This window comes from Rhinolophus sinicus, linkage group LG15, assembly GCF_036562045.2.
Source record: "Rhinolophus sinicus isolate RSC01 linkage group LG15, ASM3656204v1, whole genome shotgun sequence".
NCBI lineage: Eukaryota > Metazoa > Chordata > Mammalia > Chiroptera > Rhinolophidae > Rhinolophus > Rhinolophus sinicus.
Window position 1 is genome coordinate 47,981,545 of NC_133764.1, and position 557,333 is coordinate 48,538,877.

The 557,333-nt window shown below is 49.4% G+C and overlaps 28 protein-coding genes, 3 long non-coding RNA genes and 2 other non-coding genes across 86 annotated transcripts; 12 read left to right on the top strand and 21 right to left on the bottom strand.

Moving 5' to 3' along the window:
* Window positions 1-6,623: 6,623 nt before the first annotated feature.
* Window positions 6,624-9,728, bottom strand: KRT16 (keratin 16). The gene is made up of 8 exons (XM_019747764.2): window positions 8,959-9,728; window positions 8,389-8,471; window positions 8,090-8,246; window positions 7,816-7,977; window positions 7,599-7,724; window positions 7,089-7,309; window positions 6,947-6,996; window positions 6,624-6,834 (listed from the first exon to the last, which is right to left on the bottom strand). The coding sequence occupies exons 1-8, from the start codon at window positions 9,487-9,489 to the stop codon at window positions 6,734-6,736; spliced, it is 1,431 nt and encodes a 476-aa protein (XP_019603323.2). The 5' UTR covers window positions 9,490-9,728; the 3' UTR covers window positions 6,624-6,733.
* Window positions 9,729-16,084: 6,356 nt separating this feature from the next.
* On the bottom strand, window positions 16,085-21,185 carry KRT17 (keratin 17). Its single transcript, XM_019747769.2, has 8 exons — window positions 20,710-21,185; window positions 19,654-19,736; window positions 19,103-19,259; window positions 18,333-18,494; window positions 17,580-17,705; window positions 17,267-17,487; window positions 17,147-17,172; window positions 16,085-16,321 (listed from the first exon to the last, which is right to left on the bottom strand). Exons 1-8 carry the CDS (start codon window positions 21,139-21,141, stop codon window positions 16,227-16,229), a joined length of 1,302 nt encoding a protein of 433 aa, XP_019603328.2. The 5' UTR covers window positions 21,142-21,185; the 3' UTR covers window positions 16,085-16,226.
* Window positions 21,186-23,122: 1,937 nt separating this feature from the next.
* On the bottom strand, window positions 23,123-30,804 carry LOC141566950 (keratin, type I cytoskeletal 42). Its single transcript, XM_019747767.2, has 8 exons — window positions 29,636-30,804; window positions 27,332-27,414; window positions 27,055-27,211; window positions 25,778-25,939; window positions 25,081-25,206; window positions 24,608-24,828; window positions 23,555-23,604; window positions 23,123-23,431 (listed from the first exon to the last, which is right to left on the bottom strand). Exons 1-8 carry the CDS (start codon window positions 30,083-30,085, stop codon window positions 23,334-23,336), a joined length of 1,347 nt encoding a protein of 448 aa, XP_019603326.1. The 5' UTR covers window positions 30,086-30,804; the 3' UTR covers window positions 23,123-23,333.
* Window positions 30,805-62,538: 31,734 nt separating this feature from the next.
* EIF1 (eukaryotic translation initiation factor 1) lies at window positions 62,539-64,479 on the top strand. Its single transcript, XM_019747798.2, has 4 exons — window positions 62,539-62,717; window positions 63,403-63,566; window positions 63,692-63,793; window positions 64,259-64,479. Exons 1-4 carry the CDS (start codon window positions 62,687-62,689, stop codon window positions 64,301-64,303), a joined length of 342 nt encoding a protein of 113 aa, XP_019603357.1. The 5' UTR covers window positions 62,539-62,686; the 3' UTR covers window positions 64,304-64,479.
* Window positions 64,480-76,455: 11,976 nt separating this feature from the next.
* GAST (gastrin) lies at window positions 76,456-76,932 on the top strand. Its single transcript, XM_019747531.2, has 2 exons — window positions 76,456-76,666; window positions 76,787-76,932. Exons 1-2 carry the CDS (start codon window positions 76,456-76,458, stop codon window positions 76,894-76,896), a joined length of 321 nt encoding a protein of 106 aa, XP_019603090.2. The 3' UTR covers window positions 76,897-76,932.
* Window positions 76,933-81,192: 4,260 nt separating this feature from the next.
* On the bottom strand, window positions 81,193-87,279 carry HAP1 (huntingtin associated protein 1). Its single transcript, XM_074319375.1, is given in 10 exon segments — window positions 81,193-83,735; window positions 83,959-84,071; window positions 84,257-84,322; window positions 84,396-84,499; window positions 84,696-84,841; window positions 84,963-85,079; window positions 85,482-85,561; window positions 86,609-86,902; window positions 86,905-87,016; window positions 87,019-87,279. Coding segments are annotated over 10 exon segments (1,725 nt in total). The 5' UTR covers window positions 87,085-87,279; the 3' UTR covers window positions 81,193-83,108.
* A 7,589-nt stretch (window positions 87,280-94,868) lies between these two features.
* Window positions 94,869-115,098, bottom strand: JUP (junction plakoglobin). 8 transcript variants are annotated; one of them, XM_019747776.2, is made up of 15 exons: window positions 114,940-115,098; window positions 104,680-104,892; window positions 102,965-103,224; window positions 102,491-102,729; window positions 101,529-101,730; window positions 100,591-100,735; window positions 100,360-100,463; window positions 99,712-100,050; window positions 98,164-98,319; window positions 97,838-97,957; window positions 97,202-97,352; window positions 96,984-97,105; window positions 96,429-96,468; window positions 95,980-96,145; window positions 94,869-95,655 (listed from the first exon to the last, which is right to left on the bottom strand). In XM_019747776.2, the coding sequence occupies exons 2-14, from the start codon at window positions 104,885-104,887 to the stop codon at window positions 95,994-95,996; spliced, it is 2,238 nt and encodes a 745-aa protein (XP_019603335.1). In that variant the 5' UTR covers window positions 104,888-104,892; window positions 114,940-115,098; the 3' UTR covers window positions 94,869-95,655; window positions 95,980-95,993. The 8 variants fall into 8 exon arrangements, with proteins under 8 accessions (XP_019603335.1, XP_019603336.1, XP_019603337.1 ...); XM_019747777.2 differs by having other exon boundaries at window positions 104,680-104,895; window positions 114,940-115,092; XM_019747778.2 differs by having other exon boundaries at window positions 114,925-115,081.
* A 9,950-nt stretch (window positions 115,099-125,048) lies between these two features.
* P3H4 (prolyl 3-hydroxylase family member 4 (inactive)) lies at window positions 125,049-131,921 on the bottom strand. Of its 2 annotated transcripts, none has more exons than XM_019747634.2 (8): window positions 130,652-131,921; window positions 130,315-130,467; window positions 130,031-130,202; window positions 129,157-129,285; window positions 128,115-128,260; window positions 127,367-127,450; window positions 125,824-125,896; window positions 125,049-125,485 (listed from the first exon to the last, which is right to left on the bottom strand). In XM_019747634.2, exons 1-8 carry the CDS (start codon window positions 131,129-131,131, stop codon window positions 125,463-125,465), a joined length of 1,260 nt encoding a protein of 419 aa, XP_019603193.2. In that variant the 5' UTR covers window positions 131,132-131,921; the 3' UTR covers window positions 125,049-125,462. The 2 variants fall into 2 exon arrangements, with proteins under 2 accessions (XP_019603193.2, XP_019603192.2); XM_019747633.2 differs by having other exon boundaries at window positions 125,752-125,896.
* Window positions 131,922-132,130: 209 nt separating this feature from the next.
* On the top strand, window positions 132,131-139,337 carry FKBP10 (FKBP prolyl isomerase 10). Its single transcript, XM_019747632.2, has 10 exons — window positions 132,131-132,505; window positions 134,573-134,718; window positions 135,026-135,215; window positions 135,319-135,464; window positions 135,860-136,049; window positions 136,226-136,371; window positions 136,880-137,072; window positions 137,466-137,608; window positions 137,801-137,964; window positions 138,304-139,337. Exons 1-10 carry the CDS (start codon window positions 132,261-132,263, stop codon window positions 138,487-138,489), a joined length of 1,749 nt encoding a protein of 582 aa, XP_019603191.2. The 5' UTR covers window positions 132,131-132,260; the 3' UTR covers window positions 138,490-139,337.
* On the bottom strand, window positions 135,945-137,582 carry LOC141568941 (uncharacterized). The gene is made up of 4 exons (XR_012492284.1): window positions 137,445-137,582; window positions 136,857-136,988; window positions 136,459-136,585; window positions 135,945-136,080 (listed from the first exon to the last, which is right to left on the bottom strand). It is a non-coding gene; the product is annotated as an uncharacterized LOC141568941 (long non-coding RNA).
* Window positions 139,338-140,944: 1,607 nt separating the features above from the next.
* Window positions 140,945-149,009, bottom strand: NT5C3B (5'-nucleotidase, cytosolic IIIB). Of its 4 annotated transcripts, none has more exons than XM_019747635.2 (9): window positions 148,924-149,009; window positions 148,593-148,691; window positions 147,914-147,983; window positions 147,782-147,828; window positions 145,526-145,611; window positions 144,865-144,954; window positions 143,351-143,513; window positions 142,328-142,528; window positions 140,945-141,427 (listed from the first exon to the last, which is right to left on the bottom strand). In XM_019747635.2, exons 1-9 carry the CDS (start codon window positions 148,933-148,935, stop codon window positions 141,293-141,295), a joined length of 903 nt encoding a protein of 300 aa, XP_019603194.1. In that variant the 5' UTR covers window positions 148,936-149,009; the 3' UTR covers window positions 140,945-141,292. The 4 variants fall into 4 exon arrangements, with proteins under 4 accessions (XP_019603194.1, XP_074176386.1, XP_074176385.1 ...); XM_074320285.1 differs by having other exon boundaries at window positions 147,782-147,847; window positions 148,924-148,973; XM_074320284.1 differs by having other exon boundaries at window positions 148,826-148,960.
* Window positions 149,010-149,870: 861 nt separating this feature from the next.
* KLHL10 (kelch like family member 10) lies at window positions 149,871-155,495 on the top strand. Its single transcript, XM_019747636.2, has 5 exons — window positions 149,871-150,064; window positions 152,130-152,619; window positions 153,331-153,948; window positions 154,767-154,916; window positions 155,121-155,495. The coding sequence occupies exons 1-5, from the start codon at window positions 149,871-149,873 to the stop codon at window positions 155,493-155,495; spliced, it is 1,827 nt and encodes a 608-aa protein (XP_019603195.2).
* Window positions 155,496-155,706: 211 nt separating this feature from the next.
* KLHL11 (kelch like family member 11) lies at window positions 155,707-167,295 on the bottom strand. Of its 2 annotated transcripts, XR_002138726.2 has the most exons (3): window positions 166,686-167,295; window positions 159,571-161,229; window positions 155,707-157,562 (listed from the first exon to the last, which is right to left on the bottom strand). XR_002138726.2 is itself a non-coding variant. In XM_019747630.2 (2 exons), the coding sequence occupies exons 1-2, from the start codon at window positions 167,228-167,230 to the stop codon at window positions 159,648-159,650; spliced, it is 2,127 nt and encodes a 708-aa protein (XP_019603189.1). In that variant the 5' UTR covers window positions 167,231-167,295; the 3' UTR covers window positions 155,707-159,647. The 2 variants fall into 2 exon arrangements, 1 of the variants encoding a protein (XP_019603189.1); XM_019747630.2 differs by having other exon boundaries at window positions 155,707-161,229.
* Window positions 167,296-168,364: 1,069 nt separating this feature from the next.
* Window positions 168,365-209,106, bottom strand: ACLY (ATP citrate lyase). 5 transcript variants are annotated; one of them, XM_074320632.1, is made up of 29 exons: window positions 208,849-209,106; window positions 203,770-203,951; window positions 202,503-202,625; window positions 200,766-200,828; window positions 200,030-200,220; window positions 199,523-199,602; window positions 198,238-198,368; window positions 197,353-197,471; window positions 196,336-196,472; window positions 195,585-195,646; window positions 193,403-193,520; window positions 191,312-191,466; window positions 190,741-190,831; window positions 189,600-189,629; window positions 187,141-187,282; window positions 186,683-186,851; window positions 184,803-184,907; window positions 183,721-183,917; window positions 180,950-181,031; window positions 180,181-180,291; window positions 176,866-176,993; window positions 176,190-176,283; window positions 174,241-174,395; window positions 172,693-172,843; window positions 172,374-172,517; window positions 170,551-170,664; window positions 170,113-170,195; window positions 169,767-169,843; window positions 168,365-169,349 (listed from the first exon to the last, which is right to left on the bottom strand). In XM_074320632.1, the coding sequence occupies exons 2-29, from the start codon at window positions 203,926-203,928 to the stop codon at window positions 169,255-169,257; spliced, it is 3,306 nt and encodes a 1,101-aa protein (XP_074176733.1). In that variant the 5' UTR covers window positions 203,929-203,951; window positions 208,849-209,106; the 3' UTR covers window positions 168,365-169,254. The 5 variants fall into 5 exon arrangements, with proteins under 5 accessions (XP_074176733.1, XP_019603250.1, XP_074176732.1 ...); XM_019747691.2 differs by lacking the exon at window positions 208,849-209,106 and adding an exon at window positions 208,065-208,222; XM_074320631.1 differs by lacking the exon at window positions 208,849-209,106 and adding an exon at window positions 207,913-208,072.
* LOC141568991 (uncharacterized) lies at window positions 208,618-210,679 on the top strand. Its single transcript, XR_012492344.1, has 2 exons — window positions 208,618-208,757; window positions 210,452-210,679. It is a non-coding gene; the product is annotated as an uncharacterized LOC141568991 (long non-coding RNA).
* Window positions 210,680-217,375: 6,696 nt separating this feature from the next.
* On the top strand, window positions 217,376-238,617 carry ODAD4 (outer dynein arm docking complex subunit 4). 2 transcript variants are annotated; one of them, XM_074320048.1, is made up of 12 exons: window positions 217,376-217,724; window positions 219,409-219,540; window positions 219,795-219,945; window positions 220,634-220,695; window positions 221,003-221,168; window positions 222,511-222,735; window positions 222,908-223,115; window positions 228,438-228,524; window positions 229,789-229,985; window positions 232,805-232,905; window positions 235,422-235,506; window positions 237,950-238,617. In XM_074320048.1, exons 1-12 carry the CDS (start codon window positions 217,611-217,613, stop codon window positions 238,498-238,500), a joined length of 2,079 nt encoding a protein of 692 aa, XP_074176149.1. In that variant the 5' UTR covers window positions 217,376-217,610; the 3' UTR covers window positions 238,501-238,617. The 2 variants fall into 2 exon arrangements, with proteins under 2 accessions (XP_074176149.1, XP_019603331.2); XM_019747772.2 differs by having other exon boundaries at window positions 217,378-217,724; window positions 237,947-238,617.
* Window positions 238,618-240,502: 1,885 nt separating this feature from the next.
* On the top strand, window positions 240,503-247,626 carry CNP (2'',3''-cyclic nucleotide 3'' phosphodiesterase). Of its 2 annotated transcripts, none has more exons than XM_019747773.2 (4): window positions 240,503-240,686; window positions 241,849-242,515; window positions 244,628-244,767; window positions 246,155-247,626. In XM_019747773.2, exons 1-4 carry the CDS (start codon window positions 240,684-240,686, stop codon window positions 246,602-246,604), a joined length of 1,260 nt encoding a protein of 419 aa, XP_019603332.1. In that variant the 5' UTR covers window positions 240,503-240,683; the 3' UTR covers window positions 246,605-247,626. The 2 variants fall into 2 exon arrangements, with proteins under 2 accessions (XP_019603332.1, XP_074176586.1); XM_074320485.1 differs by lacking the exon at window positions 240,503-240,686 and adding an exon at window positions 240,821-240,843.
* A 1,272-nt stretch (window positions 247,627-248,898) lies between these two features.
* On the bottom strand, window positions 248,899-276,546 carry DNAJC7 (DnaJ heat shock protein family (Hsp40) member C7). Of its 2 annotated transcripts, none has more exons than XM_019747716.2 (15): window positions 276,494-276,546; window positions 275,391-275,930; window positions 264,170-264,258; window positions 263,267-263,391; window positions 262,760-262,873; window positions 262,029-262,103; window positions 258,214-258,332; window positions 257,361-257,514; window positions 256,685-256,849; window positions 255,783-255,874; window positions 252,775-252,848; window positions 252,225-252,371; window positions 251,856-252,008; window positions 249,760-249,822; window positions 248,899-249,241 (listed from the first exon to the last, which is right to left on the bottom strand). In XM_019747716.2, the coding sequence occupies exons 2-15, from the start codon at window positions 275,465-275,467 to the stop codon at window positions 249,204-249,206; spliced, it is 1,485 nt and encodes a 494-aa protein (XP_019603275.1). In that variant the 5' UTR covers window positions 275,468-275,930; window positions 276,494-276,546; the 3' UTR covers window positions 248,899-249,203. The 2 variants fall into 2 exon arrangements, with proteins under 2 accessions (XP_019603275.1, XP_019603276.1); XM_019747717.2 differs by lacking the exon at window positions 276,494-276,546 and adding an exon at window positions 271,427-271,585 and having other exon boundaries at window positions 275,391-275,522.
* A 1,151-nt stretch (window positions 276,547-277,697) lies between these two features.
* On the top strand, window positions 277,698-281,784 carry NKIRAS2 (NFKB inhibitor interacting Ras like 2). 3 transcript variants are annotated; one of them, XM_074319731.1, is made up of 5 exons: window positions 277,698-277,824; window positions 278,828-278,936; window positions 279,349-279,422; window positions 279,520-279,590; window positions 280,151-281,784. In XM_074319731.1, the coding sequence occupies exons 2-5, from the start codon at window positions 278,843-278,845 to the stop codon at window positions 280,245-280,247; spliced, it is 336 nt and encodes a 111-aa protein (XP_074175832.1). In that variant the 5' UTR covers window positions 277,698-277,824; window positions 278,828-278,842; the 3' UTR covers window positions 280,248-281,784. The 3 variants fall into 3 exon arrangements, with proteins under 3 accessions (XP_074175832.1, XP_019603152.1, XP_019603153.1); XM_019747593.2 differs by having other exon boundaries at window positions 279,349-279,590; XM_019747594.2 differs by having other exon boundaries at window positions 277,755-277,873; window positions 279,349-279,590.
* On the bottom strand, window positions 281,723-334,028 carry ZNF385C (zinc finger protein 385C). Of its 17 annotated transcripts, XM_074319726.1 has the most exons (11): window positions 331,837-331,909; window positions 330,080-330,275; window positions 323,607-323,658; window positions 308,666-308,917; window positions 289,810-289,958; window positions 287,896-288,006; window positions 286,320-286,485; window positions 284,732-285,022; window positions 284,053-284,240; window positions 283,611-283,721; window positions 281,723-283,102 (listed from the first exon to the last, which is right to left on the bottom strand). In XM_074319726.1, exons 3-11 carry the CDS (start codon window positions 323,656-323,658, stop codon window positions 282,866-282,868), a joined length of 1,557 nt encoding a protein of 518 aa, XP_074175827.1. In that variant the 5' UTR covers window positions 330,080-330,275; window positions 331,837-331,909; the 3' UTR covers window positions 281,723-282,865. The 17 variants fall into 17 exon arrangements, 15 of the variants coding, with proteins under 15 accessions (XP_074175827.1, XP_019603140.2, XP_074175828.1 ...); XM_019747581.2 differs by lacking the exon at window positions 323,607-323,658; XM_074319727.1 differs by lacking the exon at window positions 330,080-330,275 and having other exon boundaries at window positions 331,837-331,855.
* On the top strand, window positions 299,102-302,218 carry LOC141568855 (uncharacterized). The gene is made up of 3 exons (XR_012492088.1): window positions 299,102-299,235; window positions 299,743-299,908; window positions 301,332-302,218. It is a non-coding gene; the product is annotated as an uncharacterized LOC141568855 (long non-coding RNA).
* DHX58 (DExH-box helicase 58) lies at window positions 333,763-342,738 on the bottom strand. 5 transcript variants are annotated; one of them, XM_019747589.2, is made up of 13 exons: window positions 342,651-342,738; window positions 341,739-341,907; window positions 341,347-341,548; window positions 340,810-341,000; window positions 339,957-340,073; window positions 339,229-339,355; window positions 338,870-339,061; window positions 337,926-338,179; window positions 337,280-337,429; window positions 337,029-337,190; window positions 336,120-336,310; window positions 335,072-335,168; window positions 333,763-334,781 (listed from the first exon to the last, which is right to left on the bottom strand). In XM_019747589.2, exons 2-13 carry the CDS (start codon window positions 341,904-341,906, stop codon window positions 334,596-334,598), a joined length of 2,037 nt encoding a protein of 678 aa, XP_019603148.2. In that variant the 5' UTR covers window position 341,907; window positions 342,651-342,738; the 3' UTR covers window positions 333,763-334,595. The 5 variants fall into 5 exon arrangements, with proteins under 5 accessions (XP_019603148.2, XP_019603146.2, XP_074175830.1 ...); XM_019747587.2 differs by lacking the exon at window positions 342,651-342,738 and adding an exon at window positions 342,144-342,429; XM_074319729.1 differs by lacking the exons at window positions 336,120-336,310; window positions 342,651-342,738 and adding an exon at window positions 342,144-342,436 and having other exon boundaries at window positions 335,072-335,269.
* Window positions 342,739-342,748: 10 nt separating this feature from the next.
* Window positions 342,749-351,463, bottom strand: KAT2A (lysine acetyltransferase 2A). Of its 2 annotated transcripts, none has more exons than XM_019747570.2 (18): window positions 349,839-351,463; window positions 349,582-349,705; window positions 349,093-349,238; window positions 348,897-348,986; window positions 348,429-348,610; window positions 348,147-348,338; window positions 347,170-347,276; window positions 346,861-346,971; window positions 346,633-346,772; window positions 346,339-346,547; window positions 345,998-346,124; window positions 345,018-345,128; window positions 344,470-344,613; window positions 344,100-344,214; window positions 343,972-344,008; window positions 343,830-343,893; window positions 343,606-343,690; window positions 342,749-343,463 (listed from the first exon to the last, which is right to left on the bottom strand). In XM_019747570.2, the coding sequence occupies exons 1-18, from the start codon at window positions 350,271-350,273 to the stop codon at window positions 343,270-343,272; spliced, it is 2,613 nt and encodes an 870-aa protein (XP_019603129.2). In that variant the 5' UTR covers window positions 350,274-351,463; the 3' UTR covers window positions 342,749-343,269. The 2 variants fall into 2 exon arrangements, with proteins under 2 accessions (XP_019603129.2, XP_019603130.2); XM_019747571.2 differs by having other exon boundaries at window positions 346,633-346,769; window positions 349,839-351,461.
* A 77-nt stretch (window positions 351,464-351,540) lies between these two features.
* On the top strand, window positions 351,541-352,116 carry HSPB9 (heat shock protein family B (small) member 9). The gene has a single exon (XM_074319732.1). The coding sequence runs from the start codon at window positions 351,541-351,543 to the stop codon at window positions 352,021-352,023; it is 483 nt and encodes a 160-aa protein (XP_074175833.1). The 3' UTR covers window positions 352,024-352,116.
* Window positions 352,117-352,855: 739 nt separating this feature from the next.
* On the bottom strand, window positions 352,856-374,072 carry RAB5C (RAB5C, member RAS oncogene family). Of its 2 annotated transcripts, XM_019747592.2 has the most exons (7): window positions 373,914-374,046; window positions 363,607-363,718; window positions 357,250-357,503; window positions 355,583-355,734; window positions 355,288-355,410; window positions 354,310-354,403; window positions 352,856-353,779 (listed from the first exon to the last, which is right to left on the bottom strand). In XM_019747592.2, exons 3-7 carry the CDS (start codon window positions 357,413-357,415, stop codon window positions 353,664-353,666), a joined length of 651 nt encoding a protein of 216 aa, XP_019603151.2. In that variant the 5' UTR covers window positions 357,416-357,503; window positions 363,607-363,718; window positions 373,914-374,046; the 3' UTR covers window positions 352,856-353,663. The 2 variants fall into 2 exon arrangements, with proteins under 2 accessions (XP_019603151.2, XP_019603150.2); XM_019747591.2 differs by lacking the exon at window positions 363,607-363,718 and having other exon boundaries at window positions 373,914-374,072.
* Window positions 374,073-375,635: 1,563 nt separating this feature from the next.
* KCNH4 (potassium voltage-gated channel subfamily H member 4) lies at window positions 375,636-394,931 on the bottom strand. Of its 2 annotated transcripts, XM_074319719.1 has the most exons (18): window positions 394,794-394,930; window positions 392,556-393,767; window positions 390,460-390,693; window positions 389,996-390,133; window positions 389,741-389,868; window positions 388,688-388,934; window positions 388,201-388,358; window positions 385,192-385,399; window positions 384,062-384,256; window positions 383,422-383,621; window positions 381,572-381,821; window positions 380,814-381,058; window positions 380,125-380,163; window positions 379,573-379,925; window positions 379,188-379,294; window positions 378,540-378,613; window positions 376,617-377,316; window positions 375,636-375,860 (listed from the first exon to the last, which is right to left on the bottom strand). In XM_074319719.1, exons 2-17 carry the CDS (start codon window positions 392,629-392,631, stop codon window positions 376,921-376,923), a joined length of 3,048 nt encoding a protein of 1,015 aa, XP_074175820.1. In that variant the 5' UTR covers window positions 392,632-393,767; window positions 394,794-394,930; the 3' UTR covers window positions 375,636-375,860; window positions 376,617-376,920. The 2 variants fall into 2 exon arrangements, with proteins under 2 accessions (XP_074175820.1, XP_074175821.1); XM_074319720.1 differs by lacking the exons at window positions 375,636-375,860; window positions 376,617-377,316 and adding an exon at window positions 377,590-378,240 and having other exon boundaries at window positions 394,794-394,931.
* Window positions 394,932-394,979: 48 nt separating this feature from the next.
* HCRT (hypocretin neuropeptide precursor) lies at window positions 394,980-396,426 on the bottom strand. 2 transcript variants are annotated; one of them, XM_019747556.2, is made up of 2 exons: window positions 396,291-396,426; window positions 394,980-395,451 (listed from the first exon to the last, which is right to left on the bottom strand). In XM_019747556.2, exons 1-2 carry the CDS (start codon window positions 396,309-396,311, stop codon window positions 395,077-395,079), a joined length of 396 nt encoding a protein of 131 aa, XP_019603115.1. In that variant the 5' UTR covers window positions 396,312-396,426; the 3' UTR covers window positions 394,980-395,076. The 2 variants fall into 2 exon arrangements, with proteins under 2 accessions (XP_019603115.1, XP_019603116.1); XM_019747557.2 differs by lacking the exon at window positions 396,291-396,426 and adding an exon at window positions 395,773-395,922.
* Window positions 396,427-398,068: 1,642 nt separating this feature from the next.
* On the bottom strand, window positions 398,069-402,451 carry GHDC (GH3 domain containing). 3 transcript variants are annotated; one of them, XM_019747700.2, is made up of 10 exons: window positions 402,322-402,451; window positions 402,044-402,127; window positions 401,552-401,847; window positions 401,138-401,253; window positions 400,489-400,990; window positions 399,930-400,122; window positions 399,743-399,814; window positions 399,533-399,666; window positions 399,083-399,168; window positions 398,069-398,832 (listed from the first exon to the last, which is right to left on the bottom strand). In XM_019747700.2, exons 3-10 carry the CDS (start codon window positions 401,832-401,834, stop codon window positions 398,614-398,616), a joined length of 1,605 nt encoding a protein of 534 aa, XP_019603259.2. In that variant the 5' UTR covers window positions 401,835-401,847; window positions 402,044-402,127; window positions 402,322-402,451; the 3' UTR covers window positions 398,069-398,613. The 3 variants fall into 3 exon arrangements, with proteins under 3 accessions (XP_019603259.2, XP_019603260.2, XP_074176824.1); XM_074320723.1 differs by having other exon boundaries at window positions 398,339-398,498; XM_019747701.2 differs by lacking the exon at window positions 402,322-402,451 and having other exon boundaries at window positions 402,044-402,182.
* Window positions 402,452-406,298: 3,847 nt separating this feature from the next.
* Window positions 406,299-406,405, top strand: LOC141569118 (U6 spliceosomal RNA). The gene has a single exon (XR_012492510.1). It is a non-coding gene; the product is annotated as a U6 spliceosomal RNA (small nuclear RNA).
* A 314-nt stretch (window positions 406,406-406,719) lies between these two features.
* STAT5B (signal transducer and activator of transcription 5B) lies at window positions 406,720-467,488 on the bottom strand. 3 transcript variants are annotated; one of them, XM_074320725.1, is made up of 19 exons: window positions 467,297-467,488; window positions 431,330-431,469; window positions 428,113-428,269; window positions 426,910-426,999; window positions 425,801-425,975; window positions 422,736-422,866; window positions 422,341-422,492; window positions 421,710-421,865; window positions 421,135-421,314; window positions 420,675-420,762; window positions 420,475-420,597; window positions 419,607-419,699; window positions 417,205-417,411; window positions 415,985-416,079; window positions 415,747-415,877; window positions 414,674-414,844; window positions 410,296-410,347; window positions 409,873-409,977; window positions 406,720-409,367 (listed from the first exon to the last, which is right to left on the bottom strand). In XM_074320725.1, the coding sequence occupies exons 2-19, from the start codon at window positions 431,455-431,457 to the stop codon at window positions 409,241-409,243; spliced, it is 2,361 nt and encodes a 786-aa protein (XP_074176826.1). In that variant the 5' UTR covers window positions 431,458-431,469; window positions 467,297-467,488; the 3' UTR covers window positions 406,720-409,240. The 3 variants fall into 3 exon arrangements, with proteins under 3 accessions (XP_074176826.1, XP_074176827.1, XP_074176825.1); XM_074320726.1 differs by having other exon boundaries at window positions 428,113-428,241; window positions 431,330-431,466; window positions 467,297-467,469; XM_074320724.1 differs by having other exon boundaries at window positions 431,330-431,466; window positions 467,297-467,442.
* LOC141569115 (U6 spliceosomal RNA) lies at window positions 441,623-441,729 on the bottom strand. The gene has a single exon (XR_012492507.1). It is a non-coding gene; the product is annotated as a U6 spliceosomal RNA (small nuclear RNA).
* A 9,082-nt stretch (window positions 467,489-476,570) lies between the features above and the next one.
* On the top strand, window positions 476,571-496,172 carry LOC109455745 (signal transducer and activator of transcription 5A). Its single transcript, XM_074319593.1, has 19 exons — window positions 476,571-476,708; window positions 477,497-477,634; window positions 477,973-478,129; window positions 479,281-479,370; window positions 481,894-482,068; window positions 486,487-486,617; window positions 486,861-487,012; window positions 487,490-487,645; window positions 488,041-488,220; window positions 489,603-489,690; window positions 489,790-489,912; window positions 490,299-490,391; window positions 490,872-491,078; window positions 491,673-491,767; window positions 491,862-491,992; window positions 492,427-492,582; window positions 493,295-493,346; window positions 493,666-493,770; window positions 494,765-496,172. The coding sequence occupies exons 2-19, from the start codon at window positions 477,507-477,509 to the stop codon at window positions 494,925-494,927; spliced, it is 2,382 nt and encodes a 793-aa protein (XP_074175694.1). The 5' UTR covers window positions 476,571-476,708; window positions 477,497-477,506; the 3' UTR covers window positions 494,928-496,172.
* A 1,316-nt stretch (window positions 496,173-497,488) lies between these two features.
* On the bottom strand, window positions 497,489-550,833 carry STAT3 (signal transducer and activator of transcription 3). Of its 5 annotated transcripts, none has more exons than XM_019747714.2 (24): window positions 550,557-550,833; window positions 522,484-522,634; window positions 521,447-521,591; window positions 520,762-520,860; window positions 517,776-517,871; window positions 517,526-517,607; window positions 517,243-517,337; window positions 516,952-517,103; window positions 514,829-514,987; window positions 514,584-514,676; window positions 513,707-513,766; window positions 509,135-509,164; window positions 508,941-509,034; window positions 508,793-508,840; window positions 506,839-506,922; window positions 505,995-506,093; window positions 505,723-505,858; window positions 504,916-504,968; window positions 504,605-504,699; window positions 504,340-504,479; window positions 503,623-503,832; window positions 500,627-500,669; window positions 500,227-500,289; window positions 497,489-499,579 (listed from the first exon to the last, which is right to left on the bottom strand). In XM_019747714.2, exons 2-23 carry the CDS (start codon window positions 522,609-522,611, stop codon window positions 500,265-500,267), a joined length of 2,166 nt encoding a protein of 721 aa, XP_019603273.1. In that variant the 5' UTR covers window positions 522,612-522,634; window positions 550,557-550,833; the 3' UTR covers window positions 497,489-499,579; window positions 500,227-500,264. The 5 variants fall into 5 exon arrangements, with proteins under 5 accessions (XP_019603273.1, XP_019603269.1, XP_019603271.1 ...); XM_019747710.2 differs by having other exon boundaries at window positions 500,227-500,339; window positions 503,620-503,832; window positions 550,557-550,803; XM_019747712.2 differs by having other exon boundaries at window positions 500,227-500,339; window positions 550,557-550,779.
* Window positions 550,834-557,333: the final 6,500 nt, after the last annotated feature.

Genomic DNA, 557,333 nt, shown 5'->3' on the forward strand with positions numbered 1-557,333 from the left:
GAGGTCATGCTCAAAGGTGAACCCAGCTTGGCCTCTTGCTTCCCTCCATTATTCCACACTACCTGCTGCAAGGGACTACGATCTTACTTTAGTTTTATTTTTCTCTTCTTTTGGTTATCGCTTTTAATTTGTAAAGTCATAGTACGGTATTATCTAAATGTAAAATGAATTAAAAATCTATTAGATGGTATGTCACATGCTAACTAACATGGATAAACCTCGAGGACGTTATGCTAAGGAAAATAAGCCAGTCACAAAAAGGATGAATCTGGGTGTGAGTCCACCCAGATGAAGTACCTAAAGTCAAATTCATAGAAACAGAAAGTAGAAAATTGGTTACCAAGGGCTGGGGAGAGGGAGAAGAGGGAATTCAAGTTTAGTGGGTATAGTTTCCGTGTTACAAGATGAAAAAGTTCTGCAGGTCTGTTGCACAACAACGTGAATATACTTAACTGTACACTTAAAAATTATTAAAATGGTAAAAAAAATCTATTATATAACAATATAAAATTGACAGTCCAGGATATTAGTGGGTGCAATCCGTTTCTAACTAGGAAGCTAATGTGATATTTAACAAATTAACTGATTCTTTGGTTTTTAATTTTTTGTTTATTTTCTTTGTTCATATACACACATACACAATTTTATGTGTATGTATAAATGTGTGTGACCTCGTTTTTTCTTTTCCTTTTTTTTTGATCCCCTTTTCCCATCTACACCACCCCTCTACCCACATCAGCCTCCCACCCTACACCCAAGGTAAATCCATGCTAATAAATTCATGTATACCCTTTCATATTTTTGGTTCTCGTAAAATTATATACACATACATGCATGTATATAAATATGGGTCTGGTCCTTGTTTATTCACACATGTGGGATCAATATCTTACGTGTGCTTTCTGCATTGTGCATCTCCCTTTCCCCAGTACCTTGAGGAATTGTTTCTTGCCACCTGACATAGCTCCAATTTATTGATTGTGATGGCTGCTTAATATTTCATGGTATGAGTGAACCACTATTTACTTGACTGTACACTTCTGAGAGGTAGTCACTTTGTTTTCCATTTTCAGTCACTATAAATAATGCAGCAATGTCCTTTTATACTGGTTTTTTATATCTATGAACTTATTCATTTAATAGTAAAGCCCCTTAAATATTTGAAAGTCATCTTTGTTATGTACCCACACGTAATGAGGCCGGAAGGGAGCCTGGGAGAATAAAAACCCTGGGGACAGAACAGTGGATGAATGTTTTTATTTTTTACGTTTCCATTTATGTTGTTACACTACTTGTGTGGTGGATAAAAGCTGGAAGGACCAAAACGTATCTACAGAGGGTGCCAAAATAATGTATACACTTTTTAAAAGAAAGGAAAACTGTATTAAAATTGTAATACTCAATATATATCGATAACAAAAGATGAGTACAAGTCACGTTTGACTTCTGCAATTACAAGAGGTGCTCATAGTGGTTACCATCAGTGTCCACACACTTCTGATTACGGTGAATTACTGCTTGAGTAACGTTGACCAAAGTGTCCACTTGTATACATTTTTTTGGCACCCCCAGTATTTTATGTGTAATAATCCTATGATTGTAGGAAAGATAGGAAACCTTGGATCCCAGCAATGAGTTACCAGGGAGCCAAGTCAGAAATAGACTCTCTCAAATAGCCATCTTTGCTTTAACACCAACTTGATCTGCTCCTTCAGTGGTCCTGGACAATTGGGGACTGGGGGACACAACGTTCTATCAGGCCATGGTGGTGAACACACAGCACATCAGCATGGAAGGCCGGATAAACAGCTGTACACGCTCAATACCTCGGCTCTCGCACACCTGGCTTATCCCGCCATGGCTCAAGAAAATACTCGCTTTCTCTTCCATGGCACTTCATCAGTACCATGGGACTGCCTTGGACCAACATGACGAGAGGGACACGGAATCCAAAAGAGCCTGTCCTCAAGAAATTTGCTCCTGAGAAGGTTCCATGGAGGCCAGAAAGAGCAGAGGCCTCTACACCAAACGCGGGGTTTGACTCCACAAGTCTTTATTGAGTGTCCCTTGCAGGCTGGGTGCTATCTAAGGAGGGTGCTTGTGGAAGACAAGCAAAACAGAAAGCTTCATTCATGTTTATGTTTCAGGGAGCTGTCAGAGGCCTTAAACAAGCGCCAGCAGTGGGAAGGCAAACATGAGAAATCCCTTATCTCAGACTCGAAGAGGGACTCGGTGTTTTTTATAGCTCTCAGAAACAATGGTCCCAAAGAAAGTAAAACCTTACGAGCTTACCACTAATTCGTTTACATCAGCAGATACACTTTATAAGCTATCATTAATTCTCACTCCAGCCATTGTTGTAGCACTTTATGCAATTATCTGAAACTATATTCCACAAACTTTGACACTAACTCAAGCATAAAGAATCTGAGGGTGTGTTCAAAGTAGACAAATTTCAAGGAACACTGGAGAGCATTCAATCTCCCCATCTCGTTGCCAGCCCAGCCAACAGCAAAATGCAATCTGATTTGGGACTTAAATCTTAGCCTGAGAAATCCAGGCAGCAAGGCATTTCCAGACAGAAAAGCTGGTTCCCTTATTAAAAGGGAAGCTTACATTGCTGCTTCGATACTGTCCTTCTTTAAAGGGGTTCGTGTTTTGTGTCTACAAGAGACAGCAATGAACAGGAAAAACGTGGTGCCTGCTCTCAGAGACTTTTCATAACTAGCCAGGAGACCCCCAAGAAAGTTTTTTCCCCCTTAATTATTTGGGACATCAGTTTCCCCATCTTTCCAATGGAGGCCTTTCTCATGGAGCTTCCTGAGGGTCCATTGTTGGGTGGTATGAACTCTGAAGACACTGGCACGGACAGCTTTGTGAAAATCACTCCCCACACCCAGGCAGAGGGCACTTTATATCCTCTGTTCCAACATCTCGTTACTGAACAACTCATGAGCAGGTGCTCCGGGTCCAGAGTTTTAGTAACGCAGGCCAGGACTACATTTCAGTATAAGGGTGCTTCCAGAACTTCAGCTTTAAAAGTGACAGATAAATCAATTTAAAAAAGAAACTTTAAAAGATAATACTCAAAGTCAGTGAGCATGTTTTGAAATAGGCATTTCCATTCCCTGCTGGCAAAATATGGACACTGGTACGACTTCTCTGGAAATCAATTTGGCAACACAAATCAAGAATCTTAAAGCATCCGTTATCTGCTCACCTAGTCATTCTTTTGGGAATCTAGCCTAAGGAAATAAATGCAAAATATTTGTAAAACTTTACACAGAAAGATGTTTATTGCCACATTATTTTAAATGGCAACTAAAAAAAACCAAACAAACAAACAAACCCAGTGGAAACAGCATTAAAAATGTACAGTGAGGGACGGCCGGTTGGCTCAGTTGGTTAGAGCACAGTGCTTATAACACCCAGGTTGCTGGTTCGATTCCCACATGAGCCAGTGAGCTGTGCCCTTCACAACTAGATTGAAAACAACAACTCCACAACTAGATTGAAAAAAAAATGACGACTTGACTTAGAGCTGATGGATCCTGGAAAAACATACTGCTCCCCAATATTCCCCAATTAAAAAAATGTACAGTGGTACCCCCCCCCTATCCTCAGTTTCACTTTCCATGCTTTCAGGTGCCCACTGTCAACCAGTCCAAAAATATTAAATTGAAAATTTCAGAAATAAACAATTCATAAGTTTTCAATTGCACACCTTTCTGAGTAGCGGGATTGAGTCGCTTGCCATCCTGCTCCACCCTGCCCAGGACAAGCGTCATACCTTTGTCCAACGTATCCACACTGTATACACTACCCATCATCTCTGTTATCAGATCATCCATCGTGCTATCGCAGTTCTTGTGTTCAAGTGACCCTTATTTTACTTAATAATGGCCCCAAAGCACAAGAATAGTGATGCTGGCAATTCAGATATGACAAAGAGGAGCTGTAAACTTTATTATAGGTATGTATGTATAGGAAAAAATATAGTATATATTGTTTGTTACTACCCGCAGTTTTAGGCCTCCACTAGGTCTTGAATGTATTCCCTGCAGATAAGGTGGACTACTATATACCACTTTTAATAACACAGGGAAGAGCTTTTCTTATAATATTCATAAAAACTGGATGCAAAATGATATAGACATCCAGTGTGATTTTGGTTATGTTTTATATACTAAATAGAAGAATTATTAAAGCCATGATTAATAGCCTCAAAGAGATAAGAGAAAATATTCTGTCTTGACACAAGAACAAGAGACTATAAAAAGAAGGATCCAGAGCTATAAAGTATTACAAATACATCAGATTTTTTTAAACTCTGAATAATAAGATTAGATGACAAAATTTAGGGAAATCTCAGAAAGTCAAAAAAAGACAAGTTAGGGAAAGTAGAATGAAATAATAGGAAAAGAGGGGTTCCAGTATAAGAGAAAATGGAGAAGAGAAAACCATCAAATAAATATTCGAGAAAATTTCCCAGAACTGGAGAGCCTGAGTTTCCACATGAAAAGATTCTGTTAAGTGTCCAATATAAGAGGTGAAGACACAGTCACATCAAGGCAGAACACCTGCTAGAGAGAAAGAGAAGAACCCAAAGTTCTGGGGAAAGGGGTGGAAGTAGGATAGTATGAAAGATCTAGAATCAGAAGAGCATTAGACTTGTTAATAGCAACAATGGATGCCCGGAAACAGTGTAAAAATACCTTTAAAATGCTGAGAGAATATCATAGAATTCCCTAGAATTTCACACCCAGCCAAACTATCACTCAAGAGTGAGGCACTAACCATATTTTCAGACATAAAAGGTCTACAAATCCTTCATAAGTCTATGTGCTTCACTAAAATGAAGGGGGAGGGAGGAAAAAGGAAGATGTGGGATCCAGGAAACAAGGGCTGTAACACAGAAAAAGATGCCCAAGATGACAGTGGAGGGAGGTGCCAGGGTGACAGCGGCCTAGAGAGCATCCAGACAGACTGAAGCAGGAGGACAGAGCGCTCCAGGAGGGACGTCTTTGCGAAGATGAAATTGATGGAATATGCAGTGTTTAATATATTAAGAGGATATTTATACTTCTGGCAGTGAATGAGAGAATAAATTCGTGATAGGTACATAGAAAACCTAAACAAATTGAAAAAGATATATTTATGCCAAGGAAACGTAATATAGTATCAAACATGATTTGACTGTGAATAATATTTAAATAGTCATAATAATATAAATATTAAACATTTCTCTAATGAAAATATAAATATATTAAAAGGATAGGAAAAAGTGAAGGGGGCAACGCTGTATATGAGCTAAGTCCCCATCTTTTAGAGCAGGAAGTCAAGTGATTCAAAAGTAAAACTGATTGTATACAACTGTTATTTAGGGGAAAAAAGAGGCAAATGCCAAAAGTAACAGCTAAGAGTTAAAAGTAGGAGGTGGGAATGGAGGCACAGGACACAAAGTAGGATGGATCATTTTCCTAACAAGTCTTACTATGTTGTACATACATACATACCTAACTTTGATTTTTTTAATGACAAATTTATATATGGAAGACATCCATGGCAAGTGACAGGTGTGGAACACTGCAATTAGTCAGGTATGTCTGACTCATGGAGTGCCAGGCAGGGAAGGGCAGAAAGGTACCAAAGCTGGTTGAGAAGGAAGTGCCAAGTATCAGAGGGGAAAGGGAACGCGTAGGTGGTTCAGCACCAGACTCCTGGTCACATCCTTGTTCTTGATCTTGACCACATTCTTGTTAGAAAGGTCATTAGGCAGAAATGGGCATGGGAGAGATGGACAGTAAGGGGTCCCAGTGAGTAGGCTGTGGCCAGTTCTGGGGAGAGAGGAAGCAGGACCGAATGTGGCGGTGGTGATGGGGATAGAGCACACAGGTGACAGATATTTCCTAAGGGACATGTCACACTCGACTCACAGGCTGAGGGGAATAAGGAAGAGGAAGAAGTTGACAGGAGTGACGAGGAACAGGTTAGGAGAAGATCCTAACTAGATGGTATCCATTCTAACCATGGACACCATCCCCAAGGCACAAGGCTCTCCCTTCCACCATCCAACACAAAAATCATGTGCAAATGTGAGGAGCCAAAGGGGAGAGCTACCAGCTCAAGCTTTGGAGTCTTTGGGTTAAAATACTTAAACAGTTAGAGTAGTATGAAAGAAAGGCCTGGACTTTGTAGCCACACAGCCTTGAGTGTGAACCACAGTCGTGCCACTTACGATGTGTGTGTCTTCATGCAAGTTACTTAACCTCTCTGAATCCCAGGGTTGTCTCCATTCCAAAATGGGCCTGACCACACCCACCTCCCAGAGTTACCAGGAGGGTCTAAGGAAAGAATCTCTGTGCAATGCCTCACATGGTGTCTGTCAACACGTATGAGCTCCCTCCTATCCTGTGTCCCACCTCCCACTCCCGCAATGGCTTGGAGGTCTTCCAAGAAGACCCTACAAACTCTTCTGAGCCTTGCTCTCTCTGGCACCCTTCAGGCTGTGAGGTCCCAGAAAGTTCCTGAGAGGCACCGTCAACTCCTCTCCCTTCAGTTCAAGAACAGAGACCACACAGGTTTGCATCAACCAGAAAATCAGCTTTATTAGCCTACCACCAGCAGAGAGGGAGGGGAGACAGCTGGGAATTGTGCTGGAAGAACAGGGGCCTGACCCGTGCCTGCAGGAGGTGAGGCCGGTGGGTGGGCAGGAAGACCTGGGAGAGGCAGATCAGTGCTTGGAAGTCTGACCCTGGCTAAAGCTGGATGAGCCCTGCTCCTTGAGGATGGGCCGGGTCTGGCGGCCGGAGGAAGACGAGGAGGAGGAGAAGACTGTGGGAGAGAAAAGAGGAGGTGAGAAGAGCTCTGGAAGCAAAGCTCATCCAACACAGGGAGAAGGGAGGTCTGGGGGCTCTGGCATGCCTGGGACCCTCAGGAGCCTTACCATCTCTGGAAGAATAGCCTTGGCCGGATGTGTGCTGGGAGGAGGAGAGGCTGTGGGGGAGAAAAGGCAGAGCAGTGAGATGAGCTGGGAGCAGCACTGGGCTGAAGGGTCTGTGGGGCAGAACTGGGGGCCAGGCACTCACTGGGCATCCTCGCCCTCCAGCAGGCGGCGGTAGGTGGCGATCTCCTGTTCCAGACGCGTCTTCACATCCAGCAAGATCTGGTACTCTTGGCTCTGCTGCTCCATCTCGCAGCGTAGCTGGGACAGCTGCTCCTCCACGCTGCTGATCAGCCCCTGGATCTGGGACAGCTGCATGCAGTAGCGGCCTTTGGTCTCCTCCAGGCTGCCCTCCAGGGATGCTTTCTGTGAGTGGGAGAAAGAAAAAGAGAGTCAACGGAGATGGTCACTGCTATCCCTCCAGGTCTCTGGGTATGTTTCCTGTGAGGTGTATAGATTTTGACCCCAAATGGGCTACTTATAGGCCAGACAACATGGAGAAAAGTGATTCCACCATTCTGGGCCTTAATTTCTCTATCTATTATGATAGGTACAATGATCCCCTCAGTTCCATTCCTGGGGGAAAAAGAGGTGGGACTGTACTGTGGCCATTACTGGTGACTTGGGGGCTGTGGCTGGGCCAGGTCCTTCATACCATGCTGAGCTGGGACTGCAGTTCAATCTCCAGGCCCTGGAGCACCCTCCGCAGCTCGGTCACTTCACTGCGGCCACTCTGCACCAGTTCACTGTTAGAGGCCACTTCTTTGTTCAGCTCCTCTGTCTGAGATAGGAAAGAAGAGCAGGTGTGAGGCGCTCCAGAAGCGCCCCCTGGCTGGGAAGTCCTGCAGGCAGGCTGAGGACCCCAGACTCACCTTGCTCAGGAACCAGGCCTCGGCTTCTCTGCGGTTCTTCTCTGCTATCTGCTCGTACTGGTCACGCATCTCATTCAAGGTACGGCTCAGGTCCACACCCGGGGCGGCGTCCATCTCCACATTGATGTCCCCGCCTGTCTGACCCCGCAGGGCTAGCATCTCCTAGGAAGGGATGGCGGGAAGTGGTCGGCTCAGCTGGCCCCTTTCCTGACCCAGGTGCATCTGCAATCGCCTTGAACCAGCCTCCCACTGCCAATGCTAGCAGCGACCTCACCTCCTCGTGGTTCTTTCTCAGGTAGGCCAGCTCTTCCTTCAGGCTCTCGATCTGCATCTCCAGGTCGGCTCTGGCCAGGGTCAGCTCGTCCAGCACCCTGCGCAGGCCGTTGATGTCGGCCTCCACGCTCTGGCGCAGGGCCAGCTCATGCTCATACCTGGCAGGACAGAGGTCAGCGTATCAGGTGCCATCCATGAGGCTTCTGAGACTCGAGTCCTGCCGGTGCTCCTGGATGGACAGCCCCACTGCTCACCCCTGCCCTCTACTCTCTGCCCTCAGCCCACCACAGGGCTGCTTACTTGGTCCTGAAGTCATCGGCTGCCAGCCTGGCATTGTCAATCTGCAGAATGGGCTGAGCATTCTCGATGGTGGCAGCAATGATCTGCACGGGCGATAAAGGACAGGTGACCGGGTCAGCCAAGATCCTGCTACTCAGGAGTGAAGAGCACCGAGGGGAGAAAGGAGCTCCCTCAAGTTTGGGGGTCACCTAGCAGGCAGCTCAGGTCCTGGGCTTCCCCAGCCAGCCTGGGGTGCTTTCTCCACCCAGCTCAGGGTACGTAGGGGATGCAGCCTACCTCTCCCACCAATCCATCCTGGGCCCCAGGCTGAGAGAAGCTGAGGGGGCAGTGCAAAGAATGCTTGCAGGGCATAAGAAAGGCAGGGGTCCTGGCCCAGCTCAGACACCTAGATGCTGAAAAAGGACCCTCTACCACCAATTCTCTGAGTGGCCCTTGGCCACTCCCCCAAGGCCGGCCTCAGTCTCCCTATTTATAAAATGGAGATGTTAGCAAGTGCTTTTCTAAGGGCCACTGCAACCGTGACTTCTTTCAATGCTCCAGCCACCAGAGCCACCCCCGTGGCCCACCCACCTTGTTCCTCAGCTCCTCGATGGTCTTGAAGTAGGGACTGTAGTCCTTGGTCTCGCTGGGCCGCTGCCTCTGGTACCAGTCACGGATCTTCACTTCCAGGTCAGCGTTGGCCTCCTCCAGGGCGCGCACCTTGTCCAGGTAGGAGGCCAGGCGGTCGTTGAGGTTCTGCATGGTCACCTTCTCGTTGCCAGAGAGGAGGCCGCCATCGCCACCACCAAAACCAGCGCCAAAGCCAGCACCGAAGCCACCACCCATGCCAGCACCGAAGCTGCCACATCCTCCTCCAAAGCCGCTACCAAAGCCCCCACCAAAGCTGCTGTTGCTGCTGAAGCCGCCGCCATAGCCGCCCCCCAGTCCGCAGGACCCCCCGGAGGAGTAGCGAGCAGAGGAGACTGACAGGCCCCCGTAGGCGCTGGGGGCCCGGCAGGACCCTCCAGCCAGGACGGAGGACATGCGGCTGGAGCCACCGCCAATGCCACAGGAGCCCTTCATGGAGCCGGAGGAGGTGAACTGGCGGCTGCAGGTGGTCATGGTGCCAAGGAGGGAGGTGAGTGAGCGAGTGAGTCGGCAGAGAGAAGAGAAAGGTGCTCAGGGAGGCTGGAAGGATGCTGGGGCTGCCTCAAACTCCAGGCACCTTTATATACACCTGGGAAAGGTGGAGTCCTTTTAACTGCTGACTCTGAGTTCCCATCCAGATTTCATCACTCCAGGTCCCGTCCAACTCCCCACTCCACATTACTCAGCCCAGGGTCTACTCACTTCGCTGTGCTGCTCAGAGTTCCCACCCAGCTTTGGGGGGTGTGGAGCTGAGAGAAAATACACAAAAACGAGTCAGTCGTGACTCAGGCTGGGCGGCAGGAATCTGGCTCCTGTTCCTGGAGCCCGAGGGACCAGCAGGGCCTTGGCACAAGCGGCTTTGTGGCAGCTGCGTCCCCAGGCAGTGAGTCAGCCCATGGAAGGACTCCCTGCCCCACGGTGACAGCCATGGCTGAAATGGCCTCAGCGATACCATCCCAGGGCTGTCTCAGGATGCAGCCGTGGGGATCCTTCATGCCTGGCTCTGACAGGAGAGCTGAGTTCCTGGTCTCATTCTGATTTGCTCACTGTGTGACCTGAGGCCTCTCACCTACCCTCTCTGAGCCTCTTTTCCCTCAGTAAAGTGACAAGGCTGGATCTTTCTATTTTATAGTTATAATAATTCTATGACTCTCTTTCCCTTACTGGATCGAACCCCAGTTTTGGAGGCTGCCTTTGAGCCTCAGGACTTCCAGAAATGGTGTGAACCATGGAACCAGCATGCACTGCGGAGCCAGATAGGGGGTGGCTTGAATTCCACTCTGCCCCTTACACACTGCATGGTATAGGCAGTCTTTGGCCCCTCTGGGCCTCAGTTTTCTCATCTGTAAAAAGGAAGGACACACCACCAGCCACAGAGGAACATGCAATGAAGGACCCCGCTGGCCCCTCCCTGATGGCCAGCCCTGACCCTCAACCCCTCATCTTTCCTTTCCAGCATAGCTGCCCCTCATATACCTCTTCACACTCACCTCTACTCTCTGGTGCCTCCCTGCCACACCCCTGCCCTCCCCTCTGCACCTTCACATTCCCACCCTTTGAGCAGCCCACCACCAATGCATTTTTCTACCTAATTACCAACACCCACTGTAAACTGTGATGGGAGAGAGTCCCTCTCCTGCCACCAGTACCGTGAGTGACCCCTGATGCCACCATGGGCCTCTGAGTCCCCATACTGTATCTGAGGCTCAGTTCCCAACAGTTTTCTCTCAAGTGTCCACAGATTCCTGGCTGAGCTTGGCAGCTTCATTCATTCAGTGGAGAAAGAGGAAGGTGGCTCTCTGGTCACCTGCCATGCTCAAGTATTGTATAGAGTGCCCTACATGTGCCACGCCATTCTGTGAGGGGTCTATTCCTGCCACCAGTTCATGGAAAAGGGAGCTGGAAGGCTACGTGGGCTTCCCAAGAACCCAGTAAACAGGGAGGTGAGGTTTGAACTCCTGTCTGTTTGCTTACCCAGCTCGAGCCCTTTCCACCATCATGAACAATCTCTCTATGCATCTCCAACATATATCATTGTCTTGAATTCATCCTGTAAAGTGAGGAAGAGAGAGAGAAAAACAGAGAGTGGGTGATTTGCCCAAAGTCACAAGCCTGGGACTGGAACCCAGAGCCCAGGCATCTCCGCTCTCCCTCAGTGCCCTGCAGGCAGGGATCGAGTGTGTCCATTATCAGCTACCTCCCCACAGTGCTGGGATGGAGCTCTGCCCACAATGGGTGTGACCTTGGCCCAGGGGCTGGATGCAGGATTCAGGGGGTCTGACCCCAAAACAGAGGCTTTCTTGGGGTGATCTGAAGGGTGACCCACAGAGCTGGCCACTGTCCTTATTTTAAAGAGTGGGGGTGAGAGGAGCCAAGAGAGGTTTGCCTCAGCCTGAGCTCTGCTGGGTAATACCACCTTGAACCTTGGGGCAGGAAATTCTCTGCCTCAGCATAACTAGAGCTTTGCTACTGCCACATTGTGTCCCATCAGTCACTTGGCTTGTGGGCACAGAGCCCAGAGGCATGAGCAGAGCTGGTGCCCAGCACATGCCTTCCGGACTAGGCCTGGAAGAGAGAACCTGGTGTACCCCTCCCCCGGTCCCAAAAATGGGCAAAGGGGCCCTGGAATCCTGGACAAAACCCCTACTGTCCTAGATGTCAGGATGGGCCTAAAGTTCAGTTCCAACCACAAACTCATCACCCTCAGAACTGGAAATGACCTTTGAGGTCACCAAAAGCCACCAAACCCCAACCAGAGAGTGAAAGACTTGCCCAAGGTTCCACAGCATGGAGGCAGAAGAGCAGAGCCTTGAACCCAGCTCCAGCACCCTAACCAGGGTCCACACCGACTCTCCCAGTGGTCTCTGGGAGCTCTCCTTCTCTGCCCCCAGCACATCTTCCTCCTCTTTGTAATTGGATCGCTGCCCCGCCCCCATTTCTGAAGGAGTAGTGGAGAAGAGATTATACACAGGCCCAAGCCCTGAAGGCCCAGGAGCCACCTGGGCTGAGAAGCTGTAGGGAAGAAGTTGCCGAACCAACCCATCAAACCACTCAGTCAACACCACAGACAAAGCACCCACTGTGTGCCCAGCGTTCGGGGCATAGGGGGTCGGGAAGATGTGACATCATCTCTGACTTTGGAACTTATCATTTGACCTGGAGAGAAAACTAAGGTGGGAATACAGCCCCATGTGCAGGAAACCCTGAGGTGCCTGGCTCATGGGATGCAGCTGGGTGGATGGTACCAACTCTGAGCCCCACAGTAAAGGAGGGAGCTGCCTCTCAGATACTCTTCAGAAGGTGCCTGGAGTAACCAGGAGTGGCTCCAGCTGGGCCTCAGAAGATCTGAATTAGAAGAGAGGTGGCTGGGGTTTGCATTTCCTCTATTACACCTGCCCCGAGTTTGCTAAGAGCCAGAATCACCAGGCCATGTGGGCACAGAGCACCGACTCCCATCCAGCTGTCACCCTTCCAGGCAATGGGTTCCTTTCCTCACGGGGCCTCAATCCTCTCTCCTCTGCCCACCCCATCTCAGGTATGAGGTCATCTCATTCCAGAGTTGGCCAGGAAATATTATTGGCGAACACTGTGCCTCAAATTGCCACAATTCCCAAACCTGACTGATCACCAGTACCACATCCAGATCCACAGGCCCTGCTTCGGCCCACAGCCTCAGCCTCACCGGGACAAGCCTGATCCTGGGGATGGTTTTCTGGTGACCAGCCAGGGGAAGGAGTCCCCAGGGAGACTGAGGAGAGAGAGGAGGCTGTTGCCATGGGCCTCAGGGCAGGATGAAGAAAGAAGAGCCCGGATGAGCCAGGACAGAGCAGTCTGGGGTTGGGCAAGCATGGGCCAGATATTGGGCAAGTCATCTGGTCTCTCTGAGCCTCAGTTTCCTTTTCTAGGAAATGGGAAGATCAACACAACTTCACAGGCATGTAAGAGGTGAAATAAATAAAGCACTGGCACAGATTGGTGGCCATATTGCATTTATTCACAGATATTTATAAAGCACCTATTATGTGCACTCAGATGCAAAAAAAAAAGAACAAGAAAAGAAGTCCAGGGGTGCATACTGTCTGACGGAGAAAGAGGAACAGAGACAATCCTAATACCGTGTGCTCGGGGTATGATGGGTGAGGGGGCCTGCAAGGAGGGAGCAGTCCATCTAGGAGTGAACATACGTCTCTGATCCAGGTTCTGGCCCCATGACCAATCCCAGGATCTGTCAGGTGGTCCCCTCCCCTCCCCCATGCTTGATGCCTCCTTTCCAAGGGCGGGGGCTGCCACAGCCCCTCACAATGGTCTGCACAACCAAGGGGCCCTCACGGAAGCCCGTGGCTGAGTAAAGCTCAGTTACAGCCTCAGCCCTGTGCCTGGTGGCAGAACTGTCCTGGCTCTGGTCCCACTGTTCTCCTCAGCCACCCACAGCCTGAGGTGGCACAGGAGACCCACACTACACAAGGGCTGAGGGGGTATTGTCAGCCCGCCACTGTGCCCTCCTCCTCACCCCTAGGCTGGGGTCCCTTGGGGTCCTGCAGGCCCCTGTGTCTCTTCCTTCCCCCAGGCCCCATGCAGACCCACACACAGAGAGATGCAGCGCCATGGGCAGTGTTACCGCCATGTTATCGCCCTGCAGGAAGCACTGCCAGGTCACCCTTCCTGGCCATGGCAGTGGTGGAAGAGGAGTCACAGGGGCTGGCTGCCCTGGCCCAGGGCCTGAGCCTGCGGATCGGGAGTGTTGTGCTCATCACATGAGAGTAGGTGAAGTGGTGCCGAGGGCGGTTACAGACCGCTTTGCTGATAGGGGACGAAACAGTGCAGTGGGTGGGTAGGTGTGGATGAACTGCGAGCCCCTGTGTAGAGTCCCACAGCTGGCTCTCCCAGCCTAGCCACAGGCAACGTCCTCAGCAGCCTGGGTCAGCTTTGGGTGCTTGAACAAAGCCACCAAACTTCGCCAAGGGGACCACAGGAGCCCACACCTAGTCACCCTGCCCTGTGGCCCCCACCTGCCCTGGCCTGGGCTGAGCACTTCAGGAAAGGGTGGGGCTTCCCCCCTCTGGGCCCAGGACTATCTCCTACAGAACCCCAACCCCAGCACCGCAGCCACTGCGTCTACTGGCTCAGCTCTCAGCACACCTGGCGGCTCCTCCATTATGGCCTCCTGAGCTACCCACCCACTCACTTTGTGGACAGGGGCTTCTTCTCCAGCAGAGGGGCAAACTCCAGGCTGTCTCTGGCTGGGCCCACACTCTGACCCCTTCTCAGCCACCACATCAGTAGGAGTGAACCCTAGTGGTAGGTGTGTTCCGGAGAGAACTGCTGCCTGAGAGCCAGGGATTGGGCAGGAGGCAGGGCTCTCGGCTCCTCTTCCCAGCACAGCCCTGCTCCACCCCTGACATGCCGGGCTCCAGGCAAGGGCTGAGTCACTGCTCCTCAGAGTCTCAGTATCCCCATCTGCACAATGGGGTACTTCTTCCCAGAGCCTTTCTGCTTCGTGGGACAGTTGTTCAAATAAATGAGATCACCCTCGGGATGAGCCATCTTCAGTCCAGGGCTGGTTCTTCTGGTTGTGGCCGGATGTGCGGTGAGGGCCTGGGAGGTACAGTGCTTCCCACCTGCCCTCCATCCTTGCCCTGACTGCTGCTCAGGCAGCTGAGAGGCGCCAGCCTCTGATGGAACAGAATCTGCACACCCAGCCTGCTTTGAGTGCTGCAGTTGCCTCTGTCGGCACGGGCTCCTGGACGCCAGCCAGTAGTCCCTGCCATGGGGCAGAGCTCGCTGTCTTCCCCATCCCCAGTATCGGAGCCGGGAGGGCCCTTAGCTAACGTTCATCTCACCCTTTGCTTACCGTGGCTTCTGAGGTCCAGTCCAAAGTCCCCACACCCAGCTGCCCACTTCATAGACAGCACTCATGCCACGGCTCCACCTTGCTCCGCCCCAGCCCCCCACCATGCCAGGCCTGGAGGGGGCTCATTCGGCTGCTCCTGCCCCCTTCCCACCCTGAGCCTCAGTCTCCAGGCACCAGGTAAATAAGAACAGGTGTTTGACACCCTGGTCTGATTCTGCAGCAGCAGGTGGTCCCAGGCCCATCAGTGAATTGAGGGAGGGGGCACCTTTCCATCCACCCCCACTTCTTGAAGAAAATCATGAAAGCAGGCTGCCCCACCCAGTGGTTTCTGGATTTACTCAAAGGCAGACTTCCAGGTGTGGAGCTCCGCCCCACCTGCTCATTGCCTGCCACCAGAGTGAAAGGGGCTGGGACCCAGAGGGTCCGGGGAGGGGCTTGGGCAAGGCTGCCCCTGTCCCCTTCCCCCAGGATGCAATTTCCCACCTACCCCAATCCCCAGGCTGCTGGAACTGACTGGGGTGGTGCTATTTCCCAGGAACAGCCAGCCCCTCCCAGCACCTCCATCCTGAGCAGCAGCTGACCATTTAAGGAAACATCCCTGAGAGGCCTCACCTTTCTCCCACAGCTGCCTGGGGTCCACAGCCTTCTCTAGATGCACAGCCCATAGCCCACATTCCTGGGGTGAGGCAATGGGAGTACCCTGGGGACCCAAACCACCCAGCCTGCTTCCCCTCCCCCCCCAAAAGCCTCTCCCGGGAGGATCCTGACTCCTATCCTTGCTCACCCCCTGCCCCCTCTCAGAGGAGGGAACTCGAGGAGCCATTGACTGGATGCATCATCCCTTGGGACTCTGGCTCCTGCACCTGAGCACTTCTCGTCCATTTATGGATGAGGAAATGAGGCTCAGCAAGGGGAAGTGACTGCCCATGGTCACAGACCTACCTAAGTGGCCCGTCCCCATATGCTGAGCCCACCCTGTGTCTGGCACTGCCTGAGCCACCCTCCCTCGAATCACTGGCTTTCAGGAGATGCAAAGCCCCCCATGCACAAGCCCAGACCTACTCTTTACCCTGGTCGGAGATTACCCTGACTTCTAAGTTAACAACAGTGGGTGTCCACGGATTCTTTCCTTTGCCCCCATTACCCCATCCCTCATTCACCCATCCCTCACTAGGGTCCCCCTCAGTGGCCAAAACCAGGATGCATTCCACATCTGAGTCAACAAGCTTTATTGGTCAGGCAGCAGAGAAAAGGGACTGAAAGCCGACGTGGGGGGAGGGGCGGGCAGCTGAGGCTAGGAAGGCCAGAGGCTGCACGGTCAATGAGCGGCCCTGGGGGGCTGGCCAGGGGAGCAGAGTCCTTAGCGGGTGGTGTGGTGAACCTGCTCGCGGGAAGAGATGACCTTGCCATCTTGGACCTCTTCCACAATGGTGCGCACCTGACGGGTGGTCACAGCTGCAGGAGACAAACACTTGGAGATTGGCAGGTGCCGAGAGACTCTGGCTCAACCCCCAGTCCCTGAGCAGAGCTGGCTCTCTCCCCCATAGACGCTTGGTGTCCATGCCTCTGCTGGCCCCTCAACGTCACACCCACACGTGTCCTTCTTGCCTTGCCACTCCCTCCCTTCCGTCTTGTCCCTCTGCTGGTGCCCCTGTGTGAGTTCTGCCTCCCAGAGGGGTGGTGTGATTCTGACCCACATGTCCTGTAAGAGCAGCACCATGCAAACTGGGTGCTCCACAGAATGGGGTACATATCTCCATTGCTCTGCAGTCCCCAGGCCATGGACTATGCTCCCATCTCCCCCATCAGACGGGGGGCTCTGCAAGACCAGAACCTGGTCTCCATCACCCCCGTTGGACTAGGTGCTCCAGGACTAGGATCTTATCTTTCCCATCACAGTGGGATCTAGAGAACCAGGGCCAAGTCTCTTTCTCCCATCAGACTAGAGCCCAGAGACAAGACTGCTTTTGCTCATCTGTAGAGTCTCAGAGCAAAGATCCCGAGACCATGTCCCTATCTCCCTATCAGATGAGTCTCCAGAGCTAGGACCACATCTCCCCAATCAGACTCCAGGATAAGGGCCATCGCCCTGCCCCGCCTCTCCTTCAAACCAGACAGTGCCTCCCTCATCAATTCCCCTGAGCATCAACCCTGAGCCCTAACCGGTTCCTTCCCTCCACCCCTGATAAAGATCAGCCATCATTTCCTAGAGTTCCTTGGGACCCTCCCCCGCAAGAAACAGATGGGCGCTGCCCCACCCCCAGCCAACAAGATGCTTACGTTCTTTGGGCTTGTACTGAGTCAGGCTGCAAAGAAAACAGAGAGAGGCGATTAGATGTGGGTCTGAGAACCCTACCCCCACCGCAGGCCCATAGCCCTGGCACCAGGCCCCCCACTCACTGGGCGTCCTCGCCCTCCAGCAGGCGGCGGTAGGTGGTGATCTCCTGCTCCAGTCGCGTCTTCACATCCAGCAGGATCTTGTATTCCTGGTTCTGCTGCTCCATCTCGCAGCGCAGCTGGGCCAGCTGCTCCTCCACACCACCTATCAGCCCCTGGATCTGGGACAGCTGCACGCAGTAGCGGTTCTCCGTCTCTGCCAGGCTGCCCTCCAGGGATGCTTTCTACAGCAGAGCAGGAGGAGCAGGGTCAGTAATGGTAGTTAGTGCCCCTTGCAGGGCCCTGTGCCCACCCCAGGCCTGGCAGCGCCCCCTACCATGCTGAGCTGGGACTGCAGCTCGATCTCCAAGGCCTGCACCGAGCGCCGGAGCTCGGAGATCTCGCTCTTGCCACTCTGCACCAGCTCGCTGTTGGTGGCCACCTCGCGGTTCAGCTCCTCTGTCTGCAGACAGGACACAGGATGGTGAAACATAAGCCTGGGATCCCTTCTCCAAATCAGACGACCCTCCCGCTCTCCATATGCTCAGCCCAGGGCCCATCCTGTGCCCAGACAGGCACCTGGGGCTCTTCCCACTCCCTATAACACCCCTGACCTTGGTCACCTTCCTGACATCCACTCAGCCTCTCAGGCCTCCTCCCAAACCTGACTGTGGGGGTGGGGTGGTGCCTTCTCACCAGCTTCCCACTTCCCATAGCCCAGAAAACTTTGAAATGATGTGAAGTTTTATCTTTAATCCCTGCAAGTGGAAGGCACAAGAATAGGAAATTTGAGAACCTGCCAGGGAAGTAGCCTGGCCCATGGTGCTAGTTCCTTACTTTTTGAGGCAAAGGTGGAAGCTCTCAGGGTCTTTACCCTCTGGCTTTATTCCTGAGTGGATCTTCCCACCCACCCCCAGATCCAGTAGCTTTAACCACACTCCAGGCCTGTTGGTACAATGGGTGAGCCTGGAGTCTGTGTGGCTCACTGAGGAGAGGGTGTCCCCAAGATGCCAGGCACAGGGCTTGCTGTGGAGACTCAGTCCTTACACCCATCTCTCAGGGGAGGCCTCTGGCCCACAGTAGCCCCCACCTTGCTGAAGAACCAGTCCTCAGCATCCTTGCGGTTCTTCTCTGCCATTTTCTCATACTGGTCACGCATCTCGTTCAGGATGCGGCTCAGGTCCACACCAGGGGCGGCATCCATCTCCACGTTGATCTCGCCGCCTGTTTGGCCTCGCAGGGAATTCATCTCCTGTGGAGGAGGGGACGTTGGTGTGGGCATCCAGGCCTGTCCTGATCTCTCACTCCCAACCCTTCCCACACAAGCTCTCCAGACCCCTCTCAAGGACCCCTCCCTCGTTCACCTGTCCTCTACTCTCTGACCCTCCTGATGACTTTTATTCACCTGCTCTGTATAGTGGTATCAGACTGGGGGCTCCCTGAGGGCAGGTTCTTTGTCTCCACCATTAAACTGAGGGCTTTCCAAAGATCAAATCTCATTCTTAGGGCTGTGCCCCCAGAATATCTCCTCTAATTTCCAAACTTCTGCCTAGGGCCCAGATTCAACGGTTTAAGGGCTGGGATGAGGAGGAAACCTCACTTAGCCCCTGCCCTCGTGTGGGAGGCAAGTGTGGGCAAAAGAGGCCTCTGTGGGGCCCTGGGAGGTTCCCCCCATTCAGAGAAGCAGGAAGGACGCTGCCCTGCATGTTGGCTCCAGATCTCTAGGGATCAGGGCCCTGCAGACAGGGCAGCCATGTAAGGTGACCAGCCCTAGAGCTCTTGCTCTGAGCTCTTCCTTTGGTTTCAGCCTTGGTGCAGCCCCAGAGCCCTGCCACCCACTCCACAGCCCCTCTACCTCACCTCCTCGTGGTTCTTTCTCAGGTAGGCCAGCTCCTCCTTCAGGTTCTCAATCTGCATCTCCAGGTCGGCTCTGGCCAGGGTCAGCTCGTCCAGCACCCTGCGCAGGCCGTTGATGTCGGCCTCCACGCTCATGCGCAGGGCCTGCTCCGTCTCGAACCTGCAAAGGGAACCAGAGACCTCAGTCTAGATGCTTGGATTGGCAGGTCCGGGGCCTGGCCAGCACCTTGCCTTCACCGGGGCTCTAAGGGCTTGTGTGGAATGATAAGAGCATGGAGAGGAAGCAAATTCCAGCCCTTGGGCCCTGGGACCACACAGGGCAAGGCCCAGCCCCCACCTGGCTTCCTACTTCTCTCCTCTCTGCCTCCTGCCTCCTCCCCTCCCTCTCTTCCATCATCTGCCTAAGCCCATGAACCTCCAGAATTTGGTGCATTTGCTGCACCCTAGACTAAGAGGTGGACTCCCCCACCCCCAGCTGCTGGCCCATGCCACAAGCCACCGAGGGGTCCAGAGGGGTGCTCCCAGTCCCTGCCAGCCCACTGGCGAAGGCTCACTTGGTGCGGAAATCATCAGCAGCCAGACGGGCATTGTCAATCTGCAGCAGGATGCTGGCGTTGTCCACCGTGGCCGTGAGGATCTGGGGAGGTGGCAGAGCCGTCACATCGCCGGGCCCAGGAAGTGGCTGCCTTCTCCAGGAAGGCTCCCTTCCCACCCAGCCTCTTCCCTTTACTGTGCTGTGATTGTTGACAAAGGCGGGACCGGCAGAAGTCTGATGTGCTGAAACTTGCCTCCTGTTCCCCCAGGACAGGACCGGCCTCCTCCGACACAGACCCCTATGCCCGGCTCTGCCTTAAACCCCAGCAGGCAGCCACAGGGAGCTCTCAGGCTAGGAATTCGAGAGAGCCAGAGAATGGGAGGGTGCCCCCGGGACAGAAGCTGTCCCAGAATGCCAGAAAGTAGAGGGGCTGTGGTCAACCCCCTCACTTTACAGTTGGGGAGATGATGCCCCGAAGAGGCTTCCCTAACAGGGAAGCTGAAATAGCCCTCACTAAACAGTAGGTTCCAATCAGAAGTCATGAGCCGTGCTAAGCCCGAACCCAAGGGCTCCCACAGGCAGCACCTCACCCACGCCAGCTCTGATCAGCGTCATTCTTGAGGGAGCAGCAGGAGGGATGGGGAATCCAGAAAAATCCCCAAATAAGGCTCACAAGAGGCCTCCTGAGGTCCTGCCCCCTCTCTCCTGCCTCTGCCTCCCAGCAGGTGTGATCAGACATTCATTCACTCAGACCCCTTACCCCACTATTGCCCCAAATCCCCCTCTTGCTCTAAGGAGAAAGGTGCCCACATAGCTGGCAGCCTCGTGAGCCCAGCCCTCCACATGAGGAAACTGAGGCTCAGAGGAGCACCAGGAGGCCTACTTATCCCTGGCCCAGCCTGTGGCCCTTTAACAGGATAACAGGAACCACATAGCAGCCCCCAGTTGGGTTCCCAGAGGCCAAGCTTCCTGCAGGCCCTGTGACAGCCCCCAGGGTGGACTCCAGGCCTTGGGCAGGAGACAGGAGAGGAGAAATCATGGTCCCCACAGGCCCCCTCCCACCAGCAGGCCCCACCTTGTTCTTGAGGTCCTCGATGGCCTGGTAGTAGTGGCTGTAGTCGCGGGCGGGCCCCGGGGCCTGCTTCTGGTACCAGTCACGGATCTTCACCTCCAGCTCAGTGTTGGCCTCCTCCAGGGCGCGCACCTTATCCAGGTAGGAGGCCAGGCGGTCGTTGAGGTTCTGCATGGTGGCCTTCTCACCTCCCGCCAGCAGCCCATCAACACCGCCAAAGCTGCTGCCATAGCCACTGCCAGAGCCGAAGCTGTAGCAGCTGGAATAGCTGTTGCCCCCAAGGGCACTGCCCAGGCCGCTAGCAGAGCCCAGCCTGCAGGAGCCGGCACCCAGGCTACCAGACAGCCGGCAGGAGGTGCGGGATGAGCCGCCTCCCAAGCCGGAGGAGCCCTTGATGGAGCTGGAGGAGGTGAACTGGCGGATGGTTGTGGTCATGGTGGCGGCGGCAGGTGAGCACAGAGCAAGTGGGCTCTAGAGGACAGGGGCCTGAGTTGCTGCTGGGGCTTGCCCGCCTCCTTTATAGGCTCAGCAGGTGGGCGGGCACAGCGATTACAACAGGCTCCATCCTCTGTTTCCATTCTCCTGGGCTTTCATCACCGCTGGCCACCTGCCAGCTCCCAGGTGGCTGTGGGCCCCCTCCCCTCCCACCAGTGGGGCTTTGTTTCATTTCTCCAAAACCCCATGCTGGGCGTCTGTATGTGCGTGTGCGTGTGCGTGTCTCTGGTTTCAGGCCCATCACCTGTGATTCAGGCAAGCCCTCCAGCTATGCTTTCCCATGACCTAATACGGAGAAGAGAAGAGGCAGGAAGTCACCATCACTGGGCCCTCCCAGGCAGCTGCCACCTCAGCCCTGCCTGCCTGGACCCTGTGTCTGGCGGAGAAACGAGTTGGGAAACCAGGCAGCCCCCAGCCTGAGATGACTCTCCTTCGCCACATACCACACCACAAACAGTCCTAGCCCTGGGCTGGGTGCTGGGAAGACAGCAAGGACCGAGCCCCCCTCCCCCCTGAAAATTGGACCAAAACCCACCGGGCTCACCACACAACACAGTAACTCTGTCAGGTCTCACATCACAGCCCCATTTTATAGATCATGAAACTGGGGTTTGAGAGAGATAATGTCCCACTGCCCCACCTACCTGCATAACTGGGCTGTCAGGGCTTCATCCACCATCCACTGTGCCATAGCACCAAACCTTTCCCAGGGTCCTGGGCACACTGCCCCCTCCCCCACCCCTCCCCCTCCTGCACAGCCCTGATATCGGGGAAGCACTCCTGAGGCTACAATTCCATCTGGCAAGTTTTCTGACCTGCCCCATCCCTGCACCTCCTGGTGACCCAGCCAAGTCCTTCCCTACCCCTCTAACAGGGGTCCTGGGCTCATGTAGGCAAAGAGGATTTTAGTTGCAGGATGGGGAAATGGCAGCTGCGAGGGGAGCGTCGTGGTAAAAGGGAACTGGGAGAACGGAGGGGCATGCCCCCTTCCACCCTCTTTACCCATCCTGTACTCCAAGAGGCCTCAGGGTGAGATGAGGGGCATATACCTCAGGTCCTAGCCAATTAGAAACCTAAAGGGCACTTTCCAAGAAGAGGGTCCTCCTGAGACCCGCCCCCAGCCAGTCGCCCACATCTTTCCCCAGAGGCCCTACCCAGTCCCCTGACGTGGCCTCTCAGGATGCACTCTGAGCTGTCCTACAGCCCCACCCTGCCCTGCCCACCAACCCCAGCCCAGCCCTGGGTCCCAGGGTCCCAGCAGGCCCACTGGGCGGAATGTGGTCATGTTTCAGACTGCTGATGGCTTCTACTTCCCAGACAGGCCCAGACAGCCCCCGCGAGCAGCTGAGAGAGATTCCCCAATAATGTGGCAGCTGCCAAGCCACCAAAGAAAACAGGACGCCCCCCACGCTCACACGCAGTGGCAACCCCGCCCCACACACACCCCTGAGTTGGACAGAGCCAGTCTGCTTTCCTGGGCTGACTGCTGCTGTCTCCTCCTCTCACCCATCAATGTCCCAGACCACTTTTTTGGAAAGTTCCCTGCCAGCCCCTCTCCCTCTGACCTTGAACCCAGACCTGCCCAGGGCTGAAGCAGGAGTTCTCCTACAACAAGCGAGTTCCCCCAGAAAGCTTAGGGACCCTCCCAGGGACCAGACACAGGCAACAGGGACCCAGGGGCTGTTTCTTAAAAGCTTTCTCAGCTTGTTGGGCTGTCCCATACCCCACACATGACCCCAGCCCTCAATCCTCCTGCCTTCTTTGCTTTCCTCCCGGGAGCGCCAGGCCTGGAGGGGGTGGGTAAAACAGGTTGGCAGGTGAAAAGCATCACCCAAACACTAAACAAACTCTCTTCCTCCCTCCTCCACTCCCTCACCCACACTGCCCCAAACCAATGACCACACCAGGTCACACAAGGCACTGAACTTCAGGCAAAGCTTTAATAGTGTTCACTGGGGCAAACCCAGGAGGCCCCCTCAGCGAGGGGCTGCAGGAAGCAGATACAGAATGGTAACAGCTCGTGGGCAGTGGCCCAGCTGGGCGCTCGGGGCTCAGCAGTAGCGTGCTAGGAGCTAGAGGCGATGGCTGCCCCGTGGCCTTCAAGGCTGGGCTGTTGCCAGTGGAAAGGGGCCTCAGTGGGTGGAGCGATGGACTTTCTCTCGGGAGGAGACCACCTTGCCATCCTGGACTTCCTCCACGATGGTGCGCACCTGGCGGCTGGTCACCGCAACTGTAGGAAGTAGAGGAGGGGGGTGCAGGGAACCTTAGGCCAGAGCCCCTTCCCCAGTCTCCCACACAGAAGGGTCCTCAGCCTCTCCTATCCCCTCTGGGCAGGGGTGCAGGCTCTTCTTACCTTCCCGGGTGGGCTGTGCGGCCAGGGATGAGGAGTACTGGGTGGACAGGCTGCAAAAAAGGAGAGGGGAACCTGTCAACCCAGGGGTGCCGGCTGGGAGCCCAGCCCCCTGGGAGGAGAAGCAGCTGGAGCAGCCCAGGGTGAGGGGAGAAAGATCCTAGCAAATTGGAGAGAAATCACAGCTGGGAGTGTGTGGAAAAGAATGGCAACCACAGGGTCAAAGGGCACAGGCCCAGTGGGCAGGAGTAGGGAAAGGGGACACCCCACCCAACAGGAGGCCCACAGGCACTCTGCAGCTAAGCAGGGATTCACAAGGAGAAACTGAGCAAGTGGTTTTTCCATATCCCTAAGGGCCCAACAAAGAGACTCAATTAAAACAGGAGAGACTGTGGTTAAGCTGTAAATGGACTTTACGGTCTTCAGAGAGCAAAAAAGCTAGAATATATGACTTAGCATGGAGACTCCAGAACATTCTCAGCCCCTTAACAGTAAAGCCGTGCTCCATCTCCCACCTCCAAACCAGACAGCTATCCTGCTCCTCATCCCATCCCAGGTAATGGCATCACTGACCACACAGTCATGGGAACGAGAAACCCAGGGTCATCGGTACCCATGCCTTCGTCGAGCCCTGCCTGCAAGCCACGTTCGCGCCCACGTCCAGGCATCCAGCATAACACATCCTCCTGTTTCAAAGCCTTCTTGTCCCTGCCCTCTGCCCCCGCCTCACAGCTCCAGCCACCTGACAGGTCTCCCTACCCCACACTGGCCCCGCTGATGCATTTGGCCAGAGTGAATGTTCTGAGACATCTTGAACGTACCCCTCCATGCAGAACCCCTCCACGGCGCCACAGCGCCTACACCATCTAGTCCGCATGCTTTAAAGTGGCCTTCAACACTCCTCACAGCTGGACCCCAGTGTTCTCAGTTTCACCCCCTGCAGACCTCCGAATCTCCTCCTGGCCTTTGCTGGTGCTGACCTCGTAGCTCAGAGGTCCCTCCCTGGGTGAAGCAGCCCCAGCCCACCAGAGCAGGTGCCAGGGCGCCCCCACTCACTGGGCGTCCTCGCCCTCCAGCAGGCGGCGGTAGGTGGCGATCTCCTGCTCCAGCCGCGTCTTCACGTCCAGGAGCACCTGGTACTCGTGGTTCTGACGCTCCATATCACAACGCAGCTCGCCCAGCTGCTGCTCGATGCTGCTGATGAGCCCCTGCAGCTGGGCCAGCTGCGCCCCGTAGCGGGCCTCGGTCTCCGCAAGGCTGCCTTCCAGGGATGCTTTCTGTGGGCCAAGGTTTAGGTGGCTGGGTGAGACAGAGACGGGACCCTTCCCCATGGCGGAGCACCCAGAGGGCCCCACCATATGGGATAGTGGGTGCTGCCAGCATGGTGGCGCGGTAACTAGGGCAGAGAGGGGCCTTGTCAGTGTAGGAAGTGACACTGTGGGAGTCTCTGGTTCTTTGAGTGGGGGTCTACAAGGCTGGGCCTGTCCTGGGATGACAGGTACAAGGCAGGGAAGGGACGAAAGCCCTACCATGCTGAGCTGGGACTGCAGCTCAATCTCCAGGTTCTGCACGGAGCGGCGAAGCTCGGTGATCTCAGTCCTGCTGTTCTGCAGGGCCTCCGTGTTGGTGGCGACCTCACGGTTCAGCTCCTCCGTCTGGAAGGCAGGGTGGGACACAGGGAACTGAGGAGGTTTGCGGAGGTGGCGCAGAGGACAAGGGCCGCCCCTGAGCCCTAACCTCCCAGAGCCTTCCTGGACTCTGTGGGGGCCCAAACACCTGCACACAGACACCCCCTGTGCTCACGCGGGAACTTAGCAGAATTCACTGTGCTTTGTGGTCACTTGCGTTAGATACTCCTTCTGAGCTGCAAGCACTGCTCAAAGACAGGCCCAGGTTTTACTCTTTTTGTGATTGTTAGTGTCCGGGACTAAGTCAGTGTGTGTTTCCTAAGGGTGGAAGTTCTGCATCCAAACACACACATGCATACAGGAGAAGCCCTCGCTGGGAGAAAGGAGACCTGGATCTGTTCCCCCGGCCGCAGTGAAGGGCTGTGTGAGCTTGAGGCCTCTCTAAGCCTCCTAATCTGCATCTAAACATGAGGAGTTGGTCTAACTGGTTTCCAAAGGTCCTTCCAGCTGGGACAGTCTGTGGATCCACACATTTTCCAGCCCGTTCTCAGCACATGTACACACATGTGTGCACACCTGCTCACACACGGCCACCTACCTTGCTGAAGAACCAGTCCTCAGCATCCTTGCGGTTCTTCTCCGCTATCTTCTCATACTGGTCACGCATCTCATTCAGGATGCGGCTCAGGTCCACACCAGGGGCAGCGTCCATCTCCACGCTGACGTCCCCACCCACTTGGCCTCGCAAGGCATTCATTTCCTGGACAGAAAGGAGAGCAGCAGCTCACCCAGGGCTATCCTGGGGAGAGACCCTGGGGCCTGCCTTCTCTATCTCAGGGAGATGGGTGCAGATGACAGACAGGCACAGAAAGGCCGATAGCATCTCACCCTGAAAGTGAAGGCAGATGTCATGTCTCAAATGTGCAGGGCTGTGGGTATCAACCCTCTCCTCCAACACACACTCAGGGTCCACCCCCAATGCATGCTAGGACAAGACAGATGGCAACTCTCCATCATGGCAGGGGATAAGCCAGGACAACCTCACTCACCACCCTGACTACCAGCCTTGTCACCCACTGCCAACCACACAGCACCGCAGGAGGAAAGCAGCTCCAAGTCGTTATCAGCAGAGCCAGAACTCATTAAGAAATGCAATCCCTATAACCAGCCTCAAAGCCAAGTGGAGATACTTTCTGGGCTCCTGCTACTTGGAGATTGGGCGGCCCCAGCTCAGGCCAGCCCAAAGTTCAGCTGAAAAGAAAGCCACAGGCTCATTAGTCTCCCTGCAGGGTCTTGGGTTGAGGCTTGGGGTCCCTGGGACCCAAAGTTCTCTGAAAAAGGATGTGGGAGAGGTGGCAGAGTAGTGGAGTTGGACATGGCTGTGAACATGGGTCTGACAGACCAGAGGGAAGACCGCTGTGCAGCCTTGGATAAATCCCTTAACCTCTCTGAGCCTGAGTTTCTTCACTGGTAAAGGGAAGAATGAGCACCCTTCTGCCAGCACTGCTGTCGGTATCAGCTGAAATAATTGCTGTGAATCATTTGTAATGTGCTGGGCAGATGTTCATTGTTGTTATGACTATCACTATTATAATTAATTGTAATAATTAGCATGCATGTTCTCAGACTGATTTGCTCATTAGATAGTTAGCTGCCAATACACAGTGGACCATGCCTAGAGGGACACGGGAAGTATCTTTGCAGGCAGAGGGCCTCACCCAGGGCCATCTATGTGTCTCCCAGGGTCAGGATCAGGAACCCACCCCTGGATGGGCCCTGGATGCAGAGCAAGCCCTGGCCCAAGACAATTTGAGGGCCCCCGCCTTGCTTGTGCCAGGCGAGTTTCTCCTGCACCCATTCCTGAGCTGGCCTTACATCCTCGTGGTTCTTTCTCAGGTAGGCCAGCTCCTCCTTCAGGTTCTCAATCTGCATCTCCAGGTCGGCTCTGGCCAGGGTCAGCTCGTCCAGCACCCTGCGCAGGCCGTTGGTGTCGGCCTCCACGCTCATACGCAGGTTCAGCTCTGTCTCATACCTGGGAGGGGTGGAGGCATGAGCCATGGAGGGCCACGAGGCCACCCCCTCGTACACACAAAGGGCTCTGTGGTGCGCAGAGCGAGACCCACCACCAGCAGCCCCGGAGACCCAGACTCACTTGGTGCGGAAGTCGTCGGCTGCCAGGCGGGCATTGTCAATCTGCAGCACCAAGCCGGCGTTGTCGATGGTGGCCGCCAGGATCTGGGGGAGATGATGGGTTCAGTGAGAAGCACCCTCACAGCCCTGGGAAGGCCCTGCAAAACCCCTCTTGCAGCCCTTTTGAGAGTGGGACAGAGTGAAGAAAGGTCCCTGTGGTCTTCTGTTCCTCTGAGGACCCTGCTGGGGGCTCACAGAGTGGGGGGGGCACGATGTCCAGGCACAGGTAACCATGATGCCAGGAGAGAGATCCACATGCACCCCTCAACCACCATGGGGTCACTGCCCACGCTGCCTGAAACATGCTCTCTCTTCCTCAACTAACTTCACCTCTACACTCAGTTGCCACCTCCTCCAACAAGCCCTCCTCAATTCCCCATCTGGGTCCCTCCTCCCAGACATACTTCCTCCCTGCCCATCTCTCGTTCATGGTACTTCTCCCAAGTGCAATTTTTCCATGACTTTTTTATTATTTCCTCCTCCAATGGTCTCTGAGCTCCAGGGGACAAGGCCATGTCTGTCTTGATCCCTTCAGAATCCCGGTCTTGGGCACAGTGCCTGGCCTAGAGTTGGCCCCCAGGAAACACTAGTTTTATTAAGTGATTAATTAGTTAATTAATGAGGTTATGACTGGGCCCAGCTCAAACCTAGGTCAAAGCTTTCTTTTCCCACAAGGTCATCCAGGATGTTTAAATGAGACCATGGAAGGCTCTGGAAGGAGCAGAGGGTTAGTTACTGCAGCTGTCACTGTTACTGTGAGAAATGCCCAAGAGAAGCTCCAATCAAGGGTCGTAGGAGAGAGAGGAGAGTGAGGCCCAGAGAAAGCAGAGAGGAAATCTTGGCGGAGGTGGCAGGTGAACTGAGTAGCATTTGGAATGTTTTAAGGATGAGGGCTGAAGTGTAGGAGGTGTAACAGGGTGAAGTGCCAGCAGGCAAAAGCAGCCCCAGTAGGCTCATCCCAAGAGCCAGTTTGTTACCCATTCCAGGCTTCTGTGGGCCTGTCCCACCCGCCTCCCTGCTCCGGAGGCTCATTGGGCCCAGGGAGCAGTGGTTGTGAAAACCCCTGCAGGGCACAGTGACTCAGGGCAGAAGTCTGGTGCTTGGTGCACTGGGGGTTGGTGGTGAGGAGCTGGCTGACCCCGAATCAGGAGCACTGACTCACCAGGGCTCCCCCGGTTTCCCCACTGCCCAGATCAAGCCCAGTATCTGATCTGGCACTCCCAGTAACTCTGCTTCCAGGGGGCAATTGCAGGAATTCCCTCCCTGGCAGAGGTCCCAGGCAGGAATAGGCAAAGCCCCTCACAGGGCAGTTCCACACCTAGTTTTCTACCAGGCAACTGAGCAGGCCTGACCATCCCCAGCCTACCAAGCCTGGCTCTCACCATCTCTTTAACCTCGCACCTGCCTCTGGGGGCTGCAGCACTTGTAAAACCCTCCAGGGGCAGGGTTTGTGCAGAAGACCCAGGTGCCACATTTACAAAATGCCAAGGGCATGTTGAAAGAGAGAGAGAGAGAGAGAGATTTGTCTCCTCCATCAGACTAAGTTAGAGAAGCTTAGACTGGGAGCTTCCAGCCTGAGTGGGAAGACACAGCTCCTTCCTTCAGGGATGCTCAGTCTGCAAAGAGTGATATGGCCTCTGCCCCCAGAGACCTCCAGAATGACCATCATGGAGGAAATGAGGAAGACCCACAACAAAAGCAACCATGAGAACGTGACAGATTCCGTGAAATCAGCACAACAAACAGGGTGTAGGCTGAACCTCAAAGTGTTAAGGGACCCCAAGATCTGGGGATAAAATGCAAGTGCCATCCATCCAGGAAGACTGCCTGGAGGAGGTGAGGCAGGCAGACAGCAGCCCCATAGTGGACTGGAATAGTGAGAAGGAGAAACCCAGCCTCATCTCCCAGCAGCCACACCAAACTCTTCCTCATCTCTATGCCTTTGCCCATGCCGTTCCCTATACCTGGTATACCATCTGCTGCTTTCCACGTTCTAAAGCCTTCCCTGCTTACTCCTCCATCACCCACCCCAAATATACTCCCCTCAGAAAGGGAGAAGAACTCCAGAAAACCTCCCTGCATAGGATGTCCTCCAGCCTGGGACCAATGACTGGCCCAGGGCCGGGTTCCAGAGCAAGTAAGTGAATAAATGAATAGCTAAGATGGAGGAGAAATGTTCACAAAGCTCCAAAGTTGGGATGGAGTGAGTCAGAAGCAGGTACTAAGGACAGAGGACAGAGGGCAGGGAGCTGCCTGGTCCACACACCTTATTCCTCAGCTCCTCGATGGTCTTGAAATACTGGCTGTAGTCACGGGTGGGCTCAGGCCCCTGCTTCTTGTACCAGTCGTGGATCTTCACCTCCAGGTCAGCGTTGGCCGTCTCCAGGGCGCGCACCTTCTCCAGGTAGGAGGCCAGGCGGTCGTTGAGGTTCTGCATAGTCTCCTTTTCACCGCCCCCCAGCAGGGCATCCGATACACCAAAACTGGAGCCGAAGCCCCCACCCAGGTTGCAGGTATAGCCCCCACTGTAGCCGCCCCCCAAGCCCGCTGAGAAGCGGGACGAGGTGACTGACATGTTGCCACAGCTGCCGGCTCCCAGGAGGCTGGGGGCTCGACAGGAGCCCCCGACACGGACCGTGGATGTTCGAGAGAAACCCCCGCTGGGCACATACGGGCTGGAGGTTGAGAACTGGCGGATGCTGGTGGTGGTAGCCATGGTGTCCACGAGTCAGAAGCAGTGTCTGGTCTGGACAGAGACCCTGGGCAGCCCTTTATAGCCAGGCTATAGGGGCTGGGCCTCTGGCCCTTGAAGTCAGAGCCAAAACCCCAGCCGTGTAATTTTCTTCTGTACCAGCCACCCAGGGCCTGGGGCTCAGGCTGGACATGCTGAGTGCATCCCCCAGGCCCCCTCCCCTGCCTGGCCTGGCCTGGGCAAGTGGCCCTAAGCAGCCCATTGTTCAGAAACAAAGATGATGTTGGATCCGCAGCCCGGGGGTAGGGTGATCCTCCATCCTCAGCAGCAATTAGGCTACTGAGCTCATTCTTGGGGGGAGTCGAGAACCCAGCCCTGGGAGCCAGAAAAGGCCTGGAACAAGGCTCCACAGGCCTGGCGCCCAGAGGCTGCTCTGGCCCCCTACCCAGCATTCCTGGTCTCTGAGGAAAGGGTGGAGAGACTTGGGGCAACACCCTCCCCTAAGTCCATCGTGGCCCTGAGGGAGCCCCCCAGTCTGAGAGAGAGAATCCCCCTACGACCTGGGGAACTCCCAACTCTCTTGAGATCATCTTAAGTCTGTGGCTCTGGCCTGGGGATCCCCATATCTGAGGAGAATAGACATGCTGCTTGGAGCTTTGGATCCAGGTCTTATAGGAAGTCAATTCACGAGCCTCAGTTTCCTCATTTGTAAAATGTGGATAATTCCTGTCTCCCAGTCTCCGAGGGAACCTGGAGAAACAGTAACATCAATCAAGCTGGGGCTGAGGAAGAGGATGAAGCAGAGGGATAGGGCGACCACTCCTGCTCATCCCCCCAGTACCTGAGGAAAGCCATTCCCAAGCCCCCTCCCACTGAGGAGGCGTGAGAGGAGGAGGGGTGTCAGCACCCGCACCGTGCCTGCACCCTGCAAGGGAGAAGCATGCTCCCACATCCTGGCGGCTGGCACCTACCACCACCCAACAAGGAGATTACCAGCCTAATCTCTGTGGCGCTAATGATTTAGGTGCTGCCAGGACACTGGCGTCTGCACCAGGCCTGTCTGAATGGGGAACTTCCAGGGGTGGCCAGGGCCCATGGGATGGGCAGGGAGGGCGAGTCTGGCTCCCCAGGAAGCTTGTGGGTGGCCTGGGCTCTCCACCACACACAGGGACAAGGAGGGTTTTCCCTGTGGTTGGAGCTCCTACGATGAGACTTGTCTACTGGAAAGACTTCCTGCTTAGAAAGTGGGTGGCCTCTCCTATGAAGGTGTCTCCTTGCTCAGAGAATGGGGACAGCACAAGCTATCTGGGAAAGTAAGGATGAACCCCACCTTGCCTGTGAAGTCTGGGAGTTCTCAGGGTTGCTATAGGGGTGAGGAGAGGGCTCAAAGCCAAGGTCAGATGTCCAGGACTCTGAGGTTAGACCTGGAGGACTTCCTGGCACTCTAGGACTATGTTGGGGGTGTTGGGGGAGTAGGGACCAGTGGAACCTGGGGTCACTTGGGTGGGCCAGAGGCAGGCCCTGCACCAGCCAGTTACCCTCACACATAATGACATGCAGTGAAGAAAGACCCTCCCCATCTCCTGCTGGAACCACACTCCCAGGAACCCCTCTCCCCCAGGGGCCGACTAGCCTCCTCCCTCCTCCTTCCAGGCAGACCTCACTCCCTCAAAGAAGGGGTTGCCCGCCTTCCAGCACTGATTCTGGAGCAGAGTCAGGGCCTGGGGAGTGGGCCAGCCCAGGAGTGCCCCTCCCTAGAGCCCACAGCCCAGCCCTCAACCCACCTCCAAAGCCCCCAGACCTTTGAGGTCCAGTTTGAAGGAGCAAAGAGTTTGTCAGTCTTCCTTCCTCCCTCTAAAATCACCAAGGCCTCAGCCCCCATCACCACCATTTGCTCCCCTCAAGCCCCTCACCCCAATGTCAGACTGTATGCCGAGGTCTGGACTTCTGTTTCCCCAGGCCAGTGACCCCCAGGCGCTTTGTCTCTGCTCTGCAGAGCCCCCCCTCTGGCACCTCAACCTAGAAAGATCCCACATGCCTCTCCGCCTAGGTAAGAGGGCAGAGTTAGACCCCAGGAAAGCCTCTATGGCTCTCCAGAGTACGTGGCCATCCTTGGAAGGCCGAAGAAGACCAGACATTCCTCCTACACAGCCCAGAGACAGCCCGCACCCGATCTTCTCAACAATGCCCACTCTGAGGAAACTGAGGCTCAGGGCACTTGAGTGGTGGGCTGGGCAGCCGGTGTTAGTGGCAGAGCCAGGCCTGGAACCAGGGCCAGGCAGCTCCCACTCTCCCTGCCGGGGAAGATGGTCTGGCAGAAGCCGGCCAGAGGGCCATGCACAGGTCCTCTCAGCCAGGACTCCTCCTGTCCAGGCCTGTCCTCCACCCCCAGCAGGGAGAGGCCCCTGCAACCAGAGCGGCAGTGCAGGGCCCACAGCCCACACAGCTGTCAGCAGCGTGGCCCACAAGGAGGGCGAGAAGAGAAGGAGGAAGAGATCCAGGCCCAGAGGCTGCTGGGAGTCCAGCACAATGTGGGAGGGGACAAGGGGAGGAGGACCCCAGGGAACATCCCCCAGCATCCTCCAGGGCCCTCAGGCCAGCCTAGGCTTGACTAACCCCAGAGGCCCTGGGTCTCCTCTACAGACGTTGTTGAAAACCCAGCGTCTCACAGGTGAGTAGGACAGACCCTGTCTCACTCAGGACCAGGGTGCTGGGGCAGGGTCCCTGGGACTACACCCCCGCCACCGTGATGCTAATGGAAGGCGCAGGGTATAGAGTGACCTGGAGGCCCCGTATATACTTGATGTTAAATAAGTGCATATTGATACTGATGAAGGCCATGCCACATCTGCCCAGCTGACTGTGGCTCCTACAGGCCCCGAAAGTATTACTGATCACCCCCTAAGACAGTGCCTACCCTCCACCCCTACCCAACACCCAGAGCAGCAGGTGCTTTGTAAATGCTTGTTGAATTATTGGGGTCATGAAGCCTGGGCCAGGACAGGGGGGAAGACAGGGACCCAGGAAGGGAACACATGGCCACCAGCCCCCCTCCCCAAGGAAAAGGATCCATAGTAGGTGAGGTCAGGGAACTAAGAGGCCCAGGAGTCCTGGGTTGGCTCCCAGCTGGGACCTTGGTTTGGTTAATGGAACCTCAAATCCTTCAGGAGTCCCAAAGACCCTCATTTCACCCCCAGACCCCTGCCACTACAATGCCTGTCAGCTCCTTTCCATTCACCCAGGATGGGATAGGCAGGGCCACCAAGAAACTCATAGGTCCCCTGCTCCTTACCTCACCCCTGAAGCACTTCCCACGTGGCCAGGCATGCCACTGGGAAGTACACCCTCGCCTGCCACACCTGCCTGGGGTTGGATTCTCTTCTTCCTCTATTGTTTCCTCAGACTCTCTCCTCAGGCTCTAGGCCTGCCCCTCCCAGGTCCACCCACTAATGATTTGTCTCTGGCTCCAAAGGCGGCCCGTCCACCTCCTGGGCATGTGGGAGATGTGAGACATCTCTGGGGCTTCTGGGAACCTCCTCCCATTAGGAGAGGTGGAGGCAGAGGTCCCACAATTGCCTGTTGCTGGGTGCTTCCTCTCTAGGGACAAGCCGACTCAGCCACCGCCCTCCGGTTAGTTTCCAGGAACCATCAGCCTTGAATGGACCCCAGACGTAGGGCACAAACAGCTGCTGATACTTCACCTTTCCAAGCAGAGCCACATCAGCACTCGGGGCCCCTCCCCAAAAAGGACTCAGAGGCTGGAGTGCCCCAGATAGGCCTCAGGGCAGGAGGAGAGTGCAAGGGAGGCAGGAAGGGCCAGAATCTCGGAATGGGTGGGGAGGAAGTCTGGGAAGGGGAACTGGGCCTGAGGGAGGCACATGTGGAAACTGTTGCTGCTTCCCACAAGCTGGGAGACTCTAGCCAGACAGGCCTGCCTTCTTCCCTCTGCCCTTCCCTCTCTCTGCCCCCTCCCAGCCTTCCCCCTGCCATGGCCTGAGGCAGGTATGGGGGAGATGAGAGAACAACAGCTCAGGTACTTCCCCATTCAGGCCTGGCTCACACCCCCTCCCCATTTTGCCCTGCAGATTGGCTAAGGGGACACTGAGGGCCTGGGCGGGCTCCAGGCTCCTTCCGGCCTTCCAGACCAATTTCCCAGGGCCCTTGGGCTGTGCCCACCTACCCATCTGTTCTTTGCCCTCTGTGCCCTGTGAGGCTTCTTGCTCCCCATTAATCCACACTCATTGGTACCTGCTCTTCAATGCTCTTGAGAAATTTCCTCCAGCAGCAAGTATGGCCCAGAGTCCCCAAAAGAGAGGCTTTCTCTCTCCCCTCAGATTAGACACTTCCTCAAGGTAACAGCTATGTCTGCCCCCAGCGTGGGAGCTGGCTTGGAGTGGGGTTGGTCTTCCCGGGGGAGCCCGGGGGTGTTCTGAGCCTGGCCTGTGTCCTTCCTTCACTTACCACAGTTGGCAAGAAGGGGGGTCTCTTGGCTCTTTGTCTTGGGCTGACCACCCAGCCCACCATACTATATAACCCACACGCCTGACCAACAAGGGAGGAGGAGCAGGTGGGGGGCTGGAGGGTGGAGGGGTTGCTGGAGGATGACCTGGGGAGGAAGGCTCAGAGGGGGAGGAGCAGAGAGGAGGACCAGAGCAGGGAGGACCAGGGATGGGGGATCACTGGCAAGCAAGAGGAGGCAGAGGGGACCTTCAAACCCAGTGTTCCCACCTCAGGAGAGTCACACTGGAAAGGGAGGTCGTCCATCCTTCCCAAGGGCAACACATGAGCCAGAGCAGGAGCTCACCTGTGCAGAGGCCTGGACTCCAGGGGACCTGCGCCCCCACCCCACGCCCCCCACCATCTCTGCCCATCAAGGCCCGCCTCCTCCCTGAAGCTGCCCCAACTCACCAGCCAAGAGCCAGTGCCCTTTGCTAAACTTCACAGCCCCTTGTCTTTGCTGCCTCCCTCAGGACCCGGCCCTGGCGGCTTTTTATGTAACATTTCAGGTGTGAAACACTTATGCCAGCAAGGTTTTGTGGGGGAGGAAGCACAGCTGCTAATCTTTACAGGATCAGGCCTATGTTATCTGTAATCACATATACACTCTCTTAGCACCCATTCTACCACCAGTGAGCGCTGGCCACTCGCACTTGTGTTAGAATTATTGGAGGTGGATCTGTTCCTCTCCTAGAATTATAATCGTTTACAGCCAAGAGACAGCTTTCTGTTCATCTCTGACCCACTGCATGGTCTAACTCAGTGCTTTCTACACAGTGAGTGCCCCACTAACGCTTGCAGCATGGATGCAGGCACTAAGAGCCCCAAGTTGGATTTCATTCAGCACCCATTCATTGTGTTCACTGTGTGGCAGTCACTGGGCAGGGAGCGGAGAATTCGGCACTGAGTCAGCCAAGCCCTGCCCATAATGAGCACAGGCCTGTAAGTGGGAGACAGACACACAAACAGTCCATCACAGAAGTGTTATTCGAGTGGTGATAAAGTATGTGTGCACAAGCACCTGGGAGGAGCAGGAGGGAGCGACTCATTCAGACAGGCCACTGAGGACAGTTTCACAGGGAGGGACAACAAAGCCGGGTTTCGAAGCCAGGGCAGGGCTTTGCCAGGCCAAGAAGATCAGGCAAGAAATCATCTAGGAGAGGTGGGGGCACGTCTGGTGTGTTTAAGGAACATGCAGAGACTTGCAGCTGGATCAGTATTTCCAGGGGATGCAATAGGAATGCTAAGGAAAATGGATCTTGTAAGGAAATGCCTTTGTTCAGCTACTATTAGTTGAGCACCTACTGTGTACCAGGCAGTGTCCTAGGCTCTGGGGGATGAACACAAAAGACAACATCTTTACTCTTAGGGAGCAGACACTCTAGTGGGAGAGATGAGCAATAATCAAACCAGGGAATGATACATTTTCCAGGGAAACAAGAAGAGGGGATCTGAGGGTGTGTGGGGGTGAGGACAGGAAGGCCTCTCCTAGGTGACACTTAAGGGGGCAAATGAATTAAGGAAGGAGCCAGCCATGTACAGGGAAGGGCACTGTAGGCCGAGATAACAGCTAGTGCAAAGGCCCTGAGGCTGGTACTCTTTTCAGGGAACAGAAAGAAGGACCAGTATGGCTTGGATGGGGTGAGCAAGAGAGGAAGTGGGGCTACATGAGCTCAGAAATGAACAAGGCTGACCCCGCAGAGCAGTGGCTCTCATCCCTGATGGACCAGGTAGTGCTAATGAGAGCCAGGGCAAGGTACACACCTTGAGCATCAGTGGGGCACTCACTGTGTATAAAGCACTGAGTTTGACCATGCAGTGGGTCAGAGATGAAAGTCCAACAGTTTTTGTTTGTTTTACTGCAGACTTCCCAGAGCCCTTAACAAGCTAATGTGTATTGTGACCCTCCAAGGAGGGGATAAACTGCCACCTGTTTTCCAAACTTATTCACCCATGGAGCCACTTCCAGAAGGAATGTCTGGAGCTAGGGTTCGTTTGAACCCACTTTGGGAATCTCTGGGCCAATTCATAGGGCATATAAGTGGGAGAAGTGGCTAGAATGAAGGTTGGAAGGGGAGACCGCCATGAAAGGAGTGCTAAAAAGTTTGGACCTGATCCTGTAGCAGTAGAGAGTCATCCAAGCATGTCTGTGCCATTTTGTTTTATTTTTAATGCATCTATTTATTGAGTTTAACGATACAAAAGGGGTATTATCAATCTCGTCAATGCCTCAGTTTCCCAATTAATAATATCTCTTGGTGAGCCACCACATTCTTTTTAATCTATCATGACCAGGAGGTCGAATTTCTTTACTCCTGATGCTACCAACCACCTTTCTGGTCCCTAGTGATTTTGTTTTTAGAAACAATGGTGTAATAAACCTCCCTGAACATACAGACAACAGGTGAACTTTCGCAAATAGCTCCTCAGGGGAAATTTTAGCAGTGGGATTATTGGGTTAAACAGTAAATCCATTGTTTACTTTGATAACTATTTCCAAATTTTCTTCCAGAGTAAAATGAAATGATATGTGGAGTTAAAATACTCTAACCTCCCCCAAAAAGATGGTAGGGGGAGAGAGAAGGAGCAAGAAAGGAAGCATTTGACAATTGTCAAAACTGGGCAATGGACAAACAGGAGTTCACTTTGCTATTCTTTCTACTTTTGCAGATATTTGAAATTTTCAACAGTTAAAAAAATGAAAAAGAAAACAAAAGTCTTCCTGAAGAGTTCTACAAATGTTCCTTCCCATCAACCATGAATAACTTTCCTCTCTACATCCACCAGCATTGGGTATCATCAAGGTCTGAAGGCTTCTCTGTTGTTGTTTTCCAAATTTCGTCTTTTTGATCATTGAAAAAGTCCTCTCGGGGCACCCCCATTCGGGACCCCCTCCCACTCGGAAGCTGCAACCTCTTCTCCTACCTCTAATACACTAGCTTCCTTTAAAAAAAAAAAAGAAAAGAAAAAGGCCTCTCTGTTGTTTCGGTTTCCATTTCTTTAATTACGAATGAGATTGAACATCCTTCCCTATATTTTTTTATCTCTTCTTCTTTTCTTTCTACTTTCTTATGGACCAGCTGTTTTTATTCTTATTTCTCCTGTGGGGTCTTTTCCTTCCTGACTTGTGTGAGCTTTTGGTAAACATGGGAATGAGGCCTTTGGCACATGGATAGCAAATATGTGTTTCCCAGTTGGCCATTGGGCTTCCATTGTTTATAGTGTCTTTTTCTAAACAGATGATTTCATCAAAGTCACATTCGCTAATTTTTTCTTTTGTGCATCTGGGCACCAGAGAGTTTGAAGAAGGGCTCATTTTGGTGGCAAGGTGAAAGCTGAATGGGGGCAAAGAAGTAATGGCCTGGGAGAGAGACGGTGAAGATGAGAATGGGGCATCATGGCCAACAGGGAGACGGGCCTGAGGGAGGGAGGTACCAGGATGACGCTGCATTTTTGGGGTTGAGCAGGTGGGCGGGTAATGTTGGCATTGTCTGGGACTGGGAGCCAGAGGGAAAAGCAGGATTCAGAGGAAGAAAATAATTCAAGGTTCTCACAGCACTTAGCACCCTGTGTGGTCACACCTATTTACTTGTCACCTCCTCCAGACATGGGCAGGGACCCTGCCTCCTTCCTCTCTCTCTCCAGAAATAGATAGTAAGTCGTGCTTGATAACTGTAGAAATTCATAAAAAATGAATGCCCTGAGCTGGAGGTGCCTCTGCCTGGGTGGAGATGTCAGGAGGTGGTGGGAGGCATTCATAGCTAAAGGGACTTTTCTCCTCCATAATTCCACTCCCCCTCTCCCAAGGAGTTGATGGAACTGGCCAGGCGTGGCTGTGTCCACAACCAGCCTCATGGAAGCCTGTTAACAGTTGGTGGCAGAAGAAAGGGCAGCCTCCACGCCTAAGAACTCTAGAATCCACAGGCTCCAAGGATGTAGTAGCTGGCTGCAGGACCCTGCTCGACACCAGGCCAGGAAGTTCTCCACCTAGAGGTGAGTGAGGGAAGCAGGGAGGCAGTGAGATCACAGGGCGACTACAGGGGCAGAGCCCTGGAGCTGGAACCCTGGGGAACTTTACAGAGAAGCTGGCTGGTCCTGACACACTACAAAGACCCAGAAGAACTTCTCCAGGGAACATCAGGTGGCCAGTTACATTTCTGGGGGTGGTTTTGAGGTCACCATGGGGAGACAGGACGGAGACACTGACGAGGCAATGCCCGACCAAGGAGCAGGAGAAAGAGAACACTCTAGGGCTCCCACCTCATGGATCATTTCTTGTCACCCCTAGGCTCAGTAGCTCCCAAAGGGGAAGCCAGAATGCTTCCATTGGGATTGCAGGTGCCAGCGCTTTCCAAGAATGGTCCGGATAAAACCACGGCACTCCAGGGCGCCGTTGAGAGCCTCAAATCTGTACCGGGAGCGCCCTCTGCTGGCCATCCTGGGTCGTGCGCCTCTACTCTGCCATCCCAAGAGATAGGGCCCGGGACAGGGGAGGGACGAGGAGACATCCTCCTCCTACGCTTCACACCGGCCCCTTGTCCAGGGGCCTGACTCCTCCTCACCATCTTCAGCTCCTCTCTCTCTAGTCCCATGACCCCCATAGCACCAGGGACCCAGGTTGGGCCATTATGTCTGTTCCCCTGCCTCCAAGCCAACAGACACACAATTCCTTTCTGAAGCTGGCCTGTTCATTACGTCATGCTTCAACCCCCATTCTCCATCTCAAAAAAAACCTTGCCCTGCCTCCGGCATAAAGCCCTAATCCCTGCTCCCCCACCTTTGCTTATTCTATTAAACCATTCACTCCAAACTCAGCCTTCTTACCCTGCCTTTCCCACCCCTGAGGGTGAGTGTCCCTGAGGCAGGGCACTGCCCACTCCGTGGGGACCACCCCCTTCCTGCTGCCAACTCCCTAGGGACAGCAGCTGCATCTGGTTCTCTCCTCCTGAAGCTCCTCACAGAGTATGGCACCCACTCAATTCACAATAGATGGAACACATCTATGTGCAAATCTTTGTGAGTGTCCGGTGTGTTCATCAGTGTCTAGGTGTGCCCTGTGCGTGTTACACAATGAGTGCGTCCACTTCTGTGGGGTCTCTGCAGGGTCCCCTGCGTTGGGCTCCTCGCCTCGTAGGCACGCTGCGCTGAGCAGAGCAGGAGGAAGCCGGCTTCCCGCGCCCCCAGAGGGCAGCACTGAGCCAGCCTGGCGCCGCCAGCCACCTCCCCCAGAGGAAGAGTCCAGTGTCTTACCTGATGATGGCACCTACACGGTGCAGCGAGAAGGGCTTCAGATCTATAAAGAAAGCAAGGCTATAAGAACCCGAGGTCCAGGCTAGTGCTGACTCAGCAGGGTGAGGGGTGGTGTGGGAAGGGGCACTCATCAGAGTTTCTAAAATTAGTGGTGGGTTCTTGGGTGTTTGTTGTACTTTAATTCTTAAATCCTACGCATATTTAATAGATATAATTTTTAATCTATTTGGTATTACTGTTTTGTTTAATAAAGAATGGCCTCTAAGCTCTCTGTAGGATGGGAAAGACCACGTACCTCTCTGAGTATACACCTGGGGCCAACTGAGCCTCCCAACTCCCTGGGTCTCCCCAGAACATCTGGGGAGGGTCCCTGGGTTTGACTATGGCCTTGAGGAAAAGGAAAGCCAAGCTTCTTCTACTGCCCTGGGTCCCATCAACCCCCTCCAGGAAAAGCCATACATTTACACACAGCTCGCACACACATTCGTGCACTCTCAGACTCACAAATTCACACTCACAGACTGACAGTTACACACACTCATTCAGCTCATTCAGATTCTTACACACTCACCCACATTCGCATACACACTCCCAGACTCACATCCACACCCATAACCACAGAGGTACACGTGCACAAACTCATAGATGCATACACACACACACATCATATACACAATCACAGACTCTCCTACTCACACTTACAATCGGCTCACACAGACTCACACCCATTCACATTCACAGACACACGTCCTCACACTCACAAACCCATGTACACTCACACTCACTCATATCCACACTCTCACACATTCATGCAGACTTGCTCTGCCTCATGAAAAATACACATTCATGACTCACACACACACTTTCACACTTGTGCACATTCACACCCACACAGTCCTTTCACTACTCATACCTTACACACTCATTCACACACTTGCTCAAAGCAGCCATTGCCACGCACACACCAGCCCGTTAAGCTTGAGTCCTCACGGGGGAGAAGGAACTTGTCCCTTCCTTGATCCCGAGAGAGATTTCTGAAATCTTCCCAGGAGACCCCAGTCTCAAGGAGAGGGGTGTTTCCCCTCAGATGGGAGGAAGCAGAAGCAGGGCCAAGGTCACATGACAGCCCTTCGCAAGTCTGCGGGCCTCAGAGGAATTCCCCAAACTTCCTGCACCCATTCATTAGTTTGTTCCCTCACTCCCTGACCTACATGAGGGAGGACCTGGGGACGTGACAGGGGACACTCATCAGGCCCCGATCTTGGGGAGCTCTGTCTCCAAGGGAGACACCTGGACTTCACAAGCTGACTGAATAGGGAGGGCACCCTGGAGGCCTAACACATAGGGCTGTGGGAGCTCCTAAGAGGGTCCTGACACAGCCTGAGGCAACTCAGCAGGGACCTATACACATAAGGGTCACAGGTAGACACTGGTCTTCCAGGCAGGTGACTGGCACATGCAAAGGCCATGAGGCACCAAGGCCTGCACACTCAGGGAAGAGTGAGGCGTCCCAAATGAGGGAAGTTGTCTTGGGAGGCAGAGATGGGAGCTGGGCCTGGAGAGGCCGGCAGGGGCCTGCCTGTGGAAGGCCGTGTATGCCATCCTAAGGAGCGTGGCCTTTCCTGTGAAGGCCACAGGGTGCCCTGATCAATTATGCAGAACAGAAGAGGACAAAGGCACTAGGCAGAGACTGACAGCTTGTGTCCAGCAGCTCCAGGTCTGGCAGGCGTCCTCAGCCCCCATCCAAGAAGAGAGCTGGCCAAGAAACCCGATCTGCTGGTCTAGGTTGCAGCCCTGTGCTACCCTAATTCATCAGAGTCCCCTGTGAGTGACAGAGGGTCTGTCTGTGCAAAGGGTCTGTCAGAAACAAACACACAGCATCGAGAGCCTAAGAATCTTAGGGAAAGTTACCAGCTTTTCCCAAACAGCCTGCCCCAGCCGGGCCACTGGCTCTAGCCCAGCAAGTAGCAAGGGGATATGGGGGCACCCCACAGGAAGGAGAAGGGTTTGGAGGCTGGCAGAGCAGAGCTGGGGACAGCTGGAGAGGGTGCTGGGTCCTGGCTCCCCAGCTAGGGCCCATTCCTGGATGAGGGAGGGTGGGGCTGCTTCTGCCCACACATTCCAGCTGCTGCCGCACCCTTCCAGCCTGTTCTCACCTGTTCCCAGAATTTCCCAGGCTGCCCTGGGCCCACTCTTAGTGCCAACTCCCAGAATCCTTCAGGGTTCAGAAGCCAACTACAGGGACCCTGGTCTGAATGTCCAAAAGCCTACCTCCACTGGAACAACTGCCTCCCCAACACACACACACACACACACACACACACACACACACACACACACACACTGAACCATCCTCAGCCCCAGACCACCATGACACAGAATGGGGCTTTCAGGTGCTGTGGTACTTCCTTCTACTGCAAACAGCACCACTTCTGGGACAAAGTGCTGCCCTCTTGCCACAAGGCCCCGGAAAGGGAACGAGGAATGGCAGCGAAAGTCCCTAGAGGGTCCCCACAAACAAGGTCACTTGTCCCCAGGAACAAGGTCACTCCAGAATGCCAGCCCTAATACTCAGCTAAAAGGAGGCTGGAGACGGGGTACTGAGGGGTCCCTGCCCCAGCCTGACACATCCTAGGCCAGTCCTAACCATCACTGCTTAGTTAAGGGCTAGCTGGGGCCAGGAGCCAAGCTTGCCCTGCTCCCCCTCTCCCCTGACCCAGGCGCCCTGGTTGCCTGGAGCTCAGCCTGCTGCTCTTCACAGGTACAGGGTCCCCATCTCGGCTCATCCCTCAGCCTCTCTTCCCACAGCCCCGGTGTCACCCTTCCTGACGTTCCATACAGGACAGAATTCCCACGCCCACCCTGGGCCCAGATCCAAGGCCCATGTGTTCCCACCAGGGCCTGGGAAGTGATTCTGCAGCCCAAGCTGGCCTGGACCTGCCCAAGAAACAGCCCGTCCCTGCCTGCTGCAGGGGTAGATGGAGAGAACCAGCCGAGGTACCTCGGGCTGAGCTCAAACCTGGTGAGGGGTGACAGAAGGGGGTGACAGGGAGGCGAGGGGAGTAATTGAAATGCTAGCTCCACCAGCAGCCCTCAGAGGAGAAGGGTAAATAGTGGGCAAGGGCCCCACATCTCAGACTTGAGCTTGGCCTGACCCATAGAGGCCGATAGGGAAGCTGCAGGGCTGGGCTGGGCTGGGGGATCCCCCAATGGGGAAGCAGTGGGGTCCGAGCACAGCCCATTTCCGGTCCCAAAGCACTTCCTCAGTCCCAGGTCACATTCCATCCACCAAGAGCCCAGGAGCCTTGGCAGGTAGGGCGCCCTGACCTCCTTTTACAGGAGAGGAAACTGATGCCCAGAAGTTGTAGACAGAATTTAACGAGTGGTAGGGACTGACCTTGACTGATCCCCCACATGGATCCCCCCCAGCCCCCACTGCAACGCAGAGAGCCTGGAGGAGTGGAAGAAGCAGAGCCAGGGTGGCAAGCTGTTAGCAGCAGCCCTGAGAGCTGGTGTCCCATGGGCACAGGGCCCCACTCACAGCCTCTGCCCCAGGAGTCTACCAGGCACCCAGAGCTCCACGCAGGACAAAGACCTCCCTGAGAGACTGGAAGCCATACACAGAATGTGTCCCCTGCTGCTTCCTGGCCTCTGAGGGGCCCTCGCCACCCCCAGCTCTCAGACCACCCTTCACTCTTCCACCAGCATTTGCTGAGCCATGAGGACTAAAGACCCAAACCACAGCCTGTCTTAAGCCTCAGCCTCCAGCTCTCCAAGTGCAGAGGCAGAGGGTTGGGTGAGGAGGGGGTAAGCAGGGGTGTCCCAACTGCCCCGGCTATTGTGGGGGCTGGGACTCCAGCAGGCTGCCCCCCCACAGGTACAGCAGCCTGCACCCTGCCCAACAAGGACATGCAAGGCAAGCAGTTCCCACACCCCAGTCCTGGCGGCTGCCAGACTCTTTCCTTACAAGGCCATGGCGCTGAGCTGGCTGGGCAGCAGGTGGGGGCCTGGGCGGGGCACAGTACACCTGGCTTGGCCAAGCCCTGATGCACCCAGCTTATGAGGAATGTGGACACCGCCCGGACTGGCCCTGGGAAAGCTGCCACCCGCCTTGCTACCGCCCAGCCCTGACTCAGCCTGGGTGGGCTGGGAAGCTGCAGCCTCAGCAGGACTGAGTCTCTCCTGCCCCACCCGCCCCACCGGCCCACTGGGGATTGAAGCAGGGGACAGGACCTAAGAGAATGGCCGAGAACTGGGACAGCACCCACTGGGCCTCAAGACTTGGGACAATGACAGGGATTCTGTTGGGCTTGCCGCTCTCCTGCATTGCTTGGGGTCTGCTCATAGCAGGTTCCCCCAAATGTCAGGAGAACTGGGTACACTACACAGTGGTCTGCCCCGTGGGACCTAAGCCTTCTAGCACAGGCCCGTGCTGTCTCTGCACCTAAGTTTCCTCATCTGTAAAAGGGGCCAGGACAGTTCCTCCCCACAGTGCAGGGCTGAGGTGGTAGGGGCGCTACTGCTTAACCTGGAAGCATTTGACAAGCAGTAGCAAGTTAAGCAGAGCTTTGACCAGGCCTTGCACCTTGGAGGAGGGCCCACCAGCTCTGGGAGGGTGCCCCCACTCAGAACTTGGGGTAACGCTCAGGCAGGAGAAGCAGGAAGACCCTCAGGTGCCACCTTTCCCAGAGCCCAGAAGCGCTTGCCAAGCCCTGGAGGCCTGGTGATCCCTGTGCTCCCGACCGAGCTGAGTGCCCTTTGTCTCTGTCACCCAGTGTGGATGTCTCAGATTCCCGGGACAGAGGCTGTGTCTCCCCTCTCAGACTAGGAGCCCCGGAAGGCTGGAGGCATGTTTCTCCCTCAGACGGGGCTCCCCAGAGACTGAGACCCCGCCTGTCGTTCTGTTTCCCATGATCCTGAGCCCTGGGTCAGGAAAACCAAAGGCCAGAAACACTGTCCCTCCCCTCCCCAGTGCCACCCCACTTCCCAGGCCCTGACACCCCCCTGCCTGACCACTTAACTAGCCCTGAACAAGACGCTGCAGCTGCCTCAAGGTCTCCCCTGCTGGGAAGAAGGCCTCCCGCCCCCAGCCAGGACAGAAGGGTCTTCTCATACCTGTCCTTCCCTGAACGCTCCCCAGAACCCTGCTGGCCTGGGGGGGCCATCCTCCTCAGACCTCTACTTGTGTCCTGTGATTCAGGCACAGGCCCCCTCTCCCTGCCCTTCTCCTCCCAGGCCCTACCAAGTCCTGCGGGGCTGGGAGCTGGGGCTGGGTTGGGGGCCGCACAGTCAGAGGTTGCTGGGACAACAGCCCTGGCTGGCCTGAGCTTGGGAAAGGCTGGGAAGGGTCTCCAGGTCCATGGGGCCCTGCTGCCCGCTGCCCACCTCCCCCCCGCCAACCCCCAGCCAGGCTTCGGCACAGGCTTCGGTCCTGCCGTGCAGGACCAGGTTGGGGCGCGGCCTTGGCAGGACAAACAGTCTCTAGTGTTGAGTGTTGTGCCTCGGTTACTAAGGAAGGAGGTTGGAGGCTGGCTCCCTGCCATGTTTTGGCCCCGGGCTGAATGCGTGGGTGGAGAAGGAAGGCAGAGGATTTGGGGTGTGGACGCTCACTTACCTCTCCCAGGCCCTGTGGGCAGGGGAGGGCCCGCTGGGACTCCCCACTCCCCTGGGCCAATTCAGACTTGCTCCTGCCCTACCTTTCTGCTAGCTCTGGGACACACCAGGCCTGATGAAGCATGCTAGGGGCAGAGTGGGCTCCCCTGCTGCTCAGATGAGGGGCTGGGGAGCTGGGGCCCCAACAAGGCAGGCATGACAATGTCCCGACCCCCAAGACTGACTTTGCACCACAGCCTGGCTCAGGCCACGTGGGAGAGGGTCCCAGGTCAAGTCACTGCCCCTCTCTGGACCTCAGTTTCCCCAGCTGTAAAGTGTCAGGAGCTGGCCTGGGGGCCTCCCTGCTTCTATTCTCCCCATCATGAGCTGAGAGGTGGAGGGGTAGGGCTATTGCAGGCAACTGCGGCCGACTGGGAGCCCCTAACTGTAAGAGCTTGTCACGCATCTCCAAAACTCACGGCCCGGCCTGGGACTGGCACCCACAAGAGCCAACAGGTGGCTGAGTACAGGAGCGAAGGGCTGTGGCAAGAAATGGTGTCGGAGGAGAGGGGTCCTCCCCGCTGGCCCTAATGGCAGGGACTACCCTTCCTGTTTCTCCCAGCAATGGCCGAGCAATAGCCCAAAGTATCCGGGCCTGACCCCTGGTGACTTCTCACCAGCTCCTTGTCCTCTCAGACAAAAGCCAGCCTTCATTCATTAGATCATTTCCTGAGCACCCACTGTGTGCCTGGTTCTGTGCTGGAGGCTGAGGAGGCAGGACCAAGGCCCCGTCCCAGTGTCAGGGACACACAGTGTGGTGCAGGAGACCAAGGGGCCCCATGGCAGGGCAGGAAAGTCTTAGGGAGGATGGAAAGCTGAGTCGGGGGTGAGGGAAGGGCGTGGGCAGAAGAAGGGGAGGGGACTTAAGGATATGCACAGGCCATGCCACAAAGAACACAATGAGTGTGGGCATTTGGAGGTGAGAGGCCTGGAGGTGACGCCAAGAGTCTGGCATATAGGCACGGGACTGGTCTGTAAGGGCTGAGACACTGGGAATGGGGTCAGCGCAGAGGGGAGAGCAAAGACCTGGTCCTGGCTAGGAGGAACCCATCTCCCCACAAACAAACACTAACTCTTGTCCCTAACTGAGGCTCTGGACATCCCCCCGGAAATCCAACACCTAGGCCTCTGCTTTGGATAAACACATGAGCTAATGCCAGTCCAATCCAGACCTGCCCTCCAAACCCTTAAGTTGGCAAAAAGAAAAGAGGCCTGTCCATGCAAGTGTGCCAGCCACTGGGCTGCTGGGCTGGGCTGCTGGGGGCTGGGGGTGCATGGAGGCTGACCTGGCTGGGAGCAGAGGGCCAGCAGGACACACATTCACCTGCCTGCAGGACAGCCCCCTGGATGTGGATACTGGGCCCCCCTGGGAATGAAGGCCCCTTCCTGACAGCTGCCCCAGTTTGCTGCCTGTAAATGTGGCATCCCAAAATGGCCAGATCTCGCTTTATGTTCAGGAAACTGGAACTCTGGATTTGATTGGGAAGCCTCCCCAAATCTTTGAGATTTAGGAACTGATTCCAAAATAACACCCCATGAAAGCCAAACAGATCATGAAAATGAGAGAGCCTTGGAGCCAGAAGGGCAGTCGAACCCAAGGGCCCCTTGGCAAAAGAGTAAACTGAGGCCCAGAAGGGGAACACGATCACGTCAGGACCCTGACTCTCCCATGCTCCCCCAGCACCCCCACCCACCTCCTGGAAAATACCTGGAACAGCAACACAGATTGTTACCACCCTCTCACCTTCCCCACAGTGCAAACTCCAGCCCAGCTGAAGGGGATGGGCTGTGTGGCCCCCCACTAACTGTCCCCCCAGCAGGCCTCTGCTCCCCACACTTCTGGGTCCCAAGGTCCCTCACATCCTCTGACTTGTCTGACCTCACAGCAGCCAAAATTGTTCTCCCTCTCTACAGAAAAGGGAAACCAAGACCAGAGCGGCAAGGCCATAGTCCAGAGTCTTCCAATGACAAGTTCCACACAGCGGCGAGGGGCTCTGTGCCTGCTTGCAGGTCCCTATAACTCTGGCAGCAAGGAGGGCAGGGGTGAGGCAGACTCAGGGCCGGGCAGTTCAGAGCAGGCCCAGCACAGGACCAAGTTCTGAGGAGCCAGGCCTCAGCTGCCCCACCCGAGTCTGAAGTGGGGACTCAGCAGGGGCCCAGGCAGCCTTAGGGTCAGGGGTGAATTCCCAAACAAGGCCAGGGTGCTGAGGACCCAGACTGTCAGTGGCTCCCCACACCCACACCCACCCAGGGATCCCTGAGTCCCACCTCTCTCTCCTCTGGCACCCTCTGCTGTCCCATCTCTTAGCCTTTCCTAGACATGGGCCATAGCCAGGTGTTCCAATGCCAGCCTTCGGTGGGGAGGAGCAGGTAATAAGCAGAAGCGCCCCCATCAATGTTGTTCAGTGCCCCTGGGCCTCTTATGCCAGGTCAGAGGTGTTGAGGAGTCACCCATGGTTTCTGCTCTGTGCCCAGTCACGTGCCAGGGGACTTGAGATGAACAGGACGTGGGCCTTCCCTCAGGCGGCTCACGACCCAGTGGGAGAAGAATCAGAGCAGCCTGGGCCCTAACAGCTGAGAGAAGCCTCCTGGGACAGTCTCTTGGCAGTGGAATATGCAAAGAATCCTTCTCAAAATTTAAATCTGGTCTTTTTTTCAACTTTTTATTTGTATACATAAAAATGCATAAATCATCCCTATAAAACTTGATGAATTTTCAGAGTAAACACACCCATGTAACCAGTACCCAGAACATAAAACAATTTGAGCACCTCCCAGAGCCCCCCCCACCCCTGCCCCCCTCCCAAATACTAAACCTCTCCCCAGGGGTCACCATTACTTCTGGCAACATACAGTCATTTGGTACACTTTTGTGCTTAATATAACTGGACTCACATAATGTGGCTTCTTCTATGTCTTCTTGCTCAACACAACGTCTGCAAGATTCTCTCATTGCCTAGAGAATCTTGCTGTGTGAATAGCACATTCCAGGCAGGGAAACTTGGGGGAGCCCAGCCCCCAGCCCTGCTCCCACAGCAAGTGTGCAGAATCTGGAGGACCTACCAGGCCCCCTTCCTCACCCAAAGAGGGTCAGTGCTTCACCCCAGACCTGCTTCCAGGACGGGCATCAGTGAGGACCCAAGCTTGTATCTGCAACCCAAGACCTCCCCTAACACCCCAGTCCTGTCCTGTCTACCTGCTCCCCAAATCCAGTCTTCTTCCTATGTAAGAGACTAGGAAAGGCACCAGAGAGATATGCTAATTACATGCAAATAAATGCAAATAGACCCAGGCTCCCTGAGTCAACTTGGACAGTGGCCAGAGTGAATGGAGAGGCAGACCTCCAAACTCCAAGTGGAATAGACCACTCCACTGCCTGCTGGCCTCATCCCTCACCAGTTTCTGAAATACACAACCCCCACCCTCAAGCTCACGCTGAAGCTCCAGTCTCCTGCTCTTCCCTTCACCCACTGATTCAACTTGGGTTCACTGGAGCTGTAGAGTGGAGGCCCTGAGGTGGGCTCCGCCCCTACCTGCCAGGAGCTCACCGTCTGGCCCAGAAAGGGACACAAATGCACGGGACTTGGGGACTCAGTTGTCCTGGGTGTGGCCTGAGCCTAGGCATTTCTGGCCATCTCCAGGGGATGTCAACGCTGGTCCTGGGCCACTCTGTGAGTAGCTAGGAGTACAGGAGGTGTGTGCACAGTGGCCCTGCAAGCATGAGGGGGGCTGGGGAAAGGCAGGCAGGAGCCGTTAGGGATGCACCTTAAACCAGCAGGCCAGCATCAGATCCCAGCTCTGCCCCTTACTCACGATGGCACATGTCTTCCCGTCCCAGAGCTTGGGGTCCTGAGCTGAAAGGTGCCCTGATAACAAATGCCCCCCACCCACCAGGTTCCCAAGGCTTCAGTGAGACACAGCTTGTCAAATGCCTCTACGGAGCCGGGCACGTTGCAAGCACTTGATAATTAGGAGACTTTTTTAAAGCCAAAGTTAACTAGGAAAAGACACAAGGAAAGCTTTAGGTCTGTAAAGGTAATGTTCTCTATCTTGATTGTGGTGGTGGTTCCTTGGGTACATACATTCGTCAAAACTTGTGAACTCTGCACTCAAAATAGGTGAACGCCTCAATCCCTCAATAAAGTTGAACTTCTACAAAGAGACCAATGAGACCGGGCCTTGGAAGATGAAAAGGACAAGGGTGTCATTCAGAGGAGGGAACTGCCAAGGCAGAGAGGCATGGCAGTGTGAGAACGTGCCCTGTGTGGAGTGTGGAAAGGAGAGATGACAGGTACCCTTCCCTGAGTACTCCTGTGAGGGGCAGGGGAGAGTCAGGGGCCAAAATTGGAAGGAGAGTGTCCGGCCCCACTCCAAGGGCTGCTGGCTGGAGACGGGTTCATGGAGCCCCGGCTGAGCACGCCTGGATGGCTAACACCAGTTACCACCTGAGCACCTACTGTATGTCAGGCATTCGTTTGGGACTTTATCTAGATCAGGGGTCACCCTCCCCAAGAGCGAAGAATGGTTTTTACATTTTTAAGTAGTGTTTTTTTTTTTTTTAAATAAGAACAATATTTCATGACATGGAAAAATTGCATGAAATTAAAATTTCAGGGTCCACAAATAACGACTTACTGGAACATGGCCACACCCATTTGTCCATGGGTTGTTTCACTCTTGAAGGACAAAGCTGAGTATTTGCGACCGAGGCCATACGGCCAGCCAGCAATACCTAAAACATTTACCATCTGGCCTTTTATAGAAAAATTTGCCTTTAAAGACTGGACCATACAAACGACAAAGAATGAGGGTGCCACAATTCAGATCTACTCCTACTCATGGTGGGGCTAACCCCGACTCCCTAGCCCAGCTGGTAAACCTGACCCGCCTCACGCGCGCACCTGGCAGAGCAGCAGCGTCCCCTGCGGGCAGTCAGGCGCTAGCAAGCTCGCTCTAAGCTCCGATTCTTAGCTTCTGCCGCCATCTGGTGGCCTTCCCCGGAAGTGCAGCCAGGGGCCCAAACTGGGTGGGGTCTGAGAAAGGGCAGGACCGCTGCACAGAGGAACGCGCAATCCATTCTAGGCAGGGATTGAAGCCCCCCAAACTAGTGTCCACTGAAAATGTCTCACCTTGTCCGTGCTTGTTATTTTATGGGTAAGAATACATGTGCCAATGTCCAGCTGGGTGCCAGGAGATGCTCTGACTCTCCAATACCTGGGAAGTTGAACGAAAACATTAACTACTGCCAGAGGGTGACAGGAGGGGATTTGAAGTTCTGCTGACCCACGTGTTGCCCCTGCCACACACACCCCCGCGCCATGCATTTGACTTTGAATGCTTCCTTCATTGTTTTTTACTGTCATTCATTATTCACTCATTCCTTTAATACACTTTTCTCCAACACCAAGCAAGGTACTGTGCTGGACTGCTGGCTGCTAGAGAAACTCCTGAGAGCAGACAGTGTGGTCCTGCCACATGGAACTGATAGTCTAGTGGGAGAAACTATTACCCAGTCATTGCAGTAAGATGCCATGAGGCACCTACAGGAGGAGCAGAGAAGCCTAACACAAGCAGCACACAAGGCGACCTGACCTTGTTGGGCATCTGGGAAGGCTTCAAGCGGCCTGCGGAATGCATGAGTTAGCCAGACCGAGAGGGATCATGCACGTGCAAAGGCCCAGAGGTGGGGAGCATGCCCAGCAAGTGGCCGAAAGAAGGACTGAGAGCCAAGAACACAGAGGGTGCTGGGGAGAGTGGGCAAGACGAGGCTGGAGGGAGAAGGGACTGTGCCAGGCAGAGCCTCTGGCGCTGGGTGAATGCACCAGGTTCAACAGGGAGCCATCGCAAGCTCTGGGGAGTGGCAGGCATGTCTACTCCTTAGGCTCCCCCACCCTATGACTGGGCAGCTCTGATTGCTAGAAAGTTCCCCATTCTGGGATGGAGTCAGCCACCCTGTAACATGGACTCCTATCCCCCTTGGGGCATGCACAGGTGGAGTCACTTCCCTGCCCGCCTGACAGCCCCTCACCCCATCACAGTCTCACTGGCTGTTCCCTGGCAGAGGCAGTCTCAGGCTGGTGGGAGAGCATTCTGGAACCAGGCTCTCGGTGCAAATCCCAGTTCATCCTTTTACTGGCTGTGTGACCTTAGGCCCAGTAGTTAACCTCTCTGAACCTCAATTCTCTCCTCTGCAAAAGACACATAACACTGCTCACCTCAGGGTTGGTACCCATGAGAGAGAGAGATGGTGGTGGGAAGTACTCGACTCCTCAGTGCTCCCCCAGCAGCCTGGGCTGACCTCGGTCATTTGGATCCTGGGCTTTCATTATCAGGGTATGCTCCTGCCAGTACAGTGCCTGACATTTGATGGGTGCTTAATGTGATGAATTAATGACTGATTACTGTGATGATTACAGGCAAACCCACAATAGCCACTAGGTACACAGGCCAACAATTGCAAATGGTGACAAACCCCACAGCTCCCCAACCTAGCCAGCAGTACCCTCACCCCCACCGCATCCCATGGAAACATGCAGAGGCCCACAACTCTGGAAGGAAAATGCAGTGGGATAGGAGCTGGAGGAAACCCAAGACAGGGCCCTGCGTTCGCGGCGCCCTCTGCTGGGCAGGCCCTCCGCTCCCCTCACCTGGCCTCCTACCCGCACCTGGAGGAGCCCCGCCAGGGAGAAAGGTTCAACCTAGGGGCGCTCCCGCCCCTTCTCCACACACCCTCTCGGGAAGCCCCGACCATCCCTGACCCTCCAAGGACATTTTTGTCCTTCCTCTCTCCTCTCTCCTGCTCCCTTGGCATATCGTCAAAGGCAGGGATATTGTTATTATTATTATTAATTACTGCTACTGCTGCTACTACTACCACTATTCTTACTACTACCAGTACCACCACTGACTGGGCACTTGTAATTTGTCAGGCCCTGTTACCTCCCAACCTCCCACCATCCAGGAAATGCAGCCCCTCCCTCCACAGGTGGGCAGCTGCCTCCAGGCTGTGAAGGAGCTCACTCAAGGTCACAGGGCAGGAATTTCAAGAAACCTGGTGTTTTTCATCTGCCTGGATGGGGCCCCTCCTGCCTTAATTAAGGCGATAAGTGGGCCTTGAGATGGCGGCAGGACCATCTGTAGCCCCAGGAACCCCACCTCGCCCCTCTTCTGGACCACACAGGATCCCAGAAAGGGAGAGAAGGTGGTGAACATCAGGTCATTAGTACACCCATCATTTTGCCTTCAGGAAAACTGCAGGGGGTGCTGGGAGAGGACAGGAAGATGAATACTCACGGGCAGTTACCCCAATTGGACCCTGTGATGGCCCTTTCCTGGTACACCAACACTTGCCCAAGGCAGCAGTGCAGAACCGGGACCCAAGCCAGCCAACTCCCTGCCCACTTAGTGCTCTTTGCACCCCACCTTGGTCTGTCCTGGAAAAGGGGCCACAGAGGGGACCTTGGGAGGGGGCGGCTCAGGAAACACACGCACACACTCACTACAGGCCGCCAGCTGATGCTCCCACACTAGAAAGAGAACTCTCCTCCACACACCTTGAGGGGACCCGGTTACCTGTTAGGGCTTTGGCCGCTGGGAAGGTCAAAGGAATGTGGGGCCTCACCTGGGTCCCGAAGCCCGGTCTATGCTGCCATCTTGTGGCCACAGAAGGAAGTGCGCCTGTTCTGCAGCTGTGTGTTCGGCCAGAAATTCAAAGTTAACACTTGGGTTGAGTGAAAGTGGACGCTGTGCTGGGGTTGAGAGGGATGTAGAAAGGAACAAGGCATAGCCCATGCCCTGAAGGAGCTTTCAGTCCGGCAGGGTGGCCACTAACTTACATGATCCAAAACTCAACTCAGCACCAGACACCCACCAGAATGGGTCATAAAAACAGTTCCAAAAGATGGAGGGAGCATGCGCTTAGAGGAGGCTGGGGAAAGGCTTGCAGGCAGCACATGACGTGATGTTGAAGCTGGGCCTGAAAGGGCAGGTAGGATTTGGGGCAAGCAAAGATGAAAGAAGGTGCTCCACGTGGAGGGACCACGCTGAGCAAAGGCACAGAGGCAGGAAAACATCGGTTCTAAGGAATCCAGTTTGTCCCAAGTTTAGGTTGGATGTAAAGAGGGGAAGAAAAGGTCATTTGGGAGCCTAACAGGCTAGTGTTTGAGCGCCAGTCTAGGGAGTTTGAACTTAAATCCTTAGGCAATGGGGGGCCAGCAAAGGTCTTTGAGCAAGGGCAGAGCTTGACCAGGCGTCTTTTCCAGAAAAGAGCATAATAGCTGCAGGGAGGGGAGGGAACAGGGCAAAGGGGAGACATTTCGGAGCAACAGAGAAGGTTCTGGGGAAAGAGAAGGAGGAAGGATACATGGTGCTAAAGGAGGCACTGCTGGCCCAGCTAGGCGAGTCAGGCCAAGCAGAGCAAAAGGACTTCAGTTTGAGTTGCTATCAGGACGTCCTGGTGAAGACGTCCTTCAGGCAACTAGAAATAATAATCAAAGTGAAAGCAGCAGCAATAGCTCACATGTGTGCAGACTTTGTAGTCAATGAAGCATTTTAACGCATGCACACCTTTGACTAGTATTTATTGAGCCCCTATTATGTGCCAGGCCCTGTGCTAAATGGTTTGGGATACATCAATAAATGGTGTTAGGTTCCAGTGGGGGAGAGAGACGTTAACTAACAGCTGGAATAAATGAGTGAATGACATGGTGTACTAGAAGGTGCTGTCGGGGGGGAAAGGAGCAGTGATTTAGGGAAAAGCATGTGGAAGGACTGGACCAGGGCTGCAATTTAAAATAGAAGTCAAGAAAGGCCTCAGTACAAAGGAGCCATTTAAGTAAAACCTTGAGATGGAAGGGTAGCAGGATATGCCACCCCAAAATATGCTACTTTGGGGTGGTGATTGTTTTGAGCATTAGGCACATGAAAAACAGCAAATGCAAAGAGAGCCTTTCTCTAAATTCCCCTTATCTACCTAAAGACAGATTCCCCAAAAGGAGCTCAGCTGTTGTAAATTCCCCTCCCCAGGAGGGACTTTTATCAAGGGGGAAGATTGACTCCTGTCATAGGATAGGAGACTAGAAGCCTGTACCGCATGCAAACATTGTCACAATTCTCTACCCCCCAGCTATTCTTCTACAGGCCCATTTATCTTTCCCAAAAATCTTTCCCCTAAGAGGTCTATATATATTCCCCCTTCCTTTCCCCATTATGACGGTATTTCAGCCTGAATTCTAAACCACCTCTGGGAGTTCCTTGCTTTTCCTGGGTATTTCCCATGTATACGTGAGATATACGTGTTAATAAACTGTTTTTTTCTCTTGTTAATCTGTCTTTTATTACAGGGGTCTCAGCCAAGAACTTAGAAGGGTAGAGGGAAAATTATGCTTTCCTCCCCTGCTACACTTTGGGAAAGAAAGGCATGTGACTATCTAGGAGAAGCTTCCAGACCCCCAAAGTGGGAGACTTTCTGGCATGTTCTAGACCCGGCAAGGGAGGTGATGTGGCTGGAGTGGGGGTGGAGGGTAGAGCACTTGGGATGAGCTGAGAGAGGTAACAGGGATTGGTCACAGGAGGCCTCAGAAAATATGAGATTGTCACAGGTCAGGAGAGCCATTTCCGGCTATTGCAGTGACCCAGTCCAGAGATGACGGTGGGAGTGGTGAGCTGTGCTCAGATGCCTGATACACTGTGCAGAGAGCCCCAGAGTTTCCTAACCCTTTGTGTGTAAGGTAGGAGAGAAGATAAGAGTCAAGGGTGCTGTCTCCATGGAGATGCAGCTGCCATCAGCCACCATGGGAAGGCTGTGGTTTGGGTGTGTAGGGGAGATTAGGAGCTCAGTCTAGGGCATGCTAAGCTTGGGGTGTTTATTAAATATTACAGTGGGGGTACATGTGTGTTAATTTCATTCAACCTACTTGGTAACTACATGCCCACCTGCACTAGCATGTGTGTTTTATTGTGGAAAAATACACATAACATAGATTGACCATTTTAACCATTTTAGGTGTACATTTCAGTGGCATTAAGTACATTCACATTGTTGTGCAACCATCACCACCATCCATCTCCAGAACCTTTTCATCTTCCCAAATCCTGTACCTACTAAACAGGAATTCCTCATCTGTCGTCCTCCAGGCCCCAGCACCCACCCTTCTACTTCCTGTTTCTATGACCTTGATCACTCTAAGTACCTCATGTAAGTAGAATCATACAGTATTTGTATTTTTGTGTCTGGCTTATTTCACTTAGCATAATGTCTTCTGGGTTATTCCATGTTGTAACATGTGTCACAATGTCATTCCTTTTCAAGCTTGAATAATATTCCATTGTTTTTATATACCACATTTTCATTGGTCGGTTGGTTTGTCCATTCATCCTTCCATGGATTTTTGGTCTTTTTCCACTTTTTGGCTTTTAGGAATAATGCTGCTATGAACATGGGTGGACAAATATCTATTCATGTCCCTACTTTCAATTCTTTTGGATATATACCCAGAAGTAGAATTGTGGCTCATATGGCAATTCTGTGTTTAGTTTTTTGAGAAATTGCTGTATTGTTTCCCAACCCTGTATGTTTTTTCCCCACTTTTACACAGGAGGGAACTGAGAATAAGACAGGTGACGGTTCTCATAGGACATAGCAGAACCCTGAGCCAAGGACTCGTGCCCCAAAGATGTGTCTGGTTCACTGGACATTCCCTTCAGAGGCCAACCTGGAAACAGAAACTCATGAGAACTGAACTGAACCGAGGTACCAATTTAGGAGTCATCTTCCTAGATCTGGTGGGGAACGAGGTTGCCGCAGAAGTAGGAAAGAGAGCAAGAAGCAGTAGTTTGGGGCCTTGTAAGAGTCCAGAAAAAATGGGGAGCCCACAGAGACATCTAGACAAAAGAAAATTACATGGCCATTAAAAATGTTGCAATTCTGTTTATCAACACAGAAAGAGGCTCAAACTACATATTTGTCACTCTTTTATTATGGGTCAGAACCAGCTGATAACATACACACCCATCTCATACTAACCCCATGTGACCTGGGGCAGAGCTGAGCAAACCCAGCTGTGCCTCCTTTTCCAAGTGGTAAGAATGGCACCTTCATTCACTGGGAACTTCTATGTGGGGGTGTGGGGGGCACTATACCAGTCATTTCCATGCATGGGTGCTAGCTCCCAAATAAGGAATGTGAGAAATATCACATTGATTTGACTTTCTTTAAATTAAGTTCAATCCTGTGCCAGTTAATATCCCCCCAAGCTGCCCAGAAATCCAATGTTGAATGTGACAGGAGCTCCAGCATTCTCCAGGATTCTCTCTAGGTCACAGGGTTGTCTGTAGCACCAGAGCTTCAGGGAGGCCATTTGGACCAAATCATCCATCTGCCCTGGTTACCATGGAGACACCTATTTCCCCAGAGGATACAACCCCTTCCTGGCAGGAGATTCTGCTATTTCCATGCCAAGTTTGGGGCCCTGGCGAATCTTATCAAGGCCAAGGGTCCCCAGGTGTCCCACACAGCCAGGCTCTTGCCACATCCCAAGGAGATCACATGGAGAGGCTCCCACCTCTGTCCTATCCCCACTCCGAGGGGCTTGCTCATATCCCCTGCTGATCTCGGAGCCTCTCTCAGAGCCCCTCTCTCTCCCTTTGCCTCTAGGAATTTGGCATAATCTATTTAGTGATTTGATATTGTTACATTTTTATCCTGTCACACATACAGAGGGTGCCAAAATACACATTTAAAAAAGGGAAAAAACTACTAAAATTGTAATACTCAATATATGCCGATAGCAAAAGATGAACACAAGTCGTGTATACATTTTTTTTGGCATCCCCGATAGTCTCCTTTTTAAATCCCCTTTTTAGAAAGCCTAAGGAAATCATTATCCCTTTGCACAGATGAGAACATGGAGGCTGGGAGAGACTGAGCCATCCAGGCAGGAAGAGGTGGAGGTTATACTCAGGTTCAGGTACCCCAGAGCCTGTGCTCTCTGCCCTGCCTCTGCCCTGCCCCTGCCCTGCCCCTAGGAGCACAGTCATGATTAAGACAGAATTAACAGCAGGCACAGATGTCACTTGCAGACAAATTCATCCTGGCTCTATCATTATTCCAAAAGCTCCCAGGGCTGGAACAACCTCCACACTGGAGAGGGAACTCCTGTAGACCCTCCTTCAAAATGCTCCCAACCTAGGAGCACAGAACTTTGGATTTTAGACCTGGGAAAGACCTTAGGAAGTACCCAGTTGTCCTTTCATGGGAGATGAAATAGAGCCCTGAGAGGTGGACAGGCTGACAAACGTGGCTTACCCAGGGCCACCTGCCCTGCCCTGCACCAGGAGGCCAGGTGCAGCAGTTCCCCTTGGAGCCCAGAGTCCGACCTCTGAGAAAGAATTTTTCTCAATCCTCTGCCCAGGACTCTCCACGAGGGTGGCAGAAGTTATAGCTTAGAGCCACTCCTAGTAACTGAGCACCCACAATGTACATCCACATGTTCATCCAGCAAGCACTGAGCACCCACTGTGTGCCAGGTACCTACCGCACATACGCAGTAGAGTTCACAGCCTACGAGGGAAACAACCAAGGGAAGGTGCTGGGCCAAATTCATGGCTATCAAGGTAAGAACATCCAAGCCTGTAGAGAATTTTTATAACAGTTTATCTGAGCCAAATTGATGTCATCGCCAGGAAGCAAGATCTCAGATGCTCTGGAGAGTGACAGTTTTGCAGCTCCTCTTATACATTTGGAATTAAGAAGGGAACATAAAGTGGGAGAAAGCAGTGCGGGGAAATCTCTATGATCGGATTACAGGATAGTTAACAAGATTAGGTGCACCCTTGAGGGTGGTTACATCTCCAAGGGGTCTGAAAACCAGCATTACGCTGGCATTTCAAAGGTGTGCTAACCAGGTACATAAGCGCAATGGACAAGGCTTACTTAAGGCAAAGATAAACCTTTTACTAAAGAAGTTATAGGCCTGGGGCATGACTACCCACCATGACCTGCCCAGTTAGGAATTTAGGATCCGATCACCCTGTGAAGTAACTTTCAGTCACGGATCTTATCAGGTTTGTTACACAGCCCCTTTTTCGTTCACATGAGTGTGCAACTTGTGTTGTTACACAGGGCTCTGTGCTTAGAAGGTCCTGTGCTTGGTTTAATGCTCTGCTGTCACCATCTTAAAATCATGAACCATTTTTTGAGCAAAAGGACTCACATTTTCATTGTGTACTGGGCCCAGCAAATTGTACAGCCAGTCCAAGGCACAGGCAAGTAAAATGCAGTGTGATAAATGCCCAAATAGTGAAGGCACAGAGCAGGGCTCCAAACACAATCTTCTCAGAAAAATAGACAACCCCAGCTGAGTCCTGAAAGATGAGTGAGAGGTGCCAACTGAAGATGTTAACAAAAATTCCAAAGGAAATTAAAAGAGAGTTTTATTCATATATGATTTGCAACTCAAGGACATAGCCCTCAATATGAACCAAAGACATGTTCCAACATGGAGGGGATCGGGCTAGGTTTTGATAGGTAAAAGTTACAAGGAGTTGATGATCAAAGAGATGGGTTGCTATAGGAAACAAGATCACAAAGTTAATCATTCGTTTTCTGATTGGTGGGGGCAACTGGACTTTTCAATGGTAGGCTGACTCAGTAGTGGTCAGCAAATGGGGCTGTGATATAGGAACAACAGGTGACATCTGATTAGGCATTTATCAAAGTCCTAGTTCCAGTTCAGGCTTGTAAAACTAAAGCTTTGGGGTTACTTAACGACAAACTTAAAGAGCACAGAGAGACTGTTCGTTCTGCAGGCAGTTTCAAGTCATGCTCTGTACATAGTCTCAGAGTTCAAACTGCAAAACCCCAATGTTGAGCCACAAATCATGATAGTAAAGTTCTTACACATCCTCAAAAAGGCGGAAAGAATGTACCAAGCAAAGGGAGACAAACACCCTGCGACGAGAAAATCCAAATGCTTCATAGAACCACGACGGCATAGAATGTGGAGACTGGTGAAACACCACAAGCCTGCCAGGAGAACTAGGACCAGGAAGAGTCAAGATAATTCTGAAGAACAAACTGGAAGGGCTTATCCTGTTGGACATCAAGACTTCATGGAAAGCTCCTGTAATTAAGAGAGTGTGGCTTAGAGATAAATAGACCAGTTAAACAGAACAGAGACTCCAAAAATGAACTCATACATAGACAGAAACTCAATTATGATAGAGAAGGCATGATGAATCAGTGGGGCAAAGATGCATTGCATTGGGCGGGCCCAGTGGCTCAGGCAGTTGGAGCTCCGTGCTCTTAACACCGAAGGTTGCCAGTTCGACTCCCGCAAGGGATGGTGGGCTGCACCCCCTGCAACTAAGAGTGAAAGGACAACAACTTGACTTGGAAAAAGTCCTGGAAGTACACACTGTTCCCCAATAAAGTCCTGTTCCCCTTCCCCAATAAAAAAAAAAAAAAAAAAGATGCATTGCATTATTCAATAAATGGTGCTGGTGCTGGGATAATTGGTTATCCATATAAGGGGGGAAAATTAGACCCCTTGTCACACCACATGCAAAAATAAATTTTAGGTGGCTTAAAGACCTACGAGTGAAAAGCAAAGCTTTAAGACTCTCAAAGGGAAATAACAGAATATCTTTACAAACTCGAAGCAGAGAAAGGATTTCTTGGACATGACGCAGGATCTTTTCCTAAAAAGTAACACTGATAAACTGGACCCCATTAGTGTTTTAAATTTTCATATAGCAAAATATGTGTGCACACCTGGAAGGATAGCTCTGCTTCATTCACTCTCTTTCCCCAAACCCCTTCCAAGCAGAGCCATGTCTGTGAGTGTAGAGGTTCGCAGGTGGAGGGCAGGTTAGAGCTTCAGCTTCTGGGACTGGGCTAGAATTGAGCCTGGGATGCCATGACTTCTAGCCATGCTTCCTCCCTTCCTGATATCAAGGAAGCAGAATTATTAACCAAAAGATTACTTAGTAAATACAGTAATCAAAACAATCAAGTCCATCTAGATTTTCTTCTCTCAGAGTTTTCAACGGGCAGGCTCTCGCTTTGCAGTCCATGGCACTAGTGCACATTTTTTTGTTTGGTTTGCACAGTGGGGCAAATTGTCAAAAAATTTCAATTTATTGGCAGTATTTAAAAATCAAGAGGTTTTTTTTATATGTGAACATCTAGATTTCCAGGTTCCTTGAAAAAGATCTAACACAATGGGCTACAGGTGGATAGTCAATGGCAGCCCCTAACTAACTCTCAGCCCAGCCCCCACCACATCCCATTACACCACACTTTGCTATCTGCACTACTTAATCTTACCTACCTGGCCTAGGAGGCCCTGGAGTCTAAAACCACTCTCTTTACCCCTGCAACTGAGAGCATTTCAATTAACAAATTGAAAGAACAAGAAAAGTTGACTGTTTTGAAGGAAATAGTTCATCTACTACCTGGGAAGGCTCTACCCCACACAATTTTTACGACACAAAGGACACCCTTGGGAATTCTTTTCCAACGCCCAGAATCAGTTACTCTCCCTTGAACTCATGTTAATGAGCTTGCATTCTTTCCTTAGATTATCTAAATGATAAATTTAGAGATTAACCCATTTTTAGGTTAGATTAATCTGCTAATTTAGATATCATTATGATATATTAATCTAAATGATAAAGTTAAGGTTGTCAAAATACAGAGGGTGCCAAAAAAATGTATGCACATTTTAAGAAAGGAAAAAACCATTAAAATTGTAATACTCAATATATACCGATAACAAAAGATGAATACAAGTCACGTTTGACTTCTGCAATTACAAGCGTCCAGACACTTCTGATTACAGCAAACTGCTGTTTGAGCAACGTTGACCAAAGTATCCACTTGTATACATTGTTTTTGGCACCCCCAGTATATATATAATAAACACAGCCACTTTAAAATGGAGCTGGGGCTGCCATGCCACAGGAACTGCCTTGCACCTTGGAATGTTAAAACAGGACAAAATAACCTTTGGACTGGGCCTAGGGCAACATTGTGTTCCAAAGAACTGTTTGCAAAGAAAGCAGTTATTATGACTACTGGGCTGAAAATTAAATACGCTGTATAAAATTGACATCACTATAATAGAAGGAAGAAATGCCTTCCTTCTATTGATGTAATTGTTCCCCTTCCTCATAAACACCCGTTGCATTTGTTTCATAATTAGAACATCATTTGGGCTTCTGCCTGAATTAATGATTCCTAAATGGTTATTCTTATTGATCTCAATAAATGCTTGTTGCCTCTCACTTTGAAAGGCATTTTTATTATGTTAACAAAGTTTTGGTTATGTTATTGTATGTTGATTAAAACACTGCCCTGGGGCCGGCCAGATGGCTGGTTGGTTAGAACAGGAGCTTGCAACAAGGTTGCCAGCTCAATTCCCACATGGGACCGTGGGCTGCGCCCCCTGCAACTAAAGATTGAAAATGGCAACTGGACTTGAGCTGAGCTGGGCCCTCCACAACTAGATTGAAGAATCAATTACTTGGAGCTGATGGGCCCTGGAGAAACACACTATTCCCCAATAAAATTAAAATATTTTTTTAAATGCCACCCTAAATCTGTAAAGAAAGTTAAGTGGATAACTGGGTGGGTATGAGATAGTGGGAATTGCTCCTGTTTTGGAGGTTCAGCCACTAAATCCTCTCTAAGGACTCCAAATCTACCCCATGAAAGTCCCTTCTGGAGCAGGTGAGCAGCAACAGGGTCGAGAAGAGGGAACATGCCAGAGAACATATAATGCGCAGGCGCAACAGATACCGCCAGCAGTTCTCTGCGTTGCTGACACCTTCCTCCCGCACTGCGCAGGCGCTGAGACGGACCAAGCTTTCCCTCCCCCTTCCATCTCGCCCCAAGTCAGAGGACGCCCTACCGCAGCACTTAGTTCCAGCGCATGCGCCGTTACGCGTTTCGTCCCCGGACCAATTGAAAGCGGCGACGCCTGGGCGCTGGGGACACGACGCCATGGGCGGGGTCGGGACGTGAGGACAGCGCGCTGGCGTCACAGGGGAGGCTATATAAGTGAATACAGGCACCGCCCCTCCGCCCCAGTCACTGAGCCGCCGCCGAGGACTCAGCAATCTTCCCCTTGAGCCCCCTCGCTTCCCGACGCTCCGTCCCCCCTGCCCGCCTTCTCCTGCCGCCGCCTTCCGCAGGCCGTTTCCACCGAGGAAAAGGAATCGTATCGTATGTCCGCTATCCAGAACCTCCACTCTTTCGGTAAGCTACGGAAAGGTCCCCCCGGGAAAAAGGCCCGGGTGGGGCGGCGGGGCGGTCTAGGCCCAGAGACTGGGCCCGGAAAGCTGCCAAGCGCTCCGGGCCTTCGTAAGTTTGACGGAGGGAAGATGTCGGGCCACGCAGGCAGTGGGGACAGGCCTGGGCCCTGGGGTCGGCCTCTGATTGTGACCGGAAAGACAGGACGAGAGGTCAGCCCTTGGGCGGGCCTGGCGTCTCGGGTGGCGCATTTACTAATGGCTCCGGGGCCACTGCGGGCCACACCCGCCCCCTCCCGCCACCCCTGCGTCACGTCCGCTACGTCACCGCCGTTGTCGCGGAGCTGGGAGGGGTAGGCGGCACCAGCCCTAAGTGACAAACGCGCGCGCCAATGGGGCGGGAAGTTGGCCCCGCCTCGGAGCTCGGGTTCCGGCCGGTTGCATCAGCCGGGTGGGGCGCTGCCTGCCAGCCTTTGCTCCCCCAACACGTGATCGGTTTCCGAGGGCGGGCTCGGGGCAGGAGGCCGTCCGTCCCAGACTGACCTGTTCGGGGAGAGCCGGCAAAGAACATACCTGATCTGAGCAGGGCTTGGCGATTTCCGTATTAGTTTCTGCATGCACAAAAGATCCAAGGGGAGGGTTGACAGTGGCTTCTGAGCCACACCAGCTCTAAACTTGACCTTTCTTCCCAGACCCCTTTGCTGATGCAAGTAAGGGTGATGATCTGCTTCCTGCTGGCACTGAGGATTATATCCATATAAGAATTCAACAGAGAAACGGCAGGAAGACCCTTACTACTGTCCAAGGGATCGCTGATGATTACGATAAAAAGAAACTAGTGAAGGCCTTTAAGAAGGTAGGTTTTAATTGTAGGAAATTCACATTTAAGGTGCCCACATGGGGGTGCTGTGTTGTATTATTTTCCTGAATGGGATTATTAGTGTTGTTGCTTGGCCTAATTTGCTTCCCTTGTGTTTGCAGAAATTTGCCTGCAATGGTACTGTAATTGAGCATCCAGAATATGGAGAAGTAATTCAGCTTCAGGGTGACCAGCGCAAGAACATATGCCAGTTCCTCATAGAGGTGAGTTCGGTCACTTCATGATGTATTTGAGCATCTGCCCTTGTTAATTGCAGATCCTGCCTAGTCTTCAGTTTCTGCCAGGGATGTAAACATTTTGTTTTAAAGGTTAAGCAAAACAGTTTGAGTTTTGAAATACATAATGAATGTATTGTATTTACAAAAACAAGGGATTTGTCTGTCTTAAGTTTACTGTTTGTATGGATCTACTTTAAAGATTGCAATTTTAAATTGCACACAGACAGGTACTAAAATAAGCAGGATGTGTGGTTGGTTGTTCCACTTGAGTGCTAGAATTCTATGTCATTGGTTCTTTAATGTAGTGGGTACCCTGAGAAGAACTACTCGTAGTGGACTTGGCTGTTCGACTTCCCTTGCCTGGTATAGAAGCAGGAAGACAGGATTATGGCATCAGAATCAGAGACTTTTCTATGCATTGTTTAAAAATTTGCCCTTTTTTCTTTGCAGATTGGACTGGCTAAGGAGGACCAGCTGAAGGTTCATGGGTTTTAAGTGCTTTTGGCTCACTGAAGCTTAAGTGAGGATTTCCTTGCAATGAGTAGAATTTCCTTTCTGTCCCTTGTCACAAGTTTAAAAACCTCACAGCTTGTATAATGTAACCATTTGGGGTCTGCTTTTAACTTGGACTAGTGTAACTCCTTCATGCAATAAACTGAAAAGAGCCATGCTGTCTAGTCTGGAAGTCCCTCATTTAAACAGAGGTCAAGCAGTATGCGCCTGGCAGTGTCCAGCCTGAAACAGAGCAATAACGTGATGTTTCGGCCAAGCCCAGAGCCCCAAGATCACAGATGGCTATGTCTGGCCAGAAGCTCCTCGGCTCTCCCTCTGCAGAGTTCCCTGCCCTAAGAGAATGTCACCACCTGAATTCCTTCGGTGAAGCTGAGAGAGAGGATGGGGTAAGGCAGCAACGGCAACTGTACCACTAGAGGGAGCCTTCGGTGGTCAAAGATCCCTTGGTGTCTCCAACCTGACCTGGTGGGCGGAGCTTAAAGCAGCCACCTTCCCTCTAGTGAGGCGAGGCGATAGGACATCTGGCTTGTCACCAAGGTCTTTTGGACCAGACATATCCTAGCTATTTGATGTCCAAACACCAGAATGTGAGGCCAACCTTCTATCAGAGTTAAACTTTTGACAAGGGAACAAATTTCAAACTGATGTCAGTTACGTAGCTAGCTGTAGAGCTTGCGACTTACTAGCAACAGCTGCCCAATGCCATGTGAAGTAAACTGATTTTTGGTTTTTTTTCCCTTCAGTTTTAATGTTATGTAATGTATTTAAACCATTATTTAAATAAAACTTGTTTTCAGAAACACCTGACTTACAGATTCTATTTATATCTAATCAGTCTTGTATGTGTGAAGGAATCACAGAAGTAGACAGTGGAGGATCCGTCTGCCTGCGGCTTCTCAACTGGGACCTAAATGAAACTAGGCTAAAAAAAAAGAAACCTTTAGTGAGCTTGTTCCTCAGAAGGACAAGCATGGTGTGGGACTCCATCTAATCTACAAACTCGTGAAAAGGTATGCAAGTTTGTACTACTACTAGGAAATAGGTTTGTAGTATTAAGCTTGGTGGCTAAAGTGTTTGAGAAGCTAAAATTTAATGTTAGGAGGCTATCCCTTGACAAGACTGAATAGTATATCGAGGTCTATTCTTGAGTCCACTGCGTTCCCCTGAAAATAAGACCTAGCTGGACAATTGGCTCTAATGTGTCATTTTCAGGGAAACAGCATTACTTCTGTTAAACACAAAATAACGGTAATTTTCCCAGCATGTGGATCGTAAAAGTGCTAATTTCAGATACTGAATTACAGGCTTCAAGCTGCTAAGAAAGGTAATAAGGAATCAACACTTCCTATTTGTTGCCAGCCTATTTTGTAGACAAAGGTTGAGGTGTGGAGGAGGGCTAATGAAAGGCTGAGCCTTGAAAATAGACAAGGATTCTAACCCTGGTGGTAGAAGTTTGTAACACAAGTCCTACAAAACTGATCAGTTTAATAAAAGAACTTACCCCTTGGCTCCAACCAGTGACATTGTTCAAAACATTCAGGTGACTACAAGAGGGCTTTTTGTAGAGGAACTTCTAGAAGCAACTCAAGGCCAAACCCATGGAGACCACAATCAGAAGAAGGGATGAAATGGAATCGTGCTGTAGGTTAACAGGCAGGTCCCACTTGCCTTTAAATGACCGCCAGTTTTTTCAGATGGGGTTATTTTGAGGTAAACTAAAAATCAGTATTAAATCAGCTACCTGGAACCAACCAATATATCTGAATATATGACAGGAGATATGTGAACACCCTAATCCAGTTGGTGTGATTTGGGTGTATCTCAGGCCTGAAATAATAAAGTATAATTGTCTCCATTTTGATGGTTGAGAAAAAGGTGTGGAAATTCCCAAGGCTAATAAATTCATTTTACAGAGATTGAGTGTTTGGTATGTGAAGTACAGTGTGCTGGGGATCATGGGCCACAAAGACAAGTCAAGCAGATACCTTGATGGGATGTAAGACCAGCACATGTGGCTGGCCTTGACATGGTGGAGAAGAGCCATTGCCACCACTGGCTTAGCCAAAGAGCCACAGCATCTCTGAGAATTAGGAATCCCTACCTCCATCCACGTTCATGGGACCAGGGAAGGCTTCATAAAGGAGGTGCCATCTGATGCAGGGCATTCCAGGCAGAGAGGAGTCAGGTCCCAGAGGTAGAAGCAGCCAGTGTGTATGAGGACCCTAAGGTAGGACAATTTGGCTGGAACAAGTTTCCTACAGAGTGGCAATAATGTAGCACTGTCTTCCCATGTGCCAGGCCTGTGCCAAGCACTTAAAATATACATCAACCATATCGTTCATTTAACAGTTGGGACCCATTACCCCCATGGTAAAACAAATCCAGAGAGGTAACAGCCAGCAAGTAGATAGAATAGAGGAAAATGAGGGCTGGAAAGTTAGTGTGAGATAGGAGTGGGCTAAGCCACAAGCTAAGACAATTCTGTCCTTTATTCCCCCATTTCTTCCCCTCCCTCAGTCTCCTTTTCCTACTTCAGGCAGCAGCCCTGCTGCCTAGGCCCACCCTCTGCAATGGACAAACCAAACGTTTCTTAAAATGGTGTCATTTAAGACAAAAGGAAAACTACTCAAGAGTCTACACAAGAAACTACTTAAAGCCTATTCAAATTACTGTAAACTATGAATACAGTATATTTGGGAACTGAACATTCTACCAAGTAGCTCTAGAATTGACCGCCTTTCTCATTTGCATTCCTTGGTGGGTAGAGTAGCATCAGTGTCAAAACACTATTCACAAGTCTTTGAAATTGAGAGCTCCCTGACTAATATTACTTTCAGAAGATACACATTATTTCAAAATTAGCACAATCTGTGGTTTTTGTAATTTCTTTTGCTCTTAAATCCTAATTCAAATATTTATAAACCGCACTGTTCTTGGGGTGCTTGTTAAAAATTCAGGTTGTAGACCCTGCCCAAGACAGTTTGGCTCTACTGGGTATCAGCTAAACAATGCCCAGGTCCCACCTGTTTTTTGAGGGCCTACAAAAAAGTATGAAAACTGAAATGTTTAGTTTGGTGCAAAAGTAATTGCAATTTCTGCAATTTTTAATCTTTTAAACCGCAGTTAGTTTTGCACCAACCTAGTATCTCCAAATTTTCACCCAAAACTGCAAAATAAGAGTGTTGAACACTACAAAAGATAACATTGGCAATAACTGCAATGCAATTCTTATGTAACTATATGTAAATGTAATCAAAGTTCTAGAGAAAATATTTTTAATAAAATTTATAAACGTCTTTTCAAAAATGTTACAAAAAATATGTCTATTTGGCCTGTGGGTACGTTTTTTTCATTTGGTTTGAGGTATGACCAAACCTTTGAGGCTAGAATGCCTGGCCTACAAACTAGGAAATGGCCCTGCCTTTAGAGCCAAAGATTCTGCTGCATGTGTGCCTTCTGACCAATATACACTCAGTTTGAGATGTTTACAAACATTTTTAAATGGTTAATTTTAAAAGTCAATATTGAAATAGAAGCTCTGATGTGCGGCCCAGGAACCGGCCTTTTTTAAACAGCATCAGCCTATTCCTGTGGGAGGGCCACAAACCACACTTGGGGAAACACTGGTGTGGGTAATGGGGAGCTATTGAGGAAACTTGAGCAGGAGAAAAGCATTATCAGAGCTAAACTTCAGAGAAAGGAATCAATATTGTATTTAAGATGGTTTGAAAAGGAGGTGGCCAAGGGTCAGGACTTGGTTACCAGCATCTGAGACACCAATCATAAGACTGAGATTTCGTGTGTAATGTACATATGGGCATTTTCTTGTGGGCCTGTCCATGGCTTTTATCAGATTCTTAAGAATGCACTACCTAAAACAGTTAAGAATCACTGATCCATCGTTTCCTCCCAAGGATTACAAAGCCTCAGGATTTAACAGAGGTTTTCCAGGCCCATCATTACAAGCAGCAACAGTGCCTATTTCAATATTAACTTTTAAAATTAATAACCATTTAAAAATACTTGTAAACATCTCTCAAACTGAGTGTGTATCGGGCAGAAGGCACGCACACAACAGCCGACGCCATGGGGCTTAGAAGCCCGTGCATGACTCACTCGCTCCACAGCCACTATCGCCAGCCATTGCCCAGCCACAGCAGTCCCGATCGTTGCACAGTTTAAATTGTCTTTAATCGTAGTCTTTATGGTGAATTGATACCCGGAATGGACAATTCGTTAAAAACAGGAAGCATAAGGAACACAGGAAGTGTTAACATGGAGCACAAACACGTCAGTCACTGTGTGTGTCAACTCATTGATTCTCACTCCATTTCTGTGAAACAACAGAAAACGCACAAGGATAGTAGGTGCAGAGAGACGTGACTTACCTGGTTCCATGGTCCACCATGGAGACAGAACTAGACTCCTGCTGCTCAGCATCACCTGGGAACTCATTAGACGTGCAGAATTTCAGCCCCCACCTACTGAACCAATCTCCATTTTAGCAATCTTCCTTTAACCAAGTTTAAGTAAGAAGCACCGGTTTGGACGATAAAATTAGCAGACCTCATATTGCAATCTGTAAGCTGGTTACAAAAGACAGTATCATTATGACTCATCATTTTTATAAGTGCATTTTTCATTACTGTGTTAGGTCTGCATTGAAATACACAGAAACAATTGAAGTACAGAAAACAGCAGTTATGAGCCGAATGTGGACTGACTACCACGGCACCCAATGAGAGGTGCAAAAATCCAGCTATCCCAGGAATTACCCACACGCAAAAGGGCTTATCCACATGCAAAAGAATGAAGTAGGACCCATACTTTCCACCATATACAAAAATTAACTCAACCTAGATCATAATCCTAAACATAAAGCTGGACACATATGGGCGGCTGGTTAGCTCGGTTGATTAGAGTGCAGTACTCCTAACATCGAAGTCACCAGTTCAGTTCCCACATGGGCCAGTGATCTGTCCCCTCCACAACTAGATTGAAAACAACAGCTTGACTTGGAGCTGAGCTGCGCCTTCCACAACTAGATTGAAAACAACAGCTTGACTTGGAGCTGAGCTGCGCCCTCCACAACTAGATTGAAAAAGAAAACGACTTGACTTGGAGCTCATGGGTCCTGAAAAAACACACTGTTTCCCAATATTCCCCAATAAAATTTTTTTTTAAAAAAAGCTAGATACATAGCACTCTTAAAAGAAAATGAGTTAATCTTCATGACCTTAGATTAGGCAAAGCCTTCTTAGATATGACACCAAAGTTACAAGTGACAAAGAAATAGATGGATTTCATAAAATTTTAAAACCTTTGTGCTTCAAAGGATACTATCAAGAAAGTGAAAAGACAACCCATCAAATGGGGGAAAATATTTGCAAATCATGTATCTGATAAAGGACTGGATTTAGAATAAAGAACCTTACAACTCAATAATAAAATGACAACCTGATTGAAAAATAGGCAGAGGACCTGAATAGACACTTTTCAAAAAAAGATGTACAAATGGCCAATAAGCACATGAAAACATGCTCAACATCATTAGCCATCAGGGAAATGCAAATCAAAGCCACAGTGAGATACCATTAGGATGGCTATAGCCAAAAAGACAGGTGAGGGGCGGCCAGATGGCTCAGTTGCTTAGAGCGTGAGCTCTGAACAACAGGGTTGCTGGTTCGATTCCCACATGGGCCAGTGAGCTGTGCCCTCCACAACTAGATTGTAGCCAACGAGCTGCCACTGAGCTTCTAGAGGGGTGGCCAGATGGTTCAGTTGGTTGCCAGTTCAATTCCCATATGGGATGGTAGGCTGTGCCCCCTGCATCTAAAGATTAAAAACAGCAACTGGACTTGGAGCTGAGCTGCACCCTCCACAACTAGACTGAAGGACGACGACTTGGAGTTGATGGGCCCTGGAGAAACACACTGTTCCCCAATATTCCCCAATTAAAATTAAAAGGATAGGCAATAATTTTTGATGAAGGATGTGAAGAAATGGGAACCTTCATATGCTGCTGGTATTAGAAATGTAAAATAACGCAATCTGAAAGCTCCTCAAAAAGTTAAACATAGATTTACCGTGTGATCCAGCAATTCCACTCCTAGGTACACACCCACGAGAACTAAAAAGATAGGATCACACAAAAACTTGTACACCGTGTTCATAGCAGCATTGTTCACAAGAGCCAAAAAGTGGAAACAACCCAAATATCCATCAACGAATGAATGAATAAATAAAATGTAGTATATCCATACTGTGGAATATTATTCAGCCAATAAAAGGAATGAAGTACTAATACGTGCTTCAACATGAAGAAAGTTTAAAAACATTATGCTGAGTGAAAGAAGCCAGACATTACAGGCCATATATTTATGATCCCGTTTGTATAAAATGTCCAGAACAGGCAAATCCATAGAGAAGAATGTAGATTACTGTTTGCCAGGAGAAAGGAGGAATGAAGAAATATTATAAATGGGGATGGGGTCTCCTTTTGGGGTGATGAAAATGTTCTGGGGTACCTAATGGTAATGGTTGTGCAACTTTGTGACTATACCAAAAGTCACTGGCTTATATACTTTAAAGAGAGTGAGTGGTGTGATATGTGAATTATATCTCAATAAATAGATTTTATGTATGTATGTATATATGTATGTGTGTATTTTTTAATTGAATCATTGCAAAGGGACAAATTGTGAGCAGGGTTTTGTTCTCATCCACATGGCAGCACCATTTTGGTTGGTGGAAGGAAATGTCCTCTATCCTCTGCCAGGGATAGTTTGGAATTAGGCAGGTTTATAAATGCAGACGAATTTTAGTGAAGTCTAAAGAAATGCACTGCACCTCCTCCCATCCCTGAAATAGCTTTTCACAATAGCCAGTGAGGTCATAGGCAAAATTAGCCATCAAAACTCCCTCCCTGCTCCCATTTCTCTTGCCCCCGCTGTCTGTCACTCCAACCAACCCCACTCACTGGCTTAATAGATAAGAGCATGAAGGAAGGAGAAATATCACCACCGAGGAAAGAAGCAAGGAAAGACATGTTTTTAATGCTTGTGGAATCAAACTGTCCAGGTTCAAGTCTCAGCTGTGCATCTGATGAGTTCTGTGTCCTGGGCAAACCACTGTGTTGAATTTGGGATATGATTTTACCCTACTTACTAGCTAATAAGTTATCCTATTACTGATTCACCAATGCTGACAGAAAAGAGACGAATAACTTTGTTACAACCCTGCTAGCAGCACCATTTGCATCAATTCCTCTTACCCCCCAAGTTCCTTGTTAGTGAAACCATATGGACCCACATGGGTGCTATGCGGGCAGTAGCTATATCACAGCTGAGGAACACTGAGCTTGGGGAACCTACTGCTTTTATAGTCAGCAGTAGTAAGCCTGCTCTTTGCCCCATAGGGAGGCTTTATCTTATGCCTCAAGGTTACGCACTTCAAACATAACCCAGTAGTCATGACCTTACATTCTTGGTATACTCAGCAAGAACATTCAGGAATGCTCACGGCTTGTGGTGGATTGCTTCACTGCTTCCAACAATCACCAACCTCCCTGTGCCTCAGTTTCCTCAGCTATAAACCAGGGGCAGTACTATTACCCTCCTAGTGGGACTGTGGTGAGGATCAGAAGACAGAATGTATGCAAAGTGCTTAGCATGGGGGCCTGGCCATGGAAGTGCTCCCTAAATTTTAATCACCATTAAAATGATAATCACCATAGGAGAAGAGGGAGGTGAAATGTGTTATAAATGGCAGAAGCCTTGCATGGAGGAAAGCTTCAGGTCCAGGGGGAAGGAGAAGCTTCCCTGCTGACTTCTCCCACCACCAGCCATGGCAGCTTAAAGTCATACACTGTTGCTCCTCCAAGAGAAAAGAAACAAAGACCCTCTGGATTAACATTATGTCCCCAGGGTCAGCAGTGCTTGGCATGAAGTGGGCACTTAGAAACAGAATTTGAAGGAACGAATGAATGAATGAATGAGTGAGTGAATGAAGGCCAAGTTCTCTGAGAAGGCAGAAGGGTCTTGGATGAAAGGCCCTGGTGGAGGGACGCACAGGCACAGCGTGGCTCAATAGGCCAAAATCAAGGTGTGGCCAGGGCCGTGTTCCTTCCTGAAGGCTCAGGGATGAATCTGTGTCCAAGCTCATCCAGATTGTTGGCTGAACTCAGTTCTTTGTGGTTGTGGGGCCTCAGCTGGGGGTCCCTTTCAGCTTCTTTATACCACTTGCATTACTCTGCCTCTTGCCCTCTCCCTCCCGTCTTCAAACCAGCAAGGGCAGGTCAATTCCTCCTCATTCTTCAAGTCTCTGACTCACCCTTCAGCCATATCACTTCTGCCTTTAGCCAAAGAACACCCTCTGCTTTTAAGGGCTCATCTGATTACATTGGGCCCACTCAGCTAATCCAGGAAAATCTCTCCATTTTAAAGTCTGTAACCTTAATTACACCTGCAAAGTCCCTTTTGCCATGTAATGCTTCGTATTCACAGGTTCTAGGGATTTGGCTGTGTACATCTTTAGGGGACCATTATTCTGTCCACCACACCCCTGCTGGGAGGAGAGAGATCCCAGAACTAGGTGAACAGAGACCTGAGTTTTAAGCCCAGCTCTCCTCAGTTGTGTGAACTCAGGACAGGGATCGCTTCACGTGCATGGGCCTCAGTTTCTTCATCTGTAGAATGGGGACACACTAGCACTTACCCCCTAAGATCATGGTGAAGAGCAACTTGTATTCATTCATGCAAAGGGCTTCTCAGTGCCTGGTACATAGCACTGTCATAGTTGTGAGCACAGGGTCAGGGTTTACAGGGAGGGGGCTGGGCCCCAGGGTCTAGGACCCGGTCTTCCACTTGGTAGACCCAGACACTGGATTTTCTGATCACCCAGCTAGTCAAAGTGTTGGATCCTGGATTCCACCCCGGCCTCACGAGTTCCAAAACCGTCCTCATACCAGTAAATGCTGGTCTCTGAGAGGTCCAGCTTCCATAAACTCCATTCCTACTGCCTCTGTCAGCGGCAACTCAGGACAGGTGTCTATTCTCTGAGTCACAGCCATCAGGATGGAACATGTTGGATTCACAGATGATGCTTTTTAGGGAATTACCCTCCTTAAGCCTTAGGGGAGGCAAAGCTCCACGATGTGTGTAAAGCGTGTGCACAGACCTTGTCACATTTCCCCTTCACTGCAGCCCTGTGAGGTAGGAATGAATGATTGCCATTTCACAGATGAGGCTAACTGAGGCCCAGAGAGGATAAGGGGAGAAGGTGCAAACAAATTAGATACCCGTGAAGTTCTGGGCACCATGTATGGTGTCTTCTGCATATCACCTTCACAGACTACCCTTCCCAAGTCATTTTCCTTGTTTCCTGGAGGAAAAAGCAGCTCAGAGAAGGAGAAAGCTATCCAAAGCTCAACAGGTTCCCTTACGAGAACATGCAGTCTCCATGATGGCAAGCTCCTTGGGGTGAGGGCTGTCTCTCAACTGTGAAAATGAGCCCTGGCTGCATGCCCACCAGTGCCAGCAAGCAGGAGCACTTCACCACCGCCTGTCGAATGGCAGTACACGCTTCTATTTGGTGCAATTTCCATCCCCTGTGGGACCAGCCTGCAGAAGAACAGCCAAGGGGCATTACCCCCACCACCACCTGCCCAGCAGAAACCAAGTCTTGGGCTCCGGTACAACCAGGGCTCTGCTAGAAAGCTTATAATTTCCCGTTACCACAGCAACACGAACATCTCTTTTCCCCAGGATGTGAGCAGAGCTGCTCCTCACCCCACCCATCCCCCCAAACCCCCTCAAAATCCCTTCCATTGCTGAGATTCTGTGATTCAATTATTATCACCAAATGCCTGCAGTATTTTTGTCATTTTCATTTATCCCATCTGCTGTGTCACCGAGACCTGCTCTGGATTAGAGTGGTTATTCACCAGAACATTCATTCAGCAGCTGGTTGCCATGGACACCGCACAGCCTGCTTCCTTCATCACCTATTAATTCTCAGCAAGGCTGGCTGTGAGCGTGGGTACCATCACCCCTTATCCCGGACCCAAAGGACATTAAGACACCCCCAGCTCGAGAGGGGCCCTGAAGACGCATGAACAAAAGCAAAATCTCCAGTTCCAGCTGCAGAAAAATCAAAAACAACCTAGAGCTAGTTACATCTATTGAAACCAGGTCGAGGCAGCAATTTATCAAACAGGTCAACAAGCATACCACTTGGTTTTCTGGAACATTTTGGGCAAACCTTTAGTCTCTAACCATTTTAAGACGTGTTTTATATTGGAAAGTGGTGAGCACTTTTGGAAAGTAGTTATGCAGACTACTGGCTCCCCCTGAGCGTCCAGGGGCAGGAGCCTCAAGGAATGGGCTCTGGGTGGGGGGGTTGCAAGAGGTGGGAGATGAGAAGCAGACCTGGGGAGATGAGGGGAGCTGCAAGCTAAATCCAGCCCAGCACAGAGGACATAAGGACAAGGGGGGGGGGGCGGGGGGGTTGCTCAGGGATTTCAAGGTAAGGGGAAATGAAGGGGGTTCAGAGGCAACCAGGATGCAGCCACTAGGCAGAGAGAGCGGAGCCATCAGCCCACGGCTCATTGCTCCTAATAAGTATGACAAGTCCTGTTTGCAGAGCCTGGCATTGGGGACAGGGGATCAATACATCACTCTACATTCACATACTCCTTGCTCTTCAAACATCAATGTATGGTGAAATAGGTTTTCTCTGAATCTAAGGTCATTTGGTCCGTCTGCCTCACCTGCCCCCTGACTGGATGAAGACCAAGGGATGAGCACCAGGTCTCTGACCCCGAGACCATGACGGGGACCCTGTTCCTGAGCCCAGGGAACCTGTCTCCTGCCTGCCCTCATGCCCAGCTGAAGAACTGCCCCTGCCCCCACCCTGCTCCTGCCCCTCCCCATGAAGGTCCACTCCCTTCCCTCCCCCACACCCAGATGAGTAATTCTAAATGACAGGGCGGGGCAGGGGTGATGTACCTGGACCACCCACTTTCCTCTACCTGTGAGGAGCCTGACCTCACCAGGGAGAAGAGCTTGGGAGGGGCCTTGAGGGCTTTATAAGTCAGGGCTGGAGCACCCAGCCCAGCAGAGGACAGAGAGGCTCCAAACTGACCCCAGCATCGAGCATCGGCCTCCCAGCTCTGCAGGTGAGAGCACCTAGGAGGGGAGGGAGAGACTGGGAAGAGGGTTGATAGGACCCCAGGCTCACATCTCGGTGTCTCCAGGGATGGGATGCTTCCTTTAACCCAGGGCTGCACTAGGTCTTGGCACTAGGGCCCACCCTGGCTTCCTAACCCTCGCCTTCAAGCTGACCTGCCCCAACCCTCTTACTACATACTCACCCCAGCCCTAGGAGCTGGGGACAAAGGCTATTCTCCCATCTCTCAGATGAGAAAACTGAGGCCCAGAGGGAGACATGACTTACCCCAAGTCATATAAATTATTGGGCAAGGCTGGGACTGGAACCCAGGGTTTCTGGATCCCACCTCAAGCTCTTTCCTAGACCAGCACAGTCTGAAAGAACTTTCGATTTTGATGTTAATCTAAATCTTCACTGTCCAATATGGTATCCACCAGCCACACATGCACTGTAAATATGGCTAGTGCAAGGGAGGAATTTTTCATCTGAATTTAAATGCAAGGAGCCATATGTGACCATGGCTACCATACTGGACAACACACACGGCCAGTGCTGGACACGGTGACTATGCCGGAGGTCTCCAAAGGAACCCTGTGTGGTCTGTAACGCAGCTGAGTGCGTATGTTCCTTTGGTATTACTGTTTAACGTTCACTGTAAATTACAAGACTGAAACATCTACAGAGCTGTTCACCTGCCCTCAAACTCTATAGAACAGTTTAGAAAAAATTCCTCTTGGTTTTCGATTCCTCAGAGAAGCAGTCACTGGAGTTAGGGTAAGTAAGAGGAAAGGGACAAGGCTTGGGGGCCGGGGGAGCAGGCAGGAATGGAAGAACAGCCGCCAAGCCGTCGCAGAACTGCAGACCTGTCGGCAGGCAGAGTCTGGAGTGTATCTGGTCCAGGCGCCCGCCTCTGGGTGCCTGGATGACTCCACCTTAAATCGGCCGCTCTCTCCTTTGCAGACAAGATGCACAGATTGTGTGTATATGCGCTGATCTTGGCACTGGCTCTGGCTACCTTCTCTGAAGCTTCTTGGAAGCCCCACTACAAGCTGCAAGATTCGCCCTCAGATCCAGGTCTCAACAGGGGCCTGGAGCCACATTGGCTGGACAGGTTGGGTCCAGCCCCTCCCCACAGAAGGCAGATTGGGCGCCAGGGTCCCCCACATCTGGTGGCAGGTAGGAGCTACTGACAGCCATCCCTGCTTGCCTCACCCAGCCTGTTTGGCCCTGGCCTCTTTCCCAGAATCTAGGTGTCCCTCCACCATACTCACCTCCTCTCCCGTCTCTGACCCTCAGATCTGTCCAAGAAGCAGGGGCCATGGCTGGAGGAAGAAGAAGCAGCGTATGGATGGATGGACTTCGGCCGCCGCAGTGCTGAGAAAGGGGATCGAACTTCAGAGTCCTAGAACCGAACTTCAGAGCCCAGTTACCTCCCAGCCCAGCCCAGCCCCAGGAAAAACCAATCAAAATAAACTAGCTTCCAATGGATCACATTGTGTCACGTGTCATGGGGCAAAGAAGGGGCGATTGGGGGCAGGGTTGAGGCAAAGAGGAGAGTTGAGCACCCCTCTGGGGGCAGGGACCACGGCTCATCCTTCTTGGTATCCCCAGAGTCCAACACTGAGCGAGCATCTCCACATGTGGGTGGGAGAATAGGGGGCGGGGGCCGCAACCAGAGTAAGCATTTATTTTTTTAACTTTTTTTTTCAGAGTAAGCTTTTTAAAAGAAAAATCAAATCATATCACTCCAATCCTCCAGTGCTTCCCATCACACTTAACATAAAATCTAAACTCCTTGTCAAAGCTCTAAGAGCCAGTCCTCATAGCGGGCGCCACCATGGATACCACCTCTTCCTTCTCTCTCTTCCTTTCCCTTACACAAGCGCACTACGCGCTTTCCTGCTCAGAACATTTGTCCTCGCTGTTCCTGTGCCTGGAATGCTTATCCCCAGGCACACATGTAGCTGGCTCCTCTTTTTCTCCTTGGGGTCTTGATTGAAACGCCTCTTCCTGAAGACCTGCCCTTTCTGCTCCTTGCCCTTCCCACACAGACCTCATCGTCCTCTAATTGCAGCATATTGTCTGTAGAGCTTTTTGCACAATCTGTAATTGTTTTGACAATAAATTTGCGAGTTTATTGTCTGCCTCAGTTAGAAGGGAAACTCTGTAAGAGTGGGGACCCTGTGTCCCTCTTCCCTGCTGTATCCCTGGTGCCAAGAACAGGAGGTACCCAATACATATTTGTCAAAAGGGCGAGTGACTGGCGAAGGCCCTTGCTGGTGTCCCACCCACAGGCCCTCACCGCTCTTGTACCTGTCGGCAGCATCCCCACACAGGCACCTGCTACTCTCTACCTGAGGGTTTTCCAAGTGCAAGGCAGGCTGGGACTGCTCGGGAGTTAGTGCATCCAGACGCGTCCCTCAGTCAATGACAGAGAATTGCAGTCCAGACCCCTAGGCCTGGCCAACTTTCTCTAAAAGGGCCAGATAGAAAACCTTTTAGGCTTTGCGGGCCAAGAGGCAAAATCAAGGCTAATGTGTAGGTACTCCAATAACCATTTACAACATAAAAACCATTCTTTGCTTGCAGGCTGTATGAAGAACAGGTGATGGGCCAGATTTGGCCCATGGGTCATAGTTTGCTGACTCCTGTTCTAGAGCAAGTCATGCTATCTGCCGAAGAGAATTATTTACTGTTTAAAAAGTCACTCCTGGTGTGCTCCTGGGCCCTGATGGGGAATGACCACTTGACCATTGGATGGTAAGTTACTATGCAACCAGAGTGGCCCATCGTTAGCTGGGTATTTGCAGACCCGCCATGTCACAAAGTTGGGTGGACCAAGCAGCGATTCACTTTAGGATGCAAACATTTGAGATTGGGCCTGAGGAGGGCCAGAGGACACAAAGTTACTCAGTCACCCACACCCCCAGGGACCTAAAGCTGTTGTACCAGCGCCTCCCCCTCTGTTCACCCCCATAACCTCATGGGAGGTTCTCTAAGGGCAGCTCATGGAGGAGGAAGAACCCAGGCCCGGTTCACAAATGGGTAGGCCTGACATGTCGGTAAAAACTGAAAATGGATTGCCGCCGCACTGCGGCCCACTCATGGGTGGCCCCAAAAGACAGTGGTGAGGGGCAACCCTTCCAGTGGGTGGAGTTTCAAGTAGTAGACCTGGTCATCAACGTGGCGTGGAGGGAGATGTGGCCTGGGGGAAAGACATACACAGGCTTCTGGGCAGTGGCACATGCCTCACCTGATTGGTCAGGGGACTTGCAGGAACAAAATGAGGAAATCAGAGACAAAGATTTCTGGGTAAGAGACAAGTAGATGGACCTATGAGGAGGCACAAGGTGTGTGGATCTTCGTGTCTCCAATCAAGGCCCAGCCAAGAGCAGCCACCTGAATAACCAGGCAGAGAGGATGGCTCATCAGTGGCGGTCAGCCAGGTGCAGTCTTCGGCCACTGCTTGCTTGCACACTGGGCTCAGGAATACAGCGACAATGGCGGCAGAAACAGAGGTTATACTTGGGCCCGACAACCAATCTAGCTGCTATCTCTGCTGAATACCAGACCTGTCAGAGCAGAGATGAACTCTGAGCCCTTGATATGGGACCAGGCCTCCAGGAGACCAACGAGCTACTTGGTGCTAAATTGATTACATCAGACACCTCCCATCCCAGAAGGGGCGTTGAGCCATCCTTGTGGGGACTGATACATATTCTAAGTAGGAGTTTGCTTTCCTGCCCACAGTGCCTCCACCAGCACTCCAGGACCACAGAGCATCTAAGGACATACAACGTATGACTTGCCATCACAGAATTCTGTAAAACATGACCTCAGACGAGGGACCTGCTTTATAGTGAAGGAGGGGCAGCAATGAGCACACGACCTTGGGATCTACTTGTCCTACCATATACATCATCCAGAAACTGCAGGTCTGATAGAATGTTGGAATTAAAGGTGCAGCTAAGACACTAACTCAGGGATGTGCCCTGGGGGTTGGGATGCAGTATGCACTTTGAACCAGTGGTTATTATATGGTGCTATGTCCCCGACAGCCAGAACACATGGGTCCAGGAACCAAGGGGTAGAGTGGAAGGGGCCCTATCACCATCACTGCCCGGGGTCCACCTCAGAAATCTGTGCTTCCTGTCCTCTCAGTTCTAGACACTTGCGGATTAGAAATCCTGGTTCCTGGGGAGGATGCTTCCACCAGGGAATACAGTAAAGATTCCCCTTAACACCAAAGGTACAGCTGCTGCCTGGCCGTTTTTGGCTCTTTGCGCCATTAGACCAGCAGTCAAAGAAAGGTCAGTTACAACCAGAGGTTTTTGACCCTGCTTAGCATGAGGAGCTAGAGCACTGCCTCACAATGGGGCAGGAAGGCGTATTCAGGATCTAGAATGGGATTCACTGGGTGCCTTTTGGGGCTTCCTGCCTGGTGATAACCATAAACAGGACGATGCAGCAACAATGGTCTGACAAGGGCATGGTGACCAAGGGTTCAAACCTCTCAGAAATGAAGGTCTAGGTAACTTCACCAAGAAAGCAACCTGAACCAGCCGGCCAAGGACGAGGGGAATAGAGGAAGGGTGGTGGAGGACGGAGATGAGAAATAGCATTTAGTGTGTCACAACTAATTGCAGCAGTGGAAATCACAATTTCTACCACTCACCCTCCAGGTGTACTTTTTTTTTTTTTTTTTAAGATATTGTGACCAGCCACCATCTTAAAGAAGCACTGCCACACCATGGTGAACTCCCCATGGAGCATGAGTGCATCTGAGTGGCACAAGGGGTTGGCTATAGCAGACACCGTGGTGCCCTGCCTGTATCCTTGGCACTCACCATTCTGGTACATGCTAACCGTCTTCCACTACAAGAACAGGGGACTTTTCCTCAGCCCCATGCATGGAGAGGCCAGAGTGCCAACACGTTAATGCCCCCCAGGAACAGCCCTCAGCCAATGACAAATGAGAGTTGGAGGATGCTTGCCCCAGCTTCCTCACCACCTGGGTGGGGTAACTGAGATGGGCTCTATATCTGTGTCTCCAACTTTAACACGCATGTGCATTGCCTGGAAACCTGTTATAATAACATGTAGACTTTGACTCTATAGGTCTGGGGTGAGACCCGAGAGTATGCATTTCTGATAAACTCTCTGGAGATGTCCATGATGCTGGTCCCCGGACCCCACTTTCAGTTGCAAAGGGTTACACTTCCTCCCAGCGTTCCTCGGTAAGACGGTGCCTTAGTTGCCTAAAACTCCCTTTCACTCGTTTCTTTCTGTTCTTGAGTTCCCACTTGTTTTCAAACGCTGTTCCAGGTCTGCTCCTGAGGGACCCCTACCTAAGACAGTGAGGGACTCTCACTCTTGCTTCACCCTTTGCAGCTGAGCACTGTGAGAGAGTCCCTGCATCAGGGAGAGAGCCTGTGCAAGCCTGGGCACTGGAGGCCTGAGGGCTTGGGTTCAAATCCCAGCTCCACCACCAGCTGTTAGACCTTTGGGAGAATCCCTTAAACAGCCTGGGCCTGTCTCATTTATCAGATCACCCACAACCCCACAGGGGTTACTGATATGAGTAAGTAATGTATTTAATCCAAGCCCTTAGCACATCGTTCAATATTGGAGGCTATCCGCTCACCTCTGCCCCAAAGTGCATGCACACACACACTCCCTGAGAAAGATGGGTGGAGGCTGGGCCAGGTAGAGCACAGGTACTTTATTTCCTGCAACAGCAAGTACATAGGCCGACAAGTAACAGGAGAGAAGCACAGTGAGGAGCAGAGCAAGTAGCAGTGGGGATTCTGAGCCCCCAACTCCAGCTGTTTGAGTGAAAGGTGGGAAATGGGAGAACATCTGGAAAGAGGAAACAAGGAGCACTGAGGGGAAGACCGTGGGAGGGAGGGACTGGGCCTTGCGTGGGCATCTGGACGCTCATCGACCAAGGCAGGGAGATCGGGGGGAGGCACACCACTGGGCAGAGAAACTCTTCACCCACAAACAGAAACACTTCCAGTTACAAACAGGAATTAGGGACTGAGAAGAAAGGGCCAAGAATGGGGGTCCCTAAAAGTCAACAAGGACTGGGGAGCCACCTTTAATTTGGGAGCCAAGGGGTAAAGGACCTGTTGTTAGGAGGGTACTCAGAACAACTTCCTGCTCCACAGGCCTGCGCCCCGCCCCCAGTCAGAGCTGGGTCTGGTAGTTGGTGTGTCTCCCCCGGGCTTCTTCCACCCCTGGGGCCATCACGTGACCCAGGCCCAGCAGCCACAGCTTTTGCACCGGCTGCAGAAGGAGGCCCGGGGTTCCTTCAGCCTGTCCCAGCAGAGGAGTGAGGCTTGAGCGCTCAAGCTCCAGCCCAGATTCATCAGGACAGACAGTGGGCTGGAGACAGACAGGGGGTCCTGTTTCTCAGAATGAGAGGGAAGGTTTGGGGGGGTTGCGACTTGGCCAGGCAGCAGAAGATGGGACCTCAGGCTTTCTGTGGGGCCTCTGCAGGCTGCTGGGAAACAGCAAAGCCTGAAAGAGAAGGGGATGGATGTGAAGTGGGGGCCTGAGGACCACAGGCCTGGCCTGAGCAGCTGGCAGAGGCTGGGGGCTGGTCAGCCATGTCAGAAAGAGACAGCTACCATTGATAGTTAGGCAGGTTGCCCATGGCCCAGAAACAGAGGTCAGTATTCAGTTTATAACCTGCACAACCTTACATGGTGACCCTGATGAGGTCAACCCAAGCGCCCTCTGAGTGGGAATAGGCCCAATATTCTGGTGACGCTGCCAAGAGGTTATGGACTTCACGGCTGACCCAGAAGCCAGGCAGGCACCAGGACAGGGTCAGTAGGGAGGGATAGGCCAGGGCACATATATGTAGTGAAGAGATCAGCCTCAGATCCACTCTAGCTGTGTGACCCTGAATGAGTTATTCACTCTCTGAACCTGTTTCCTCACCAAATAAATGGAAAGAATAATACCTACCTATGGGGGTGTGAGAATTAAAGGAGATAACACAGGTAAATAAATCATCGTTCATATCTCTGTGAGTTCCTTGAAGGCAGGGCTCAAACAGCTCAGCACATAGCCTGCACTCAGCAAGTGGAGGTCCCCAAACTTTGAGGTTTCTAGCTGGGGAGAGGAGACTCTAACCAACCCCTCACCACCCTGTAGAAGACCCTAACCCACCTTCAGACTCACCCAGGGTACTGGTCTAACTGTGGCCCTTGCTGGCAGAGGCCTTTGTCCCAGTGGCCTGGGTGGCCCCAGAAGGCCCCTCTTCCTCCCAGGCCATGGGAGGGTGGTTCTGGGTTGGCACCCTAGGCTGCTGCTCCTCCATCCTGCCCCCCATGTTTGTTGTGGCCTGTTGGTGCCACTGCTGCAGGGTTGGGGAGGCTTGGGGATGGGGGAGGCAAGGATAGGTGACAGAAGAAGGGGGTGGGCAGAGACAGGAAGCTGAGGTGCATTGAGGGGCTACAGGGCCCTGACCCCCAGCCTAGCTCCCCAGAGAAAGGGGGTAGAGATCTGGAATCCTATGCAAATTCCATGTAAATGAGCATTGGGGCCACAGTTCCTGCTGAGGGGGACCTGATGTGTCGATGCAAATGATATGCAAAGTCCATGCAAATCAGCACACTGGGTCAGGGCCCGGCTGGGGTAAGTGAGCACTTTTCATCTGCATGACAATCTGCAGCTTGTCAGGGAGGCCCCCATGGGAGCACTCACCTTTCTGGAGCATCTTCTGCCTCAGCTGCTGCCTGAAATGGGTGTCGTGCCAGTTGGCCAGTTGCTGGAGGACACACTTCATGTCCAGACACGAGGGGCCCAAGCCACTGGCCTCCAGGGCGGAGGCTACCACATTCGTCCATGTTGCCTTATCCAGTTCTGCCTCCACTTCCTCCCAGGCCTCGGCCTTCTCTGACACCAGCTCTGCCTCTTCTGTCACCCCCTCCTCAGCTGTCACCACCTCTTCTGTGACTTCCAGCTCCTCCTCAGGCACTAACTCCTCTACAGGCAAGAAATCCTCTGCAGGCATCAACCCCTCCTCAACCTCGAACCCCTGGTCCTGCTCTTGTTCCTCACTGTAGTGCAAGAGAGACAGGAAAGTCTTTCCGTGTCCCCACAAGCCAGCCCCAGCCAGAGCCCCCTGCTCCACTCTTCTGCTCCCATCATATCTCCAGGAGCGAGAAGCAACAGAATATGAGGACTGGCTCCTGCCCCAGGGGTCTGGGGACCAGTGGGGCCATTCAGGGCGCTAGGGAACCCAGTGGGAAGAAAGGTCAGGTTTGGGATGAAGGGAACAGCTATTGCCACCTTGAGTCTGCATCTCATGAGCCAGACTTGAGTTCCTCAGGGACAAACCCTGTGCCTCACTCATCTTCATTAACGCACAATGCCAGGCAAAGCCACTGCCTAATGTGCAACTCTGAACTGCCCCAACCCCAGTGCCTTGAGGTGCCTGGTCTCTGGAAGCTCACAGCTTCCTCCCTCTCCTTGCCCCAAATAACAAAGAGGTACTGGTTGAGAGGAGACCCACAGCCTCTGCATAGCTCTTTACAGATTACACAAAGCATTTCTTCAGCTGTAAACCCTGGAGAAGTCAGCAGGGCTGAGATTAGTAATCCTCATTCTAAAGATGAAGGTTCAGAGAGGTCAAGGAATTTGTCTAAGCTCACACAGCTAGGAAGTGCCAGAGCTGGGACTTGAACTCAGGTTTCCAGACTCGGAGTCCTGAGTTCTTCCCTCTGCTCCTTCCCAAGTTACAACTTCACATACAAAACTGCTCCACACATTCCAGAGTGAGCATCTGCTCTTCTTCAAGGGCATTAAGTTGAGAGGCCTGGCGGGAGGTAAAGAGGAATGGGCAGGGGAGTCAACACCCCCTCCTCACAAGCTCACCCTCTTCCCTTATCCTCCTCTCTCAGCTGCTGGTTCTCCTCCTCCAGCAGCCTCAGCTGCTGCTGCAGGGCTTCTAGCTGTGGGCAGTGGTGCAACGGCTCTGCCTCCGTCAGAGGCATCCTAGGGAAGATGAGATGGGAGGCCGGGTGCAGGGGGTGTGGGCTCAGCTCCCAGCCCACCCAAGCTAAGTATGGTGGTCTCAATGAGCCCCAGCAACCTGACTGGCAGGTACACTGTCCATCAGTCTCCCTGTTTGCAAACAAGGGAATTGAGGATCACAGAAGGGGCCGCCCAGGTGCAAAGTCCAGACACTCACAGCTCAGGGGCTTCATAGAGACAACCGCACTGCTGCCCCTCCTGTTTTTTCTCTTTCTCCTCCTCTTCCTCCTCCTCCTCATCAGAGTCTGAGTAGAGCTGAAGGAGTTCATCCCGCAAGCTCATCTTGTGCCTAAGGTGTAAAATCTGACTGGGGGAGAGGAGCCCTGGGTCGGGGCGTGGCAGGGGCAGGTGAGGTTCCTGCCATGAGGGGAGTAGGTAGGCCTGAGATGGCACAACCCTTATCCCTGCCTCCCTGCCCAGTTACCTCCTCCCTGGCTGAGCTCAGCATGCCTTCCAGCTTGCTGTTCTCCTCCATCAGAACACTGTTCTGTTTCACCAGGGACTGGCCGACACGAGCTGCTGTATTCAGGTCCCGCTTTCTCTGCCGAGGGATCCCCCACCCATGAGAAATATATTCTTGGTTTCTGGGATCTCCCAGACAGATAGGAGAAGCTAGGGAGTACTCGGGTCAGAGAACCTAGGCCAGTAGAAGAAACCCTCCCCATCCCCTAGTTCTCCAGGGTACTACACAAGAGTCTTCCATTAACCTACTGAGGGATGTGACTCAGTTTCCCCTTAGGGGAACAGTGTAGATCAGACCAGATGTCTGTAAGAGCTCTTCCTGGATATCTTACATTTACGTGCCTTCCATAAGAGGGACTCCTGGCTTGGCCCCTCGAAAGGTCGCCAGATAAGAAATAGGTAAGACTCCTATTCCTACAGGACAGAATTAAAACAGCAGCCGGGCTAAGGCCGGGTGGCCTGGGTAGGAAAGGGAGCACACCTCTTCTAGCAAATTGAAGATCACTCTGACATCTTGGCTGATCTTCTTGACTGACACGGGAGGGCGGTCAGGTCACCGTGCTGCAAGAGAAAGGGGGCAGCCAGGTCAGGAAAAGGGGGGCATATGCTACCCTACACCCCACTGTCTCCTACCCTATCCCCAGTTCTTCCTCAACAAGGGTCAGCAACAAAGGAGAAGACTACGTTCCATTCCTGCCCCCAATATCCTCTCCATAGCCCCCAGGACTCAGCACTCCCCTCCCTGCTCCCAGGGTCAACTGAAGTTGTTGTGTTTTTTTTTTTCCTGGAGGGCCCTGAGTGAGGTAGGTAGCTCACAGTCCTCCAGGCTCAGGTAGAAATTGACTCTCAGGACGCCTGGGTCCTTGGCGCCTAGGAGAATGCAGGCAGCTGAGGAAGTGCATTGGAAGAGTCACTCATCATCCCTTATGCAAAGGGCATCCCTGCCCAGCTCAGCTGAGACTCATGGGCTATAAAAACAGATGCAATTAACCACTCTGCACCTGCTGCGCATGGAGAGGAGAGGGAAAGAGACGTCTTCAGCACTGGAGTAGGGGCACCTGAGACCCAATCCAGGGGACGACGCGAGGGAAGAGAAGGGGAAGATTCTGCCTGAGGCCCCGCCCATTCCCAGGCTGGGTGGGAGCCCCACTTTGATCCCCGCAGCCAAGAGGTTTGCAAAACCTCCCCCTCTGCCCACCCACCTTCGGATCGCTGGCGTCGCGGTCCAGCGCAGACTCCGAGCGCCCTCCCGCAGCCCCCCGCCTCTCTGCCCCTCTCCTGGCACTGAGGTAGACCCGGGGGAGGGGCACTGAAAATGCGCAGATCTGCTGCAGCAACAGGCGTGCAGGGACGGAAGGAGGGGGGAGGGGGGACGGAGTGCGGGCCCCGGGACCTGCCCCACCGACGGAACTCAGGGACCGAGAGAAGGGGAGGAGGTGGGGAAGTGGCGACCCGACCCGACAGGCACTGCAGATAATGACATCGCGTGGTGGATGGAGGGGTGAGGCTGAGTGTCAGAGGGGGCGGGGCGCCTGGACCTCACAGGGTCCCCTCCTGCCTGGAGCTGCCTTAGTCCTAGTCGCTGTGGGGTCCCAGGACCCGGTTTACCTTCCTCCAGCTCCCGAACAAAGGCGGCGCGCTCGGGGCCTGACACCCCCGGCCGCCGGCCAGTGTAAGCAGCCGGCGTCTTTCAGATGCCCGCTACCTCTCCAGTCCCCAGGCCAGTGGCCCGGGGACCAAAAGGCCCTTGGAATATGAAGCGGGTCCACGGCGCGTCCGAGTTGCTGCGCACAGGCTGGGCATTCCCCTGGACAGCCAAGAACGCGGACGCGCGCTGGGCTTGCGGCTCAGATCCAGCCTCCCAGGCCGGCGAGCTTCGGCTGGAGGTCCGGAGACGCGCGGGGATCCGGATCCAGCTTCCGGTCCAGCCGCCCGAGCCTGAGCAGCGACGGGTGCAGGCTCCGCAGAGGGCTCTGGAGCGTGACTGGCAGCGGGCGGGAGTGCAGGGGTGACTGCTGGGCAGCTCCGGGCCCGGGTCCTTCCCGAGCCCCGGGGCAGCCCGGCCGGGACTCTTTCGGGGGCATCTTGGGTCGGCAGTCAGCTGACGCAGCCCGGCCTTTATAACCTGCGCGTGGCTGGACGCGGGCACGGCCGGCCCACGCGCGGGAGGCGGCGCCCGAGGAGCAACTAGTGGTGCCCGGGACCCGGGGTTGCGCGAGGGCGAGCTATTGTTGGCGGAACAGACCGCAAAAGTAAGAGAAGAGCAAGAGAGTCGAGAGGAGGTTCAAACTGGTTTGGTGGCCTTGGTTCCGAGTTCAGGGCGTCTCCTCCCCTCTCCACCTCTAGAGAACGCTTCTTCCCAAAGCCGCCGCTTCTCGGGGACTCGGGGGTCCCTAACTGGGGGCACCCCCCCTCCTCTCCTGCCCAGGATTTCCGCTGCCTTCCCTGGAGTTGGCCTGTGAGTTAGGAGGATAGCACTGCGTCTTTCCCCGATGGCTGGGATAGCAACGCAAACTCCAGGACAGTGTCCACGCGCTGCCCAGTCTGACGTGTCACACACTGGTCCTAGAGCTTACACTCCAGTACTCCAGCCACTCGACAGCCCTCCTTCTTATGTCTTAAATCGTCTTATTGCCTTTCTTCAAGCTTTACCTCCAGCCCGCATTTACTTCGCCCACCTCTTTCTACTGTGGCAAACACCGGTTCCTCCCAGAGACCCTGCTTGGACGTCTCCCCGTGAAGACAACGACGCAGTCCCGCATGGCCCCTGAGCAACCCTTATCTGATAGCTGGCAGTGGTGGGAGTGTGCCTGTCTCCAAGACCAGACCTGCACCCCTTCAGTGCCAGGAGCGTGTCCCTCAGGGTGCAGCATAAACCGGATACCTACGAGGGTCGCCCTAATTCCTAAATGAACTGTAGGCAGCAGAGCTGGACTGGAACATTTTCAGATTGGCTTCTTTCACTTAGTAATATGCATTTAAGTGTCCTCCATGTCTTTTCATGGCTTAATAGCTTATTTCCTTTTAGCACTGAATAATACTCCATCCTCTGGATGAGCCATGGTTTATTCATCTATTCACCTACTGGTGTCCTTACGTTCTTGAAAAGAGCCTTTATCTTTTAGAAATAGATACTGAACTTTTTGTATGTGAAATGATGTCTGGGATTTGCTTCAAAACACCACAGGAGAAGGAAGCAAGTGGGGACAGAGATGAAACAAAGTTGCCAAGAGTTCATAACTCTTGAAGTTGTGGAGTAGGTACACGGGGATCATAGTACTGTTCTATCTCTCTCGTGTACTTTTTAAGTTTTCCATAATAAAAAGTCATTTTTTAAAGAATAACACCCAGACACACATTACCTCCTGATGATTCCCTATCCTCTGCAAGAAGGGCTGAAACTCAGGTGTGAGCATCTCCCTTTCCAATCGTACATAGTTTTTCTGTCAACAAGAGTCCAACTTTTTGGCACCACATTCAAACGCTTCCTGTTTGGGGCTCCCATCTCACCCCTGCCCCTCTGTCATTTCCTCCACTCCAGCCACACAGGACTTCTCCCCATTCTTGGAACAGGCTTCATTCATGAAGCAGCAGCCCTGCCAACTGGCTCCCATTAGCCTTCAGATTCCATCTTCCATCTTCCAGGACAGTCTCACTGTCTTGGCTAGCTCTGCAGCTCCAACACCAAGCGCAGAACGGGGCAAACAGTAGGGGGCCATTCAATTCCTGCTGAATATATGTTTGGTGAATTGAATTTTCCCTGCTCATGAGAAGGCAGCCCTAAGGTCCCTGGGAAGTTTTTGGGTAAAGACGGAGGAAGTGGGATCGAGAAGACAAAGATGAAGGGGACCCTCCAGGCTCCCAGTCGATGCATCTAGGTCTAGGCACTGACGCTCAGCAACTCCAGCTGTAGCCACCAGAGGGCAGTACGAGCCCACATACCACCACCACCTCAACTCCCTCATCCGCAGGGTCAGTCACCCCACAAAAGAAGCATTGTGACCCATTTAACAGATGAAGAAACCACGGCTCAGACCCCTGTTCACTCCTTCAGTAAGCACTTTGGCCCAGTTGATGGATGTCTGCCACAGCCCAAGGCTGCCCAGAAGACCCAGTTGGGATCTCCCCAGTGGTGTCCTTTAGTCTAGTTCCCCCCCCCCACCCAATGCTGCTGCTGCTGCATTGACCTGAGAGGTCAGCAGAACAGAGACCCTCGGCCTCCTGCCCTCCCTAATACGTATGTACATCCTCATCCCTGCTGGACCAAAAAGAAGGCGGGAGGAGGCACAGGACTCACTGGGCTATGAAGCCAGGCACCACCCCCCACCAGAACCATGAACCTGGGCACAGTCGCTCTGATGCCCAGCCTTGGGCCGTACACACCAGGCTCAGGCAACCTTCCCTGGCCTGACCTTGGAAAAAAGTTACCTGGGACAGGGTACCCCATGGCAAGAGCCCCTGAGGGTCAGTGCCAGGGATCTGGGGAGCACCAGAACTATTTTCTGCATCAAACTGGGGAGCAGGACAGAGGGTGTGCCCTGGGGGGGGAAGGTGAGACTCCCCCCCCCCCACACACACACACACACATACACACACCTGCTTGTCTCCTGCAGGCCTTATAGGAGCCCTCCTCCCTCTCCTGGCCCTCTTTCCCTCCAACACCTGGGCTCCTCCACCCCGCAGGGCCCCCTCTTTCCTTTATTCCCCTCCTGGCCAGACTCCTGGGGCACTGAGCCCCTCTGAGCCTTTCCCCTGACCTAGGGCGAGGACATGAAATGCCCTGGGGACCTGAGCCCTTCAGCCTGCTGCTTTCTGTTTTCTAGGACCCCCTGTTGGCTGGGACAGGGACGGGAGGGAAGCAAGGAGAGGGGGTGGACCAGAGTGATGGTGAAGGGTGGGGGCTCCCGCAGGAGTGGCCAAGGTCCTAGGGAGAGGGCCAATTCCTCTACTCTGACCCCGCCACGCTCTCTCCTACCTGAAGGCTCTTGTCCTCGTGGAACACCCCCCATCCCCAGCCCACACCCCTCAGGCTCACTCTTTCTCACCTCTGGCTCTTGCTGTGAATGAGGTTGGCCTCCTCTGGGAAGCCCCCTTGCTCCCAGACCTACAGGGGCGCCTGCCTTCTCCTGGCATGCTCTCTGCCTCTCACTGTTCTCCGTGTAAGATTTTGTTACTTATGAGATGATTGTTTAAATAACAGGGAGGGCAGTCTCTGTGTGCCCACCCCTGCATCCTTAGGACTAATAATTACACTGGGCACTCAGTGTTTGTTGAGTGAACACAACGGATTTTCCTGATGAGTCTGGGTGTGTGAGGGGGAGTGACCCGACCCCTAAAGGCTCTGGAGAGGGCTGAGCTGCCTGGTCAGGGTGAGGGCTCTGGGCTCCTGGACCAGTGCTCCATGATCCCAAGCATAGGTGAGCCCCACGTGGAGGCCTCCCGGGGGCACGTGTTGGGAGGGGGGTTATTCCAGCAAGGACAGGTGCCTCAGAGCCTCAGTGAGACCCCTAGCACAGTCACCTCCCCCCACTTCTCACTTAGAGCCCATCCCCTACTCGCTTCTTCCAGGGACCAGAGGTGGAGGCCTAAGTGAGGAACAGAGCTGTGTCCCTTGGGTAGGTAGGTCACAGGGCCAGCCCTGACCTGGGAGGTTCTGCGGGAAGCAACTGGGGATGGAGGGAGGGGACCCACAGCTCCCACAGTGTCCAGCCTGAGGGGCAGGCTGGAATGATGTTCTTTGGGCCTCGGGCCTTCTGAGCTGCCTCCAGCCTCAGGAAAAAGACTGAGCCCCTCACTCCCTGACTTCTGTCCCGAGTCAGCAGCTCCCTCTGATTCTTGGGTCCATGGCCAGACTCTGAGCTCTTTCTGGGACAATTCATGGGGTTGGAGGGCAGGGGGTGTGGGGGGAAATGCACTTTCACTGAGCCCTGACTAGGTCCATGCTTTGTATGTGTGATGTCATTTTTATCATCACTGGAAGGATTTTATAGATGAGAAACAGGCCCAGAGAGGTCTAGTGACTTATCCAAGGCCACACAGCCAGGAAATATCAGGGAGATAGGATCACAGAGTTTGCCTTACCAAGAGCCCATGTGCTGTCACTGGCCCACACTGTCTCCCAGGTCAGGGAGGGGGCTAGGGGATCTGCACCCTCCCCCACCCTGGGGCTGGCTCTGCTCATCGGACTTCCTTCCATAAAACAGTAGATAGAGGCCCATTGCTAGATCTTATACGTATTAATCTAATGTATTAATGCTCATATATTACCATATCATACATTTTAAAATACTTGAATCACCATATTTCAGTATAATAGGTTTATAATATATATATGATCGGTTTCCTTTACAACCTTATGTATTTTGTCTTAGGCATTCAAAAACATTATTCTGAGAAAGGGCCCACAGACTTCCCCAGACTGCCAAATGTGCCTGTGGCACAAAAATGGTTGAAGACCCCTGGGTTAAAGAAACAAACGCACTGAAACATTTATGGGTGACGTGGCACAATGTCTGATTTGGCTTAAAGAGACTTAAAATGAGGCTGCAGATGAAACAAGGACAGAAGGCTAATAACTATTGGAGCTGGGTGATGGGCACATGGGAATTTTTTGTTCTCCTATCTGCTTTTATGTATGACCACACATTTTCCAATAGAAAGCTCTTACAGATGTTTTCAAACATGAGCAAGTGACCAGATAATATTCCTTAAATGTAGATAAACAAAAAGGTTATAAATCACCTGTAATTCTGTGACTACCCAGAGTAACAACTATTGACTTTGACAATATATACTTCTAGTTTTGTTTTGTTTTGCTCTCAGCACCCATTCAACAAGGGAGAGCCTTTGCAGAGAGTAAGATCTCTCTGAACCTCAATGCTCCTCATCTGTAAAATGGGGATAACGAATCAAAGTCCTGCTTAGGAGAGACTTTGCGGCCAGGAGTGCAGTAAGGAAAGGGAAACATTTAACACACTATGTAGCAGGTGTTCGGCAGGTGGTTACAAGGGTCACCCCTCAAGACCAGAAACAGGTGGCTCTGGGGGAGTCCAGGGGGAAGAGAGTCTCACCCCCTTCCCTCAGAGGATGAAGAACAAAGAGCAAGGACATGTTGTAAATTTTTTTTAGTGTAAGGCTTACTTTAGTAAATTATTCTTAATAACTTATTTATAATTGATGGACTGTCTTTAAGAGCAGCTTCAGGTTCACAGGGAACTCCTTATTTTAATAACTTGTTATTGAAATGTTGGATTCTGCTCCCCATCCTGGTTTGTCACCATGTCTGAGGGCCTTGGTTCTGCCATTAAGAAAGTAACCCTCCATTGCCATCAGCGTGACACCTGTGCTAGGTCAGTGTCTGTCTCCCCTGGTGGTGTTGATACCAAGGTAGAGAGGTTGGCCAGTCAGCTCCTTTGCTAAAACTCATACATTCAGATCTTCTGCTGCCTCCCTCCCACACGGAGCCTACCTAAAAGGATGAGGTTGGTCGGGCCTCATTCCTAGCTGCTGCAGACACGACTGGTGGTCTGCCCGTCTCATGTCCCCTTCCATTCTAGCAGAACCCCAATTTTTATCAAGGGGGAAACGTGCAGCTAAAATATTCTCAATTTCCCAGCTACCCATGCAATGAGGGAGGGTCATGTGACAGTTTCCAACCAATGCCAATATTTTCCTGGGGTGATGTCTTATGAAAAACAAAAAGGCAGAGACTCTCTGGGAAAAAGCCTCTCACCCTTTCCTGTCTTCCTGCCTGGAATCCCTGAGCTTTATTTCATTCTCACATTCAGTAGGTGAAGCAGGTATTATCCCCATTATACAGATGAGGAAACTGAGGTTCAGAGAAGTGAATTGACATTCTCAAGAATACAGGGCTCAGACCGCTCCGACATGAAAACTGGAAGACGCAGCCAATTCACGCTATTGATTAACTTGCCTTAAGTTTCCCTTTTTGGCCAGGCTACCAGGCAGCTCAACACCTAATATGCAGTTGTCAGGGTGAGTATTAACCCTTCACATGGGTTCTTTGCTTCCCCTTCCTTTCCGGTGTCCTCATTGCCTGTATGAAATTAGAGAGAGCAATCCTTCTCTGTCAGCTGTCTTGAGTCCTCTTTTAGAAAGACTGGTCAGGAGGAGTAGGGGGGAATCTTTCACTGGCCTCTCCAGATCTTCACTCTGCTCTGGGCAGCAGGCGACAACACGAATGGCTCATATCAATGGGCTCTCTAGTTTCCGTTTGGGTTTGATCAACAGGGAGCACTGGTGGGAAGTGAGATCACAGCCTCCCCTTGTCAGGGTCCTGTCCCCAAGAAGCACTCCCTCCCTCCCTGCCCAAGGCCACCATAATTAGCCCAAGGTACTTCCCTCTCCCTTACTATTTCCTGTACCTGTCCACACCTTTGTAAACTGTCTCTTTACCAAATTCTCAAATCACCCAAGTTGAGTGTTTCCTGCCAGGGTCCTGTCATGGGCCGAATGTCTGTATTCCCCGCAAATTCATATGTTGAATTCCTAGCCCCCATTGTGATGGTATTTGGAGGTGGGGCCTTTGGGACATAGGTTTAGATGAGGTCACGAGGGGGGACCCTCATGATGGGATGAGTGCCCTTAGAAGACAAAGAGATCTCACTCTCTCCAGGAACGGGCACTGAGGAAAAGCCACATGAGACACAGCCAGAAGGCAGCCATCTATATGCCAAGAAGTGGGCTGTCACCAGACACTGAATCTGCTGGCACCTTGTTCTTGGGCTTCCAGCCTCCAGAACGATGAGAAATGTCTGTTTTAAGTCAGCAGACTGCTGTAATTTATTATAGCAGCCCAAGCAGACTAAGTAAGACAGGCCCTGAACGCAGAGTCCAGAGAACGTTAAAAGATCTCTGAAAACTGCTGTTGTGCCCCCTTCTCCCACAGCTCCCCTCAGCAGAGCTGGGCTCGGTCTCACCACCTCCTGCCTGCACCTTACAGCTCCCTCCTCAATGAGGTCCCTGCCCCACCCCCAGCACATCCATCCAGTACCATGAAGCCTCCATTAACTAGGCCGTGGCTGCCCTCCACTGCCTGAGCTCCAGGCAAGTGTAGAAATGAGGCAACAGGTGTGGCCAAGGTTCCCCAGGTTCTCAGGCTTGGCAGGTGTGTTGCAACTAGCAATCCCCAGGAAGGAGAAATTGAGGATGTGGGTGGGGGTGGGGGACCAGCACATAAGCTGATAGTTACACCAATGTGGCGAGTGAAATGATAGCCACGCCCAGGGCATTATGGAACAGAGAAGGGGCAGCAGCTCAGGATGGGAGGTTATGGAGGAGGTGCTGCTGCAGTGAGGGCTGAGCTGGACCCCAGTGGGTGAGCAGGTGAGGGCATTCCACACAGAGGGAACAGCACACAAAGATCAGGAGGCCAGAAACAATGTGCAGGATGTTGGCTGAGGAGACAGAGGGAGGGGGGTAGGGGTTGGGGTGGGTCCAGTGCAGACCAGAGGGGCCTGGACTCTAAGCCATAGGCCCCAGGGAGTGTTACACCCCAGAGAAAGCCACCAATGTACATTCAGGCTGCATGGGGGCAGGGCAGGGCAGGGCTAGAGGCTGGGGCCAGGAAGGAGGAGGCCCATTGGACAGGAGTAAGGCCTGGTGTCCCCGAAGGTCATCTCTTCGCCCCTCCTCGCTGCCCAAGGTTCCAAGTTGGAGCCCTGTGAGCGCGTACGAATTAAATCAGTTCCACCTCCTCAAACACGCTTTTCTCCCAACTTCCCTCTCTCCATGTCTTTCCCATACACTAGGTGGCCATGAGGACACTCGGATCCAGCCAAGGAGGTCATGAGGTTGCAAAGGGAACCCCCATCTCCCCATCCCACGCCCCCAAACAGCCTCCATTGGATCTCTGTGTTAGTTTTATTTTCATTGCTTTGGTCTATACAAAAAACCAATAACCAAAAACATAAAGCGATAATAATAAAACTCTCCGCAGGGACCACCCCCAGCCCCCACACCCAAGTGAAGGAGGTGGGGTGGGGGTTGAAACAGGAAGGGGAAGAAAAGCCCCTCACCACACACCAGAGGGGTCAGCCAAGGGCACTTCTGGGGTCAGCTAGGGCAGTTGTGTGGGTGGGATGGGGGGGTGCAAGGGAGTGCTTCTCAGAGCTCCCCCAGGGATGGGCCAAAACCAACTAGGGAGAGAAGCAGGCAGGGTCCTGGAACGGGGGGCTCACTCTCCACATCTCTGCCCCTCCCCCTGGACAGTCCCTGAACTTTTCAAGAGGAGCTTTGGATTCTGAGGCTTTGGGCCTTGAACCTGGGTGCTGGAGACCCTGGGGGCTCAGGACAGTTGGTTGGGTGAAGTTCAGTGAGAAAATCAGACCCAGAGAAGGAACCAAAGCCCTGTGGGGCCCAGGCGGCTGGAGACAGGCAGCCAGGGCAGGGAAGAGGGCGCTGCTGGGGAAACAGAATCTAAAGCTTTAGTGCCAGGGCCACAGGGTTGGGGAGTGGGTATCAAGCCCTGGACCCACAGCCCAGAACAGAAAAGCAGGAGCAGATCACCGTCCCAAGAAAGACCCTATGGAGGTACAGGGTTCGGCAGGAAGTCACGGCCTGGTCCCCCAGGCTCAGGCACTTTTCTGTCTCGCCCCTTCGTCTGTACAGAGAGCCTCTCAGATGAGGAACCGCACCTGGGGGTGGGGCAGACACAGAGGGGTCAGGGAAGGTCTGGGTCCCTAGAAGCCTGTGCCATGCCGGTCACCTGCCCACCACCCACAGACGGGGCAGGACTTCCCGTCCCCAGCAAAGATGACAGAATAAGACAGGCCAAGGCACGCCTTCCTTGGGGGAGTTCCATAGCGGAAGGCCCCAGACTCATTCCCCCCAAAAAAGGAGCCAGGGTTTCAACAGAAACACGAGAGGGCCTCCATGAGACAGAGCTTCTAGAGGGAAGGGAAAGCGTGTGTCAGCAGCCCACAGGCAGGAGGGAGACTGCAAAGCGGGAGGTGTCGTACTGGGCTGGAGCCAGCTAGGCTAGCATGTGGTCCGCGGTGGGGTAGGGGGGCCGGAGGCCATCGCTGTAGGTGTCCATGGGATAGTCCCCATCCATATCCATGTGCATCTCCATGGGGTCCAGGGGCATGTCACTCGAGTACATGGGGCGGTAGGTGGCATCCATGTCTGGGGAGAAGAAGGGGGACTCTGTCCAGGGTCTGCAGGCCACCCCAAGGGGTGTCTGGACAGCCCTCAGTTACCTCCTCTACTTCCGCCCATTTGCAGTGGGCCTGCCCTCCTTCCCTGAGCTCCCTCTTCAGGGGACCTGGGCAGAGTGCGTGTGGATACCACACAGCAGCTGCCACTGGTTCTTTGGCCCTGGACACACAACGCCTCTCCCTCCCTCACACCCACAAGCTCACCCCGACCCCCAACTCGCCAGGGTCCTGAGAACACTGGACACACTTACCATCTGCATAGGGTTCATTGATGGGGATCATGCTCTGGGCCTGAGGAAGGAAGACAGAGAGAAACATTGGGGGAGGGAGAAGGGTGGAAAACGCCTGCGGCCAGCTAGAGATGCTTCTATAAAGGGAGCCAGGGGAAAGGTGAAGACCCCTTGAGGGATGAACTCCTCTCCTCAGGTGCCGCCCCAGAGCGGAGGGTCCCACCATTCATGCTTGGGGGAACCCACAGAACTAAAGCAGGCCTGGGGAGGGGAGGGGAAGCGTGAGGGCTGGAGAATGCATGCTGGGAGCTGCTTTTGTGTAAGTTAGAAAAAAGCGCCTCTGCCTCAACACTTTGTATTAGTTTGGACAAAATAAAATTGCCATTTTGGTAAGTCAAAAACAGATAGATGGTTCAACCTACTACTTCCATCTCCTGAGAACTGTCATAAATGATCCAATTATAAAATAAAAATCTATGAAGTTGACATGATGGTAGGAGCCCCTGAAAAAGTGCTGTCCTTGTGCAGTGTGCAACTTGCACAACCGTGTGTTGCAGCCCCGCCCGGGATACTCACAGCCTCCCAGGCAGCCGGGTCATGCTTGAAGAGGGAGTTGGTGAGCTCCACAGACACACGCTTACGGTAATCTGGGTTCTTGTCCTCAGAGATGCGGAACAAGACGGCCGCAGCATAGGTGGCTGTTCAGAGAGGAAAGGAAAGGCCAGTCAGGGATTTACCTCTATCCTGGCTTGGGGAACAAGGCCCAGCCGCCTCCCTCTTGCCCTCGCCTCTACCTGTGCCCTCATTGTGTGAGTGCAGTAGCTCCATGAGGGGGGACGAGGCCCCCTCAGCATCAATGGCATCAGCTGCCTCTTTGTCCTGGGCCAGCTCGCACAGCACCCCAGCGGCCACACGCTGGATATTCTCCACAGATGAGTACAGGAGCTGCGGAGAGGGGGTGCCGTGGGGGTAAGGCAGGTGGGCAACACACTGTAGAGCCCTGCCCATCTCTGCCTCCCCTTTCTGAATTTAACCCAAGCTCATACGAGAAAGTATGAAAAGTCTAAGAAAAGTATGAAGAAACAGAAGAGAAAGCCAGGTACAATTTCCCACCCAGGCAGACATAGCATCTGTTAACACATTGGCATATTGCCGCTGGATTTTTGTCGGATATATATATATATATATATATATATATATTCCTTTTTTTATCCGACATTATAGCATAAAGCATTTTCCTACATTAAAACACTTCCTAAAAATCTATGAGTTCATATTAATACTTAAGAAAAAAAGAGAATGCGACAAAGGAAAACAATAACCACACCACATCGATCACCAAACCCATGGCTGCCAACCTTCCGCTTTCAGCCATGTGGGTAAACAGGGGTTGGGGGGGGACCTGTCCTGCCCACCTGCCCCAGACTTACCTGCACAAACAGGGGGATGGTGTTAAGCCGGAAGATCTCCATGCGGTTCATGGGGTCCCGGGCGAGGATGTGCAGGGCTCCAGTGCAGCCCTCCACAATCTCTTCCATCCTCACGCCATCCTGCACAAGAGGAGGCATTGGGGCACCGCAACAGGGGCCCCTTGCCATGGCCACACTCCCCACGACACTGACAAACCGCGCTGGTCCTTAGAGAGGCGTCAGGTGTAACTTGCCTCCCCGTGTACACACTCACGTGCACACACCTTCACACAGAGGACACCGTGACCCCCAGGCGGGGCAGTGACTGGCACCGCCAGCTCACTTACTGTGTAGGGCTGCTGTGTGCCTGCCGCCACGTGGCGCTGGGCATCCTGGTGTGCCTTGACCAGCAGCTGGACGAGGCGGGGAATGACCGCTGCTTCCTGCAGTGGGGCATGGTTGGCTGGGCACAGGGCCAGATTCCTGATCAGGCCGATGGTTGCCTGGCAAGAAAATGGACAACAATCGGGGGCATTTCTCGGGTGTCGGGAGGATCCCAATTTCCCAGCATCATCTCTTCCTCCCCTATCATCATCTCTCTGTCCCCCAGGCTGGACCAGGACATGCTGGCAGATCCCCAGAGAATGAGATCGCTTCAGCCCATGTCCCTTGTTCCACAGGATGTGTGAGTTCTCATGTCTCACTCTAACAGTCCCTGCTAAAATGACATCCCATTCTAGAACATTCTGCCAGCTCCCATACCCTGACCCTCACCCCGTCTCCTCTCCCCCACCCCCAATAGAAAACACAGTTGTCCTTGCAAACTTCCCACTTGGATGATGCTCATATAGGAATCAACCCCCGGGAGGACGGACGTCTCCTCCCCAGGGTCCCCTGACTCCCAGAGTCCCTTGGGGTCTTACAAAACAATTTATCATCTCATTTGATCCTCAAAACAAGAAGCCAGAGGGGCAAGGATAAAAATCATGTGAGAGATGAGGGTGTGAGCACAGGCTGGATGAGATGCTGGGTCAGGGAGGCAAGTCCTTTCCCCACCTTGGGCTTGCAGCACGCACCAAGCCCAAGAAGGTGCCACGAGCTGCCTTCTTTTTCTCATTATGGACTCTTTAAAAATTCAATGTATATAATCACTTAGAGTCATTCTTACCTGTACTGTTAAATAGTCTAAAACTTAGCCAATGCCAGCTGGGTCTCCCAAGGCAGCCTCCTGAGAAGGCTGCACCCCTTTCACAGCCTGGACTCTCTATGGCAGACACCACGCATCCCCCAGAATCCTCTCTATCTTTTTGTCTTGTTAGCATCCCTCCTGTGTTTTGGCATGGCCTTCTGACCCATGACCACTGCTAGCCTCTTTGCATCTAGATGTGGCCAAATGACCCAGTTCCAGGGTGTGGGCTAAAGCGAGACGTCCGCTTTCTGGTTGCTGCTAGTTTTCCCACGTCCCTCGGGCTAGAACGCATCTGGGGGGACGAGGCCGTTCAATCATCGGTGTGAGAACAATACTCACCCAGACCGTCTGGTGTAAGAAGTGAGCTCCCCGAAAGCAGCACCACCTGGGAGCTCATCAGAAACGCAGACTCACCCTACACCCAGACCTACCAACCAGAACACGCAGCTTCATGAGACCACCCAGGTGGTCATGTGCATATTAAACTTTGAAGCTCTGTCTGTGGGGAGGGCTGCTACGAGAAAGATTCTGAGTTTCAGGAGCAGAGGTGCTGAAGTCTAAACCATTCCACAAGAGAGGAATACACGTCTGTCTTTTTGGAGCCTCTCTGTTACAGCAGCCCTGCCTGTACCGATCCAGCCCCTAATCCTGACTGCAGAGCGCTCCTCTGGCCCCCACTTAACACCCGTTGCAGCAGCGGCTGTACCTTGACCAGTGGCCACTGGTTGGGCTGGTTGAGCAGCTTGACAATGGCTGGGATGCCGTAGTTGAGGCGCACGGAGTTCTGGGCCATCTCAGCCTCCGGGTGGCGGCTGGTGAGATGGCGCAGGGCGCAGACAGCTGGCTCTGTGATGTCATCCTTGTCACCAGCACGCAGGATGGCGTGGATGAGAGCCTCCACGCCGCTGTTCTGGGTCACCAGCGTCTTGTTCTTGCTGTTGTTACACGTCAGGTTAGACAGAGTGCCCGTGGCACAGGTGAGGACGTTGACGTCATCCACACTCAGCTGGTTCACCAGAATCTTCAGCACGCTCTCCAGGCCCTCCTGGGGTCGGGGGAAGGCAGTGGAGAGTGAGCGAGAATCCCAACAGCAAAGGTCTCCCACACGTGTCCAAGGAGGGCGAGATGGCTTTCCTTGGAGGTAGGTCAGACGCCCACGCGGCTGACACGCGATGGGCTCTGCCTGTGTGCCTAAGAACCTTCATCCCCCAATCCTGCTAATGCCTGGGAGAGGGCAGCGCTCTCCCATGGGGCAACTGAGGCTCAGAGAGCTTGCCCACAGACCGCAGCTAGTGGTAAGATGGGAGGGTGAGGCAGCTGCAGAGGTGGACCCAGGCCTGAATGTCTTGCTCACCTGCTTGGTGGCCACGTCTGACAGGTTACGCAGGGTCCAGAGGCAGTTCTGCACAAGACGGGGGCTGTTGCTTGTCAGGTGTTTGCCCAGAGCCTGCATCCCACCTGCAGTGGGGGACAGGGGTCACGTCAGCCACAGGGAAGCATAGCTGACCAAGCTTGGCCACTAGACAGAGCCCCCGCCCCAGCCCTCCTGGCCACGTGGGCTACCCTCACAGGCTGTAACACTCACCAGCCTCCACAATGGCGGGCTTATTGCTGGGACACACAGACAACACCTTGAGCACACGGCTGGTGGTCCAGAGCAGCTTCTCGTAACTATAGTTGCGCATGATCTGTACAAGGGCCTGGGGTCCTCCATTGGCCAAGATGATGAGCTGTGGGGAGAGGAGAACGAGTATGAGACACACAGGGACTATGACGAGGCACAACGAAGGAAGAGACAGCTGACAGAACTGCCATTACTGAGCTTCAGCTAAAACCTGAATAACTTTTGTGATTAAGTAATCTAAAACCTTGAAAAAATGATAATACATAATGTGGGCAAGGATGTGGTGAAACTGTCCTAACAAGTATTGCCACTGATGGCGTTGTAAATAATACAATCCTTTTGGAAAGCAATCTGGCAATTGGGGTAAAAACCTAGAAATAATAAAAACCCTTAGGCCTACTAACGAAAAATTTTCTACTCTTTCAGGAAAGCTGTGTGCCCAGAGATGTTCATTACAGAATTGTTTATAAAAGTGGAAAATTGGCAGCAATCCAGATGCCCTCTCTCAGAATAAAGTCTGAGGCCTCCACTTAATGAAATGCTATTTGCCACTACAGGAGATGATTTCTGGACAATACAGCAAACAAAGATTTTTAAAATGTCATTTAGAAAACAGATGCAAAGCTATACATTTGCTATTGCTACAGCTACATACAAATATGCCAACAGGATAGCACTAGAGGACGCACCCTGAGATAAGGATGATTGTGTGCCGCTAATAACTTTTTTCTTTTCTTTATCCTCAAAATGGTCAGTTATCTGATGAAACATGTACAAGTGCACATACAATATATATTTAAACTAAAAAGGGTAAGGAGGCCGCAACCTGAGGCTGGAGCTGGACAGAGGTGATGTAATGGTGAGCTGTGGGTCTTGGTTTGGGATGGGGAGGGGCCCACCTTGCTCTCCTGGTTGCCGTAGGCCAGGAGCTGCAGGCAGTCGGTGGTGATAGCCAGGAACTTGGGATTGTTCTTGTTGAGCAGAGGCACCATCTTCTGCAGCCCGTCCGCCAGGCGCACCGCCATCTTGGCGCCCTCTTGGTAGAGCAGCAGGTTGTGCAGCGTGGTAATGGCGTAGAACAGGACCGACTCCACGGGGGAGCTGGGGTGGAGGGCGGGGGGTTAGTGTGGGTCGGGTCCCAGGGGCCTGGCCTAAGTGTGGGCCACCTCCCCCAGGAAGCCTCCTCTAGTACCTGCACCCCCACGGAAACAGCCCTTTGTTAAAATCGCATCATTCCTTGAGCCCAGCCTTACTCCTATGCCCGAAGCACACAGCATCTCTCCTCTCCCCACTGGGACCATGACACCCCTTGCTCCTGGGCTTCCAGCCTGGTGCTGAGCACACAGTAGGTCCCCTCAATATCTGTCCCTACTGAGTAACTAGCATGTGGAAGGCCACGTGCTACAGAGGCCCTGCAAGAGGCTCAGAGGGAAATAAGATTAATATCTCCACTCGCAGGCAACTCATAGCCTCATACAGGGCTGAGGAAAATGGCTACTCACTTTGCAAGGCCGGAAAGATAAAGGTGGCAAGGGACTTTGCACATGCTGTTCCTTCTGCTTGGAATACTCTTCCTTTCATGTACAAGCGCCAAACTCCACTTATTCATCAACCCCCAGCCATTAGAATGAACAGCTTCTCAAGAGGTCTGAGCAATCTCAGACACATCTTGGCCCTAGCCTATTCTGTAGCTTCATAACTAACCCTCTAGTTACAGGAGCAGCTAAGTACCAAAACTGGGAGTGGTTCTACGCCTGGCACATAGTAGGTGCTCCATAAACGTTGTATGGAAGCCCAGAGAAAGGAAGGGGAGGCCCAAGTGAGACAGGACCCAGGCCCTGCAGTGAGTCAGGGTGGGTACCTGAGCATGCGGACCAGGGCGGGAATGCCCCCCGACTTGAAGATGGCAAGCAGCCCCTCACGGTGGTGGGAGAGGTTGTGCAGAATACTGGTGGTGCAGCGAGCAGTGTCCAGGTCGCTGGTGTTCTGCATGGTGCGCACGACAGCCGCCACCAGCTGGGGCGAGCCCATCAGCGCCCGCCGCGACGCCTCCTTCTTAGACAGCTGGTTCACGATCATGGCTGCCTTGGTCACCACCACCTGGTGGGTGGAGGGAAGATATAAAGAAGTAAGCAGATAGGCCAGGTCCAGCTGCCACTGTGAGAAGGAGGGGCCAGGAGACTACTTCACAAAGCTCAGAGGGACCCAGGTCAGACTCTTCCTGCTACTGGGGCTCTGGGTCAGTGACCTCCTTCCATCCCGGGTAGGGCCCCTTCTGTGACACCCGCCTTCTGCCCTCCCTGCCTGCCCCCTCCCAGGTAGGTTCCTCACGGACCGGGTCCTCATCATTGAGCAGCTTGGTGAGCTCAGGCAGGGCCCGGGTGGCCAGCTCAGCGTCGTCCTGGTAGTTGATAAGATGTACAATGGCCGACTTGAGCAGCTGGGACGGCTCTGCCAGCCGCTGCAGGTTGGTGGTCTGCCCCTCCACCTGGGTGGCCAGCAGTAGCGAGCTGTCCTCGCCTGTCATACCAGGACACATGGCTTCCCGCACCCGCTTCGCTCTGGCTGTTGTGGACATCTGGTACTCCAGGTCACCTGGGGGCCAATGGGCAGGGACTGAGCTGCAGACAGCAGGCAACGGGGAACGTGGCTGCACAAACAGCCCAGCTGGATTCTCCGGGCTGCCTCCCAACCCGACCAAAGCGCACCACTTGCAGTTCTGCCTCTAACCAGTGACCCTAAAGAGGTCACCATCACCTCAGCTACATCATTTGTAAAATGGGGCACCACCTGTTCTGTCCACCATAGGGAATTCTTATGAGAATTAAATGAGATAATAGTTGGCAAATGCTCTGAAAAGAAAGGACTCAGGTGCCTGGCACATCTCACCACAAAAATGTTAGTGATTATTGTTATTAATAGGAATAGCTAACATTTTTTGAGTAGTTATGTATCTGGCTGAATTAAGCACTTTTCTTATATTTTCACATTTAATCTCACAACAACCTTACAAGATAAGTATTATTATCTCCACTTAACATATAGGTTATAAGAATCCAAGCTAGAATCTAAACGCAGACAACCTGACTCCAGAGCCCAAAGCCTGATTCTGTATCCCTCCCTTAACAACCAGGTGGGGGTAGGATGAGACAACCTGGGTCTCTTCAACCCTGAAATTTCATGATTCTAATTATACCTTCATCATCCCCAAAGGAGGCAACTCTCCCATTATATGGGCAGGCAAATCGAGGCCCAGAGGCAGTAAATCAAAGTGAAAGTCAAGAAGGTGGGTTTCAGAAAGCAGCAGGTGGGTTCTCAGCTCAGACTCCAGGTTCCCCTGCAGTTCTCACCTTGGGTGGACCTGGGAGTCTGACAAATAGGTACCCAGGCTTCCCAGGCAGCCCTGCCCTGGCCACTGTCCCAATGCCCTGAGGAAAGGGAGGCAGAGGTTCCACCCTCCAATTAGTCAGGGAGGAGGAAACGGCTACGTAGCTTTCCCACCTGGGTGCTGGCAGGGCATCCCTATCCCTAAGCACCTGAACTGGGTCGGTCACTCCACCATCTGGCCTTGGCCCATTTCCATGTCAGCATGTTCCACATACAGGCATCATCTCCTCCCTGCCCACACCAGCAGCCCTCAGGCTTGAGAACTGCACCTCCTCTACCAGACTCGGGATTCCCTGAAGGCTGGAGCTCTGCCTCCCCGTCACACTTGAGGGTCCTGGAATACAAGGACTGATTTCCCTGCAGTCCATGGATTCCCTGAGGGCAATAGTGACACCTCTTCATCATACCGCAAGTTTGTGCAAGGCAAGAACTGTGCCTCTTCCTTCAGACTGGTGGGCAGGGTCTCTGCCTCCCCTCCACACTAGAGGTTCCTGAAGCAGCTGTGTATCTTCCCTCAGACTGGGCGGGTCTCTAAGAACAAGAGCTGTGCCTCCCCCCTCAGGCTGGGAGCCCCCTAAAGTCTGCCTCCTTTTACCTCCCGCCAGGGCCCAGCCTGGTTTTCTGCTGGAATATTCCCATGGAATAGTCCCCAGGGCTCCCCACCTTGGCTCTGGGGCGCCCCCTGGGTGTAGGTGGTGGTCTTCTTGAGTGTGTACTGGCGCCCACAGGCGTCATCCTCCTCCATGAGGCCCTTGCTGCTGACCGAGGGTACACAGGTGTGGGCGCCTGAGTGGATGCCTGAGTCATAGGTGTATGTCTGTTGCCACTCGGTCACCTTGATGGGCTGTTCGATCAAGTTCATCACCTCCATGGTGGCTGCTGGGGCACAAAAAGAAGGAGCAGGAAATCAGCTGGCCTCTCATCACCAGGCGCTGCCCATCACCCATTCCCCCACCTCCGCCCCACGGGCCCCGGTGGGCTGTAGTAGAGGGAATGGGGGGAAGAAGGGTCAGGGAAGGATACCCCTATGTGAGCCTTAGGTTTGCACCTCTGACCTCCAGCTAGGGTGGGGTAAACTCCATGGAGCGCAGGGCAGCAAAGAGCCAGATGCCCCAACCCAGCTCTAGGCTCCCTCACCTTGCAGACCCTTCCCAACACTCCCAGAGCAGAAGGCACTCAGGGCCTCTAGCAGCTTCTGGGATCCCACAGACCCATGCCCATCCACTGGGGCTCCCTGGGAAAGGCTGCAGAGGTGATGCACTAACTGGTTGGTCAGACAGGGAAGTGGTCAGACAGGTTTCTCTGGGGAGCCTGGGAGGCTGCCAGGAGCAGTCAGAGGCGCCCAGGATCTCAGAGACTCTAGGATCTCACTTTCCTGCAGGTGGGACAGGATCACAGGTGGCCCCAGAAGTCCAGGCCCTAAGAACCCCATCTCTATAGCACCCCAGCTCCTGGAAGCCTTTCCCAGAATTCTGAGTCCCACTGACAGTTTCAAATTTCAGCCACATACTACTGAGGCAATTTGCCTGTCTACTGAGACTCAGTGTCCCCATCTGCAAAATGGGGTAGCACCAACTCCTTCACAGGTTGCTGTGAGGACCATATTTATAAAGGACCCAGCATGGTGCCTGGCTCATAACAGGTACTGATGTTGGTGGCTGTGGCTGTGTATCAGCACCTCTCCCCCAGCAGGTATTTGCTTACCTCCTAGCCTCCTCGAACCCAGGCTAGGGATAAAGAGTGAGGCAGGCCTCAGGGTGGTCACTGCCACTCAGGCACCCCTCCCTCTCTCTGTAGAGACTTGGGCCACTTAGGGTTGGTGAAGCGGTAGGCCCTACTCTGTACCAGGGAGGTTAATGCCCACCTGCTCTGTCTAGGTCCCTGTCTTGGGAGCTGACCTCTGGAGCCTAGCGTTGGGGGGGGGGGATAGGCAAGGGGAGCTGAGCTCCAGTGAGGGCCGCCCTTGTGCATTTCACTAATGCCACCATCCTCACAAGCGGGTTTTGAAGCACATGCTCTGTTCGCCCATTCACAGATGTGGAAACTGAGGCTCCACCAGGTGAGGTAGCATAGCAGAGAGCCAGGGCCAGGCACAGGTGTGAGTGACACCCAAGTCTGCGGCCTTTGCACACCCAGTGTGGCCTCAGACTGCAAGCAGACCCGGGCTGGTCCATCCATGAGGCTGTGCAGCACCCAGAGCTTCAAACCCCTGTTGGGGACCAGATGAGGACAAGGGTGGGGTGGCTGGTGCAGCCTGGCCCCACCCCAGGAACAAAGATCACCAGGGATGTGTCTTCCCAGTGAGGCGCCAGGTACCACCCTCATGCATGACAAATGGTCCTTCAGGTCTTGCTGCCTTTTATGGCAACACCTGGCTCCTCCCCTGCCCCTGAGCACACCTGGAACAGGCAGAGGCAGCAGCCAGACCAGTTTCCAGCCTCATTCCCCTCCTCCCATCACCCCAGTGACTCAGAGTTTCGGGCTGATAAACAGAAGCAGGCCCAGAACACCAGACGGGCGGCTTGGTGCCACCAGATGTGCCAGCTGCTTCCCAGGCACTGACCAAGTGTGACTATTTCAGGAAGAGCGTCCCCCCTCCCGCCCCCACCCTAACCACACTCCGCCCAGCACTCCTGCCTTCCCTGGAGAGAGAGAGAGAGAACGTGGGAGAGTGGGAGAAGAAAGCCTGTCACAGAGCCACCCCCGGGGAGGAGCAAGCACTGGAGAAGGAAGGTAAAACTGCATCAGGAAATACAGCTGCATTAACCCTCGAAATGCCACTTAGCCAGGCAGAGGGCTGAGTGGACATCTGGACTCTGAGTCTCCGTCAGATCCACTCAGGATGAACTGAATATCTCCAGCCCTGGTCAGTAAAAACACTCCACCTTTGGAGCCAGGAAAAGCCCCTCCCCAGCAGAGACAACTGCCTATCCCTGGTGCTTCCAGCCAGAGGCACACAAGCCTCACCCAGGAGCACAGGGACCATTGCCCTCCATGTCCAAAGGGACCACCAAGGTCAAGGCTGACCACACGATGTGCATTTCTTCAGCAGTTCCCTCACCACCCCCAGCAGCCCAGGCCTGGAGCCAAGGAAAGCTGAGGGCTGGACAGCTGCCGGGTGGGGTGGGGGAGTGAAGAGAGGCCTCCCGGAGATCAGAGGATCCCTGGGGGGGGGGGGGTCCAGCTGCCTTTACTATCAAATGAATCTCATGCCTCCCTCAAAGCAACCCTGGCAGGCATTTTATTATTCCTAATTTTTAGGTGAGGAAACTGAGGCTCCTCCAAATTGAGAAAATGGGGGCGTTCTGCTCAAATCCAGGCCTGCCTCCCAGCAGACCAGCCTCGAGCCACTAAAAAGGGCTGCTCCCCTGGTTCCTAACTGGGGATCCAGGGAAAGAGGGACCCCCTGGGGTCAAGAAGAGAGGGTCAGACACGCAAGTGCAGAGGAGAGTGGGGGAGGGGCAGGGGGACATGGGCGGAGCCGAGCCCCCTCACTAAGGGGAGAAGTGGCAGGTGAGGCCAAGCAATGCTCACAGTTGGAGGCAGGGCACCAGCTGGGAAATCAGGAGTCCCAGGTTCTAGTCCCAGCTCCACCACAAACTTGCTGGGTGTCCTTGGGCGATCAGTTCCCTTCTCTGTGCTTCATTTACAGAAAGGGTGGCCCAGGTGATCTCAGAAGAATGTTGACGTGTAAGATTCTAGGAATAAGAAGCCAGGATTTCCACACCGGACAAGAGAAGGCTGAGGGTGGGCAGAATTGGAAAGCAGTTCAGAGAGGACACACCAGCACTCTTCTTGAGGAAAGGATCAGGGAGAGAGCTATTCCTGCAATAGGAGGGCTAGAAAGTAGTGAGACCTCAGGCAGCATTGTCAACCAGCCCACATGTCTCCCCACCCACTCCCCAGGAGGACCAGGGAAATTCTCCCACAAGAAATAAAAATGCTGTTTTTGCAGTTCCCAGGGTGGAGGGGGCCGCACCCAGGATGGTCTCGTCCCTCTCCATCCTGGACCTGGAGCAAGACCTGCCCCAATGCCCCTGGACAGAGCCAGGATGGAAGTAGGAGAGACAGACGTGGGCCCTGCCCATGCGCCCTGGACAGAGACGGGCAGAGCCAGACACAGGGCGGTTTTCTGAGTTGAATGGGGGGCCTTTGTTTAGCAGCACGCTCTATTCTTGGCAACACAGGAGGAAGAGGCCAGCTCAGCTCAGATAGGGTGGGGTGGGAGACAGCACAGGGGACAGGAAGAGAAGACAGGGCCCAGGAAAGGGTGTGCAAAGGACCTTTCCCCCAAGAGTCCACACTGAGGAGGAATCTGCGATCAAGCAATGAGGCTGCTTTGGGCATACTCTGCCCTTCATTCCTGATCAGCAGGGTCAACCCAGTGGGCTGGCACTGGGTACCCTAAATCTAAAACTGTCCCGCCAGAGTGTGGCCCAGCCCTGACATTAAAAATAACTCCCACCAGAGCTACATCAGCCTCCTGGCCCCGCCAGTATCCACCACCAGGGATGGGGTGGGCTGGGCTGCAGGATGCCAAGTGCTAGTGAGACACCTGGAAACAAGGACAGGAATAGGCCGCCCAAGGGGCGTGCTGGAACCACGCTCAGAAACACTGCACTAGGGGACTAGAAGAGCAGGCTGGGCAGGGCCCCTGGAGGTTCCTTGGGCCAGAGGCCAGCACCCTGTGCAGGCTCAGACCTCCGGCTCATACAGTGACAGAGACGTGAGCTGTAGACAGGGTGGGAGAGCATGGGAGTCAGGGGAGGGGCTCCAGCCTCACCACTAACTGGCTGTGTGCCCTTGGGCACGTCACTCCATTCTTTAAGTCTCATCTATAACGTGGAGGTGATTATGCCACTCTTTTCTTGAGACCGTGGTGTGGACTGAACACAACCCTGACTGTAGAAGACCTCTGTGGACAGGAAGGCCTAGGCAAGCATCCTTCTATTAAGGAAACCAAGAAATGGCAGAGAAGGAAGCCAGCGGATGGGCCTGGCAAGGTGGCCAGCAGCCAGCCTGCTTTTTGGGACCCAGGACACGACCCGGGCTGCCTTTCCTGAGCCCTTGGATAAGGACTAGGAGGGGCACTGCTCCCAGGCCTAAGCCAGAGTCCCTGGAGTAGGGTGGGACACGCCTGGGGAAGAGGTATTACATCCAGGTCCTGGGACAGGAGGCCAGGTGGTGACACTGTGCTACCCCCTCCCCAGTCACATGTGCTGCCTTCTGCAGCCGGGTGGTCAGACCTGGTCAGGCCAGTCAGGCGTGGACATTCCCCACATAGCAGCCCCAGGGGAGAGGCTAGGCTCAGCAGGGTCACCAGCTCCCACCCTTCCCCATTCTGTCTCTGGCTCCAAATGAGATTTGGCCAGCAGTACCAATGGAAACAGACTCTAGAAAAGTACAGAGACAGACATGACTTCTTCCCTTGAGAGCCCTGACTCCCCCATCAGGTTGGGGCTTCCCAACGAGGCCTCTCCCCTCAGACTGGCAGTTCCAGGAGCAAACCCCCAGCTGACTAGAGGTTCCTGGGTAGAGACTGTAGTCTCCTCCATCAGATTGGTCATTCCAAGTGGGCAGAGATTAAGCAAGTGTTAGGTATGACCAGGGCTCTGGGGATAGAAGACAGAAGCCCATCCTGAGCTTCTGGAGGAAAATCCTCACTTCCGGCCTGGAGGACACCCAAGCAGTGGCCCAAGGACTGGCTGGGAATGGGGGAAGCTTGGGTCAGGCTGCCCAGCTGCTGTTTGTTTTCTTCCTTCTGGGCTCCTTCCCAAAGCAAACACAGCAGGGTGGGAAAATGAAGGGGACTTGGAGGAGAGGGAAATGCAGGGCCAGGTGGCTTGACCCCAGGGAACCTCTGGGCTCCCCCAGAGAGGGCTCCAGCTGGAACTCCGTTGCCTTCTGGTGACCCTGTGTGGGCAAAATCCCAAACCGCCAGATGACCCCAAACCAGGACACTCCTGAGAATGGAAAAACACTTCACCCAGCCTCAGGAAACAACCGCAAAGGACTAACATGTTGGTGACGTATCTCAATACACAAGTGCCCACTGCCCCCCAACCAACCCACCGCAGGTAGCTTGGGCAGCTGCTACCCCAGCTGGTGTCCACTCCTCAGGGGTGGTTCCCCAAGGTTTCATGCTGCAGGGATGGCTGCCTAGCTCTCTCCTGAAAGAGCAGGGAAGACCCAACCGTTCCCTATTTGCTGGAGAAAGCGAGAATTTGGATAAAGGTTTGGCTAAAATTTGGTATTATATACAGAGTATGAAATCATCAAGATTGAGGTTAAGAAACAAGAAGGTGCTAAGAAAAGAGACGGTCAAGAAATATTCATGGTAGTTGCCTCGATGGTATAGGAATGTGTGATTTTATGGGTGATTTGTTTTCTTCCCTGTGATCAGATATTACTGTTTCAATCCAGAGGGACAGGAGCCCCACCTCCTCCTCACCCCCAAACAAGCAGCATATTGAGTGCCCAGACCAGGTCCCAGCTCTCTCCCCTGGCTGCCACTCCTCAGAGATAAGAATCCACAAGACTCCACAGTCTCCACAGTGAGGAGAGAAAGCAAACCTGTTAACGCACACTTTGCAGGTCACAGAAAGCTGAGCTTCCTGCCTTGAGGGCTCCCAAAGGCTGAGGTGCCAGGAGGCTGAGCAAAGGGGAGTGGCAGCGAGCTTTCTCTTCAGGCCCAGCCAAGGAAGTTGCTGGAAACTGGGGCAGTCCATGCCCCTCAGACCTCCACCAGATTCAACCATGTCCCAGGAGAGAGGCCTCCCGGTGTCCCTTGCAGGGACACAAACCCCAACGACCTGCTCCAGCCACACTGCTCTTTCTCTTCACATGGGTGACTGGGCCAGCTGGCGGCTCATGGATACCTGCCCCTCTCATGGCCAGGTCACTCTTCTCCCAAAAGACACATGACTGGTTGCTTCCCCAGGGACTCCAGCAGACCTCAGACTTACCCCAAAGGGTACTGACTGCTGGGGCAGGATGGCCCTCCCCCAGCTCAGGGACAGCGCCCTGCTTCATCCTCTTCAGAGAAGAGTCACCTCTAAGCTTCCATCTCTCCCTTTTATTCTTCAACTCAAGATCTCATCTCCAGCACAGAGCAAGGCCTTCCTCCTGTAGCCTCCATTCCTTCCATAAAGCATCAGTCCCAAAAACTCGCATGTCCTCAGGGGTGACAGAAAACAGCAAGCCCCTCACCTTCTTTATAGCTAACAGCCCCCTGCGTTCATTCTCTTTCCCTTCTCTGTCATGTCAAGGTTCTTTGGCCTTCTCTTCTCCGGGACCAATACTCCCCATGTTTGGGGTCCTCTCCTGCCCGCAAGGGATCCGGAAGACCAATGCTGACAGGCATTTCCCATACAGCCCCCATTTCCCAGGCCCGTTCTGGTATCAGATGCTCAGTTGGCAGAGGTGCCAGAGCCTGGCAGATCTGAGAAGACAGTGACACCAGCCCTTCCTTCCTTCAAGGAACAAGGCTCTGGCTGACCCCACTCTTCACCAGAAAGGCCCTCCCCAGCAGCACACAAGCCCTACTGCCAGCCCCCAGTCCCCAAACAGAAGACAGCCAGCTCCCCTCCCTGCCAAGAGCAGTCTGACACCACTGCTGGGTACAGTCCAGCAGGACATCAGCCCGGTCCTTAATCTGACTCTCATTTCTCTCCACTCTCCAGGGAGCAGCCCCCCCCCCCCATCTTGGCAGAGGCCCAGCCCCCAGCAGAGCAGGTGACTCCCACTTCCTATACAGGGAAAAGTCCAGAACAACCCATGGTTCTGCCCACTCAGCCAGGAGGCAGCAGCAGCTTTGACCCCTGCCCTCTCCTGTCCCCACTTCTCCACACATCCGCTACAGTCCCTAGCTTTGGGGAGAGAGAATCCCCTCTCCCAGGAACTAAAAACCAAACCCCAGGGGAGGTTTCAGAGGACTGGAGGCTAGGACGAGTCACCCCCACCTGACAAACCTGCACCCACCTTCACCACCCACACATACCTTCTTGGGCCCTTCTGAATTCTCTTCTCCCCAAACTCCCAAGCAGAAGCTCTCAAAAAGGAGTGGCAGAAAAACTCTTCCTAGAGCCACAGTGGGGTGATACAGCAGGTTGGGCTCTGGGCTTGGAACCAGAGGACCTAAATGCCAGACCCTGCTTGGGTCTCGCTGTGCAAACTTGGGCAAGTTACTTATCTTCCCGGAGTTTCAATTTCCTCATCTGTAGAATGGGGTAATGATAGCTGCCTCTAGGGCCAGTCATAAGGATTAAGTGAGAACAGTTAATGAAAGTGCTTGGTTATCTGTAGCGTCCTCCCTTGCTTAAGTTACCATTTATCAAGTACTTCTTGGGTAGGTGGGTATTATTCCCATTTTGCCAAGGAGGTCACTGGGGTGAAGTGACTTGACCAAGGCCACATAGGTAATGATTCAAACCCAGCTCAGTCGAAGCCCAAATCCCCATGCTCACAACCGCCACACTATAACAACTCTTCGGATAAACAGCCCTTCTGTTGATGAGTCCCTTCTCATTCTAAGATGGCTCTCTCCTGCCTCCCTCCCAGGCCAGCGAGTGACCTCCTCATGGGTCTCTCCCCCATGGGCTCCCAGGAGGAAAGCAGGCAGCAGCCCAAGCTCTGACCTCCTTCATTCCTCCAGGCGACATTCTCAGAGCCTCAGACCTGGCAGCCCAAACAGAGGTTCCAAAGGGAATGGGGTGGGGCTGGAGGGTGCTGATGGGGCAGGTGGAAAGGGCTCCTATCACCCAAGCTGGGGCTTGATGGAGCAAGAAATGACTAATGGTATCCTACCGCCCCCCCTCCCCATCTAGTAGGCAGCCAGTTTTCACCAGGCACCTCCTAGAAATCCTTCCTCAGTATTATCTTTTCATCACAACCACAAACCAGATTAACTAAACGAATCATTTAATCAATGTAATTACGATGCCTTCCCCTCCTCCACTTTGGGGAGAGAAGAGGGGAAAACAGGTTATTTTTGCCCAAATTCCATGCCCTTATGGCTCGTTGGAAGTAGTACACCCCGCCACTAGAGCAGAAGAGGGATGGGGAAGGAGCCTGATCCCTGGGGGTGTGGGGCACTCCATGGGGGTCCCCCCCACCCCCACTCTCCCATCTACAAACACAAACCAGGTAGTAGGATCTTCCCAAGTGAGTCAGGGCAAAGAGCCCTGATTGCCCCCAATCTTCCCTTCACCCCAGGACTGAGGGAGAACCTGGCTCTACATTCCCCTTCTGTTCCCCAGAGAGGCTGGGCTCCAAGTCCCTGCAAAAAGATTGCACTTCAGATTTTTAAAAGCCAGTGCTGAAAGCTGACGGAGATCACGAACTCTGGCCAGAGAAGGGCCTCTCAGAAAACGGGGGAGGGGGCACTAATTCAGCTCTGCCTGAAACCTTCCCCCCAAAAGCCTTCCTTTTGTCCCACTTTCCTCATCAAACTCTCAAAAGGGGGCAGGTGGAGAAAGGACAGCAAAAGCCTCCAGAAGGAACGCATCTTCAAAATCCAGAAATCAACTGGAAATCAAGGCCCATTGCTCCTCGCTTTTCGGCCCCAATTACCAGCCAGCTAAATAACGTGGAGAACGGGGTACGGGGGGGGGAAAAAAAGACCAGAACAATCGTTTCCCCCACCCACGTCATTAGGCCCGGCCCTGCCCCACCCCCATTCCTGGGGAGGGGGCAGAGCTTGGGAGAGAGTCACAAGCGCAGGCCTGAAGCGAGGGGGTGTGGTGGTCCCCGGAGGCAGGAAGAGAAGGAAGAAGCTGCTTCCCTTTTGGCCCACCCCCCTCATCCCGGCCCCCACCTTGGGCCGAGGGGCCCAGCAAACAGGATGGAGGTGGGGGCAGGGAGGACAGGGTCAGAGCGCAAGCACTGGCCCTGGCTCAGCTTGGCGGGCTGGGGGAGGGGGCTTTGCCCCAAGAAGGACCCCATCAACCCTGGGGTAAGCCCTGGGCAAGGAGGCAGGAAAACCCCCAGAGAGAGCTGCCGCGAATACCTCCTTTAGTAAAGTTTGTTTTGGGTGATTGTTTTTCCCGACAACAAGAGGTTAGAGAAGAGGGTAGTCCAGTTCCCATATCAACACTGGAAGCCATAGCTACTAGAAACTGGGCGACCCATGCACCCATACACAATCCCTCGGCCCAGACCCCAGTCCGGGACACGGGTGCGGAGCGCGGAGTCAGCTGGACGCGGGGCCGGCCCTGCACAGTCCCACTGTCATCCCATCCCACCTCCGCTGGTGAGCCCTAGCCTGTCACCCACCAGAGCAGAGGGTGGTGCCGCAGGTACCGTACCGACGAGACTCCGGGAGCTGGAGGACAGGGCCTCTGGGCTCCGTGTGCTCACCTGCTCAGCAGGTGGGGCCCGCGTCGCTGGGAAAATGTGCGTTCGGCCCCCACAGTTGGGCAAGCCGGGCGCAGACAATAGGGCCCCACCCAGGCCTGGGGGAGTAGAGAGGGAGGGAAAGCGAGGATGACGCGTGAGGTGGGGTGAGGGTGGCCCCAAAGAGACCAGCGGCAGCAAGTTTCCCAAACAGTAAATTCCTAACTAGAGTGCGCCCTGGGACGCAGACGGAGTAGGTCAAAGTCTCCCCCGCGAGAGAACCAGACAAGAGTCAGAGACGGCGTCGGGCGAGCTCTGCGGGCCCTGGGGGAGGCGTGACCCCGGAGGCACCTGCCCCGACCTCTCCCCGCCCTTCTCAGATCCCCAGCTCACCAAGCCCCAAGTGCACTCCGCGGGAGCCTCGCGCCCCTTCAGTCGCCGCGCCCAGGACCCCAGCGCGCCCCCTGCCGCCGGTGCAGGGTGGCGCTCTTTGGCTATCTCCTTCACCTGCCCTGAGACAGCGAGGATCGGCCTCTCAGCCGCTCGCCGCCTTTCCCTCGCCACAGCAATACTTGCCGCGATCGTCCGCACCTGCGTGTGGAGCCTGGCCGGACTGGTTAGGGGTAGGGCCGGGATGAGATCCGGCGCGGGCAGCGAACTGAGCTCGGCGCGCTCGGGCGGCGGCTGTTCCGGACTCTGGCCAAGGCAGCAACTCAGTAACTGAACAAAAGGCGAAGGAACCTGACAGCCAAGCCACGCCTCTCGCCCCCTCGAAGCTCCGCCCCTGAGGGAGACGCCCACCCGCTGAAGCGGTCTCACTGGCTGCCTCGCCTGACTGTCCCATCGAGGGGCGGAGCCTCGTCCCCAGTCCTCTTCCATCGCCACCTCTGTTTATCCGCTAGCCATTGGCCCCAGGGACTGCCAGTCGGCTCTGGGGACGGCCTCCAACTTGAGGTTCCATCCTAACTCTGCACCTATTGGCAAATATAAGGTTACTTTCTCCTGATTGGGCAAGGGACTGTCAGTAAGACTAAGGAAAGAACCAATGGGAGGGACGGAGTATGTCTTACCCCACCCTACCTCTGAGCAGGTAAGACTCTTTACTCTCCCCTTTCCCCCTACCTGTCCAACAGGTGAGTCAGAGGGCGCCATGGGAAAGGACAGATGCCTTCACTGGCCAGCCAACTCAGCGTCAGGCATGATGCTTCTTTGGGCTTATTCACCCTTGCCACAAAGTCGTAATAACATATTTGTATAGCACTTCATAGACTTTTTGCTGGTTTGGGGTTTATTACCCAAAGATGGAAGGAGTGCTCATGAGATTTAGAAGTAAAAGGCCAGGGTTTGGGTCCTGCCTCTTAGTAGTTGTATGATCTTAGTCAAGTTACTTCATCTTTCACTTCTTTTCTCCTCTGTGAAAATGGGTGCATTAGCTATATCTCTCTCACCTGGGTGTGTAGGGGGGTGAAATGAAGTCAGGTTTGTGAAATCACTTGGACAACTGCTAAATGTTAGAATTTAAGTAAAAGATGTGGGTTTTTTTAATTATCATGACGATTCTGAAAAATTGTGAGGACCACAAAATGACCCTTATTTCAAAGATAAGGAAGTTCAGAGAGGTCACAAAACTAGAAATTGGCACATCCTAAACTAGAACCACTTTCTTCTAATTTCAAGGCCCACTAAACCACGTGTTCTCCTGGTGGAATAATAGCATAGATATAAAATGTCACAGCAGTGGGGAGGGTCTGGGAAACTGGCAAAAACAAATATTCTGGTTAGAGACAGAAGAGTCATGATTTAAGATAAAGAGAAAGTATTGGTGGGTTTGTAAAAAATATCAGGCAGCAGATCTAAAGGAAATCAACACAGTCATAAAAGGAATGGGACAGCAGGCCCCATTCGTTAGGGAAAGAGTCTGGGTTAGTTCTCGTTAGGGGAAGAGTCTGGGTTAGTTATCAGAAAGAACTTCCCAATAGGTTAAGAAGACAAAAGTCTCCTTTGTGTGGTTGATGGAATGAATGCCTCCTGTTGGCTGTACAGCGAGCGTGCCAAGGTCCTACATTCATTCATCAACATTTAAGTATTGAGCAGAACTGTATGCTAGGCACTGGCTTAGACCCTGGTGACACAGAAAATCAAAATGATCCCAACCCTCAAAGGACTTCCAAAAGGCTAAGTGTAAACAAGTCACCTTAGCCACTCTGTGTGTGTGGCGGGGGGCGGGGGGTGGTTGGAGGAGTGGCCATTCAAGAAGGGGTCTTTCCTCCAAAAGCTTTATAGCCCCAAAGCTAGCACACAGGATGGGCTGGGTACCCCAACAGCATCCTTGACCACTTTACCCACCAGAGAAAAGAATAGTGGCTAAACAGTAGCTAAGTCTCACTTCTGCAGCTTATGCCATCAAGAAGTCTTCCTGGAGGGGACCAGGGAGATATTAACATCTGAAACCAGTTGCCATCCCACATGCCAGGGCCACTATCCTTTGCTTTGTTTCCCTTACACCCCCTCCTCCAGCTTATCTCTGTATTTTTCTCCCTACCTTCCCCCCACCTGCTTGTCACACTGCCACACCGTGCAGTAGCCAGCCCCCAGCATGGGAGGAAAAGAGCAATCCCTAGGCTGCTGCCACCATCCACCAGGGTTTCACTTCCTCCCTCTCACATCTCTCCACCCCCACCTGGCACACTGACACACACTTCCCAGACCCAAGCCTCGTTTAACTCCTTCCTTTCTCCTGACTTCAGCATACAGGCAGGGTAGGGCTGGTTGACCGCAGATGGGTGGGGAAGCCTGGGTGTGGTGGAGGGGCAGAAAAGAGGTTTCAGAATAAAGCTTATGTGTGTATATGTGTGTGTGCGTGTGTCCCCAGAATTCTCCCTGTCTGTCAGCCTGGAGCATGCTACAACATGCTGGCCCCAGATCTAAGCGCTCTGGCTGGGCCTGGATAGGGGCACCATCACAGCAGCAAGAAAGACTGGGATAAGAGCTGTGTTTCTCCTCCCAGATCAAGAGATTTTTCTACACATTTATTAAGTGCCTACTATGTGCCCGTCAGGCACTGAAGATTCATCTGTGGGATCAGAAAAATGTTTACTAGAATCAACTGTCTGTTTCAAGGATGTAGTCTCACCGGGTGAGGAGGTGCCTAGAGATACGATCAGATCGGATGAGAGTTGCTGTGGCCACAGTCTCCTCTGTAGCTTGAATTCGAAGGAAAAGCCACAAGACCGTTTTACCCAGTCCCCTACCTCTAAGCCTTTAAAGGCAGGGACTGCTGTTTGCCAGATCTCCAGAAAAGGAGATTGTCCAGCCTCCCTTATATGAACACCCATGTCTCCTTATTCTAACACTGGTAAATTCCTTCTGATGTCTAGCTTCCATTCATATTCCTGCAGTTTAAACCCATTTCTCTTGCCCAGAGCTCAGTGGAAGCAGTCCTTGAGCTCCCAAGAACACATATGGTTCATTCAACTTCGCAGCTTTCTGGGGCTTCAGAGGAAAGAAGAAAAGGGCACCAAGCTGCCCCAGAGACAGAAGTTACTGGCAAAGAGGGGTCCAGTCCTATGAGGGGCTGGTGGGAGGGAGAGGAGCTGGTGAGGATGAGGAGGCACTTCCTTGGGGGAAGGTGAACAACAGCCAGGCGCCTCTCCCTCATCTCACTTCCCCTCATCCTCCAGGAGCAGCTGGGCCATATAAGGAGGTAGAAGAGATTCTGCTGTCTGTTCAAACTTGGCCCTTTTTCTGTGGGGGCCCCTTCCCCAGACAGAGACAGGCAGAGATGTAGGTCTGCACAAGCCAGTCAGCCTCTGTGCTCACGCCTCAGGGGTATACACTCCCCACTCATGGGCTCAGATTCAGATACACAACTGCCAGGCCTGTCAGCTCTCTCCCAACACACGCAAACACACCCACCCTCAATCTGTCCCACCCCCTCCCCCCACACACCCTTCTTCCCTCCTCTTGGACCTAAGGTGGCCTCAGGAATGGCTACCTCTATCAAGAAAGACCGGGTGAGCAGATGGGTTGCTAAACTTCAAGCCGATGATGGTCTCTTTTCATCACCCAGCAACTCTCTCTGGCGTCACTGCAGCAGGAAAGGAGAGCAGTCAACGGGAAGTCTGTCCCAGTGGCAGGCTGGACTCAAAGGCAATGCAAAAATCAAGAAGCATCGTGAGCTTGGGCCTGCTCTCAGCCTCAGGGGAGAGAGCCATCCCAACACTGGGAGAGGGGCCTCTGTCCTGGGTCCTGCCCTGGGAAGCCCCCGCCCCTGGCTGGTCCTCCTGTGGTTGCGAGCCTCCTCAAGGGGCCAGGGGAGGAGCCTACACCGAGTTCATCCCTTTCCCCTTTGAGACCACACTCCGGGTAACAGGCTCTGGAATTCCTTGCCCGGCACTGACCCTTCCTTGCAGGGCCTGAGGGCCCTTACTCTGGTCCTTCCTCCTGAGAACAAACAGTAGCACCATGCATGGTGGTATGTGCACCAGCAAAGGGGGGCAGGGGGCAGTTGTGAGGGAAAGATGGGCACAGCACAGACATGCAAGCTGGGGTGTCCTGTGCAGTGTGGGGGCAGCCAGGCCTCAAAGGAAAGGGAAGATGGCTCAGGGGACAGTTATCTCTGCACTGCCATGTTCTGAGGAGTCAGAATTCTCATTCCATCTTGGCCCTTCAGGACACTGTGCAGGTCTACTTGTCAAGGTGTATCTTGTTTAACAGTTTGTTAGCTTGATCTGTAATTTATTTAGCTCTACATATACGGCCTCCATTTGCAAGCCTGCCCCTGCCCACAGGTGGGGTGGGGTGAGGCTGGCTCAGGGTGATCCTTGAGCAGGGGACAGGGCGATGGCTGCTGCAGAAGAGCCTCTGGCTCCCAAACTCTTCTGGTGGGAGGGGGCCCAAGCACTCCCCCCCCCAGTGTGGGAGCAGGAACAAGATAGGATGGTGCTAGGCACTGGGAGTGGGGGTCGGGTGCTCCTGCCTTTTTTGATGTCCTTTGTCCAGGGGAAGAGTCTGGAGGCCAGAGGCTGCCCAGAGCCTGGGGCTGGGTCTTTGGGTGTGTGCCCAGCCACTGGGGAGGGCTCTTAATTATAGAGGTAGCTCCAGCAATACTTCACTGCAAGCTGTGGGTGGAGATGGAATGTCAAGGGAAAACAGGGAGACAAGAAAACAGAGATAGGACAAGCCAGAAATAGCACAGGCCAGGGCGAGATACCAGGGGCCAGTGATGGTAGTGGGGGGAGTCGCTGAAGGAAGGTCAGGACCTCTCCTGAGAATGTCTATCCTGGGGTTGCCCTCCCTTGCCCACCCCCAACCCCACCCCTCAGGTGAATTCCAGGACTTCAGGAATTCAACAGCAAACATCAGGAATATATTCTGGTCCTGGGTCTCCCTGGCTGTCTGAACACCTCCTCCCGTCCTGAGTGATTGGGTGGGGGATGGGAGGGGGCGAGGCCTTGCCCCCTGAGTCACCTCCCTTCCGGCTCCTGGCCTGGGTGACTTCACACAGGCTGAGACAGCTAGGGCCCCACCCACCCTACCAGCCTGCCTGCCCTGACAGGTGCCCTTCCCACAGCGAAGCCACCCCTCCCTTCCCCGCTCCAGTACACACACACACACACACACACACACACACACACACACACACGCACGCGCGCGCGCAGGAATTTCGTTTCTCCTCTACCTGTCCAGAGTCCTTAGGAAGAAAAAGAAGGAGCAGTCTAATTAGAACCTCCTTCCTTATATCTATGGGGAAACTGAGACTGGAACCAGATGAACTTCCCTAAAATCACACAAGCAAATTCCTGGCAGGATTGGGACTTGAGTCTTTGTCTTCTGCCCACCAGCTCACCATTGCCACCAATTTAGGTCTCTTTCCATCCCAACAAAGGTGGGATGCAGTGGTGGGGGTAGAGATGAGAATCAATTTTGTGGCAAGTCAGCTTGAAGTGTGACTTCAGGAAAAGCTCAAGATTGGACAGCCAGGACTAGGGAAGGGGTGGGGTAGGCTCTGGGCTGGCCAGCTCTCCTCGGGGTTCTAAATCTGTAACCTCCCCTCACTTCCTCTAGGCTCTCTGAGCCGGAGAGGGCACCTCCCAGAGCCACAGCCATGGATTACACAGAGACCCTCCCCCCAGTTCACCAGCCCTCTCCACCTCCCTGGTGGGGCTCCACTGCCACCTTAGTGGGGGGTAGGGTCAGGACTTGGAGGTCCCTGGCGTTGTACATTAATCCCATCTTCCCCAGTCCCATCCCGTGGCCACCAGGGAATTTGAGAGTTGAGATCCTTGAATATTTCATCAGCACTTCAGCCTCCAGTTCAACAAGCAGCCAACTTAACAGCTCATGGATAATTTATGGCTCCAGCAGAGAACCTGGAAGTCGTGAGGGGGAGGGGCAGGGAGCACGGGGAGGGTGAAGGCTGGACGCGGCTGTGGTGAGGGTGCTGAGAGAAGCCAGCTCCATCCAGTGTGTGTGTGGGGGGGAGTGGGGGAGAAAGCCAGGGACATTTCCATTTTTGATAGCAATGTATTATTTAAAAAAACAACACGGTGTTATCAAAATAATTGTGCTAAAGGTTAAAGTCATATGACAAGCACTTTCTGACTTCATTCCTGTCCCCGAGTCTCTGTAACTATGCCTAACCTCATTTGGAGATAAAAAAAAAATATTAACAGTTAGTCCTTCATGGCTGTGAGGCTCCCCACACCCACCCAGGCTAGGGAGAGAGGCCAGACTGCCTACTTAGATTGGCTGAACTCCTCCCCAACCTCCTCCTCCAGGAAGGCCACAAGGACTTAATCAAGTGGTCAAGGGAAAAGGAAGGAATCTCCAGTGGCTACCTCTTACTTTGGTCCAGGAACTTAACATCATGTTCTTCTTCTAAAAGGAAAGATGGAAAAGGTGACCTGAATTGGAAAATGTCAAGTTCTCTTGGCCTCTTCTTTGAGACTTACCTTAGTGAGTTCTTTCATAGATTCAGAGGATCAAGTATACAGGGGGTGCCAAAAAAATGTATACAAGGGGACACTTTGGTCAACGTTGCTCAAGCAGTAGTTCACCGTAATCAGAAGTGTCTGGACGCTGATGGTGACCACTTTGAGCACCTCTTGTCATTGCAGAAGTCACACGTGACTTGTATTCATCTTTTGTTATCGGTATATATTGAGTATTACCATTTTAATAGTTTTCCTTTCTTAAAATGTGTATACATTTCTATGGCACCCTCTGTGTGTATGTGTGTGTGGGGGGTGAATCAGCAGGCACATCCTCCCCCTTACCTCAGTTTCCCCACTTGAGTCATAGGCATGAGTGATGCTCCCACACCAAGGGCTGTTTGGGGTACAGAAGAGATGCTATCCAGGTACCCCGGCGCCAGGTGGGCCGGAGGCAGGTGATGATTATGGGGTGATGTGTCCACAGGTTGGCCTGGGGTTTAGGCTGGGGCTGACTGGGGTGGGCTGCCCCAGCCCCCAGCCTAGTCCTATCTAATCCCCAGTCATCTTGGAGCTTGATCATGGGAAGGGAGCTTGGCAGGCCTGCTCCAGCCTACCGCAGAGTGAGCCCAGGCCTTGGGGCCTAATCTCGCCTCTATGGGCTCACTTTCCCCATCTAGGAAATTAGGGGCATCTGCCTGAGCTGTCTTTGGAGAGAAGTTGCAAGAGAAGGCCTGGACGAAGGCCCTGGAGCGGGGAAGCTGTGGCAGCCTTGGGCCCTGGGGCTGCCAGGACATCTCCAGGCAGGTTATGCAGTTGGCCCCAGTGCCAACTGGACACAGCCTTCTGACACAGAAAGGTGTCATTCTTTGTCCCCAGGAGAGACTTTACTCTCCCAGAGAAGGGAACACGGGGGTAAGACTTTAAGAACTATTTCTCAAACCTAAGGGGGGAATTTCTTCCATTGGAATTTACTGGAATTTTGGGAAAGCCCATGGGATTCCTCCCCCCACCTCCTTTGGCCCATCACTTCTCAGAAAAGGCTGGTCTAAGTGGCCCAGCAAGTCTCTCCCCAGTCCCCTTAACAGCCAGCCCAATCCCATGGAGCTGAGAGTAGGGGCTGGAGGTGCGCTGGGATCAAGCCTCAGAGAGGGCTATTGAGGCCTGCTCCAGCCCCCCTTCCTTCCTCCTTACCCCACCCCCCCCTCTTTCCCTTCTGAAACTCCTTGCCTCCCTCAGTGAGCTGTGGCAATGAGGGTGTTTTGTTCCCGCATCTTCCTCACCTTCCACTCTTTGGCCCCAGCTGACAGCCTAGAGGGACAAAACCAACACCAGAGACCAGGGCTTTCTCATTTTCGCTCCCTTCTCTGAACAACATTGATTTGGGGAGAAAAAGCTCAAATCCAGTTTAGCCACCACCCCCCTTGAGAAACCTTGGACAAGCTGCTTCTCATTGCTCAGCCTCACCTGTGGCAGAAGGAATTGATAGCTATGATGCAAGACTGTTTTGAGCTTTATAAAGAAACTGCCAAGTGCCCCGCACTAAGTAGGTACTCAATACATTGTACGTAATAGTGATGGTCTCCTTAGGATGGGGTCTCTCCAGGTCCAGGACACTTCTGTGGCATCTGAGTCTAGCCCTAGTGTGTGAGGTCGCCATCCCTAGTGCCCTTTTGGCTGTCCCTAAACTTCTACCCATTTGACTATAGATGCTCTGACTGATGAGGTGCTGAGTGGGGTGCTAGGGGTAGGGTAAGGAAGGGGCTGAGTGACACAGAGATGTGGAAGAGGCAAGGGCATCTGGGCTGGGTGGGGTTGAGAGAATGGACTAGAAGGCCCCGGAGAGCTCATGCTGGGATTCACTGGGACTCTGTCTCACCAGTTTGGGGAGCTGGCCCAGCACTGGGAAGAGGCTGGCATAGGGAGAGGGGAGGGAGGTGCTGGCACTACCTGGGAAAGAGGAGCTGAGTAGGGCACACTGGCTGGGAGGGCCTGGGCTAGCGGCCTGTTTGGGGGATTGGTGCCTAGAGAGGGGCTGGCCTTCTTCTCCTGTCACACACCCGGCCTCACCACCACACACTCAGAGATGCCACTCTCAGATGCACACTTGGACACACACATATCAACACATTTCTTAAACTATAACACCTCTGCTCTCCCCATCCTCTCACCCAGCTCTATTTTTCCATCTCACTTATGTAACATCACCAGACAATTTATTTATTATAACATTTATTGTTTACTGCCTTTCTCTGCACTGGAATGCAAGCTCGACCAGGGCAGGGTGTTTGGCCTGCTTTGCCCATTAATGTATAACCAGCACCTACAGTGTGCCTGGCGCATAGTAGGTATTCAATAAATGTTTTCAGTGAGTCAATGGACCCCTCTAGAATCACATTCATGAATGCACAGGGATACTCAGGGACGCATGTGCAGAGATACGCTCAGTCACCCACGACACTTCCAGGGAAAGACATTCATTCTGACACATGGACACAGGTACATATTCACACCCAGCCCCGCACATCCACACAACACACAAGCACACAGGCACTTTCAGATTCACACCCAGCCATCCAGATTCCAACACTTCTACTCATGCAGGCACGCTCAAGCACATCCCGGCTCCCTCCCCACCCTCTGAAGTACCAGCACCAGAGGGCAGCCCCTCCCAGCAACAGGGGGCGGGGCCTCAGTGGAAGCTGACTACACAGCAGCTTGAAAGGGGTGGGGTGGGACCTAGCCGCCCTGGCATCTGGGAGCTCTCAGGAGACGCTACCTACTGCAGACCCACCTATGGGAGGGGGGAGTGAGGTCACCTGGGCCCCCAGCCCTGACCCCACCCACCTGAGCTCCAGACTTAGGCTCTGGCCCTCCCACCCTCATCATCACCGAAAGCCCAGGAAAGGGGTTTGGGGCGGGGAAGGAAAGGGAGTCCTCCAGGGTGGGGGCCCAGACCCAGTAACCTGGTACATCTGGGGAAAATAGGGGTGTGGAAGGTGAGAACTAGGTTTCCCAGCTTCAGCTCCGCCCTCCAGTAGGAGAGAAGGCTCTTCCACCACCCTGCCACTGGGTTCAGCCCAGAGTCCTTCCCCAGAGAGTACATTTTGGCCCCCACCTCCCCACTGTGCAATATGGTGGGGACACTGGTGAGTCACAGGGCTGGGTGGTAGTTACCTGGCACCACTCTCACTCCCACATCTCCAGACTCTCTGCCCTCTGGACCCAATACAAGATTGGGCAAGACGGTTTGGCAGTCCCACTGCCATCACGAAGTCTCGCGTGATCAAACCTTTTCCCTAGGGCTCCTCTGGCTGCTGAGTTGGGGCCCCAGTCTCTGCTGTGGAATGGAGAATGGGCAGAGCGAGAAGGGAAGGCATGTTCGCTCTGACTCTAAGGAACGTGGGTCAGTCAACGTCTGGAAAGTAAAAACCGGAAGTAAATGTCCTTGGTTCTCTCCCCTCAGTCGCCACACTCCCCGAGGGAAGCAATGCTAAACTAGGAAAACACCGGACATCCCATTTTAGAAATTTGAAACCACCGTCTTCCCTCTTCCCAGGACTAGAAGCAGGAACTGCGTCCTCACGCCCCCTGGCGGCAGATTGCAATTACACGCTGCTGCTCACAAACACCCAGGGTCCACAGGGCGGGACTGTGCCCCTTTCACCACCCCCGCATTTACAGACAAGGGGAGATGGTTGCAGAGGGAGGGAAGGACCTGCACCTTCACTCCTCAGCCCAGGGGAGACTAGATCCCAGGCGCTGTGATTCATTCAACAAGAAACATTTATTGAGCACCCACGGCCAGTGTGCCAAGAACCAATGGACTCCTGGTCCAGGGCTCTTCGTGACGCCAGCTGCCCCTCTTCTGTCTCTACAATTCAGGCTGAGACCCCAACTAGGCGGAGCTGGAATGTTCTCCAGAAGACTGTCCAGGGGGGTGAGCAGGGGGAGGACGGGCGTCAGCGGCAGTAGTACCACCATCCTGTGGTCCAGAGACCCATTGAGGAGGCAGGAAGGTCTGGAGAGCAGCACTCACAGGTGGGATGGGATGGAGCCTGGTCAGCTATGTCCATTTGATATGTTTAATAAATAGTTCCTGCTGCTTCCCAGGCTGGTGAAGGTGGTACCACTGGGCCCAGGTTTCCCAAGCCCTTAAGAGGTGCAGGCGTGGCTCTCTTTTCATGCTAGTTCAGGCTCTGGCTCTGCAAAGGAAAAGGGAAGAGCATTGGGGTTAGCCCCCCACCTATTCCCAACAGGTCTCAGCTGGCCCCTGCTTCCAGGAAGGATGCCAGCCCCCACCAGGTGCGATGGGGGTTGCCCACCGGCTGGCAGCCCCCAGAGGAGGGGTCCCAGCACCCACAGACATATCTCCCTGCCTCTGTAGCCCAGGGCCAGAACCCTTCTGTCCCCAACCTCCAGCCCAGGCTGCATCCCCACCCCCCAACCAGGACTCTGCCAAGTCACTGACCAGCCTCAGCCTCATCACCCTTGGCGTCTGGCTCCTGCCACCAGTCAGCGTAGATGCCCTCCTCATAGTCACCTTCCCCCTCAAATTCAGCATCTGATGGGTGGTCCTTGGCCTCCAGGGGTGGTTCTGTCTCCTCCAGCTCCATCTAGAGCAGCCCCAGGGTTAGGGGAAAAACCAGGTCACAGAAGGCACAACACAGCATCTGCTCGCTGCCTGGCCAAGGGGCCCTTCCACCCCGGGGCCCTCCCACCCCATCTCAGTCTCAAGAGCACAGGTGTGACGTGGGGGTTTCTCCCACAAGGTCCTATCCCCAAACTGCCCCCTCCCTTAACCGGTGCATGGGGCTCCACCAGCAGAGATGCAGTGTTAGCATTAGCATCACCTTCTCTACAGTCCCCCCTTTAAGCATAAACACCCCTGGGAGAATACTGCTAGTCTGTGCATACGGTCTGCTCTTCCCAGCCAGGAATGCCTTTACTCCCTCGTGCTTGGAGAGCTCTGGTTTATTCCTCCAACGTCAGGCATCAGCTCCAGGGTTGCGGCCCTTGCTGACAACACTGGCTGGGTCTGGAGTCCTTCTCTGGTGACCCATGCAGACCTCTCCCACACAGAGAGGAAGTTCGTGCCTCCCCCACTAACTGTGAGCTGATTAGGGAAGGGACTGTGCCTCTCATCAATTTACCTCGGCTCCAAACACGATGTCTGGCAAACAGCAGGCGACACATAACAGTGATCAAAATCTCTACCACTTGCTGAGCACCTACTATGTGCCAGCTCTATACTAAGTGCTTTACATACTTGATCTCATTTCATTCTCACCACATGGTGTGAGATGGTCATTATTCTCCTCTCTCAATGGATGAAGAAATGGAAGTCTGAGTGTTACCTAAGACTTGCTTGGGGGCTGCGCAGTTAGGAAGTGGTGGAGCCAAATCTGGCTAGCACTAACCTGGGTGTTAAGAGTGCAGACCTGGCCCCCATCTTCCATGAGGGGACCATGTGTGCTTGAACAAAGGAGGAAGTGGGTAAATAAGCACTGAGCAGTGATGCCTCAGAGAATTCAGGCTCTCAATTCCTCATTCAGAATCAATGGAACACACTGTGGTTCCTCCTTCCTGGTGTCCTGCATTCATTTATTCACTGGTTCATTCAAACTCAGTTTCTGAGCACTAGCTCTGTGCCAGGCACTGTGGGAGAACTAGGAATAACCCGATCTCCTGTCCTGAAGCACAATCCTCTAGGAGGCTGGCTGGAGAAAGAGGCTGGTGGTGAGATAGACCAGGGCTGAAAATAAGTCCAGGTCCAGGGAGGCACAGAGGGTCCGAATTGGCACTGCAAGCCCAGAAGACAGAGCCAGGACATGCAGCAAGGACTTCTTGGAGGAGATGCCACCTGAGCTGGGCCCAGGAGAAGCAAGGTTCAGACATGTGAGAAGGCAGGGCATGAGAACACGGAGCACAGAGAGAAGGCAGGTATAGATAAGGGACAGGTGAGTCTTTCCTGCTTCACAGCAGCTGACTGCTGGGAGCTGGGCTGAGCTTTGGCACAGTGGCTGCAGGAAGAGGACCAAGGGGTTTCCATCACCACCCAGCCCTGGAGGGTGGGGGCCATTTACCTCATCATCCGACTGCAGATACATGTGTGCAAACTCCAGCAGCTCCCGTAGCTCAGCCGTCTGGTTATGGTAGAGCAAGGCCTCCTGGGAGGAAAGAGGGAAAGTGAGGTGAGCTGGACCCTGGTGCCAGATGGTGGAGGAGCCAGAGTTCCTAGGATCTGGGTCCTTGGGCTCTTTTCCAGTTCAAGGAGCCTAGAGCAATTATCAATTCACATGTTGATTACAAAATCGTAGCTGCTTGGAGTGCTGGGTTAAGAAGGATTCCAGGGGCTCACTGAGAAAGAATGCCTCTATTGATTAGCAATGTCTGCCACGGACAAGAGAATGGGGCTACCATGTGCCTTATATTTGCCAGTCTTGCCCTTGACTCCCAAGGAGTTTCTCAGTGTTCCAAATTGAGGGGGGTGGGGGGGGTGGTTCCTGGGGAAGAAGGGCAAAGGCCAGCAGTGAGGATGATGAGGGTGGGGAGCAGGCAGGCATGAACAGGTATTTTTGTACCTCCCACATCCCAGGCACTATGCTGGCAAGGCAGGTAGTACCACCTCCAATTTGCAGGTGAGGCAACACGTTCAGAAAGAGTCAGCAGTGTTCCCAGGACCACACAGCTGGTGGGGCTGTGTTTGAACCCAGGACTCCAACCAAAACCCATATGCTTTCTTTTCACTTCCCCATCCTGCTTTCCAGGGAAGCCAGGATTTTTTTTATCAAACCACATGGTCCTGAGCGTGCCTCGGATGGTAATGCCTACCTCCCGGGGCTGGAAGTCCTCTTCCTCCAGGCCCCAGCGAGCCCGGTGGAAGCGGTAATACACCAGGTTCTGTTGCATGACATTGTCCTCGGGGTCGAAGAGCATATAGCTGGCAGCACTGCGGGCGGCTTGGCGCACGTCGTTCACTGCAGACAGAAGAGGAGTGGAGAGTGGCCTTGACACTTGCTCATCTTCAGGGATGACCCCCACCTCAACCATGCCATCTCCCCATTCAGTCCAGCACCCCTGCCTCCCTAGCCACCTCCGAGAATACCTGTTGAGCACCTCATCCCACCCACTGATAATGCAAGCTAGGATGTACTGGGCACTTACTGGGTGGCAGGCCCCACGTAAGTCATTTAAGACTCACCGTTATTGTCAGCCCCATTTTACAGACAAGAAATTCAAGGCATGGAGAGGTTGGTAAACTGCTCAAGCTCACATAGCTGGAAAATGACAACACTGGGGAATTAGAGGCCAGTGGCCCAGCCCTCGACCTCTTTGCCAACTGGACCCATGAAGGGTCTCCTGGCCTCTTGGTCCTCAGTCCCTTCATTCCAACTCCAGCCTCTGTTTGATTCTTGGCATCTCTGCATTGTAGGAGCCCTGGAGATTGTCCATCCCAGCCCCTGTTGACACCAGGATCTCCCTCAAGGGAGGATAGCCTTAAGTCCTCCTTTTTATTAGCCATGTGGCCCCTTGCCCGCTATAAGCCTCAGTTTCCTCATCTGAAAAATGGGTCCAGTAATGTCAGCTGCAGCAGGTTGGTGAGAGGATCAAGTGAGATAAACAGATGTGGCAGGGCTTTGTAAACTGTCAAGTGCTGTGCAGTTGTTGGCTATCTAGTCATTTACCCAAGAGGCCCTTGAATCCTCCCCGAGGCTGCTCTCTGTTCTCTCCCACAAGCCTCTCACCTGCCCCACCGCCCCCAGCCTTCCCTCCCATTGCCCAAGGGCCTCAATTCTGAGGGAGAGCTTCCCCACAACTCTGCAGTGCTCCCAGTGCAGTGCTCTCTGACACCCAAGCCCACTGGGAGGCTCACACTTGTAGTAGGCAAACTGCAGGTAGTGATACATGGTGGCCACGAACTTCTCCACGAAGAAGCCACCCACATTGGGGGTCAAGTTGGCCTCACAGTCCACCTTGCACTGCAGGGATTCTGCAAAGAGATCTGGGGGTGGGGGGAAAGCAGTGGTGAGGAGATGATGATGTGCTGAAAAGCTCCGTCTCACAGATGGGGTGACAGACATGACTTCCAATCCCAGCTCTGCCTGCAGAGCCTGTTGCAATCACATGAGATACTGTGGGTAAGATAAGTCATGCTGAGGAAGACTGCTGTGGACAGGGCCGTATCACCACCCACAGCTCACCCTCACCCGAAAGCCAGAGAGAGCCAGGGCTCTCTGAGAGAGTGGCAGGGGAAGTTTGAAGGTAGGACTGATGCCCAGATAGAGAAGCTCAGGGCAGCCCTCTCTGCCCCCCACTGAGGGATCCCTGCAGTTAGGGACTCCCAGGCTAGGTGTGATTTCTGGCCACACACTGCTTTGGGCACACGCCTGCTGGGCTGTTTTCCCCCCTTAGCTGGGCGCTTTTGCACTTGCATTGACCTCTGCCTGGAAAGCCTGTGAACCCAACCTCCCAGAGGTTTGGGGATGCCACTGCCTCTCTCCACCGATGCCCAGCGCCTTGGGCACTCCTGCCCACAGCCCTCTAAGCCCAGTGGCAGGAGATCTGTTACCCTGTCTAAGTCTCTCAGCCAACAACACACTGCTGGGAACAGGATAACACCTCACTCCTGACTGCCTCCCAAGCACTGAGTAAGTGCTCCATAAAAGTGTTAAGGGGTCTGAGAAGTTCTGGGAAGCAGGGCCCAGTGATGGCTGGGAGGGATGTCTCATGGATTTGGGTGGGGGTACCTGCTATGGCGGGATAGAAGTCCTTGAAGTCCACCTGCTCGTGGGCTCCCTCGCAGCCAGCCAGACACCGGGCGAAGATGGCTAGGTATTCGGCCAGGGCGCGCTCCATGTCCTCGGTGCTGCTGCGGAAATCCCCACTGTTGTAGAGCTTCACTGCTCGGAGGAACACCGCCTGCAGGGGAGTGTGGCAGGGGGTCAGGGGGACCCCCACCACTCCCCTCCTCTACGAGCCCTCTGGGGGGTCAGGGAGGAGCATCAGGGCCAGCTCTTCCCCTGCACCCCACCTCGTAGGGCTGCGCCTCCAAGTCTGTGAGGGGCTCCTCAGCCGCATCCAGCAGCCCGCGGTAGTAGTTGAGATACTTGGCGGTTAGCTCGTGCTTCGGGTTCTTCTGGAGGAAGGTGTAGGCCGCAGCCAACGCCTTCTCCAGCCGGTTTGCCTGTGGGGTGAGGACAGAGCGGGTCAGCAGGGCTAGAACTCACGGCCCTGAGCGTACAGGCTGGCTTGGGGCTCGATGACAGCAATGCTACTGCGGACCCAGCTTGGAGCGACGTGGCCGAGTGGGGTCCGGGGAGAGGCAGAGGACACCGGGACGGGCGGGGTATCTGGGGACGGGCGCCCACCTTGAACTGTGCGTAGTGCAGATACTGGTAGGGCAGGCGGCTCTGAAAGTCGCGCAGCAGCTGGCGCGGTGGGTAGGGCACCTGGAAGGCTGGCAGCGTCCGCTTGCATCGCCGCAGACAGGCGGCGCGCTCCAGGACGTGGCCGAAGAGCCATAGCTCGCGGGCCCACTCGTCGCTGCGACCGCTGTCAGGGCCGGGCACAGGCCCGGGGGCCGAGGCGGTGGGCGGCGTGGGCCCGCTGCAGTTGGCGTGGCAGAAGGCCTCGCTGTCCCGCAGCAGCCGGTGCAGCCGCAGCGCCGCCTCCAGGTAGCGCGCGCTCTCGCGCCAGCTCTCGCCCTCGTACTGCTCCAATGCGTGCCCGTAGGCCGTGGCCAGAGGCATCAGGTCCTCGGGCGGGAAGCCCCGGAAGCTGTACTTCTCGTACTGCGCCCCGGTGCAGCGCAGGAGCAGCCACAGCAGCGCCCAAGCCGCCCGCCCCATACCCCCACCGCACCAGCCAGCTCACCCGGCGGAGCTTGCGTCCGGACCCGGTCCGCCGGCGGGCGGGCGGGGCAGGGCCCGGGACCGCGAGCCCGCTGGGTCTTAGTGCCGCGCCGAGCCAGGAGGGTGGTGCCCTGGGTCCCATCCCTGAAGGGACAGAGGGGCTGCGTCTCCCCTCTTTTCCGAGTGCACAATGGTGTCCTGAGTCCCCTACGTTGGCCTGTCCGTAGGGGTCCTTCCCTCCACAGATGGTGAGGGGGAAGACGCTTACCGCAAGGTGGGGAGCCCAGAAAGCCCTTCCCCACACAAAGACAGTCCCCCCAACTCAAGATCGAGAAACTGAGGGAAGTACCACCTCCATCTGCTCGCTCAAGCCCTGGAAACGGGTCTTGCGTCCAGCACAGCAACCCTTCTACACGCGCCCCAACCCCAGCCCTGAAGGGGTCACTCTTAGTGTCTCCCCCAGCCCGCGACGGGGAGGTGCACACCTAGATTTACCCTGCACACCCTCCACTTTCACCAACTCCTCCTACTCGATACCACGTCAGAAAGTTCTTTTGGCAGTCCAGCCTTTGCAGGACAAAGCAGCTCCTCATCCCTGAAGAGGCCGTCCTTGGGACAGTAGGGGTGGGGGAGCACTGAGATACCCTCAGTTTCTGGAGCCTCGCCAGCCTCCTGGAGAGGGCTTAGATTTGGGGGTGTCAGTAAAAGAAGCAAGGGATGCATCAGCGCGGCTTTAGGACCCCGGGGCTCCGGAAAAAAAGACACTGAATTTTTTTTTCCACTTGGGAGTCCGCTCCGACTTCTCATCTTTCGCGAGCCTCCCTCCACTCTAGGCCCCAGGTCTCTCAACCCGGGGTGGGTGAAGAGGGTGGAATCTGGAGTTCTTTGTGGTGCATTCCTCTGTTTCTAACACTTTCAGACTGGCCCCCTCCTCCTATTGCACCCCCCACTCCCTGCCTCACCAGCTCAGTCGCCCCAGCCCCCATTCCACGTGGACCAGCCAGGGCGGGGGTGGGGAAGGAGGACAGGAAGGGGGGGAGCCAGCTCAGGGAAGAGGGGGAAGGAGGTTGGCCGCGATTCTCTCTCTCTCTTGCCCTCACTGCCGGCCATCCCAGCTCCAGGCACCATGTTCCGCGCGGGGTCCCCCAGCCACACCCTCCTCCGGGCCCCGCTGCTGCCGATACTGTTGCTGCTCGTACAGGCGGTGGGGAGGGGGCAGGGCCGCGCCAGCCCGGCCGGGGGCCCCCTGGAAGACGTGGTCATCGAGAGGTACCATATCCCCAAGGCCTGTCCCAGGGAAGTACAGATGGGGGATTTTGTGCGGTATCACTACAACGGCACTTTTGAGGATGGCAAGAAGTTTGACTCGAGGTAATGGGTTGGGTGGCCCCAGACTCACCACTCCCCTGAGCCCAGACCAGGCGCTCCTAGGTCCTGGGTTCCCTTGTTGCCCTTTAAAGCCCTGTCTGCATTCTGGTACTCCATGATCCCCTAACTCCAAACACAGTACCCTGGGTGAGTGTGTGTGTGTGGGGGCAGCCCAGACATCCATCTCCCCAAAGATAAATCCCCTGCTCTCAATTTCAAATCTTTGCCTCTCCAAGGACCCCAATTTCTTTCACACAAGCTCCCCACATTCCCGAGTGTGACAATCAAGGTGACCTGCTCTATTTACTTACTTTATTTAAAGACGTGGGGAGGGGGACGTTCTGGTCCAGTTTTGGGGATAAGAGCATGGTCTTTGCTGCAAGTGAATCCTCTAGTGGTCTAAGCCTGGGACCCTCTACATTCCCACCCACCCGACTCCCTTCTGGTTTCAACACCAGGTTAGAGAAGAGGGAATAAAACTTTATTTTGGAGAGGGTAGGGGTTCCCAGCAGCCAGCCTCAGCGGCAGGCATTATAAGACAGTAGGATGCATCTGGAAGTATAGGGCATAGCTCCGTGTAGGGACCCTGCCTGTCTACGTGTCACATGCTGCCGTGGGCTCCTCAGAGGGTTTTCATAACTCCCTCCCTGGATCTCCCTGCACCCCTACCTCCCTCCATCTTAGCTCTACCAGGCCAGGGCTGCCGCCCATCTTGCCAGCCTTGGGATTTGAGAGACTGGCTTCTGCTCTGGCAAGTCCACTTTGGTTGGTAGGAGCAGCTTGTCAGCCCCGGTTAAACCGTGGGTCCTGGTGACATACGTGAAACCCCAAAAAGTCAGTCCCTCTTAGACCCTTCCCCAAAACACACAGCTTGGCCCATGGGAAATCAGTTGCCACGGGCAGGCAGTATGTTGGGTAAGAACACGAACTCCAGAGTCCAAGACCCTGAGTTCCAATCCAGGCTGTGACCACGGACAAGAAATTTTGCCGCTTTAGCTTTACTTTCCTTAAAATGGAGATTAAAAAGTCGGTTCAAATCGCTTAGCTTTGATTCTGGGAGGACTGGACGCCCCGATAGTATTTAACTGGTGGCTGGGCCCTCACAGCAGCACTGTGAACGGGGCAGGTCAGTCAGAAAAGCAGCCCCGTGAGCACCATGAAGTGTAGGCAGAGGCCAGGAGTAAGTGCAACCCTGAGCCCTTGACTGCCAGGGCTGGGGACCAGGGTGGGAGTTGGGAGGTGACTTCCCCGTTGGGGACTCGGGGAGCCTGGCTGGGCCCCGTTCATGCAGTACTGAACCTGAAAAATGCACAATCCATGGCCCCTTTGGTCAAAATAAAAACCTCCCAGCCTCCTTTAACTTCTGAAAGCTTAAATGAAAACTATAACTAAACACAAATAAAAGCCATGGCAGTTTTAGAATAGAATAGGCTCTTTCAGAATTGAGGACCAATCGCTATGCCTCCACCAGCTCTGCATCCCCTTCCTTTCCGCCTTGCCTAGTAGATGGTACAGAGGCACAAACATGGGCTTTCGATATCCGCAGACACATATTAGCTGTGACCTTGGGCAAGTCACTTAGTCTCACAAGTCTCAATTTTTCTCATAAGAAAAATGAAAACAATAATGCCTACTTCACAGGGGAGAGAATTAAGTAAGATCATGAATGTAAAATGCCAAGCATTTAATCGGCATATTCTAAGTACCCACTACTGTTCCTCTTCCCCTCGGGGAAGTACTTAGCACTGCTTTGCCATCAGCAGAGAGCAGCAGCAGACAGGCCTGCACCCACCCCCATCCCAGGGGAATAGAAGCCCTTAGACTCCTTGGGGACTTCCTTTTTGTAAAAGCCCAGCCTCTTAAGTTGGGGGTCCCAGGTGACCTCTGACCTCGCAGGGCAGTGAGGAGCCTGTGGTTCTATACCTGTGCATGGGGGAGGGTTGTGTGTGCATGTGCGTGTGTAACACCTGTGCATATGTGACCATGGGCAGAGGGAAACATTTGGCTGTGTGCGCCCTCACCTGTGTACACCTGAGTCCACAGTATCCCCTCTGTGCCCTCTGCCCCCAGCTATGACCGCAGCACTTTGGTGGCCATCGTGGTGGGCGTGGGACGCCTTATCACTGGCATGGACCGAGGCCTGATGGGCATGTGTGTCAACGAGCGGCGCCGCCTCGTCGTGCCTCCCCACCTGGGCTACGGCAGCATCGGTGTGGGTGAGAAGGGCTGGGGCCTTGGTGCGGGGAGGAAGGAGACCCGGAGGCAGAATCAAGGACCCCAGGGCAGAAAACTGAAGCTCAGAGATGGAGAGTGACTTGCCCAAGGTCAACTGCATATGCAGCCTGATACCGGCAGGTCTGGGACTAGAGGTTCTGTCTCCTGCCCTGGGCTGGGAGGAAGGGAAATAACAGGGCCCTGGGTTGGATATACTCGGAGGAATGGGAACTAGAGGGGGTGCAGGGGGAGTCCAAGCAGAACACAGCCCTCCACGGAACATGAGCTCCACCTGCCCGGCCCTCACAGCGGGGCTCATTCCCCCGGATGCCACCCTCTACTTCGACGTGGTCCTGCTGGACGTGTGGAACAAGGAGGACACCGTGCAGGTGAGCACCTTGCTGCGCCCGCCCCACTGCCCCCGAATGGTCCAGGACAGCGACTTTGTCCGCTATCACTACAACGGCACCCTGCTGGACGGTACCACCTTCGACACCAGGTAAGGGCTGGAGGGAGCCCTGGGGACTGTGGCCTGGGGGCAGTCCAGGGCCCATCCTGCTCTCCCACCTCCAGCAGCCTCATCTCTACCTCATTCTCTGCAGCTACAGTAGGGGCGGCACTTACGACACCTACGTCGGCTCTGGCTGGCTGATCAAGGGCATGGACCAGGGGCTGCTGGGCATGTGTCCTGGAGAGAGAAGGAAGATCATCATCCCGCCATTCCTGGCCTATGGCGAGAAAGGCTATGGTGAGGGCAGGCAGGCACGCAGGGGGATTCTCCAGAAGTGGGCGGCCACATACAGTTACTCAGGTTGTGTACTGCACGAGGGCACCCAGCCAGGGAGGAAAGCAGGGATGAAATCCAGCCCTTGCTGATCGCCTCACTAAGAAAGACTGCTTTATTCTGATTCACACAAAGGTTCAGTATGGGGTGGTGGTGGTCGGGGGCCAGGTGGGGGGGGAGGTGGAACCCAGCTCAGGGCTCACTGGAGGAGCAAGAAATAGGACTGCTGAGGGCGAGGAAAGAGCCGTGGAGAGCAAGGTTAGCACCTTTTTGCAGGGTGCTCACATAGGCTTTCCTGAGGCGAGAAGGAGCCCTGGCTTGCTCTCCACCTGTTTGGTACAAGCCTGTCCCTTCCCCAGGGACTGTGATCCCCCCGCAGGCCTCCCTGGTCTTCCAGGTCCTACTGATTGACATCCACAACCCGAAGGACACCGTCCAGCTGGAGACGCTGGAGCTCCCAGCCGGCTGTGTCCGCAGAGCCATGGCTGGGGACTTCATGCGTTACCACTACAATGGCTCCCTGATGGATGGCACCCTCTTCGATTCCAGGTCAGCGGGGTCCTGAGGAGGGAGGGTGGGGCTGGGGGGAAGGCAAGAAGCCGAGATAGGAAGGAAAGTACCAGATACTGGGGTCACCCAGGCAGCGGCTGGGGGTGGCTCTGAGCTGCCTGCAAGGGCAGTGGCCCATCTGACTCCCTTGCTGGCCCTCCCACCTTGTATTGCAGCTACTCCCGCAACCACACGTACAACACCTACGTGGGGCAGGGTTACATCATCCCCGGGATGGACCAGGGGCTGCAGGGCTCCTGCATGGGGGAGCGCCGGAGGATCACCATCCCCCCGCACCTGGCCTATGGGGAGAACGGGACTGGTAGGCCTATTGTACCTCAGCTCCTCTCCTGAACTGCTCACTGACCTTCCCCTACTCTGCCCTTCCCATCACAAAAAAGTCACCCACCTTTCCTGCCACACAGACTCCATCCTTTTCTCCAGGGCAGTCCCCCCACTTCTCCCCTTCCATCTTGGAGAAGGACTCCTGAGTTTGGGGAGGGGGATGGTTATGGAAGAACAGAAACAGCATAGCCCTAGGAAGCAGAGACCTGGATTTGAGACCCAGCTTTGCTGGAAGCCTCAGTGTCCTCACCTATAAAATGGGACTATTCACACTGATCAGCAGGGTAAGTTACTGGGAGGTTGCAAGACTGTGTGTGTAAAGGGCTTTCTAACTGGCAGGTCCCTCCCTCCCCAAAAGAGTTGATTATGTGGACAAACATCCCATCCCATCCCATCCTCGTCTGAAACCCCAGGGCAGTTTCATGGAAACCTTGAACAGCCCCTACTAGACTCCAAGCTGACCTGCTCCACCGTTCTGGTCTCAGGAGACAAGATCCCCGGCTCGGCTGTGTTGATCTTTGATGTCCATGTCATCGACTTCCACAACCCTGCGGACACCGTGGAAATCAAGACACTGTCCTCGCCCCCCGAGACCTGCAACGAGACCGCCAAATCTGGGGACTTTGTTCGCTACCACTACAACTGCTCTCTGCTAGATGGCACCAAGCTCTTCTCCTCGTGCGTGTGGGGCAGGGCCAGGGCCAGGGCCAGGGCTGGGCAGGTGGGTGGGCCCAGGCAAGGGGAGTCCTCCTCATAGCACCCCCCTTTTCTCCATCTATGGGGAGCAGAAGCGGCAGAAAGGGGAAGGGAAGGTGAAGCTAGCAGTGGGGAGCTGCAATTTCACTTTATGGAGGGGGTACTGAAACAGGGAGAGGTGAGTCCTCAAAGCCACACTTCAGGGGCATTGGCAAAATGAGACGGGTGCCCCATCTCTGAACCGTAGGGCCCTGCACTCTGCTGCGTGGGGCGGGCACCAGGAAGACTGACTTGGGAACGGGAGTTGGAGGGACAATGGGAGGTGAACTGGCAGGAACAAGGAAGGGCACTGACCTGGAATCTGCTTTTCCCCAGGCATGACTATGGGGTCCCCCAGGAGGCAACTCTGGGGGCCAACAAGGTGATCGAAGGCCTGGACAAGGGCCTGCAGGGCATGTGTGTGGGAGAGAGGCGGCAGCTCGTGGTCCCCCCGCACCTGGCACATGGGGAGAGTGGAGGTGAGCGGCAGACACTGGTCTGTTCTCCGTTTGCCGCTTCCAGATGGTTCTGTAAACATCCAGTGCCCCATTCTCCAGTCCCAAAGAGGGGAAACAGGCTTGCAGGCTGGGGAGCACACTGGGCAGGCCGCAAAGCCAGGCCCAGATCCTGATCTGGTTGGGACTCTTTCCTTCTCTTCTCCCTCTCTCCAGCCCGGGGGGTCCCTGGCAGTGCTGTACTGATGTTTGAGGTGGAGCTGGTATCACGGGAGGAGGGGGTGCCTGAAGGCTACCTGTTTGTGTGGCACGAGGACCCTCCTGCCAACCTTTTTGAAGACATGGACCTCAACAAGGATGGCGAGGTCCCCCCAGAGGAGGTGGGTGAGGAGCTCAATCCTTAAAACAACCATCCCCGTACTCACCCCAGCAGAAGCCACCTTGCATGGTGGCATCTAGCAAGAACGTGGTCCCTGTCCATCCTGTCTGCTCCCACGTTCCTGCCCCCCTGCTGGTCACTTTGCCTGAGGTCCCTTGTCCCTGCCTTCTCTCCTGGCACACAGGCAGCCCTTCCCCCGTACCACTGCCCTGGCCCTGCTTAGGACCCCAGCAACGGCTCCTCTCAGTTCTCACTGGCTGGCCTCCCCCGGGGGCCCTTGCCAAGGCTGCTCAAGCAAGCCCCTCATGCCTGCCCTCCCCTGTGCTCTCTTCACCCTCAGTTCTCCACCTTCATCAAGTCTCAAGTTAGTGAGGGCAAAGGACGCCTCATGCCGGGGCAGGACCAGGAGAAAACCATAGGGGACATGTTCCAGAACCAGGATCGCAACCAGGATGGCAAGATCACCGTTGAAGAGCTGAAGCTTAAGTCGGACGAGGACCAGGAGCGGGTCCACGAGGAGCTCTGAGGGCCTGGGCCCAAATGCAAAGGCCCACTTCTGGGGGGGAGCAGTGGGCAGTGGGGCTGACTCCTAACAGTCACTGTCTCCTCTGCTGTGATGAGGTCTGAGAGCATCTGAAAAGTGGTCAGAGACAGCTCTGGTCTTCCCACCAGCCCAAGAGTAATATCCACAGCACAGACCTCTACTTGGTTTCTGTCTTCCAACCCCACACCACTTCCTTACAAATTTTGCAAAACTTCCTTACAAGAGTTACAAAGCCAATCTGGGCATTGGTGGAGTCTGGGGTTGGATGGGACCATTGCTGGCCCCTCACCCACACCTCCAAGTCACCAGACAGAGAAAGGCCACGCTCATCATTTCTTTATTTCCCCAAACTTCCCCTCTATTTGTGCTTTACCTCCCCATCCCCTTCCCACTATGTCCAGCCCCCATTCCTGTCATGGCAGCTCTTCAGGAGCATGAACCAGGGCTGGCAGGGTCCCCCCAGCCACCCTCCCTCAGCTCTGGCTGGCTCCAAGGGAAGGGGGCTGCTCTAGGAGGGCAGCCCTATGTCACCTATTTGGTCCCACCCCCTCTCTCCCCTGGGGTGCTACAGGTCAGGGCTGGGCCTTTCATCCCTAAAGAGGGCTGCCTTCTCTAAGGGACAGAGGAAGAAAATGAAAGGATGGGGGTAAAAGAAACCTACTTCGATGGATCTTAAGGCTAGGAAATAAATGAAATCCTTGGTTCGGGGCTGAGATGAACATGGAAGGGCTTATTGGGGACTGAGGGGTGAGTGGTGGGTGGAGCTCTGCACACTCAAAAGACAAAACTGGTGTCAGATCTTTTTCCTTTGTGCCAAATAAAAGACTAAAAACCAGAGGCCTCAGGAAGTGGTCTTTCATTGCGGGGAGGCCCTTCCACCCAAAGACTGGAAAGCAAGGGGAACAAAGCAGGCTTTTCCATGCCCCACTGCACTGTGTCCCTAGCTCTCGTTCTTCCTCTGGAGGTTGCTGCCTCCCGGAGGCCTAACCCAGGGGCCCTAACTGGAGAGGGAGCCCGTCTGCTGGAGGATGGGGAGTGGGTGACCACAGGAGAGGTGTGGGGCGATGGTTGTTGTCGCCTAACTGTCCCAAGTGAAGGGAAAGATGAGGCTCCTGACCTCAAACACAACATACAAATCTCAGGGATTAAACCGCACAGGTCAAATTCCACTCTTTCACATAGATTGTTTCCAAAACATGCCCACCTCTCCCTGCTCCTGGCTGTGGGCCCATTACCACCTTCCAGATCCATCCTGTCAGAGGAAAGGTAACTGAGTTCAAGCTGCTGGTGTCTTGGGAAGAGACTCGCTTCAGCCACTAGTCAGGCAGCCTTCATCTGCCCTGCCAGTAGGATGGAGATGACCCAAACCATCAGATGGGTTAGAGGAGGTGCTTGGGAGAGAAAATGATGGAACTGGTCACTGAACTGCCCCCACAAGCACTGATTTCTTGCCCAGGATCTCCTGAGACGTGACCTCTCCCCACGACCAGTGACTGATACTCCCTGGTCTCAAGGCATTCTGAAGTCACCTCACAGTCTGACAGTGGCTACAGATCCAGCCTCAGATGGTAACCGTCTGTCCCCCAGACCTAACAGGACAGCACTGAACGGAAGCCCGTGTGCAGGCACCGTGATGCACGAGACAAGGCCCGGTGTTGGTCAGAAACACTCCAACCCTGGCTCTAGCTTCTAGCTATGGGCTTCAGGCAAGTTACTGGTCCTTTCTGAGCCACCTGTACTTTAGACCTACCTGCAAGGTTACTGTGAGGATTAAATGGCACACCATCCATCTAGGTGCGCAGAGCGGCAAGGGACTGAATTTCTCCGAGGGAGGACAGGCTAGAACGCCAGGTGAATGGGTCTCCATTTGCTCTTCCAAAGATTCCCTGTGAGAATTCAGCTAGCTCCTGACCACCCAAGTCAACAGGGAGGGGGAAGACGGGAAAGAAACTGTAAAGGCAGCCCACTGCAAGACAATCGAGCATAAACCACTTCTATTTTACTTTGCCAGAGTGCCTTCTCCCTTCAGGTCCCTGGTCTCAACCCACCTTAAATCATCCATTTTAGTGGCCCTGGACCCACAAGAGGAGGAACAGGAGCCAAGGGCACCAGGGAAAATCCACACCCAAATGAATCCCGTTGGGAACTGCTCAAGAGGCTCTGCAGACAGGGTTGACCAGACCCAACCGAATGTCAAGTTTAAGGGCTGCTTCTGAATAAAGCCAAACCATTCCAGGTCAGAAACACACGCTTCCAACCCCGCCTGCCCACCCTGATTCCCCACATGCACATTTAGGCTGTGCTCAGGGGGTCTTATGGGCTAATTGGGTGGTTTTCAAACTGTGTTCCATGGAGTCCTAGAGGGTCCTTGGAGGTTCCTGCACTTCCAGGACCAAGGGGTGCAGGCTCTGCTCCCCGCCCCCCAAATCAGAACAACTCTGGTTTTTCCTTTTTATTTTGATGTCTTACACATTCGATTTGTTTGAAGAACAGCTTCCTGTGTTTAAAAATTTTGAAAAAAGGAATCCTGGACCAAATGATTTCTGGAATGCAAACACCCTACAGGTCCACAGTTCACTTGGAAGGGCTTTTGCTGCCTCCCACCTGGCAGGGCTCCCTCAGGCCTTGGAGAACACACACAGAAGGCGCCAGGGAAAGGAGCAGGGAGGGATGCACCGGGCTTTCCTCTGCACACACCAGGAGGAGCAGGCTCTCGGCACTGCGGCCTCCCAGCAAGGCGCCCTCTTCATCCCGGCCTGCAGGGACTGGCCCCACGCCCGCACACTCAGGAGCCGTGGAGCCCCACCCCGTCTCCCCGGTGCAGGATGTCCTGCAGCAGCCCGTTGACCACGTCCAGAGTCTCGTCCTTCTCCAGCACAATGTCATAGGCGTCCATGTAGCTCTCACGCTGCTCCTCCACCTGCCCAGGGGAAGGGAGGCTGAGAGTCCCCAAAATGCCCTGCTCTCTGCCCACTGCCTCTGACGCTCAAGCACCTGGGGCTGGGGAAGCCGCAGCTCCCCAAGAGGAGTTCAAAGTCACAGGGACCTGCCCTTTGGAAACGCAGATGGCCGTGGGCACCGGCTGCCACAACTAAACGTGGGGTCAATGTCAAAAGGACAGTAACAAGGATCAAAATGTAAAAACCAGATGTTACCTCGAATCTATCTGACTGATTTTCACAAGGCTCAGGTATTCTCGGGAACCTCAGCACATGCTGGCTGAGTGAGGACCTGGGGCCTTCCAGCTTGAGACCACACTATGGCCTCTATAAGACCACAGTTTTCACTCGTCGGCCCCTGGTCCGTTCTTGTATTTTTCTTCTATATATTATAAACCCACATCCTGAACACTGACATCTCCCGTCTCAATCATGCCTCACAGGGGTGATTTAGGAGGACCGGTAATCAGCCCCACTACTTCCTAAACTATGTCACCTCGGGCAAGTTACTTAACCTCCTTGCCTGTTTCCTCATCTGTAAGATGGTATAACAGTCACTACCTCAAAAGGCTGTTATAAGGATTAAGTGGATTAATGTCCCTGGCATATGGTGAGCACTCAGCAAGTGTCGGCTCCAATGACATGCCTGGCCTCTCTGGATTCGTGCCACGTGGTAAGCACACAGCGTTAATCGCTGACTATCTCTTGTTTTCCTAGGAGAATACGGACTATCCTCCTGGGGAACATGGCTTGTGTCTTACTTCTGTACCTCTAACACTTAATGCAATGGCTAGCACACAGAAGGTGTTCGGTCAGCATGTGTTAACAGGACTTGAAAGAGAAGCAAGCCACAGAGGAGGAAGCCCTGGTCCCCTCCCTACCTTGTCATTTAGGAAGCCAATCTTGAGAATGTTCTCCACACCTGGAATCCCATCAGCCATTGTGAGATCCCCCATGGTGTCTCCCAGCAGGAGGATGTTGGTTTTGCCCTGAAGTTGCTGGAAGTAAGCGGAGTTCTTGCATATGGAGCTGTTCTTGTTGTACGTGTGTATGAGCTGGCCCTGGAATCCCTGTAGGAAACCCTAAATAACCAAGACAAGAGACAGACAGCAGGGCTACAGGGACCTGTCTGGCGCCACTTTTCCATTGTCTCTGGCACACAGGAAAGAAAATCATGAAAGCTATAGATAATGCCAAAATCTCATTGTAGTCTAAACTAGGGGCCGACAAGGTAGGGCCCGTGGGCCAGGCTTAGCCTATATTTATAAATTCAGTTTGACTGGAACACAGCCATGCGCCTTGTTTATATCTTGTCTGTGGCTGCTTTTCTGCACAGGAGAGTGTAGTGGTCGCGACAGAGGTCGTATAGCCCACAAAGCCTAAGATATTTACTACCTGGCTTTTTACAAAGTTTGTAACCCCTGGTGTAAACTAACAGGGACCATCAAACATCACATGAAGCTTGTGACACAAGCACTGTTTAGGCCACATGGGTGGCTAAGCAATAGTCGCGGGTCACGTCCTAACCATAGTTCAAAAGGAGGGACGTTCCAGCCATTGGTTTTAAGAAGTTAGAACATGGGTAAGTCAGAGCAGCCCACTTCTGGCTCTAAGAAAATAAGTCAAAGCCCAAGCCCTTGAGCACCTAGGATGGCACATGACCCATGCCAGTGACATGGGGCTTGAGTGACCCCCAGGGGAGAGAGCTAACTGTTGGCCAAACACCAAAGAGTGAGTCTTTTAGAAGTAACTGTCTTTAGCTGGCATAAGTAAATAAATACTGCCCGAGGACAAAGAAGCCAGCATGCCTTCTCCTCCTTCCCCTCCCCAGGTTTAGGGTGCAGTGCCCTGGTTGGTGGTCCCCACTCCTTGCCCATTCCCTGCCCAAACGAGATCTGGCTCACATCTTTGTCAAAATCCATGTAGTTAGACACAATGTGGATGTTGGGGTGGAATACTTTCTTCTGCCGGATAATTTCTTCCAGGATATCACCAATGCCCGCAGAAAAGATGAGAAGGGGAATGCTGTTTTGGTAGAGGGTGTCGAAGAACGTCTTGTATCCCTCCCTGAAAAGAGACGAATGGATTCTCAAAGGGCACTGCCTCTGCTTCTCTTCTTTACTTTCTACTTGGCTTATATTATTACATTTTTAAATAAAAAAACAAAAACAAAAACATTTTAAATTGAGATATGAAATACATACAGTAAATGGCTCAAGTGTACTACTCTTAAGTGTTCAGCTCAATTACTGTTTACATATGTATACACTCATGTAATTAGCAACCAGACCAAGGTTCCCTCATGCCTCTTCCCAGTCCATGCCACCCCTCTACTTTGACTTTATATCCCCACTGATTAGCTTTGCCTGTCCTTGAACTTCATATGAATGGGCTCATACTTTTATTGTTTCCATACTACAGTTGACCCTTGAATATCGTGGGGGTAAGGGGTGCCAAGCCTGAGCAGTCAAAAATCCACATATAACGTTTGACTCCCCGAAAACTTAACTACAGTTGTCCCTCAGTACCCAAAGGGGAACTGGTTCCAAGAGCCCCGTGGATACCAAAATCCAAGGATGTTCAAGTCCCTTATATAAAATGGCATAGAATGATGCATACAGTTGGTCCCCTGCATCTGAGGACTCCTAACGCCAGACTGAAAATACTGTTTACGATGTGCGGTTGGTTGAATCCACAGATGCGAAAGCCAGAGGGCCAACTGGATATTTACTGAAAACAATCCACGTATAAGTGAACCAGCACATTCAAACCCGTGTTGTTTGAGGGGCAACGGTAGGACACACCAGGCAGCTATTCTGGGACAGACTGACTGAGGAACACCCCAACCCACCCGGCTCTTACTGAATCTGCACACGTCTCTTCTCTCTTGGCTTTTCATGAGCTAGCCTCTCTCCCCAGTTAGGACACACAATCCTAAGGACAGACACCCATGCCGACTCCTTCCTCTACGTGCTCCTATCCCTCCTCCGGTAAACAACGCTCCAGCAGACAGAGCTGCACTGTGAAGGCTGCTGATGATCAAGGGGCCCCAGCCAGCCAGCTCCCATGTCTGGATAAAGAATACCAGTTCCCATGGAGACCCCAAAAGTCATTTTACAAAGCATGTGTAAACCACTGGGAAAAATCAACTGGATGCTGTTGATTCTTGGAGATGAAGCCCTGGTCACATTCCCACTACCTCCACTACCAGCAGACTGCTTCTGAGGAAGCACCCAAGGATATAATAGAAAACCCTTCAGCTGTATCCAGAGAGGAAAAGCAAGACCTTCCCCACTTCAGGTGCTCATGGTGCCATGTCTCTTCTGACTCTCCTAGCAACGAACTCCTCTCTACTCCTTCCCACCTTCTTTTTTGTGGGCAAACCCGTTTCGAATGTTTTCCAGAGCAAGCAACTTACCTAAGCATTGCATTGGACTCTCTAACCACCTCGGCTATCTGAAACTTCTGAATTTTCTGCTGACACAGGATATCGTGTGCTTTGGTCCACCTAGAAACAGATACCCCACAAAGCCCCACATTCAAATCACTAAGTAAGTAAAGTGACCTTTCCATTTTCAGGGCCAAGGCCCCTCTGGAAGTACTGACAATGGAGGCCTCATCCTTTTCCACAGAGCCATTTTCTGGAGGACTCTGGCTGTCCTTAACCAAAAAAACGGTGAGAAAGCAACACAGCAGAGAGATAAGAGTTGGGTGTGTTAACTGCTGAAGCCAAAGCTCTTCTGAATCCCTTCCTTTGCAACCCCTCTCTCTGTAAAACAGGGGCTCTGTCCAGTGATATTGGTTTCTATAGGAGGGTTATCTCCCCAAAGCACTTATTTTCCCAAACCAAGGGGCTTCTACCTCATTCCAGGGATTCTTGGTGGTCCCCCACTCTAGCAGCAGCTACAAGGAGTCCCGGGTGTGCCTAGACAATCTGTTCTAATAGCGGGGCCTATAGCATTCAGTTAAGCATCCAGTAAGGTGAGGAAGCCTGTCATCTCATCAAAGGGAAGAAATACGCCCCTTCCTAGACCAGTCCATCACAAGGGCCAGGAGCTTTCACCACCACCGTCACTTACCATTCCACCATATCAGGTAACTTCTCTTCAATGGTCCGCCGTGGGTCAATCTCAATTGGGTAATAGTGTTTATGGAGCGCTTTCAGCTGGGGTATCCAAATGAAGAGAAAAGCCATTAGTCCATCAAGTTTTCCCCAGCAAAGTCCTACAGTTTAGCATGAGACAAAAAAAAAAAAAAATCACTGAGAAGGCTCAACTTCATGTAAGGGAGCGACTGGATCCACAGAGCTGGTCATCCCTTTGCACTCACCCAGCAGGGAGGTCCAAGAATCACAGCATAAAGAGCTTTTGCTATCAGATCAGAGGGTTACTAGGATTTTGTTATTTACTAGCTCAGTCATCAGGGCTTAACCAGTAAGAACTGATTTCATTCTGTGTATCCCGAAATGTGGTACAGTTTCTTGGGTGGTAGGCAAGCTAACTTTAGGGGGTACATGGATAAACACTTTGTTTTAGTAGTTCATTTGTTTTAGTGGATTCATTTGAATGTATATTAAAAAAAAACTAGCATCTCAAACTCATGCTTTCACAAAGATTGTTCCTTTTTTTTTTTATAAGTTAATTACACTCAGGTTTTTAAAAGCAGGTCAATTTAAAGAAAAATATTTAGTAAAAGTCATACACAGATATGGCAAATAAAAACCAAAATTATGAAAGTGTAACGAAAAAACTGTTGTTTGGGACACAGCACATTAGTGGATGCGTCCATCACACTGCCAACATCAGGTGAATTACTTCACGAGCATCTACAGGTGCTACCTCTGGCTAAGGCTTCCTTCCACATGCCAGAACCTTCCATCCTCTTGGGGGGAGGGATTATGTGTCACACAGGGCCAGTCAGTAACAGCGCCCAATAATAATGGGAATTGACTGGATAAAGGATTTTAATTTTAATATATGCATGGTCTTGGAATATTACAAGATCAAATGGAGTCCCTGACCATCGGTCCAAAAGAGAGTTAAGAGCAAAGATTACACACTGACAAAGGCAGAAAGCTCCTGAAATGTATTAGGGTGCAAAAGTAATTGTGGTTTTTGCAATTTTTAACTTTTTAAACCACAATTACTTTTGCACCAACCTATTAAGGTTCTCAATGTGTGTGGTTTTTTTGGGTGTAAGAACATTTTTCTAAAAGTATAATAGAACTCCACAGAAGAATATAATTTTTCTTTTTTAAAAAAGGTTTTATACATAAACTTTGGTTTATTCATTTCTTCAGGAGCCCATCAACCCCAAAAACCTTAGTTTTCTCTAGCTTCTTTATCCTAGAGAGGACAATCAAACCTACTGTCTTATTTGTGGATGCAGCTTCCTGGAAATTGGTAAGATGAGGGATGTGAGGAACCCCAAAAAGTGACTTGCTAAAGGCAATCAGTGGTGGAGCCAGAACCCACCTTAAGCTATTATACAAGTGGCATCCCCAGAGAGATAGGTTTTAGAAATATAAGAGCTATCTACAATCCACTGTCCATATTAATACTGAGTAATCATGACAGAGTGTTGGAAGAGCTGACCAATGAGACAGACCAACAGACCACTTAGTATGCAATTTAGTGAATTTCATAATGAAGTGGAATTAAATGATGTAGTTATTCAGCAGAAAGAGCTCAGCAACCTGCAGAGAAACGTGCAACTAGCGTGGCTCTGCTCTGGCAAAGAGGACACTGACAGGAAGTCCATGGAGCAAAGTAAAATGAACTCCAAGGCTACAGGAATCACTTCACAATATTTGTATGCATTTTATGGAAATGGGAGTTATTGTATTTTGACATTAATTCAGAAGTCTTTCTTGAGACCTGTTGCTTTCAAGAAAATTATATTATCAAGGAAAGTGCATAATGCAATGGAAAGCGTTTGGGTCAGAATACAGCCAAACTCTACATCTTGGCTGTATGACCTTGGGTTAGTTGCTCAACCTCTCCAAACCTGTTTTCTCATCTGTTAAATGGAGACAATAATGGTTCTGTCCACCTCTCGGAGTTGTGGGAGGGTTAAATGACAAACACTGAAGTCTCTTGTAGACTCTTTAGCAGTGAGCATAACATCCATACTCTAACCATCAATCATCATATGTCTTAGCCAATAAGGAAAAGCTGTCCCAGTGTATTAAGACTTGGTCCACCTGAGCAAAGAAACAATTAAAAAAAAAAAAAGAATCTTCTAATGTCTCTATCCTGGAATCTTTGGTCCTAAGCAAGAACCATTTGAAGTGATATATGATAGCCATTTTTGCACAAAGAAAGGGAGTAACTCACCTCTGGCTGGCACTCCTCACTGATGACCTTGCTGTTATCCAGAATATCTGCAAAAACACAAAGCTCCTTTCACTTGCCCCTTAGAAGCATCATCTTGTCAAGCCCAACAAAGCAAACTAGTATGTGACTTACTGTAAGAAGAAGGGCATTGCTTTCCATTATATGCAAACCTGCTCAAGGTCCTGTCAAAATCAGAAATGACCTAAAATGCAAAAGAGAGATGATGCCTAGACAGGCTCCTTCAGGTTTGGCCTGTGTCTGGCTGGGGAGATAATCATAAAAGTCAAAGATCTCAGTGCCCAGTCTGTGGGCAAAGCCCTGGGGGAGTTAGGGAGGGCTAGAGAGGGAAGGAAGAACTAATCCTAGTTAGTACAGAGCAAACTCAAAGGAGGCCCAGCGTCTTGAGGGGTTGGGGGCGGGAACTCAAGAATCAGAACCCCTCTGTCTTTTTCACTACACCCATCTCAATGCCCTGGGTGCTTCCTAGGGTGCCTCCACCTTTATGGCCCATCTCCACATCTGCAACTTCTTGGAGAGCCCGCTGACCTGGGTTAGTTTGGAGAATAAGGCCCCGGGGCCTGGTGTGGGTGCTGTCTGTCTAATTAGAGGAAGCAGAATGACCATACTGAGAATTCTAGGTTTTAGGGCAGGTGGGCCTCCAAGGCAAAACAGGCGAACCAACCTGCTTGCCCTCAGACCCCTGGCCATTTCTAGCGGCTGAGGCCTTGCAGGTGTCCGCAGCAATGCGGGAAGGGCAGGACGTCTCCCCAGCCGCCCCCGACTCGCCGGCCCGACCTCGCCCCGGAGGTACCTGTAAGCGGTCTTTCCCGCCCCTGCGTAGGGCGCCTACGATCTCCAGCACCCGCCCGGACTGCCGCATCCGGACTGTGGCCTTCGTCAGGATGCTCACCTGTCCCAAAACCCGAGAGAACGGCTGACTCTGGCACCGCGCTGGGCACAAGGGGAGCCGGGGGCTCGCTCGGGCAACGCTGAGAGGCCGGGCCGGGGCGCAGCGGGGGCTCCGGCCCGGCCAGGAGAACCTACTGGCCAGGGTGGCGCAGGGGGGCCGAGATGACGCACTGGGGGTCTCGGAGCACCCGAGGGATCCGGGACCGCGCTACTGATAGTTCCATATGCCTCACCTCTTCCGCCATGGTGTTCGCAGCCTGGTGGGTGGTGCGGGGACAAAGACCGCCCCCTCGCGACAGCACTGCGCACGCGTCGTCCCCTCCTGAGGCAAGAGGGACAGAGCGGGGTAGGCGGGGGAACTGCGGGTCCCCGCGCCAGGATGGGCTGGGAGAGGCTGGTGGTTCGGGAAACCTGTACGGCGCGCTAGGGGAAGGCCGTGGTTGAGGGCTCTGTGTTGAGGAGGGTGAGGGTCCCAAGGAGTTGGGGTTTACTGGGTACCACTCTTTCTAGAGCAAAAATCCTAGCAAGTGTGGTCGTTTCCAGGCTTACAGTTTGCTTGACAAAAAAAGCCGCAGGATGGGAGGGGATGTGGCCGAGGCATGAAGTGAGCTCCGTTAAACATCCAAGCGGTGCTTCTTTAACTGGGACCACTCCTCATCAGAAGAAAATGAGTACCTACCGCATGTTCCGAGGGCAGGAAGGCCCTGGACAACTGGGCCAGAATGAAATTCTAATTACAGTTTTACTTCTCCCTTCTGCCTCCTCTGACTTGGTTTCCTTGAACTCCGCGTCTGAGGAGTCAAGTGTGGAGCAGTGGAAGGTAGTTGGATGCTACAGGGATATGGAACTGGGCAACTGAAGAGGGAACAGGAACCAGAATTCATAAAAACTCTTACATGGTGTTGGTGGGCACAGTCTTGCTCTGGGTACAGGGACAGAGAAGGAGGTGTGGTGGGGGAGGGGATAAGGAAGGAGGACAGGGGCAGGAGAGTTCCAGAACCTGAGAACACAATCCTACGAGTGATCTCACTGCGGGCCTAGGATTCTGGAACTTGAGCGGCCTGATGGGCCCTACATGAAAGATGTAGTAGGGAAAAGGAGCGACAGCTGGCTAAAGGGGCCCCCCACGACCCTCCCCAACACCCTAGGAGAACAGCCTCTCTGCTGGTCCCAGGGTGCAATGGAAATGGAGAGCACGGCGGCCTCCACACGATTCCACCAGCCTCATATGGAGAGGAAGATGAGTGCGATGACCTGTGAGATCTTCAATGAACTTAGGCTAGAGGGCAAGCTCTGCGACGTGGTCGTCAAGGTCAATGGTTTTGAGTTCAATGCCCACAAGAACATCCTCTGTAGCTGCAGTTCCTACTTTAGGTATAACAGGGTTGCCAAACTAAGCCAAAGGGGGAAATGGGCTCATTTTGAGACATTCTGGTTCATTTCATGTTTCCCACCTCATCATTTTACGTTTAGGGAAACTATCAAAGTTCTGGGATTCCTGTAGCGCGGCTCCTTTGTCTTCTGAAAAGGCTCAACTTGGGCCAGAGCTGCATCTCTCTGGTTTTCAGTTAGATTTCAACCAACTACTGGTGGGCTAGCTGCTTTTTTCCTTTGCTTCTCATTCAAACCAACCTTTGGGAAGGTTGGGCACACGTACTGGGTTTCCTACTCAAACCTAGATGGCAATGCCACTTCAGCCACTTCTACGCCCCTATCCCGGTAGAGATGAGCTCAAACAGGGTGATAAATTAATAAGGATTGAGGGGATGGGAAGAGGGATGAAGGGAAAGAAATGCGGAAATATTTATCAGAAGAAAAAGGGAGTTTGAGTAAAAACCATTGTAAACCAGGAAGTGGAAGGGCTATTTTGTTCACGAGCTGAAAACGTTTGAGTAATCAATTCCAATCAAGATATGATAAATGTGTCTCATCTGTTGCTAAAAATTCTCATTCAGCTAGGTCTACAAAAGTCCAAATAGTACATGTTTTAAGCTTTGCAGGCCAAACAGTCTGTCGCAACTACTCCAGTCTGCCTTTATAGTGGAAAAACAACCATAGATAATACCAAATGAAAAGGCATGGATGTGTTCCAATAAAATTATTTATGGACACTGAAATTTGAATTTATTATCATTTCCCCGGTGTCAAAAAACACTTTTCATTTTTCCATCTAAAAATGTATAAAACATTCTTAGCTCGTGGGCAGTACAAAAAGAAGAGGTGGGCGGAATTTGGCTCAGAGGTTGTAGGTTTACAGAGCCCTGCTCTAGATAAGAATATTATCTCTAAGCCCATATTCCCTTAAGCCTAGAAAAAGGAAGCCAAATATATTAGGACAGTGAATTCTGTCTTGTTCAACACCTAGAAAAGTACCTAGCTACATAGTGGAATAGTAGTCATTTATTCATTCAATAATTATTGAGTGTGCTTATTTTGTGACAGGCACGATAGTAAGTACTGGAAATAAACCAATTAATAAAGAGATAAACATTTCTGCTCTCATGAAGCTTACCTTCTGGTAGATAGACTAGGCATTAAGTAAATAAAATAACAGATCATAAGTGCTAAGGAAAAAAGGAAAATAGGGATTGGTGGGTGGCAATTTTAAGTAGGATTATCACTTTGCTGACAAAGTTACATTTGAGGAAAGACTACAAGGGGAGGAGGGAGTGAGAAATATAGAGATCTGGGGCAGCCTCTAGGCAGAGGGAACAGTGGGTACAAGGACCAAAGATGGAAACATCTCTGGTCTATTCAAGGAAAGCAAGGCCAGCAGGGCTGAAATGGAGTGAGTGGAAGGCGGAGGGAAATACCTCAAAGAGGTATGACTGGTCCAGATCTCAGGGGACTTTTGTAGTCCCTGGTAAAGACTTTGTATTTTACTCTAAGAAAGGAAGTCAGTGGAGGTTTTGAGTGGAAGGTTTTGAGTCTGGTGACTGGGATGAGACTATAAACTCTGGAGGTGTCAAGAACAGATGCAGGGAGATCAGTTAGGAGGTGACTGCTGATAATCTAGGCAAGAGACAGTGGTGGCTTGGACCAAGGAGGTAGCAATAGAAGTGACTACGTTATCAACCTGTTGATTGAACATTTATCTAAAAAGCGTATTGCTCAAGTTTAATTTCCTTAAGCAAGGTAGAATTTGGTGGGCAATGGGTTGGGACAGAGGCTTACTCCCACTCTAGATCCAATTTCTCCATCCACAAGTGGGAAGAGGAGATCAGTAACCAACGTCAAAGTTCTTGTAAAGGTTCTCTTGCCCACTGTATAAAGCCGTCTGCCCTCCCCCCTTCCCTTCCTCACCCCACTTTATTTCCGATATACTCACTGTTACACTCTTTGGAAAATGTCCAAACTCTCAACAAGAAAAGGCAGGGGGAGAGCATGGCAAACCAAAGAGAAATGTTTCAGTGGCTGTTGGTTTCTTTCTTTCTTTCAGAGCTTTGTTTACAAGTGGCTGGAACAACACTGAAAAAAAGGTATACAACATTCCCGGCATTTCCCCCGACATGATGAAGCTAATTATTGAATATGCATACACGAGGACCGTTCCCATCACTCCGGACAACGTGGAGAAGCTGCTGGCTGCTGCAGACCAATTTAACATTATGGGTATCGTCAGAGGTTGCTGTGAGTTCCTCAAGTCGGAGCTGTGTTTGGATAATTGTATCGGCATCTGCAAGTTCACAGATTACTACTACTGCCCGGAACTGAGGCAGAAGGCCTACATGTTCATACTGCACAACTTCGAGGAGATGGTGAAAGTCTCGGCAGAGTTTTTAGAGCTCTCAGTCACTGAACTGAAGGATATCATTGAGAAAGATGAGCTCAACGTCAAACAAGAAGATGCTGTATTTGAAGCTATTTTAAAATGGATTTCTCATGACCCCCAAAATAGGAAGCAGCATATTTCAGTTTTGCTTCCCAAGGTCAAGTTTATTTTTTGGTGGAGTGCAGTGCTTAATTGCTCATGTTTGGTTCATTTATCCCAGAGGGATTGTCCTAAGAGCCATATTAAAATGTTTGACAGATCCCAGGGCTGTTTTTACATACACTTATATAGAATAGAAGGCATCTTCTTCTAGTTTCTGGAATTTTGCAATTTTCTCTGCCCTTGGCTTTGCTACTTCCTTCTACCCCAGTTATATTCTTTAACCAAAATTCTCCCTGATAGGGGGGAAGGAGCAGGAAAGGCCTTTAAAAGAATTCTAGAGGGTCTTCCTTTCACCTTTGTGTGTTCTGTGAGTTCCCCAAACCCAAGACTAGTAACCAAACCATGAGTATTGCACTCAGTTGTAGCTATTTGGTGCAAATTCATGTTATTTTACATATAGAGACATAGATATTCAATCACAGAACACTTACTACAGCTTTTGTTGGTCTGACAGTACTGTCTGGTGGCCAAGGAATGGGTTAGCTCACCGACCATTTGAAGTGTCTTCTGTCTGGCTCATTCTTAGCACCCAAATTTATACCACCTCTGAAAAACAAATATTTTAAACTGTGAGTTGTAAAGTTCAAAAGCAAAACAAAATATGATCGTACTATAATTCAAAGGTAGACTGTAAAACAGGATTAAGGATATTGGTTTTCCAGGCACCCTCACCTCACCTAAATGACTTTCTGCATTTCCTTTGTAGGTTCGCCTGGCCCTCATGCATGCTGAGTACTTCATGAACAATGTTAAGATGAATGACTATGTGAAAGACAGCGAGGAATGCAAGCCAGTCATCATTAATGCCCTAAAGGCCATGTATGACCTAAACATGAATGGACCCTCTAATTCTGACTTTACCAACCCACTCACCAGGCCCCGCCTGCCCTATGCCATCCTATTTGCAATTGGTGGCTGGAGTGGTGGGAGTCCTACCAATGCCATTGAGGCATATGATGCTCGGGCAGACAGATGGGTGAATGTCACTTGTGAGGAAGAGAGTCCCCGTGCCTACCACGGGGCAGCCTATTTGAAAGGCTATGTTTATATCATTGGGGGGTTTGATAGCGTAGACTATTTCAATAGTGTTAAGCGGTTTGACCCAGTCAAGAAAACTTGGCATCAGGTGGCCCCGATGCACTCCAGACGTTGCTATGTCAGCGTGACGGTCCTTAGCAATTTTATTTATGCCATGGGAGGGTTTGATGGCTATGTGCGTCTCAACACTGCTGAACGTTATGAGCCAGAGACCAACCAATGGACACTCATTGCCCCCATGCACGAACAGAGGAGTGATGCCAGTGCCACAACACTCTACGGAAAGGTAAGCACTGGGGGCTAGGGGGTGCAGATGTGAATGCAAACAAGCCCAGAAACAACGAATGCTTCTGTTTTTTGGGGTGGACGGAAAACAGAAGTGGGAGTACTCCTGTGTTTCCCCGAAAATAAGACCTAGCCAGACAATCAACTCTAACTCATCTTTTGGAGCAAAAATTAATGTAAGACCTGGTCTTATTTTAATATGACTGGATATAATATAATATAGTATAGTATAATATAATATAATAATGGTCTTATATTAATTTTTGCTCCAAAAGACGCATTAGAGCTGATTGTCCGGCTAGGTCTTATTTTTGGGGAAATGCGGTCACTCTGCAGTACTAAGTCTGTCAGATAACTAAGTGGCCCCTTGTAATTATCTTTGCTTATTTTACTTATTAAAAAAGCAATGCATTGTCACCCCAATAAACTTAAAAAAAAAAAAAAAGCAATGCATGCATATGTGGAAAAAAGAAACTCAGATTGTACAAACTGGTACCAAAAGTGTCCCCACCACCACCACCATATACAGAGGGTGCCAAAAAAATGCATACACATTTTAAGGGAAAAAAATGTAAAATTGTAATAATATATACCAATAACAAAAGAATACAAGTCACGTTTGACTTCTGCAATTACAAGAGGTGCTCAAAGTGGTTACCATCAGCGTCCAGACACTTCTGATTACAGCGAACTACTGCTTGAGCAACGTTGACCAGTGTCCACTTGTATACATTTTTTTGGCACCCCCAGTATACACACCCTTTCTTTCCACTCCCCAGAGGTAACAATTTTAATAATTTTGGAACCATCTTCACACAGGTCTATATATGTGGTGGGTTTAACGGAAATGAATGCCTGTTTACAGCAGAAGTGTACAACACTGAGAGTAATCAGTGGACCGTCATAGCACCCATGAGAAGCAGGAGGAGTGGAATAGGCGTAATTGCCTATGGAGAACACGTGTATGCGGTGAGTTTATCTTGTACCACCACAGAGACGATACCCCTTGATTTTCAATTAGCAAATAGCTTAACACTACCATTGGTAAGCATCTGAAAAGCTTTTTTTCCGTGGAAGAGGGAGGTCTGAAATCACTGGGCTTTCCCTAAAAGGGCCTCCTCGGTGAATAGAATCAGGAGTTAACAGTCAACCATCTTCCTTTGCTGTCCGCAGGTAGGCGGCTTTGATGGAGCGAATCGCCTGCGGAGCGCAGAAGCCTACAGCCCCGTGGCTAACACTTGGCGCACCATCCCCACGATGTTTAATCCTCGTAGTAACTTTGGCATTGAGGTGGTAGACGACCTGTTGTTTGTGGTGGGCGGCTTTAATGGCTTTACCACCACCTTCAACGTGGAGTGCTATGATGAGAAGACGGACGAGTGGTACGACGCTCACGACATGAGCATATACCGCAGTGCTCTGAGCTGCTGTGTGGTACCAGGGCTGGCCAACGTTGGGGAGTACGCCGCGAGGAGGGACAACTTCACAGGCCTAGCGCTGCGAGATGAAGTCAAGTACTCCGCTTCGACAAGCACCCTACCTGTATGAGCCTCGTCATTTAGCTAATAAAAAGTCTAAGCAATAAGAATTCTTTTTTAAAATAAATGCAGTGTTTAAACTTGTAAGAGTTCTGGAAAATGTTCAACTTAGGGGAGCCAAGGGTTGGATGAATGAGGGAGTCAGAGGGAAGGAAGAAAGCAATGATATTCAACAGTGCATACTTACAAATGAAAAAAAAAAGTACCCAGTGCAAACCAGCTCTAACGAAATACGTTTATTTAAAACTTACATTGAGATGATTTAACACAGAACAAGAGAGCTTTAGGAACATAAAACAAGCTATTTTACACGGTAATGTGTCAAAGTGTCCTAAATTCCACGTCTCCTCTGATTGACAGGAGATAGTCAAGATTATACTTCTAGTAAAGTAGGAGCTTGGATACTACTGGCTCCCAAAATTCACTGTGTATCAGCTTGAACTACATATTTATTTTACAAGTAACTCAATGAGCCCTAGCACAGGGATGCTAAGATCTCCAAACATCTGGCAAGCACTACTTTTCACGAGTGCATTATGCGGGAGGCTCAGGTTAACAGCAAGTGCTCTACTGCATGTGCTTCTGTCAGACATTCGCAGTAATGGTCATAGAGCGTAAGACAAAAGCCCTACAAAGGTAAGCGACAAATAGCAGTTATTTGGCTATTTAAATTCCTTGAAGGAAAATGACTACTATATTATGTTATTATTATCGTATCACATCACTCAACTATGAGCTCTTTTGTTTCCAATGACCCAGAACTCGTTATAATGTAAGCACTGTAACAAAAACAAAAATGAACTATTGTCAAGAAAGTAACAAACTGGAGTGATGAACTGTGCCAACTGTTTAACAGTTAAAAAAGGAGACTGAACCGTTTCTCAAAAATTCTACAGTTAAACAGCAACCTATCAGCACCCTATTTTTCTAGTGTATGCAGAGAATTTGCTTCACAATTCTGTATGTTTTCAAAGGACACACAAGTTGGCCAATATATTCTTTTTATTTAAGCTTAATTTGAGGAAAGTAAGTTCCTTTAGTTATGCTTGATTAGGCCAAGTAACTAAAATACACAATTTAGCTTATCTGTCTACCTATAATACAGTGTTCATATTAGAATTATGAAGCAGAGAATAAAGTATTCAAACACACCACATGCTACACTAGTCAAGAAACATGAAGAGGAAAAAAGTGTGCCCTAGAAACTGCCTTTCCAGCAGCCCAAAGGGTTTAAAATACAAAAGCACACAAATTTTCCATAAACGCTGTCTTTCTAGCTCCAAACATCTGTTCTATATTTAAAAAGTCGGTATTTTAAAATGTTTTGGTCCCAGAAATACTATACAAAACCAACTGATCAAAACAAAACTGATGTCGATGAATTTTGAAAAATATTTTTGAATTGGCACAGCAAAAGCAAAGCTGAATACCGAGGTACACAAGACTAATCATGCAAATAACTGTGAGATACTTAAACACTAAGCTCATGACTGACATTCTCAATATATACCACTGATTTTTTTTTTAAACCATGGTGGGGTAGGTATAGTTAAAAGATATCTATTCTGAGACATAAGTAGATTCACTCAAAGTTATGTGTAGTGATTACTTTTTGTATAATCAATTCCTCTCTTTTCCTTCCATAAAACAAAACCAAAACAAACAAACAAACAAACAAACAAACAAAAAAACCGGTTCGCTTAAATACACATTTTAAAGCTGTCTTTTTAATTGCTTAAATACCAAGCACAATCTTTAAGTTTTCATCAAAAAAGGAAATTTCTTTCCCAAAGAGCCATTTTAGGCTGGTCATAATCAGAACCTTTCCAAATATGCTGGGAAGTTATTTCCAGTTTAGAATTTCAGAATGTCAGCCTTGAACAGATTTAAGCAAATCTGGTTTCTTTCCTGATTAACAAGTTAGTTAGGATATTTCAGAAACACAAGTTATTGATGTGAAATCACACACGTGAATTCAAATATGAAAATTAGAAATTCAGTAGTCAGGAAAACCTGCACACATCATCATGCAAGGAAGGACTTACCCCTTCTTTTCACCCATGGCCTAGGCTGCCTGCTGGGTTAAAAAACAACAATTTCAATCAAGTTTTTAAAACCAGATTATACCTAAATCTTATGAGTTATAATTTCTGCCACATTATTTGAAAAAAAGACAACCCTCCAAATAAATTGGTAATGACTGTCTCAGAAAACAATCCTGAGACAAAAAACCCCACAAAAAACAAAACAAAAAACACCCCAAATCCTTACATCATATCCTTCTGGAAAGAAACTGGCATCCTAGTGAGCTACTAAATTCCTTAACCACCACCAAGAAAAGGAAGTCTGCTAGCACAGTCTATCAGAGAGAAATGAGGACTTCATTCAAATGAGCTTTTTTCTGTCTTACTTGCATAGACCACTCACAGCTAAGAATTAGCACTTCTCAGAATCCAATGGTTTTTATTAAAATAACTACAAATGCATGGAAATTGAGAAAATGGGAGAGGTGGGGTAAGATAATATGTCCTCATATAGAAATATGACTTACAGTTTCCTACACCCACCCCAGTCTAAGATAGTTTTAAAGCAGATTTCCAACATTTATTGAAAATCTTTGTCCTAGGCAGGGATGCCAATTTAGAAATTTTAGGGAAGTTCTTAGTATAGAGTCCAAGGGCTAAACATTAATAGTCTTGCAGCAAATTGACAGCCAAAATTTCTAGTTGTACTTTTTTCTTTTGATGTTTAATACAACTAATAAGGAGGATACAACTAATAATGGACTAGGAAAAAAAGTCACTGCACTTAGAAGTCAACTTCTAGAATAGTATTCTGGAATGTCTAATAAAAGTAAAAATAGTCTGAAAGAAACAAAGAAAATATACTGGACCCACATTGCAAACAGTAGGAACATGAGTTAACTGAGTGCTAAAAGAGTCAACCTGAGTGCTAATTTATATAAAGCTTGGGAGTGTGTAAGAGAATCAGAAGAATACATAAAAATAAATAAAAGATAACTACAGCTTTTTAAGAGCCAGAATTATGCACTTAAATTTGGTATTCCTGGCTCAGGTAGAGTTCCAATTAAAGTCCAGGGCAACTGGGTAAGACATTATAACAATCGGGCTGAGAAATAATAAGGCTTCTCTTTAGCAACATTTCTCTAAATTGCTATTTCCTTCCCATTTTGAGAAAAGTGTCTTTTAGAAAAGAATGAGGAGGATTCTACACAATATGCATTAGAGCAAAATTTAAAACTGAAGGCATTGAGTGTCGATTGTCATAGGCATTATTTACACTGATTAACTTATCCTCAAGCCTGCAACTCCAGGAAAAAAGTGTTTTTTAAATTTTGTAATGCCTTTGTGGATTTCTCAGTCTATATTAATAATACTTCTCTTCTTAGAGAAACAAATTTCACACATATATAACGTCCTCTGTACTTAGTCAATCAGCTAAAGATCAATACTCTTGCCAACTACCATCATCTCAGAGCAATGGCTTGAAGTCATTAAGTCAGTTGCTGAAGAAATGAAAAATATTCAAAATATGCATGCGCCAACCACAAATTTCTCATCAGTGATCTTTTTTAGAAAGAAACAAAACAGTATTTCTAGATAAACAACAAAATACCAATGCAAACATTCTGAAATCATCTTGCTGAAATATTGTGCTTTTTCCTTCAAATTTCAGTCTATTGCACATACCTCCTGCAGAGAAAGGCTATGTGTTAAGTTCTGATCTTTTCAAAACCAACCATTCAGGAAAAAATGAAAAGGAGTATCAAAATAAATGTGCAAATAAAATTGGTGCTCAAAGCATGTTCAAAACATGTCCCTAAGACAAAGGAGTTATAACTTCTTGGCAGAAAAACAGCCAAGTAACCACCTGGTTTTCCCACTTGTCTTTAAAAAGATCTTACTTAGCTGGCACATACACAGAAACCAAAGACAGGAAAAGACAGCACACTAACAAAATATTACCACATTTTGAACTGAGTTTCCCAGTTTGCAGTTTTTTAACTATAACTCCTTTCTATGGGGCCATAATCCACTCAGGTAGAAAATAAGTTATCAACATACTTTTTCAAGTAACAGTCTGGATGTCTTCAGCCTCAAGAAACAGGTATAACTGTTTTAAGCTTCATGTATTAGAGAACCTAGCATTCAATCTGAGAGCTTGGCACTCGCCGCATGTTTAGGGCATGCCGATGTATTTCTTGCATCTGTCTGATCCGGTCCTTCTGCCACATTAAGTTTTGAGGCATAGGGTATCTCTGTGTGCCATGCAAGTACCGGTATGGGATTCTCACATGACAAGCAGTGGCTCTACAACGAGGCTGTGGCATGGGAGGAAGGAGCATCCACCTCTTCCTCTCAGCACAGTATCGGTAGGCTTCTTTCCGATACTGCTTATCAATATCATCACTGTTTTTCCAGCCTCCAATAATGAAAACGTCATCTTTGTAATAGCAAATGGCTGCTCCTTCGATGCTTAGGACTTCTGGAGGTAAGCTTTCAAGGATCTCATCGGAAACTTGGCTGGCAATTTTTCTTACTGCCTCTTCATTTTCTAGAGAATAACTCTTGGGACAGCATGATGCTGTCTGATAGAAGTTTGAATGAACCACAGACATTTGAAAAAAGCAGTAATTGTCAATAAGTGGCAATGATTCCACATCTTGCCACTGTCGAGTCTCTGTATCATAGCAAGTAATTACAGCCTTTAATCCATCTTCGGTGTCCCGGTCCACAGGCGTGCGGGCGGCGATGTACACAAACCGGTCTTCAATGGCTAGAGCTTTGACATCTCGGAGAATCTTTGGTGCTGATTCCAAGTTGTGCCATTTATCAAGCTCGGGATTATACACAGTTACATCTTTAAAGCCAGGACTAAAGTTGCCGTGTCCTCCAATGCTGTAGAGTTTCCCTTTGACTTCTGTTAGCCCAAAAGAATGCTTCCTTGTCATTAGACTACAAACATGTTCCCACGTATTCAAATTTGGGTTATATCTTTCCACAGTTTTAGCAAACCCTGGCTCCATGGATCCAGCAACATACACATAGGACTCTGTTACTGCTACAGCATGGCCGTCCAGATGATTATGAATATGGGGCAGGTTTACCCATCTGTCCTCATCGACAAAATACCCCACACATTCACTTAAATAGTCCCCACCCTCTGACACGCCTCCAATAACCATGATCACATCCATGTTTTGCCCATAGCGAGGTAATAATGAAACCTGAGAAGCGGGGTGCTGGAACGTGCCAGACTGTATGTTCTCGGCCCTCAGGGCATGTCTCTCCACAGCATCGGCCACTAACTTGACGCAAACTTCGTTATTAGCCACCAGCCTCTCTGCTTTGACATGCCGAGTAAGGTAAGTGGGTTTCATCTGGGACAATCTGAGCAATTTAAACAGTTCTTCAAAGTACCTCTCTCTCTCTTCAGCATTTCTCTGAACCCACTTCAGAACCGTTTCAAAGAGAACCTCTTCTGAATCAACTGTAATTTCCAAGTCCGACAGCCAGTCTCGAATGAGATGGAAAGGTAAAGTATAAAACTCCTCGTCCTGAATTACTTTGTGGAAATTTCTCCGTATCATATCGGCAGCTTTCAGAGCGAGTTGGCTCAGGGTATACATGTGAGCTAAGCTATGAATGGCCACACAATTAGAGAGATGAAGTTTTTTCTTGAGAAATTCTCCACAAAATTCTTTTAAACGAATTAATAGGAACCTAAAATCAAGAAAAAGAAGGATTTTCAATGTACATATTTTATGTGGTTGCATTTTGAGAGCATCTGGGTTATACAAATTGAAATGGTTAAGTATCATCTCGCTTTGTGCCCAACCGCTGAAAAAAAGCAAATTCCCCCAAATTAAAAAGGATTATGCTGAAAAGTATGTTTAAAACCATATATAAAGTCATCTTTATGTATTTTTCATTATTTACATTAGTTTATATATAAATTATATATTATGCGTAATACAAATAATACTCGCACACACACATATACACAAAATGGAGTTTTTTAATGATGTAAGGTTTTTCAGAACATATCCTTTAATAAAGTACAAACAATCCCATACTTTATTTTCACTTTAATTTGCCTTGGGCAAAGGCAAATCCCAATTCAAACTTGTCTACGTCATCCTGTCCTAATCCCTGGATAGTCACCAGCCTCTTCTTCAGAGAGGCAGGGTCTCAGTGGGATAACTTTATGAAGCCTTGAATACATGCATAGGGGCTAGGGCTCCTAGGAGGCTGTTTACTCCAGTATCAGAAGGAATAGCCGTGGCGGCTGTGTGTCACAGGTTTACATCTTCACCAGAGCTTTCTACCTGGTCAGCCAGTGAGGGCAGGGGGTGCTGGAGAGGTGGGGCGGGGGTTGACCGGAGCTGAGTTCTCACTAAAGCCGGGATGGTAAAGCAAACTCTAACCTCTGAAGAAGCCAGGAAATAAAACAACAATAAAAAACACATGTGTAGGACAGTCAAGGTTTAAAGAAGAAAAAACAACGGCTTGAACTGGAGTGGGGTAGGGGAAGGTGGAAGAAAGGGGGGGAAAAAAGAAAAAATGTGGTTTGGCATGTAGCTGACTAGAAACTGCCACCTAAATTCTTTTAAAAAGATTTTTATTAAAATATAGTTAACATACAATATATTAGTTTCAGGGGTACACCCTAGTTATTCCACATTTATAGACCTAAAGAAGTGCTCACCATGGTAAGTCCAGCAGCCACCTGACACCGTACCTGCTATCACAATAGTCTTAACTATATTCCCCATGCTGTACATTACATCCCTGTGACTTACTGGTTTTATACCTGGGAATTTGGATCTCTTACTCCCCTTCACCTTTCCCCCACTCTTTTTTTTATTTTTTCAATTACAGTTGACATTCAATATTATTTTATATTCATTTCAGGTGTATAGCATAGTGGTTAGACATTTATATGTTTTAAGAAGTGATCCCCCTAAATCGTCTAGTACCCACCTGGCACTATGCATAGTTATTACATTATTGACTATATCCCCTGTGCTTTGTTACATCCCCATGACTATTTTGTAACTACCAATTTGCACTTCTTAATCCCTTCCCCTTTTTCACCCTGCCCCAACCCCTCCCATCTATCACCCAGATAAACCTAGTACCCGACACTATAGATAGTTAGGACAATATTATTGAGTATATTCCTTATGCTGTACCCTACATCCCCTACGACTACTGTGTAACAACCAATTTGTACTTAATCCCTTCCCCCTTTTCCACTCGTTCCCAAACCCCCTCCCATCTGGCAACCATCAAAATGTTTTCTATATCTATGAGTTTGTTTCTGTTTCGTTTATTTTGTTCTTTAGATTACACTTATAAGTGAAATCATATGACATTTGTCTTTCTCTGTCTGACTTACCGCATGCACTCAGTATAATACCCTCTTGGTCCATTCACATTGTTGCAGATGGAAAAATTTCATTTTTTTTTAATGGCTGAACTAAATTTGTTTAAAGTTAAACTTAAAAAAAAAAAAAAAAAAAAAAAGGCCAGCCCGGTGGCTCAGGTGGTTGGAGCGCCTAGCTCCAAGGTTGCTGGTTCGATTCCCACATGGGCCAGTGAGCTGCGCCCTCTATAGATTGTGAACAACAGCTCTCCCTGGAGCTGGGATGCTGTGAGCAGCCGGAGGTTGGCGTGAGCTGCCGCAGGCCGCTGTGCTGCTGTTGGCTACCATGTGCTGCCAGGAGCGGCCGGTGGCCAGCGTGAGTGGCCGGCAGCCAGTGTGAGTGGCCGGCAGCCAGCATGGTCTGCTGTATGCTGCTGTGGGCTACCGTGTGGCTGCCAGGGGCGGCCAGTGGCCAGTGTGAGTGGCCGGCGGCCAGTGTGAGTGGCTGGCAGCCAGCATGAGTGACCAGCAGCCAGTGTGAGCGGCTGGCAGCTGGTGAGAGTTGCCATGAGCTGCTGTGAGCAGCCGACCGATGACCGACTGCCTGGGGGGAGGTGGGGGGGGGAAGTGCAAGGCTCATAATACCAGCATGGGCCAGGCAGCTGTGTCCTACACAACTAGACTGAGCAACAAAGGCTTGAACCAGAGTGGGGCAGGGAGGCGAAAGAGGGGAAAAAGAATCGTTTTAGCCAAATCCATAAATCTGGCAGAATTCAGCCCTGAGGGTGGCCAAAAATAAGAATAAGTCCCCAGAACTGAGAACCTTAAACAATATAAGGATGACTTCATCAGCCCAGACCTCTGTAATTCAGTAACCATTTGTTATGGTTATTGTGCTTCATAACTAACAATGATATAAAGATGAATGAGATAGGCTCCCTTCACTCTCTTCAGGGAACATACCGTCTTAGACAGCAAACAAAGCCAAGGTGGAATGGTAAGAGCTCCAGTGGCTCTCAAACATACCAGCAAACTCCTATTTTCCAGGTAATTCTGACACATACTCCCTTGCACAGGTGTTTGGAAACACTGTTCTAGGAAAACAATAGCTATCACATACTAGGCATTTGCCATGTGCTGGGCGTTGTGCTGGGCACTTCCTATTATTTGTAAGTCCCGTGCAAGGTAGACATGATCAACACACAGAATATGGGGGGGGGGGGTAAGGACAGGGATCCTGCCTCAAGAGCTAACGGTAGATTAGATGTGATGGTTGCAGGGCACTCAGAACTGCCTAACACAAGGCAGCTACTCAGCAGCTGACAGATGGAAACAAGAGTTTCAAGTAAATTGCCTGGGGTGTTCTCTCTTCACCCCCAACCCCCTAATAAAACAGGGATAAATCTGAAAAACACAAGCTCACATGACAGAAGAAACACAACATGAATGATGAATGCAATGACCCTTCATCCATTTTCATTCAACAAACCCTGCTCTCTTAGATTTATACCCACCCCTCTCCACCTTCCAATGGGGTGACCCAACCTCATGCTTTGAGAAAACAGAAACAATCAGGCAGAAACGTCATCTTCCCACCACCCAATCTACCTACCTGCAGCTGTACCCTCTACTTTGCCCTCCCAGTCCACCTTTTCCATTTTTAATATGGATTCTATCCCCTTCTTGGTTTCAAGGGCTTTGCTGCAATTATTCTCCCGCTCCCATAACATCGATTTGTCCCCTTCCACTGATTCATTTTTCATCAGCACACAAAAATGCTCTAGTATCTCCTATCGTGTGTGTGTGTGTGTGTGTGTGTGTGTGTAGACCTCCCCTTGGACTCCTCCCCCAACATTTCTACATTTAACACTTTTCAGATCCTCTTTTTAGTAAGACCTAAATGGCCCTATCAATGCCATCAAGGACCTCTATTATCACCAAATTCAATGTCCATCTATGGTTGAGAGAACTGACATGACTGGCTATACCCTCCTTGACACCCTTTCTTTCTAGGCTTCCAAGAGATCAGTCTCCTCTGCTCGTTCCTCTTTTACATTTTGAAGAACCTCAGGGCTCAGTTCTGCCCCTTCTCTTCTCCATCTACTCTCTCTTCCTAAGTAATTTCATCCAGTCTCATGGCTTTAATTACCATCTATCTGCTGATTTCCTCCCAATCTCTAGCTCCCAATCTCTAATATCAAACTGCCTACTCAAATACCTCTTGGACCAAAACCGAACTCCTGATCCTCCTCTCAAACTTGCTTTCCTGGTTTCCCACATCTTAATAAATAACAGCTCCATCTTTCCAATTGCTTGGGTCAAAAAACTAGTAGTCTTTCCCTCACACCCCACATCAAGTCAGCAAATTGATCTCCTCTATCTTAAAAAATATGTCTAGAATTGAAGCACTTCTTACCACTTTTACTTCTCCCTCCTCAACCCAAGCCTCCACCACCTCTGGGACAACCTCCTAAATAGTCTCTTGATTCTAAGCCCTTGCAACCCCTTCCCCATCAGCTCATCTTTTTTTCAACATAGCAGAATTCTTCAAATCAGATCGCATCATTCCTCTGCCCCAAACCTTCCCGTATCATTCAAAGAGCTCAGGTCCTTTCACAGGCCGACAAAGCCCTATGGGATCAGAATCTATTCCCATTTCCACCCTCAGGGCCTCTCCTACCCCTCACTCTGCATCTCTTTGATCCAACCATACTGGCCTCCTGCTATTTTTAACCTCCAGACAAGCTCGGCCTTTACACTGTTGTCCCCTACCTGGAACACTCTTTACCTTGCCTCCTTCAGTTCTTTGCAAAACGTCTTCTTCCTGAGGCATCCTCTGTTCAATTAAAAAACAACAACAGCTCCTCTCCACCAGCACTTTCTATATGTCCCCACCATGTTTTTTCATCATAGCTTTAACAATCATCCAACATGCTATCTATTTCACTTATTTACTGTCCATCTACAAACTGTGAGTGCAACAAGGAAAGAGACTTTTGTCCGTTTTGTTTACTGCTGAATCCCCAGCACCTTTAATCCAGTGTCTGATCTGGTGCATAATAGGTACTCTGCAGGTATTTGTTAAAATAAGGTATCTGAAACATAACACTGCCAAAAAACATTCCTGCATAAAATGGCATTCACCTGCCTCCTAACCAGTCTCTGGAGCATCCATTCGGCCCTTCAATCCATTTTCTACAGCAGCAGAATCATCTTTTAAAATATTTAAATCAATTTCTTTACCTAGCTTCCCATCACCCAGTAAAATCCAAACTCCTTATTCCAACGCATTTCACACACCCTTCTCCTTTTCACCCACTAGCTCCAGCCCCACTGGGGTTTTTCTTTTTGAGTTTTCTAAGCCAAACTGGATCCTGCCTGGAGGCCTCTGCGATATCTGCCTGGAATGTTCACTCCCCATCTTCGCGCGGCCAGTGAGTTCTTCCTTGCCTTTCAGAGGTCGGTTTAAATGTCACCTCCTCAGAAAGGTCTTTCCTCTAACCAATCACTATCTTCTCATTCCTTTTTAATGTCAACACAGCACTTATTACATGAGGACTTTCTTTTTCATTGCCTTTGCCCCTCCACTAGGAACCTGAGCTCCTTAAGGTCGCCCTCGCCGGACTAGCCGGCTGCATCCTCAGTGCCCCGAGCGAAGGCTGGCCCACAGCACACAGTAGGCACTCAATGAGTGAGAAACGAATGCATGTCCTCAGGGCTCCCTGGAGCCCGCGGCACGGCCCTCCCGCCTTCTGCAGCGCCCTCCCTGGATGCGGCCCTCGGGCGGCCCGCATCTCCACCTCACGCCTACCTGTCCGCCAACTCCAGCACCTCGTGTACACTGCCCGTGCTAACGCGGATGCGCCCGGTGTACATGTATTCGATAACGGCTTCCACCGTGTCGGGTTCGGGCCCGGGCTCCGAGCTCCACTTGCGCATCTCCACCCGGCCCGAGCGGGACTCGGAGAACTGGCCCGAGAGCAGGGGCGTGAAGTACTCAGTGGCGGCGGCCAGCACCGAGCGGTGGGCCCGAAACTCGCGGCCTCCGGCACCACCAAAGCACAGCGTAATGTCGCAGAAGAGGCCCTGGCGCCGCTGCTCGTTCTGCCTCCACGACAGCTCCGAGCAGTGAGAGCTGCACTCGAAATCCTCGGCCTCAGGGCCCGGGTCGCCCCCGCTCGCCTCCAAGGCAGATAAGCCGGGCCCGGACCCGAAGTCTACCGTGCCGCTGCCTCTGACTTCGGCAGCCAGTCCCGCTGAGCCGCCGGCGGCCGTCTCCATGCTCTCCATCTCCAGCACCTGCAGAGATGCAGCCGCAGCTGCGGCTGCCGCGGCCGCCACCGCCGCAGCCGCCATCTTGACGACGCCGCGCCTGGTGGCCGCAGTCTCAGAACGATCCAGCCGTTCTGGTGCGACACAGAGGGATTCTGGGAATAAATAGTGAGCGCGGGGCGGAGCCCGCCGGCCACGGGTTCTGCGCACGCGCCACCCGACGCCGTCCAACCTTGGATCTGTTTTGACGGTACTGCTCCCCAGTTACAATTGCTGCACCCGCGGCCTCCCACCCCTATTTCGGTGGGGGGTGGCTTGTGTCCTTCCCCTCAGTGAGTAGCCTGCTCTTCGTAGTTATTTTGTAAAACAAAAGCCACCTTAGACCATCACCCATTGTTAGTGTCTTGGGTGGCAACATAGGATTGTTATTTAAAGATTTAAATGGTTTTGGAGGAAATTTTTAAAAAGAAAAAAGGACTTGAGCCCCAGCTAAGCGGATGAGGGTGAGCTAGTTACTTGTTATCTCTGAACTAATTTACCTTCTAAAAACAGGAATAGTACCTATGTTGGAAGATTGCTGTGGATTAAATGAGATGATGCGTGTTAAGTGTTTTGCAGTGTTTGGGCCATAGCTACTGTTCCCTATACATACTTGTTTAAAAAAAAATGACCACAGCCACTTTTGGGTTTTAAGCAAGGAAGTGGCTCAATTAGGTGTTTTGAAAACTTTCACTGGTGGCTGCATAGATGATAGACTGCAAGGGGTCAAAAGTAGAACCAGGGGCACAAGTTAGCAGACCAGACATGAATCCCTCAGAGGGATAACTAAAGGGTAAATTGGGTGGCAGCTAGACTTACTGTGATCATTTCAGTGGTTACAAATATCAAATCATTGTTGTACACCTGAAACTAATAGTGATATTTGTCAGTTATACTTAAAAAAAAAAGAAAAAAGATAAATCGACAGAACTTGACAACTAGTTAGAAAAGCAGAGGAAAGGAAGACTCCGAAGTTGTGGGCTTTGAATAACGGGGTGGGTAGAACTTTGGTTCCCATTCGCTGAGAAAGATGGAGGTGCAGGTTTAGCGGTGGGTATTTGTTTTTGGAAAATAGGTGTTTTGATTCTTTTTTAAAGAGATGGATTAACATTTTTAAAATTACATGTAGTAAAATTAATAGAAAGTACACTTCAAAGGAATGCAGATGAGACAGCAGTATGTATTCACTGTTACTATTTATTTAAATCAAATGATGGTAATACAGAGAAGAGACTGAGGTGGCAGCTGCCCAGAATCTTTTGGATTACAGATGCAAAGTGACTGGAGATGAGTCCTTGGACCCACACTTCAGTAAAATACAAGTCAGTTGCATGAATACAGAGAACATGAGACACGACATTTCACAGCTTTTTCTTTGCGTTTCCATTTTAAACATATGTATGTTACAACTTTACATTTTAAATTACTACTCCACATATTTTGTGACAATGGCTAAGGATGCAATGGTTTCATCCCCTTAACAGAAGCAGACTGTAGTTAGTCTGCAACATGGAACATTTCAGTGGGATACCAAACAAACCCTTCACATATGACATACAAAAAAATCCTTAAAAAAAAAAAACAACACAAAAAAAAAACCAGACTAATACAATGCTTTTCATGTTATAGGAATATGACAAACAAGACATTAGGGGTGCTTTAAATGTATAGTATCTTGAGGTCTTAAAAGTTTCATTCCCTTCCTCCAAGAGAAAAAAAATTTTAACTAATGGAAAAAAGAAAGAACATAATAACGCCTTACCATAAGGAAAATCACTACCCTGACAGTGCTTAGATGCCTTTACATTAATAAATACAGCAGGTAGCAGAGCAAATGTCACAAGTATTAGCTTGGTGTTTATTTCAATACTTATAAAAAAAACCACATTAAGCTTCTTTGTGTAGACTGGACAGTGTTAGCCTGTCGGTGTTGGTGTTCGGCGCCTGTACACCAGTGACTGTTTACATTCCAGGCCCATCCTACAGCAAGCTCCAGTACCAGCTGTCTGCGCACTGTTTCCCAGGGGAAGAGTTCTTGTCTTCTCTTTACTTCAGGGTTCCTGGCTCAGTTACATGCTCATGTGTTCCGGGAGAACATATGAAATATCATCCCATGGGTGACGATATAGTCCCTGCTTCAGCCTCTTCTGATCAAGATAGTGTCCTAAAATGGAGCACATGCATCTTTTTGTTAAGAGTTGGTGAACTTGGCAAGTTTGGTGAAGGAGACAGGATAAGGGAGGGAAATCTTTCTAATATAAAATGGTAGATACAAAGAAATGGGGAAGTATATCCAGATCCATTCCATAGGTAAGATGCCAGGCTTGGTAAAAAGAAACTGTTGGATTTAATTTTGTTTTCCTGGGCTCACAATCGAAGTCATTTCCAAGAACAAAGGAACAAAGATAAAGATAAGGGGCAACTGAAAGTAAGAAAGACAGAACTGGGAACAATGATTCAGTCAATATGACATCTCTTTTGTAGAAACTCACCACATGGGTAAGTGGTGTAGCTGGACCCTGGGGTAAAAAAAATCCCCCAGAAAACTCTTAAAACAAGAACAAACAAACAACAAACTCACCAATGAAGCCCATACTCCTTCCCAGCACAAAGATGCCATTGAGGGCTCCAATGTCAATATATTCATCAGCTTCCTCCCTGCAATACACAAACAACGTGTAGTTTTACAATGGCTCACGTGACCACCCTCTTCCCCAAGATGGTACGACTTCTGCCCAGGAACGCGAAGCTGGCTCGCTTTGATTTTAAAGTGGAAAAGGGGTGCTCTGGGTAGTAGGAGTAGAGGCAGTGTTTTTCCTTTATTTTCTAAGTCCTCTATAATGAGCACGCATTGCTTTTACTGTTGGGCGGGAACAACAACAAAAATCAATAAGCATTAGGAAGAAGCAAAGGGCTGCAAAGCTCACCGAGTAAAGGACCCACAGTTTCTCAGCATGTCTACAAATGCAACTCCGATGAAGCCATCTACATTCAGGATAAGATTTGGTTTCTGGGAAAGAAAAAAATTCAAAGCATTTATCATGATTTTTCATTTTTTTCCTTATCATTCTCCTGTTACTACCGTACATGCATTCTGATCACCATTTCAAATCCTCCCACCAAAGCATCCCATTTGGTTTGAAAACTGTCATACTTACTAGTTCAATCCCCACAGTCTAGCAAAGGACCTGACACTTAGTACATGTCTGTTGAACTTAAGTTATGCAACAGAAAAAATAAAAATCTTCCAGAAAACCAGGTTTGACTTTAGCTGCACAATCAAAAGGTCACCTGGTTCTCTCCTTTCTCCCAAGAAATCCATCCTAAAGGATGATTCAGGAATTAGGGACGTTCTTCTCTTTTACCTTCGAGGTGGTAATCTTCTCCACTTCCAGCGCATAATCGAGCAGGGGGGTGGCAGGGAAGTGCTGCTTGACGTAGTCTTTGAGGATCTGCACTCGCATGTCTGGGTTGTTTATCTAGAAAGTGACTCAAAGTTACAGAGGAATCCACTTGAACCTGCTGTTAAGGGACATTCACACTCATGTTGCAGGTAGACACCACTGGGCAGCATTTCATCTCCAGGTGTGTTTCAGGGACCTGATCCACGTGTATGATTCCATGTAGCACTGCTGCTGATGACCCTGCTGTAGGGCTTAAGGTTTTAAAAGTCTTTTTCTGTTTCATTTGGGCCACCAAACAGCCTTTGCGGTTCTCTCTTTAACGTTACAAACAAGGTGCTGAGACTTGGAGATGTTTAGTTAGCCATGGGCCCTACTGTGTTAAGTAGCAGGGGGCTGGGGCTCAGCCTCTCTCCAACCAGAAGTCTTAGGTGCTAGCCACTAGCCATGCTGCCACCAGCTCAGCGGCCTGGTCAAGCTGTAACAAAGTTCTACACTAAACAAGCACCCCTGCAATTTTAGGAAAAACTCTGGGCTTTCAGTGAATGAAGATGAACTACCTTAAGCAATGAAGCACATTAAGCAATAACTTATAAGTGGGGGAGTGAGATGGTTTAGGCACATGCCAAGTCCCAATGCCACCGTGACCTCCCTCAGCAAAGAGATACGTGAGGTCAGTGTGGACCCCAGAAAGGAAGGAGACTGAAAGACTATGTGGCAGCACAGGTCTGACACTATCTCAGCAAGAGGCCCTGCACCGTGGATTGGAGAGGTGCTCTCTGCTCGGGAGCTGGGGATGGCTGAGCAGCTCTGCTAAGCCTGGAGGGAATGACCCTCAGAACTACCCACCTCCTCGGTTCTAGTGCTCGCTCATCCAGCAACCTGGGGAGGTCTGCCTGGAGCTAAATGAGCTTCTGGATGTTTGGAAGTGGGTATTCCAGATCGCACGCATGACCCTCTTGTATGAATGAGTCGCACACCCCACCTTGACCAGCGGAATGACTGACTAAATGAGGTTTCTGGAGCCACAGAGCCAAGGACCCTGAGGCAAAGGGCCCTACAAGCAGCTGCCGCTACCTCTTCTCTTTCCCTTTGATTTCTAAATAGTATGCACTACCAGGACACACAGGACTACCTACCCTATTAACTTTATTTAAAATAAACACCCTCTGCCATCTACCAATCAGGTTTGGCCTCATTATTGCTTTTCCTGATCCAGTGATGTCAGACTTAACCATTTGACTTGCTTTGGCCAATGAAATTAAAGTGAAAATGAGCTGTGCAACTTCCAAGCAGAAGCTTTAAGAGCTTTCATGTGGTTCTGCCATGACTTTTCCTTCTGATGTGAGATGAGCATATCCCGGATAAAGGGCTGCTCCTTCAGCACAGGTGCCAGAGAACAGAGCCATAGCCAACCCACTGTGGGTGTAGGGTGAATAAGAACAAAACCTTTACTGTTGTTGTAAGCCACTGAGATTTTTGGAGTTGTGTGTTACTGCAGCATGCAGCAGCATCTGGCCTACGGTAACCAATGTGTCCCCTTAACCCCAACCTTCGCCCTTTCTCCTACAACGTTCATTGGGAAAGCGACAGTTACCAAGTTACCAGCTCATCATATTTGCAAGCTGCAACTGAACACGATTAAAACCGTTTAAGGGCAACCTGTATTATAATGTTGGCATCTGTCAGCACATCCAAGGCTGTGCCTGGTGTTCCCAGCTCAACTGCGGCCCCCTTGTTCCCATCCGCCCTGTAGATCTAGTCCCTTCAGGACGGCAACAGCTTACCGATTTCACTCGGTGACCGATGCCCATGATTAGTTTTCCTTCCTTCTTCATCTTGTTCACAAACTCCATGGGGATAATGCCACTGTCAAATGCTTTGCTGAACATCTTGGCTGCTGCATCCAGGGCTCCCCCAAACCGGTCCCCCTGTGGGAGAAGCAAACCCATGCATGTTGCCCTGAGCTCTGAGTGTCTCCTTCACAGACCAATCTGGCGTGCCCCGAACAGTCCCAGCATGGACTCTTACACACCAGGGCTCCAAGCAGCATGATGCCAAAGCCCAGTGTCCCCACCGTGCATCACCCAGGGTGCCAGTACTCACAATGGTGAGCAGCCCCGAGGTGAGGCTGGAGACCAGGTCCTTGCCAGCCCGAGCGCAGATGATGGTGTTGTGAGCCCCTGACACGGCTGGCCCATGATCCGCCGTCACCATCAGGCACATCTCAATGAACTGGCAGGAGTACTTGGGCAACCTAGAGGGTGAGGACAGGGACAGGGAAAGGAAGGTGGGAACAAGGGGGAGCTGCTCAACAGGCGATACGCCGACAAGGCCATGTGCCCGTGTTCTCCCATCTCCCTAAACAAGTCTCAAATTCAAGGGCAGCAACCTGCCAATCCATGTCTAGTACTATCTTACAGCTTGGGGCAGAACCTCCGGATTCTTGAGCAGCTCTGGACTTGGCTAATATCAAATACCGCTTTTTATTTTAGGTTTAAAAAAAATTATTAAATTTATTAGGGATGACATTGGTTAATAAGATTATACACGTTTCAAGTATACAATTCTATAACACATCATCTGTATATTGCATTGTGTGTTCACCAGTCAGAGTCAAGTCTCCCTCCGTCACCGTATCTTTGACCCCCTCTACCTCTTCTACCTGCCCCCACTCCCCTTCCCCTCTGGTAACCACCATACTGTTGTCTGTGTCTATGAATTTTTGTTTGTTCATTTGTTGTTTGTTTTATATAACACGTGAGTGAAATCATATAGTTCTTCTGTCTTATTTCAGTTACCGTGATGTTCTCAAGTCAAATGCTGCTTTTAAAATAGTGAGCAAGCAGGATTTGAAATCTCTTCTTTAGTCAGCAGTTTTCAGTATGAGTTGCTACAACAGGATTTGCCCTGTATTTGTAGCTACCCTCTCTGGACCAGATGGAGAGGACGTGAGGTCCCTGTCCCTTTCACAGGCCTGGGGCCTCCTCCAGTGTCCAACCTACCAACTGGTGATTAAGAATGTAGTCTGGAGACATAGGGATCCAAGAACAGGGTGCAACCTGCTCGGGTGCCCCAGGAAGAGCCTAAAGCAGGACCAAGACCTCGCTCTGCAGGTGAGGGCATGACGCAAACCAAGACTGCCACCTGGCCTTGCCACTCCAAGCCAGGGCTCTGTGAATCATGTACTCTCTGCCCTCTTGCCCAGCTATCCGTCCCAGGGGAGGGTTAAGCTTGGGAATTGCAGAGAAAACCATTTTTTCTCACATTCAGGCTGATGATACAATACAAGGTACTGTATGCCTGTTCAGCAACTCCACCAGGCCTGCACTCTTTGAGCTTCCAGATCCGTCCAGCTCTCCCCTAACACCCACCTTTCTCTAAAAAGGCCTGAGTTTACTCTGCCCCATGTCTTTAAAAATTCCCAAGGGAAAGGAGCGGATCCAAGATCCCTGATGTCATGCTTTCTACCTCTCTTGGTTTAGACCGGCCTTTCCATCCATGGAAGACTTAGGAAGTCTGTATTTCTTCCCTCTGGCCTTACAATTGATCTGTGGCCATAAAGACTGACCCTGCCCACGCCCGCTCCCGTCAGGGGAAAACCACTAACTCTGAGTCCCAGGGCCCTCCCATCTTCTGCCCTCCACGCCTCACCTTCTCTGGAACCAGAGGAGGCCCAGGACCCCGCCAATGCCCATCTCTTCCTTGAAGACCTCGGTGATGGGCATGCCCGCGTAGATGAGCTCCTGTCCTCGCTCGTCACAGATGCTGGTCATGAACGAGGCAGGTTTGCGGATCAAGCCCAGCTCCTGAGCAGAGATGGGGGCAGAGACAGGCAGCGCTGTGGTGACCACAGACATTTTTCCCGCATTGCCCCACAGTCTGTGCTCTCAGAACCAGTGTTCCAGGAATGTCTTGAATTCTGGTGGCCAAGTAACAATCCTCAGACAAACTCCTCCAGAGAAAGAAGTGCAAAAGCCTTCTTATTGGATCTTTCCGGGCAAAGGAAACAGAAGCGCCATGCTCACGGCACCTGCTCAGCCTCAGCCCCTGTTCTGTTTTTACTGAGCGTTTGCGGGGCCAGGCAGTACGCTAAGCATTTATATCCATCGGTTCGCTCTAACCTCATGAAGGAGAATCATTCCTCATGTTATAGAAGAGGAAACGAAGCCCAGAGAGGCTCAGAAACCAGCCCAAGCTCAGCTGGCCAAGAAATGGAAGAATGAACCCAAAGAAAAAGATTTTAAACACTTCACATACAGCTACCAACCGTTCACCAGAAAGTAATGAGGTACACGGCTGTAGAAATGGGGGACCCCCTCAAGATGTCCTTTACCAGGGGAAGGACTGAGCTCTTGAATTTCCCGCTTCCCGAGATGGGGCACACAGGGGTATCATCAGCCAACACTGCCCAAGGCCATTTCTTCTATTACCTAACCCTAGGAACTTCTATTAAAAGATGCCTTAACTTACGTTTTACTTACAAAAGTAACATGAGTACATTCTCCTTTTTCAAAATTTAGAACAGATAAAGTTATGTCTCCTTTGACCTCCACCCCATCTTGGTTTTCTGCCTTAGTGTTTGTTAGCTCAGTGGACATCTTTCTGGGCCTTTCTTTCAGTGAATTTTTACTCTGGGATTTTGAGCTCGATAAACGTCAGCACACACATAGGTCTAGTTCATTGCTTTTCATTGCTATATAGTATCCCATCATATGACAATATCACCATTTAGCTGGTCCTCCACTGATAAGTATCATCTAGAAAAAAATTCTTGAACATGTTTCTTTGTGTGTATATGCAAATATTTCTCTGAAGTAGTTTTTTAGACATGGAACTGCTGGACCACAACAGAGGAGCACTTTTAAGTTTGACTCATATTACCCAACTGCCTTTCAGAAAGGTTGCGTCCATTTCCACTCCCACCAACAGGAATGAACCCATCAGTTTCCTCAAACCCATACACACACCGCACATTGCCAAAGATTTTTTTTTTTTAAATCTTTGTTGGATTGACAGGGAAAAATTGGTATCACACCTTTTACTTTGGTTCCTTTCATAATGAATGAGGTTGAGCATTTTCATGTTGAAAGGCCATTTCCTACCCACTTTTCTAATGGGTTACCGGTCTTTTAAAATTGATTTCTAAGAGTTCTTATAAAGAAAATTAGCTCCTCATCTATGCCCCTTAGACAAATAGGCAGAGTGAATGCTGTACTTCACCCTGAAATCTCTTAGGAAGCACAAAAACTCTAGGGGACATTGTCTGCCTCAGCCCGTTCCCAGATCAGGCCACCCAGCTGTGGGACGTACACACTGCCCTCTGCCCTCTTCAGCCCTGTATCTGTTTTACCCATTGGTCAGGAGGGGCCACCTCACACGCTCCAACATGTGAGGAGGGGTGGAATCCAAGAGTCAGTCACCGGGGTTCTCCTGAGCCCTTTGGGAAGCCTCCCTCGATGGCATGGTTGGGAGCCCCGGGCAGTGACCGCATAGTTAGGGCAGGCCTGTTTTAGGGGTTCACATCAAATCAACTCAAAACCTACCACCTTGGTCCCCAAATCTCCCTTGCCTACACTGCTAAGGACACACATGGCACCTACCCTGGCCCAGGAGTAGTCCATCGGCACCGTCGGGGGAGGCACCTCCTGAGCAGGTACTATGGCCCCTTTGGTCACGAGATCCTCGTACACAGACCTGGGAGGCAGGGGACGGGCAGGAGAAAAGACACCCACATGGATTTTCTTCTGGGCTTATCTATCCCAAGAACGCTCCTCCATCTAACCCCAAACACTTTAGGTTTTCCAGCTCTGTACCCCTTTCCTGTCGGTGACTTACTCTTACCAGTTAGATTCCCAAAAACTAAATGAAAACAGGTTCTGGCCAAGATCCCCCTGACCCTCTCTGAAAGCTGAATCTGGAGGCCACGGAATGGGAAGATACAATAGGCTATACAACAACCCTTTATCCATCAACTAGAGGTGACACTTTCTAAGTGTTTCTATGCTCATCTCTCATTTATGGCCAGCCAAGTAGGAAGTTTCAGAAACCGAACATGTTTTACTTAATACCAGCATGAACAGTCTCTAACTGCTGCTTCTACAAACAATAAAACAAAAGCCAAAGAGAAAGAAAGGATTTTGGACCACGTGTACAACTGTGCTAGAAGCCTGAAAGGGACCAGGAATCTCAGACACCTCCACGTTGGGGAGGATTCTGTCCTTAGGAGGGATTTGGGAAGGGAGGGGGAGGCTGGCATCCTCCCCAAGGTCCACTTACTGGATGATTTCTCCGAGCTCATCAAAGCTTCGGGGCACGAACACTCCTGCCTCCTTCAAAGCCTGGTTCTTGGCTACTGCAGTTTCAGAAGCCTGGTGGGCACAAGCTCCGGCATGGCCAAACTGTACCTGGAAGAGAAAGGAGAGCAGCGTGACTGGGCTTGTCCATTTCCCAAGAGGGAACAAAGGCTCCTGGGAAATGTCAGCACTCATTACAGACCAGACACTGTGAAACACTCTTCATGAATCACTTCATTCAAGCTTCAAGCCAATGGATGACTCGTGTCAAGCAGGAAACTGAGGCACCGAGACATTCAGGAGCTCACTCAAGAGCTGCTCACACATTCAAGAGCTGCTGTGTATTGGTGCCCGGATACAAAGCCTGGCAGCCCAACCCCACAAACCCTTCATTCGGCTTGCCCTGGGGCAGTGCTCGGAATGGAGGACAGCGGCTAGTTTTGAGCAACAGGTGAGAAGTGAAGTCACAAAGTGGAAACCTGAGGCTGAACTGAGTTCACCAACATGATCTAACTGTCCTGCACACTTTTTATAAAATAGGTGCTATTAAAAAAAGATTTCATGTGAAAATATGAACTCCCAGCTTCTTTGAAAAATTCAGATTTTGCACCCACCCTAGGCCTATATTCCCACATAGCAAGTTACCTGGAGCCAGTGAGCAATTGCCACCTTCCACCTGAGCATGCACTGAGGTAAAAGATAAAGCGAATGGAATAAGGGAGGTGACTGACTGTGGGGAGTGAGAGGGAAGAGAAAACCAATGTCTTTGATGATGCGATGGGGAAAATGAATTAACCTAGTGAAACATCTGGTACAAAACCCTGACTTAGAGAGAGGGGTGGTGGGTAATCACAATCACACCTAACATGGTTAAATAACACTTATCATGCCCAGGCACTTTTCCAGGAGCTTTAATCATTTAATCTTTCAGTAGCTACAACTGTTTCCTATAAAAAATGGAAATGGAAGCACAGAGGGGTAAAGTAACTTGCCCAAGGTCACACAGGTAAGATGTGGGAGCATTCGAACCCAGGAAATGTGGCCTCTGACTGTGCTCTTAACCACTAAATACAATAAAAGGGACCTTAAGTATTGAAAAGGTTGGGAACTGCTGCTCTGGTTGGCAACACAGGCCTTAAAGCGCATGGGTTCCCAGTGTACTCTCTGTGGGACTTAATCTGCATGGGTGGGTGGGATGGAAAAGTGAGTCTGCACTCAAATAAACTTAGAAAATGCTGGCTTCAATCTTGAACTCTGAGATTTCTCAAAACGAAAACCAAAAATGTTAAAAGGTTATATTGCATGTTCATGATTTATAGAAGCTCCCTTGTTTTTCTGTTTGGTTTGTTTTGAGGATCATTGCTACAGGACCTGTGTTTTATGGAACCGACTTCTGAACAACGCCACCTTACCAATACCCACTCAGCTCTACTCCCATTCCCCAGTTCCTAATGCAGTTTTCCCCGAGGAGCTGTCTCAGTTTGTCAATAGGTAGAGATTTAGTTGTGGATCTAATCTCTACAGGGTGGGAAGTTCTGCAAGGTCACGTGACCTGTTAAAGAACCCCCAAATCACCTGTTAGCGAGGCAATCACTGTACTCTTTTACATTTGTGCATGCTTAAAATTTCAAAGTTTAAAAAATTAAAGAACAAAATCAATACACCTCTTTAGGAACTGCGCTACCTATAGGGTGATAATGAGTGTCCGGCCAGAAAGAAGAGCAAGGTCCTTGCCCTCTTGGAGGTATTCTTAGCAGAGTGGTGGTGAGGAGGGGGAGAGCTGTAATGCAAAGCTGGGTAAGAGAAACAATGGAGGGGGAAGGAGGAATTCTTTTTGGCTGCTGGGGTGGAGGGGAGAACAGTCAAGAAGAAAGAGAATCAGGACCAGCATCATGGAATAAGTGGACTGAAGAAGAAGGGAAAGGAATAGTTGCTAAGACCTGTACGTGCCAGACCTTCACAATTACTTTAAGCCACATAACAACCCTGTATCACCCCCAGATGACAGCTCAGCAAACTGAGGTACAGAGAGCCTAAATGACTTGCCCATGTCACACAGTCCATCAAGATCTGATTCTGAAGCTTGTGAAAGTAGAGCTCACCCCTAAGAGATGGGCAGGATTCTGTGACCTGCCCCCCTCCTGTATCTACATGGGAAAAATACACACACACACACACACACGCATGCACGCAAAATTGCTATTATAAACATCTACCACACTCTACCCTTCCTTAGATTTGACAAATCTTAAACTTTTTCTATATCCACAGATCAAGGTCTGCGTCATTCTCCTGCCTGCCCAGCTTTCCATTCTATGGCTGTGCCATGATGACACAGCGCCTTCTGACTAGCATTTAGGTTGTTTGCATGTTCTGCCATCACAGCATTGCAGTGAGTATCCTTGGACACATGCTTTGGAATATTTTTGCATGCATTCCCATAGGGAAATCTGTAGAAATGGAACTGCTGGTTCAAAGGAGGAGTGCACTGTACAACTGGACACATACTGCCACTCTGAGGTGGGCAGGAATCTGAAGGGGAAAGACAAGCATTCTAGGCAGAAAAGAACAGTGTGATGCAGGCTTATCAGTAGGAAAAACAGGGTTTAAGCACAGGGATTGTCACAGGTGCAGGAAGCTGCGTGACTGTCACACAGCACGAGGACAAGGCCACACACTCAGCGCTCAGCTGCAGATGGAGCCACAGTCCAAGGGGTTGTTTCCTCAGTTGCGTCACCACTGGATGGGCCATCTTCAAGGTAAGAGGATTCTCTAAGCTGGAGCAAGGGGCTGAAGTCTGGCTTATCATACCCCGCAGGACACAGAGAACTCAAGGGTTTACATCTAATATCTGTTATACTCATATGCTGGACTTACTATATGCCGCAGGGCACGTTCACATGCCGAATGAACCTTTCCTTCTACGGCCTCCCCCGACAGAGAACTTCCCACATGCCCCCCCCCCAGCTCTGCACCTCGGGGGTCCTCTCCCTCGCCAGCCTCCCTCTTGCTCAGCAAACACGTTCTCAATGAAGCCTTCTCAACTCCTCCAGACAGTAGGTCGCTCCCACTCCGAGTAGGGATTCAGAGCCTTGTTCTCTCCTTTATCTGCTGACAAGTTTGTCTCCTCCAACCAGATCTAACAGAGCTTTGGCTACACCTTGTAGTAAGCAAGTAAGTAACAAATGTTTACCGAGGGAACCAGTTGCTTACATAGATGACCACCTGGTTCACCGCAAATGCCATCTCTTAGCCTCCCGACTCCCCACCCAGCAGTGACCTGTCCGGGCCGTCGTACCTCGGAGGAGAACATGGTGGCACAGGTCCCGATGCACCAGCAGACCACAGGCTTGGTGAGGCGGCCCTCCTTGATGCCCCGGCAGATCTTATACTCCTCAGTGCCCCCTATCTGCGGAGCAACAGGGAACAAGAAAAAGCCTATGAGTTAGGGGTACCCACCTCCAAGAGCAGCACTGCAGCAGGAAAATCTGTTCCCCTCCCCCCAAAAAATCGGGCACTCAAGTATCCTGAGTTACAACTCATTGGGTTACAACTCATTTGGCTAAAAAATGAGGGGACAACAGCTTGAACCAAATAACCGCCTGGAAGACTGAGAGTGGATGCCAGGAAGGGACAGCAAATATCCGAGGGGAGTCCGAGACTCCCCCTTCTTGATGTAAGGCTGTAAGATGATTTAGGACCAGACCTGATCAGAGGCACAAGCAAAGGATGGGATGGGGTTACAGGGCTCCCCCAAATGATAAAAAAATACACTTTTTATTTTTTATAGCTACCCACTGTCTACCAGGCAGAGCACAGCCAGCCAGTACAAAGCTTTATTGGCACTAAAATGTCTTATGTCACCAAAAAGCAAGAACTCTGTTTTCAGGAACAAACACAACAGTGTTAAAAGTGACAACTTCTAGGTCCCAGAATCTAAGGGGTGGGATTAGCAGGGATTGTCACCATAAGTTATATATAACCAAAATGCATGCATTTTTTTAAAAACAGAGATCCATAAGAAAAATTTATCAGAAAAATTTTTAAGTTTTTTTTAAATAACTCACCTCTCCAAGAACGACAATCATTTTGACTCCTGGGGTATCCTGGTAACGTAACACATGATCCATAAATGTTGAGCCAGGATACCTGGTGAGAACAGGGAGGGCACACAAGATCAGCGGCAGGCTTGGGACGGGGTGTGTTCGCGTGTAGGAAGCATGCTTGTACTAAGAACGCTGTGGGGTTTTCGTAGGTGAGGATGCCCAGGGAGGGTCCAGAGAGGGCTTAGGAGTAATGGGGGGTGGGGGCAGGGAGTAAGCAGCACAAGGGAAGAGACGGTAAAGAAGAGGAGTTCATAAGGTGGTAACCAGAGGTTGGCTAGGTGCTAAGAGATGCCTGGAGAGCACACATGTGGTGGCTTTAAAATGCCTCAAATTCTTGACTATGGGTTGGATTTAATGATTGGCTTCTCAGAAACAAAATGTTGTAAATGATTCTATGATATTGACGCTCCTGAGGCTGGGTTATAAAAAGAGCAGCTTCTTTCTGGAACTCTCTCTTGAATTGCTCCCTTTGGGGGAAGTCTGGTACCAAGTGCTCAGGGCACTAAGCAGCCTGTGGGGAGGCCCCAGAGAAGAGCCCCCTCCAGCCTCAGGCCCACCTTCTGCGGACTGCAGCCCTGCTGACATCTGAAAGCAGCCCTGAGGATAAATGTTCATTGTTGTTTGAGGCCACTATGTTTTGGGGTAATTCTTCTTTTACACAGCAATGGATAATTAATATATAACGTGCCAAGCTATTCCCCAGGATGGCAGGCTACTGCTAGAAAGTATATTACACACACACACACACACATTTCTTTGTTTAATTTTCTACCGTCAGTGAGTTTGCAAAAGGATTACTTAAGGCCAAGCAGGCTTCTCTGCAGATCTCCATGCGCTTTTGAGATGCTCATGAGCATTGTGAATCGCGAGAGCAAGCACTGCCCAGACTCATCCGACTCGGAGCCTTGTGTGGGGGAGCACCCGGGGACCAGGGCTCCTAGGCCATACCCCTCAAGACCTGGGCACGAGTCCTTCACCCAGGTGTTCATCTGAAATGACCTGGGAGAGCCAGGGAGACTGAGAAGGTGACTCACTCTCCCAGCAGCTTTCGGTTCTGAGCCAAACAGTAGAAGTAGTAACAGTAGTAGTAATAACGACAACCAGCAATGGCTAATGTTTATGATACAATTATGATAAGATAATGTTTATACTAAGTACTACTGATTATTGTTCCCACCAACAAAAATAATGAGGACACTATTTGTGAAATAATAAGCAATATATACAGAGGGAGCCAAAAAAAAGTACACATTTTAAGAGGTTAGCTTAAAACGTGTATACCTTTTTTTGGCACCCCTGGTACATTGGTTTCTGCTCCTAGTTCCTGACACACAGCTCCTACAACCCTTGTGATCTCCTGAGTGACAGGGGTACTAGGAGCATCTTTTGTTCTAGTACTTGGTTTTGATCCCGGTTCCTGACCCTGGGCTCCTAACACCTTTTAATTGCCTGAGTAATAGGGGCGAGAGGAGCATCTCACAGAGAGCGCCTAAATCCCTTGGAATTTCCTGGGTGACCGGAGTGTCTTCTGTTCTAAGGAGCCAGTCTTGGTGGGCTCCTGCATAGCTCCTGGGATGGTCACCAGAAAGACCAGGCCATGATTAGAAGCTTGGAACTTTCAGCCCTACTCCCCATCCTCCAGAGAGGGGAGAGGGGCTGGAGACTCCACAAAAATTCCTGAAGTATGGGGGCTGAGGAGCTCCTGGGTTAGTGAGCGCACAAAGGTTAGAGCACCCAGAGAAGGCCTGGAACCTTGTGTCCTGCCCCCCAAACCTTGCCCTATATATCTCTCTCATCTGGTGGTTTCTGAGTTGTATCCTTTTATAATAAACTGGTAATCTAGTTAAGTAAACTGTCCCTGAGTTCTGTGAGCCTTTCTAGCAAATTGCTGAACCCAAAGAGGGGGATATGGGAACCCCTGTTTTATAGCCAGTCAGTCAGAAGTACCAGAGGCCTAGGCTTCAGATTGGCATCTGAAGTAGGGGCAGTCTTGTGGGACTGAGCCCTTAACCTGTGAGAACTGATGCAGAATGGAACTGAATTATAGGCTACCCAGCAGGCACCTGCAGAAAACTGGAGAACTGCTTGGTGTGGGAAAAACACCTATACACTTGGTGGCCAGAAATGTGAGTGTGGTGGTAGTAGAGAGTAAGGGACTAGAATTTCTCCTTTCACTATTATCAGCTACCAAGAAGCTTACTGAGCACTTCCTAGTGCCAAGCCCTGTGTTAGCCACTGTATCTATGACCTCATTTAATCCTTCCACCAACCCCATAAGGGGGGCACTATTATTTCACCCACTGACACGTAAGGATGATAGAGATCTAGGGAGGGTAAGGAGCCTGCCTAGGACGCCCCCCTGGTAAACTGGGAGACTGGGTTTTGAACCCCTTTGGTGGCATTTCAGAATCAGTCCTGCTAATCACTGCCCTCTGCTGCCTCTCTGTGGCCACACCTCAGACAACCAACAGCCCTGCTCCACAGGCCCTAGCGCCTTTTAAAAACACCTTTCTCTGTATTTCCTGGTTTTATGCTCATGCCGGCCCTGAGGAAAGATTGGAGTTGCCCCATCTTATGGACTTAAGAAACATTCCTACCTGAAATAGTGAATAATAATGAATGTCAACTGTAACTGAAAAAATGAAGACAATAAAAAAAAGAACCATTCTAATGTGCCAGGAACTCGGCAGCAACAAGCAATATGGGAGGTACCCCTGGCCCCAGCTGATCACCTGTCCCCGCCGATGGCCACGCCCTCATAGACACCATCCGTGGTCCGAGAGATAATATTGTTGAGCTCGTTGGACATGCCCCCAGAACGCGAGACGTAGGCCACGCTGCCAGGGCGGTACAGCTTGGAGGCCAGGATGTTGTCCAGCATCCCACCTGTGTTCCCGATCTTAAAGCACCCGGGCTTGATGCCGCCCACCTGCAGGGGCAGAAACAGCCGTCAGAGAGGAAGCGTGAGCTCTTGACTGACCACGCAGCTCAGAGGAATCACCAAGCCCAGTATCACCGGCCCAGCCCAGGCTGAGGAGCAAATGGCCGAGAGAGCTAACATCTGCACATTAGGTTTCCTGCTTACGAAGGATCTCTTCTCTCCCTCAAGAGACATTACACAGACAAGAGAGCCTTATTTGGAAAACATGACTTAATACTGACAGGTATACTCAGGGTTAAGTCACCTCCTTTGATATACAAGGGTGACAATGCCCAGGGAAGGTGTGTAATAACACAGGTGTGCACCTCTGCTCTAAATCACCCCGCTGCCTCTGAGATGAAAGGTCCCTTTGTCTTAGCTTCAGACAAGTTTTAATGCAACAACTAAAAACAACAAAAAAATATTCAGAGCAGTTTCTCCTTATATGAAGACTTCTGAGTAAAAATAAAGCCTCCAGGTAGAGTTTCCTTTGGTTTATAGCTAAAGGAATAATCAGACTATGCTATGATTGCATGGGGGTGGACACTTAAAATAAGAGTCTTCTCATTAGCCCCTTGACACTATAAATGTGATAGGGACGGGGGACAGAGCCCTTTAAAAAATTAACTGGAGGGGTGGCCGGTTAGCTCAGTTGGTTAGAGCGTGGTGCTGATAACACCAAGGTTGCTGGTTTGATCCCCACATGGGCCCCTGTGAGCTGAGCCCTCCTTAAAAGAAAAAAATTAACCAGAAATGGACAGACTAACTTTCAACAGGTACTCCCTAAATATTTTCAACCTAGGAGGGAGACATAAGCGTTAACAGGTGAGCTCCCCAAAGGCCAAGAGCTTCCTAAGGGCCTTGAACCTAAAAGGCTCTGGAAGGGATGCTCACAGTGGCAGGTCCAATGATGGTCACACCCCTCTGGTCCGCCTTCTTGATCAGCTTCCTTGTGAGCGCCTCAGGGATTCCTTCAGCTATGATGGCAATGGTCCGGATCTAGAGGATGAGAACGGTCCCTTCCCATTAAGGTTTCACCTCAGGTGGGACAACAAGGCAGCAACCATTCCAGAACCTCAAAGAACCCACAGTCAAAGCTGCTACCTTCTCTCTGATCCCAAAACTCACAAGACTCAGACCCACCTGTCCGGTGCCTGCTCATAAAGCAGCTATCTATGGTTTTGTCCACTGTGCCCTCTGAGGACAGGGCCAGTACGTGACAGAAACGAGCTGTTTCCACACTCAGACCAGAGAGTGGGCTGGGGAAGAAAGCCAGAGGGAGTGGGAGTGGGTGGGAAGGATCGAGAACCATCTCTGACTCTAGTCCAGAAGCCGGCAAACTCTTCTATAAAGAGCCAGATAGTATTGTAGACTTCATTGGTCATCTGGTCTCTGTGGTAACCACTAAACTTTACCTTTGTAGCATGAAAACAGCCATAGACAATATATAAATAAGTGAGCATGACTGTGTTCCAATAAAACTTTATTTAAAAACACAGGTGGAGGACTAGAGTTGGCCGTTGGGCTGTAGTTTGCCAACCTCTGATCTAGACTGAAAAAACAGCTCATTTTTAGCAGGTGTGCTTTTGTTTTCGCTTCATGTAGATCCAAACAAGTTTATGTTCTCCAGTCATACACTGGAACCAAGCCAGTCTGGGACCAGACAATAATTCTGAACAGAAGAATCAGTATCTTATTCTATAAGGGGTCTTACAAATCAATAACAAAGAAAATAAACACCTCAATTGAAAAAAAAAAAAAGAGCTTCCCAGGAGGCCAAGTCATAGAATAAAAATGTCCAATAAATGTTTTCAATAGCTCATCTTAATAACCAGATACGCAAATTAAATAGAATGCCTATCCATTTGTCAAACTCACGTCTTTAAAACCCAATCAATCAGTGCTGGCACAGAGAAACTCCTGACGGGACTTTACATCAGTACACCTTTTCTGTAGGGCACCAGCGCACGACAGACCAAAAGCTTTAAAATCTGCCCATTTTGATGCAGCAGTTTGACTCCTAGACATTTATTCTGGGGAAATAACTAAGGATATACGCAAATGTTACTCCAAGATGCTCATCACAAGACTTGAAAAGGCTGGGGCGGCCGGATGGCTCAGTTGGTTAGAGCGCAAGCTCTCAACAACAAGGTTGCTGGTTCAATTCCCGCATGGGATGGTGGACTGCGCCCCCTGCAACTAAAGATTGAAAATAGCGACTGGACTTGTAGCTGAGCTGCACCCTCCACAACTAAACTCCCTGGAGAAACACACTGTCCCTCCCAATATCCCCCCCACCAAAAAAAAAAGACTTCAAAAAGCAAAACTGATGCAGGCAAGAGTAACTGAACAAAATGGATTACAAAATAGTTCTGTAAAGTCTTATTCCATTTGGTCAAATCCAGGAAAAGGTAGTAGCCATGTTTCTGGGAAATGGGACTAGATGTATTTATCAGAATTTACATTTTTTAAATCATATGCAATAATTTTATAGGAAAGGAAGTGCTTTTGATTCTGCTTTTAAAGGCAGTCTTAGCGCAGAGAGAATCTGGTGGGGGCGGTTGACCCTGAACTCTTTGTTGGCCCAGGTGAACAGCCCACCTGCCCTCAGTTACTACCCTGCCTTCTGGAGATCAAAGGTCTCCAGCCACTTTCACCGAGATCACTGGCCAGTCCAGACTCCCAAGCACTTTGTCCCAGGAGGCGGTGACCATGAACACCACTCAGGAGCTTTCCCTATTGCTCCATCCTCCCGCCAGTGGCCCGCGATCTACCTGTGCATAATTCATGGTCTCAATGGTACTGTCGTAGGCGGAGCGGAGAGAGGCAAAGTTGATCAGCACATCTACCTCTGGGTGTTTCTTCATGGCATCGGCCATGTTCTTGAAGACAGGGATCAGGATCTCTTTGTGACCCCAGTAAAACTTCTGCTTGTGGTCTCCGCTGCGAGAAAGGCGGAGGGGTCAGGACAACCCGTCAGGGTTGGGGAGGGGGAGGCTGAGGGGAGAGCTTTATCTAGAAGGAGGAAAAGCAGGGTGTCTGCCCTCAAAGAGTTTCCATCTATGGGAAAAGACCTCCCTGGAATATGAATCACCGGAGTCTGGGATGGGCACACTCCCCCAGAACAATCTAGCTGCTCCTCCAGCTCAGTCTTAGTGAGGGAGGAGATTAGATGAGGAATACCGAACCGCTTGGCAGCCAGCTGCAGCCTCCCTGCCGTGGCGTGACTCACGTGAAAGGGTAGACCATGGCAGCCACGGAGGGCTCGTCTCGGGAGCAGACGTAGTCAAAGTCCAGCATGCCTTGCACGGCCCGGGTCTGCATGCCCCACACGATGGCCTTGGTGTGGCGGCTGAAGAGGGTAGCACTCTTCCCTGGTGGGCAAAGACACAGCGAGTGCACCCAGAACACACTCCCCCATGAGACCCACAGGGGCAGGGGCTACCTGCCACACCCCTCCACGCCCCAAGTCCAGGGAGGGTGGCTAATAAAAACTACAAAGCAAAGTCAAGAGGATGGAATTCTGAGAACTTGGGGAAGTGGTGCCTCAACTTCTTCTGGAAAGAGGTGGCAGAGAGTAAAAAGAGCTCAGAGGACCTGCCTGGCTGGTAAGCAGCTCAGCAATGAACAGAGAAAGGACGTCCCATGCAGAGAACAGGCCCGACGGGAGAATAACTGCAGGGCCTGCTCAGTTTCACAAGAAAGGCGTGTATTCGGCCTGCAGCCTATATGCACATTATTTTTAAAGTCACTGGAAAAAAGTGTTCAGCTCCCCCAATTTTGGTGATGGCAGGACATTACACAACTCCCCAACAATCCTTATCACCTCGAAATCTGGACATGCACCATCTCGGGTCAGGATTTGAATTCTCCTGATTCTAGGTCAGTGTAGGTCCAATGAAGAGGTTTGCTCAGCCTTATCTCTAACTGAGATGCCAGCCAGGGCTCTGGCATGAGGTGAGGTGGCAACAGCATGCTGGCTACTCCTCCTGAACTCCTCCCTTGACCAGGTGGCTCTCTCCTGCTCGGAATAATACTCTTGCAGGGGGTGAAGGGCAAAAAGAAAAAAAGGAACAAAAGGAGCTGGCAGAAGTGGATTCCTCAGCCTTGAAGGGAAAGGCCCCTTCACCACCCTGCAGGCAGGTGACCTCACCCTCCTTCCCTGCAAGTCCCAGAGGAGGAAAATAGCCCTCGGGGGAGGTTCTCAGCTCCCCTGGGAAAACAAAGCACTGAGCTCAGTGGCATCTGGTATTAATTAGCCTACTGTACTGGTACAGGCTTGGCTACCAAGTTCAAGGTCTGAGTAAATGAATTCAAGAGATCACTTTCCCAAGGCATGTAGGACTCTCATCCTCCCAGGCCTGCCTCTTCCATTACAGCCATAATGGTTCTCATGACATGGGCTCCTGATATTGCAGATACCCGGGATTTTCTGTCACTGGACCCATCTGGGATCCGATGAGACAAGAGACCACAGAACATGGGAGACCACCTAACCCAGTGCCCTCACTTCCACGTCCCAGGAAATTGAAGCCTAGAGAAGCCAAATGACGGAGATCCTAGGTCATCTAGCGTCAGAGCCAGGATTACAGCTCAACTGTGCACGTGAGGAGAAGGAATAAAAGCCAGCGTGGCCCCGTCACTCCCCATGCGCCAGGGAGCCCACACCCAAGTCAGCGTGCGCGCATGTACACACACACACATCTGTCCATCCGATAAGCTACAGAAATCAGGATAAAGCCTGGAATCTCTACAACCCCCTGCACCTCTGCATGAAAGGGACAGAACCAGGGCTCCTTCCCCCAGGGTGGAAGAGCTCTGAGAACTAGTGTGGCCCCTGTCCCCTCTGCACAGGGCTCAGGCTCAGGTCATGCCTTTTCGGAAGCAATGGATCTTGCCATATGCATTCCTGGCCCTTCTGGAGGGATATAAGCAAACCTGCCCAGTCACTCCTTCCCCTCCCCAGAGCAAGGCGTCAAATATCATCAGAAGACTCCCCTTCCCCAGGGTGAAATCTCCTACAGCTGTGAATGCCAACAAGTGAAATGGAAGCCCTGATGCTTTGAACAGGTGAACACGTGTTCTGTGCATGTCTGTCCTAAACACTGACTTCAGACGCCAGACCGACCCCAGACCCCTTCCACACCATACACCCTTCCGGGTTTCTCCCTCCTTTTCTACGCTATCTTCCACCCAAACCCCAGAGAAATCTGAACTTGTCCCTGGTATTGGAAGATCTGGGATAGTCGGAAGTAGTGAGACCAAAATGGGGAAAGAAAATGACGCCATCATGAGAGTTTGATGAGAATTGGGGTGGTCCATGGCTCCCCTCCTCCCGGACTATGCTCTGCCATTTCCCCTTCAATTTCAATGTCTCCTTTCCCGGGAGGGCCCTCCCTCCTAGGCACCACTCCATTCTCCAAGGCTGTGGGCCTGGCTCTCCACCCCCCTACCGAGTGGGGAGTCAGAGACAGCCACACAGCCAGGAGAGAGCTGAGTGGGGTGCAGACTAAGCAGGGGTGGGAAGGGAAGGAGAGCAAAGACTCGGACTTGGGGGCAGGTCACACCAAGGCAGGGACAAAATATACCAGACAACACTGCAACCCACCGGGGAGGGGGAAACGAAGCACATGCTAACACTGCAAACCCCTAACAAGCCACACGTAGTCGGGCGGGGCGGGGGCGTCCTACCTTGCAGGGATCTTGGACTTGGGACTGAATCTGTCAAAGAAAATGACCAAGGCAACTGAGTGACCTGCTGATGGCCAGAGGCTTTGGAGGAGGAGGGTGGGAATAGGGAAGGTCCCATGGAAAAGCCTGGCAGGGCTGACGCCCTTACCATCTCTCAACTAATTCACAATAGAGAGAAGTAAAGCCAAAAGAGGAGACAGCACCGATCAGCAAAGCAGAAGTAAGAAAGGGCAAAGGACCAAAGCGGGCAGAGAGAGGGGCAGAAGGCACACGAAGGCTGGGAGGGTCCGCTGAACACAGAAGTCTCCCCGGCGCCAGGCCCTCCGGAGGGACAGCTGGTCCGGTCCCAGCCTCTTACTGCCAATCCCGTTTGGTCACTAGGAAGCACATGATTAGACCAGCATGGGGTGGGACCTGTCATTCTGTGCTATGCGTGTGGGGAATGCACGGCAGTGGCTTCCTGTCTCAAGTGTCTGGACCCAGTGTCACTACTTCACAAAATGCCTTAGGCACACTCTGTCTGTACCAGGAAGAGGGTGCATGGGCCACACCAGACCAGTGGTGACTAACATCGGTTACTGAACGCTGGTTGCCAAGGGCTGGCTGGCAGGGATCTCGTCTTTGATGAATCGGAGGATGGAGAGACGAAGTAGGCAAAGTACAGACAGGCAGCCGCACAGCGTGCGTTCTTCTGGTGGGCTCGCAGGAAGGGAGTGCCTTTGTAGGAGCCCTGGGAAGATGGGGTGGCTGAGAACTACCGCTATCTGGGAGATTTCTCTGCCATCCTGCGCTCCAGGCTCCTGGCCTCCACTGAGGAGTACGGTCTGGGAGACCTTCCCCCTCCTGGGATTTCTGTAGCCCTGTCTCCTCTGCAGCCTCTCTGCCCAGCTCACACACGTTCACAGGAAATAAAGACGTGGAAGAGAAGACAGTGGCGAGTGAGGTGGCCCCGGGGCAGCATGGATCCTCAGCACCAGGAGAGCCCGCGGGGACGGCTCAGCACATCCTCAGGGCTGCTCCCATCCCACGCACCAGGCTCACTCTCGCAGAAAAGCCCAAATGCCTTCCATCACCTCTGCTGGCCCAGGGGGGCCTGGAAAGGGAAGGGGGACAGGGACGGTCCGAAACCGCTGGGAGTTACCTTGTGGCATAGCAGGCTTGGCCTTCTTTGCAGGTGCCACCTCATCAGCTCTGGACTCAGAAAAAGACGCAGTCCTGCTGGGGGCTGGAGTCTGGGGTGGGACAAGGAGAGGGAATAAGTCACAGGTAGCAACAGGGGAAAAAACCATTGGTCCTTAAGGCCCCAAAGAAATTGGGTAACAAGAACTAAGTACAGCACTGTGCTTATAAGCTGCTTCCAAAAGCACTATTCTAACAATCTTCTGCGATAGGAATTAATATTGTCTCCATGCTACAGGTGGGAAAACTGAGGCTCTGGGTGGGCACGATAACTGCCAAGGTCCCGCCCTCGACAGTATTTGAACTCAGGACTGATTTAAAAACCCCTGGTCTTTCCACTGTACTACCTTGACTCGTACAGAAAAAAACTGGCAGATTCAGACACCAACCGTGTACTACTTGCCCCCACATTTCCCCTAGTGTCCACAAACGGCTAGGGACAGAGTGGGGGAACCACGTCCCGGATGGGAAGGTGGAGTGAGAGCTGACACAGATGGCACGGCAGACCTTAAGGTAGAGGCCGCGACACCTACCGACGTGCTGCCACTGGCGTTGAGGAGGAAGTTTGCAGTGTGGGCTGCTGTGGGCGGCTGATTGGGGATGGGCCGGTGGCCCAGGGCCATGCCTACAATGGCTGTCATGTGAGTCTCGGTGCCAAACACGTGGATGGGGATCCCAGTGGTCTTCCCTGTGAAGGAGGGAAAAAGAGTCCACCATTCAAGTCTTCAAGTATGTGCCCAAGTCCACACAAGTCTGCAAAGGTCCCTTTAGAGTCCTGCCTGATGTCTGGCACGTCCAGTCAAGACCCATTAGTCAGCTGTCATATCTCCATCACCAAACAAATCTGCGTAAACATCATTCGCTGATAAGAACAAGAAATGACTTCGCTGATGCTCTCAAGTGATCACAAGCATTGAGTCCGCACTGCTCCTGTTCACAGCCTGGACCCTGGCTCTCCAACCCCCTCGACCTCGTTGCCTGCAGCTGCCACACTCCGGCCTCCCTGGCCTGGCCTCTGGGCCTGCTCCTGCCTCCACGTGGAGCTCTGTCACTGCAGATCACCAGGCTGTCCTCGTCAGAGGTGGATCAAGTGCCACACCTGGAGAAAGGCCTTCCTGCCCCCGACAGCTGCTCTCTGCCACACCACCCTGCCCACTTCACCGATAGATCCCTATCTGACAGCATCTTGTTCCACTAATTGTTTACTTGTTCAATGTCCCAGCTGCGACTGAGTAACATTCACTGTTCCAAGGTCCAGGCCCATAGCAGATACTGGTTTAGGGGAAACCTAGAACTTGAAACCACTTTAAGTGATTCAGGTGGGTTTAGTGTTCGCCATGGATACGAGATTTGCAAAACTGGGCAGACGAAAAGGTTTTGTCTCTCCACTCAGAGAGCACACTCACTGAGTACGAGCATCTTCCGTCTGTCACCCCTCTGGCACTTCACAAGAAGTCGTGCTCCACACGTAACTGCTCTTACCAATGGGGACTGTACTTTACTCAAGACCAAAGCTGCTGGTCACAAAGTTCACGTGTTTCAGGGTCTATTAGGTCAACTTAGGGAGACCCAGTTTTAGTCCTGACTGATGAGCTATGGTCCCAGACTTTTTGAAAACTCTGAGCTTGAGGTCGCGTGAATCTATCGGAGCCACTCAAAATGCAGAAGGGAGAGAGGAAACCAAAATGGGATACCTTACCCTCTCCTCCATGATCTCAGCAAGGGGCAACTCTCTCCCGTTCTCCCAGTTACTGGACCCTTGCCGTCATAGCCACCATATCCAGGCCACCACTGCCCTGGACTCTGCAGCAGCTTCCTAAGTGCTCTCCTTGATTCTACCCTTTAGTCTGTTCTCTGCCCAGAAGCCAAAATAATCCTTTCAACTTAAGTCAAATTGTGTCACTCCTCTGCTCAAAGTCTCCCAGTGGCTGCTAAGTCACAGCCAAGTACCCCCGGGGACCTGTCCTAGCCCCACGTCTGCTCTCGCTGCCTCTCTGCCTCCCGACATCCTGCCACTCGCTCCCTTGGCCCCATTGCATGCCCCACCCACCCCCGCTGGGCCCGCACACGCTGACTCTCTCACCTCAGGGCCTGAGAACTTGCCTTTCCTCTGCAGATAATCCCCACTGACCTGCTCCCCCGCTCTCCGTCAGGTCTTTGCCCAAATGTCACCTTCAGTCAAGCATTCTCTGATTACTCCATTTAAAACTGCCCCCGTCCCCTCCCACACACGCCATTCCCCTCCCCCTGCTTTGTTTTCCTTCATGCATTTAGCACTACATGACATTATAGTCAATGTTCTCAACTGCACGACGGCTTGGCTGGCTGTCGTGTGTGTGGCTGTAACCTCAGTGCTTAGCAGAGCCCAGCATACAGCAGGTGTGTTGCACAAATACTTGTTAAACAAACAGCTTAATGAAAATGTTTTACTGCCCATTCTGAAGTTTAGGACAGGTGCTCTATGTCAGAGGAGGGCAGAGAGTGGAAGTAGAAGCAAGCTGCATAACCAGAGAAGGGAGTGGGAGAGCGTGGAAGTGTCCAAAGGCTGACTCTCCTTCAGGAATCCCAAGGAAGCAGGCTTCCAACACTCAGGATGGGAGGGAGAGAAAAGGTCCCCGTCTTACCAACTTCTCCCATCACCCGTAAGCCTTCCTGATAGTTGGGGCCACCTCTTCGGACAAAGATTGTGACCTCGTGTTCTTTCAGGGGGCCCTGGTAATCCCGAATCGCTCTCACGATGCCCTGGAAGCACAAAGGGACGAACACACATGTGGCTAAAAATAAGGCAGCCATCAATCATTTATTACCATGATAAGCAAACATACCAGGGAGTACATAACAAGGGCTGCTATTCATAAAGCATGGTAGGCCCTGGCAGTCAAAACTGTTATGTGTGGACTGGACTATGCATAAGCTACCCAAGGCCTAGGATGTGTGATCACTTGTCATGTAACAGGTGAGAATGAATACTCAGGTGTGACACCCCTCAATGTGTGGGGTGCTGGGCCTCCAACATCAGAGGGATTTCGATGGTCTCTCTCTTACCGCGTCTACACTCTTTTTTTTCCCTCTAAAACTTTTATTTATTTAAGTGTGTTTTTCCAAGACCCATCAGCTCCAAGTAGTTGTTTCAATCTATTGTGGAGGGTGCAGCAACCAGTGGCCAATGTGGGGATTGAAAGGCAACCTTGTTGTTAAGAGCACCACGCTCTAACCAACTGAGCTAACTGGCTGCCCCTATAGTCATTCTGGTTATCTCCTACTGCAATTTGGGGGTGGGGGAAAAAAATCTATGCTGGGGACCTATGCAAGTATCAGAACATAGTCTACTTAAATGTCAACATCCTACAAAAGCTTCTTCGAGAGATTTAGGAGAATAGCCCTTGCAATGCCTATCAACTTTGGAAACATGGGAGAATGTTCAGCAGTGCACCAGTTTTGTCTCTCCAGACAGAGGGCTCATTTACCAAGTTAGGAGTTTAAAATTTCTGTCACCCCGTCCTACCTGGTGGCTCAGGTGGTTCGAGTGCCACGCTCCTAACGCCGAGGTCACCGGTTCAATTCCCACATGGGCCAGTGAGCTGTGTCCTCCACAGCTAAGGTTGTGAACAATAGCTCTCCCTGGAGCTGGGCTGCTGTGAGCAGCCAGAGGTTGGCATGAGCAACTGTGGGCTGCAGTGTGGTGCAAGGAGCAGCCGGCAGCCATCATAAGTGGCCGGCAGCTGGCGAGAGCTGCTGTGAGTGGCCGACCAACGACCGGCAACTGACGGCCTCAGCCAGAGGGGAGCGCAAGGCTCATAATACCAGCATAGGCCAGGGAGCTGTGTTCTACACAACGAGACTGAGAGACAATGGCTTGAACCGGAGTGGGAGGGGGGGGTTTTCTGTCACCCAGGCCATTTCACCCAAAGCTTTACATACAGTTCCTGCTCCAGACCTAACCACCCTTATCACCAGTGCTGCCTTTATTATAGGTTTGATCAGAAGTTAAAACAAAGCTGTCAAGATTGACGTGTTTCAGATTTGTCTGCTGAATCAAGTCCAACTAGGGACACCCTGCTTTAGGCAGGACTGATGAGGCTTGGTGCTCCACTACTTGAGCTCAGCCTTTCAGGGTTGACATTTATTTATTCATTATTCTCAAAATGTATATGGAACTATCAGATGGGACATATTCTTTTGAAGAGCTTCAGCGAGCATCTGAGAATGTGAATAATAAATGGCCTCCTGAGGTGGCTGCCTTGAAGGGAACAACTCTTGAGATATGTCAGATGTCCTCCTTGTTGACCAGCAGTCACACTTTAAAACTGTGTGCCCATGTCCCTGACCTATGCACCGGGACCCAGGCTGATGGGCCCCTGGCTGGGTAAGCAGGAGCCCCAGATCATCCAAACACGTTCCACATTCTGACAGTTTGAAGGAGGTGCCGACTGAGAGATGGAAAGAGTAGGAGTTGCAGAGAACCCAGAGTGTCTCAGAATGGAGGGTTGAAAACAAGGGTCCATCAAGCCAGTTCTTCAAGAATTGTCCTGAAAAGGGGCGTGGCAGAACTCTGCCTGCTCCCCACACTTCAGATGGCAGAACTATGGCCGGGTGAGTGCCAGCTGCTTGCCCAGAGACACACAGCTTCACATCCAGATCTGTCTTCTGCCTTCTCCACAGGGGACCCTGGGGCAAGAGCCCCAATCCAGACTGGGTACCTCATGTGAGCCTGCTTCTGTCTTAAACCTTGCTGGTGGAAACCTCCCTTCCCTGATTCCCCCAAACCCATGTTCCCCAGAAACCGCAGTCACTATGGCTGGTTACCTTGAACGTGGCGGCCACATTGGTGAAATTCGCAATGCTGCCTCCGATGATGAGAATCTTGCCTGGGTTTGAAGAGGGAAGTTGAAAGGGTTAGAAAGGTAGACTTGGGCATCTTATCAAGAAACCAACCGAGAATGCTCGCCTCTGAGCGAGGGTCCCCACCATTGTTAGGAGGTATCAGTGCAGTGTCAGGGGGAGCAGGCTGGTCTCTCCTGAGGTCTGTCGGCCTTATCAGCTCCACTCTCCATCACCTATACCACCAGGCAGGTGGTTAATCCAAACCCACAGAATCTACATCATTCCCGGGTGGGCATCTACAAACCCAGCCTGGTTTCTGGATACGCCTGATGGGAATCTCTACCGGACTTCAGCAAAGGGGAACTGGTCTTAGTCCCCAGACACTGGACTGGTGGTAAAGGGAAGCTGGAATCGCCAGGTAATACATGTCTCAGTGGGCCTGTAAGGACTGAGTTGATAGCAGGCACAGTGAGAGCACACCCGACCTCCTCCCTTGCACTTGCTTATAGGGCTTCACGTACACGTCTCCTCCTCGTCCTCTCAGAGCCCTCCACCTGACAGATGCTGTCCTGCCCACTGTGCAGTCAGGGAAGCCGAGGTCCAAAAGTGAGATGAGCACCCCCAGGTTGCAAAGAACCAGGACCACAACCTCAGTGCCTCCTGTTGCCCCTGTAGCATGCCAGGCTGTCCTGCGAAAGGAGTGTGTATACGCGCGCGCGTGTGTGTGTCTCACCTTCTGGGTGCTTCTCGCGGGTCATGAGGGACAGGATCGTCTTGGCATAGTCATACGTCTGCTGCTCGCTGGGGGCCCCTGAATACTCCCCGTAGTTCGCCAGCTCGTTGACACCCCCTAGATCGCAGATGGTATCACTGCCAGGGAGACACGGAAGTCAGTGCTGGCTCCAACTCTAGCAGCAGAGGGTGGCAGCCTGGTGACCGGGAGGACACAGAAATGCCCCCGAACCCCTAAAGTCAGACTGTGGAAGTGACCTCTCAGACCTCAGACCCTCCAGCCCCACACGAGTCACACGTGAAGGTTAACTGTGCTGCATCAGACTCTCCCAGGCAGTGCACTCTGCCAGGCCTAGGCCATCGTGGGGTCCTGGACTGACCAACAAGGGCAAGTGACATGAACAAAAAGAACCTCCCAACACAAAGAAAAAACGCACATTCCAGGAGTCCCTGCCAGGCTGTCCAATGTGGAAGGAAAACTGCTACAGCCAGAGGGAAGCCTAGCCAAGTATGGAAGAGGATGGGGCCGATCACAGGCCTAGCAATGAGCAGACATCCACTGCGCTTTAAGTGGAAAACCACCAATTATCGCAAAAGGTGTAGAAAAGGATTTTGATATTTCTATAAAGTATAAAAGTACACATACTACTACAAGCACTAAAATGCCTACAAGGACACATAGCAAAGTGTTCACTGGGATGGCCTGGTGGGGGGAGGGGTGGGAAGGCAGCAACGTTCACTTTCTGGTTCATTTTCTGTATTTGCTATACCTTTACGTGGAGCACATATCACTAATGATGAGAACTAAAACTAATAAAAATAACTTCATTTAGAAGCAAACAGGAAGCTACAGACCCTCACCAGTGCCCCTCGGACCCCTCTGGCAAGCCCCACAATTCCTGCGCTGCACCAGAGGAAGAAACTGGAGACCTCCAGAGGTGAAGCAGCTTGATCCAGGCCACGCATGTGTGGACCTGGGTGGACTGACTGGCACCCCTTCAGCAGTTCCCTCAGTCACCTGTACACGACAGAGGCACCACCTCCAGCCACCATGGTCCAGATCCTTCCCTTGGGGTTCAACAAGGTTAGCTTCAAGCTTGCCCCACTTTTGGCATCCAGGTCTGCAATGTAGGCTTCCTAGGAACCAGACAACAACAGGTGGGCCCTGGGGTCACCCCCTTCACCCCCAAGACCCCTCCACTCCTCTTTCCCTATCAATTGCCTTAATAGGCCCAGCAAGAAGGGAGTATGTGGGGCCCTACATGCCTGGGACAAAAAATGATGGCATCTTCAAGTACCAAAACCACCCATGGCTACAGTCACCAGCTGGGGACAAATTTCTCAGTTCCTTTCTCTCTGACTTCAAGTCCTTGGCCCTTTATCCAAGCCCCAAGTCTTACCAGGTCACTCTGCTTCTACAACAACCCCCACTCCCAACATCTGCCTGCCCAGATCATCTAATGACCCTCCCCTTCGCCCAGTCCAGCTTCTTTCCTTGGCCTGGGTTACGTCACACAGGCCTGATTCTGCTGCGAGGACCTCTCCGAAGATGGAGTGGGAAGGGGCAATTAAAATTCTCAGCAAGTGGCAGAGAGAACTACCTTCCCATCAGGATTAAGGGGAGCCACTCAGAATTATCGAGAAGCAACAAATCAAGTTAAGAGCCCAGGGAGGTTGATTGAGAGAGAAGTCTAAAAGGATTTCTGGCTGGGATTCAGAGGCTTGACTGACTCCCACCCCCACCCCCTTTGGGGTTTTAAGAAAATTAAATGGTTCTCAGTCTGCCTTTCCCTGCCAAATATACAGCCCACGAGGGGGGGGGCTAATGCTCATCTGAGATTACTTACCCTTCCCCTACTCCCCACCCCCATCAGTCTCCATCTCCTTCCTAAACCAGACTTACCTCTGGATAAGCCTCGCGCCCGAAGGGGGGAGGGAACTCTATGTCGCCCCACTTCACTTTGCAGATGTAGTCAGCAGTGGCATCCAGCTTAGCCGCCAAGTCAAGGACATAGACGCCATCTGCGGTCACGACTGTGAGAAAGGCAGAGGCAATCAGACACCAGCCCCAGGCAGAGGTGACCACCAACCTCCCAACCCCTCCACAGACTTCCCCACGCTAACTTCCTATGGGGTCCAGGTCCCACACAGACCTAACGACTCTCTCACTTGGCAAGAAACCAGAATGATTCTCATGGAGACACAGCTTTCTCCCCATCAAAGAAAAAACAAACCCTAGAAGACCAGTTTCCCCCCTCCCTAACCTTTAGGTAATATGATAGGGACGTCTGTTTTAGATGCTGTGGCAATTTTTAAACACGTTTATAAAATGCTATACTCTGTGCCTTAAAAATCTAACTATTAATCTATCCAGGGCCCTGCCATTAAAAAAACATTAAATGTACAGGTTGCTGTCAGAAGACCCCCCCCAGGTGTGCACATATGTATGCGCATTTGGGTTTCCTGGGGTCTGGCTAGGGGAAGCCTCATTGTCAGGGAGAATGAGAAGCCATGGGATGCCTGGGGCCCCCAGCCAGGAGGGTTCATTTACTGCCGCCTCACTGAACATCCGTCTTCCCTTTCCCCCAGGGCCATTTAGCTAATTAAGTCAGCACAGAGCCATCTGGTCCATTAGATGAGCTGTATCCCCAGCTGGAATCTGGAATCAGGACTTTGCCCTGAGAAGCCCTGACCAGAGCCAGTCCACACCACCTGCCTCCTTCCATGCCTGAGAAGCTGGGGCCAAGCTGTTCCAGCCTTGGAGGTCAGTGATTGACCAACTCCTGGAGGGGCGAGGGAGGGAGCCTCTGAGAAATTAGAGGAAAAAGGGGCCTAAAGGGTCGGACCAGTGCAGAGGCAGCCCTGTGCTGGGCCAACAGCCTAACCCACTGGTGGGAACAGCCACAGAATACAGTCAGATCAAAACAAGAACTTCCCCCTCAGAACAAATTAAGGCCAAAGACAGAAGCTGGAGTTGGTCAAAAACAGTAATAATCACGGTGTTCTGAGAACTCAGAAACAGGAGCCTGCACTCAATGATCTTGGAGATTCCCTCCGCACACACACACCTGCCTGTACGGTCCTCTGCAAGTGGACGTCCTCCGAACGTCAAGGCCAGGGTTACTATAGGCATTGGGACCCTCCTATAACTGACTCGTGCCCCATCCCACCCCAGCAGAGCCAGTTACCAAGCGGGTTGATCTCAAGGTAGGTGAAGTACAGATCCTCATAGAAATTGAAGAGGCCAGAGATAAAACTGGCCAGAATTCTAAAGGGGAGGGAGAGAGGGACAGTCAGTCCTTCAGGGAGCGGGCTCAGCAGCCATGTCACCACCACTGACAGCTCCACGTCCCGCCATCCCGACACCGCACCAACCCCTCGCTTTCAGCTGCTAAGCCTGCTCCCTGGACACTGCTCTTTAGCCACTGAGGTGGAAAGGAGCTGCCAGGCAGGGAGCCAAGGAAGAGGCACCAGATAGACAGGGACAAGGAGGTGAGGGACGCTGGCGGCATATTTCAGTCTGAGCCAGCCACCCCCCACCTCGCTCCTTGGAACAGGGAGGGGCTGTGCCTACCGCCTGCTCCCCACCTCCTACCCGGGCAGAGAGGACCACTCTGCTCTCCCTGCTCTGTGCCCAGAGCCTGTCGGCCTGCCCCATGCCCCCTCCGCCACCTCTCTGCAGCCCCTCACTCAACTCTTTCTTGTTTCCAGGGACATGGCCCAGCAGGCGTTTCTTGATGTCCTCAGGATTCAGCTTCTCATCCACACCGACAAGCAGCTTCTGGGCTTTGGTGTCCACGTCGCCCACGTCCACCCCTCCCTCATGGTGGAACAGGACGTAGTCCCCTTCTCGGGTAGCATAGATGCAGACGTAGAACTCCTCCGCCTTACAGAGGACGAGAGCACCGCATGGGTGAGGGGCACTGAACTGGGCACAGAGTCCAGCCCCTGTGGACTCATTTCTAAAACCCACAGAGAACATTCACCAGAGGAAACCTGTTCCCTACCCAACCCTTGGGGACAAGAGGACAGAAGAGGCCACTGCCTCGCTGGCTGACAGTCCAGACTGAGCCAGCATGACCTGTTCTGGAATTTGGAATCAGGGCTATGCCCTGAGAAGCCCTGGTCAGAGCCAGTCCACTCCACCTGCCTTCTTCCTGCCTCAAGGGGGAAGGGGTCCTGACTTCGAATCTTTCTCATCCCAGCACTAGGAAGTCACCAGCCCTGATTCCTTCTGGCTGCAAACTAAGCCTTTTCCTTCATCTCTGGACTCCCTGCTCCGTAGCCCCCTCAGACCCTTAGTGCAGCTTCAGAGACTCTGGTCCCTTTGACTTTTCTCCAGCAGCTTGATTTCTCCTTTCATCATTTTAGAGTCAGTAACACAAGGCTCCAGGAGGGAGAAGACCCAGCTTGGAGCCACCTCCCACATACCTGGCTGTGCGGGACGAAGGGCTCAATCAGAAAGTTCTTGAGGAAGCCTCTGGCCTTGCCCACCTACAGAGATCGAAGAAATCAAGCTTAGATGGACAGCACATGTCGCTCCCCAGGGCAGAAAGGGGGAGCTCCCGCCTCCTCGCCCTCACATCACAGGTGGGGCCCAAGCACTATAACACAGGGATTTTTCCCGAAACCAGGGCAATGGGGTCACAGACCCCTAAGCTAAAGAAGTCCTCACGAGATCCCCTCTTCCATGGACTTGCCCTGTGCCAGCCATACTTCGACATGTACTGACCTTACACATTGTTTCTGCCTCCTCTAGAGAGTAATAAATAAGCTGCAACATTGCCCCACGCCCAGAAGCAATGACTGGACATCCTCTCCCTCTCTGCCATCACACCAACTGACGAGCTCAGGCAAATCAAGACTATCCATCCCACAGCCCAGGCAGGGAGACCCAGCCCCAGGATGTGAGTCCAGGTCTGGGGAAGGAGGGTGGGGGAAGAGAGAGCAAGAGCTTGACCAGGAAAACTTTCCACGCAGACTTTCATGGCTGAGGACAACAGGCCTGCAGTGCTAATCAGTTGGAGTGGATCCCTGGTGGCCGCCGAAGCAGACAGCCCTCATCCCTGCGCGTCCTGAAGCCCCCGCCTGCCTGTGCGTCACTGCTGAGTCAGGGAGCAGACAGTGATCCATCAGAGGTAATGAGCCACTCCTGCCAGGGCCAAAGCTGCTGCCAGCTCACACGTCCCGGACATCCCCTCCCAACAGCCAGCTGAGGAGAAGGGAGCCTGAGGACCTCCCTGGGGACATTGCTCAGCCCCCCCGCCCCCAACTCTGCTGTCCTCTCCCCCGAAGCCTGGAAGTACAAAGGTCAAGATCCTTCAGCCCCCAGACCCACGAACAACTTCAAGGATCCCTTTTCACCCACGAGTGCCAGAAACTGGGAATTAATGTGAAGAGCTAATTTAAGGAAGCCCAATCAGAGAGGACGCTGGCTCCACGACCGCTTTCATCCTACTTCTGGGGCAGCCAAGGAAGAGCACAGCTCACCCCTGGTCCACGGTCACCCCAGATGCAACAAAGCCTCCCTAGTCTAAACCAAGCCTCAGCCTATCCCTCCCTTCAGTTCTCCAGCTCCTCTTAGGAGAAAAAGAATATATGCAATTTTATTTCTGAGCGTGTCTTAGCCTTCCTAACCCATACGTACTTCGTTTCAGCTCTCTCATCTACAGAGTTGAGCTTAATCACCAAGCCAGGAGAAGCCGAGAATTGAATGAACTCTTCAGTAGTATTAACTGTCACATCCTAGGTTCTCGGCCCAATCACACCTCTGTCTAAAAAAGATTCCGCATCTCCCTTCTTCAACTTTTTTACCCACTCTCTTAGGGTATGCACATCATGAAAAGCTAGCATTTCCTTTCGGGAACCTGAAAAGACAGGAGTTCGCAGAATGGGCCTCAGAGTCTCATCTCAGATTCACCGTTAGAGAAAACAGACTACTCCCACCTGGCTCTTGAGTGGTACGGGGGTTGCTTATGCAGTACAGCTAGCTACTCCTTGATAAAGAGCTGGGAATGAGCTCCCAGACTGGCCCTGCAGGACTCCTTCCTTCCCCAGGCTGCAATCTGACCAGTTATGGGGATGAGCCAGATGGCTGCTCATCTGGAGGCAACCATGCTTGCTTCTGTTACTACAGCACACCCACCCTGACCCTATACCCAGACTCACTGTGGCTTCCTGTCCCAGCCGTGGCTTCAGCCAAGACTTGACACCATCCAGAGTGAGGTTGACCCCAACTAGGCCCAGCTTTCCACGCCGTTTGATCAGTTGGTCTGGCTTGACCACCAAGCTCTGGAACAAGAGGGATTTGTATTTAGAGTAAAGAAAGAGAGGGTAGAATAAGAGCTGACAGTTTGTGGACCCAGAGCACAGGATAGCCTGGGTGGCTTCCAATCTACTGGGCTCCCAAAACCAATCCCACCCCTCCTTCAGGGTCAATTCCTCCTAGGAGCTCCCCTCACCTATCCCAACCTACGTCTTTCTTTTGACAACCAGGAATCTAGACCTATCTGTGCCCAGGATGGGGCCTGGCAGAGAGTAGGTGCTCACCAAATACGTGCTGAATGAATAAATGATTCCCTACCCTCTCCCTATGGTATCTTAACTTCATTAAACCATAAACGCCTCAGGACATGGACCAGCCTGTGTTTCAAAAGGAAGAACAGAGAGACAGACCCTTAGAGGGCATCTGGTCAACCCCATCCCTGTGCTTGAACCCTGTCTACAAGCCCAACAAGCAGCCCCCAGCCACTGTTCATATACCTCTAGTGCCAGGTAATTCACTGCCTCTAGGGGCAGCTCCCTGTGGTTGGGCTGCCTCTCAGTGGGAGGACACGTGCATCCCTGAAACCCCCACCACTGGTCCCACCATTGCTTTCTGGGTCCTGCCAAAGAAGCCTAAGCTCCCCAACTCATCCCAACAGCGGCTCTGCTGGGATCGGAAGAGGAGCCTCTACTCCAGGTTGCCCCCTCCCGCCAAGGCCATCATCCACTGTCCACAAAGTAGAATGTCGTACTTCCTCATGCCCCTGACACGTTCCTGACAGACCCCACTTGGTGGGGCATGGAGGGGGCACACAGATACTTTTCACTGAGCATCTACCACATGGCAGGCAGCACACTAAAAGCTTTCCAGACATCACTGCTGATTCTTACAAGTCACAGGGTGAGTATTATGCCCACTATTATGGTTAATACACAGGGAGCTGCCATTCAGACTCGTGTGTCCAGTCCATGCCCATGTTCTGAATGCCATGCCGGCCAGGGAACCTCAACACGCGAGGAGCTAAAGAGAGCCCTGCTCAGCCCACTGCACACTCCCCACTGCCACAGGCAGTGCCATCGCGTGACCCCTCGGACATCTCCAACAAACCAACTGCTTTCTCTTCCTCGGACTCTGGGCCTGGATAAAGGGTCCAGGACGGGGCGGACTCACCTGGCTGAGCAGCCAGGGGTGGTCCTGCAGCAGGCGGGCCCAGTCTGTGTCAGGGGTGACCCGGGCATATTTGAAGCGGTTCTGGATGGCCGAGGTGGTGCAAATGTACTTGTAAAGGAGTTCTTTGCCCGTCTGCTCTGAAATCGCCTTGGCTGACATGGCTGCAGAGGGACCGGCTCTACCTGTTGGGGTAAGAGGAGCTGGTCAGAAGGGGCAGGAAATGGAGACACTACCTCCTCCAGCAGGACAGACGGACGCCCGGCTGTCCCCAGACAATAAAACCAGATCTCAGTGCTTCCCAAGAGGGAAAAAAAGGGCTGCCCCAGCAGGAGGGATGGGATCTCAAACAGCAAGAGTATCACAAAATGGTGGAGAAAAATAAAGGTGGCATTTCCCCCAGGACTCGGCCTGAATCCTATCTCTACTCCCTCTAGGAAAACCAGCTCAGCCATGACAACATCCGTCTTGCGACAAAAGGCAGCTAGGTGGGGAGAACAGGAATATCGGTGGTGTGACCCAAACCTGAGTGCTAGTCGCACCCAAGGTGGGCACACAGACACTGAAACACACCCTCTGGTCTGTGACCTGTGGGGAGGACAGCCGAATTGTGCAATCCTGGCCTTACTCCTCCTACAGGTTTTGTCTACCCCCACCCACACCCACCCACTGACACACACCAGGCTGAGGGCCAGGCCAGCAAGATGATTACTTAGACTCAGGCGAGATGAAGCCCCTGGGGAGCAAAGATGAAGTGTCATCTCAAAGCTCATTTCTCCCACGTCACTAGACTCCCACCCGAGTTCAGAGCAGACACAGGACGGGGAATCGATGACCTTTAATGCATCACACCCACCCCACTGAGTCACCCAGCTGCTAATTTAGAGCAAAACAGAGGCCTCCCTGGGGACCACCCCATACTGGTCACTTCTAACTGAGCCAAGGCTGGGGGAGGAAGCAGAAACCAACCTCAGTCACATGTATATAGAAACTGACCTATGTGAGCCCCGTGAGGTGCATCGAAATTCATAACCTTTTTCAGATGAGGAACAGAAGCTCAGAGAGGTTAAGATAACTTGCCCAAGAAGCCTAACTAAGTAGCAGGAGAACCAAGACTTGAATCCAAACCCTTTTACTCCTGGCCCCCAGAAAACCACTCAGCTCAAGAGAAAAGACTATTTCTCCAAGGACCAGGCTCTACGCCCCCTTCACATCAAAGAAGGATCTGTGTGACAATTTCATTTGCTTCCTCTTTGCTTTATCCTGACACACCCATTCTCCCATGGGTAGTGACAGAAGCCAGTTGGAGAGAGGAATGAGGAACAGGGAGGGAAAGGAAACCAAGCCATGAGGCCAAGAGCTTGGCCAGATCAGGGAAAGTCATTCCTGTGTCTCCCACAAAGATCCAAAACTGCAGTTGCTGGATTTGCTAGGAGAGAAAAGTCAAGTGCATATAAAGGAAGACGGAGTTAGCGAGCTGGCTGGTTTCCTCACGCAGGAAGGTTGGTCTCCATTCCCAGCTCAGGGAAGGCCAGTGTTCCAGGGGTCACTCTGCACCTCCCTCCCAACTGGGCTGGGGCTGCAGGTTCTAACCCTGGTTTGGCTGGCTCCCTCAGCCTCCCTGTTCGGCTCCAGCTGGGCACAATGGGCACATTCAGCCTGGGGTCTGGCCCAAAGTGGGGTAGCTGGGAAGGGGCTCAAAACAGACGTTCCCTTTCCTGGCCTCCACCTGGAATGACTTCCAGCTCCATCTCAACATGAGTTTCAGAGGGAGATGCCTCAACCAGCCCCACTGCCCCAGTCCTCCACCCCCACCCACTCCAGCTCCATTTCCCAACCTTCTTAACTTAGACCAGAAAAACTGGTCCTGAAATCAGATGGGTACACCTGCCCCCACCCCCCTCCCAAACAGAGTGTAGCACAAGGCATATCAAACAGAGAAAGGAGAGGTCAGCTTCTGACCACCCTCAGCAGTTTAGACGTATCAGACACAATTGATCACAAAATCCAGGAAGCAGGATGCCTCTCAACTATGCCTCTCCTGCAGAGAGAAGTCTGACACACTCCCAGAACAACAATCCCCCAAACCTGGCACCTCCCAAAACAGGGACCCAACTTTGAACAGGACAGAGTGAGAAAAGGGACCTTCTGTCATCATTTTCTTGAGCCCCAGATCAAATCTCAGATCCCAGAGCTTCATGGAAGAGGATGGGAGAAAAGACGTAACAAGCGGATAATGCAGGATAGAAAAGATTTGCCAGCTTACCAAAACAACAGATTTGTCACCAGAGCACTCTGGTGGGTTTGATGCGACAGGACTTATAAGGCAGAGACGGAGAGTTTATAAAACAGAACAAAAGCAGGAAAAGAATCTGGCCTCTGTCTATTCACAAAGGCAGGGTAAGAAAGTTCACAAATCCAGGGAGTAGACTGGGTGGAGATAAGTTGCAAGTTTAATCATTCAGCGGGGTCTTTAAGTATCTCTAGGGCAACAGCTCTCAACCTATTTGAGGGCTGATTCTTTTGTGCATCTGAAGAAAAAGCCCAGAAAAACGTGCACATACCTGATTGTACATATCAAGGTGCTGGCCTGTGACTATGATCTGATGGCCCCCAGACCACCAGTTAAGAATCTTTGCTCTAGTGACAACGGGACTTAAAAGTATATAGCAATCTGGGTTTGGGGAGCACACCCTCAAAGTCTTAGGCTGTCTTCCCAGGAGCTGAATGTGCTTTCAAATTGATGATAGTTTCAGGGCACAGCTAAGACCCCAGCGGTCCCCTTTGGGGCCCAAGAAACTATTACCTAGTAACAGGTAAATGTGTAAACCATTTGGGGGAAATCATGCCAAGGAACCTGAAACACACACACTCTCTTTCTCTCTCTCTTCAAGGGAGGGATGGTATGAGCTGAATGGGGTCTTGTCTGCAGACAGGGTAAGTGACCCAGGACTGAATTCACCTACAGCAGCCAGAGGGCAGAAGCAGCCCACGGGGAAGGCTGAATGAAAGGAGCCTGTTCCCTCGCCATGTACCCCTGGGACATGATGTCAATAGAGAGGGAACCACTGGGGAGGCTGCTTGGGGTCTCTCTGGGAAGGACAAAAAGTACTCATTTTCAGATTAGTACCCGTAAGAGTGGGATTTTCTGAGAAAACAGGCAATCCCTGGAGTAAAGGAGAGGGCAGAGTTGTGAGTGTCCCCTACATAGTGTCAGAATCACGGTAGAGACACCAACTGCCCAATATCTGAGGGATCTTCCCATGGAGGTCTCCCACGCTGTTTAAGCTCTGTAAGGGATGAAAATTACCCTTCTGCGCAGCTGGGGTCTACCAGCTGTCTATCACCCAACATTTCAGAAATCCAAAGAACTGAACTGGCTGAAACCCAGAGCAAAGTTATTGTGCTATACACTGCTCCCCACCATCCTCTCCAAAATCCTCTTCCCAGGCAGCCTGCCAGGGACCACCTAATGGCAGAACTCCTTGTAATTGCATAGTATCTGCCAAGGTTGGAGAGGGCAGCAGGCGCTGGGACTGGCCCTCTGCCAGGCCAGACAGGAGGGAGGCGGCAGCATCCTCCGTCCCCTTGAGGACCTTGCCTCCGCCAAGCTCAGTGTCAGCGCCAGGGGTGGGGAGGGAAACAGGCCCCCCGGCCATCTGTCGCTTGGAGGCTGGGCCCCACGGCACCTCCAGAGCGAGGAGGGTCGCCTGCGCCGCCACTCTATGGCCAGTTCCTAGAGGCGAGGCCAGGCCTCGGGCACCCTGGGGCCAGGCTCCTCGTGGCCCGCCGCGACGGCGCGTCCGGCTCACTCGACTCGCCGCAGAACTAAAAGCAAGGGCCTGAGCCTGGCTTGTGAGGGGCCGGAGTAGGGCGAGTGGCCACCGCTCTCTCTACTTCCCCTCCCACGCATCCGGTGGGGAGACCGGATCGGGGCGAGAGGTGCCCAGATAAAGCCCGAGGAGGCTCGATAACTGACCCCGGGAGGGGGTGAGGGGCGCCAGCATGGAGCAAATGCAATTCGGCGGAGAGAAGAGAAGCAAGGTCGGCGGCAAGACCTGTGCAAACTCCCAGGAACTAGAAGGTGGGAGAGGTGGGGGGTAGTCGACACGCGACCGCTGGCCGGGGCCCCGAACGAAAGCTAACCTTAAAGCTAAGACCCCTAAAACTTCCAAGCAGGGAGGGCTCGTGAACACCAAGCCGACATCGGGAGAGGCGGTTCCGGGTTAAGGGAGGGAGGCAGGAAGCTCCAGGGCCAGGTGGGGGCCCTCCCGAGAAAGCAGCCGCCCTCCACTCACCTCTCTGCAAAAGTCTGCGCGCGGCGCTCCTTCCACAGGCCCTGACGCACCAGCCACTAACCAGAGCCCGCCAGCCTCTCGCAGCCGCCAGTGAGCCGGCTTTTGTCCAGATCCGGGAGGGCTTCTCCCCGCCCCCATCGGAACACGTCGCGAGCTGCCCGACAATTGGTCACACGCGTTCCCTAGCCTGAGCGCCAGGACTCTTCCCAATTCGCTGCTCGACATGGCCCCGCCCCCGTGGGAGGACCCCAGGGACTGCTGGGATTTGTAGTCCGACCAGCGCATCCGTCCAAATGGTCAGCGGCGCTGCCTCTTCGGAGGTTGCTGGTCGGAGGCGGGGAGGGGGCGGGGCCTCGGGTGGGGAGATGGGTGGGGCTACGCTGGGAGGAGAACCTACCGGGCTGGGGGCCGTGGCCTGATCGCTTAGGGGCTGGGCTGACCGCCACTCCAATGGGCGTGTTGTTGGAGGGGTGTTGGCGGAGCAGTCTGTAAGCGTCGCTTTGGGGACCTGGCGTCTACTTCCTGTCTCCCCAAGGGAAAAACTGACGTCTGCATCCCGACTGCCTGAAATCCGCCACTACGAACCCAGTTGCTTTCCCGCTTTTTAAGCAGCCAGGGCAGAATGCTTTCCCATATGCACGTGGACCCTCTGGGTTGAGCCGGCGGGGCGAGGCCGAAAGCCGAGGCTAACAGGTCAGACCTCCCAGTGTGGGATAGGGCTGGGGACAGGGCGAGCAAGTGGGGTTAGGAGGGTGCCAGTCACATCGCCTTGTGTCCCACTCACCTGTTCTCAGCGCGGATTCACGGGAGATTCTAGCGCCGGGCTGAGGCCATCTCTGCCACTCTCCTGCTCCTCCTTCCCCTGTCCCCTAATCCCGTGCATAGTCACTGCTGCCTCCTTCTCCGTACCTGTGCGCCAGACTACATTTTCTGAACCAAAAACTGGGTCACCGGTCTGACAGGTGCTGGTGAGCTTGAGGGCCAGAGTATTTAAAATCAGACAGCCCTGGAAAGCAGGATGTATCTACTGCTCCGACATTCTGGAGTTTGCTACCTCTACCCCAGTCCTGTAGGTCTCTGGAGCTGCTCCCTGACCCTAACAGCTGTCTAGCTCCAGGGTGGAGATTCATGGACTTAGCCACTCAGGTTAAGGAGTTAACTCAGTGTGCAGACGGTCAGCATGCCTGTGCCCCTGCCAAGCACCTGGGTCACACTCACATTGTAAAAATGTTGTGACATTCTTATGGACAAAAACTTCGCCAAGCCCGCCTCCCCTGAATCCAGTTACAGCCAGGACTGGAGCAGCTAAAGTTGCTGCCTGTGCCTGAACCAAGTGATCCCTGATGACGTCACTTTCTGGTCCCTTCCTCTTGAAATAGCAGCTCCTCATCTATCTCCAAATAGCACAAATCTCAAAGAAGGATCACCTCTCATAGGTAAAGAAAACATCTATAAAGGTATTCCATTTCTGGCCTTGGGAAACAGCAAGTCAGGGTCTTGGTGGGCTATCAGGAAGATTGTAGTCAGGAGAGATCACGTGTGCAGTTGTTATCCCTCTGGTTAGAAAGATAGACTCGTCCAGAAACAGGCATCCAGGTAGAACATAAACTATAATAAACTCTTTGTACATCAACTTGGCAATAAAATGAAAATAATCTTTGCTCCAGCGATTCCATTTCTAACAATTTATCCTTCAGATATACTTGCATATGTCCATGAAAATAGAGAGCTTTGTTTTCTTCACAGCTGTGTCTCCAGCATTTTAAATAGGGCCTGGTACACAGTAAACGCTCAATAAATATTTGCTGAGTGATTAAGTGCCCCATCCAAGTGTTGCTGGACCTGTTTGACTAGTTTTGGGCAGGGGAAAGAAGAAAGTAACTGTTTAGAGAGGGAGGGAGGAGAGGTGCGGGCCAGAGGGTGCATGAACCAATCATGGTATTTTTCAGTTCTCTCAGTGGTCCCATTCTAGGTCTCTGCCCCCAACCCCCTTCCCCTACCTCCCCAGGGAGGACTCTCATTATTCCACCATGTCTCCATAGAGGCTCCTGTGCTGTGAATTAATCAACATGGCCCCAACTTCGCATCTTTCTGTTCTCTGACTTAAAAGCTTTCAACTCTTTTGCTTTTCCCTTTTGAATCTTCTAAACTGGGCTAGAGGACAGGTCCATGTCACTGGACACAGAAGGATATAGGTACCATCTCTGTGTCCAAGCTTTGGGCAGTCTATCATAGTTTCAGGAACCTTAGACTGCCTAATGATTCCCTCCTAAATTTGAATTCATTTTAGCTAATAGTCATTGAGCACCTACTATGTGAAAGGCATGGGTGCTAGCACATATTCTTCACAGCAATCCTTTGAGCTAAGTGTCATCATCATTTTGCAGATGAGCAACTGACCCTGTGCTGCCGAGTCCCTTGCCCAGTCCACTACAACCTGGTACAGGTGAAGAGGAGAAGAAAATCATATCCAGTGGGTCTCCCCCATTCGACTGTAAGCTCCTCAAGACCCAGAAGTGTTCCTGGTTCGTTTTGGCCTCCCCAGTGCCTAGCATGGGGGCTAGGCACATGTTGGGCACTCACTGTATGCATGACTGAATAAATGCTTGAATGAACATGTAAATGAAAGAAATTGTAGGGGGTGGGGAATCTACTTGAGTGTGCAGTTCTAAACCCACCTCTCCTTATGACAGAGACGACAGCAACCACCCTAGGAAGAAAAGGAGTGGGGAGGGGGTTCTCACTCCTGTATCACTCACTTTTTGCCCAACACTGACCAGCCCCTGAGTCCTGGGGAAGCTCCCCAGGGAGGTTCTGCCAGAGCCAGCATCTGTGCTCAGGAAATATTTTCCAGCCAGAGCAACCAGCTCCTGACTAGCCACTTCCCAGAGTCATCCACAGCTCTGCTTTCACCCTGTCTTAAAAACTGTTGCTGGGGCTGCCAGTTGGCTCAGTTGGTTAGAGCACAGTGCTCATAACACCCAGGTCACCGGTTTGATTCCCACATGGGCCAGTGAGCTGCACCCTCCACAACTAGATTGAAAACAACTTGACTTGGAGCTGATGGGTCCTGGAAAAACACACTGTTTCCCAATATTCCCCAATTTAAAAACAAAAAACAAAACTGTCACTGCCTCCTCCCTACCAGGTGTATGCCTGTGAAATTCCCTCCTCTTTTAGGAAGCCTTCCTCTAGGGAGGCCATTTACTACTTCCTGTTCTAAGACAGAACCTGCATAGTTCCCCCCATACAGAGATCACTAACCCTTGACTTTTACCTGACATGTTTAAACTTATCTCTGAATGAGTTTATTATTTTTGCCTCTGGTCTCTCTTTGCCATGTTCTATGTTTGGGAAGTCTCTCAAGGACAGGCAGAAGCAGAGGTCACGGTGTACAGATAAGAGTTGCCAGCCTCCATCAGGGCCAAAGTCTCTATCTCAACACCAATCTTAAGAGTTTAGCACTGTGCCTCCCCTAGGATGTTTGGAGGCCTCATCCCAAGCATGGGTTGCGTTCACCTCTATCCCTCACAACTTAGGTGCTGCCTCAAGGATGCACAGCCCCAAGTGCTGCTTCAGGGCTCCTTTTTCACAGATTTATAGACCATCAGAACCAAGTGACCTCAGAAATCCTCTTGTCCAATCTTATTTTGCAAAGGAAATGCAGGGGACACTGAGACCCACGGAGGTGACCTTACTGCAGAGGGCAAATTGATACAATCCTTTTGGAAACCATTGGGCATTATCTCGTAAACTTGAAGTCACATACACTAAGACGCTGCAGCTCCACTCCCAGGTATGTACCCTGGAGAATCTCACACACACATGAACCCAGAGACACACGTGAGATCGTCCAAGCTCTGGATGGAACCTAGATGTCCACCAACCGTTGAATAGATGGATGGGTTGTGATATATTCACACAATGAAAAACTTGACAGCAGGGGAAAATGAATGACTTGCAGCTACACACAAAACATGAATGAATCTCAAAAACAGCATGTTGAGGGAGTATTAGAGATCTTGCTCCCCAGCGTTATGTTGTCAGTTTGGCTCAAATAAACTCATAAAAGTTCTCTAAAGGTTTGGACATTTCTTACGTCGACACTTCTCCAGCGCCAGGATATTGGGGGAGGACTATCAATATCTGGGATAGGGAGTGGGGGTCCTAAGGGGGTGTGAGAGGAGTGGGCAAATGGTACCCTCCCCTTTCCCCTATACCTAGGCCTGTCTACCAGTGCTAAGTAAGGCTGGGGGTAGGAGGGCTCTGCCTCTTATTAGCTGGGTGACTTGGGCCAGTGACTTGACTTCTCTGTGTCCTTGTCTGTAATAGGAGGATTTACTACGTAAGTCTCCAGGTAATCGAGGGGAAAGCTCTTAGCCTAGAGCCTGACTCCACAGAGACAGTCCGTCCATTAGTTCCCCTCTCTGCTCCTGCCTTCCTACTAGTTGGTCTTGATCCCTTCGACCAGCTTCTGCTGGTAGGCAAAGTGTGTGGGGAGGCATAACCTGGGAAAGCCTTTTCCTGAGTCCAGTTGGAGCCTCGAGAGAGAGAGGAGGCCTCCCTGCTTCCCTGCTGTCTTGCTGCCCTTTGCTTTTTGCGGCAGGGAGGAAGCTGAAGGTATTGTGATTGTTCAGTCTGGGAAGGTAAGGCTGAAGGAGTAACTCAATATGCCTTGGTAAGCCTATCGAAGTTATCATTCAGAGTAGAGTGACCAGCGGACATCAGGAAGTGTGTGTTACATGTAGCAGAGATGCAAGTAGACATGGGAATGCCTTTCTCAGCAGAAGGCCTGAGATTCCGGAATTGGGAGGGGAAGGGGGTACTGAGCAAAGCGGTGGAATCACGGAAACTCTAGAAATAGGTCGTTCTGTTCTGACTAGGTTTGGGTGGGGTTTGGCCAGGAGGTGGAGGGACTGGTCAGAGGCCAGCAGGGAATTCATCCTTGAATCAGAAAACAGGTGAAACTGGTGGCCTCCTTGGGGGAGCCAGCTGAATACTGTAGGAGAGCCTGGCCCAGGGAGTAGACAGGGAAGCCCTGCCTCTGCCCCTACCCCAGCTCTGCCTTGCTTTTCTGAGAAGCACAGGAAGTGGGCCTTCACAATGTCAGGATACAAGAAGCTATCAGGCTATTGAAGGCCACTTCCTATGAGCTGGTCATTCACATACATTTGTCAGCGGCTATCAGGCCTTTTGGGCTCTGCCATTGTCTGGAGGGGCAGCCAAAAGCTGCGGGCTGCAGCCAGCGGAGGCTCTTGGATACAGAATGTACTGTTGTGCTGAACTGGCAGCACTCCATGGGGTGGGGAGGAAAGTGGTGGGTAAGAAGGGGATGCCAAAGAAAACCCCCAAAAACAAAACCATGATGTTGAGTAAAAGAAAGTGGAACATAGGAAATATATAGTATGATTCAATTTACAATTTACATAGAGTTAAAACAACCAACCCTAAATTGTATTACTTAGAATGGATACACAGGTGGAAAACTACAAGAAAAGCAAGGAAATGATTATCACAAAGAACTGGACCATGGTTCTTTCATTCAACACATATTTACTGAGTACCTGCAATGTGCCAGTTACTGTTCTGGGCACTGGAGCAACAAAGGTGAATGAAATAAGGAAATATGCTCACCCATGAGTAGCTTACCAATCCATAACCAATAGCAGTAACCAGTAGCAATAACCAATCCATAAAATAAATAAAGAAGTTATTTGGTGTATCAGAAAGTTGTGTTACATAAAAAACAACCGAGTAGGGGATCAGGAATTCCCAAATGGAAGATAAAAGGCAAGTGGGTTGCAGTATTAAATAGGGTGGTCAGGGTAAGCCTCATTGCAAAGGATTTGAGCAAATACATGAAGGAGGAGAGAGGGTCAGTTAAGTGGCTGAGAAGGAGCATTCCAGGCCAATTCCAGGCCATTTGGGGCTGAGCTAACACCCAGAGCAAAGGCCCTAGGAAGGAGCATTCTGCTCTTTTCCTCTTCAAGGAGGTAAGGTGGCTGGAGGACAGATGATGGGGAAAGCAGCTTTTATTTTGAGTGAAGTGGGGGACCATTGCAAGGTTTTGAACAGAATGACATGATTTGACTTGCATTTTAAATGGAATATTCTGACTGCTGTGTGGTGGAGGACGGAGGTAAGGGTGAAACAAGAAGATCTAGTTAAAAGGATATGGAGGTAATTCAAGAGAGAGATGATGGGGGCTCAGACCAAGGTGGTAACCAGGAGGGGGGTGGTTGCCTGGGGAGGAGGTGGAGATGCTGGGCTGGGACTGTGATTTGGGAGAGGCCTCACAGGAAGAGCCTCTGTTGACAACATGTTTCTTTTTTTTATTTAATTTTTTAATTTATTTTAAGCGTGTTTTTCCAGGACCCATCAGCTCCAAGTCAAGTAGTTGTTTCAGTCTAGTTGTGGAGGGCACATCTCATAGTGGTGCATGTGGGGATTGAACCGGCAACCTTGTTGTTAAGAGCACCGCGCTCTAACCAACTGAGCTAACCGGCTGTCCCCGACAATATGTTTCTTGACTTACCTGTATGATGATTACATGGGTGTTCATTTTATAATTATGTATTAAGTTGTACATGTATGTTTTATGTGTGTTTCTGTACCTGTGGTCACCTTCACAGTAAAATAAGATACAAAGAGGTAACATAAAGAGCCCAGCTGGGATAGGCTCAGCTCCAATTCCAGAGCTTTTTATCCTACCAATCCCACCCAAGGCACGGGTCCCAGCTCAGATCACCTATATCCTGGTGCTGTGTGGTTAGGGCAAACCCTGACACCTCTCTCAGCCTTAGTATTTCATCTGTGAAACCAGAAAAACACTGCCTGACTCCCTTCCTCACTCGAGTATGGTGAAGATTACAAAGTGCTTTGTACACTGCCAAAAAGCACACATTATTATTGTTATTTTATTGTTTTTTTAAAAAAAGTTTTATCAATGTGTAATTGATGTACAATAAACTACATATTCAAGCCATATGATTTGATGAGTTTTAATGCATGAATACATCATGAAAACATCACCAGAATCAAGATGATGTACAGACCTTACACCTCCAAGTCTCCTTTTACTCCTTTATATTCTCTCCTGCCCTGCCCTATTGCCATGTTCTCAAGAGGCACCATTTTGCTTTGGGGCAATAAAGATTAATTTTGCATTTCCTAGAATTTTACATAAAGGGAATAATATAGTCCTTTTTGTCTGAATTCTTTCAGTCAGCATAATTATTTTGAGATTTATCCATATTATGCATGTATCAATAGTTCTTTCCTTTTTATTGCTGAATAGTATTCCATTATACGGGTAAACAATGTTTTCATCCATTCACCTGTCAACAGATATGTTTGCAGTTTAGGGCTATGACAGATAAAGCTGCTACCGGTAGCAATGTTCCCATACAGGTTTGATTTCTCTTGGATAAGTTCCTAGGAGTAAAATGCCTGGGACATATATTTAACTTTTTAAGAAGTTGAAAGCAGAGAGTATACCTTCTCTTTGTCCTTTTGCAAAATTGTTTTGGCTATTCTATGTAAGTCCTTTGCATTTTTACATAAATTTTAGAATCAGCTCGTCAATTATTGAAAAAAAAAATGTCTGCTGGGATTTTCACGGATTGCATTGGATCTATAGCTTTTCTCTTTGCAGGAGTTTTTTTTTTTTTTTTTTCCAATTAACTGCTGGTCACTTCAGCAGTGTGTTCAACTAATCTATGCACCCCTCTTAACAACCTAGAGCAGGACGCATTTCACTCCAGTGCATTTCACTCCACTGCTCCCTACATGCCTTATGAACGAACTTATACACGTCTGACCTTCACTCACCTCCTTCTCTACTTAGGTCTTTCAGGCCCCACCCTATTCACACTCAGCTCAAATGTTACCCCATCTGTGAAACTGTCTCTGACCCATCCGAAACCCTAACCGGAGCATTCTGAGCCTCACACCACTCTGTCCTCATGTCCCTCACAGGCACACAGAACTTTGAGAAACTGAATACTACATTAGGTCGTCATTATTGTTTATGCATCTCTCTCCCTAGACAGAACCCTTGCAGGGAAGGAACCATGTTATTTGTTTATCTTGGTATTAAAGAAGCATTCTTCTTTTAATTAAACCTTTTATTTTACGATAATTGTAGGTTCATATGCAGTTGTAAGAAATAATACAAAGAGATCCCATGTACGCTTTACCCAGTTTCCCCCAATGGGAACATCTTGCAAAACTTTAGTACAACAACACAACCAAAAGTTGACAGTGACACAATCCACTAATCTCATTCAGATTCCCTGAGTTCTACATGTACTCTTGGTTGTGTGTATGTGCGGGTAGTCAAGGATATCTTATTACTAGTTAGACTTTAACAATGATTTATTTAGCGCCTACTCTTGCCAGACAGTTGAATTGTGTAAATTCAAGTTCCCTGCCTTAGTACCGTCGGGTGGTTAGCACCTCAGCACTGGAGTTTGAGTGCATGGGATTCAATCTTTTCTCTGCTACTTGCTAGTTCAGTGATCTTGGGCATGTTACCCGACTTTATCAGTTTCCTTATGTATAAAATCGAGAAATAACTTTTCCCATGGGAAAAAGTTCCCAGTATTTTTCCCATAGGCTTGTACTGTGCTTAGCAGTGTGCCTGGTACCCTAAAACAGCACTCAATTCCTTTAGGGTGAGGTGGAGCAATTTATGCTAAGGTTATGTATAACGATATTAGTTATTTACTGACCACCTTCCATGAGCAACTGTGTGCCAGACACTTCACTTGTGCAAGCAGCCATAATATAGGTCACATGTTTTAAAAGTAATGTAGTAAAAGCAGGGTGTTTATTGGAACCTAGAAGAACCTATTCCACCTTTTTTTTTTTCTTTTTTTTTTTTCTGAGGCTGGGAGGAGATAGGGGGAAATGTCAGGAAAGGCGTTGATCTGGGCCTGCCACTAGCAGGCACTCATTAAATGTGTTAAATCGAAGGTTGAATCCAACGTTATTTTCCACATTGTCTCATGCAAACTCTTACATTCAGAAGGTTTTATTACCTTCACGTTCACTTCGCAGTTGGAAACTTAAAGGCTCAGAGCCCTTCCATGCCAGCCTACAGTCACGCAATTAGGGAGTGAAGACTGTCCAAGTACTACTCCGGCTCCAAGCCCAGTGCTCGCTCCCTCTGATGGTGGTACACGCGGTGCACATATCCTTGCCATATGTGCCTTATCCCTGTTTGGAATTCTGCCTCCAATCCTCTTCCTATTTCCTTGGCTGTAAACTCTGCACAAGATTCAACTACGGAGAGAACCAATGGAACACGCAACAGCAAACACTGTGAAACACCGCCGCCTTAAACCTACCCGACACACACGCTCTGGCGGCACCGGTGCCAGCGCACAGTGGCGGCGGTTGTCCCCCTCCCCCGCACGATCGAGGGGCAGGGCCGGAAGTAGGTCACGTCTCCTGGTTGCTAAGAGACTGGGCTTCCACAAACCAGAGATTCTCTGCCTTCTTTTCCTACCTTTCTCCACTTCAGCGTCTCCGAATCTCGTCATCATGTCGGACCCAGAAACTGAAGTCTTGCGAAGCACCTTTCCCTCTTACATGGAGGAGGGCGAGCGGCTTTATCTCTGCGGGGAGTTCTCTAAAGCCGCTCTTAGCTTCAGCAATGTGAGTCACTCTGAACCTGTCACCCATCACCACTTTGGATTTCTGAACCGAGGTCCTGATGATGCATGGAGGACCCTATCATTTCTATTATTCACTTGTTCTTGATTGATGCACCACTGTGACAGATAAGCCCCCCCCCCCAGCCATTTTCTTCCAATTCCCACTTGCGTTCTGCTTGATCCTTAATAACCCACCATTCTGTGCATTAACAATGACCTCTTCTACTTTTTTACTCAAATGTTTGGTGATTGGCTGGCCTTCTTCCACAGAGCAGCCTCAACTTCCTATCATCGGCAGGGAGATTGGTGGGGACACTTCTTGAAGAAGTGAAGTGTCTGGCACACAGTTGCTCATGGAAGGTGATCAGTAAATAACTAACGTTATTATACATAACCTTAGTGTAAATTGCTCCACCCCACCCTAAGGTGATTGAGTGCTGTTTTAAGATACTAGGTACTGCTAAGTGCATTACAAGCCTATGGGAGAAGTACTGCTATTACTCAATTTTATAGATAAGGAAACTGATAAAGTTGAGCAACATGCCCAAGATCACTGAACTAGCAAGTGGCAGAGGCAAGATTCAACCCCAGGCACTCAGACTCCAGTGCTGAGATGCAAACCATGGACTACACTCTCCATAAGTAAGCTATTAGATGTTCATGTAACAATGTCTTTTACAACAAATAGCCGCTTCTTATTCCAACTAGAGTGGCAGAATAGCTCTCTAATCAGCCCCAAGACTCTTGCTAAAGTCAAGCTTCTCAATTGCTACCCTCAGATCACCAACCACACTAAAACCAGAAATGACTGACCAGATGAGTCAACAATTGAGTTGAGGAGCCCTGCCCCTACCCACTCTCCTCTCTCTGGATTATGTTCTATGTTCCATCCCCGAGAAGCTCAGACAGAGAGAAAAAAAACACCCTGAGGGAAGATAGCTTAGAAGTGGCCTTTTTCCATGAAAGTAAGTAGCTATTTCCTCTTCCTGGAAAAGTAGGAAGGTCTTAGAAAGGGGTCCATACAGTCCGTGCGTCAGGAAGGACAGTACTCCACAGACTATGGTAATGATCTCAAACAGGAGGCGAGAGGACATTCGGAGTAGGGAAGCATTCTGCTCCCACGTTAGGGCCCAAATCAGTTTCAGTTTTGCTAGCATTTTCATCTTAATCCCCTGAAATAGTGATTCATCCTCAATACGCTATGTAAAAGGAGGGCTAGTGGAATGGCTAACTCGAGTTGCAGATTGTCCTAAAATCGGTTTTGTCAGCCTTCATAATGCTTAGCCTTTGGATTGTATTTTGAGTGTGTTGTGCAGCTATTTCAGGTTTGTAGTTGAACTTGGTGTGCACCAAACGTACTCTATTGTCTGAGTGAACTGGAGGAATCCCAGACACTCGGGGAAATTTGGTATGTCCACAGAGTAGCATGTTCTCACATCGCAACCAGTGGCTTCCACAAAGCTTGTGATTTGACCTTGTTCAGGATGAGCCACTTACAGATAATCCAGTTGACTAAGCAAAGATCGATATTGGGCTGCTTTTGGTCTGATGAAATCCAAAGACCTGTTTCTACTGCCCCAAGGAGTCCGCTTGAAACTCTGGCAGGAGGGTTTGGGCTGCTATTTCCAGTCCAGTTCTACCTAGCCCTGCCTGGTACCTGTCAACCTGAGTGGTTCCTTTCTCAGGCTCTTCACCTTCAGAATGGAGACAAGAACTGCCTGGTTGCCCGCTCCAAGTGCTTCCTGAAGATGGGAGAGTTGGAGAAATCCCTGAAGGATGCTGAGGCTTCACTCCAGGGTGACCCAACTTTCTGCAAGGTGACTGTATGGGTGGAGGACTCCTTGTTGCTTTCATCACTGCCACAGTCTGCAGCAGCCTCTGGTTAGAAGTGGTAGAAGAACTAGCCAGACTGCTTAGAGTTTCATGCCATTTTCTCTTCATAGGTCACTTGCCTAGATCCCTGCCTCTGTATTCCAACCTTGACCCTCAACCCAGGACCCTTCTATTCCACCACACCTGAGTCCTGTAAGGCCTCGTCTGTCCACCTCAACTGGACTTCCTCTCATTTCAGGGGATTTTGCAAAAGGCTGAGACCCTGTATACCATGGGAGACTTTGAGTTCGCCTTGGTGTTCTATCATCAAGGCTATAAGCTGCGGCCTGATCGGGAATTCAAAGTGGGCATTCAGAAAGCCCAGGAAGCCATCAACAACTCAGTGGGAAGTGAGTGACCATGGAGCCCATGCCAGTATCCAGGAAGTCTCTTGGAATACCTTCGGTTTGGAGGAAGGCCTGAGGTGCCTTGGGTGAACACCCACCAGGAGGCCTACAGGGAGTCCCATGTTTGGATTTGGTGCTGCTGATTTGTTAAGGATTAGGAGCTGTCCACTGGGAGGACCAATCCCCCATCCACTGGTCTGAGCACTGCAGTGTCTGGTTCTCCTCAAAGCCAGATGGGCATCTGCTGCCTCACCACAAACTATTTACATATATATATTTTATTTTTTTGGCCTGGTGTCATAGGATAGAATGGAGTCCTGAGCCTGGTCCTCCCTAGTCTCTGGCTTCCTCCCTGACTGCCTGTGCACCAAGGGCTGGCCTTACCTATCAGCTCAGTGGCAGGGGACAGGAAGAAGGAGAGCCAGAGCTTGCCAGAGGGCAGCAGAGTATGGAAATGGCATGGATTGGCGAGCTCCCCTCGTTGCCATGGACTAGTGGGGGCTGCCTACCTCCTACAGAAGTATTGCTCCAAACATCCTGTACCATTTATTTGCCTGTCAGGCTGGCTCAGAGCCTGCTTTGCAACAACCTCTACCACCCCCCTACCAAAGGCAGACATTTCCACATAAAAATATGTGATAGGTCATGCCAAGGACCTGGATGACCTGAGCCCCCACTTCTGTCCTTGCAGGTCCTTCTTCAATTAAGCTGGAGAACAAAGGGGATCTCTCCTTCTTAAGCAAGCAGGCTGAGGTAAGGACCCAGGTTCTGACACCACATCCTTCTGAGGGACGAGGCTACGTGTGCCTGAGGCGCACACACCTTTAGAGGCCCTCTTGCCTGGGAACAACTCTCCTGCCTATCACGGGCGCCATGGGATTCTGTCCCAGCTCTTGAGGGGTCCTAGGAGTCTAGTTGTTCCCAGACCAGACACACTCCATGGGGCTCGGCCCATAGGGAGTTCCGGGAGGAGGAGTCTGGTATCACAGATTCTGAGACCCTGACAGGGTTCTCTGTGCTCCTTGCTGAGCCTCTCTCAGGTGTTGCTCTATCTTCCTAGAGTATGAAAGCCCAGCAGAAGTCATATCCCGTGAGACAGCTCTTATACCACCCCTTGACAGAGTCTAAGCGGAAGGGTTCGCTTAAGAGTGAGAAGATTGTCCGCCAGCTCCTGGGCGAGCTCTACGTGGACAAGGAGTATCTGGAGAAGCTCCTATTGGATGAAGGTTCCAGACACTTCGTTTGCCTCAGGGAATGGGGCAAAGGGAATCTGGGGTGGATGCGTAATGCACAAAGTGGAGACAGAGCCTATCATATAATATCAGCCCACATGTACCTATGGACAGTTTTACTAACATTCTCATTTTATAGACGAGGAAATTGAGGCACAGAAAGGTTAAGTAACTCACCTAAAGTTATGCATAGGGAAGCAGTGACACGGCTGTCAGATTTGAATCCAGGAAGTTCAATTTCAGAATCAGTGCTCTTAAATGATGTGGTACCCTGGGAGGGAACACCGGAGATTTGGGTTCCTCTACACCAGGGTTTCTGAAGGGGCATCCCCTGGGCCTTCAGTCTGTATGAAGGACAAAGGAATCCAGCTGGGAAGCACTAGAAGGCGAATCCTAAGACACTAGTATTAGAATGTCTGGAACCTCATCTGGTCCAACCCCTCCTTTTATAGATACAGAAAGAGAGACCCTGAATGGGGAATAACTTATCCAAGGTGACAAAGCAAGTTAGGGGTGGAGTCGAAACCAGAGCCCAGGCTTCCTGACGTCCAGTCTAATGCTCTTTCCACCACACTGTGCTGGCAGTGACAGGAAATAGGACGGAGCCTTGAAATGGATGCCTCATATAAGATGAGGGATGAGAATATTGCCATTAGCTGATAAGCCTGGGCAAGAATCACCCTTGAATCAGATGCCTTTTTCCCCAGAACTGACTTCCAAGGTCATCTGTAGATCTGTGTGACAAGAGCAGCTTCACTGCTGGCACAGGCCTGTAACAGGCCTGAACGCTTCCCTCCCGCAGAGGAGCTTCTATGGAGGGAAAGGGTGGCCTGAACATTTCCCCAAGTGGACTTGCAGCTTTGCTGCCAGCTCTAACCTTTGCTCAGGCAGCGGGCAGGATTTGGGCACACCCCTCCAGTTCCCAGCTTGCACTGGCCCATTTAGCATCCAGGGAATCACTTGGTACTGGCAACTTGGGCCAGGTCTTGCATTTAGACTCTGTCTTCTCTGGGAACACAGCTTGAAATGGGAGAGCCCTGAGGTTTGGGGACTATCCACCAGCTGTCCCTTCCTTTAGCTCCTCACATCTTGCCATAAGAGGCCCATGTGCTAAGCTCTGTCCCATAGGAGTGCCTGAAAGGGGGGCCCTGGCCTCAACTGGCCCCAGATAGACCCACTCTACCACCCACGTGCTCTTGCTCTCCTCACTGTTTCCACAACTCCAGCTGGGCAGACTGCCCCACAGGAGGCCCCGCAGCAGGGACCCCAAGGCACAAGGAGGCGACGCGCTTAGATGTCTGTTCTGGTTGGTTCCTCCTCACACCCTTCCCCACAGACCTGATCAAAGGCACCATCAAGCGTGGCCTGACCGTGGAGGACCTCATCATGACGGGCATCAACTACCTGGACACCCGCAGTAACTTCTGGAGGCAGCAGAAGCCCATCTACGCCAGGGAGCGCGACCGGAATCTGATGCAAGAGAAATGGCTGCGGGAGCATAAACGCCGGCCCTCGCAGACAGTCCATTACATCCTCAAGAGCCTGGAGGACATTGACATGCGTGGGTGGTATTCTCAGAGGGGTGGGACCTTTTCCAAGAGGGGAAGGAGCAACAGAGTAGCCTGAGCCTCTGGCTTCCCCGGGCTGTGCGTAGTTATCTGAGGGGAGGCAGTTTCTCCCATCAGCCCTGAGGAGGCTGCTCCTACCTTCACATCACCTCTTTTCCTTCCCAGTGCTGACCAGTGGCAGCGCTGAAGGGAGCCTTCAGAAAGCGGAGAAAGTGCTGAAGAAGGTGCTGGAATGGAACAAAGAAGATGTTCCCAACAAGGATGAGTTGGTTGGAAACTTGTACAGCTGCATGGGGAATGCCCAGATGGAGCTGGGGCAGATGGTAGCAGCCCTGCAGAGCCACAGGAAGGACCTGGAGATCGCCAAGGAATAGTGAGTCACTGGGGAGGCGGAGCGGCCAAGGCCCAGGGGCCTACAGAGGAATGGGGCTGGGGCTAGATCTCGCCCTTTTGCTGGGGCTGCGCCACCAGCCCGGGTCTAAGGATAAGGGGCAGACCGGGACTGTCAGCTTTTTTGGGGGGGCCACAAAGAGGAGAGCAGTGGCCCCAAACTCCAAACAGCTCCCAGTGGCCTGGTTCTTAGGGATATTTTCATTCTTACACCATCTCAACAAGCATTCCTCAACCTCAGACCTGCCAGATGCTGTTAGCATTGGGAACACAACAGTGATCAGACACAAACGTCATTTCCCTGCAGGTGTCAAATAAAAAGTGACATAACTAATAAATAGCCATTGTGTTAAGTGTCATGGAGGAAAAGTAGAGGACCCAGTGCTATGAGAAGTACATCCCAGGAGGACCTGGCTGGACGTTGGGGAACACACTTGGCCTGTGGGACGGCCCTGAGGCAGGAGGGAGGAAGCTTGAGGCTGGAGAGCACAGGGTGTTGCCAGGGGAAGAGTGGCCAAGAGGAGGCTGGACCTAGTTGGCAGGAGTCGGACCCAGCAGGGCCTCAGAAAGCATTCTACTGACCAATTGCCTGGGCTCTGGAATTGTACCTCCCAGCCGTGGCACCATAGACAAGACACCTTAACCTCTCTCAGCCTCAATATCTCTTCTGTTAGATGGACATAGTAATAGCCCCACCTCATAGGGTGAGGGGGGGAGGGCATGTAGAGTACATGTATCAACTCTCCCAGGAATGAGCTCTTCCCCAAAACTTGACCCACTCTCAGCGGTACCATGACTTTCTGAGCACCTGGTTTGAACCTTTGGAGTCATGCATGATTTTCTCCTTCACGGTTCCTACTTGCCCCACAGTTCTGAGCCTTTTTCAGTCTCCCATGATCCTGTTTCCACTCACAGGTCTGCTCTCAGCTCTCCCTGCCTTCAGCTGCTCCCACTTGTCCCCTCCAGTGATGCCCTGCATTTCATCTGTCAACCCCCCTTCCCCTGCTGACAAACAGGCCTTGGCCCCTCATTGCTTGCAGGTTAAAACCAAACGCCTTTGCTTGGCACTCAAATTCCTCTCTGAGCCTACTTTTGCACAGCCCTCTGGCGTCAGTCCTCCATTTGGGTCAAACTGGGTTGCCTGGATTGCCTGCCTCATGCCCTCTCCTTCTTACTCATCTGAGCCCTGCAATCTGTTTATTCCCGGTTTGTTTCTCGCCTGCCTCCACCATGCGGAGCAGGAGTATCATGCATTGGTCATCCCAGGAGTAGAAAACAAGCAAACAACCAGCGTTGGAGACACCTGACTTTGACTTCTGGCTCTGGCACTCGGAAGCTGTGTGGATTTAATTAAGTTGCTCACCTTCTCAGGTTCCTCATTTATAGTAAAGACATAATAATACCAACTCACAGGGATTATGCAGATTAAGATACATTAATATACGGCTCTTTGGATCCAACTATGTCCCATGCCTTAAAGCCATATATCTGTCTTTACTTCCAGCCAGACTCCCTCCCGAGCCCCCAGACCTGCATGTCCAACTGATTCCAAGGCATTTCCACTTGGATGTTCCACAGGAATCCCAAATTTAGCATGTTCAAAGTGGAATCCCTTACCTTCCTTCCAGGCCTCTTGCTCCAGGGTTCCCTATGCGTGAGGATGGCACTATTGGCCCCTCAGTCCCCAAGGAGCCCAGGCGGCTTCCCAGACATCTCCCTCCCCTCGCTGCTCACGCCCAGCCCACCCATGTCCTGTCCGTGCCTCCTCCTGCCGTCTCCTGGAGCACCTGCGCTTCTGTTTCCCTCCCACAGCTCAGCCCAGACCCTCCTCACTTCTGACCCGGATTTCCTGCAGCCCAGCTGGTCCTTCTGTGCAAAACAAATCCAGTGGTTGGGATAGAGTTCAAATGCCCATTTCTGCCGCCCTTCCTGACCTGACTTGTCCTGTTCTCTCTTGACCCAGCCCTCTCCAGGCCCCTGGGCATCTGTGCCCCAGCCCACACCTGTGGCTCTTCTCCTGAAGTCCCTAAATGGGACCTCCTTTTCACTCGCCAGGATTTTCTTCATCAACTCCATCCTACCCATCCTTCATAATTTAAATAAGTGTCTCCCTTCGAAAAAGCCTTCCATGCTCCTGAGGGGTAATTTAGAAATCCCTTCTCTGTGCTCCCTCTCCACACTCCACCTGTATCCTGCCCTGCCCTGTGAAACTCTGGACGAGACTCTTATGTTCCCTTTTTCTTCCCAATACCTGCCACAAGTGGGCATGTGCGCTAAAAAATGTGTGCTAGGTGGCTGAATAAACAGCAGTGTTCCTTAAACAAAGTTAGTTTCTTTTTAACATCCACAAACAGGCCTCCAGTCTTGTGAGTTCAGGGTGCCCCATGTGCTTCCTCATTCTAATCGGCCATGATCCTCCCTCTCTGCCCCTCCCCCCAAAAGCCTGTCATCGTTGGAGATGCAGCTCAAACCCAAATTTGTCAAAGTAACTTCTTTAATGACCCCAGCCCTCATTTCTTTCTCCAAATACTCTATAGATGACTTGATTGCATGCTGTCTCATTATTATTTTTATTGCTACCTTATTACATGTTATTGTTATGAATAGCATTACAACTTATTCATTCATTCCTTACACCATAACAGAGCACCCACTTTGGAAGGGAAGGCTGACATCAGAGGTGCTGTGAGAGCAGCAGGTGCAAGTATGGCTGAGGATCCAAGGAGAAAGGCCGGTGGGAGCAATGCTGGAAGCTGAGGGGGCTTCCGAGAGGACAGGAGGGTCAGCAAAGGGGATGAGGGGGAGGGAGAAGGGCACCTTAGGAAGAGGGACATGGCATGGTTGGAGGACTTGGGGCACTGCAGGTAGTCTGGTGGGGCTGGGGCCAGGATCTGTGGGGAGTGGGAGGACCAGGTGCCACCCTGAGGAGGAAGAACCTGATCCTGAAGGTACTGAGGGCCTTTGATCTTGCACAAGTACTACAGTGCTGTACTTGATTCACAACTCTGTGGTGCTGAGAGCAGAACGTGAAAGTCCTTCCCCTCTTTCCCCCTTCCCCGCCCCCCACAACCATCCTTCCCTGGGACTATGCTGAGAGGTGTCCTTCTGGGCCCTTTTCAATGTGTTTACCTGCATGTTTATATACATCTCTACATACACAGGCTTTTTAAAACAAAAGCAACTCACTTCTGTGGGGGTTCTTTTGTTTGTTTGGAAAAGAATGTGTCTTGGGAAAGGTCTCATTCTTTGAGTGGCTGCACAGAAAGGTATTTCAGCTTGCACAGGAATTTATGTGACGACATCTTTGTGGGCACTTAGGCTGCAGGGCTGCGGTGGGACTCCGCAGATGTGTGTGAGTGCCGCTGTGGGTAGAGCCATGGCTTGCATTTTAGAAAGGCAGCTGGCCACACAGGGAGACTGGATCAGAGGAGTTTCATGGAAGATATGGCAGCCTCTGGGTTGCAGGGCCTTGAGGGGCGCAGAGGAAATGGGAAGGGAGAGAGTGAGAGGGGTTGCTGGTGGAGGGGATCTGGGATTGGGGGAAGGTTTTCTTGTTTTATTTGTTCGGAAGGCGGTAATTTTTAACAGAGATCAGAATGTTCACATGGTAAAGAATTGATTTAGGGGGTCGCAATTGTCTTTTTCTTTAGAGAAATAGCTCATTTTCCTGGTGACATGTGAATACTGTAAAAAATTTACATTTAAAATTAAAAGTTTCGTGTGTTCTGTTGGCTCAGTGGTTAGAGCACAGTGCTCATAACACCAAGGTTGCCGGTTTGATTCCCAGATGGACCAGTGAGCTGCGCCCTCCACAGCTAGATTGAAAACAACAACTTGACTTGGAGTTGAGCTGTGCCCCCCACAACTGGACTGAAAGCAATGACTTGACGTGGACCTGATGGGTCCTGGAAAAACACACTGCTACTCAATATTCCCCAATAAAAAATAAGAAAAAAATAGAAGTTTCCCTCATACTCTTAGTTCCCTTGGGTAACCATCGTTTATAATTAGACTTACATTCTCTCTTCTTTTAAAAATGCCCACTTTTTGCTTATGTACTTATTTTGGGGTGGTTTAAAACAACACACTTTTATTCTCTTAACAGTTGTGGAGGTTACAAGTCTGACGGCAGTTTCACTAGGCGGAAATCATGGTGTTCTTAGGGCCGCACTCCCTCTAGAGGCTGTAAGGGAGGGTCTGTTTCCTTGCCTTTCCCAGCTTCTAGAGCTACTTTCATTGCCCTCCTTCCCTCCAGGCCCCTTTCTCCGTTGCCAAAGCCAGGAGCACAGCATCCTACTTCAGGCCTCGCATATTTATTTTTAATACAAATGGGGCAATACACATAGTATATACACTCCTATCATCTGACGTTAACTTACTGTATCAGGGACTCCCCCCCACCCCCACCCCATACAGTGCTGAGGCACTGACAACATTTAGGTTGTTTCCAATGTGTATTTATTGTAAACACCGCTTTAATAAGTGTTCTCACATTTATCGTCTTGAGGTAACAGTTATCTTCTTGAGGTAAATTCCTAGAAGGGGAATTACTACCAAAGGAACATCAAAGGAACTTATCTGCAAGCTGTTGACTAATCACCTCCGGAAATGTCCTGATAATGTTCACTCCTGGCCACAGGGCATAGGGCCTGGGTGTTAGCCTGCCAGCCTGGGCGTGACCCTGAAACTGGACGAGTCCCGAAGACCAAGGCCCCTGTCTTTGACTTCTTTTCTGTTTCCACTGTGCCTAAAATGGCCGATTTCTTTTTTTTGGGCCCCCCTTTCTTCCACCTTGCCCCCCACTCCGGTTCAGGCCATTGTTTCTCAGTCTAGTTATGTAGGACACAGCTCCCTGGCCCATGCTGGTATTATGAGCCTTGTGCTACCCCGGCTGAGGCAGTCGGTCGCCAGTTGTTGGTTGGCCGCTCACAGCAGCTTATAGCAGCTCTTGGCTGCTGGCAGCTCATGATGGTTGCGGGCCACCCACGGCAGCACATGGTAGCCCACAGCAGCACACAGCAGCTCACGATGGCTGCCAGCCACTCACACTGGCCACCGCCGGCCTCTCATGGACGCTCAGGGCAGTCCACGGCAGCTCATGCCAACCTCTAGCTGCTCACAGCAGCCCAGGTCCAGGGAGAGCAGTTGTTCACAATCTTAGCTGTAGAGGGCGCATCTCACTGGCCCATGTGGGAATCGAACTGGAGACCTCCTCATTAGGAGCACGGCGCTCCAACCACCGGAGCCACTGGGCTGGCCCAACAACCAATTTCTAGTGAATAATTGTCATGATTCTTCCCCTCAGTGACCTTCCTGATGCCAAGTCAAGAGCCCTTGACAACATTGGCAGGGTTTTTGCCAGAGTTGGGAAATTCCAGCAAGCCATTGACACGTGAGTGACCAAGGACTACCCCTTCCCCCCTCGTGGCCAGAACTCCCCACTCTCACACCAGACTCCCAGCCTGGGGCCAGGATGGCAGGAAAAGAAGCATAGGAAGACCCACATTTGCCTCCTGGCTCTGCTGGGCAAGCCACTTTGTAAACTCTGGGGTTCATCAGTTTAATTAATGGACTAGAATCCGTGTTTTCTCAAAATGTCCCAGTGATAAGAATCACCAGCTGCATTTGTTAGGTGTGTGAATTACTGGGCCTCTTCCCTGGAAAGTTTGATTCTACAGGTTAGGGTTGGAACTCAGGGATCTGTTTTTAACAACGACTCCAGGTGATCTTTACCTTGGGCCAGTTCAGGAACCAGTGGACTCCTTGAGTCTAGGAGCTCTTCTGACACTATGTGACTCTGTGGTTACGTGGGGTCAATGGGAATAGAGTCTGAACTCTCCACGTCACCCAAGTGCTGGACTTTTGATGTCTAACCCTGGGGCTAGTGACAGTGGGGTGATTCAGCCCCAGGGAGACGCGGAGGAGGGCCTGACCTGGAGACTGGCCTGCGCTGGGAGAGGTAGCTCCGGGGGCTGCTCAGTGCAGAGAGAAATTGTCCTTCAGGCCCTCCCCACTTGGTTGAAATAGACTTGTTACCTCTGCTACACTTCATTTGGTTTCCTGACTGTCCCCTGGGGTCTATGTGCCAAAAGACAGAGGAGTAGGAGAGTTCACCCACCTATTAGTATCGTTTTAAAATAAAAAAGTTTTATAGTAAATACGGGCTCATTATTAAAACGTTAATTTGGAAAATACAGAAGAGTAGAAGAAGTGTTATTCAGTTCCACCGTCGAAAGATAAGTACTAATTCTAATCCTACTCTTTATTTATTATTTATTTAATTTTTAAATTTTTTCTCTCTCACTTTTATTGATATTTTTTCATTCCAGTCTTTCTTCTGTGTTGATTTTTCTCTTACATGCACTTAAATATTCTTAAATACAATTTTTGTTATTTAAATGTTATTTTGTAAACCTTATTTTCAATTGTTGTATCAAATTCGATCCCATAGATGTTCCAAAATAGCTTTCTGAGTTTTAAAACATGTTAATGCTTATTAGCTCCACCCCTGTATCTAAAAGAACTGGTGGTTGGAGAACAATTTTTATTCTGCCACCCAGGAGGTGGCCTTGACCTCCTGTGGCCAAGTGTGTGTGTGGGGGTGGGTTCGGGAGGGTTAGAGTGGAAGAAGCTGACCTGGTTCTTTATGTCCTCAGGTGGGAGGAGAAGATCCCTCTGGCAAAAACCACCCTGGAGAAGACCTGGCTGTTCCATGAGATCGGCCGCTGCTACTTGGAGCTGGACCAGGCCTGGCAGGCCCAGAGTTACGGTGAGAAGTCCCAGCAGTGTGCCGAGGAAGAAGGGGACATTGAGTGGCAGCTGAACGCCAGTGTTCTGGTGGCACAAGCACAAGGTATGGCCTCAGAGAACACAGACACCCTATCTTTCCCAGCCCTTAGGCCCAGCTGCCAGACCCGGGCTGGAAATCCTGAGGCCCAAACTTACCATCGCAGTGTTCCCCTGCCCAGATTACTTCTGGTTCTGAGAGTGGGGATCAGCACCCCCCTTCCCCCATTTGAGCAGCACGTGGTGAGTGCCTACTTTGGGCTAAGCTCGGTTAGAGCTTGGGGCACCTTGAGAGTTGCCCCTACCCTGGAGGAGCTCAGCTGCCGACCAGCACACCACCTAGTTCTCATCACTACTTCCTCTTCCTTAGTACTCTTTATCTCCCAGCATTCTTGCATTTAATCACTGTGCAAGCCAATGACAGAGGCATCACTGTCCTCATTCTATAGATGGGGAAACTGAGGCATTGTTTCAGCAGATTGCCCCAGGTCACAGGAGGGAACTTTTTGGAGTGATGGAAATGTTCTAAAACTGGATTGTGGTGATCATTGCACACCTGTATACATTCACTAAAAACTATTTAACTGTATACTTAGAAATATGTGCATTTTTATAATTATGTAAATTACACCAGCAAGGGGCAGTGGTGAGGAGAAATACATGAAAGAGATTGGCGATATTTTGATAATTGTTGAAGCTGGGTGATGAGTAATAGGGGTTCATTATACTGTTCCTTCTGCTTTTGTGTATATTTGAAATATTTCACAATACAAAGTTACGAGGAAAATGCTCCAGGTCACAGGCTAATAAGTGCCAGAGCTGGGACTAGTTCCGTCTGACTGTAGAGCTTGGGTTCTTAATCACGGTGCTAAGCCGTCCCTGTCCCAGGTGTGCAGCTGACCCCCAGGGAGGGAAAAAGGTGACTGGCACTCTCTGATCAGGGGGCATAATCATTCATTCATTTATTCATACCACAAATACTCCCTTGGCACCTCCTAGGCTCCGAGTTGGGCGTACAGTAGGGAACAAAACCGATAACACTTTCCTGTCCTCCTGTCCGAGGAAGTGACTTTTAAGCAGAAACTTTAAGGATGAGAAGGCGCCAGCTGTTTTAAGAGCTGAGGACAGAGCTTTCCAGACAAAGGAACAGCATTTGGGAATGTGGGCAGGCACTGAGCTGATCTGAAGCGGAAGCAGAGACCAGTGTCGGCTGGAGCTCCTGAGGACCAGGGAGGTCTCGAGGGAGGAGGCTGATGAGGAGCCAGATCCACAGGCCTCATGGGCCTCATCACAAATCATAGATTCTTTCTTAAAAGCATAGAGAAAACCACTGAAAGCTTTAAACCTAAATCACAGACATGATTACTGTGGTTTTTCCTAGAACGCCTTCCTGTTCTTAGGAGGACATTGTCAAGCTGAAGGGGAGACGGGATATACCCCTCAGCGTTCACATTATCCCAAGTCTTGGAGGACGTATTAGGCCCTGAGGGCCTCTGGAGAACCAGGCCACTCACTGCCGGTCTCAGTGTCTCCACGCTGGGGCTACAAAATCAAATGCAGCAGCCTGGGAGCCACTGGGTTCTAGAGGTAGCACAACCAGGCAAGCAGAGCTTGGGTTCTGGGCCGTCCTGGCTCAGGGACCTTTGACAAATGCCACTCTGTGCCTGCTTTATCCTCTGCAAGTAGGCATAATTATGGTATGTACCTATAGGTTGGTATGAAGAAATAAGATAATACTTAAGTATATAAGCACTGAGAACAGGAACCGGCATGGAGCGAACACTCAGTAGGCATTAGTCTCTTCCTTCCTGCCCTCTCATCAACTTCCCAGAAGTGTCTCTAACAGTGACGAGAAACAGTTACAGGCCTTGGAAAAGCCTATTTATGACTTAACAAAAATTGTAGGTGCAAATGTGTGGATTTGTGCATGCAAGGGGGTGGGGGTGGGGGCAAGAGGAAAACAGCTCCCAGAATCAAGATAACTTTAGGTGACAGATTCAGTTAAAATGAAAAAAAAGTATTTATGTTTTACTCCCTTGAATAAGCATTATGACTCTCTACAGACCTGCAGTGTCAGAATTACATTTGAATTGCTTTTCCAATGGGATAGCCTTCGGCAGTTTAACTTACAGACACAAGGCCCTCCATGAATCCCAAAGCAATACTTGGGTGGGGGGTGGACCTTGGGTATATTCAATTATAAGAGAAAGCAGAGAAGAAGCTGAAATGTGGGCTTCCCAGCCCCTAGCTGGTGAGCACCTTTGCCCTTCCGTCCTGAAATGAAACTCTTTTAAAGGGCAGTCAGTCATTGCAGTCCCAGCTCCAGCACTAATTGGTGGGGTGGGTGAGCTCAGAGGAGCCACCTTCTGTCTGGCTTCAGATTGCACCACGGCGGGAACGGCTCCAGAGCTGAGGCTCTGGCCCCTGGCCCTTGAGTCACCTAGCCCTTCGATATTTCGTTTGGTCTCCAAAGCATTCTTAAAAAATTTGAGCAAAGATTTTTAAAATACAGATTTCCTCTCTTGGGACTATCTAAGATGGGGCAAGATGGAGTTGTTCCCCCACCCTGCAGACACCTGATGTGTGCACAGGCCCCCTTCCCTCACAGACCTCTTTGAAATGGCCTGAGATCCTAGACTCCCAGGTTCTGTCCTTAATTGGGAGGCGGCCCAAGAATGTAATGGAAAGGGTGGCACTGGGCAGCTCCGGATGCCGCCTGAGGCCGGGGACTAACTCCAGCTCAGACAAGCTTGTAGCTGGCCCCGGGAGTGGCCAGGCAGGCCAGGGGCTCCTGCGGGAGCTTGGCCCCTGCAGGGCAGCTAGCTGCCTCGTGCAACACACACTGTCACCACCTACCTGTGCTGTGTCTCTCCCGTTGCTCCCCAGTGAAGCTGAGAGACTTCCAGTCGGCCGTGAACAACTTTGAGAAGGCCCTGGAGAAAGCGAAACTCGTCCACAACAACAAGGCACAGCAGGCGATCATCAGCGTGAGCCTTTCCCCCCAGCTGGGCCCAGGGCTGTGGGGAGTGGATTGGGCGGCCCTTCAGCCCCTCGGCCTTCCTAGCTGGCCATTCCACAGACACTGGTTACACCCACCTACTGTAGGACACGTTCTAGGTAGGAGTCCTAAGTGGCTTTCAAATGTTTGCCACTGCCATCAGTTTACATAGTTTTATTTGACACATAGTTTTATTTGAAATAAAAAATAGAAATGAAAGTTTTACCTTTATTATGTATGCTGATATTTCCTATTCTGTTCTGGTTTATTTTTTCATTTTCTTTTATTTCATGCTGGTTGAGACCTTCTAAATTGATCTTACAGCTTGCAGTTTGGAAAATTGCTGCCTCCTCCAGGAGATAGCGAGAAATATAGTGTGATTGCCTCCCCTGCACTGCTCAATAAGACAGCTATGGGCCACGTGCGGCTATTTAGATGCAAAAGAATTAAAAGGAAATAAAATTTAAAATTCCATTTCTCAGTCACACCAGCCACATTTCCAGTGCTCCCTAGCTGCACATGGCTGTGGGTGCCACGTAGTACAGACCTTGAGTGTCCCCTAGTTGCAGAAATTTCTGTTGGGCAGTGCTGGCCCAGGCTGTAAGCTTCAGGAGGCAGAGACCAGAGGTGAAGCCACTGCTCCCAGAGCCACTCTGGGCAGATGGACAACCTCAGTAGGTCAGCACTCTAACCTCGCAGATCCACCGGCAGCTAAGCATGAATCCCTTGGCCACCTCACCTCTCGCTGCCGACCAGAATGCTCCCTCAAAGCTGTCCCATGTCAAAATTCCAGAGCCACCACCAGCACGTGGCTGGACCCCAGTAAGCATCTGCTGGAGTGATCTAAACAGGGCCCTTGTCCTCTGGAGCCTGCCCCATGGTTGAGAGAGGCCAGATGGCATAACTCGGGGGCAGCACGAGGGGCATGGCCTCAGCAACCACACTGGAGGTACAGTAGGTGTTCAGGAAAGGGAGCAGGTACGCTGGGAAGTGACACCCCGAGAAAGCTCCAGATGGAGGCGGGCCTCATGCCGGCTTTGAAGGACAAGGATGGCGGGGTCTTGCCAGGCTGAGAAGGGGCAAGAGCACTGAAGGCACGAAAGGCTGGAGGCGCTGAGGGATCTGTGGAAGGCAGGAAAGAAACCCCAGGTTGGGTCACTGGGGCAAAGAACCCCAGACAGTCAGTGGACCAGGCTGGACTTGAAGTCCTGAGCATGGCACAGAAGCCACTTGGATTTCTAGGGGGCTAGCTCATGGTTTGTGAACACTGTGGTGAAGCCATTCCTTCCTTGTCATGGCGGTGAAATTGCTCCCAAGAGACCCCATCACGTGGCAGTCCATGCCCTGCTTTCATCCAGCCCAAGGCAGCTAAGGCCTGTCACATTTCTGTCGTCTTACTTTGTTGAGGGGGTCAGCGCCCCGAATGGGCACCTTGCCTTGAAATCTGGTCTCCAGAGGCAGAGCACTCCCCTTCACCAGCCATGTGGTCTCTCTCATTTAATCCTCTTCCAAATGATCATCCTGCAAATATTTGGAGATAGCATGGCAATTAAATTCAGAAATATTTACTGACCACAGGTTGATCTGGCTTGTCTAGCCCAAAGGTGATGACTGTGGTCCTGGCCCTCAGGAAGATCGGTGTTAGCAGGAAAATTGAACCAAAACAAAACCCGATTGCACTATGACTAGTGCAATAGAGGGCAGGGGATTCAGAGCGAGAGCAAGCCCCAGCAGGGAGGCAGGCCTGGGCCTTTCCTATCATGGAGGGTTTGAAGGCTGGGCAGGGTTTTGAAAGGCTGATAGGCAGGGAGAAGTGCCTGTCAGGCCAAACAGCCCCAGACCTGTAAGCAACTCCCTATGGGACCAAGTCCCTGACCTTTCACCCCCCTGGATTGGCATTTCCAGGCAGGCAGGTGTATAGGAGGGCAGCCCAACACTGCAGGAGAGTGTCCAGGCCTGGTGGTCATTCAGGTAGACGATTCCGACTGCTTCCTGGTGCTCCACACTGTGCAAGACCCGAGGAAGAAGGCAGAGCCTACCCTCAAGAGAAGCACAGGCTGAGTCGCAGGCCCCACTGGCGGCCCCTCTGAAGGCAGGCCAGCTCCCAGCTCCACCCGTGGTGTATGTCTGTTTCCTCTGCTGCTTGCTGCCTTGCTGTGAGCTTAGGGGCTTGTAGTGTTTCTTTGCATTGGCTGGAGCCAAACGAAGCGTTAGGTAAAAAGGTGGAAATCAGTAGATAGACAATCCTCCCAAATACATGCCTAAACTCAAGGGAAATGAAGTCTCAGTTCCCTGCAGTCACATATCTCATACCACTTAGCCTGGGGAATTCCATGTCCCTAGGCACCAACTAACCTCCAGGCAGGAGCCTTCAAAGGAGCCAGGAGCAAGCGAGGGGGCAGGCTCAGTGCAGAGTCCTGCCTCTGGGGTTGGGACTTGGGCGAAAGGGGAGGTTAGGTGCCAAATGGGGTTAGGAGAGTTTACCGGTTCCTCTCCCACCCACAGGCTTTGGACGATGCCAACAAGGGCATCATTGATGAGCTGAAGAAAACGAGCTACAGGGATTTGCTGAAAGCAAAGAAAGAGAAAAGTAAGTTCCTGGAGCCCCTGAGACCGCGGCTTCATAATTCTCCCTCTGTGTTCTTTACTGTCAGTCCCAGCTGCACTTTCCAGTAGCTTCTCCAGTCCCAGGGCTTAGTACTGTCTACCGAGCATTCCAATTTCCAAGCCACCAGCACCCCCACCCTTTCTCTGGGGCAGGAGAGGGAGGCGATCCAGCCCACCTCAGGCTGGGGTCTGAGCCCGTGCTGTCTGCCCCGAGAGCCCACGCCTGTATTTCTTCAATTAATTCATCAAATGTTTGTTGAGCACTTGTCACACACCAGGAAGGTGTGAGATTTGGGGGAGACAGAGGCTCGGTCCCTGCCCTGGAGGAGCCCACAGGCTATCCAGTGGGAAAGCCAGACAATTAGAGTTGCCCACGGAATGGGCTCCTGCTGGCGAATCCTGAATGGCAGGACCTGTTCTGTGTGAGCATGAGCAAAGCCCCCCGACTTCTCTGGGGAGACAGGGAAGGCTCCAAGTGGGAAGAATCACCCGCTTCAGGCTCCAAGATGCCCAAGAGTTTTCCAGGTGCCAGGTGGGAAAGGGAGGGCATACTTGGCAGGGAATCGCAGGGGCAAAGACAGAGGTAGAATGACAGTAACTTATACTTTGGGGGCTCTTCCTGCATGCCAGGCACTGGGTCAAGCATCAGACAGGATGATCTCATTCAGTCCTCACCCCCCTAGGAGGTAGGGACCACCCTGGAGGCTGTGGAGGCTGAGAGGGGTTGAGTGATCTGCCCACATCACGCTGCAGTCTGACTCGGAGCCACACTGTCTCCTGCTGTGGGGCACTGCTCTTTAGAGCCAGCCTGGGTAGGGCAGGGGTGGGGGCCGGGGGCAGAGGGGCACAAGAGTGAACTGAGGTGCAGAGGCAGACCCGCTTTATCAGGTTCTTTCTCCCAAGGCCTCAGGGAGTAAAGAGGCCTTTGATACCTGCTCCCCCCTCCCCCCCTACTGGGGCTCTCTGAAGGAAGTGAGGGAAGAGGAGGGAGCTGGGACCTGGGACCCCAAGCTCCACAGACTCAGCAGGGAGTCCTGGAGGGGATGGGTAATACAGAAACTGATCTCCATTCAGTGTTTCCTATGTGTCAGGCACTCTTCTCAGGACTTTCTATCTACTGACTTATCTGAGCCCTCAAGAACACTATGAAGTAAGTTTTATTATTTGCTTGCCTTAATGGATAACACGGAGGCAGAGGCGTTGAAGTCCCACAGTGGTTTTCTGTCTCCAGGCTTTCCCCCATGATTCTACACTGTTCCTGGTACCAGGACAGCATCTGTCTGCTCTCGGTGCTGCCTTCCCCCTAGCTGTACGGCAGTGAAGGGGAGCCAGGGCTGGGACACCGTACACCCAGGGGACAGGCCCCTCCAGACACCAAGGCCGAAGCCCTCTCTGATCCAGGCATGGTAGTGGGAATCTGGGTGTGGGGTTTGGGGCACTTGAGCAGCCCTTTGTTATCCAGTGTCTGCCATGTGCTAGCTGGATTCCCTCAGAGAGGCTCTGCCTCTGTCCCACATGACCTTGGAGACACAGGAGCCACAGGAGCAATAGACATGAAGGGACTAAGCTGGCAAACAGCAGATGCTCCAAGGAGCCTCCCTCACACAGCCCTCCCCAACCTCGGCAGGCCCGTGTGCTGGGGGTGTCCTCCTGAAAACCAATTGGGAAGGCCTTCCAGTCAGTGGCAGCTGCCAGGCACTTCCTTCCCAGAACAGCAGGTGGCAGCATTGCATATGTCTTCACCACCAAATGGCGCCTTCCCCCCACCCCTGTGAACCCAGAGGCCCTACAGGCACCTTAGAGACCAGGGGCTTCCAGGAAGAGAATGTGAGGGCGACTCAGGAGGGGATTGGTGACTTTCCTCTGCAGCTGGTAAAACATGGAGCAAGGGTCCCTCTGATTTGTAAATAGCTCTCCAGCTGAATTTGCTGCGACCAGTCTGCTCATATTTTTACAGGGAACCTCCCAACACATGATGAATGTGCTCCAGGGACACAGAGAAATGCAGAATGAAGCTACTGGAAAAAAGACCCCTTCTGTCCTTTCCCAGCACCCATGCTGTTTCTTGTAGGGAAAGAGAATGTGCTCTGGGGGCAGAATATCCTGGGTTCAAACTTTGGCTCTGCATTTATTTATTTATTTGCAGTGTGACCATGGGGGGTGATTTCTCTTCATCAATCTCAGGTCCCTTGACTGCAAACTCAAATCGATGACACTATGCACTTGCATCACAACCGAATGATATCATCTGTGCCGCTCACACGATGCCCAGAACAAGGCTGGCATTCAGTAATGGAGGATCCCGTTTCTCTCCTTTTGGAAAGGGGTCCTTCTCTTAGAAGCACAGGCCCTCACAAGCCGGGGTTCACCCAGGCCCAGAGATAAACTTTTACCTTCCTTCACTCCTTTTTCTTGTTTTTCAGAAGAGGTTGATGAAATGGATAATACATCAGTGATGACAAGGGAGAAGGAAACAGCGAGAAGAGAGAGAGGCAGACCTGAGAAGGTGATCAAGGAGTGGGAAAGAAGGCAAACTGAGAGTGAGAAGGAGATAGAAGATGAGCTGACTCACGAAGCTCTGATGACCACAGAGAGCGACGACGAAGAAGAAGAAAAGAGGCAGAGAAAAAAAGGCAGCTCCTTAAGAAGAGAACTGGGAGCCATGGGGTGTGATTCAGGAGACATTGCCCAGAGACTGTCCAGAGAACTGGCCATAAGGAGACTGGAAGAAGCGGGCAGGAAACTGTCAGAAGTGAGCAGAAGGGAATCAAGAGAAATTTACAGGAGGCCATCAGATCTGGACCAAAAATTCTCAGAAGATTTAATCGGAAGGCAATTGGAAGAACTAAAGGAGAAACTTTCAGAAGCCGGCAGGAGAGACTCAGAAGAACTGGGGAAAACAGAATTGGGAGAAATAGGAGAAATGAAAACAGAAAATCCTGGAAAAATGGAAAAAGGTGAAAAGGAAGATGAATGAAGCCAACGTCAGTAGGCATTAGGATCAGGAGGCTGGTGTTTGCAGGGGCCAGGGGGCTCTTATTAAATTAGACTTTCAAGTGGAGGAAAAAATGTGGCCTGGGCTCTATAGGTCATCTCTGCCTCCTTCTGTTACTGTTTTCCTTTTAAATATACATCGTTCACCCTTACAAACCCTGGTCTGTCATTTTGCCTCCTCACCCTCCATCCATTCTCAAAAGAGCCTTAGAGAATGAATGACCTAGCATGGGGTACCACTTCCCAACCAGAATTCTGACCTTACCCTGACTGGGTGAGAAACACATAGACCCTTAAACAAGGCCTAACACAGAGTGCGTGTGATCAAGTTGTGAAGTGTGGTCCTCTTCCCCAGGCCCTGTCCAAGGACCTCATGGAAGAATGAGAAAGGTACTAAGAAAGGGTTTCAAGAGGGTGAAGAAACAGATGAGGACCAAGGAATCAGGACAGCTTAAAGGGGGAGGAGAGGGCAAGGAGTAGAGGCATGTCTGCCCAGTCGTGGGCCATTGGTTCATCATGCTGAGTACCTACTGTGTGCTAGTGCTGTGGGAGGCTCTATGGAAGAAATCATGATGGGACAGCCTCAGCCCTCACTCAGTGAGGGAGACCTCCTTGTAAACCTCTAAGGCCTGAAAGCAGAATGAAATGAATGCTGGCACTGACATGGGCACCGTGCTCTAGGAGCCCAGAAGAAAAAAGGTTCCTGCCCAAGAAGGGGGAGTAGCCTGGGTTTAGGAGACACAGCTGGTTCACCTGTGCCACCTCTGCAGGTACAGTCAAATGTCAGGCTCCCAAGGTTACTTCCTCCTCCTAGAATGGGGTACCTGCCCCAGGGGTTTCTGTGAGGACTGTATTGAAACCAATGGCCAAAGGGGCCCCGGGGGTTCGTGCTGCCTGCACTGCTCAGCCAATAGACTGACAGAGAAGTTGGGTCATAGATTAAGCATTTATTATCAGAGCACCGATGGTCTGAGAAGGCAGCGGGTGAACACCTCTAAAAACTGCCTTAACATTCTCAGACTAGCCTGGGATATTTAAGGGAAAATCTGGACATTCCTCCAGGGGCTCTGCATGGAGCCTTCCCTCTGGTGATGTGGCTCTCCAATGTGGTCATCAACCCAGGAGCAGTGATAACAGTAACCTGGAAAGAACCGCTAGACCTTAAAGATTGTAATTGGCAAGCATGGGGGGCATTGTGACTAGTAAGCAAGCGTAAGTTTCAGGATAATTACCTAAAACCGGGAACTGGGGGGACATTCTGAGCTCAAACCACAGGGAGGGGGTTGATCAATTGTTAAGCTCAAGGACAGTCAGCGGCAAGGCCACAGACATTGCAAGGCCTCCTTTCTGGGGGTCCCAACCGGGCCCTGTTTCAGTATGAGTCCTTAGCACAGCACTTGGTACACAGGAAGCTCTCCAAAATCCATAGAGCTTTCAGCGGCTTCACAGGAAGTGGCAGCTGCCTCAGAGGCTGAGTTAGGATTTCACTATGGTTATTCATCTGTCCCTTCCGCCATTGGTTCCGTCCCCACAATTCCCGGCAGGGCTGGGCTGAGACTGAATTTAGGCTGGGACAGGGCCTGGACTTGGGTGAGGCAAGTGGGGAATTTCAGTTGCAACATTTCACAGGTCTCAAAAAAACTCAGTAAGCAAGATACACAGTATTTTATCTTGTAACAAAAAAATAATGCAAATACCCTTGACGAATAAAATATCAAAACTTCAAGATACGACCTTGCCTCCCTTGCTTCATCCTAATTCCGGCGTACAATCGGGGAAGGGTGACTTTTCCTACAAGAAAAAGAGGTCGGCCAAGCCCCTCCCCAAACCCCCAGCAGGCGCCGGCTCCCCCCCCCCCCCCCCGCACAGGTGCACCGCAGGTGTACACTCTCCCATGCGGCCAACAGCGCGGGCCGTTTTTCCCCAGCGCTCGGTCAGTTTCGCTTTTCGATTTGCCGCGCCTGCGCAGAGCGGGCGCGCCCCGGCCCGCCCAGTCTCCGGCCCACGCGAGCACAAGCGCGATCCGCCCACGCGGCCCCCCGGGCTATGTAAGGCAGCCCGGCGGGGGGTCGCGTCATCGTTAGACTCCGTGTCCCTCCGCTCAGGCGGGCGGCCCCGGAGAGCCAGTGCCTGCGAAGGCGGCGACGGCGGCGCCCCCTCCCCATCATGGTGAGCAGGCGCGGGAAGGCCGGGAGGCGAGGGAGCGGGCCCAGCAGTGGGTAAACCAGAGTATTGGGGGATTTTCGGGAGGAAGTGGCATGCAAACGAGGCCCCAAGGTTCCGGAGTTGAGTTGAGGCTTTCTTGGCAGTGCGCTGCAGCCCTGAGGTAGGGGAGACGTCGGGGCTGGGGAATCGGGGAGCTGACTCGAGCTGCAGAACAGATGGCATGCGGGGCCCGGGCTGGTGCCCGCGCCGGGCAGGCGTTCCTCGCCTTTCCCTGCTATGGGGCCTTGCCTGAAAACAGAGTGTGCCAGCTCCGCTCGCAGGGTGCTGACGGGAGGTGGAGCCCGGTGTAGAAGAGAAGGTTTACAGTAAATACTTGTGGCTTTTAGCGGGCAAGAAAACAAGTGACTCAGAGAGGTGCTGCTGACACACAGCAAAGTGGTGGGTAGATCTAGACCCTAAACTCAGGTGCCCGGTACCGCCCAGTCCTGGGGCAGGCACAAAGACCAGTACTTTGTGGGGGGCCGAGGGCAGAGGAGGAGGTGGCATGCGTGGTGAAAGGCCCTTTGTCCAGCTCTCTCCTTCCCTGCCCCCCACCAGCCTTTCTGTGGGTCCATTGTCCCCCGATCCTAGACAAGAGAGTATTATCTGCTGCTGCCATTGTTGGGGGAAGGAAGTCTTTGGGTAACCCTTCTCCACCCTCCCCTCCTCTGCACACACAGAGCCAGGGCAGCTGTGGCTTTAACCAGACATAAAACCCCTACCTTCAAAGAGGTCATTCTTACTTAACAGATGCCCAAAATATAAAAGTTAGGGGTCTGCTCTAGAACCACAGCCTTCAGGTTCTCCCTGCATGCACTTCCAGCACATTTTCCTTTAGAGGTGGCAGCAGTGAGTGATCATTGGGTCTACAGCTCTAATAGAGGAAAGGAAGAGTTTAGGAAAGCTCAGGCTCGCTCTCCATCCTGCACAACCAGAAGCAGTCGGTACGGGAGGACAGACGGAGAGAAAGTCCACCATTCCACAGCTTGAAAGGCACCCACAACACCCAGGGTGCCTCTAAATCAGGGCTGGAGGGCTCCAGGCAGGGGTGCCCGGTAAGAACGAGGCCAGACACAAGGGGGCAAAGTGACCTGGCTGACATCTGCTCTTCCCCTCCTCACAACAGAATAGAGGCTTCTCTCGAAAGAGCCACACATTCCTGCCCAAGATCTTCTTCCGCAAGATGTCATCCTCAGGGGCCAAGGACAAGCCTGAGATGCAGTTTCCCTTCCTGCAGGATGAGGAGACGGTGGGCACATTGCAAGAGTGCAAGACGCTCTTCATCCTGCGTGGCCTGCCAGGGAGCGGCAAGTCCACTCTGGCACAGGTGATCACGGACAGGTACCGTGACAGCACCAAGATGGTGTCTGCCGACGCTCACAAGATTATCCCTGCTCGAGGAGGCTTCTCTGAGGAGTACAAGCGGCTGGACAAGGAACTGGCTGACTGCTGCCGCCGGGACATCCGAGTCCTTGTGCTGGATGACACCAACCATGAGCGGGAGCGGCTGGAGCAGCTCTTTGACATGGCTGACCAGTACCAGTACCAGGTGGTGCTGGTGGAGCCCAAGACAGCGTGGCGGCTGGACTGTGCCCAGCTCAAGGAGAAGAGCCATTGGCAGCTGTCGGTCGACGAGCTGAAGAAGCTGAAGCCTGGGCTGGAGAAGGACTTCCTGCCGCTCTACTTCGGCTGGTTCCTGACCAAGAAGAGTTCCGAGAGCCTCCGCAAAGCCGGCCAAGCCTTCCTGGATGAGCTGGGGAACCACAAGGCCTTCAAGAAGGAGCTGCGACACTGTAGGTGGCGGGGCGGGCAAGACGGGGTCCCTTAACCTCATTCATGAGTCCCTTGTTGGTAACAAGGTGCTGCATGCACAGGACCATGGTGTCTTCAAAGTGAGGAAGCAGGTGGAAGCTCACCTGGTATGAGGCTGAGGTTGCCATGGGTCACTAGTGGGAGCACAGTGGGATATGGGGAGAGGCATTCCCCCAAGCACCTTCGCTTCTGCTGCACCCTTCCTTCCTGCCCTCTTCGCCCCAGTTCCCCTCTCCCTGCCTGAATCTAGACCACTGACCCTTCTTGGAGGTGGGAAAAACAAATCACTGTCGTAACAGACAATGTCAACATTTCATACATCCTCGGAGAATCTGGTCCAGTGTTTTTGAACAGTTTTTTAGCAGAACCATTTTCTAAAATTAAATATCCTACAGAATCCTGAGCTACAAAAACACAACTAGAACTATTGTGACTTCACTGGGGATGGTTCCCAGGCATTGGGCTCCCCAGGGCACCTCCTGTGGCATCCCATGGTTCCGAGAAAAATTTCGTTTTTGCAGCTGGGAAAACAGATCCAGAAGGGATATGGGGTTTGCCCAACGCCATAGTGAGAGCCTGGAGTCTGACGATGGCAACAGGGGCCTACCCGGGGTTCTATCCTAGCAAGGGCTGTTTGCCCCAATGATGGGTTAGGTTTGGATGAGGACCCTGGTTTCCCTTTCTCCTGCAGTGGCCTATTGGGGATATGACACCCACTAATCCATCTGTTCCTTTAACCCATTTCTAGTTCCCCAAATTTTAGGTTATCTTCATACTTGAAATCCCCCCACCCCCACCATGTTTGTATTGCTCAGAGGCAGGTAATTTGCTCCTGTACATGTTCTCAGAGAACTCTTTGCTCAGCTTCTAGAGCTTGAATGCTGAGAAACCAGGGAACAGTGGAGTCTGCAGTGACACTGGCCAGGTGTCAGCCCTGTACCTGTGAATAGCTTGAGACAAAAGCAAACTAGAGCTGGTGGCTCTGCCCTGGAGAGTGACTGTCTCTTGAAGCTAAACATTAAAAACTGGAATGCTTTTCTGCCTGGGAGAAGTGTAGTGGGCCAAGAACAAAGCCTGCTCTGAGTGGGGGCCTCCCTCCCCCCGTGGAGAGTGAGTGAGGTCCTCGCAGAGACTTGATTCTGGGAATCAATGGGAAACCTAGTGACTCCGAAGCTAGCCACAGGCTTGGAGTCTGGAAATTGTAATTATAGCTACTCCACACATCATCCTGTCTGTCAGCCACATAATGTCATCCCGTTATATCCCAAGATCCATTATATCCCAGGCTTTATATAGGCTCTCACCCACCAAACAAGGCTGCAAGGTAGGCCCCTGACTGAAATGGGGTGCTAGTAATAGTTACCCAGGTAGTTGTAGTAAAACTGGGATGGCCACCCTGATTGTTGTACTTGACAGTTAAGGGTCAATCACTTACCCCTGGTCAAAAGGCTTATAAATGGGGGGGCGGCCTTTAGCTCAGTTGGTTAGAGCGCAATGCTCATAACACCAGGGTTGCTGTTTTGATCTCCACATGGGCCAGTGTGAGCTGTGCTCTCCACAACTAGATTGAAACAACTACTTGACTTGGAGCTGATGGGTCCTGGAAAAACACACTTAAAATACATTTAAAAAATTAAAAAAAAAAAAACAAAAACAACCAAAAGGCTTATAAGTGGGCTGGGATGTTAATTATGCTTTTCTGGCTCCTTCCATTGTACCACACAGTTCCCGTCTTACTTCTTTTATCCCACTTTTCATGACTTGTGGATTCCACCTTGTAGATGTGATGCTGGTGAATCTCAGATTCCCTCAGCTTATATTGGCTACCCCGGGGTTAAAGTGCTTTAGTTTTCAGGTCTGGGGAAGAGATGTAAAAATCTACATAATATAAAGAGAGGGAATTTAAGCACCTTTTTATAGCTCTGCGGTTGCGATTCATTTGACCAACTAATGAAGAAATGAGTTAGTGGATTGCTCAAGAATTTATGCTTAATGCCCGTTTTGTTTTTCCTCTGTGCCTCAGTGGTCTTGGTGATAGATGCTGGGATGGCCCTGCTTTCCTGCCCTGATGACCCCATTCTCTCTCCCTGCAGTTGTCTCTGGCGATGAGCCCAGGGAGAAGATTGACCTGGTCACCTACTTTGGGAAGAGACCCCCGGGTGTGCTGCACTGCACAACCAAATTCTGTGACTACGGGAAGGCTGCGGGGGCAGACGAGTATGCCCAGCAGGATGTGAGTGGCCCCTCAGGGACACCAGCTGAGTTGGGGAGGGGCAGGGTCCTGTAAGTGGGCACTGGGGTAAGACAGGGACCAGAAGCCAGACAGCAGCTCCAGCTCACCCCTCGGGGTGGCTTCATTACAGACCTCAGGTGCCCTCTCTGGGAAGCCCGTCCTGCAGTGCCACCAGCCTGTGGCACAGCCATCCCCAGGCCTGCGCCACCTTCCATAGATTGATGGAGAATACTGGTTGGCAAGAGGCTCCTGCTCTGGCCTGTGTAAGCCTATGTACAGTCCCAAAGGCTAGGAGTCCCTGTCCCCAGGTCTGAGGTCTGGCCTTGCCGCAGAGTAGGGAGTATCCAGGGATAGTGAGGCTTATGGGCTTAGGGGTACCAGACCCTCCCAACTCACAGCTGGTATCCTTGCCCATAGCCCCTGAACCAGCGACCTGTTGCCTGGATGCACATAGCTGTCTCTAGCCTCCTTGAGGCCGCCTTCTCAGCAAGGCCTTTCCTGACCCTCCACCCATCTCCCCCCACTTCTGTCTAAGTTAATGCAGCCAGTTTCCTTGTGGTCATTGGTCTCCCCCCATTCAATGGGAGCTCCCTGAGGGGGAGCATTTTCCATTTATTTTCCATTTCGGTTCACCCATGTATTCCTAGCACCTAGCATAACTGCATGAATGAGTGTGTAACACCTTCCGCCACCATCTCTGACCATTCATTCATTTAGCAATATGTGTTAAGCACCTTTTATGTGTTAGATACCATTGGGACAAAGGATGGTAAGCAAAAATGGAGAAGCTTTTTAGGTCAAATGAGAGATGGGCTTTCTCAGAGAATCAGATATAACTAGATGTTGCCATCAGATTTTATGGAAACCAAGCGATATTGCTCAAGGGCATTTATTTCTCACCTTGCCCTGCCCTCCAGGCTATGGCCTGGCGGCCTGGGTGACTGTTAACCAGGGGAGCAGAGCAGTAGTGACAGCAGCACTTGTTAATGTGCCCGCCGCTGTTCTAAGCTTCACCCAGTCACTCCTTCAATCCTCAGAGGTGGGTTCGTGTCATCCCCATTTTACAGGTAAATAAGCCAACGCAAGAGAGTCAACAGCTTGCTGGCAGCCCTGCAGCTAGTAAGGGGGAACTAGGTTCTGAACGCAGGAAGTCTGGCTTTTAACCCCTTCCTCTCTGGCACCTTTGTTTTTTCACATCAGCCCGAACAGTGTCAGTGGAAAGACATCCCAACACCGCGCAGGCTGCATATTGTGGGTGTTTGTGGGTGACATGCCTTTACCAAACAGCTCTGCTCAGTTGTGCTCACCTGTTAGACCTACCCTTGGCAGTTGTCCTTTCTGGAGACCACCTCCTCTAGCATGGTCCTCTCATTCTCCCTCTCCGAAGGTGGTGAAGAAGTCTTACTCCAAGGCCTTCACACTGACCATTTCTGCCCTCTTCGTGACGCCCAAGACGACAGGAGCCCAGGTGGAGCTGAGCGAGCAGGAGCTGCCATTGTGGCCAAATGACGTGGACAAGCTGTCTCCCTCGGACAGCCTGCCCCGGGGGAGCCGCGCTCACGTCACCCTAGGCTGCGCGGATGACGTGGAAGCTGTGCAGACGGGCATTGACCTCCTGGAGATTGTGCGGCAGGAGAAGGGGGGCAGCCGAGGTGAGGAGGTGGGTGAGCTAACCCGGGGCAAGCTCTTCTCCATGGGCCATGGGCGCTGGATGCTGAACCTGGCCAAGAAGCTGAAGGTCAGGGCCATCTTCACGGGGTACTACGGGAAGGGCAAACCTGTGCCCACACAGGGCAGCCGCAGGGGGGGTGCCTTTCAGTCCTGCACCATCTACTGAGTGTTCTCACCACCCCTCACTGTTTAGAAGGGCAGGGGGAGGGGGAAACACACTCTCTGCTTGATCTTTGTTTGAAGATGTTTTTTACTCAAAGTTAACTTTCCTGTAACTTTTTAGAAACTTGTAAAATAACTGTCCCTCTTTTCTGCCCACCCTCTTCCCCTCTAACATTCAAGCTCTCAACACAAGGCGGGTGGGCAGGTGCCATTCAGTAACCCAGACCAAAGCTGGTGAGGCTGGGCCGAACTGGGCCTGGAGCCGCAGCCACACCCCGAGCCCTGCTTTGTTACTGGTGCCCCCCGTCCCCAGCCCAGGTCCACTGCCCTGCCCAGAGCTGGCTAATGGGAGAGACACCTCACTCAGTAGTCACACGGGATAGTCACCGTGGCCGTGGAACGTGGAACACTGGTGGTGGATGTGAGGGGGAGGCTCCCTGGGCTTTGATCCCATTTCTTAAATCAGTGTAGCCCCAGGAAGGCTGGAGCTGTTACCAGGGTAGAAAAAGGGGTTTACCACCCACCTTGGGTCCTAAGTGCCTGTTCCCTCTTTCACATTGTAACTAGGTAACAGTTGATAACTAGAGAAGGAAAGAGAATCAGCAGCAGCCACACCCTGGGGAGTGGGTGGGTGGCCACCTTTCCGTGGTATGACTGCTGTGTGTATAGAGACTGGCCTCGGGGGGAAGCTCCGGCCTTGCAGTCTGCCCAGCCCTCCTTGCCTCCTTGGTGCCTTGGGAGGCCTGTGTGCCTCCTCTAAAGGGGACTGGTGGGTACTAAGAGCCAAGGGAGTGGACTCCTGGCTGGAAAGGGCCAAGCCCCACCGGGTGCCTCTGGGAAGGGGTTTTTAACATTGCTACGTGGGCTGTGGCTCCTGGGGTGCCCTCCACTGCCCTCTGCTCAGTAACGGGCTTGCTAATTAGGTTGTCACTAGACAAAAGTGCTTGGGATTTGAGTTACTATCCTGGCTTTGCCCAATCTCAGCAACTTGTAAGACTGATAATAAAATAAATCGTGTTAATCCTAGCTGTGTGCAGTCTCTCACTCTTGTGTGCGCAGCTCATCTTCCCTGGGGTGAGGGCTGGGCGTCAGCACTGGCTTTGTCCCACAGCTTGGGGCCATCGGTCCTGTCCCCGCTGCTGGCTGGGCACAGCTGTGGCGAGGTTGGGCAGCTGAACAGTGTTGGCTTTCATGAGGAGGCAGAAAGGAGAGAGGCTGGTCTCAGACGCCCACAGAAAGTGGGGGTTGGCTGGGTATGAGGGACGCAGAGCAGAGAGCCTCTCGTCCCATTAACTGCTGAAACAGGCCCACAGATGTGCCCAGCCCAGTCCAATGAGAAAGACTTCTCAGAGAAGCAAGACCCCAAACTCCCAGTTCTCTAGGGAAAGCCACCCTCAGAGCAGTGCTGCTTCAAACACTAGGGAAGACCTGACATTGTCTCTTCCAGATGACAAGGGCCTGGACGGCCACATAGGGAACTTCCAAGGCCTAAGTGAGTCATCACCATGACCTTGGCACCAAAGGGGGAAGACTGGAAAGAAAAGGGCAAGGGCTCCAAAGGAAGAGAAAACATGTATTCATATTTGGTCCCCAGTCTTGCCTCACCATTTCTCCCACCAAAGCACCAGGAAGAAACCTGTTTCAGCCAAAGCCTCTCATGTGTCTGCCTGGAACTCCCAGTAAGATTCCTCACCACGAACACTAAGCTTCACCTGACCAGCATGACATAAGCCAGTTTCTTTCCCCAGCAGAAAGGAGCACCGATGGAGAAGCGAGGGCATTTGCTAAGAATGGTGTTTCCAACTGTGTGAGCTAAAGTCAGGGACCAGACCCCTAGGCCCAGGAGCTGCCGGTCCCCCTGGGGGAGGGTCTGGGGGCTTGGGGAGGCAGGATTTTGCCTCGTCTCCGTCTCTCTTGAGCCTGCATTCGCAACAGGAACTGGGAGAGTCCAGATAAACCTGTTTAGGTTCACCTGGCCTGACACTTAGTGCCCATGCTCAGTGTGAGTTTTGGACCCACACAGCTGCTTGTGACTTCCGGTTGCCCCCACCATAAACTAAGCATGTTTTCTGAGCTCAACTCCCGCTGACACATCAGGTTGGGCTTAGCAGCAGCTTGGCACTCACATGCTAAAGGGGTTTGGGAGAGGCAGCCAGCACCCAACCTGTCAGCAGGCTCGGGGTGCCCACAGCCCCGTGGGGCACCTCGCTGAACTCAAGCCCATGTCAGCATCAGTTCCATGCTGGGGGCTCAGCTCTGGCCCACTGACTCTGGAGTGACACAACGCAGCTGCCAGAGTAAAGTGCCAGAAAGGGTCAAAACATTTTATTCTCTTCATTTTTGTCTTTTTTAATAAAGTTAGACAGTAAAACAAAAATTCACAAGCTGCCTCCCTGTCCACCCCCCACCGCCCTCCCCTACCCGCAGTCTTCGGCGCTGGCTCCCTTTCCTTCACCCCACTCACAGACACGGGCATCCAACTGAGAAAACGTAACTGCTCTAAGCACATGGAGACATGATGAAGGGAGGAGGTGAATTGTGTCCACATTCAAGGTTACACTGAGCAAGTCTGCATTTTCTGGGTTCTGGATGATTTCCTTTCATTAGCCAAATTGAAAAAAGAAATTCCCTGGACCAGATGCTGTAAGGGAAAGAAGGGCTTGTTAGTTGACTCTGGGTTTTTTAGGGAAGACCACTTTGCTCTGATTATGGAAAAGTCTCCAATGGCTGCTTCAAACTCAGAGAAAAAACCTCTAAGGGTATCAAACAGTCTGGGCCCTGGGCTGTAAGGGAGCTCATGAGCCTGTTGTGTGTGTGTGTGTATATAGCTTCTAACACCTTGCCTCGTGTATGTGTTTGTGTGTGTGTGTGAGAGTGTGTGTTTGTGTAGCTTCTAACACCTTCCCTCATGGAGAGAAGCCTAGAGACTAGGCAGCTTAGTGACGCCTCCCTGGCCCTGGGGAGGGTGGCCTGAAGTTATGTCCAGGGGGCTCCCTTCCTCCATCCTCAGGACACCTGAGTGGACAGAGAGGCCCTGCCAGACGAGAATTCAGCTGCCTCCACTCATGAGGCCCCCTGACCCTTAAAGAGCTGCCTCACCGAGCAGTTGCTGTGTCAGCTTGTGATATGGGAACTCCGAAGAGCAGCAGGCACACCCACCTTCAAAGCTGAAGCCCCCAGGACCACCGAAGAATGCCTTGAAGATATTGTTTGCATCAAAATCTGGAGCAAGGTGAGAAACAGGGAAGAAACAAAAAGGTGAAAAAAGTGTTTGAAGAGGAACTTATGACAGTGAGAATCGGTCTCCAAAGCTTTTCCAGACGGTATCATTTCCCTCCTTTCCCCAAACTCCACAGACTAGAGGTGAGCAAATCGGCCTCACCCTATGCAAAACTTACCACTCGATCCCTCTCCCAGGGTGTTTCCTTCTCTTTCTAACTGCGGTCCCAAGGGAAAGCGTTCTTTGCCTCAACCCACTTTGCTGGCCCCCTTCTCCACAGCTGGGAAAGCCACTGCACTACTGACACTTTCCCCACACCCTGTCCCTATCGTGCTGGTGCTGCTACTGAAAAGGCTGAAACTGATCTCACTGACACACTACCAAGAGTTCAGTATGAGACCGATGATTTGCCGTATGTTTGATTCCATGCTCTGTCTAGACTGTAGAACAGAAAAAAGCTGTGGTTTATTAAAGCACCTACTAGGTGCCAATCACAGCGCTGGGTACTTTGCATACATTATATCATTTAATCCTAATAACAGTTTGTCAGGGTAAGTATTATTCCCAATTTGTACTCAACAAAACATAAGTAGGGACTTCAAGTAAGTTGCCCACGAATGCGTGGCCAGAAAAAGCGTGGCCAGAAAAAGCAACAGAACTGAAAATTCCAACTTCCGTTAGACTCCAGCACTTGACTCCTCGTCACCAGGCCACAGCAGGGCTGATGTGCCCACCCGTGTGACTACCTAAGCTGCACAGATTTATCTCCACCAGCTGATCCCACAGGCCACTGTGTCCAAAAATGAATTCTGCTTTGCCAGTATATCTTCCTGGGTCCCGTCGCTCCGTGAATGGCGCCACCGAGTCAGCTGTGCCAAAGCCACTCTCAGCTTAGTCCTCGCCCCTTCCCAACACGTTCGGCAGCCAACGCCCACTGAGCCACCACTGTCTCCCAGCTGTGCCCCCCAGTCCTCCCCATCTACTACACCTTCCCACCAGCGCTGTCCTCCTCCTCTCCTTCCAAACCACCTCTCCTTGCGGCCGTCACAAATGTATTTCTAGAGCCTAAATCTGGTCCACAGCTCCCCTACTGAAAACGCTTCAATAGCTGTCGACTACTTGTAGCTCTTCTCTACTGCTGGGCAGAGCAATGTTAATTATTGGTAAACCTAGGTGGTTAAGTCTCTCCCTCTCTCTCTAAAACACAGAAGTCAGGATTATCTATATATTATATCATCATCAATCTTATTTTAAATCCCAACAGCTTTTCTTAGCGGAAGAAAAAAGGTTGGCGTTGGAGACAGTGGTCTGAGAACTGGGCAGAGTTCAGGGCCTCTTATCTCCGACAGCTCAGGGAGCAATGCTGCTGATAGCTGTGCTTTACTTCATGCTAAGTCTTTTGGGGAAATTAAAATCTGTGAGGGCATACAGGAATGTGTGACGCACACAGAAATCAGCATACATTTTACAGTGGGGGACGAAGGAACCTCCAGCCAATAGGAAAAACCCATATTCCTTACTCCAGCCCCTAAGGCCTTCTGAGATCTGGTCTAGCTACTTTCTGGCCTCGGCTGTCCCCACTGCCTGCCTTAAGCACACTCTTTCCTCCTAGACTGAGCACCTTGCAGCTCCCAAGGGAGCTATGCCATCTGTACCTCCAGGCCTTCTCTTGCTAGTCCTTACTCCTTGGTGCCCTTCTGTGCCCTAGGAACCTGCTACACCTCCCTGAACTCACTGGATTCCATGTCTATTAGATCAAGGGTCAGATTTGGTCTGTGGGCCAGTTTGCAAACCCTTAGACCAGGTACCAGGAAGTCAGGGAACCTATCTGATTCACCTTTGTTATTTCCAGCACCCAACATACTGCCTCACACATCACAGGTCTTCATCAAGGGTGAAGAAGTCATTCACTTTATGAATCACTGCACGTCACTGGCTGATCACATAGACTCTCCCTCTGGAGTGTCTTTTGAAAAAATTCAAACATTCCACAGCCGTCAGATAGATCCATCCCAGGCTGCCCCAACCAACTCACCACCCATATTCATGCCCTCCTCATCCAGGTCCTGTCCACTGTCATAGCGCGTCTTTTTCTTGGGATCAGAGAGGATGGTAAAAGCTTCTCCAACTTCCTTGAACTTTTTCTCCTCCTCCTTCTGAACTTCGGCACTGGCTCCACTGTGCCGATCTAAAGGGAGAAGCACAGGAAGAACTTGTCTCCGAGTCGCAGGAAAAGCAAGTTTAAGAGCAAGACCAATTTATGTCTGACTTTCAAATCTGGTACTCCCCCAAATCTGGAGCGCCCTGAACTTAGCAACCCCTTCTTCCCAGCTGAGAGCCCCTCTGAGGCTTGCACTCTGGACTATTGGCTCTTCTCACCGAGTCCCTCCCCGCACCGCTCTACCTGGATGATGCATCAGGGCCCGTTTCCGATAAGCTTTCTTAATCTCATCCTCAGAAGCATTCTTGTCCACTCCAAGGATTTTGTAGTAATCTTTCCTCTTACTCTTCTTCAGTTCCAGCTGTGCATTTTTCAGGAGCTGTTTGTGTTCTAGAGGGAGACACTCAGCATCAAGCATAAATCTGATTCTGGCATCCCTTACCAGGCCCCAGCCCAGGTGCCTTCGGGTCAGAAGCCTTGGTAACATACCAGAGGTTTTTACGGTGGTTTTTTTGTTTGTTTTCCTGGAGATTAAAAAAACTCTAACTATACTTAGGTTCCTCCTATCAACCTCATCACACAGAAAAGGAAGTGGAAGTGACCAGAGGATTTGGGGCCAGAAAACAGGTGTCTTGTCCCGCATTCAGGATCTGTTTCTTCCTTCCTGGCTGGTGATCAAATAAGCTCCAGCCACAACCCTGGTCCCTGCATCAAACTTCTCCTGTGTCCAGCTTTAGGGCCTATAAGTAAGATCACACAGTTCCCCGAGAAACATGTTCCCAAATGCCTTTACCTTTCGTTTTTTCGGTCTGATACACTTTTTCATAGTCTCGCACTGCTTCTTCATACTGTTCCGTGTCCATGTAACTGAGAAGGAAATACAGGGCAGTCCAGTGACATATATAGCAATGGCCTTCACTATCACTCTAGAGGAAGATGCACTGGCTCAAGCAAGAGACACAGGCTTTTGGTTGAGATGCTTCATGAAACAGGAGTCCGTAAGCTATAGCCGTGAGAAAAAATTAACTACCTGTTGCTCATGAAAATAAAGAGGTCTCATGCCACTTGCACCCAACCAGCAGTGATTTTCTGCTCTGAGCAGAAAGCAACCAAGAGGAGAAAGTCCTTCTGATTTCACACAGAGCTATCAAGAGGCATCTGGCCTGCACGTGTGGAGACATCGACTTGATTACTTGGTATTGAAACACACAAGAAAAGTTATTCAGTGAGATAAACGGATATGGCAGAGTTTTGAAACCTGTAGTGCCATAAACATGCAGGGCCAGCTCCAATCCAGGGTAGAAGTGGGATTAGTGAGCCGCTAGAAGCATCAATGCTTCCATTAAGACCAATCAATCTGAGAGATGTAGGTGAGACAGAAAAGGACACTCTAAACTTAACAGGCTTGCTTCCATTTCGACAGCACAAATGAAAGGAGGGGCCCTGGCCCAAGACGGGAGGAATCTAGCTTGATAGGCTGACTGCCAGACCTTTTAAGTGTCTCTTCCACAGAAGCAAGGTGCCATCTTCCGTTTCCTGATAAGATCACTGGCGCCAAGACTGGCCTACTGATTAAACAGACTGTGGTCAGAGTTCCAGAGACAGGTACCATTGCTGGGATGTGGGAAGTGACCATGCGGTACAGCTGGCCGCAGCACAAGATTCAATTTCCTCCCGTGCTCATTTAGGCCCCATCTTCGCAAACACCACAGCGCCCCACCAGGCGCGGAGACCAGGCAGGGAGAGTGTTACTGACATGGCTGGCCAAAGACAAGCCCAATATCTGAAGAATCTGATTTTCCGACAACACCTTGATTTACAACTTTAAAGAAATGGTGACAAAATCATGTCCTGAGGACAGAAGGCACAAACGCTACTAGGAGCTCAGAGAACCCATTTACAGGATGGGGTATAACATAAACAAGTAAAAGTAAGTTGGTAACTGACAGCCCTAGGTGTACAATGATCTGACAAACCAGCAACCTTGAGGAACTTTCCAGGCCCATATGTAATATGTTCAACAAGCTTATATTACAGTGATTTGCATTTTTACTTCATACTTTTTTAAAAAGTCTAGGACAGCCTTACATTTAAATTTTTTCCCCCTAAAGTTTAGAAGAAAGAGTAGAGAAGTAGAACTTTAGGCAAAACGGGAAACTCCAGCCCATGATGGGAGATGCAACAAAGATATGACATCTCCCCAGCTTTTGGGGTAAGTTGAGGCAGACTGGGGCAGCAGTCAGGCCTCTGGTAAGGCTCTGGTCTGAGCGAATCTCCAAGTCCTCTTGTTAATCACAGCTGCCTGAGGGGACTGTTGCCAAGTTCTCAGCCAACTGTACCAAACAGTGCATGCTGTCCCCTGTGGTGGAATTGCAAAGGCAGAGCCACTCAGAGCAGTTCTGTTTCTACCACAAAGGTAAGGAGTTGTCTGAGCAAAGCAACTCCTGACTTTTGTTTCTTGTACATATATGAAAAAAATAATCCTCCTAACAAATCAAGAACGTTCTGTTCTCTCTCCATCGCATTCCAGAAGTGATACATATCATGTATCTATACATACAGGTGCTTCTCCTTTTTTTTGCTATTATTACAGGTAAAACTGCAGTTAACGTGTATATTGCATTTTGCATTTGTTAAATCTTTAGTTGAGTCAAAGGGTACTCCTGTCTTCCAAAGCTTCCACTGTCTGCTGCTGGTTTGCAAAAATGAGATAAACAACTGACAGTTGGTCTCACAGACTCTATAATTTCGTGTGTTTCTGTTTGACAGACTTAGTTCTCTACTTAGAAATTCACACACACACACACACACCCCATCATACACAGTAGCAGTTTTCCTATTTAAAAAAATGTGGATAATTTGGGGAAAGCTAAATGGGAGGCAGGCCATGTTCTGCACCACTGATGAGACCTGCGAGCTTAAAGAACAATGGGCTCCGCAGGCATCAGTACAGCACCTGTTCTTTAGATGCGACATTTCATACCGAGGGAAGGAAAGGGTTGGTATTAGAGGATTGGTATACAACGAATAGGTCTTCCATCAGAAACTTTAATGACGGGAGGTTCTTCTCTGTCTGGGAAAGAATCTGAAATAAGAGAAGATGGATTTTTGAGAGGGGGTCTCTCCTGGCCCTTGCTAATGTTCCTGTGTGGAGAAGAGTAAGATGAACAAGTACGCTGAGGAGCACGCTGACTCTGACGGCAAATCTGGGCACTGGAGGCAGGCATATCCTGGCTCAGAAATCACCTAGCTAGACAGGGGTGCTTCAAAAGGGGGTTCCTTATACTGCTGGGAAGCTGAGCTAGACTAAATTCCTTCTAACTTTAAGACTGTCTTCCCTAACCCAGAACAAACAGGGTGAATATGCACGACTCTCAACAGTCTCCAAAAGATACTGCACTTCTTTCAAGCACCACACATTCATCCAACAAAACATTTGAGTGAGCACCTACTATGTGCCAAGCACTGTGCCAAGTGAGAGCAAAAGTGTACAACACAATACAAAATCTCCAAAGGAAATGGATTTAAACTTTAACAAAAGGAATTTGGGTCAGGCATCAGAGGAAACTTACTGACCGTGAGGGGCGTAAGACACAGGCATGGGAGACTGAGGGAGCTTGTGCAATCTCCTCCGCTGGAGGTCTATAAAGATAGTCTAGGGCTGGAACAATCCCACCTAGAGGCAGGGGGAAGGACCAAATGACCTCACAACATCCCCGGGTCTGCTTCATCATCCATAATGCAATTCCCCTGGCAGGCCAGCAGCAACTCCCTCTTCCCCCACCCACCAGAGGCACTCACCACTGAGCTCTTCTCAAGTAGGCTTTTATGTAAGTGTCATCGAGCTTCACTGCATTTGTGCAGTCTTCTATTGCATCATCTAGTTTCCTAAGCTTCAGGAAAGAGAGAGCAGTCATACTTCACATTGTGGTGATCGAGGGAGCCCAGAAGCTGTGAGCATGGCTTCAAAATTCTAAGAGGATCAGTGATGCTGGCTCCCTAACTGCCGTACCTGTTCTTGGTCACTGGGAAATCCAGATCTCAGAGGGCTAAGAACACCAAATTCGAAATTGGTTTGTTTTTTAAGCAATGGAAGCCAGGCACACTTATCTACAAGGATAAAACCACCTCTACCATTCCAGGGTAGTGCTCAAACCAAGACGTGGAAATAGTAAGGCTGGTCCCTGCCCTCCAGTCTTCCAGAAACCAACTAGAAGGATCAGAATTACTGGAATTTTTAACTCCTGGAATTCTGCATGGGCAAAGAACCTACTCTTGTTTCTTACGGTGTGCAGGACCACAGGGGCACTCAGGCTGTTTTCAACTGAGCATGGTGACTGCCAGTTATGCTGAAGAAAAACCCACTCTTTAAAAAGAAATAATCACTTGCTTAGACAAAAAGAAGCAACAATGTTTGCTTTAAAAAATTACCCTAAAGCCTCCAGCCATTCTCTTATTGGAGGAAAGGGACCTTGAGGAAGAACAGGTGGGAATATCCTTCCAAATTATCCCTCAAGTGCCCCTAAATTCCATAGAAAAGATAAAAGCATGCCTCTCAGAAGTTCCTAACAAGCTGAGACAACAATCAAAACAACTTTTCCTCCTGGAATCTCGTTTACCCTCACTGGGCAGATTTCCCAAGACCTCTTCAATGTCCCTTAAAAATATCTCCATAGGCCCCAAGACCCAGATCAAGTGCTTACCTTGGAATTAACCGTACCCCGATTACAGTAGAGTTTAGCATTTGTTTTTATATTGTTGGGGTCTATCCCCAGGGCTTCTGTGTACAGTTCATATGCTAGTTTGTAATTTCCTTCTTTAAAGGCTTTATTTCCGTCTTCTTTCTTTGCTTTAAGCGCTTTAGCATTCTACAGAGAAAAGCAAGGGGAGATCAGTTCACATCCAGAAAGCCTCAGACCACTGCACAGAGAGGCCAGAGTCTATTTTCAGTTTCTTAGATCCCAGTAGTTTAGTGTCACACAGCTCCCATCCCACCCCCTGGGCTATCTGGACATCACTGTGCTTCCTACAGGGTAGACAGGGAAACCAAGATTTACAAAGGAATTCCAAGGAGTTCTGTGTTTCCCAGGGTTTACCGCTACTCCCCAGGACAAGCATTACTGTCTGTTCTTCACTGAGGGAAGAACAAAAGACAAAAACACTTCAACATCAAAAGGATCTGACCTCATCCAATCACATTTGCCTTTAGGCAAAGAAAAGTAGTCCTGAAATCATTATTAAGGAAAGGACCAAGCATTCTGGCAAGGGGGAAGGGGAGCTATCACATTCCTTGTGATTCTAAAACCTTCCAATTCCAACTCTCTCAAGGCTCAAAAAGGAAGCTTTCTTTCTCACCCAGATCTGGTGCCTAGAACTTACTCTGCAAGCAGCACAGGCCTTCTCGTGGTCAGGAGCCATCCTGAGAGCCTGTACAAAAAACTGAACCGCCTTCTCAATACAATCTTCATAATAAAGGCAAAGACCTCGTACATACAGAGCATCTGCATTGGTGGAATCCATTCGTAAAATGTCACTGCAATAGCCAGAAAGGGGCACATTCAGCTGTGGTTTGGATCTCCCCACCATTACTAACATTTGTGGCCAGGTTTTATTCTTGACCACATGTCTAGTATGGAAAACATCCAAAGGGAGACAGATTCCCAAGTACTCTTCCCAAACCTTCCCCAAATAAACCACCTCTATTTATCTTTAATATACTTCTTGTGTCTCGCAATCTTTATTAGAACAGGGATTGGCAAACTGCAGCCCGCAGGGCCAAATCCTGCCCGCCACTGGTTTTTGTTAAGTAAAATGTGAAGCCTGGCCATGTCATTCGTTTCTCTATTATTTATGGCTGCTCTTGCACTACAATGGCAAAGTTGAATAGGTACAACAGAGACCATGGCCGGCAAAGCCTAAGGTATTTACTATCTGGCCTTTTACAGAGTTTGCAAAACCCTGGAGTAGACAAGGACATTTTAAAAATAAAAACAAACATATTTACACATCTATTCTTTCACATACAGCTCAAGTACCTACTATACTCCTATATTCCCTATGCGTTTATCAAATTCGGTCTCTTGTTTGGCTGTGAGTCAGTCCCAGGAAGGTTCGCACAGCCCCAGCTGGCCTACCCACAGGACGCGTGGTAGCTCCTGCTGTAGAGAGCTACCAGACAGCATACGACCAGTGGAATCTGGCATTTCAGTGCGGAACTGGCCTGACTTTATACCTGACCACAGACTGTGCTTCTGGATAACGACCCAGCATTGCTAAACATTCTGCTTTGAGGATTCTGAAGCGATGGCAGGCAGGAGCAAATTCTAGGGCACGGTCCATGCAGAAAACCACCTACAGAAAGGAAAAAAGCAAATAAGGCTCTTCATCCTGGATTCCGGAAGGGTCTTTGTTTAAGTTTGGTCACAGGCAACAGACAGATTCAAAGGAGAGTAATATTAGAGTTCAAGAACATCCCTAATTCATGTGATTAAACCATTGAAATGAGGAGAGCAGTCGATTCTGATGATGATGACAGCAAACATTTACTGAGTACTTTAATATTATTACCTTTATTTTACTAACGAGAAAACTAAAGAACAGAAATTGAGTAACTTGTTCAAGGTCACCAAAGCTAGTAAAGGATAAAAACAGGATTTGATCTTAGACTCTAAGACTCCAGAGCCTATAACCTTAATCACCATGTTATGCTGCCTCCAGTGAATCATATGCACAATGACTGCAATCAAAACTCACATTTTTCTAGTGTAGAAACTATTACTTGCTCCTTTGCCTAATTCATCATGCTTAGCCTATAAGAAGAGGAGTACCAAAAATAACCTCGTCCAGAGTCACTGCTCCCTATGTTACTGAACTTGCTCAGTCCTCTCCTTCCTGCGCCATGAACCTCCCATCTCAGAGTATTTTGGTGGTCATTCTTCCACTTTGATTTTAGCACAGAAATGTAACAATAAAACAGTTCATTTTAAATGGTCCCAAACAGACTACATCAGATTATATCTAACATTGTGCCATACAAACCAATAGCCAAGTCTCTCTCTCCTCTCTCTCTCTCTCACACACACACACACACACACACACACACACACACACACACGGGAGTCACTCTTTCAGTTTCATAAAGGTTTTCCATATATTTCCATTTTCTCTTAGAAGTTTGTTTTCTGAGCTTTCCCTTTTGGTTTAGCTGCTGTTCCTGGGAGATGCTTGCTGAATCATATTCTCCTCCAAGTGTAAATGACCTAGAGGAGGAATCTGTGAAGTTAAAGGACACCCATTCCCTCTAAGAAACTGGCCATGGAGATTAGGAAAAGATAAGTCTGAAAACTTACAAGCAGAAATAACAAATCCCCTCCACAGAAGGCTGGTTAGATAATGTAGACCTCCACATACGGGAATGCGATGTGGTTCTAAGCTAGAACTAAGAAGCTCTCCGTGTACTAATATGGAAAACACTTCCAAGATCTATCAAATGGAAAAAAGCAAGGTACCCGACTATGCAGAATATATTACCTTTCAGGCAAAAAAAAAAATTAAGAATCTGTATTTATATTTGCTTATACATGTAGAACAAAACTACAGAAGTAAATAAAAGAAACAAGAACAGTGGTTACCTTAGGGTGAGAACTAGGCAGATGGAGGACAACTTACCATGTTTCCCTGAAAATAAGACCTAGCTGGACAATCAGCTCTAAGGCGTCTTCTGGAGCAAAAACTAATATAAGACCTGGTCTTATTTTACTATACTTGTAATAAAATAAGATCGGGTCTTATATAATCTGATCTGATATGATATATAACGTGATATATGATATGATATAATACAATACAACACTGGGTCTTATATTAATGTTTGCTCCAAAAGATGCATTAGAGCTGACTGTCTGGCTAGGTCTTATTTTCAGGGAAACACGATTATCACTGAACATCTGTTTATACTTTCTAGCTTTTAAACCACAAAAAGCACCTATTTGAAAATTAAATTGAAAAATCTGGGGAAGTAGGTAAACACGATGAACTGCTCCATTAAGTATCAACAGAGCAGTGGAAGGATGGCTCACTTTCAATGGCACAGGTTAACTATCCTGGATGTTCTAAGGACAATATGAAAATTCAGGTATTATGTGGGGCAGAGTCATGGCGCTAATTTTTCCCCGTTAAATGGTAAAAGAATGGGGTGGGGGAAGCAGTCAGTCAAAATTTCAGCAGCCACACCCTGCTGCCTTCACAACGTTCTATATGGAGATGGTTCTGTCATCGTGGCGAGTGTCAGTTGGAGGCTCAGTGCTTCACTTTCCACCCCCACTTCCCCATGACCAGGGACAGCTGCAGGCAAAGAAGATCTTTGTTTCTTCCAACTTCATCTGTTTCGCCTGCCAGGATCATAATTCTTCATTTGTGACATCACCATGAGCTACAGTGGGGAGGGGGAGCCTGGGATGTCACAAACAGAGGATTCTGTCACAAACTGGGGATTCTGGTTCCAGAGTGGGCAAGAGAGAAAAGAAACCCAAAGACTGCCCTTCGAGACAAAGCTTTTGCCTATACAAACCTCAGAAAACATGACAGGAGACAGAACTGCTTTCCAAACACACACACACACATACACAGAACAAAACGAAAGAAAAGAAAAACTTATGAATCACACCACAAAGACACTGTGATAATTAAAACCTGTGATTATGGACAGAAGAGGGATGCTAATAAGTGAATGCTGGGAGTCTGCATAGCTAATCAGATACATTTATTACCAAATAAAAGATCATAACAATGTGTGACTTAAGAATGAGTCTTAACTATACCTTTTTAATCAAAAAGCGTGGAGCAAATTCCCACATATGAAGTAACAACTGCATTCCTTGGATGGTACTCACAAACTTCTTTTAAGGGATCCTGAAAATCAATCCTCATCAGTGGGGTTTTTAACCTTTTTGGGGCCATTTATCTTCCCTTTTGAATCTCTAGTGAAAGCTACTTCCAAGTACTATCTAAAGAAGGGAGTTAGGAATTATACAGATGAGGTATAACTACAAGACATAGAAAGCTATCTAGAAGTTTTATATTTTCCCCATGTTTCAGACATGTCAACCCCTCAGGATTTAAATTTCCATGAACTATCACACAGCTCTATAAAGGACCGTAGTATGCTAGACCTTTTGAAGAAAGACCTAATGTCAAAAAGGTAGTGATGACAGGTTAGGTACACTCTATTCAAAATGTATAAGGCACCTCCAGTTTTGATTTCTAGCTCCATCCAGTTCCCATAAAGTAGGAGTTAAAGCCAGCTCTCATTATTCAAACAAAAATGGATTATCCAAACCCAATATTAATTCCAAATGGTTTTTTTCCTTCCTTTTTCCTAAAAGCACACTTTTAGGCCACCATTTTACATCAAAAATAGAAACAAACTCAAGTAACAAACTCATTTTGCTTTTTATCATAAAGCTAAATGTAATTAAGAAAAAAGTACCTTAGTAAAAAATAATTTTAAATGCTGGTGATGATGTGAAGTAATAGGAACTCTCATTCACTGCTGGTGGGGATGCACAATGGTACAGCCACTTTGGAAGACAGTTTGGCAGTTTCTTGTGAAACTAAAATACTCTTACCATACAATCCAGCAATCACACACTTCTTGGTATTTACCTAAAAGAGTTGAAAACTTATGTCCACGCAAAAATCTGCATATGTAGCAGCTTTATTTGTAATCGCCAAAAACTGAGTTGTAACAAATGTACCTCTGGTGGGGGTTGCTGACAATAGGGGAGGCTGCGCTTGTGTGGGGACAGAGGGTACATGGGAAATCTCTGTACCTTCTTCTCAATTTGTTGTGAACTTAAAACTGTTCTGAAAAAAGTTACAAAGTCTTAGAAGAAAAAAAAGTCAGTCAAATTAAAGTGATAATTTACTATCCTAGATATTTACTACTCCTCTTATTTAACACACACACACACACACACACACACACACACACACACACGGAACTTTGTGAGAAAGGGTAGATGAGATTTCCTCACAATTGTACTTTACCTTCCGAAAATCCCGCTTCTCAAAATCCGATTCTGCTATTTTCTCATACTCTATGACTGCATTAGCATTCTTGAACTACACCAAAAAAATCAGATAAGGGAAAGTTTCAATGAAGTTGCTGATTCAATAACCACAAAAATCAATAAGGCCTTGATGAATTTGTAACTTCAAGAAAATCAGAACCACAAACTTTTCACAAATCAAGCAGGTGAAGATGCAGCCAAGAGTCCTTTAACAGAAAGGCTAAGACCCGAAACTCACCCTCAGTTGGAACTTAAAATCAGGAATACAAGAGTCATGCCTTGACACAAAGTAAATAAAGGCAAGGCATTGTCAGGGACTGAGCAGAAGTTTGGAGATTCTCACTAAAATGCATCCAGGGGTAAACTGAGCATATATGGAGATGGAACTAAAACATTCCAACTGCTACCAATTTAATCAGGATTCGAATGTACTCAAATTCTTTACCCTCAAATCGGTTCTTAATGCACCTGCCTACCCCCCCAGCTATCTCAGAAATCCTCCAATTTTCACAGATTTCTAAAGTTGTAAAATCATATTCAAAACTCCTTTGACAGGTAAAGAAGCTGAGGCTCAGAGAGACTGTGAGACAGTCACCCAAGTGTGGCAGACGGCAGAAGTGAGACTCGATCTCAGTCTGACTGTCAGTTCACTCTTCTTCCCGAATAGACCACCTGCCTCTTCTGACACAGACAGGATCAGACCCATACCTCCTGCTGTGCCTGAGCATTTTTGTGATCCAGTTCTAGGGCTCTCTGGAAACTGCGACATGCTGCCATGGCATTCCCTAAGGATAGGTGGCATTTGCCCTCTCGTAGATGTCCCTAGGAGAAACACAAAGAGGAAAGACAAGGAGCATGAGTGGCCAAGCAGACAGAAATCAACAGCAGCAACCAACACCCACACAAAACCCACACGGGATGAAAATGGCCAGAGCAGTGGTTCTCATCCGGCACCGAGTCTGCCGGTGGAACATTCAGCAATGGTAGAGACATTTCTGCTTGTTACAACTGGCGAGGGACGGGGTGCTACTGATACCTAGTGGTTAAAGGCCAGGGGTGCTGCTCAACATCCTACAATGTACAAGGCTGGCCCCCAGCCTCCACAACAAAGAACTGCCTGGTCCAAAATGTCAACAGCGTTGAGATTGAGAAACCCTGGGCTAGAGGAACTCAACTGCAGCAACTCGGTCCTCCCCAAAGAGCCCTGTCACATACCCGGACGAAACTGTCATCCAACCTCACTGACTGCTGTGCATCTCCAAGAGCTTCCCGGAACCTTCCGAGCATCATCAAAGTGGCTGCTCGATTTCCGTAATAGCTAGCATTTTTAGGACACATATCTACAGGCAAGGCAGAAGGACGTAAAAGTTTAGCATGGGTCACTGCTTCAAAAACTCACAGGCCATCTCTCTAATAACTATATCAAGGCAACCAAACTATAATAGGAGTGGTGGTACACTTTTTTTAAAAGGCCACAGCCAAATTTTTGACTGCCTGTGCAAATGGTCAGCAACAATGGTGGAACCAATTGAAAAAGAAAGCAAGTTGTTAAAAAATCATTTATACTTAGCTTTAAAGTGTACTGATTATCTTTTTTAGGGAGGAGTCAGCATACTTATTTTCTCTCTTTTTAAAATTTTTGTATTAGTTTCAGGTGGATACTTATTTTCTTAATGAACTGTGTTTTATATAATAAGATATGAAAACGTATTTGCATTTGTTTAGATGGGGGTAGGGAGCCTGTAAAGCAAGTTGGGTGAGAAAAATGCTGACACGGGATTAAAATATGCTGGCAAATTGAGCATGGAGATAACTAAGACCTGACCGTATCTACAAAGGCCATTTCTAAGATAGTAAATGAACTGGCAAGAGCTGAAATGCATTTAGCGGGCATCTCGCTGCCATAATATCTAGAATTCCTGGAATTGTTTTTAATTTGTCAAAAGAACCATTCACTTAAGCTAGAAAAAGTAATTCCCTCATGAGGTCATTATGCCTGAAGGTGTTTACATAGTACCAGTTATCAATCCACTAGCAAAAGGCTACTTCTTAGAGAGGAGCTATTTATAACAGTATTTGGCAAATTATTTTCCAGCATAAGCACTAGGTCCTTCTCACCTATGGCTTTTGTATAATAGTTATAAGCTTCATTATAATCTTTCTTGGCATAGTATGCATTTCCTTGTTCCTTGAAAGACTCCGCTTCCCTGAAAAGGAAAGAGAAAGAGAGAATCAGGTTACTATCTATACCTACACAGTCACCTCTATAAATTCTCATGGGAACAACCTTTGGTGGAGAGCCCCTGGCATACTGAGTGGAAAGTTAGTGTGATACTTGAGGAATTTATAGATTTGTTCGACTGGCTGATGGGCCAAAAAGAGGTGCTAATGAAAGAATGCAGTTGTTCAGATGCTAGTTTTTGTTACTTAGATACATTCAAACTAAATCAAGAAAACCCCTATCATGTCACATGCCTCACCTCGTTGTTCCCACCTGTAGTCATTCTCCTTAAAACAGGCAAATTTAGACATTCTCTCAGAGACCAAATCTTTATATTTCCTTTCTACTGCGTCACAACTGCTGCCACTTGAGCAAACTTACAAAAAATGAGCTACAAGTAATTTCATTCAGGGGCAACTGATTTCTCAATGTGAACTGGGTCATTATCCTTAAGAGTTTTAATGATATATTCTTTTGAAAAGTGGCTCATGCATTTGTCACTGGAAGGACAAGCAGAGCAAAAGCAGATGGCAAAGGAGTTAAAAGCATAGCATACTGATGTTTAAGATGGAGGACAAAGTTGAGTGACAGCAGAGATCAAGAACTTGGATGACAGGGAAATATGAGGTATAGGCTGCCAGTGCCATGCTCTAAGAAGTACCCACCTACTGTGTTCCCTCTGCCCATTCCATCTACCTGGGTACTTACTGTCCCCTCTACCATGCAGATAACACCTTGTATAACCACCAAGCGGATAGTAGCATAATTTTTGCTATAACCCAAGATCCATTTTCTGAAGCTGTTCCATTAGACAAACTATACTTTCAAAACGGAACAATGTTCTATCACTGAGAATTATTATACATTCCTGACCAAGGAACTAGAATCAAATCAGACACGACCAACAATATTTTAAAAGAATAAACTAGTAGATACCCAAAATCATTCTGACGAACTTGAGTGACAAAGATAATTTTTTGCCAAAATTATTACTGCAACATAACTAAATATGTGAGCGTTTTGTTATAAAGAATAATCTTTCTTTCTTTTCTTGTCCTCTACACATGCAAAAAAGAACTGAGTTCAAGGGCTGCCTGAAGTGGGGACAAAAGTACTTAGCTTTTGTTTTTTGTTTTTTTAAAGAATTTATTGGGGAAGGGGAACAGGACTTTATTGGGGAACAGTGTGTACTTCCAGGGCTTTTTTCCAAGTCAAGTTGTTGTCCTTTCAATCTTAGTTGTGGAGGGTGCCGTTCAGCTTCAAGTTGTTGTCCTTTCAGTCTTAGTTGTGGAGGGTGCAGCTCAGCTCCAGGTCCAGTTGCTGTTTTTAGTTGCAGGGGGCGCAGCCCACCATCCCTTGCGGGAGTCGAACCGGCAACCTTGTGGTTGAGAGGACGCATTCCAACCAACTGAGCCATCCTAGAGCTCAGCTGCAGCTCAGCTCAAGGTGCCGTGTTCAATCTTTAGTCGCAGGGGGCGCTGCCCATCATCCCTTGCGGGACTCGAGGAGTTGAACTGGCAACCTTGTGGTTGAGAGCCTACTGGCCCATGTGGGAATCGAACCGGCAGCCTTTGGAGTTAGGAGCACGGAGCTCTAACCGCCTGCGCCACCGGGCCGGCCCCAAAAGTACATAGTTTTTAACCTTAGTGATGGTATAGGAGTTTACAGTTTGGTTCTATGGACATTGGCATCGGAGAGATTTGTGATTTACTTATGTATCTTAAACTACAAACTGGCAAAGCTGCCCTCCTTAATTAAATTGAGGCAATCTCTCTTTCCATTCTTCTCCATCACTGTCCTGACAAACCCTACTAACATGAAAAGGCTGCTAGAAGAAAGGAGAAGGAAAATGGGAATGACCTATAAATGTTGACAGATTTGAACTGTTATGAATATAAATCTGTTTGAGTAATTTTATTATACCAACTGTCACAAAGCTGTAAAGTGGCCGTCTGCTATTAAAAGTCCTCAAGAAAGATGCCCCAACTGCAAGACTTATGGGACCAACTATATGGTGCACACAATCCTGTAACTCAAAATTAAGCAAGGCACTACAAAAACTATGGGAACCTATCCTTTCAGAGCAGACATGCCAAGAGAATTGAAGAAATGGCTTCCCCAACGCTGGATTTCAGAAGTTGAGAGAAATTCCTATGAAGAAATGGAGTAAGTTCAAAGGAAACATTAGGCCCACACAGTACCTGAGAAGCTCTAGCCTTCTCTTCAGTTGGCTAGTGGCTAAGAATATACAATTCCTTGAGGAAAAACCAAGGCATCTAAACACTTGGACAGATGTCGTGTTGACAGTGTAAAGCATGTTAGCCAAAGGGGAAATAACCTGTAGGATTACTGAAAGCTGCTCTCTCTTGTGAAACACTAATCTAGGGGAGGCAGGTGAGTTCAGCCCTGGCTTCTAGTATAAATGCAAAGGATGATTTCTGTGGAAGATTAGTAATAATCAGAGGCCAGGCACTTTCTATACATAATCATCTTATCACGTGCGTTTTCATTATTCCCATTTTTTCAAAGGAGGAAATTAAGGCTTAAAGGTTAAAATTGGCCCAAGGTCAGGATGTCAACCCACACCTGTGAGATTCCAAAGTCGTGCACGTCCTACGATGCCAAGCTTTCTCTCTAACGCTCACCTCTACCTACTGCCTAAGACTTTAAAAATTAATCTGTACCGCCAGAAACAAAAGACACAGGCAATGAAGACGAATTTCTTGAAACTAAGACACAAAATAGCCCAGCGCATAAAATTCAACTTCAGAACTGCAATCTGGATTTCAACAAGCTAAATTACAGTCCTAACAATTAGTCATAGAGAAAGTAGGGCTCCTTTCTCTTTAAGATGCAAGATCTAGTGAACTGGACTTTGCCTCCCCCAAGAAGTGCATTTCATTTTAGTAAATGGTGAGTAGATTCCATTCTAGAGCAAACAAAGCGGGTAATGTAGAGTCAGCCCACAGCAGAAAGAACAAGAAGAATTGTGTTGTGACAAGTTACCATGTTTTTAACCTCACACTGCACAGCATCAGGCCAGAATTAGCTATTCCCACACAACTGCCTCATGAAAAGGACTTATTTTCATAGAAACATGGTTGATTAACAGCTGCCTAAACAATGGGCACTTGGTGCTTTTAGACTGAATGCTTATTTTTTGCCTCCAGGTCCAACACTCAAAGTGGAGTCCCTCCTTCACTTTGAACCTCCCCACCAAATACACGACAAGCTTTAACCAATGGGCCTGACCCTGCGAGACTAGTTGAGGGAAGAGTGGATCTTTGGAATCCAGCATGATAGCAGCAAGAACTGAACAAAGCGGGATCAAGAGCAATTTCAGGGTCAAGTGCATTTTAGTCCTGCCCTGGGAGTCTGAGAAAGAGCTGAAGCTTGTTCAAGTCGCCCTTACGGTAAAGGGACTGAAGGATGAGATGCCGATGGCGGGGAATGGAAAAGGAGGAGAGCTGGTTAACACTGGAAGTGAGGGCAATCTGGCAGTGGCAGCTGTCACTCCACTCACTGCCAAGATCAATTCATTTGATAACCAAGTGAGGTTACAACGCGTACCTACTAAAATACATCAGTCCGAGAAAGGAAGAATTAGGATTAACTGCATTCACTGGAACCGTGTAAAAAAAGAAAAGCATTCTAAAAGGGACTAAATTAAACTACAGATTCTCTTCTATGGCCACAAAATAAAATTCAGACTAAACTCTGAAATATAATACCACAGCAAAATATAGACGTGGCCGTAACTGACCTGATAGCACTATTCACAGCTATGCTATGCCTCTAGTGCTTTTTCACATTTTCAAAGCATTTCCAATGAAGATCTTCGAAATGGCCTTCTGAAGTGGTCATGGTGATGACACACGTCCTCCAACAGAGGAAGAGCTACTGAGGCACCCAGGTGGCTGCACACGTTTCCTAACTCCTGGAGTCCTATGTTTTTTCCTCCAGGCCCTGTTAGTGTCAAGGTTTTTAGATTAAAACTAATTTATCCAGTTCCGTACCCAATCCTTGGGTCAACTCGAAGCAGAATCATCTTCATCTCTCTGATTTACCAAAGATACTGGAAATGACTTTACTTCCACCAAACCAGTCCTTTCACTTGAATAGCCAGCAACAAATTCTTATGAAAACAACTACCAAAGAGTTTTCAAAAATTCTGTCTTCTGTGGACATATAATGGGAGGGTCTCCCACAACAGGACCAGTGCTGGAAGGCTGGGGCAGCCCTCCCTCAGACAGATACTGATAAGGAGAATACATTCCACTCTTGGTCTGCTTTGCTATTTTGAAAATGTATTTCTTTGTTTTTCAGAAATAACCTTATCGGTCAGAAAACTGCAGCTCTGAAAACTGCTCTTCTACACTACACGTGTATTAAAAATCTGTATATCCTCTTATCACGCAGTTACATTCTCTCTCCCAGTTTAGCACTCACTTAGCATAGACGCTAATTACTCCAACAAACCCCGCCAAGAGAATCATTTGGTATCACACAGGTCTTAGCAGGGCTCAGCATCATGGGATCTAATAGACAACTTGGCTTTTGTTCACCAGCCAACTTTGCACATTTACAGCTCAGCTAAATTAAAAACACATTAAAACACCACCGGTGACATTGCAATGTGCCCCAAATTAGATGCCCTATAAAAATTTCCATTTTCTCTCTATAAATACTTCCAACTTGTACATTTAAGCAAGGCCTTGCCTTAGGCCAACTATATCTTTTAGCAATTAAAGAGGTATTCAGAAATTTTAATCAGCTTTCACTAATGCAGGATTCACTGGGTGGTAGTTTTTAAAACATCCTGGGTTGGGGTTTGCTCTGGAATTGCTTCACACTGCGTGCATTGCATTGCGCATGTTAGATTATTAAAATAGGATAAAATGCTTCATCATTTGTACAGTATCATTTTAAGATGTGTTCTACCGCAGCGCATGAAAAATAAAGTCCAGCATGGTTTCAATATTCTGCAACATTCTTAACCTAGGAAATGCTGATTAGATTTTTGTATGACAAAAAAATCCCACCACACTGCTTTTACTTATTTCAAGCATTTGGCTAGAATAATATATTTTTAATGAAGTTCAGCTCTTCTGATGGCATTAATAATAGTTTAAATCAAAACAGATTGCAGCAGCTTGAATGAGGGGTTTTTGCTGTTGTTGTTTTTTTCATTTTCTTAGAAGAAAAAATCTAGCTTTGCTAAAATGACAACTCAGGACAAAATTATTTCTTTCGTTAGTACAGGAGTGTTGTGGGGCCCTTCCTTTTGAAGACTATTTTATGGGCAGGAAGAACCTTCGAAAATGGTATCTTTCCTTTTCTTGTCATCAGGTTAATAACAATATTTTATAGTGTCACTGAGCCAAATATCCTTTATGCATTCCTACTACATTTACTACTTCCAAAATGTCACCCTTATTCTATAATTATTGTACCGTTTCTTTTATTCAGTTAAATTTACTAATTGCCCACTGATCTAGAAATGTCCTCCACCCTTCAGAATTCATGGATCTTGGCCAGTGTCAGAATAGAAATTCCTTCCTCCTTCCCACAGCCCAAGACCTCTTGTCCCCAAAGGCATGTCACAGGGCCTGTTTCATGTTGTACTCTCTCTGACCTTCATGACAGAATAAAGTAAAAGGAGCCCAGGAGTCTAACTTTTATTCCATCTTACCAAATACATACTATTCTCTCTTTCATTTTTATCTTCTAACTAGTCAAGGGGCAAAATGACATTCTGAGTTTCCGAGATAAATAGAAGCCACATATGACTTAGTACAATTCCACTGACTGAGTGCTTGCTAAGTGCAAGGCACTGCACGCTGACTGCAAATTAAGGCTTAATAATGGAGTAGAGGGTGGGCTCTATCTATTGCTACCTGTTAGTAAAGGTGGGTTACCCAGCTTCCTTTACCCAATTTCCTATAGAACAGACAGGTTCTGCATTCACTTTAAAACACCTGGCCTCCCCCACAAAAGAGGGCAGATGAGGAGCAAACTTACAAACATACCAATTCAAATCGTTCTCTGTCTGGATATTCCAGGGGAAGCCTCAACAGGCAGAACCAGAGAGACGGAGAGGCACCAAGTGGAGTCAGACAGTCTACACAAGGCAGCAGCGCTCTCTACTGCTCAAGTAGGGAAGGACACCAGGCAACATGCCAGAGTTAGCTCTCACTGGTTGGGTGGCCAGGGGATAGGGGTTGGGGGCAAGAAACCAATCAACCTGCACGGAAATCCCATCAGTACAGGCAGAAGGTTATACATACAGCAATCGCTCCTTCAACTGTGAGGTATAAACTTATGCTAGTTCTTTAAGTGGGAGGTGTCACAATCTGTGGCATCTACCGAACACGTTTAATTATCCCCGGGGAAAGGACACCCAACCGTGTAAAGCTGCTTCTGAGAAACAAGTTTCCCTAAAGACACTCCAAGGACGACAAAAGTCACTGGGTTTTCAGAATTAGTTGGAGGCTTGTTTTCATAACATATCTCAAAACCCTCCGTTTTCTATTCCTTGGTTCCCCATTCTGTGACATCTCCCACCCTCATGGGGACACTAGCACCCATCAAAAATCTAGAACTGAGGAACCGTAAGAAAAAGGTTGCTTTCTGAGGGCTCTTTTGGGAAAGGGGGCTGGGGGGGATAGGAACCAGAGGGAGAATCTAAATTTTCAAGTGGTGTTTTGCTTCCAAAGTTCTCTAGGTTCCTCAGTTCAACAGGAAACTGCCTGAGAAAGAACTCTCACGACAGAAACCAAAACTAAGAGATCATTCTGCTTCTGCTTGCCTCACTCCCCTGATGCAAAGTTTAATATTAAAATCAGAAGAGATTGTTAACTCTTTGCTTACCTGACAGTCTGTCCCCCCCACACACACACACGTTAAGTTACATGCCAAAAGAATATTAGGCCTCAGAATCAGACTTTAAAAGTCACATATTTCTCCTCATACTACCATTCTCAAAAGTGGTTACTCAACCCTGCCAATGGTGGGGTAAAACACAGGAACTGCTGTTTTGATCTGGTTGGGGGGAGAAAAACATGGTCAATCCAATAAAATGAACAGACTACTCGGATAACGTGCACTCTGAATCCTGCTCTTACTGCTGAAATTCAGACAGTTTAAAAGAATACCTGGAACGACCTCTAAGTAACTTCCACATCACTCAGCACTGAAGAAAGGGGACCAAACATTAGTGGAGAAAGGGAGAAATGGGCTCTCAGAGGGACTTTGCATCAGATCACAAGGCTCCTAGGCAGCCGATGACCATTGTTCTCCAATCTTCTAAAGTCCTAGAGAAAGAAAGCAAAGGCAAGTGCCCAGTACTCAGCTTTTTAAAACTTTTAAAATACTACTTTTGATGACTAAACTAACCCCTGATTGGCTGGAATGTCCGATACAGCTGGGCTTTAAGCCAATCAGAGTTCTGGTCGTTGGGAATGGACTAGGCACCAGAGCAACTGCCACTCACTTAACCACGCACTTAACCTAACATTTTACTAAAATCACTTAATTTACCTGGCTCTGGTTAATATGTGGATCAGAATTAGAGTCACTAGGAACAGAGACCCTTCCTCTGTATTCTACCTTTGCTCCTGTTATGATTATTTAACAATTTTGCCACTTGTTAATATCAGGGTTCAATTTGCTGGTATTCAGGAATACTGTATTCCTAGGTTTATCCCTTTCTTAACCATGATTTGTCCCGTCTCCCATTTCTTCATCTCTAACCCCAAAATGAAAACAAGAGCTAAGAGCAGTGTTTGTCACTGATTTGAGTTCAAGGTCAAAGATAAATTCCCATTCAACATGCAGACATTGAAATGTCTAGCTGCCTGCCCTGGAACTTCAAGTAAGTTTAGGGGGATAAATGCCTTAAGAATTTAAAATAGGGTGAGGAAGAAGAGGAGGGATAGGTATCTCCACAAGCTCTTCACTGAAGGCTACAAACTCCAAAATGTCCCAAGAAGCCACAGTAAGCAAACAGCAACTACAGCAGACCCTGGGATACAGATTTAGGGTTCAATGCTTCCCACCAACAATAAGGACAGAGAAATAAAAGGCAAAATCCACAAAGAGTTTACAATACCTAGGTACTAAGAAAAGGCCTAAAAATAATTGTTCTTGCTTGCGTCCATCAGGAAAACAGATACAGAGGAGTTAAGATTATCAGCTCAAGTAATCAGGTAAGGATATCCTGGCCCCTCAGTCTATGGCTCCCATTGGTTTAGACCTCATTGTCCAGTCGTGCCAGGTACAAGCTGAGACACAGAAGTATTTCCTCTATTACTGAACAACTTGAAATCCTTCAATTTTACAATAATACAGACCTGTAGAGACCAAGCAGCTCCCCAGACTAGGAAATGTGACCAGAGCCTTCACTCAAGAAAGGTATTCATATACTAGGTAAAGCAATCAGCAACTTCCCAGGAAAATGTAAGGTTTTAAATCAGCTAAAATGTAAAGGCTCTGCAATTAGCCCTCTGGCTCCCACATCACTTTATCTTTCCTCGTGGGCAAAGAGAAATAAATAATCTCCATGTACAGAACGCTGATCTATTTTGGAATGGCAACTAATACATTTTTTATTTTAGCCTCTCAGCTGCTATGGGAGAACTTTGTCAGAGTGACAGGCAAAAAAATGAAGTCCATTTCTTTTCTCTCTAGAGATACTAAAGCTAAGGAAATAAAACATGTAGCCATTTAAAATGCTGTAATCATGAGGTCTAGTGTCTTGAAAGCTCCTCTCCTTTTGCCTTGCGGAACTGTAACAATTTAGTAGCACAGCAGGATGTCCCTGAGCCTACAAGGAAGGAAGGAAGGAATCCCTGCTGAGCTTCCCAAAAAACCCAAGAGGCCCATCAACTCTCAGTGTCCCCAAGTGAACTGGTAATAGGGCTGTAATGAGATACATGACTTGGTCAAATGACAAACCAAACCAGATAGTGAAGGGCACTTGTAAGGGATGTCCCTATCTCCGCCCTCTGCTATGGCTACATAGGAGTCCAAGATACATGAGAAATATAAACAACCTTCCCCCAAAACTTCTAAATTCCCTCTCCATTTTCAGCATTGGAAAACCATACATAACAAGGCTTTTTCTTACTAAAGTTCCCAATATTTACCTTCTGAAGGCTGGCAGAAAGTCAAACTGTGATTTTTTTTAACTTCACTATATTTTCCTTTTGATTTGTTCACCTAAGTGGTACATGAGAAACATCTATGTCTTATTATGCCTAAAAGAGATCTATATAAATATGTATAACATATAAGTCTGTTTGGTAAAAATGCATTTTTTATAGTTATTTTTAAATTATAGTTTTTTCCTTAGTGGTAGAAAAAAAAAATTGTGCATTTTACAATTAATGACATCTTAAGTTTCATGGAATAAGGCAGTTAACGTAAATCAACATTCTCTCTTATTTTGTTGTACTGCTACCAAATACCATATGCTTTTGTGTAATGTGGTCACATTATCGCATTACCAGTTCTCTGTTCAGGTTCATATACTACTTTATCATAGAATATCCTGTGAGGCCATAATTTTATTTTTTAAGGAAAAGGATTTGCTTTAGATAGGGGACTTTGAACAGGAATCCAAATTAGGGACAATCTCTACATCACAGCTTTACACTGAGTAAATGAGTTTTTTCAATTCCATAACAGCCCAAGACCCTAATAGTAGCACAAAGAACCCCCAAACTGTTTCCATATGAAATAAATCCTTACAATTAATTTAGGCTCTGTGTTGGGGGCAGTTTTACTTCCCATTTTGCAGTTCCTTAATGAAGCTGACGCTGCTGAATTCTAAATAATTGGAAAGAAGGAGGACCGATGTGAAGACTCAAAACTAAGAGAGACTGGACTCTGGTATCCTGACTTCTCTGATATCCCAGGGACCTATACTTTGTCAAGCCTCCCAGCTCCCAAAAGGTCAGGAACTTGGAACCCTGGCTGCAGTAACTACCCTTAAGCTTGGTAACTATTCATTCTGCCTCACTGAATATCTCTTATGTGTCTAACTTATGTTTCTAACTTGGATAGCAAAAAAAAAAAAATCTCAGAATCCTGATTTCAGATCTCATGCATCAAAACGTCAAATCACCCAGATTGAAAACATAATGAAATGGGCTTGGTATGAACATAGGAAATCTGCAGGAAGGAGACTGAGGGGATTGTAGACAATCTGCGCTGATAAGGGCTCCAAACTTCCAGAACCTTTTCGTTCATGTTGCTTCAGGGTTAGGACAAGTATGACTACCCACAACTGTGTTCCAGCTCCATTTCCAACATCCTGCTTTAGCTGTAGCCAGAATCCAGAGTGTTCTCGAAAAACACTCACTCAGCAGCTGCCTTGGCTAGTCCGGACTGGCAATCTCGAGCCCCTGCGGGTGCCCGGTAGTGCCAATAGCGCCCAAGGTGCTGCCCTCCTTGCTGCTTAAAATAAGAAAGCACAGTCCAGGGAAGAATGCGGATGTAACTCGGAAGGGTACATGGAGGGATGGAGGAAGAGGCGTTTGACGTGTACAGCATGAAACAAGCCCCTCACTCTTCCTTCTCTAGCATCTTCGACTCCTGGGTTAACAGGGAGGGGGTGGCGACCAGGTCAACAATGGAGACACACAATCACCTCAGACCCAGGCTAGTGCTCCCTGATATAATTACGGACGAAAAGGAGTAAAGAGAGCACGGGCTGTGGAGATGCTAAATGCTGACAGACAACAATGCACAGAAGTTAATGAGAAGGCGGGGGGGTAAGAGGCAATGTAACGAAGTTGACATTGTCGCCGCGCCGCCTCCCCCACCTTGCAACAGACCTCAGATACCCTCAGGGACCAGGTCTCCACATAAGGACCTTCCTCTCTGCAGGAGAACGAGGCCGTGCCTCAGCAACCCGGCCAGGCGGAAGCAGGAGAGGAGGACCGACCTCCGAGAGCGCCCCTTCAGGGGGTCCATCCGGACTAGATCTCAGATTGGGGGGGGGGTCTGCGGAGGGCGGGGCATCTCAACAGCTAGGGGCTGCATCCTGGCAGGGACCGGTTACCCGGAGCCACGGAGCTGAAGCTCCCCCCTTCCACTACACTGCCACCCCGTTACCTCTTCGCTTCTGCGTTGTCGGGCAGCTCCGGCTCGGTCGCCGCCATTACCACATCGCACTCCGCGGCAGCCGCCATCTTACCGCCGAGACCAGAGAGCCGGGTGGGAGGCCGGCGGTGAAGAGCACTTCCGGTCGGAGCATAGAGCAGCTCGGCGACGCTGCGCCCAGAGGGGCTCCCTCGGGCCCGTCTACCAGCGAGAGGCTCCGCTTCGGGCCAGAGCGGCCTCCCGCCCCCGGAGGTCCACGTTGATCTCCGCGCCGGGGCGGGGGCCCAGGGACAGTTCTTGTGCGTGGGGGGCGCCACTTTACCCGTGGGTCGAACGAGGGTTACAGGAGGGTGTCGCCTCTCTAGCCTTGACTTGTCTCAGTATGCCGAAAACCTCGTTGCCATAGCAACTTCCAATCCTGCAGCGTCTCCTGTAAGTCTCGAAGGAGTCTGAGTTGGGTGGAGACCGGGTGACCCAAGACTCTGGAGGGAAAGAGCCCCCCCCCCACACACTACTACCTTCCCGATCTTGAAATGTGTCCACAGCTTCCTCCTGGGAAAGGCAAGAAGAGACACTCTGAGCCCGGTTCCCCTAGCTTTCATCGGTCCCTGGAAGCCCTGCCCAGCCAAGCTAGGAGAACGCAGGGCGTCTTCACCCCGCGCCTTTCATCCTCTCTGGATCTCCAGGCACCACCTGGTTCATCACCCTAATGACGCTGACCCTTTTATGAGGTTGCTTTCATGTCAGCCGCCTGGGAGTGCCATCTCAGCATTAAGCCCCAGTGGCACAGAGCCCCAGACCCTGCCCTGGAGTTTATAAGGCAGCTTGCGCGGTGAGGTCCCTGCCCCAGTGCCCTCAGTAGTCCCACCCCTCATATACATTCCCTGCTCACCACGCTTCTCTTGCCCGATGCAGTCTGGATTGGGAACTCATAGAAGGCAGGGACACAGCCTAATCATCTTTGTAGTACTTAACCTCACCCAAACCAATAATTTTTGTGGACTTGAATTAAGTTGAGGTTTCCTGAGGTTAAATTGAGAGAGTTTGAGGTTTAAAATTTAAAACTATGGGAAACTAAAATAAGATGGGGGCAACAGAATTTAAAAAGGTTATACCTTCTTCCTCCAGTAAAACAGTCTGTGCTGTTGTCCCCAGGCTGCCTGCGTGGTCTCTGCCTATCAGAGTGCCAAAGGAACTGAAACCACGCCCACCATTGGGTAGGGGAGAACGGGAGAGGCTGGGTTGCAAGAGAGACAACATTTATCCAGCCCTCTCCAAAGTGCTTACTCTCCCTACTCTAGGTTGGGAGGGCACGGACTCACAGACCACCTGCCCTGCCTGCCAATGGCTCAGTCTACAGTCTAATGTAGAAAGCAGTCTCTCCCCATCTTCCCATTTTGTGTTCTCTGCATCTATGCCAACTCATCTACTACCACAGCTTTAACTTTATTTGTTGGTGACTCTCAAGTCTGTTGCTATCTCCAACCTAGACTGCTCTTCCGAGTTCTAGATCTATATATCCAGATCTATACTGCCAAAGTCTCCTAACTGGCCCCCTAGTCTCATCTCTTTCCAATCTTCAGTCTTCTGCCAGAGTGACCTTAAAAGCAAAAATTGATGTCGCTTCACTAAAACCTACCAATAGCTTTCCTGGCTGTTAGGATACAGTTTGAACTTTTTGGCCTACTACACAAGACCTTTGATCATTTGGCTCCTTTCTACCATCAATATAGAACCCAAGTACTTGTAATTCCAGAAAATGCCATGATTTTTGCCGCGCTTTCTCCACCCTTTCCTCCCAAGCCCTTCAAACCTCAATACAGACATGACCTCCTCCACCAGGAAGTTCTCTGTGGTGCCCAAGGCCCCCAAGTTAAATGCCCCCTTGCGGTGCTCCCATAGCAGCTCTGTAATAGTTCTTACCATGTTGTATTCTACTTGGTGGCTTGGATGTCTAGCTCCTCTAGACGGTGCCGTTCTAACGGGCAGGTACCATGTCTAATTCGCCCACGTTTCCAGGTTCGTGGTCATGTACCTGGCATAGAGTAGGTACTTAGAATAAACGATTGAATAAACGATTGAATAAATGAAGTGTTCCTATACTATAGTAGCCTTTAGGTAAAGAATATTTGGGCATCAGACACACCAGAACGGCAACCAGAGTGTAGGGAGCCTAGCACCTTACGATTCCGCGGTGCACCAGCTGCCCCGATCCTGGCCGTCATTTGCCTTTAGGGCCTTTGGGGGGCGCTGTGCGGACGGCGCCCGCTCTCCGCCGCCGGAATTCGTCTTGCCGGGCGGAAATGGGCGGGGGGGGGGGGGAGGGCAGGTACTGACGAAGCCCGAATCGACCCGGAAGAACGGTGTCCTTGCGGCCGTGCTGCCCCTCCCCTGATCCCGGTGCTCCTCTCGGGGCCTGGCCGGGGTGCTGCGAGAGCCCCGGGAGGTACGGAGCTGGGAGGCCGGGATCGGCCACCGCGTTAGGGTCGCTTTAGGTGGCAGATCTTTCCCTCCTTTGATTCCCTCTGGGGGTCTCCTCTTGGGGAAATTTGGCGGAGGCCCCGCTGGCTGTCTCTCTTGGGGTATCGTTAATTTCAGGGCTCAGTCTGTGGAGTCCTTCGGGTGAGGGGAGGAGGATCTGTATCAGGAGTTTCCTCTGGAGAGGTTTCTGTTTGGGACCCCTTTTGGGAATGATCTCTGTGTCTCTGCTCTTTGGGGGAATCTGTCTGGGGCTCCTCGGAAACCTGTGTTTGGAATGAATGCCTTCGAGAAGGTCTCTGGGACCTCCTCTGTGTCCGGGCAGGGGTTTCTGTGTCTGAGCTTTCTCTTCTGGGTCTATCAGTCCAAGGGCAGCAAAAATTGCCTGTTTTCTAGAGACTTTTCCCCATAGATTCCTTCCTCCTTTCTTGTCTGATGGTCTTCATCTTAGCCGTGGACTTAGCTAGGAATTATAGGGAATTAACTATTGTTTAGATTAAGTCGTACAGGAAAGCAAAAGTATCCTCCTTATTTGTTCACTGTCCCCAGGAAGAGTAGCTTAAGACAGATCCACACAAAATAGTGTTCCTGCTTATTTCTCCGTGGGGTTGTAGTTAAAAAGAGGAAGCTGAGGCCTAGCCCCCTTCCATGTCCTCCGCGTCCTGTGGACACAGGAACCTGGCCAGTGGTTCATTTAAACCAGCAACTCACCCCTTTATGGCAGCATTTACTGAACACCCGCGCTGTGCCCGTTACTGGCCAGGTATTGGGAATAACGATGGTGAATAAGATACAGCTCCTTGTCCAGTAGTGGACTTAGGCACAAAACTTCTGACATCCACCCTGACTAGAGCAGGGGACAGTGCTGAGTCCCTGAGGCTACACATGCAGCCCAGAACTGGGGCTCTCAGTTATGGGAAGGCTGCCCTCTGTTTTCATCCCACCTCACCCAGTGTGCTTCTGTTTTTCAGGGTTGAAGGCTAAGCATGGGGAAGAGCTGCAAGGTGGTCGTGTGCGGCCAGGCATCTGTGGGCAAAACGTCAATCCTGGAGCAGCTTCTGTACGGGAACCATGTAGTGGGTGAGTGTTATTGGGGGTAGGGGAATGATAGAAGGTGAAGAATAACGAACAGGATCTGATATCAACACACAGAGGCTAAGAGCTGCTCCTGGTGGTTCTTGCACCCCAAAAGAGTAAAATTTACATTACGCCCCCCAGCCCTACAACATTGAGATCTGGAGGAAGGAAGTCCAATATCTGATATGAGGAAGGAATGCTCCCAAGTCACACTTTTGTTTGGCAGGGTATGAACATGAGATTAATGTCTCTTCCCCCAAATCATTCCAGTCCTGCCAGACTCAGTCTCTGGCCCCCACATTCCTTTCTTTCCCTGTCTGGTCACCCTGTCAGGATATACACGCATATGCTCAGTCACTCACATTTCCCACCTCCTTCCTCCCTACAAACAAGTTTTCTCCTCATTTTATCCCAGGTTCTGAGATGATTGAGACACAGGAAGACATCTACGTGGGCTCCATTGAAACCGACCGGGGGGTGCGGGAGCAGGTGCGTTTCTATGACACCCGGGGGCTCCGAGATGGGGCCGAGCTGCCCCGGCACTGCTTCTCCTGCACTGACGGCTACGTCCTGGTCTACAGCACAGACAGCCGAGAGTCTTTCCAGCGCGTGGAACTGCTCAAGAAGGAAATCGACAAATCCAAGGACAAGAAGGAGGTGTGTGTGTGTGAGCTCCAGTGGTGAGAGAGAGTGGGCCCTGTGCTGGCCTTGGAAGGCTTGGCATGGCTCTGTTTTTCACTCATTTGCCAGGAAGTGGATAGGAGCTAGAGGGGCAATGGAGGCTGCTGGGGGGTATCTTCACCGCTGGGGGTGGCCCCATGTTGAGGCAGCTCAACTGAAGAGGCTTCTCTTCAATTTAAGAGATCCCTGACCTACTACGTGAAGCCCCTATTAGTCTTTTCTTATGATTCTGTGCTTTGAGCTGTGAAAGCCCTCTTTAGGCTACAGGCATTCTGGGAGTGCTGCCTCACCAGTTGTTTAGCCAGAAACTAACTGCTAGTGATGAGCAGGCATGGGTGATTCAGGGCTTGTATTGGAACTCCCGGAGGTAGGACGAGGTGGAGGCCAAAATTTGAACAGAAGGAGGAGAGGAGGAAACAACCATCTCCTTCCCTTCAGTCTGTGGTTTCTAATATAGGAAGACATGAGCCATTGAGACTTTCCTTCCTGAGGTCCGTGGTACATTGATAGGCCTGTACTCTGTCCCTCTGTCCCAGGTCACCATCGTGGTCCTCGGCAACAAGTGTGACCTGCAGGAGCAGCGGCGTGTGGACCCCGATGTGGCTCAGCACTGGGCCAAGTCGGAGAAGGTGAAGCTGTGGGAGGTGTCGGTGGCTGACCGCCGCTCCCTCCTGGAGCCCTTCGTCTACCTGGCCAGCAAGATGACCCAGCCCCAGAGCAAGTCCGCCTTCCCCCTCAGCCGCAAGAACAAGGGCAGCGGCTCCTTGGATGGCTGAAGAGCTGCCATCCTTTCTTCCCAACCTCGGTCCAGCTTTTGGGGCTTTGGAAGATGGGTTGAGGGGAAAGAGGAACTCCCCACTGGGCCAGGCAGCTGGGCTGTCCAAGGCTCAGGCCACTTTTGCTCCCTCCCAACTCCGGGAAGTGCAAATAATCTAGGTTAGCGTCCCCAACCTCTTTCTCCACCCCAGCTTTCGTCATATCTGCCCCACTGTGACCTGGGGCAGTTGTGGGTCAGTGTCCCTTCCACCTGCCCTGGATGGGAAGTATAGCTGCCGTACAGAAGTCAGTGCCCAGTCTAGGCCTGGTTCTAATCACGGGGGTCCCACACTTCTGGTCTTCTGTCGATGACACACACACTTAGGGCACCAGCCTGGACTCGGGAAAGGGTAGCCAGATATTGTGTTTGCGTGTGCATGCTGGTGTTAGGGGTGCGCCCTCATCCAGCACCCTGACCTTTCTCCTGTCTGTACCTTGGCTGGAAGAAGCCAGACTCCTGGGAAGTATGATTTTCTGTTCAACCTCTTACCCCAATTGTTTCGCTTCCTCTTCCTGCTCAGGGAGCAGATAGGTCTCATTGGTTGAGGTGGAACAGAATGCTGACGGGGCTGTTACCAAGTGGCTTCGTGACCCAGCAAGGCCTTTCCCCTCTCTGGGCTTCAGTTTTCTCATCTGTAAGGTGATAGGAGTTGCTTAGATGACCTTCTAGATCCTCTCCAGGCCTATGATTTTATCATGCCCATGGCTTTGGGCAGGCTATGACTGTACCCTTTGCTTTTTTCTCTTTAAGGTGCTATGCCTACCGGCCCTGGAGGCTGGAACACTGCTCTCTGCCAACCACCAGGGGGCAGGAGAGAACTATCTGCTGTACTTGCCAGAATGGCTGCTCAGTGTGGTGCCCAATGGGGAACCTCACACCCTTGGGAGCTGGTCTTCACCCCTTCCTGTGGTTGTTTTCAGCTAATAGCTGGACTTTATTTATAAGTTACCTGTTATAAATTAGTATGCTGCCATGGTGAAGGCTGGACAAGGTGCTCCTCTAGCCCTTCTTACCTCAGATGCCTGAACAGAAGAACTAGGCAAACAAATAGCTTCTTAGGAGCTGACAGATCTGTGGGGGCTCAGAAGGGTAGTTACACTTGACATGCTATAAAGTGAGCTTATGACCCACAACTTCCTGTGCCCACTTCATGCTTCTAATGGGCACAGCTACCATAGGTGAGCCCCTGTAGCCAGGTGACCTCCAATATGTGCCGCCTCCCCAAAACAGGAGAGGTGAGCAGGGGCAGGTGGCCCAGGGCTGGGCAAGTTAAGTTAGGACATATACAAGCTCAGGCTTAAAGTTCATTTATTGATGCATTGGACACAATAAAACCACAACTGTTATCAAAAAGTCCCCCCCTCCCTCCTTGTTCTCCCATTGGAAATATCTAAAAAAAGAAAAAAGATACAGGTGGATACTGGCAACGTCCCATATTGTGGGGTGTGTGGGGGGGTGTTGGGGTGGGATGGAGGTTGCGACATTAACTTTGACAGCATGAAAAGGGGTCTTTAGAGTGTATCAGACTAGATCCCAATACTCAGCTTCACAGTGAGGGAGCTCTGGGGTGCTGGTTGGGAGGAGAGAGCTGAATTTAGTGCTAGGGACCAGTTTGGAGTGAAGAGCTAGAAGGGAGAGCACTTATTTGGGAGCCCTGGGGTGGAGCCAGTGTTAGCTGAGTCCATAGTCTGAGGGATTCCAGAGCTGGGATTCAGGAGGAATCAGAGAAAGGCGAAGAGGGGATTGATCACTTCTATTAAAACGGCCCAGCCAGGACACCACCTTTACCACCCGTCTTAGCCCCACCCCGATAGAGCAGATGAAGACGCCAAAAGCTTTCAGCACCAGCCCCTGCTATCAATGCCCCACCTTAGCACTGCTCTCTTTCTCCTCCAGTCTTCCACCACACCCCCATGGGTCACCTTTTCCAGGTAGCCTTGAACCCACTCCAGCTTGAGCCCATCCCTCATCCCCAGTCATTCTCCAGAGAATCCAGTGAATGGGGAAGGCCTCCCCAGGGCATGGGAATAGAGGTCACAAAGTTGTCCCCAGGCTAGATTTCTAGGGCCTCTGGCCATGTAGGTATAGGTCTGGGGTTGGGGGGGATGAGAGCACCATGGGGGTGGGGCTAGGATTTTGCATAGATCTTTGGGATTTCAGTTTGCTCCCTGTAAATCAGGCTGGGAAATGCAAGGAAGCCCAGGACTAGCCCTAGAAGGCTGGGGAAATGAGGTTGGGAGTGGCCCTTGGGCAAGGGGTATTGGTGGAACCCTCAGTCCAGATGGAGTGAAGGGCAGCTGCCCTTAAAACTAGCCCAGCTCTTCCTAGATTGGTCAGGAACTCCTAGGCTGTAAAAGGCAGTCCCCTGTGGGATGTAGGATCCGAGAAGAGTAGGGAGAATGCTGAGAAGTCAGCCCATGCCTCCCCAGGAGGGCTAATAGGGAGCAAAGAGGATGGGTCCCGTGGCAGGGCGAATGGCTCCTGCTGGGGTGCGGAACAGAGCTGGGCCGAGGATCGGAGCTGGGAAGAGGGTGGTGGCTGCGGTGGGTGCAGGCCGGAGGGCCAGGGGCCCTGGCAGGGCACAGATGGCCGCACCTGCAGTGGGGATTGGGCTGGGCAGGAAGCGGGCTGCCAGCGTCTTGGTGAGTTGCTTCTGCAAGGCCAGTTTAGACTGCAAAGAAGAGAGAGAGGACTGGACACAGTCTCTGACCCCAGAAAATGCCCCCTCCCTCAGCTCCGTCCTTGGGCTTTTTGCTGTAGGAAAAACGTGCCTTTCAGAGTTCCAAACCTAAATCCTCCTCCCTTCCCACCCACAAACATTCATTCCAAAGGGCTTTCTCCACCACCTGTCTTCCTGTCTAGAGGGAGGAGAATCAGGACAGGCCAAGGCAGGAGGCTATTCGGGGTGGGGGTACAGATGGTTTCTAGGAGATGTACGCCTACCCCTTGCTCTTGCCGCTGAGATTCCTACCCAGGCCCACCTCCCCGGAAATTCCTCTGGGCAGATCACCGGACAGCCAAAGACCCAACCCCAGCTCTTTCTCTGCCCAGGCAGCCTCGAAGGGGGTGGCTTTATTCCTGCCCCAGCCCCCTCAGCTGCCTCCCCGCCCCCTTCCCCCCCCCTCACCGCTTCCCCTCTTCCCAGCAGGGTCCCAGTCCTGTTGCTTGGAGACAGATACCTTGAGGATACTCACAGCCAGCGCTGCGTGCTTCTGCAGCTTGCTGTGCTGGCTGGAGGGCTTGGAGGGTTTCCCGGCCAGGCGGTCTTTGTGCCTCCTGCTGCTCAGGTGCTAATGGACAGACAGACAGACTGGGAACAAGATGAGGAAGCCCAAGGACCCCCATCATCCTCGACTAGCTCACCCTCCTCTACCCACAGTTCACACATTGAATGTACATGTACTGGGCATCCACCTAGAGTGGCCCTGGGAAGAGGGGGTAAGTACTGGCCTTTGCCCTCCAGGAGTCCACTGTCCCTCTAGCCTTGCTCCTCTTCCTCTACCAGCTCCCCCTGGCTTTGCTCTCCCCACCTTCTCTCCTCAGGCTATCTCCTCCTCCCCTGGTGCTGGTCCCACCCCCTCACCCCTGCTCTAGCCTCAATCCTGGTCTCCCTTCTCCCACCTGCTTCAGTTGGGTCTCTGAATTGACCTGGAGCTGACAGACAGCACAGTGAAAAGGGGGGCTGGGCCCCTGCCGGCCCCCGGTCACTCTCTTGGCCCTGTGTCCAGCTCCTCCCCGGGACATGGGGCGGCCCCGGCCTCTTCGAGGAGCCCCTCGCTGACCTTCCACCATCCACCGGTGCTTGGCTCCTGGAGGGAGGAAAGAAGACAGCCAGTCAGCACCGAAGAAGGGCTGCAAGGGCCACAGAGACCTCTCCCAACTAGTTTGGTTGTCCCTTTAGCCTCAAGGCTGCTCAGAACTTATACTCCACACCAGCCACATGCGATTTCTCTTTCCCATCTCTGCAAAGTCTTCCCAGCTTCTCTCATTTCAAGCCAACCTCCCCCAGGGAAGGCCTTGCAGTGTAACTGGTCAGCTTCCCTTCTCTCATCTCAGTCCCTTCCTCTGGATCTGACATAAGGAGAGATGGAAGAGGCATCTCCTGTCCTCTCTGGAGTGACCCTTCAGTTCTTGCTTCTCTTCCCAATTCTCCCTCCTTAAGCATTAGCGAGGGGACCCGAAGTGCCCACCCAGTAACAGCTGACCACAATGATTTTGCCAACAAGCCTGCCCACATCTGGTGAGGGGCAGTTTTCCTGTCTTCTCCTTCCCCCCAGACTTCAGCTAGTGGGGCACTGACCTGTGTTGTGAGCCTGAAGCTGGGAGGCGGAGTTCACTGTCACCTTACACGTGGGGCAGTAGAGGCGCCCCTTCTCACTCTTGCCTTCCCCATTCATACCGCTTTCCACGGCAGCTGCCACTGGCTCAGGCCCTGGTGCCTCTCTCCCGGGCTCTGGGGAGCAGGGTGGGCAGGAGGAAGAAGAGGAAGAGGAGGCAGCATCCAAGAGGTCTGAGTGGGCTGACTCCCTGGGCGTTGGGTCGGCAGTCAGTGGTGGCTGGAGTGGGGGGCCAGGAGGAGGGGCTGCAGGAACTGATGGGGAGATGCAAGGCATCGGGTAAGAGTGTGAGGCCTGAGATGATTCTGGAGACCATGATTTTAAGTACTGACATTTGGGGCTGGCATGGCAGAGTGGAAGGGTCACTAGTGCAGGGATGACCAGCACTGAATTCCAGACCCCACTCTTCCACCAACTCACTGGGCAGACTTAGGCCTCTTTGGGCCTCAGTTTCCCCATCTGAAATCATAAAGTTGGACGCAGTAATCTCAGAAAGCCCTCACAGCCCTGATATTCTAGTTATTAGCTAACTGTTAAGTACGCAGAAATCACCAAAAAAAGTATTAGAATGTTCATAAAGCACTATTCATAATAGTACAAAACTGGACACCATTCAAATGTCCATCAGTTCAAATAAAATAGTTGTATAGTCATGCGATGGAATACTACATGGCAATGGAAAAAGACAAACTACAGCGACAAGCAACAACACAAAGAATCTTATAATGAATGTTGATGTATGTTTATGAAGATAAACAAAAGCCAGACACAGAAGCCTACATATGATATGATTTACCAAAACCAAGTGAAACTGACCTATGCTGAGAAAAGTTAGGGTTGTAGGTACCCTGGAGGGAGGGGTGTAGGTGGTTGAACAGTGTCACCCCAAAATTCATGTCCTTCTGTGACCTCAGAATGTGACCTCATTTGGAAATAAGGTCTTTGCAGATGTAATTAGTTAAGACGAAGTCATATTGGATTAGGGTAGGCCCTAATGCAATGACTGGTGTCATCTTATAAGAAGACCACGTGAAGACACAGAGACACACACATGGGACAATGAAATGTGAAGACAGGCAGAGATTGGAGCAATGCATCCACAAGCCAAGGAATGTCCAGGAATGCCGGCAACCACCAGAAGCTAGGAGAGGGGCATGGGACAGATTCTCCCTTGGAGTCCCCACGGAGGAACCAACCCTGTCGACACCCTGATTTCAAACTTCTGACCTCCAGAACTGTGAGAAAATAAATGTCTGTTGTTTTCAGCCACCCAGTTCGTGGTCATTCATTACAAAAGCCCCAGGACACTAATACAACAAGGCAGTACTAGGAGGGGGCCCGAGGCGGGCTTCTGGGTGCTTGAGAGATGTTTCTTGATCTCAGTATATTCAGAAAGGAAAATTCTTTGGGCTCTCCACTTGGGATGTGTGCCTTTTTCTCTGTGTGGGAATACTCCAACACAAGCAAAACTAAGAAGCAGCAGAAATGTCTCAGTCCCTTGTCAGAAACCAGATTTGGAGCAGGGAGCTAAGCAAAGAGCTCAGGACTGACCTTTGCTCTGCAGCTCTCCAGGGGCTGCACTGGCCACAGGTGGGGTTGGGGACACCAGTGTCCCATCCTGGGCCAGGGTTTGGGGCCTCTGCTTGCTCTTGGCAGCTTCGACAGCCTTGAGTTTTCTGGCGTGTTTGTGGCCTTTATAATGTGCTTCAGCCTGGTTCTGGGGAGGGGACGGCACAGGGTTACCATTCATTCACTGTGTCCACATGTCCCATCCATGAGCTGATGCTGGGCAGAGGACAGGTTAGAGGGAGGCAGGGGTGGGGCCACACAAGGGGCAAATCCTTATCACCACCATCGTCATCACAGTATGTGTGTGGCCATGAGGTTTACAGAACAGATTCTCATACATGAGTCCCAGTCAGGCAGCCTCTGGCTTCAAATTCTGATTCAGCCACTTAGTAGCTGTGCATCTTTGGGCAAGTCACCTCACCTCTCTGAGCCTGTTTCCTCACTCGTAAACTTGCGATGGTAACACTGACCTCACGGGAATGTGAGAATTAGATGAGAACCTGAATAAGGGTCTAGTACATACAGGAGGTGCTCAATTAATGTTAGTTACCAAGTTTATAAATGTACAAATGGAGAAAACAGAGCAGTCCTCACCCTTTGGGGTATGTGCACCCCAGAACATTCATCCTTTTGTTCATTTTTTTCAACAAATAGATATTGAGCATTGGCTATTTGCCAGGTATTGTGCCAGGGGCCCAGCATGGAGAAGACACAGTCCCTCCCTCAGAGTGAAGTCTTTGTCCAGTTTGGGCACAACTCATGTAACCTGAAGCCTGGAGACAACCCCCAAATCTGGCCTGGCAGTGTCTTTCCTCCTTCAACCAGGGGTTCCTGCTTGTTGCTCCCAAATGTAGGAAAGACAGGCCCTGTGCCTCCCCTCACCTCCTGGATGCTTTCACCAGAGCAGGTCTGCTGAGAGCATCTCCCCCAAACCCCAGAGTTACCTGGACAGAAGGTAAACCTTCCCTGGGAGGCCAGAATGAGGCTCCTCCACTATCTAGGGCCAGGCTATGGTAGAAAAAAGTATGCGGGTCTTAGGGTCAGCCAAGCCTGGGTTCAAATCCCAGCTATGCTACTTACCAGCTGTGTGGCCTCAGGCAGGTCACTTAACCTCTCTGAGGCTGTTTCCTCATCTGAAAAGTGGGGATGATAATAGTGCCTCTATCCATCTCACAGATGTATCATGAGAGCTCAGTAAGATGATGGGCATGTGCACATTCTGTAAGCTCCCAGGTGCTTTAAGAACTTAGCTCCAAAGCAGGAGCTGATGGGGTGACCCCTGGGACCCAGAGTGGGGGAGAAAGGACAGTCTTCTCTCTTGGATCCAGAACACAGGACAGGCACAGGGGAAAGAAATGGAGTCCCAGGGAGACTAGAGAGGGAAGGGGCAGAGGACTGTGAAGAGGAGAGGATGGATGGATAAAGGACCAGGAGCGCCTCTTCTGCAACCAGAGATGGAAAATACGGACCACAACCCAGGAAAGACCCCAAAAACCCAGTCTCCAGCCCTCTCCCTGCCCAGCCCCCTCCCAAGCCTATTTCTACTATTCCCTCTCACCGCTGAGTTGAACCTCAGGTGACAGATGTTACAGGAAATGAAGAGCTTCTTCTTCAGAGGGGAAGGGACCCCAAACGTGTGGCTGATGACAGCTTTCTGGACAGGGTCCATCTGTGAAGGGGGTGGGAGGGCATAATAACTCTGGGGTTGGCTTCGGAAGGGGAGACAGTAATTATTAAAGATTATTGAGGAGAGCAGTGGTCAGCCCCTAGGAAGAACTTTCCCATCCTTGCGATGTTAGACACAGGAAAAGAAACAGCCTTTATCTGTCAGCCTGGGCTTCTGCTTGGTGGCAGGAAATAGCCAGGGTGACCTCCATGATCTTAAGAGATAGAACCATGTCCTGGTAACCACCTTGGCGTGTCTTGCTATCCTTCTGGTCTCTGTTTTTTTCCTCATTCATAAGAATCACACTATTGGGACAGAGAATTGGGGGCAGGGAGAGGCAGGAAATGTACAAAGAGTCCCCGTGTTGGAATTTCCTCTCCCATAACCCCAGCCTTGCACTGGACCTGTGGGCTGGGGGAGATCAGGCTTATCGTATGAGCTCCGTCACTGTCACAGGGCCTGAGAGGGAGAGGAGGATACGGCTCGGGGAAGGTGGGGGGCCAGGAGGGAACAAGCGGCTGCAAGTGGAGGCTAGAGGGTTCTCTGAGGAGTAGGATCATTTCTTTGGAGTATTAATTTGTGTGTCTTTTTATTTTAAGTACTTTTTTTTTTCTATCAAAGCAAGCCTTTACATTCCCTTTTCTCAGGGGCCTGGATTGTTGGGCCAAAAGCAGAAGCTGTCTGGGCTTGTCTGCCAAGAAGAACTTTCCAAGCCTTCCTGAGAAGAGAACAGAGGCTTTGAGAGAAAAGCAGGGTTTCAGAAACGTCCCTGTGAACTGAAAGAGGTTCTAACCCTCCCAAAACCCAGGGCCGGGATAGCAGGGGACAGGACCTCAGAGAATGGCCTGCAGGGCCCCCAGCGATGAGGACAATGGTGGCTTCACCCACTCTTGAGGGACCATGCAAGTGACAGCAAAAACCAAAAACCAGAGGACCCTCCCCAAGGGTCCAGAGGACCTCTGTGAAACCCTGGAGGGCAGGAAGGGATTCCTCACGGTAACTGAGGCTGAATTTCCCACCATTTTGCCAGAATTGTGTGGGGCTCATCAATGACTATATTTGATTTTTTAAACTTTAAAAGGGGGACATTCCTTACAGCTCATGTAGTGATGTCAAGTTCATACTCACTACACTTGTTCACACACATGCATACGTGGAAATACATAGACTAGTATACAGACAGATAGCACTTAAGCTTATAGGCAGTTATAGGTTACAGAGATATGCAAAAATGTACACACACACACCAATGGCACAACCACAGAAAAATGCACAATAACCCCACTCACACAAAACACACTCAGAAGTCAGACACACACCAAACACACACATAGTTGACAAAGACACGAAACACCTCTCAGATACAGACACACACATTACTTACATACCCAGACACAAAGAGTTGTTTACAAACACACACTGGACACCAACATACAAACTCACATCCACAAATAATACACAAGACCTAGAGAGTCACAAACTAAAACAAAGGCACACCCTAATTGCACACAGGCATACATAAATCATCCATAGAAGTCCCTCTACCAAAACTCAAGTGAAACCTACAGTACAGACCCCACAGGCCCAGCAGTTGTTTTGGGGGGAGGGGGTGACACCATCCTCCTTCTGTAGCCCAGAGAGCTGGGCCTAGGAGTCTCTATTTTGGGAGCACCTAGTCTCTTGGGGATGTTGGAGGAGAATGAGCTCCTGGTTAGACCCAGCTTCTGAGAGCTGGCCCTCTGAGCCCACCTTCCCTGCCCACCCCCATCTTGGTTGCATGCCCCCACCCGCCAGCCCAGCCCATACCGTGCTGAAGTTGGGGAAGAGACTGAGCGGGGCGGCGCCATTGAAGTGGAAGGTGAGCAAGTGCTTGAAGTCCAGCGGGGGCTGCAGAGGCCTGGCAGGCAGGGACAGGGAGGCCAGCAGGGGGCTTGGGGCACTGGAGGCTTGGCCTGCTGCAGGAGGAAGAAGGGCAGGGTCTGAAATGGGGAGCCACAGGGGTCTCTCCTGCCTCCACAGCCAGAACAAGAGGCTGATGGGCTTCTTGGGTGTGGAGACAAGGCAGAAGCCCCTGTCACCCTCTTCATAAAGTAGCACCGGCCAAGCTCAGGGCCATCACAGCCCACCTTTGTGCCTCTCCTCTCCACAACTGGGGAAGCAGAAGCAGGGAATCTACAGCGCAAGGCTCCCAGCCCAGAAGGATGACCCTCCTGCCCTTCCAGAGACCCCGATGAACCCCCAAAGGGAGTCAGGCCAAGGGAGAGGACAGAGGCATCCCGGTAGCCCCTGACACACACACACCACCATGCAGGCTGCACAATGTGCTGGGTTTCCACTTTATTGCAAATTAAACCCAAACCCAGGAGGCCTGGGGAAAGGTCAGGCCCCTCCCTTCTCACTAACTCCCCCTCTCCAGATCCCCACACCATTCATAGCACGGGCTGACAGAGGGGATAGGAAACCCATGGGACTCAAGGGATGTGTTGCCCAGCTCTGGTGACGCCCCAAATGCTTCCCCCAGGGTACAGCACTGTGGTTTTTACAGTCTTTGGTTTTAAAGGTCTGAGGCAAGGACAGAGGAGGGCTAGGAACTTGGGGGAACAACCAGACTTCAAGGAAGAAAAAAACTAGAAATAAATCCAGTTCTTTTGGGACTTTTTTGGGCCCTGTCATTGCAAAACCAGAAGATGTCCTTTTAGATTTATGTGTTAACACTATGAAAGATAGATTTATTTCACATTTATAGATTTATATGTCTATATACATGGTCACACACAGAAAAGCCTCAGCAGCCTATAGGTGGGGAGGGGAGGGAGGGCAGCACTACCTCCCTTTAACTGTTAGCTTGTGCACAGAGAGGGTACTGTGCTGTGTGTCAAAAACATGGATAGTCATCTGCTCTCCAGCCATATCTGAAGAGATGCTGCCAGGAGGAGGGCTAAGAAACAGTACAAGGACCCATTGTCCTCTCCCTAAATCCCTTAATTTGAAGACCCAGTCTTCCTTCCTCCAACCAAGGCACCCCGCCCCCCAACTTTTCTAGGGCCAAAACTTGGGCTGAGTCCAGAAGGAAAAGGATGAGAGCTACTCCTCACCAAACTCTCAAATGGTCAGGAGCAATATTTAGGGTGCCCAGATCCTCGCATCTCAGCCCACTTGCCCAGGCCCCCCTGGACCCAGCCCCTCCTTCACAGCCCACAGGGCTGGGTTAGTACTCAGCGTGGAGCAGAAGCAGCATGAGGAAGGTGGGTGGAAGGCCACAGTTAGTAGGCCAGCTTGGCCCTTGGAGTGCCCAGGGCCCCAGGCTGGCTGGATAGAGAGGAGGCCACCCTCACATGAGCTGCGACCCCAGCAGCCCCTCCCCCCACCCACTCTCTAAGAACTCCACCGCCAGCGCAAAGTCAAACTCGTGCAGCGGGGGCCCATCCACAGCGATCTTGACCGCGGGGTCACTCCGGCCTCCCCCGGCCCCGCCCTGCCCCCACCACCGCAGCTCTCGGCAGCGGCCGACCTTATCCAGGAGGCCGGCACCCACAGGCAATGCCAAGGCCAGGGCAGCAAGGGCGGCAAAGTCTGGGAAGAGCTCGTGCAGCTCGGAATGCGCGCACGCCAGCTTGGCACACAGAGCCCGTGGGCCCAGCCGCCCGAGGCTGCACACCAAGCGCTTAAAGAGCGCAAAGTCGCCCAGCGCACGCTGCCGCACTACCGCCGGGGCGAAGGCGCGCAGCAGGACCCGCAGTGCCCCCTCGCCGTGCGCGCCCAGTTCCTCCGGTGCCTGCGGGTAGCGGCGGGGGTCAAAGATCGCTGCAAAGGCGGCCACAGCATCCAGCGAGGGTCCGGGGTAGGAGTTCCGCAGCCCCCTCCGCAAGGAGTCCAAGAAGGCCCCCCGCAGACGCTCCAAGCCCCGGACTGCAGCCTCAGAGTAGCCGACTAGCTCCACGCCGCGGTAGATGCAGCGCCCACCGCCCAAGTCCGGGCCGGAGGCTGCCACTTCCTGCAGGAAGCCCTGGAGGCGCGCGCCCCCTGAGCTGCGCCGCTGTGTTTGGAAGGAGGCTGCGGCTGCCATCACCAGGGGCTGCAGCAAGGCCAGGTCCGGCTCTTCTGGCTGCAGGACAAGGGCGAGCTTCTGCACAAAGGGCAGAGTGTCAAGCAGCAGATGGGTGAAGGCCACGAAGGTGAACTGGCGCAGGGCCAGGGCCAGCGCCCTAGCTGTAGGTGAGGCTGGAGCAGAGGCCTCCAGTGTGGGCACCAGGCAAGGCCAAGCCTCAGCCACTGCTTCCACGACGGGTAGCAGGGAGGCCCAGGGCACTGACCGTGATCCTGCCAAGTCAATAGCTGCCAGGTCCAGTGCTGCTCGGAGCTCAGGGACCATGTGGGAACTGGGGCCACCGTGGAGGCGGAAAAGGGCATCCAGTACACTTTCATATTCACCTAGGTAGGCAGGGGGCTCAGGATCTGGCCGGCCTGGGAGGCAGTGTAGCTCGGTGAGCAGAGGGCAGGTGGCCCGGAGCTGCAGGCCCACACTCCCGAGGCGGTCACTGGGGAGGCTCGAGCTGAACCAGGCCAACTTGGGTGCTGACACGCCGAAGGCCTGCAGGATGTCCAGGAGTTGGCCAGCAGTGGCCTCGCCCTCCTGTAGTTCCACACTGCCCAGGAATGTGGTGGCAGGTTGGCCATCGCAGGGGGACACTGAAGTGGCAAACAAGGCCAGACTGTGGGACTCAGGCCAGTCCCTGGTCTCGTCCAACACCAGCCCCACATATGGGGATGCCTTCAGGCGCTGGCAGGCCTCTGTATGCAAGACACTGGCAATGGCCACCTGGGACAGCCAGGGAGAGAAAAGGAGGGAGGACAGAGTTAGGCTTGTCCTGAGGAGAGGCAGGAAGTACAGGGTGAGAGAAAGAGCACAGGCCTTGGGATCAGACAGACGTAGGGACTAATCCTAGCTTTGCCACTTACTGGCTGTGTGACCTTGGACAAGTCATTTCACCTCTCTGAGCCTCAGTTTCCTCAGCTCTAAAACTGGGTTAATGTGTGCCCTCAATCTCCTCAAAAGGTTGTTGTGAATTATAAATGTAACTTTGTGTTGTGTTTATACATGTAGAATGCTTTATAAACCATAAAGGTTCTACAGCACTTGGTGTGTATGTGTTTCTACAGTATCGCCCAGTCTCTTATTCCTGGGGGTCTCCCTCTACTCTGCTGCTCAGGGATTAACTGACAGACACATTCACTCTCAGCTCCCAACCAGTGATACAGGGTCCCAGCAGTGTGCTTTGTTTGTCTGTTTGTCATCTCTCTGTAAAATGAGATCAACTCCCCCACCCTCACACTAGCCCCTAGGACTCACACAGCTAGTACCTAGGACAGAGCTGCAACTTGCATGCCCCCAGGGGCCACGTGGGTAATACTGAGCTAGCAGTGGGCCAGACATAAAGCAGATGGAACGGGGAAGGCTATGCCTGCTCCCCAACTCCACTACTTCTTGCCCTGAGAAATAGGGACCCAGATTTTCAGTAGAAGTCACAAATCCAAATTTTTATATGTAATCTCTCATTTTGTTAAACTTGGAAGCTAACTTAAGTTTTTCAAAAACACTGTGAAAACAACAAAACACAGCTGTGGGCCAATGAAGCCTCGGGGCCACCAGTTTGCAATCTCTGGCCTAGGGAAGTGCTCCTGTGCCCCCAAGGACAGGGCACAGGTCTAGCTGCTTCACTGTGTGTCCCCAGCAGCTGGCCCAAGCCCTGGCACACAGTACACTCTCAGTGACGGTTATGATGGGTAAAGGTATGAATGAAGTGCTCTGGCCACTGCCCAGAGGCCTGGCATGCTGGCTCCGTGCCCAGAGAGCTCCGTGTCCTCCCTCCCCCACCCCTCCCCCACAGCTCTGGCTGCCACCCACCTGCATGTCCCTCACCCTCCTGGGGCTGTAGTAATCGCCATGCTCTGTGCCCAGCAGCGCCTGGCACAGGTTGAACCTCTGTAGCTCGAGCAGGGCTGAGCAGCGGTCATCAGGCACGTCCTCCTTGACCATGCAGTACACCGTGGTCAGCACAGCCACTTTGGCGGGATCCCCCTCCACCTTAAGGTTCCCAGAGGTGGGGGTGGTGGCCAAGCCTGGGTCGGCCCCTCCTCTCTCAGCCTGGCCCTCAAAAGTGGGCTGGCCCTGGTTGACCGCCAGAGCCTGGCGGTGGGCCCCAGAGGTCACATGGCGCAGCAGGGCATGGCGCTGGAAGTTGTCAGTGCCCACGGTGAAGGCGTTCTCAGCTTTGCCATGCTTGTTCCTCACCAGGGCCTGGCGGCACTCGAGGCAAAACATCAGCTTCCGCTCGTAGTCAAAGTCCAGCCAGGTAAACTCCTCTTTCCAGTGCTCATTGAAGTAACGCTTGCACTTCTTGTTGGAGTTGGAGGCCTCTCCCGCTGGTTTCTTCCCAGGGGGCACCATTCCTGCTCCAGGGGCAGGGTACCCCCAACCCCCACCCAAATGCTCTTGCCCCTCAGCCTCCCCCCACACACAGAGGCACCTCCCTTGACAAGGAGAGTTGGTGGGGAGGCAGGAGAGGGGCAGCCCGCCAGGCTAATGGGGACCATCCATCTAACTTAGCAGGAAAGTTTATTCCTGCTCTGCCGGTGGGAGACTGGAGATGAAAGAGACAAGGGAGGGGTGTTAGGGAGTCCATCATGGGTTCACACTGCCCACAGAGCACTCCCCAGGGCAGACTTGACCCAATGGGGAAGGGACATTGGGAGTAGGCAGGGTCATGCAAAGGGCCACAGAGTTATCCGAAGTGGGGGCAGTATGGAGCCCCCCCGCCAGGGTCTCCCTCCATCTAGGACAGGGCACTGATTAGCTTGACTGATGGAAAGACTGGTACAGTCTATGCAACCACATTTTATAGGTGAGGGAATTAAATCCTGAAGACAGAGAGTGATTCTCAGGGCTCATGAATAATTTGTGGCTGAGCGAGAAAAACTCAGACCTCCTGACTCCTTGCCCAAAGGATGACGGGTCCTCCAGTCCAGTCACTTACTTCATCAGAAGGAAGTCAGCACAAAGCTGAGCGTCCAGAGCCACAAGACCGAGGAACTGGATTGGTTTTCTCTGGACCTCCCTTCCCTAAACACACGCACACACACATGCACACACACGCAGTGTGCTTCTGGGAAGGGCAACCTAGAAGTGGGGGCTGGGCCCCAGAGTGAAGGCACCTAGCTGGTTGCCTCTGTTTCCCTCACTCTCCCACCACCCCAGGTATGAGGCCAGGATGAGCAGCAGTTCAAAACCAGAAGGCTATGTCCAGCTGATGGCCAAAACATGCCGAATTCTGCCTCCTAATTATCTTTCGAACCTGTCTGTCCCCTCTTCTCCATGCCTACTGATAACAATAGCAGTTAACTGCCATTTTTCATTTATTGAGCGTGAACAGAGTCAGGCCCTGTGCTATGTACTTTCCAGTGACTCCAAGAGGAGACCAAGATTCCTCTTGCAAGGACTCTCTGAGGGTAGTATCTTCACTTTGGAGAGGAGAAAACCAAGGCTCAGGGACTTTAAGTGACTCGCCCAAGGTTCCACAAGCAGTGAGGGGCTGAGGCAGAATCAGATCCCAAGTCCTCCTGTCCCCACAGGTCACATTTAGACCCTGGCCTACACCGTCTCACCTGGATTACGCAGCTGCTTCCGCCTCTGCTATCACTTGTCCCCACAAATTCATCCCTCATGCAGCAACCAGAGAGCAAGGCCACACACAGCTCCAACTATGTCACTCCCTTGCTTCCACCTCTTCAGCGGTGTCCTGTTGCCTAAGTCTACATACCTCCCCATGAGCCAGCGAGGCTGCTCCCACCTCACCAGCCGTTGGACACCTGTAGAGCCTCCTGTCACTTAGGTCTGTTCAGCCAACTCCGGACGCTTACCATTCCCCTCCACACATTACTGTTACTTTTTCTCCTGCCTTCATCCTCTGTGCCTGGAATTCCCCACCCCTCCCCTTTCCCTGGCCAATTCCCATTCATTCCTGGAGGGCAGCTCAGATATCCCCTGGGCTGGTACCTGCCCTCTGGTCTCCCATAATCCCTCCTGCATGGTGAACGCAGGGATTCTCTGAGCATTTCTGTACTTGGTTCCTGGAAGGCCAAGATGACATTTCGTTCATTTTCGGATCTCTAAGTCCCCGTACAGGGCTGGGCACGCAGATGCCTCTCAGCAACAGATGGTTGTTTAAAAGAATGAAAGGATTTATTTTGGCTACATGAAAGAACTTCTTGTTTCTGAGGCTGTTGGCTAGATGAGTCTAAGCTCCGAGACAGCAGTAACTGCCTTGTCTACCTGATACTATAGCCAGCACTCTGTGCGGAACCTGGCACTTAGTGGGTAGGTAAAAGAAGGGCAGATGAGTAGAATTCCAGGGACAGCTTCCTTGTTCAGTGTAAGGAAAGGCACTCTGTGGTGCCAGATGTGAGTGATTGGGCTTCTTCCCCCGGACTCTGAGTGGCATTTGGTACTGCTCACCATGTGCTCCTTGAAACACATTTTTCTCTTGGATCCCAAGACTCCACCTTCCCTGGTTTTCCTTCTCCCATCAGCCATTCCCTGGCCTGTGTTATCATCTCCACCTCCTCTTCCCAAACGCAACCTGTCCAAAGAGTTCAGAACCATCTCTGCTAGCCACTCTGAAATACACAACCCCAGCCCGGGCCACTCCTCTGAGGACCACACCTCTCTATCCAGCCTTCTTCCTGGCTGGTCTAAATGGAACTCTCAATCTGTCCCTACAAAGTATGCTCCTCTCCCAGTTTGCCCCCAGCCCAGGAAATGGCCCATCCTTCCATCCAGAAACCTGCCTCTCTAAGCCCCGCTCTCTTCCACATCCAGCACTTGGTCCATCCCCAGGTCCTGTTGATTACACGTCCCCAATCTACCTCTAAATCATCCCTTCTCTCCATGCTGCTGCCACCATCTTCACCCAGACCACCTACATCTTGTCTGAACTATGCTAGTCACTTCCTGATGGCACTCTGGGTTTCTACTCTTACCCATCTCTGAGCCAATCAGACTCCAGCAGCCAGAGGGGGCTTTTAAAAACACTGCTTAAAACCCCTCCACTTCTGCCTGTTGCTGAGGTCAGTGCCAGAATCTCTTCTGAGGTCTGCAAATATCTAGGCACTGCTGACCTCGCTGGCAGCCTTGTGCCTCCCTTCCCTTCCAGCTGCACTGGCCTTTACTTGGTTCCTCCAGAGTGCCCGATTCCCATCCTCAGGGCCTGTGCACAGGCTGTGCTTTCTTCCAGAATGTTCCCATCCTCCCTCTCAACACTTTGTCTATTCCACTTCCCCTCTGGTCTTAACTCTCCCTTCTTCAGAGACCCCTCTGGTCTTAACTGTCCCTTCTTCAGAGAAGGCTTCTCTAATTAGCCTTTCCTAGGAAGTCCCCTTCTTTCCTACCACTACTCCCTGTCAGTCTGTTTGTTCCCTCATTGCACTCCCCAGTTCACAAATCTGCTTATTTCTGTGCAGGGCAGTCCTATTGCTTAATATTTTTTTCTCTCTCCCTCCCTCTCCCTTTCCCTCCCCCTACCCCCTCCCTCCCTCTCCCTCTCCCCAATTCTCTAAGGAAAGGTAACTTTCTTGTTCATGTCTGAACCCTAGAGAAGGGAACAGCCTGGCACTCAGCAGGTACTCCACAAAATTTGAGGAGTGAATGAATAAGGAAGCATGATCTCTCAGGCAGAAAGCCAGGAGTGGGCTCCTGGGCACCCGTTGGGTGGCTAAAACAGCTGCTGTGACCTTTCCAGCTCACCTCAAAGGGTCTTAGGTTGGGGAGGAGTTGCAAGGCCAAGGTGATAGCCTTCTGGAAGTTTGTCAGATGCTTTCCACATACCTAGAAGCTGGCTCTCCTGCCCCATCCTGCAGAGGGATAACATGGCTATGAGACCTAGGATGTTTCTGATAAAAGATCAAAAGAGTAGGTACGAAGGATGCGTAGAAGATGGAGATTCTGAAATTGCAGTCCGATATGGTAGCCACTAACCAAAAGTGGCTGTTTAAAATTAATCAGAGTTAAATAAAAAAATTTTAAATCAGTTCCTCAGTCGCACTAGCCACAGTTCAAATTCTCAATAGCCACATGTGGCTAGTGGCTATTGTATTAGACGGCCCAGATAGAGAACATCTACAACATCCCAGAAAGTTCTATTAGACAGCCCCACTCAAAATATATACACATACACACACACATATACACACAGAGACACAGACAAAATCCATTGACATTCCCCCACCTCAACCTGAGAGAACCAGGCTGGGTGGCGTGGGAAAGGACAACGTGACTATATGACCAAGGCTGAGGTGTCACAGACCCAGGTCCCTTACACCTTTCTGCACCAGTCCAGTTGGATGGGAGTGAGCACAACTCCAGGGCCCCTGGGGTGATGGTCTGTTGGTCTGTTGCCCCCACTCCCCCAGGGCATGTAAACCTCAAACACAAGGTGTTTGGCCCCAGGACGGTGGCAACCAGCCTCCTCCCCAGGCTCCTTTGGACCTCTTTCTTTTGGGACCCCACGAAAGAAGTCCATGCTCCGGGCAGAGGAGGGGCAAGCGCCCCCTCCCCTGGCCGCCCAGGTGAGGCGAGGGCACCCTGCACGCCTAGCCTGTCCTCCTGGGGTCGGAAAGCCGAGGGTTGGGGAACTTCCTCTGGGGGGCGCGTGGGGGAGAAGCCCTCGGATGGGTCTCTCGGAGGTACCGGCCCCCACCCGCCGAGGCCGCCCGCCTGCAGGCCTCCAGACCTCGTTGCCCGCCCCCTGCCGGGCAGCTCCAGGAGGGGGCGTCCCTCCCTGCCCGGCCTGGCCCGGGTCCCGCCCGCACACACTCACAGAGACACGGAAGCCACCATCTTGCGCGGTGGACGCTCTGGCTGCGGTCTCCTTGGACTCCACCGAGCGACAGCAGCCACTAGTGGTAACCGTGGCGAAGAGGCGCCAGCAGCCAGCTCGGGTCCGGATCGCGGGCCGGGCACTGGCGATCCCCAGCCTGGGGCTCACCCGGCCGCACCCACCTGCCTCCCGATGTCCCAGCGGCGCACGCGTAGCCGGGTGTCACCCCAGCCTCCTCTGCAGCGTGCGCTGCAGCCGGAGCAACTGAGGTTAGGCCGCGGGAAGAATGTTCCCCAGGGCGGGAGAGACAGGTGTCATTCATTCATCAGAGATACCCATCGATTCCTAGAGGAGCTCACAGGTGAGAGCTCACAGGCGGAGCGCCATGGATGGAGGCTACCGTCTGGCAAGTGCTTGGAGAGTTACGAACGCAATGCTTTAGGATCCCAGAGGAACAGGTAGTAAACAGAAGGTTTGAGGGGAGGATCAATTAGGTTTCATAGGAGGGTCAGTGAAATTTTTCCAGGGAAAAGGTATTCCAGTCAATGGTACTGGCAGAGCAGCAGGAAATTTAAAGTGCAGTGCAGGTTCACAAAGGTCAAGGTAGAGTGGAGGTGAGGGGGAGGGGACCGGATGGGTAGTGCCTGCTGCTGGAAGGCTCTGCAGTGAATGCTGGGGATCTGACCTTCCAACCAGGTGGGGAACCTCAGGAGGCGTTTGAGTTGCAAGCTCAGTGTTTCAATCTAGTGAGTTATTTGTAGTTATTTGTAATGGGGATGACAGAAATGGGATGTGGGGGGAGAAGTGAACGCTTCCTAGAAATTTCAGATGCACAGGAGACCCTTGCCCCTGTGTTGGTTTCCCACAGGAGAAGAAAGGGTGTGGATTCCCTGCGGGAATAATGTGGGGTTGTTGCACCCTGGAGTCCAAAGGCCTGCAGTGGAGCTTCCGTAACATTGAACTCTGAGGCCTTGAGTTGGACACTTACTTAGCTATGAGCCTCAGTTTCCTCATCTGTGAAGATCTGCATCCAGGTGAGGAAGAAAGGACAGGATAGGAATGTGTCTGAAGACCAAGTGAGTTGCTGGGTGTGGAGGTCATTTAAAGAGGGGGTGCCAGGGCAATTGGTGACCCAGTCTCCCCTCCAGTCAGCACAAAGTCACCCAGAAATGCCTTCCAGCCCCCTCACAATTGGGACCACTCTTCTCTCACACAAGGCCTAGGGAACATGTTGATTTGAGGTCGGGGCCTCTCTGGGGGCTGCTGGGAACTCCTCCCCCACCAGCACGCTTTCCACAGCCCTGCTCTGTGCCACCCACTATCTGTCTCTGACATTCACTGTGAACTTTGGCCCCCAGGGCCACTGGGATGATGCATGAATCATGACACATGCACACACATGTGTGACTGCCTGGCTTGTGGGTACACTCAAATGAAGGGAGACACCACGGCCCTCATACCTGCCCGAGGATGGCACCACACAGCCGGACAGGTTTAAGTATAATTCTGCACCCATGGAAGGGTCAGGTGTGTGTGTGTGGGGTCTGCTCTGATGGCATATTGCAGCAGAAAAGCCACCCTGGCTAAGCATCTCGGGGCAGTCCCTCCCCAACCCTAGCCAGTGGTCACAGCTGGGACCCACGGCTCACTGGAAAGCTTCCTCAGGAGGGTGGGTTGTTGCTCTGGTCAAACATGAACAAATCAAACTGTGTGCCAAAGAGGCCACACACAGGGGTCCAATTGAGGCTGGGGCAGCAGAGCAGAGCAGGGGTCTCATGAAATAACATCACCCTGGCTGCCACCCAAGGGAGAAACTCTAGGGAAACCACATCCTGCTATTTGCCATCACTGGAAAAGACACACAAAAGAGCACAGGGACACACTGAGGTCCACTGGCCCCACACAGATGGTGACAAGCACAGACACCAAGGTACACACATAGTCACCTCTCCCCATGATGAGACCATCTACACACACTGATGTGTGCACATACGGAGGTGGTACCCACACACAGACAGATACCCGTAGTGGCCAGGGGGCAGAGTTGAGAACAGAGGCCACGCACAAGCACGCACGTACACACAGAGAGGCAAAATCAAAGATGCACTCAGATCATATTTACCCAGAGGGACAGACACGCGAGGACGCGCAGATCCCTGCAGAAGCATATACAGACAATCCAAAACAGCAGGCACGCAGCGGCACACACCATCACAAAGAGAGGTCCATATACAGTCACATTTACCCAGAGCTAGGTGCGTGCACACACCCTACTTAAAAAATTACACGCATGTGCCATATACACAAGCTCATGTAGCCAAAACTAGTCTCTCTCTCCCCATCACAAGTCACAGGGGCAGATGGTAGGGTCCTCCCCAAGGCATGCGCGCGTATACACACACATACGCACACACACACCCTCAAATAGTCAAGTTGCCGTTTCTATTTCTTTCGCAGATAAAACCAAAACTATGCAAAGAAAATGGGAATCCAGGAGGGAGAGAAAGCCAGAGGCAGGGAATGAGAAGTTGAACCAAGACCCTCTGCTAGCCCACTCCCACCACGGCCTCCCCACATTCTCCAGAGCCCCCAACCTACTTCTGGGTCAGCCAGCACTCAGGAGGCCTTGCTGTTCCAGATGCCCTTCTCCCCGTGCTGGAGGAAGACCCCCAAGCCCAGTCACAAGATGGACTCTGTCCCCAGCCCCACAGCCACCAACTCTTGCTCCTATGAAAGGGGTTCCCAAAAGTACCCCTTAAAGGGTAATGGTTATCTGTTCCAAAAAGGGCCAGGCAACCCCAGGATGGAAACGTGAGCCAGGAAACCAGGGATAAAGGGGGGCATCAGTATTGACTCCAGCGCAGTGGCTGGACCTCAGGCAGGAGCCCCCCAGATTTCTGCCTGTCTCCCTCTGTCTGCTTCTCTCTCTTTTATGCTACAGTAACAACTCCCTCTTCAGCCCCCTACCCTAACACTACATGGAGGCTCCTGGCAGCCCCTTAGAGACAGTGGAAGGTGTGATTTGATACAAGGAACATTTGACACAGGCTCACTGGACGTTCGTCTGCCCCAAAGTGCAGCACACCTCACTCCTGCAAGGTAGACCTGCAGCTCCCCAACTGTTCCTGCCATGCCTGCCCCCACTTTGTTCCCAGCCAGAATGGGGGCTCCCCTGCCCAGTCCTGGACCTGGGAAAAGGTACCAAGAATCAACTGGCTAAGGGAGCCTCTTAACAGGCAACTTTGGGTGCCAATAACAGCAGGAAAAAGAGAGGGGGGGAGGCCCACCCTCGTCTCCAAGCCCCCCCTCCCCACCCTGGCTCAGGTGTCCTCAATACTCACCCAAGAGCATTCTCTGCTTGGAGGCAGCGCTGAGTGCAGAGTGAGGAGCAAATGAAACCCAGCTGGAGAGTGACAGAGGGAAGGGGTGGGGATGAGAAGGACAGGAGGGGAGGGCACGAGGGAGGGACTCCTGCTCCTGCGTGGAAAGCAGCGGTTGCCAGAACGTCTTCCCTTGCTAGAAAGGAGCTACTGAGTCCCTGGTTTCCTCTATCCCAACCAGGAAGAACAGGGCACTTCTTTCCCCAAGGGTAGTGTAGGGGGCAAACAGGAGACTCGGGATGGAGGGGGGCAGGGGCATCCACTCCTGGAGGGTCCCTGCCTACTTACTTGTACACTGAAACAAAGCGTTGACCCAGCCCACAGAGACCTCCAGGAAAGGAGGTGCTGCCGGCCCCTCTCTGCCTGCCAGAAAGTTCTTGCTGCTGAACTTTGAAGCCCTGCCTCAGGGCTTGCTGCTGTAGGAGCCCCCTTCTCCTGTCTCATCCTCTGACCACCATCCCCTTAGAGTTTCTTCCTTCTGCTGAAACGGAGGCTCAGAGAGGTGTTAACCACTTTGTCCCAGAGTGTTCGCCGTGGAGGTGGGGGAAGGGAGCCCAGGTGGCTTGCCCCCTTAGTCTAGTACAATGTCTAGGCAATGTCAGGAAGGGGTGGTGGTGGACATTGGATCAGCTAGAACTTCTGACACCTCTCCCCTGCCCTTACCGGTTCCTCTCCACCCGCTCATCCTTAGTCTTTTCCTCCATTTGCTCCAGTTTTCCCTCCTCTCCCTGAAAAGGGGTTGTCTCTCTATTCACCTGAGCACCTGGTGGCTGAGACAGGGGTGGGCGGGGCAGAGGAGACAGCCAACCCACAGCTGGACCCAGTCTGGCATTCCAAGTCTGGGTCCCAGAGCTAGCCCCCCACCCCCTCAGCATCCTGTCTCCACCAGACAATAACCTATAATCTCTGGAGCAGCCAGTACCTGAGCCGCAAAGAAGGTCTGGGGAGGGGCTGGCAGCAGCAGCTCCTGAAAACAGGTTTGTTAGGAAGAGGCTCTGGGGGAAGGCCTTGCTGGTGTGGGGAGAAAAAGGAAACTCAAGCCTGGAGCTAATTAACCCACCCAGAGACACAGACAGAAGCTTTGTCTTCTGCCAGGGCAGGGATCTGAGCTAAGCCCCCTAATGCTCCACCCAGATGGCCTTGCCTTTCCTGGTGGTCCCTGGGGGAGGTGATGATGGTCAGGTTCACACCTGGCAAGGGGGATGCAATGGCCAGGGAGAGTGAGGGGCATTTTTATCACCTGCTACTTAAGAACAGTGGCAGGAGGAGGCACTGCAAGAACTTCTCGGTGGCCTTGGGGGAGGGCTCAGGGCTCAGTTTCTCTGAAACATGTACCCAAAGGCCTCAGGATTGGGTTGGGGGGGAGGGACTAAGGAGGAACCAGCAACCCAGGGAGATACTGAAGAGATGGGGGGACAGGCTGGAGGGCTTCCGGGGCCTCCTGATGGGACTGAAATTAATCCATCTGCGGGGAGTGGGGGGTGAGGAGCTCATCAAGCCAGTGACTCAGGCGTGACCCAGCTCAAGGTCTTTGATCTCTGGGGCTCAGAATGCAGCCAGAGGCTTCTGCAGTCCAAGACTTAGAGGAGATGGAGGGACTGATTAGAACAGGAGCTAAGGGAGGTCTGAGGGCACAGGGCAGGGGATGGCCTCTTCCTGCCACTCTGATCCCTTCCCACCCCCAAAGGCACAGGGACGTCTGGTGCAGCCATTTTTGCCCCCCAATCCACTATAGTCTGACTATCTCTGCTTTCCTGTCCCACTTAGTGTCTACCTTGCATTACCACCCAAGGCCTCTCTGGCCATTTCACTAAATTAGAGTTAAATCATTTCTGAAATCCCCTTCTCTCCCCTCCTGTGTCATGTTGCAATGGATGATGGGGGACAGGGGTGGGCCCTGAATTGGATGGCTGTGTCAGTCCTGCCAAGAGCTGGGGCAGGGAACCAGTTGGCTTTGGGAGAGTCTCCTCTCTCTCCCTAGTGGAGTGGGAGATGGCTGTCATCTGCTCATTTTTCAGGCACATGGCAGAGGAGAGGTCATGGGGCCTGAGCACTTGAAAACTCATCTGTCCTGGAAACTGGTCTGCCTTCTCTATGCTATCCCTCCTTCCCATTCCTAAAATATTAAGGTTCAAGCTCTCCAGCAGGGGGCAGGGGCATGTGAGATGGGATTTAGAGTCAGAAACACTAGGATCTGAACCCAGCTGTGTGACCCTGGCTGTGTTGCTTAAACTCTCTGAGCTCCAGTATCCCAATTTCTGACACGAGGACTAAATGCCATCATCTACGCCTGGGATGGCTGGGCGAGGAGGGCACACCATGCTGCACGGGGAACTGCTTTGTAAACAGTTCAGCTCTGAAGTGGATGCTCAACTTGGTGCTGGAGGGAGGTCACAGCTGCTTGCCCAGGTGTCCCCCATGCGGTGTGCTGGCCCAACACCTGCTCTAGAGGTTGGAGCTAGGAGGGTTGAGCCAGCAAACCTTTTCCCGTAGATGTTGAAGCACCACCAAAAATTGTTTAGTGTGTGTCTGTGAAAGAGAGAGGAGAAGGGAGGGGAGGGGAGGAGAGAGATGGTCAATGGGATCACTGAGTTCAGCCTTATGGGGCAGGGGTTTCTGGTGCCCACACCCCCTGTGGTGAAAGATGGCTTAAGACACATTCCTGAAGAATGAAAGGGCCTGCTGTGTGGAAGACGGATGGGGTGGATGGTGGGCTGGTATAGCTGGGGAAGTACCTGGAGCAGGGGAATGGGAAAGTGTGGGTACCTGCTGTTTCCCCTCCCGGGTGTTTCAGGCTCTGAGCTGGGAGCTGGGTGTGGCTGAATAAGGAGGCCTCTGACCCAGGCATTCTCGGGGAAGTTCAGAGAGGGAAGAGCCCCCCACCCCCAATATCTCCCTCCCATGGACAGCCTCAGGGACATGAACAGGAGAGGGTCCCCGCCTCACTGCCTGTGATGGCCTGTCACTGTGCAAGCCGCCAGCTCCACAGACCCCTAATCAAAGTGACAGCTCCAGGAAGCCTCCCAGAGAGGGAGCCTCTAAAGGGCATGACTAGGACGTCCCACCCCCACACCTTCATTGCCCTCCCAGGGAACAAGGACTGAGACCTCACTGTCTAGGAACAAAGCAGTGTGTTAAGGGCCCCGCAAGTCTCCCTGAAAGTAGGTGTGGCTCTCTCCATCCCTGAGGCTGCCCCAGTCAGCACAGCCTAAGGGCTCTTTGCTCTGGCCCAGTCCTGAGGTCCCCACGCATTTCCCCTCACCCCATCCCCTACCTCAGCGACAGTTGCTAGCATCATCTTGCTGGGGGCTGCCTCTCCTGCCTCCAGCTCTCAGAGAGTCAAGGAGACAGGAGAAATCCATCGGTGGGGAGTCGGTATTGTCAGGTCATGGCCCAGAGTAGACTCAGAAATAAGCAGGCCAACGGAGAACAGGTTCTCTAGCTGAAGCCCCAGTATTCTGGGGTTCCTGGAAATCTGAGGACCCTTCATACATCTATCACTCCCCTGTGCTCCCACAATGCTGCTCACTCCTCTTAGCCTGGCAGTTGTAAAAGTCTGGCTCCATGGCTGACTTCCCCGCTAGACTGTGAGTGCCCGGAGGGCAGGTACCCTGCACGATTCAGTGTGGAATCCCAGCGTCCTGCACGGGGCCAGCCCAGGGCTGGAGGGCTGGGCGATGGATGGACAGACGACTAGAGGGACCATACTTCCCAGGTCCCATTTAACAATCTGGAGAGGAGTTCCCTGGGATCATGTCTCCTGATACCTCCCCACACCTACCTAGTACTCGGCATGAGGGCTGGAAAGACGGAAGCCAGGTGAAAGGGGTCCCCATCCCTCTGGGCAGCCTGACTCTGGCAGTGGGTATCTGGCTCTGGGGTCTTTTCTCCTCACACCCCACCTGCTCTCTCCACATGGTGAGTGGGGAAGGGAAGAGGGTAGGCTTGTACCACAGGGACCACTGCCCAGAAGAAGCGCCTGCCGAGGCCATGTAAGAGGGGAGCAGGCGTGGGACAGTGTCCTTGGACAGTTCCCTCTGACTCGGTGGACTGGACTTCCCTACCCAGCACTGCCCTCAAGCCCTGTTTCCCTCTCGCCCTTCCCACTTTCTGGTGGGGGAACTCTGCCCATCACAACATCAGCTAAGCTAGAGTTATCCTCGGGACCTCCGTCCCCTGTGGCCCTTAATCCCACTAGTCCCCAATGCTAATGGTTCTGCTACAGAAGGCCCCAGAATCTGTTTCCTCCATCCCACCCCTTTCCTTCTCACGTACCCCGAAGTCTTATCCTTCTCCATCGCCAACAACTTCTAAAAACACTAACTTCTGATAAAAACCCTTTAGTAACACCTGTTACTTTCAGGTCAAAGGCCAAACGCCTAACCTGCCTTCAAGGTCCTCACAGGCAGCCCCTGTTGACCTCCCAGCACACCTGCCACGTGCCCAGCACGGCCCGCTGCTTCTGGAAAGCCAAGGGCTTCAGGCCTCGGCACATTTGCTCCAGCTGTCTCCCCACCTGGGATTCCCTTTCCATTTCCATCTTCAATGTCACTTCTTTGAAGCTTTTCATGACTCATGTTAATTTACCTCCCCCTCCTCTGACTTCTCAAAGCACCCCACACCCACTCCTATGAAGCCTGTTCTTATCTTGGACAAACTCATCTGCGTGTGTAGTTATTTAAACAGCGCTTTCCTAACAGGCGGGCATGCCACCTTTAGAAAATATGGATCCCCAGACAAATACTGTAAGTTCTCACTTACAAGTATGTGCAGAATCTAAAAAAAGCTGAACTCATAGAAGTAGAGTAGAATGGTGGTTGCCAGCGGCTAGGGAGTGGGGGACATGCAGAATTGTTGGTTAGAGGGTACAAACTTCCAGCTATAAGATAAATAAGATCTGTGGGTCTAACACCCAGCATGGTGATATACTAACAATACTATAGTATATACTTGAAAGTTGAGCGAGTCAACCTTAACTGTTATCACCCCACATACACACAAAATCATAATTATGTGATGGAGTGGAGGTGTTAACTACCTTTATTGTGGAAATCATTTTGCAATATATATGTGTATCGAATCATGACATTTGTACATCTTACATATGTTATATGTCAATAATAGCTCAATAAAGCTGGGGGTGGGGAATAAAAGCTACAAATCCGCAAATCAGAAGCTCGTGCGTAATGGGTTGTCTATGAGTATTTGGTGAATTAGTGACTTTGAACTCAGACACACATTCCCAAAACATCCATCAGTCAGATACACTCTTACTCAGAGTCAAACCCACAGTGCCCAGCCAACCCCAAGTGCTCACTGGAAAAGCTGGTGCCAGCCATCATTCCCTGCTTTGCTTATGCAGTGACCTTGGCCTGCAATGTCCCTTTTCCCCCAACCCCCGTTCCAAAGCTCAGAGCATTCTCCTTCCTTCAGGAGGCCTTTCCTGGTGCCCTTGGGTACAATCACCCTTCCTCCTTTGTATTCCTGGGGCTATGTCTCACAAAGCACAACACTCACCTGCTCTTTTGATGTCTGTCTCAGCCCAAAAGACAGACTCAATCTCAATTGATTGAGGAAGATTGAGGGGAGACTGGAACATATTTGTGTCTGGGCCCCAGGCAGTGCAGAGAACACAGTAGGTGCCCCCAAATATTTAACAACAGGCAGCCCTGTTCAGAGTTCAGAGAGCAGTCCTCTGGCAAAGCCAGCAACCTGGGATGCAAGGTAGGTTTCCAGTGACCACCCCCAAGAACAGGCAGAAGTTCTGGCCCCTTCTGTTTCCCCACACGGGGCCTAGTTCTGAACCCGTTTCCTCTGCCAGCCGGGAGCCCGCCTCTCCTAATTTTCCCCATGGCTCCTAGGTGCCTGTCAGCTGGAATCACCCTCATGAAATGCATTCACCCATTTCCCCCAGCAATCTGCCTTGCAGCCAGCTGCCCCTTCCGTGCTTGCAGCCAAACCTCTGCAGTCACCCCAACCAAGGAGAGGCGGAAATCCTGGCCAGGAATCCAGTGGCCAAAGGAAGAGGGGCTTCCCGGGGCCATCCCTCAGTTGGAGTGTCATGCACCTTGCATATCCTGGCCCTCGTGGACCAGAGCAGGAGCACGGGATACGCTGCAGGTGCCCACAGGGGAGGCCCTTGTTCAAAAGACTATTCTTGACAGAGGGCTCCAGACTGGGGTTCTGGACCCAAAAGACTGCACCGGGAGACACCGCCCAGATCCAGAAAGAGGAGGCCTCACACCTAAAGGTCCTCAGATCCTGAGAGATCTCAAGGGGGTTGTCCAGATGCAAAACAAAACTTGATGGCATCTGGGGACTTTAGACCCTAAGACCCATTGAGGGCATCATGCACAAAGATCCCACAGATCCAGAGCCAAATTTGTGGGTGCAGTGCCCCTCCACACTGACCTGGCCCTGCAGGGGCCTTTCCCAGGCTGAGCTGTCGCAGCCGCCTCTGGTGGGCCCGCCCCTCACAGTGCACCTGGGCCTGGGCTGCTGAGTTCAGCTGGATGTTGCAGACGTCACAGAGTGTGTACGATGGCCGTTTTCTCTCCCGCTTGGGCTTAGGTGGTTCTGGGGGCCGAGGAGGGCACTCAGCAGCTCCAGATATAGGGGGCTCCTTCTCAGTGGGAGGGGATGGGCTCAGTGGCCGCTTCATACCTGAGCAGATAGAGAAGGAGACAAATAGACAAAGGCTGAGTGTTGTGAATACGAGGAAGGAGCAAGATGGGTTCAAGACCCACAGATGCCTGGATCCTTAATCCCAGCTGAAACTCCCCAGCTTTCGGAGAGCCCCAACCCAAGGGTAGCAAAGGGAGTAGAATGGGGTCTATTTCAAACAAAGCAGCATTCATTAAAAGGCAGGAATATCTGGAAGAATGTCAGAAATGTCTACACACTGGGCGGCCAACACCTGAGGACGCGGCCACAGAGCAAAGCTCAGAGAGGGAGGCTTGGGTCTTGAAGAACAGGTGGGCACGGCGGGTTAGGGAGGTGGAGTCACATTTTGGGAAGCCAGCACTCCGTTCTCATCTCCGAGGCAGGTGCTGACAATCCTGTGACAGGCAGGCATGTGGTGCTTGCTGGAGACGCAGCAGCCACTGGCCAGGATGGTGATTGCAGAAATCTAACCTCCCGGTGTCCATGGCCGGGCTGGGTGATATTCACAAACGGTGACAGTGTGTGAAGCCATCTCCACTCTGTCCCATGGGGATCCAGATGCTCCTTGCTGTCTTGGCCACTCAGCTTGTGGCAACAGTTGGCATTTGCAGTGCACACACACACACACACACACACACACACACCTTTAGGCCCCTCATTTTCCACAGACTGTCTTTTCTTTCCAACTCACTTTACTGAGACTTTCCCTCCTGACTCCTCTGCCCCTAACCACCTCTATTCTGGGGCTGCTCAGTGACCTTTCTCAAAGTGAAATGTGTCAATTTTCAGCTTCCTTCCTGAATCTGTGTGCAAGCTTTCTGCCTCTGCTTCAGACTGGGGACTTCTTGAGGGCAGGAGCTGTAGCCTCCTCACGAGGACAGAGAATTCCTGAGGTCAGGGACTGTATCTCTCTCAGAGGGGGAGCCCCAAGGCTAGGCCTGAGTAAGGCACGACTGAGCCCATCTTTCTTGTTATGGGCTGAATTGTGTCCACCAAAAATTCATATGTCAAAGTCCTAACTCCTGGTACCTCAGAATGTGATTGTTATTTGGACAAAGGGTCTTTAAAGAGGTAATTAAGTCATTAGAGGTAATGAGGTCATGAGGGTGGTCCCTAACCCAATATGACTGGTGTCCTTATAAGAAGAAGAAATTTGGACACAGACAATTAACAAAGGGAAGAGGCGGCCATCTGCAAGCTAAGGAAAGAGACCTCAGAAGAAACTAACCCTGACAACAGGACACCTTGATCTCGGATTTTCAGCTTCCAGAATTGTGAGAAAACAAACTTCTGCTGTTTAAGCCACTCAGTCTGTGGTAGTTCATTATGGCAACCCAAGCAAACTAACACATCCCCCTAAAGGCATTTCCTGTGTCCTGAGGCTCATGTTCGTTTTGCATATTAGACCAACTGAATGAAGTCAAGTGAGGCCTTAATATCTCATAAGTCCACACATCCAGTAGTGGAGCACGTATCTGAACAAAGAACATGAATTTCTCAAATCCACAGCCAAGAATCTGCCCCGCACCTACCTCCTGCTCTCAGTAAGCTGCTTGTCACTGTTGTGGGCAGTCCTCCCTCATAACAGGTCTGTCACTACATGTGTGGGGACTGTGTGAATGGAATAGAGGTGCAGTGAACTCTATCGACTCACTTCTGGGTTCAAACTCAGCTCTGCAATTTGCTGGTTGTGTGATCTGAGCCTCAGTCCCCTCATCTCTATGTCTGTAAAATGGGGGTGATTCATAACAGTTCCTAAGTCATAAGCACATTGTGAGGATTGGATGAGCTGATCTATAGAAACACTCCTCAGTGTCCTATAAAAGTCAGCTGTCATTAATCTGTGGTGTGTCTGTTTTGCAGCTTGTGAGTGGAGTCACCTGGTCTGTCACCCTGCATGTCTGTCATGGTGTACCTGGGTCACTGTGAATGTCTCTGCTATCCAATCATTTGTTTAGGTGAATCTGTCGCTCACTGTGTGCATGTCACAGTGTATGTGTATCACAATGTGAGTGTCGCTGTGCCCATATCATGGAATGAGACTGTCATTGAACACTGAGACTCACCATGTGTTATGGGTTGTATTATGTCCACCCCCACCCCCAAATCATATGTTTAAATCCTAACCCCCAGCACTTCAGAATACGAAATACAACCTTGTTTGGAAATAGTGTCACTGCAGATATTATTAGGTTAAGACGAGGCTATACTGGAGCAGGGTAGCCCCTAATCCAATAAGACTGGTGTTCTTATAAAAGGGGAAATTTGGACACAATCATGCACACAGTGAGAACGCCATGTGAAGATGAAGGTAGAGACTGGGGTGAAGCTCCTACAGGCCAAGGAATACCCAAGGTTGACAGCAAACGTTCCAAAGCTAGGGGTGAGGCATAGAACAGATTTCCTCACCGCCCTCAGAAGCAACCCACCCTGACGATACCTTACTTAGCTTGGACTTTTAGCCTCCAGAACTATGAGAAAATAAACATCTATTGTTTAGACTACCTGGTTTGTAGTACTTTGTTATGGAAACCTTAGAAAACTAATACACCATAGGTCAGACCCTCATGTGCTCACAGGTGCCTGATGATTTGAGGGCCGACACTGCAGGGTGGTGGGGCTGGGCTGCAGTACCAGAGGGAGCGTCCAGGTGGCGCAGAGAGCACCTAGCAGGAAGCTCAGAGGTGGAACTCAGTACCCCTCCAGGCAGGGCAGACCCTACTCCTCCACACTCCTGGGGCAACTGGGCTGCCCCTCTGAGCCGTGCCAAGCTCCTGGGTCCCATATCTGGAGCCCAGGGCATAGCTCTGCCCACAGAGGCCACACTGGAAGGTTACTCCCATCACCTTGTGAGAAGCTCCCCCCTCCCCCAGGCTGCACTGAGACCCCACCAACATTCTGCACCCTCTCACTTGTAGATGGAGGTTATTATAGCTACTCTTCTGCCTTTACAATTCTTCCCCCACCCTCCCAACAGGAAGAAGGGTCAGGAAAAGTACCAGGTACCAGTGTCAGAGGTGGGGGTCCAACTGGCCAGGGGTGTGTCAGGAGAATGAGAATTTTCTGGCTATGCCAAGGGAGCTGCCTGCCTGGCCAGCAAGAGGAAAGGGTTTTTTTTTTAAATCTCAGTGTAATTTATGACAGGCAAACTGAGGACAGGGCCCAAAAGAGCCGACAAATATCTGCCAGAGGGCTAATTAAACCTCTGTGATATACAGCCTTTGGGCTCACAGGGCCCTCCCGGATTCCCGGGCTAATTGTGTCCCCCCAGCCAGGCTGCTGGGCCTGCCACAGCCTGCCCTGCCTGACCCAGCCCTCCCAGCTGTCCCCTCAGGAGTTATACCACTCCAGCTAAGCTAGGGCTCCCACCCAGAACATTTGGAGGGGTAGGCAGTTTTCAGGGCACACAAATGGCTATTTAACTCCTGCTGTGAGCACCAGCAGGTCAACAACCCCTGTACTGGCCCCTGTTCAGAACCAGCGTGACTCACCCTCGCTGGACCTGCACTTGGACAGGACCCGGTCCACATGTTCTCATTAACTGAAGAGGAAATTGAGTCCCAGAACAGTAGAGTGGACTTTCTTCAAAATACATGAAAAGACAGTGCAAGAGCTGCTTCTAGAAGCTTCCCTGCCTTCCTCTCTACCAGCCAGATGCCCAGGCCACCTCTTCTGTATAATGACAACCACGTTGTTGAGAGCTTACTGTATGCCAGGTGCTTTACACAGAGGATCACTTTTAAATTTCACAACAACCTCATGAGGTGGGCACTATTATTAACCTATTACCCCACGTCACAGTTTAGAAAACTGGGCTCTGAGAGGTTTCACTGACTCAAACCTACACTTGTCTGACCCTGGAGCCCAAGTCTTTAACCACTTACTGCCCTATCCACTTCTTAAAGACTGCCAAGCCCTGATTTGAACGGCTGGGTGGGGAGGGGAGTTAGGGATTCAAAGAAGGGCTCCTGGGGGGGCTTGAGGCTGCCAAGCCCCTATCAGGCTGAGGTGCCAGGCAGGGAGGTGCCACACCCTGGTCAGGAAGAGTGGAGCCAGACTCAGAAGGTTGGGAGGAAGGGGTGTGAAGAAGGGGGAGAAGAACTAAACTTAACTTGAGAAAAGACCAAGTAAACGCACAGCAAAAGAGTGTGCATGTGTTCTGGTGTCTGTCTGTCTGTCTGTGACTTACACAGGAGTAAGGGGTAAATCTCTCTCTGTTCTCACCTTCCCTGAGAGATGGGCTGAGGCTGCAGCAGGGAGGGTCGGGGGTTGGATGACAGGAAAGAGTTACCCACTTGAAGGCAGGGGAGCTGGGGAGCTGATGGAGGTTCTCTGATGGAGGCCAGCGTTGCTGCCTGCCTCCTGTCTGTCTGTATGTCCTCCATATGGAGCTGGAGGGGCTTGGGGGTGGAGGGAGCACTCGGGCAGGGTCCCATCTCTACCACTTCTTCCTGAGTGACAATAGACTTCAGGGCCAGGTGTCAGTGGGACCCTCAGACACTGGCATTCTCTGCCTGCCTATCCAAAGAAGGTTGGATAGAAAGAAGGTTGGAGGCCATAAAATGCAGAGCCAGAGTTGTTTCAGCTGCAGCCTAGGGAAGGGGATCCTTAGGAAAGAGCTGCTTTTGCCAAAAGGTTAACAGGAGAGGAAGGTTCTCTGCTTGTCCCCAACCTTTGGACAGGCATGAAGGGCTCCTTCACCAAACCTTTAATGAGCACAGTTACACTCTAGCATTTTCCCCCTCATCTGCCAACATTTACCCTCCTGTCTCCCCCAGCCAGGTCCTAGATCTTGCCTCTGAGAAGGGAGCCTGGCTGGCTGGCCAAGCTTGGGCCAGTCCCTGCCACTCTGGGCTTTAGTTCCTGTCTTTAAAGAGAGAGGGCTGAGCTAATCTCTTAGGTCCCTTGCAGGCAGTGTGGCAGTGGCAACACAGAGCAGCTGCCTCTAAGGTGGGGGTTGGGGGAGACCAGCAGGGTGGGTCTGGGAAAGAACTGCCAGGTGGTGAGTGCCCATTGCCTTTTGTACACTGTAGAAACATTGCCTCCATTAAACCTCCTAACAACCCTGGGAGGCTTTACAAATAAGGAAACTGAGGCTCAGAGTCGAAAAGAGAGGCAGGTGATAGGGCCAGTTCTCTCCCACCCTATTTTTCAGGGGTAGGGGGTGCAGACATTGGAGGACCCCATCACTGTCACTTAGAAGGTCATAAGAAGGAATGTAGGATTCCACTCTCCCCATTGACCCAGCTGCAGAGAGAAGTGTTTGGAAGAAGAGAGACCTTCTCTGTTCCTGTCCTGGCTGCTCCCTCAATGCCCCTGAGGAGCCACCACTGAGCATTTTGTTCCCTCTTTCCTGCCGCCTCCTCTTTCCCAAGACTGATACCTTCCTAGGGTGAAGAAACAATCCACTTTACTGTGTGGCCACCACAGAGTGGCACCCACCCCAACCATACTGTGGGCCCAGAGAGCTGGGGTCACCCAGAGTCACACCCAAAACTCCCCAGAAGAGCCAGAGACCCCCACCTAGAGGATAGGATGGCCTGAGTGGGGCCAGCCATGCCAACCCCCAGCCTAGACATCCCTGCTTTGCCAGAGGAGGATGCCCTGGGCTGAGCAACAGCTGGTCCAGGTGTCAGAGGCCAGGTGGGGGTTCCATCAGGCAAACCAAGGCAGCCATGCCTGTCTGGCTATCCAAAGTGGTAACAGAGGAAGCCTGCCACCTTCCCTGGGGACTGCTGGGTGCTGGGGATTTCAGGAGTGAGCTGGCTAAGAGGTGCTGAAAGTAACCACTCCAGCTCCAAGGAAGGGAGAGAGAGGGTATGGGAGGTGAGGGAGGGTGATGGTTCAGGGATGAGGTCATTGTCCCCAACCACTTCCCCTCCCCCAGTCTGCTGTCCTCACCCCCTATTGTCTGGGTATCCCAGAGGCAAGCCTGACACCCTCAAAGATAGGGGCTTCCTCTCCTAGGCAGTGAGACTCCCTGAAAAGACCCTCAAGCCACCCTCAGGAAGGAAGTCCTTCTTGCTATCTAACCTGCATCTCTCCTTGCAGGGTCCACAGTCACAATACAGAGCGGCTGCTTCTAAGGTGGTGGGTGGGTGGGGTGGTTAGAAAGGGAGTATTAGCCTCAGTACCTCCCTGTTTACCCTATGCTGCCTGGAAAGGCCTAGGAACCTGACGTTGTACAGGAGGTACCCCATACCCTACACCCCCCTCTTCTGTACACCACCCAGGATCCTGGCACAGCTCAGCCTCATCCGCAGCCTGCTCCACCAGCCCAACGCTCCACGATACTGAGCAGCACCTCCCCCAAACCCCACCCCCTGCTCGTGATAGCCCCAGCAGCAGCACTTCCAAGTTGGGGCTGGGGAATGAATCCTGGAGCCAAAGGGAGGAGGGTTGGGAGGTCCCAGGACTGTTTGGGAGTTGTGGTGGGAGGCAGGCTAGGAGCGTCCAACCTATGCACATGGCTGAAGATGAGACAATCTGCTTGAAGGGGGAGGGGCGGGACAGGAAGGCCTCCAATGACTGTGAATGACCCTGGTAGTGGAGAGGTTTGGCAAGTGTGTTCTTTGCACCCCAAACAAGGCAATAGGAGACCTCACCTACCTCACCCCTTCCATTCTATTCTATCCCAGGGGCTGCTAACGGTGGGTTGATTTTTGGGTTCTCTAAACTCCTTAGGAAAAAAAAAAAGTGAATGATTAGGTTGAACCCCATCTCCAGAGACTGGTCCTCTCTAGAGGGTGGGGGTCTCACCGGCTGTGCCCTGTGGTCCGCAGCCTCCCTTCCTCTACCGGGAGCTGGAAGTTTCCGGCTAAGTTGTGGTTCTTGTCTCCCCACCTTGCTCACACACAAGGCCGGCCAGGGTCTTGGCTGCTGCCTGCAGCCCTACAGGGTCACCTACAGCCACGCCCGTGCGAGACCCCCTCCGGCGCTCAGTCGGAGCAGCGCGTGGGGCAGGGATGGGGAACACGAGCGCCTACCTGAAGGGAGCTCCCGACCCCAGACGGGCCGCATGCAGCCGCCCGCCGCCCCCGGGGTGATCCTGCTCCGCGGCTCCCGGAGGTGCCCGGCGGGGGAGTCCCGGGCCCGCGCGTCCCGGGACGCGGCCGCCGCGTCTTCCGAGCCCGCCCCTGGGCGGCCCGCACGGAGCAGGTGACAGGAGCCGCGCCGCCCGGAGCCGAGCACAGGCAAGTGGGCCAGCGGAGGGCCTGCGCGGTGTGGCTCCCTGGGGAGGAAAGCGAGGGGACACCCAGGGGCTCTCACTGCGGAAGGACTGGGCCCATTGGAGAAGCTCTTTTCTACCCCTGGCCGGCCAGGCCTGAGTGCCCTTCAGCTTCCGAGGGGTCCCACAGCTTAGGGAAGGGGACCCCAAGGTGGCTACCTCCCACTGGCCTGTTGTGATCTCCCCCACGCCCTGCAAATTGCCCCTCTTTTAGAGGGAAGCCCAGAGAGAAGGAGGAACTTGACATTCATGGAGCACCTACTGGGTGCCAGGAGGGATCACATTCGATCCCCATAACCACTCGGCCCCACTGGTTTGATCCCCATTTCACAGACTAGGAAATGAAAGACTGGGGCCATTAAGTAACTAATCCAAGTCACACAGGAAGTGAGCACCAAATGGGAGACTCCAGAGGGCTCCTAGGAACCATTTCCGGAGGTCAGGGGAGATAGCCAGCGGGCCTGCTGGGGAAGACTCACCTGTGTGCAGCAGCTGGGGGTCATTTCTGATTTCTCCCAGGAAATCAGTGCCCTCGGGACGGCCCACAATGGGGGTACAGTGAAGAAGCATGAAGCCAAGCAGGTGAGGGCAGGAGACAAGGGGTGGTGGCATGGCCTCCTAAGTGTGCTCTGCCATCGTGCTGTTATTGGGAAGGCAGTAACAGTAAGAAAGCGAGTCCCAAAGAAAGGGGACAGAAACGTCTTTTGTATCCAGAGAAGATATATCAGTACTGCTCACCCACCTTGTGCCCAGGGCCGACCTCATGAGGACCAGGTGTTCTAGAGAGGAGGTCCCAAATTGGGGAGCCCCGGCAATGCCTCGCCCACTGCTACCCAGTCTCCCAGCACTTCTTCCTGGTCTGCACACCCACCAGCTCACTCCTATCTTGAGGGCTCTGCCCCTGCAGTTCCCTCCCCTTGACCTTCACAGGGCTGTTTCCTTGTCACTCAGGCCTCAGCTCCAAAGTCATCTCCTCAGAATCCTGTTTCCCCGGCCCAGCCCCTGGTTAATTTCCCTCTTAGCACTTCTGCCAAGGCAAAGACGTAATTCTTTTGCTTGGATCCTTACCTGTCTTCCTCATGAGGGCAGGGCCTTTGTTTCCCAGGGACCCAAAGCACCAGCACAAAGCGTGATGCATACTTAATAGATGCTCAATAAATTGTTGTTGAATGAATGCATGGATTCATTTCCACTCGAGCAGTAAATCCACATTAAATTGTATACTATAAATGGGTGAATTGTATGGTATGTGACCTGTATCTCAATAAAGCAGTTAGTAAAAATCAATCAATCAATCAATCCAGGGTGGGGATGACAGTCACAGTACACTGTGTCATCCTGCAGTGCACCCATCCTCTAACTTAATCCAGTCCACATTCTGCATCTGTCCATGGACAATTGTAGTTGCTCAGACTTGGAAGGGATCTTAGAGGTCATCCTGTCCTTTTTGTAACTTGTCCCTGACTTTACCCTCTGGCCTCTGCTTGAACATGCCAATGATGGGGAGCTCACCGCCTCCAGAGAAAGCCCACTCCATTGTTGGATAGTTCTCAATGGTAGACATCTCATCACTGTGGGGGGCTGAAAGCTGGTTTCCTATAATGCCACGCACTGATTCTAGATCTGCTCCCCAGTCACTTGGGAAAAGTACACTCCACCTTCTATAGCCAGCTTCTTCCTAAGAGTTCTCCCCTCCCAGCTAAAGAGACCCATTTCTCTCAACTATTCTTTCCCTTCCCCAAGGCCACCTCCTCCAGGAAGGCCCTCCTCTGAGCTCCCAGGACACCTCATATGGGTCACTAGCACTGTACTTATCACACTGTATTGAACTCTCTCCCAAACCCTGCCCTGACCACCCCACTGTACTGAATGGGTTAATTCTGCCCAGTTCCCTTGCAATGGTGACCAACTGACCTGAACTAAGCAACTCAATACAAATTTGTTGACTAAATAGCTTGTAGGTGTTTTATTATTCCAGTCACATCCCCCTAAACTTATTTAAGCTTTCAATGTCCTCCTTAGAACAGAAAAAGGGATAGCATCACCTTCCCCATCCTCAACTTTATCCTTGATTATGCTGTCCCTGAACTTTTCTGCTCTCTTCAGTCACACAGCTGAGGGTCCATGAAACCCCCCAGGTCTATTTTCGTGTGATACGTTGTTGAGTTCAGCCTCCCCATCTAGTCTAGAGAGTGATTCCTTGAACTGTGAGCACCAGACCTTATGTTAAGCTTGCTGGCTCTCCCGTTCTGCCCAGCCTGTTGAAATCATTCAGCAGGACCACAGGTGCCAGCTTAGTGCCACCACAAAGACGTGGCTTCACCTAGATACCTAGGAATAACACTCCTAAACTCCAACCCCACACGCAGGCAAAACACTGCCATTCGTTGTGGGCCATCTACATTCCAGGCCCTTCCCACACCTTTATCAACCCATTTTATCTTTCCAAGAGCTCTGAAAGGCGGTATTCCTCGGAAAAGGGAGGCTCTGAGAGGGTAGTTTACCTGCCCAAGTTCGCACAGCTAGAAAGGGGTGGAGTTGAACCCTATCTGGTTGACTACAAACTCTAGGCTCTCTTTCTTCTATGTCATGGTGCTTCTAAAGGCCTTATCTCAATATGCCCTGTGAATTTTTTCTTATAAAGGTGGGCTGAGAAGGAAGAATAAAGAAAACCTCTTCCTAGTAATGAGAGTTAAAGGTGCCATATGGTGCTGATGCCCCTTGCCCACCTACCACTCATCCAAGGAGGGATTCAGGCCCCTGGCTGTTGCCCTCTTCCTGGCCAGAAAATGACCCTTAGTCTAAATAAAGCTCCCGAGTCTCTAGTTGGGCCACTCAGTTCTCACTGTTGCCCAGTCTCATCCTGTTATCTCCTCTTCCTTTGTTTTGTCTGTGATAAATCCCCAGCCTGGCACACCGAAGGCCACCAGTACAAACTGCTGGGCTTGAGGAATGAACCAACTCTCACTGTGGGTGCAAGAAATGGAATGGGCTGTGTGGGCTGAGGCAAGTTACTTTCCCTCTCTGAACTTCAGTTTCCTTATCTGTAAAATGAGGCAGTTAATACATAAAAAAAATTGCTGAGGGTGATGTGAGATCATCTCTGACATAATATATGCCCAATTAATAACACGAGCATAATGAAGTGTTATAGTCTCCGCTTTAGAAACAGGGAGACTGAGGCTCAGAGAGGGGAAGGGACTTTGCAACCCATATTACCAGCTTAGAAGTGGCCTGTACGGAACAGGAGGCCAGGTGAGCCGATCTTAAGGATGTGCCCTCTTCCCTGCCCCAGGGCACCTTCCATAATTGCTGGACCTTTGTGGTAGGAATTATAAATATAATTTCTACTACAAAAAATATGAAATGGTTACATTAATCGTTCACACTAATAACACCAAGGGCCCAGCTGAGGTAAAGCCTGTAGCAAAGGGGCTTAGGCCAGGAGCCAGAGATCCCTGCCTGGCCAGCAGTTTCTAGTCTTCTCATAGCCTGGACTAGGGTGGGATGGCAGCATAATTCTGGGCCCCTGGGGTCCAGGCAGGTGAAAGAAGCCCCAACCTCAAGTTGGCCTGCCCTGCCCATCACGGGTCCTTTCCATTCCCACTGAAAGGGCAGACTCACTAATGGCTTGAATAAGTCCACCGTGCTCCCTCCCCCCTTGGGCCAGCCTTTTGCCTCCTAAAATAGCCCAGAGCTACCATGTGCCCAGGGCGGCTCCTCACCCATTGCAAATCCCCCTGAAATTAAATCCCCATCCTGCCTCAAGCAGGATGGCACCACCTCCTGCCACTGCTGGGCTCCAGGGCTGGCCAGGCTCCCCCCAATGGAAACTGGGACAGTTGTCCTTCACGGTGACCGAGACATAAATCCCCAAATAATGAGACAGGCACTCTAAACACAGAACCAGACACGGTGCTAATTGGTTTACTCTGGGCAGGCATGATGTGGAGACAACGGCAATGGGCCTCGGTTTCCCAGCCAGTCAAATGGGATAGGGGCATGTGATGACTTCCGGCGTCCCTGCCTGGGCTGATTGTTGGTGCCCTCTAACCAGCCTCACACCCAGACCCCCATATGAGAACAATAACTTCTCAGATATAAAAGCGAAGCTTGGGGTCCCTGGGTCCAGGTCTTGAAACAGGGAGGCACAAATCATCCCTACCATATCTAGAAACACCTTCCTTCCACTAAAGAGAAAAAAGAAAAAACACACCAAACAACCAAACCAAGACTCAGTCCTTCCCAATAAGCACGAGGATGGGAGTGAGGATGGGAGCAGGGAAGCCAGGAGGGCCCAGCGCATTCTCCCGCTCCTCATGTGAGGCCAGTAATGGATTCTTGGACGAGCCAAAGGTCCTCAGTTTGCAGTAATCAGGATGAGATTATCACATTAAACTTTAAAAGTCTTTGCTCAAAAAGAAACAACAGCAGCTGACACCCTTGACTCCCCAACTTTGCCACCGTCACCCTCTCCTGGACGAACTCCAGACACCAGCCATGCAGAGGCTCCCCCTGCACCGGCCAGAGGCAGGGGGGATGGACAGGATAACCTCTCCCAGCCAAGCCTGCTTCTGAGTTGTGGTGAGATGGGAGGGGGAGGAGCTAGGGAGAGAGTGAGTGTGTGTCTGCAGGAGGAATTTGAAGGGCCCCATGAGAACTAGAGTAATGTGGAGTCAGAAAACATGCACTTAAATTACAACTCTGACACTAACCTGTGGCTGGGAACATGCCCCTTTTCTCCACACCTCAGTTTTCTCATCTGTGAAATGGGGATAATGATAATCACCCCAGGCTGACAGCTGAGAAGATTAAATAAGATAACATACAGAAAATACCCTGCAAGCTGTACAGAGCCATTGTGATGTGAGGAATGACGTTAGATACATACAGTAGGAAGAACACTGATAAGACTGCAGTAAGAACTTCCTCTCAGCTGTGCATTGGAAACTAATGGGGCAAAAAGAAAAGGAAGACAAATGGGCCTGGAACCCCAAAAATCTCACCAATGATCCCCTCTCCCACCCAGGGTGTCCATCCTATGCCCGGACTAAATTGCTCCCTTCCTGCCCATCGTCTTGCCTCCAATGCTGCCAGCCTGTCCTCAATCTTTGTTGGCCCAGAGCTGTATCCAACTTGTGTTTGTTGCCAGTGCAATGGAAATTATTTCAACCTCCTCACCCAGCTTGGCAGAGCTGCTTGGGTTGTGTAGGAGAGGCTGGAGCTACAGGACAGGAGGCTGGGAACGGGGTGCCCACAGCAGGAGTGGCCCTCTCCTCAGAATATTAGCTGCAGTAGCAGCAGTCTAGAAGGCAGTCAGCTTACTGGGGGGACCTCCCCATACAGCCCCACGGAAGGGATGGGAAAGGCTGAGGGCCCAGGGGTCCTCGCTGGGACTTTGGCTATCTTCCCTCTTACTTAAAGAGCTGCATTCAGAAGAGGCTGGGAGAGGCCCTGACTACCAGCCAGGATCAACCCTGTGGAAATTAAGATCTTTGAGTCTCCCTGACCCACCTTTCATTTCCTGATGCTTTCATTTAGTTTGTTCAAGAGAATCCTCCCACCATTGCGCACTCCACCAGACCTTGGGGTCCTTTCCCCTTCCTCAGTATGAGAAACTGAACCTAAACCCATCCTAACCTCAGAAAGATGGAGGCAGGGGGTGGCTGAGGATGACCCTGAGAATCCAGGGTCACCCAGGGCATGAAGGAGGGGCAAGCCTCCAAGCCCACTGGCTGAGGGAGACGGTGGGGTGGCCAAGGTCCCCTTTGCTGGCCAGGGAGCAGCTGCCGACCACATCAAGGAGTCTTCCTCTCAAATTGGTCCAGCGAGTGGAAGCACACAGCAGTTGCAGGCCATGAAGGAGGTCTTTCAAAACCAACTGAAAGGTTCCAAGAAATGCCCCAAGGATGGCCCACGCCCCCTAGGCCCTCTGTCCAGCTTCCAGGCTCCCGGCTGCTTCCGACAGCAGGGCTGCTCCAGAACCTTGGCTGAGAGGCAGCTTGGGGCTCAGGACCCAGCCAGGGTTCTGGAGCCATCAGACTTTGGGCAAGTTGCTTCACCTCTCTGATCTGTAAAACAGGCCCAATACTATTAATATCTACCTCATAGGTTTGTTAGGAGAATTAAGAGATGATATAGGGAGAGTGTCTGCCTTTGTGGCTGGCACACAGTAGAGGCTCAGTAAAATCACTGAATAAACATTTGTTGAACACCTACTATCTGCCAGGCCCTCCATCCTATGCCCGGGGATCCAGCAGTGAAGAGCGGTCCTGAGGAGCCCTCAGGAAGCCTGCAGTCTAGGAGCGATAGGCACACTAATAAGGGATAAACACACAAGGTCAGAGAGGATGAGTGAGCAGGGGACAGTTCAGCCTAAACCTGGTTAATATGAAGGACAGGCCTGCCTGAGGGTCCTCAACCATGGCGGCTCACTGGAATCGCCTGGCCACTTGGAAAACTTCTGATGCCTGGACCCCTACCCAGGGATTCTGCTGGGGTTGGTCCCGCGTGCAGCTTGGGCACGGGGGCTTTTAAATTCTGCCCAGGTGATTCCGATGTGCACCCAAGGGTGAGAACCCCGCGCCCTGCAGTACTTCCAAGTGTTGGCCACATGAGCAGCACCTGGGCTTGTCAGGCATCCTGGGCTGGGCCCCAACCCCGGCGGTTCCGATTCTGGGTGGGGAGAGGCCCAGCGTCTGCCTTTTTAACAAGTGCCCAGGGGATTCTGAAGCGTAGACAGGCCTAGAGATGTGTGTAAGTGAGCACATCCCAGCCACTCCCACGGAGACCACCTGCTGCTTCAGTACAACTATCCCCCCTTCTCACCCTCAGCCCGAGAGGCCCCGCCTCCTTTCTCAGCCCATCAAGTCCTGCACAGGCGCCTAAGCTTAATCCTGAAACCTGAGGGTCCCCACCTTGGACTGTTTCCCCACCACCCTCAGCCCCTTGGCTGAGTCCCCCTGCCATTCAGTTCCATGTCCACGCTGCGTGTCTGCCGAGACCCTGAGCTCCCTGGGGTGGAGCTGGCTCCTCCAAGTATGTGGCACCCAGCCTGGCACCCCACAGAGGACTGGTCCTTGCTGAAGGAATACCAAATCTGCCCCAGCCTTCCCTGGCACAGCTGCCACACCTGGGCCACAGATGCCAGGATTGTGACCGACTTCTCCAGAGATCCCTGCTCCACCCTCTTCTCCTGCCCTGGGTCTCTGGTCCTGGGACTCCTCCAGTGGAGTCTGACTCTTCTCCCTCCCACTGCACTCTTAGCCCTGCCCTAGGGCTCAGGCCCTGGGACACGAGACATTGCAGTTATGTTCCCATTGCACAGAGCCGTCCCTCATACCCCTGCATCCCAGCTGGAGAGTCAGGTCCCACCCCCCCCTCAGAAGCCTGGCCTAAGGGATGCCCACCCCTTCCTTAAGAGACGCACCGTGGGGCATACTGCCCCAGTTCAAATCCTACCTCTGCCACTTCCTGTGTGACCTTGGCCACCTCTGTGCCTCAGTTTCCCCATCTGTAAAATAAGGATAAATCGTACCTCTTTTAGAGGGTCATTACTGGGGTTAAATGAATCAATATTTGTAACGTGTTTAACAAACAAGCACAAGGTAATCACTATGTGGTTGGTAAATAATGTTTAAAAATATGGGATTCTAGGAAGGTGATGCTTTAGTCAGTCAACCAAGGAGGTCCAGACAATGCACCAGGTCTGGGAGGCTGGGATTAGACTCCATTTCACAGGTGAGGAGACTGAGGGTCCAGCAGAGGAAGTAACTTGTCCCAGATGACACTCAAACCTCGGGTCTGTGTCATTTTAAGCTTTCTCTCTTCAGGTAGCCCCAGGCCCAGCTCCCTCACTCCTCAGGCGCCTGGCCTGGCCTAGATGGGCTCTGTGCCCTGCACGCACCGACAGAGGCCTCTTTGTACCCTGCCTAGGGTCACACCCTGAGCTTGGAGCCAGGGGCCGGACAAGCACCCTGTGTCTGGGTCTGTTTCACCGCCAGCTCTGCGGCCACTCTGGCTGCTCCAGCCACGTGCTCTGGATGGGCGGATCCAAGGGCCATACCCCCTAGGCCTTCCAGGTCCCCCCTGTCCCCCCCCCGCCCCCCCCGAACCTCGGCTGGGCATCCCTGACTCTCCCTTGGCTGCATTCAGTCAGGAGACAGACTGGGAGGGAGCCCCAAGGAAAACACCCCAGTTCATGGTCTCCACCCTGTGCAAACTCCAGGGGCCAGGCTCTGAGGTGTTTGGGGCCTTGGAGGAAGGGAGAGGCAGGAGCTGAGGGTGTGGGGAATGACATCGACGTCACTCTGGGCACGTGGGAAGGGCTGTGCTGGGATCCTGGGGAGTGGGACAGTCATTACCCTGCCCTTTCTACCTCCTTCATCTTTCTTCAATCTGTTCACTTCTCTTGACCACCTGGATTGGCATAACGGCCTCCCCAGTGTCCTCCCTGCCTCCACTTCTCCACGTCCTGCCCTCCCAGTCTGCTCCCCACATGGCCAGGAGTCTTTCAAAAAGGCACATCTTATCGTGTCACTCTCCTGCCTACAACCTCCAAAACCTTCTCCTCTCCTTTAAGAGAATTTTTACTCCAGCCTGGAAGATCTGACCCCTATGTACCTCCCCCAAACCCTAAGATTATTATTACTGGTAAAAGTAACACTGATGCTAGTTAGAACCAGATACAAGAAAATTTGTTATTGACTAAAATGGACAGAAGAATCCAATTTTGACCACAAGTCTTTTTTTTTAATTTAAATCTTCCAAAATTGGAGAGTTTACCCCATAAATTGCACAATAGCAGAGACTGCGGTCAGGAGCCTTTGATCGATGCCAAATTGATCGATGAATCAAATCTTGGCAGCAAAATTTATACAGAATTGATGCCAGTGAACATAATTCCCGTAAAATTAAAATGGAATGAAAAAACAAGTGGAAATCTGTTTAACTGTACCATAGAGAAAAAAAAAAGAAAAATCTGATCAAGAAATTAAGTTGGACGAATAGCGTTCAAAGTGGAAAATACTTTCTAAAAAAGTCTCCAGTGTTGGTATGTTTGGTTTAAAATGTTTGCATTCAAAACATCCTTGGGGTCAAAATGTCCAGGTCAACATATCCTGTGCTCCTCTGATCTGTTTTTGTACCACTCCCTACCTTGCTGCTGATACTCCAGCCACACTGGGCTCTTTCTCTCCCTGGAGCACAGTATGCTCTCCTCTAGAAACTGTTCTTTCTGCCTGGATCACTCTTTTCCTCCTGGGTCCTACCTCCCCTTCTCAGGGCTGATGCTGAAATATCACCTCCTGAGAAACCTGCCCTCCCTGCCCTCCTTAAGGTAGATTTCCTTCTTGCCTCCTTGTAGTGTTTCTTATTCACCTTATTCCTCCTTGAAATCCCAGAGCAGGTCCTAGCAAGTATAACACACAGTAGGTGCTTAATAAACATTTGTTGAAAGAATGAATAAATCAGTATCACTGGGGTAAGGGGCAGGGGAATGGGTTGGGGTTTACAAGGGCCTCTGAGAGAGAAAAGGGAAAGTCTTCTACCTCTATCCCCCCCTTACTCATGACGGTAAGTTCCGGAGAAGCCCATGTCAGCAGGAGAGAAAAGAGGAGATAGTACCAGTCCTGCTTCATTTCTGCCGCTTGCCCAGCTTCCCAAGGTCTAGACCCATGTGCCAATGGGCCAGCTGCCCCCAGCTGGGCTGCACCCCCCTCCCCCCCAGCCTGGCTCCCACATCTGGCTGCGGGCCAGGCTATTTGGGGAAACTTCCTTATCCCCTCTCTGGCCTCTCTGCCCCCACACCTCATCCTGCAGCCCGGGAATAGCTGTCCCCAGCCTCAACCTAGGGACAATCTCATTCCCAATTCGCACCCAGATGGTTGAAACCATCTCTAAAAGCTTCTCGTGTCCCTCTCCCCTCAGGAAGCTGCTAACTAGGACAGCAGATCTCAGAACGAGGTCACAGAATGCTACCTGCTCCTACACTCTCTTCCCAACTGGAGACACAAGTGGGCCCAGTGAAGATGGAGGGGGAGATGCAAGGAGAGCCGAGAAATGGCTGCAGCCTGGAGTTCTTTTTGCCCAAGGAGCAGTTCTGGCTTGGTCTGGGGAGGAAGCCTGGCTGTGGGGAGTGAGGAGACCGGGGTTCGAGTCCAGTCTCTGCCTGAATGGAGATTTTGTCACCTCTCCAGGTGCTCACGGGGCAGGATGAGACAGTTCTGTATATAGTAAGTACAGCACCATACAAAATCCAGGGATGGAAAAACCCTTGAGGTACCAGAGTGATCGTTCTGGAATGGATCCTGGGAGGGGCCCAAACTCATGAGGGAATTATTCCTCTGCTGAAGTCTCACTCTATCACTGGTTCAAGCCTCAGTCAATGAGAGAGGTAGGCAGACTTCACCCACATGCTGAAGGCCACACGCCATGTGTTCCTCTCTGGGACCCCCCCAGAGAACCCAAGGAAGGGTTCCAGTTCCCAGCACCTTCCCCTGGCATTGTCCGTCCCCTAGGTGAGGGACAAGGTGGGTGTGTGCAGAGGTGTGTCTTGTACCTCCCTGTCCTGCCTGTCCAGTGGGAGGGGTGCAGCTGGCCTCAGATGTAGGAATTGACAGACCTGAGATCAGGAGAGGAGTAAAGTCTGGGGCCTGAGGATGTAGGAGAGGCATGTGGGAGCTTGAGGTAGGGCCGTGGGGGCAGTGGGAGCATGGTGGGGCCAGCCTGGCATCTTGCCTGGGCATCTGACGTGGGGAGAAGTATCAGTGGAGTCGGTCTTCACCCCACCCAAAAACCTTAGTCAAATAAACAAACAGCCAACACAGCCGCTCCTGTACAAGAAGCCATGGCAGCAAGGAGAGGCCTGCCGAGGTGGAGAGGCCAGGAGAGAGGGCAGGGAGGCTGTTTGAACAGGCCCCACGGCCCAGGGGCAGTTGGCGGAAATGTTTGGAACAGGGTGGGGAGCACAGTGGTGGTTTGGAGCAGGAAGCTGGGGCTTGGGGTGGGTGCGTTGAGCTTGGCTGCTTCGAGGAAAAAGAAAAGTGTCAATTCAGCCCCACTCTGGTTAATGCCTCTTCTGAGGGGAACTTCAAGTCCCCAACACCTTTTCCCTCGGCTCAAAGTCAATCAGAACAACCAAACAGACAGGGGGCTCTCTCCCTCATCATCCTGAACCCTCAGCCCTATGCCCCTGGGCCTTGTCACTAAATAACATTTCAGAGTCTGGAGCCAAAGCCCCCAAGATCTTAAATTCTCAGCAGAGGAGCTGGGAGAGATGGGCCAACATCTGTCCTCTCCAGAGCCTGATATCCTCCCCCACTCTTTGCCTGGCACTGGAGGGACCCAGAGTGATGGCAAGCCCCTTTCCCAGATGCTTTGCCATCTTCTTCTACACTCAGAGACATCTGACTGTCCTGTTCCCCTGGGACACTTCACAAGAGTAAGACAGGGAGAGAACAGAGAGACACACACAGACTTAGAGACAGAGATGGAGAGAGGTAAAGACAGACACAGACACAGAAAGACAGACTAGAGAGATGCCACGCAATCAGAGACAGAGCTGAGACACAGGAGAGAGATGGAGAGTAAGGAAGTTGTGTGTGTGTGTGTGTGTGTGTGTGTGTGTGTGTGTCTTTCAGAGACAGAAGGGCAGAGACACACACAGAGATTGCGAGAGAGAGAGAGAGAGAGAAAGAGAGAGAGAGATTGAGAAAGACAAAAGACAGAGATACACATACAGAGAAAAAGGAAGAGGAAAACAGAAAGACAGAAAGACACATAGAAAGAGAGAGACTGAGAGGCAGGGAGAGAGGAGAGACAGAAAATAACTGGCATAGGAGCAGGGGAAGGACAAAGCAGAGAGCAAGCAGGAGACACACTTGCAGGTTGAGGGGCAGAAGGAGGCTCACAGAACTACACAGGGTCAGATAGACTGAGAGGGACTCAGGACCCGGAGACACCCCCTGCGAGACTTGGGGGAGCAGAGGTGCAGAACATTGAGCTGGGTGCGGTTTGTTGAGAGTCCCAGGAGGGCAGCACTGCTGCCTCCTGCCCCCAACACTGAACACTGCAGGCGTCTGGCCCCTGGCCACTGGAGCTGGTGGGTCACCCAAGGTGAATGAAAAGTCACTGAGGGGGAGAGTGAGACTGGGACGGTGGTGAAGGCTCAGGGGTCTGCAAAGCACATGTGTCAGGTTGCATCTACAGCGGGGTCCACTCCCAAGATTGCACTTAACGCGGTGTTTCGGAGTGTGTGACTCTGTACGGAGACATCTGTGAGTTAGTGTAGGTGGCATGTGTGCCTGGGTGTGTGAATATCTGCATGTGAATGTGTGCGTGTGTGAGTGCATGTGTGAATGTGTGTGTCCAGTTTCACCAAGCACTTCACAGCACTAATGAGGCCAAGATGGCAGGTTTGATTCTCAGACAGCCCAGTCAGAACTGCGTGAGTCAGAGATGGGCACAAAAAGGCCGCACGTCTCTCTTCTGAACAGACGGCCTGTCCAGGTGCCACAGGGTCCTCAAGTACAGTTGCAACCAATGTGAGAGAGACTGAGAAAGACAGAGACACAGACACAGATACACATTCCCACCAGGGATGACTCCCACCGCTTGGCCAGCTGGCCCCCACACTCTTTCCCATCCAAGGCCCAGGATGCAAACTTACAGGAGGACCCACATGGCAGACACATGGCCCCCTGCCTGGCTGCAGGCATAGCTCCCTCTGAGAAGGGCAGCTGGAGGGATGGTGGGGGCCAGCCCTGATCTTTCCTCAGTATGGCTTCCGTCCTTCTTGCTGCTGTGGTCCCATTTAGCACCCTCCTTGCTCCTTGGCTCCAGTGAGTGCCTGCACCCTCCCCACCCTTAAGGACATAAGCAACCTCGCTCCTCATCCTTTCTCTGTAAGCATCACAGGACATTTTTTAAAACTGTCCCAATTCTGGGTGGAGAATGAGGTCAGGAGGCCCAAGGGGGGGACTGCTTGTTGGTGACAGCTGACAGTCTTCATTTCACCTTGAAACTCTTTCCTGGTGGTGGTGGGGGGCATGTCCTAAGCCCAGTTTTACAGGGGCACTACTATACTGGGGGACAGACAGCAGAAAGGGAATTCACCAAATAGCAGAGTTGGTCACAGGTTCTGCCAAGCCCACCCCTAACATTTGCACGGCCTGGGGCAAGAGGAGAAATGGGGTCCACATATGCATGTTTAAATATTTAAAAGTTTTATATCAAGCTAACAAACTTAATTAAAATATATTGTAATCTCCCACCTTGATAAATACACGTTCATAATGACCTAGAAGATCTGGTTCCAATTTAGACTTCTCTGACTCCTGAGAGTTTTGTAGGACAACATTATGGAGGGAGAGACAGCTCCGCTCCCACCCTCGCCCCAGCCAGCACCCCCTTCCTACTGCCAGCTCCTTCTGCACCACAAGGGACTCATACGCATGTAGGTGGACACCCAGCCTCACCTCCTAGTTCCATCTTCATGCCCTGCAAACAGCTGTCCCTTAGCCATCTCAGTTGTCCCTCGGGTCTAGGGTGCACAGCTCGTGGCATAACCTGTCCTGTGGAGAACAGGCTCACAGCAGAGGCTTGCATGAGCTGGGAACAAGCTGGCGGCCATCTAGGCAGGGGCCTGCAGCGTCACAGGTGTGGGGATGTGGTCTTGCTGGGGATGAACAGGCTCTTCCCCTTGGGCCCTGCTGACGCCTCCTCTCACGGGGCGGGAGACGGCCAGAGCGGTGCCAGAGCAGAGCCCTTGAAAGCGCCCAGCTAGTGCTGGACACCCCTGCCCTTGCCCAGATTTAAGGGTGCTTACTAGATCCAGCCTTCCCCAGCGGCCTCCAGAGCTCAGGCCAGGAACTGAAGCTGTCATTCCATTGGAGGGCAGCTTGGACGATCCCCAAACAGGACTTTCAGTCACTTACATTATTTATCTTCCTGGAAAAATTTAGTGCAGCTCGATCCCAACTTGTGGATTTCTGGAGGTGGGGAGGGCGGGAAGGTGATGACAACGGGGCATTTTTTTCGGTTGGGTCTCTAAGCCAGTTTGTTCTCCTGAGGCATCGTCCCAAGTGGGCTCCTGCTGCCACAGGTCCCTGCCCTGCGGTCCCTCTCCTCACCCTGGAGACAAAAACAGGGTGATTAAGAGATGAGGAGGTGCGGGGTCCTGGGCAGACCATATAGGTTCAGCAGAGAGCCAGGGACCAGCAGGGAGCACGGGCTGGTGGGGTGATGATGGTGAAGGGCATTGCTCTCTCTGGCCAAGTTTTAAAAAAAACTTCTAACCCCACCCCCACCCCCTGCAGATCGGCTTTGCTGTCCTACACATGAGGGGACACTTACACTTGTTGAGCCCTCACCAGGCGCCAGGCACTGTGCTAAGCGCTCTATTGCGTATTTTCATTTAATCCTTGCTGCCACCCTATGAGGTGAGTTCTATTATTATCCCCATTTTACAGGTGGGAAGTGAACTCAAAGAGGTTAAGTAACTTGCCCAAGGTCACACAGTAGGTAGAGGTGATAGAACTCAAGTCTAACTGACCCCAAAGCCCCCACTCTTTCTACTGTAGCACATTGCCTTCCAGAAGCAAGAAACTGGCACAGAAGCAGAAGGGATGAAGGTCAGAGATGAGAAAGAATTTCCTGACGATAGTGTATATGATAGGAGACAATGGAATGGGGAAATTAAACAGACACAGGAAGCCCTCCCACCTGAGTTTGGATGTTGGTCTGTCCGTAGGTTTGTGACGAGCTAGGAGGGCCGCGGGGCCCTGGCTGGATCCATGGCAGAATTCTTACCTACTTCCATCCTATAATCTGGGCTCCTCTGCTGTACGCTAACCCAGCACCAAGGCCCAAAGTCTAACTCTTCTTTGTGTCTCAGAGCTCTAAGCATCACATCTGAGCTTTCAGCCCTGGAACTCCTCTTCCAGGAAGCCTTCCTTGAGGTTCGGGGAGGCAGGAACCCTTTCCTACAGCCCAAATCCCAACACGGAGAGTGCAATTGCGCCCTATGTCTACAATAAGGGCCACTTCTGTGATCAGCTCTCCCTCGTGGCTCTGGAACATGGACACAGAAAAGGTCTGCTCAGTCCCCAGGACTCTGGGCTCCCCAGGCAATCTGTGCGACCCCTGCTCCCTGCTCCCTAATTCCCGTAACCCTTGCAATCTGTACCACAGTGCAAATAAATGATGCACGTGCCCTGGGGCTCATCAGAAAACCCAGGCCGCAGCTCAGCTACGCAGTGGATCTTACCTCATTTGCACATAGAACAATAGCCGTTTGGGTTACTCCGTCACTAAGGGGCATTGGGGCAGGTAGGATGCTGCTGGGGCATGCTAGTCAATGAGGGTCCATACTTGGAGCCCTGCAGTCACTACCCCCAGCCTGTTCTCTCCCAGAAAACTGTGTGCTTAATGCCCAGCTCTGCCTGTTTTCATCCCTTGGAGCCCACCTCGGCATCAGGGATAACCAGCCAGGATCCTCTAAACTTCCCCCCGAGTTTAGTCCCATCCGCTAGATGCCCAGGTTCCATGCGCAGAACCAATAGGGATATCCTCACTGCCTCTTGGGGTCCCCCAGTTTTGAGACGAGGGTACAGGACAGGTGGAAGGGGCTGCCTTGCTCTCCTGCGCTGCCCTCGAGGTCCTCAGGGTGGACCAAACCGCGTTGCTGACTTACCTGCGGGGCAGAGACGGAGCCCGCCGCGGCCACCTGCTCTTGCTGCGCTCTAGAGCGCAGCGGCTTTGGGCTGGCCATGGAGGGGGCGGGGCGGGACCGGGGGGCGGGGCCTGGGAGGGGGTACCGCGGCTGAGCCAGTCCCAGAGTCTCACCCGGGTGGGTGGACCAGCTTATTCAGGTGGGGGAGAAGGGAGGAGCATCCGGGCCACGAGGGAGGTCTAGAGCTCTGGCTTTTCTGAGGACTGGGAAGTTAGGATGCCTGGGTCATGAGGAGCTCATGAAATCCTCTCCTTCAGGAAGCCTTGTCCAAGTGCCCGGGAGGCAGTGGCTCCAAATAAAGACCCCTCACACAAAGAAGAAAGCCAGGGAACCTTCCTTGTCTGAGTTCCCGTTTCCATCTGAGCTCCAGAAAGCTCTCCCAGCCTGGTAAGGTGGGTGTGCGACAGGACATTCCCTCTAAAGTCAGGGTCTCCCATCCAGGAGCTCAGGCCACTGAGGGAACCATTAGGTGCCCAGGTCATCTTTATTCTCAGTCCATCTCATCTCTCTCGCTGCAACACAGCCCCTCCGCCCTCAACGCCAGCTCAGGTCCCTCAGCTGTCACTGTTTAGCCCTGGAATGACAGGTGTCAGGACAACGTGCGTCCAGCCACATTCAAGGCCATTGAGCTTAGCACCCCTAGGCCTCTACCCCCCCTTCTCTGCCCCCAGTCGCTAATTTTATTGACCTGTAAAAGGCACGTTGCTGGCAGGGGCAGTAACAACTGAAGGCAACGTGGGAGCGGTTGGGCAGAAGGGACCCCGGGGAGCCAAGATAGGACAGGAAGGAGAAGGGTGACTCCTGGAGCCAGGGCCATTGGACACTGGAGATTAGGAGGAAGGGGGCCCTGGGAAAGAAGGGTACACTCCCTTTGTGGGGGTTGGGGGGTGGAGGCCAAAAAGCCAAGAACTGGAATTTCATTTCTCAATCAGACAAGAGGTGGACTGAAGAAAGAATATACTGGGGAAGAGAGACAGCATTATTTCCCATATGCCCTGAGGCAGGACCAGGGATGTAGCAGGAGAAGGTTAGATGGCAGGAAGGACTGCCATCCTGCTCTCAAATCTCTGCCTTAGCCCCCTCCCTTCTCCTGAAGGTGACTCCTGCCTGCTGGGCCTCTTACTACAGAAATAGCCCTTTCCCTGAAGAATCAACCCAGATCTTGCCTTTCTTTTTCTTTCTTTCTTTCTTGTTAAAATGAGAACAGAAAATGTAGGCCTTTACAACTTCCCCCACCCCCGTGTCTACACCTCAAATCCTTTTGGCCTCTACCCAGCCCAGGGGAGATAACCTGGGGGTTAGGGAAAGACGGAGAGGGGGGCATTGGGTTTGGACTCTCTTACGGGGTGGAGGGGGCAGGAAGGCCTCATATTTTTGATGGCTCTCAAATTTAGACTTTTGATGCTCCCTCCAAATGAGTTTACATGATAGCCATAAAGAGGGGTGTTAAAAACAACAACACTTTTAACATTAAAAATATACTACAAAGCAGATCGGTGGATGGAGGAAGGGGGAGGTATTACAATGGGGACAAGGAAAGTTCTGAGGGTGTTCATTATCTTGATTGTGGAGGAGCCTACATACATTAAAATTGATCAAACTGCACAGTACAAACATGGACAGTTTGTCAATTATGTCTCAACAAATCTGTTTTAAAAATACCATTTTCTACAGCAATTTTCCATTTCTTTTTAATTTATGGGGAGCCTCAAAAAATAGAAATAGCCTTGGCAGTGAAGGAATGTCAAGGGGCCAAGGAAAACTGGTGATTCTCGTATAGTAGTCTCCTCTTATCCATGGGGGATACGTTCCAAGACCCCCAGTGGATGCCTGAACCCACAGATGGTACCCAACTCTACATATACTATGTTTTTCCCTATACATACATACATAACTATGATAAAGTTTAATTTATAAATTAGGCACAGTAAGAGATTCACAACAATAATAAAATAGAACAATTATAACATACTGTAATAAGTTACATAAATGTGCTCTCTTTCAAAATATCTTATTGTACTGGACTCACCTTCTTGTGATGATGTGAGATGATCCAATGCCTACGTGATGAGACGAAGTGAGGTGAGTGATGTAGGCATTAGGACAGAGCGTTAGGCTGCAAAGGGTTACTTGAACATAAGCACTGAGATACCTCGATCGCTGATATCCTAGATGGCTACTAAGTGGCTACCAGGTAGCATATACAGTGTGGATATGCTGAACAAAGGGACGACTCACATCCCCAGTAGGACGGAGAAGGATGGTGCGAGGTTTCATCACACTACTCAGAATGGTGCACAATTGAAAACTTATAAATTGTTTATTCCTGGAATTTTCCATTTAGTATTTTCAGACTCCAGTTGACTGCGGGTAACTGAAACTGCAAAAGTGAAACCGCGGATAAGGGAGCACCATTCTACAGTGTGGTTATTCTTCTGCCTCAGTTCTCCCAACACCCCGTTCCCACGCCATCCAGTGTGTCTGAAAGTATCTGTGTGGATGTGAGAGACGTCAGATCAGCTGTGACCCTTCAGCTGCTGCCTCAGTGCGGGAGCTGGAGCACCTGGGGTTCCTCTGGGGCTGGTCAGCACGGGGCGGCCCAAAGCTGATGACTCAGGCAGGAGGCACCTGTACACAGGCTTTGCTCAGGGGAAGATGGTGGCTGCTACGGATTTTCCCGCCCCCTGCAGGCTGAGCCGGGCACTGCAGTGACAAGACGGTCAGTTCAGGGAGAGGTCTGCCAGGCTCTGGGCACAGTACTGCACGTAGTCGAAGTCAGGCACAGGGAAGGGCACGCGGGACCACTTCTTGGCCTGGACTCGCCCTCGTGGTGTCTCCAGCAGCATGCTGCGGACTTTGAGCACCGGCAGCTTCACTGACTTGTAGATAATCTGCAGGCCCCAGAGCTGGGGGTGGGATGGAGACGGCAGGGTCTGAGTCTCTGCCCTCAGACTGGGCTTCTCTCTCAAGCTAGGGTCCCTGAATGCAGGGACCACGTCTCCTACCTCAAACAGAGCTATCTCCCCCATCACACTGTGGGATCCCTAACATAGGGGCTGGACCACCCCCCTCAGACTGGGGCTCTTGGGCCAGGGCTGTCTCCCCCGTCCCAGTGAAGGAACCCTGATGGCTGGCACTCCTCTCTCAGAATGAGGACTTCTAAAGACGAGCTGATAGCCATGGCCCCAGCACTTACTTCCCCACAGGTCTTGCAACTAATGACACCCCCAGGTTTCCAGTCCTTGAAGACTCTGTCCATGACCACAGGCTTCTCGGAGACGTTGTAGTAGATCCTGGAAAGGAATGGAGTGGCCACAGACCTCATGGACCCCCAGCTCCAGACCACATGCCATCCTACTTTCCAAGTCTCTGCCTGGTCCTTGGGCCTTCCTGCCTGTTGAGAGGCACAGAGAGGTCCATAAGCTCTGCCTGTGCTGCCTCCATTCCACTCCCTTCTGCTCGAGTTCAGACCTCAGCACTACCTACCTGGATGACCTCAACAGCCTCCCAATGGATCCCCCAGAGCCATCCTTCCACGCCATTCCATCCTTGCTCCCATCCCCACACTTTCCTTCTGCCAACTGCCAGAGTGATCTAAAAATGTAAATCTGACTCTGACATTCCCTTGCTCAAAATACATCTAAGACTCCCCACTGCCTACAGGATAAAGTCTAAACTTTCAGGTCTGACCTTCAAGGGCCTCCACAGGCTCGTCTGTCTTCCTTCAGAATCTCATCCTTCACAATCTCTTCCACTCAAGCCGACCCGTGTTACTCCTGTTGCATCATCCCTGTCTATCTGCATCATCTCACAGCCAAACCCAACCCATCCTTCAAGACCCAGTTGAAATGCTACCTCCTCAAACGAGAGAACCTGTGTGAAGACCCTTGGCACGGGGGCCTGGCATACAGTAGGTGCCTAATACACATTTACTTAAATCATGAATGAATGGAGGATGGGGGAAGGCTACCCTCTAGAGGGCAGAGGATGAGGAGATGGATCCGCAAACCAGCCCCTCTTGATATCTTCACAGTAGAGAGGACCAGGGGGCTAGTTTGTGGCCCCTAGGCTTTTGGCACCCTGAATTCCAGTTCTTGCTCAACCACACAGTGGCTGTGTGAGCTTGGGCGAGTCACTGCACCTCTATTTCCTCACCTATAAAATCAGGTGGTGATAAAACCTATCTAACCCTTAATGCGCCCCACCCTCCCTTTTGTCCGGACAGCCCCTTCCACAGGTCTCACGAGAAATTGGGGTTCACGTTGACGTGGTGGGCACCCTCCACCTTCTGCAGGTCATTCCCGTGGCCCACGGCCACCATGCAGTTGATGCAGAGGAGACGCACAAGCTCCGCCCGAAACTGCTGCCGCTGACTCTCCTGCTGGGCCGCCTGGGCTGCCCGCCTGACCACAGCTGCCTGCTGCAGATCTCGGATCTGGGGTGGGAGGGGACACCAGGCATGGCTGGGGGCCGAAGAGACCTGACCCCAAGGAATGCTCCCATGAGGACAAAGGGCTTCCAAAGACCTCAGATCATTAGTACCCGGAAGAGACTTTTCTCAACCCTCCCTGGAGCTTTCAGAAGCAGCTCGGTGGAGACAAATAATACTGGGGTGGGGGGCAACAGTGGGAAAGGGGCAAGCTTTCTCACTGATTCTGCCCCCACTCGGGAGGGTTTCATGCAAAGCTGCTTCTTTGAATCTAACATGAGGTACCATTAATAATTATGTTGGGAGAACAGGAGAAAACAAGGACCATCCTCTGCAAGGCTAGATGATGGTCAGTCCACTCAGGGGACTGATTTAAGTCGTGGTTCTGGGCTAATTTTCTGCATGTGTCTTTGTTTGTTTCCCCCTGCTTGGTTCCAAAAGGGCTGTAAGGCAGCTCTCACACATACACCAAGTATTTGCTGACAAGGATAAATTAAAAGCCCTGGACAAGGCCTGTTCCCAAGGCACTATGGAGAAATAGCCATTGCCTCTCTGGCAACCCCATGCTTGGCCTCTACCCTGCTTTGGATTCAAACCTTCCCCAGGAGGGCCAAGTTAGCCCCCAGAGGAAGGTGGAACAGGGGTGTGTATGTGTTGGCATCAGAGATCCTCCAGGCAGTACGTCCACAGCGCCCTCCCCAGGGGGCACACATTGCTCACAGACCTTGGCCTGGTACTCAGCCTGGTCCATCGCCTGCACAGCAGCCACTGCCTGTTCCATCAGAATCTCCAGTGCCTCGTTGGTCTGCTCCCGTCGCAGCTCCCGACTGCCATGGGTTGCCACGAATGAGTACACACTCTGATCAGCCCGGGCACGGCCCCTTGCCTGGGGAGGGAGATAAGAGAGGGGCCTAAGTGGGGCTGGGGTCCCACACAGGATCCTTCAAAGGCTGTTGAGAGGGACGGTTTGGGCACCTGGACCATCGAGATCTCGTTGGTCAGCAGCCCATAGCGCACCACCACATTGCACTGGGGGATGTCTAGTCCCTCTTCTGCCACACTCGTGGCCACCAGGAGGTTCAGGGTACCATCCCGGAACTTTCGGATCACTTCTTGCTGGTCCCTCTAGGGTTGGGGGAGGAGAAAAAGGAAGGTACATGAGATAGGTTCAGCCCTTTTACTAACAACCTTGGCCCCTTTCCCGAGGGACACCGAGTCTCTACCTTTATCTCCAAGTACCCCCAGGATCTTGTCCATCTTCCCAGGTGACCATCTAACTCCTTGCTTCCCTAGGGACTCCTAACTGTCCCTGCCTCTGTACTTTAGGAGCTCTCAGGACCTACTCTTTTCCTGCAAAGAACCCCAGACCCCTGATCCTCTGTCCTGAGGACATTGCTCATCTCTTGCCCTGCAGACCCTCATGTTTCTGCTTCTCTGCCCCCAGAGACCCTCAGATTGAACATTCAGCCCTGAAGTGAATCTCCGTGTTCACCTCTCTCCCCCAGCTCTCCGCCCGCTGCCTGGGGATAACCAGTCCCCCCATCTCTATGTGCTGAAGACCCTCTCCCCTTCTCCCCTGGGGAATGCCCCCAGCCTCAGCTCCTTTCCCCAAAGCCCATACCTGGGTCATATGGATGGTCTGGCTGCTGTTTCCAGCCCCTATCAGCAGCTGGGCCCTGATGTCCACTGTCTGCAGACCAGGCTGCTGCTGGAGCCAGAGCAGGAGGGAGTGCGTGCTCTGGCGGGTGCAGGTGAAGATGACTCCCCGGGGACTCCCAGGGCCCCTGAACTGCTCCTGCAGGATCTGTTCCAGCATCTCCAGTTTTGGGTTCTCCGGGCCTTGGGTTGCCAGGAGGGCCAGCTCATCCTTGTTGTCTGCCAGAGAAACCCCAAACCAGAGGCATAGGACTCAGGCCCAGAGGTGGGCAGGGCATGAAGGTGGGTGGGATAGGATTGCAGGAGTCCAGAGGGGGCCTGAGGATACCTGCTCCTGCCTAATTTCCCCTGAGCAGCACCAAGAACGCATGCGAGGATACCCTCTGCCCACCCAGCCTCAAGGCCAGCCAGCCTTACACCAGGGACCTACAGTCTAGAATCCTTTGCTCACATACCTTATCCAGCACCCCTCTTCAATCCTGCTACCAGGATGACCCTTGACCTCGTCATGTTGACCTCTGCAACCCAGGATTGACTCAACCTCAGGCCTCTTCAGAAAGATCCTTGTCCCCCAACCTGTGCCAAGGCCTCTAGCCTTAAATTTCACCCTCTAAACACCTCACTTTCCTAGTTCAAAGGTACCACATACCCTAGACTTTCAGAGACAGTCCCAATGAAATGGTTTTCAAAAAATCTTTGTCAAGAACTTAAATTAGTTTTTACATCTATGCAAACCTTCACAAATGAGGGCATACATCTTTCGTCATATCCACAGCTTTGCGTTTTGGTTATAAAAATAGGGCTCCAGTGCCCTCGTTGGCATCTTCCCAACCCACGATGGCGTCCAGGCCCTGGCTGGCCTCTGACAGCGAGTCCCATTCCGATCCCCCTCCTCCCAGCGAGCCTCACCATCAAACAGCGCCAGCAGCCAGCGCTCTGCACGCAGGATCTGGGTCTTGGTGGTGCGCTCCCTGTCGTAGAAATCTCGTAGCACCGCCAGGGCGTCCACCGCACGGACCGTGTCGTGTATGAGCAGCGCGTCATTGTAGCGCCGCAGGTGAAGTGCAAACACACGCCGCTGCTGGAGGCCGGCCTCAGCCGCTGCAGGCGGGCAGGAGGCGCAGGGTCTGAGCAGCCACGCCCCTAGGGCCCAAGCCAGCCTAGACCCCGCCCCTAAAGCCTGAGCTCTGCCCCTAGAGGCTCCGCCCAGGCAGGCTGGTTCCGGGCTGCCCAGCCATCACATCCACCGCCTGGGCCACCCCTCTCACCGTTCTGGCTCAGCTTCACCACCTGCTGCTCGTACATCTGAGTCCCGAATTCCCGGCTCAAGTTGGGCATCTCCAGGCGGTCGTGGATTTCGTCCATGAGCTTTTTCAGCATGTCCCCAAAGGGGTCCTGGATGAGAAGAGTGAAGGCATGAGGGAATTCCCGTACACATGGAGGAACGGGCACTGGGGTGGGGAGGGCTGATCTCTGCGTGAAGCTGCGTGGCAACTGTAGTCCGTGTTGGAAAGGAGGGCGCTCCGGAGGGAGGCCAGCTGTGGTGCGAAGTCCTGGCTGGCGAGGGTGGGGTGGGGAGGGGGTGGAGGGTCAGGTGCCTGCACCTGGGTCTCCACCCCCTACGTGCCCTTGACCTCCTGCCTGAGCACAGTGATGTCTAGTCCTTGTCCAGCCTTGTCATAGCAGACACCAGTCAGGGTCCACATGGCAGGAGAGCTTGGAACAACCTCAGCACAAAGCGCCCCAGCTGTGTGGTTTGCAAAGCCCAGGGTTTACATAGATGCCTACGGTGGCATCTGAGTGAAACCAAAGAGCAGGCTGTGGGCATGGGCTGCATCTGCTCCACTTCACAGAAAGAAGAAATGGAGACTCAGATACATAAGCAAGTAACCTGAAGTCACAGAGCTAGTAGTAAGGACGGAGTCAGGGTTCAATCCCAGGTGCCCTAATTTCACTCCAGGCCACACCCCAGCCCCATGCCCCTCCCTCCACACACCTGGCTGCGCCTATGGCAGAGGTCATACTGTTTGCAGGGCTGGTGGCAGTGCTCTTGCAGCTGGGGACGGTGGTTCTGGGGTGACATGATGCGCCACGTGTCCAGGTTGGCACAGAGCTGGGGCAACAGAGAGGGGTTTACTAGAATGGGATCCTGTAGGGACACTGGGTAGAGTATTGAGGGCAGGATGGGTCCTAGCCTAGGCAGGGCCATTGTGGGTGGAAATTTATTTATTAACAAATATTTCTTGCTTGCCCTCTCTGTGCCAGGTGCTGTTCTAGGTATATTGGGGATACACAGCATCTTATGTTGGAGTTGGGGAGACATGATAAACTAGGAGAGAACAACAAAATGAGAGAATTTCAGATAGTGGTAATGAACTCTGAAGATAATAAAGTTGGATAATACGACAAGAGTACAGTGGGGGTGATCAGGGACGACTTTGAAGGGAGACATTTAAGCTGTTCCCTGAAATGACAAGGAGGAGCTAGACAGGTAAAGTGCAAGGGGAAGGGCACTCAGGGCAGAAGGAATGGCAAGTGCAAAAGTCCTGAGATGGGAAGAAGCCTGATATGACCAAGACACAGAGAGAAATTCAGTACAGCAGGAATGAGAGGGAGGGTGAACGAAATGAGCTTGGACAGGTAGGCAGGGGCTAGGTCACATGGAACGTTGTAAGCCAGAATTAGAATAAAGTGCAATAAGAAGTCTTTGGAGGCTGGAACACTGGTGAGGAAGGGTGTCCGGACCCTGCCTGGGGGAGCCTGGGTAGGGCTGGTGGGCATAGGATAGGGCAGGCCAGAAAGGTCCCTGGTGGGTCAGGCTGGGGGAGGGTCACATGGGCCAAGCTGACCTGCAGGATGTGTTCAATGGCTCCATCGAGCTTGGTGGCTCTGCCAGTGCCTGGGGAGGCTGTGAGACCCAGCACCTGGGGCAGGGGCCGTGTTCTCCGGAGTTTATGCTCTAGGTACCGGCTCAGGATGATGTTGTAGACAGTGTCCTTGTGCGTGTGGTGACACTCATCCACCACAAGCAGGGAGAACTCTGGGGGCACATGAGGAATGCCGTGACCTATGTTTGCAAAGCCCTTCTTCCCATAACCTTTGTTTCGTGTGCTCCCCACAAATCATCTGAGAATTCCTCCCTTCCTTCACAACTTGCAGCCAAGCCCCAGAGAACAGCCAGGCAGGGATGATTTACTTCCATTTTACAGATTAGTAAACTGAGGCTTAGCTGGGGGAAGGGATTTGCCCAAGATCCTGCACTATAGACAGGTCTCTTTCTACAAGGATGTATGTTGGGATTTGGTGAATGAGGAACACCTACTTTACTCCCACAAAATCTAACATCTTTACTAGAAGAGGGGCTCTAAGATGCACAGAGCTCTTACCATTGAGCTCCACATGCTCGTCTTCCTCGGAGCTGGTCAGTGCTGTCTGCAGCAGCTCAGCTGTGCAGATGAGCAGGTCATTCTTCCGGGCCAGGTGGCCAAAGCCGGGTCGTAGCCCCATGTCCCCACTCAGGGTTGCAATGGCCCAGCGCTCACCCAGCATGCGGCTGAACTCTCCACAATGCTGGGTCACCAGGTGTACCTAGGGGTGGAGATGAGATGGGGAGAGGAAGGTGGGTCGGGTGAAAGGGGATAGGGAGGAGGCAAGGTGTGGGATGGGTAGAAAAAAAGAAGTGAGCTTAGAAATGGCCACAGCAGCTCTGGAGTTCTGGAGGCTCTTGAGAGGCACCCCAGGAGCTGAGAGCCCACTGAGGGGAGAGCAGGCAACTCACCCTATTGACCAATACAACCACCTTGGCTCCATCCACAGTCTCGAGATGCCTCTTGGCCACATAAGCAGCTGCCCGTGTCTTCCCGGCGCCCGTGGGCAGCCATATGATGATATTCTTGCCTTCCAGGGCAGGCATGATCACCTCCCACTGGTAGGGTCGCAGCTCCATTCTGGGAATGGCAGGGCACTCAGACCCCTGGCCTTCCTGGCCCCCTCCCGGGCCTGACCCCCTCAAAGCTGTCCCCCACCCACTCCCAACTAGCCCAGTCCGGTGCAGAGAACTCCATTTGCCCAAGACTCCATCCTGCTTAAGGTTGCACAGGGCACAGGACCTACCAGGAACCTGATCTGATCAAGAGGGGAGGTACAAGTAACATAGACTCCACCTGACCCCTGCCCACCTCACCTGCACCACCTGCACCACCCGTCAGGGGCAGCCCTACGCAGCTTAGCCCAGATGCCTGCCGCTGGGCTCTGCTGAGATCCGGCTCTGCTGAGATCGAAAATGGAAACTGAAACTGAGGGGCGGAGCCAGCTGAGCCATGATGAAGGTTGGCCTTAGGAATCTCCCTTGCCTGACTCCCAGAAAAAAAACTGCATGGTTCTCAGAGTGGGAACAGAAATGCTGACAGGAAAGTACTATTTTGTAACTTCTGGGTCCTGCCAGCCACCCCTGCCCCCAAGAGCAGAGTCTCCACCACTCCACCCCACCCCCACTCCTTTTGGAGGCAGCTGTAACCATGTCACCCAGGTAAAGGCAGCCAGGTGGAGATTTGGACTCCTGTCACCCTGGCACCTGGATGAGAAACAGCCAGGAGTGGGGAGAAGTGGGGGCTGCAGCCAGGCAAGTCCTGTCACCCAGGGGTACGGGGACTAGGCATGAGGCTTGTTGGGGAGGTGTCCCCAGCACAACCTGAGCTTAACAGGCTCCAGCTTGCAAGAGGTCCTGGTGGGAGCAGGGTCAGCCTGCTGAGGCCTGGGATTCTACTGAAGAAACAATCACACAGAGAAAAAAAAAAAAAGGCTTTATTGATCCCTCCAAGGGATTAATGCCAGGATACGAATGGTCCCCATATCCCCAACCACTGGGGGACAGAACACCGCAGGGCGAGGCATGGCCCCTACATTCCAGGTTGAACTTCTCACCCCTGGAGCCCCCTCACTCAAGCTAAAATTGGCAGTCTCGCCTTTGAGGAAGCTGACCTGGGTCAGGCCCAGACTCCACAGCTCTGTAAGAACCAGGGCTGGGAGCCACCAGGGCTGGGCAGGGTTTATCCTCCGGCCACCAGCCACTGCAGAAGGGCTGAGCCCCCGACCCAGGAGGCCTCTCCCAAGGTCAGACACAATGAAGGGTGAGACAGCTACAGGCATGGAGGTGCCTGAGGGCCCAGGAAGGGCTGCAGGATTAGGGGATGAGGGGCCCCTGGGTAGAGGGACCTGAGAGGAACCCGGGCACCAGGGTCCCCGTAGGGATCAGATCAGAACCCGAGGTGGAGACATTCGAGGTTGAGGCAGCGGTCCAAGGTGGGGGACTACTTGTCAATGAGTCCCCCCTCTTTGAGCTTGAAGTAGAAGAACTTCTCCAGCGCACTGGCACAGCGGCAGTACTCGCTGTCCGGGGGGTTGTACTCGCGGCAGTTGGCGATGACCCGCTGCAGGTCAGCCACAAAGAGCTTCCGGGTCACATAGTAACGGCTGCGCAGGCGTTCCGTCATGGTCTTCAGGTCTGGGGCAGCAGGACAGAAGGGCATGACTTTAGGAGGCCGAGGACAGTGGGTCAAAGGGGCTGTGTGGCCCACTGAAGGCAGGAGCAGGAATAGATTTGGGGGTGGAAGTGGAAGGAAGGGGTTGGGATGGAGCATCCTCACCAATGGGGAAGCGAATGACCTCATAGTAGTCAGGGGCCTCAGACTTCTTCACGGGCTCCATGAAGGGCCAGGCACTGGGGTGTGACTGGAGAAAGGAGAGGAGAACTGGGGCCAAGCCCACTGTGCCCCAGGCCCAGCTTGTGACTGCCGCCCACCCCTGACTGGGTCATAAAGCCATAAGCCATTGGCGCAGGAACCCCCAGAAGGGAGCCTGGTCTCCGCACCTTGATCTGGGCCAGCAGGTTTTTGAGGGTTGTGTAGAGCTGGTCAGGGTCTTTCAGTTCCTTCCTGGGGCAACAGATGCCAAGTCTGAGGTCCTGGTCCCTCTGCCTCCCCCAACACCTTCTCCCTCCATACAATACTCACCCCTTCTCCTTCCCCAGCGGTTTCCAGCCTGTCTCTCCTGCAAAGTGGGGAGTGGGGAGAACATCCCTAAGAATGCCTGTCCACACCTCAAGCAGCATGCCTCCTCCCCCACCAAGGCCCCTGCTCACGAATGCCAGGGACACTCTCCACAGGTATCTGCCTCACACCCTCCTTGAAGCAGCTGAGCCCGGGGTAGACCTTTCGGATCTGGGCCTGTTTGCGCTCAATCAGCTTCTTGATGATCTGAGGAAGGAAGGGTCTGAGGGGCCAACCCCAGCCCCAGCACCTACCCTCCCAGGGCCATTGTCAGAGCCTGCACCACTGAGTCCAGGTGCCTCCCCTCCTAAGTCCCCTGGAGGCAGCACGGGAACCAAGACCCTGGCCCCACCTCACACGTGCACGTGCATGGACACATGGTACACGTCCACACATGTGCTCATCCCCACACACACATTCCACAAAAAGCCCCATGGGTGAGCGCACGCGCACACACACAACCTCCTTCTGCTTCTTGATGATGTGGGAGAGCTCCGTGTAGGGGATGCGGGGGTTCAGCTCACACTCCATCAGTGTCGCCCCCTCGTAGTCCTTGATGTAGCCCAGGTAGCGGCTCTTGGGCACCTTGATGTCCTTGGAGAAGCCCTAGGGAGTGGGAGTCATGACCTAACCCATCAGCAAGACTTTTCCAACTTTAACAGCTCCTCCCCCACTATCCCCGGTTCCTGAACCGCCTCCAGAGGTCCCCAGTACAGCACTCTGCACTTTGAAGGCTCAATCTGTCCCAGGAAAGCTTCCAGGTCAGGTGCCCCTCTCAACTCACCCCCAAGAGCCTCCCAATTCTGCCGGCCACCCCGCTGCCCTACAGAACCCCACCTGCTGGGGCAGCAGCCGGAGGAAGACAGGCAGGAAGGATGTGCCCACGGGTGCTGGACAGCACAGGGGACACAAAGGGAGGGACTCCCAGTCTATCCACACCAGGAGGCTAAACAGAATGACCCCTACCCCAGGTGGCGGGCAAGTGTGGGGTGGGGTGAGGCGAGGGTCACCTGCTTCTTGAAGTAGCCAATGGCATACTCATCAGCATAGGTGAGGAAGTAGAGAATGTTGTGTTTGATGTGATACTCCTTCAGGTGGTTCATCAGGTGAGTCCCATAGCCCTGCGGGGAGGAGGCAGGGCTTACCAGGGAGGAGGGGCAGGTCTCGGGAGGGCCCTGAACCCAGAGAGGAGGGGGCAGGTTGGGAAGGAGGTGGGGATACCCAGGAGATCCAAGGCAGGTAGGAAGAAAGGGGACCAGCAGAGGGGGAGAAAAGTGCAGGATGCTACATTTCTAAGTGCTCGCTCTGGGCCAGGTATGGTGCGTGGCACTTTACAGACCAATTCTCAAGTCATGAGGTAGATATTACTCTCATTTACAGAAGGAAAAACTGAAACTCAGCTACATGAGGAAATGCGTCCAAGGTCAGGCAGCCAGCCACGGCAGGGCCAGGATCCAAGACCAACCAGAAAGTTGCTGTCCACAGGCTACTGCTCCCTGGTCCCTGGGCCTCAGAAATGGGGGGAAGGGGTATACCAAGGACCCTACTGTCAGGGCATTTGAACCATGAGGAGACACTGTTTCCCACACATGTCAGGACCAAGGAGGCACCATGCAGATCTGGGTTATGTAAAAAGGAGAACCAGGGACTCTACAAGTGGGTCTGTTGTGACAAAGCCAGGACTATCACCCAGCAGGGCTACTGTGAAAATTATTTACTCCCCAATGTATGTAAACGTTCTCGTGATGAAAGAAATTCAGGTTCATTTAAAAGTTTTACTGACTCTTGGAATCCATTTGTCTGTCAACAGGCGTTTATTTAATCCAGTTATCAGAGTGTAAGTGCCACCTTGTGGGGGAGTGAGGAACTGTCTGGCCACGAAAGAAGGGATGGGGGCTGCTGCATCACCATATCCTCTGCTCGGACCTGGGCCAAACTCAGAAGCAGGTGGTAGATGGGGCCGGGGCTGGGGCTGGGAGCGTGCACTCACCTTGACCTGTTCATTTGAGGTGACAGCACAGAAGACAATCTCGGTGAAGCCCTGGGTAGGAAACATGCGGAAGCAGATCCCACCGATGACCCGCCCGTCCTTGATCAAGGCCAGAGTCTTGTGCTTCCTGAGGGGAGAGGGAACAGATCATAGTCCCTATCTGTCCCCCAAATGTTCCCAAGCTCCCCACAGCCCTGGAGGCCTGGGCTGTACTTGGGGCTGGGAACTGAGAAGCAAGAATTCCCAAAGTTGGAGGAAGAAGCCTGGGGAGGGGTGAACAGGCCAAGAAAGACCGGCGCCCCGGGGGGGTGCTGTGGGGTTGGGGCTCTCCTGGGACGCACGGGTCAAAGACGAGGCGGGCGATATACTCCTTGGGCATGCGTGGCAGCTGATGGGAGAAGACATTCTGCAGCCCCACGAGCCAGAGCAACACCCGCCGGTTGGCCTTGGGCGTCAGCGAGTTGCCGATGACATGGAACTCGATGATGCCACGACGTTCCTCCAGGCGGGCTGTCTCGTCCCGGGCTGCATTGGCCGACAATAGGCTTGTCTGGGCAGCAGAAGAGAAGCAGTGAGCTAGGGTCTCAGGTCCATGAGGCCCTTTCCCCCGATGGCCAGCAAGCTGGGCTGCCTACCTCAGGCCCCAGCATGGCAGCAGGGTCAGTGATGGTGAGCATGACCTCGTTGACCAACTCCATGGGGATGTCGCCCATCACACGGAGCCTCTTGGCATCCTCTAGGGTCAGGTTCTCTGGGAGCTTCCTCTTCTCACCTGCTGAAGAGGTTGGCAAGGTCTCCCAGGGACAGCAAGAGAGGTTGGGGGAGGGGTGAATGGGGTCAGAGGTCAGGAGTCAAGTACCCACCTGGCATAGGCTCAGCACCTCCAGAATCTAGACTCAAGGAGCTGTTGCTGCCCCCACCCATGGTGGGGCTGAAGATGGGGGTGCTGGGAACAACTGCTGCACTGACTGTAGCTGAGAGACAGAAGAATCGGAGGACAGGGGTCAAAGGTGTTGGTGGATCCCCAAAAAGAGATGTAGACCCTCCAACCCTCAGGTGAGCCCTCCTGCATGTCCCCACTGCTCCCATTCACAGCGCCTCTTCCACAGCAGGGGCTGAGCTCAGCCAGGAAGGCCAAGCAGAGAGCCTGCAGAACCTGCTGTGGCACATACCTGGCCGGGGCACCAGCTGGGTCCCCTCTGAGGGCGGCATGGTGAAGCCTGACTCCCAGATCGGAGAGTTTGCTCCGTAGATCTCCTCCTCCAGCATGGACAGGAACCTGTGTAGAGGGGACAGTCTGTCCCACACTCTGTCCAACCAAGGGACCAGCCTGGGCCAGACACTGGGGCACAGGATGTGGATCAAAGAAACAGATCCTGTTCTCAGGAGCTGAGAGCCTAAGAACAGAGACAACTTCTGCCTTCAGATTAGGGGGAGGCACAGTCCTCCTCCTTCTGGGAGACCCTGATCGAAGGCAGGCGGGCAGTACAAAATCCAAGACAGACCAGAGGCCCAGTCTGCCAGTGCACAGACGAGGGAGACGGGAGCTGAACTGGCACCGTCCTGTACTGTGTGGCCAGACAGGGCACCAAGTCACACTGGTCCTCAGTGCCAAAATAGGGCCCAGAATCTACCCCTTCCTGCCACCTTATTCCCATCTGGGGGCAGAAGGGGCACTGGAGGCCCTGGATTAATCAGTAAAAGCTTCTTGAACTGGACAGCTATGAGCACGTTTAAAATGAGAAGAAGGTGTGGCAGGACAGAGAAAAATCTTACTGAAAGAACTAGGAGTGGAAACTGGTTTTACCTCAAGCGTAAACTCTGGTCTTTTGAAGTGTTGTGGTAGAAAGGATTCTGAGGCTGTGTCCAGGCCCCATGAAAACAATTAGTAATGTCTACCAGGGGTGTGGATGGGGCTAGTGTTAGCACTCAGGCCATGTACCTGCCATCCCCAGCCTAGTACACACAAAGGCAAATGCTAGCAAGTTGTGTCTGGGCCATGGGCAAATCTGCCAGGTAGATGCCCAGATCCCAGAAGGCTCACGGAGGGAGGGAAAGGACCAATCCAGGAAGCCTTCCTGGAAAAAAGGGAACATCAGGGAGGATGTGAACTTGGGGCTAAATCACGACAGACCAGAAGGAGCCTTACTTGGGGAAGTGGGTGAGGATCAGGGTTCTCTTCTCGGGCACCAGCTTATCCTTCTCCACCCGGAACTTCTCTAGCAGTTGCCGCCGGGTAACAGTGAAGATGGAGCGGAGAAGGCTTCGGCCAAAGACATGAGTGGTCTCGTAGCGGGGGAGGCTATCGCAGCTCTGGGGCACGTGGCAGTAACAGAGCCATCTGCAGGGAGTGTGGAAGTGGTAAGTGAGAGTGGAAACCACTGAGCTCAGGCTGGGCCGACTAGCTTCCCCCCAGGCTGGCTGGGCGTACCTGGTGTAATTGACCTTGTAGGTCGCCACGTCCTCAGCCTGAGACCTCTGCCGAAATTGGGCAGGTGTCTCAAGCTTCCAGTAGTTAAGGCAGAGCAGAAACATCTTTGAGAGCTCAAACATCGTCTGCCGCTCCCGAGGAGCCAGGTGACTGAACTTGTACTGCACAAAGTTTAGCACACCCTGAGAAGGGGTGGGCAGGAGACAAAACCAGGAAGGAGGTGTGAGCAGCCAGCAGGGGCTTCTTATCCAAAAACAGAGGCTTCCTAAGGGCAGCGGCAAGGCTCTCCTCTCATTCTGAGGCTCTATGTGAAGAGAAACTGTGCCCCTCCCACACACACCCTGAGGTTGGCACAACACATGTTCCCCTCTTGGAACCTCTCCCGTTCTCTGTTTGATGAGGATGGAGAACACAAGCTTCCCACTCCTCCAAATGCCCCTAACTCTCTTGCCCCCTTCTTCATCCCACCTGCTCAATATTAGGCTTCTCAAATGGGGGGCTGCCCAGAGACCCCTCCACTACGGGTCGGGTCATCTGCAGGATGCATTTCCGCAGGAGCTAGAGGAAGAGGAAGAGGGAGGGGTAGAGGTCAGCAGAGCTCTGAGATGCAGACTTCCCAGCCTCAATTCCTTTGCTCGCTCGCTCTCATGCGGAGGAAGCTCACCTTGAAGAGGTAGAAATAGACCTGCTTAGTGTCTGTATCCTCCTCCTTGTGAACAGACATGAACAGATTCTCCACGTCCACCACCATCCCCAGCAGCCGGTTAATCTCATCCTCTGACACATTCTCCAAGTGGGACACGTGGTCAGCTACGAGAACAGGTGGTAGAATTGGGAAGAATAGACAGAAGACATCAACAGGGCTTTCTGCCCCTCTTCATCGCCAGCTACGATACACTCTCAGTCTCTCCAACCACTATGACCAGCACTAAGACTGACTGCTCCTGTGTGTCAGCCGTTGGGTGACCCCTTGTTTCTTTTGAATTGGCAGATTTCCTTTCTCCTCCCTGGGGAGATACACATTCCCAACCCAATTCTTCCTTAGAAGGCATCTTAAGAGATGAAGCTCTGCGGCATTGAAGTTGTCCTCTCCAAGCAGGACCCGGCACCTGCCTCTTCCCCGCCACCAGCTCCAAGGCACTATCTGCCTTACCCAAGGGGTGCTCACAGCTGCGGCACAGCTCACTCAGGTTGGCAGCTGGCTGCTGCAGGTCCATGCGGGGTGCAGTGGGGGGCTTGGGGTTTTTCCAGCCATTACACTTGCAGGTTTCATTGGCCTGGAGGTAGAAGGATCAGTCAATAACCTTGTACCCAAGGGACGTGGAGCCGCTTCCGAGCCAGAGCTCCCATTGCCACCCGAGCCCTAGGATGTCCCAAGCCCCGCCCTCTCACCCCAGGCCCCGCCCCCACCTTGCAAGCCGAGAAGACCCCTAGCTTCTCAAGCTTCTTGGCACGAGGCAGCCCCCGGACTTGCGCCTTCCTCTGGCTGGCGCGCTGCTGCTGGCTCAGGCCAGGTCGAGCCGGATCCCCCCCGGTCCCGGTACCCCCACTTCCTACCCCGGGCCCCCCCGTCCCGGTGCTCCCGGCTGGGACTGCAGCTGGGGCGGGGGCTAGTGCCGGAGTGGGAGCCGGAGTCGGCGCCGAAGCCGGGCTGGGGGTAGGAGTCGGAGTTGGGGCAGGGGCTGGGGACTGAAGGGGACGGGGCTGCGCGGCCGGGGCCGGGGTGGAGGCCTGGGAAGGTTCCGCCATGGCCTCCCCCGCAGCGGAGCGCGGCGCAGCGCTCCCAGCCCTAGGGCCGCATGGGCAACCGGTGCTCAGTGCGCAGGCGTCGCTGCTTCGGAGCATTATGGGAGTTGTAGTCTTCCACCGCTGCTCCCTTTGCCTCCAGCTTCCAGACTTTTCTATCCTGTCTCTTGGTCCCAGACAGCCAAGAGAAGCCCAAGCCAGCACCCCAGATTGAACCCCTCTTCATTTCCAATCTCTCTCTCGAAGGCTTCCAGGATAGTCAAGATTGCTGTCCTCTTGGGGATAAGGAGAAGCATCCCAGAAAACAGGCTTCTGGTTGCGGGACTCCCCTCCAAAGACCAGATGGTGGACGTGCAGACTCAGCGTCTGGGGTCGAGTTGACTTCCTGGTACATCTCCCTCCCACCTCCATCCAGTTCCTGTCCCACGTGTCTTCCGAGACAGAGTTGCAGCTACGGAGGAGATTAAGCAGCAACAATTCTAGTTCTTGATATGTGAAGTGGTTACACATGTGTAGTTCTCTTTGGAATACTTCAACTGTACCCTTTTGTGTACTTTTCTGTACGTATGTTATACTTCCACAAAAAGGGTTTATTATAAAGCAGCACCAGGGGCATGGCTGTGGTCACGAAGAAGGCTGCCAAGGAGGGTATGAGGTAGAAGCAGAGAAGGGCAGAAGCCTTTCCCTACGTGTGGTAACGTCTCTTCCCCAATACCATGGGTACCTTGAGGGTTGGACCGGCGTCTTCATCTTTGTGATCCCAGAACCCAGCTGAGCCGGCCGCACAGTAGGCCCAGCATGGATAAATGAGGGAAGCCAGGAAGGCTGTGTCCACCTCCCAGTCCCCAATGTGTCACAGGTTTGTGCCTGGTCAGAGAAAGGCAGGACATTCCGAGAGTGGATGATCCAGTGGTCACATTACAGTGGCTCTGTCCAAGGGACAATCTTCTTGCCCCTAGGCCTGATTCTTGGAAGGACAAAAGCCCTGACATCTCAGTGTTATCTCCACTCTACTCTTTCCGCTCTGGGGTGGAGCCCACGTAGCCCAGCCTCTTTTAGCGTACCCGGTTGGGCTCCCTGCCGGCGATGGGGAGGGTCCCGAGAAAGGACAGGATCCAGGATAAAAGCAGCAGGGGGCGCTCCAGGGTGGCTGACAACCTGACCTATGGATGTAGGACGTGCATAGCTGGCCCCACACTGCCGAAGTGAAGGGAGCCCCACTGAACAGAGCTGAGCTGCGAGGAGTGGGAGTGGAGCCAAGCCAGAGTAGAGCCGTGCGTGGCGCAGGAGGGTCCCTCCTCTCCCGTGTCCCGCGTAGAGCGCTACACTTGGGCCTCGCGCCCTTGAACAGCAGTTGCTCACTTGGATGCAGCGGGTCGGTAGCGGTCTTCCCAACGGGAGCCAGGTGATGTCGCGGTCCCCCGGCGCAGCCCTCGCCGAACAGAACCGAGTGGCCGTACTGCCGGTGCAGCTGCTCAGGGAAGACGTGGCAGCTGCGTGGGACGATATCCAGGTGGAGAATGGTTTCCAGATGAAGATGGATGCCCACGGCTTCACCCCAGAAGAGCTGGTGGTGCGAGTGGACGGCCAGTGCCTGATGGTGACGGGCCAGCGGCAAACGGAGGGGTACAACCCGGATGGGGGGTGCTACCGCATGACAGAGAAGATGCAGCGGCAAATGCAACTACCATCATACCTGGATCCTGCAGCCATGACCTGTGGTCTGACCCCCTCGGGCCAGCTGTGTGTCCGTGGCCAGTGCCAGGCGCTGCCTTCCCCTGGAGCCCTAACAAGTCCATCTTCGAGACTCAGGAGCCCTGGCTCTAAGAAGGGTTCCAACCTAGCCTGACCCAGTAAACCACCACCCAAGTGAGCAGCAGCCTTGGCATCTGTGGTCTTTTATCAGGGTTGGGGTCAGAGGTGGAGGTATAACGAAGGTAGAGAGAGGCAAGAAAGGCACCTCAAGGTGGTGGTCCACCAAGAATTAGGCCTTTGTGGCCCTGGTGGAAACTGGGGGTGGGGGTCGGGGGAGTGTTGTCCTGTTCAGCTCAGCTCACTGCTTGGACCAATATCCTCAACCTTTGGCAGATGAGAGCAGCAGCGCCAGCAGGGAGCAGCAGAGGGCCGGGAGGGCCCAAGTGTCACCTAGTTCCAGAACCGGCAGAGGGCTCCCTAGAGACCAGGGAGCAGATGGCTTAGACCTGGTGTGAGGCTGCTGCCTTGGCCTGACCATCGCTCAGTCCAAAGCTCCAGAGGTCATAGGTTTCTTCCTCTTCAGGGAAGAGGGGAAGGGGACCCAGTCCCTCACAGGCCTGGTACAGACTAACCAAAAACCCCAAAGAGCTTTTTTTTGGTGTTTCAGAGACCAACTATTTTCAAACCCAGACTGCAAATCACCCCAATGTAATCTGGGTGGGGTGGGGGAGAGGCAAATGTAGGACCCTCTTCAAACTCGGTGAGATTCATTTCCAAATCAGTCTTACCCCAACCCCATGCCAGTAGCACTGGTAACCAAGGGCCTCTTTCTCTTGGTTACCATGAGCACCAGCATCTCCTCATTGGGGGGGTGGGGGGTGGATTTTGTTTAACAAAATTCAGTGGTTCATTGTAAATTAACCTCAAGGAAGCTAGAGAGGATATGGTCTGATAAGCTCTGCCAGAGAAAGACAAGACAAGCGGAGGTCGATCGATCGGCTGACTATATTGACAAGATACTGATTGGTTACATGTTGAAGAAAACATACAATACAAAATACAGAAAAAGTTGGTTCCATCCCCTCCCACTACCCCCCTTACCCCCCCACCCCCAAAAACTCATCATCGTGATTTGGTCAGAACAGGGCTCAGAGCCAGAGGTCAGTCAGGGTGACCAAGGACGAGGAGGGTGGGGTGGGTTGTGGGCAGTGGGTTCGTGGCTGTCACAATAATGCTGTGGTTTCTCTCCCATCTGTGAATCAGGGGTGGAAGGGTGGGGGTGGGGGGCTGCAGCCTGATGCCAGCCAGCTGAAGGCAGAGCTGCCTCTCCCTTCCCTAGCCCGAGCGCCTGCCCCACCACCCAGAACCAAGCCCACTCCAAACACGGTAAGGATATGGATGCTCTTGCTGAGTCTGCTAATCAGCAAGAGGAAAGGAGGGTAGTTGCTCCCACCCCTGCCTCCCCATACACAAGGGTGGGAGGAACAGGGGCCCGTGGCTACGACCAGCAAAGGGAGAGTGGGAGAGCAGTAGAAAGGGCAGGAAGTGGGAAGAGCAGAAGATCATATATATTAAAAAAGTGACTTAAGACTTAAAATTGAATTAGTATTTGTACAGAAAGGTGCAGGTGGAATAACTCACTCCGGCCTATGATCAAAATTATATGGTGAAATCATGGTGGACCCCTCCCCCTGCCCCCGCAGTGGTGGCCCGAGGCATTAAGTGCGATTGGTTAGAGTGGATTCCAGTCGGGTCATTCAGGCGGAGGTGGGGGCAGTGGGTGGGCAAGGGGGCTCAGTTGCTGCAGCACTGGCTCCGGGTGGCTGGGTTGTTCTCCTGGAGGTCGACACCTCGGTTCCGGCCTGGAGCACCAGCTGCACTCTGGGGCTCGTTCTTGGGGAGCTTCTTAGCTGTTTGGGAGAGGAGGGAGAAAATGTTTGTGGGGGCAGGCCAATACTGTTTCCCAAGTCCACCTGAATGGAATCTGGCCTTTACCACCCAATCAGCAATAAGGAACATACTGAGGGCTTCACTTCCATGTATCAGGTGCATTCTGAGTGTTTCAGGAAACTGAGGCAGAGAGAGGTTAAATGACTTGCCCAAACCCAGAGTTAATAAGTGGTAGAACAAGGACTCAAACCCAGGCAGGATGACTCCAGAGCCAAATGGCCTAAAAAAAATCCTAAGAAGTGGGTAGGATGGTGACACAGGGTTTTAGATGGGTGGCAAGCTAAGAGGTCAGGAAATGAAATGTTGAGACTTTGGCCCAGGCTTTAGAAACTTCTGGAGTGAACTATCTATATCTGAGAGTCAGATGAAGAAGAAAATGATTTTATCAGAATATTAAAAATGGTGAAAGATCTGTTGGTGAAGGGACCTACTACGGAACAGCAGGCAAGTTCTATGCCCCGATGTGGGGATGGGAGAAGAGGCAGCTCACCTATTGCCATGAAAATTTCATTCACGTTCATTGCGGTCTTTGCTGATGTCTCCATGAACAGCAAACTGTTGTAGTCTGCATAGGCTTGTGCTTCCTGATTTGGACAGAGGTGAGAAAGTGGGTGGGAGGGAAGTGTTGACAGTTGGTAGGGGCTGAGGCCCAGGATAAAAACAAATCTTCCCTGATCACAGTGCCTTCTACACAATAGCAACATTGTGCAGGGGCTTTTCAGGCTGCTAGCTCTCCTGCTCCAGGTTCCGCTGAGACATCTGGCCCCATACCCCCCACTTAGGTACAGCACCGCTCAGCTCACAAACACTGGCAGAGGTTTGACTCAGGTTTCCCTATGTCCATTCCGCCTTCTTGTTCTTCACCATCACTAGGCCAGGCAATACTTCTAGAAAGTGATCTTACAAATACCGTTGCACATTTGAACCAAAGCACAGCAGTATGTGCATGTTGACTGCAGCACAAACCACCTAGAAGCCCAGCAGTCAGGGACTGGTAAAAAAATATAGTATGTAGAACACACTCCCATCTATGTAAAGAAAGGGATTCATACCCATGTGCCTATTTCTGGAAAGATGAGAAACTGAGGAGCTGTGGGTGGGGGCGGGGAGGGGGAAGAGACTGATTTTCTAGGATTAGAGACTTAAATTTCATTTATATACCTTCTTGTGCTGTTTAAATTTTCCTACATGCTGGTATTACATGAAAAAAAGTATTTTTCAATAATTTCATTAAAAAGTCACTTTTCAGAAAAAACGAGCAGAGGCTTCAGCTCCCCGTATGCACACACACGATACCCGCCAAGGAGAGGCAGGCAACCCCCGTCGGTCCATGCTCGAGTCATGAGGACGGCAGATTGAAGCGCCGCTGCTGCCTCCCCATAGGGCCCTTCCTGAAGCCCCTGAGGGGCCTGGGGAAAGCCGAGTGGAGCTGCTCACGCCTCCCCCAAGCCCTTTCCATGCCCCCCACCTGGAATTCCACGGCTCTCTTGCTGGCCAGGTCTGCCTTGTTCCCCGCGAGCGCAATGACGATGTTGGGGCTGGCCTGCCTCTGTAACTCCTTCACCCAGTTCTTGGCCCGTGCAAACGTATCCTGGGGAGACAGGGCCAAATGTCAAAGGGACAGAGAGGCATTCTGCCCAGGCCACTCCCTGGAAAAGCTCGCGCTGGCAGAGCCCAAGTGATCCTGGTGAGACACCCCCAAACAACAGGAAATCTGCCCACATCACATCCAGGAACAAAGGTCAAGAAGGGAAAATCTTTACTGTGTTGGTGATGTCATAGACCACGATGGCAGCCTGGGCCCCCCGATAGTACATGGGGGCCAGGCTGTGATACCGCTCCTGTCCAGCTGTGTCCCAGATCTCAAACTTGACTGTTGTGTCGTCCAAGCAGACGGTCTGTGTGAGGAAGGCCGCTGTAAGAGGGAAGGTGGTGTTACCAGGCAAGAAGGAGCTCGAGAAGCCACCCCCACTTATCTCCACTCTTGCAGCTGGGCTCTGGCACTCAGAAGCCTTCTGTTGAGATGGGCACAGAAAAGCCCCCGACATGGCGGTCAAGCAGGCCTGAGCAGGGCTGGTGGAATTTCTATTTCTGTCTGTGTCGAGGGGGCTGTGGAATGCACAGACTTTACAGACCCACACTCAGCAAGGGCAGGAGAAGAAGGGCAGCCGGCTTGCACCTGAGCCATTTCAGGAGCACTCAGAAGAGGAATGCGGCAAAGGGGCAGCAGACAGAAAGCCCAGGGGAAACCTGACTCTTAGCTCAGCCGGGTGGGCCCACCCTCTTCCTCCTCCTCCCTTCCCTCAGAGAGAACAGTCCAATTTCAAACCTCCCTATCCCCTCAGTGTGCTCCAGCCCAGGGCTGCCACTGGCCTTCTGTTTCCTGAGGACACTCTCATACACTTAGCTATGCTGGGGACGCCTGAAAGTACAGGCTGTTCTATTGCTAGGCGGAGGCTGGGCGGCTGGCTTCACAACCGCCCCTGCCACCTCCAGGGACGCTGGCTAGCCACCCCCCCAGCTTTGACCTTAACCCATTTCTAATTGGCCACCCTGGGGCTTGACCTTCAGGGAACAGAGTGACCCTACTTTTGGCCTGAGGAGGCAGGGGAACAAGACACTTGTGCATATGCTTCAAAGGAGGAGTCCAAGAGCTGGGACAGGCAGGTGGAGTCCCCTTTGCCCAGGACCCAGAGAGGATCCCAGAGCGCTGCTTTTGCAAGTCCACTCTCGCATCTGCCTTCCCCCCACCTCCCTGAGGGCACGGGGCACCGCCTCACTTCCCCCTCTCCAGCTCCTGACCCGAGTGCTGAGGAGGCAGCAGAGATTGCTGACATGGCCCGTTTTGTTTCCAGCTGCCTGGAAACCTCCTACCAACCAAGAGGGTAGAGAAAAGGATGACCCAAGCCCAAGGTCAGCCCTGGCCCCTCAAGGTTTACACTGGCTACTAAGGCAGGAGGCTGAGCTCAGACCCTTACACCCTCAATGCTGACCACTGGGAAATCAGTGGCAGGCTCTGAGCCCAAGGGCAAAGGTCAGCTTCAGAAATATCAGCCCACTCACCAGGCCATTTCCCCATTTTGGAAAGTGGGAGAGGCCAGGGCAGACGCAGTGCCTGGCACAGTCAGAAGGACCCACGGAGGTCTAGACCCCGCCTCTCCCTTCCCAGAGGCTGGGTCAGTGGAAGGGTCTTTGCCAAGGTGACACAAATAAAGAGAGAGAACCAGGAGAGGAAGGCAGTTTTGACTCCCAGCTAATTCTTGGGACTCTGGCATGGAGACCAGCTGTTGGATTTGATTCCAGGGCCCAAATGAGGAGAGACGCTGCCGCCCCAGGTAGGTTTAGTCTCTTTGGGCAAGTAGCTCCCTTCTCCTCAATGCCAAGGCATTTCTTTGGCCTCCCTGAGGCCCCCCCACCTTGTACCACTCACCTCCAATTGTGCTCTCCTGGTACTCGTGGAATTGTCCTTTGACAAAGCGGAGGACGAGGCTGGATTTGCCCACCGCGGACTCCCCCAGCAGGACCAGCTTAAACTGACAGATCTTGTTCCCAGCAGCTGGTCCGTTGGGTCGCGCTGCACCTCCCCGACCCGCCATGGCCCGTCCCGCTGTAGTGGTACCAGTGAGCGTGGGGGCGGGGCCGGTGCTATGCAAAGAGGCACTTAATGGGGAGGGGGGCCTCCAACTGCAGGGGAGAAATCAGAAGCACTGGGTTAGCCCAGAGACTGTTGCGCAATGAGCCCTTCTTAAATCACACGTGTCTCCCTCTACCCTCCCTGAAGACCTAGCTGACCGCCTCCCATCACCCCAATTCCCTGCCCTCCACCCCCAGAAGTTAGGAGAAGAGCCCTGACTAGGCTGTACCACAAATATATTTGCTCTACAACCATCTGAGCAGTAAAGAGACAAGTGGTCTCCCCACTTTAGGCTCATGCTTCTGAGCAAACACACTGACTTCCCAATCCCAAATTATGTGCATTCACATAGATGCATGCACAGGACAGGAATGGGCATATGCCAGTCTGGTGACACTGAAGTCAACAGGATGCTTGGGGTACCAAAACATCGCCCAGGAAGACACTAGGATGGAGGTCAACACACAATGAACTTGCAGTCTGGTGGCTACGAGCACACCTGCCTCTGCAAAGCCAGCATGGGTGGAGAGGCCCATCAGGGCACAGGGAGTCCCAGCAGAAAGCTCATCAGACAAGGTGCTTGCCTAACCTCGTGGGCACTCAGGGAGCAGCGCCTGGCTGGCGCAAGTTATCAAAATAGCCATTTTGTCCTGCCCTCTCCAGAAGGGCTGACTTTTTCAAGCTGAGCCTGTACTGTGCACTGGAATCTAAGCCTCATCCGAGCCTCCCCCTGCAGTGCTCTCATTTTTATGGGCTAGAAGTCTCACACACATTAAAAAACAAAACACACACAAAACCAAACACACACCAATGCCAGAGCTCTGCTGGCAGTCAGAAACGGCTGCCAAATTTCCCTTTTAAATAGAGATCTCAGTTCCATTCTCTACTGGCAGAGGCAGAGGGTGACGCAGAAGAACAAGGGAGAGGCATGGGGGGCGGAGACAAACACGGGACACCAAGACCTGCACCCTCAGCAGCTGCTGTTCCTGCACTAACGTCTTAGTCACTCGGCTGGTGATGGCTTAGGAGGTGCAAGGTTTCTTTTGTTAGGTTTTGGAACTGCAAAGAAGGATGAGGCGTCTACCTCCAGAAGCCTCTAGAAGACTTACACTAAACGATATCAGAACATATCCAGAATGTTTTACGAACGAGGACTGTGAGTACGTATCAGGTCCTGAACGCTCTGGCCAGAGCCTGAACTCAAGTCGGAAAGAAAAGACTGTGATCACACTGCCCTTTGCATTAATAGTCTATGCAGGAGGGGTCTTTGGAACAGGATCCCAAGGACAGCCCTGACCTGCCCCTTGAGCAAGGGGAACGTACTCCCTTATAGTCACAGGACAAGGGTGTCAATGAAGAGGGGGCTGCTGTTTGTGGGAAGCAGTGGTCTACGCTTGTGCAAGAAGCTGCCAGCAAAAGGCTCGCTTTGTGCAACCTCAAATCGGTTTTCACGTCCAAGCTCTCCCAGCAACGCGTTCAAAAAGCGAGCTTCAGGAAGAATGATTCACTCACCAGGAACAAGAGTTTCCTTTCTGGACAGCACCAAAGGAAAAGAGGTTTGAAATGGGGCCACCTCTTCTCCAAGAGTACAAGGAAGGAAGTATTTGGGGCGGAGGGGGCCCTCAATTAGTAACAAGAAACGCCAGTTTTGAAATACTTTATAGCTTAAGATGCTTTCTCTTTTCACCTCCCCTCAATGATTTTGCAAGACTCTATGGCCCTTGAGACAAGGTCTACGCTTCTGGCTTCTCTGAGATGCCTTCCTCACCATACTTAGGTACACATGGGGAATTCAAAGAATGCTTATCAAATGAAATAATTTTCAGGGACAGCTAACATTTACTGAGCAATTATACAACGACTATCTCCTTTACACTTGAAAACAAAGGCTATGTCAGATGACTAGCCTGATGCCCTGCTCAAGGCCACCCAGCAAACAGGTGACAGCCTGGTCCAGGGAACTCGGGTTGCGTGTATGCTCAGCTGTTTCCCTGCCATTCTCCCTGCTGTGGAAAAAAGATGGAGGCAACACCCACCCCGTGTTTGGTTCAGGGTTGCTGAGTGAATGAGACTCTTTTGTGGCAGCAGCTTTGCTGGCCCAACAAGGTCTGGCTCTGGCAGACGGTCACAGTGCTCTTGCAGTCCCTGAGGACTCCCAACAATGGGAGGAGCCACCCAGGGCCAGGCAGGGCGACAGCAAGAAGGGAACGACAATGGAATTATAAGTTGGTTGTTACCACAAATCCACGTGACAGAATTTTAACTAGGCAACGGAGTGTGGCTCGGGCCCTGGAGAAGGAGGTATAAACAAGTGGGGAGAGGGAAACAGAAGGCGAAGTCCCCAATTCCAAAAAAAAAACAAAGCAGCTGCAGCTGCGGGCTACCAGCACGAGTCAACAGCACCTACGAGTCAAGAAAAATAGAGACGACATCTAAGTCTTGTCCCTGTCAAACCAGTGGGTTTCTAAAATTGCCCACACAGAACGCGGTTTTTTAACAAGTTGGAAGGAGAGACAAACAACTCTTACGCAGTGGTTCTCCACTCGCCTACACATCAGAATCACCTGTGCAGCCAGTCCCTGGAGGTTCTGAAGGTTTGGAGGCACGGCCGGTATCTGCATTTGTTTGATTTTTTTTACAGCGCTGTCAGCGCTCCGCCTAGCACAAACTGGCTGGTGACATGTTCCACCTGGATGCTGGTCCTGCCTTCCAGACATCTGAGCAGGCACACCTGGCACTCTTTATGGCCTGCTGCCTCGTGCTTTTCCTGGCCCCACTTGGTGATCACATGAACAGAGGTGGCGAACCTTCCCAGACAAAAGCACAGAGGAAGCTGATTTTGCCATGAAGAGCACCCACCCAGCCGGCGCACGCGTGTGTGCGTGTGTGTGTGTGTGTGTGTGTCTCTCTCTCTAAGACAGGCGGGGGCCGCACCCAGAGCCCCAGGAAGCTTCACGCTGCCCAGTCCCCTCCTGGGCAGGCGGTCAAGGTGAACTCACACGAGGAGCTGGCCTGCCGCCCTAGGGAAGGACTCTCACTGTGGGAATTCTTCTTTCCCACGGGCGACAAGAATCATCCACGGGTACAGTCAGGAGATAGAATTATAACCAAAAATGGTGCAGTGAAAGTCTTCTTTCAGTCAAAAATCAAATTATCGTTAAGAGCCAAAGTTGTAGTCAAAATTTCTTATAAGATACAGAATGGGCCAAAGTTTTGTTGTTTTTCTTTTTTTTAACTAGTCTCTTCAGCACCAAGAAAAACAGACAAGTAGAATGGATTTCCTCCTGGATATTTTCATGAAGCTGCTGCAATGGGTAGCTTCTGATCCATGACAAAAGCTTCTCTTTGGCATGGCCTGTTCCCCACCCCCTCCAAATTAGAACCCTGGTTTGTTCGGAGGCCATGGAGAAGGAACGCCATTCGTAACCGCGCATCTGCACAGGAAACGAATGCAAGGACTGGGCCATACCCTATGCCTTTTCCCAAGACGCACATGAAAGGGCAGAAAGGACCCAAGCTCCTCAATACTCTGGCCCGGTGAACAGGCATACCGGGCATATGCCCACACAGTTCTGGGGGACGAGAAAGAAAAAGGACACCGCTCTCCCCTGCTCTGGACACTACAGATCAGTGGGTCGCAAACGTTTTCATCAGAATCGCCTGGGGCATTCAGACAACAACCCTGCCCAACTGAATTAGAATCTCTAGCAGCGGAGTCCAGAAATCAATGTTTTTCAAATAAGTTCCCCAAGTGATTCTAGGCAGCTGATGGAAGCACAAGAGCCACAGGTGATACAGGAAGGAGCAATGCGAGAGACAGAAAGGCACCCCCCCATCAGCGCTGTGGACCGTACAGGTGGATCAGATTAGGGGTGGGGACAGTTTCCTGGCTTCACTCAACAATGGAAGCCTTCTCCAAGACTCCGGGCGCTGCTGGAATGTGACCCCTCTCCTCCGGCCTCCATTCAAAAATTGCACGTTTCTCTTCTCTAATCCATGAAGTCACCGCGTCATACTTTGTGTCTTTCCCGGTAAAAGGGTGAGCAATTCCAAAGCTGACGGGTGTCTCTCGTGCTTCCTGTTTGCTTCAGCGACTTCCTCTAGCTGACAGTCCCAGCACAGGCTGGAGAGTGAGCTGACTAGGGACACCCGTCAGGCTCTGTTGACCAGAGGCTCACTCACCCAAGGCTCACTCAAGGTTAGCCTGGGGGGGGGGGGGGGTGCAGGGGCGGGGAGAACCACGTGGCCCCGCCCAGGCTTCCCTGGAGGTGATTCTGGCTAGTGACACTTTACTCTGAAAAAAAGCATTCCTGAAAAGTTAACACCAGAAGAGTAGGGCAATTTAAGCTGACAGCAGAGCAACTTGTTAGCTTAAAGAGAATGCAAAGGGACACAGAGAGGTAATTAGGTTCAAAGGCTAAGGTGGAAGACCTTAAAAGCTCAGATCACCAGGGAGCTGATTTACCCATAGACTCAAGATCGCAGCTCTTCCTCCAAGGGGAAAATCACCACCACCACACACAGGACCAGAGGGCAGATTCAGCAGGAGCAGCTGTGCTCTGCCAGAGTCACCGGGGCCTCTAGCTGGTTGCAGACCCAGGGGAAAGAAGAATCTGTAGCAACATAAGCCATGAGCCACGGGAGGTACCTACACACATTCCCAGCACAACTAGCAGGTTAGGACTTGGGACACTGAACCAGGTTTGGTCTATGCCGGCTCCATTGTTTACCACCAGAGTGACCTTGGCCAAGTTAGACAAGTGACCGCTGTTGACTTCAGTCCCTTATCGTTGTTGGAAAGGTTAAATGAAACAACGCATCACACACACAGCACAGTATTAGGCTGAAGGTAAGGTTCCAACAGGTGCCAGGTTTATTCTACTAAAAGGTTAACTAGTTTCAACTCATTGGTTGTCAAAGCTCAAAAGGTCCTTCAAGACCTACTCCTCCCCTTCCCAATTAGAGGAGATGAAGGTGAGGTAAGGTGACCTGCCCAGGGTCACAGCCAGGTGGTGGCAGAGGCTGAGCACAGGACTCATAACTCCAGCAAGGCTCCCTCATCAGAGATAGAGAACCCAGGAATATTACCAATGTCATTACATCCACCAGGACAATTGTAAATGGAATAACGGAGGCTGCCACCTTCTATGTATGCTTTAATAAAATATGGCTCTTTAACTATGGAAAAAATGAGTTTATATCAAATTAAAAGAGAACACTGCTATATGCAAAAGTTTTATATCTTGATTTGGGAGACAGATACATGGATGTATACAAATGTAAATGTCCAGCAAACTGTCCACTTAAGATTTGTAAGCCTTACTATATGTAAGTTACGTGTCAATAAAAAGGTAAACAAGGTTTCTGGTATAGAATTTGCATACAATAATGAGAAATTAAAGCTCCCAAATGATATGAAATCAATCTAGCTCCCCTGTACATAAAATATTTTCTGCCTCCTCTTTAGTATAACAAAATTCAGGATAACAAAGACAATAGAAAAAATGACGCCTAAATTAGAAGACTAAGAGAGAACAAAGATACCCAAACAAACAAGAGAATGGGATTCAGCACGAATACGACTTCTGCGTATATATTAAGGATATATTTATTGTTTGTACTGAACTGTGGGCTAAAGAATTGTAGAGTTGCTTACAGCCTCATCGTACTAAAAAGAGAAGCCAATATTTTCATGTCTTCTCAATGAGGAAGGTTATGATAGTGTGAGGTCTGCACTCTCCAACCAGGTCAGAGAATGAGTTAAGAGGAAAAAGGGCTGTGGGGTGGGGCGGATGGAATCAAAGCGAGGGGTGTCTTCCCCCGTGTGACCAGGACGATGCGATGGCTCCACACAGGAGCTCTGTCTTCCCGGGATAGTGTAACGGGCAGTTTGGCCCTGGAAGCCAGGCTGAGATTTAAGAAACACTCTGATGGAGTGTGTCAGGCCAGGGCTGGGGCTCCTCATCCCACCCGTAAGTAGGGAGATGGCAACAGAAGAGGAAGGGGTTGCCGCCTTTACACAGCCACAGCAGGACTCCCCCCTTTCCCGGGGGAAGGGAGGGAAATCATCCCAGAGGGGGACTCAGAGTGAGCTGGGTCCTATACCACTGGGACAGGCCCTTAAATCTGTCCCCAGTCACCTAACCCTCTTACCTGGGATCAGTTTCATCTCACTCCCCTTTCAGTGGAGCTGAGTGCCTAGACTTGCACGACACAGCAAGACCCTGAGGGAGTCCACGAGAGCTCTAGCTGAGGCCGCCAACACCTGCAAAAGGGGCAAGTGTGCAGGGGCATCAAGAGGTTTAAACCCTGCATATACACGACCAAGTGGTCCTTCAGCACTGTCCAGGCTGAGCCTGGAGCCCTGCCAGCTGTCAGCCAGGACAGAGCACAGCTACTCCTGCAGTGCCTCCCCTAGTGTGGGAAGGCCTGCAGGGACATTCGGGACAGATGCTAAGCTGCGTTAGGTGGAAGCCCCTCCAGGAACAGAATACCTGCCCTGGAAGAACACCAAGAAACCCTTCCCTGAGCTCCAAGCTGCTTTCTCAGCTCTCGACAACAGATGGGTTCCCTGGGAAGGCTGAGGGAAGCAGAGTCAGCGCTAACTTCAGCCCAGGGATGAAAGCTCCACCCCCTGCTGCCTCTCTTCCTGCACCCACAGGGAAGAAGGCTGCTGGGGGTGGGGTGGGGGACATCTCCATGCAGCTGCTGACACAGCTTGGTCCGTGTGATCTGCCCATACTGTCCAGAAGAGCCCCAGGATTCATGGGCAGCTCTAGGCTTCTCATTCCCCGGTCCTGAGGGCCAGCAGGAGCCAGGCGTTTGGGTGGCAGGTTCAGAAGGAAGGTCAGCCAGACATGGGACGGCCTGAAGTTGCACCAGCAAGGCTTGTCCTGCCCACTGATTCAAAGAGGCACCAGGGGCCCTAACAATGACATTCCCAAGGGGATATTCCCCCTACGAGGGCCTGGCCTCCAACTCAGCACCGCTCAGTCAGCAAGGCTGTGGCAGATTCTCTGGCCCCACACAGGGCAGCTCTACAAGAAGCCTCAAGCAGAAGCTCAACTTGAAGTCGTCCACTTTCTGCAGCACAAATCCATACGCACATACCCAGCGACAGGACATGGTGGGGACGGGGCTGAGGCTGGGTGATGGCTTGCACCCCACCACCCAGCCCACCACCTGCCAGTGCCAGGTGGGTTGCTAAGAAAGAGCCAGCCACGGCACAGGTTCTTCCCCGGCCCCAACCTACGCCTGCTGTGGTCCCAGGACAGAGCACAAGTTATGTGAAAGCCAGTTGGAGGGACACAGGCCCCTGCTGATCCACAAGCCTCACAAAGTCCCCGTTTTTGTTTTGCTCATGCAGCTACTGTTTACTTAGCACAGTTCTGACTGGAAGCTCATCAATGCAGGCCTGTCTTCCCCTCTGTCTCAGGAGGGTCTCTGTAGGGCCAGGAGTACCAGCCAGGACAGCTGTCACTTGTGCTGCTGCCCCAGGCCCAGAAAAACTCCAAGAACCTCTGCTGAAGGTCAGGGTCATCAGCAGAACCTGTCCATCCAGCTACTCATACCAACAACAGCAACGGACACCTCTCACAAACCCTTCCGGTCTTTATAAAAAAACAATAATCAAAAGAAAGCCAATTTAATTTGCTGTCCTCTTCGTCTTGCCCTCAGCTCTTAAACAGAGAGCAGAGGACAGAGGTCACGTTAGAGGAAAGCAGGGGGAAAGAGAATCCGGTATCAGATACCAACAAACCAAATTCCTCTTGCTCAGCTACTGCACACACTGTGGTCAGAGGCTGCCCAACTAACAAGAAATAAGGTCAAAGTTCCCACTGTGAGATCTGAGGGACCATGGCTGCTCTCCGGAGCCTGGGTGCCAAAGAACAATATTTTAGGCCAACTTTTTCTTTCATAATTTTTGCTGAACAAAATGTAGGATGCTGCCAGGTGAAGAAACCAGGCAATGAATGGGTCTGCATAAGTTTCAATGAATGAATCACACTTCCATTTCCATGACCCCAAATTTTCAGAAGACTGTTGTGGGTGGCAAGAGATTGGCGAACTTGGGGGCTTGAGGGTTGGGAGTGAGAAGGTGAGAGTAATTAAGGGCACTTTGTAGATGAAAGGGGCCACAAAGTACAATTCTCGAAGGCTAGGCTGTAAGTTTCCTTTGGTTTAACAGCACAACACATCAAGCCTGACACACAGTAGGTGCTCATAGATGTGGTGTGCCGAGGCCTGGTTAGGTTTGGCAAGAGAATGGGGGCAGTTGAAAGCTTAAATACACATCTCTCTGCCAGACAGCTCAGATCCCCAAACAGAGCCACAGCCCAGCAGAGGAGACACTTCACTACCCCAGATAGGTTCCTTCCGCACAGGAGTGAAGACAGTAAATGCTGGACTCGGACAAACTTCAGTTCAAGTCCCAGAGCCACCACTTATTAGGGTGACCTGGTGTTGTGTCGCTGAACCCATTTCCTGACATGTGAAATGGAGAGACTGGTATCCATCTCCCAGGGCTGCTGGGAAGAGGAGGCCTCGTAAGACCCTTAGCCAAGGGCCTGGCTCAGAGCAAGCACTCAGCGATGTACACAGGACAGGGACGCTCCGTCCCGCCAAGTCCCCGTGAAGGAAGTGGATTCCTCTATCGAAAGCTTCAGACACCATTCACGCATTCCTTTTGCTGCCAGTTTCCCTGCATTCCACTCTTCAGAGCCCCTCATTTGGAGAGAATGCTGACTTGGACATCTGCTATGGGCTGATGTTTGCATCCCCCAAAACCCACGTTGGAATCCTAATCCCCAATGTGATGGCATTGGGAGGTGAGGCCTGAGAGGTGACCAGGCCACAAGGGCAGAGCCGCCTGATTGGGAGCAGAGCCCCTTTAAAAGAGGCACCAGAGAGCTTCCCTGCTCCTTCAATCATGGGAGGGCACAGTGAGAAGCTGGCCGAACCCAAGCTCATCAGAACCCAACCACGCTGGCGCCCTGATCTCGGACGGCCAGCCTCCAGAACTGTGAGAAATAAATTTCCTGGTTTATAAGCCACCCAGTCTGTGGGATTTGGGTAGAGGAGACCAAATAGACTAAAACTACAACTTTCACCAGTGTCCTGCTCATACCTGATGTCCTGTGTCTTGTCAACGACCCTAACCGTGTATTCTCTGAAGACTGGCTTCCAAAGCCACAAAAATGGAGGAGACCACCACCATCCAAAAAAAAGAAAAAAAAAAATTCAGCAGTGAGTTGAAATCCCCAACCAGGCAAACTTTAGCTCCTTAAAAAAAAAGAAGGGCCCACAACACAAAACATCTCAAAGTCTCTTTCAGGAAAGGGAAGAGGTGGTTCAGTTGTGAAGAGGGGGAGGGGACAGGACTAGGACAGCTGACAAAAAAAACAGAGTTCCTTTTAAAAACCAGGCTGAAAATACTAGCGGTTTGGAAATTGGAGTCATTAATCACCACGGCAAAGCTCAGAGAGCGACTGGTAACTAGGAAAGCAGCCAGGGGTAGGGAGGCCACCCACGTCCTCCCCGACTCCGGGGCTGCTCCTGACAGAGCCACCTGAAGAGGACACACATGGAGCTATGAATAGAAGGCAAAAGGCTTGTAAACCAACTCCTGTTAAGATCCCAAGTTAGTGTTTCCAGCAGGGCTCCAGTTACACATCTTCAGAGGGATGACAATTCAACGGAAGGATTTAAGCTAGTCAATGATTCAGGATCACAGCTCAAAGTGACAGCCTGCCCTGAGCCCGCCTAGAGCCATAAGCCCTGCACACACCCTCCCAAAGGGGAGGTCCGTTTGTGAGTGGCAGCCAAAAAAAAAAAAAAAATGCCAGCCCAGTCCACGTGGGTGTTCTTCCGAGACCCAGAGTCCTGGAAAGTTTGGCTGGAGAACTTAGCGCCTGAAGTAGAAAAGGATTATTACCTCATCTTCCTAAGTGGATAGTGAACTCCAGAGTAAATATCAAATCCGACTGTTTTTTGGATCACGCAAAGCATTAGGCAGGGACATGAGAAATACGAATGGGTGAGTAAAGAAGCAACTCCCAGGATTCTCACACAGTGGGTTTCCCAGGTGCATCTCTATCTGACCGAATTCCAGAGTATTCAGTGACTATTAGTAACCATCAAGAGAAGAAATAACTTAAACCCATCTGTGTAACTCCACATCAACATACCTAGAGGAAATGTTTGCTAAAAAAGCAGTGGCCCTGGAGAGGCAGCTGACTGTAGGACTGGGGCAGGAAATATATACAAGGCATATCCTAATGCCTGCAAAATAAGGATGTGCTCAAAAAATGAAAACCAAAAAACCCCACAATGATAGGGGTAAGTCAAAGAGACCTGAAAGACCTCCCAATGGACAAAACTAGAACAATTTGAGCAATAAAATAAAGCAGCATTGGTTTATAAATCAGTGTGTAAAATAAGTATCTGTGAGTCCATACTGATATAAATAATTGAATAAGTAAACAAATGGGGGCGAACAGACAAATCTCTTGTACACAACAATTCCAAGTAATTCATGGAGATATTCTGCCCTCCAGGAGAAAGGCCGAACTCCCCACTCAAGTGTAGGCTCCACCTAGTGACTCTGTCCCAAACAGGACAGTATGGGAGGGAGGAGGGGAGACAGCAACTTTACAGAGGAGGAACCTGCCAAACATCACCTCAGCCAGGTGACCAAGGCTGCCGTCCACTCTGATAAGGCCTGTTGATTATATTTCCCTTGGTGGGATGAGAACGGCACTTTACCTCTGTGGTCTTCCTCCCAAAAACTTGTAACCCCAGTCTAATCATGAGAAAAACATTGGACAAAACCCAGTTGAAAGACACGCTGTCAAATACCTGACCGTACCCTCAAAACTGTCAAGGTCATCAAAAACAAGGAAAGTCTAAGAAATTGTCACAGCCAAGAGGAGGCTAAGGAGGGAGACGTGACAGCTAAAAGTAATGTGGTGTCCTGGATGGGATCCTGGAACAGAAAAAGGACATTAGGTTAAAAACTAAGAAAATCTGAATAAAGTATGGGCTTTAGTTAATGTTATCCACACGGCTTCATCAGCTGTGACAAATGCACAATACTAAACAAAGTAAGGTGTTAGTAACAGTGGAAACTGGGTGCAGGGGTTTGGGAGAAAATTCTACCACCTTTACAATTTTTCTGAAACTACTCTGAAATAAAGTTTATTTATTTATTTTTTAAAAAGAAAATGGTGGCTCATCTTGGGACAAAAAGAGATCCAAGGACTCCAGTGACCACAAACTCCTGTTCGTAAAGACAAGTTAACTTTCCAGGGAGCTGGGCCGAGGGGTGAGTGGGAAGGAGGCTGGTGGGAGCCCTGGCAGGAGTCTCGAGACCAGCAGAAGATGATACCCAAACCCCATAGGCACAGGGCAGGGAGATTTAAAGGCCAGACCTGTGGGTTACACAAGGGAGGGCTGCCCTCACCGCTGTGCATCTGTACCGTGGACGCCACCTGGCCCCCCCCCTCCACCCCCAAAAAAGGAGCCTTGTGCAGATGTGCAAAGCAGCACCACAGACCATAGGGAAACTCACTTCCACTGACCCTCGCTAAGTGAGCCCTGGCCTGGGGGCGCTGCTGCCTCACCACGCGCAGCTGCAGAGATGGTCAACAAGACGATGGAAGGCCACAGCCATGCCAGCCTTTTCCAGTGAAACTCTTCACTGGAAATGGAGATTTGGAAAGCTCTACCCTCTGGAATTTAGTTGGGGACCTCTCCCCGCCTCCTCCACAGCGCCTCGATCTTCTACACTGTAACGTTCCTCCTATTTACCTGTTTCCTTTTCTATCTGTGAGCACCTTTCTAGAGAATGGTCCGAAGAAATGGTCCAGGCTTTGGGATCACAGGGCTGTGAGTGTGAAGCCCAGGTCACCACATCCAAGCTGCTGAGCTTCGAAAGTGTGTGTTAAAGGAAAGGGGCAGGCATTTGCTTCCAGGGCAGGTGTGAATGTCTGCCCTTTAAAAAGCACACTGCAGACATGGGAGGACTGGACACACAGATAAATGGGACACAATCCGTGCCCGTACGGGATCACACACTTGACAGGAAGTGGACAAGGGGCAATGGAGGAAAGCACAGGGAGGAGAAAAGCCCTCAGCCTACCTGCAGGGATGGAAGGCTTCATGGAAGAAGTGACATTCCAACTGAGCTTTGAGAGAAAAGGAGGGAGGTGCTGCTCCCAGGAAGGTGAGGTGGATAAGAGCTCACAGTTAGCCTGGGGAGGGGCAAGGAGGGGCTGTGCTGTATGGGGACAGAGCCCAGACTTTCCATTCTGTCCCCTGCTCAGGCACTTACTGCTGAGTTCCCCACCATAACATGGGGATTAAACGGAATACCTTCCTCCTGAGGCTTTTGTGAGGATGGAAGGAATCAGCTTGTGCGAATGGCTCTGCAGAGTGCCTGGCACATATTAAACATAGCTTGAAAAGTTTAGCTTTTCTTGTATATTGTTCCTACTGTGTTTCCCCGGAAATAAGACCGAGCCGGACAATCAGCTCTAATGCGTATTTTGGAGCAAAAATTAATATAAGACGCGGTCTTATTTTACTATAATATAAGACTGGGTATAATATATGACACTGGCCTAATATAATTTTATATTAATTACATTAATTTTTGCTCCAAAGACGCATTAGAGCTGATTGTCCGGCGAGGTCTTACTTTCGGGGAAACACAGTATATACAGGAGATGGGGATATTTACTGTAAAAACTAATATCTTGTAATACCAGGTTAGTAATTGGAGGACTCCTTAAGAAATATTCAGATTCTCCTCTGCCAAGGCACTGGATTTGGGAACATTCTAGTTTACAAATCCTACCTGAAGCCGTGTTTCTCAAATAGCCTCAACAAAAGTACTCCTGACTAAAGCAAGGTAGGAGAGAGAAAATGCAAAATCCCAGGAATGTGAGATTCGAACACAAAGCAGCCTGCTGCAACCAAAATATTGTCCTCAAGTTTCCTGTTTTAGCTTAAACTCATGCAAATTTTGCATTCCAATCTATAGTAGATCCAGGGCTGTTTTAATATAAAAATGTTTAAAACTGAGTGAGACTGAAGTGCCGAGAAGATGCAAAGACCTCACCTAGTCTGTGGCTCTGAATATCCATAGCACATGACCCCAGCAGGGTCTGAAAACCCCAATGGAAGAAGCACAATCATGGCCTTGGCATTCTATTCTGTAAAATGGGAACACAACCCATATCAATTCTGTTATGAAACAAGAAAAGTACCAGGCATCACAGCAACAACCCTTGGTACAAATGTTGAATCAGAATCCCATGGATGAGTTATGATGTACCTTCAAAACCCCAAGGACCCACAAAATTGTTATTTTGTGAGTATCTGTTTTGTGCCAGGAACTAGACTAGCTTCTTTACCCTTTGTTTCTAATTCTGCAAGATATTTTGTATCCTCACTTTACTGGAAGAAACAGAGGCTCAGCCAGGTCAAGTAACAAACCCAAGGCCACTCAACTGATAAGTGGGGGATTCCAGATGACAACTCAGGTCTGGCTCCTCCAAAGCTCGTATGCCTTCCACCCCATCACACTGCCTCTCTTCAAAGGCAAGGGTTAGAAGAAGGTTCTTTCTAGGAAGTACTTGCTTGGTGGGGCTGAGTTGAAATCTATGACCTTGCTGTTTCCATATAAATTCTAGTGAAAGGAGCTGTTGGTGGAGAGCCACATTCTTTCCACCTGCAAGCAGGAGGCAGCACCAAAGGGGAATCAGAGGGCTAAGCAGATGCCAGCTCCGCTGGTTCCCCACACCCTTAACTGTGCCCAGAGGGACCCCTGAGTCCACGCACTTTTACTTTCATTTTGTAGCCATCACAACTTTCAGGTTCCTAATAAATTAATGGCATGCCGATGTCAGCAAACTCTCAGGCCCTGAAGGGTACTGACTGGGGACTCATAACTGCCATGGTCCCCAGAAGCAGAGAAACAGTGGATCAAGAAAGAGGCTAGGTGGGGTAGGGGTAGGGACGAAAACCAGCAGCTGAGGAGGAGTGCCAATGATGAGGAATGCTTAAGGGTCTGCGCTTGGGCTGCTGCCTGCTCACTTTGCATGTTCACTCCTTTAACAAACAGACCAAAAGAGGGCCCACCATTAGGAAGGATGCAGCACATCTAATCCCAAACCAAGTCCTGGCTCTACCACTTTCTAACTGTATGATCTAAGGCAAGCTACTTAAATTCCTTCAGCATCATCTCTAAAGTAGAGATACAAACCCCACTATCTCCTAAGACTCTGAGAGGAACATGTGAGAAAAGAACCTTGCAACTTGAAAATGATTTATAAAAAATTAGTTATTACCGCCCCTCTATAGTATCAAGGCAGAAAAAGACCCACTAGTTTTAAGAGGCAAGGGAAGAGAGTAAAGGCATGAGAAAGGAGGGGCTTCTGTCCCACTCAGTGCCCTCTCTCTTTCTGCCAAGCAATGTCAGATCTCGTGAGATTTCTGGATGCCAGAAGTGGCTGCCTAACCACTCAGGGCACTGGTGCTTTCCTTGTCTCTCTGAAAAGGAGACCTTCTCCTTCAAAAGCCTGTTTTCAGAATCAGAGCTGGGAGAGCACGTCCAGACAAAAAAAGGTCCCCTCAAAGACTGGCCAGCCTCACCCTGGCACTCTCAAAGAGTTCCAGAAACCACAGCCTACTACTGAGGAGGTAAGTTTGGTCAGAGATCAATGGCTGGTAAACAGTCAGGCCTCTCTGGCTCTGCCCTCAGAGGCACAGTCTGACCAGATTAGAGAAACTGGGTTGGCCACAGAAGTCTCCAACGACCCTCCAAGGAAGCACACACAGATAAGAGAACTTGTGATCTGACTGTTGACCCTAATAAGGAAGTTTTTTTGTTGTTGTTCAGTAAAAAATGAAGTAAGTGCATCCCAGGTCTAGCTCAAAAGTTTGTAGGAGTCAGACACCAGTTATACTGTCCAGAAATTGTCAAAAAGATCTCAAGGTGAAAAGATTTTAGCACTTGTAAGCAGTATCCAAGGGCAGAAAAGATAGCCTAGAACACTGAAGAGCTACAGAAATCCCCAAAGATTGCATGGTTTTCCCTCCCTTCCTCTGCTGTAGATAGCTAGGGTCAGTCATGGCCTCAAAGAGTCAGGCTGCTCTCATTAAGGTACAGTCTCTGGCCTGTACTTTGGCCACATAACAGAGAACCTCCCAGCTTGATCTGAGACAGCAGCCATTTCACACACCTAAGTTCCAAGCAATAGACAAGGATCAGATGTCAGTATGGCCGTCTCTTGGAAAGGCTGGGGGAATAAGCACTTTCTGGCATGTATGGGAACTCTTTGGGCTACAAAAATTAGCACATTAAAAACCAGTAGGTGTCATTGTGATCTCAATTTATTCTTCTATAATTTACAAGTTGCCCAAGTCCAGCAGGGGTTGGAGATAGACCCAGGGACTAGAAGTGGCATATACCTGTTGAATAGGGAGGAGTGTGTGTGTGTGTGTGTGTGTGTGTGTGTGTGTGTGTGAAAGAGATAGCCCAAGTCCCTTCAATTTCAGACTCCTCATTTTTGGTCTTTTCTCTTCCCTAAAGACCAGCAGACAAGAGTCGCAGGAGGAGCGTCCCTCTGAGGCAGCTTGGAAACCACTCATATGCTCTAGGAGGACAGCCCTGAGCCTGGAGCATGGGGGGAGGAGGAGGGGAGTGAGAAGATAATGAATGGGCAGATCCACCCAGATCTGTGATCTGTAACTAGGATAAAGCAAACCTCAGCTAAATTTTTCAGAAGCAGGAAGAGGGATACATTCAGAGGATAACACAGCTAGAGAACAACGTAACTAGAGGGCAGGGCTGGGGGCAGAGGCAGCAAGACAAGGAGAAGACAGCTCATTCCTAAAGTGACCCAGACCTTAAATTCTGCTGAGATCTTGGTTGGCTCTCTGGCTTGAGGGAAGAGAGGAAGTAAGGAGTTGTGGGAACGTGTGCGAGTAGAATGGTCTTACCCAGGACCCCCACCCCCACTTCCAGGAAATCGACACAAAATTCCTCGAGGGTTGGAGGGACAACTGTTTTGGTGGGATAGTTGGAAGGAAAACGGCGACAGACAGCACTCCTCGCCACCTCTAAAAGAGAAGGGGGACAGGTTCCTTCACACCTGGCAAAGATTCCTCCAATTCTGGGAGCAGTGGGAGCGGAACTTAGGGTCTCTGCCTCCCACAACTGGACTGGACAGGCCAGAGGAGAGCTAGGAGGGTTTCCCAAGGCTCACGAAGGGCAAGTAAGGAAAGTAAAGAAAGGCTCCCCTTTTGCCCCGACGCCTGGGGAGCTCCTTAAGAGGGGGCTACGGGTCGGGGGAGGGGTCAGTATCTCCCTGAGCCGGGGATGGGCGGGAGGAAGGGCTGCCCCGAAGAGACTTCAACCCGAGCGAGACAATGAGTCTCGGGACAGGGACACTCACTGTGGCTCCGGAGCAGCGGCGTTACTTGGGGCCGGGGTTTGGACAGGCTCCGCTCCTCTCCCCCCGGCGGTGTCCCAGGCTCCGGCCTCCACTTCCGCCTTTCAGCCGCTCCGGATCCGGATCTCCATCTCCGCCCCGCCCCTCAGTACTCCCAGGTGACTGACAAGGCGGAGAGACCAATGGGAGGCAGTCTTAGCCGACTCACAAAGCGATGCCTATTGGGGGCGCGGGAGAGGCGGGAGAGCCTGCGCGAGGGACAGCGGGACTTGTAGTTCGCAGCGCTGGGCGGAGTCGGTGGCCTCCTGGGACTTGGGCGTAGGGTGGAGCCGGCTGCCGGCGAGGCGGAGCCGGGCAGGGAACTTTTTAAGGCCGGGCTTGCTAACAACGTCACCGCCAGTTCCAGGCGCCCAGAGTACTGGCGGGTTGTGGAACGTTGGAAAAGGGCAGAAGGCTGCGTGTGCAGACTTATGAAGGGAAAAACAGTGTGAATGAATATGCACGTGAGGCCTTTTAGACTAGTCCTGAGCTCTCGCTAACTCGGAGAAGCCCCTGTCTGCTCTTTTGGGCCAAGTCAGCCCTAGGAGCCCGATTGTTAGGGACATTCTGTGATGGAGAAGGTGATCGAAGCGCTGTAGGAAGGGTTCTCTGGAGGCTACTGGGTGAGATCAAAGAGAGAGCTGCTGCCACTGCTCAGCAGTAAGCCTTTGGCTCCACCCCAAAATACACCAGGATCACCTCTGCCTCTGCCTGTCCTCTCACCCAGTCAGAGCCTGCTGTTGTCTCTAATGCCAAATACAGAGCTGGACCGTTTCTGCCTTGTCTCTCTCCATCCATAAACACAGATTAGAACCACTTCTGTTTGCCCCCACCTTGCCCTCCGTGTGGATCAGGACTGTTTCTATTTTTCCTTCCCCCCTCAGAATGGATTAGGACCACTTCTGTTTCTGCCCACTGCCTGGCCCCCAACATAGACCACACCTCCTTTGCCTCTGCATCTCCCCACGAGGGACACTACTCAAAACCTGTATGCAATCAAAGCTCCCCCCAGAGACGGCTGTGGGCGTTGTTCCTATGACACCAGCCAACACCATACTCTGGAGCCTGAGCTAGAGAATTGACCCGTCTGAGACAACCTGCCACAAAACTGCCCACGCCTATTTCCATCGGGTCACCAGGGCACCTCTTTCTAACAACATTCATCACATTCACCCCCTCCCACCCCTGTAACGATCACCAAAGAAGTGAAAGTTAAGAGGGAAGAAAGGGCTTAGGAGAGCAAAGAGGGTGGGGCACAGTGGGATTCCTACCAGGTTTTTGGCTGGTGACAAGCTCTTGCCCAAGACCCTTCTGTACCTGGTCTGCAACAGGTACAGGATCGGTTATCCAGGATTGGTGGTGACTCCTGTGGGCCACCTTTCCAGGACTGGAGGTGGGCCTGAGCCAGGACTCCGTCCCCACATACTGTGTCTGAATCTGTGACTGTGACTGGGGTGGGGAAAGGAGGGGGTATAATGGCCCATAGTGACTCATTAAGGTTTCTGCCTCATCCCTGGGGCCTCTGGTGGCATGAATGTGGTGCCAAGTGGATTGGTTGGCACCATTGCCCTTCCTAGAGACAGCAACAGGGCCCTGGGGTATGGTGCGGGGAATGACTGCAGTGGAGGTTCCTTCAGAGCCCTGGGGCTCTCAGACCAACCTCCAGAAACAGCCAGAATCAACAACTACAAAAATAAAGTTTATTTCCTATCCAAAAATGAGTTCAGGGTGTTGGGTGGTAGAGGGTTGTAGAACAGGGCGAGTTTGCAAGAAGTCAGGGCCCTGAGTAAGACCATATTGGAAGTGGGTAGAACAGGCTTGGCTGAGGTCTGGGAGCAAGGGAGGAACAGGGAGTGCTGCTGGGACTGTTTCAAGTTGCTGGCAGCAGAAGAGACCACCTTCAGTGACAGCCTGCAGAGAGAAACAGAGATGTTGACAGGCCCAGGTCCAGGGGTAGAAATAGACATTGCTGGACCCAAAAAGTACCCACTGAGACACAGAAACCTGGGAGTACTCTCTATGGCAAGGATTGCAAACTCAAAAACACCACAAGATCAGACAAAGAATTCAAATAAGGTAAGCTGGCTGGGCATCAGGAGGTGGTCAAGAAATGTGGGCACTGCAAAGAAGTGGAAAGTGCAGGCCACTTCTAAAGAGGACAGTGTCCACCCAACACTAGCTGATTATTGCCAGGTGGAATGTTGGCTCAGGATTGCCAAATCTCTCAAAATTTTTTAGAGAAGCTGGAATATCTGTATTTTTATGTGAACTCTCCTGATTTTTAATGTTGGCAACTCATCCATATTTTGAAAAAAATGCTGAGAGCCAAAGAATACATAGTTGGGGGTCATCAGTTTGTTTCCTGTGTGGACTGTGGGATTCAGTGAGCTCCTCCAGCATGAGCTGACAGTGGGAAGCCTAAGAAGTCTTGGGTTCCTCAAATGCCAGCCTCCCCACAAACCTAGCCCTCTCGAGGCGACCTTGCTCTCAAGGTCTCCAGCAGAGACCTAGGCGCTGGGACAGAAGACCTCACAATATCACTTCACTATCTCCACAGTGGAATCTATGATCTGTCACCGTGATCCTGCATGCTCTTGTCTCAGTCTTCATTTCCCGGGCTGGATCTGGGGCCCTTCCCCATGTCTCTGTTCCCTCATCTCTACTTGCCTCCAGATCCTGGGGAGAAAGCAGGACATCTCATCAGCCCAGCCCAAATGGCCACCGCAGTCTGTCTCATGCTTGTTGGGTTCCATGGCCTCAGGTGGCTCCCCTCCCAGAGGGGGAGGAGGGGAAGGTTTGGAAAAGGGAAGAGGGTCAGAAGTGACTGGGCTTTGTGAAAAAGTCCTGAGAATCCAGAGCCGACCAGACCAGCTGATGGCTCCTAACCCGAGGCAGGAGGCCACGGGCCCAGCACCTCCCTGATGACAGGTGGCAATGCCCACCCCAGACAGGCCTGGGCCCAGAGCCAGGGTCAGTGGAACGTGTCTGATCTGGACCGGAAGTTGTGCCTCATGAGGCTTGGAGTTGGGGGTGAGGTCTCTGGCCCTGGGGAGGGTCCCAGAGGGTCAGTCTCTGAGGGATAAGGGGACAACACGGAGGGTCTCAGATTGGGGGGGACAGTCCTCATCTCTGCTGTTCCCACACTGGATGGGCAATGGACCTCAGCAAGAGTAGTATCCTGGAAGCTAGGCGGTGGTCTGGACAGACAGGGAGAGATGCATGAAGGCCTCAGCTGGGGGCAGGGAGGGTCTGAAGGCCCAACTGAGACTACTGGGTGGCCTGGGGAACCAAGCCTGGCCTGCACCAGGCCTATCATTTGTCGAAGCTCCTGGCTGAGCTGAGACACTTCCTGGTTGAGACGGGAGATCTGTTAAAAACACATCAAATTGTTTCCCAGGTGCCATAATAATCACCACCCTCCTAAGTGTACCCCCCCTTTACAGTTTACAAAGCTCTTTCACAACCACTCTCTGCTTGTGACCACCCTAAGAAGAAGGCAGAGCAGGGGCTATTTTTGTCTAAATGTAAATACCCCAGGCTCTTTCCAAAAAGGATTGGGGCAGCAGCTATTGCCATCTTCCCCACCGCCCCACTTTTACAAGATGTAGAAAAATGTGCTCAAAGAGATGGCACAGCTGTGAAGTGACAGATGTAGATTTACTTTCAGGTGATTCCATCACACAAGCGCAAGTGTCTATTCAATGTTTTTCAAATCTCAGGGAGTACAGAATCAACTGAGAAACTTGTAAAAATGCAGACTTTTGGGCCCCACCCCAGACGTTTGAAACTGGATGAGGTCCACGAGTCTACACTTTACCAGGTTCTCCAGGTGCTGACAGGCACTCAAGTTTGGAACCAGGCTTAAAACTGTGAGCGGAAGCAGGACTGGTGCTCAATCTTGCTGAACAGGGGTTGGCCCCGCCCCCAGCCCAGGTGCTCCCTGGGGAACCCTGATGTTTATCAGAAGGAGGGAAGGCCAACTCCCAAGGGTGGGGCCTGGCTAGCCATGGTGACAGCTCTGAGATCCCTGGAGAGGAGGTGAAGGCAGAGCCTCTGCATGCAGCATCTGGGCTCTTCTGACCAGGATTCAGATATTGGGATCCAGGTCCCCCATTGCAGACGGCCTCTCAGCCTCCCTGTCCTCTGCCCCCCAAGTCTGCTTAGCACTCATTTCCCAGGGCTTGGGTAAGGGAAAGGCCTGGAGCATCATGACTTGCTGGGGGACTTCCGTGCAGGAGAGCATTCCGGGCAGAGGAAAAGCCCTCCTTCCAGGACGGTCAACCTGAGCCAGCTGGGAAGGAGGGGAAGCAGAGATCACTGAGTACACAGAGTGTACCAGGGACTGGGCCAGGCATTCGTCAGCTCTCATTGCATCCTCACAATAGCTCTAGAAAGAATAGATCATTTCCCCCATATTTAGATGAGGAAATCGAAATTCAGAGTGGTTGTGGGACTTGCCCAAGGTCATCCAGTGAGAGTGACTATTTGAATTCAGGACTGGCTCTAAACACTGAAATGTTCCTATATGAGGCATATCTCTGATCCCAAAATGACATTCTTCAAGGAGGGGAGGAACCAGGCCCAACCCACCTCTTGGTTCAGCCTGCAGACCTTTTCCTTCACCTCCTCTGTCTCAGTGGCCGCGTCCTGGCTGGGCCTGGTCCCTGCAGGCAGAACGGGGTGGAGGAGTGCAGCATGAATGCAGGGAGCATGAGTCTACAGCTGGGGGTGGGCTCCTCCTCTAGTGTCAGGACGATGGGGAACCCAAACTCTCAGGCTGGTCTCAAGGCCCTATGACTTCCCCAGTCCCCTCACTACCCAGCTTCCCCTAGCTCTAGACAAGTATCTTCTCTTTGATATCTGAACACAACATGCTCTTGTCATGACTTTGTGCTTTGCAACAACTACCTTACTCTGCTCCTCAAACTATTACCTACCGTTAAGACCTAACTCAAGAGTCCCCTGCTCTAGAAGGGAGAATTAGGGAGTTCTCTTCTCGTACTTCAGAGCCCTGCTCTTGCCTCAGTTGTTGTACTTGGCATACTGTTCTGAAATTGTTTATCAGAGTACACAGCTGTCTCCTTCACTAGGAGTGTGGGCCAGATCTGGCTTATCTGTGTATTCCCAGCACAGCACCTGGCACACGGTAGGCCCTTCCTACATGTGGGATGGATGGATGGATGGATGGATAGCAGATGAGTGGGTGACTATGAGTTGAAGTCCACTGATGACCCTTACCTGTTGGAGGGGCCTGAGAGCGGGACCTAGGGTGCTCAGTCCTCCTGCCAAACCGGAATATAGGGGCCTCTGCTGTGCTGCCAGAGTCCTCAATGCCATCCACTACCCTGGGATGGGGGCAGTGGTCATCAGTCCCACGGGGAGAGGGGAAGGGCAGAGCAGACAGAAGGTGAATGGGAGCAGCAGTGCCTGAGAGGTGGGGAGGAGCAACAGTCAAAGGGGTGGGGTGGGGTTGCAAGCTGTGTGTGTTGGATCAGAAGGGTGGGGTGGGTAGATGGTGCAGAGACAGGGAGGAACACAGGTTGGAATGCTGGGGACAGAGCCCAGAGAAGGTTCTGGAAGTCAGCAGGGGTAATGGGGAAGGCAGGGGAGGCTAGTGTCTCACCGGGGACTGAGGTCCGTAGGTCCAAATGTTCCCAGTGGGGGAATGAGAAGCTGGGGGGGCTTCCAGGCAGCAGAGCCCCTGGGCAGGGCATGAGGGGAGGGACTGTGGCCTTGGCCAGCCAGGGCAGGGGACAGGGATGGGGACAGAGAAGGGGAGGAGACAAGGGCTGAGAATGGAGGCAGCTCCTCGCCCAAAAGGCTGACCAGGGAGCCCCGGGGCTGTGTTGGGCTAAGGTTGGGCAGGAGGAGAGGCCGGCGGGGCCTGGGACCACCTCCAGGCTCTGCCCCAGCCTCAGACTCTTTGATGGACGGCAGGATCTTGTCTGAGAAGGAGCCAAGGCTTTCAGAGCGGGGCTGTGGGCAGAGGGGCAGCTGATGTTATTCATAGGACAGTGAACAATAGGCCCCTTCATTAAGCAACAGCCTACACTGGCGGATGCTTACTCCCCATCTCCTCGCCTTCTCCCTGAAGCAGAGGAGCCAAGGAGAGGTTCTCCTCATTCCCAGACTCTCCCCCATGTAACCTCAAGCCCATCCAGGAAGGGAGTATTACCTGGAAGAGCCGAGGGGATCGGGAAAAGCAGCTGAGGCCCTGTGGGGACAGAGAGGGGGGTCAAGCTGACTCATACCTACTCCTCCCCTGGTGCAGCACCTCCTACTTCCACCCATCAGTGTTGTGGGGTTTGAGAATGCGGGGCCTTTTTAAGTGGACTCAAGTCAGAGATACCTCCAACTCTGACTCAGAGAAATCCTGAGTGGAAAGTCAGTATGAAAAGCAGCAAAAGACAAAGGCCTACAGTGTAGCCTGCAGACCTGGCCCAGTACCTAAACCAAAACGGGCTCAGGAAACATCTGGTGAGTGAGGAATCCCCAGGAAATGGTGCCCAGTTCAGACAGGGACTTCATGGAGGAGGAGCAAACAAAGGGGATTGTTTCCAAAGTGGGGGTCCTTTGGGGAGTCTGGAGTGAGTCTGAGGGGTGACCAACAGGAAATGGGTCAGTAGAGTTGGAAGTAGAGGTAGTGAAAGATCGTCCATGGGGTTGGGTGATGGCCAATGGAGTAAGGTGGGTGGGATTTAAAGATGTTAAGTATGGAAGGGGCAATGGACAGGGGTGCCTGGGGTTGAGAGAGGACATTTTCAGGGTGGAAGGTGATACATGAGGCCCTCTCTGGGACTGGGGGATGTCTGCTTTGAAGGAAGGGACCTCGGAGGAGATGGAGGCCATGTGGGGTCTACATACATTGGTGTCAGAGCCCTGGTGCAGGTTGAAGGTGAGGTCCTGGGGCAGGCCAGCCCGGAAGGCAGCTGCATATTCAGGATAGAGTCTCAGGACCTCAGCCAGCCCTTGGCTGCTCAGCTGCTGCAGGCCACAGTAGGTCAGTGCCTTCACGTCAGCGCTGGTCTTCCGCACGCAGCTTGGGCGTGCGCCTGACCCAGGCTCCTGCTCTGGCTCAGGGATATCTGCCCCAATCAGGTCCCCCTTCCCTGTGGGGAAGGGATGGAGACAGTCAGCTGGGGCAGAGGGACCGAGAGGATATTAGCGGGAGGTGGTCAATGGATTTGAAGGCTGGTCAGTGTGTTTGAAGGACAGTTGAAGGTGGGTGAAGCAGTGGGAAGGGTGGGAATAATCAAATGAGTTGGGAAAAGGTCAGTGGAGAATGACTGGTAAAGTTGGAGGAATGATCAATGGAACTGGAAGATCAATAAAGAATGGCCAGAAGGATCAGTTCAAAGTAAAGGTCAATGGAATTGAGGGTCAATGGGGATGAGTCAATTGAGTTGGGGACGGTCATTGAGGAAGGTTTAATGGGTTGAGGGATGGGATTAGGGGAGAATCTGAGGGGAACAGTCAAAAGGGGATTGTAGTGGGGTGAAGGGACCAAGAAAGAATACTCCTCAGCAGGAATTCCAGATATCCACTGAGGGTATCCCAGTCCCTAGATTCCTGGCCACTCCCCAGGTTCTGGGGTAGGTAGTGGGTGGTAGTGGGATCCTCACCGAGGATGGCCAGCACCACGTTGTCACGGAGAACCTCCAGCGAGCCTGAGCAGACATAGTAGTGTGCCTGCAGAGCGTCCCCACGGTGCAACAAGTACTCGCCCGGAGCATAGAAGGAGGTCTTGACGTGCAGGGAGAGGGCCCGCAGGCAGCCCCTGCTTGCTGCTCCAAACAGCGGCAGCTTCAGGATCTCCCGATTCAAGTGCATGGCAATGTCAGCTCTCAGCTCGTCTGGGAAGTCACGCAGTAACTGCAGAGGGGGCAGAGGTCATTCTGGCCATCTGCTACTTGAGTTCCACAAGTGTGCTGAGCCGTCTCCAAGGAGAGAGCTCCAACTTGCCCTCTGAAGTTACCCATTGCTGACCTTCGGAGAAGGCTTCTGTGTGTCTAACCTCTGCTTTGGAGCAGAGACTAGGTCTTCTCCTGTCTGTCCATTGCTTATGGCTACATAGCCTGGCCACTCACACCTGTCCTGATTACTCAATCCCACACATACAAGTACCATCCCTGGTGGGTCAGCCTTAACGTGGGAGTCAGGAGACTAGAAGTCAGCTCTGCCCTAAATCCCAGTGGACCTTAAATGATCTATTTCTTCTCTCTGGATCTCAGTATCTGTAAACTGCAGTGTTACACTAGACCTTGAGTATTATCAACCACTTCCTAGGGGCCAAACTCAGTATTCACAGTTCCACTCATCTTATGGAGCCCCTTGGCCACTCTGGCTTGTTGACCTTTCTATTGCCACCATTGCCTCCCCAGACTCATTTTCCTCAGTCTACACACTTGCCTTTCTTCTAACTTTCCACACAATCCCTGCATCATGGCAACCAGCTCCATGACTTCCCCACTCCCTGTGAGGCTGGAGCCCCACATCTGGGTCCAGACCTATATTTTCAACTACCTCCAGGGCAAACTCCACTTGGGTCTCCCACAAGCACCTCACCCTCATCATGGCCCCACCCTAGACTCTTATTTTCAGTCCAGCCTTCCTCCTGTATCCCCTCCATCCCACACATCTGCCCAAGCCAGAAACCTGAGAATCACCCTGAGGTCCTCTTCTGCAACCAGGCTCACCAAGCCCCGATGGCACCTGCTCTCAGAAGTACCTCCTAGATCCCTAGGCCACTCCCCAACCTAAACACTTTGCAGGATAAAATCTGAAGTCAAGGCGGTCTGTGAGCTGGGCCTGCCCACCTTCCCAGCCCTGTCTCTTGCACTCCTCTCCCCCTCCCCCTTCCATACCACTCACACCCTTGCCCCTGAAGGCTCACTGAACTACTTTCAGTTCCCTGAACTCACCCTGCTATTTTGCATCATTTCCAGACCTATGTTCCTATTGCTCTTTCTATCTGGAATGGCCTTCTGGTAGCAGGCCAATTTCCTTATTGTCCCTCACCTTGTCCCCTCTTCTGTGCCACTGTCCCTGACTCCTATAGGTCCAGTCACAACCAAGGCCCCACTGCACCTACATTCTTCCAGCAGGGTCCCATTCACTATGTAATTATTTGTTTACCTGTCTGTCTCCCTCACCAGACTGGTGTCTCCCTGAGGGCAAGGGAAGAGTATAATCACTGCTGAGCTCCCTGTGTCCAGCACAGAGGCTGGCCCAAAGCAGGTGCTCGGGAAATGGGAACTGAAGGGGGCGTGACATTAGCCAGGGCCTGAGCTCCATTTCAGTTTCCACATTCGAGTGCACAGGAAAAGAGATGCGGATTAGGGTGGGAGCGTGCCCTTATGAACAGCACCTCACTTCCCTGGGCCCAGTGTGCCTCCACTCCAAATCTGGAGAGGCTGCAACCCTGTCCCCTCGGCACCTCCACGTGTCGCAGACTGGGAGACCCGCCCACTACCTCATTGGCGTCTATGCCGCTGTTGACGGCCCACGTGGTCTGGAAGTACTCGAGCATGCGCTGCTTGAGTGGCCGCGGCAGGCGGTGCATGCGGATGAAGTCCTTGAGGTCCTTCATGCGACGGTGGTACAGAGAGCGGCGCGAGTACATGCGCTGGATGATGGCCGTCACGTTGCCGAACACCACCGCGTGCATCAGAGCTGCAGGGTGACGGCAGGTAGCTGGTTAGGGGCAGCCACTTGCTCCCAAACCCCCCCTGCCCTGGATTCCTGTCTCTGGGTTCCTGGGGAGGGGCAGGAGAGCCAGTGGGCTCCTGTGTGCCTACCTGGTGCCAGGTGCTGGCTTAGGGCGAGGAATGGAGGGTAGTAGCTTCCTCAGGTCAGAACTGATACCCCTCTCAGGCCATCCTCCATACCCCAATTAGGTCATTAGCTTGGGTTTCCCATCCCCTTTGCAAGAGGCCATGCCTGTTTGTGGCAACCCCCAGGGCCGCATGTAGTAGGTGCTGAGAAAATGTCTATGAATGAATGCAAGACTGTCTGGACGTGGAGGGACATCTTGCCTTCTCTCGGCCTCAGTTTCCCCATCTGCACCCTGGGCTTGGCAGGGCTACCCTGGGGCTTGGCAGGCAAGGCCTTACCGCCTATGAGCATGGTGCAAATGGAGAAGACCTTCTCGGCGTTGGTATTGGCACACACGTTGCCAAAGCCCACGCTGGTGAGGCTGCTCAGCGTGAAGTAGAGCGCAGCAATGTAGGCACTGCGCGGCGACGGGCCGCCCGCCGAGCCATTGACGTAGGGCACCTCCAGCCGCTTCCCCAGCTCGTGCAGCCAGCCTGGGGGGTGGAGGGATACAAGGAGCGCCGCTGCGCAAGCGGTGGAGAACTGGGTTTCCATGCGCTGCCCGCACGCGGGCCTCGCAGCGGGGAACTGGTTACAGCCGCAGTTCAAGACTCCCAACTCCCCACACTGCTGACTGCTCAGGGGCCCTTTGGACTCTCTAGGACTTGACCCAGCCAGACATTCTCCCTGCCTTGGTGGAACTTCCAGTCTGAGGGGAAAGAGATATGAAATAAATCATTACAGGTGGAAGGCAAGCTACTGAAAGGGAAGTATAGAGTGTCTTAGGAGTCATAACTCTTTAGGAGAGCCAACCCCCTGGGGGTGGGATGGGCTGTGGTTCCTGAAAGACTCCCTTAGGACAGAGCATTTTAGCTGAGACTGCGAAGAAGAGACAAGTCACCTAGGTGAAGGAGGGAGAGAAGACAAAAGGGACAGATTCCAGAGAGGAAAACATGTACAGGCTCCAAAGTGAGAAAGCAGTACATCCTGGGGGCTGGAGGGAGGCCTGTGTGGCTGCAGCACAGGGGACACGGGAGAAAGAGAAGCCACGTGGGGACAGAGAGGGCTGCAGCACTCTGTAGGGTGTGCTCTGAGTGTGGACTCTATTTTGAGGGCAATGGGGAGTCATTGGAAGGGACTCTGCCCCAAACCCCCTCCCCACCATCAGAGTGTGTCCCCCATTGTATTTTGGTGGTCTATCACCAGTCTTACTCCCCTGCTACGCTGTGAGGTCTCCCCCCAGGGCAAAGCCCTTGTCTTCAAATCAGATTCTCATGTCTGATCTGGAAGGAGCTCAATGCATGTTGGTTGGATGAATGCAGGACTGTGGGTGGTGGGTGTGGGTACTGGTGGAGGCATCAGCTTGGGGGCCCGAGTGGACACTGCAGGCAGATGGGTGATCAGTGAAAGCCTGGGGTCGGTGGCTCACCGATGTCCCAGAGCAGGGGGTCGTTGGCCTCCATCTCCCGGCGCCCGATGACGTACCAGACACAGGCCATCCAGTGGGCGAGGAGCGCAAAGACGGACATGAGCAGTGTAAGCAGCACCGCGCTGCACTGTGAGTAGCGCTCCAGCTTCTGCAGCAGCCGCAGCAGCCGCAGCAGACGCACTGTCTTCAGCAGATGCACCAGCGACGTCTGCAGGAGTGTGGCAGAGGAGGCGTCAGGGCGCAGGTCGTTAGAGCCCCCGCCTCCACGTCGTTTCCTAGCACCCTGGAGTCAGGGGAAGCTGCAGCAGGACAAACATCCCTCTGTCCTGAGAAGGTGACCAGGAAATGCGGGGGGAGAGAATGATACTGAAACTAATAATGGCTGACACTGTGTAAGTATTTACTATGTGTCAGGCACTGGGCTAAGTATTTGTAATCCCCATTTGGAAAAAAACGTATGCCTTTGGTCTAATTGTCATCATCATTCCCAGTTTGCAGATGAGTAAACTAAGGCCCAGAGAGGTTAGTGATTTGCTTGAGGTCACAGACCAAAGGTATGATGGAGCTGGAACTCAAATCTGGGCTGATACCAAAGTCCATTCTGTGCTATCCTGCCTCTTAGCGCTGTGGGCTGTGAAGGAGCAAGTCCTGGTCAGAGTCAGGGGAAGAGACAGAATGAGCTCTGGCCCCTGTTCAAAGCACCCAGTGTCCTAGGCACAATCAGCTGTGGCGACGAGCTGGCTCCTGATGACAGCAATTGTAATAGGAGCCACCCCTCGAGACATAGAGAAGCATGGTAGAGTGGGGACAGGCAAGAGGCTGGAGGACAGGGGAAGGTTTAGGGACCTTTCCCCTCGTGGGTTATCTGCAGGCAAGAGGGTCATGCCAAAATGTCGAGGGAAGGCGAGCAGGGACTGAGGGAGCCTGGGCTGCGAGGTCTCAGCCCTGTGGGGCTAGGTGGGGATTGATGGAGCTAGTGGTACCTAGTAAGGTCCTGTAAATGTGAGCTAATAGTACCACGATGACTGTTTCCATTGTGCTTATTAATGCTCCAATTAGCCCTTCCAATCTTGGAGGTGAGGAGCAGGTGGGGGGCTTATTTTCTCAGTACTCTGGATGGGGGCAGCTGGGAGACTAGGGCTAGGGACTCTGGGACAGTGTCTGGGTCACCTGGTATGAAGGCCCTTCCCCATCCTCTCAGGGGCTTCCAGGAGCATCCCCCATAGCCCTGGCCCTACGTGGTTCCTGAGCCATGTAGGTGAAGTAAGCAACCCTGATTGCCCCACATGGACCCTCTCCAGGCTTACTACCTGCGCTTACCTCCCAGAGCTCCTGACTTGAGTCCTTTAGGGCTTCCCCTCAGTCACCTGGCCCTGGGCCCCACTCCCTTGGGGTCCCCCTCTCCTTCTCCTTGGACCAGATTGTCCCAGGCCTGGCTCCTTGAAGTCCCTAGCTCTGCCAGTGACTCCTCATCTTCTCTCTTTGCTCTGCCTCCTCCAGCCCCAGTGTCTCTCCTCACCTCCCCTATGCCAGACCATCCACTCAGGTACCCTGCTTTCCTGGGAAGCAGGGTGCTGTGCTAGAAAGAATAATGGATTAGGAGTCTGGAGACCTCGTTCCAATCTCCTGCTTGTCACTGTTAGCTGTGTGACCTTCAGCAAGCCACTTAACCTCTCTGAGACACTGCATCTACCTCTGAGAAACAGGGATAAGAGAACCTGCCCTGAAGGGTTACTGTGAGGCTCCTATGTGATGATGTGTGTGAAAGTACTTGGTAAACTGTAAAGTGCTCCTGAAGGTACTAGAGGAGGGGAACCGCCTGGGAGGAGGAACGGGGGCTCTCTTCAGCTCTCCCTCTCCCCAGGGACAGTTGTTTGCCCCCCTGACAGTCTGGTGGGCATGGGGGATGGGGAGGGGTGGGGAGCTCTGCCCGGAATGCCCGGAGCCTCAGTGCAGACACACACACGTGTGGGAGCGTGCACACACGTGTACACAGCCAGAAGAGGCCCACAGCTCGTTGGCGGCTAGTTAAATCTGGCTGTGTGTAGGTGGTTTCCTGCTATAGCTAAGTGTGGCAGAGAGAGGCGCGCACAGGGAAACAGCTCTCCACCTCCTCACCCAAAACCAAGGGGGTCTAGGGACAGGGGGTGGGACTCTCTCACCCTGGACTTGAGAAGATCTACTGTCCGCCAGCTGGTGCAGAGCTACCCACTCATAGGCACCTCCGGACAGTTGCCAGGGAGCTGGGAGGACACCGGTCTTAGCATTCTCTACCTCCAAACCCAGCCACAGCCTCTACCTCCTGGTCTGGGCTTGCTATGCTCCCTCCTAATGCTCTCTTTCCTCATCTCCCACCAGCTAAATCCTACTCTCCATCTAGCTCTACTCTCACCTCCCTCAGGAACCCTTCCCAGACTACCCTAGCCTCTGCCCAACTGGGGTACTTTGGCCTCCCAGGCTCTGTCCAGATTTTAGATCATTTTTACACATACCCATGTTCCAACCTGGAATTACAAGATCAGCTAGCTCTGTGCCCAGCCCTCAAACACAATACCTGGGCCCCATCTTCCACTTCATTCACCTCTTTGTTCCTGCTGTCCCCTCCAGTAGTTCTGCCCCCTCGCCCGCTTAACTGCTTGGAGGCTGAATCCTTGTACCTTTTTCAAATAGTGACCATGCCCCACACAAAGCTTTGCAGACAGCAAACTGCTCATTAGTTGTTTGTTAAATAAAAATGTGAAAAGTACCACTCATTTGGCATTAGGCCAGTGTCGCCTCAGTAACCCTACTTAGCTTTTTAGAGACTGTGAGCTGAGCTCCCCAAGAACACAGACCCTCTCAGTCCTTCTTAGCTCCTAGCTCAGGGCTTTGCCCATAGCAGCTGCCTGACAAATAGTCACAGATAGGTTGATGGGAAGGACTGAGTTTGGGTTTGGGGTGGGTCCCTTAATGGGAGATGCTGTGCTAAAGCTGGGAGGTTAGGCTGCACGTGGGATGGGGGTCACTCACCACAGTGATGTTGAAGATGTAAAGCAGGTCAAAAGGCAGCGCAGCAATAAGATCGACGAAGAACCATGTGGCCAGGTAGTGGAGGCCAATGGAACGAGGAGCAGAGACCACCTGGCCGGACTGGGACACATAGGTGGTGCGGAAGTTCAGGATGATATCTGGGGATGCAAGAGGCTGTTACTAGGGGGTCTTGGCCTAGAAACTCAGGCCAAAGGGTCAAGGAACTGGATAAGCTGGGAACAATACTTAGAGACCCAGAATGGAGTTGGAGGCAGAAAAGGGGAAGACAGATTGGGCTTCTGGCTGGTCCTCAGGGAGGAGAGATCTAAAAGCTGCAGGGGTCAAGGGGCAGGGGTCAGGGCACTTAAAGACCCATAAATGGATGGTCTCTGAATACCTGGGTACTGCAGGCCCCTGATGGAATGAGGCTTGGATAAATGAGTCCCTCTAGCCCACCCGCCAGGGTCCGTGGGGCAGAGGGTCTGACCCAGGATGAAGAGCATCTCCACGGCGATGTCGCTGACGAGAGTGTGCCGGGAAGTGATGGGGGTGTCGTCATCATCGCCCAAGAAGCAGACATTGTAGGGGACAGTGACCGCAACGTAGAAGGTGGCGAGGAGGATGAGGCCATCCCAGATAGCCTTGGGGATGCTGTAGTGGAGGAGGAGGCAGCGGGACCCCCCCACGGAGGCCACCTTGTACTCGGGCACTGATGGCTTTGGCTCAAACACGTTCTAAGGGGAGAGGGGTGGCGGTTGGGGACACTTGGGGGAAAGAGGAGCCAAGGCTGGGGAAGGGAGAGGAAGGGGATGGGGAAATGGGGGGGTGTGGAACTGCAAGTACGACCACAAGACAAGATAGAAGGTGAAGGAGAGGGGTTCAGGGGCTGGCATCTGACACTTCCTTCCTCTGCCAAGCTACTGCTCAGGCCTCATTTGGAAATAATACGTTTTGTGGGGGGTATCTTAAGGTCTGACCTTCATCCCGCTTGAGGAGATTATGACAAATCAGGCACATGCCCTAGCTTGAGGGGTCACTAATTTCTCCCTCAAGTTCCTCTTGGGTTCTGGAGGCCCCGTGGGGGATGGGTGTATTCCAGGAATGAGGGGAGGTTGGTACAGTGCACCCCATTCCCTGCAGCACTCACAGACTACACAGAGGGTTGGAGACTCAATCCTGTGGCTTTATCAGGTCCTAGGAATGGTACACAGGGCTAGATGCCAGGCTCCCAATGGGGGCTTTCTCCCTAGGACCACAACTTATGATTTTACCCCCCACAGGGCGACCTTATCAGCCAGAGGTAGGTGACATAATTGCTGCTAGAGTCCCACCCTGTGTCATCATCAGAGCAATGTCAATCACAGGGAAGCAAGGGAGACGAAGATGGAAGGAGATGTGGGGGGACATGGGATAGAGCAAAGAAATGAGCAGACAGAGGAGCAGGTCACTGGACGGAGAGCAGACAGATAGGGAAATGGAGACAGTAACAGGATGCCTCAGCATCACGGCTGGGAGATGTTGGGGTGGAGACAGGACTCACATTATTGTTTTTCATGCCTTTGTGGCCCCGGCGACCAAAGTGGCCCGTCAGTCGGTGTAGGGCAGTCCGGCTCTGTCTCCTGGTAGATCGACGTCTTGAGCTGGCTCCCCTCCTGCCAAGGGAGTTTTCTATTGGGAAGAAGGGTACGGAGATAAGTGGGGGCAACATCCCATGATGCTGGGTAGGGAGAGGTCTTCTGTGACCTTGGGCAAGGACCTCTGACCATTTGTGCCTTCTCCCCAGACTTGCAGTTACCATGATTACTGTCCCTTGAGGGGCCAAGTCCTGGGCCTCCACTCTGAGTGATGTCCTTGAAGGAAAAGAGGAAAAGCACGACCTCCCCCATCTCATTCTTGATTGGCATCATGTCCAGGAGGCACCAAAAGGCCGAACCTATAGGTGTGGAGAGATGGAGGCGGAGGGTGAGCAGCCCGTGGCATCCCTTTCTCTTAATCCCCCTTGGTTCCTGGGCATAGTCAAAGGGCTTGGCAAAGCTTTAGAGCTAGAAAGAACCCCAGAGATTATGTCAGCCGATTCCTTCACCTTCCAGATGGAAGAACCAAGGGCCAGAGAGGGTCAGGTCACATAGTCAGAAACTCAGGGTCACATAGTCAGTTTGTGGCAGTGTGGGGACCAGCACCCAGGCTTCCACTGTGCGAACTGAACTCTGAGTAAAGCCTGGGGACTGGGCAAGGGTGCAGGATGGGCAAGGCCCTCACCATCCTTCCGATAGAAGCAAATTTCAGCCCGGTGTTCCTGATGGCCCTCCAGTGCCTTGTGCAGCCTCTGCAGGGCTGGCTCACTGGTCTCTGGACCATAAAGGAAATGGCAGCTGCATGTTTTCTGCATGACCTCAGTGCGGCCGTAGCCTGTGAGCTCGCAGAAGCCGTCAGAGCAGTAGACGATGGGAAAGCCCCGTGGGCCCTGTGCATTGGCCAACAGGAAGTTGCTGTCTGTGGGAAGACAGAGGAGGTCAAGGTTAGGTCAAAGCCAGGAGGGGAACTCAGCTTCCAGGTAGACAGTACCTCCCCCAAGCTGTGGTCGGAGGTCACAGAGCCAGAAGCTTCCCAGGCTTCCATGTGATTCCTGGATCCCCCTCTGGTATACTCTGAAATGAGACCAAGAAGGGATAGAGCAAAAAGACAAGGAGACTTAAGGGTGCTCTGGGACTGGGACAGGGACTACTGTGGCTTGGAGAAGGAACCCCAAGAGGTCATGTGTTCCATCCCTCCACTCTTACTATGAGAGGCAGCATAGCATGGTGAGTACAGGCAGGAGCTGCGTCACCCCACCTTTGCTGCTTACTGTGTAATCTTTGGCAAGTTAATGAACTCCTCTGTGCCTCTGTTTCCTTGTCTGCAAAGCGTATGTGTGTGTGGGGGGGTTATAGATCTTCCTCACATGGTTTCGTGAGAGTTACATGAGCAAGTCCTGGCACATAGTCAGTATCCCACTGACTGGGTGAAATGATTCCCCCTCATCTGCACAGCTTTCAAAGCACATCAATAGCCGCTACCCTGTCATCCTATTCGAGAGTGGACAGGGCAGAGAGACTGGTGATATCACACCCATTTTATTGATAGAAAACCAAAAGGCAGAGACTATGCAAACTCACAAATCTCCTTTGTGTGGGGAGGGAAAAACGTCTTCATCCTCTGCCTTCCAGGAAAGGTCCTGTTTTTAGCATCCCTTTAGCTAATTTTAGGGGCCTGTCCCCAGTGCTTAAGGTCTGACAGGATTGGGCAGTGAAGCTGTGGCTCCAGCAACCCCAGCAGTACGACCTGAGCTGGCTCCTTCCAGTTCCAATAGGTGGGAGGCCACAGTGGGACTCTATAAGCCATTCAGGGACAGAGGGAATGGGCCTGAGACACAACCAGTCCCGGGGGGTGCTAGGAAGGGTGAGTGTCTGAAGGTGGGGTTGCTGATGGAGACACTGAGGGTGCCTGGCAGGCGATGGGCCCTGGGCAGCAGCCTCCTTCTTCCATCCCAGGGCCTGTTGCCCCAGTGATGGGCGCTATGGAAACAAGGGAGGTGTGTATGGGGGGGGTGGGAAGGTGAGGAGGCGGGTAGGGTGCCCGCAGTTTGGTTTCTGCCCTCAGGTACCTCTCCCCCCACCTTCCAGATCCTGGCCAGGGTGCCCCAGAGGGGCAGGGGGAGATCCTTAGGCTCCAAAGTAGGAAAAGGGAATGGCGGGAGAAGCGGGGAAGGAGGAGTGTGGCTGTCCAAGGTGCTGAACCTGGAACCCAAGCTGGGGTCGGCGAACAGGGAGTTCCCTTTGTCACAAGGACCATCCCCTGCCCTCCTGACTCACCTCCCTCAGACACTGACGCGCCACGATTTGGGGGCGCGTGACCTTAATCCAAACTAGGTCCTGCGGAAGTCTAATCTTTTCCTTCTCTTTCGCTCTCATTCTCGTTCTCTTTTCCTGGAGGAAGGGGATGCTGGAGTCGTCTGGGAGTAGACTCCAGAGCGTCTGGCCACTTCGCATCTCGGATACTCCCCATCTCGGATACTCCCCCATACATCCCGCCAGCAGAGCTCTACACCGTAGTGGGCCTCTCCCAAGGCCTCTCCTCCGTTTTGCTGCACATAGAGCCTTTCAGTCACACCCCCAATTTTGGCCCCCCGCACTTTTGGCCTTCTCCCCGCTTCCCCTCGCAGAGTGCTCCCAGTTCTGTTCCTTTACCACGGCTTCGGGAGTTCCTAGGCTCTCAATTCCACTCTCTCTCCATGCCTCGGGTCTGACCACATCCAGGAGACCCAAGCCGACCCTGAAGAAGTCTTGGCCCCCCGCCCCAGCCGCCGCCCCACTCACGTGTGCCGTCGAAACGGGTGGCTATGGTGTCCAGGAAGGTGTTTTGTGGGGCCAGCAACCCCTTCATGACAGGCATGGCCTCCCGGCGCGGGTTCGAGGCGCGGCGCTGGAGGTCATTCAGCGCGGCGGGGCCCAAGGGGGCGCGCTGCCGGCCCAGCCGGGGCGCCCCATGCGCCACTCTGCCTTCTCCCCTCCCTCTCGCCGCCGCGTCTCTGCTCCAAACCCCGAAGCTTTCGGCTTGGCTCCCCAGTGCCTCAGTGGTTCTTTACCCCACGGGCCAGCTTCTTTCCCCTGGGCTTGGCCCGCGCCTGCCACGTGCCCCGTACCGGGAGGGGCAGCCCTGACACCCGTACCGCTCTCCGCGGCTCTCCTTCAGGAGGCAAGCGGCCCACGCGTGTCTCTCGGGGAGAAAATTCGAGACACGCCCACCAGGAGTCGAGACTCAGAGGTGGGGCGGGGCTTGAGCGACAGACACGCCCCTTCCAGGGTGGCCACACCCCACGTGTGGTTCCCAGGAGCTCCCTTTGGCTCCGCCCGGACGGGTTTCCCGGCGCACCGCCCACGTTGGGAATGGTATCTGGTTCACAGTGCCGCCTGCTGGAGTTGGGCTGTTTTCTCAGCACCCTCAAGTCCCTGCGCTCCAGTGTGACAGCAAGGGTTAAAGAGGCTAGTTTTGCCAGTTGAGCATCGCTGGAAAGGCTGAGAACTCAACTTCTAGAATGTACTACTTAACCCCATCTGTGCCTCGGTTTGCATAGGCCACCCTGGAGAACTCTGTCTCTGAGTCCAGCAGGATGGATGAAAAGAGCTTTGGAGTCCACAGAGTACAATCCCGGCTCTGCCATTTACTAATGGTGTGACTTGGTCTCTCCGAGCCTCACTTTTCTCATCTGTAAAATGGAGCTAGTACTTTTCACTTCATGCGGTTGTGAGGATTTAGTAGCATAATGCATGGTGTTGGCAAAAAATAAGTGTGTTGGAGGGCAAATTTCTCCCTAATCTTCCTCTTCCTATGGTCTTGATATAATCCTCTCTGCTGCCATTCAAGTGGAAGAAAGGCTGGAAGCAAGTTTGGGGCTGAGAAAGATAGTTTAAAGGTAGGCAGAGTCAGTTTGCAGCAAGGACGTAGGTGAGACCAGACACAGGACTTTTTCACCACATAAGTAGAAAATTACTGGGGCAGCTGAGTGTGTGGCTTAGGGTGACTGCTTCCTGGAACAAAACAGTTAAAGCCAGTGAGAATGTAAAGACGTCCCCGGAGAGGGCAAGCCAGTACTCCTCCCCTTCCTCCCAAGGGTCTGAGTCCAGTATCATCTGGGATGTTAGATTGCTTAAAAGTGTCACATCGTTCTGTGTCTCTACTTTTGGGTGTTATATTAGTTCCCTAGGGCTCCTATAACAAAGTATCACAGACTGGGTGGCTTAAACAACAGAAATTTATCGTCTCAGTTCTGGAGGTTGAAAGTCCAGGCTCAATATAATGGCAAGATTGGTTTTTTTTTTAAGGCTGTGAAGGAAAACCTGTTCCATGCCTGTCTTCTAGCTTCTGGTAGGTTGCTGGCAATCTTGGCATTCCTTGGCTTGCAGATGCATCACCACACCTCTGCCTTTACGTTCACATGGGTTCTCTCAATGTGTGTTTCTGTGTACAAATCCCTCCAACCCTTTTTGTAAGGACACTAGTCATACTGGATTGGAGGCCCACCTCACGCCAGTATAATTTCACCTTAATTAATTACATCTGCAACCACCCTCCAAATAAGGTCACATTCTGAAGTGCTATAACTTCAACATATGAATTTAGAGAGGGGGCACAATTCAACCTGTAACAGCTGTGTTCAGTTAAAGTTGTAGGTAAATCTCACCCATCTGTGCATAAGAACTGGTAATTCCCAGCTACCTACAGAATAAAGCCTGATGACTTGTGAGGGGCTTTACAATCTGCGCTGCACAACCTGTCTCCCCCTCCAGCGCCTCACCGCACCACACACTCTCTCTCCCACGTTGCAGCCACTCTAGGTGACTCATGTTGAACCTCATTATTCCCTGCCTCCTCCGAATGCTCAGCTCCCAGCCCCTCTCAACCGGATTCCGCTCTGCTGTGCAGCTTCTCTTGCTCTCGCTCCCCTCCTGCATCTATCCAAAAGGCTCAATATAGAATGACTGGCACAGCATCCAGGGACGTGTCTATCCGGCATCCTCCCCTCCAAGCATGCACATATGCGGTTATCTACGCACCCCAGGGCCTTGCACGTTTCCTTGCTCTGGAAGTTCCCCATCCAAGAGTGTTTCAGGTTCAACGACGCCCAAGCTGAGGTGCCCCAGAGCCGGGCTTCCAGGCCCCTGGGCTCTTTATAGTTCACAAGACTCTGACGCCCCCTGGAGGGAGAGAGGCGACCACGCAGGAACAGAGACCAGCCACACTAACGGAGTCTCGTCTTTATTGCACTTTTTGTTTGGGGGCTGACACCTGGCGGGCAGAGGAGAGAGTGCAGGGCCAGGATAGAGCCCAAGCCAGGGCTCAGACCCCGGACCGTCCCCCAGGCGCGACAGATGACGGAGTAGTAGAGGGACAACGGCGCCCGGAGCAGGGGCGCGGCGCAGACTCTGCGCCTGCGCGGCGGCCCATGGTCAGGATGCCGGCCGCGTGGTTACCGCTGGCCTGCAGGAGGCGCTGCAGCCGGCCCTGGAGGCCGGGAGGACCTGGTCGCCGCTTGCCCAGCGTAAGGATGCCAGCTGCGTGATTGCCAGCGCCGTGCAGCAGCTGGTAGAGTCGGCAGGAGCACGTCTTCTGGCGGCAGCAGTCGGGAAGGGGCTGCGCGGCCACCCCAGGAGACAGCAGAGCGGGCGGCAGCAGCAGCAGCAGCAGCAGAAGCGTCATGGCGGCCCAGGAGACCTAGGGAGGTGGAGATCCGGCGCTGGGGGGTCTTACCACTGTGCGGACATCCAGCCCCCACACCCAGGCCTTGCCCGGCTGGTTGCGCTTCTCCTCTTGGCCTGCTCCCCTCCCTCGCTGTCCCTTCGTTTTCCTGCCTCTGCGCCATGCTGTGTGAAGGGCTCTGTTGGAAAAGAGCTCATCTGGCTCCTTTACCTGCTCATCCTTCAAATCCCAGCACAGCATCTCCTCCAGGAAGCCCTTTGAGATCCCCTGAGCAGAATGAATCCCTCTGTCCTCTGGAGGGATTAGTCTCTATTGTACCCCCATTAAAGTGCTTACCACGCCATCTGAAAACAGGTGTGTCTGAAGTTTGTACACTCAGGGAAACAGAGGCCCTATTTCTTCCCGCTCCCCTTACCCCCAGCGGCAAACCCGTGCAAATTAAGAACTGGCAGGATCCAAGTGTTGTCTGCCTACTCCCTTGCAGGGGACACCGGACTCTGTGGCTTTGGCCCAGTTTCCTACCCTCTCAGGTGGCATAGCTTCCTCACTTGTGACCTGGGTATTAAATAATTCCTACTATGCAGGGCTGCTGGGAGGATGAAATGAGATGGCAGGTGCAAACACAGCAGCTGAAACATAGTAAGAGCTCAATAAACATGAGCTCTTAGGAGAAGAGGGCACAACTGAATGTTGGCCAAGGCAGGTTCTCAGCCAACAGTCCACCCAGCCTCCAGCCTGCCTCAGAGCCCACATAGGAGAAGACCAAGAGAGGAGATCAGCGTTTCTTCCACCCCTGATCAAGCATTCTCATTGCCCCCTAGTATGATATGTCCCCTCTGTCCCTGGGTCTTTACCTTTGTGGAAGGAGGGTTCATGGTGTCTGGACCTCAGAGTGGGGTAGCCGGGAAAGTTGTCTCCAGTGGTCCAATAGCCAGGAACTTTGAGGCCATCGACTGTGACCTGCTACCAGGGGCTTGGGGTTTATAGTGCTCTGAGGTGGTGGGGGAGAAACGGGCACTTGCGTCCACTCTGGGGCCAGACAAAGGCAAGTCTAAGATTAGCTTCGTGTAGGGGGGCCGTCTCCAGGCTGGACCCAAGGAATGGCCGCCAAGGCACTCAGAGGCCGGATTTGGATCACTGTCCCCCTGAACTCCCCCTTGTCTGTCTGCCTGCTCCCTGGAGATGGGGCGGTCTCCGGGCACTAATGAGCCAACATGCACCCAGGAATCTGGGAGCACAAAAGAGGCCTTGCCTGGGGCGCTGGCCTGGAACAATGTAGGGGGCACAGCTGCTAATTAGGGGCAGGCGAGGAGGTGGTCATGAAACCCACTCTCCACAAGGTGTATGTGGTGGGGGGAGGGCACCCAGACAGCAGGCCTCTCCCCACCACGCCTCATCATTCCCCCTGGGTCTGTCAGGCTCCAGGGCCTTCCTCCGCCATGGAAAAAGGCTTCTGAGCTGGTTCTCCCTTCCTCCAGCTCTTTTCTTCCTTTTGCTCCTTCCACCAACCTCCAAGATGGAAAACCTTGAAAACCAAACCTGGGCAATAGGAAGAAAGCAGCCAAACCTGGTGTTTTACTTTGATCTCCCAGCTTCCTTCCTGGAGGGGAGGGATGGGGTCCCATCCTGCCATCAGCAGTGAGTGAGCCACGATGGCTGGAGTCTGTCTTATTCATGGCACTGTCTATTGAGCACCTGCTCTGTGCCAGGCCCGGCACTGGATGCGGGAGCGACATGCCCAGTTTTCAAGGTGCTCCAAAGTCCAGGTGGGGGTGTGACCCACCATTGCCAGCTCAGTGGGAGAAAAGACTCTGAACAGGCTTTTCATGAAAAGGGGATTTCTACCAGGTAATTTTGGGGGAGAAGGCATTCTGCAGAAGGGACAATTTGAGCAAAGACCTGGAGGTGACAGTGGGATAGCAGAGGGTGGTCCTCGTGGTCACAGAGAGAGAGGTGGCTGGACCGGCAAATGAGGTCCACAGTGAGTCAAAGGTAGGTGCTGGGGAGACATGCAGGATTTCAGCAGAGAGGAGTCATGGGCTGATGTAGGGGTCGGGTGAGTGGGAGCAGGAACCTGGATGTGGGCGTGGAATCCAGATGTAATTCAGAGGCAGAATCAGAGACTTAGGAACAGGTGCCATGCTACTTAGGAGGAGCTTGGCCTTGGGCAAGCCTCACAACCTCACCAAGCCTCAGTGTCCCCACTGGTAAGATGGGCAGTTGACACACATGGTGTCTGCAGTTGCTTTCTACTGTGATGCTTTACAATTTGCGGTACAGCCTCTGCCCATGGAAGTGATTTGTGGGTGCTGGGCCAGGAAATGGACCTGTGCTGAGCCAATGCCAGGTCTTTTGGGGAGCAGCCCCTCCACATTTAGGTTAAGCTTGGAATGGGGAGAGGAATGAGGAGGGAGCTTTGTGCCTTTTGGGTTGATCTAGGCTGTGGCAGTGGTCCCCGAGGGCTCCCGAGTACACACGCACACACACACACACACACGCTTAGGGCCTACCCCAGTGGAGAGTAGGGAGAAAGCCCTGGTGTCCAGAGCTGAAGGTGGAAGGGCAGGCTGTGGCAGGAGCAGAGCAAAAGGGACCACTACAATTTTCCCAAAAGCAGACCCCGAGTCAAGAATCTGGGTGTAAGAGGTTTATTTGGGAGGTGATCCTAGAAAACACATAATGGAGTAAGGGTGGGAGGCAAGCCAGTAAGAACTGTGTAAATGAGAGGGTTACCACTGTGGCCAACTGGTGCAGAATACACGTCTGAATTGTCGCACTGAGATAATGAAGCTGAGGTCAGCATTCACAACTCCGGCTCCTCGCTGACTGAAGGTTGCTCCTGGGAACATGAACTCCCAACATTTCCAGCCTGCCCAGAGCACTGGGCTGAGAGGCACAGGAGCCATCAGCAGGTATGGGAACTCTCTAGCAGTGTCCTCCAGAGTGGGCAGAGGGGGCTCCAGGCAGGGCACGGCTGGCATCGGCTGTCCCCCTGAAGTCACCTCCTCAGAATTGGCCGACTAGGTCAGACCTTCCTACGGCCCAGCAGCTCTGATGGGCAACTGTCAGGTGACACAGAGTCAAAGACCCTGGCCAAGGGTTCCCCATCCAGAGAGGACCCAGAGGAAAGAGTGGGGCAGCCTCTGGGGGTGGATGGGGCAGTGGGTGGGCCTCAACTCAGGACACCACCCTCCTCTGCAGGAGCTGGGCCAGGTTCCTGTGCCTGAGGACCCGGGGCATCTCAGGAGGGAAGGGGGAGGAGGCACAGGCAGCCAGGGCTTCCCGGAGCGCTCCGAAGGCCCCCTGCCCCACCAGGTGGACTCTGGCAGGGCCCACACTGCCCCGGAACCTCAGGGACTTGTAGCAGGGAGACACTTCCTGAAGGCAGTGGTCAAGCTGAGGACAGAATGGCCTGAATGAGTCTGGTGTGTGGCGTGTAGATGAGGTGCGCACACTGTGCCCAGCATATGCGTGGTAGGAGTTCCACTGGCATGCGTGTGTCTGCGGGATTCACCCCCCCTTCCCGGAGCCATAGGAAAGCAGTCCTGCCTGCCCACTCCTCCCCATCATTGTCTGTGCCTATAGCACTTGGGGACATGCAGAGTGAAGGGGACATTCAGTCAGATCCTGTCTCTGCCTCATTTACCTTGTCTCGATGTTCCTCTGACAGGTTCCTCAGCCCCCTCAGTGCCACAAATACCTCATAGTGGGGAGCAGAGCCCCCAGAGGAATCTGCAGACAAACCCACACACATGCTGTCCTGTGAACAGGGCAACTTCCAAAGCCAAAGCCTGCTACCCCCTCCCCGTCCCCCATTCTTCCCCACTCTGGGGTTCACAGGGAAAAAGGGGGTTTCTTGGTGGGGAGAGGGTTAATGAAACCCAGAACTTAGTCCTAAATATGAAACAGGTCAGGAAAGGAAATGGGAGCGACTGAAGCAGGAGGGATTGGAGTTAAACACGGGGGAGGACTTTTGTTAGGAGCAGCAAAGGAGGCTGGGTCTAACCTCCTTCCTAGAGGTCTCCCAGCAGGATGGGTATGCGCTGGGGGGCAGCCAACCCCAGAACAGGGGGCAGGAACTGATGGAGAAGCTTACCCAGAATGCTGCTCTCCACACAGCCATGGTCCAACAGCTTGGCCCCTGGCCACTGCCCCACCGCCCGGCCCAGGGCCTCGGAGAACATATCCTCACCAATATCTTCTCCTCGAACACTCAGGGTCTGGCCCAGCCTGGAGAGAAGGGAGGGGAAGGCAGAGGAGCCCAGGGCACAAGGACAGCCCCTCAGCTCCCTTCGAAGTCACCTACCTGCCAACGAACCTGACAACTGGACACTGATTGTAGGCACCAATCACCCGTACCACGTCACCCAGGCAGCATCTGACGGGGTGGGAGTGAGGGTAAGGTCAGGTCCAAGGACCCATTAGCTCATGCTCCTGGCCCTCAACAGGGTCCCAGAGGGCCTGAGGTGGCTGGTGGGTGGGCAGGTGATCACCTGGTAAGGCTGGCATGGTCAGTCAGCACCAGCTCGTACTCCTTGCCCTTCTGGGCCTCAGCCAGCAGGACGGTGGTGGCAGCCTCTTCCTGGGGTCCTTCCTTGACTGGGAGCAGCTCAATCAAGGGAACATCAGGGGGCAGGACATACAGCCCACGGGGCTGCTCTGGCGACAGGTTCAGGCCCATCGCCCCTGCGGGGAACAAGCAGCCTCTTCTGGTGGTGCCGTTGTTTTCTGCTAGGCCCTCCCCCTGCACCCCGGGCCACAGTCCTCTGAGCATCTGATCCCACTGCTGCCCTTCCACCCCCTCCTTCGTGACTTCCCCAGGCTCAGCCCACTGCCTCTAGGGTCCTGACTGGGAAGCGGCAGTGGTTCTGGAGGTGACAGCCTGGTGCTGTGTGTGAATTTGTGCAACTTCTATGAACCTCAGTGTCATCACTTGTAAAATGGAGCTGCTGGTGTTGGGGAGGGTTACACGAGATGATAACGTACGGCTCTCTACATGGCAGCTGGCGGTGTGACCCTGCGCCCAGCTCACCCCCCTTGAGTCCTGCTGACCTCCAGAGGCAGCATAAGCTGGAGAGAAGAAGTCTAGCCCTTGGCACCACAAGGCCCCCAGGGCAGCCACAGCTTCGGCCTGGCCTCCTGCATCCAGAGTCACCACCACCTGCAGCTTTGGCCAGAGCCGAAGGGCCAGTCCTCGGGGTCCCTGCTCTAGGGCCTCCTGCAGCTCAGCTGCCCGTCTGGGGAGAGGTACTCCTGGGTTCCCAGCAGCTATTGCCTCAGCCAGCTCTTCGCCATGAGCCTCCAGGCCCGAGAAGACATCCAGGAGTTCAGCTGCTGTCCCAGCTTCCAGTGCCCGCAGCCCTGGGGACGTCAGTGCTCCCAGTAGCAGGGCATCGGGGTCCTTTGATCCAGGGGGGCTAACCTGGCCGAGGGCATGCCAAGGCCAGGGGAGGCGGTGGGGCCAGGGGGACGTAGGCGTCACACAGGCCCTGCCTCCCGGAGCCTGCACTTCCGGGTAGGCCTTGGTTAGGGCTGCCAGACCCAGCAAGGTGGCCTGGAGAGAGACATGAGAGGTTGTTGGCCTCCGACCTGAGCCAGACCCTGAGTCCCCAGTTTAGGGGTTCTTTGCCCACCCTGATGGAAGGGTTTGGCTGCAAGTAGGGGTGTCTGGTGGGGCTGGGCTCCAGCCTTCTCAGTTTACCTGCACAGAGGCCTCCCCACGGGGCTGGTTTGAGGTAGAGAGCTGCCCCTCACTTTCTTCCTTCTGGGCCTGGCTGGCCTTGGTCAGAGGGAGATGATTCCGGAAGGCGCTCATATCTGTAGCCCCAAAGACATCATAAACTCTTCATGAAGCCACAGAGTTTCCCAAGAATTTCAGGCAAGGCTGGCGAGACCCTTCAGGAAGGGACCCAAAGTAGGCCTGGGGCAAGGGGACTATCAGGGCCCAGGATGGGAAAATTCATCTTGAATAATCCGGAGCCTGGGGAGGGTCTCTGGGTCAGGCCTCTCTGCATTGCCAGCAGAAGTGGGGAAGGGAGGTTTTCAGGTTCCGGGATTTGACTGTCCTGTGGGTTTCTTTCTCTCTGGGCCACCTCCTCAGACCTGGAAAACACACCTGTGCTCCCCCTGAGGGGACAGCGGGGACCCTGGGCTCTCTTCAGACACCACCGCAGGGCCTGCTGCTGGCTCTGGCCCACATGCAGCGTTCTCTGCTCCAGTCTCCACTGCTGCCAGGCAGCTGCCCAGCACAGAAGCCCCCAGGCCACACGGTGCTGGAGGCCAGCAAGCCAGGACAGCCTGGGACCCTGGGACTGCTGTTGCTGGAGCACGGCCAGTGGCGGCAGCAGCAGGAACAGCAGGAACAGCAGCAGCAGCAGCAGGAACAGCAGCAGCAGCATCTCCAGGCAGCTCCTGGGAGGAGGAAGGACCCAGAGTGCTGGTACGGGGGGTGGGAGGGTGGGCAAAGGATAACCCATTTCTTACACCCCCGCCCCCACTCTACCACACACAGGAGAACCAAGGACAGAGAAAGTTTAGGAAGAAGCCAGGACCCCTGTCAGGCAGGTGAGGCAGAGGAGAGAATACCAGGCTTTGGAGTCACACTGACCTGAGTTCGGACCCTGACTCTGCCACTTGCTACGTGTATGGCCCCAGGTAATTCAGCTCTCTGCTCTGAGCTCCATCCCCTGATCTGTCAAATGGGAATATAATACCCCCATCAGAAGGTGCAAAAACGGCTCGGCACGGTGCCTGGCATACAGCGGCTGCTTAACAAATGACAGGTCTTGCCCACTCCTGAGTGGCTCAGCTACGTCCCAGGATCCATCCTGTCCCAGCTCTGTGTCCCTCCTGAGCCCTGGGCAGAGGTTCATGTCCCATGTGCACCTGTCACAGCCCTCTTGTGCCTACTCCCAGCACCCAGGGCCCCCTCAGCACTCCGGTCTCAGTACACGGAAGGCCAGAAAGATGGAGCCATGGCTTTAAAGAGCCGGGCCTCAGAACAGGGAAATCCGGCCACTGAGCCTGAGGGAGGAGCTGGGATGGGGGGGTGCTCTTAAAGGAGCAGGCTGCCTAAAGGGGATGTGCTAGGTGCTGGCCCAAGCTGGCAGACTTGGGAAGCTAGGGCCAGAGTAGCGTGGCTCTCAACCTTGTGCAGGTGAAGGAAGAGAAGGCTGAGAGTGGAAAAGAGCACCAGGGAGCAGCTTCAGTTGGGAGTGGGGCACACTCCATCCTGGAGCAGATTCAAGCTTGAGAACTGTTAAAAACCAACATTTTCTCCCAACCCAGAAATCTTCTCCACAAAGGTAGTAGAGAAAACACGTTTGTTATTGAGTAAACATTAAACCAGAATGCGCTGCACACACAGGCAACCCGCTAAGGGATTGCAAAGACAGAAAAGAATCTCACTCCATTTTACAGTCAAGCAGATAGAACCCATTACACACATGTTCTCAAGATATATGATAACTAGCCCTCAAGTGAGAGAACCTGATGGCACCGTTTGTCACACGTCGTTCGTCCTAACTTTACCTGCTAATGGGGGTCACCATCTTTATTAGCTTATTGGCTTCATCCCAAGGAAAAACAAACTTATCTTTATGACACTAAGTAGTTTTGCAACTGGGAGCAAAGCGCCCACCGAACTTAGGCTCCTGCTGTACTTTCCTGCTGTAAAGTTTGAGAAGCTGTGCTCTAGAATGAGGTTCCTCTGCTGTCCGTGGTTAAGCCCTCCCTCCACCTGTGCTCTGGACCCAGGCTGTCAGACATTAACCCGCTCCCTTTAACCCCTCACCTGCCTCTAAGTCTTGCAGCCTGCTCCTTTCTTTTCACAGCTGAGCTCCTTTGCGTAGGCCTGCTCTCACAATTAGGCCACCCTACCCCACTTTCACTCCTTTTTATTTCTTGCTGAGCTCTTGCACTTGCTTTTTAAAAATAACCACTTTATTAGATATAATTCACACATCACACAAATCACCCTTTTAAAGTGTACAATTCAATGGTTTCTAGTATATTCCGGTATGTGCAACACCAACAATCAATTTTGTAACATTTTCATCACCTCGAAAGTAACCCCATATCCTTTAGCTACACCCTCCATTCCCCTCCCAGCCTCCCCGGCCCCAGCCTTAAGCAACCACAAATCTACTTTCTATCTCTGTAGATTTGACCATTCTGGACATTTCACATAAATGGAATCATATAACACATGGTCTTTTGTGTCTGGCTTCTTTCACTTAGCATAATATTTTCAAGGTTCTTCTATGTGGTACTGTGTATCAGTAGTTCATTCCTTTTTATTGCCAAATTATATTCCATTGGATGTAACACCATCCAAATGTGGTGTGTAAACAACACCACCTATGTTTCTCCACTCATCAGTTGATGGACATTTGCGTTGTTTCCACTCTTTGGCTATTATGTATAATGCTGTTGTGAACATTTATGTACACCTTTTTTCTGTGGACATGTATTTTAATTTTTCTTGTGTAGCTACCTATGAGTTGGAAGGACTGGGTTGTACAGTAACTCTGTTTAACTGTTTAAGGAACTGCTAAACTAGTTTCCAAAGTGGTTGCACCATTTAACATCCCCACCAGCAGTACACCCTTGACAACACTTGTTATTGTCTGGACTTTTGATTTAGCCATCCTAGTGGGGTGTAAAGTGACTTGAGTCGATTTTAACTTCCATATCCCTAATGACTAAAGATGTCTAGCATCTTTTTATGTGTTTAGTGGTCATGTGTATATCTTCTTTGGTGAAATGTCTTTTCAGATCCTTTACCCATTTTTTAATTGTGTTGTCTCTTTTAAGTTGTAAGAGTTCTTGGATATGATTTGCAAATATTTTCTCCCATTCTGTGGGTTTTTTCATTTTGAGTGTCCTCTGTGTTGGGAAAATTTTCCGACATGTACTAGAACAGACCGCCAAAGGAGGACAGGGCCAAGAGACTGAAGAAAGAGGCTGACAACTCCAGAATTAAAGTTTATTAAAGGAGCTTACAGACAGAAGCCATCTTGGGTGGCAGCAAGATAGTGGATTTCTACATCTGAAAGCAGATGGGGGCTTGATATATATAACCTTCAGGAACAGATGGCTTGTAGCCAAATGGCACATGCTTGTTAAGAGCAGTATATTCCAAAGCAGTAAACACATTAATGGGCCTACTTATCTATGTAAAAACATTCTGAACTTTCAGATGATATAGGTACAATTTTCTCCATGAAAATGCTAAACTCATAAGGACAGGTGTGTCCTCTACTATCAAATGTACTTCTTTGATGTTGAAAAATAAGTTTAAAAAAATTGGTATTCTTTAAATGTTTGGTGGAATTCAATGGTGAGGCCATTTGGGCCTGGGCTCTTCTTTGTAGGTAGTTTTTGGTTGCTAATTCAATCTCTTGTTATAAATCTATTCAGATGGTCTATTTCTTCATGAGTCAATTTCAGTAGTTTGTTTTTCTACGAATTTGTCTATTTCATCTAAGTTATCTAATGTATAGGCATACATTTGTTCATAGTACTCCTTTACAATCCTTTTATTTATGTATGGTCTATAGTAATGTCTCCTCTTTTGTTTCTCTTTTTTATCGGTTAATCTAGTGAAAAGTTGTCACTGTTGTTGATCTTTAAAAAAAAAACCCTAGTTTTTGGTTTCTGATTTTCTTTACGTTTTTATTCACTATTTCATTTCTGCTCTATTTATTCTTTCCTTCTGCTTACTTTAGGTTTAGATTTTTTATTTTTGTCTTAAGTTGGAAGGTTGGGTTGTTGATTTGAGATTTCTTTTTAATGTTTTTACAGCTATGAATTTTTCTCTAAGTACTGCTTTAGCTGCATCACATAAGTTTTATGTTGTCTATTCATTTTCATTAATCTCAAAGTATTTTCTAAGTTTCCTTTTGGTTTCTTCTTTGACCCATTGGTTATTTTGGAGAGTACTGTTTTATTTCCATATATTTCCAAGGCTTGTTATTGTTATTTACTTTTTTTAGTGAGTGGCTGGATTATTTTAGTGAGTTATCTATTCCCCACCACCCACTCCACAGTGTGAAGTCTGTTATTGTTCTTCATGGGGATGCAGACTTGAGTATACCCACAGTCACCCTAGCATGACAGTGATTTTTCACAAGTCTCTCTTTGTCTCTTTGCCTGACCACATCCAGATGTTAAATTAATTATTGGATGATTGCTTTTTCTTTTCAACAATGCCTTGGGGAATAAATTGCTCCACAAACTGATCCAATCAAATTCAGGCTTCTTTGAAGGCATAGTTTCAAGATAAGTGTTTCGGATTTGTTCTGACCCTAAGAGAGCTCCTGCCAGCTGTTTTTTCCCTATTTCTCTCTAGCAAACTAGCCAGGTTAGCTTATATTTCCAATGAAGCTCTTTTTCTCCTGCCGACTGCCTTTCACTATCACCGCCACTGTTTTTGAGAGCAGCCTTAAGCTTGAACTTCTTTTGCAAATGCAGTCAGTTCCTTTGAGGAGATATTCAAAGCTCTCTGTTCTACAGACTGCCTCTCCCCTGCGAGGCAAAATGTCTGAGCCAATGGCTCTGGCCTCTGGTGCTGGGGGTGGGGATGATGGCACACTTCTGAGTGATGTGCCCACTTCAAAAGCTGAATGCCTTTTCCTTTCTTAACACCTATTTGTTCCTTAAGAACCAGCTCAAGCTGTTTGGTGCTCTTCCTCTATGTTCTTGGGGTACCTTTATTAATAGCAGCATGAACCAATATCCTATCATAACTGGTTGTGTTAGTTGCCTTTCCCTGACTGCAATCCTCTTGAGGGCAGAAACAATTTCTCATCCCCTACACAATGCCTGGCTCAGGGCAGGCACTCTAAATGTGCAGAGTTTTAGTGCTCGCTTTGGCAGCACATATACTAAAATTGGAACGATACAGAGAAGATTAGCATGGCCCCTGTGCAAGAATGACATGCAAATTTGTGAAGCGTTCCATATTTTGAAAAAATAAAAAATAGAAAAAATTAAAAATGTGCTGAATTTTAAAAAAAATTAAAAATGAGCTTCCTAACAGGAAGAGTGTAGAGACAGCAGGCTAGGAGATAAAGACTATCATTCTAATTTTCAAAACATCATATGAGCAGGAAGGTAAGAAATGCCCCCAATCTGCCATCAAAGCTGAAGACTGGCTCTCTGAGGCAGCCAACTCCTAACTAGTTCCCTTTTTCAGAGTCACACTGATGATTTCAAACTCTTCCCTATCAAACCCACTCCCTTGCCACCTGATAGGAAAAAAACAAAAACAGGACTCAATACTGTCCCTTCAGAGAAACCTTTATTGTAACATAAAATACACAGTTTTGTGATTGCCCAAGTAAAATTGTACACAATACTTTTTCTGGTGGCTATAATATACTACTCTGCCTCCACACTAAAATATGTATCTGAAATAATTTCACAAAGTTTTAAAAAGAAAAATTATAAAAAGTATACTTCCATTTTAAGTTATATTCACTTTGTCTCCCCCCGTCCCCTACAAAACCCTGCACATGGCACACATAGAGTTGGAACACTTTGATGATTTCTGTGTGTGTGTCTGGGAGCGACCAAGAGGCTGAGGCGGTCAAGACTTCCCATTGCCTCTTCTTCCGGTTTGCAGGAATAGGGAGAAGAGAGAAAGTATAATGCAGATAATGAGCACACCTTTCAGTCAAAAATCTCTCCCACCTATAGGTACAGCCTCAGGAAAACTGAGGACAGCTCAGCAACTGTACAAGCATGGGACCTCCACACTCGGCACCCACCCCCCCAACCCCAATGCCAAATGTAAAGTGAGAGCTCTGCCCTCAGCATGCCCTAGGGCTGGGTCCACTACCGATCTACAAGTGTGGCAATCCCTTCCCCTCCCTCCCATCAGGGCTCCTGGGACAACCAGGTCGTCACTTAGAGGCAGGTGTTGGTGAAGCCTGTCAGGGCTGGTGAGGGCTCTTTAAGACTGGGTCCGAGAGCAGTCAGGCTTCCTTTTCACCTTTCCCCAAAACTCCCTAAAATTCCATGAGGTGGAATTTTAATCGAATCTTGAGCGGCATGTAAGGGGCTTAGTAGCCTCTGATATCAGTATCCATGGAGGGCTCAGTCTGCTCCTCAGAGGCAGAGACTCTACTGCCTGGCATAGAAAAATAAATCAGTGTATGAAACCAAGCCAGGGCAAACAGCAGCTTTTAAAAAGTCATCTTCCAATAAATAATTTACTATAGAGGAATATTCTCCTTTAACATCAAAATACTGATAAGTTCAGAAGTTATTTTTGTAAAAAAAATATCTATTTACTGACATGTATAAAAATAAGGTTTTTAGAGCCATTCTCTCCTGGGCGTGGTCATGTCCTTATTTTAGAGAGAGGGGCCTGGGGTGACCTTGTAGGCTTAACCCAAAAGCTATACCTGCTCCCCGCTTTTCCCACCTGCCTGCCATAGCCCATTCCTTCCTCCTGGCGTATAGCTACGGAAGAAACTGTGAAAAGAATTATGCTGAGGCTTTTGTTTTGTTTTTGCAGCTTCCAGCCAACCAAACTTCCAGCAAACCCACTGACTGCATTTTCCCAAATTACCAATGCCCAACCCCCAGCACCCCACACCAGGTGGGCAACAACACCCACTGACCACTCTGGCCCTGGGTTCAGTCCACACTCCTGCCATCCACTCCCCAAGACATCATATGTGAACAGGGAAGGACAATGAGGTGACCTGGGTATGAATGGCACAGGTACCTCACACAGGAAGAGTTCTGATGTCTAATTAGGGTGGAAAGGGGAAAACAAAGTCCTAATTTAGAAACAAAAACACCATTCAACATTTGCAAAAAGCCATGTCCATAAGCCTTCGGAAAGTCTCACTCTCATGCCTCCCCTGGCACAGAGGAAGGATGGGCAGACAGGACAAGCGCAGCTTCCATGGGTGACAAGGCACCATTCTCAGTGCCTGAGAGTCAGGGATGGGCATTCCACTCTGGCTGCAACACAGAGGACATCGACACTGTAAGGTTCGGTTATACGACCCTCTCTTCTTTCCTCTAGTTTATCGCTGTACATGTGTACACACAGAGGAACTGGGTGGCAGTTCCACAGAGTGAGAGAAGGAGAGAGGGAAACAGAAAGGGAGGGGAGAAGGGACGGAGAGAACATTAAGATGGGTTAAGCACATTGAAAAAGCCACTGCCCATCTGAAAACCCCGGACTCCACTGGCCCCAACAATCCTTGTATATTGCCCTTTCCTCCATCCCTACCCAGGAAAACGGGACTGGGGAGAGCGGAGAGAGGACTGGCTTTCTTTGTTAAAAGGCAGTTTTTACATTTCAGAAGCAGAGACAATCATGGTTATATAACAATTGTTTGGCAGACACAGTGACAAAGACTCACCCGAGAGGAGGTGCTTTCTCCTCCCTTTGTCCTGCTCTTACTTGAACAGCCACATGCCAAGGTTCAGCCACCCTCAAGACACATGGGCACATTCCAGGGTTCATGGAACTGCCTTTTTGTACAAGGTTAAAACAACCACAGCCTGTTTGCAGCCTCAATGCTGTAGCTAAACTCTGGACAACAAGGGGGAGAAACATCACAACACACACACACACACACACACACACACACACACATACACACACACTCTCTCTCTTCCTTCACTGGTACCACCATGCATAGAAACACTAAAGTCACGACTAGTATTAACACTTCACATTATGAGTATTGTTTCCAAAGAGAAGTGATTCATGGAATTAAAACATCCACAAGAGTAACTTCTCTGGTGAGGATGAAGAAGCCACAGATGAGATGGGAGGTCACGACTGCGCATGAGGGATCCACTGAGTGTCCATAGGTCGGCCTAAGAGTTCCTCCACACGGCGAGCCACGTCCATTGTGTCGTCCAGGTCAAAGTCCCCATCGGTGTCAAGGACGGGGTCAGGGCTTGGGAAGGCAAGAGAAGAGATGACATGGGAGGGAAAGGTTGTCAGAGGCCAATGACGAGCAGCAGAGACCACCCCAAGCCCTGCACCCCACCAGGTAAGCAGCCCAAGACTGCCTGCACCCTCAGTCTAGGCTTCCAGGGAGAAGAACAACTTCTGATCTACAGTCCTTTGCCAGCTAGACAGAAAGACTCAGACTAAAACACCCACCCACAGCTGCCCCTAACACTTGCTGTCCAGACACATCAAAACCCCACCTGGTCCTTACACAGAGCGAGGAAAGTCTCCCTTTTAGGAGCATATGATATTTGCCTAACCCCACTCTAAACCACCAATATATTCTGGTCCCATCTCTCCCGCCCTGCACCTTGGCACGTGCTGGAGCCCCGCTGGGGCTGGGAGGTCTCAGACCTAGAGGAGCTCTGGATTCCCACCAGTCCTCCAAGGTCCAGCCTGAGGCCAAGTGCCCAGTTCCTCCCCCGGAGCCCAATGAGAACACAACCTACTTCTGTGGGTACATGTTATAATGAGCCTGGGGGCACACGGCTGGGGAGGGGGCCTGGTCCATGTAGGTGGCACTGCCCCCAGCAGAGTCTGCAGATGTCACAAACCTGTGGGAGGAAGCAGAGCAGAGCCTCAGCGGCCGGGGTAGGGGGTGACTTGGGGAGGGGCTCAGGGGGCATCTTTATGTCTTTTCCAGGTGTAGAAGGACACAGTGTCCACTGGGTTTGGGGCTCTGGCTGTGGGAGTGGGGCCCTGGGTATAGGCCCCATGGTGACCAAACCCCGTTCCCTCCCCAGGGCCGAGCCAGGTTTCAGGGAAGGGAACACTGGGTCTGTGAATGGAAGAGGAGGATGGCAGTGAGGGGTGAGGACAGTCAGGGGAGGACAGAGGCAGTAGGAGACCAGAGCTGGCCCTTGGACACTTACTCAGGGACCACTTGCTTGATCTGTGGCTTCACGTATCCATCCACTGCTTTAGCTGCGAAACAGGGAATGGTGATGAGAACCAAAGTTGTCAAATGAAATAAAAATACAATCTCCCCTACGAATCACATCTTTTCTTAGGATAGGACACAACCACCTAATTTTATCTTAGGATCTGATACAAGCACTTAACATTTCAATCTGTTAGGAAGACCTGGCAGAGGAGAAGCCTTAATTAATGCTAACATTGCAAGTGAAGAGATCATCCAAGTTGGCTTGGATGTGTTAACAAATTCTTCAAACCACAGAAAACATACACTTCAACACAAACTGAGATCAAGCATTATTTGCATACTACCGTGTTTCCCAAAAAATAAGACCTAGCCAGACGATTTTACTATAAGACCAAGTCTTATAATAATATAATATAATATAATATAATATAATATAATATAATATAATATAATATAATACCAGGTCTTATATTAATTTTTGCTCCAAAAGATGCATTAGAGCTGATTGTCCAGCTAGGTCTTATTTTTGGGGAAACAGGGTAATTGTAAGAAGAAAAAATATCTAAAAAGTTAAAGTTGCATATGCAGCAGAGGGACAGGACTTGTCCTGAGTCCTAGGGGTCAAAATTAGGATCAACAGGAGAAGATCAGAAGAGGACAAACTCTAGTCATATAAGAATGTTGTCATTAGAGTTACCGCCCCGCCCCCCAACACAGACACAGACACACACACACACACACACACACACACACACACACACACACAATGGACCGTCTTGGGAAGAACTGGTTTCCTCATCACTAGAGGTTTTCAAGTGGAAAGCATACAAACACTTGTCAGGATTGCACAGAAAAACCAAAGCATTAGAGAAGAATTAATTTGACTTGATGATCCTGGAAGTTACTCTGAGGATCTACTCTTTTAGGAAAGGGAATGTCACTGCAGAGTTGTACGCTTGAGACCTATGTGAGTTTGCTGGTTATTGTCACCCCAATAACCTTTGGTAAGAAAGAGAGAGAGAGAGAGGAAAAAGAAAGAAAGGAAGGAAGGAAGGAAGGAAAGAAGGAAGGAAGGAAGGAAAAGAAAGAAAGAAATGTCACTCAGATATCTGCATGCTCTTTGCTGCCCCTTGGGTTTTTGCATTTGAGAGTAACTGACAGTCACTCATCACAGTGAGGGGGTTGTCTATGCCCCGTGGCTGGTTAGAAAGAATACTGGGGTGTCTCTTTTTTCACATGCCACAGAACCCCACTGGGATGTGGCAGGTGACAGGACAAACCTGACAGGATCTGGCCAGCCACAGTTACTTTTGACAAAGGCTGATTATGGAAATCCAGTTAAGCAGGTGGTAGGAATGTGACAGTCTGAAGTCAGTGAATGAAATCCTGTTTGCTGGGAATGTGAGTCTGGGAATAAGTAGAATCCTGACTATGTCAGATAATGAAGATTACCCGATGGCCAACAGGGTGGGACAGCCCAAGACAGTGACATGAGACATGGCTCACAAAGTGCTTGGGATCCGAACCTACTTCTTCTAGGGCTTCAAATGTCAGGGGCGACCTTTTCATAATATGTCATGCTTTTTGTGCTTCACAGTCTAGAGAATTTTATAGACTGGCAGAATAGATAAAAAACAAAGAAATGCTGTAAAAAAGTAGGATTTCAAAATCTAGATTAGCTGTGCTAACAAAAAGAAGCAGTGATAGGTTTAATCCAAAATACCACAAAAATCTAAAAATATTTTGGCTTCTTTCCTATGTACCTAGAAATACAACCATCACCTTAGGGTGGGAAGGCTTGATATAAAAGAGACTCTATAGAGGAAAAAGGTTGCTAGATTGGGTTATATAGAAATTACAAGTCTTTGCACTTCAGCAAAATAAAACCTAAATGTTAAAAGAACAATGACACAATGAGGAAAATATTTGCTATATATCATAAAGGGCTTATTTACTATATAAAACTACTTAAACATCATTAAGAAAAAAAAGGAACTCCAAAAGGAAGATAAACAAGGAACATGAATGTACTTCACAGAAAAAATACAAACAGCTAATAACGTGGAGGTTAAGAAACATAGGCTCTGGTGCTCAAATCCTGGTTTGGCCTCTTCCTAGCTGTGTGACCTTTGGCAAATTTTTTCACTTCTTTGTGCCTCAGTTCCTCATTTGTACAATAGGGACAGTAATAGTAACTACTTCACAGAACTGCTTTGAGAATTAAGTGAGATACTATATGAAAAGTGCTCAGAAAAGTGCCCAGCACACAGTAAGTATTCAACAGAATGCTACTAGTGTTCTGTTTATTATTATTGTTCTTATCACTATACGAAATGGTATTTGACCTTACCTAGAATCAAAGAAATGAAAATAAGAACTGAGATACCATTTTTATGCCAATCAGACTGGCGAACATGAAATTGATAAACAGAATCTGTGATTGGCAGGGGGATGGAGAAGCAGATACTCCAACAGACATCTGTGGGAGTGAAAACGGATTCTGCTTTCTGGAGGGCAATTCTGCAAAGATGTTCCAAAATGCTTAAAAAGCATATACCTTTTACACAAATTTTATTTTAGGAATTTATCCCAAGTAAGTAATTGAACAAGATGCATGTACCAGGTTATCTCAGTATTAATCATAACAAAAGCCGAGTGCCTTACCGTATTTTGCCATGTAAAACACACACTTTTTTGCCCAAATTTGTGAGGGAAAAATAAGGATACACATTATACATGGGTAGTACTAATTCTGTATCTATATAAATGTTTTTAATTATTTTACTTATGCTTATGAGTTAAAAGTGTAACTCTAGAAATCAATAGCGATTTCCATATACAAAATAATACCCTGGAATACAGTAATTGGTTTTGTTGAACTTATGATGAACTTGCAATGACCTTGAAGTTCTTGGCCTTCTATGAGTAAATATTGTAAATTTGTTACCGGTACATAAAATTTCTTGTACTTTGTACCTGTTCTTGTGTTTTGCAATTATTTGTTACATCAATTTCTTGGACCATAATGTTAAAAAATAAACGCTAAAATTCCTTTATAATACAAAAGCAAGTCCCTAAATGTAAACAAATAAAAATTTGAATTAAAAAATTAAAATGAAATATTTTTTCCCTGAAAGTTTCCGCCAAAAATGTGGGTGCGCATTTTACACAAGAGCTCATTAAACACAGAGCTCATTATACATGAGAGCACATTATACATGGCAAAATACGGTAAATTATAAATATCTTTAATAGCGGATATAGACTGTATCATGGAATCACCATACAATAGAATTCTATGCAATCATTAAAATGATGTTGTAAGATTTTATTTACTGACCTGTAACTCTGCCTATGATACATTTTTAAGTGGAAAAAAAACATCAGATCACAACAGCTGATGTAAGGTATGACTCAAACCTTCTACCTTGGACTCCAAGCCTGACAATAATCTGCCCTTATTTCCTACCATTTTCTTCCCTGCTCATCCAGCTCTAGCCTCCTGGGCCCTCGTGACAGTTTTTGAACACACCAACCTCATTCCCACCTCAGAGTTTCTGCACTTGTTCTCTCAGCCTAGAATGTTCTTTCTCTCCACCTTTAGATAGAGCTCCCTCACCTTGTCCAGGTCAATTCTGATGTCACCGCCTCAGGGAAAGTTTCTAGTGAGACGCTACCCCCATCCTCCACCCTGTCACTTCTCTATCCCTTTGATCTTGCTTATTTGTCTTCATAGCATCCATCACTACATAAATATATTTAGTTCTTTACTTGTTTGTTTTCCTTCTGCTATTAGATTGTAACCTCCATACAGGAAGTACTTAATAAGCACCTGGTGATTGACTGACCCACTGAATGAATGAAGAATACACATCTATAGAGATGAGGAAAATATGCACTAAATATCTATAGTGATTAATCTCTAAATGAGAGATGTTATGTGATATCTATTTTCTTTTCTATACTTTTCTGGAAAGTTTACAATAAACCCATAATATTTTTATGTTCATAAAACAATAAAACCATCTCTGTTTTGAAAAACAAAATTTTACCTAATTTTGTTTGATCTACACTTATGTTAAAAGCAATTTGTTTCCTTTAATTTGATAGTTGGGGTTAGTGGCAGATATGTTTTCTGTGTGACTGAAGAATATAGCCCAGGATTTACATCTGCCCTGGATAATGCTCAAACAGCAGTAACTGAATGCTAATTGTATAGATTTTCATGGAAGACAGACAGATGGTCAAACACACACACACACACACACACACACACACACACACACACACCTAAAACAAAACCAAAATCGCAACTAAAACAAAACCAAAATCACAACAAAAACAAATCAGAATGCGAACATTGTTACCAGTGGCAGGCTCGCATGGAACTGGTGTGTAATATTTTGAGTACACTTCATCTTTTGGCCGATCAGGGAACACGTAGATAAGGTAATTCAGGTCTCCCAAGCGGTCAGCCAGGGACCGGATGGAGAAGTCTCTGGTGGTAAAAGGCATCAGATTCCAAAACATTCTTTCCTCTAGATCAATAAACAGAATAATTATATTCTAAACATGACTTCTGAACAGGAGATCTTAATACCCAAATAAACTACAAATTAAAGCTCTCCATTAAAATTGTACCAACAAAAATCTCCACTTAAAAATAACCACAGGTTATATAGATCAAGTAGCTGCTTTTAAAAGCCAAAGGTAGACAGCTGGTAATGCATACACCACTTCCCTAGTGATCCAATGATCTCCCTCAGGGAGTTTTAAGTTCAAATGGTCTTCTGTCCCTTTCTAGAAAAAACTTATCGATCCCCCATTTCCTGTACAAAGGATGTAAGAGAGACAGGGAGCATGTCCGTAGCCTGAAGACGTGTGAGTGCTATTAAATCTTATTAAAATCTTTAAGTGACACCAAAAAACCTCTCAAGCTACTCTAACCACGAGGGTCAGAGGAAAGAACTAACATTTTTGGATGGAAATAATCAATGGCAATATCCTTGTAGTACACAGGATAAAGGAATAATTAAAATAGCATTTTATTTCTACTCTAATGATTCCAAATCATCAAAGTAATGCTTCACTGAAATTAGCTCAAGGTTTGAGAGTAATAGGAAGGGGAACATTTCGAATGGGAAGCAGCTCAGATTTTGGACAAAACTTTACCTTCCTAACTTTACTTTCCTGTATTACAGGTCAGGGTTATATATTTCTCAAAATTAGTACTTGTGTTTCCCATAGTAAGATTTTACACAGGCTGCCATATTATCTGCGGCGTGTCATGGTTATACACGGTTATACATGCTTCCCATAATTAGTACTGGCCCCAACAAACAATAAGTACTCAACAAACTGTCTGTTAAAGTAATTCTGCAACAAAAGCAGCTAACCAGAACCCTCTTGGCTCTCATCTTTAAAAGGGAGGGGTACTCACGAGAATCAAATTTCCAAGCAATGGTGATCCCACCAATTTCAGAGTCGCTGAATCTCAGCAGGAAGGTCCCATCTGGCTTGTTAATGAGTAGGTCGTGGGCCTGTTGCTTATTCACGAAACCCAAAATAGCCCTGGATCACAAAGGCCAAAGGAGCAGATGCAGAGTGTGATTTTTTTTTTGACACCAGAAAGATGACCTTCGCACTCTATTGCTGACTTAAGAAATGACAAGTCTCACCCATCGTTCCAATGAGGCTTCAGATGTTTCTTTAACACTTCCATCACACCATCAAACCACTGCCAGAAAGTATAATTCCGTCCTGGTAAATTCTCCTGGTTGGAGACACGACAATGAACACAAGAAGGCAAAAATAATATTTGGAATATTACCTGTATAAACTTTAACTGGAAAAATCAAATAGAAAACATACATCTACACTGTCAGAATCATACAAATATACATGCCTCCCTGAGTTTTCCCAAATCAATGGTCCTGCAACTGAAAAAAGAGAACAGAGAGGAAAAGAGGGGAGCAGGGGAAAATACCACGGAGCCATTACCAACACCCAGGGACCCCTGCTACAAGCACCTTCCCCGGCACGTGGGCTGACTGGTCCTTTGCTGTTCCTGAGGTGGGGTCTGGGACCATCAGCAGAGCTTCACTGAGTAGCTTCTGAGAAATGCACATTTTCAGGCCTCACCTCAGACCTACTGAATCTGAGCCTGCATTTTAACAAGATACCCAGGGGGTTTGTAAATTTGAACTGGATTAAATCACACCGGGAGGCCACAGGGATCGCTCCATCACACAGTAGTTAGTAATTACCAGCGAGATGCAGTTCTCTCATTCTAGTGGAAGGCAGAAGCTTTATTGCAATGGCAATGAGAGACCTCCTGCTTCCCCTAGCAAACCTCCTCTGATTGCCAGCAAATGCGTTGGCCAACTGGTTAACACACAACCATTTATAAGAGACTCAAGAGACTAAGGGATCTCTGAATTAGGACATCTGAAACATGGGGTGGGGGTGTGAGAAAAGAAATAAAAGTTAAATTTAAAATCAAAGATGTGACAGATGACATCTGAATATCAGATGCTAGAGGAAGTTTCCTTCATCAGCATCCCCTTTGGCGGGCTGAGGGCCCCCTGGGAGCCTGACTTTGGGTTCCACATCAGGGACATCAGAGCCCCCAAGTTCTGAGCATCACCAAAGCTGTACTTCTCCTGAGTTACCTTCCCATTTGCTTTGCGCTGTTCCCTTTACAAAACGCACTGGCTGCACACAAAGCCCAATTTACTCAACTATTCAAAGATGTAATTTTCCACATAAAAAGTATGTGGCTGTCCATCTAGTCCAAAGCTTCCCGTTACTTTGGACACATTCTGTTAGAGGCAGGGAGCCTCCTGAGGCATCTGGTTTGCAGGGACTGATCTCGCGGCAGCTGCCAGCAGGCCCTCACCCTGTTGAACTGGGACCAGGACACGGACATGCTGTTGTAGTCCTCCAGGTGGTTGCTGCTGCTGTTGAACAGCTTCTGTGCCAGGAACACCAGGTTCTCCTTGGTCAGGCCCCGGTTGCTCTGCACCTCGGCCTTGAATTTCATGTTGAGCGCCTCACACAGCTGCGGCCACAGCACTTTGTCGGGCACGGCGAATGGCACCCTGCCCTGAGAGGGGGAGAAGCCAGAGCCTTGTGAGAAGACAGGTACGTGATTTATTCCCTCAACCTGCGAAAGGAAAACACTGATGGCTGGACGTGGTTACAAATGTTTGTCTTACCGAGCCTGCGGATTGATTCAAACTTTCATGGGGTGTGCAGTTCTGGGAAACTCAGAAAGTTCGTTTTACCTTCTTCACCCACAACTTAGAGGGTAACCTCATGCTATACCGTTATGTAAATGAGCTGCCAAACTATGGTCTGATCCTACCTTCTCACAGCCACGAAAACAAAACACGGCCAAGGCCTGGCTCCTATATTATAAATCAATGGGAATAGAAATCTAAAAAACTGGTTCTCTAGTGAGAGCGAGAGCGAGAGCGAGAGAGAGAGAGAGAGAGAGCTCACACATGTGTGTGCACAAGTGTAATCCTTGCCCTTGACACCAAGAACTCTGGCTCTAAGTGAAACAACTTAAGGAAGAATGATAACTGCACGATAGACAACTTTAATAAGAAATAGGTTCAAATACGAATTTTTTATAAACTACTTTTCATCTCATTCAGCCATAGTACTTCATTTTAATTATTATAAATTTTTTTGGAATAGGCAATCCCTTCACATGATAAAAAATATAAAAGTACAGAAGGTTATACAGTGAAGTCACTTTCCTATTCCTATCCCCTAGCAACCCAGTTCCTCTCCCCAAAGGCATGTAATTTAGTTTCTTGCATATACCTCCAAAGATACTCTATGCAGGCCAGCAAATATATATCATTTTTCCCTTTCAAAAATACAAATGGAAGCATAAAATCCACATGTTCTACACTGTGCTTTTTTCACTTACTACTGTATCTGGGAGACCTCACCTCAGCACATAAAGAAATTCTTCATTGGCTTTTGTGGCTGCTAAATATTCTCCAGCATGGAAGAATAGTAATACATTTAACCACGCCCCCATAGACGGACATCTGTGCATCAGCCTTCAATCTTCAGCTATTACAAACAGTGCTGCAATGTACTTATATCATTTGACACACATGCAAATATATCTGTAAATTCCCACATGTATTTATTTAAAAACATGTAACATGTACATTCCTTATTAACATAACTGAAAATGTTAAAAATGCTTATTTACTTCGACAAGATACTTTAGTAATGGCATGTTGTAAGAGATGCCAAAGTCACCTGAGGAGTGAGATTTGTGGACAGGAAAGGAAGGCAAAGACAGAAGACGCAGCAATATTACCCAGGAAGCTTATTAGGGACATGATGTAGGCACATAGTTTTTAAAATGGGCCTAAAACTCCATCAGGGTTTGCATTACCCATCAGGGAACACAAGCATGGTAGAATTTCTGATAAAAATCTCACCTTTGCAGCAAAAATATTGTTCTCTAAAGAAAACTGTTGAGAATGTAAGACTCTTCACACTAGAGTCACACTAGAGAACATATTTTTCTGTCTCACATAACAACTACAACCTTTTAATCATGCCTTTCCGGACTGAGCTCTACAGGAAATATGCAACACATAGAAAACTTTGCCCACTGAAACTTTTTGAAAATGCTCATCAAGCAGCACACTAGGTGGTGTTAAGATAATATTTGCATAAATCCACAAAATCATACTTGTCCCTTTAGACAAAGCATCTCATTCTTCACGAGAGACCTGGGATGAACCACGGAACCTAAAATTTTGAAAAGACATTAAATGTCGCCTTCGTTTATTGGAAGGAAGATGACGTGAAGCAACTTCTCAGCTAAAGTAACCTCCTGAGAGGTCTAACCTCTAGAAGGAACCTGGGAATCCCAAACTCCATTTATGGCTTCACCTGATGATTCGAAAGAATATTTACTGAGTATTGACTATGTGCGAAGAATTTTTAATGTTCTCCAACTGACTCTTCCTAACACTGTGGAGCATTATGAGCCCCGTGTTGTAGACACGTCAGGGACACTTACGCTCAGGGAGGTAAAGTGAATTTCCCACTGTTACAGAGTGAGGAAGTGATAGAGCTTGAATCGAAACCTTGGCTTGACTTCAAGCCCAGGCTCTTTCCATTTTCCACATTCACTCTATTCTGCCTCCCAGCAAGGAAAACAGCATTTTTCCTATGCTCTTTTGGGAAGTAATACATGAAAGAGATTCGTGACACCAGCATCAAGATCCTGAGACCCGCCGGCCCAAGGAACCCACTCACAGGCTCTGCAAAAGCATTGTCCCAGAGAACAGTGGCCGTCGCATTGTTGTCCTGGCTGCCGTGGACAATCACCACCACCGGGAGGGACAGGGTCTAAAAAGACAACAGGAGAAGGGCTGAGCACCCACAAGCCACACCGTCTTCCCCTCCTTTTTATTCTGTCACAACACATTCATCTCATCTCAAGTTTCAGTAAATGTCACCCTTGGAGACAGAATGTGAATGGCTCAGGAATAACATGACTTTTCCACATTGGCACAGTTACAGAAATTTTAGATAAATTAAAAGAGATTTTAGTAAATATTTCTGAAGGACGGAGTAAATTCTCCAAGTTACATGAAGAACAAGAGAGAAAAAAGAGTCTGGAGACATTTCTGGGTGGGGGAGTGGGAAGCAAGTAACAAATGTCTAAAACTCACTACAACTGTTACTCAGGTTTCTCCTGATTCCTTTTCTACCTACATTGCTAGCGATTTCAATTTTATATTGTTTCTTCCTTCTTTTTAAAAAATTTTTTATTGGGGAGTGTTGGGGAACAGTGTGTTTTTCCAGGGTCCATCAGCTCCAAGTCAAGTCGTCCTTCCATCTAGTTGCGGAGGGCGCAGCTCACTGGCCCATGCGGGAATTAAACCGGCATTCAGCAACCATGTTGTTAAGAGCTTGTGCTCTAACTAACTGAGCCAACCGACTGCCCCTTTTTGTTCCTTCCTAAGAGAACCTAAGAGATACAGGTCTAAGGATGAGGCCTCCTCACATTCTGTTCAGCAGTAACCAAAAAGATCAATGGGTATGTGACCAAAGCAACTCTTCTGTGATACAAAGTACACACGCTCACACTGTCACACACACAACAGAGGGAGGGCTTTACCTTGACTTGAAAAACCAGCTCATTTCCACCAACACTGAACTGTGATTCAAACAGGATTGTAAATTTTTCTTCTGTCACCGACTCTGCTCCACGACGGTCAGACCTCTTAATTCGTTTCAGGGACTGCAAAGGAGAAAATTATGGTGACAAAGCCCTCAAACAAGCAAGGGAAATCCCTCTTCCTTTTCTCCCGCCCTCACCATGTTCCTGAAGTGGGCACTGAGGGTTCCGGTGGCTTGGTGGTACTCCATCACACAGCAGTTGTTCAAGATCTCTCCACTGTAATCACTGCAAACGAGAGACGCAACTCTAAATCCATACAGGGCCTCAGCTCACATGGGGTAGAAATATATTTGGGGTGGGAGAAAACACAGCAGGCTCTTAAAAATGTACACCATTTAGAGGAAATGTCAGCTCCATAAAATACACAAGGAAAAAATACACATAAAATGTACAGAAGTTTTCATGAATGTAAATCAAACCAAATTGTACTGTCTTCATAGAAACCCCTGATATTCGTCCTGTGAGAACCAGAGGAGTCCAGACGGGCTAACAGGCTCCCACATAGGAACAGCTGAGCCCAGAAAGCTCTGAGCTGGGGCACTTCAGCCCATTGGGAGGGCTCGAGGACAGGGCAGACATGAGGGTGGGCACGCGTACTTGCGGGTGTTCTCGTTCTTCAGCAGAGACTTGGCCTGCTGCTCACTGATGATGGTGGCCTTCACCTGAGGGGGGTTCATGTGCACGTTCAGCTTCCCACCCACCAGCAGGCGCACGGTGGCCGCAAACTTGGTCTGGGTCTTCAGGACCTGAGGGGGCTGCTTCTCAATGATGAATGTGCTGCGGGGACACAAGTGACCGGATGCTACCTCAGGGACAGGGCGCTGGTCCCTCCATGTGGGGAGGCTGCCTCCCCTGGGGCTCAGGTGCAAAGGAAGAGCACCTGGCAGGGACCCTGTTCCCAAGGAGACCACTGAGGGTCAGGTGGACGGCAGGAGGGGAGGACAATGAAATGAACTCGACAGATGGCACGGGCTGCAGAGGACAAGGGCAGCCCACGCGGTCTCCACAAGAGAAACTGGGCAAGGTCAACACCGAGCAGCCATAGCAACTGGGGACAGAGGGCTTGGGGGGAGGAAGTGAGGCAGAGAGAGGCAAGGATTCAAGCAAAAGCAGCCCCTGCCTCCCCATGACAACCACATGGGGGCTGGGTGTGGCCAAGAGGCAGCAATCACCTGGTCACCAGGGCTGAGATGATGTCTGTGATGGTGGCGTTGACCTCAGCCAGCATCTCTTCCACCGGGCCGGGGATGGGCAGCTGCTGGCAGAGGTGCTCAGCTCTGCGGATCTGCTGCCGGTTCTGCCAGATGATCTCGGCCAGCTTCTCACACCTGCACATGAGCCCCAAGACCAATGGGAGGACAATGGCTTCACCTCATCCTCAACACCAGAGGTGGGAGGCTCCCAGTCTGGGGAAGCCCCTCACCTAGGAAGCCCTCGCCAGGAAGGCTTTACACCTTAGCCACCTCTCCTGTGCGCAGAGCACAGTGGAGCTGCCCCGCCGTCCAGAAACAGAGAAACACACAGGAGGGACGACCCTGACTCAGACGCGAGCATCACTCTGCACACCCCGCTCTGCCCCACGCCCCAACACTGTGCCTCCCTTCCCGGGGGAGGAGACATGATTGGGGGGCACCAACGTCTACATCAGGAACCAGAACGACTGGCGAAATAAGACCTGTCACAGGACAAAGTGAAGCGGCTGCATATGAAACACAGGAGCAGAAGCAGCAGCTGGTAGCACCACCCTGAGCCCCTGCCCACCCCTTCCGCCCGCCCCCTGCCCGCCTCCCCCACACCCATTACCAGGACTGCAGCACGTCCAGGCTGCCCTCGGGGGGCCCTCCGTTCCCGGCCAGCTGCTGCCTCCGCTTCCATTGGATCAGTTCATCATCCAGGATGATGGTCTGCTGCTTCCGCAGCAGCTGCAGGGTCTTCTGGTGCTTCTCGGCCAGCTCCTGACGGGAGGGGGGGCAGGGCCTTCTGGGCTCAGGACAACTGTGCAGGGCCTCGCTCAGGAGACAGGGCCTCCCCTCCCCTGACCTGCTCTGCCTCACAGGCCCCCACAGGAAAGGGGGACCTGGCCTCCTGCTATCCTGGCGCCTGCTCCCTTCCTGGCTGTCCCTGTCTCGGGCGCCCCGACAGCTCAGCTCGGGATCTGGCCCCCATGGCTGGGAGGAGAGGGTCGCAGACCCACTCACCACGCGGTACTGCTGCAGTGTCTGGGCCTCGCGCTGCAGCCAGGCCTCCAGGGACACCTGCTTCTGCTGGAGGGCCGTCTCCCGGCTCAGACGCTCCTGGGGGTTCAGCTGGGCCAGCTGGGCAAACTGAGCTAGAGGAGGGGACAGGACAACACGACCATGATCTCCCAGCTTCCAGCAGGAAACCCAGAGAAATCCCACTCACCTGTTCTACAGGCAAGGCCCTCAAGGGACAGGTCTGACCAATGGCAAGTCGGGGCTCTAACAGCCAACAGTGCCAGAGATGAGCGGGCTCCACTCCCTGGCCTCCCGACTCTGAGCTCCCCTCCAGGGAGTGGGGAGATGGAAGCTTGGGGGTACAGCTGAGGAGGATCCCGCCCTGTGGCCTCCCCTCCCACCCTGGCCCACACGGCCTGGTTTGAAGTATGCCCTGGCGGTTTAGTAGCTGCGTGATCTCGGACAAATCTCTTCACTCTCCTGCGTCTCAGTTTCCCCATGTGTAAAATGGGAGAATTCTGTTCCCTGCCTCAGTGGGTTGCTGTGAGGATTAAAAAGTAATGATACAGAAAATGCTCAAGACTCTGGCCGGCACGTGTAAGTTCTGGGCGAGAGTTAGTTCTTATTGGTTAATGGGTTACAGGATAGGATTAAAGGTTGATGGAGACCAGCAGCTCTCAGCCCCCACCTCACATGGCAAAGCCTCATGAGGGAAGGCCCTGCTCCACGGCTTTGCGCCACTTCCCGGAGCACAGCAGCCTCTCCTCGGGGAAGAAGGAGTTTCTCTAGGTGCTGGAAGGTGCCTAACATGTTTGTACAGGTTGGGTCACTGTGAGCTCAGTCAACCAACAGGGAAAGGAGAGAGGGAGGGAGAGGGGGGAGAAGGAGGGGGAGAGAGAGAGTGAGAGCGAGAGAGAGTGAGAGAGTGAGAGAGAGAGAGAGAGAGAGAGAGAGAGAGAGTGTGTCCAGGGCCCATGGGGAATACAAAAGCATCAAGAGTCTCTCAGGAAAGCAAGGGTGGAGGGAGGCAGTTTCTCTCCACACTGGCTGATAGGAATCTCATCAATGGCAGGAATAGGGAGTCAGCGAGTCCTCATTACCCGTTTTCAAAAAATCACTTATGAAGCACTTAAGACATAGGGAAGGTAGAAAGAATACCTGCGTAGCCATCATCCAGCTTAAGAAATCATGCATTTCCATCATTATAGGCACCTGTCCAGCCTCCCCACTTGCAAACCCCTGCCTCCCCTCCAAGGGCCCCCCTCTGCTAAGTGCTGGGCTAACTACCCCCTGTCAGTGGCCTTTGTGAACACCCCAGTGTCCTTACTGGGGCTGAGTCAAGTTGATGTGAATCAGCACGTCTTGGCCAAGTTCCTGGCAGGCCTCTGAAGGCCATGTCACACTGACATAGGCCCTGCCCCATGGACACACAAACTGGGACAGACCAAAGCAACTCTTGACAGCCAGGAAGAGCCCAGAACAGAAGAGACTTCAGAAATATGGCTCCAATCTCTCTGCAGGGCACTGAGCAGGAAGAGCACTTTCCAGTAGGGAAACACAGCCGAGTAGTGTGTGCGGCCACCTCAGGAATCCTGCCACCCACGGGGAGGTGGTGGCGACCCCAACACCTGGGCCCAGCCTCCCTGTGCAAGTGACCCACTTAGGTCTCTCCCGGCACTTTGCAGAAGCTTCTGGGAAGGACGCCAAGAGACGTGAGGCAATTGTCTGCTCCACTGGAGGGAGCTGAGCCTTTCTTTGCACAAACAGATCAATAGTCTGTGTTTCTGAAGGGTGAACTGGATAAATGAGACTGAACTGACATTGCATGATGGATACAAACCCAAGCCAGAATCCAAACCCAAACCCATAAATAGGAAACAGAAAACCCTAGAATAGGCCCATCAACATGGTCAACCAGTTCAAAGTCTTGGGTAGAACTGACAGCCTGAATCTCCTGTTTCCTAATCTAGGAATCGGGCCATCTTCTCTGGGGTCAGTCTGGGATGGAATCAGACGGGAGGAAGACATGCTAGAATCATCTCATCAACATTTACTCAATACCTACTATGACTGAGACAGTACGCTGGTCTCAGGGTACAGAGATATGAGACAGTTCCCTTTCAAAGAATTTATATTCTAGTGGGGAAGACAGAGTTAATACATAATATCAGTATACTTGTAAGATCGATCCCCCATGCATGCTATTAGAAGAGCACATGGCGTATGTATGCATGTGTGTTATCACGGCTGGCTCATCCAGCATGGGCTTCTCTGAGACTCTGAGCTGGGCATGCAAGCAAGGAGAGGAAACTATGAAGTCACACTGTCAGATTCTCACAAGGACAATAGGGGGTGCTGTTGGGGCTCCACTGCCTCAAGACTGACTCACATTCTCTGTACCCAAGGACCAGACAGGATTTACACGGGGAAGGGGAGCTTGTCTGTAAGGCCTACTGAGGCGCGTCCCTGTGCTGTGCCCCAGGGCAGCTTCCCCGAACTACCTCACAGAACAACATGAAAAGTCAGTCACCCCAGGGAGAAGGGGGGTGGGAGAAGAGGATAAATGGGGTCAAATATATGGTGGTGGAAGGAGAACTGACTCTGAGTGGAGAACACACAATGTGATATATAGATGATGTATTACAGATCTGTACACTTGAAACCTATGTAATTTTACTAACCACTGTCATCCCAATAAATTTTAATTAAAGAAAAAAAAAGAAAGTTGGTCACCACAAACAGTCCTTAGCCCTTATACTGTCGCTGCTAGGAGAGCTTAAGGTTTCCAAAGCAGCATTTATAAAGTGCCCAGTATATACAAAAGCACTGTCGAGTACTGTTCACCAGGCTGGGAGCTCCTTCCCAGCAGACCAGGAGCTCCCTGGGTGCGGGAAGCCTGAGTGACATCCCAGTATCTCCAGAGGCAAGCGTCTATGTTCTCCCCCCGCTAAGCCTCATCCTCCCAGCCCGCCTTCAATGCAAATGATCCCTTGCTACGCCAGAGAAATGCAACTGGTTCTCTACCAATTGGACCTGAGCTTTTTCCTACTCCTCCCTCCCCTCCTCACCCTGGATCCTCAGGCTCTCCTGATACTGGATGATGAAGTACTCCTGGGTCTGCTGAAGCTTCTTCAGTTCACTCTCCGTGTCCTGCGTGACCAGTCGCAGCTCCTCAAATGTCTGGTTGATCTGAAGGTGTTTCTGGGACATGGTGTCAGCAAGACTTCCAGGTGGAGAGGTACCCTGGAGACAGATGGGAGAGAGTGCAGGCAGCAGTGAGCTGGGCAGTGAGGATGGGAGAAAACCTCAGGCTTTAATCCCAAGGAAAAGCCAAAGTAGCACCTATAACTGGGTTGAAACCACAAAAGCTACATTCTGAGTCAGAGGAATTACAAATGTCATTTGTGAGGATTCGTGTAGAGGGAAAGGAGGAGAAACAGGTGACCTGGCAGACTATGCACCTTCATAAAGCACAGCAGACACTTCTCCTGCAGTTCTGGCCTCCACCAGAGTATCCCAAACAGGGTCCATCTAATTCCCTTCAGAGAGACTAAAACTCATCACATCCCAGGAGTGACCCGAGTTTTCCTACTAATGATGATGACCACTCATTCCACACTCTTTCACTGACTCCATGGCACGGACTATGCTAGGTGCTGGGGACAGAGTGGGGAACACACATCATCTGTGTCCTCACTCAAGACCTTCTTGTGATGGAGGGAAGAGGGTGAACCTTCAACAAGTGGCAGCACCCTGGGGACCCCAAAATCAAGTTACAGGGAAGGCATCAACAAGGCCTTCGTGGTTCCAGCCATTTACGTGACCTGGTCTGATCCATTCCTCCAACACGTGTCTGAGAGGGGCTAAGGCTAAGCAGGAGTCTTTCTTAAGTAATCTTACCCGAATATAAATGGGACTTGACTCAAAAATTATTCAGCTGGGGTTAACTTATTTTGCACCTGTTCACATTGTTTTGTGGTTGCAATCTCACCAAGGTTATAAATCACTAAAGATCAGAGGACAGTCTTCTATTTCTTTTGTGCCCCTGAGGACAATGCTCTGTTTGTAGAGACACCAATAGATACACACTGAGTCATCAGGACAAACCTGGGTCCAGAGAGAAGAGGGCAAGAAAGGACTTCCCAAACTCCTCTCCCCATACCCATGGGACACTCACATTGTTGGCTTCTCGGACCAGCCTCTGCTCATTATACAGAATGTGCCGGATGCAGCGGACCAGCTCCATGGGGCAGCGGTCATACGTGTTCTGAAAGAATCCAAGAGCAGACACCACTTTGTCACACTCCATGCTATGGGACTAAACCCTCCTTGGAAGAGACCCCTGAAGACACAATGGTGTAACCATGAGAAATGTTGCTCCTTTGATGTCAATGAGGGACAAGAAAAGCACATCGTAGGAAACCCAATCGCAGTAAGAAGGTAAGATTATTTTATTTCTTCCATCCTAATTTGCCTAAAGTACTAAGGCACTATTTTTGGAAACAAGATAAATTTCAAAAAGGCCACATCCGAGGAGAAACTAGACACCACCTGGACTGGGCTATCAAAATTACTTCCCCCAATGAAGGGGAGCTGTTTGCTGTGTCTCCAGATGTGATACCCTGAGGACACAACATCACTTATTTAGAGTTCTGGTCAGGGATGTGTCACCTGAATCGAATCATGAGGAAACTTTACCGAAACCCAAAAAGGAGGTACATTTTCTCTTAAAAAGTAGAGGAGCTGAATTATTTTAAAATGTCAATGTAATGACAAAGAAAGATTGAGAAATGGTTCCAGATTAAAGGAAATTTAAGAGACATAACACTAGATGCAATACGTGATCTTGGATGGGCTCACTGCCTTGGGGGAGGGGCAGAAATGCCCTAAGGGGCATTCAGTCAGTTGATAAAATGGAAATACAGACATGAGGTTACCTAAAAGTGTTCTATCAATGTTAAATTTACTAAATATGATAACTATACTGTACTGTAACTATGTAAGAGAAGGTTCATATTCTTAGAAAACGGACATCGAAGTACTTAGCGGCAAAGGGACATGATGTGTGCAACTAACTTAATCTCAAGCGATGAAAAAATGGGTGTGTGTGGAGAGCACATGATAAGGCAAATGTTGACAATAGGTGAATCTGGACATATGTAGGCGTTCTTCCTATCAATCTTGCAACTTTCTGTAAGTGTGAAGTTATTTTCAAATATAAAGTTAAAAAAAAGGCTACAGCCACTGAAACCAAACAATAAGAATGTGACACAGTAACGCGGGGTGAGGAAGAGAAAGCAAATCTCTACCAGAAGTACTAACTGAAGGACGAGCCCGGCCCAGGGAACAGGACTAAGCGTGACCCCGAGTTCACACCCACCTGGAGCTGCGTGGCATAGTGCCCCAGCTTGATCTTCAGTAAGAAGCCATCTTCCCCCACTTGGTGCTCCGCCTTCTTCTGCAGCTCCTGCACCAGGCCCTCCAGGAGCTGGGTGGCCTTAATGTTCTCCTGTGGATTATCAAGATCTATTGAGTCCCTAGGGGAAAAAAATTACATACATATGTATACAGACATGCACATGAGCCTGTATAAATGCAGCCTCAATGCATCACACCTTTTCTTCGGCTAAAGTGATTTCTGCATAATGCTCACTGCAAATTTTAGGACACAGTTCAATTCAAATTGACTAGACGCCTCCATTAATCTATCCCTGACCCACTAACTACCTCCACGGACTGTACAGTAAGCAGTATATTTTTATTTTTATTTTTATTTTTTTACAAAGCACTGCCTTTTCTCCTTTTCCCTACTGACTAGCTCTGGTGCTTGTGCTATCTGCTTCTAGGAATGAAGGGAACGTGCTTTGTGTACACTCAAGGAAATACGGACTCTGATAACTTCCTGTTTATAGTTGCCCCTGCCAGGGTGTAAGGGGCATAAGGTCAAGAATGGGCTGCATGTTTTTTTCCAGCCTCAACTCCTTCTGTGTGTTGCTAATTTCAATGAGAGATTTAAGTAAAGACAGGTGAAACAACATTTATTGCTATTTATAAGGAGCCCTGGAAATGAGATACTAAGATGCCTACATGATTTGGGAATTGTGGCACCACTAACTCTACAGGTGAACCAGAGAAACCATTCTATGGACTTTGTATTACATTCAGAACCATTTAACGGTGACCCGTTGGATGGCCTTCCTTCCTCCCTCTTCCCCCATTCTTAACTTCCCTCCCGGATTCTCTGCCTTTTGTTTTTTGATCACCTTAGGCAACAATTGCTATAGGGCGGTACTACATTACTCAGCTCACTGAAGAAATCAAACAGCTGTCAGATTGAAACATCATTTAATTACTGCTGCCCAGGTCTGGAGCCAAACAAGAGATCCGGTGGAAGCTAACGACGCTGTTGTCTCTAACCCCCTGTAGTCAGTTAGCCACTAATTTCAAACGGGCCCAAACAGATGTACCAGAACACTGGTAACAGACTTCATCCAATAATATGCTCAAACCTGCACTGGGAGACGGCAGTAGAGAAAGCCACATTCTAAATGTGTGTGCTCTGTGTACTAAGTAAAATATGTATTAAATAAAAGCCTGGAAGGAATGAATGGTGGCCCTACACTTCTGTTTTGAATGGCAGTAATGCTCCTCATCCGAGGAATCCCATTCTTGAGAAGATCCAGTCTCTGAACAAAACTCATGGAAACCAAGTACTGGTTCTTGTACTTAATTCTCTGCTATTAAAAAAAAAAAAAAAAAAAGATTTTCTTTACATAAACATGAAGAACTGAAGATTTTTTATTAAAATTTTTATATTCTTAAGAAAATCAAAACTAAATAAAATTCTAGACTTATCAGGGTGATTATTTTATAAGTCATATAAATATCTAATCACTCACTATGTTGTACACCTGAAACCAATGTAATATTGTATGGCACTGTAATTGGAAAAAAAAATTTTTAATCTAACAAAATTCAAATTTCCATTAATAGCAACACAAGTTTTTAAATATTCATTCAGTAAGAAGACTACATGGGACATCTACTAAATGAAAATATAAATCAACAGAAATTTCCTACTAATGTTTTTCTGAACTCTCCAAATCATTAAAACAGAAAAGAAAATGAAAAGGAAATGGAAAGGCACTAAGCAAGGTGCAATTGACATGCTTACATTTAGCTTCTTTTTTTCCTCAGTTAATTACACGAGGCTGAGATTTTTTTAATTGCCCAGAAAATTACCTTCCTTTGGTGCGCTCTAGTTTCTGGAGAGAAATCTGCTACTAACACACAATTGCAATTATTCCAAGGCAACATTACTGACGGGTATACAGCCTTCCTCAAACAGTAGTATAGAGGCTGTCTGCTCCTAGACTCTGTCAAAAAGGACCCCCCCGCCCCCCTAATCACGATGGTACCTGATGAATATGTCAGATCAGACTGACAGACTGGTAACCAACCAACACGTTCCCAGGCCCTGAGCAGAACAGCTGACAGCCTGCTGCCTGATGTGCAATAATGTCGATTAAAAAGCTTTGTACAGGCTTTGTACTAACTAACCAACTGAGCTAACTGGCCACCCCAAATGTACTAACTCTAAAAGAATTTAAAAACAATCCTCCAGCCCTGAATATATAAACCGTAACTTGGAAAAATAAAATAAACATGCCTGTTAAATCTGCCACCAAGATGTAATTATTATTTTGGTATATCATCTTATAATCTTCATGTGTATATATAAATTACATATAAATTTAAAAACACCACGGTCTCTATTGTTATGTTTGTTAACAAAACATTTTATTAAATTATGTGCATGGACATATTTGCCCCATTCAGCACTAAATTCTACCTGGGCAAAGGATTTCATTTTTTCACACGAATTCTGCTAGTTACAACACTGCTAGGCACCCTATAGACACCCAAAGCATACTTGTTAATTGCTATTGTTTTTTAAATCTATTTTAAAAATTTTATTGGGGAATATTGGGGAACAGTGTGTTTTTCCAGGGCCCATCAGCTCCAAGTTTTTGTCCTTCAATCTAGTTGTGGAGGGCGTAGCTCAACTCCAAGTCCAGTTGCCATTTTCAATCTTAGTTGCAGGGGGCGCAGCCCACCATCCCATGCAGGGACTTGAACCTGCAACCTTGTTATTGAGAGTTTGCACTCTAACCAACTGAGCCATCCGTCCATCCCTCCGGAAGCTCAGCAGCAGCTGGTTGCCTTCAATCTAGTTGTGGAGGGTGCAGCTCACTGGCCCATGTGGGAATCGAACTGGCAACCCTGTTGCTCAGAGCTCATGCTCTAACCAACTGAGCCATCCAGCCACCCCTAATTGTTTTCATTAGCAGCAATGCTGTAGTGTTTTTAGTCAGAATTAACTATTAAAGGGAAGAAATCCTATTTTTAAACTCCCAAGAGTCATTCCATCTTCCTAAAATGAAGATGGGGTTAAAAAATAATACCTTTTCATAGGTTACATATATATATATGTTTTTAACATACAAGTTTTGGAGTCTCCATGATGTTAACTTTCCAATCAAACCTCAATAAGTTGTGCTTCACGAAATATGATAGAGGAAACTCTGTTCACTTACCAAGCTTGGCTTTCAATCCATTGGGATAAGTAATGGCGCACCTCGATAGGGAAATGCTGGCCGTACAGTGCTTGCATCTGGTGAAGGGCATCTCCTTGCAGCTGCTGGGCTTGGATCCACACAGCCATGTTCACAATCTGCTAAGAAAACAATCAGTGGTTTGGGTGTTCGTTTGTCTTTCCTTCCCCTTTTAAATCCACTCGAGCTGATATTCACACAGTTATAAAAGCTAAAGATAAATGCTTTTAAGCCGTTTTGGGTAGACTGAAGATCAGTATTCCTGAACTGAATTTCAGCTCTAAAATGTTTTCAAAATATAGATGAGCGTGTTATCACTAGTTACCTAAGCAACAATGCTTTGCACACAAAGGACACAGATTTATCTGGAAAAATACCCCAAAGTTCACCTCCTGAGTTATTGCTAAGGAATTTATGAAGCAATGTTCTGTTAAATTATAGCCTTTAAAAATCTTTCTGACGTAAAAACAATACATCTCAGCGAAGAGTCAGAAACAAAAACCATTATATTCCAATAGTGGGTAGGTCTTTAAAACATGCCCTTGATTTCAGAAAAATGGTTTTATAAAACTACCATGATGTCTTCTCAGACCCACCTGAGAGTTTTTAACTCATTTGTCAGAAACTCTCTGGGCTTAACCCGATTGTGGCAGCAACGTTACTTTCATCTACACAGAAGGGACTAAAACTGAACCTTGCTCTAACACTCTGATCCATAATGTAGAATTTGGTATAAGGCAGGGCTATCTTGGATCCCATCCAAAACAATTAAGCTACTGATTTGCACAGTTCTCCCAAGAGCTATGCTACAGTTAGGGTCCAGCGAATCAGACCTTGATTTTGTTGAATACCAGAGACTACATATGTGTGTTAGGAAACAAAAATCCCATCTGTTAGTTGTCTGATCGCGTAACACTGAGCTATTTATGGAACAAGTCACTTAGCCAACAACGAGGTGTGGGGTGGGTGCCAGTTACCTATTTTAGACTTGTGCAATGCTATAGAACACTTGAGTAGTGCACAATTTTATTTAGGGCTTTGGGGCATTTACGCTGGGGTCACTGTAAGATCATCTAAGATATCAAATTTCAATGGCTGCGAGTTTACTAGGAGAAAGTTTTGGATAAAAGAACTCTCTTCAGAAGCAATTCCATGTTATAATCAAACATCTGGAAGACATTTAATTGTACAATGTAATTTTTAATCAAATAAATCATATTTCAAGATTTTAGAAACTTGGAACAGATACCATAGCATTTTTTTTGGATAAAAGGTAGAAGGATGGATGGATGAATGAAGGTGCTTAGGCATTTACATATATAGAAGAATGAAAAAGGAATGAAGAAAAGAATGCAGGTACTAATTTGCTTTTTTTTTCTTTTTTAACATATTTATTGACTTTTTTCTGAACATGAAAATGTTTCAAGTCTACTATAGAAAAATTGGAAAGCACAGAAAAATGCAAGGAAGAAAGTAAAACTCGAATATAATTCTGCACCCAATGAAAACTCTTATAAACATTTTGGTTTTCCTTCCGATCTTTTCCTAACACATACTTTAACATAACATCACACTATATGCAAAGTTTTTTTGGGGGGCGGGGGCTACAGAATAAGTGCTTATTGTCAGAGCACTGGCGATCTGAGAAGGCAGCAGGTTAACACCTTCAAAAACTGCCTTAACATTCCCAGATCGCCTTAGGGTATTTAAGAGAAAATCTGGGCGATCTTCCAGAGGCTAGGTGAGTGAGGGTTGGGGGTATGCATGGAGCCTTCCCTCTGGCAATGTTGTTCTCTGGTGGCATCAGCAACCCAGGAACAAAGATGGAAGTAGCCTGGAAAGAATGCTTCCATGTCAAGGGCCAACCACAGTTGTGTTCCGGGGAGTCTCCATTCTTCTTGCTGACGCAGTGAAGAATCAAAGCTCAGCAAGCTGATTAATATGCAAGCAGGGTTTATTAGTGATACTTCTCACAGAAAAAACCCCGACCTAGCCCAAGTGGAAGAGAGAGGCTTGGATATTAATAAGCTCTGGATATTAGTGATACGTTCTCAGGAAAGAGATTCGGCCTAGCTCAGGTGGGTGAGAGAAGCATAGGCTCCCGGTAATGTTCTCAGAGAAGAGTAAGGGTCTAGCTAGGGTTTCCAGGCAGGAATTCCCGCCCGTTCTCAGGAAATCTTTTCGCTTTCCCATTCCCAAATCCCGAGATATAAACTGTTTTCTGTTCTCCACGATGAATCGGTGAATCGTTTCCACAAAGTGACGGCCGATACTACCAACCACCTGGGTTCAAGGAGCCGATTTTCCCGATTTCCTGACCAACTTTTCTCAGGATTCGGGAACAGGAAAGCAAAAAAATTTCCTGAGAACGGGCAGGGAATTCCCACCTGGAAACCCTAGGTCTAGCCAAGGTGGGAGTGGGAGGAGAGGGAGAGGGAAGGGAGAGGGACACTGAGACTAGGTGGGAAAGGGAGAGAGAGGGAAAGAGCGAGCAGACGACGCACGGGCACGCAGGTGAGAGGGAGCTAGGGCCAGAGCCTGGCACTAATTTGTTTTAGTGATGAAGAATTGGAAAGAAGTTAAGACCTTACTATAGCTCTCTTAAGGAATATTTGAACAATACCAACAGATAGAAAAAGTATCTTGCGTCCTGCATTCATTAACTGAATTGACTCAAGAGACAAAAGAAGGAAAATTGTGGGAAAACTCTTCTCTCCTCGGGGACTCCTTCTCAGTCCACCCACGTAAAACAGCATCCTGGTCACTACCCACAGTCTGCTTTATTTTTCCTCATGTCGTTTATCACCCTCACATTTATCACGTATTTGTTTACTGTCCTCCCACTAGGGTGAAATCACCATGAACACAATAACTTTGTTTTGTTCACTGCTCCTTCTCTTGGGCCTAAACCAGTGCCTGGCACATAAGCAATCAGTAAAACATTTTGTTCCATAAGTAAATGTATACACACAATTTGGTCAGATCTTGCAGCTTTTTTCAAAGTTATTACGGAACAAGATATCATGAAATACTAAGGCAATAAATTAAAACAGATTTTATACTTTGGATGATTTTATAATTTGGATGACTATATTTACAGTGGTCTATTTGTTCCTTAATAACTAACATATGCCACAATTTGTAATTTTTCCTTTCAGTTTTTGTTCATTTGTTTTTGCCTATCTTTCCCACTGAACTCTTAAAAATAATAAGTGAAGGGAGCACATTTATTCACCACTGTGTTCCCTGGGCCTTGTACAGTGGCTTGCTATGGTAAATAGTCAATAAACATTTGCTGAGCAATTACATAAATGCCAAATATTTGGTAAATATTTCACAAGTCCTGCTGGCTGGGCATATTACAGGAGTCTATTACTGTTTTAAGACAGACAGACCATGGTGATATGCCATATATGTAGGGGTACTATGTAAACGTCACACTATTATGTTTTATGTTTTATATTAATTTTTCAATTTTTATCAAAGAATGTAATTCTGAGCTCCTAGAATTTGTCAAAATATTTTTATGGCTCTAAATAGGAACATGTCATAATATTTTCTAAAATGCCATTTGAAGACTAAATAGCTGGAAATAGAAGGTGGTAACCACCTTATTTTGATCAATACAACATACTTTAATTTCACTATATTAAAATGCTTTGCTAGAACTGGAAAACAGATTTTGCCTATTACTAGTCAAAAACGTAAAATAAAAATACACTAAATAATACAGAATCATTTTTATTTTACTTGTTAACTAAGAATTATATACACACGGAATGCGATGACTCACTGAGATTATCATGGAACAATTTAAAATAGGCAGTTTAGAAAAAACCACTCCCCCCCGCAACTGTATCAATAAAACGTAGACTCTAAGTACTGCTTTTCTTCACACATGTCAAAGCTCTTCACGCCCAATTATTAGGCTCTGCCTACACCTGGTACGAGCTGGTTCCCTACCCTTTCTCACCAGCCTTTATCTTGCCGTCATCGAATGCTACCCCACATCCCTCACATACGCAGGGACTGTACCTCTGTCCTTAATACATGCTCTCTTCTGCTTATTTACGGGCAGCTCCATCCTCAATGCATGATGTTCTGACAAAGGAAATGGTTTGTATCTTTGGTCAATTACCACAGGGGCTTCTTTAAAGACTGGAAAATGGATTCACCATCTTATTCTTAGCCGAAGATGAGAACTATTTGAGCGTTGCTTAGTTGCAGTCAGTGTTCATAAGCATTCCAAACAGCCCCCAACAGCCCTGGATGCCGAACACTGCACTTTCTGAAAGCATAAAGTATCTACACCAACTTTATGTACCTGGATGTGTCCTAGGAGTCCCAAATAAAGTGGACCCTCAGGCACTTGTTAAAAAAAAGGTTCTGAAGTCTAATAGCTCATAATGTTACAGGCTTATTGAAAAACCATAAAAATAAATGTCCGCTAACATAAATAAATCACATGAGTGGGTGGGATTTAGGGACAATTTTGACTCAATAATAAATGCCTCTTTATCAGATGCTTTCCCTTTTAAAAGTAAAATATAAACCTTTATAAAGAAAAATAGCACTCTGAACACTTCTAGGGCAGCGTGGCCAACGTCATGCCATAGCTAAAGTGTGGGGGCAGAGAAGTATGGACAGTAGACAACAGAGGCTCCCGTTGCAAATGGGCCAAAGGAGTGAACGAACTATAGCTTGGGGTGGGAGTGGGGGGTTTGAAATGTGTGCAGGGATTTGCTTTGCTGGAGCTGCGTGTATAATTTAAAGCTGTTTATAATTCCTAGCCTCCACCCCATCCCATCCTAGGGCCAAATAACCTAAAATAGGGTTCAAGTTCTGGAGATAATGGCAAACTCATCTAAATAGAGTCCTACAAAAGATTGAACCTCTTAAATCTCTCTGGGCCTCAGTTTCCTTATTTTGTGAAATGGGAATAACACTTAATGACCCTCTTGGGGTTGTTGAAAGAATGAGTTAATATGTGTAAATGCTTAAGACGGTGCCTGGCTCATAGTAAGTACTCAGTATTATTCTGACTTTTACAACATTACACTTACAAAGGTGGCTTCCTTCTCCCCGTCTCCGATTTTAACTCACTTTAACAAACTACATGTTTCCAAAGTCAATCCTCCACAAAGAACCCTTGCTCTCCTTAACCAATACCCTGCAGTACAAACTTTATCTTCCTTTTAAAAGATGGTACTGTATTCCCATTTTTCAATCAATTTCACTGGCACAGAGACTTCTATGGATGAGAACGATGGAGGGTGGAACGATGGAGGATGTTCTCTTCTCACCTCTGAGTGACAGAACTAAGAATTGCGAAGGGTGGCATAACAAGAGTGCCACAAGTACAGTAAGTCCTCACTTAACACTGATAGGCTCTGTGACTTTAAGCGAAATGACATATAATGTAACCAATTTTATCATAGGCTAATTGATAGAAACAAGAGTTAAGTTCCTATGATGTCTCATCAATATGACAACAAAACAACATTGAATGAAATGACTTGCTGTGTACTAAACTCAAGGGGAAAAAAGATGAATCCTGTCCCTTCCAAGGACACATCTGACTCCTACTAATTAAAGTATGAATTACTAGCAAAACATATTTTGATTCATCTAAAAATTTCAGATATAAGTTTGAAAAATAACATTTATTAGTGTTATTATCCACCATTCAGATTTATAATTTACTGTTATATACTGAACACTTACTGTATTATTTATTACAATAAGTGCTTTTATGAATCTACTCATATAATCCTCACAAAACCCTAGGAGGCAGGCACTATTATTATCCCCACTTTATAGATGAGGACATTGAGGCTCAACAAATTAAACAGGATTGTAAAATGGTATAACAACTTTGGAAAACAATCTGGCAGTTCTTCAAAAGGTTAAACATAGAATTATTATATGACCCAGCAGTTCCACTCCTAGGTATATGCCTACAAGAACTGAAACCTTTGTCTACAAAACTTTGTACACAAATGTTCACAGCAGCATTATTCATAATAGCCAAAAAGTAGAAACAACCCATTAATGGATGAGTGAATTATATGGGTATAAATGGAAGAATAAAATGGATAAATGGAATATTATTCAGACATAAAAAGGAATAAAGTACTGACACATGCTGCAACATAGATGAACTTTGAAAACATTATGCTGAATGAAAGAAGCCAGTTGCAAAAAGCCACAAGTGGTAAATTCCATTTATATGAAATATCCCAAATAGACAAATCCATAGAGACAAAGTGGACAGGTGGTTGCCAAGGGATGGGGTGATGTGGAGAGACTTTCATGTGTACAGGTTTCTTTTTGGAGCGAAATATTTGCCCCAGGTCCTACGGCACCAAGGGGCACCGTCTGGGCTGGTTCTGGGCGTTCTGCTCCCAGAGCCTGTACTTCTACCCCAGTACCATGCTGCCTTTGTCCTGAGGACTTGTGGTGGTTGGTCCTATTATTTTTTGTACTTTTCTGTGTGTTTGCTATATTTCATAATTTAAAGAACGAAAAGGAGTAAGAAAATAGGATAAGAAACCTAATACTGTAAGGCTGTGATCTGGGCAAAGACTTGGTCTAAATGGCAGATGAAATAAAAGGTGTATAAATATTGCTTCTGACCTGAAAAGTATAAGGCAAGGAACCAGGATTCAAAACTGTTAACCGTATTAGCACCATTTAATAACTAAAGGACTTTGGATAGAATATCAAAAGCAAGTTCCCTAGTTGTGTCAATACCAACATTTTTTGTTACTGTATTCGGTGGTGGCAGTTACCTACCAGTAGGAACTTGGTGGGACAGAAACAATTAAATAGTAGTAATAAAGGATTAAGGTTTTGTTCATATTAAATTTTTTGCGGGAAACGAGTAAACTTGTCATATCACCTCTAGTTGGAACTGGCAAAAATTTTGCAAAGTAAATAAATAGAGACCTCTTTTTAAACTAAAACACTGAAAGTTTCATAGAAAAATATCAAATAGATCGAAGGATATGAATATTTTACGGAAAGTCTAATTTTGGCGAGAAAATGTCAAAAAAGCCCCGCGTTACGACACGATTTGGCGGGAAAATGCCCGCTTACAAAGTGTTAAATTGACCTAATATCAAGTGAGAAGGTTAGAGTAAAACTAGAAGTAGGTCAATACCAGAGCCGTCCACTCTTTAAAAAAAAAAATCTAAACACTACTTTATAAGCTTATTAATAAAGAAGGTAATTCTCTAATAAAATCAGATTATTAAACAGATGAGAAGAGAACAGAAAGAATAAAAGTATTCGGCTCACAAAGAAACAAGGAAAAATTTGCCCAGGCAACATAGAGATGATAATATTCTGGGAAGGCAATCAGTCATAAATCTTTACGTCACAGCCAAATCATTACACATTATTTTGAGAAGAAGAATAAGCAAGTGAGGGAAGGACGAAGTTGGGAGGGAAGGATAAGGGAAGGGAAGGTCGAGAGAAGGAGAGGGAGGAAAAGAGGGAGGAGGGAGAAGGAAGGCTATTTGCTAAACATAAAGATCAAGTCTTAATCAGTGGGTTAGCATATATTTAAAAGTCTCACCTCATTATAAGCTACCTTGGCCAAAAACACACATCTCAAAAATAGAGCAGACTCAGACAAAGATCATCAGAACTGCTGAAATCATTAGGTGATACCTGTGGGAACAGGATTCCCACAGTGTCCAAGTATTAGCTCACATATTACGTATTATTCACAAAGGGAAAAGGTACATTTTCAGTGGGGAAGCTGGCCAACTCCTTAACCCAGTAATCAAACTACCCAATCGACAAACTGACAATTTAGGCCTCCAGATGTGATGCACTGAAAAGAATACACAAACCTCTACTCATGAAGAATCAGACAAATCCAAACTGTGAGACTCATGAACGACAGAAAAATGTGGAACAGTTCTAGATTAAAGGAAACTAAAAAGACATGATAACTACATAATTAAAAAAAAAAAAAAATCAACAACCACAGTTCTAAAGGACATTACTGGGACAATTAAAAATTAAAATCTGAAATGTAAGTTATATCTAAATATGGCCCATGTCTTGGATATTATATCAATATTAAATTTCTTGAGAGTGATAATGGCATTGAGGCACAGGAGAATGACCTTGTTCTTGGTAGATACGTACTCAAGGATTTAAGGGTAAAGTCATGATGTCTGCAACTTAACTTTCAAAGGAGAAAGGGAGAGGGAGGTGTTACCTAAATGCAATAATTGTTAACAATTGGGCAATCTAGGCAAAGTGTCTATGAGTTCATTGTTCTATTCTTTCAATTTTTCAGTAATTAAACAATTTTTTTGAATCAAAATTAAAGGCAAAAATTCAAAAAAAAAAAAAGAGAAAACATGCAATGCAAGTAGAGGTTTGACTCTCACCTTGAAATTGTCCCTGGTAGTACATAGAAATCTGGCCTTCTCAGACTTTGTGCTGCAGCTCGTACCGTGTTTCCCCCAAAATAAAACCTAACTGGAAAATAAGCCCTAGCATGATCTTTCAGGAGGACATCCCCTGAATGTAAGCCCTAACGTGTCTTTTGGAGCAAAAATTAATATAAGACCCGGTCTTATTTTCGGGGAAACACAGTAGGACGCTGTCACACACGTCCGGGCTCCCTGGCCCGCAGCAGGAATGCATGTGTGTTATCATTTCCTCAGAGTTGACGTCCATTTAGCAACTTGAACAACCCATTGGGAAGAAGCCACATCATTGCATTTTCCCAATAACTAAAAACATTTGCTATAGCCTATGAATAATGGCCATCTGAATTATGGAAAAGAAATGATTTGAGGCTGCCATGTAATCCTCTGTCGGCCTCAGAATTTCTAATGATGGTTAATACCTATCCATTTTATACTGTTAATCAAGACCAACTTGTCTTAGAATGTGTCTCTTGTACAGTGTGAATCCTTTAGTGCAGAAAATAAAAATTCCTCAGCCACTACAATATACTGAGTTTCCGTACCATTTAGATGAAAGAGAATCCCTTCCCCCTTGTTCTTAAGGTTTTTTTTTCCTTAAAAAAAGCAATTTATTAATAAAATTACACGTTTCTAGTATTTTCCCAATTAAAGTTCACAATCTGCCTCTTAACACTGAGAATTATGGTATTAAGTTTCCACTTAGCAAAATTTGCTTTGAAGAGCACCTTTGCACCAGGTTAACTCCCAGGGACAACCATTAGTTAGATATAATACATAATAGTGAGAAACTGGAAATAACCGAAATGTCCAAAATAGGAGAATGGTTAAGCTATAATGTTTTAATCTCATGGAATATCATGCAATAATTTACAATATAGAGGCTACGTTGAAATATAAGGCCGTGTAGACACATTTTTTAAACTAGTATAAATAAGGGGCCGGCCCGGTGGCTCAGGTGGTTAGAGCTCCGTGCTCCTAACGCGAAGGCCGGTTCGATTCCCTCATGGGCCAGTGGGCTCTCAACCACAAGGCTGCCAGTTCAATTCCTCGACTCCCGCAAGGGATGGTGGGCTGCGCCCCCTGCAACTAGCACTGGCAACTGGACATGGAGCTGAGCTGCGCCCTCCACAACTAAGATTGAAAGGACAACAACTTGATTTGGAAAAGAGGCCTGGAAGTACACACTGTTCCCCAATAAAGTCCTGTTCCCCTTCCCCAATAAAATCTTAAAAAAAAAAAAGTATAACTAAAAGAATGGTAAATGAAAAGCATACACAATATATATGCAGGAGGACAACTATCAGAAAAAGGTCAAATAGAGCTGTGAACAGTTGTTACATTTAGGTGAAGAAATTTTGGTACAATTTTTTGTAATTTTTGTTGTTAAATTTTGTTTAGAATGGAAAACTTGAAATATAAATGTAATAGTCATGAGTAATTGGTATGACTCACTGTCCCACAGGAACCAAACATAAAAGGACATGCAAAAGACACAGGAAGACATATTTCCCAACATGACAGTATCCAGGTTATAGCACTTTCTTACAAATTACGTAGTCTTGATTGAAGTAGGGCATGAAATAGTAAAAATTCAGAATTATAAAATTTTTTTAAAAAGAAACGCAATTCTATCATTTTCTATCAAATACAGAGCAACTTAATGTGTTTTCAAGTAGTGGTTCAAGACTACTAATAGCCGAGATTAATTTGTAATTTTTTTTTTTTTTTTTTTTTTTTTTTTTTTAGTTATCAGTATTTATTGTTTTAAAGGGGGGAAAATCAAATTAATGAAGGCATTGCAAACGACATTGCATTCTTTTTAAAAAATATGGAACGCTTCACGAATTTGCGTGTCATCCTTGCGCAGGGGCCATGCTAATCTTCTCTGTATCGTTCCAATTTTAGTATATGTGCTGCCGAAGCGAGCACTTAATTTGTAATTTTGACATCTATTTATATACACACACATATATATATTAAAGCCTTTAAAGTGTCTCGCACTCAATAACTATTCATATTATTCTTCTGTTTAATAAGCTCTTCTTCTAGAAGTAGTGTAAAAGTAAATGGTACAAAATATATTTTGAAGTATTTTTTTTTTGAAGTCCAGATAAAACAAAAAATGTGTATGTGGAGAATAGATGAAAAAAGAACAAAATTTTGGTATTTTTTTAACTTGAGTGATCTATAGAAATTCATTATATACTCTTCTCTCTTGTTTTGTGTGTGTTTGAAAATGTTTACATCAAACACTCAGAACAGTAAAAGGAAAACAAGAAGGCAAACTACAACTGGGAACAGGCTGAAGATGAGTGAGTGCAGAGGTAGTGGAGTTTGAATTTAGGAAGGTTTATTGTGATTTCTGAAAGAAATGTGGAAAGGAAAAAAGGAAAAAAAGAATGTTTGGGCAAGTCGTATTTCAAGACAAGAAACAGTATATACTGAGGTTCCTATTTGGCTCTTTTTTCATCTTTGCTATGACTAAGCAACTGTCCCTGCAAACTTGTACCAATTGTAAATAGAATGACTTGCATAGAAAAGCCACTTATTGCAGTGCAAGAATTCCTTTTCAAAAACTAAACTTCCCTTACTCCTAGTGACACACCTGTACACAACTGACCTATGAAAAGGCCCTTGAGAGTTCAAGGGTAACGAGGCAAGGCCTGCAGAAGCCTACAAGATCAGATCCCACACAGCCTTAGCCATTGGGGCCTAATTGCTCCCACTCACAGGCCAACAGAACTGGGGGAAAATCTTCCTGTTGTGCTGATATGAACTTATGTTGTGCCCAGAACCTGTATCTAATGCCACAGCAAGGTTGGTAGTCCCTCTTGGATTCTTCACTATCTCAGGAAGGCTGAACAGATCAGGCCAGTTTCTAAGAACAGGAAGGCAGCACCTTAGGGCAATCTTGCTAAGGACACCTTGAGATAATTCTCCTGAGGTTACACTCTACACCCTCTATGTACAATACCAGCACTTAACCAACAATCTTTACTATCAACAGTAAACCTGGGAACGAGACCAAATTGCACTGGAAAAGCACACCTACCCACTGAACCCAAATGAAGAGCCGAAGAACATAGTATTTCTCCCCTCTTTTCAGGTAGCTGCGTCCTTTGCATTTATTACACCAATAATCATAATCTACTTCATTTTTGCTTACAGATAGTTATTTCAATGTAAATCATTTCAAAAAACAAAATACAAAACAAACCTAAACATGTTTTGGTTAAAATAATGGAAGACTAAAATCTTCTCTTTTAAGAAACAAGTGCTTCGTCAGCTAGTTCCTTTGTTTGCTCACTGGATGATGTTCCATTTGTGAAGCCTGACTGACGGCACCTTCTGAAGATAAACCCAATGTTTAATATAATACTCACTGTGTTTAAGTAAAACGAGTCCTGCAGAAAAGGTGGGTCCAACAATGGTAGCAGGTGTTAAAAAGCTAATTTTAATTCTGAGATGAAATGACATTTAATAAGAGCTCAGTATGTCTTAGAAAATCAAAATGTTTGGCCTCGGGGGCAGGGATGGGGGGGTGTTATCCAGTATAAGAAGTAATAATGATATCAGGACATTCAACATTAAGATGAATTAAAACTGTGCACACAGTAACATTTACTACTGCATTAACACTGGAACTTTGCAATGAGATACAATTACTTTTGCTAAAACAAACTACTTTTTTCTGGAAATAGATTCTCTCTTGCAATAGATGTATTAGGATATCTACATACAACTTAGCACCATGAACTTGAGTGAATGTTCCTACAATGTACAACAGATGCACGGAAAAACTCCCACCTCTTAACTAAGAGCTTTTTGCCCCGAGACATCAGCTAGGATAATGGCAGAACCCTTCTGTGTCTGCTCTTTCACAGGCTGCACAGTTACAGGAAGAAGCAAAGAGCACCGATTTCCTTCCAAAAGGTCAGCTGCTTCAGAGAGACCAAACAGAAAGCAGCTGCTTCTTGCCAACTTCCCCTCCTGCTTCTGCTGCCTGTACGCAATAGTGTTTGGTTTCCAGTAAAGCTCCAAAGAAAAACAAAGCAAATGTGTGACCCAGAACCTATGCAACGTAAAGTGCCTCACTTGACTACATTAAAGACAAGCAGATCACAGGGAGCTACACTTTTAAAACAGCAGTGGAACTGGGAAGAAGTACCAGATTTAATGTGCACTTAAACACGAGGAAAAGGACAGGATTGGAACCATCCCAGACTTTATAGTAATGCTCAGAACTTTTTACCTAAAAAATAAGGGTATTTTGGCTATAGTAAATGTGACATGTAAGGTCCCTAGTTGATGGATATAAAAATAAATTGTTAGCTTTCCTCTTCTCAAACTAAAGTCAAATCGTTATCCAACATGCTAAGGCACTGGCCGGGTTCAATATTGACAATGAGTAGAAGCACATAAACAACGCTTATCTAGTTTCTTAGATTACATATGGAGAAAAGACTGTACAACTAAGAACAAAAAGGGAAAGAGGACAGAAAATATGACTTTAAGTCTTCTTTAGGTAGTAACCCCCAAATAGTTATGGAATAATACTGAAGATCGGCCCACTCCCAAAGAAACAACATACTGGTGTGTAGACTTCCTTAAATTAAGGGAGCATCTATGCATTCAGTCTTCCTAGCGGGAACAAAATTAGATCCTTTTGAATGTAAAAGTGAAGGAAGGAAGGAAAAATGAAACTTAAGTTTTCTCAGCCAGATCGGTTCCTGGCTTAGCTGTCTACATACAACTTATAAGACAATGTGACGAGTCCTTGAAGGGTTCCTAAAGCATGTCACTGGGCTCTGTGTGGTTTCTAACTCGTTAGTTTCAGATTGTGATGGCAACAGAGACATCAGGCTTTTTGTGAGACAAGCTCTTGTGTTAAAGATTCTAGGCTTTGATGATGGAAAGAATGTAACCCACTCCGAGACTATCTCATTTGAAAGGAAGACAGTTTGGGTTTCAAGGAAAAACTTGTTAGTTTGTTATATATGCTAAATTAACTACTGCAACCCACACTAGAAACTATTTCATGTTGGAAACAAAATAAACTATTGTTTCCGAGTCTTTCCTATACTTAATCACCAAACCTTACATAACAGCAAAGGAATTGGCACAGAAAGAAGAAAAAGTACTACTGGTAGCAGTAGTAGTAACAACAGTAACAGTGGCAATAATAAATATTCAAGGAGCTCTTACTATGTCATGAACTTGTACACAGTTATATGCCCTTTATATGTGCCCTCACTTAATCCTCATGAAAAGCCTATAAGGCAGTAGATTATCATCCCTGTTCTCTAGAGGAGGAAATAGGTTTATGGGTCAGGAAATTTGCCTGCAGCAAGTAAATCAAGGAGCCGGGATTAGCATCTAGGCTCATGCTCTCAACCCCACTAGTTTACTTATTAAAACTCCTCACCCAACCAAATGAGTTTTTCCTGACCATACCTGTGGTTTAACACTGCTTTATGATAAAAACTACAAAGTGAATTAAGACGAACTGTAACTCACAAACAGATACGAAAAATTATTTGACAATCCAAAAATGCTTTAAATGGAACTTGTTTCCCTAAAGGTCAGAGAACATCAAGATGACAAACCTTCAAACAACCAAAGGAAGCCATATTTGGGGTTTGGTGGTTCACCTTCATTCCTCTAAATCAATCAGAAATCAGCTGAAAAATCTTTAGATTGTTAAAGGGAGTGGGAGGAGAATAACGAGAACAGTTCTGGGGGTGGGTAACTTTCCAATGAGGCCAAAACCTAGATCCTGACCACTTGTGGTCAGAATTGACATTGTGACATTTCCTATAAGAAGGAAAGTGGTTGTTTGTATTTGTTACATTTGCTTCCAAATTCCTTACTGGGTTTCCATTAGCTACATTATTATCCATCACCAATATTTACCAGGGAACATCCTAACCTCAGGTTTTCTGCCTGCAGAAAACATTTCTCATTAAAGGGACAATAATCATTAATACAAACGAGAAAACAACTCGTGAAATAGTCTACTGAGTAAGACGGGATAGTAAAGGATACTGCAGTCAGTTGTCATCTGGTTAACTGTTCAATTATACCAATAATTAAACATCAACTGACCTACTGCAGATGCACATATGAAGTTACAGATTGGGTATAAGTGGTAGATTCTGCAATCACTGATAGACACTAACATGAAAAACGCAGAAATAACCACGTTACTGTGCACAGTGTACATTAAATAATTCGCTAAATGTTAGGCGATCATGTGGGTTCACCAAGCCACGCGACTTAGAAGGCATCACTCTGATGTGGAAGATGAATGTCACAGTGGAGTGCCACATGTCAAAGGGAAATTGGGGACAGGGACACCTGAAAATTCCATACTCCTATGAAAGGTACCTCATACAGTCTTTAACGCCTTTAGCTAAAAAAAGAACACAATACTTGTGTCCTATCCCTTTTATCATTTTGATCATCCCAGTTTTCAAAGATGGAATGCTTTTACCTCTAGAATTAGAATGTGCTCTACCTACACTCTGGGCATAAGAACGAAAGCAATTTTGAGTTACCTGTTGCTCAACCACGACACTGTAAGTTATCCCAGGGCAAGAACCGTGTCTCATTCATTTTGATTCCCTCAACACCGTACTTGGTACGTGGTAGATGTTCAACAATCGTGTGTGAAATTAAATACAATTTTGGTAGCCTTCCATGTGACAAAAAGAACCTAAATGGGGGGAAATGGCTGGTAGGTCAGTTATTTCCTTCAAGATGTTATTTTTAACACTGTGGAGGTCATTAACTTGAATCCTTGTTACAGGAATAATGGGACTGAATCATACTTTACAGAAACTGTGACGGAGGTTTTGACTCATCATTGGTGCTAATCAAGGTAAATATCATCACAAACTGCACCATTCCATAACCATCGTGACAAGTTGGTAAAAGAGCTAGTTCCTCATTGCAACCGTTTCAAAGAGAATTAACGTGAAAGGCAAAGATGCTAATATGAGCTGAAATTCCAAAGAAACCTTTTTCTTTACACTAATATTTTTTTTCCCTTTTAATTATGTCTCAAGAAAGAAGTTGAGTATAAACGGAAAGCACAAGGTTTACCAACAACCCACTGCTTCGGTTACCATGTATACTACCAAATACAATTCAGAAAGCTTTATTATTGGGCCAAAACAAGAGGATGAGGGTCTACATCTAGAATGGAGATTAATGTTGGAAGGATGACTCAGGACTAATGGCATCGGTCTGACAGACACTGAATCTATTTTTTATTTTTTTGTAATCTCCTGAGCGTTCTTTAGCTACAGGATCGAATGCAAACTCAGGAAGGTATTTCAGTCAATTCAGCCATGGTTGACTACAGACTATTTTTTATTCAAGACGTATTTCCATGTAGCAAAATAAATTTAGCAAATGAAAATAGAGTCTTGAATTGCTATGGATGTCCCCTACCCTGCCAAAAATGACAAGCTGCTTCCTCAAAACTGTCACTAATTAGCAGCTGCTGCTGTAAAGAAAACCAAACTAAGGGCCAATAAAAGCTTATTGAATTGAAAGCGGGCCCTATGACAAGGAATGGGAAATGCAAATGTCTATTTGTGACCAGTAAACTTTCTAAGTGGGGGAGACCTGGGCGCAGGGAAATAATGGCAATAGATGGCCATTCATACGTAAACAGGAAGGACTGGAAGAGTCTCCTAGCTCCTGAAGTCACAGAAATGCCAGGGGACTGAGGTTAGTAAATTCTGTCCCAACCATTTCCACCTCTCCAATAGGAGCCAGTCTTGGTTTGGGGTAATTCTTCATTGTCAGTACTGGTCTCTCGCACACTACCACCTGCATTTGTAGACGTCATAAAAATCGCATTTAAAAAATACCTTTCATATTCTAATGGCTGCGGCCCAAATTCTTATGATTGAATCTAGTTGTTGACCCTCCTCCACTTCACAGGTTGAGAAAATGGATCAAGGTAAGCAGAAGTGGTCTGCCCAGTGTAAACGAGCAGGGGATATTAGTGCTAGAAAATCACTTCACTGTGTCCAACGGTCAGTGCAAGCAGACTTGGAAACAGCTTGTAGATTAAGCTCCAGCTTGAAATCTAAATTGCACAGGCCACTTTTCAAATCATACTTCAAGGTTTCCCTCTCTCCTGCTCTTTGTTTCTTTGCCACTCAGATCTCCCCGTATACTTCCTTTTTCCTCAACCAGTTAGTTTCTGCCCTTTAAAAAAAAATTTTAAGGGTATTTCCTCCTTAGTTTTGGTTCTCTTACTCTCTTTTCCTCTCTCCCTCTAGGTAGACTGATAGAAAGCCATTACTACTTTATTTAGATTTGAACCTTACGGTCAGGTTGTCTCTGTAGTAACTACTCAGAAAAATGAGAATGAAAAAGAAAGAAAAAGGGAGGGAATCAGGGAGGGAGAAGATATAGTGAAAAGAGAAAAACAGAGAAAATAAACAAGTATGAGCATATAATTTCTTAATGAAGCTGTAATGAAAACCTCTTTTGTACCTCCTGTCCTTTATGGAGAGTTTGTCTTAATGTCTATAAAAACAATTACAACAATGTACCCGTAATTTTCCAGTTCCTAATCAGGCTATAAGAAGGAGAACAATTTGCTTTATGAAACATGGAGAAAGACTAATCTCTGATATTACTGTCAGTGCAGGTTTATCAGCAAGACTTAGAGGAGATAAGCCTACTGACATACAGATGAGGAATCACATTTTCAAAGCTTTAATAACCCCCTAGCGGTATGCACCAAGCTGCTGAATTAACTTGTCTTTAAATACTTACTGTGTATGCATCACTGGCTAAGTCTAGGTACAAAGCAAAAACTAGAAATACAGAGGGAAGAAAGATGGTCAAGTCTCCGAGCAAAAGGGTCACATGTATATATGTATGTTATATATATATATATATATATATATATATATATATATATATGAATAAACCAGACAGAAAGGGACAAATATTATATGATTCACTTATATGCAGTACCTAGAATAGTCAAATTTATACAGAAAGGAGAAGAGTGGTTGCCAGGGGCTGGGGGAGAGGACAGTTTTGGAGAATGAGAAAGTTCTGGAGACGGATGGTGATGGTTGCATGACAGTGTGACTATACTTAATGCCACGGAATCATACACTGAAAAATGGTTAAAATGGTAAAAGAAATATTTTTTATGGGGAAAAAGCCAGTCTTGCCTAGTGAACTCACATTTCTTCCATCTTTAACTCTGAAATCCAAGGGAAACAGAGCATTTGTTTTCCTTTCTCTTTTTATCTTCTGCAGTAAAAGGCATACTTTCAGTCCTTCTGAGGGTTGAAGCAGTCTCTGAATATACCCTCTCTATTGAGATTAAAGGGGAATAAATGGAATTAAAGTATCTACCACACCAACTATGCTTATTATCAAAGATGAGCATCTGCTTACCCTAAACAAAGGTACCTGGATCAACCCTCTTATAGAAACAGTATTTATTTAATAAATACTTACTGAGCACCTATTACATGCCAGGCTCTGTTCCAGGTACTAAGGATATAGAAGTGAACAAAACAGAAATGCCTTTTATGGAACTTAAGATTGGATTCTAGTAGCTAATAGGAAATACTTGAAAGTTTAAATAAATACAGCCTAAGCTGTACTTTCTCATTTTTGCTATTCATTTTCTTCTTTGTATTTCTGTTTGGGGAAAAAGGATACCACTTGACTGTTACAGAATCTTACAGGTAAACAACAAAGTCTGTGCATTCAAACCAATATTTGGAAATAAGTTTTCAAAGCATCTCACCAAAATCAGACTAACAGGGGTGATGACTGGCTTTGGTGAAAGGCCTGACGATGTGAAAACAATGTCTGATGAAAACAGGACATCTGCTCATCCGTCAAGTTGATCACCTTTATGGAGCTATAGGACATGTGGGCAAAACAAATCAGGTCTAATCAAGGATTCCATGGGTAAGATCATTTCAGTGAGGTATTAGTCCAGCTTTTTTCCAGGATACACAGCTTTATTTACAGGATAACTTTCATGCTTGCTACAATCAAATCAAATCATTTATCTTTCAAAGATGATTTGCAGATTCAATCTCCAAAAGGTACTAAAAATAAAGAGCACGGAGTTAAAAATTCACAATGGGACTTGAGTTCCTACCCACCAATGCACAGCAGCACAAGGTGGTAGGTGACTAGCAAACATTTAGTTTCTTCTTTTTCCCATAGAATAAAATATAGGTCAAATTCTACTAAAACGACAAATACCATCACAGTGAAAACCTAGGCATAACAAAAACATTTTGAAACACTTGAAAATGCACCACCTGTTTTCTCAAATCAACACAACCATCTTTTGTTCAATATAATGAATATAATAAATTTTCAAACAAAAGAATCAGACCCCTTGGAACATAACAACTTTTGTATATGCTCTTAAATTTTCACCTCAGAAAATATATTACATATTCTAAAATAGGTTGTCATATTATATTGGGAAAAAAATATTTTTCAATTATGGAAATAATCCCATTGTATTGAGGAATTAATTACATTCAATAAATATATCAGGATGTTTTATGTGTTATAATTAACCTACTTTTGGCACCATGTTAAAATAAAGGGGTTCCTACAGCCTACCTAGTAGTAAAAGCTACTGAATGTTTTATTTAACGTTAAAAAGCCAACTAATTTGGCTTCGATGTCAACCACTAGTCAAAACAACACAGACATTCTATCCTTTTCTTCAAAGGTTCCTTCTAGAATCAGAGATCTTAAAAGACCATTAAGATAAACTAAGTAGGAAGAACTGAAGAATGGAGGGCCCTGGGGCGTAGGCATTACCTAGATTACCTTCCGAATTTGTCTACCACGCGGGCCTCCTGAAGCTCCATCTGTTCAGTCTTCTACACACGGTTCGCATTATCATCACCTCACGTATAAAGAACGGAAAATTACTCCCCTCCCGTAGGTACCTTGTAAGACTAAACTTTGAAAGGAAAAATTTCATCTGTAGCTAGACGATGCCAAATTTCAAGCCTTAACTTTAAGTACACCATAAAAAGAAATAGTAGCTAAGACCAAAAGATGAATCCGATTATTTTCTAGACAAACTCATTTACACACACACACACACACACACACACACACCCAAAGCAAAACAAAATAACAACAAAAAAAAACCCAACTCAGCCTGAAACTGATTGGACAGCTGAGTAACACCTAAAACAGAATGGGTTGTTTTTGGTTCCAGAGTTGTAAGCAAGGTCATACCGTGTTTCCCCGAAAATAAGACCTAGCTGGACAATCAGCTCTCATGTGTCTCCTGGAGCAAAAAATAACATAAGACCCAGTCTTATTTTACTATAAGATTTGGTATAATATAATATAATATAATATAATATAATATAATATAATATAATATAATATAAAAGACTGGGTCTTATATTAATTTTTGCTCCAAAAGACACTGTAGAGCTGATTTTCTGACTAGGTCTTATTTTGGGGAAACACGGTGTAGGTGACAAGAGATGACTTAGGTTGGTGCATCAGTTTATTATCGAGGCCCTTGTATCTGTAATAAAACAACAGGCAACTCCCAACCTCTTCCCTGTACCCTCTTCCTGGTCACCTTACAAATGAAATCCTACTCCATGTTTGTTGTTTGAAACATGGAACATTTTCTCATAGAAACAAAGTTATACAGAGATTTTGAAAAATTCCTAGGTAAGCCCCAAAACCTGTTGATCTATAATCCTACAAAACCCAATCACCCTTTATAATTTTGTTTCTGAAGAAAAAGATGTTAGAATTTCAAATCAGGGATACCATTAGTGACAAAATAATGCTTCTCTCCCTGTCTATTCCCCATTCCAGCTCCAACACAGCACAAACTGGAGAAGTCTGACTCCCAAGAAAAGAGAAGAGCCTCCAAGGATATGGATGATGCTCGACCACGCTTTGGTGCAGCAGTTTCCAAAAGAGGGAGTGCATCTGTGTAGGGATGTGTGTGTTTTAGGATGGGCGTCTGGTGGGAATTTAGGGGTGTCAGCTTCTTCATCTAAGAGTAGATTCTGCGGGCTTACAGAGCAGTAGCTTCAGTTTCCAGAGGACAAGACACCCTATTTGAATTTGAGTTATTTGTAAGCTAAATGTTAAAAGTAGGAGACAGCTATATTGTATTTGATTTCTTTAGGAAGCCTGTGACTGCAGTCTAACATGATGGCCACTAGCCACATGTGCTATTGGGCACTTGAAATGTGGCTAGTGTCACCAAGAAACTGAATTTTAAAATTTTATTTCACTTTAACTTAAACGTAAACTTAAAAGTTGCTGCTCAGTTTAGTTATTGGAAAACTTTCAAGTATGTTTGGAACAACTTGGGTATGTGAATCTACTTTATCAGTTGCTCAAGTAGAGATTTTATGAAATCTGAATATATGTTTCTGGTGAAAATTTTGCATACAAATTGAGATACACTATAAGTATAAAATACCCACTAGATTTTGAAGACTTAGAACAAAAAAAAAGGAATGTACAATAGCTCATTAAGTTTTTATACTGATTGCATGTTGAAATGATAATATTTTGATATACTTAAGAAAAAATGCAGTATGACAATTAAGTCCACGAACTTATCCTAGAAAAAGTGCTCCATACCTCATTGCTGAATATTACTACGGTCACCCTGGAAGTACCCCCCCTTGGGAAGTTATGCATCGATGCCAGCGCCTAGTACAGCCTTCAAAGCAGTTTTGGAACTCTTTCTGGAATGGCCATCAGAGCTGTCATCGTATTACCCTTAATGTTCTGAATGTGATCAAAATGTCTTCTTTTATGTTCGGGTAAAGAAAGAAGTCATTGGGGACCAGATCAGGTGAGTAGGGAGGGTGTTCCGATACAGTTATTTGTTTACTGGCTAGAAACTCCCTCACAGACAGTGCCGTGCGAGCTGGTGCATTGTTGTGATGCAAGAGCCATGAATTATTGGCGAAAAGTTCAGGTCATCTAAATTTTTCACGCAGCCTTTTCAGCACTTCCAAACAGTAAACTTGGTGAACTGTTTGTCCAATTGGTACAAACTCATAATGAATAATCCCTCTGATATCAAAAAAAAAGGTTAGCAACATCGTTGTACCAAGTTCCTGAACTTAATTGTTAGACCTCGTATAATTAAAATTTATTTCACCTGTTTCTTTTTACTATTTTTAAGGTGGTTACCATAAATTTACATTTCTATGTGTATTGGACAGCACTCATCTATAATATTTTACATATTTCATATATAACTTTTGTTTACAATTTTTTAGTTCATATGTCTTTTTTTCTTTTAAGTCATTTATTTAAGTGTGTTTTTTCAGGACCCATCATCTCCAAGTCAAGTAGTTGTTTTAATCTAATTGTGGAGGGCATAGCTCACAGTGGCCCATGTGGGGATCGAACTGGCAACCTTGATTGTTAAGGGCATAGCGCTCTAACCAACTGAGCTAACCGGCCGCCCCAGGTTCCTATGTCTTATTTGTAACATTTATAACTTTCTTCCTACATTTTGCTTAGGAGGAAAAATTTTTGAAATCAATCTTAAGCTTTTAAATTAAAAATTTTAAATATATGTAGTCTTACTGTGCTTACTGAAATGTTAGTACAAAATTACACTATTTTGAGTTGAAAGTGTATTGTTTTTAAAAATTATTCTTCTGTTACAAAATCTCTACGGAAAGGTATGTTTAAGAAGACTAGATTTAGTGATTTCTTTAATGGAATTACTGGTGATTCTCTACCATCTGTCCGAAGAATGTGAAATTCATTTTTCATTAGGATATAAAAATATATCCTAATGCATATTTCAAAGGACATTCAGGCAAATTCTTACCTCTCTTACTCTCTGAAAAAACTTTAATGATCCAAATTAAATGTCCAGTAATTAAAACAATGTGGTATATTCAGAAACACACTGATCTATGAAACAGAATAGACAAGGAGCAGATCTAAATATGTAGGAGACCTTAGTATATGATAACTGGCCAGCCATTTGAAATTGATTTAGGTTAAAATTGTTCATACATGAAAAACATTTAGCTCAGTGCTTGTAAACAGTGAGTAATCAATAAATATTAATTATTGTTATTTTTAGGAAAACAAGACTACATTCCCTCCTCACTTCTTACACAGAAGTCGATTCCTGGTGGATCAAGAGACTTAAATGCAAAAAAAAAAAAAAAAAAAAAAAAGAACCATAAAATGTTCTAAATGAAAATTTAATAAATTTTGGATATGGGTATGGATGGTTTTTCTAAGCATGTCTTAATAGCCAGATCAGAGAAGAAAAGACTACTAAATTAGACTATATAAAAATTTAACATTTTTGTAGTGCAAAAAATACTACACAAAGTTGAAAGTCAAAAAAAAAAAGGGAAGAAATTACTTGTAATGTGTAAGACAGAAAGATCTGGGCAAACTCAAACACCTATAACAGAAAAACAGGCAAATTACATAGAAAGGCAAATCACAAAGAGGAAACAAAATGGCCAATAAACATGTGAAACACTGTCCAACTTTGCTAGACATCAAAGAAATACAAATAGATATGAGAGGCTAGCACAGATATAAAAGCCGACAATACTCAGTTACGGAGGGAGGATGTAGGGACATGGCCATCCCCTTCAAGCACTAGTTATTGGTGGGCATATCCGCTGGGATTGTCATTTGGGAGGGCAGCTGGCACTATCTATACAAATGACTCAGCAATTCCACTTCTAGAGCTTACATCAAAGAGATGGTCTGGTAAATATGAAAAAAATCCACTCAGCCTAAGGATCCGCACCATGTTGTTGTTTATAAAAGTGAAAAACTGGAAACAATCTAAATATCCATTAATAGATTAACTAAATTATGGTAGGGCTCTACAATGGAATACAGACCCTTAAAATGTTAAAGTGGATTGATATTTATTAAGTTTCTGGGGGAAAAGTTCCTCCTGAGCCCTTAAATAACAAGATCAGACTAGAGGTTTGTTTTAACCATAAATATGGATTATTTGTTCTCTTCTCCATGTTTCCAATTCCATTACCTGTGTTAATGGCAGCTGGTTGTTTATATTAGGGGCTTGTAACTAGAGTCTACGAACCTTTCAAAGTGTAAGCAAAATTACATGTGTATGTGTATTTTACTGGGAAGAGAGTTACTGGTTTCCTTAGAGTCTCGAAAGATCCCCTAATCCCCAAGTGGTTAAGAACCATTGGCACATACAGTATAACGGGTCAAGGTGTTGTCTAACTGCCCTAAAAAGCATATGTGATTCTACAGCCCATTCATTCACTAGTCAACAAATATTTACTTAGTATTTACCACGTCTTACGTTGATTAGTAGCTAAATTACAACAAAATTTTGGAATACATTACTTTATGCACTTTGGAAGTATTTTAAACACACACACACACACACACACACACACACACACACACACTCATCCATAACCTCAAAAAGCCCTCTAGCAGCTAAGGACAAAAAGCAGATTAAACAGTTTCAAACAAAATTATGTTAACTTTTGAAAGAAGTAATTTTTTTTTTACAGTCTTTTGAATCTTACATACATTTGAGTTCCCTTAATAAGGTAACCTTAAGATTTATAGACTGAAAAAAAGACATCTTTGTGAGGATAGGCAAGTTCTCAAAACCGAATAAAGACCAGAACACAAACAAGTAGTTTTAAATGAAGAAAGTAATGTCATTTCATATATTAATTTTAAAAATGTTATATAATTGACTGATGCCATATTACAAAATATGTGATGCTAAATTTGAGACCCTAAATTTATATACCTTATAAAATATCTCTTGGTTTGATGAAAGTGATTCAGATACATAAGAGAAGAAACTGGTCTAACTGGTCCCAATATCACAGTAATAAAACAGATTACAGGGCAAATTAGCAACTACAAAAGAACTGAAACTGCAGGAAAACATAATTTTGGATTAAATGAGATTACCACATTTTCAGGAGGCAGTAAAAAGTGATCAGCAAAAAGACCCATAAGATCAACAGGATTTATTAATGAAGGCACAGTAGGAAATATAGGGTAATAATTTTGTTTTCAACACATAAAAATATTTATCTTCATGAATGTAAATTAACTGCTCATGTATTTAGGTATACAAAGCACTAAAAGATACTATATGATTTCTTTTATGCTTTAGTATTTTCAAAATTGACTTAAATAAAATTCTATTATAGCAAATTTCATTACAATAAATTCCAAGGCACAATCTAAGTTAAGGTAGATTTTTACTGAGATGAATTTTACATAAAATAAGTAGAAGTGCTGGGCTCCAAAATATGTATTTTTTAAGATTGTAATTTTGTTTGCTACAAAGTGGTAAGTCCTAAATAGCTGTGCTTCAAAAATTCCTCTAAAACATTAACTTGCAATTTAGTTTCATTTTTCTCTTTTAAATTCCTTAAAATGTTAAAATGCTTTTAAACACTAAATCTAGTTACAAAGAAACTATTCAATGTAAATTCAATTAAGGCAGAACATAAGTCTCTTGTATTAACAATAACATACCCAAGAGAAAGTATCTTTCACTAGAGATTTCCTTTACCAGATATTCCCAAATGAATACCATAATAAACATTTAGAGAAGTCATTAAGCAGTATGCCTAATGGAATTACAAGAAAAATAAATCCATAAACCCAGCAACCTTTGTAGGTATCATTATGAAAGAGAAAGCTGTACAAACGCAATCCAGAAAAATACACATATATTGAAATGATACAATGCTCAGGGTTGTAAGAATTAAACTAGACAAAAAAATTTTTCAAGTCGATAAAAACATATCTTCAATACGAAATGAATGGCAACTTAGAAGAGCACATACACAAGTAAAATGATATAATTTCTTTATATTTATAAAATAATATAATTCTCCATCAGCTTATACATAAAACCATGGAGCTCAGTGTGTATATATATATATATATATATATATATATATATATATATACCGAGTTTAGGAAATAAGCCAGTGCTCAAGTTCAAATTATTTTAACTCTGAAAACACTGAATACAATTAGAATGATTTTGTAATATAGTTCTTCAACAGAAGATGTCATATAACCATACCAAATAAGTATACTATGCCAAAATACTTAACACAGACATCACAAACTACTCATTTTTCTGCTCCTAAAAAGGAAACACTAACTGAAAACCAAAACAGGTTTCTCATTCTAAGATAAATCAATACACAAACATCATTTTAAAAATCACTTTCCCTCCAGCTTTATCGAGATATAATTGACATATAACATTGTGTAAGTTTAAGGTGTACAGTGTAACGATCTGACATATGTATATATTGCAAAATGGTTACACATAAGATTAGTTCACACATCCATCAACTCACATAGTTACAATTTGCGTGTGTGTGTGTGTGTGTTTGTGTGTGTTGAGAACTTTTAAGTTACTCTTAGCAACTTTAAAATATACAACACAGTATTGTTAACTACAGTCATCGTACTGTATATTACATCCCCTGAACTTGTAACAGAAGTTTGTACCTTTGACCACCTTCACCCATTTCCTCGCCCCCCCCCCCCCCCGCCCCTAGCAACCATCAGTCAGCTCTGTTTCTGAGTTTGGTTTTTTTAGTTCTACATTTAAGTGAGATCATACAGTATTTGTCTTTCTCTGACTGACTTATTTCACTTAGCGTAATGCCCTCAAGGTTCATCCGTGTTGTCACAAATGGCAGGATTTCTTTTTTTTTAAATGGCTGAATAATGTTCCTATATATATATATATATATATATATATATATATATATACACACACACACACACACACACACACACATATTAAGAAGGGATATATATATATATACATATATATATAATTTTAAAATGGAGTAACACTCCATTATATACATATAAAAAGAAATATATGTGCATCGCATTTTCTTTATCTATTTATTAAAAATAACATTTTTTCTTGATTATGAAAGTATTTCCTGTTCATTATTACCTGTTTATTACAGAAAAACAGGAAGACATTAGAAAGCACGTGCGTGTTTGCACACACACATCCAAAATCCCACAATCCAGAAGAAATCTTTTTTCGAAGTCTATTCTTTTTCCCAAGCACAATTGTATGTGATTGTTTTGTAACTTAATTTTTCATTTAGTTATATATTGTGAACTTTACCTAAGTCATTAAATATTGTTTTATAACATGATTTGAAATGGCTGAATAGTATTCCATTGTATGGAAATTTCTTAATTTAGTTAATCAACCCTCTAATGCTGAACACTGAAGTTGTTTCCAATTTATTGTTATTTTAAATAACACTGTGAGGAATATCTTGTACACAAATCTTTGAACATATTTTAGATTATGTCATCTAAATGGAACTGTTAGGTCAAAAGGTATGCACATTTTTAAGATTCTCAACACATAAATCAAACTTCAAAATATGCACCAATTTACATTCAAACCATAGAGTAATGAAGGTGTCAGCTTCCCCACATCCCTAAGCAACACTGCTTTTATTTTTCCAATATTGTTACTTTGTAAATCTGTTAACTGGAAAAATTATGTCATTGTTTTTATTTGCATTTCTTGATTTCAAATGCAACTGAACATAATTTTATACAGTTGTTGGACATTTGTATTTCTTCTTTTGTTAATTTTCCCATTGGGAGAGCCATCTATTTCTTATTATTTGTATATATTCTTTATATGCTAAGAGTATTAACTTATAACCTTTTCTTACATATGTTAAAAACATTTTCCTATTTTGTCATTTACCTTTGGTTGCTGGCATTTGGGGCATAAAGAAGTTTTTAATATTTTTGTATTTCTCTATATATCAATATTTTCTATTATAAGTTGTTCCATAAAAGCCACTGTTTTAAGTCTGTCCTGTTCAAATTTACCAATATAACTGGAACACAATGCTAAGTTTTGTCCAAACTAGGCCACTCACATTTGGGTAATAAAAATTCAAAACCATAAATTTTGACATCACATTTCTAGCACAAAATTTAAAATGTGTGCTTAAGGTAATAAGTTATCTTACTTAAGAACCCATTCCTTTAAATTTATGTGCTTTGCTCTGCTGTTGCAAAATCAAAAGCTCATGCTTCATCACCAACTCAGCATGTTAACTGTAGCCATGTCATTCAGGAAGCCAAATATTTTCCATTTTGTTTTGATAACCTTCAACAGTTAAGGAGGACGGCCAATCTCTACTCATATTACAATGAATTTAGTATTTTTACTTGATATTTAAATTCATTGCAAGATAAAAGCATCTTTAAAGGATGTTTAGGATAAGCTTCAGAGTTTCCATTTATCATTACATAACTGAAACAATAACAACATAAGAGAAGGAATATTTACACTGCATCTTTATGTATTTAGACCTTCCATACCTTTTGGAGTAAGGCGCTACAATGTCCAACTCTCACTATAATTCTCTCTCACTTTCTACCAGAAATAGATCACATATCCTAAAAACAAATCAACAGGGTGAACTGACTGTTTCATTTTGTAAAGAGCTGTATATTTCTATAGATCTCTATAGTTTGCTACTTTTCTCAAGTCTAAAAGATGATCAAAAGATTTTGAGAAACATGAAACAAAACAAAACAAACAGAATTAGCATCATTTCTGAGAGAACATTTTACCTAGTTTAAATTATGGGTGAATATTTTGTAGAATGCTAAAGTTGATAAATTCCAAAATTCCAATTTTTAGTACTTTAACAGATTAAGTGCTCAAAAGTTTCCTTTTATATATGCTACAATGACATTTGTGACAGGAGCTTATTTAAAACATTTTTCCTAGGTTGGAATTTTAAATCCCATTTTTTACAAAAACATAGTGATTTGCCACCAGGTACAGGCTCTGACTTTTAGACAACACAAAACAGTTTTTCACAAACTTTCTAATTTACTCTCACCTAAAGGCTGGAAAACCCCACTGCAGGCTTTTTAAACTCAACAGACATAGAAAAAAAAAAAAAAAAGCTTTACTTGTAGGATCTCACTGACACAAACATAAGGAAATTCTGAGTTATAGATACTTCACATTAAGCTTTTTCCACTGACACTGTAACTTTTGTCAACATTCAAAGAAAATTCAACCCTGGTCAAAGGTGACAGTTTGACAATCCTGGAAGCTAACATCCTCTGTTTATTTGAACTAGTTTATACTCTCTGCTCAGGGAACTGAAGTTTTTATCTCTCAAATTCAAATCACTACACTTTAGGGTTATGAGTTGTATCTCCAAGATTTGACTTCACAATCCACCTCCAAGGAAAAGGGCTGAGAAAAAATAAGCATCAGATATGAAAAGGACCGCATTTCTGAGACAGGCTTGTAATGGCCTTTGCATAGCTCTAAACACACAATATTTCTTTCAGTTGCCTTCACCCCCCCAAATTAAAATTCTTAAGTCTTGCTGTCTCAGAAATCACAAGTAGTAGCTCTAAAAAGCTTTAATAAAGCAAGAATGGGACCATAAATCCCTTTAAAATAAAGTTGTAAATAAAATGAGCTGGATACTTGTGTCCTCAGTCAACAAACACATACGTGGGTTATCACTTTATGAGGGGTTTACGTGTCTAATTATTACATTGCTTTGTACACCTGAAACTAATAAAAAATAAAGAAGAAAACAAACAAACACGTCATATGCCACACTGGCACGAAAGATCCTTTTGTTTGTAAACAGAGGCCAAGGAGACAGCTGATAGCGCTCCTCCTATGATGTATATAATAATGCTCGTGAAAGAATAACAAAGGACAACTTATAGTTAAAATTAAGACTTTCTCTTTTAATTAGCAGGAGAGAAGGGAAGGAAAAGAGAGGTGAGAAACTTTGTGGGGGCAGAATCGAGATGACTTGGAAGCGGCAAATGACAACCTCTTTGCTCCCAAAGTGCTGGGAAAAGACAATAGTTTGGTGCTAACAGGTCTGAACTCCTTGGAAGGCACTGCCTGAAGGAAGAAAGTCTCCTGCTGCCCTTGAAGAAGGAAGCTGCCATGTAGTGACAGGGTCTGAAAGGGGGCGACATGCAAGGAAGGAACTGCGGAGCAGCACCCAGGGGACAGCAAGAAAGCAGGACCCTCAGTCCTATGGCTACAAAGACCTAAGTTCTGCCGATGAACTTGTGAGCCTGGAAGAAGATCTGAGATCCAGAAAGAAATGCAGCGCACCGAAGCCCTGATGGGAGCCTAGTGAGACCCCAAGCAGAGGACCCAGAAATACCAATTTCTCAAGCTTCCAGGAGCAGCAATGTTGGGGTACCACACTGCCAGTGTCACAGTATTTGTGGGGGAGATGTATGGTTCTAATCATCTTTCTGTCAAGGTTCATTTTCTTTCACATTAACCAGGAATTTCCAGCAAATGTTCAGACCTTTTATTTAATGATCTCACGAAATGGAGATTTTATACCCATCCGCACTTTCACCCTAAAGAATGCATCTGGTGCGAAAGCCTATTTTATTGAAAGAATTATTTTTCAAAATGGATATGGCTTTATCTTTTTATAATTGTGGAAACAATTCATGCTTCAAATGTTTAAAAACATTTGCACTGCGCAGAAAGATGTAAAAAAGACAGTAAAAATACCCTTATCGTGCCATCCAAAGATAACTTTTATTCCTTTGTGTGAGTGTGTGCACACATTAATGCACATATATTCACACAAGCACGTGTTTTTTATTTGTACTAAAATGAGATCATACTTTTTCCTACTTCAGCAATCTATCATGAATATCTTCCCATGTTAATAAATGTAGATCTACCTCATCATTTAAAAAACATTTCTGTTTTAATATAATTTCCACCAGGAATATATACGTTAGTTGGAAAAATACTTACCACATTCATAAACTTAAAAAAAAAAAATCCAAATATATATAAAAAATTTTTCTATTAAATAAAAGGGTCCATTTTGGAACATGAATAAATCTAAGCCTTAAGGAAATCATTGTCTCATTGCAAAGTTACAGTTGCCTGCAGCCCTTTGCAGTGCAAGGGTTAGGAATGCAGCCTCAGGAATCAGCATGGCCTGGATCCGGGTCCAGCCCTGTCATTATTGCAATGTGACCTTGGACAAGTTACTTAACTTCTCTGTGGTCATTTCTTCATCTTTCATATGCGGGTAATACCCACCCCTCTGAGGATCCTGAGTTAAAACAGGGCAAGAGCTTCTAACAGTGTCTGCTTGGTACTGGAAGTGGGCAGTGTTTTAGGTATATTTTTACTATCTTTCTACTTTTCAGGCTTTGGACATAATCTGAGGTACTTTTTAATGAATTTTCTGATCACATTTTGAAAGATGGCATAATAGTGATTATACAGATAATTAATATATCTCCCCAGATAAGCTCATGGTAAGCAGAGCTATAGACCAGAATGGTAAATAGTTGTTTTTAATACAAATCATGGATATGGCAGTTACTGGTAACTTCGGCTTGATTTCCCACATGCAAAAAAATCCCCTACCGGGGAAAACAAGCAGTATTAGAAAATACTTGGGTTTGTCCTGTTATTATTGCAGGGTAAAGCCAAATTCACTTTTACTAGCCTGATGGGCACTGAAAATATTAGTCATCAAATTAATCCCAACAAATAACAATAATTGATTGGCTCATTGATGTATTTCCCCTTGTCTTCCCCAACCTTTCTCTAACGAGTCAGAAAGGAAAGTTTTCATATTTTCTGAGAATCTCATTACTATTCTCAAACCATACTCTACATCTTAGTATAATTTTAAAAATGAGTCAGCACAAGCACTTCAAAAAACTAGCAGTGCATAGAATATGGAGATATTTCTCTTCATGATATAATAGAAATCTGGGAAAATACAAAGAATTAGTCAGAGTGCCAAAGGCAATGGAAGCATAAATGGAGAGTGACTATTGGAGTAGATTTTGCAAGCTGGCTTCCAAAGATAAATAAATGTTCTTTATCAATCAATATATGTATTTTTCATCTTAATACTATTATAATACATGGGAAATGGATGTAATTATTATGAATAAATCCAAAAAAGAAAATATCCACTATGTAAAAAATGACAACTTCTCCTTTCTTGAATATGGGGGGAACATGGGAGGTCAAGATACTCTGTGTATTAACCCCTTTTGCAAATTGCATACTGCATAACTGTACAACACGCTAATGTAGTATTGCCTGTAGTCATGCGATCCAAAAGAAAATTTAGAAGAGATAAGCTGCCCCTAAACTGCAAACATATTTGAATGCCAATTTAATTAGGGGTCTATTCAGTCTTTACACTTCTTAGAATAAAGTTAGTTGAAGGCCCAGAAAAGGCCACTTGTTTCAATCACTGAAACAATATTATTACATTCTCCTTTCAAGGATATACTTCTCAAGGCTCCATGTAACTCATACTCCAATATTTATATAAACAGTAACCTACCACGTGAAAATTACTCAGGAGGGTCAAGGAAGAGTTTTATGGCTCAGGGTGATTCCTCCAAAGTTCTACCACCGACCCCAAATTTCTCCTTGTTCTTACTTAACTCCTTCATGACATTTTGTATGGCTTTTAGGTGAGGTCAGAAAAACTGCTATAGTCACTGCTTAATACGTGGGGTTCTATATTATGTAAACCTGTGGCAACCGCTCTTTAAAGGCTGACATTCAAGGATCCACAGAACACGTTTCCACTCTTAGTGCTGCGCATTTTCTAGGTAGCTGTGAGGAAACACATGCCAACAGCGCCGTTTTTTCTGTTAATTGCGCCTTTGTTGTTGTTATTATTTTACTGTTGTTGTTGTTTTAAGATTTCTTCCAAGGCTGCTAAACCTTGAAGAGAGTTGGGGATTCAGGAATGTCTTGCCTTCCCAATTGGGTATTCAGGCTGAGCTTAGTAAAGCTGTGATGAAGCAGTACAACAGGTCAAAGATAAACCACATGGCATCTGATACTTGATTTTATGTTTAAAATTAAAATATGATACTAAGAGAAGGTTAACATGTGGACCTAATTTTGAAAATACAAACAGGAAGCACCCCCACCCCAATATTACCATATAAAAAAAAAAAAAGGAAACCAAACCTCAAAGATAGAAGTCATGGGTGTGACCAAAACTAACAAAAGTAATAAAACGTCATCTAAAACCCTGAAACCACCAAAAGTGATGAGGGTCTTATTCAACCAGCTAAAAATCTAACACCTGTAAATTACTCCTCTCTTTGATTAGTAAAAATAGCATAGATTTAGATATGTAAAATCTCCAAACTGGCTTAGGCTTTTCAGTAGTAAAGGATCATCATTAATAAGAACATATCCGATGTCAATATTCTACTTTAAATAAGGACATTATAATTAAGCGTGAATACAATTTTCAAAAGCAAACTTTTTATCACTGTGATGCTCATGATTGAAATGTACAAAAAGTGTCTGATCAATAGAAACTAGATTGTTAAATCTGACTTTCTTATTCCCAGAAATAAGCATAAAACGCTTGTGTTGCCAACATTGCAGGGGAAAAAACACTTCTGATTTTAGAACAATTCTATTAACAAAGCTCAGATTTAAAGAAAAGTTTTTCTTTTAAATACCACACAAAATTGGGGACAGTGATACTTTAGAGCTAACTTTTAAACATTATTTTTATTAAGAAGTTCCAGAGTCAAAATATTTTGATACTTTATTATGCAGTAAAAGGATATTTTTCTGAAGAGCCCAGTAACCTGGAATTTTCAGATAACTTTTTAAAAGAATGTTTCAAATGCTCTAAACAAATAAAAAATCGGGAGGTTTTTGCTTCCTTTTGTAGGGATAAAGTGGTGATCTACACTTTAATAAAAGGGAAAAAATATGCCACTGGTAGACAGACCAGAAATCTGTACTTTATGAATACATGTTTGTAGGGCATTAGAATAATTAGGCTTCCTTTGATTCTACCTTCAATCTGCAATCTAATCTTGAACATATAATTTACCTACTTAAAACACCTTCCTTTTAGAATAAGACTACCTGTATTACCTACTTACATAAAAACAAGCCAAATGAACCACAAACACATTCATTAACATACACCTAATACAAATCACAAACAATCTGAATGTAACTTGAAATAATTTTAATATAACTTGAAAAACACTGACATAAGTACCAAAAGAGCATTAAACGACACCTTTTACTAGTCTTGGTATGGTTTTGCCTATGTAATTACAATTTTAAAAAATCAATTGAGAGCAAGAAAACGAAGATGAAATGAGAAGTTGGCGCTCAATAGGAAGTGCTGACCAAAATATTTATGTTGTAACACTCCAAACAATGATAGCACTGTTTTCCCCTTTTATGATATGTATCATGAAGCACCTATTTAAGAAACACATCCACCTTAAATTTCTTCACACAATCCATATTAATACCCTGTTGGAGAACGTGAATATTGATAAGGTAAGGATGAGTAAGAAGGTGGGATAATTTATTTATTTGGGTATACAGCAAAGATTTTCTGCAGAGTTTAGCTCCAAGTTATGCAATAAGCAAACTGCTGGTGATAGAAATCAACTCTTTTTTTTTCCTGATGTTTTGCGTGTTGTTGTTCTTTTTTTTTTTTAAGATCTCTTCATTCCTTCCTTATGTCTCAACCAGGTGCTTGAAATTTTCATCTTCCAAAGGCTACAGAAAACAAGTAATCTACCAGATAACATTTACCTGACCAAAGATGTGGTGCTATTCTAATTAAATAAGGGCAGACATCACAAATTGTCGCACAGGAAATTTTTCTGAAAATTAGCAGCCCCTTTCCCATTTACGCTATCAATTCTAACAGCTGTGATCTTCCATGAGACAGAAATTGGTACCAAAACAAACAAACAAAAAAAAAAACCACGAAGCCTTAAAATAAGCTTTCAAATGGTCGAATCCATTTGAAATGATCAGAACCCATCCAATGCTCAGTGTTACAAAATAAAATTAGAAAAACATAAGGAACCCTAGATAAAATACATCCTCTTCTAAGAACGATAGCACATGCCTATAAACAATATAAACAAACGAACAAAAACAGAACATGAGGAAAGAAGCAAAGTTCTATTATCTTAACTGAACAATAACAAAATTATTTGAGGTAAGATACTCAACAGCTGAAAGCTTATTATGGCCTAGGCAGCTATCCAACCACTTTGGAAATCTAAGATACAAACAGATGATTAACACCATTTGAAGACTGAAAAAACGACATAAACTCATTTTAATAATTTGGGGACACACTAGCCCTTTCAAGGGGTATTCCCCGTGGACATTCCAGAGATAATTTATGAAATTGCATTTCGGCAAAGATCTACCATTTCACTGTGCTTTGGTAAGATCGCTGCTCTGAGAGTCCTCCGACCAACATTTCAGTTCCTGAACACAGCTGTGTGAACCGAGCAGGCCACTTACTCCACCTCTCTGGGCCTCAGTTTCCTCGTTTGTACAATAAAAGAATGTGGCATAATCGCTTGGTCCTTTCCAACTCTAACCTTCTATGACCCACTTGTAACATTATTTACTTGATACAAAGCTATGACAGGATCACACGGGACAAGAAGAAAAAGAACCGGGCATGGCTTCTCAGGAAAGAGGATTGCTCTCTTTTTGCCTTTAAAATTCTTGTGGTTTTCATTAAGCTCATCTTTCTGAAAGCTGGTACTTGTTTTTCTTCTTTGCCTTTTCCATCACTGCTGGCTACAAGTGTTTGCAATCGCCTCTTGCCCCACACAAGTTCTTTCCTCTTTGATCAGCCTGACCATCTTGCCAGATTCCTTTATAGCCTCCGACCAGCTTTTGTGACACACGACTCCCTTTTCTCCCACTCTCCATATCTACCCCCGACACCAGGAGCACTTTTTTGACTTTTTATCCTGGGCTAGAAAAAGAGAGCACGCTGCATCCCACTGCCACACGCTCGAGCCCGGGCCTGGCGGGTCCTAATGTGGGGTCCCGCACCCAGAGGCTTATCGTATTTGTTGCCTTGACTCCTTATAAGGCACTGTTCCCTGAAGCTCTGCTACTACCCCCCACCCCACCGGGCACCCCCGGCTCACCCGACCCCCGGGAGTCGCAGATACCTTTTGAAAGGAGGAAAGGCAAAGAGACAGCGGGGACTATTCGGAACTGCACCACGAAAGTGTGACTGGACAACAGCAGCCCTCTTGGCTCTCAGGATGGGCACCGGGGTCCCTCACACGCCCTCCGCAGACACACGCCCACCGCCTCTACTCTACACCTTCCTCCCGCCAAGGCCTCTGCAAAACGCCCCTCGCGCGCCCCGGGCCCTAGTCCCCCACCACCCCTCACCCAGCGCGCAGCGACCGCGGCCGCCTCCCCGCCCCGGAGCGATGGCGGCGGCGCGATCCTGCCCGGCGTCTCGGCGGCCGGGGCGCTGGGCCCCGCCCGGGCCGTCTCCCCGACCTCTCCCTCAGGCCCCAAGCCCAGAGCTGACCCCGCAGCTCCTACCTCGTTCGGCCCTTCGGGCGCCAGCAGCTGCCTCCCGCTCGCCCGCTCGCTCGCTCCCTCCCTCGGCCGGGCCGCCGCGCAGAGTCGCCTGCGCAGGGTCCCCGCCTGGGGTGACGGCTCCCGCCGCCGACTCTTCTCGCGCCGGGGCCCACGGGGGCGCGCGCGCCGCTCGCGCGCGGACACCCGGCCGCGCGCGCCGCCCGCCACCCCGAGCGCGCCCCGCGCCGGCGCGCGCCGCTTCCTGGTTCCGCCCGGTGCGCGTTCGCGAGCCCCACCGTCTCTCGCACCCGCTCTGCAGCCGCCCTGGAGGGACCCGGCTACCCCTCCGCGCACCCCAAGTGGCTGCACGCTCCGGGAGGCCGGTGCCCGGGGTAGCCCCTTGTTGCCGAGGTGGGGTGGGTTCCCCACTGGGCTCCCCAGTCAGGTCCCACAGACCACGAGCACATGCTCCTTTGCGTGGGTAGGGTCGACCACCACTAGCAGGGCTCTGGCCAGACTGCTGTGGCCGCGTGGATTGGCCCCCCTTCGCTGCCCGCCCACCTCCTTTCCCCGGGGCTGAGGCCCGCGTTCCGGGTCCTGTCCCCCCCAGGCCGAGGTCAGAAGTCCACTGCTGGCCCGTCAATAATTATCCCGGGTTTGCTCCCTGGAGGGCGTTTCAGCCAGGCTCCCGCCGCCACGGCAGGAGTTTACATTCACCCAGGCCCACTGGATTGGTCCACTGTTCCAGAGTGAATCTATGGCGGACAGGGGTGTCTGACACCATTTCCCTCCCTGCGGAACCTTGCTAACTGCCACCAGTCAGAGCTGCGGGAGGAGCTGACTCCTCTATTCAAAGAAGGAAGAATAAGCAGAATCACCTCTGTAGGATCCAGGGGACAGAGGTCGCTCAGACCCTTTTCCGTGTAATGGGGAGGGGATGTGGTGTCTGAGGAGGCAACCTGAGTCATCCATTCGCCTCTCCTCTGACTACATCTCTGGAACTAGCCAACGGTTTCCCTGGCAACCCTCCAAGGGCTAGCACCAAAGCAAGGCATATCAGATCTCCAGAAGCCCAGCTGCAGGTGCAGAAGGAGCAGAAGGACCCTACACACACACACACACACACACACACACACACACACACACACACAGAGCCTCCCTTCCCTATAGTCTGAAAATCTTTATGTCCAGGGATGGACAAGATCTGCAAGACCCCAAGTTCTCCCATAATCCTCCTTTGGCAGCACTTCCCAGCAGCCTTCCCTTCACTTCCAGAATAACACCAGCCACAAAGATCTTGTGTCTGCAGCTGATCACAAAGTCCTTCGCCCTCACCCAGGCTCCTGCTTCTATTCCACATTCTGGGACAACACCTAGCACAGTGCTTTGCACAGAGTAGGTGCTGGGAGCTTGGAGCTGGAGCAGGAAGACAAGCCTGGACAGGAAGCTGGATGGAAACACCAGCCCTGAGCTCTCTCTCACAGTCAGTGTCCGGGATGGTTGGACATTTGGGCATACCACATTTCTCTTCCTTGTAAGCTTTCATACCAGCACACATGCTGTTCCCTCTGCCTGGAATGTTCTCCTGCCATCTTGATGTCTGTCCTTCGCCGACACTTGCTCCAGGCAGTATGAACCTCGCCCTTCCTATTGCCCACCACACATTTATGCCTCTATTATGGCACCTCTCGTGTTGAAGAACAATTTGTTTACATGTCTCTCTACCCCCAATGGCAGACCCATTCCCCCTAAAACCCCACCCCATGCAGACACCCAATAAATATTTGAGGAACAAACCTTACGCTCTAGGAATAGAAATAGAAACCAGGAGGGTTGTGTAGTAATTAAAAGTGCAGAATCTAAAACCAGGTTCACTGTCAATTCCTTGAGCCATGTGACCTCGAGCAAACTTTCTGCCTCCATTTCCATGTTGTAATATAGTGATGACAATAAGACCTGACCTCCTTGCAGTATGGTAAGAATTAAGTGAGTTAATACATATAAAGTGCTTCCAACACTGTAAAGCACTATAGAGCGGTTAACTTGTTTTTCGTTATTGTTTTTAGTAACAGCTAAGATTTATACCCCTCTTCCTAGGGCTGGTCAGAACTAGGACTCAGTCCAGCTGCCTCAGCGGCTGTGCTGCAGGGTGCTGGTTTGAATGCCCTGGAGGCTGGGGCAGGGACGGTTCTTTGTTCTTCATCTCCTAGCACATCTCTGACTGACCACTAGGCCCCAACTAGAGCTGGCTGGCTGTGTGCAGAGACACACCGGACATAATGTTCTGGGTGATTACCTCAGCAAAACAAGAATGTGTCAACCTGAGATTGGGAGGAAAGGTCCAACACCTAAGCTCTCCCTACTTGCTAATTCAGACGAGGTGAGACCCTCTTCTCCTGGGCCTCAGGGACATAGTCTCCTAAGGGAGACTACACTGAGACGTGACACATAAGGAGTCCTAGAAAGAAACACTGAACAGGAAGGTAGGATCTAGAAAGACCCTACAGAGAACCCACATAGAAAAGGTCCCAGAGGCACACGTGCAGATGTGGAGATGTCCACAGAAGAGAGAGAGAGAGTTGGTGTCATCTCCTGGCCCACACTGGTCTGGCCCAGGGGAGAAAGAGGCTTGAAGGAGAGTTTAGAAGTTGGTGGGCAGCCTTGTCCATACCTCTGACCTACTCTCAAGCAGCTTGACGCCAGCCTCCCTCCCTCGCTGTCAGGGACAGGCATGTAGCTGCCACAAAGGACAGGTCCCCCACTTCACATCCTCCCCTAGCCCTGCCCAGCCACAGGGAGATCATGAGGACATTTTCTGGAAACATAATTGAAACCATAACCACGATCCTCTCTAGCCAGAGACCCATATTCATCTACTTTCCTTCTCTAGACCTCTCCGGACCCCAGGAATCATGTTGGCCCTGGGGGACCCCTGGCCACACAGCAGCAGCTTCCCTTCTTCCACAGTGGTATGATTCCTCCCTATTAAGATAGTACAGGTCCTTGGAGCCACGGGGAGAGGGCATCGGATACTCAACAGACAGAAGGCAGAGACCTCAGATCTCTAGGGCCTCAGACTGGTGGTTTATCGCAGCCAGTGGCTCGGGAGGTGCTCCGTGGGTGCCAGGGCTTACTTCTGCCACAGCATGGGCGGTGAAAACAGCTGAGTTTTGTAGTTAGATCCGGTTCCAAATCCCAGCTCTGCCAACTTGCCAGTTGTGTGACCTTAGTCAAAGGACTCGACTCCTCTGAGGGCCTCAGTTTCCCTCATGTGTAGGTCAAAGTAGTTAAAATCTAGGATGTTTAGAAATGCATAGTATCTTTCTGGGAGTACACGTAAGACCCTAGTAACTGTGGTTGCCCCTGTGGAGGGGACCTGGGGGACAGGAAAAGGGACTACCTTTCACCATATAGCCTTTCGAATCTTTGGAATTTTATACCATGTGCTGTACTACCTATTAAAGCACTAGGAAAATGAACTTTTTAAAAAGGAAAATGTAGAATGAGATCATGTTCATGAAAGTAACTAAGCATCACATATGGCTTGCAGAAGGTACTTGATAAATGATCTTTTTCTCTTTCTTTCCCTCAGCCCAACCCTAGCCAGTTTGCTGGGCCAAGAGGAAGTGGGCATGACGGTAGAGTGGGGGGTGTGGATGTGAGTGATGGATGTACAGGTCCTTGCAGGAATTGCCACCTGGAGGTTCTCACGTACTCTCCATTTGTCTTGTTCCTGTATGCCTCACCTGTCTAGTCTCCCTTCCAGACAGAGCTAAGGGGGTGGCTCTCTGCAAAGCCCCAGGGACCCCCCACTGCCTCCTGAGACAGGATCACTGTATCCTCTCCACCCAGAGTCCTGGAGCCCTCTGCATTATCCAGAGAGGGCAGGGCTGACAGAGGAAGGAGCAGAGTATCACCCCAGCCACTATCTTGCTGGCTTCCCAGGCAGTTTAAGAACTCAAACGTCAGTTCAGCACCAGGCAAAGATGAGGCTACTGTTGTTGCTGCCATGGGCAGAAAAGCAGGTCAGTAGGACTAGAGCAGGCAGAGGCTAGGACAACAGAGAAGAGAGCCTCTGGGCGCTGTGGGTCAGGATGTGTGAGGGAAACAGGGTCTGCAAGGAAACCCCTGAACTGTCAGAGCTTGGGGTAGGCCTGTGCTGTTTTACGAAGCTTCACTAATCCAACAAATATTTATGAAGCCACTAGTATGTACCAAACAGTGAGACACACCCCTGAAGGCCACTAGTTAGAGCCAGACGAAGAGACCTACAATACAGGTAGATTTGTGAGGCGAGAGGAATGCAGAAAAGAAAATGCCTGGCTCTACTGGCCAAGGTCTCTGAGGACCTCCGATGTGCTAGGCGCTGGAGTGAGTCTTCACAGCAATCCTGGGATGTGGGTCTTTCTGTCCTCCTTTTATGAAGGAGTTCTCTCAGCTCAGAGAGGCAGACTCCTGTGTCCAGGATTACACAGCAGAGCCAGGGTTGGCACCCTGGCTCCAAAACCTGTGTGTTTTCCTATGGGCCATACTGAATCTATGAAAGGTGAGGAGGATGTCACCAGGTGGCCAAGGGAGGAATGACATTCCAAGTAGGTGGAATGGAGGGGCAAAGGCTTGGAGTTGAGAGAGGCTAGTGCACTGGGGGAACAGCATGGCTGAAGCCCAGAGTGAAAGTGAAGGGAAGGCCCATGCTTATGTGCGATCACAGCAGTAAATGGATGTGTAGCCAGCCAGTGAGGAGCCCGTGAGGACGGGATGGGGCATTGGCCTTTCTTCATTTGGGCTTCATATCCCCCACTCACTCCTGGAGCTGGGGAGCTTATTTTTGAGGCTTGGAGATAGGGGAGGGGGCAGGGAAAGTGTGGGTAGGACTCTGCAGTAAGAAACCAGAGAACAATGCGAAACAGAGACAGGGAGAAAGGAACCCCCTCCAATCATAGCAAAGGAAAGTGGCAGAGTGTTGGGGGATGGCAGGGAAAGAGATGCAGGGCCCTCTCCCACACAACCCCCAGAGGGCTCGAGGCTCGGCTCGGATACTGGGCTGGCTGAGCCACAAAAGCTTTCCTGTTGGGTGAGGAGGAGAAACGAGCTCAGCGGGAAGAGGGGCCTGGTAGTTGTGGATGAGGGTGGGAGCCAGCTGAACCCGGCCTGCTCAGAACAGCAACCATTCCCACTCAGCGGCCCACCGCTCCCTCAACAGGCTCTGAGCCTACCCCTGATAAGGGTGGGCTCCTCCCGGCCCTCCTGACTAGGTAGGAAATGTACGCTCATTAGAGATGTTGCACCCCCCCACTCCCGCCCTACACCCACCCCCACTCTCCCCTCACCCCCACCCTACCCCAGCTCATGCCAGCAGATGGACAGGGCCGCTGGGCAAAGGAGGGCAGGATTTCCCTCTTCCACCCACCCTGTCAGTCCCACACCCCTCCCCTCACTCTGTTCCCAGAAACAGAGGACAGTCACTATGCCTCAGGCGGGATGGCCTTGTGTTCTCTTGGTGACTTCACTGTAAATTGACTTCCCTGAAGAGGGGTAGAGGACAGGGGACAGAGGCAGGAAGGGGGAACAGGCTTCACTCAGGACCCAGCAGCTCCTACCCCTGTTCCAAATTCATATAGAATTCCTCACCATGTGCACACACACACCCTCTCTTGATCCTGCTTTGTCTTCATGGACAAGAATGGGGACAGCATGTCTACAGGGAGGCATTAGGGTGAGGAGACCCGGGAGAGACAGGGACATTGGTCTTGGGAGTTCGGTGTATGCTGAGCATGGGCCTATGGCCCCCTTCCAGGCACCTTGGGGGTGGGAGCTGGAGTGGAGGTGGTCAGTGCCAGCAGAGGCAAGGTGGGGGTGAAACAGGCCATTTAAGAGCCCAAGGGCTTCAGTTCTCCCCTCTCTGCTGGACACAGAGATTCTTCCTGGAATGCCTCCAGCTTTCTTGGAAAGGCTCTTCACTACCACCCCACCTCCCCTCTGGCTCCCACACAACAGGAACTCTCCTTGAAGAAGGGACTTGCAGCAGAGGAAACAAAGGCATCTCTGTACCATCTCCCTCCGCCACCCAGGAATGGTTAGGTCAAGGTGACCTCAATCTGTTCTCCCCAGGGCATCATCAGGGCCTTCTCCACTAACCTGGTATCCATGGGCAGGACAGAACTGGGACTTGGGAAAATTCTTCCCTTCCTCCATAAACTCAAACCAACACACAGAGCAGGAGCCTGGGCTGTCTTGGAGATGGATAGGCCACATGGGGTGCCACAGAACAATTATGGGCTAGCCCAGTCAAAGGAGACATCTTCACTCTTTGGGTGTGTGCTGGGGTTAGGGGAAGTCAAGAAAGGTTGCACTGAGACCCTGGAGCCTTGTGCTAGCTGTGCACTTATTGGCCAGACAGCTGTGGACAGGTTTCTCTCCTAGACTAATCCAAGGGGATGATGCTGGCCCTGCCACCTTTAAGGTTGTTGCAAGGATGAGCTGAGGAGTGCAACCGTGTTGGTACACAAATGTGCCATGATTCAGTTCAGTATATGTGCATGATGTGCTGACTACAGACTAAGCTAGGAATCATTCCTAATAAAACATGATCAGTCTTCTTTGGGGGAATGTATTCCTGTAAGATTTTTTTTAATCCTTCCTCATTCCCCATGTAATGCTGCAACTTGGAATTGGGGCTGATGGGCAGTGAGGGGAGGCCAGCCTGGGACCCGAGCTCAGTTCAGACAGTAGGCAGTTTCTGATCTTCCTGAACCCCATTCCCTAGCCCTCAGTTTTCTCCTCTATAGTCTGGGCTCCTAAAACCACTAGGGTACTTTGTGCTTTGTGGTGAGAAACAGCAAAGACCAAGCCAGGGGACTGAAAGCAAAAAGAAACCCCAAATTTGACATTTCCAGGTAGTTGTGTTATTCAGAGCTGTGACCACAGTCACCTCTGCCCCCAACCCAACTCTGACACCCTTCCCTTTTCCACTCCTTTGGGTGCCTTTGCCTATCCTGGGAAAGTGCCAAAGCTCCTCCCTTTCCCACTGCATCTCAAAGGGAGAACAGAGGCACAAAGAAATGGAGAGACACCCAGACAGCATTAAACGAAGAACAAGACAGACCAAGAGAGAAAGAACCAAAAGGAGGAGAATCGAAAAACAAGAGGAGGACACCTGCAATGAAGGACTCTGCAATTCAGAGCCTCACAGTCTGAGAGGACAAAGGGGGGGGGGGGGAGCCAGAGGTCAGCCAGGAAAACAGCTGCCACCACTGGACACAAGGTGGTGGTGGAGGGTAGAGGAGGGCTCTGAAGGCAATGGGCACATCCTTTTATGCCAATCCCTCCAGTTTTGTTCACTGGCACCTCAATGCTAGCTTTTTAGAACCCAGGACTACCCATCTCCTTGCCAAGTCCAGCCCAACCCAGCCAGATGTTCAGTAGGCAGGGCTTCCAGCTGGAGCAGCAGGCCCCTTCAGGCTCTGGGGAGGAGGCTGGAGACACCGGCATCCGTATATCACCCTTTCCAGGTGCATGGCAAGAGTGGTCCTCTGCCCTCCAGATGTGACTTAGAGGACTTGGAAACCCAAGGAATCTGCTCCCACCAACTGTGACTTACCCACCTGCTCAAAGTGAGAGTCTGGAGGGCACAAGTGCCAAGCTCGGCCCACCCTCCATGTGGCAATGGGTTTGGATCTGCCACTGACAAGCTGCATGACACTGGCCAAGTCACTTCCCCTCTCCAGCCTCTGTTTTCCCCTTTGTAAGATGATCTTTATGATTGTTTCCAGCTATGACACTTGACTCTCATTCCTGGTGACCCCCTAGCTCTGTGCATCTGACTCTCCCCTGCCAAATCCATTGCACAGGGGGGTGGGGGGAGGGAAGGGACAGAGAGGCCTGTGCTTCCTGCTCCCTAGGGCTCCCCTATGGAACATCAAAAGAGCAAGCTTTCCTCAATCCTTTGCACAATCCTTGACAGTTTTCAATTCCTTTCCTCATGATCCTGCCAACTAAAACTGTGACCAGACATGGAAGTGTGTCTGTAGGACCCAGACATTCCAGCTTCTGCAGTTTTAAACTTTGGTTTTTCTCTGAAGTAAAAAGAATGAAAGTGGAGAGGTAGTGAGGGGCAAGAGGGTGGGGGAGTGGAGGGGAGAAAGAAATGGAGAGAAAAGGGCAAATCCAATAAGGCATTAGGCAGGGAGGGAGGGAGAGGAGAATGATCCCCCCCAGGACAGAAGTCTTGGCCCAGCTGGGCCATGAGTGGGCAGCCAGGCTGGCCCCTCCCTTGGTGGTGCCAATACCAGCTGCCAGGCAGAAGGAGGCCCAGAGGAGAGGGAAGCTGGGCAAAGGGGATGGAAGGCTTCCAGTCCAGCCTTGCCCAACTCTGCAGGCCCCTTCTGGGGCTCTCAGGGAGGGGCTGTGACCCAGGCAAGGCTCAGGGAGGGTGTCCCCAGCTCTGGCAAGGCCTATAGGCAGTCGTGAGCTTGTGAGGATTCAAGACAGCCCTCCTTAGACCTTTCTGAAGGTAAGATCAGCTTTAGTTGTGACTGGGCTCAGGGAAAGGAAGGGCAGCTTCATTTATGGACCATAGTCTGACGAGTAGGCCTCGTGCCCACTGTGTGATGCTGGGCAAGCCCCTTCCCCTCCCTGGACTTCCATTTCTTATCTGGAAAATCTCGGGGGGTTCCAAACATATGACTGCCAAGGTTCTTTCCTGTTTCAACTGCAGAGGGTGAGTGCACAGTGGTGGGAGTAATGGGAGGAGGGAAGTGGGGCCCTGGCGGTGAGCTGGCTTCTCTGGAATCCCCAGTCTTTCCCCTCCCTACGGGTTTGCCTCTAAAGTTACAAAAACTGTGTCCTCAGCCCACAGAAAGACACGCACACACAGTTACTTTTTTAATTGAGAGACTCGAATGATGACAAACGCCAGAGCTGGAAGGCATCTCCAGCTAGTCCAACCCTTCCTCCCTTTTTACAGATGAGAAAACTGAGGCCCTGGTTTGGGATTTCCAGAGCCCGGGATTTCCCCCACCCTCCCACCCCCATTCCCGGGCCACTCCTGCGCCTCTGGCCCACCGCAGTCCAGGGCCGCACGCGAGGGCCGGCTGGGATTCCCGGGGGACCCCGCCGTCGGGGCAGCCTCCACGCCCGGCGCCGCCCAGCCTCACCGCACGGGCCCGGGCAGCGGCCGCCGCTGCGCATTCGCCCGGGAGCCAGCGACCGAGGGCGGAGGCGGGGAGGGAGCGACAGAGGCTGGGAGGGGTGTTGGCGAGAGCTCGCGCGCTGTGTATGGTCTATCGGAGGCAGCTGACCTTTGAGGAGGAAATCGCTGCTCTCTGCTCCTTCCTGTAGTAACAGCCGTCGCCGCCGCCGCCAGGAGCCCGGGCCGGGAGCTAGAGCCACGGCGCAGAGCCTGCCCCGCAGCCGGACAGCTCCGCGCCACCAGGTGGGTGGCCGGGCAGCGCGTCCAGGGCGGCGCGCTCGGAGCAGGAGAACACGACTCCTGCTCCGGCCCCACGACCCGGGACCAGGAGCTCGACGGCCGGGCGGGGTGCAGGGAACGCTCCCCGCGAGGGAGTTAGTTTCGGTGGAGCACGGACGAGGGACAAGGGACACGGATGGAGAGAGGGCGCCGCGGGTGGGCGCCGTCTTCGCCCGCAATGGGCAGGGGGCGCTGTCGGGCTGGACAGTGGGAGACCATGGGGCACAGCTGCCCGGGCGCCACCGACGAGAGGGAGCGTCTAACTCCCCAACCTTCTCTCTTTAACAACCCTAGCCACGTGCCCGCAGGCACCCAGCCCGTCCAGTGGGAGCCGTCAGTGGCAGAACTTCGGGCTGGAATATCCCCTCTTCGCAGAAATTGGGACTCGCATTTAGAGGCAGGGTAGGGGGATTCTTGCAGCCCTCTCCAGAGGGCCGTGGGCCTCTGCCGTCAAGTTTCTCTTTCAGTTTCTAGCTGTCCCCCCTCTGGGGAAGCCCCGGTGGGGCGAGGGGAGAGGAAGAGGAGGAGGGCACCTGACTTTCGAGAGCCCCTCCCCAAGCCTCAGCGGGTTCCTTGTTGGAGGGCTGGGCGGCCTTCCCCTCCTCACCATCTTTCTTCCCGCACAGGAAAGCGTGTCTGTGAGAGGGGAGGGGCCTGGCCTGACTGCGGTCCAGGGATGGGTGGGCATGGCAGGGCCAGGGCAGGCCCAGCCCGCGCCCTGAGGCACCTCCTCAGTTCTCTGCTCGCCCTAGGTGAACGGACATGGCGGGCTGGATCCAAGCCCAGCAGCTGCAGGGAGATGCGCTGCGCCAGATGCAGGTGCTGTACGGGCAGCACTTCCCCATCGAGGTCCGGCACTACTTGGCGCAGTGGATCGAGAGCCAGCCGTGGTAGGTGCCCTCGCCCTCACCTTCCTCCGCGGGTCCTTACCATCCAGGTCCCTCGGCCTTTAGGTCTCCTCTTTGTGGTTTGGTGTGATTTGGTCCTATCTGTCCCTCGCTGTGAAGAAGGGACGGTGTTCCTGGGAAAGAGGAACAGGGAAATGGGAGCCTGGGAGGGGAGATGGGATGTTTCTAGACTCTGATGCCTGTGGAGCTGCTAGGAAGAAGTCTTGTGCGCTCTGGAGCGCCTTTAGTCATGAGCCTGCGATTTCCATGTCCCTCTTGGTGCCTGACTTCCTTGCCAAGGAGGCATCACAGTAGGCTTCTCTCCCCTGCCCTGCCTCAAGGGATGCCATTGACCCGGAAAATCCCCAGGACCAAGCCCAGGCCACCCAGCTCCTGGAGGGCCTGGTGCAGGAGCTGCAGAAGAAGGCGGAGCACCAAGTGGGGGAAGATGGCTTCTTACTGAAGATCAAGCTGGGGCACTATGCCACGCAGCTCCAGGTGGGTGTGAACTCCGGGTCAGCTGCAGGGAAGTAGTGTTGCCTTCTCTTTCTAGCATCAGAACCCCTGGGTTTTTTCCTGGCTTGGCCACTGACTCACCATATGACCCTGAACTTATCGGCAACTTTTCTGTGCTTCAATTTCCCCCACCCCCTCTTTCTAAGTCAGACCTGTGAGATTTCTTTAGCATATTACAAAGCAAAGAGTGGGCTGTGTTTGTCTCCAAGAGAAGGAGGATGGGTGAAATGGCATTCTGGACAGGTCAAGCAGAAGGGATGGAGGTGGATTGAGTTAAGATTCAAGATTCCTTTATTGGAGAAAGGAAGATTGACTCTAGAAATGAGGCAATGAGGCAACCAGGCATCCCTCCTGGGGCTCTTTTGGTGGGAGAGTTGCTAAACTGTGGTGGGAGAAGAGCAGAGTTGACCTGGAGGCAAGAGCTGGATAAAAGAGCTTTGACTTAGGGTTTAGATGTAGGATGCAGCTTTTCCTTCACATGGGAGACAGGGGGAAAGAGTGTAGGGGAGAGAAGAAGATTTTGCGGAAGCAGGAAAGGGGTGTGGGTGGTCATCACAGTCAAGCATTAACTGGAGTTCACTTGTATTTCTTAGAGAGTCCGTCTTAAATACAAGCATCAGAGTGCCAGGGAAATGAAAAGTCCATTCCAGAAAAGGGAGGAAACAGGAGAAATCTATGGGGAAGAGGGAAGCTGAATAAGAACCCAGGACAGGAGTATGTTGGAAAGTACCTTGACCTTGGCATTAAATACCCCGAGTCTTGATTCATCTGCTCACTCACTTGTTTGCCTCTGGATAAGTACTTAACCTCTCTGAGCATCAGTTTTCTCATCTGTGAAATGGACCTAATCATTTCTGCTTACGTTGTAGGGCTTCTATGATGTGGAAGTCAAAGGAGATGGTAGACTGGAAGTACTTTGTCAACTGTGGGTTTCTAATGCACTGTAAACCAAATGAAGATCTGAGAGGGGAAATCAAGTCAAGGAGAGAGAGAGGTGTCTGGTGACAGTTCCTCAAACTTCCCAGGGGAAACTGAGGCAGGGGCTGGAGGCCAGAAAGGAGTGAGCATGGCACTGTGACCACCATGGTGGGTGCGGAGGGTGGCCATTGGTAGTTTCTCTTGGATTCTTTCAGAACACGTATGACCGTTGCCCCATGGAGCTGGTCCGCTGCATCCGGCACATTCTGTATAATGAACAGAGGCTGGTCCAAGAAGCCAATAATGTGAGTGTCCCTTGGGTATGGGGAGAGGAGTTGGGAAGTCCTTCTGCATGTCTTTCTCTCCAGACACAACTGTATTTTATAAATACTGGCATGAGAGAGCACCAAAGAAATAAGAGACATGAGCAAGTGTGAGGGGCCATATTATGTGCAGGTATAGAGTGACCCCTCCTCACCACCCTGGCTGCAGTCCAGTCAGTCCCTGGCTCTGCCACTCACTAGCTGTATGACTTGAGTAAGTTACTTCGCCTCCCTGAGCCTCCGTTTCTTCAATTATAAGTGGGGATAGTGTGATAGGACCTACCTTGCCGGGTCATTGTGAGCATTAAAGGAGATACTGTGTGGGCCAGGGATAGACAAAAAGACCAGTGAAACAGAAGAGGAAGCCCTAAACACACACACACACACACACACACACACACGAAACTCAATCTCTGTCAGAGATGGCCTTACAAACCACCAGGGAAAACATTTGTCATTCAATAAGTGGGGCTGGGCCAAAATAAGAAATATTCCCTGGTGGGGTCTGTGAGGAGAAATGGAGCCAAAGTCTGTGTCAGAAGAACTAACACAGGCAAGCTCAGAGAAGAGAGGCCCAGGGAGACAGAACAGGAACTAATTCCCCTAGTTTTGAAATCTTAAAGGCATTAAACATCTGCTTGGACATTGGTACAAATGTTACATTATCTGCAGTAAAGCAAAATGACATCATACAGGTAAAGACCACAGAATAGTGCCTAGGGCACAGGTCATATTCACTTGTTGTTGTGGACACTGATTTCAGGAATTTGGCAGTTTAGTCAGTAAACATTTATTGAGGTCCTGTGGTGTGTCTGACCCTGGGCTAGGACTGGAGAAACAGAGGCCTGGCCCCACCTGAAAAGAATTCAGGCAATGATAGATTTGCTAGGGATGAGCTGAGTGCTAAGGGGGCATATGTGGGGCAAGTACCCAGCTCAGCTTGGGGCAGGCTGGCAGGGGGGTGTCCTGAGGGAAGGGATATCTGAGCTATAGTGGGGAAAGAAGGAGGGTGGAGTTTTTAGTGAAAAAGTAACAATAGTATATGGGAGGGCATGAACCATCTCATTACATTTGAAGACTTGCAGGCAGTGCAGCTGGGGAGAAGGGAGCCAAGTGGGGAGCCCTGATAGGTAAAGCCAGAGAAGAGGCAGAAACCAGGTCACAGAGGGTCTTCCGGGACAACCCTTGTGTCCCTTTACTTGTTGCAATCACAGAGCTATCTGTAAATGTACAAAGGAATTTGGTTCCAATTAAGAAAGACATGTCTATGGCACAGGTGTTGTCATGGTTGGGGGGCAGGGCAATCATTCCTTCTCCCAGACATCGACGTGTTCTTGGACAGCTCTGATGTTCAGGCCTTGGGGATTTTGTGGTACACAAGACAGACGAGGTCCTAGCACTTAGTGGGCTCACATCCTCGTGCAGGGCAGGCACAAGAGAAAAAAGTGAACGCAAGGACTAGACACTATCAGGTAAGGGTGGTGCTATTTCAAATTGGCCCTTTAGAGAAGGCCACCCTGAAAAGGTGCCAGTTGAAGTGCCAGCCTCAGGAAGATTTGGTGCCAGAATGTTCCAGAGTGATGGAACAAGTGCAAAGGCCCTGAGGCAGGAACATGCTGTGTGTTCAAGGAACAGAAAGTAGCTGGTGTGTTTGGACAGCAGTGGAACTGGGTGTGGAGGTAAGCAGAGGCTATCAGCTAGGGCAGTGGAGGCTGTGGGAAGGAGTTTGGATTTTATTCTGAGAACAGTTCATTAGAAAAGCCCTGAAGACTTGTGTGTTCACCCAGCCTTGTTCCCCACTCTGTCCCCTGCACCTATCGTGTTTCCTCGAAAATTAGACCTAGCCGGACCATCAACTCTAATGTCTTTTGAAGCAAAAATTAATATAAGACCCAGTATTATATTATATTATATTATATTATATTATATTATATTATATTATATTATATTATACTATATTATATTATGACCCAGTCTTATATTAAAATAAGACCGGGTCTTATATTAATTTTTACTCCAAAAGATGCATTTGATTAATATGAGACCCGATCTTATTTTAATCCCGGTCCAGATAGGTCTTATTTTGGGGGAAACACGGTTGCATAGTCCGTGGCATTGAGTCAGTGAAAGAATGTGGCATGAGGGGTCATCATCATTAGTGGGAAAACTCGGGTCACTCCTAGGATGTGATGAGTTTTAGTCTCTCTGAAGGGAATTAGGTGGACCCTGTTTGGGATACTCTGGTGGAGGCCAGAACTGCAGGAGAAGTTTCTGCTGTGCTTTATGAAGGTGCATAGTCTGCCAGGTCACCTGTTTCTCCTCCTTTCCCTCTACACGAATCCTCACAAATGACATTTGTCATTCCTCTGACTCAGAATGTAGCTTTTGTGGTTTCAACCCAGTTATAGGTGCTACTTTGGCTTTTCCTTGGGATTAAAGCCTGAGGTTTTCTCCCATCCTCACTGCCCAGCTCACTGCTGCCTGCACTCTCCCATCTGTCTCCAGGGTACCTCTCCTGCTGGGATCCTTGTTGATGCCATGTCCCAGAAACATCTTCAGATCAACCAGACATTTGAGGAGCTGCGACTGGTCACGCAGGACACGGAGAGTGAACTGAAGAAGCTTCAGCAGACCCAGGAGTACTTCATCATCCAGTATCAGGAGAGCCTGAGGATCCAGGGTGAGGCCACTACAGCATGGGCACTGTGTGTTGTGAGAATAGGAGTGGGGACCACTTTGTGTGCCCTTGCAGGTTGGGGCTAGGTTGGTGTCTATCTCCCCAGAACCGTCCCAAAGCCTGGAGGAGTAATGGCTCCCAGTGACAGAGCCCCTGCTGTGCACCAGGTTCTGGGCTAAGCCCTTCGCACGTATTATTCAATTCAACCTTTACAACAGCTCTAGGAAGCAGGTAGTTGTATTATCCCTTTTGCAGATGGTAAAACTGAGGTTTGAAGAGAACAAGAAGCTTGGCCTGGGTTGCTGTAAGTTGCAGAACTGGATCTCAACTAGAGATGTGTCGTGAAATCCCTATACTTTATTAACCAATATTCTCTCCCTAATTGTAGATATTCAGTGAATATCTCAATGAATGAATGAATGAATGAATGAATGAATGAATGAATATGGACAAAGTGTTCCCCAGTCAAAGGGGGGACTTATATTGGAAGTCCCCTGGTTGACCCAGGCTAGAGAGAGGTGAAATTCCAGGAATGCCTCTTCTTGAGTCTCCCTGATAGGAAATGGAGCTGGAGGGAGGAGGTGACAGTGGAAAATTCTCCTGTCTCCTGGGTCTATAGTTTGCCAATGGCTGCCATGATAAGGATGCAGGGAAAGAAAAATTAACTCAGAGGAAGGAATTAACCCCAAGTACAATTTGAGGAGTCTTGAAACATGGCCCATCTTCCTCCCATTCCAAACTGACCTCAGAGCAACACCACCCCATCCTAGTGAGAACAGGAAGTGTCAAGCTGCCTTTTCCTTTGCTCTTCTTTTTCTGGCTTCTTTAAGTAGAATCTTAGTCATTAATTTTAGACCTTTCTTATTTTCATTATATATGTATATTATATATATATATATATATATATATATATATATATATATATATATATATATATCTTTCAGAGCTGTAAATTTCCCACTAAACATTGTTTTAGCTGCATCTCATGATTTTGGATATGCTGTATATTCATTATCATTCAGTTTCAAGTATTTTCTAACTTCTCTTCTGATTCTTTTACGCATACACTTAGAAGCATATTGTTTAATTTCCAAATATTTGTTTTTCCTAGATGTCATATCCTTATTGATTTCATTTTCATTTCATTATTGAATTCCATTGTTGTCAGAGAACATACTCTGTATGATCTCAATTTTTAAAAATTTATTGAGACTTGTGTTATGACTCAGCATGTGCTCAATCTTGGTGAATGTATCTGGTGAACTTGAAAAGAAGGTATTTTCTACAGTGTTTTATTCAAAAGCAGTAATAATCAATTCAATAATGTTAATAAATATAACACAATATTTATTTTTAAATAAATATTTCAATATATTGTTAATATATTTAAATATAGGTTATAAATATTCATATATTATATATAATATTATGTATATAACTGTACATTTATATATTATATATTATATAATATTATATAAGATATATAATATTTAAGAGTATACATAGTTAAATCTATTAATAAATACATATTCATTATGTTAACATAATAAAGTTTCACCAAAAAAAGACATAAACAAAAAACCAACAACATCTGTATTTTCCAAAACAAAATTTAGTGAGTAGAGTGGCATTGCTTTACATTTTTACAAATCTCTTTAATGTTAGGCTTAATAGGAGATAGCTAGATCTGGTTCAATCTGTTATAATATCACATATCTTGTAGCCTCTAGAAAATTTCACTGTATAGTTATAAGAGATTAAAAGAGAAAATGGCAGATAAAGTCTTATAACTTTTGAAAAAAGTTTTAGCATTGTGGACTCCCTGTAAGGGTCTTGGGAATGCTCCAGGAATCCCTGGTCCACATTTAGAGAACCACTGATCTATGTCTTTATTTATTTTTTTGACTAATTGTTCTGTCAGATGCTGAAAGAGAAGTATCAAAATCTCCTATTATATTGTGAAATGGTGTATTTCTCCAATTTTTTCTGTAAATATTTCCTTTATGTATTTTGAAGATTTGTTATTAGATTCATAAACATTTATGAGTATTTTGTCTTTCTGAGTGATTGACACTTTAATAATTATGAAATATCTTCCTTGATCTCTGGTAATACTCTTTGTCTTGAAGTCTACTTTATCAGATATTAATAAAATTACTCCAACCTTCTCATTCTATATTGGCACAGCATACTGTTTCCATGCTTTTTTAAATTTAAAATGTAGACAGTACATAGTTGTCTTGCTTTGGTATTTATTCTGAGAACCTCTGCTTTTACTTAAGGTGTTTAGTCCATTAATATGTAATGTAATATCTAATACAATCCAGTTGAGGTCTATAGTATTTATTTTTGGTTTTGTCCTGTTTCAGTTTTTACTTCTCTGTTTCTTTTTTGTATTATTAATTTGTCTTTAGAATTCAGTTTTAACTTACCTACTTAAACTTTCCTCCTAACCCTGTACTGTCAGTGTTTTCTGTACCCTGAAGCCAGCACATTCTCTGAATCATGATAGGCATTGAGTAAATGTTGATGAGATGATTCTAGCATGTCTTCCTCCCGTCTGATTCCATCCCAGACTGACCCCAAAGAAGATGGCCCGATTCCTAGATTAGGAAACCGGAGATTCAGGCTGTCAGTTCTACCCAAGACTTTGAACTGGTTGACCATATTGATGGTCCTATTCTTGGGTTTTCTGTTTCCTATTTATGGGTTTGGGTTTGGATTCTGGTTTGGGTTTGTACCCATCATGCAATGTCAGTTCAGTCTCATTTATCCAGTTCACCCATCAGAAACACAGACTATTGATCTGTTTGTGCAAAGAAAGGCTCAGCTCCCTCCAGTGGAGCAGACAATTGCCTCACGTCTCTTGGCGTCCTTCCCAGAAGCTTCTGCAAAGTGCCGGGAGAGACCTAAGTGGGTCACTTGCACAGGGAGGCTGGGCCCAGGTGTTGGGGTCGCCACCACCTCCCTGTGGGTGGCAGGATTCCTGAGGTGGCCGCACACACTACTCGGCTGTGTTTCCCTACTGGAAAGTGCTCTTCCTGCTCAGTGCCCTGCAGAGAGATTGGAGCCATATTTCTGAAGTCTGTTCTGTTCTGGGCTCTTCCTGGCTGTCAAGAGTTGCTTTGGTCTGTCCCAGTTTGTGTGTCCATGGGGCAGGGCCTAGGTCAGTGTGACATGGTCTTCAGAGGCCTGCCAGGAACTTGGCCAAGACGTGCTGATTCACGTCAACTTGACTCAGCCCCAGTAAGGACACTGGGGTGTTCACAAAGGCCACTGGCAGGGGGTGGTCAGCCCAGTACTTAGCAGAGGGGGGCCCTTGGAGGGGAGGCAGGGGTTTGCAAGCGGGGAGGGTGGACAGGTACCTATAATGATGGAAATGTTTGATTTCTTAAGCTGGATGATGGCTACGCAGGTATTCTTTCTACCTTCCCTGTGTCTTAAGTGCTTCATAACCGATTTTTTGAAAACGGGTAATGAGGACTCGCTGACTCCCTATTCCTGCCATTGATGAGATTCCTATCAGCCAGTGTGGAGAGAAACTGCCTCCCTCCACCCTTGCTTTTCTGAGAGAATCTTGATGCTTTTGTGTTCCCAATGGGCCCTGGTCGGTCTCTCTCTCTCTCTCTCTCTCTCTCTCTCTCTCTCTCTCTCCTCCCTCTCCCTCTCCATTTCCTTCTCCCTCTCCCTCCCTCTCTCCTTTCCCTGTTGGTTGACTGAGCTCACAGTGACCCAACCTGTACAAACATGTTAGGCACCTTCCAGCACCTAGAGAAACTCCTTCTTCCCCGAGGAGAGGCTGCTGTGCTCCAGGAAGTGGCGCAAAGCCATGGAGCAGGGCCTTCCCTCATGAGGCTTTGCCATGTGAGGTGGGGGCTGAGAGCTGCTGGTCTCCATCAACCTTTAATCCTGTCCTGTAACCCATTAACCAATAAGAACTAACTCTCGCCCAGAACTTACACGTGCCGGCCAGAGTCTTGAGCATTTTCTGTATCATTACTTTTTAATCCTCACAGCAACCCACTGAGGCAGGGAACAGAATTCTCCCATTTTACACATGGGGAAACTGAGACACAGGAGAGTGAAGAGATTTGTCCGAGATCACGCAGCTACTAAACCGCCAGGGCATACTTCAAACCAGGCCGTGTGGGCCAGGGTGGGAGGGGAGGCCACAGGGCGGGATCCTCCTCAGCTGTACCCCCAAGCTTCCATCTCCCCACTCCCTGAGGGGAGCTCAGAGTCGGGAGGCCAGGAAGTGGAGCCCGCTCATCTCTGGCACTGTTGGCTGTTAGAGCCCGACTTGTCATTGGTCAGACCTGTCCCTTGAGGGCCTTGCCTGTAGAACAGGTGAGTGGGATTTCTCTGGGTTTCCTGCTGGAAGCTGGGAGATCATGGTCGTGTTGTCCTATCCCCTCCTCTAGCTCAGTTTGCCCAGCTGGCCCAGCTGAACCCCCAGGAGCGTCTGAGCCGGGAGACGGCCCTCCAGCAGAAGCAGGTGTCCCTGGAGGCCTGGCTGCAGCGCGAGGCCCAGACACTGCAGCAGTACCGCGTGGTGAGTGGGTCTGCGTCCCTCTCCTCCCAGCCATGGGGGCCAGATCCCGAGCTGAGCTGTCGGGGCGCCCGAGACAGGGACAGCCAGGAAGGGAGCAGGCCCCAGGAGAGCAGGAGGCCAGGTCCCCCTTTCCTGTGGGGGCCTGTGAGGCAGAGCAGGTCAGGGGAGGGGAGGCCCTGTCTCCTGAGCGAGGCCCTGCACAGTTGTCCTGAGCCCAGAAGGCCCTGCCCCCCCTCCCTTCAGGAGCTGGCCGAGAAGCACCAGAAGACCCTGCAGCTGCTGCGGAAGCAGCAGACCATCATCCTGGATGACGAACTGATCCAGTGGAAGCGGAGGCAGCAGCTGGTCGGGAACGGAGGGCCCCCCGAGGGCAGCCTGGACGTGCTGCAGTCCTGGTAATGGGTGTGGGGGAGGCGGGCAGGGGGCAGGCGGAAGGGGTTGGCAGGGGCTCAGGGTGGTGCTACCAGCTGCTGCTTCTGCTCCTGTGTTTCATATGCAGCCGCTTCACTTTGTCCTGTGACAGGTCTTATTTCGCCAGTGGTTCTGGTTCCTGATGTAGATGTTGGTGCCCCCCAATCATGTCTCCTCCCCCGGGAAGGGAGGCACAGTGTTGGGGCGTGGGGCAGAGCGGGGTGTGCAGAGTGATGCTCGCGTCTGAGTCAGGGTCGTCCCTCTTGTGTGTTTCTCTGTGTTTCTGGACGGCGGGGCAGCTCCACTGTGCTCTGCGCACAGGAGAGGTGGCTAAGGTGTAAAGCCTTCCTTGCGAGGGCTTCCTGTGTGAGGGGCTTCCCCAGACTGGGAGCCTCCCACCTCTGGTGTTGAGGATGAGGTGAAGCCATTGTCCTCCCATTGGCCTTGGGGCTCGTGTGCAGGTGTGAGAAGCTGGCCGAGATCATCTGGCAGAACCGGCAGCAGATCCGCAGAGCTGAGCACCTCTGCCAGCAGCTGCCCATCCGCGGCCCAGAGGAGGGGATGCTGGCTGAGGTCAACGCCACCATCACAGACATCATCTCAGCCCTGGTGACCAGGTGATTGCTGCCTCTTGGCCACACCCAGCCCCCATGTGGTTGTCATGGGGAGGCAGGGGCTGCTTTTGCTTGAATCCTTGCCTCTCTCTGCCTCACTTCCTCCCCCCAAGCCCTCTGTCCCCAGTTGCTATGGCTGCTCGGTGTTGACCTTGCCCAGTTTCTCTTGTGGAGACCGCGTGGGCTGCCCTTGTCCTCTGCAGCCCGTGCCATCTGTCGAGTTCATTTCATTGTCCTCCCCTCCTGCCGTCCACCTGACCCTCAGTGGTCTCCTTGGGAACAGGGTTCCTGCCAGGTGCTCTTCCTTTGCACCTGAGCCCCAGGGGAGGCAGCTTCCCCACATGGAGGGACCAGCGTCCTGTCCCTGAGGCAGCATCCGGTCACTTGTGTCCCCACAGCACATTCATCATTGAGAAGCAGCCCCCTCAGGTCCTGAAGACCCAGACCAAGTTTGCGGCCACCGTGCGCCTGCTGGTGGGTGGGAAGCTGAACGTGCACATGAACCCCCCTCAGGTGAAGGCCACCATCATCAGTGAGCAGCAGGCCAAGTCTCTGCTGAAGAACGAGAACACCCGCAAGTACGCGTGCCCACCCTCATGTCTGCCCCTGCCCAAGCTCAATCTGGGTGCCGACCTCTGTCCTACACCTGGGATCCTGGTGATAGGACAGCACGTCGTCCCTCCCTGCACCCTTTTGTCCTGGCATTGCACATGTGTTCCAGTGTCTCTCCAGTTGACTCTCTCTGTCCTGGTATACACCTTGCTTCTCCTGCTGAAAGGCTTTCCGTAGTCCCTGCCATGCCTAGCACATAGTAGGTCAACAAGGATTGCCCTACTGGGGTGTTCCAGGACCTGTGCTAAGCATGGGACACAGTGTGACCCAAACAGAACTTGGCTGTGTCCTCACCCAACCGCTTGACCAGCAGAGCAGGCAGCAGACATGAGAAGTGATGCCTGGTGTGTGACAAGGGAGATGCGCAGGGCACTGTGGAAGTGGGTCACGGTGGGGGTGGAGCAGCACGACACGCAGTTTCAGGCTGCAGGGTGAATAGGAGGTAGCTGGTGAAAAGGCAGAGAGACAAGACATTGGGGCATAGCGAATATGTGCCTTGTCTTGAAGGAGGTACATGTGTGCCCAGAGCACCCAGGGGTGGGGTGCAAGGGTCAGGGCAGGCCATCCATAAAGGGTGCAGTGAATGAATGAAGGAGTGAATGAGTGAAGTGGGAGACTTGGTCATGTGTATGAAGGCCTACCTGTGATCTGGGGATAGGATAATGAAGAAGACAGAGAGATTGTCACTGTCTCAGAGCTTACATGTTCGCTGGGGAGGGAAACAATCTTATACGCTTGAATATAAGGCAGTGTCAAAAAGTGATGGACCCTCCCTAGAAGGAAAATCAAAATAGTGATATCACAGCACCTGGTTAGATGTGGCAACACCACTTGAGTGGTCAAGGAAGGCCTTGCTGAGAAGGGATTTGAGTTGAGACCTGAATGAGAAGGTCAGGAGTGTTGGGGCAACAGGTGGAATGAGTGCAAAGGCCCTGAGGCTGGTACCAAGCTTGCATGTTCAGCATACAGGCAAGGCAGTGTGACTTGCTTGTTCTGAGGGCAGAGGAACCCAGCAAGGCCAGGGAGGCGGGCAGGGCTTGATCACGGGCATCCTTGGGGGCCGTGGTCATGAGTTTTATTTTAAGTGCATTCGAAAGCTGCTGGAGGCCACCAAAGGCCCTCACATCAACCTCGGATGCCCAAGGAATTTTTAACCTTAGAGACCCAGAGCCTGCCCTTGAAGACTTTACTTGGGTACTCTCAGGTTGATGAGAAAGTAAGGCCGGAGACACACCGAGGAACGCTCTGAGGGGATGGGTCAGAGGCTGCGGGCAGGGCTTTCTGGAGTGAAGACCCCGGCCCAAGGCTCAGATAGGCCTGTGCTCCTGGCCTGCACTCTCCTTCACAGCGAGTGCAGTGGAGAGATCTTGAACAACTGCTGTGTGATGGAGTACCACCAAGCCACCGGAACCCTCAGCGCCCATTTCAGGAACATGGTGAGCACGGGGCCTGGGCCTTGGAGGGAAGGTCTACCTAGAGCTAAGTCCTGGCTACCAGCTCCTGTCTCCCCCTCCCCCGCTGACTTTGCCTCACAGTCACTAAAGAGGATCAAGCGTGCTGATCGGCGAGGTGCAGAGTCTGTGACGGAGGAGAAGTTCACGGTCCTGTTTGAGTCTCAGTTCAGTGTAGGCAGCAACGAGCTTGTGTTTCAGGTGAAGGTGAGGCTCCACTCTCCCATCCCCCACAGGTTACCCAAACCTGTGCAGGGCCTGCCTGAGGCCCCCCAGCTGGTTTGGCAAAGCCAGAGAGCTCTGAATGCTCTCTCACACGGTGTCTGACCAGTTACTCTGTGATGCTATCAGAAAACCTACTTTCACTCTGCTGGTGCCTGTTTGTGAGGTTATAATCTGGCAGTAGCCCACAGAATTTGGGCAATGGGCCAAGAAGATCTATGTTGTGTTTTTCTGTTTGTTTTTGCTTTGGTTTTGTTAGGAGGGGCTTGTGGTTGGGACTGTGGGTAAGGAGTGAGGGTTGGTTGTCTTGCCTAAGCGGAGGGCAAATGGTGGTCGTACGCCCTCAATTTTCATTCTTCTGACTCCCCCAGACCCTGTCCCTCCCCGTGGTTGTTATTGTTCACGGCAGCCAGGACCACAATGCTACTGCCACCGTGCTGTGGGACAATGCCTTTGCTGAGCCGGTGAGTCCCCAGGGGACCCCTACCTCCTGGCCCTGGGAGGCTCCCAGGGTCAGCCCCACCGCCTTGGGCCCCTGCTCAGTGGTGCTCCCCACCCCAGGACCAGACCAGAGCCAGATGCGGTGAGGAGGGCAGCTGGCATAAGCGCCCTCGCCTCGGCCTGTCTTTGGGCTCTGTCTAGGCTGCAGTTTGGGGACTGCAGCCTCTCAGGTCTGTGAGCTTGGTCTTCGGGCTCTGGTCCCTGATCTTCCTTCAGCTTATAGTTTGGATTCCTGACCTGAGTCCTCAGTGCCCGGGTCTGGGTCTCTATCCTGCACACCTCTGCTCCTGCCCCCCTGCTTTTCTTTCCTTCGTGTTTGTCTCCTTTTCTGGATCTTTTGCAGTCCCCTCTGCCTCTAGGTATCTGAGTGTCTGTGTTTGTGTGTAAATATTTCCTACTCCCACAGACTGCCTTATTATTCCCCTTCCTTCTCCCCCGCTCAGGGCAGGGTGCCATTCGCCGTGCCTGACAAAGTGCTGTGGCCGCAGCTGTGTGAGGCGCTCAACATGAAATTCAAGGCCGAGGTGCAGAGCAACCGGGGCCTGACCAAGGAGAACCTGGTGTTCCTGGCACAGAAGCTGTTCAACAGCAGCAGCAACCACCTGGAGGACTACAACAGCATGTCCGTGTCCTGGTCCCAGTTCAACAGGGTGAGGGCCTGCTGGCAGCTGCCTGCCTGGGACCACCTGTGTCCTGCCACCCCTCCCCCACAGAGACAGGTTATGGCCTGAGGTCAGAGCCCCACCCTCGCCTACAACCAGGAGAGAGGGGGAGGGACCCGTACCCCAAGGAATGCAGGCAGCTGTGAGAGCCAAAGCAGGACCCTGGGAAGGAATCCAGAGCTGAGAACCAGGATCCATGGGTTCTAGACCTCGTCCTGTTATAACTACTTTGCCTGGCCCCTTCCCTTCTCTGTGCCACGTTTCCCCATCTGTGCAGTGAAGGGATTGGGCAGGAATGACTGGAGGTCTCATCCAGCTTGGACAACTCCTTGCACCTCCTCACCCCACCCATGGGATTGTCTTGGATCCCTGTGTCTAAGAGGCCAGAGGCGAGTTGACTCAATGGTTCCCTAGATAAGGGTTGGAGGCTGTATCAGTTTATGGGCTGCCAGAGTGTGGGACAAGTAGAGTGAGGAATTAGGAGAGTGTCTGAGTAAGGACAAGAGGGCACTGACTGTTTCCTGGGCCACCTGTGACAACAGGGGCACAAGCCCTGATTTGGGGTTTCCTGGGGGTCCTCAGGAGAACTTGCCGGGCTGGAACTACACCTTCTGGCAGTGGTTTGACGGTGTCATGGAGGTGCTGAAGAAGCATCACAAGCCCCATTGGAATGATGGGTGAGGAGCAGTGGGCACGGGGGTTGGGAGGGTATGGGCTCAGGGGACACTGACTGCTGGCCCAGCAGTGACACTGTATGCTCCGTGCACGCAGGGCCATCCTAGGTTTTGTGAATAAGCAACAGGCCCATGACCTGCTCATCAACAAGCCTGATGGGACCTTCTTATTGCGCTTCAGCGACTCAGAAATTGGGGGCATCACCATTGCCTGGAAGTTTGACTCTCGTGAGTACCTGCTTTTGTCTACACTCCAGTCCCAATAGTGCTGTCTCCCATTTCCTTGCTGCCCATCCTCCATCACTCCTGCATCCTTAGAAGGTACCTGCTGGGAATGCTCAGAGTATGGAAGGAGTGTGCTCAGAAACGCATTCCCTTTCTATCACTTTCCATTTTGGAGAACCTAGACGCGCTGGCCCCCTAGACTCCAGAACTGCTGGGTGAGTCCTCCAGCAGTTTCATGCTCTCTCTTCTCTGCCCTGACCCAGCCTTATTGGTATCTACTCGCCTGGTGTGCCCTATGCCAGGGAGCACAACGGGTAGGGTTGCAGTGCAGGCTGATAAAAGCGTGGATGTCTCCACAAGCCTGTCCTAAAACCCCACAACTCTGATCCTCTTGCTGATGGCGGTGAGTGGAGGGACTGAGCTTGTCCTTTTCACAGCTGACCGCAACCTGTGGAACCTGAAGCCATTCACCACGCGGGATTTCTCCATCCGGTCCCTGGCTGACCGGCTGGGGGACCTGAGCTACCTCATCTACGTGTTTCCTGACCGGCCCAAGGATGAGGTCTTCTCCAAGTATTACACTCCTGTGCTTGGTGCGTCCTGCCCTGGTCCTCCCAGGCTTCTGGGCCCAAGAACTCACTCTTGCACTAGGCAGCGGGAACTCCCCAAGAAGTGCCCAGGCGCCATTTCCCCTGTGGGTTTTGGTCCACGGGATGGTGCAAAGCATGTGGAGAGGATTTCAGGGCTCATAACTGGGGAGAGGGAAAGAGAAATCTCTGAGTCTGCTTTCTTCTCTGTAAAGTGAAAAGTTGAGTGGACTCTCACTTCTGTGCCCTTGGAGGAAGAGGCTGCAGTGCTAGGGAAGGAGCCTGGATAATTCAAACCCACAGATAATGTGTTACGCTTGTCTTCGTCCAGTGCTCTCACCACTCCCCGCCCTCAATCCTGCTCCCAGGTTGAGTGTAGGAAGCAAAGTGGACAGGTTTTTCCTCTTTAACCTGTCCCCAATCCATTGGTTGGGTTTGTTCCTTGGTGTTGATTCTGTTTCCTTGGCAGGGGCGGGGGTGGGGAGAGAGAAAGCAAAGGACCAGAGAAGGAAATGGAAGGAGGGATGAGATTGAAGCCAGGGTCTGGGTGGCCCTCAGGCTGGGTCTGTCAGCAGGTGTTCACTGGGGGTCCATGGGCAATCTCATCGCTGCTGAGCTCCCTGCGACGTGCGTAGGGGGCAGACTGCCTGGGGTGGGCTCCTACCCCCTGACGAGTTCCCAGAGGCTTTGGTTCTTATCACCATTTCCCCCTGGGCAGCTAAAGGCATGGATGGATACGTGAAGCCACAGATCAAGCAAGTGGTCCCTGAGTAAGTGTCCAAGGGCCAGCTCAGTGTCCTGCTGCCTCTTTTCCCCTTCCCTGGCTATCTTTCTTCACCCCTTACCACCACCCCCTCCCGTTCAAGGGCCCAGCATGTCTTTCCCTTAAAACCTGGCTCAGCCCTGGGGAGGGAACTGGGATTGGTCACCATGGAGCGAGTACCCAGAGCTCCATTCCTGCAGCTGGAGACCCCGGCCCAGGGGGCATTTTATCCTTCTGCACCTAAAAAAGACATGCCCCCCTGAGCCCCTCTCCAAGTCAGCTGCTGCCCTGAGGCCACTGAGGCTCTGCTCTGCTTCCTCCCACAGGTTTGTGACATCTGCAGACTCTGCTGGGGGCAGTGCCACCTACATGGACCAGGCCCCCTCCCCAGTCGTGTGTCCCCAGGCTCCTTATAACATATACCCACAGAAGTAGGTTGTGTTCTCATGGGGCTCCGCGGGGAGGAACTGGGCACTTGGCCTCAGGCTGGATCCTGGCAAAGGTCTCTAGGTCTGAGACCGCCCAGCCTAGGCCAGGCTCTGGCACGTGCCAAAGTGCAGGGAGGGTGAGATCAAGCAGTAAAAAGCACAGAGCATTTGAAGCTACACGTAGCAGGGTCCTTGCTGTGATGCTGACTAGCTGTGTGACCTTAGGAAAATTGTTGAGCCTTGCTGATGCTCAGTTTTCTCATCTGTAAGATGGAGGCAAGCATACCTACCTCATGCAATTGGGGTCAGGACTGAATGAGAGCGTACAAGTTCACACAGGGCAGCTATGGAGGAGGTGGTCATTCGTAGGAGTCGGGTGGGAGCAGGGTATCAATTGCTCCACTCTGGAGTTCCAAGGGTAGAGAAGTTATTCTCTTCTGAGCTATGAGTGGCCTGGGCTGGAGATCTGGGTGCCTGGGAGGCACTAGTGGATGACCACAGGTTTGAGGGGGTCACAAAGACCAGAGTTCCAATCCTGACTCCACCCACCAGCCAGCTGCCCCTGAGTAAGTTTCTGAACATGGCCAAGCCTCGTTTCCTGCTCTGTAAAGTGGAGTAAGTGCCTACCTTACATGTGGCTGGAAGAGTTGGAGGTTACAAGGCCCTCAGGCCATGTACGTGTTCAGTGAATGGTGCCTGGGATTTAATGGACTAGCGTTGCAGGTGGGCAGAGCTCACTGGCCCAACCATGTCGCTGAAGACAGGGAGAGGAAAATGAATTCCCTGTGATCATTCAGTGAGGTAGCAAGAAATGAGACTGGGGTGCCTTCCAAAAAGCCAGAGGCTGATTTATTCAACTTGGGAGGTGGGGGGTCCAGCCAGAGCTGGTCCTGTTCCCATGAGACTGGCGTGAGTGGGGAGGAAGCCGGGGGCTGCCCCGGGAGCCTGTGGCTGTGAGGCAGGCCAGCTCCCTCTGACATTCCCCTCTCTCTACCAGTCCTGACCCCGTCCTTGACCAGGATGGAGAATTCGACCTGGATGAGACCATGGACGTAGCCCGGCACGTGGAGGAACTCCTACGCCGCCCCATGGACAGTCTGGACTCCCGTCTGTCCCCACCTGCCGGTCTCTTCACCTCTGCCAGAGGCTCGCTCTCCTGAATGTTTGAATCGCACACTTGTCTTTGGAAACAATGCTCAATGTGAAGGGTTCTTATTAATTGTGATTTTAGTATTGCTGTGCATATTGATGCCTCCGCAGGCGGCACGTGTCCCTGTGCATGTGTGTGTATTTGTATGTGAGGTGTGCCTGCCTTGCCTTTGCAGTCCTGGGTATGTGGCTGGGGCAGCAGCTGCGCCTTTTTCTGCAGATCAAGGCGTTCCAAGATTCCCCTGGGCCTGTCTCTGTTGTGGAAGAGACTGAGCTGCTTCCGTCATGGCAGGTACTCAGTGCAGGCAAACCTATTCCTGCCAGGGCCTTTGCTCAGCAGCTATTTGATTGGAAGTATTCAAGAAAGGGTGTAGGGCAGGTGATGGCTCTCAGCTTCAGCTTTACTCCTGAGTTAGGAGCTTCGCCTCCCAAGTGTGTGTGTGTGTGTGTGTGTGCGCGCGTGCGTGCCTCTGCTCTCATGCACGTGTGGGTCTATTGATTCTTCCCTCAGGAGGGAGGTTGGGGTTCAATTCTGAGACATATTTTATATTTTATCTAATGAATACGGATTCCAAACTTCTTGTGAACCAAGAGCTTATCTAGGCCGTGGCCATGTCCCTAACAGCAGAAATGGGTCATTGGAGTCAGGCCTGTCAAAGCTGCTCTGAGTGTGTCATTTCTTGACCTTTTGGCCTCCAGCCAGGAGCCTGCCCTTGCCTATACTGCTCTCGCTATCTCTTCCCTCCCAATATCCCCTCCCCTCCATCGGGCCCCAGGCTTATTTCCTTGCCTCTCTTGCTTACAGAAAGGCAGGAGAAGGGAAAATGGATCTAGGACATGGTGGGTGAACAGGGAACCCAGGACTTGCAGGGTTGATCCCCTCCTATCCTGGCAAAAACCTGCAATGAGAGAGCAGAAAATCAGCTGCTTGCTGCTTGTCTGTGGAAGCTGGAGTGAGGGGTGAAAGCTGATCTTTGCTTCCACGCTGCTGGGACGGTGAACCTGGAAGAGGCCTCATCACAGTTGCACAACTGACTGTGGTGTGAGAAGCCTTGGCTCCCAACCTCACTCACTCCACCCTCTGAGGCCACCTGGCACCCAGCCAGGGGCAGCTGACGGCAGGGAAGCTTGGGAGCCCCAGGTTCAAATCTCTCTGAAGGCAGGTGGGGATGAAAAGAGGGAGTCTTTTGTACTTTGTACATAGGCCATACATTGGTGAAAACAGTGTTTTTGAATAAAATATGTATTTTTTTTTTCATAAAACTGCTGGTGTGGCTCCTGGTTGGGTAACAGGAATTGCTGGAGCTGGAGGCCTTTTGTTCCTTCCCTCCTGCCAGCTGATGCTGTAATGTGTAGCCTGAAGTTACAATTCTGCTCCCTTTTCTATGGTTTTAAGGGTGCTGACACCCGTTCTCCCCCACCCTGAACACTGTCAGTACTTCTCAGAAGACTAAAGAGCTAAGACTCGAGATCTTGGGAAAAGATGGGGCAGGAATTAGTGGAGGGAAGGGGGCATGAGGAATGGGAAGAAATGTAGTCTGGCCTCTTCTTATCAGCTGCCGCTCGATCTTGAAGCTGGCAGGCAGCTCAGGGTCAGAGCCAAGATGACTCAACCCTCCCGGGCCAGGGTCAAAGGAGAGCCCAACAGTCCCTCTTCCCCTGGCCTCTTCCCAGAGACCAGCAGGTGGCACCATCCCACTGCCAGTTTTCAAAAGTTTGTCCTGAGACTAAGGGGAGACGCTGGGTTGAGAGCAGGAATGTCTCCCCATTTGGACCCCCCTACCCCCTGCACCTAGGTGCCGAATCTAGGCGCCCTTGAGGGATGGGGGAGCAAGGCCTGCTGACGAAGTTTCTTCAGAGCTCAAAGCGAGGGAAGAGGGGCTTGCAGCCTGCCCCAGGAGGCGCAGGGGCCCAGAGTTGGGGTGGCGGGGGTGGGTGGGGAGGGAAGCAGCCGCCAGCCGCCTAAGCACACTAATCTCTCTTCCATCTCTGCAGGGGAAGGCGGCTCATATCTTACACCCTGCTCGGCTCTGTGGTACTCGGCACAAGGGGAGGGGGTAGGAGACAGCTGACTGGGCGCTGATGTCTGTGAATTATCACCACTGACTGCCGGCCTGGAGCAGCAGCCAGTTAGGTGTTTAGTTGGTCCCCACTGAGTGAACTGAAGAGAAGGTGATAATGGAACAACTGTGGAAGGGGAGGCCTTGGGGGTGGGGTGGGAGCACCTCCATCCCAACCCTCTTACGTAGCTTATCTGACCCCAGACAGGAGGCCCTGCTTGCAAAGGCCCCTGGAAGGAGGAAGGCGGAGAGGAGGAAGGGCGAGGGACAAGGGTGGCCTCCACTCTGACACTTTTGTGCCTGAGGAGTATGACCCCCCTTACCTGGAGGCTGGTGGCTATATAATATAGGGGGTGCTTAGTGCCCCAGAAGTGGGCCGGTGTCAACGTGGGAATGAGCGGGGGACACCACCTCCTCTCCAGACAGGCTGGACCTGTGTGTGAGGCCCCCTCAGAACTGAAGCAGGGAAAGGGGAACTTCCACTGGCCAGAGACACAGCTGCCACACTGTCACACGGGTCCTATATCATTTTTATTTTTGGAAGTTTAAGTAGATACAGCAATATACAAAAAAAAAGGAACCCACAATAATATAAATTTTTACACTATGAAGTATACATTGGAATTTGATGCAGCGGCCAGGACAGTAGCTTTCAAACCACTGTAAAAGTAGGTTAAGTGATGGATGGGAACCCCTTGGCTGGGCAGGGGTTGGGCAGGGGCAGACAGTGGGGAGAAAGCAGGCAGGTCCTGGAGGACTTGGTTCTTGAAGGGAGTGGCTGGACCAAGTCTCAGCTCCTCTCTAAAGAACTTTGCTACAATCAGAGTTCAACCCAGATACACATGCTACCTGAAAGCCCCAAACTTTACAATATCCATCTGCTCTGGATCCTTGCCCCGGGTCCCTCGAACTAAACCTTCTCTCAGTTTATGAGTCAAGCTTATCATGAATGAAAGAATGTTGCTGGAAAAGGGAGCACCCTGTACTACCTGTCAACCGTTTCTAGGCAGGAGGACAGGGAACAGGGACGGCCAATGGCAACCCCCTTGTCTTGGAGAGAAGGTCGTCATCCCCTACTTCATTCAGGAACTGGCTTCTTTGGGTGTAACAAACAGCATTGCACAGAAACTCTGATCAACTGAGACAAGGTGGTTTTGGACCACCCACAACAGCCAGGCCTCTGAGCCAGAGGCGGTCCCAACCTCTCATGCTCCTACATGTTCCGAGATGCACAGTCAATTCCACCTGTTCTGCCTCATCTGTGGGGCCCCAAAGGGCAGGAGATAGTCGCCAGTGCTGGGGGGAGGCCGGGTGTATACTCCCTCACTCCCTCATATGAGGGACAGACTGAGTTTATCAGTAAGCCTTTGCCCCTGAGTTAACCAAGTGAAGAAATGATTCCAGGTGCTGTGGGAAGTCACCAAGAAACTGGGATAAGAACCACATTCCCTGAGCTCAGTCAGACCCTTGGCTGGGGCCCCATACTCTGAGTCACGTTCAACCTGTTACTCTCCTCCTCTTATTCCAGGAGGTCCTGAGACCAGGACTCCTAAACCAAACAGGACAAGGGACCTTTGGACACCGACGGAGCCATGCCACAAGGGGGGTCAGGTGGACTGAGGGAAGGAAGGAGAATCATCCCATCCCTTATAAGGCACCCACAGAGCCTCCTGGGCTCTGAAACAGGAGTGCAAGTCCACAGGGGAAGGGAGGACAGGTTGTAAGCGCTCCTCTGCCCAGCCTTACCTACCAACAGGCCAATACATACAAGGGAAAATAAAAACTCTGCTTATAAAAAAAAGTCTAGAATGTTCAGGTTCTCCTTCAACCTTCCTATTTCAAAACCAAAGGCCAACCCACAGTGTCAGACGTCTTTTAAGGGTTGGATCTGAAGCCCATTTCAGGATTTATATAAAGTACCAGCCTGACGAAAGCTGAATGCCTAAAGCACCAAAGAGGCTATTAACTGAGTTTTCTTAAATACAGAAAAGACTATGCTGATACAGTGTTTTTTGCCCTTTAATTCTTTTTCTTTTAAATTTAAAAAGAAACCTAGGGGCTTTGAAAGTCCTGTCTTCTATTTAAACGTTAGCAAGGTTAAAAGTGCAATGCCAGGGGTACGCATATGTAGCTAGAGGCAGCCTGTGGCATTAGCTTACAGAAATAGGCAGAGGGATGCCGCTGGCACAGGAGGCACTTGTCTTACAACCACAGCAAGCTGCTGAGAAAGGAGGGCAGGGGCGAGAAAAGACAAGACACTGCCTTTCCCTCCCTCTCGCCATCCCTTCCACAGCCCCTGATCACAGTCTCAGAGGACACGTTCTTATTTGCATTTAGATAAAAACATATCACCCACATTCATTCATTTCTCTATTTTAAAAAGTGCCCAGATTGCTCATAGATAGATAACAGAAGTAGGAGATTGAAAGAAAATCTGGAACCACAACGTTAGGAGTTCAGACGCTCTGGGGTTTGGCTGCTTAGGGGTGGTCGAACACAGGAGGTGCCTCCGTCATCTCTCTCTGTGCAGCTCCGGTCCTCGGCTCCTCACATGGGGGAGGTAGCACACTCCGAGGTCAGCTCCATGTCAAATGTGAGGGACTCTGGGGGGACAGACAGGGAGCGCCGGTTCAGTCGGCACTTGGGCCGGCAGGGCACACACTCCTCGTGATCGCCACCATCCAGCCTCCTGCCCACACGGCCAGGACAGGGTTGGCTAATCCAGGTTTGCTCGCCTCCCTACCGGGTCTCGTCCTCAGGAAGGACTCCGTCCCCTTCCTACCTTAACTACTTCCCAACTCTCCATGTGTAAAGAAGATCTAGGGCTGCCATGCTGCATGCGGCAGCCTGGAGCCAGCTACAGGCGGCTACTGAACACCTGAAATGTGGCTAGTCCAAATCGAGGTGGGCTGTAGCTGCAAAACACCCAGCGGATTTCAAAGACTCAGTATGAAAAAAACCTCATTCATTTGTTTCACACACATTGAAATGATAGTATTTTGGATTTATTGGGTTAAATAAAATATATGACTAAGATTAACCTCACCTGTTTCTTTTTACTGTTTTTAATGTGGCTACTGGAAAATTTACACTCACACACATGGTGTGTATCCCCTTTCTACTGGAGAGTTCTGCTCTAGAACCTTCTCCTACAATTCATATGCTCCAGCTCTTGGCTCTGTACATGGGACATCGCACAAGGGGGCCTGACTTCCCTCACAGGGACAAAGTCTGCCAACCAAATACTCACCAAACTGCCCTCCTGCTGAGGGTTCAGCACCTTCACCATTATTTCCAAACTGCATCAATGAATCTAAAGTGCGGGGGGACATCGGCAGGTCAATGGTATTGCTGCAGGTCGTTCTGTAGGAAATGGGGAGCCGTGGGAGGGGAAAGGGCCGGGTTGACAAGACACAATGGAGGAAAAAAAAAAAAAAAAAGAACAAAACACACACACACAAGCCATCAAACTCTGGTCTCCAACAGAAAAATAAAAGCTCAAGCTTTTTAAACACACAAGGTCACTGAGTATTAAACATTGCCCAGGGCCTTCCAACCCTTCGCAGGAAAACTCTCACCCAGTGTCCCATTCCCAGGGGTAAATGAGGACATTAGAAAGGAAGGCAAGATTGGGAAGGTAAGCCACTTACGGTGTCACACAGATAAACTTGGTCTTCAGGTAAGGGGCAGCACCTGGGAAGAGGAAAGCGGGGGCTTACTGACTGGGACCCCACTCTGGGTACAAAGCAGGAGAAAGCCGGCTGCCTCACCAGGCCTGACTTGAAATCATTCCATCCTTGAGCAAAGACTGTTTTGAACCTCTGTCTCCCTTCAGGGCTGCCCTTCCTCAATGTAAACTATTTGGTGTTCTAGGCGCTTCCGGCTTGGAAGGAAGTTCAATACTTTCCATAAAGTTTTCCTTCACTAGAGACTTTTCAATATACCCTTGTCCACGTGAGCCCAGACGAATGCCAGCATTGTGTTCATTCTTTCCCTGGATTGTGTGATCGTTTAACTGCCTGTATGTGGTCTGAGGATTGTATACTGGCTAGGTCGTATCTCTGAGATAACTTCTCTGCACACAGAAGCGGAGCGTATGCAGTCCAAGTATGGCGTCCTGCTCAGATACCAACGTCACCGAATCTTTCAGAGAATGTGGAGCCGCTAATGGTTGTGGTTCCAAAGGCAAGAGTTACACCTTCTATTCCTAACGGCACTAATCTGCCTCTATTACATTGTTAGGTGAGGATATCAATAACTTTACAAGTGGATGACTATATCACACAAAAAGCAGCCTCTCTATAAAGGGAAGAGGTCTGTGATGCAGTACAATTGACTCTGGAAAACAGGAGGCCTGGGCCTCCTTACGTCTTCAATAGCAAAGAGACCTGGGGCAAGGGGCGAGGCACTTGCTCTACAATATAAGGAGGGCAGGGGAGAAGGAGGTGCCCTCTGTCATTTATATTTCTTGTTCTATAGTTAGAAATGTGAGGATTAGAATAAATGATTTTAGGTGCTAAACGCTTACACCAAGAGGTCAAGAAAGCTTGGAGACACTGGCATGAAATTCAGGGGATTCAGGCAAACAAATCATGTAGGACGCATGGGGCAGGGTGAGGTGGGCTGAGAGAAGCACAGTTATAAAGCTTAGTGAGGGCTTATGGAGAAACTGAGGGATCAGAAAGCATGATGACAATCTCAAAAAAGACATCGCCAAGGAGTCTTTAGATTCTGCCATCTAAGTTTATTTTGGGCCGAGAAATAGATTCATTCACTGCAGAATCCAAAGAAGCTACTGAGACAGGCTTCTGGTGTCTTAGAAATCCATTTGGCCCTGACCTGAGGGGACCTGCCACCCCAGACAGAAAAGGATTTAATTCCCCAGTGATCAAAGCAGCTGAGAAAAATAGCTTTAGCCTTAGAGGGAACAGTAGAAGCAAAGCCGATTTATGGCTCCATACAAGGTTGTAAATGTACTTTATCCAGTTTGTAAGGTAAAGGATTTGTCATTTCTAAGAGGGGACTCTTTCCCTCAAGCTGTAACAAAATACTGTATGGGCTTCTGGTTGGAGAAGGAAGGAGGAATGAAGAGTCCTGGGCAGACAATCTATCTCTGAGAGAAAATATCTTCATGAAGGGGGTAGAGAGGAAATGGTCACAGACCCACCTCCCACGATTCCCATTTTAATACAGGGGCTCCACACACACAGACCACAGCCAGCCCTACACGACCCCCGACCCCATTTCCACACTCACACCACACCGAGCCCATCCGTGCACACTGCTTACACTAGCCTCCCCAAGAGGCAGGCAAAACACAAGTAATTAGTTCCATTTTTGTGATTGGAATCTGCCCCTGAAGAAACACCGAGGTCTCCAGGCAGGAAAGGACCTTGCCTCCTGGTCACACAGGAAGGACAGATGGAAATGGAGGGCACAACCTCAGATTGGGAACTTGGATCTTGAAAGCAAAATTAGTCAAAGGGCCAGCACTTGGATCTAAATGTCCTCTGCAGAAGGAACAAAGAGTAGTGTGACGGAGGCTGATAAACAGATCTCCCAACTGAAGCACAACGTGGGAAGAGAGATAAGTAGCAGACAGGAAGTGAGAGTTAAACTTTTCTAGAGTATTTGAACAAAACTCAACACCAGAACAAGGGGGAAAAGAAAGTCAATTGCCAGTGAGCTCAAATTCCCCCCTCCAATTCCAGCCCTTCCCGCCCCAAGGAATCCTTCAGAGGGAATTTCTATGAAAAAGTGGGAGGGAAGCTGGACAGTTTGTGTGTGAGCTATTTGTACAAAAACAGACTTTTCAAAACAACTGGGGCAGGGAAGCTAACCTCAAAGGATCACTTAAGCCACTGCTGGCTCCATGATTAAGAAAAGTTCAATAAAAACAAAAACGGCAAATCACAGATTCCTCATCAGGATTTGGAGGGAGAACCCAGAGAGCCGAGAGCAGCAAATGCTGATGGGAGCAAACTAGAGGGCTCTGCCCCTCCATGTGATGACAGCACTTGAGATCACAGGCTTAATGTAAAATAACTGTCTATAACTTACATAAACACCGATGCTTTTGCACATGTAAAAAAAATCTTATTTTCAGTAGCCACACATTCTAAATACCAATTCCACACCCCGCCCACCAGTTACCATCTTGCCTTTCAATCACCACTGTCCCCAACTCTGCTCTTAAACCATGTGCTAATGCTGCTAGCACTCATTTCCTCCAAAAAGCCTTTCTTCATCCCACTCGACACTGCTTACATTGTTCAGTGATGGGGAAAAGGAAACACGCCAGACTGAAGTCTGGGTTGCAAACCTTCCAGCACCTACTATGTAAGAAGCACCGTGCTGGCTGGGCATCCTGTTACTGACGAATGCAGACCTCGCTTTCTCTTCAAAGCGTTTTGGGTATGTTTTGTGGGGGGAGGATGCTCCCTGTGGGGCAGAGACTAGTGACTCTGAGTCTTCTCTCTCCAACGCCATCAGCCACCCCAAAAGCACTCACTACAAAGTTCTTTTCCATAAAGAGGAGTAAAGATGGCCAAGTTCCTCAGACATTCACCTGCCTGTCTTCCAAAAACCCTGTAATTTCCCATGTTGCCCCAGAATTAAATGCCTGACGTGGAAAATCAACAACTACCTGGGTCAGCCTCGGGATGCTCCTGGCTCTCCGGCCGACAATACTTCCCGAACGCCTCCTCCTTAGGGATGTCGGGGTAGAGATAGACCAGCGGAGACACTAGGATATTGGTGGCATCCATGATCTTATAGCCCATGATGATTTCCGCGAATGACATATTATTCAGCTGCTGCTTGGTATATGGTTCCACCGACTGGATCTGCGTCTTACCTGTCATGGGATATAGGAAGGGAAGATAATGGAAATCACCTCAGAGAAAACGACCTAATTTATTTTTCCTTGACAGGAAAAGACATGCCAACCTAGCACTTGAGACCCTGGATATCCTGCCCAGTCGCCTGGCACTGTGGATATGTTCAGCTGGCTTCTGGAGAGGCTATCCAGCTGGGTCACGGGTAATACACACTTGAATAAATACTTGCATAAGCTATAGTAACAGGGTAGGTAAGAAAAGAGATGAAGAATAAAATTTAAATTGCAAATTCCTAGGCAAATATCAGCCCCTCGAGCAAGCAACACAAAATTGGCAAGCCAATCCTTCAGCTGGAAGAACTTAGAGAAAAGAAGCCACCCAAGTTGTGTTTTGCCAAGTCTGAGGCAGGGAGTGCGAGGCCATCTCTGCCCACAAGGGGGCAGTGGGTGCTTGAAACTAGCAGCAGGGCCAAGAGCAGCAGCAGCTGCCACCAACAGGGGTGGGTGGGTGAGAGTCAAGCTTACCGCTGATGTCCTTCTCCACCCAAGTGAAGGTGACGCCTCCTTCTTTGCTGCTTTCACTGAATCTTAGCAGGAACGTGCCTGGGGGCTTGGTGCTCAAGATGGCCCTCTCCCGCTCCTTACTGATAAAGCCCATTATGTACCTGGAGCCAAAAAAGAGCAACAAGAAGGTTTGGGTTGAAGGGATCTCCCCAGCCACTGGCCTGCTGAGACAGCAGGTGACTTGTTACAGCTGTGTCCTCTGCCAAACACAAGAGTGGCAACCTACCCTTCATTCCAAAGGGCCAGGATGTACTTTTTCACAAGGTCAATGATATTGTCCAGCCAGACCCAGAAGGAGAAGCCCTTGCCAGCCATGTTTTCCTGGAGAAGAGAATAATGGGAAAGCCAAGTCTACCACCATCCCAGCTTTTTTCTTCCTAGGGGCACAGTGCTGTCAACATCCTCAGGCCTAGTTACGCTCAGGCAGGTCTTCCTGGCGGCTGGACCGAGTCTTGGGCCTTCAGGCCCAGTGTCTGGGCCTACCCGCCCACCCCTATTCCCAAGAGGCTGTGGCAAGGCGTTAACAAGATTGCTTACTTTGCAAAATTTAGCCCACGTGATCTGACACCCTGAATAGTTCACACCCGGTCCTGAAGGGAAAAAAAGAATACAGTAGTATAATTTTCAGCTTTGAATCAAGATCTTACTTCTTAAAACAGAACACACACTCATACACATTTGTCCCCCAATGAGCCTGGAAACCACTAGTTTTCATGTATTTGAAGGTTGCCCCCACTGTGCATACGTGTGTGTGTACGCATGTGCACACACACCCAAGTCCATCATTTGACCCCCTCCCTGAGTTGTTGTTTCGCCCAGCAGAGGTGGTGGATGACGTATCAAGTTCCGCCGCCCTTCCTAGCCATGTGTGGTGGCCCGGGGACGAGCAGCACACACAAATAAGTGGACAGCTGGTGATACAGGGTCACACATTTAGTGGCAGCACGGGATGAAGCTACTTATAGTCCAGGTAGCACATAAATATCCTACTACATTTTTTTTCTAGGGGAAAAAATTACAAACCAACCTAGTTTATTGAAGAAATGGACAGGAATGTCAAACCTATGGCTCCGCCATCTAACAGGCACTTAAAATATCTTTCTAAGATTAGACAAATATGGGAGGGGGAGGGAGACAACCACCCAGAGAAAAGAAATCTGCCTCCCACCTCATCAGAACCATCATTAGGAGGCAAACTTTCTCTGCACCTAACTGCCCGCGCCCAGCTGGGGGAACACACAGTTTCTGGCCCCGGCACAGGGCCTCGCTCAGTGAATTTTCCTGAATGAAGAGCCAGATTCCGTTTCTGAGGAGGGCAGGAGGGACAACAGGTAAAATGCTGACCTAGGAGTTTCTCTGCCAGCGTAGTCAACTGCTCGATGCTCAGCCCTCGCTTCGTGGTGGAGGAGAACTGCCAGCTCAGCACCTCCGCCACTTGATCCCAGGTTCCAATTGGGGGCTTGGTGAAGAAGTTCACATTCTATTGAAAATAACACATTTGCTCATGCAGATGAAAGGGCGGTGCCTGATGACCTGCACGAGGCACCATCACAACTTCTGGGCAGTGAGGAGTCGGAAGAGAAGGCGGGTTTCCTTCCAGAGGATGGGGCACTCACCTTGGGGTTGTTGGTCAGCATGTTATACCACAAGATGGACGCCCAGGCATTTGGCATCTGACAGATGTTGGAGATCACCACAACTGGCAAGGAGTGGGTCTGTGGAGCAAGTGGGAGATGAGGTGGGGAGGCAGAGGGCCCTCGCGGCTTCAGAAACCTCTTCACCCAGATCTCCCAGGGTTCAGAATAAAAGGTCATGCTGTAAGCCACACCCACGGCCACCTCTCAAGGAGATGTGACTGAGTTGGCTCAACAACCCACAGTGGGAAGAGTGCTGAACACAGGACACAGGCCATAGGACTCAGACTGCAGTCTGAACACAACCAGAAATTTGTAAAATCTGACTTGCTCAAAGCAGGACTCACGGTCCACACATTCCCACGTATAAAACCTGGAAGGCATGCTCCAAGAAGTGAAGCTGTATCTGCCCATTAAACAGACATGTTCCAGAAATCAAAGACTAGGATTCCTGCTTTTTCTCTTAAAGATCAAGAAAATTGGGAAAAGGGAATGTAAAAGCCATGATTTTCTGTATACTAAAAACACTGACTGTTTAAAGACTATTTTTCCCAAACTTTATAAAGTTAACTGCCATCAATCTCTAAATACCGCTTTTCATGTCAAGTTTGCTGAAAGCTGAGTATACATGTACCTTCTAAGCATTCAAGCAAGACTTTACTCTCAGATGGGATTACTAACGATTTTTTGGAGGAAAATAACAAAAGTAAAAACAGGGCTTAACAAAGAGTCATCACTGCATCTTCTGTGATAAAAATCCCATCTAGAAGTTCTTATCCTGATTCACCTGAGTGTAGCCCTGTCCCCATTCTGCGGCAGAACTCACCTCTAGGTCAATCTTGAGGCCTTGGTGATACACCTCAGTCTCAAAGGTGATCAGGTGCAGCTCCTCGGTCACAATCAGGGAGGCCTACAATAACGACAAGAACGTTCGGTACTAACAGCCACAGTGGAGGACAGGACATGCCACAGCCTCACTGCATGAAAAAGGGGAATCCACCAGGTGGCCACAGACAAACTGCCAGGGACACAGCTCTGAGCATACGTTCTCTTCAGCACTAAGACTCTCCATGGCTCTGTTCCTCAACTTGATGTTTTACTGGGTTGTATTATACAACATTACAGAGGTCCAATCGGTTATTTACAAAATGGGTGAAGCACAGTGAATGACAAGACGATGAACACGTCTACCCACCACCCAGTTTAAGGAAAAGACCACAACCGCTGAGATTCGCTGGGTATCCTTCCCCAGTCCCGTCTCCATCCCTCTTCCCTCTGATGTAACTGCTACTTTACCTTTTGGGTTTATTGTTTCCTAGCTTTTCTTTACAGTTTTACCACAGTTATATCTAAACAATGTACACAGAGTTTAGTTTGAGGTGTCTGTGAAGCTTATGCATCTGGAATCATACCCTATGCACCCTGAGTGACTCACCTTTCGCAGCCCAGTGGTGGCGAGCATCATTGCCGCAGCTGTACAGTATTCCATCATATGACTACACCACAAATCATTTCCCCATCCTAGTGTCGATGGGTATTTATGTGAGTTGTATTGAGGGCTTATGACCAGGCTGCTGCGACATCTTGTACATGTCTCCTGGTACATATGTGCAAAGGTTTCTCTACTGTTAAATCCTGGGAGTGGCACTGCTGGTTTATAAAAGTATGTTCATTTTTATAATGCCAAATTGTCTTCCAAAGCAACTCTAACAATTTGTACTCCTACCAGCAGTATAGCAACCTCGTTTTGAACAAGAGCTACCAATGAATTCTAAGAAACAAAATTCCAATTCATTTTTAGAATACTCTTTTTCTGATTAAAAAAGTAATACATGTTCAGTTTAAAATACCAATATTACAGAAGCAGCATAGAGTAGCCTCGGATACTAACAGCAGCACAAATACATAGGCACTGTTTGGTGTATATTCCTCCAGAGTTTTTCAGTGCTTACGTGAACATGCAAAAAACAGTATAATGTATTTTTTAAACAAATATACTACTCATATTGTTTTGCATCTTGCTTTGTCTAAACAAACATGCCACATACATTTCTCTATATCATTGCATACTCTTTACTGTCAAGCACTATAAATTCAATTTTTTATTATTTTTTAATTTTTTTAAGGCCTGCTACATTTTAGAGAAGAGGGAAGAATGGTTCGGGGGACATATATCGGAAATAGAACAGGGTGTCACAATTTTCTTTCTTTTTTTCTTTTTAATTAAAAACTAGTTTTTGGTCACATTTACCTTTTTCCTATCTTTTTTTTTAAGTTTATTCTTGACACTAAGAATCCAATAATCTAAATCAATGGAAGGCAGAAAAGAAATAAAGGGGATAAAGAACAAAATAGGTTTTTCTTTTTTAAAATGTTTAACTCAGATTTGTTACAACCTTCTATCCCACCTCAGTGAGAAAAATAAGTCACCAAAGAAGGAGCCAAACAGCGTCAGCTGGCAGAAGCTGGAAGAGGAATTGGGAAAGCCCCAGGCCACGTGGCAGGCTTCTTTTCTACTAAATGGGTGTGGATAAGGCAACAAGGGACTTTCCACTCCTACTTAATGTAAGCTTACTCCCGGGACAACCAAGGAAATGCTCCAAGCCAGAGAACTCACGGCAGATGTGACTTCCAACCATGTCATTTTGGCCCCCAGTGAATGACTACAGCTGAAATGGCAGATCGATATCTCTAATTCTGGGCAATAAGAAGACCCTTTTCCTCTCCCCATCAAAGAAAATCCTCCTAGTTGGCTTTCATCCCCACCCAACAAAACTTACATCACAATTGGCTCGGCCCCCGTTACCACATCTTTGTTCTCTCAGGGTCTGTAAGAAAAGCAAACGGCACCTATGTCACGTGAGGCTGTCCCCCACCCAGTCCTCTGCCAGCCCTTGGAGAAGGGGAGTCCAGGCTCCTCCCACATACCAAGTGTTTGAATTCTGCAGAGAGGCTGCCGTTGTTGGATTCTTCCATGTTCATCACTTTTGTGTTTGTGCCCAGAATGTTGAATTTCCGGGATCTGAATCATAGGAGAAAAACCAGCCACAAAAGGTGACTGAGTGGCCAGAGAACAAAGTTAGACTAAATAGAAGAAAAGGACGCCTCTAGGCTGAACTCACCCTCTGAGAGCTGCAACGTCCCCGGAGTCTCTGTTAAGAACACAAACTGGTGTTAATAAAACAGGCCCTGTGTTTCTTCAAAAAAATTTACTTTGAATACCTGTAATTTACTCTGATGGAAAAACTGCTGTGCTCCTGGTAATTTCTATAACCTCTTCAATTACATTTTACATGTGAAATATAAGAACCCTGTACACCCTTAAGTAGTAGACACTACTAGACAAAGTGGTTGTCTGCCCGAACACCTACTGCCCCCATCCTAACAGAACCTTGATTCTGCTCAGGTATCCTTCCCATGCCCACCTTCAAGGGATCCTGATCGTTAAGTCCGTCAGAACACAGCATGCCCACAGTGCAGTGGTCCCAGGGAGTGAGGACATGACCTACATTGTCTCAGTCAGACTGGGAAGGAATTATATCTCTGGCTGGATTTACATTCCATAGCTGAACATGAACAAGGAAGCATGTGGCCTACAAGCAACCATGTTGCAATCCAGAAGGGAGACTTAGAATGCAAGTGATGAGAAGAGACGGAAGATTCTGAGTCCTGGATGCCATCAATGAGTCACTGATCTCACCGTCAGGAACCTGCCCTAACTGCATTTCCAGTAATTCCAGGTTGCAAATTTCCTTGTTATCTAAGCCACACTGGATTTTCTGTAAAGGTTTACTGTTACCTGCAACTCAGAGCATCCCATTTGACATAGCTGGAAATACTCTTTCCTCTTAACTCTTTCCTCTTAATACTCTTAACTCTTTGTTTTTGATTATATAGTCTTTTATATAGTCACATTTCTGTCTTTTCCTTTTTTAATTATTTTATAGTTTTAAAAGACCTTTGCTATATATTCGCTTATAATTTTAGAATTAATAACAGCTACTATTTAATAAACAGTGCATTCCAACTGGGATTACAGATTTAAATCTTTCAGAAGATATATTTCCATATATCACATTTTAGAACTTAAGAGTCCTCATAGGCAAATCTCCCTATGTCTAACTTGTATTTCTTTCTTTTTTTAAAGATTTTTATTGGGGAAGGAGAACAGGACTTTATTGGGGAACAGTGTGTACTTCCAGGACTTTTTTCCAAGTCAAGTTGTTGTCCTTTCAGTCTTAGTTGTGGAGGGCGCAGCTCAGCTCCAGTTGCCCTCGCTAGTTGCAGGGGGCACAGCCCACCATCCCTTGCGGGACTTGAGGAATTGAACTGGCAACCTTGTGGTTGAGAGCCATTGGCCCATGTGGGACTCCAACTGGCAGCCTTCGGAGTTAGGAGCATGGAGCTCTAACCGCCTGAGCCACCGGGCTGGCCCTATATTTCTTTTTTAAAAACATTCTTTTTGGCATTATAGCTTTGATGGATAATTGATGAACTGTACTATTTTAGATGTACAATTTGATACATATATATATATATATATATACACACACACACACACACACACACACACACTTGTGAAATCATCAGCCCAATCAAGGTAATAAACATAGCTACCATTTCAAACGTTTCCCCATGCTCATTTGCAATCCATTCCCCAATCCGAAACTCCACCCCACCCCTGTCCCCAGGCAATCACTGATATGCTTTCAGTCACTATAGATTCATTTGCATTTCTAGAATTTTACATAAATGGAAACATAGCCTATATACTTTTGTTGTTTTCTTGGTCTGGCTTCTTTCACGCAGTGTAATTAGAAATTTATTCATGTGTTGCAGCTATTAATAGCACATTCCTTTTTGTTGGTGAGTAACATTACATTCTATAGATATACCACAAATTGTTTATTCATTCATCTGTTAATGGACATTCATTGATGAATGTCCAACCCTTTGTGCAGACATATGCTTTCATTACTCTTAGGTTAGTACCTAGGAATGGAAAGGTTGGGTCATAGGGTAGGTGCTTGATCAAATTTTTAGGAAACTGCCAAAATGTTTTCCAAAGTGGTTCTACCATTTTGTCATTTTACCACCATTACATTATACATTCACCTATGCTTTTAAAATACTTTTGTTTAAAACATGTAAATACATCTGGTATTTATTCTGATGGACAGTAAAAAAGTAAAACTCTAACTTCTCAGTCTAATCCCCTCAATTCCAAGGTGGGCCAAAACCACTTACTAAATAATCCATCCTTTCCTCACTGGCTCGAGATATCATTTAAAACATATATTAATTCTTTATATAAACCTGAAGTCTATTTCTGGACTTAGGATTTTGTTTCAATGATCAATCAGTTTATTCCTGCCCCTGTAACATATTCATTTGGTAAATGAAACTTTGTGATACATTTTAGTATGTGGCAGCAGCAGCTTCTCATACCACCCCCCAATATTTTTATTTACTTTTTAAAAAATGTTTTTGAAAGTAGAAAGGTGGTTGCTAGGGGCTGAAGGTGAGGGAAATGGGGATTTATTATTCAGTGGATATAGTTTTGATTTTGCAAAATGAAAAAGTTCTGGAGTTCTGTTATACAATACTGTGAAAAACCTCAACACTACTGAACTGTACCCTTAAAAATGGTTAAGATGGTAACTTTCATGTAAAATTTTTTTTACCATAATTAAAAAGAAATAAATCCTTTTAAAAATCTATCTTTACTTATTTTTTTTTTCATCTAAGATACAACTTGAAAGTCAGGAGCTTTAAAAAAAATCTCATGGGAAACATTCCATTGGGGCGGCCTGGTGGCTCAGGCAGTTGAAGCGCCAGTGCTCCCATTGCTGAAGGATGCCAGTTCGATTCCCACATGGGCCAGTGAGCTGCGCCCTCTACAGCTAAAATTGTGAACAACAGCTCTCCCTTGAGCTGGGCTGCCGTGAACAATCAGAAGTGGATGTGAGCTGTGTACTGCCATGAACTGCTGTGAGCTACCAGGGGCTGCTGTGTGCTACCGTGAGCGCCTGGCAGCAGGTGTGAGTGGCCAGCAGCCATCGTGAGCAGCTGGCAGTGGACAAGAGCTGCCATGAGCTGCTGTGAGTGGCCGACTAACGACCTGTGTCTGACTGCCTCAGCCAGGTGAAGAGCAAGGCTCATAATACCAGCATGGGCCAGGAGCTGTGCCCTACAACTAGACTGAGAAACAATGGCTTAAAAACCCAGGGTGGGCTGGCCCAGTGGCTCAGGAGGTTAGAGCTCCGTGCTCCTAACTCCGAAGGCTGCCGGTTCGATTCCCACATGGGCCAGTGGGCTCTCAACCACAAGGTTGCCAGTTCAATTCCTTGACTCCCGCAAGCGATGGTGGGCAGCGCCCCCTCCAACTAAAATTGAACATGGCACCTTGAGCTGAGCTGCCAAGCTCCCGGATGGCTCAGTTGGTTGGAGCGTGTCCTCTCAACCACAAGGTTGCTGGTTCGACTCCCGCAAGGGATGGTGGGCTGTGACCCCTGCAACTAGCGAGGGCAACTGGACCTGGAGCTGAGCTGCGCCCCACAACTAAGACTGAAAGAACAACAACTTGAAGCTGAACAGAACCCTCCACAACTAAGATTGAAAGGACAACAACTTGACTTGGAGAAAAGTCCTGAAAGTGCACACTGTTCCCCAATAAAGTCCTGTTCCCCTTCCCCAATAAAATCTAAAATAAAAATAAATAAATAAATAAATAAATAAACATTAAAAAAAAAAAAAAAAAGAATAGCAGAGATGAGATAAGAACCCAAATTAAAAAAAAAAAAAAAAAAAAAAAAAAAACCCAGGGTGTGGGAGGGTGGGGGGGTGGGGAGTAGGAGGCAAAAAAAAAAAAATTCTATTTGCATTTTGGTTGGTGCTGTATTAACTGGGAAGAATCAACATCTTTATAATAAAATTAAAAGTCTGCAATCCAGGAATATGATTTGTCTCATCACTTTTTACAATATCTCTTCCTCACTAAAATATCATAGTTTCCTTCAAATAGGTCTTTAACATTTCTGTTAAGTGGATCACAATATATTTTTACTTTTGTTGTTTATTGTGAGATAATTTTTCAACTATCATTTCTCACTGGTTAATACTAATATATGAATGAAGTTATTAATTTTTCCTTACTTATTTACTTATTAAACCTACCATCTTCCTCAAGTCCCTTATTTCATTAGTAATTATTTCCAGGTCATTCTGATGAAATTTCCAGATAAATAATTATATTACCTAAAAATAAGAATACATTTTCTCTTTTCAAATCTCTTCAAAGGGTATGTGTATTTTAATTTTTGAAAGGTATTGTCAAATTTTGAAAAGTATTGCATCGTGGTGAAGTGTGGAACAATAAAAAAAATCCATTTTCCCCATATATTCTCAGTTTTATATAATATGCATAAATTACATTTACTTTACATTTTACAAGTAAAAAAAATAAAGAAAAGGAGGACTCAAGGTCACAATAGCAATCGCAACTCAAATCTGTACCATTAGCTTTGTGGTTTTGTTCAAGCACATAAATGACAATGCACTGCAAGTCTTTTGAAACCTTTTGTTCAAAACGAAGATTTCTGACTAGAGATAAAGTCTCTAAATTCACATGCTGTCTGTCAAAGTTCTCATTTCTCTCTCATTTAAAAAAAAGAGCTAAGATAAGGAGTACTTACTTGTCAATGCATACTTTAATTTTAAGCTGATAATTTAACTCGGGGAATTTGACCAGCAATCTATTAAAAAAAAAAACACAAAAAAAAAGTTTCTGAGCAAAGGAAAAAGGAAAACAATCCAGTTTTTTTAAAAGTCAGTAGGCTCCCCCAGAAACCTCTAGCTGAAGAAATATAAAATTCATAAAGTCTTCATTTCTAAGAGGTGAATAAATCACAATCCCAAATTCCTCTTCCTGTGCTGTCTTTGATCTTAAGCATCACCCCTTTAGGCCAACATACTGAAAAAAAGTCTAAGAACTAAGAACTTGGACAAAGTTGTAAGAGATTCACCAAAGGATAATAAAAGCCATTTCATGAAAAATATTACAGGAATACGTGCTCCGCAGCTGGTATTCTTTCTATTAAACCTGAAACCCAACACCACACCAAGTTTCTGAAGAGGGAAATTTCACTGCGGAAGGGCAAACCCCAGCCTACCTGCCTGACTTGAGTGTGAAAGTAACACTCCACCCTGCAGGCCCACCACCCACCTGCCCTGTGGCCCCTTTGCTTCTGTATCACTAAGGCTTACACTTTTCCTGAAAATCATCAGGGAAAAGTAGGCTCAAAGAACAGAAAATAACCAGCATTATTCTGCCCCTTTTGCAGGGCAGAAGGAGACACTGTGGTCTAAGACTGTAGGCCTGGGATCACAGGAATATGATGACTTCTCTATAGCTTTTGACAGAAGAATCAAAGAGCAAGTGGATATGCCAACAAATTCCACACCCACCACAGTACTGCCTGTGAAGAACCACCCTCGCCACCAACTCTGCTCTCGTTCTCAGAACATCCTTCCATAACACATCTACCAAAAAGTGGAAGTGCCATGGCCCACCTGACTTTAGTGGTAAACTGGACACCGGTCTTGATGACTAATGGCCGGTCGGGATGCATGGGCATGCAGGGCTGCCGCTCAACCACAAAAGCGCTGAAAGAGAAAGAGAAGGACAGCAGTCCACACAGCACGCAGTGGACCAGTCTCTGTCCTGTGCCTCTGAAGAGAGCCAATCTCTCGTTTAAGGACATGATTTTTGAGGGGGTGAGGGGCAATAAGGGAAAGGGACCAGGATTCTAAGTTACCTTTTCATTAAGTTTCTAAACAGCTCCACGATTCTCTCCTCCAGCATTGGCCGGTGCTGTACAATGGGGTCCCCTTTGTAGGAAACTTTTTGCTGCAACTCCTCCAGTTTCTTAATTTGTTGGCGGGTCTGAAGTTGAGATTCTGCTAATGAGGTTATCCTGCCAATAAAACAAGAAAGTTACCAGTTAGTTACCTAAGGGAGTGTACACGGGTAAACTGGAGAAGGGGAAGAGGATACCATCGATATAAACACACTAAAATAAGAAAGGGGAACTTTTTTATTGTGGTAAAATATACATAACATGAAATTTACCATTTATAAGTGTACAATTCAGCGGCATTAAATAAGAAAAGGGGGAATTTATTTTGCATTTATTGAGAAAAAGGGGAATTTATTTTGCCTTTTTAAAACAGTCCCTTCCTAAAATTTTACATTTCAAAGAGGGAGCTAGGCACAGAAGAAGTATTAAAACCTACACCTCGAGGAGGTATTAACGAGGCGGTATTAACGGAATTATTGCAAAGCGACGAGTATTAGAACCCATATACAGAGAACAATAAACAGGGAATTTGGCACTCACTTTCTTCATCTTAACTTATCCTTGTACCAAAATGTGGGGACCGGGGAAACAGGAAATTAGACAACCCAAGAAGATGAGTTTGAACTAGCTCTGCCACTCACTACCTGTGCAACCTTGGCCAGGTCCCTTCACCATCGCAGGCTGTAATGTCCCCTTGCATGAGAGAAGGGGTTGAATTGCATGACCCTCATGAGCCCTTTCCAGTCAATCTTCAATGGATTAAAGGGTATGACATTGTTTCAAAACACTGATAACACAGCATATAGAAAAGGTGGACAGGGAGACAAAGGCTGATGAAGCCTGTCCCCAAGAATAGAGAATATTGGTCTCTCCTTGATGTTCTGCCATTAGTTTAGTAAAGATTAAAAGACCTCTAAATGAGAATGTGAAAGATGTGGGGCAGTGAAGGGGTGGTGGTCCTTGATCAGAAAGCATTTAAAACTGCTTTCAGTAAATTAACAAAACTCAGCCTTCATAAGGATATGAACAAACAGGCCTTCTCATGTAGAGTTGCCCTAAATTTCCAATTTCATGCTCTGTGTATCTGAGTTCCCCTTCATGTTAGGTTTCTCCTGGTTTATTTAAGCTGGTGCAGCACATTCATTATTGGGCCTTGTACATCAAGGGTACTTAAAAATATTTGCTTGATGAATGAGTGTAAAAGAACAGATTATAGAGGGCGACCGGATGGCTCAGTTGGTTAGAGAGCAAGCTCTCAACAACAAGGTTGCCAGTTCAATTCCCGCATAGGATGGTGGGCTGTGCCCCATGCAACTAACATTGAAAACGGCGACTGGACTTGGAGCTGAGCTATACCCTCCACAGCTAGATTGAAGGACGAGTTGGAGCTGATGGGCCCTGGAGAAACACACTGTTCCCCAGTAGTCCCCAATAAAGAAATTTAAAAGGGCTGGCCAGGCGACTCAGGTGGTTGGAGCGCAGTGTTCCTAATGCCGAGGTCGCTGGTTCGATTCCCACATGGGCCAGTGAGCATAGGCCAATGAGCTGCGCCCTCTACAGCTAAGATTGTGAACAACAGCTCTCCCTAAAGCTGTGCTGTCCCTGAGCAGCCCGAGGTTGGCATGAGCTGCCGTGGGCTGCTGTTTTTTTGCCCTTATAAAGAGCATGTGTCATTTTAGATTATTAAAGTAACTAAAACTTAAAATTTAGTCTGTGTTAAACAGTTAAACCAAAAGCTTTATTTAAAAATAAAACATATTTAAAATATAGTAATATAAATACATTTTTGTTTTAAAAATTGTCCAAATGAAGTAAGAACTTTAAGGCTCAGACTTAATTTGAATAGGCAAAAGTCCCCACCTTTGAGATACAGTACCAACTTTTTGGGCCTGCCAGTTATGACCCTAATTTAGCACAGCTTTCTAGAAGGAAAGGAAAAACTTCTCTTTCATCTTTTACCAGTTTTCTAGATGAAAAGTCCCCACCTTTGAGATATAATACCAACTCTTTGGGCCTACAGTTATGATCATAATTTAGCTGCTTTCTAGAAGGAAAGGAAAAACTTCTCTTTCATCTGTTACCAGTTTTCTAGACGATCGAGGCAGATGTTGGGAGGGCCTCCAATGCAAGCAATCTGTTGCCGCCTCTTCCAGTCAGCCAGCTCTTCATCCGTGAGAGTTTTCTGCACGTACTCCATAGCTGACAAAAGCCCCGCCAACTCACTCACGATGCTCTGGTTGGAAACCAAAACAAAGTCAGAAAACATTTCCTCAGACCGTCTCTAACCACATGCTGTAGTCGATTCCCGAGAAGGAACTCATTAGAAACCAGACAGGCCACAGGTGAGTGAGACACACAGGGTAAGTTCTTACTCGCCGCATCTGGTCCAGTGCTGTTAGCATCTGTTCTAGCTGCTGCATCTTCTGCCTGGTCACTGACTGGTTGTTTCCATTCAGATCTTGCATGTCTGTGGAGGAAGGAAAAACTCCTTGACCTGAGGGAACACTCCCATCCTTAGTAACTAGGCTCCCTTAAGCAACAGTACCCCCTAAGACCCCTCCCCACAAAGTCTGAACACAGCGTCAAGACAAGTCCTGAAACTGAGTTACACAAACTCACTTTCTACAGATTTTAAGGTCTCTAATATTCACTTGCCTCCTTGACTCTTGAGGGTTTTATAGTTGAAATCAAAGTCATCCTGGAGATTCTCTACCACTTTCATTTTCTGTTCTAGATCCTGTTTTAACAAACAAACACAGAGAAGTAGAAAAGACTTCTCTGGGGAAAGGGCAAAGAAAGTTTCCAAGAAGAATTAAAATGAATCCAAAACCTCAGAAAGGATACAGGCAGGACCCACAGGCAACATCCCCAAGGAATGGGATATCCCACCCAAGCCCCGCTTTACCTGTACGCGCTTCCGAACGTCCTGTAGATGCTGCTCCAGCATCTGCTGCTTCTCTGTCACGACGGCAGCTGTGGGGTGGTTGGCCTGGCCCCCTTGCTGCCAAAGAAGGGAGTCAACACACATGTGAATGTGGGAAATATGGGGAGAAAAATACCTCTGAGCAGTCTCCATCCCACCCCACTCCCCTTCCTGTTTGGCCTGAGATGCTGCTGCCATTGTGAGGAGAAGGGAAACAGAGGCTGTGCACCTGCCCCGCGTTGTACCGGGCAGTCCCTCAGCAGCCGGCGCTCTCCAGGGGCTGGCAGGAAGCTCTCACGGAGTTTTACCTGTGTCCTTGGCCTTTTACCTCTAGGTCACACTATAAACCTCCTCTGTGTATTACACTACATTGGAGACCACTGGTTGAGCTAAGACATGGTCCGTACCTTCTAAAAGCTCATTCTAGGTTAAGTATATAAAAAAAAAACTCACAACAATTTATGACAGCAAATTTTGGATGCCTATTTAAATGTATGGAGTATCCAATATATTTCTGTGGAATAATAAAAAAACCATTCTGTCCTGGGGTGAAATGCCATATCAGGAGATATTATCTCAGGGGAGAAGGAGAGATTGGTACCTTTAAAAGGTCAAATAGCACATGAAACTTAAAAATGGTAAGTTTTGTCAAAGTAATAGGACATCTTCTGATTAAAAAAGAAAAGGAAGACCATGGAAAAGCTGAGGTGATGGAGACAGCGTACAGCGTGGTCCTGGTATAGGACGGAGATATCAATCAACGGCACAGAACTGAGAGTCTGGGAAAGCCATTATATACCCAGTGTTCCAAGTTAGAAATTCTCAGCTGTTTTTCATTTCGGAGTCAACTGAATCCTTGGCTCTGCATTCCATAATCTCTCAAATCTATCTCTGGTGCCACTGGCTCCTTTAAACCCCAACTGTTGATCTTTTTGCCTCTAATCTCTCACTTCCAATCTGTTCTCTACAGTGATACCGGAAGTCTCCAAAATAGATCTAAACATGCAAGTTTTAGAGGTGACCATTCTCTCCCTCTCCCACGGTCCCTACCCAAGCCCACGGAATACAAAGTTCCCTTCCTTAGAAGTTTTGAGAAGGCAACCTCCACTCCTACTTATTCTCTTCATAAGGGGGTGACTCATCTGATTGGTGAGATTGGGAGAAAGACTCTGCATACATCTTCGAGGAACCCAGCACTCAAGCTGGTGCCTCTCTCCTCCCACTCTTGCCTTCCTGGGGCACATGGGTCAGGAGAGAAGGCCTGGGCTCTAGAAGCAGTGCTAGTGGCCGATCTCTCTGTGTTCAGTGGGTACAAAGCTATTTCTGAAGCTCCATCTGGATGGCTGGGGAAATGCTGTTCTCCAAACCCAACCTCTCCACCCCAAGAACTAACTCAGGGGGCAGGCATCAGAAAGCTCCCATGGTACCCAACCCAAACCATGCTTTCCAGTCTTGTTTTACCAACAATACAGCTGATATTTTAATGAGTATTCGACTCCCATGTCTATTTCTCAATTAGGACTGCACTTAAAGGGGGAAAATAGATGTGATTAATGATCACCTCCAGAAACCCACCTCTAATACCTTTGTAAAAACTATTGTCTGCCACAGTTTCCAGGTCTAAACATCTCAGCCCAGCACAGACAGATGTTTCACACAATCTCTTAACAACTTAAACCTTCCCTCCCTGGGCTTCAGTCACCCCAAACTACCCACTCTTCCCTGAATACAGCATGTTTTCACACCCTACCTCCCCCACAATGTCCACTCAGACAGGCGTGTGCTTCTGCCTAAGTCCACCTGAACTCACTCACCTTCAAACTCAGTGCAACTGTTTGCTCTCCTGGGAAACTTTGTTCCACTTCCCTAGGCCAACTACTCACATCCTCTCATATGTTTTTCTCACTTTGACTTTGAGTGTCTGTGTTCCTATAATCCCAACCTGACTGACAGCCCTGGTAGCAGGGATGACCTCTATTTGTCTTCCTATCTCTTGGTGCTTTACTGATAAAAGACCCTTAAGAATATGCCAGATGATACAAACAGAGAAAATAACAGCGAGGCCTGGGTTGAGGCCTCAAATATACAACTGGTAGCTGTATGTCAGGGGCTGCAAACTTTCTCTCCAAGGGCAAGGTGGTAAATCTTTTTGTCTTTGTGGGTCATACAGTCTCTGTCACAAATACTCAGTCCTGCCACTGCAACATGAAAGAAGCCACACACAGTGCATACATGAATATGTGTGGCTGTGTTCTAAAAAAATTTCATTTATAAAAACAGGCAGCCTGGAAAGCTATTGTAGAAAAATCAAAGCCTGAATACATAAAGACATATAGGGAGACACTGGAGTAGTATTTATAATGGACAAAAACAGAACGAAGTGAATGTCTTCTGAAGGGGGAATGGGTGAATAAATTACAGCAAATCTATACCACAGACCATAATGCAGCAAATAAAGAACATGAGTTAGCTTTACATTACTTGACTTAGACGGCTTTACATGATATAATGTTAAACAAAAAAACCAAGATGAAGGGAAATAAACCCATTTAAGTAGAGAGAGAGTGTGTGTGTGTGCATGTGTATGTGTGTGTGTATTTTCTATAGTTTATATGAGCCTGGAGAAAGGTGTGAAGGGATATATACCAGACTATTAATGTTGGCTTCTTGGGAAGAAACAATAAGGAGAGGAACTGAGTGATAATTCAGATTTTTAAAAAACTCTCCCTTGTACTTTTCTGTAATGTTTTGATTTTTGCTTAAAAAAGGAAGAATGCACTCTATGCTCAAGAAAAAAAAGATATTTTTCATTGCATAAAATTTAAAAAAAAACCACACCCCCACTTCACACCCACCTCTACCCTAGAGGTCAGTGCACATCCTAATGACCTCATAAGAGCAAGCACATCTTTGTACACAAGGAAAGAAAACACATCTCCACAGCACTGTGCTTCTTCCCAGGTCTCACCTGGGCTGCAGTGGCTGCAGTTTGGAGGAGGCGCGACTCTTCCCACAGACACCGCGCTACAATTCGGGCAATCTCCATTGGCTTCTCAAGATACCTGCTCTATAAGTAGGAGAGAAAGAGAATGGAAAGCAGTGGCAGGTTAAGGCAATATAGACGGAACTTTGCTAACTTAAAGCTAAATTCTGCATAAATTGAGCATTACATTTCCTACATGAAACAGAAGAACAAAGGCCTCAGAGCCGGGCTGCGATCAGCGGGAGGTGAAGGGGAGACGAGATGAAAGGGGGAAGACACGGTTGTCTGAGTGTTTGGACAGTGTGTTATCCTGGTCTTACCGGGAGGCGACCGACTGTCCAGGAGTAGCCAATTATGGCCAAACCTTTAAAAATTTTAAATTAGGAGTCATCTTCCTATGAGGCGACCCGGTTACAATGCTATTAACATGTTAATGTGATTAACATGACAATCACGTTATTACTTCAATTGGTGAAAGCAGTGAATTTCAGGTAATGATGCTCAAGGGTGAGTACTGGACATGCGAGAAGGGCCTAATTACTTCTCCTTTGATTTAAAGTACAAGACAGGTTCTCACTCCTTAGCCAAACGAGAAAAATACTTCCAGGAAAGAAAGCTAAAACCCTACACTGAAGATTCGGTTTCTCCTCTACTTAGTATCTCATCACACCTGAAGGAACTGCTTGATTCTTCGCAGATTGTGCTGATACAGAACGTTTGACTCTTGTAGGAAGCGGCTGTACTGCTGATCAATCTCACCCAAGAGATTATGAAACACCAAAGTGGCATGGGATTCTTTGCTGGCAGCATAAGCCCTAGGAAAAGGAAGAAGGATAAACGACAATTCTGAAACCTACACACACACAGAAATCACCATCAAGGAGGAAAAAGCCAAGGCAAACCTAATGCTTTAACTCACTCATCATTTTAGGTTCATCTTACTCAGCAACAATATCAATTTAATAATTACTAAAATGTATTCCAGATACTATCAGCCACTGTCATAGTCTATACATACAAAATATTTGAGTAAAGTGGACAGGTATGCTGTTTTTGCTTTAAATTCTCAGTCAACTATGTGGTCAGATTATTAGGAGCAAATAAGAAATCCCAGGCTAGGATTTCCAGCATCTCTGATCCCCAAGATCTCTGAATCACCTGCCTGCCCCCTCACCAAGTTCTGGGAAACCTGGGTCCTAGGATGAATTAAACCAAAATTAATAGGTGGATCTGAACACACTAAAGGAAATAGTTGTTGGAATTCTGTGCCATTATTTCCTCTATGAACAAGTCTCTTTCTCTTACTCTGTGTCTTTCCTTTAATTTAAGGGGACTCGGAAGCAAGGACCTAAACTTCTACCCATGACAGAGTTCTGACTCAGATAAAAAATATTTGTAGCACGTCCCTGAAGTTTAGGAACACACACAGGCTCTCACCAAGTCAAGGAGACCCAAATTGGCCTTGAAAACATCTACCACCAAGCAGGCTGTTTCAATGTGCCAAACGACAGTTCTGTGTGTGCTTCTAACACAGAACAGGTTTATACAAGACTAAGAGTACCTCTTAGCTCCTGACCCTTTACCTCATCTCTTGTAGCCAAAAGTTTTTCGATGAAATAGTACAGAGTCAAGGTAGATAAAGCAGATCATGTTTCGTGATGCAAACTAAAACATAAAAAGTTGGGGAGGTTCTCAAGAAGGACTTACCAGTCTTGACTCTCAATCCAAGGGGCCAGAAACTGCCGCAGCTCCATCGGGAAGCTGTCACTGTACAGCTGATGAAGCTGCTCCAGGTACCGTGTGTCGAGCTGCTGTAACTGATTCCATTGGGCCATTGTGCTGGAATCAGGGGTCCCACCTGTAAACCAAATGTTCAGAATGGTCACTACAAACCCCAGTAGGGGTAGGGGCAAACAATCTAGAAATACCCCAACTACCCAACACAGGCGCAGGTCTGTGATTTACGGATAAGAGTTGCTTTGGAAGCTGTCTCTCCCAATTTAGAACAACACATACACATTCACAATCTCTACCTCTGGAACCGCATCACGGCTTCTTCTAAACTGAATGACAACGTGGGCATGACGCCAAGTCCTAGAATCTATTATTGAAAAATAACTTCCAGATTTCCATTTCCTCATCAATAAAATAGAGATCACAATTCCTACTCCTCAGGGCTACTGAGATAATATTTCTGAAGCACCCAGCTCAGTGCCTAGCATACAACAACAGATACTCAACAGATGTCAGTTCCTTTCTTCCGACCTTACTCCCCTTTTAAGTGAACTGGGAGGTATATACAGTGAACCTGAACTAAGACTGAAATGTGGGCGGTGGCTATTCAGGGGGGACAGAGAGCTAATCCCAAGACTATAGGTTTAAAAGTATAAGCAAGGATCTGCCTGGAATTCTCCCACTTAACAAAAACTAATTCTGTTTTTTAAATTTCAAAGACTGGGTGCTCGCTTCGGCAGCACATATACTCAATTTCTCAGACTGGGATGAGAAAGAAGAGAAGCTAAATACCAGGCATGGAATGGAAGCTGTTCTCAGGTTCATGAATACCCCAAGGAAATGCTCCGATATGAGAAACCAACACAGCTAACCACCCTTAGTCCGCGTTCTGAATAGATAGCATGGGTTATGAAAATAGCAACACAAACCAAGTAGGCTTAAGAAGTTGTAAAAATAACTATAAGAAATAGCCAAAGACTAAAGTATGTAGAGGTCAAAGTATATTGAGATGGTTCTCTGGGATCGTGAGAACATTTAATGAAAGGTTGAAAACATACTAACAAATACACCTAACTGGACTTGATTTATTTATTTCTCAGAGAAGGCTACATGCTACATGCTGAAGCACTGTGACTATGGCATGTGTTACCCTCAATAAGTCAAAGGCCATTAGAACTCTCTTATAATATTCTCATTAGGACCAAGTTCAAATCTGCCTCGCAGGCTAAAAGCATCATGATCTGCCTTACGTTTTTCTGGACCCAATCTGCACAGAAATCTGCATAATAAAGTCAATTTGTGTAGATTCTACTGAATGTAAATATACTGAAACTCTAGATCTGCCATATTAAAAAGTGGCAGCCACTAGTCATGTGCAGCCATTGGACAATTGAAATGTGACTGGTTGAAACTGAGACATGCCGTAGTGTAAAATACACACTGGATTTTACAACACACTGGATTGTACAGACTTAGTAAAAAAAAAAAGAAAAGGTGAAATATCTCATTAACATTGAAATGACAACATTTTGGATATACTGGGTTAAATGAATATGTATTATTAAAATGAATTTCACTGATTTCTTTTTACTTCTTTTACTGTGGCTACTAGAAACTTTATGTGACTTGCATTCTACTTTCATTGGACACTGCCGCTCTTATATAACCAAAAAGTTGTGGCTCTTCTAATAAAGGATTTAAGAAATAGATGCCTACTTTTCATAACATACTCATATTATAAATTAATAAAAACTAGACTAGTTTATTGAATTGCTTATCTTGGATACAAATGGAGAGCCATCAGTGTGCTCCCTGAAGCTTGAAGTGAAAACCATAAAGCCCTATGCCTGCTCAATTATAGATTATCTTTGGGGTCATGAGGAATTTTATTTGCATTTTCAAATTTAGTATTCCATTACATTTGTTGATATACCATTAAAAAATTACAAGTTGTTGAAAACTGTTCAATTCATTTCTAGTCCATAACTCAGAGGGTTTTTGTTATTGTTGTTTTGGTTTTAGTTGGAATTTTAGTAAGTAGTACAGTAATTGTGCTATTTCTTAAACCTGAAACCAGTTAATAGTTTTTTCCATAAAATTAAAGCACTGAAAATGACTTATGTTCTACTTCTTTGTCTAATCACTGTAGGTAATATTGTAATAGCTACTACATAGATAGATATAGATATAGATATATATAGATATGCATATATTTAAATCATTGTGAATTAAGGCCAAAGAACAGGTAGCATTTTCAAGAACAGGAGCAAGGACTCCAATAAGGAGTCCTTATTGGCTTCTTAGCTACAAACCATATTTAACCAACAGGAGCCACAGGGCTATCAGACCAAATACCCTTCATAAGAACTGCATATCCTTAAGAGATCGCTAGCCAAACTGTCTAGGAAAAGCATTGCCAACTAGCTTTGTGGTAATTGTTTTACTGGAAAAAAAATTATTTAAAGCCCACTTTATTTCACAACCTCAATTCTGGTTTTTCAAATTACAAGTTAATCTAAAGAAATCCACTAAATTCTAACTAAAGTATTTCTTATCTACGGAATAATTCTAAGCCTGTGATTTAACAACCACTGAACCCCAGAACACAGAAAGTGATATGCACAACAATTTGAGTGCCAAGTCCCATTCTGGGTGCATGGGAGAGAAATCAATTTATTCTATTAATTGACAGTGGCTGGATTAGGGCATGACATAGGGCTTAATTCTCTCAAGGTATTTACCAAATTTAGGTTAGCAGATAGGAAATGTTAGCATAAAAAGGAAAAGCGTGACCTTGTTTTCTACAACTGAAAAGAAAAATGAAACAGCACCAAAGACTTTCTGGATTTAACAAAACAGGAATTTATCAAACCCTTTACCAACAAGTCATAAGGCAAACAACTGTTGTCTAATGGGGAACTTAGTATTGTAAAGATCACTAAAAGAGTTTGTCCAAAGTCACAGTTCTCACTTATATACTTCAATCTAAAGTAACCACGGGCAAGTTGAGAAACACAAGTCACGAACACTAACCAAAGGGTTTCATTATGTCGTTTCATAAAACTCCTTTTTAAATTAAGACTTGTACTTCACATCCACGCTCCAGTGGATTTACCATAAGGGTGAGGGTGGAGGGGCAAAGGTGAGGAGAGGGACGAAAACCAAGTGCATCCAATAATCCAGAACAGAGCGCTCTAAAGAAAATTTCTATTCCATTTTGCAATGTGCCATGCGAGTTTTCTTTGGGTATTGGTCATATATATACCTTAGGAAATACCTATATCTTAAGAAATATCTATGTCTTAAATTAAGCATTCTTATATTTTATCTGTTACCTACACTAAGCTCCTTTTTGTTATTAGGAAAGGCCCAGTGACACAAAGTATAAAGTAATAGAAATATACTTGCCCCAATTTCTATAGAAACCAGTCCTTTCAAGAAGTCATTTTTAAAAGATTATAAAAGTAATAATATTTACTGTGGAAATTTTGAAAAAGAAAAAAGAACCCAAATGATAAAGTCACCCATATTCTACCATCCCACGACCTAGAATTACAATTGACATACATCTAATTCCTTTTAATTTATCTCAAGAATGTGTATACATTTTTTGTTTCCTTGTAAAAGTTGGGATCATAGTATTTTTATAGCTTTGTATTCCATTTTAAAACTTATTATCTATATAGTAAACATTGTTTTGTAAAAAAAGATTTTTGCTTAAAGCCCACAAAACAACTATTTGGTTGCTATTAATGTTTTCAATATAAACCTGCTAATCTCACTGAGGGCCACTGAATTTATTTATATTTGCAAGCTCCAATTTATTTATTCTCATCATACCATATTCCAAAACTAATAGGTAGCTGCAAACTCAAAGTAAATTAGAGAGGAGAAAAATTAAAAGACAATTACTGCTAGACAAAGACACTCAATCTTCATGAAATTTTTACTGTAGGATTAAAGGTGTGATGACTGACAGGGAGTCCACATTTAAATATTATAGCTTTAACTGTTTAACCATTGATAACTTAACCATTCATAATTACTCTAGATATTAAGACTTTGAAATTTCAAATTAAAAAAGATAACTCAAACTAAGTACACTTATATAATAAACATAATTTCATTGCTTACAAATCCAAATAGTACCTTTATGACGTTTAAGACTAGATGTTTACCTTTATAATAAGAAGTCTGTATATAAATCTAGTTTTGATTTCCTAGAAAGAAAAAAGACTAATATTTGGGTGCACAAACTGAATATATTTATTGTAATACTCAAATATATTCAATTAAAAAAATAGGATTTGCTTTAAAGTCAGAAATCAACTCTTCCTTGCAAAAATGGACATTGAGAATAAGAGAACTTGAATTATAGTTCCCTACTAATGTGGCAAAATTGAATATCTGAAAGAAGTAGTAAATTACTTGGGAGTAGAGCTCGGAGAAGTGAGGGAAAGAAGAGTTTTTATTAACACTCTGGAGTATTCTTAACCCAAAAAAGTGTATTTAACTATCCGTCATCCTTCTTATCTCACTTAATTCAAGAAATAAAGCATCTTGTGCCAAGCACATTATTTTTTCCATTCCAAATCTGATCACTAGTCCTACCTTTGCATAGTTATCTAATATATACCCACAAACAGAGAGAAGAAAATGTACTAGATTTACAGCTAACTTTAGGAGGCGGAGACTACCAGGAATGTGAACAGCAAAAGGGAAAGAAAACCTCGTGCTCTGATCCATGAAGAACAGCCAGAATTTTAAAAACAAAACCAAAAGAACTACCCAAAATGTAGTGTTCACCCCACTGTCTTTGAAAAAATGATTCTGAGAACTACGAATTGCAAAGGCCTCTTATTATTTCAAATCTAATAGTGTTAAGGAATTAAAAAAAAAAAATTGATGGATTCTCCATACTTCTTTTGGGACAGGCACTATATTTGATCACAGATATTTCAGATCAAAGGAGCAAGAGCCTTTTACAAACATAATTCCCTCTAAATTGAAAGTAACACAGTCGACACACTTCATCAATTACTAAGTACACAGTTTATGGTTAAAACTGCCTGAGAACAGGTCTGACTCTAGCTAAAAACCACAAAACAGATGAAATTTGTGCGTCACGTGGCCTCCTCACTTTGTGACACTTCCACTCCCCAATCAGACACACTCCTCCAGTGTGGTGTGAGGCCAAGGACACGCGAGACCTTACGCTGGCTGGGCCTGCGTGCAAACCCTGCCTGCCACTTGTCAGCTATGTGTTTGGGGGACATTACTTGACTCCTGAACAGTCTTTGGTTTCAGTAAAATGGGGAAGTACCCCACTTTTGAAGGATTGTTGTAAAAGTTAAAAATCATAATGGATGTACAATATCCTTTCTATATGGTCAAGGTGCTGGGTGCACCTTCCTATTGCGCTGTATTGTTCCGGCCCCCTGTGGAATCGCTTTCATCAGCATTGCTTATGCTAAATCCATTTCCTCAGTGCTCTGGGCAACAGATTAATTCCTCCTATTAGTCATGTTAAATGATAAAGTCAGCCTTCTCTGCTACCGTGTTTCCCCAAGAATAAGACCTACCCCGAAAATAAGCCCCAGTTAAGATCGTCAGCCAGACGGACGCATGTAGTACGTTATGACAATCTTCCAGAAGATGACATGACTGTATTTAAATAAATGTAGATGGTTGTACATGAAAACAATAAGACATCCCCTGAAAATAAGTCCTAATGGAGCAAAAATTAATACAAGACCCGGTCTTATTTTGGGGGAAACACAGTATGTTAAACTATGCATTTTTAGGGGCCTTTGTATCATATCCTAAGGAAGGAAGTTAGTAATGCTTTGGCATGTAAGGGGGCAAGGGGAGTGCAGGAAGGGTGGGTGGTGTTCTGATCAAGTATCTCCATATATGGTTCACCTGTGGAGAGCACCAGGTCCTAAAAAGACTAAAAGTGAAAACACTAAGTGATATCCAAATGGAAAAAAAAAGATTAAAAAAATAAACTTGGATTGAAAGGATTCCAAACAACTAACGCTGTTACTAATATTTACACAGCACTGTGTCCCAGACGCAGTTTTAAGCCCTTGACATATTTATTAACTCTTTTCATCCTCACAACAACCCTGTGAGATAGATGCTATTTTTATCCCCATTTTACAGAGGGGGGAACTGAGGCACAGTAGTCTGTTTTCAGAGTTCCTCCTCTTAACCACTATGCTGGAGTGAGAGTTTTCATTGATCTTTAAGTATCCCAAGAGTCGACCGTGATACCCAGTCAATGTGACCTGGTGGTATTGTAACAGACATATATAGTGTTCCCATTAAAGGATCTATCAATCCTGTTGTAACTGGCCCACATCTAGAATGATGCTGTAATTATATCACAATTTAAATGACACACTAAAAAACAAACACATTCAGGGTGTGAGGTGTCCCAAAACGAACATTTTGCCCAGTAAGAAGACTTGGGGAGTGGCAAGTGGGGTTAGGAGAGAAAAAGCTAAATTATGGGAGTGGCTCTTCAAATACCTGGAGAGCTGTACAGGAAAGGGTACATCATTCCAGAGCTGGAATCTGTTTCCCCACAACATCTACTCCCAAATTCTGCCCTCTTCAGTGATTCCCTCTGTATGCAGAGGTTCCCCACCCTGGCCCCAGATTAGAATTATAAGGGCAGATACTTTTTTTCAATAAATATATACATAGAGATGCCTAGGAACCAAACCAGATGGCAAACTGGAATCACTGAGGGTGGGAACCAGGTTTTGATATTTAAAAACTCCTCAGATGATACTAATGTGTGGCCAGACTGAGAACCTCAGAATAAGAGCAGACGTCAGGGATCAACTCTGGATGCACGACGCATGTCAGAATCACCTAAGGGGCTCTGAGAAGCCAGGTGCTGGTCCTATCACCAGATGGACTGAATTATAACCTCCATGGGTGGGGCCCCGGACGTTGTCATGAAGCAGAACCCTGTAGAAACTACATAAAGAGACTATGGCGTGAGATGAGGTTAGACAAGGTTCCTGTGTAAGCCACACCAAGAAACAGGGCAATGGGGGAGGTTTGCAAAGTTTGAAGCAGATAAACGACAATTTGATTTACGTTTCAGGAAGATCCCTCAGACTGCAATAATCAAGGTGAGAGGTGGCAGTGGCCCGAACTTGGGTGGTGGCCTCGGATACATTTTGAGGGGACATCTTCCAGAGACATTACAGAGGGAGGTGTTACCTACAGAGCTTAGTGACTGGTTCAAGGGCAAAGGCGACTCCGAGAAAGGGAGGAGGAGTTAGGGACAACCTCCCAGGCTCCTGTTGTGTTTGGGGTTCAAACGGAGGTTCAAATGCTCGCCCTGGTACATGTCCCAGCAGTAATTCTGATAGTGGGACAGCAACTGGGCGGGCTGGCCTCTAAAGTCTATTCAGCCTATAAATTATGATCAGGTTTCATTCCCTCAAGACATTTAGGTTACTACAATCCAAGAATAAATGCTTCAGTAAAAGTAGTCAATTGATATTTGACCAGAAAAGGTCCAGGGTTTATACTCCCCTGACTGATAAACTCCAAAGAAAATCGGCCAGAAACCTGAGCCAAAATGCACCTGGGCCACGACAAGAGCTTTGAACTGTCCCCCACCCTCTGCTTGCCTCCTGCCAGTCAGTTTCCACCTGCAGAGAAGACTTTCCCAAGACAGAGACTTCATCTTGTTACCCACCCGCTTAAAACCCCACTGATGACCCTGCATTGTTCTTAGGCTGAAACACAAAATAGGAACAAGAATGTTGTGTTTAAAGCATGGATCCTGGAGCCACCATGCCCAGACTGGAATCCTGGCTCCACCACTTAGATGTGTGTAAGCTACTGCCAGTTATTTCACCTCTTTGTGCCTCAGTTTCCTCATCTGTAAAGAGGGGACAACACAGGATTCACAGGGTCATTGTTAGAACTAAGTGAGTTCATGTACACGAAGCACTAAGGACACAGCTGGCCACAGCGTGTTAAGTGTTTATAAGTGTTAGTAATGGGACCGATGGATGGCTTGGCAGGCTAGCCCTGCCTTTCTTGCCTCGGCTGGCACCAGCCTGCTGGCTGAGCTCCTGCCACTCACTCTGTTCTCCTTTCAGCTGCTTGAAAACACCAGGGCTTCCCTCCAAAGGCTTGCCTTATGTCACCATCACCATCGCTTGGGCCGAGCACTGTGACTCAATAACTTGTAGCCTCTATGCTGAACTGCCAGCTCCATGAGGGCAGGAAAAGCCTTGGCTTCTGCTCCCCAGCATCCAGCACAGTGCCCCAGCTCATCACAGGTGCTCAAAACATATGTCTCGAATGAATAAACTGCTGGTATGAATTACTGAGTGAGCCAGATTCTCCCAGGGGAGGACACTGCATCCAGTAAGAAGTATTCCGAGAAGCAGACCAACTCTTTCAGTTTTGCTGTTTGAAAAGTTCCAGGATGATCCTTCAGTGACCTTTCAATAAGAGGAAAATCACAGCGCTCCCCCAGCTCAAAAACGTAACTAACTTCTCATTGTCTAATGCAAAACCTTTATCCCTGCCCCAGGCTCCCCAACAACTCAGCCAGCTTTGAGCACCTCTAGCTCCTCTCTCCAGCCTCAAGATGACTTTCAAAAATGTCCTATCCTCTATCAAGTCAACTTATCTCTCTCTTGCCCTCACCCCCCCAGACTTTGTTCCTTTCTCACAGACATTCGGGCCTAAAACGTCTTTCCCCTTGGTAGCATTATATGTCCTTTTCCTGTCAATCAATGTTAGAGAGGCTTTCCCTAACCCACATATGGTCCAGTCACTGCTTTAACTCTGAATGCCCATAGTACTTACATATGCAGCTGAGGCTTTCTCTTGTTCCATCTCCTTCCATTTGAGGAGGAGTTCTCTGTTGGCAACCTTCATGTATCATTCTGATTTAGAGCTTCCAACTGGATATTAGATTTAAGATACCAAACGAACATTTCCTTTATAGTTTACTACATTTGCATGCACACAGATAAATACCACCTCTACTGCACACGTCTGTACTGAACAGTCAGTCACTGATGGCCACCAATACTGAAAAGCATGGCACCAATATGGCAACTGCATCCAGGAAAACAAGATGAGCTCTACCCTGTACGACTGGCTACCTAGAATTTGGAAGTTTTTCTTGAGAGAAGCGAAGCATCCTTCCTCACAGAAATCAGAGGCAGGCTGCCAACTTTTCAGAACAGAAAGAGTACAGCCTTTAAGGAACAACTGTAGGTTGGGCAAGAAAATCATCATGTCAAAATTTCCAGGCTTGATGGCAACCAAAGGGAGGAGAAGGGCAAGTTGCTGGAAAAAGCCTATGGGTTCTGTTAGCTTCGGCCAAAGCCCAAATAAGGGTCATAAAAGCATTCACTGATCTAGAATGCCATGTAAGTTATTAATATTCTTTTAACATAGGCAACAGAAATAAAGCAGAGGAAGGAAACTTAAATTTCTGAATCTCAATGTCATAGACCCATAACACAGATCAATACTTTTTGAAGAGAAGGAAGAACGTTTTCTCTAATCTATTCAGGTCACTTTCCTGACAAGAGATACAAGAGTAATCCTGGACACTTAGCATGGAGCAATGTGTAACAGGCCCGAGAGTCCATATCCTCAGAGAGTCCATGTGTGTCCTGTGTTAGAACTCCTTCCTTCAAAGTAACTATGGTTTGAGGGCAGAACCTCAAATTCAAAGAGCATTTGTTGTGGTGGTTGGAAAACATGGCCCCAAATTCTTTGATACTTGTCCCATTGAGAGAAGGGATCTTTGTCCCCTCCCCTTTAATCTGTCTAAGCCCATGATCAGTCCCACCAACAGAGTATGTCAGAAGTGTCAACATGCAACTCCCAAGGTTATGCCGCTTTCCGCCTGGGATTCTCTTGGGAGGCTCATTCTCCAGAAACCAGCCGACACCCTGTGAGAAGCCCAAGGCAGAGAAGAGGCACTTGGTCTACAGTCCCAGCTGAGACTGGCCTTTGACTCACCCCAGCGCAGGCATCACATGTGAATAAAGCAGCTTCCAGATGATGGCTGCCCCCAGATGTCCGGTCTTCCCAGCGGAGGCCCCAGACATTCTGGAGCAAAGACAAGCATCCCTGCTGTGCCTGTCTAAATTTCAGCCCCAGAATCCGTGGGCATCTGTGATTGCTGTTTTATGCCACTAAATTTGAGATGGTTTATTGCATTTGGTGACTAGAACAACATTTTTACTAACATAGTGATGGAATACCATCTTTATAGAGAGTCCAATTTCCATGAGAAAAAGAATTTGCAGTTTCAAAGCAACAGGCTTTGCTGTTAAAACTATTTTATTAGTGAACCTCTTCTTTCCTCTGCACACTCACTTTCTAAATGATTCATCCAGTCCCATTTTTTCCAAATAACATCTATACACCAATAACCCCAATTTTATATCTCAGTCCTATCCTCTCTCATGAACTCCAGAGTCCTATTTCTAACTGGCTACTCAGTATCTCTATATTTGGATGTCTAACAAGCATCTCAGATTTAATGTACCACAAGTTAACCCCTTTGTTAAAAACTTCTCCCAGCCAACTTCCCCCCTTCAATCTTCCCCATTTTAGCAAATTACTTCATTCTTGCATGTGCTCAGACTAAAAACCTTGAAAATAAGCAATGATTCCAATCTCTCTTCTCCTCTTCCTTCCTTCCTCTTTCCCCCCAACCTATATTCAATCCATGAACAGATTTTGTTGGGTCTACCTTCAAAATATACCCAGAATGCAAGCACTTCTCATCATTTCCACTGCTATAGTCTTAATCCAAGCCACTGTCACCTCTTACCTAGACTAGTCCACTAAAATCCTAACTGGTCATAATGCTCTCACCCTGTCCCTCTATAGCCTATTCTCCACATTACATATCCTTTCAAAATATAAGCCAGATCATTTCATTCCTCTGCTCAAAACACACGCAGAAAAAAATCCAAACTCCTACTATGGCCTCCAAGATAATCCATTTTACCCCTGGATGCCTCTCTGACCTCCTCTCCCACTGCTGTTCCTGTTGCTCACACCTGTCTTTCTGCTTCCTTCTGTAACATACCATGGACGTTTCTGCCCAGGCCTTTTGTACGTTCTCTCCTTCCTGGAAAGCCCTTCCCCTACATAGCTACATGGCTCACCCCTCACTACGTCAGGTCTCTGGATAAATGTCCCTTGACACCACTCTAACACAGCACATAGACCTCTGCTGAATTTTTCTTCACAGTACTCATCGCCCTCTAATATATCATATATTTATTTTTTGTTTATCTCCTTCCACCACTACCTGCCAGAGATGTAGGCTCCATAAGAACAAAGACTTTCTTCTGTTCACTGCTACTTTCCCAGCATCTAGAGGATGCTCAAACATTTGTTGAATAAATGAATAAAAATTGATTAAGTTTTTTTAAAAACCATTTGTAACACACTTTTAGCATAGAGAAGACTATGCTAAAGAAGGTAACTAACTTCATATAAATGGCATAAGCTGATATTCCTTAAGCATAGCTAATAGGTATAATAATTCACGCAAATTTACTATAAGTGACAAAGCAAATATACAAAGTTTCCCAATAGAAGAATTTATATTACAGTGTAAGTCTCAAAACAATTTTTTTTAAAATATAAGGCTTTTCCCATCAAGCTAAACTTATATAGTTGTTATTGCTCCTTAAATTGCAATAATGAGACTTTGGCACCCTGTTGTCATCTAATAGAAGACATCTTATGGCATGTGCCTGTTGGTAGTATTTGAGAATCTAAGAAGCTATACCATAACTAAATATGGACATGTGGACACTGAAATGAGGCATCTCATGAAACATAAAACCACTTGGATGAGTTAAGTTTATTGTGAGATATTCTCAAAGTGAAAGCACTAAGACCCAAACTAGAGTCAATAGTAAATCTCTTTACACAGTAAATCTATTGCCTGCTTTTCAGTGCTTTACCCTCAAGACACTTGGGCTCCAACCCAGTAACAAAAAACATCTGCTGTTGTTATTGTTTAAGAGCTCTTAAAATATATAAAATCCAACCTCCTCACTTTACATATGTGGAAACAGACCCCTGACACGAGCATCAAGAACAACATCCAATCGCTTCTTGACTTAGTCTAGGGGTTCATTCCACCCCATTATGACTTAAGAGGCAAGGAATGGATCAAGTCTTCAACTTTACAACTGAAAAAATATGGTTAGAGGGGAAGAAAAAGTCTGACCTCAAAGAGAAAGTCATCCATCCAGGCATAAAAATAGGGTCACAGTTGTTTGTCTCTTAAAGACAAGTATTTTGTCGTTGGGATTTTTTTTTTTTAATGTTTATCAAAAACTGTAACCTCAGGAGATAAAAATGCACAGAAACAAAATATATCATTTCCCAGAGGTTTTCTTTTCTCCCCCCCCACCAGTTTTATTGAGATACAATTGACATAGAATATTGTATTAGTTTTAGGTGTACAATACAATGATTTGATATGTATTGTGAAAAGCTTATCACAAAAGTTAACACCCACCAATTCACATAGTTACAAAGTTTTTTTCCTTGTGATGAGAACTTTTAAGGGCTACTCTCTTAGCAGCCTTCAAATATACAGTACAGTACTGTTAACTATGGTCACCATGCTATACATTACATCTCCATCTTAGACATTTTGTAGCCAACCTGTGACACCTAGAAGGCCACATGTAGAGGTGTCATCGGTTCATGGAACACTTGAGTACCTCTTTACCAGGTGCTTTGCTAAGCCCTGGAGAACACAGAATTGTTGAATTCATAGCCCCTATCAAAGCAAGAGGAATGCAACACTCTAGGGGGCACCCGTGGAACATGACTCCAAGAGAGCAAGGTGAATGGCGCTCCTGAGAGTCGTGTAATCTGGTCCCTATTGTCAAGGAAGGTACAGTTTGAAAGAAAAGTAGACCTATAGCAAGATAATTACATGAAAATGGAATGGTACTACATGAGAAGGCAGATACTTTACAAGGTATCATGGATGGATGGCAGATACGGTAATGCTACTGAGGAAAAGGTAGCCAGTCCAAGTAGAGGGGATGGCTGGTGCAAACACAGGAGTGCTCAAGAGAACATGGCATAGATCTTCTGGTTGGTTACACATGACCCAAAAGTCTACGAAAGTGACAGTAAAGCTGGGGCAATGGGTACAAACCCAGCAAGGACAAAGAATTGAAAATGAGATGACAGTGGACAAAAGATATCAATAAAATTCTGGAATCCAGAAAGTGGAGAGATGGTAAATGACCTAGCACAGCTGAGAAAACTGAACAATAAAGGCCTGCAGAAGGGATTTCCAATCAGAAATATACCGTATATCCCCAAAAAGCTCCAAGTTGGAGGTGGTAGGTATGGTTGAAAGCAGGGATGAAAGATTTAGCTGAAAACAGGAGAATTGGTTGAAAAATCTATACAGAGCATTTAGATTCCCCCAAATAACGACCTCTCTACAAACTCAGCAGGAGATAATACTTATTGTCTAGAGAAAGCTAAGTCTAGACTTGGGGACACCAGACACAGCGGAAAGAAAGTCACTGCACTAAAACAATCAAGATTAGGCCAGAAGATACACACATCAGCTCCCAGGACCCTGGCAGCCAGGGCCTCCCCCAATCACCCCACAGTGAAGCCCAACATAAAACAAACCCAACAAGCACATAAGGCCATTCAACTTTAAGAACTAAGAACGACTACACTTTTAAAGAAAACCCCCAACGAGAGAGAGACAGAGAGAGAAAAGAAAAAAGGAACGAACCCATATTCAGAGTACTTGAAGCAGACAAAAATCTCGCAAAACTGTAAATAATATCCTGAGAGACAAATTATACCCATCAAAAAGGAATACGATAAAAATGAAGATGAAAATGGCAACTGAAAAAAGTTCCTGAAATTGAAAATGACAGCCAGAATTACAAGTTAAATAGACGGGTTGAAAGATAAAGACAAAGAAATGTCCTAGAATGTAATCCACAGCAACAAAAAGATGGAAAACAGAGCAGAGGGGAAGTAAAAACAAAACAAAACAAAACTCAGATGGATCTGTGCAGCAGATCCAATTATCTGATCAACAGGATTCACAGACAAAGAGAAGGGGAAAATGCAAGGTGGCAATTAACAAAGAAACAAGAATTTCCCTTTCCAGATGGAAAAGAACCCATCTAGTATCCAATTCAACGAATGAAAATATGGTAAACCCACACTAAGGCACTTCTGGTAAAATTTCAGAACAGTGGGACTAAAGAAGTTATAGAAGCTTCCAGAGAAAAGAACCAGGTCTCTTGAAGAGGATCAGAAATCATAACAGCATCAGACTTTCGACACACTGCAGAATTCTAGGCCAATTGGGCCAAAAATGCCTTCAAAACCAAAAGCAAATGATTCAATGCCCACCCAAAGGATCATTCAGATATGAAGAGAGAATAAGATATTTCAGCTCAAAAAATTTACTTCCCATGCACCTTTTCCTGATATCGTATTACTAGAATATGTGCTTCAGCAAATGAAGCAGTGAAACCAGAAAGAGGAAGACATGGGAACCACAAAAAAGGGAATCCAACATAGCACAGTGGTAAAACGAGACCCAAATTGCAGCAGGACTCGGGGGGATGGGGCTTTGCCTAGGAAATAATGAATAGATTGTTGATGTGTTTAATTATTTGAAGTAAACTGCCAGGCATTTGAGAGAACTACTGGAATCTCCAGCGAAATTAGCAATAGGTATTAAGAAAAATCCAAGAAATTTTCAAAAATAATAATATGAACTCCAGGAAAAATCAAATATTTGTGTGTGAAAAGAAACAAAATCATAGTATACTCCTTGGCTTATCGGTGAACAGCATTTATTTAGTCAAAGTAAAATGCACTAGTGGTTTAAAAATTATGACGATTGTATTGTAAGGTATGGGAAGGAATAATGGTGATAAAAGAAATAAATCTTAACCAATGATAACAGGAAATTAAAATGTCTAAAAATTAGAGATATCAAAAATCGCAGGATAGGCTTATTACTTAGAAGCATGGACATAAATACCAGAAGAAAAAGCTAAATACTTTGAAAGTGGCTGTGTCTGGGATGCAGTATGTGAAAGTGAGGAGGGATGAAATAGACGACTTATTTTCAATATAAGCCTTTCAGTATTCTTCACATTCTAAATTATTTGTATACATTACTTGGATAAAATTTAAGACTATGTTTTAAAGTAGAATGCTGAATTCCAAAATAAAATAAAAATTAGGTATTTTATATTCTCTCGGAAGCAACCTCCTTATTCATTCGCCCATTTATTTATTCAAAAAAACATTCAATCTGGAACCAAGGGCAGGGTATGAGAGTGGGGAACAGGGCCGACAGGTCTCTGCCCTCCTTGAGATGGAGAAAGAGAAGTAAACAGGAAGATAATTAGCACTGGTGATAAGAGCAGTAAAGATAGGGCAGTGAGTGACTGAGGTCAGGTTAGCATACTTTAGATAATCAGGGAAGGCATCTTGGAGGAAGTAACGATTTGTTCTGACCTCCAAAGGAAAACAGACCTTTTTATGTTAAAATCTCAGCTTTGACTTTCCAGGACCAAAAAGACAGTGTAAATTAAAATCTTGAAATAGGCAGGCCTATGATTAGAGATTCTTTTAGGAGACTTGGCAGTTCCAACTCCTTACCAAGACCAAGCAAAGCCTTGTCTCCTGCCTAGAGTGGCTGTTCAACTAAAAATCCTTAGTAAGGGAAGTAAGTAAATCCATTTCCCCCTCACCCCACCCCTACCCTGTTATAGGCTGGCTTCTTCCCCCCTTTTTTGGTAAGATTCCATTCGATTTTTGCCTGTGAAGAGTTCCCTAATTTTCTTAAGAGCTCATTCGGTTTATCCAACATTTCTTGGTGTTTTGTGCAGGAGGGGTTTCAGGGTATCTAGTCTATCACAGAGTGGGAACAGAAGTCGGATGTGACAATGAAAGGAATTTAAGAGAACTTTAGAGGTAGAACCAATAGGACTTGCTGATAACTCGAAGAGAAGCATACATATGAGAAAACAGGGGAATTAAAGATATTCCTAGATTTTTAACTTGCTCAATGGGGTGATGCCATTTACTTAGATGAGGAATGTTGGGGAGAATGGCACAAGCTGGTGGTGAGAAAGTTTCAGAGTTATGTTTTGGACAAGATAAATAGGAGACACCTACAGGCTGTCCAAGGGGAAAGGTCAAGCAAGCAGCAGGATACAGGAACTGGGAGCCCAGGCACCTGGGTTGCCTGGATTGGAGGTACACCTTTGACAGTCATCAGGATGGTAGTTAAAACCAAAGTCATAGGGAGAGAATATTAAAATAGAGAAGAAAAGAGAGCCCCAGACAAGAGGCCTGAGACACTTCAACATTAGTCTTCAGGTAGATGATCAACCAGGAAAGGAAACTGGGAAACACCACTAATACTGAAAATGAGGGGAGTATGTTGCCACAGAAGCCAGGAAAAGAATGTTTTTACGTAAAAAAAGAGGTGTTCAACTGTGTCCGATACCACTAACAAGGGGAGCAAAACGGTGACAGAAAAGTAGTATCCATTCAATTTGGTAACGCAAAGACGACTGGTGACACTCCAGCCCACCATCCCTACTCCTTCCTTCAATTAAGTTAATGCTTCTGAACCCTAAGACAAAGCCACCAAGAAGTCCACAAAGGCACTCAAGCCACTCTTGTTACTTTCCTTCCTAGGATTCATCGCCTTAGAGGCTCTCAGGAACCCCTGGAAGGAAGACTACCTTCTCACTTTTGTCCCTTAAACTGACAAAAAAAAAAAAAAAGTGATTAAAAAGGGCCCAAGAAAAATGACCTCTAGAAACAGTGATTCTCCTCCCTCAAAAGACAGGAATCTTCACTATTTCTCCACTACTCCAATCCACGTTGGCTGAGCAATGTTCAGGTCTTAAAGAGAAATCAATATTCCACCCAGCATATTGTATGTAAGGGCAGCGAGAATAAACATAAAGACCAGCATCCAAGTCTGTGCTCTGGACTGTCGCCCTCTAGCCAGCCCTATCTAGACCCAGGAGAGTTTGAAGATTAAATTTAGGAGGGAAAGGGTACGTACTTCATTTCCTTGTCCCTGGTACACTAAACACAAACATCCCAAAGTTTGTCTCTGCATGAGCTTGAATTCTAGAAGAGAATTTTATGCCAGTTTAAGAAAGTTTTAAGGAGGAAAAATTAAATGTATCCAAAATATACAAAGAACTCCTAAAACGCTCTCAATAATAAGAAAACAAACCCAATTAAAAAAAATAGGCAAAAGAGCTGAACAGGCACCTCACTAAAGACATACAGAAGGCAGAAAGCATATAAAAAGATGCTCAATATCATATGCCATCAGGAAACTGCAAATTAAAACAACGAGATACCACTACACACCTAGAATGGCCAAAATCCAAAACACTGACAACACCAAATGCTGGTGAGGATGTGGAGTAACAGGAACTCTCATTTATTGCTGGTGGGATTGCACAATGGTACAGGCACTTTAGAAGAGTTTGGCAGTTTCTTACAAAACTAAACATACTCTAGCAATCACTTTCCTTGGCATTTACCCAAATGAGTTGAAAACTTATGTCTGCACAAAACCTGCACAGGAATGTTTATAGCAGCTTTATTCATAATTGCCAAACTTGGAAGCAATCGAGATGTCCTTCAACAGGTGAATGGATAAACAAACTGTGTTACACACAGACAATGGAACGTTATTTAGCAATAAGAAGAAATGAGCTATTAAACCACAAAAAGACATGGGGGATTTTGAATGAATGTCGCTAAGTGAAAGAAAGCAATCTGAAATGGCGCCATACTGCATGATTCCAACTCTATGACATTCTGAAAAAGATAAAACTATGGAGACAGTAAAAAATATCAGTGATTGCCAGGGGTTGGAGGAGGGATGGACAAGTGGAGCACAGGGGATGCTTAGGACAGTGAAACTATTCTGTATAACACTGTAATGGTAGATGCTCACCACTATACATTTGTCAAAATCCATAGCACATACCATAGAATGAACTCTAAAGCAAACTATGGACTTTCGTTAATAATAATGTACCAATATTGGCTTATCAATTATAACAAATGTACCATACTAATGCAAGATATTAATCATTGGAAAAACTGGGGGAGATAGCAAAGGAGGTGTAAGGGAACTTGCTGTACTTTCTGCTCAATTTTTCTGTAAATCTAAATCTGCTCTAAAAATATATAGTTTATTAACTTTTAAATGTATGAATCAACCTTTATGAAAAATAGTTTTAAAAGATAAATCTGACCCACAAAGTTTAAATGATATAAAAGATGAAAGATGAGCTATCTCCCAATTAGACAAGCTTTTCTATGAAAGTCTTATCAAAATGAATAATATACTTGAAAAAATAAATGACCTTGTTGTACATCACAGTTCTCTTCAGAGAATAGCTGATCTTATCCATTAGCATCTACACAACAGAAGGTTAAGAAAAGGCCCAATTACTCATGGAATTATCATATAAACCAAAAATGTAAGTGAGGTAATGGCCATGACTTAGAAAGAAAAAGAACACTTAAAAAATTATGAAGAAACATTATTCCAGTTTGCATTGGGTGTAGCTTAAGATCTAAATTCTAAAAATCACACCTATGCAGAACCTAACCTGAAGCATGAATTGACATTGGATTTTTTCAATCACTCAACCAAAGAGAATCCTGAATTGGCCAAGATAATGTAACAATCCTATCAAGTAGGTGGTTATTCCCACTTTACAGATAAGAACATAAAAGTTAACTGATCAGGCAGATAATGGTAGAGCCAAAACACAAACTTGGAGTCTTCAAACTCCAAGGCCAGCAGGGTCAAATTATCTGTTTTCAACTCTTATCTCTGTTGTATGATCTCTGACCAGTAAGAGAGCTTTACTCATTTTACATGTAATAAATTAAAGTTAACATTAGTACAAAGACATGTCTGAAATAGAACATTAATTCTTATAAAATTTAAAGACATATTATTTATCTAAATTGTCTATTTAAAGACAATTCTTAAATTGTCTTTAGAAAGTAATCCATGCAGTCAGAAAGTCTTAATATGTTCGTAGTGTACCGTGTTTCCCCAAAAATAAGACGTAGCCAGACAATCAACTCTAATGCGTCTTTTGGAGCAAAAATTAATAAGACCCAGTATTATATTTATTATATTATATTATATATTATTCCCAGTCTTGTAGTAAAAGAAGACTGGGTCTTATATTGATTTTTGCTCCAAAAGACGTATTAGAGCTGATTGTCCGGCTAGGTCTTATTTTCAGGGAAACACGGTATCAAAAACAAACAGGCTGGCCCAGTGACTCAGGTGGTTGGAGCGCCGTGCTCCTAACACCAAGGTCCCGGTTGGATTCCCACATGGGCCAGTGAGCTGCACCCTCTACAGCTAAGATTGTGAACAACAGCTTTCCCTAGAGCTGGGCTGCTGTGAGCAGCTGAAGGTTGGCGTGAGCTGCCATGTGCTGCCATGGGCTGCCAGCAGCCAGTGTGAGCCGCTGGCAGCCAGCAAGAGCTGCCGTGAGCGGCTGAGCGAAGACTGGCGACCGACTGCCTGGGGGGTGGAGGGGCAAGGCTCATAATATCAGCATCGGCCAGGGACTGTGTCCTACACAACTAGACTGAGAAACAACCACCTGAACTGGAGTGGGGGGACGGGGTAAGAGGCAGAAGAAGGGGAAAAACAAAACAAACAAAAAAACAAAACAGAATGAACATTATTTCAATTAAGTCATGATTGTTTTGATAGTTAAAATCCATCCTTGATTAATATGAAGAAGACTTCATAGTTTATGGTCCTTTAGAGCAGCATTTCTCAAACCAAGGACCATATGCATTAGAATACCTGGCTGCCTGTCAAAATGACCCTAGATCTACTAAATCAGACTCTCTGGAGTAGAACAATTAAATCTTTTCTTTTCTTTTTTTAACAAATACCTCCAGGGTTCTTATGTCAAAGGCTTTACACCAACAGGTCTCAAACCTTTTGCTCTCAGGACGTCTTTATATATTTAAAAATTGAGGACAAAGAGTTTTGTTTATGTAGGTTATATCTGTTAATATTTATATTAGATATTAAAACCAAGAAAAATTTTAAACATCATTAATTCATTTTAAAATAATAAACCTATTACATGTTAACAAATAACACTTCTATGAAAAATAGCTATATATTTTTTAAAATAGTGGAAAGAGTTGTTAAAGGTAATTTTAAGGTTTGGTAATTTCTCTTATGTCTAGCTTAATAGAAGACAGTTGCATTCTCATATTTGCTTTTGCATTACATCTATTGCAGAATATTGTTTAGGTGGAAGTATATGAAGAAAATTTGACCTCACACCAGTTAGAAAAGGGAGGACTGTATCTTAATAGCCTTTTCAGATAATTTTGGATATTATTCTTTAATACTACACCAAAACTCGACAAGTGATAGTTTTTAACAGTTAGATGCAATGTGGAATCTGAAACCTAACCAATGAACTTTTCATATTCAGTTACATTAAGAAACATTAGTCTAGACACACACTGGGGTTTCATGTAATGAGGTAGCTAGACTTCTCCCCAGATTAAAGTTTAAGTTTATGGGGGGAAATGTGCACTCTGCTAACTGAAAAGCTGTATTTCTAAACAGTATGCATATTATGATTAGAACATTAAAAGTATATACATATGGATTTATTCATATGTCCTGAACACAAATATGATATTTACATTGTTTGCTGTCTTTAGATTCTGCAAATAATTTATGCCTATTATTAGATTGATTAAATAAATTATAATATCCATAACCTAGAACATTACTATGCAGACCTTTAAAACATGAGGCGGACATAAACATATTTACATGGAGTGTTTTCTAAGATAAAGTGACAAAAGCAAGATATGGAGTTATTGTGTATAATTTGCTACAATCTGTGGAACATAAAAAAGAGAAAGAATATATTTGCATGTGTACACATGAAATTACTCTGAAAAGATAAGAAACAGGTTAACTAGCTGTCCCTGGGGAAGAGAGTTCAGAGGACAAGGTGAGATTTCCCACTTACTACACACCTTTTTGTACTGATTACATTTTTTTTGCTAAAGTATTGTTTTCACACTAAAAAACAAAACAAAACTGGAGTCTGGAACTGAAAAGCAAAACTGGTAGATTCTTGCTACAAATCTGCGGTTAAGACTTGCATTCGTCTTTCCCAGGGAAAGGGGAAGCAGTGTAATCCAGACACTGTAGAGGTCTTCTCTGTCCCCCACCTCAAGCATCATTCTCCATTACTTGGAAAATATTCTACTGGGTATAAAAGAACAGTACTCTCATTGTAAAGTTCAGAGTAAACTGAGGTAGAAGCCTATGAAATCACACAGCTGTATACAGGATACTGCTGACCCAGGACACCTCAGATATGTCTACAGAAACAGAACTTTATTTTTTTAATTAACAAACTTTACTTTTTAAAGCAGTTTTAGGTTCAAAACAAAATTGAGCGGAAAGTACATTGCTCCCATAAGCCCCCTGTCTCCCAACAGGCACAACCTCCCCCTCTATGGACATCAGGCACCACAGAGGTACATTTGAGAAACAGGAATCTTAGATGGCTCTATGATTCTTCCACATAGTAATTAGAACCCTAAAGTGTCCCACATGCTCCTACCCACTAACAGTCCTTTCTTATTTGTGCACTGTGATGCAAAGGGACAATGCCACATGGAATTAAGAATAAATATTGACATTTGGCTTCAGAATGCTTCAATTATTCCACCTGCCCCTATGCATTAGACAGTTACCATCCTAATTATGTTTTAGTTTGGTTAATATTTCAATAAATTTGCTTTCCTTGAACATATTGATAAAAAGAGGCCCAAATGCAAAACAGGTTTTGTCAGGCAGTCAGTCTGAGATTAAATATTTATTGTGTCTAAACCACAAGTAGAAAAAAAATTCAAAGGCCAACTATTTTAATGCTAACTCGATGCAATATTGCACTTTGGTTTCTAAGAGAGGTAATTACACAGCTAATATCTGGGTTTTGAGGTTTTAAGGATTACATTTGGGTGGATTGAGGGGGGAAGGAAGGGGAGAACAAAGTAAAAGTCTAATGCTTTTAGATTCTGTCAGAAAAACACTGTTTGCTAAGCAGCAAAACAAAATTAATATTAGAAAAGATGCGAAAAACATGCAGTTTAGCACATTTTCACCCCAGCAAGTGCTCAAATTCAGACGCAAGTCCTCTAATTCTTGTAAAAAGAATGAGAGGTCAGGACACCACAAACTAATAAAATCAATCAACAAAGCGGGAAAACAGGTGGTTAACACCAGACAAGGGTTTTCCTAAATTAGGCTCACCTTCGATAATCTAAATCAGTTTTCAGAAATGCCTTCTACAAAAACTACCCAAAGATCCCCCTAATAATTTGCACTCCTCCTCCACAATAGGGAAGCCATTTATTTACCAGAAGGTTTACTTTCTCTTTCAAGCGCTGCTGGCTTCCTCCTGCCCCACATACGGCCAACAGGCAACTGGAAGGCCTTTCCTTTCCAGCCTTCCCCGATCCCAGCCTGGAGAGCTGGTGTGCAAGAACCTGTTTCACAGAGAAGCTGTGTGCTTCTTCACCACAAGGTTATTTTGAATACAGATGCGTTTGCAAAGCAAAGTTACAGGATAGGAAAATAAAACTCTACTCCAATGAAAACGCATGCATACACACATGTACATGTACACACACACACACACACACACACACACACACAGATGAGAAGGGACAAATCATCCCAGTCTCGTACAGACCATTCACTCCGCCTCACCCCCAAACTGTACACTGTCACACCCTCCTACCCCTCAAACTTTCAATATTATCTGTACTTTTTACGTCATAAGGAACTCCAAGGGACTGTTCAAATTCCTAAGTGGTAACAAATGTTTAACGTGTTGAATATTGCTTAAAATAAATGGTCTGCAATCATGAAAGATGCAGAGAGACTTCTCACCTGGACATTCGTATAAACAGGAATTTTCAGTTTGCCTTGCCTATTCCTTTTGCAAGATGGCCTCCCTTTCCTCCTCCACAATGCAAATGCCCCTGGTCCCTCTTCATTTAGTATTTTCCTATTAGGTTAGAATCTCCCAGTTACTCCTTCTTTCCTTTGGGTCATTAATGGCTACTATGAAAATCGTAACTTCCCTGACTTTGTAATTAGATACTGCAGTTTTTAATAATATTAATTTTTAGCACTCATGTGTTAGCTATCTGCCGGGCACTGTGCAAAGTACTTTACGTACATTACCTTTCTTATTCCTCACAACTCCTCTCCTGCATTTCATGGAGAGAGAAACTGAAAGCCAGAGAAGTTCAAGCAACTGACCCAAGGTCTAAGAGGTAGTGGAGGGAGATTAAAGCCGAAGGAGTCTGACCTCAGAGCCCATTCTTTCACCCCTTCAGCAACTGTGGACCGTGAAACCCTCACACACACACACCGCCCAAGCGTAAACCCTACAGTAATGGTTACCATAAAAAAGCTCAAAATGTAAGTTCCTTGTTCCATGTAGTTAAAAAGTCAAAGGTCAGGTAAAAGTTCACTGATAAGAAAAGTCATTTATTCTTATGGATGGGGTAACAGAAAAGAGAATCAGATAATCCAAACCTTATTTTATTTGGGGGGCATATGTGCCTTCCCTATTATTCTTTTTATTAGACTGTGAAATAGGAATTTGCAATAAATATGTCCAAGATAAACTAGTAAGTAGAAAAAGCTGTAAACAATCTGGAGAAATACCAAACTATGAATAGGATATATATACAGTATACTAGCTTACATTTCTACAGATTTAAATTTTTTTTACAGTAGCATGTATTACTTTTGTAAACAGGACAAAAAACTCATTTTAATGACCTCTGAATCCAATTATTAACAGAATAGAAAGGATAAGAGCTGTGGCTCCACAGCTTCCTTTCCCCTCAGTTTAGTTCTCTTAAATTAAGAACTTCCACTTAAAGCTCCCTAACTGCACTATGCTGTTTCAAGCCTCTACTCTCCTGTTCCCAACTGTTTGCAGTTCAATTTTAATTCTTATTCATCCTACAAAACCCTGTTCAAGGGTTCCCATCTGAAATAGCCCCTGTATGATAAAGCCTTTTTCTCACCCCGTCAATCTCTTCAACTGGATATTTAATAAGAACTTACGTTTCTGGAGTCCTTACTGTGTGCCAGGCATGCTAAGCTGCCTGTATTTTACCTATATTATTTCATTGAATCGTCAACAGCCCTAGGAAACAGATAGTGTTATCTTCTCCTCTGACAGATAAGAGAACTGATTCTCAGATTCTGACTAGGAAGTGGCAGATCCGGGAGCCAATCCCAGATCTGTTTGACTCCAGAGTCTGAGCCTAAACCACTGTTCTGTCATCTACCCCGCCTTAAGTCCATACAGACACAGCACACCCCCTGGTCCCCACAATGCCTCCAGTTCTGTGAAAACAGGGAACATGTTTCATTATCCTCGGATCCTGCTTAGCACAATAACTGGCTCTTAATATATGTTTGCTGATTTGAACTAAGAGTTGTGATAATCCTAACATGATACATGAGAACTGACCATAATAGAAATTCATTCTACCATATGCTATTCCCTTTAAAAACTGGAGTCATTCCAAACAATTCACCACCAAAGTATCATCTTGCCATCCTGACTAAAGTGCACCATAGTAAAGCCAGGTTCCTAGCAACAAATAATGTAACCACAATATTCCTTTTTTTTTCACCATAACCAGTAAAGACTAAAACAGCCAAGATGTCATCCTGCTGGACTTCACCAAGGTTGCCCAGGACACCAGGAGTTCTTCAGGATTTGGGGGTGTTCTTCAAGGGCTCTTTAGCTGATTTTTATGAATAGCCCAAAAGTTATACTAAAATTTTTAAAATATGGAAGACATAAAATGTGAGTGGTCCATTTGCAGCCAATTAAAAATCCTCAAAAAACAAACAAACAATTCTTCACTTAACCCACACAAATCCAAAAAATCGGGACACTGCCCTTTGGATGCTGGCCTAGTGTATAAAGTCAAGCTCAATGATGACTCCACTAGGGCAGAGGCCATGTGCACTGATTTACTTTGGACAAATTAACCAACCCCGGGAACATGCCTGCCGCATAGTAGGTACTCCATAATTAAACACCAGTATTCCGCCTCAAAAAATCTTTCAAAGCTTCCCCTACAAAAAGTCAAAACTGAAAATCCTTGGTCTTGCATTCAGGACCTCTTATAAGTAGGCACACCTTCTCTCCTACTTACCTTCCTAATCTACCAGGATTTTGTTTGTGCTATACCACCATACCGCCTCACCCCTAATTCTTTATACCTATCAAATTCCAACCATTACTTGGGACCCAGACCAAATTTCTCCTTTGGCAAGATTACTTCCTAGACAATTCCAGGTCTTGTGACCTCTCCTTCCTCTAAAACCTGTAGCGCTTAGTGCAGCACTCTGCAAAATAACTTTCCACGATAATGGATATATTCCATGTCTGTGCTATATGTTTTCATTTTTCTTTTAATATACAATAGCTACCTTGCTAGAGATCATAGGCTTAATGTCTCATCATCTCTTTGAGGACAACATGTTGCATTGTATGGATAAAACATTTATCAAGTCACCTCAGTAGACTGCAAGTTCTGTCAACAAGGCATCTTATCTTCACAGCAACTTTCACTAAGTTGCAAAAAGTAAACATTTGTACACCACCTCTGAGAAAACTATAAGGTGAAAATGTGCTAGACTGTGCCTGGAATAGTCACTACCTCTGCCCCATCTCACATCTGAATGTCAAGACAGGCACAGGCAGGGAGGAGAAAGCAACTTTCTAGAGACATAAATGACCACTGATCAAGCCACAAGGCACTTTGGTTTAAATAACATTTAGGTCACGACTGTCCTTCACCTACAAACTTGCCTAAATAAATATCTCTTTCCATTAGCAAATAGCTAAATTCTGATGGTAAATTATGCTGACTAAAAAGTTAGTTACTTCCCAAGTTAAACAGCACAGTTAGATAGAAAAATAACCTAAGCGAACCCTATTGGTACTTTTTTTCTCCTGTTTATTACGTATCTCCTATGGGGTAGGACAGCCAATTGGTGGTATTTCACTGTCCAGGTATATGTTAGAATTTCACTGACAGCTTTCCCAACAGGGACTACACTCACTCTAAATCAAGACCAATATTTAAGCATAGTCAAAAGAGCACAAAATGTACAGGTGTGAGTTCCACCACTATGGCAAGTATCTTGTTTCTTTGCCTCAATTTTCTTACCCACAAAATAGAATTAATGTTACAGGAACTATCTATGCCTTGTGGGTCAAGTCATAACTGTGGATATTTCTAAATGATTATTCTTCCCCAAAGAACTACATATAAAACTAAAAGATTAATAAATTTGCTATAGTTCTTTGTGGAAGGTGTGCTAACAAATACAGACTAAGATCAACCCTCCAACATCTTCTACAATTTTTTTGTATTTCACGCTTCTTTCTCCCATCCCACTATGCAAATATCTGAGCAAAAATTCTGCTAGTACTCCAGCAGATTCTGCTAGGACTCTGGCACATGTAATAAGGAAATAAATGTGTTGATACAGGCAACACAGATGTTTAGTATAAAATAAAATAGAAAATTGACTGAATCAAGTCATAACACAATCTAAATCCACATTTAAAAGACTGAGATGATTCACTATTCTGATTTATTCAAACCAATGCTTTATCAGCACAACTAGGCAAAAAGTTACAACCCATTCACAGAATATACCCTTTAGATACACACAATAAAAACCAGCAGACACACATTATGTACATTTTTAATAAGAAGAAGTGTTGTCAACACCATACACCCACTTGATATAAACACAGAGGGATGTGTACTAAACATGGAAAAAGCAACTTGAGTAACAGTATGAATTCTGCTAACTTAAGACCAACCACACCCCCCAAACACAGGTAAAGTTTGCACACATGGCTTCACCAAGGCCAGCCTGTCTTTGTTTCCCTCTCCTCTGCATTTACCCAAGATCTTGGCTCGGAGACAGAAAACTCCCACTCTCGATTGGTGCATTCTGCCCTATGCAATTAAGCAACACCACAACCCAGTAAACGCAAGGTCTCAATTATTTATTTTCTGGCCGAGTTTACCAGGTGTTTATAAAAGAACAATGTCAAGGAGAAGAGAGGTGTATTTCTCTCCAGAGCTGGCTTGATTGGAGGGGGAGGGGTATTTTGTTTTAGAAGGGGGAGGAGGGAAGCAGGGCTTAACGTTGAAAAAGACAGGAGGGAATTTAGAAAGAGTACACAAGACTGCCAATTTCCCTACAGGAAACTTGATTCTTATGCAATAATCCTACCCAGAACCAACCAGCTTGTGAGACCGTAGGAGGAAGACACCTATTCTTACCTCCAAAGGGGCAAAGCTGGCTCCTAAAGGAGCGAGAACACCGCAAGGCCGAGGAAGTGGCTGGGGGGGAAGGCTCTTTTCAACCCCCCCCCCACCTCCCCGTGATCTCCGCCGGCGTGACAGTCGCTCCTGTGGCCAGAACGTCCCCGGAGCCCCAGAGAGCAGGAAGTCGGGGGGCTGTCCCTCATTCCTGCCACCCCCACCCTAGAGTGCTCTCGTCCCACGGTCCTCCCCCTCGAGCCCATTCTCTCTTCCTCGGCGCCTCCCCCTTCTTTGAAGAACGAAACTTCCTTCCAGCGCCCCCTGTCCCTTCAGAGGCCCGCTCCTGTCATCCCTAGGAGTTGTCCCTTCAGAGCGACTCTCCGTGTCTCTTTGTATCCCCCTGCCCCACTGAAGTTTCGATCCACAACTCCCCCAAACACCCCAGAAGCTCCCGGTCACTCCGGTGCCCCCGGGGTCCCCAGGCCTAGGAGCCGTAGGGGGAGCACGGCCCCACCCTTAACCCCCTTCACCTGTTTCTCCGGCTGAGGCCCGACAGGCCGGGGTGCGCTTGCGCCGGGGTGCGAGCCGCGGGGCTCCCTCGGTCCACTGGGTCCCTCCTGGCAGACGCTGAGAAAGCGCGCCGTGCGGGGGTGCTAGCCAAGGATCGGTTCGGGCTCACTCCCTCTGCCGCGAAGTCGGAACCCCAGGCTCTCCCAGTCTACGCCGCCGCAGCTCCGGAAATCTCTGAATTACAGCCCCTCCAGCCAATCCCCGCCCATCCTCAGCTTGGCCGCGACACGCCGTTCTGCATAATTCATGAGACGGCCAGTTTTCTCCGCCACCCAGAGGCCCTGGTGCATGTACGTACATCCGAACCCCCACCCACTGACCAATGAGGACAGCTTCTGGAAGGAAGGGCGGGGTCACACAAGGCTGGGAACGCCCCTTGATGGCTGTTCCGAAGGCTTAGTGCTCCTCCCTCCACAACAGCAGGGGAATTGCCAAGGACTTGGGCACAGAAGCTCGGGGGGAGGGAGGGAAGATGACCGGAATGTCCTGCTAAAAACTCAGCTGAGTTCCTGGCAGTGCGTGACGTCAAGACACTTTAAATGCCCCTGATGCGGCTCTCATCTGCTTGCTCTCCCTTTTCCCGGCCCTTGACACCACGTGGCGGCGAGGTTGGGAGTCACTAACCACGTGGGAATCAGCCAGTTAGACAGTCCTAAGATATCGCCAGGTCCTCGGGGCCCAACACCTCAATTGGGTTTCTGGAGACAGCAAAAAGAACATGGGTGACTCCCGCCAGCTTTGAACTGCAGTTTCTACGTGAGACGGGACACACACACCCGGAAATATGACGTGGAAATAGAGTAATTACTAGAGTGCGTGGGGAGAGGATAGTGGATTTAACCCTGTTCTCGGTTGCGTCGCTTTAATCATCAAACGCCACTATTCGCACATTGGCCAGTTCACGAGAATGCAGAAGACAGTATATGTGAAGATTGACACGTATACATATTTTTATGCTTCGGAGTTGAAATTGCCTGCCTTTTTTTTCCCTAGTCTACTTCGACCGCGAACCCGAGTTTTACTGCATTGAAGCCAGTAGTTTATAGGAAATGTAGATATTTTACCTTACATAATAGAGGATGTACTTTGCTTGATGGAGTAATTTGTGTGTGGGTGGGTGTGTGTGTGCGCGCGCGCGCGCTGATACTATCAGGTGTTTTTTCTTTTTAATAACAGACATTGTTTTTGTGTTTGTTGTGAGTGTTTAATACAAAGGAGTATAAAGATGAAATCTTAAAGGGCCTATTATGTTACCACTCAGATAACCCCTGATGACAGTTATTTTCAATGAAACTAACACATATTCGTGGTTAGAAAATTCAAACGGTTCAGAAAAGTTGAAAATGAAAAATGAAAATTTCCCTCCTTCCCCCACCAGTCCTCCCCAAGGATAGCTATTCTCATTAATTTCTGGTGAGAAAAATCAATGACTCTTAACCTTTGGTGGGGGAGGGTCACAGATCTTTCTGGACTCTGTTGGATTCTCGCCCTAGAAATATACAGTATACGCTTTTACCCACAAATTCTCACGGTTCCCCAGATAACTGAAGCCCAGTCAAAGACCAGATTTGGACCTTTGTACCACCTTATTTATATCCAAGTGAGACGTGATCCACCTCACCTAAACTCTGCTTTAGCTGTATTATCCCATGCAGTTGACAGCCTCCCTAATAACGTAGAGTCTAATATTTCTTTAGTTATTTACCGCTTACAAAGTACTTGCACACTCGTTACCTCTTTTCTTTCTCACAATAATTATGTGTAGCAGATAGGAGAGGTCATATTATTTATTGATAGGAAACTAAGGCCAAAATAGTATGACAATCTCAGGTCAGGAGCTACTCAGAGGTATAACAGAGCCAGATTTTTGAGCTTCACATCTCATGATTTTGTTCCATCTGCTAAAACCCTGCCCTCTTCCCCTGCCTTCTCAGCAGCTGGCTTTTGTTTCCCACACACAGAAAATCTATCCCTGAGCCGATGGGTTTCACCTACAAAACCTCTCTCCAACCCCACCACTGGCCTTTCTCCACACTCTGCCTAACCTCCTGGGCTTACAGGTGGCAGTTTTTTTCACTTGAGCCAGTGCTTTGACCTGAACTCCCCTTTCCAGCCTCATCCCCTCCATCCCACAAACCTTACACTCCCACACTGAATTCATCACCTTCCTCCAAACATGTCAGCACCTCTGTAACTTCATGCCATTAAAGATCTTCTTTCCACCTAAAATATTTTCTCTTTCCCCATTTCCTACCTGAAAAACTCTTATTCATTCTTCAAAGCTCAGTTCCTATATTACTTCCTCTGGGCTTTCTGAGATTCTTCCTGTCAAAGTTAATCTCTTCTGCTGGACTCCCTTAGCAGGTGGTTTCCCTATTCTAGTTTCCCTATCCACCTCAGCCCTATTTTTCAGCCTACTTCCTGGTAAATAAAATTAATGATTAACATTGATTAAGTAATTACTATGTTCCAGGAATTGAGCTAAGGTTTTTACATAGATGATCTCATTTGATCCTCAAGAACCTAGTGAGGTAGGGCACTATTATAATTCTTATTTTCAACTGAAGAAACTATGGCTGAGAAAATGAAAGACTGGTCCAAGGTCCCACAGCTAGAAACTAAAGGTAAACTCAGAATGAGAATCCAGTCTGGCTGACTCCAAAGCCTGGCCTCTCTGCCTACATAGTTGAAAGCATTTGACATCTAGCCCAAAACTCACCTAAGCCTGATTTAATTGAATAGTAATAAACATGTATTGAATACTCATATGGGCAATAGCTAACACGTATGGAGTGTTTACTGTGTACTAGCCAGTACTCTAAGTATGTATTATATAGCACACGTATTAACTCATTTAATCCTTATAGTAACCCCATGAGGAGGATACTGTGATTTTACAGGTGAAGAAAATGAGGCTTACTCAACGTTAAGTGACTTCCCCACATATATATACCTGGTAAAAATGGCAGAGTCAAGATTCAAAACCAAGTGTCTACTTTGAAAGCCTCAATAACTGCTCTGTCTTGACAATATCTCCAGGCCTAACCTTCCTCTTGGATCCTCAAGGAAGGGTCTAAAGGAGGGGGAAAGATGAGGCCCCCACTCTCCACCCATCAAGTGAATAAGGCAGAGTGCAGAAGCCTTGCGAGTTTGTGGTGGTTTATAAACATGTCCGCAAATTATCTGACACTTCTCCCATCTAAAGATAAAGTCTAGTTCCATTCCCTTGGTGACTTGCTTCTAATACATAGAATATAGTGGAAATGATGCTGTCTGACTTCTAAGATTAGGTCGTAAAAGGTGATACAGCTTCCACCTGACTCTCTCCTGGTACACTCACCCTTGGAACTCAGCCGCCATGTTGTGAGGAAGCCCAGGCTCCATGTAGAGGCCACACAAAGGTGTTCTGCTAAAAGTCCCGCTAAGACCCAGCTGACAGGAACCATCAACTGTGAATGAGCTAGACTCCAGCTGATTCCAGCCCCCAACATTCAAACCATGCTAATGGAGGCCAAATGGAACAGAGAAGAGCCTTTTTAAAAAAAAAACAAAAAAAACTTTTATTCATTTTAAATGTGTTTTTCCAGGACCCATCAGCTCCAATTCAAGTAATTGTTTCAATCTAGTTGTGGAGGGCGCAGCCCATGTGGAGATCGAACCAGCAACCTTGATATCATTAGCATCATGCTTTAACCAACTCAGCTAACCGGCCACCCTAGCAGAAGAGCCTTTTTTGCTGAACCTTACCCAGATTACAAATTCATGAGCAAAATAAATGTTGTCGTTGCTTTAAGCCACTAAGATTTGGGGTGGTTTGTTACACATCAATATGTAGCCAGGATGGGTTTCCATTTATCACCTCAGAGAGACTCAGAGGAACTATAGGCTAGATCAGGAATTGAGACTTACCAGGCTTTGTAAAATTCTAGAAATGTTTTATTTACTTCCTCTTCCCTGGAGGAATTAGTACTGAAACTCTAAATCAAGAAAAAGACATGACAAGAAAGAGAAGATTTGGAGAAGAACATTGGAGGTGGTAAATAGGTGGCAATCACTGCAGTGACCAAAAGGGGCAAGGAGCAACTTGTGTGGGTGATGGGACCCCCATGGGGCGCAGCAACAGAAAGGTTCATTCACACAGGGTTGCCCAACTCCCCCTCACTAAAATCACAGAGGAGCAGATCTGTGCAACACGAACTCCTTGAATCTCTGCTTTCCTTGTGCAAAAACGCTTCTCAGGCATCATCATGTAAGCATCGCCCTTTCCTCCTGTCTGAAGAACAGTCCTCCCTACTCAATATTTTCAAGGCTAAGCTCTTTTCCTGCTTAAAATATCATTCATACGATGTCATTCTGTTCCATCAGTGGCTTCCCATGAGGCTTAGGATACAGGAATTCTTTTTTTTCATCCCTTTCAGTACCTGATTACCCACCCACCCCCCCCCCACACCTCTATTCTGCCCACTAAATTCCAACCAGTCCATTTCCCACCTCAGGGCTTTTGCACAGGCCATACTTTTTCTTTCTCCAGCTTTCACATGGCTAGTTTCTTCTCACCCTTCTGGTGTCACCTGCTCAGAGAGGCCTTGTCATGCGGGAGACCCTGCTCCCTGCGTCATTTGTCGTGCAGGGTGTCAGGCGGGGTCTCTGCTCCCGCTCCCCACCTAAGAATGCAGAATACGGTGAGGCCAAAAAAGAACACCCATGGAGCCATAGATGGGGGAGTCATATCACTACATTCTCGCTGGCGGCTGGGTTGGAGAAACAGAAAACAGGAGCCACACAATTCTCAACCTTCACTGCGCCACTTGCAGGCTCAGCCACCATCTTCTTGCTAGCCCCCATTTTTTTGCTAGCGTAGCCACAGCAGTTATATTAGTGGCCAATGGCTCACTGGTTACAGCTGACAGCCAACTAGCCACAGCTGATGGCCATCCAATCACAGTTGATGGCCATTTACTACCTGAGCCAGCAGCTTTCTATGTGAGGCCGAGAGCCTGGAAACTGCTTTCTGGGGCTCTGTCCCCACAGGCCTTGTCTAACTACCCTCACCTAAAGTTGCTCCCAGCCCCTTAATCTCTATATATGCTGTTTCCTCTGGAACTCTTATTATAATTCTCATTTATCTGTTTCCAGTTTCTTCTCTTTCTTCCTCATTATACTGTCAGTTCCAAAAAATGGTCCTTGCCTGTTTGGTGCTCCTTTGTCTCCCCAGTGCCCAGGAAATGGGCACTCAATAAATACTTATTAAATGAATGGAAGTTCTCTTGGTCCTACCCATCCCCTCTCTGAGCTTTATCACTTCTCTCCCTCCTGACCTTCCCCACTTATTTCCTCCCTTCTGGCTCCTAAGATACTCCCTCCTTTCTATCTTGACCCTCAAGTTACCCTCTTCTTTCCCATCATGGCGCTCATGCCCTCACTTTCACTAGCTCTACCAGGGTGCCTTCTGCTCTCCTCTCTCCATAGCACAGTGCCCTTGAAGACCATCAGAGACCTCGTCCTCCTCAAAGCTGATGTCTTATTCTCAGTGATTTTACGTATCTTTGCTCTAGGATCTGGTACTGACGATCATCTGCCCTCCTGACTCCTAGACTTTCTTTCTTCCCTTGACCATCACGGCGATCAATGGAAACAACTGCATTCTCTAGAAAGCTGATGGGAGCTGAAGTGAGACACCCTGGGTTTGAATCGTGGCTCGGATACAGGATAAGCTGTGCAACCCTGGACAAGTTCTTTAACCTCTCTGGGTCTCAGCATCCTTGTCTTCAAATAGAGAACACAATTCTGACCTGGGTGCATTTGCATTAAAGTGCTTTTGATTGGAAAATACTCTCAAATGAACTGTGCAGCATGCAAGATAAAACCAGGTCCTGGAAGGGTCCACTGCTCATCCACCTCACACAGAAATGTGACCCTGGGCCAAATGCTTAACCTCTCTGAGCCTCAGTTTCCTCATCTGTGAAATAGAGAATATGAGACGATCTATCTCATAGATTGTCGTGAAGATTAAATGAAATAACCTGCAAAGCATTCAGTACAGCATTCAGTACAGTACTGCAACCCCTCAATATATGGTAGTTATTATTATTTTATGCAAAAAAACCAAGGTCAGAGTGGGGGAGACTTATTGGAAGAAAACTGAGATCTCCCCCAAATTCGAATAAAGCATTAAACAACCACAACTTGGGGTGGGCAATTCCAGGAACCTCACCAGAGGGAGTTTGTACAATGTCCCTCTAGAGCTCTGCCCTTGTTATGACTTGACTTTGAGGCTGCTACTAAAAATGTTCAGTCTCGGGCCGGCCCGATGGCTCAGGCAGTTGGAGCTCCGTGCTCCTAACACCAAAGGATGCCGGTTTGATTCCCACGTGGGCCAGTGCCAGATGGCTCAGTTGGTTGGAGCGCGGGCTCTCAATCACAAGGTTGCCAGTTCGACTCCTGCAAGGGATGGTGGGCTGCGCCTCCTGCAACTAGCAACGGGCAACTGGACCTGGAGCTGAACTGTGCCCTCAACAACTAAGATTGAAAGGACAACAATTTGACTTGGAAAAGTCCTGGAAGTACACACTGTTCCCCAATAAAGTCCTGTCCCCTTCCCCAATAAAAATCTTAAAAAAAAAAAAAAAAAGGTCAGTCTCTGTGACTGTAGGCTTGAAATTCTAAATTGCTGGCAGAGAGGATTTCATTGGCCCAAACAGAACCAGATATCCATCCTTGACGAAGCATCTGTGGGG

What these genes read in the sequence shown, in the direction of transcription:
- KRT16 (XM_019747764.2), bottom strand. Translation starts at nt 9,489, where the DNA reads ATGACCACCTGCAGCCGCCAGTTCACCTCCTCCGGCTCCATGAAGGGC. An exon ending in TCGAGGAGCTGAGGAACAAG is followed by an intron (nt 8,472 to 8,958) that starts GTGGGTGGGCCA and finishes TCGCCCGTGCAG; the next exon opens with ATCATTGCTGCCACCATCGA. An exon ending in TGCAGTCCCAGCTCAGCATG is followed by an intron (nt 7,310 to 7,598) that starts GTATGAAGGACC and finishes TCCCACTCACAG; the next exon opens with AAAGCATCCCTGGAGGGCAG.
- NKIRAS2 (XM_019747593.2), top strand. Translation starts at nt 278,843, where the DNA reads ATGGGGAAGAGCTGCAAGGTGGTCGTGTGCGGCCAGGCATCTGTGGGC. An exon ending in GTACGGGAACCATGTAGTGG is followed by an intron (nt 278,937 to 279,348) that starts GTGAGTGTTATT and finishes ATTTTATCCCAG; the next exon opens with GTTCTGAGATGATTGAGACA. An exon ending in AATCCAAGGACAAGAAGGAG is followed by an intron (nt 279,591 to 280,150) that starts GTGTGTGTGTGT and finishes CCTCTGTCCCAG; the next exon opens with GTCACCATCGTGGTCCTCGG.
- STAT5B (XM_074320725.1), bottom strand. Translation starts at nt 431,457, where the DNA reads ATGGCTGTGTGGATCCAAGCCCAGCAGCTGCAAGGAGATGCCCTTCAC. An exon ending in TGGATTGAAAGCCAAGCTTG is followed by an intron (nt 428,270 to 431,329) that starts GTAAGTGAACAG and finishes TTTTTCCCCTAG; the next exon opens with GGACTCAATAGATCTTGATA. An exon ending in TGCTTGGAAATTTGATTCTC is followed by an intron (nt 414,845 to 415,746) that starts GTGAGTACCCCT and finishes TTATTGATCTAG; the next exon opens with AGGAAAGAATGTTTTGGAAT.
- HCRT (XM_019747556.2), bottom strand. Translation starts at nt 396,311, where the DNA reads ATGAACCCTCCTTCCACAAAG. An exon ending in TGAACCCTCCTTCCACAAAG is followed by an intron (nt 395,452 to 396,290) that starts GTAAAGACCCAG and finishes CCACCTCCCTAG; the next exon opens with GTCTCCTGGGCCGCCATGAC.
- EIF1 (XM_019747798.2), top strand. Translation starts at nt 62,687, where the DNA reads ATGTCCGCTATCCAGAACCTCCACTCTTTCG. An exon ending in CCAGAACCTCCACTCTTTCG is followed by an intron (nt 62,718 to 63,402) that starts GTAAGCTACGGA and finishes CTTTCTTCCCAG; the next exon opens with ACCCCTTTGCTGATGCAAGT. An exon ending in TAGTGAAGGCCTTTAAGAAG is followed by an intron (nt 63,567 to 63,691) that starts GTAGGTTTTAAT and finishes TTGTGTTTGCAG; the next exon opens with AAATTTGCCTGCAATGGTAC.
- LOC109455745 (XM_074319593.1), top strand. Translation starts at nt 477,507, where the DNA reads ATGGCGGGCTGGATCCAAGCCCAGCAGCTGCAGGGAGATGCGCTGCGC. An exon ending in ATCTCAGCCCTGGTGACCAG is followed by an intron (nt 487,646 to 488,040) that starts GTGATTGCTGCC and finishes GTGTCCCCACAG; the next exon opens with CACATTCATCATTGAGAAGC. An exon ending in AAGCCCCATTGGAATGATGG is followed by an intron (nt 491,768 to 491,861) that starts GTGAGGAGCAGT and finishes CCGTGCACGCAG; the next exon opens with GGCCATCCTAGGTTTTGTGA.
- ODAD4 (XM_019747772.2), top strand. Translation starts at nt 217,611, where the DNA reads ATGTCGGACCCAGAAACTGAAGTCTTGCGAAGCACCTTTCCCTCTTAC. An exon ending in GAAGCTCCTATTGGATGAAG is followed by an intron (nt 221,169 to 222,510) that starts GTTCCAGACACT and finishes CCTTCCCCACAG; the next exon opens with ACCTGATCAAAGGCACCATC. An exon ending in TTCCAGCAAGCCATTGACAC is followed by an intron (nt 228,525 to 229,788) that starts GTGAGTGACCAA and finishes TTATGTCCTCAG; the next exon opens with GTGGGAGGAGAAGATCCCTC.
- ZNF385C (XM_019747573.2), bottom strand. Translation starts at nt 294,451, where the DNA reads ATGGTGCCCCCTGGGAAGAAACCAGCGGGAGAGGCCTCCAACTCCAAC. An exon ending in TCTTCCCCAACTTCAGCACG is followed by an intron (nt 288,007 to 289,809) that starts GTATGGGCTGGG and finishes CCCCCTTCACAG; the next exon opens with ATGGACCCTGTCCAGAAAGC. An exon ending in TGGAGAGCTGCAGAGCAAAG is followed by an intron (nt 285,023 to 286,319) that starts GTCAGTCCTGAG and finishes TCTCCCCATCAG; the next exon opens with TTCCTGCAGCCCCTCCTCCT.
- STAT3 (XM_019747710.2), bottom strand. Translation starts at nt 522,611, where the DNA reads ATGGCCCAATGGAATCAGTTACAGCAGCTCGACACACGGTACCTGGAG. An exon ending in CAGTTTACCACTAAAGTCAG is followed by an intron (nt 513,767 to 514,583) that starts GTGGGCCATGGC and finishes TTTTTTTAATAG; the next exon opens with ATTGCTGGTCAAATTCCCCG. An exon ending in CGTGGGCTAAATTTTGCAAA is followed by an intron (nt 504,700 to 504,915) that starts GTAAGCAATCTT and finishes TCTCTTCTCCAG; the next exon opens with GAAAACATGGCTGGCAAGGG.
- GAST (XM_019747531.2), top strand. Translation starts at nt 76,456, where the DNA reads ATGCACAGATTGTGTGTATATGCGCTGATCTTGGCACTGGCTCTGGCT. An exon ending in TCCCCCACATCTGGTGGCAG is followed by an intron (nt 76,667 to 76,786) that starts GTAGGAGCTACT and finishes TCTGACCCTCAG; the next exon opens with ATCTGTCCAAGAAGCAGGGG.
- P3H4 (XM_019747633.2), bottom strand. Translation starts at nt 131,131, where the DNA reads ATGGGGCGGGCGGCTTGGGCGCTGCTGTGGCTGCTCCTGCGCTGCACC. An exon ending in AGGACTTCCAGCCCCGGGAG is followed by an intron (nt 127,451 to 128,114) that starts GTAGGCATTACC and finishes CTTTCCTCCCAG; the next exon opens with GAGGCCTTGCTCTACCATAA. An exon ending in GGGTGATGAGGCTGAGGCTG is followed by an intron (nt 125,486 to 125,751) that starts GTCAGTGACTTG and finishes TTTCCTTTGCAG; the next exon opens with AGCCAGAGCCTGAACTAGCA.
- KRT17 (XM_019747769.2), bottom strand. Translation starts at nt 21,141, where the DNA reads ATGACCACAACCATCCGCCAGTTCACCTCCTCCAGCTCCATCAAGGGC. An exon ending in GCTGATGATTTCCGCACCAA is followed by an intron (nt 19,260 to 19,653) that starts GTGAGCCTTCGC and finishes TTCCCTTTGCAG; the next exon opens with GTTCGAGACGGAGCAGGCCC. An exon ending in CTGGAGGGCGAGGACGCCCA is followed by an intron (nt 17,173 to 17,266) that starts GTGAGTGGGGGG and finishes TTTTCTTTGCAG; the next exon opens with CCTGACTCAGTACAAGCCCA.
- DHX58 (XM_019747589.2), bottom strand. Translation starts at nt 341,906, where the DNA reads ATGGAGCTGCGACCCTACCAGTGGGAGGTGATCATGCCTGCCCTGGAA. An exon ending in TGGTTGTATTGGTCAATAGG is followed by an intron (nt 341,549 to 341,738) that starts GTGAGTTGCCTG and finishes CTCCACCCCTAG; the next exon opens with GTACACCTGGTGACCCAGCA. An exon ending in GCTGCTGGCGCTGTTTGATG is followed by an intron (nt 338,180 to 338,869) that starts GTGAGGCTCGCT and finishes TTTCTCTGGCAG; the next exon opens with ACAACAAGGATGAGCTGGCC.
- JUP (XM_019747776.2), bottom strand. Translation starts at nt 104,887, where the DNA reads ATGGAGGTGATGAACTTGATCGAACAGCCCATCAAGGTGACCGAGTGG. An exon ending in GCCCGCCATTGTGGAGGCTG is followed by an intron (nt 100,464 to 100,590) that starts GTGAGTGTTACA and finishes CCCCCACTGCAG; the next exon opens with GTGGGATGCAGGCTCTGGGC. An exon ending in ACCAGTGGCCACTGGTCAAG is followed by an intron (nt 98,320 to 99,711) that starts GTACAGCCGCTG and finishes TTTTCTTGCCAG; the next exon opens with GCAACCATCGGCCTGATCAG.
- HSPB9 (XM_074319732.1), top strand. Translation starts at nt 351,541, where the DNA reads ATGCAGCGGGTCGGTAGCGGTCTTCCCAACGGGAGCCAGGTGATGTCG.
- LOC141566950 (XM_019747767.2), bottom strand. Translation starts at nt 30,085, where the DNA reads ATGGCTACCACCACCAGCATCCGCCAGTTCTCAACCTCCAGCCCGTAT. An exon ending in GCCGACGACTTCCGCACCAA is followed by an intron (nt 27,212 to 27,331) that starts GTGAGTCTGGGT and finishes CACCCCTCCCAG; the next exon opens with GTATGAGACAGAGCTGAACC. An exon ending in AGGACTGGTTCTTCAGCAAG is followed by an intron (nt 25,207 to 25,777) that starts GTAGGTGGCCGT and finishes CCTGCCTTCCAG; the next exon opens with ACGGAGGAGCTGAACCGTGA.
- GHDC (XM_019747700.2), bottom strand. Translation starts at nt 401,834, where the DNA reads ATGCTGCTGCTGCTGTTCCTGCTGCTGCTGCTGCTGTTCCTGCTGTTC. An exon ending in GTTGTCAGGTTCGTTGGCAG is followed by an intron (nt 399,667 to 399,742) that starts GTAGGTGACTTC and finishes CCTTCTCTCCAG; the next exon opens with GCTGGGCCAGACCCTGAGTG. An exon ending in CAGAGGAACATCGAGACAAG is followed by an intron (nt 398,833 to 399,082) that starts GTAAATGAGGCA and finishes TTCTGTCCTCAG; the next exon opens with CTTGACCACTGCCTTCAGGA.
- RAB5C (XM_019747591.2), bottom strand. Translation starts at nt 357,415, where the DNA reads ATGGCGGGTCGGGGAGGTGCAGCGCGACCCAACGGACCAGCTGCTGGG. An exon ending in AGAGAGCCGTGGAATTCCAG is followed by an intron (nt 354,404 to 355,287) that starts GTGGGGGGCATG and finishes TGTCCAAATCAG; the next exon opens with GAAGCACAAGCCTATGCAGA. An exon ending in TGAAATTTTCATGGCAATAG is followed by an intron (nt 353,780 to 354,309) that starts GTGAGCTGCCTC and finishes TCTCCCAAACAG; the next exon opens with CTAAGAAGCTCCCCAAGAAC.
- ACLY (XM_074320632.1), bottom strand. Translation starts at nt 203,928, where the DNA reads ATGTCAGCCAAGGCGATTTCAGAGCAGACGGGCAAAGAACTCCTTTAC. An exon ending in ACCCCTGGCTGCTCAGCCAG is followed by an intron (nt 202,626 to 203,769) that starts GTGAGTCCGCCC and finishes CTCTTGTTCCAG; the next exon opens with AGCTTGGTGGTCAAGCCAGA. An exon ending in TCGGTCACCGAGTGAAATCG is followed by an intron (nt 170,665 to 172,373) that starts GTAAGCTGTTGC and finishes GTCACTTTCTAG; the next exon opens with ATAAACAACCCAGACATGCG.
- DNAJC7 (XM_019747716.2), bottom strand. Translation starts at nt 275,467, where the DNA reads ATGGCGGCTGCCGCGGAGTGCGATGTGGTAATGGCGGCGACCGAGCCG. An exon ending in ATGCTCAGGCACAGCAGGAG is followed by an intron (nt 262,104 to 262,759) that starts GTATGGGTCTGA and finishes TTTTTGGTGTAG; the next exon opens with TTCAAGAATGCTAATGCAGT. An exon ending in GGAGGGCATGAATATGGGTG is followed by an intron (nt 249,823 to 251,855) that starts GTGAGTTGGTTG and finishes ACCTTGCTCCAG; the next exon opens with ATTTTGATGCAAACAATATC.
- FKBP10 (XM_019747632.2), top strand. Translation starts at nt 132,261, where the DNA reads ATGTTCCGCGCGGGGTCCCCCAGCCACACCCTCCTCCGGGCCCCGCTG. An exon ending in CTACGGCAGCATCGGTGTGG is followed by an intron (nt 134,719 to 135,025) that starts GTGAGAAGGGCT and finishes CGGCCCTCACAG; the next exon opens with CGGGGCTCATTCCCCCGGAT. An exon ending in CTATGGCGAGAAAGGCTATG is followed by an intron (nt 135,465 to 135,859) that starts GTGAGGGCAGGC and finishes TCCCTTCCCCAG; the next exon opens with GGACTGTGATCCCCCCGCAG.
- KLHL11 (XM_019747630.2), bottom strand. Translation starts at nt 167,230, where the DNA reads ATGGCGGCTGCGGCGGTGGCGGCCGCGGCAGCCGCAGCTGCGGCTGCA. An exon ending in GTGCTGGAGTTGGCGGACAG is followed by an intron (nt 161,230 to 166,685) that starts GTAGGCGTGAGG and finishes TCTTGATTTTAG; the next exon opens with GTTCCTATTAATTCGTTTAA.
- CNP (XM_019747773.2), top strand. An exon ending in CAAGAAGGAGCTGCGACACT is followed by an intron (nt 242,516 to 244,627) that starts GTAGGTGGCGGG and finishes CTCTCCCTGCAG; the next exon opens with TTGTCTCTGGCGATGAGCCC. An exon ending in ACGAGTATGCCCAGCAGGAT is followed by an intron (nt 244,768 to 246,154) that starts GTGAGTGGCCCC and finishes CCCTCTCCGAAG; the next exon opens with GTGGTGAAGAAGTCTTACTC.
- KAT2A (XM_019747570.2), bottom strand. Translation starts at nt 350,273, where the DNA reads ATGCTCCGAAGCAGCGACGCCTGCGCACTGAGCACCGGTTGCCCATGC. An exon ending in AGGTGCTGAGCCTATGCCAG is followed by an intron (nt 346,773 to 346,860) that starts GTGGGTACTTGA and finishes CAACCTCTTCAG; the next exon opens with CAGGTGAGAAGAGGAAGCTC. An exon ending in TTGGCTACTTCAAGAAGCAG is followed by an intron (nt 344,614 to 345,017) that starts GTGACCCTCGCC and finishes CCCACTCCCTAG; the next exon opens with GGCTTCTCCAAGGACATCAA.
- KCNH4 (XM_074319719.1), bottom strand. Translation starts at nt 392,631, where the DNA reads ATGCCTGTCATGAAGGGGTTGCTGGCCCCACAAAACACCTTCCTGGAC. An exon ending in CACCCGTTTCGACGGCACAC is followed by an intron (nt 390,694 to 392,555) that starts GTGAGTGGGGCG and finishes GTCTTCCCACAG; the next exon opens with ACAGCAACTTCCTGTTGGCC. An exon ending in GGAGATGCTCTTCATCCTGG is followed by an intron (nt 388,359 to 388,687) that starts GTCAGACCCTCT and finishes TTGCATCCCCAG; the next exon opens with ATATCATCCTGAACTTCCGC.
- KLHL10 (XM_019747636.2), top strand. Translation starts at nt 149,871, where the DNA reads ATGGAAATGGAGAGCACGGCGGCCTCCACACGATTCCACCAGCCTCAT. An exon ending in TTTCAGTTTTGCTTCCCAAG is followed by an intron (nt 152,620 to 153,330) that starts GTCAAGTTTATT and finishes TTTCCTTTGTAG; the next exon opens with GTTCGCCTGGCCCTCATGCA. An exon ending in ATGGAGAACACGTGTATGCG is followed by an intron (nt 154,917 to 155,120) that starts GTGAGTTTATCT and finishes TGCTGTCCGCAG; the next exon opens with GTAGGCGGCTTTGATGGAGC.
- NT5C3B (XM_019747635.2), bottom strand. An exon ending in GCGGGAAAGACCGCTTACAG is followed by an intron (nt 147,984 to 148,592) that starts GTACCTCCGGGG and finishes TTTGCATTTTAG; the next exon opens with GTCATTTCTGATTTTGACAG. An exon ending in GCAATGCCCTTCTTCTTACA is followed by an intron (nt 147,829 to 147,913) that starts GTAAGTCACATA and finishes GTGTTTTTGCAG; the next exon opens with ATATTCTGGATAACAGCAAG.